Source organism: Diabrotica virgifera, chromosome 6, assembly GCF_917563875.1.
Source record: "Diabrotica virgifera virgifera chromosome 6, PGI_DIABVI_V3a".
Taxonomy (NCBI): Eukaryota; Metazoa; Arthropoda; class Insecta; order Coleoptera; family Chrysomelidae; genus Diabrotica; species Diabrotica virgifera.
In genome coordinates, this window is record NC_065448.1 from 244,976,569 (window position 1) to 245,443,287 (window position 466,719).

Below are 466,719 nucleotides of genomic sequence, written 5' to 3' on the forward strand. Positions count from 1 at the left end.
AATAATTCTTGATTATATCTCGTGGGATAAAGAATAATGAAAAAATATTCTTTAATATTATTATTAAGTAAGTTTTAAACGATAGGATCAATTAGGTTTCATGAGTATAAAACATTAGCATCACACTAAATTATATTTTATAAAAAATAGGAGCACAAATTTATATGCCCTGGCTGTAAAGTGTATTTGGTAGGAGTCCTCTAATATGTCAATTTAACCTAAAATTTGGGAAGTTGGCATTTGCCATTGTTGTCATTAACGTTAAGTACTGTTTGTATCTAATTCATATTACTTATTAAAAATTTAATATTATGTGTATAATACTTATATAAAGGACTAATATAATAAACAGTTCGGATATCAATATGAGTTCGCACAGGAAAAAGAAAGATACTGAATCTTCTAGTGCTAGTGACTCTTCCAAGTATTCCTCATCTTCTGAAGAATCAACTAAGAAATACAAGAGTAAAAAACATAAGCACCACTCAGATAGTGATGATAGTGATAGTGACCACATATCTAAGAAGAGGTATCAAGATTCTTCAGATGATTCAGATGCTCATAAAACAAGTTCTAAGTATGTATAATTTAGAATTTTTATCCTATATACTGAAAACTGAAGTTCTTCAAATAAGTTTTCTTTATTGTATTGCACTCCAGCTTCATTAGTGTCAAAATTCTGAAAACACAAATTTTTCAGGAGAGCAAAACTCCTATTATAAGTACAGGGAATCAACATTCAATGGAATTTTGCCTAGATAAATTGATAGGATGTGAATGCATATTGTAGATTCTTTGTAGTCTGCATCATTTATCGTTTCTTTGCTTTGCAAGTTTTAGGAAACAGATTTAGGTTGTCACCAGAATGTTGGTTCCAACGATACCTAGAAGTTTTAGATTTTCGGATCTAAGGTTGTTCATTGTGTCAATTTCATATATTTATCATTATATCACTGTCCCGGAAAAACAATGACAACTGCAAATTTTGTCGATTCACAGAGAACTGTAACGAGCACACAGAACTGTAATTATGTGCTGAGCCACTTCAGGGTAGTTGCATCTTGTGTAGTTATTGAAATATGGGCCATTTTAGACCTTGTTTTATGTGCATAACAACACAACTGTAGATAGGGTTGAAAATGGGGGGATTAAATTAAAATAATGAAATTCGAACCAATAGGGTGTAAATAAAAGCCTTCGTTGTAAGAATAAATGCAATACTGATGCTCCTGGATGATTACTTTTCATTTAATCTCTATTTTAAATATTTAAAAATTGTTTTTTGCTTTCCTGGAGAATTTTGCGTTTTGCAGTTACATCATTGTTTTTTCGGACCAGTGATATATTATAATTTGATTTTCAATAAAATATATCCAGAGTATCTTTTAAATGCCCAAATATTCTTATTTAAATATTCAAATTACTTCTTATAGTGACATCTTGTATATACCTGTTTTTTTTAATGAAAACATTTCGTTTATAAATTCACAAAGTCTGTTTGTTTGTGCGTTGCCGCTCCTGCAATACTTAGAGCTGTTTTAGAGATGGATTCCTATGTATCTGAAAATGGCATTTCGATATCTCTAACCATCTTTGAGATAACCGACCTCAAAGTCTAAAATGTAACGTCATAATCCTTTTATTTTCTGCTGACACACTAAACTTCAACTGAAATCATTGGTAGTAAGTAGGCTAGTTTTAATCTGGATTTGTTAAGCAAAGCATAGGTTATTTACATTTGACTTCGTGAATGTCAAACTAAATTTTAAATTTGATAGTGAATTTAATTATTATCTAAAATAAATAAGATGTTTAAAAATACAATTTGAGTATATTTTGAAAGCAATAATTTATTAACAACTTTGGTGTGGGGTGCATGTGCACCCCATCTGTATATCCATTTTTTTATATGTGAATGTCAGGGAAATTTATTTGAAAGATAATTAGGACTTATTTATTATCGTACGAAACATAATTTTACAAAAAAAGTACTCATTTCTTCTTAAAAAAAAAATATTATCGTCACAAGACAAACACATGAAATTTTTCACAGAATGAGTAACACAAAGTTTTTACACACAATACAGTAGTTATGCCGGGACTTTCGGTCTTTTTTCTCTGACATAAGTAACACCGACCTTGTCCCGTAGCTCTGTTAGCTCCAGGTGGAACATCAGAAACGTCCAATTCAGGATACGATGTTTTCATCATTTGCACCCAAAAGTCATTTTTTCAAAAAAGCGCTTAAACACAAAAGGGTTTTAAATGCTCTAATGGGTGGAATACGTTTAGAATTGAATTTAATAGGAATAAAAAAATTGACAAAAATAAAAAAAAAATTATTAAAAAAGATACGTGAGAAAAACAAGGTTTGGGGTGCACCTGCACCCCGCACCGCCTTACGAGGGTTAATGGGAGTAGCTAATGATAAATGGACTGTTCCATTGCAACTAATGATAAATGGACTGTTCCATTGTAACTATTGTTGAGGATTCAAAACACTTTTCTTCACTTCATCAGTAAAAAGTATAGTTCATTGGTGCTAAGGCAAAACCCGATATGTCAAAAATTGTGATTTTGCAGCAGATGAGTTTAAAAGTTCATGGTGTTGTTGTAATAGTGGACATATCGGAAACTAATTTTATCCTTTACTGGTTACAAGGATGCGTTTAGCCATGTAGGGTTTTGTCATCATATTCTTCATCGTTCAATGTACATATTGCCATTAAAAACGAAAAATCGATAATTTTTGACATATCGGGTTTTGTCTTGGTACCACAGATTTATTTCACAATATTGAAAATTGTTATTATGAAATGTTTGGAATAAAAAATTATGTTCTGATATATGCAATTACATCCTTCTAATGGAAAAAAATATTTGAAGATTTTTCTCAAATTATGGATACCAACATCATTTGCATTTATAACTCTTATATTTTTAATTTGACGAAGAAAAGTTATTCTTCATGGTCTAAGATTTATGATGCAACCATCATATATCAAATTTTATTAATTTTATACGAGGTATATAAAAAATATGAATTTCGATCAAGAGTAAAGTACATTTATAGTTCACAACATTTAAATTAGAATGATATAATTGCACATTAACACATAATTTTTAATTCTAAACCACTTTTCATAATAGCAATTTTCTATATTATGAATTTAAATAAGTAAATAAACAAAGTTTACGTTATGATAATGCTCGCATTTTCAGCTTGTTTCACCTAGACTGTTTGGTTACAGAAAATCCACAAATAAGACAAGGAGAGAAGGAGACTCTAACTTAAGGAAAGAAGAATCTAGTAGTAAACAGAACTGGGACAAAAAAGAGTCTCATTCAAAGGATAAATATGAAAGGAAGGTATATGATAGCAAGGAAAAACAAAATCAGAATCGAAGGGATGCTAGGGATTATAACAGAGATAAATATGATAGTAAAAGTTATAATAGAGATAGATATGATGATAGAGATAAATACGATGATAGAGATAAATACGATGATAGAGATAGATACGATGATAGAGACAAGTCTCGTTATAAAGATAGGTATGATCACAAAGGTACGCAGGGCTCTAGGAGTCGAAGTGAGGAACGAGAAAAGAGTAAGCAATTTGACAATAGAAGAGATCAAGGAAATGACAGGAACAAAAGGAGAGAAGGGTATGTATAGATATTTAGATAGATGTTTATTCATCAATACTGAAAATACAAAACATTAAAAATTACACTTTTATAAAAAAGAATTTTTTTATAATAAAACGTTTTTATTATTTATAAGAGAGAATATAAAATAATTTGACTATATAAAATGCTTAAAATTCCAAAAATTACACTATAATAAAAAAGTACTTTTTATAATAACACGGTTTTGTTATATACAGGACACAACATGTTCCGAAACAACAAAATATGAATTTTTAGTAGGTGAATTAACTGTTAAAATTATAATTCCAAAAATTACACTAGTATAAAAAAGTACTTTTTATAATACCAAGGATGTTTAAAATGGTATATAATATTTATATATAATAATTAACGTATAAAATATGGATTTTAAGTATATCAACTTTAAATTATTTATAAAAAAAATTTAAAAAAGATATGCAACAGCCGTGTTCGAACTAGGGAACTCTCGATCTGCAGTCTAATGCCACATACCCACCATCAATTTGTAGATATCGATTTATAAACGTACTTTAAAATATTAAATATAAAAATATTAGTTTGAAATAAAAAAAATCGATTTATCCATACAGGGTGATTGATTAGTAAGGTAAAGCTCCGTAGATCCATTATAACAGTAATAGATAGCAATAAAAGTTAATAACAAAAGTTGTAGCAAACTTTGATTACAGATTGATAATCAGTAATCGTAAATTGTCAGTTTTAGACAATTCAGTCATGGCTTACCTAAAACTTGGAAAGATTTAGGGTCGGTTGTTCGAACGCTAATCAACAATGATCATTATCAAATATTTAATTACTGTCACGAACTGTCAATGTCAACTTTGATTGGGTTGCTGAAATCATAGTTATTGATTACATTACAAAATTACTTAATCAATTATGTTAATAATTGTTATGTTAATTGATTAACTAATCTCATAATTATAATCAATTATGTTTTCAGCAACCCAATAAAATTGATATTGACAGTTGTAACAGTAATTAAAGATTTGATAGTGATCATTGTTGATTAGCGTTCGAACAACCGGCCCTACGACCTGTAATTAATAATTTGCTCTGCAAAATGAAAATATCTCGAAAACTAATAAGTTTAGACATAGGGAATGTTATATAAAAATTAAAGTACAGTAATGGTACTTTTCGATAGTGATATAAAATACAGGGTGTTTCATTTAAAATTACTGAGAAAATAATGTACTTGCGTTTTGACACACCCTGTATTGAATATAAAGAAAATTAGTAATATCGATCATTTATGAAAATTTTGACAATAAATAAAAAAATATGGCATCAATAAACCATTGTACTTATTTTTATTTATACAGGGAGTTAAACTTGTTACGATTTTCATATAAAATTGGTTATAACTTTGTAAATACCGTGTATAACATACCAAACCTTTATATTTTTGTTATGAAGAAATTAAGAAGACTTCGAATACAAAATAAAATACAGGGTGTTCCATTTAAAAAACATAACTTTGATTTGCCACTATGTTATCGAACACCCTGCAGCATTCTAACTAATTTTGTAATGTGAAGCTCAAAGTTGGCTACAATTTTTGTTATTAATTTTTATCGCTATCCATTACCGTAATGGATCTACGGAGTTTTACCCCACTAATCAATTACCCTGTATAATAGCAGTTAAATATTGCATTGTTAGCTAGTTCTAAGCTATTCTGAAAATTTCAGGTACTTAGGTAGCCTAGAACTATTTTTAAAATGGATTAGAAAATTTGCGGAGACCGTGACACAGACCAAGCCAAGTGTATAAAAACGTTTTAAAAATAAAATTTATGTTAGTGTCCTTCTTAGTTATCTCGCTAATTTTGTAATACCAACCATAATCTTTTCCTGAAATTGTATAGTATTTTTCCAGTATTTCATTTTCTATTTTCTGCAATTGAAACAAAATGTTTAATATTAATATTTAATATTTTTATATGTATTGTAGTTTTAGACGCAGACGAAGTAGCTCTTTTGACCATGCCAATGCCAGATGGGGCAAACCCGAAGATGACTCCAAACAGAAAAAAGAACCCCAACAGAAAGACAAGCCGAACTTCGGCTTATCTGGAAAACTTACAGAAGAAACTAATACCTATAAAGGCGTAGTGATTAAATACAGTGAACCACCAGAGGCAAGGAAGCCAAGGAGAAGATGGCGGTTATATCCTTTTAAGGGGGAAAAAGCATTACAAGTGTTGTACATTCATAGAGAGAGTGCATATCTTATTGGCAGAGAAAGAAAAGTTGTGGATTTACCCGTTGATCATCCATCGTGTTCCAAGCAGCATGCAGCTCTTCAGTATCGATTAGTGCCTTTCACTAGGGAAAATGGAAGTTCAGGTAAATAAATGGACGGCCTCAGTGCAAAAGGTAACAAGTCATTTTTCGGATTTTTTTAATCATGTGATATTCATTGTTTTACCAATGTCTAGCTCTGTGCAAAAAGAAACAAGTCCACTACCACTGAAAGGCTACATTTTTTTATGTGTAGAGTATAACAAGTTAAATATGAAAAATTTAATTTGTGCAAAAGGAAATAAGTGGACTTGTTACCTTCAGGACAGTATTTGAATTTATCACCATAATCACTGCCTGGTGGACTTGTTTCCAATCAGTAAAAGTACATAAAGTCATTTTATAATAAATTTAGTATTTTTGTGCCTTAAAGTTGCTGAAAAAAAGAAATAGTGCCTGAGTAAGTCTGTGTCAATGGTAACAAGTAAGGAAAATATTGTGCATTTTGTAAAAAGTCGAAAAATGTAATTAAAGCAAAAGTCCAACTATAAATTTTTTTAAAGTTCAATAAAAACCACTATTTTGTATTGTTTTCTGAAAAAATTTAAAAATTTATTCGAAAAAAACCCAAGAACCGTTTTTTTTTTCGTTTCCTCAAAACCAGGAAATTTGACTTGTTACCTTTTGCACTCAGGCCGTACAAATATTGCAGTTACAGCTAGCATTAGCAGAAAACGCTCTCATTGGTTAGTCAAAACTTTTTTTTCATAATTCTGCCTTCTTTTGATGTGCCTCACTGCATCATAAAATTACATTTTTTTGCTGAGGAACTGGGTAATACAGAATTTTTTTCTGTAGTAAAATCATCATCATCATCATCACGTAGCGCTTACAACCTTGGGTGGGTCTTGGCTAACTATACGTTTTTCCAATTTTTTCGGTCTTGCATCAACCTAGGGTCAAATGGAATGTTCATTTTCCGGAGATCTGCTTGGATGTTATCTTTCCATCACATTCTGGGATGTCCGAGTGGTCTTTTGCCTGAAGGAATCTCCTCCCATACCAGTCTTACAAGTCTCTCGGTATGAAGTCTGTGCACGTGGCCTACCCATCTTAGTCGCTGTGATTTAATTTCTTGGTAGTCTGGGCAGATTATCGGAGAATAGGCCATTTTTGGGAAAAGTTATTTACCAGCAATTTTATTACTGGAATCGAATCTTATGATTGTATTATATTAATAATATAGGTATGCAAAGTCCGCAGATAGTGTGCTACTTTTTTATAAACAAAATGGCGCCCGAAAATCGTGTCTTTTTCAATCTTTGCTCTATAACTCCAATAGTATATTGTGCAACAAGTGCAGAAAGGTACTAATTTCTCACGAGTTTGAAAAGTTGCGGTACGAGCGCAAGCGAGTGCCGCAATTCAAACGAGTGAGAAATTACCTTTCTGCACGTGTTCCACACTATACTTTTTCTACAAGCACAGTTTTTCCTAAAAATAAAAATCACAATTTCCAAACGACGATTAATTATAATAGGTACCTATGTGATAAATTTTAAACTGTATTTAATTAATACCTACTAATCAATTTAAATTCCTTATACCTAAATAAATTGCACAGAAATCAGTTAAAAAATTAATGCACTGCCTTAATTTGTTTAAATTTAAACAATTATTACACATTATTGACATTATATTTATGCAGTCACGAATTTACACAAAACCTACTTCATTCGACGTCTCTTGCACAGGTTGCTAAATATTTATTGGTTATTTGATAATTATAAAATATTTAATAAGAGTAAAATTGTAAAATAAAACAGTTGTAACATCCATAATTTAGTTTCTATGCTATAGTTAAATATAATAATTGTCTTATAGGTTATATATTTGTCTAAAGTTTAACCACGGATTTAAACAGAATATAACGTTACTCAGAATGCGGTAGTCCACGGATGTAAACAGAATATAACGTTACTCAGAATGAGGTAGTCAACTGTGCAGAAAAGAACTTTGCGGCACAGAAACGTCACTTTGCGGCACAGAAACGTCACTTTTCTGCACACTAATGTCAAATATCTCATACTGTGAGAAAATATCAAGTTTGCTAACATAAAACCGTGCAGAAAAGTGCACTTTGAATAGTGGTTGTAGAAAAAGATTTTAACTTTACACCAAAAAAACCCAAATAAAAATTCACCGTAATTAAATTCTGCATAGAGACGTATTTTTCCCAATTTAATTCAACGAAAATTTTCCCCGGAAAATGCGGGTTTTTCCAACAAAATCTTTAATTTTCAACTAAAATTTTAGATAAGTAATTGTTTATCAATAATTAAATAACTTGGTAATATAAAAGCTATTTTTGTATAGAATATAATTCCAGAAGCCGATGGAAATTGAGTAAACAATTTAGCAACAATTGAATTGTTAATTAAAAATTTACGGTCGCTATAATAACTACAATAATTATGATACTTAAGAATAACTATGATTTTTGCATAAAAAGATACTGTCCCTATCTAATGTACTTTAGAGAATTGAAATTGGACTATTTAAGCGGCCTCAGGAATATTTTAAACTTGTAAACAATTTTTTGGCTTATAAACAAATAAAATATCTCGGGAACTATTAAATTAAATTAAATCATGAAAACGGTATTGGAAAAAAAGCGGCAGTACGCTTCTTTTAAAAGTTGTGATGAGTGGTTCCTGAGATAAAACCGGTCAAAGTTGACCAGCATTTACGGCAAAGATATAAACAACAGGATCATAATTTATGAACTATCACCTTTTTATTTCGGTTCTCTTTCTCCACACCAATTTTCATATCTTTAAAATACTCATAACATATATTATTATAATAAAAACTATCGATATTACGAGTGAAAATTTCCAAAAATAGCAAAATCCCAATCAAAAATTAGGTTGGAGAAAATGTAATCTCAAACTTCAAAATCGGTATACGTTAAAAAAATGCACTTTCTCGGCTTCCCATGGAGCAATTTTCTTCATTCTTTTTTTGTTCCCAAGTAACTCGAGTAGAGCCATCTAAATAACGCATTATTAAATGTCAAAGTTGCTTTTGTTTTGTTATAATAAATTAATTTATTTTTTACCAATACCGTTTTCATGATTTAATTTAATTTAATATTTCCTGAGATATTCTATTTGTTTATAAGCCAAAAAATTGTTTATTATAATTTTAAAATATTCTTGAGGCCGCTTAAATAGTCAAATTTCAATTCTGTAAAGTACATTAGATATAGTCCTGTCGCCAGGGGGGGTACAACGGCCTCGTTAATTCAGATGGACTTACTCAAGTTTTTTTTATGTATTTTGACCCGTAGAACACGAATTTTTTGGGTAACAGTTGATCCGGATGTCGATAAGATTGTTATAGACCAAGAACTTGAGGAATCAAATAACAGCGATTTTTGGCAAAACAAAACACTATTTTGTATTTTTTGGGCCATTTTAAGTAAAAAATATTTCTACAAGTTTTTTCGTAGGATGCACAGTTTTCGAGATAAACGCGGTTGAACTTTAAAAAAATCGAAAAATTGCAATTTTTGAACCCGAATAACTTTTGATTAAAAAATAAAATAGCAAGTCTGCTTACCGCATTTAAAAGTTTAAGTCAAATTATATCGGTTTTGATTATTTCCATTGGTAAAAATTTATTTTTTTATTGTTTAACAAAGCTATAAACACGTAGGGTTTCCCGTGCTTTTACATGTGTTTTAACGCATGTAACGTAGAAATAGTCTTGATTGCACTAGTACCTATTCTACCTACTCGTTCGATTTTAAATGAGAAATCATAGAAACATCACTCACGCACTAGTTGTTTGTAGCTTTGTTTAACAATAACACAATAAATTTTTAGCAATGCAAATAATCAAAACCGACATAATTTGACTTGAACTTTCAAAGGCGCTAAGCAGAATTGCTATTTTATTTTTTAATCAAAAGTTATTCGGGTTTAAAAATTGCAGTTTTTCGATTTTTTGAAAGTTCAACCGCGTTTATCTCGAAAACTGTGCATCCTACTAAAAAACTTGTAGAAATATTTTTTGCTTAAAATGACCCAAAAAATACAAAATATTGTTTTGTTTTGCCAAAAATCGCTGTTATTTGATTCCTCAAGTTCTTGGTCTATAACAATCTTATCGACATCCGGATCAACTGTTACCCAAAAAATTCGTGTTCTACGGGTCAAAATACATAAAAAAAACTTGGGTAAGTCCATCTGAATTAACGAGGCCGTTGTACCCCCCCCTGGCGACAGGACTAATAGGTACACTATATTTTTATACAAAAATCATAGTTATTCTTATGTATCATAATGATTCTGGTTATTACAGCGACCGTTAATTTTTAATTAACAATTCAATTGTTGCTAAACTGTTCATTCAATTTCCATCGGCTTCTGGAATTGTAATCTATACAAAAATATCTTTTATAGTACCAAGTTATTTAATTGTTGATAAACAATTACTTATCTAAAATTTTAGTTGAAAATTAAAGATTTTGTTGAAAAAACCCGCATTTTCCGGGGAAAGTTTTCATCAAAGTAAATCGGGAAAAACACGTCTCTATGCAGAATTTAACTATGGTGAATTTTTATTTGAGTGTTTTTGGTGTAAAGTTAAAATCTTTGGAGTTATAGAGCAAAAATTGAAAAAAACACGATTTTCCGGCGCCTATAAAAAAAGTAGCACACTATCTGCGGACTTTGCATACCTATATTATTAATATATACACCCATAAATTCCAGCAATAAAATTGCTGGTATAGTCTGTTCGCTAAACTCAGACGCAACTTTCTAGATATTTTAGTCGGTAATTTTGCCAATTTTAGCAAAATTGGCAAAAAATAATTTTTAAATAGTTAATAATAACTAAATATTTAGTAATTTTGCCAATTTTTGCAAAATTGGCAAAAAACAAAAAAAATATCGGCTAAAATATCTAGAAAGTTGCGTCTGAGTTTAGCGAACCGACTATAAATATCTTTTCCTTGTATTTTGCTAATTAGCCCAGAGTATGGACAATATCGGCGTCATTGTAGAGTGCTTTTAATTCGATATTAGCTTTGATCCTCTACTGGATTGTGGTGATGTTGTGGTGAGTTCCGATAATTTTTTAAGTATTTTTCGTTCAAAAAGTCTGAGCTTTTCTTCGTTTGCTTTGGTCATGGTCCATGTTTCGCATTCATATGTTAGTACAGGTCTAAAGATGGATTTATAGATGTTGATCTTTGAACTTCTTGTAAGATTTTTTGATTTTATAAGCTTATCCAGTGCAAATAGACAGCGATTTGCCGATTGGATTCTGTCTTTTATTTCTTCAGTAACACCATTGTCAGCTGTGATTACGGCTCCCAGATACTTAAAACGTTGTACTCTTTCGAAATTGAAGGTGTTGACCATCACATTTTGTCCTATCCTGTCTCTTCGTGTCATTCTTATCCACATATATTTCGTCTTCTCTTCATTAATCTTCAGCCCTATTTCACTTGTTGCTCCTGCCATCTTGTTGACAATACCTTTTATGGATAGGATGGAGTCTCTGACGAGATTTAGTCCAGACCAATTTACTGTAGTAAACTGATTACCTTTAAATTGTCTGTTAATATAAGCTTATTTCTATGTGTCCCGAAGCATACTTCAAATGCTTTTAAATGACCACCAGATCCAAGCTTTTTTTTCTATGTTCAAAACAATAATTTTCGATAAATTTCAATACATAAAAGAAGTATTTGCTTTATGAGTTTTAGAACCCAACTGTCGAGTTGCAGGTGCACTTGACAGGCGTCGCGCACGTTGTTGTTTACAAAGAGTTTTAGCTTAGTTTTTTTTATTCTAGGAAAGAGAGTAAGACCCTATTTAATTGATCTAGAATCAGCCAATGGAACTTTCATAAATAATAAAAAAATGGACCCAAAAAAATACTACGAACTTTTCGAAAAAGATGTCATAAAATTTGGCTTCAGTTCAAGAGAATACGTTCTTCTACATGAAAATAGTAAAGAAGATGCACTAGATGATGACGTAAAAATGGAAGAGGAAGATCAGAAAGATGTGAAGGTTAAAAAAGAAGTTAAGACAGAACCTTAAAATATTTATTTGTAATTACTGGTTAGTATATAGTAAATGTTTTTAACATATATTCTTTTCTTTGGAACCATCCTATCTTTGTTATAAAATTAAATTTTAACAGATCTTTACCAGGTGTGTTCAACGCCATTCACAGAACAGATCTGAAAAAAAAAACTTACACAAAAAAGCTAAGGCACAAACATGTGATGTTTCCCTTATTACATACTATTGTGATCTACTGTGATTAATTAATCAATTAATTATCTCAATAATCAAACAAATCAAACATAAATCAATTGTAAATCTCGACTAAATTATGCTATCAATACTTACTTTCGTGGCTTCAAAATATTTCTCGGTGGCTTCTTAATAGGGATAGATAAAAGAGAATAAAATAATACACATATGAATTTCAATTAGAAATTATAAAAGTCGTTTATTTTATCAACGGAAATAAATGTTTAATATTGCAAATTTTATTTATTCTTCTATCTTTATTTTATCTAACAATTATGAAAATAGGAATCTTATTTCTTTTTGTCTCCAAATTTGTTTTTTTTAATAATTAACTATAAATCTCTCTACCTCTGCTATACAAGATGTTCTACCTGTTCAAATTTTTTTGATATAAAATTTTTTTATTTTATCAATATTATTGTATATAAAACAAATCAACTATAATGATTTATAAGTAACAAAATTGATTGAGGTTTGATGATTTTATAATAGTGAAATGTATAGTTCAATATGCACTGTGGTATTTAATACGCAAAACCATACATTCATGTCTCAACAAAAAATAAAATTGACCTTTGCTGATGATTCGACAATGTCTTCACACAAAACACGTTTCCTTCTTTGCTGGTGTTGCGATCCAGAGAAATTCGTCCACGTTTTCCAATAATGTCCCTGCTCCTCTGCAAACTCGTTCTCCCTTTCCTCACTATGCCTCGTACAGTACTCGTTCCGGCTTTCTCCTGGTGTAGTATTCCAACTTTTTGAAACACTTAAACAAACACTGGATACTTTAGACTCAAGGAGTTATATCATCTCTCGACTTGGCCTATTACTCGTTCCACGATATGATGCTCGTCACTTTTCCAAAAACCAACCGGCGTTTGTTATATTTTTTTACACTACTATCAAAACTGGACTCCTTCCTTCGATCCAACAAAACACACTGACTCTCTCTCCTCATTCATTCTCATCCTTCCAAATCGTTCAATCAAAAACAACTTTCAATCATGACGTATTTACCAAAAAACTCTTTCCTTTTTCTAAACTATCTAGACTAGACTATTTTAATTCTATTTTTTACACTAATCATATTTTTATCTATGTTTAAGAATCTTAATACACAGGTATATTTTAACTATCTATTATGCACCGTGCGGCTAATGAATTACCTACCCGCATATCTTGAAAAAATTAATGACCTATTCTTTTGTTTAATAAAATATATTGTCTGTGGTTTTGATAAACAGTTCAAAGAACACTTTCTTAAAACCAGCACCCTAATTGCTTACTTAAAATGCATTGTTTATGGGGCTAGTAAACAATTCTCCGAAAACACTTTCTTAAAACTAGCTATACCTATTTTTACAAAATTTGTCTTATACAGGGTGTTCAAAATTTATATGCTCGTGGTTCAGAAATATGAAAATTTTTATTTTAATTTGAATTTTAAATATAAATATAGTCTTTTATTTCTCATGTCAAATAGGAATATAACAATACATACCTGTATATACAAGAAATGCGAACAGCAAGTCGATTAAGACCTTCGGCTCAGAGACAATATAGCTTCAAAAACGGTCTGGAGACTGAAAAGGCTCTATTCTACCTCAACGTACTTATACACGAGACATGAACTATCTGCTTCATGGACTATCGTAAAGCTTTTGACTTTGTCAAACATCCGTAACTAGCTGACATATTCAGAGCAACGGGTGTAGATGGCCAGTAGCATGGCAATCTGTACTTTGCACACTGCTGCTCCAAAAAGATTTGTGGTTGTTATGTTGAACCATGTATGTAGATTTTTCAGCTAGAAAATCCTTCGCTTTCCTGCTCCTCGTTTTTCTTCTACTTTTCACATCGAGGTATTCGATTTTGTCTGTTTTTATTGTAGTTAACAGCTCTTTTTCTTTTTGCATTCTCAGCAAAACACCCTTATTAGTAACGTGGTCGGTATAAGACATCTTCAGGGTTCCATGTCTGCGACAGTCCACGACTCAACTTAGTACAACAGTATAGGAAAGATATAATATCGTAGTAACCTGATTTTTATGGGCATTGATAAATCATTACATTTGAATAACTTAGCCATCTTTTGAGATCTTGCTTTCTCTATCCTACATCTGATTTCTATGGAATACATAGCGTAATATGTTAAGCAATTTCTTTACAACCTCAAATATATTGCTTGTACTCTGTCGGTGATTTTAAAACAGTACATGAAAGTGAAAGTATATGTTCTCGTCTTGTTAAGGTGCGTCGAATAATATGTCACTTCTACTATTACTGCGACTGTAAAACAGTACTACTGCGGAAGTCCAAGTTTTTGTTCTAATAACGGAGAAGTGTTTACAGACTGACAGACAGACATGTATAATTCAAGGTTTTCATATTGTAATGTGTAAAATGGGTTAAAACAATTGTATTTAAGATGTATGAAAATTAAAAGTAACATTAAGGAATTGTCTTTTATTAAATCATCTAATTACATTACAATTACTTACAATCCTTAAATATTAAAATCACATATTTTTGTTATTTACACAATATATACATGAACATGTTTTAAATTTGATCCCAATTAAAAATACTGAAAAAAGGCACTTATAACAAAACTACTCTGCAACAAGCATATAGGTACAAAAAAAATTAATTTTTTTTACACAAAATTCTTTTAGATAATAGCATTGTTTAAAAAAGAATAGTTGGTCAACGCAATGAATAAGTTTGTTTGATTCTAATTGAGACAGTCACCAGATGTTACCACCATTTCTGTCAGGGTTGCAATATCACGCATAACTACGATAAATAAAAATGCATAGACACCAAGTTGGATACGACCCTATTTATAACATATTAACTTGCATACATAGTTAGAAAAATAAATATATGGAAGAATATATTTAGAAATTGAATTTATGATGTCATGCTATTATACATATGAAAAGCTCAAAGCTAAAAGGATGAGGGTCCACTTTTTGTCATTATGGAGATAATACTAATTTCTTGTACATTATCTCATGTAAAATATTGCATGGTATCTAACTAAGCAATAAAGATGAAGGTGTACAAGCCATCCTTCTTCTTCTTTAGGTGCCGTGTCTGTATTCAGACGTTGGCCGTCATCATGTTTACAATTTCCTGATATCTCTTTCTATCCGCTGCTGCGCGAAATAATTCTTCTACTGTGCAGCCACACCATTGTCTAATGTTACGCAGCCATGAAAGTTTCTTTCGACCAATCCATCTCTTTCCCTCCACTTTTTCTTGTATTATAAGGTGAAGCAGATGGTATTTAGGTCCTCTAATTATATGGCCGAAGTATTCTGTTTTTCTCCTCTTTATGACGCTTATAAGCAGACGTTCTGAATTCAGCATTTGAAGAACATCTTCATTGGAAGTGTGCGAAACCCACGATATCTTTAGGATTCGTCGATAGCACCACAATTCGAATGTTTCTATTTTGTTTAGCATTGTGGTTTTTAACGTCCATGTCTCACAACCATACAATAGGATAGACCATACATAACATTTCAGCACCTTCTTTCGAATATTCATCGACAGGTTTCTGTTGCATAAAACTGGTTTCCAGGTCATAAAAGCCTTCCGTGATATTTAGATCCTAGTTATTATCTCTTCATCAGTCACAATTAACATTTAACCAGCTGCCAAGGTACTTGAAATGATTTACCCGTTCTAATTCCTCTCCATCAAGAGAAAGCTGACCTTGATCTATATTAATCTTTCCAACTGCCATCCACTTTGTTTTTGAAATGTTGATTTTAAGGGCTCTCCGATAACTTGCTTCACTGACTAGATTTAGTAGTGTCTGAAGATCTTGTAAATTTTCAGCAAGAATGGCTGTATCGTCAGCGTATCTAATATGTATTGTTGATTACTTCTCAGCCTAGCCTTACTCCCTCTTGTCTGTCATCCAAAGCCTCCCTAAAGATTTCTTCAGAGTACAGATTAAAAAGGGTGGGTGATAAAACACAACCTTGTCGACTCCACGTTTTATCGGCAGATTTTCAGTACGACTGTCTCCAATTTGGATAGAGGCTACTTGATTGTAATATAAGTATTTCAGCAGTCTTATATCGTAGTGGTCAAGTCCTGCTGCCTGCAGGCAATCGAAAAGTGTATCATGTTGTACTCGGTCGAATGCCTTCTCGAAGTCGATGAAACAAACAAACGTTCTTTCGGAATTCACAACTTTTTTGTAATAGAACGCGCATACAAAATAGCCATCCAGCTTTGAAAAATACGTCTTCTGGGCTAAAAGAATGAAGGTGCTACATATGCAGGCTAAAAGGATGACAGTCCACCTAGTTCAGATTGCTGACCACAGAGGTCTCTGCTATTAGTGCTGTTTATTGTCTAGATATTTTGTTAATGTACATACCTGTGTTTATTTCATAGACATATATAGGTATATGGTTTATTTACAAATTTCTGTTATTCTGGTGTACATTGGTGTTATTCTGTAAAGCTTCAAGCATATTTTGACGCACTGCCACATACTTAAAACTTTTCATTGTATCTACTGTACTTGTAGCTTGGTGTAATCAACAGGAGCAGATCTGTATGATACAACTTTTCAAAATATAGATTACCTTATCTGCATTTTTAGTTTCATTTTAAGACACGTTAGTGGACCATCATCCATTTAGCATGAGATTTCATGACATCAAAAGATAAATAAATTTATATTTATAGTAATTTGTAAATTGATAACCCAAGAACACAACCTACATGTTCCCTGTAAGTTACTGCATGAATTAGTAACCAAAATGAAGTGCCTTTTCTGTTAATTATTTTTATATTTAGTTTTAAAACTTAAAAACCTAATTTCGCAAAATTTGTTTTTTTTGGACCATCATCCTTTTAGCCCTGAGCTCTTCATATGTATAATGTATAGTAGCATGACATCCTTCATGCTAAATTCTAATTCAATTTCTAAATATATTCTTCCATATATTTATTTTCCTTAATATGTATGCGAGCTGGTGTGTTATGAATATGATAGCATCCAATTTGGTGTCTACATTTTAGACTTATCGTAGTTACGCATGACGTTGCGACCCTGACATAACTGGTGGTGACTGTCTCAATTACAATCAAACAAATTTACTCGTTTCGTTGACCAACCATTACTATATAAACAATGATAATAGATTTAAAATAATAAATATTTACAATTTATTTAGAAACATGAAGTTGCAGAGTATTTTTAAATCTCATTTATCACTAACCTATCTAATGCTATATTGTTTCTAAAACAATATTACACATTATCTTTGTACATTTGTCATGATATGCTTTTCTTGGCAAAAAAGAAAAATTAAAATATAGCTTTGCTACATAAATAAATTATAAAAGATTCAAACAAACATCTAAAATTGTAAAAACTATGATGTATTGTATAACCATAAACTTATTTTAAATTAAAACAAAAAATATATAACTATTTAAGATGTGCTTATGTATTTTACACTCATAAAATATTGTATTTCTTCTGTATTTGAGTTTTCTTTCTTCCATCTTAACTTAACAGACAGAAGAATATAGAAAGAGGTATTTAAGTTAAAAACCTTTGCACAATAACCAGGTCTCGATACTGCATGTTTGGCGATATTGTTCTCGATCTTGTATTCTTGTATTCTGTTTGTTCCGTGTTGGTTGAGTTGCGCGTAATAACCTTATTGTCCATGGAAAAAATTAAATGAAATTAAAATAAATGTAAAAACAACAAACTGTCAGTCAATAATATATTTATTTCAATCGGTAAAAAGAACGTGAAAATGTCTCGAAAGAGGGGTTTGTTATTTTAGCGAGGGTGTGACCGCACGGGGTGCTCGCTGTGGCTCTTACTGAACTAGACCACAAACATTAATCTGTCATTATGTGGTTCTACCATATGGCCAGACGGGCGACAATTTATTAGATCTGGTGTTTTAAAAATTGCAAAGGCATTTTACCTGAATAGGGATATATCTCGTTTCTTAAAACTTAACAGGCCCTTTTATGCATATGGTTTGTATATTAGGAACGAAACACATGTGAATTTTAAATGACCCATATTATTTCGCTTAGAAAGGAAAGTTAATATTTAAAATTAGCAATTAAAAAATAGTAAAATAGTAATTGAAGCAAATTGAATTGTTTAAGACTTCTATGTTTGAAATGCGTTTAACCCATGATATTTTGAGCATTCTACGATATGACCACATCCTAAGGCTTCTATCATATTCTTCATGATCCAGGCTTCTTCTTCTCCTTACGGTGCCGAGACCACTTGTCGATCGTTGGCTCTCCTGTTGCCTAGCATATTAACATTCATTGTCTTATTTACAGCCAGGTTTGTATCCAGGTTTCACATCCATATAATACAGGACACATAACATTTTAGGAACTTTATTCTTAGTTGTAAGTCCAGCTGAGAATTGCACACTATCTAAGTTTCATAAAGGGCTTGCAATGTCTATACGAGTTTTAATTTCTTCATCAGCATTTAGTGTCTCGTTTATCCAACATCCTAGGTATTTAAAATGGGTAACTTTTGTAATTGGCTCATTATTGACAATTAGTTGCATAGCGTCAACGCCTTGTTTACTAACCACAAGTAACTTTGTCTTTGATGTATTATGCCAAGTCCGTTATTGAAATATTCTCTAGTGACTCGATCTATAAAGATTTTCGATACGTTCAGCCATGATCGCTGTGTCATCTGTATCTGCAACTTGTAAACACCTTGAAAATAAATAGATAACTGAGAACTTTTGATTTATGTTAGAAAATATATTAGTTGAGCGAACCGAGGATAGGTGATCTGTGTATTCTTCTTTATCTGGTTTAATTTTTGTTGTAACAAAAAATTTATGAGTACAAATTACATGTTTTTTAAAATTGTATACTTAAAGCACATTTATAATTAGACAATGACTTAAAACAGTCAAAACGTAAAGTTGGACCATTTAATATGTTACTTACAAATACCTTATATAGTATTATGTACAGTATACATCATTTATTATAAACTGGTGATGACGTCACAATCATAACATTCGTAGATATTATTGATTTATTTGTGTAATAGTAAAAAATGTTAAAGCCAATTGAAATATAACGAGGTGTCAATGATATGTCAAAAAATTAAAGATAGTATGGATAGTCATCAAACAAACTGCTGCGATGTGAAAATAGCAAGTTATATTAATGTGACAATGCCAATTAACAGTTTTTTTCATTCAGGGCCTCGTCTGATATCAACCAAATAAGAAAGTTCCAGCATAAATCTAATTCATTGAAATTTATACGTCATCGCCATTTTATACTAAATAAGTTAATTACAATTTCCAAACTGAATTAAAAGTTTCAGTGCTAAACTTAAAATGGCAAACCGTAATAAGATTTTTCACATATTCATTACCATTCAGAATCTGAGTATTTTACATAATTTGTTATTATTGACAGCTAGTCTTGTAGAGGTAAAGATAGCCACGTCTCAATTTATTTTGACATTTTGTTAGGATATTTATAATTTTTAAATAGTTTCGATGTTCATTGCAAAATTACTTTAAAATAAAAATAATTATTTTCACACGAACCTTAAAAAATTCTAATGGAACACAATCTGGCTATTCTCGTATTAATACCAGATAAGGACAAAGTATGGGCAACAAAGTAGTGGATAGTTCTACCGTAAAAAAACAGCGGAACTCTTCGTATTTTGACAATATCAAAGCAGTGAAGTTAGTCACACATTGGCGCCCAACGTGGGGCCCAAATTGTATATTTTATTTGTCTTTTCCAAGACTGATTGTTCACTTTTTCGACTAAGAGACGAACTAACACCTGACTGACTGAGATAGGCGAAGCCTTAACAATGGACTCTCATAGTTAGTTGGAGTTTTATTGTTATACGTTAACTCCTTAACTTTCTGTGGTAGCTCGAATTATACAGTAGTACTAGAAAAGTTGATAAGTAGGAGAAAACTAATAATCGGAGCGAAATTATTAGGAAAGTATCTCTTTGAAAATATTATTGATCTAAATTTCAGTAATAATTTTTTTGAATAAAAAAAAGTTTTAACAAAATGTCATACTCCTACAATAATTTTGTCTACATATAGCGTGGCATTATACTTTCAAATATTTCAGGCTTATCAGGAACTTAATACCTAAAGTTTATATCAAACCCTTCTTTCAGTGCATCATAGTTTGTCGAATTCTCTTTATCGTGATTACTATACATAGAACTAAGAAAATTATGTACCTATTCGTTGACGGATAGTTACAGACTTTCACAATGTCAAGGGGCAAAAATTACAATTGTCATTTTAGGTTAGTATATTTCGCCATTTTATCGTTGACGTACTGAAAGAAGGGTTTGGTATGAACTATATATTTAATTTATCATTGTCATGCACGATCTTCACTTTTTCCAGCTGGTTCTGTAGGCTCTGGGTTTCCATCGAGCTTCTGTATCATTTGGTTCGGAATCTCATAGCCATCATTCTCTAATATATCGTCTGGTTCCAAAATGACTTCGACATATTTCGGAATCTCTTTAGGTCCCGAAACTGCTTCTTTATCCAGGAACGGCGTGATTTCCCGTGCTGATTCATCTTCAGTGTCGCTCTTCCAAGAGTTTCCTGGAGAGAGAATGAACCTCGTTCAGTTTAAAATTTATCCGTGAAATAATTATGCAGTGGAAAAATTAATTTTGGCTTTTATTCGCATTTACCTGAGCTGTTATGATTTTCGTCACGAAAATAAGCTTCATTCGATATCCCAGCAAACACTGCAAAGCATTCAATGAAAAACATGAGGATTAGTAAACATGCTACTGATTTACATGCTAAATGTATATATGATTGGTTAAATGTTATGATTATGAGAAATGTATGGGTGTCAATATAAGTTACTTTTTTTGAAAAAATATTTACAAATGACGAATATCTACAACAGACGTAACATCTAATTCTTAGATGTTACGTCTTCAGTGTCCTCCTTTACGTAGTAGAAAGCTGAAGTCTTAAAGAATATGCTATAAAACGATTAGAGGCATTTGAAATGTGGTGCTACCGACGTATGTTAAGGGACTCAAATATACACCAGACAACTAACATAACTATTCTTCAGAGGCTAAGAAAAGACAAAGAACTTATTAACACCGTAAAGAACAGAAAATTGGCTTACTTCGGCCACATGTGTAATAGTAAATACCGACACATAATGAGGTGACAGCGATATGCAATGCTAAGACTGATAATACAGGGAAAAATAAGAGGAGGAATGGGTATAAGAAGAGAGTACCACGGTGGTAGAATTTAAGGGACTGGTTTAAATGCATAGAACTAGTTATAGCACTCTTCAGAGCAGCGGTAGATAGAGTAAAGATAGTGATGATGATATCCAACCTCCGAAGGAGACTTAAAGAAGAATAATAGCAGTAATATGTACAGCAATTCTTCATTGGGATATCCAGTAAAAGAAACTGGAAGTGTCAAAGGTGCGCCCCGCGTATATTAAAAATTGCAGCCACACCGAAAATCATCGATAAAATGCATAAAGTTTTGGAACATTGACGTATAAAGTGCTAATGCATGTTAGCACAATATTTTATTAATTTTCTGATAGGTCTCTCGCTGATAAGAGTGTGTTCCTGTTATCTCCTTTGTTGTTTTAGATGATGCTAGGGATATATGTGGAAGAAACCACAAAACCCATACCAATTAACAGAGGAGTGCGACATGGAGATGTTATTTCTCCTAAACTATTTACATTAGCATTGGAAGATGTTTTCAAAACAATGGAATGGACAAACATGGGAATAAACATAAATGGAAAGAAACTAAACCACCTAAGATATGCAGACGATGTAGTAGTCATAGCATCAAGTTTTGAAGAACTACAAACCATGCTAACCGAACTAGCAAATGAATCCGAACAAATAGGTCTAAAAATGAATTTTGCCAAAACAAAAACAATGACAAATACACAAGACAATAGAAACGTAATACTAAACGACACCACAATAGAAGCGGTTAATGATTATATATATTTGGGACAGATGATGCCATGGAGAGAGCAATGTTAGGAGTAAAATTGAGAGATAAAAAGCAAAACAACTGCGTCAGAAATAGAACAAAAGTCAAAGACGCAGGCCAACATATAGCCAGGCTAAAATGGAGCTTCGCAGGTCATAACGCTAGACAAACGGACAATAGGTGGAATAGCACGATACAACAATGGAGACCATGGACAGGAAAGAGAGCAAGAGGACGACCCCAGATGAGATGGGGAGACGACATTAAAAAGATAGGAGGAACGCACTGGAAACAGAAAGCACTAAACAGAAGCGAATGGAGGAAACTGGGGGAAGCCTATGTTCAAAATTGGACGAATTAAAGGGCAAAAGAAGGGATATATACATAGGTATTATTTGTGAATTGTGTTACTTTTAATATGATTCCACATGCATAAGGTCAACTAAAAGTTATTAAAATGATTCAGATCAAGCAAGCAAATTATTACAATTTCTCATTGCACAAATTACACAACTTTAGAGTCTGGTTATATTGGTGCAATGCTGTAATATTTTTATCTATCACAGCTAAGAAAATTAGCACGAAATGCACGAACATCGCGCATTTTCGATTGAAATTGTAGAGTATTCCCATTAAATATATATTACATATATAGATATGTTACAGAAAAATAGTTTCAGATGCCTATTTAACGGCCAAAGGATCGTCAAATACTAGCGGTTCGATAAGTACATAGCCTTCAAAAGAAAAACGAAAATTTTGAAAAAGTGGTGATTTTTTCTGAACATAGTCTCCTTTTAGCTCGATACACTTGACGCAGCGATAATCCAAGTTCTTTAATCCGTTTGAAAAATACGCAGATTTTCGAGATAAACGCATTTTAAGTCTGCGATACAACATAATTTTTGCATATCATTGTAGTTAGAGCCGAAAAATAAACTTGACACCATAATAATTGTGCCAGTTCTCATATTTATGTCATTGCATCGCAAATTCCATTTGAAGAAATTTGAGATACATTTTTGTAAATTTTTATGATTTTAAGTTATTTTTCGGGCGTAACTACAATGATGTGCAAAAAATGATGTTGCCTCGCAGATTTAAACTGCGTTTATCTCGAAAACGGTTGAGTTTAGCGAGATGAATGTAGTATACCTTTTTTAAGTTCAAATATTAACAGAATAAAATTTTTGATCTAAAAGTATATAGAGTGGGTAATAAAAAAAATGAACCTATTAAATGAGCGCTGAAAGGCGTATGTCGCGCCCTCTGGATAATACATCATTTTTGGTGGCGAATTTAGATTTCTCGTCCCAAAAACTCCCCGCTCACCAAATTTTGTGTTATTATCCCATGTCTGTCGGGAAATATTCAATAATAAATAAAATAAAAGTTTAACTTTGACACCCTGTATTTCGGTTATTATCAACTTTCATACTAAGGTAAGTTAGCTTAAATCGACATATTTTAACCTCACGAATCTAGGGTTAAGCTATGGCCCATTCTTTATTAAACACCCTGTATACAGTGTGTCGCATTTAAGATGAAGACACCCTTATATTTCGGCTATCAAAATAAATACAGATTTGAAATTTTGCAGTCATTCATTTTGATGGTTTACATTTTTTAAGATAGTTAACTGAAATTTAAATTTTAAACGCGGCCTACTGCGAATTCACAAACAGGACGAATTTTCAATATTTTGTTTCGCGTTAGAGATATCGCAAAAGGTTATTCGGAAAATTGTTAAAAATATTATTTTAACCCCACATACCAAATTTCATGACAAAATTCGAACTTTTCGTTTTTTTCAGAATTGGTAGTCAGGATCCTAAAACATGAAATTGGCAGTCCCGAGATACAGCTCGGCACAACCAATGTCAAAGGCGCAAAAAAATCTAGCCTACCTATAGCCCGAAAATATTGGAAATGCTGGCCACCTCGGCCCGGCCAGGCAAGCGACAATATTACAGCGTTGTGCATAGCGTAAAGAGTGAGACAAATGCGAATTCTGTTCGGCTACTTTTAAAAGCGCCTGCCCTAGGGTAGAGCCGTCGTAGTAGCGCTACGCTACGGGGAGCGTACAATAATTATTACAACTTCGGAGATGAATTAAAAAGTAGCTTTGTTTTATTTTAGATTTTTAGATACTTAGGTATTGTATCAAAATTTATAAATTACAGTTTTGAAATAAGTAATTTATATTAATAAATAATTTATTATTGTACATTTGAAGAGGTTAGGCGGCGCCTACCTTGCCACCCTGACACACCGCCTCTGGGTTGTCCAGAAGAATGCATTACACGATAGTACTAAGAGAGGCTAAGTAATTGGACCTAACCTAGAGACAGGTTTGTTTGCTTGCATTTCTGCGCATCTGTTCACGTGTAATCGTTTATTAGGTGCGCTTCTCTTGGCTGTAAACCGATTATAGGCAACTATTCTTGCACAATGCTCCTTTCCAAAAGATATTATATTTTTCTCATAGAAATGGCAATAACTGTTGACTAAAATAATCAAAATTTCTTCTAACATATGGGCAAACTAAAAGCAGACATCATGTCAACTTCCAAAAGTGTCAGGAGTAACATATCTACAGTCGGAAAAGTGAAAGAATACCCATGAGCGATCACATCAATCACATATTTTGAATAATCTGAATAATATGTGATTGATGTGATCGTTCGATGGGTATTCTTTCATTTTTCTGACTGTATGTAAATTGTAGCATATCTTTATCTTAAATTTAATGTAATGTTACAAGAAATTTTGGACGTTGCTGTAATGTAAAGTGACTTTTATGCATGTTAAACAAGCAAAATAAAAAAAATGGACAAAATATACTTACGATCGGGCACTGTGCTAATATATTGTCCTTCATGCACAGCTGTTTGAGGATTCCGTACTGTTTTACTGTGAAGGCTTTCGAGTACCTCAAAACAGTATTTAAAGGTCGGCCTTTTTTCGGCATCGAACTCCCAACATTGGAGCATCAAACTATGCCTAAAATTATGTTTAAATGTTAATGAATATCGAAAATAAATAATTTTACATTTTAGAAATAACTATATTGATACCGTTGCAGTTTCGCCACTTTACATAAATATTGTTGAAATATCAACAGATTTTGCTAGTTTCCCCTCGTAGAATTAGCCAATATTTCACTTATCACTATCGAAAAATAGACTATTGATACATTGTTGTCGAACAATGAACAATATTCTAACAAGTGTCTTTAGTTGAAATTGCAAATCGCTTGGACAGTTGGTCACCCACACGTCGTGTCATACTCGAAAAACAATTCTTTAATCAACCGTCGTTCAGACAATAGAAAAATTACTTTTGTTCCTGGTCTGCTGTGAGACCGACGTCTCTTTTGTTGTGCGGTAGGAAGCGCTACCCCCCACACCCTATGTGGGATTCAAGGTTTAAGTAAACTTAATTATTTGTTGTAAAATCACATTATTGGTATTGCATATCAATTACCGTTCCCTTGTATAACATTGGTACATAAATGTAAAAAAAAAGAAATGTAATAACGACGCACTTTGTGAATGTGGGGAAATACAGAACGTGGAGCACCTGAGAGTATGCAGACTGTGCCCATCACAGTGCACCCTCGATGATTTATGGCTCGCAAATACAAAGAGCGTAGACGTGGCCCGATATTGGGCAGAAAAACTGTAGTCGGATCCAGACACGAAAAAGTAAGTAAGGTACATAAATTTGTTACGAATTCATATCTTTAATTTTTAACTATTTAATCTTATGTCGCGTTTGGAACTTTTCAACCGATAAAAATATTTTTCTTCAATTTCACACATAAACCAAACAGTGGCATTGGGTTTATTACTGATTGTATTATTGTAATATTGTAATAATAAATAATCTACTTACAACTCGTCTGGGCAATGTGTGGGTTTGCCTAATCTACCACCTCTTCTGACGTAGTGTAACACTTCTAGATTAGCTCTGGCTGGATATGGTTGCTGCCCTAAAGTCATGATCTCCCAGAGTAATACACCAAATGCCCAAACGTCGGATTGACTGGTAAAGACGCCGTCTGTTAATGATTCTGGTGCCATCCACCTAACGGGAAGAAGAGCTTCTCCTTCCTAAAATTAAAGAGTTTACTACTAGAGATGAATTGGTTGGTAAATTACTATGTTGTAACTCTGTCATACTCTCAGACTGAGATGTTAGAGGTTATATAAGATATAACATTCACTATAGTACATACAATCGTAGTAGATATTCGTAGAATATGGTTTAAGAGCTGTCATTGCGATTGTGAGGCGCTGGACCGCAGAAGAGAAAACATGTATGGGCAACCAAGAGTAAACCCTGGTATATTTAGAACACACCAAAGAAAAGACCCAAGCGGTTATCTTCAAAAAGAGAAGAGATAACCCAGAAGAACAGCTAAGAGTGCAAGACAGAGCTATTGAATGGCATAATGAAGCTAAATACCTATGAGTTACGATGGACCAAGGTCTAACATTGCCACCGCATGATAACACGATACTCCAGAAAACAGCAACGCCTAGAGCCGCAACAAGCGGACTTACAGGAAGAAGAAGCAAATTAGCTATGAAAAACAGCATCATACTACCAATTATTACATATGCATCTCTTGCACGGGGGAACACAAGTCATAGCAACAAAAAGAAAATTCCAGCAGCACACAACAACTACCTCAGAGAAGCTGTAAACGTGCCCAGATACGTCGCTGAACGGTTCCTAGACCTAGTGAGTGTGTAGACCTAAAACAAATAAGAATACTGGATATGATGGACAAAGCCAGAACAAAATTCGCTGAGCTAGAAGACCACCCAAACCGGATCCTGTGAGAGATATTAAGGTATGATGTGTACCATAGATGGAAGCACGGAAGACCCAAACAGCAAATATTAGTATATAATAAAATCTAGACAATCGTAACTCTATTTAAAGAAGACAACTCACTCACCTTTGGCATCGGAGTATATTTACTAATGTTTATATTTTATGTTTCAGATAGCCCTCAAAAAAATATACAAAAAAAAGCTTCAGCTGCCAAAAAAAATTATCAAAACACTAACAAAAGGCGCAAGCCACATAAAAATACCAACAAAACACCAAAAATGGACAAGAGAGGCCCACATTCTCGGACTCCGAATCACCAAGCTGGACGTAGTCTGGAGCAGGGATTCGAGGCCCGAGCAAGCAATACATATCGATGAGGTCACTAGAGATAGCATGAATAGAGCGCCTCACGCTGGCCTGCATTGATCGGGGTGGGATTTCATGCATTCTTGTATCCAGGACTCCCACATGAGAATGTGGGATCGGGGGGAAGTGGATAGTCTGGAGCATTGGGGCGGGGTGGAATGATGCCTTCTTATGGGAGTTAATCCTCCTCGCCCCAAGGAATTGTATCACTCGAATGTCATTCTCAGGGGGTGTGCAATCTCTCAGTCGGGGTTCACTATTGCTTGCTTGCGTTGCTGCGCAAAATTGTGCCACTCAAGTTTTTCTCGAACATATGTTTTTGTACGTGATAAGACATCTCGTAACGCGACAATTCGTAACCGGATAAGTGGTAACGGACAACTCGTAACGGCGACAGTTCGTAACAGCGACACTTCGTAACGGCGACAGTCGTAATTATACAAAGTCGTAACGGACAATTATTGGTAACATCAAAATTGAATTTACAATTAGCGTCTCTTTGCAAAGACAATGACGTCGACTTTGCAAAGTAACAAGACACTTACTCAACACACACACACTACACATTACACCGAGTTAGTGATAAGTTACCTATACAATTACGTGGCTAAAGGTTCTAGTTCTAAACCAAAGCCAGAATCAGAGAGATAAAAAAAAATAAAATTATTCTGTTTATTTTTGTTATCGTGGAAACTAACTGCTATTACAGTTATAATTGAAATTATGTTTAGCAATTTAACGAATCAGTACCGGGAAAAACATGTTTAACACATTTTTTCTACAAACGTGTTAAAAATGCAACTTTTAGCACTCCATATAGGAGCGTTAAAAATGTTACTTTAAAGCACTAGTGCTTTAAAATTTTTAAGGCACTGCAGTTAAAATTGAAATGTCAAATTTTAAAAACAAACGTCAAAATATTTTTTATATTTCGTTTATTAACATTAATATTAACAGTACAACTTGCGCAATTTGAAAAAGGTTTTTTAGAAGGTTTTTTAAAATATAATTTAAACTGTATTATTGCATTTTTAACACGTTTGAAAAAAAACTATTAAAATTTGTTAGAATATACATACAACAATAAAAGTAGATGTTATTCTATAGTTGTTATGATTTACGTATTGACAGTATAGGCAGTTTTGATGTAATGTCAAGAAAAATATAAAAATGGAATGTCAGTCAAGTTCAAGTAAAAGTTTTTGTAGGTATTGTCCTGTAATTGAGAATGAATAAATTATAATTGTTGATATATAAGACGTTTGTAGAAAAAATATTGTATGATATACGCTGTTTATATATACGCTATATATATACGCTGTATATATATACGCTATATATATATACGCTGTATATATATACGCTATATATTTCGCTTCGCTCATTCTGCAAACCTGCACATGCGTGCCTTAAAATTGTATTTTTAACACTTATATCATAAATAACTATTATATTTCGTGTTTCAGAATGTATTAAAAGTCTTTAAACACCAACAAATATTTAAATACATACAAACTTTTAACAATATTTTAAATCTTTAAGCCGACAACCGTCTTTAAACATTCCCAACTTTCTAAGTAAACATTTTGTAAAAGAAAGATAATTACCTGTAACATAATTTCATTTGTAACTGTAATAACAGTTAGTTTCTACGTTAATAAAAATAAAGAAAATAATTCAATTTGGACGGTACGAATTGTCCGTTACGACTTTGTATAGTTACGAACTGTCGCCGTTACGAACTGTCGCTGTTACGAATTGTCCGTTACCATTTGTCCGGTTACGAACTGTCGCGTTACGAGATGTCATGGAACCGTTTTTGTAATATATTTTACATACAGAAAAAAGTAAATCTTAATAAAATAACATTTTCTACATTTCTTTATATGTACTTACGTTATAGTATTCTTTGTACTGCCTAACTAATTAAAAAAGTATGTCTCTAAGATCTTACCTTTCTGTAATAGTCATTTTTGTATATATCTCTCGCCAATCCAAAATCGCCAATTTTTACGATTCTGAAATCGGATTCGTAAGAAGAAACTAAACAATTTCGACATGCCAAGTCTCTGTGAACGAAGTGCATCTCTTCCAAATATCTACAACCCTTCGAAACGTCGACACACATCTTCAAAAGCTCAATCAGGGTAAGAAAAGGTGTGGATGTCTAAAAAATGTATAAAACTATTATTGATAACATCTTTTCCCTTATAACAACATATGAATAATAGATTCGTCTCGAGATTACAATTATTTCATACCATTGCGCCAATTCACATTTTTAAAGTCCTTAAAACTGTCATATTCATAAATATTATCACTCTAGTCGCTATTGAAACCAGCTTAATCCATCGTGAGCTAAGCCGATTAGAGAAAGTATGTAGTTTGGTACGATTGATCTAATTATATCTACTTTATTATCTATAAGATAAGAATAAGCCTCTGCTTTAATACCTGGAGAAATATTTATGAACTGCCGATTCACAAAATCTCTTTTCTCACTCTAACTCGCGTACATACCCATTTGATTTTAGATTTATTTATATCAATTTATGCTGTTATTAATCAAAATTTAGAGTTGGCGCAATGATATGAAATCGTAAATACTTACCGATGGATTTCGAGAATCCCGTAAATAAGTAAGCAAGTCTCCACCTTCCATCAGTTCCATGATAATAAAATGTGGATCATTATCTAAACATACTCCAAGAAGTTCGAGAATATGTTCATGTTTAAAGTGACTCATCAGTTGCGCTTCTTGCAGGAACTCGCACTTTTCCTGGTCTGATGCTCCTTTCTTTAAAGTCTACACAAAATATTTGCTATTAGAATAATAAGATTCATTTTACATGCTCTTATCAAAGCAGTTAAAGTATGTATAATGGAACGACTGCAAAAATTAATACTGGATCAACGATGTCTGAAGGTTATTGAATGGGTTGCATATGTGAGTCTATATTAAATGAAGTAAAGAAACACAGACTTACTCACAATCAGTTAATAATACTTCGACGACCGGTTTCGATCTCTACACTATTCAGATCATCTTGAGGTCGGCGTTACAAGTAGTTAAATGATGCCGTTACAAGGGATGCTTTGTAAGTTCATCGATAACACCGATAAGCATCATTATCGATAGCATCGATAAGCACATCGATAATAGGATACCTAGCTATCCTATTAGCATAAGTTGGACGTTTAAACATGTTATCGATGAACTTACAAAGCATCCCTTGTAATTGCATCATTTAACTACTTGTAACGCCGACCTGAAGATGATCTGAATAGTGTAGAGATCGAAACCGGTCGTCAAAGTATTATTAAATGATTGTGAATAAGTCTGTGTTTCTTTACTTCATTTGATGTCTGAAGGATTTAAGGTCACAAAAGGACTGAAGCAGGGTTGATGCATTTCGCCTATCATTCTCAAAATTTATCTGGAACAAGCACTCAAGCTGTAGAAGAGAAAATGTAATTGCATGGGAATCCCTCTCAATGACGAGACAACACTATGCACTTTATGTTTCGCTCATGACCAAATTCTGATGGCCCAGGATCATGACGACTTGAGTTACATGATGCGAAAGCTAATAGAAGAATATAACAAATGGGGTCTTAAAGTCAACATTAAGAAAACAGAAGCCATATGTACTGGCGGGACAAAGCAGTCCATTACATCAGACGATGGTGTAGAAATTAAACAGTGTGATTAATACAAGCACCTGGGCATGAAGGTAACTCAAGATGGAACAGTGGCGACGCGTGACTTTTTCTGAAGTGTTACCAAAACCAGATGCAAAAAATCTTATTTAAAAAAATGAAGATATGGCTAAATGTATATATATATATATATATATGTCTATATATATATATATATATATATATATATATATATATATATATATATATATGAAAAAACAAAAGATGTAGATCTTTGAAACACACTCAGTGATCAAAAGATCCACAGGTACTGGTTTGGACGACCACTCGTACGAAAACAAACAAATGCAATAGAGAATGCGGAAAAATCCCCTTACGAACAATTCACACATCCACTACTTCGGGCTGGGAAAAATTTTTTGAATAGAATCGAAGATCCAAACACCAGCTCTTAGAAATGTGTTTCGCCCTCTTCAACCTCTATGGGCTCATCGGTGAAGATGAGAGGTTGAATATCTTCAGACACATTTCAATCAAAAAACAACATTCGAGACCTAGACATAGCAGGAACGTAAATCTACGCCCAACCTGACAATGCCATTCTCAAGTTTTAATTCCCTAATTACTTTAGAGAAAGTAAGATAATGTTTATGAAAAAACAAAAGATGTAGATCTTTGAAACACACTCAGTGATCAAAAGATCCACAGGTACTGGTTTGGACGACCACTCGTACGAAAACAAACAAATGCAATAGAGAATGCGGAAAAATCCCCTTACGAACAATTCACACATCCACTACTTCGGGCTGGGAAAATTTTTTTTGAATAGAATCGATTAATAGGGAATTAAAACTTGAGAATGGCATTGTCAGGTTGGGCGTAGATTTACGTTCCTGCTATGTCTAGGTCTCGAATGTTGTTTTTTGATTGGAATGTGTCTGAAGATATTCAACCTCTCATCTTCACCGATGAGCCCATAGAGGTTGAAGAGGGCGAAACACATTTCTAAGAGCTGGTGTTTGGATCTTCGATTCTATTCAAAAAATTTTTCCCAGCCCGAAGTAGTGGATGTGTGAATTGTTCGTAAGGGGATTTTTCCGCATTCTCTATTGCATTTGTTTGTTTTCGTACGAGTGGTCGTCCAAACCAGTACCTGTGGATCTTTTGATCACTGAGTGTGTTTCAAAGATCTACATCTTTTGTTTTTTCATAAACATTATCTTACTTTCTCTAAAGTAATTAGGGAATTAAAACTTGAGAATGGCATTGTCAGGTTGGGCGTAGATTTACGTTCCTGCTATGTCTAGGTCTCGAATGTTGTTTTTTGATTGGAATGTGTCTGAAGATATTCAACCTCTCATCTTCACCGATGAGCCCATAGAGGTTGAAGAGGGCGAAACACATTTCTAAGAGCTGGTGTTTGGATCTTCGATTCTATTCAAAAAATTTTTCCCAGCCCGAAGTAGTGGATGTGTGAATTGTTCGTAAGGGGATTTTTCCGCATTCTCTATTGCATTTGTTTGTTTTCGTACGAGTGGTCGTCCAAACCAGTACCTGTGGATCTTTTGATCACTGAGTGTGTTTCAAAGATCTACATCTTTTGTTTTTTCATAAACATTATGTTACTTTCTCTAAAGTAATTAGGGAATTAAAACTTGAGAATGGCATTGTCAGGTTGGGCGTAGATTTACGTTCCTGCTATGTCTAGGTCTCGAATGTTGTTTTTTGATTGGAATGTGTCTGAAGATATTCAACCTCTCATCTTCACCGATGAGCCCATAGAGGTTGAAGAGGGCGAAACACATTTCTAAGAGCTGGTGTTTGGATCTTCGATTCTATTCAAAAAATTTTTCCCAGCCCGAAGTAGTGGATGTGTGAATTGTTCGTAAGGGGATTTTTCCGCATTCTTTATTGCATTTGTTTGTTTTATATATATATATATATATATATATATATATATATATATATATATATATATACACTCACCGGCACAAAATTCCGCCACCCAAAATTTTTGATTAAGTTTGACAATATATAACTTTATTATTTGTACTTCGATTTTAAAGATTCTTGCACGATTTGGTAGGTACATGTATTGAAGTCAATTGCTATTATTCCGGTAACAAAATTTTTTTGCTTAGATGGCATTATACGGGGGTGAATGTAAGCGTTGTTTTTTCTCTTAACTTTAAAAAATTCTGAGAAAAAATTTGAGGGCTGATTTTGTTTCATACTCCTTTTGTATTATCCTGGAGGTATCACTAAGGTCTTGTTTTTTGAATTATCTGAATATCTCTTTTCTTGTAAGAGCTGTAATTAAAAACACTGCTTTGAAGGTTTATTTAAATAAAAATATCAAACTCACTAAAATTAACAAAACAAAACAAATTTAACAACAAAACAATTCAATAGCGGTTATGTACACCTCTTGCAGCAACGACTGCTCGCAATCTGTTTAGCATCTAATAAAGATGTGTTTTCCTTGCCTGGGGAATAGCCCGATATTCCTCTACCAGGGCCATAACTGTACCAAATTTTCTGGAGGCCTAGGATGACGGCAAATAGTTTTTTATTTATCCCATAAATGCTCAATATGATTGAGATCTGGGCTGCGTGCGGGCCATTCTAATCTTATTAATCCAACCTCAATTGTACGAGTCCTACAGTGTTTTTATTTACAAAAAATGGTACAGCTCTTACAAGAAAAAAGATATTCGGATAATTCAAAAAACAAAATGTTGGTGATGCCTCCGGGCAAATATGACAGGACTATGAAACAAAACCAGCTATTACATTTTTCCACATAATTTTTTAAAATTAGGAGAAAATACAACGCTTGCTTTCACCCTTTACAATGACATTCAAGCAAAATTTTTTGTTAACGGGATAATACCAAACAATATGAATACACGTACCTACAAACTGGTGTAAGAATCTTGAAAATCGGAGCACAAATAATAAAGTTATAAATTGTCAAACTTAATCAAAAATTTTGGGTGGCGGAATTTTGTGCCGGTAAGTGTAGCTTCAATAATATCATTTTGTATATCACTTTAAACTCTCGAAAAAACAGATGTTTCTAGATGTTGACAAAATTTTTGATCTTTTTTTGGCAATTAATGTTAACAATTCCCCTGTAAATGCCTGGATTTCCAGAGTCGTCGCACTCAAAATTACCACGAAACGCTAGTTCTTGTTTGGCCCAAAAACATACAGTAACTATTATAAGTGTGCTAAGGATATACCTATCTATTTTTTTAACAAACTCATTATGTTTAGCAATATTTGCTTTAAAAGCTTGGTTTAGAGAACTTTTGATTTTTGTTTTGCCAAACTGAATCAAATTGGGTATATCTTATATGAAGGTAACGGAGAAATTTCATGTATCCTTTTTAAAAATCTAACACTATTTAAATCGTGAACCTGGTCCACCCATTTTTCTGTAGAAACCAGAAGACATGGCCAACAATACAGTATATTTTTCTTGCAACCATAATATAACCAAGGATTTTCACTGTACCAACTAAATTTAAAATATCGAACTACTTTTGTTGATTCCTTTTTTAAATTGTTTAAAATAGGTCTTTCATTTTTAATCTCATTTTTTTCTTCAAAATTATACAAGGAGAATTACTTTTCAAGTAGTTGATCGATTAAGAAGCGACACTCATCCATGGTTAACTGCACGCACACTTTTTATAGGTACTGTCACCAATTTTAAATTTGGTAACAGAGCTACTGATACCCAGCGCGCTTATGCTGTCGCTTCTTCAAAATTTTCAGTCACTACCCGGTCCCGAGCGCCAGCGTGGGTATATAACCATTGTAACAAGAAATGAGTCTGGTAACAGAGTATAATAAAGTGCAACTAAGTCACATAAACTCGCCAATATTTTCGTGTCTACGAGTAGTTGTCTATTTACTGAGTTAGGTACTATTACCACATAACATAATAATATATTTCTATTGGTAAAAATATTGGTAAATAGAATTATTCATCGTCATAAAATATTTATTTGTAATATTTTTAACTGTTACCAATGGTAATGGACACTTCGCCAGTGAGATGGAACACGCGATGCTGCTATAAAAGATAGAAACATACAGGGTAGAAAAGCCATATCCATGATGAACGACATTCTGTGGGACCAACCAATATCTAAAGCGAACACATAGCTCATATACAATACCACACTTAAGTGTCATCACATATGGCAGTGAAGTTTGGCCAATGAAACAAAGAACAGAGAAAACGTTACTAGAAACAGAAATGGACTCCTGAAGAAGAACAGCAGGCAAATCAAGAATGAGAGAATACGAGAAATGATGGGAGTTATACCATAATTCTTCTTTTACTTCTTGGAGATCTTTAGATCTGTTTAATTCTGAAGCTGCCTCTGGTAAATTTCCTGGGAGCTAGATTGCCAACTATCTCTCCATCTTTTAGGTGGTCTTCCGGGGGGTCTTGAACCGGACGGGTTATTTTCTAGGGCAATTTTTGGGAGTCTATTCTCATCCATTCGTCTTACGTGGTTGTACCACATCCTATTGCGCTGCCATAAGTTATACCATAATTGATAACATAAAAACAAAACAACTAATACGGTATACGGTCATGTACAGAGAATGCCAGGTGACAGGATCCCTAAACAGATTTTGACGTGGACACCACATGGGAGATGAAAAAGAGGAAGGCCAAGAAGAAGCTGGAGGGAGAGAATTGAAAAAGAATAGACGAAAGAGAAATCCCACCATGCCTATGGGTAAACAGAGAAGAATGGCGGTTAGCAGTAGGACAGCGTCGGAGAACGCTGCGTAAACTGATCGTAGTGATAGATTCATTAAAAGAAAGCACATTCTTAAAAGCCCGACTATTTTCCTTACCTTGACAGCAACTCTGGTTTCTGTAACAGAATTATTGATTCCTTTAGCTCTGCCTTCGAATACTTCACCAAAAGCGCCACTACCCAAAAATGTAGTCAAAGTAATCTGCTCCCTGGAATAAAATCAATGTAATTAATAAGATGATTTTATCTCTGTTAATACAAGTGCTTAATTATAGTTATTTAAATTCAACAGATAAATAAAGGAGTGAGACAAGGATGTGTACTTTTACCATTACTATTTAATAATATATATTCTCCGAAGAGTTATTTACATAAGCACTTAAAAACTGTATAGAAGGGATCAATATAAATAATGGTGAATAAAAGTCTAATCCAGCGAATAAAAATATAAATAAAACTATTTTACCTCCTTATTTGTGGTAAATGCCCAAGTTCTTCTGGAGTGGGTTGAGCAGAAAAATATAAAATATTTGTATTATGTACCCCCCTTTTCGGTAGCTCCCGCAATGTGGCTAGTTCCACATCTGGGATTCTGGGAGCGGAAGTCACAACTTGTTGGAGCTTCTTTTGTTTATTCCTTCTTCCGGAGCAAATCACTAAAAAATAATATAGCCGTCAAAGCACTCTATAAACAAAACTAAAAAAAGGGATATAAATAACAACACGATTTGTAACATCAAAAAGATTCATTTGAAATAGACGGTGGTCTGAAACAAGGAGACTCGCTGTCACCACTCCTTTTTAATATAATTCTGGGGAAAGTAGCAAGTTGTTGCTGCAGTTCTTTGGCACTGTATTGAAAGTCTGTCGATTCGTTGTAGGAACTACAGCATGAAAATATCAACAGCTAAGACCAAATCCTTCGTAGTGTCAAGGGAACCCATAAGATGCAAAATGGGACTGGAAATTCGACTGGGAGTCGAAATATGTAATTATGGAGATGTTAAAGAGAGCGTCCGAATTCAAGCAAATAGAGCCAATTACGTGTCAATGTCTGAGCAATGTCATCTATAGAAATAAAGATATGAGGCTGGAAGGGAAAGTACGCATATACAAATTATGTGTAAGACCGGTCATGACGTACGCGATAGAAACAAGATGTAACACAGCAGAAAGCAAGAGGATACTGAGATCATCAGAAATGAGAACGTTGAGGTTAATAACTGGGAAAACACTGTCAGACAGAATACCGAACGACAGAATAAGAGATCTCTGTAACATAAAATACATAGTGCGGTGGTGTTCATCTCGTAAGACAGAGAAGACGAGAGTGGAATCAGCATGTGACGAGAATAGACAGCTAGAGAATAGCCCGTATAGCCAGAGATTCAAAGCCAACAAGCAAGATACCAAAAGGAAGGCCCTTTAAAAGGTGGCGAGATAGCTGGCAGTCAACATCACAGTTACGAATATAAGTTCAAAATCGGTTAAGAACAGGTCAATAGGCCTAATATAAGAAGAAGAAGAAAAATAATAAGGACATTACAAATTAACAGAACTACTGACAGTAAATGGACCAAAATTTTTACTAGCATACCGTCGGGAAACACCGTCAACAATGTAAAGGAATAAATTAGAGATAGATTCAAAAAAACCATATAAGATCATTTAACGCCAATCTAATTTGTTCATTTAAGTAAAATTATTGAAAAGACTGGTATTCTTTTTCTCATGATCATCTTTCAGTGCGTCACAGTTTTTCGATTTCTCTCTAACGCATTAAATTGTATGTGACAGAAAAAAAGGCACGTCTGTGAATACTTTGGTAATTATTCTAGTTTGGTGATTATTCTAGTTGTCGATAGATGGCGCCATAATCAAAAAAGAATTATTTATTAAATAAAATAATACTATTATCAATATAATCTGTACAATTTATAAGACTATACAAATGAAAGAAAATACCATTTTATAAATGCAATAGACACAATTGATTTGGTTTTATTCCAAATTGAAAATAAAATTTGACAACTGTCAGATTTAACTAAAATGTCACGTTAGAATAAATGTCATAAATGTGTATTATCACGGACTTACCTTTTTTTCTATAATTTGTAACGCACTGAAAAATGTTCATGAAAAGGAGAATAATATCGTATTTCTGACAAGCTGATCATTTATATGAACGTGTTGACATTTTTAGAAGTAAAGAGAAAAGAGCCAAAAGAAAATAAAGGAAAGGAAATAAATATTATTGCCAAACTTTACACAGTGCGCTGGAATAAGTGTTACTCTCTTATTATATAATTTATTTTTAGCACATAAGCAAAACTCTTGGACAGGGTGATTTTTAAAATAATCATAGTATATTATAGCATCAATGTTTCGAACTTTACGCGATCCCTCTTCAGGTGACAATCATAACTTTGATTTTCTTAAATGGGAAAGTTTATCATGTGATAACTCATTTAAAAAGCTTTTGAAATACTGATTACAAAAATGTACCTGTAATATACTTTAAAAAATTTTAAGAGCGTAGGTGCAAAATTTCGGTCCAATGCTCTTTAACTGATTTATTTTTGGTTGAATCCTGAGAAAACTAATAAGTATTTTTGAAAAATTTAAACTCAGAATGAAAGATTACATCATTACCGAGAGCCGAATGTCCCTGAAATCTTCTATAATGTTTATTTTAATAAGTTACAGGGGTGAAAAAGAAGAGAAAATTAAGTATGACTTTTAATTTCAAATATATCATTCAAAAGAAACTTTTTGTTTATTCTGAGGGAATTTTGGCACTAGGTAATAATGTAATCTTTCATTCTGCATTTAAATTTAAAAAAATGCGATTCGAAAAAAATAAATGCATTTAAAAAGCATTGGGCCAAAAATAAGTTAATAGGGGGTAACACTTATTCCAGAGATTTTGGCGAATGGATTTAGTGTCCGCAGTCATATAAACCCAAACAAACAACAACAACTTATTCCAGAGCACTGTATAAACAATTTGGTTTAATTTTGGATTTTTATTTCGTATCAAAATTTCAAAAATTAATTTTATATTAGTGTTTGTTTTCATTTTATAGACATGAATAAAATAAAAATAAAAAAATCTGCTAATGTGTAGATATTAGAACCCGCATTTTTATGTTCTCCTATTACTGTTAAATAAATATTAATAAAGGTATAAAAATTCGTTATAATATTAATTATGTCTGCCCAGTAACATGACAGAATAAATAACCTAAATTTAATATTAAAATCCTTAAAAAGTAATCGCTTTGTCTATGCCGGAGACTCTTATAAAAATATAGGTCGATATGTAACATCATAGCATTCTGTGAGTTTCAAGTAGAGGTTATGTGTGACAGTTTGACAATTGAAAATAATATTTTGCGCGTCCGTACCATTCCGTACAAGTTCTCTGTTAACTACACGTTTTTAATAATTGTAATTTTCATTAAATAAAAAATAATTGAACACGTACTATATTATAAAAACAATAAACAAAATGGCAAGTGGATCAGCTGATATCAAGAGATTATTAGAAAACCTGTTAACCAAAATTAATGATCCAAAATCGATGAATATCGATCAGCACAGAAAATTGGATGCCCTTAGTATTGATGATCCTAAATACCCAGATTCTTCACAGAATGAAGAAAATATTATTTCTGAAGAAAAGAACATTGAATTTCAGAAAGCAGATGCGATTATAAAACTCCAATCCTTAACATCCGTAATTACCTGTCACCTCCTACGTCATCACACAAATCAAAAGGATAACTAATTTATTTAAACATCTAGTGCTAAATATAGTTCATGTTATTGTTCATAATTATGTAGTTCACAATATATTGTATTTTTTAAAAATAAAGTAGCGAATAAAAGTTGTGTATAAATGGTGTTTATACTTTTTTAAAATAATATTTTAAGAAATATACTCACAGTATACAAAAATTAAAACGAAGAGAAGACATATTGAACCAGGAACGAGTGTGGCAATAAGAATTAAGTTCATAGGGCTTTGCTTCTCTGCCATTCTTGCTGCTTCTGTCAAATCAAATTCATTACTTTCTTCACTAACGTTACTCCAACCATATACGTTTAGTGAAGAAACTCTGAATGCGTATTTATTCTTTTCATTGAGTCCACTTATGATCCAAGAGGTGTCTAAAAAGAAAAAAAAATGATTACTTATGCTCATTTTCACCAACTATTTTATTATTAAGTACTTGAATTACTACTACTAGTGTCCAAATATCGGAAAAGCGGTCTGCCCGTAAACTATGTTTATTTCTGAATTCAATATTTCGTTGAAAGTTTATTTTTTTCAACTTCTTCAGGAATCAACTACAAAATTTAAATTACAATTAGATACAAACATGATAGACAATATATATTTACACTTACGAAATGTAGTAATACTTTTAAACTAATTGTGTCAACGGCAATACACATGATGTTCTTTCAGCACCAGTTCAAGGTGAGACTATGTGCTTTTAGACTCAACTATTTTATTATTGGAACATATGTTTTTAATTTCTTAGAATTTTAAAATATTGCAGTAGATTTCACTTAACTTACTTGTGTCTGTCTTATAATTGATTACATTTTTATTTTTATTGATATGGTACATTTCGAGGAATAATCTCTTTTTATATTTGTTTTCTATCTCTAAGATCTTGACATCTGATAAATCAAATGCGAGGCCTGTTGTGTTAGAATGGTATGCTACTGCACAGGAAATTTTTTCTGTTTTGCAGTCTCTCTTATGATCTGTAATCCTTTGTTTTAACCACTGCGATATTTGCCCTATATACGTCCATCACATTCGAGACAAGAAAGTTGGTAAATGAGTTACTAGGGTAACAGGTTTTAAAAAAATGGTAGTTGTAATGGACATAAAACTAATCTGTTTAAGATTATGCTATCAAACTTACTTGTCCCGTTATAATAAGTAGTCCATTGATCAGGATCTTCGATTTCAATAGAAGGAGAAGTATTGAAGAAAGGAACAGTTCTGTTTGCACTTCTTTTAGTTCGGTAATACCTTAAGACTTTGCCTTCTAATTTATAAATTTCAATTGGAGCACCGTTATCTTTAGAAGCTTCCCATAGAACTTTATAAATGTTTGGTTTTACGTACTGAATTATTGGTATTCCTGGTGGACTTGGTCTATCGCCTATAAAAATAAAAACATTAAAAACGCATAAATATTGTACCTAACATTTATTAACACTCAAAGAAAAGAACAACATTAACTGAAGACAATAAGAAGACAATAATAAACAATAGGATGCAAGCTGACAACATATGCTTTTATGCCATTCAAAACCTTTTAAAATCGAAACAACTAACAAGACCTGATGTATGGTAGCGAAATGTGGACGATGACAAAGGCAAGCGAAGAGAGACTACGTGTTTGAGAAAGAAAAATGCCAAGAAAGATCTTTGAGCCTGTGCTTGATGAAGTAGCGGCACAATGTAGGATAAGAACTAAGAAAGAGGTTGAAGAACTATACCCAGACGCTAAGGTAATAAAAAAAATAAAGTCCATAAGACTCCAATGGGCCTGACACGTCGGAAGACACTCTGACGAAAAAACAGTAAGGCTGGCATGGGAAGATGTCCAACTGGAATAAGACCACGATGATACCCTCGACTGCCGTGGCGAGATAATAAGAGGAGGTTTCAAGCAAAACGGTTCATTTTGTTAAATTACCATATCACCATATACTGGGTTGGGATAAAGTATGGAACCAAGCAAATATCTTTGAAACGAAAAGAACAATATTTATGAAACTTTGCATGTAAGTACAGTGACGCAAAAGGCATATGTTGCCATGTTTTTTAATGCCATGTAAATACCCCTAACTTATTTAATTTAAATGGGACACCCTGTATATTTTTTCGGATTTTAAAAGAACTTTTTATTTTTAATTCATACATACCAAATTTGGTAGAAAAAATTATTTGTTAAAAAGTGTCTGTAGATAATTTTTTGTATTAATACAATGTAGTAGGAAATAAACGAGTACCATCTATACTGTAGACTAAAATTGTTGTTTACATGCACTGCATGACTTATTTGAATTTAGTATAGTAGGTAAAACTGTTACTGAACTAATAATTGACAGAAATAAGTTGTATTAAAAATGGTTCATTTAAGTGAAAAATATCGTATTGAAATATTAATGATAATTAATCGGTTATGATGAATTTTAATTTTTTGGAAGTGACTTTTCCAAATCGATGGATTGGACGTAGAGGATTCATAGAGTCGCCCGCTCGTTATCCGGACCTCAACCCGTTAGATTTTTTTTTCTTTGGGGTTATCTACAATCACGTGTTTACGTTAGGCGACTAACATGCTTGCAGCATTTGAGACAAAGAATAATTGATGAATTTGAACTAATACGGGGAGAAATCGTGCAAAAAGTGACTCACAAATTTATTTATAGGCTTGCACGTTGTCAGGAGGTGAACAGCAAACATTTTCATCATTTGAAATAATTTTTTTTATTTTTAATATCATGGGTCTAACGTAAATAAATTAACCTATTTTTTACCTGTAAAGAGATTTATTTCTTGTTTTATTAGTTTTTTCTTCCAAACTTGGTGTGTATGAATTAAAAACAAGTTCTTTTAAAATCCGCAAAAATATACAGGGTGTCCCATTTAAATTAAATAAGTTAGGGGTATTTTCGGTGAAACCGGAAGTGGAGTAGTAACAAAAAATATGGCATCAGATGCCTTTTGCGTCACTGTACTTGCATGCAAAGTTTCATAAATATTGTTATTTTCGTTTCAAAGATATTTGCTTGGTTCCATACTTTATCCCAACTCTGTATAAAAATATATGTGCAAAAACGAATAAATCCTATTGAATTTTAATGGTGATATTAATGTTTTCATGCAAAACAGAATAAATCCACTTTTTGTTCAAAACCAAACAAATCCAAAAATACGCACTTTTTACTTTATCTTCTTATGCAAATATTTCATTCGACCAATAGATGGTACTAGGGAGTTATTAGAGATGCGACAATGTAATATGGGTGGTCAGATATTTTGTCGTTGATTTATTCGCCTCTGCAAAATTACTTTAACAAGATTGTTGGAATATCAGACTTAAAAAGAATCTGTTTGGAAAAGACACAAATTCAAAAAACTAAAGAAATTAAAATTTTAATTTCATGCTTTCAGCATTATCGATTTGAAGCCCAATCTGAACTTAGGCGCGCAATTTACAAAAAGGGAAAGTCTTTAAAAAAATTTTGCTATCCGAAGTCAACCTGCGAATTGCCATTCCACCAAAAAGTGTTCAACAAATTTCAATTCAATGGAAAAACAATTTGGAAAGGAGTGGAAAAGTGACGAAACTTTTTTGTGATACACGAATCTTTTATGTGAAAATAATAAAGTTGAACATACTAAGGAAGCACCTCAGGCAGAAGAAGGGCTAAGAAATGAGTGTGACTGTTCAGAACAAGAGTTTGCACTTCATCTTTAAATGCACTATTGGATGTGCTGTTAGTCTACTAAACGCCATATATGCTTTTGATTTTTGTATTAGTAATAAAAATTGTACTTTTGTTAATTCTTGCTAATAAAAGTTGTGATCAAAATGAAATAAATCCAGTAATTTCAAGCAAAACCAAATAAATCCACTTTTGTTTAAATTTTCTTTTGTACTTAACATCACTTTTTTAAATTTATATTCTAGGAAAAGTTTTATTATGACTTCTCTAATAGTATTTGCTAACAAGGTAAACAAAAACATAATTACTTTTTGCGTCCTAGAAAAATCCCATTTTTCCAAAAATCGTTTTTAGTGGATTTATTCGGTTTTGCTTTAAACCTCCTCATACAGCAGTGTAGCAGATGACAAGATAATTAAAGCTATGGACGTGGAGAATTGGATGGAAATTGCTCAAGATAGAGAGGAATAGAGGCATTTTGTCGAGTCTGCTAAAACTCACGAAGGGTTGTAACGCCACGGAGTAAGTAAGTAAATATAGTAAACGCGGCAAAGACTCGCGAATAGTTGTAGCGCCATTGATGATGATGATCGTTCATTAAACTTAAGGAGTTTCTTTGCTGTCAGCAGGGCCTATTTTACCACTAGGCCCGTGAGGCACCTGCCTCGGGCCCGCATTTTAATGGAGCCCGGAAAGATCACTAAAAAAAATTAGTGAATGTGCTACACAATTGGATAATAATAAAACCAGACACTTGCAAAGTGCGGCTTTTTATAAAATGAAAGCTAATGGGGAAAATTCTTCGCGAGTTAATAGTGTACAGTCCTAAATGTAGCCGTTTTTATTGTTACGTTTGTAAACTGATTTCCACGAAAATTATTGTTCTTCTAACTCTCGATGGGTATAATGACTGGAAAAATATCAATAGGACAGTTATTCAACATGAGCGATCTCCTGAACATATTTCATCAATAATACTATTCAAGAGAAGTAGTAGGTACAGCAGGACAAATTGTACCAATGGAAAAAAGTTATTCAGAAGAAAAGGAACATTGGAGAAATGCTCTTCGACGAATAATAGCAACCATTAAATTTTTATCCAAGAACGGTTTATCCTTTTATGGTTCAACAACCAAATTATTTACAAAAGGAAATGACATAGGTATAGACAGTGTGTCGCATTTAAGATGAAGACAGCCCAATATTTTGTCTATCAAAGGTTGAAGGCTCACATTTCATTGTCTTACAGGTTGAAGGTTCACATTTTTTAAGATACTTAACTGAAATTAAAATTATAATCGCGGTATACTGCGAATCCAAAAACAGGGTAAATTTTCTATATTTTGCTTCACGTTAGAGATATCGGAAAAAGTTATTTGAAAAAACTCCCAAATCTTATTCTAACCTCACATACCAACTTGTATGACAAAACTCGCACTTTTAGTTTTTTCATTATTTGTAGTCAGGACCCTAAAACTTAAAATTGGCTGGTCCGGAGATTAGGGTCCTGACTGCAAATACTGAAAAAACTAAAAGTGCGAATTTTGTCATGCAAATTGGTATGTGCGGTTAGAATAAGATTTGGAAATTTTTTGAAATAACTTTTTCGATATTGTAACGTGAAGCAAAATATAGAAAATTTACCCTGTTTTGGATTCGCAGTATGCCGCGATTAAAATTTAAATTTCAGTTGAGTATCTTAAAAAATGTGAACCTTTTGCAAGTATGACTGTGCAAAACTTCAAATCTGTATTTATTTTGATAGCCGAAATGTAGAGCTGTCTTCATCTTAAATACGACAAATTGTATTTAAACAATGTTTAATTGTTTGGATATAAATTTTATTTATTGTGAATAAAAATTTAAATTTCTGGAGCAACTATATTTCTATTAAATACAGTGGAACCTCGATAAGTCGGCCCCCGATAACCCGGAAGTCCGGCTAACCCGTACCGATTTTCATCAGACAAACATTTCAACAATAAAAATGTATGTACCTAATATTTGAGAGATAATGTGTATTTGTGCAATTTGAACTATACGATAGTAAAAATGACTCATGGCACACGGCGGCAGAGCGACGTCCATTGTCTCGGATTATCGGAAACAACAGGCACCTGTATTCCGTTATTTATTTCAAACTGTCTTAGCATTATTCAAAAAAGACTAAAAGACTATTTAAAATTTTTATTTAAACAATGGTCTTAGTCTCCACTGTTCTTAAATAACTTAACATTGTTCCGATTGTGACCGTATTGTGTGTAGTACAGCCGTATTTTTATCTTCCGTTCTGTAATCGTGCTTCAGATAGGTTTGTGTTTGCGTGTTTTTTTTTGTTAACGCATGAGTTTTTTACCAAGAAATGAACAATACTCTATACTCTATACAACTATACGTAATTTAGATGTGTACTGTGCATATATATATTTCATGTTATTTCAATTATAACGGAGTTTATCTGTAAGTATACCGTATTTTATTAATTTTCACCATATTCTCCGGCTAATCCGGATCGGCCGCGGTTCCGATAAATCCGAGTTATCGAGGTTACACTGTAATTAATTCATTTAAAAAAGTTATTATTATTATTATTAAATCATATTTAGTGGCTCAAAAATTGTGTAGGGCCTCGGGCCTGATTTGAAGTAAAATAGTCAGTTGAAGCTGTCAGTATACAAGGTTACAACTACGTCTAAAGATCCTTTGGTGTTACGTGTTCTCTACTCTTCTTTATGGCTTGGAAGCATGGACACTAAAACAAGTGCACTTGAAGAAAAGGAAATGAAGTGGAAGTAATACCAAAGACGAAAACATGAGCACTTAGGACATGAGATTAGAGTGAAAAATACTCATTATATAATAATGTTTACCTAATGTCTCAAAAGTGAACCTGGAATCCTTTGGCCAAATGTACTCTTCATCGTTTCCTTCGTACATAAGCCTCAATCTAAATTTGTAATGGGTTTTTGGTTTAAGAGTAAACACTTCAATAGAGACACTGTCACTCTTTTTGTTAAACGTATCGATTTGCTGCCAATCACTTGTTGTTAACAAGGAATATTCAATGTGGTACAGTTTGATATGTTCGGAGGGTTCCCAGGATAGCTGAAATTAATAAATCCATTACGTATTATAATAATTGTACAATAGTTTAAATATATTTTTTAAATAATTATTCTTTAAGTGCCATCTCCGTGACGAAGGATGGCAATCATCATGGCTATTCTGACCATCGAAGGAGCTGCAATTAAACCATTCTCTTAGGTTCTTTTGTAGCGTTTGAAAAAACTCCAACCATGAATTTTATATCCTATCTCAAGAAAAATATCTATTTTTCCAATTTATTTATGAAGTAATTTACCATAAAAATTCTGAACCGCCCCTGCTTCTGAGTATTACAAAATATTACACAATATTTGGAAAATACCTGTTTCCCCTTCTTTCTTTCTTTCTCCCCTTCCTTATACCCTTTCAGGTGTCGGATTTGGGTTTAATTTAGCTACATATTCACCCATCTCTTCCATTCTTTTCGGTCCTGTGCTATTAGTTTCATTTCTTCTAGCGTTTTCTGTTTGATTTTTCCTGCTTCTACTATTTGCTGTATCCATTTTTTCTTCGGCCTGCCTTTTTTCTTTTTTGTAATATTCCTTGTTTCGTGAATTTTCCTTGCTAGTCTACTAGGTTTCATTCTCATCAGATGTCCATACCAGTTTAATTGCCTCTTTATTATTTTATTCATTATTGGTTCCTGTTTAGTTATCCCTCTTATTGTCTCATTTCTTATTCTATCCCATTTGGTCTTTCCGGCTATAGCACGTAAATGTCTCATCTCAATTGCATTTATCCTACTATTATGCTTTTTCTGTAAAGTCCAATTTTCGCTTGTACTGTTTCCCCTTCAAAAAACTTATTGGACTGGTCCCAAATTTGTAGAGTTGCATCATTAAGGGCGAATTTAGCTTGCAATTACGCGGCAAGTACGCAGAAGAATTCTCGAAGGTTAGGTACCCCGCCGAAGAGAATCAGTTCCACACGAAACTCGGCTGGTGTTACATTGACCCATTGGTGGAGCTCATAGAGAAGCCACCACCTTGCCGGCATCAAGAAGATATTATCGCCCTGTGAAACAAAGTAAAGAGTTTGTAGTTTGTTCCGTGACCATTGAAGAGTATTCGTAGAAAGTTTCACTCCCTAATTTTGGGTTTTTGAAGTGAAAATTTAAGTAATGAACCGGAGGATTTATTTCAAACGGCGTCAATTTTTAAATAGAAAAATCCTCCAATCTGTGTAAGTATCCTTTGCTTATTTGGTTATGGTAGTTAGTCTTCTTAAAACCCTCTCACTCCCTAAGGATTCCACGACCCGCCACCAACAAAACCTGAGCTGTCGTTCGCAAAGAGACTTTATGTGCCTGCTTCTTCTACTTTAGCCCATTTCGACCCCCAGTAATCTTGTAGTTAGACTTATCCCTGATCCCATCTGAGCAGACATGTAAAACGCTTCACTTTAACCAGGAAACGCGTCTCATTTTTATGCTTCTCCTACCCTCTATTTTTCCTTGAATTATGAGTCTCAATATGTTATATCTTTCTCCTCTTATTCTCCTTAACACTTCTATATTCGTGACTCTACCTACCCATGAAATCCTTAACACTCTTCTAGATTAATTATTTATATGGGAAATAAGCCACAATTAAAATGAAAAAAATAATTTTATTAACGTTTCGACGCCCAAATCGGGTGCCGTTGTCAAAATACAAAATATTACTAAAATAAATATTACTCTTCTAGATATTCACATTTCAATCGCGTTCAGTCGAATTATTGCATTTCAGTTTAATATCCATGATTCAGCTCCATAGTAAAACACACTGTGCCCATAATATTTAATTAGTCTTATTCTAAGAGCCAATGTCAGATCTTTGCTGCAGAAAATCTCTTTCATTTTCACGAAATTAGCACTTGCTTTTTCAATTCTCATTCTTATTTCTGCAGTATAAATGAAATCATTACCCAGGCAACCAAGTGACGTCAATAACGACGAGGAAACGTCAGTTTTTGGTTGAGTATATACACGTGTTTGAACATTACGTCATATAGACGTCTTTTTTAGGTGATTTTAAATACGTACGGTTAATGACGTTAAAATAAGTTTAAAAACGTTTTCATTTCATACAGCCTAAATCCGACTTCACAAAAGTGGGAGGAGCTTAAATCTATTGACTCCACACAATTTCGTTTATAACGTTAAACGGTCATAAGAAATTTTTCATTTGTTGTTTACGTGCTTTGTGTGGTAAAATTTAAATATTTAGTTGAAGAAACGTGTTAATTAAGAGATTTTTTATTCGTTTTTGCTTAAGTGGGTTAGTTTAATGCAGTAATTCTTCTCGAAATCTTCTTGAAATTTTGAGGTTATATGAGTCTTTTTGATTTAGTGGATAGCGTAACGTTAAATTAAGATATGCTGGATAATTTGTTAATAAATTATTTATTAGTTTATATGTTGTTTCAGTTTTGACACACTAAGTATATATCTACCTATATAAAAAGTCAAAATTCTATAATATGTTGCAATGAGGGTATTATAATTCCATACATTTAGAGAGTATTCCATTCGGTTTTACTTTTAGCCTATGGGCTAAATTTAAAACAGTTAAATGAAAAAATTGCAATACCAACAATGCAAATACGAATCATTTTTGTGTATTTTTAAAACCATTAAATGAAACATAAATAAAAAAACCGACATAAAAACGTTTTTGATATCACGTACCTATTTTAAAGGTAATAAAAATGACGTCAATTATGGCGGGACAAATTCACGTGATTTTCAACGTCGAAAAAACGTGATAAGCTGACGTGGTTTGGTGATAATTATGACGTCTTTTCAACGTTTTGTAAACGTTATTTGGTTGCCAGGGTAAGACCAAGCAAATTTTACGTAGGTATTTTATATAAAATAAAGATTTTAATTTCATATAGTGTAAAATAAAAGTATTAAAAAATTTACCTGCATATCATAGGCTGTAGTATTTTCTAAAGTCAAAGCATACGGTTCTGGATAAGTTGTTATTTGCACTCTATCACTATCGCTGGAGGTCTCATTGGTTTCACTGTATGTTCTCACCCAAACTGTGTACGTCTCATTAGGTGATAACGTAGGCAGAAAGGAGCTGAGTGCATAAGAACTGTTTACGCTCAGTTCTCCCTTATGTCGAACTCCCAGTGGGGTGCTTTCGGTCTGGTAATGAATTTCATAGTAAACAATAAATCCGTTTAGCTCCTCTGGTGGTAACCAGGTGATCGCAGCTAAGTTCGGACTGAGGACCATAGCTGATACATTTCTTGGTTTAGAAGGCACTAAAATTATAAATTTAAATTAATCTTAAGTTAACTTTCAATATTGTTCATGTCGGGAGAAATCAAGCAAGGAGACAGATCCTTTATAGTAATTATTCCAGAACAAGCAGGGTTCAGACCCGGAAAGTCCTGCTGCATCCTAATCCTGAATCTCGCCCAACATATTGTACATGGTTTTGAACGCAAACAAATAACAGGAGTAGCGATCATAGACTTAACTGCCGTCTATGACACAGTTTACCATTAACGGATGATGGCAAAATTCTACGAAACTACAAAGGATTTCCGACTACAAGTTTAGTAAAATTTCTTCTCCAGAATAGACGTTTCTACGTAACGCTTCAGTCCAAAACCCGTTAGTAGAGGGATAAAAAAAAATTGACTCCCACAGGGAAGAGAGAAGAAGAAAAAAATCAAGATACATCCCCATAGCAAGTGTCCTGCACAGAAGAAGACCTAATTTTAGCAAATGGCAGACCATCTGTGTGGCCAACCCTTAGACAATGAACTTTCCTTGTCTAAGGGCCAACCATTGTAAGTACAGAATTTGAAGTGGTCGGTATTCCGGACACAGAAAATAAGTAAGTACCTATGGGATAAAATCTGAAGGCTACAAGCAGAAATAAAATTAAACATACAATAAAATATAGCTCACCTCCTGGGGAAGTTTGGAATACGCTCGGTGGTCCAATAATAATGCTGCGCACGTCACTGTAGTAATTGCTAACGGAAACTCTTATCAAATACCTCGTATATGGTTTAAGTTCGTTAATAATTTGGGTTTCGTTAAAAGTCACCAGCTCAGAACAATTCCTTGTTTCGAAACAATCGAATCCATCCACATATTTGCTGTAGTAGATCATATACTTTATGCTAGCCATGGATATGTTGAAACAGTCTTCATGAACAGACGGTTTTGGCATTGTTAGTACCAATGAATTAAATGACTTCGAATTTAAGGAGAGTGTGTAGTTGTTGTGTTGTTTCGGACTGAGGCATCTTTCTGGTGGATAAGGTTGAATGTGCTTTCCGTAAATGATGATATCCGAAACGTCGATCTGAAAAAATAAATTTTATTTAAAGAAGAAATTTTTTTCCCAGAAACATGTTACAGTTATAGAGGGTTTAACGATGACCGATGACAGATGATAGCTTCTAATCTCTTAAATGGATCGAATTTGAAATTTAAAAATTTGGGTACACGTTAGCTCATCACTGCTTAGCATAAATGCACTAAATACAATCTTATCGCCACAATAAAACCAGGATTTAAAAATAGAACTGGAGATATTTGAGGCTATCAGTGCAAAAGTGGTGTACAACCCACCAAACTCGGCACAACCCACAATTTTTTCAAAACGCTTTTTAGACAAGAAGAAAACTGCGGGTTCTTGGAGAAAATATTCCCATGTGATTTATTTGCATAATCACATTCGTGAGACATTCCAGAATAAGATTCAAGAAGTCGCCCACGCGAAAAGTGGTCCAAATTTTTTTTAACAATTTTTTTAATGAAATTGCAAAAATCAATATTTTTGGCCACAACAATTTTTTTAGGTTTTTTGGACGATTCTGGATAAAAAGGCTTCTTATAATTTTTCTCTAAAGTTAATCGTTTTCGAGGTAAAAGCATTTTAAAATTGAAAAAAACGAAAAACTGCGATTTTCAAGGCTTAATAACTCGGTTAAAAGTTTATGAAAGTCAAAAAGTGACTAAATCAAAGTTTAAAGCCCCCTACGAGATACTAAAGAACTTTTTGTCATTATTTAATTACTAAGCTGTTATTTTTAAGTAAAAATAATGAGCGCCATGCACGTATTAGGCGGCCGTCAATGATGAGTGCGAAAAACATGCAATTCAGGCAGTCCAATGGCGAATCTCACTCGCACTCACATTTAATGCCGCGTCAATACGATCTTACCACTAATTATTAATAATTAAAAATAACAGCTTAGTAATAAATTAATGACACAAATTTCTTCAGGATCATGAAGGGGGGCTTTAAATTTGATTTAGTCACTTTCTGACTTTCATAATAATCATTTCTAACCGAGTTATTAAGTCTTAAAAATGGACATTTTCGCGTTTTTCAAATTTTAAATTGCTTATAATTCGAACACGATCAACTTTAGAAAAAAATTATAAGAGACCTTTTCTGTCCGGAATGGTCCGAAAAATCTAAAAAAAAATTTCTCCGGGCCGAAAATATTGATTTTAGCAATTTGATTAAAAAAAATTGTTAAAAAAAATTGGACCACTTTTCGCGTGGGCGACTTCTTGAACCTTATTCTGGGGTGTCTCACGAATGTGATTATGCAAAAAACTCATGGGAATATTTTTTCCAACGAACCCGCCGTTTTCGTCTTGTCTATTTATTACATTAAAGTTATCCCTTACTTAAGTACTTTCAGATTGGCTCAAGCATTGGCTGCTTAGTACACTCTGCATCTGAAAATACTTAAATAAGGGATAACTTTAATGTAATAAAAGCGTTTTGGTAAAATTGTGGGTTGTGGGTTACACCACTTTTGCACTGATAACCTCATTTACAAACTGATCACTGGCTTATCTGCACCCCGTGGCAAGTAAACATCATAAAATGCTTGCAACCCACTAAGATTTGCTAATCTGAAACAATAATCCAAATTTTGATGAATTCAACGCAAGCGTTAGCTTCTCTTCTTTTTTAATTACCGTCTCCCAATTGGATATTGGATATCATCATCACTATCTTTACTCTATCTACTGCTGCTCTGAAGAGTTCTATAGAACTGCATTTAAACCAGTCCCTTAAATTTTTCAACCATGACATACTCCTTTTTCCTATACTCCTTCCTCCTCTTCCCTGTATTTGCTGGTTAGCTGGTATTTGGTAATTGCACTAAATTCTATGGATATCTACCTCCAACTATGAAAAATAAAAAAGAAAAAAGAAAGAAAAACGTCATATTTAGCGATAAGTATTCACTTAAAAATCTGTGGAAGCTAAGTTGTAATTTCATTGCTAGTGTAAGCTTAATCATTTAGCCTTCTGTGTACAAAGTTCAACATAGACCTCCCTTAAGGTCTTCAAGTTCTGTCGACTTTGAACTTCCTGCACCCAATTCCCAGCGACCCTTTAGACATTATCTGTCCATCGTGTAGGTGGTCTACCTCTACGTCTTCTGCCTGCTCTTGGTCTCCACACTATAATTTTTTTGGGTCCAATTCCCCTCGCTCATTCTGGCTGCATAGTCCAAGTAGTGACCGTTCCATTCTTCTTTGGGGCACTCTCTATAAGTTTGGTTGCGGTAGCCTGGGTTAACGTTAGTGTTTCCGGCGCCGTATGTTATGACTGGATGCACACATTGGTCGAACATCTTCTTTTTCAGATAATTTTGCATGTTACTCTTGAAGATGCCTAATAGAGCTCCATATGCTGCCCATGCTAAGGTGATTATTCTTTGCATTTCAGCGGTTTGGTTGTCCTTGGCAATTTGGATTTAATGAATTATTAAGTATTTATATTTATGAACCAATGCTATTTCGTTGCAGTCAACTTTTGGATTTTTGCTTGGTACCATAGTTCAGAGAAATAAGGAAAAAAATATCCTGTTCGTGACACAACCCCCTCCGCCGAAACCAAATTTTTTTGAGTAGTATGGACATCTATATTAATAACTTATATGTTTCCTGCAGCCGATTTTAATGATATACATAGTTATAAACAAATGAAGATCAAAAAACGGTAAATTTTCTATTTTTTCGTCTATAACCAAATAGTTAAGTATTTTAAACAAATTTGAGAGTGAGAAACTCATAAACCGTATAAAAAACTTCAATATGGCGTTCGCTGATTATGTCTATCCTTATTGGTTGCTTAGAAAATTGAAAAATAAATCAAAAATTTTGAGTTTTTACAAATATTCATAACTTATGTAAAAATTAACTTAGAACGTTCTTATTACACGGAATGCTGACACTTCTGGTGCTTAAATCGTACCCTAAATTTCAAAGCAATTGGTCAAATAGTTTAAAAGGTATTTAATTTGTTTTTCCCAAATTAATTTTTTTTGCAACGCTGTAAGTCAGAAAATGATGAAGTGACAGTAATACTTTGGATAGTTTATGAAAGAAGAAGATTTATACTATTAATTTAATTTAAAAAAATGTCAAAAAATAATTCTAAATACTGCAAAATTATTTTGAAAAAACATGTGAATTAAAAAAAAGGGGGGGCTAACTTCGTTCCTAAGTGTCCTGGGACAATTGTTTTTCTTTCTAAATGTGTATAAAAATTCAGTCTTTCCAAATATGAAAAAATAATTTTTCTACGGGTAACGGTTAAAAAGTTATTCTAATTGTTTATAAGTAAGCAAACGATCGACGTGTTCTTGCAAAATAATTTTACACTGTTTAAAATTACTTTTTGTCATTTTTTAAAATTAAATTAATAGTATAAATGTTCTTCTTCCATAAACTGTCAGAAGTCTTACTGTAACCTCATAATTTTCTGACTTGTAGTGTTGCAATAAAAATGAATTTGGGATAAACAAATTAAATAACTTTTAAACTATTTGATCAATTGCTTTGAAATTTAAAATATAATTTAAGCACCAGAAGTCTCAGCAATTCGTGTAATAAGAAGGTTCTAAGTTAATTTTTACATAAGTTATGAATATTTATAAAAACTCAAAATTCATGATTTATTTTGCAATTTTCTAAGCAATCAATAAAGATATTCAGCGAACGTCATATTGAAATTTTTTAGACGAATTATGAGGTTCTTACTCTCAAATTTGTTTAAAATGCTTAACTTTTTGGTTATAGACGAAAAAAGCGAAAATTTACCGTTTTTTAATATAACTAATATGTATATCATCAAAATCGGCTGCAGGAAACATAAAGGTTATTAATATAGATGTCCATACTACTCAAAAAATTTGGTTTCGGCCTGGAGGGGGATGTGTCACGAGAAAAATCTTATTTCTCTGGACTACCAGGTTTGTCATGTGTTACGTCTTTCCAAAATCTATGCTCAAACCAACTTTCTTACATAGTTCTAATCTATTTTAAGTTATCTGTTATCAGAACTATGTCATCCACGAATCATAGGTGAAAGAGCCTTTCGCCGTCGACATTAAATCCTTTGGCGTCCCACAATTGTTTGAAAGCATGTTCCAGAACCGCCGTTAACGTGTCTCCCTGTCTCATTCCTCTTTTGATTTTTATAGATTTGGTATCTTTGTGTAGTCGTACGGTCATAGTTGCTTTATTGTATATATTCGTTATCAGTTTGGAGTACTGATTATTTATACGTGATAACAACAGATTGATAACCAATATATTTTTTTTTATTTTATGAAAATATTTGCAAAATACGAATTTTAAACTTTAAAAAACGAGTTTTTGAATTATTATATTAGTCGAGGAAATGAAGCCTTTTGACAAGCAATTTTTTCGTCCAGCATGGATTTACTTGAAATTTTCACACAAGGTAGGGAATAGTCCAAGGATCATTTTCTATATCATGCCGCTGTACGCTAAAACCTTGGGGGTGGTTGCCACCCCATCTCGGGGGTGGGAACTTTTTTTTTACATTTTAACCATGTAAATCAATGTAAAAAGCGATTTTAAGAAAAAAATGTATTTTACATTTTCTTCGTAAAACTAATATTTTTCGAGTTATTCGCCCTTAAAAGTAACAGTTTTTCGTCGAAAAAATCGACTTTTTTAGAGGGTTTTTTGATAATACCTCGAAAAGTACGCATTTAATAAAAAAACTGCAAATAACAAAATTGTATCTTTTAGTAACATAAACTAAATTCTTTTTCTATAATATCTTTAAGACCAATACAAACCGAGATACAGCATGTTAAAGGTTAGCTTTTCTCGTCAAATGCATAATTTGAAATATTCAAAACTAAATAACGGGAAAACTTTGCATTTTTCGAGGAATACTTAAATAATCTTTTTTCAAGCAAACAATTAATCCTTTCAAAGAATAATAATAAAAAAATTCTAGCATGAAAATAGAGCGACTTATGATCAAAAAAAGTTGGTACCTGCTTTTCTCTACGAAAAAATCAGTGAAAATAACCCCCTAACTACCCTCCTAATTAAAAATTGGTCTTCACCTTTCTGTAATTCCTTGTATATTTATATTGTTAATACACCCAAAAAGTTTGACCTATTTAAAAGGCCTAATTTCAGAAAATTGGAGTTGAAAGGAAAATTGATTTTTTGCAATTTCGTATTTTCCACCTTTTACTCCAAAATATTTCCGAAAATACTGGAGATATGAAAAAAAAATGATGGACAACTAAATTGTAGCTTTTTTAATAATTCAAATTATATTTTGCATAGATTTTCATTAAAGTGAATAATTAGCGAGATATAGCTGTTTAAAACCTCTATTTACGAGCAAACACCCCCTTATTCGAGCCCTTTAAACCCACTCCAATTAAAAACTAAGGGATATAACGAAATTTAATTTACACAGTCTTATAGCTCTTCAAAAATCCTACAAAATCATTTTTGAAAAACTTTTATCGCCAAAAATGAAGTAGCTATGTTTATAAAACGAATTTTTTTTTCGAAATATTTGAATAGTCCGCTTATGGAACATTTTCAATGCATGTATAATACCACAGAACTGGTTCGTATACTGGAAGATGACTTAAAAGCTACTTGTATATGTACTTCTACATATTTGTAAATTTGTATTTTTGTGTAAATAAATGTTTTTGTAATTCTTTAATTCTACTTTTTTTCCTGTGTAGATCTATTAAATTATCTACTTATAAAAATTATAATGTTCTTAAGGGTGGTTTTTAAGGGTTGAAATATTATATCCTAAAAAGCATAAAACAATCATTATTTTTAGCCAATCAAAACCAAATTTTACCCATATTAAAGTTTACAATATTTTTATATAATTTTTGACAATAAGGGGTAATTTAAACCCCTAAAAATAATCGACGCCCTTGAGCATGTTATCGAATATGAAGTACAGGGTGAAATGATCCTAATTCCAAATTTTTATGTAAATCGATGCAATCTGAAATGATTCTTTTAGGATAAGTAATTTTTTATATATAGCTCCAACAAGGGTGGTTTTAAGGGTTGAAATATTATGATAGTATATCTTAAAGCATAAAACAATAATTATGTATGGGCCATTCCACGAACATACGCCTGTTTTGGATTACTTCGACAACGAATATTTTACTGTGCAACATAAGAAGTACGAAAGTAAATGGCGCTAATAATTATTCCAATAAGCAAAAATGTAATTTGCAATTTACTTTCGTTCTTCTTATTTTGCACAGTAAAATATTCGTTGTCGAAGTAATCCAAAACAGGCGTATATTTGTGGAATAGGGTGTATAACTAATAAGAACCAAATTTTGACAATATTAAAGTTTAAAATATTATTTTATAATTTTTTACAAGTAGTTTTTTTAGGGGTAGTTTTCAAACCTAAAAAACCAAAAGCGTACAACGGCTCAATATAGAAAATGAACTAGAGGGTGAAATGAGTCTAACCCCTAATATTTATACAAATCGATGCTGGACGAAGCAATTGCGAGGTTTTGCCATTTTTTCAGCTTCATTTCCTCGACTATATGACAAAAACGATATTTTAGCAAACAAATTAGTAGGTAATACTTAAAATATAGAATTAAAAAAATTACCTCTTTTGTAAATAATTTATATTCCTTCCTATTTAAGGCATGCAGTACTCCTTTTTGGGTCCAATAGAGTGTGACAAAATCAGCTTCTAGATTGGTAAGCGGGAAACCATCTCTAATGTAGTTCGAATCTGCTAGAAGTCCACATGATTCAGCATCTTTGTCCGACCACATGAGGTTTTGGGTATAGATATCCAAAAATATGACCTTTGGTCGAGCGTTGATATCAGAATGATCAAGAGTGAAGAAAGGGCCTATTTCTGGTTTATAGGGACAATTGCAAGGTTTGTTAGGTGCACTTTTATGATCAATAAAAAAGTTTTTTACATTACTTCCGAAGATATCACTTTGCATTAATTTGTATTTTGAGTCTTTTGTTACTTCAATCCAGTACATTGCTTTGGTAAAAGGCGAAACTTCTAGCCTTGTTATAAAACCTTCTTCGCTTTCTAGAACCTTCACACTCTCCAAGAAATCTCGGTTGAGATCAACTTTGAAAATCGCTGATTTATTATGGCCATCCACTTTTTGAATATAATACAAGACCCTTCCTATCCAATCTAAAGTCAATCCATCAGTGTCAGACCTTACGTCATGAATTTTACTTTGAACGTTCCTCAACATGTTTTGCTCAAACATTTCTCCTTTCTTGTCGATCCAGAAGATCTTTTTTTCTTTGGCAAGGTATGATATTTGTTTCGGTTCAGTAACACTGTCTACTAAAGCGATAGTTCTGTTAAGATCTATGTCATCTATGTATATTGAATTTTCTGCGGCTACAAGAAGAGTTGGTATCGGGTGTTCATGTGCTGTGTTCACTGAGGTCACTGGCGATTTTACCCCTAGGCCAATTTTGGTAAACGCCTGAACCTGAAATTTAAAAAAAGCATTTGGTTAGTGAAACAATCACTAAACAATAGCAGAGCTTCGCTGTTGGCGCTCCTAGCGGATTACTAATTCAACTTTCACCGGTAATTTTTAAATTTATTATTTAATTGTTATCGCTTAACATTTACAACGCAAAAAAGTAATTAAATTGTAATCGATTTTTTTAAGATTTTGCTAATCATTTTGACGTTTTATTGATAAAATATGAATTCTTACTTCGGATACTTTCACAATTATCGTGTAGATGGCGCTAAGATTAATTTATAATTACATATTACGGAACATTAAAAAAACTTAAATTCAGTATTTAAAACGTAAGTATATTTAAGGTAAAAATATATACCACAGCTTTGACCAACTAATATTTTTTTTAATTAATGTTTTTAATTTTAATTTTAAATTAATCACTTTGATATTTATGTCAAATTTCCGGTAAACGTTTACAGACTTGCCACTACTGGCGCTCGCGAATTTGTAAATATCCCCTCTACGTACGAGCTCACAGCGTATTTTACAGGACTAATTTCTAATATTGTATACAGTAAGGCCACAACTACGATCCAACTTGAACAAAATACACACCCCATACCTATCAAAAGGGGCGTTAGACAGGGAGATATGATTTCTCCGAAACTCTTCAACCAAGCACTAGAAGACATTTTCAAGAGATTACAATGGGAAGAATCATCATTAACGGCCAATACTTAAATCACCTAAGATATGCTGACGATATCGTCATTATCGCTACAGACAAGGAACAACTACAAATTATGATACAACAACTAGACGACTAGACTAAAAAGCCAGTAAAGTTGGATTAAATATGAATTACAGCAAAACAAAAGTGATAATAAATCAAGAAGATGAGTTAAGAATCGTTGTTAAACAAAACCAAATAGAAGAAGTGAATGAATACATATACTTGAGACAAATAATAAAATTGAATAGAGACAACCAAACAGCAGAAATAAAGAGACGAACGAAGTTAGCGTGGGCCTCGTTTGGCAAGCTCAGCTTCATATTAAAGAATAAAAACAAATACCCTCAATATCTAAAAACGAAACTCTACGACTCTTCCGGTCCTTACATATAGATGTCAAACATGGACGTTCATAAGAGCGAATATAGACAGAATTGCGAAAACACAAAGAGCAATGGAAAGACAAATAATCAACATAAGACTGTCAAATAGAAAAAGGAAGTCCTGGGTAAGAAATATCACAAAAGTTAAGGATGCTACTCGTCAAACAGCTAAACTAAAATGGAAGTTCGCCGGTCATATTATTAGACAAAAAGACGAAAGATGGAATAAAATTATTACAGAGTGGAGACCATGGACATACAAACGAAAGAGAGAAAGATCACAGATGAGATGGGTAGATGACCTAAAACACCAAGCCGGCTCAAAATGGATGCACATGGCTCAGGATAGAGAAAGATGGAGGTGCGAAGGGGATGCCTATGCCCAATATTGAATATCACAAGGCTGATAGATAGGTAGATAGTAACATTGTGCATTTTTACCAAAAAAAAAAAAAAAAAAATGATTTTATTAACGTTTCGACGCCCAAGTCGGGTGTCGTCAAAATACAAAATAATATTTTGTATTTTGACAACGACACCCGACTTGAGCGTCGAAAATTTTGTATTTTGACGACACCCGACTTGGGCGTCGAAACGTTAATAAAATCATTTTTTTGGCAAAATTGTGGCTTATTTCCCGTTGAAAATAGTTGATTATAAAAATGCCACAAGGAAATAGCTTCAGAACAACATTGTACATTGTTGATAAAATATCGATTTATATTCTCTTTTTTTGTTTAAAAATGCTGTTTGACAGAAAACCAACAAAAATTTATCACTTAAATATATACACGTATAAAGAATATTGTTACGAAAATGCATGGTAACAAAGGAATATAACAGGAACTGTCTTGAATGTTCTACCGTTTTCCAGCAGTGGCATATTGGTACATAAGACACACATTGTGATGACACGGACTCAGTAATAATTTCGATGTTAAGTGCGCGGTTAACGATACGTGTAATAAAATAAATTATACAAAGTAATTAAATATAAATTATATGTGGTAGTATATATTTTAGAGAGGAATAGAATAACCTTGCTTACCGCCATAATTAAAATGTTCATGACCATTATATTGGAAAGATTAACAGACAAAGTTGAACTTCGAGCTGCTAAAGCAGGTTTTAGACCAAAATCCTCCTACATAGACCACATCAATACCGTGAGAGTAATAATGAAACAATCGGTTGAATGAAACACACCCTTTTTCATGGTTTTTGTCGATTTCGAGCGTGCCTTTGACAGCTTTTCTCATGTTGCTATATAGAAAATTTTAGAGCTACAAAACATTCCGCAAAAATAATGTCCATTCTACGTCACTGCACACTGAGGCGAAATGCAGCCTGACACACCATGGGATCAACATTACGACTTTAACATACTTACTGGAGTCAGACAGGGATGCGTGCTTTCTCCGTTTCTATTTGACATAGCTGTAGACTATGTACTTTCCAAACTAGACCTCCAAGGGGTATATAATGGATGTTAACCACCCGCCTAAGTAATCTAGAATACGTCGAAGATATCTGCCTCTAAGGACAAAAATTCTAAGGCGTAGCTGACCAGTTGGAAACACGTTCCACTGAAGCCAATAAAATAAGCTTGAAAATCATTATTACATTATTAATAAAACCAAATTCATGATAATAAATGCAAGAGACAACATACCATTTACTACTAACAACATGCAGATTGAAAATGTGGAAAATTTTACGTATGTGTCTTGGAAGTGTCATAACAGAAAGCGGAGGTACAGAAGACGATATTTGAACTAGGATACGAAAAGCTCAACAATCATTCAGCATGCTAAACTCTGCTTAGAGGTCTGGTCAGTGTACTATAAAGACAAATATACGATTATTCCAGTCAAATGGCATGTCTGTTCTACTCTACGGATATGAAACTTGAAAAGTAACAAAAACCATTACAAACTGCAGGTATTTGTTAAAAAATGCCTAGGCATTGTTCTTATTTTCTGGTCTATCACTATCAGAAACCAAAATCTGCTACACCTGCCTGAAAAAAAGAGGGGAGAAAATGAAATAAAGTCAAAAAGTGGGGTTGTATTGATCACACACTTTGAAAAAATAGCTCTAGTATTGCAAAGACTAGACTGGAAGGTAAAGAAAAAGAAAAAGAGGTCGTCCAGCAAAATTGGAGAAGATCAATCATGGAGGAGATAAGAGGTCGAGGAAAGTGTTGGAATGAGGTGGAGATCTTAATGCAAAATATAGTCCAGTATTCGCTGGCGCGTTTTACTGAAGCTCTATGCTCCACTTAGGAGTTCAAAAACCTTATTAATACTAACATATTCATATAGATATGACCTACGTAGGTACTTACCTCAAAGTGATACTCTTTTGAATTCTCTATCATCTCCAACCTGTACTCAGTCTCATTGTCTCTATTGATCACATTGTCGCATAAATCCAACTCAACCTCGCTGTCCATAAACCAGCATCTCAGTTTGTATCCTTGTAGAATTCCATTAGGGTTGACTGGAGGATCCCACCTCACAACGATTGTTGCAAAGTGATTTTCAGAGGAAGAATGAGCATCGTATTCCACAAAAGTTCTTAAGTTTAAAGGAGCAGATGGCGTGGATGATGGTGAAATGACTTCGGTATGAAGCAACGGTGACGAAGCCCAGTAGGTGAAGGCCCTTATAGTTACGTTGATGGGTGTAAAGGGTGTAACTTCGAGCCAGTATTTGGTTGTTGGAATGGTTGTTGTTACTACCTAAAAATATCAAAATATATTTTAGAAAATATAAACTATGTACATTTTTTACAGTAATCCAAATAATAAATTTTTTGATATGCGGATGGCGACCGTCAAAAATTGGTTTAACGATTTTCAACGTAGTCGCACGGCTCCAAGAGCCGTGGTAGCCTCTAAGACGGTTACCACGGAGGATAACGTGAATCAAATCTGCGAGACCATGTCACAGTATAAAGAGGGACAGTAGAACCACTCTCCGAAAAAAAAATTTGAAGTAAAATCTTTAGTCGCGCATGGCGACCGCGCAATGTTGGCAGTCGCTTTTGCCCCACTCTCGCATTGCTAGTCGCATAGAAACGTACGGATTTTAACAGGGAAAACCCGCATCCACCACTGGTGAATTACCAATTGCGTACTGCCGGTATTACTTCTTGAGATCAAAGTGCCGACATGGAAGAGGTTTTACTGTCCCTCTTTATACTGTGACCATGTTCAAGACCTTACACACCAGAGACCAAGAAACAGTCGATGCAGTGGACGTCATCCCGCGAACGTGCTCCGTAGAAGGAGAAGACTATTATATTGGCTAGAAAGGTGATGGCCATCATATCAACTTTCTGGAAAAGGGAAAAACGGTCACGAGGCTTTATTATGCTGCCTCAATTGGGGAAAGAAAACGTACTCTTTCACCATGACAACGCACTTGTTCGAACCTCAGCTGTAGCCTTAGCCAAATTGGGTGACGAACTCCTGTCATATCCGCCGTATTCTTCAGATTTGACCCTTTACGACTTTCTTTGTTTCTAGCCTTTTAGAATCCACCTCTAAATATCTCTTTCCCTGACTCTCCTTCAGTTATCTACCTTGAATATCTCTTTAGTATTGGTTCTCACTTAGTCTATCTACCTCTTCTTCGGTCTTTCTATTGACTGACGTCCCCCCATAGTTCCAATAAGCGTTCTACTAGGTATTCTGTTATTATCCATTCTAATAAGGTTACCTGCCTAGCGCAATCTTTGCATTTTTGTATCTTATTCTCTCCACATGCCTTGATGCAGATAGATTCCAATATCTTTCAAATAAGGTTTATTGTCTTGGCCATGGTGTTGTAGGCCACAACCATGTTTTGGCTGTTGTCTACACCACCACGACCAATTATATCAACTTCACTTGCAACAACACATAAAAAACATATTTTAACAGACAACAAACAGTTTCAGTATATTATTAAATATAGATGTTTTAAAAGAAACATTTACTTACAGTTAAATCATTATTTTTCAATGGGTTAACTATTTGAATCTCATAAAAAACAGTCCCATAATTGACATTCGATACAGGATCCCATGTTATATTAAATGATTCGCAAGATCCCACAACTTTCACTGAGCGTTTTTCTACCATTTTGGGTATGACGTTTACTTGTAACCATGGATCTACAAAAGAATAAACATATTATGTATAAGCAAGAAATAATTTAATTATTTCGTTAATAAATTAAAAACTTTTTCCAGCACACTCCACAGAACATTAAATATCCTTACTAGGTGGTGCGACAGGGAAAAACTCTCTGTCAATCCTAATAAAACAATACTAGTCAGTTTCACAAGGAGACAGAACCTACATAATATCTGGATGCACGCTCTATATGAAGAAAATGTAAAAAAGGAGAATGTGGTCAAATATCTAGAAGTAATGCTAGATAAGCGGCTTACATGGAACGCCCATTTGGTAAGACATGTCTTACCAAATGTTAATGACCCCTTGTATTAATGACCCTTTGGACATCTCGAATGATATGTCTGGAAACATGGAGTTTGAAACCCAAGCAGATGTAATGGCTCTGTATGACTATAGCCAGATATATGATGATATATGGCGCAATGATATGGTGGTCTACATTCTAAAAAAACACCACCAACGAGAAGCTGAATAAGTTTTAACGACAAGCTTGCTTAATAATAACAGAAGTGATGTCGGTTACCCCAACCATCTTCATGAAAGTCATGCTTGGCCCCTTGGACCCTTACAGAAGGCGGTTAAGATGCCAGGAAACAAGGCAAAAGGATACCGGAATCAAATCTGGAGAGATAATTAAAAATCACCCAGAGTACCTCAATCACCTCCATGGAGACGGTTGGGGTACTCTGGGTGATCTCCCACTATTACAGAAGGCGGATAAGATGCCAGGATACAGTGAAAAATTATACCAGAAATAAACCTGGAGAGATAATTAAAAACCACCCGGAATTGGAAATTTCGAAAAGCCGTTTGCCGTCTTCTTTTTAGGAAAAGGCGAATGGGAGTCGAATAAAACGAATCTCATAATGGCAGATCAATGCTGGTATACAGAACATTCAAAAACCGATGAAGGATTTGGATAGTTGCTGGGGAGACAGAGGGAAAACAAGTCTAAGCCTTAGTGAAAACCTAAGTGATCACCCTACTATCTTTTTTTTATTTAATGGCATAGACATTAGTCATTCAGCCAGTTGCAATAAAGAATATACAATCCTATCCCTAATACAATATTAAACAAAATCAATATATTAATACAATAAATAATACAATACAATAATAATACAATAAAAACAATAATGGATCTCAGATAAAGCGATATAACATTTATGATAAAAAAGGATGCAAATCTGAACTTGTATCTGAGCGTGTATCTGACAAGAAATTTATAATGATATTGTATATTTGTTGTCTACTATCTTCCAATGAGAAATATATGCTATAGAGATGGGCGTGCAGGAACAAATGTATCGACGAAATAACTGACATTTAGTTAGAATGAGGATAAAAATAGAAACCAAGGATGTCACCACAAGAATTGCCAAACTCAAATGGAGCTTTGTAGTCTACACTGCTAGACAAAGAGACCAACATTGGAACACCACAATATAACATTGGAGACCTTACAAAGGTAAATGTAGATAGGTAAAGGTAGATAAAATAAAAACAATTATTCTTCTTCTAATGACGCTACAACTAATGGCTTTGTGGCTTTGTGAGTCTTGGCCTGCTTAATAATGTTCTACCATTCTTCCCTGTCGGATACTTTCCTTCGCCACTGCCTGATGTTCATGGTTTTAAGATCTCCCTATACGTCGTCTATCGATCTTTTATTCCTCTTATTCTGTTTCTTTGAGCATCCATTTTTGGATTACTTTTACAGCTCGATTATCTGGCATTCTTTTTAAGTGACCAAGCTAGTTTAGTCTTTGTGACTTTACAAATCTGACAATATCTGCGCTCTGCATTAGTTCATCCAGCCCGTAGTTCATTTTAATTCTCCACGAACAATCGCTACAATCGGTTGGTCCAAATATCTTCCTTACTATTTTGCGTTCAAATATTCTCAGTTGATTTTCATCAGTAGTTGAGAGAGTCCACGTTTCACATCCATATAATGTGACCACTGGTCTAATTACTGTTTTGTAGATTCTAAGCTTAGACTCATGATTCAGTAACTTACTTTTCATTAAGTCTTTGTATGCATAAAAAACTTATTACCGCTAAGAATCCGTGCTTGTATTTATTGACTGGTGTTATTGTTATCATTTATTACTGAGTCTAGGTCGGGAAAAGTGAGGCATATTCGTAGGTATGGTTGTCTACCTCGGCATATTCGACTTTGTGCACTTCAAATATTTTGTAAATTTACTTTCATTTATATATAGACCAAACGTAGCAGCTTCCGTTTTAGCTCTATAGTCTTTTCGCTTAATACCCTTTTGCTTTGGCTTATTATGGCAACATCATTCGCATGTGCACATATTTGCATAGATTTTTTATTAATACAGCAGTTCATATCCAATTTTCTAACAACAGCTTCCAAAGTCAGATTAAAAAGTGTTGATAAGGCATCACCTTGCTTAACTCCATTTTCAATATCAAATGTCTCTGTCAGATCTCCATCTGTTCTCAACATCCCTTTGGAACTCTCCAAAATCATTCGTATAAATTTAACTAACTTATTGGGTATCCCTAACATAGATAGTTGCTTTAACATCTTTTATCTATCTACTCCATCAAAATGATGAAATAAAAATAATAACCGAAACAAATTGGAAGTATGATGTTGATGATAAAGATAGATGGAAGGAATTGGAAGAGGCCTATGTCCAAACATGGACGATAGAAGGCTAAGAAGAAGTTTGAATCTTTACAATGTTACGTGAATTTTAAATGTAAGCATATTATGTGTATTTTTTATATTTATATTTGTACCTACCTGGTAACATGTATAGGGAGGAATCGACAACATAAACCATATTCAACCCTTGTAGAGATTTTCCATTGATAGACGCAATATTTTTCCCCGATAGATCACTTATGGCTGCATTTCTATCGTCTTGCAACCACAACAGCCGTTTATGGAAATAACATAAAGAACCTTGGATGTTAGGCTTCCGCAAACTTGATATAATCTCGACAGAGGGAACTTCGTTATCCCAGTGGCCTTGCATTCTAGCTTTGTACAAGTTTGATCCTTCTGATCCTCTAACTATCCAATAAACATATTTCTGCTCAAAATCTAATGTTAGGCCCATAACTGAAATTAACGAATTAAATTATGTGACAAAAATATTGAAATTTTCAATCTGGATATTTTGTTTTAAGAGAATTACGAGAGTCATCCGTAAAAAATGGTTCCAAATGCTTCTGAGAAATCTGGTAACACTGCCTTACACACCAACCCTCCCTCTTATTAAACCAGTTTCGCCTCGCTGCATTACTCGGTGTCGGCATAGCAGCCTTCGAATATGGAAGTACTGATCGCTGTTACCGCCAATGTGAAGTTCATGCTGTGATACGTTGTTTAAATGCAAAATAGATTTCACCTATTGACATTCATCAGATAATGAAAGTTTATGGGTAAACGTGCATATCGGTTCAACATGTTCGCAAATGGTGTGGAGAATTCAGTGAAGATCGGAGTGGAAGGCCTTCAAAATCATTGTGTATTTCTGTTCGACCTTGACTGACCATTAGCGAACATGTTGAACAGATAATGCACTTTTACCCATACACTTCGATTAACTGACAATGAATGTCAATAGGTTAAATCCATTTTGAATTTAAAAATGTGTGTATCACAGCATGAATTTCACATTGACAGTAACAGTGACCGGGACCTCCATCTTCGAAGGTTGCTAGGCCGACACTGTGCAACGCAGCGATCCGAAACTGATTGGGCAAGAGAGAGTGAGGGTAGATGTGTAAGGCAGTGTTGCCATATTTCTCTTTGCACGTTACAGTTTTTCTCAGCGGTATAGGGAACATTTTTTTACGATTGACCCTCCATGTATCTCTAGAATAAAGAACACTTTAAATATTTATTTCTTTTGTAAATAACAATGCTATTTTATTATCTACCTTGTTTTCCTGAAAAATACTGTACGTCATGGTATTCGAACCTCTCTACACCGTTAAGATGAGCACATTCAACTTTTATTCCAGTGGACCAATAGAGATAGGCTTTATCTGAATCAATATTAAGCTCTTTAGCTAAAACTGTTAACAGTGGTTCTTGTTCTGTTCCGTTTAAATTTCCACGTAAAATCTGAAAAAAAATGAGTTTATCAATAATATGTCTTTGAAATGCTTAATAATATAAAATGTGCTGATGACACTGTCATATTTACTTCACAGTAAACATGTAAATCAAAAATGAAAATTTTTGATTTACATGTTTACTCCGATTGGAGTACGAAGGGAACCATTCTCGTTGGAACTTTACCGCGCTGAGTAGATAGGACGTGAATTATGAATTGTAAAATCCTCTCATCTTCCTTAGTCTCAGCATCCGTTATGGCTTGCAAATTGTAGAAGCCTCGGAGGTGTTACCAGAGAAGGTTCCCATTGTTTTCAGTCTGGTAGGATGTAGAATAACATTTTTGGATGTTGTTTTATGTGCTATTAGATTGAAAACTTTGTTTTTTTGCTAGCAGTTGCCGCTAGGGCATCCCTGCCATTTCGTTCGTTGCAATCCTTGACTGCACGCCGGGGTTTGTCCTAGTTGGGTCAAAGAGAGCAGCATATGTGCCTCCTGATGAGAGACTAATAAGTTTCGAAACCGGTAGAGGTGCTTGCTGCACTCTGATTGAACTGGAATAATGATGCGGCTGTAGTTTCGTGTTGCAATGAAATTGAAAATGGTTATTCATTTTTATTTAATATGTATTGTTATGATCTGCTTTATATTACTTTGATATTAATTATTATTTATTTGATTAATTATTTAATTGTCGCAAATCATACATAAAAATTAATAAAAATTCTCAGGGTGCCTTTTTGTCATAAAAAAAAAAAATTAAATTATCTTAGATTGTACTTATCCTTTCTCGTGGCTTCAGTATCTCTTAGTTGATCCTTATCGGGATAAAAATAGGAAAAGGAAATAAATAGAAATACCATAAATAAATACATACAAAAACCTTTATTATCAAAAGCAATGCTCTGTAAATTTATCAATTAAATTCTGTGGGCGTAAATGTCCAAATGAAACCTTTATCATATAAATTAATCTAATTCAAAAAAATATTTATCGCTTTGTTCTTGATACCATTAATAAAACAAGCTAAACAAACAAATTTGGTATTCGCAAAATTACTTATACTTCCTATTAAATTTTTGAAATGTTGGAATCTTAAATGCATATGCTTCTACGTAAAAAAATTTAACTTCTGATTATAAAGAAAATCTATCACATAGGTTATTGACTGACCTTTTTGATTCACACACAATGATGTCTCCTCTTGACCCAAACAGCTCCTCCTTGTTGATTATGTTAGGCTACCAATCAAAGCCCTCTCCGTTCTCAGCAAACAATCCAGCAGGATACCAGCAACTATTTCTGCAAAACACAAGCCAGGCCTCTTTTTGCCAGTACTCGTTCAATAAACTCCAAAACTCTCTCCTCTCTTTCTCTCAACAATAATCTCCTGAGACCCAAGTATCTCTTTTACTTGGTGTCACAAATAATTTTAATAACGATAATTCTTGTAACTTACTCTCTTGGACTTTACAGAATCAAAGAGGTATTTCTTCTCGATTTGATTTGTCTCTCGTTCCACTTTTCAGCTACTCTCACTATCAAAACAACCACTAGTACTTGCTTCTGAACTACTCACGAAAACTTTTGACTGCTCTTCTCGAATGCCGGTAACACAATAATCCCTCTTTCCAAAACTATCTGAAAATTCAACCTTCTCTCCTTCCCATTCCAAATTGCCAAACCAATCAGAGACATTTCTTCTTCCCCACTCTTTTTTTTATTCGAAAAACCCACTCATACTTTCAAAAATATTCCTACCATCATAATAATTACTTTCGGGAAATTCTACAAAATTTACTCGGGGTTACACAAAAAGAGATTAAAATTCCAAACTTTCTTTACCTTAATTTTCTAAGAACTAATTACCTATGGCTTCTACCTTTCCCGTAATAAACAATCGGTTTAAAATAATAATCCTAAATAACTTTCACTTCACTTTTATTTACAAATGTCTTTAAATCTTCAGGGAAAAACTCATCAAGGAGAAACCTACTACGTGAAAGCTAACTTCTAATAAATATTTACAAATCAATATACAGGGTGTATCAAATTTATGTGCCCGCGTTATATAAAAAAAATAAAATTTTTATTCTATCTTTGATTGATAAATTGAAACACAATAGTATATAATATCACTCACTTCGTGAAAGGAAAAAGGGTGATTGGATGCCTAAACCCGATGCTATGGTCAAAAGAACTATCTAATCAAAGAAAACATCTCATCTTTAACTCCATATTTAAAAGTATAGTGTAGTCCATTCTTTCACGGTTTTTGCTCTAAATTTTAAAGAACCGCTTGGATTGACATGAAATTTGGCATACGTATAGCTTACATGTCAGAGAAAAAAAGTGATATTGTGCCGATGTGTGCTTTTGCCCTGGGGGTGACTTTCACCCCCTTTTGGGGGTGAAAAAATATATGTCCAAAATAAGTCCGAAAATGGGTAAACTGACTAATTTTAAGTAACTTTTGTTCTATAGAGCTTTTTCGCCAAGGCAACACTTTTCGAGTTATTTGCAAGTGAATATGTTACTTTTTTAACAAAATAACCACATTTTTAGACAGTTTTTCGCAAATAACTCAAAAAGTAAGTATTTTGTCGAAAAAAACGTTTTTAGCAAAAATATAGCCTATAAAAAAGTAAAAAAAATGGTGTACGCGTTAGGTCTCTGGATCTCGTAGAACCAGAGTTATAGCCAATGAAAAATAGATTCATATTCACCAAATTTCAAATAGAATATTTCGACGTGAAATATCCGAAAAATTAAGCACTTTTTGGGGAAAATCTATTATAACTTTTTTAAAGCGTTTAAAAAAAGCTTTATTTCTGTTTTTACAAAAAGTTTCTAGCATTAAATTTAAGCAAGTTACGCTCAAAATAAAGTTGGTCCCTTTTGTTTTTGCAAAAAAAAAATCGGAAAGACCACCCCCTAATTATCAACTTAAATTAAATTAATCGTTACCGCTCCTCAAATTATTTTACTTATGTTGTGTTTATATGATCTGTAAGTTTCATCGATTCAAAGTGCTTATTTTTGAAAAAAATTGGTTTCAAAGCAAAATTTTTAAAAATTTAAATTTTGAAAAATATGCTTTTTTTCAAAATAACTTAAACATTGTTAGAGATACCAAAAATCTCGAAAAACAAAAAAAGTCAGATTTGCTTTTCTGAATATCATGTATTTCTTTGTTTTTCTGTTAGACAAAAATTGATTAAGATTTGGTGTTTCAAATTTGCATACATTCGTGATCAGTGACTCGTTCAACCCCTTTTAACTACAGCCCTTTCAATAATAAGAACTTTGAACCGATGAAACTTACAGATCATATAAACAATATATACATGAGTCAAGACACTTGTGAAGTCGTAACGATTAAGTTCATTTAAGATACTAATTAGGGGGTGATTTTCTCGATTTTTTTACCAAAACCAAAAGGGACTAACTTTATTTTGAGCGTAACTTGTTTAATTTTGATGCTAGAAATTTTTTTTTAAAAAACAAAAATGAAGCTTTTTTTAAACACTTTATATAAGTTGTAATGAGTTTTCCCCGAAATGTGCTTCATTTTTGGTTATTTCACGTTAAAGTATTCCATTTGGAATTTGACGAATATGAACCTATTTTTCATTAGCTATAACTCTGCTTCTACTAGGTGTAGAGACGTAATATATACACCATTTTTTAAAATTTTTTACAGGTTATATTTTTGCAGAGAATGTTTTTTCGACAAAATACTTACTATTTGAGTTATTTGCGAAAAACCGTCTAAAAGCGTGGTTATTTTGTTGAAAAAATGAACATATTCACTGCCAAATAACTCGAAAAGTATTGACTTAGTGAAAAAACTCTATAGAACAAAAGTTACTTAAAATTAGCCAGTTTATCCATTTCCTGACTTTCTTTGGACGAATATTTTTTCGCCCCCAAGAGGGGGTGAAAACCACCCCAGGGCAAAAGCACATATCGGCACAATATCACTTTTTTTCTTTGAGATGTTAGCTATGTGTATGCCAAATTTCATGTCAATTCAAGCGTTCTTTAAAATTTAGAGGTTTTGCAATATTTTACCGTTAAAGAATGGACTAGTGCTCTATGGATGCGAAACAGGGCAACTTACTAAATCCCTGGAACGACGATTACCTGCATTGGAATTTCTGGAGTAGATCGGCTAGAAAATCACGGCTTGAAAGAATACAAAATGACCAAATCAGAAATATAATGGGAGTGAACTTAATCGTCATAGACGAAATTCAAAGGAGACAACTGGTCTGGTATATTCATGTAGAAAGAATAAACGACGACAGGCTGCAAAAACAAATTCTAAAATGCTGCCAAGGGAGAGAAGGACGAGAGGAAGGCCGAAACAATCCTGACAGGCGGCATTCAGAAGGCCATTTCGAAAAGGAATCTTCACCCTGGCGAATGGAACGACCGGCGATGATGGAAACTTGGAACCGGGAGGCGAAGAACGCTATAAATAACCGGAATAATAATAATAAATATAATATTACTTACTAATTGTTGTTTGGGATTGGACCAGTAGAGTTTCATTCCAATCGAATCTACAGCAATGCTACCTACTGAATCCAAATCAACCAAACGTCCTTGTTTCTTCGAAGTAGTATTGTACCAATAAACATAAGACGTATTCGTCACCATGAAAATTTGATCCCTATATGGAGCAATGTCTGTATAGTGGTAATCTTTCATTGTACTTTTGTCAATAAGGATTTCTAAGCTTTCTCCAGCCGCATTTGTCCGTAGAAGACCCTCCGAAGCTGACCATAAGAGAATGGGAGTTTTTGAGGAATTGAGTGTGATTCCTCGAAAATCTGATGACCATGGTCCTTGTCCAGAGTTGGTGTAAGCTGCTACTTGAAGAATATATTCCGTATTTTCTTTAAGATTTGTAATGGTGAAGAATGTGTTGTTTATATTTCTGTGGATAACCGTATGGTCTGTGTTGGCTTCTTTTATTGAAATTTCGTATGACCAATTTTGCCAAGCACCTTTGCCTAAAATCGCATGTTAAAAGTAAATTATACAAAATAAATAATTCATAATAAAATTAATAACAACACTTTTAATGAAACAAAAAATGCCCTAAACGGTAGAGTCATTGTGCATGGTTATATGGTCGTCCACTACTAATTTACATCCAATTGGGTTCTTGGATATTACCATCGATTGGGTTTTCTCTGTTGATCGTGTCAGGTTATACTTTTCTGCGGTTATTTTAAATTTTTGTAGTAGGCGTTGTAAGCCATCTTCGTTTTCGGTTATTAAGATTGCATCATCTGCGTAGCAAAGTATTGTATACGAGTAGAAGTAATATAGCGTCTATTGTAGACCTGTTGGGCGGAAACAATGTTGTTCTTCCGATACATCGACTTTCTTGTCTATTTTTTGGGATATAATTTTTGTCAATAGTTTTGATGTAGAATTGAGTATTGTAGTTCTCGGTAGTTCGTAGGATCTGTCTTTACGCCTTTCTTGTAGATGGCGTAGATGGAATCATGTAGTTATTGTGCTTATTTAAAATGAAGTCTTTCATTTCACACAGCGATGTGATTTCAACCAGTGCTTTATCGAAGTACACATCAAGTTACAGTATATGACCCATAGATCGCTGGTTCAAATCCGGCTTGAAGGACCATGTAAAATAACTTGATATGCACTTTGATAAAGCACTGGTTGAAATCAAATCCCTGTGTGAAATAAAAGACTTTATTTGAACTAAGCACAATAACTACATGTATGTTTGAAGGATAGGCATCTTTTCACTTGAATGTTGATTTCGCTAAAGTTTTTGTTATAAGCCGGCATAAACACTAATCTGAACGTCTTTTGTAACGAGTGCTGCTTCAATATCATCTGCTATCGCTTGATAATTTATGTGAAGACCGTTCTTGACTGATATGTGTATGGGTTTTTAATATTCGGCATATAGCAACCGAAAACTACTATGTTGCCACATTCAGGAAAAAATATATGAGGTTAATTAAAACATACAAGGACGTGAATAACTACATAACAGATGGGACGTGAATTAAAAATTGTAAAATTCCCTCATCTTCCTTAGTCTCAGCATCCGTTATGGCTTGCAAATTGTAGAAGCCTCGGAGGTGTTACCAGAGAAGGTTCCCATTGTTTTCAGTCTGGTAGGATGTAGAATGACATTTTTTGATGTTGTTTTATGTGCTATTAGATTGAAAACTTAGTCTTTTGCTAGCAGTTGCTGCTAGGGCATCCCTGCCATTTCGTTCGTTGCAATCCGTGACTGCACGCCAGGGTTTGTCCTAGTTGGGTCAGAGAGAGCAGCATATGTGCCTCCTGATGAGAGACTAATAAGTTTCGAAACCGGTAGAGGTGCTTGCTGCACTCTCTGATTGAACTGGAATAATGATGCGGCTGTAGTTAGTTTCGTGTTGCAACGAAATTGAAAATGGTTTTTCATTTTTGAACTACATAACAGTTTAACCAGTATTAATATTTAGAAAAAAAATATGAAAAAACTTACCTTGAAGTCCAACTAAATGAGGTGGCTGCCATCTAGTCTTAGCAATATCAATTCCAAATATAGCTTGAACATTGGTTGGTGGATTAATCGGAGTAGGCCACGGTTGGGAACTTTGCGAATTTATAAAAACCTTTTTATAATATCCATAGTTTATGACTAAAGCGTTATGGTAATAACTTTTACTATGTTCGTTGTAATCTTCGAAATAAACATCTGTACCATCCGTCCAGTAGAACAGCTTATTTTCCATCGCTAGTGATACAACTTTGTATAGTTTTGACGTTGCTACAGTGGTTCTGATATTTTTTATATCGTTTCTAAAAAAATTGCAATGTAAGAATAGGATTGGTCAACGTTTATATTGGATTTAAGGAATCTATACCTACAGTACGTGTTCAACTAAGACATGTATATATGAGGGGTATAGATGCAAAACCCGCCAAGTCACATTTTTGTGAAATTTTCGTTTGATACGGGAATTTGTTCTTTGTGTGTATTGTTATGTTCTACTTTAACTATTTATTTAGATTGATTGGCAAATTCTTAATTCAATTAATTATTCAATTACTTTAATCACTGCCTATTTAAAACAAAAACTAAATTCAAATTAAATATTCCAATAAATTTTATTCTCAGGGCTAATTCTGTATTTGATACAATACCTATGATTTGTGGCTTCTAGTATTTCTAGTTGCTTACTTCTTCCAGGATGGAACAGGGAAATTAAAAACATTCAATATCATATAAATGTAATATATTATTCATTTACCAAATAAGCCGTGTACATATGATTTTAAAAATACTAAATTTAACTTTGTTGCAACAATTTCTTATTTAATAAATCAAACTTTAATTTTGATATCGCTTTGTGTTAACAAAAAAAATTACTTAAATAAATTTTTTATTTTCTCTTACTAAATTTAATAAATTTTACTTTTATTCATTTGAATTGAATTCTTAAATTTGAAATGACTAACTGCGTTATAGTAATGTTCAATAAACAAATAAGCAAATATGGTTCTGATATAAACAAATTCTCTCCCTTCTGACAAACGATTTGACTACCCTTTTTGTTTCTTCACTTCCTTTTTTTTTTTGATTGCGTGGTCCTCGATGCTCCCAACGTACTCTCTGGATGTTGCGAAAAGGTCCCTCTCGTCCAAACTGCTTCCACAACAACACACAGGACTTGCTCGAATTCTCTTACTCAATTTTCTCCTTGCTCGATATCTTGTGCAAATAGATATCAATCAGCTACTCGTTCTAGACAAAACAAAGGAATCTCCCTCGGACTAGGAATATTAACTTTTCAACCGGTCGACGATTTGGTTTCAACTTGATTCTGCTCGCAAAGGCCGATCACAATACTATACACTGATTTCTCACTTTTGAAAATTGGACTGCTCTTGTTTGGAGTTGTTTGTTAGTGTACCAATTCATTTCGTCGAATCATTATCACTAATCGTTTTCACTTTCCCGAAACACTGTCTAATAGCTAAATTAGATTGGGATGAGAACCTATGATCTAATGGTCTTTGATATAAATTTAATTTTCTTTTTAAATGATGAACTATAATTTTTTTGAATTAAAAAAAAACAATACTACAACAGTATATACATGAGTTCAAACATAATTTAGGTGCAAATCCCACCTTAAATCGGAGTAATTTAAAGAAGAAAATAGGCTCAACCTGCAAAATGCCTTGCCCAAAAAAATTTAGTTGCAAAGACCGCCAAGTCCGGTCTGACCAATGGCATAACGTTTGAACTGACACGTAATTTACCATTTCCCGCAAAATTTTTATGAGTTTATGTTATTTTCAATTTTATAACAATAATTATAAATATTAACAAATAAATGTGTTTTAAGTAATAAGGGTCTAATTTTTAAAATAATTTATTAAATGAAGTTTAAAAAACACGTTGTTCCGAATTTTTTGGGAATTTCAAATCCAAAGTTGTTAAATTTTGTTGCAAATCGCGCCATGTCCATAAATAAAACAATTTTATAATGAAACTACAGATTAAAAATATTTTTTATTTTATATTCTTCTAATAAAATATAATACTGAAATACCAATAAATCAAACAGAAAGCTCAAAATATCGCAGGAGTCCTCTGTAATGTTTTTTTACGTCTCCTTGAAATTTTGATAGATGTGACTGGGCGGATTTTGCTTCTACACCCCTCATATGTAAAATTATCAATATAAATTCAGAGTTGTGTGGACCGTTTTAGTGGTATGATTGTCTCAAAACACAACATGGAAATGAAAGGTTAATGATAGAGCAAACCCAAATAGAAAAAGTAGAGACATACAAATATCTGGGAACCTGGGTTGATGACAAAAATGACCAAAGCAAAGAAATTAAATTCCGAATTGAAACTGCCAGGCAAGCATTTATAAAAATGAAGACAATGATTGCAAACAAAGACCTTCAGTTGCCTCTCAGATTGAGGGCTCTAAGATGCTATATATTTTCTATATTACTATAAGAAATTAATCTTGGGCATTGAAGAGACAAAACATAAGAAAAACTGAATCGTTCGAAATGTGGTGTTACAGAAGAATATTCAAAATTCAGTGGGTTCAAAGGATGACCAATGTTAAAGTGCTACGACGTTTAAATAAGGAGTTAGAAATTATAAACAGTATAAAAACAAGAAAACTGGAATAGTTGGGTCACATAACCAGAGGAGAAAAATATGAGTTGCTGAGAAATATTATGCAAGGAAGGATCCAAGGAAGAAGAAGCACTGGAAGAAGACGCATCTTCTGGCTGAGGAACCTTAGATAATGGTTTGACTGTCATTACAACTATTCAGAACAGCTGCCAACAGAGTGACCATAGCCAATATTATACCCAACCTCCAATAGGAGATGAAACTTTAAGAAGAAGTTGAACAGAAATTAGAAAGGGATTGTTATACACGATACAGACAATATATAATTAAGTCTATAAAAAATGTTACCAAAGTCACCGTCACATACACTCGAGGCAGATAAAAGTCACTGTTTGTGTTTTACACTGTTTCACAAGGAGGAAAAACGTTTGTTTATTACCAGACGGAGTCAGAGAGATTCGAGGTTATTACTAAGAAAGTAGAAACCGCATGTTATCTTCCAGAGTCAAGAGATTCGTGTCTTTACAGTTCAACACGAGACAGCAGAGAGATATTTCCATGGATGTTGCCTTTGGGGGGTCAACAGTGAAGAGAGAGATTGGCGGTATTTTTTACTACGCGGTAACTAGTAGTTGTTACTGAGAATGGTCTGTTGCCTTTGGCGTAGAACAATCAAGAGAGAAAGAGAGAGAGAAAGAGAGAGAGAGAGAGAGAGAAAGGGGGGGTCGTGTCTTTACACTTCGACGCGAGACAGCAAAGAGGATCGCGGTACTTTTCACCACGTTTTTTGCCTTCAAGCGGAGAAAGCAGTGAAGAGATCAATGACGCGTAAGTATATGATTCATGATTCATCATTCATGAAGTTATATTTAGCGTGCAATAAAATAAAAATTTTAGAGGCGATATCTGAAATGCTTACCCATCTAAACTAACCGACATAATAGTATTCAGTCTCTGATATGATACCAATACGTTGAAATTATTATGCTCAAATGTAAAGGCACCTAATTCGGATTCGTTAAGTACTTTTTTAATTTTCTTGTCTGCAGGAATGCCATTGCTAATATCGTTTATGTCGAGTCGAAAAAACCCACCATTGTTGTAATCCTGAATCACCCAAAACAAGTACCTAAAACAAAGTTATAACTTATTTGTTTAAGAACATAAAAGCACTCTATAAGTACAAATAATCATTGTATCGGCATCATTTAATTTTGCTGTCCCGGAGACCTGATGATGTTTTATAAATGATAGAAAGCGAAACAGGTCGCCAGTGGCAAAAGAAAGTGATTGTGTCTATTCTAAAAGTTTTTTTTTCAAACAGTTATAGCCTTCGGCATTTGACCTCTCGGGATAAACAATTTATAATATCTAAGCAACAAGTTCACCAATCGGGATCTACACATTTTTTTATGTTTGGTATTGAAGCCATACACATCTTCATTTTAAAGCCTTAAAGAATAAAAAAGTTATTTTTACAATAAATATAGTCCAAGTAATGAAGCTTAAAATAGGACAAAACCTCGCAATTTTTACAGACTTGATCGATTTGCTTGAAAATTTGAGAATAAGTAGTGGATAGTCTAAGAATCAAAATCTATATGATGCCGATAGACGCTTTTACCATGGGGGTGGTTGCCACCCCATCTCGGGGGTGGAAATTTTTATTATATTTTGACCGCAAGAGTTGGTAAAAACATTCATTATAAGCAAAAAACGTTCTATACATTGTTTTTGATAAAATTAATAGTTTTCGATTTATTCGCTATCGAAAGTGTTAGTTTTATATGGAAAAAATCAATGTTTTTAATCAGTTTTCTACTAATAACTCAAAAAGTTTTCGTTTTATCAAAACAACTTTACTTAACAAAAATGTACCTTTTGAAAAAATAAACAAACCCTTTTTTTTATTTTCTTTAAGACCAATAGTAATCGAGCTATACTTTATTATATGTTGGCTCTTCTTCGTCAAATGCTAAATATTGTAGTTTCAAAGTCAAAGGACAGAAAACTATGCATTTTTCGAGGATAACTTGTTGAAACTAAATTAAAGTATTTAAAAATATGTATCGCCAGAAATAAAAAAAATCTCTAGCTAAAAAAATTAAGTGACTTATAATGAAACGAATGTTAGTCCCTATTATTTTCAGCAAAAAAGTGATCGTAAACAACCCCCTAATCACCACCCTAATTAAAATTTGTCGTTGATCTGATTTATTTTTCTTGATTTATGTATTTTTAATAGGTTCTAGAAGTTTGATTGGCTTAGAATGATTAGTTTTTAAATAAATGGAGTTAAAAGCGAATAACGAGTTTTTGTAGTTTGGTAAAAAATGCCCTTTTCTTCAGAATAGAAAGATTAGCATCAGAGATACGAAAAAATATTTAATATGAAATTGTAGCTTATTTAATTCCCAAGAAATTGGTTTGCAAAAATTTTTTACGGTTAAAATTGAGTGAGCTATTGATAATTAAAACTTGTAATATCATGCAAAAACCACCTTTACCAACCTTTTCAATGCCACCTCTTTTTGTGACTGAGAATTTTAAAAGGATTTAATATTAATAGCCTTGTAGATCCTGTAAAAATCTACAAAATTCTTTTTTAACGAACTTTCTAAGATAAAAATAAAAAAGTTACGGTTAAAAAATCAATATATTTTTTTGAAAAAAAAAAACGGAGAAATCTAATTGGAAGCATAATAATGTAAGTTAGCGCTGTTTTTAGTCATTGGCCTTATTACTTCTTCTTTATTTAGGTAGTATTAATAGAATCTAGAAGTTTACTGGCTTAGAATGATTAGTTTTTATAAAACTGAAGTTTAAAGCGAATAATGAATGTTTGCAATTTGGTAAAAAATGCTATTTTCTTCAGAATAGAAAGATTAGCATCAGAGATAAGAAAAAATGTTTAAATATGAAATTGTAGGTAATGTAATTCCCAAGAACTTGGTTTGATAAAATTTGTTCTACAGCAAAAATTGAGTGAATCGTAAATGAGTACACCATCGAAAAACATTGATTTGTTAGATATAAAACTAACACTTTCGATAGCGAATAAATCAAAAACTATTAATTTGATCAAAAAAATGTATAGAACATTTTTTGCTTAGAATGAATGTTTTTATTAACTTTTGCGGTCAAAATATAATAAAAAATTTCCACCTGCGAGATGGGGTGGCAACCACCCCCATGGTAAAAACACCTATCGGCGTCATGTAGATTTTGATCCATGGACTATCCACTACCTATTCTCAAATTTTCAAGCAAATTGATCCATTCTGTAAAAATTGCGAGGTGAAAAGCTTTGGTTCCTGGACTAATAATGCAATTGCAAAGACGGCCATTTTGGACCTTTTGCAGGCTGTTTTGCAATAAACTTGCCATAGCTCAAATTGTAGGTTTTTAAATTTACTACAACTTTCTATTTAAAAGTTATTCTCTAAAATGAATACCCTAGGCTGCAAAATTAAAAATTTTTAAAAATTGCAAATTTAACAAATGAAAAACGTCATAAATAAAAAAGCTCACAAAATTTTTGGTTACATATTAGTAGAAATTATTCCTGTATCGTCCTTTACAACACCTGACAGGTATAACCAATTCCTGAATTATAGCATGAAATCGACCTATTTTTCACCCACAGCTCGGACTATTAATGGAATGTTAAAATAATACTACTCGAACTTCTTAAACATGTATACCAAACATTCATACCGCCATTTTTTTGCGCATTCTGACCGAATTATGTTTCTACTATACTCGTACTTACCCATTTAGTGGATCTATTTGTATCGACGAAGGTTTTTGGCTAAGTCCTGCATAAACAACCATCAAATTACTCCCATCTAAGTTACATCTCTTGATAATATAAGCAGTGTTGAATTTAATTTCTCCCAAAATGTACAACTGGTCGTTTAACCAATCAACAGTGATGTCTAATGGTTTAAAATACAAATTTTGCGGTTCTAAAATATCAATTTTCTTGGGAGAATATATGAATTTTTTATAAGGACTTGAGTGATTTGGTTTTGACTCTTGGTAGAGGGGTATTTTTGAGACGTAACCATCACTGTCCGTAATGAAGAGTAATTTTTTATTGTAGTGGAACCCAATACCTGCAAAAAAAATGTATTATATTCACATATGTTAGTATACTATTAGATATTAAAAATAAAACAAAAAAAAAATAAGTAATAAAATGAAGAGTACAGGGGAAAAACTGTATTATTAAAAAATCAAATTTGTCAAAATCGGAATTTTAACCTAAAAATGAAAAAAAAAAAAAAAATTAAATCACGGTTTAACTCGCTACAACTCTGTTCATGATATATTTTTTTCTGAAATTTTTACAGCACATATCTCTTACCATTGTGAGGACTATGAAAATTGTTGTAGACTTTCAGTCTTCTTCTCGTAAAAGTTATGAATTTTTAAAAATAAAAGGTGCAGATTCGTGAATTGCAAAGTTAAATCGCAAAAATTAAGTGAAAAAATTTAAAATTTATCTATTTGATCACGTCTATGTTAAACTATAGAGTCCAAAGAGAAGTGTTATGGGAAGTTTTAGATCTACACGTGTTATAGAAAAAAAAAATGGTGAAACTTTTAATTTTAAGAAAAACGTTGTTTAATTTTTTTATTTTTATGGTTTTATTCACCATTTATTTTTCTATAACACGTCTAGATCTAAAACTCCCCATAACACTTCTCTTTGGACTCTATAGTTTAACATAGACGTGATCAAATAGATAAATTTAAAATTTTTTCACTTAATTTTTGCGATTTAACTTTGCAATTTACGATTCTGCACCTTTTATTTTTAAAACTTCATAACTTTTACGAGAAGAAGACTGAAAGTCTACAACAATTATTGTCATAGTCTTTACAATGTTAAGAGATATGTGCTGTAAAAATTTTAGAAAAAAAAGAATGTGTGTGTACTACTATGTACGCACGTAAGAAGATATTCTTCTATTATATAATAGGTAATTTAAACGAAGTAAATATACTTAAAAGGTTATTTGTATTTTATTTAAAAATCAAACTAACTTTCTTATCTACCACTTTCAAAAAATTTTTATTAAAACAACCAAAAATAAAAAAAAAATATGAATCGCCCCGGGAATTGAACCCGCAACCTTCCAATCTCAGTGCTAACGCATTTCTAACTACTCCATCGAGGCACTAGAAATGAACATGTAAGTTCGGATATAATTACACAACACGGCGACATATAGTGTAAAAATGTTATGCTTACATAATATTTTATTAATCCAAAAACACAAGAATTATAATAAATAATACATTTCCTAAAACCACTAATATATTCTTTTAATGACTTATTTGCACGGTTACAGATACATACATACCTATCTTGAAAGATTAGCAATGAACTACATACTGTCAGTGTGCGCAGGCGCGCGGTAAATGTACAATTTTACCCTCAATCGATTCGCCGCTAAAGAAGAATATCTTCAAAAATATTAAAATGGAACAGAGTTGTAGCGAGTTCAACCGTGATGTCATTTTTTTTCATTTTTAGGTTAAAATTCCGATTTTGACAAATTTGATTTTTTAATAAAAAATTAAGTAATCGTGTGGGGAAAAAACAGATATGCCATTTTAATTACCTATTTGTCTAATTTGTAAAATTCATATTAGAGTTTTCAAAAAGCGTATACAGGGTGAAATTTTTTCTAAGACCAAAACGAACTAATTTTTTAAATCCGGGCCTGATTTTTTTCTAGTTTGAATAAATCAGTTGATTAGGTGGTAATAGTGTAACGATTGACCAAAATAAGAGACACATCGATCTGACCGTTCAAAAATTATGACGAATACAAATTTCTGTCAAAATGCGAAACTCGCCCTGTATATTATTAAACAATGGGAGCAGACACTTTTTAATGATCATTTGTTATTCCCCATAGGAGCCTCTATACGAGGTAGGAGTATGTATAGGTCCTCATGACTCACCCTGTATACATTGTAAATCCCAAATCATGATTTCCAAAGTTTATACATTGTAAATTATGATTCGGAAGTGGTCCTAGTAGCATTTAACGTGTCTTCATTCGAGAACTAAGGGCAGCAGCCTTTGATACATTTGCATATAACTTATTTCGTCATAAAACGTAACAACCAGTACCTATTAAATAAATGTTATGATAGATGTAACTCTTATAGTTAGTACTAAATATTACTAATAATATAATTAACAAAATACAAGATATTGTAGGTACATATTGTTACTATATTTTAGAATATTTACAGTTAATATTAATAGAATTAAAATCCTTACCTTTCAGTTCAATTGTACTTTTATACAACACCTTGGGTTCTTCGTCTAGCGATAGGTTGTTTAATTCAAGAATCGTAGAGTTTGTACCCAGTATTAAGGGGGGCTTTGTAACATTTGTAACTGTAAAATAAGATTGAAATTAAAATTAAGTTAATGCTACAACATTTTTGCATAAAATTAGGATTACCCCGTAATTTGAATTTATTTTATTTTTTCGTATTTTCCTCAATTATTGTAATATATTTTACTTCTTCTTTCCTCATGGGTCCCATCCTTTAAGGTGCTCTGCTTTAAAATTTTCAACCAGGGGGTGCGTCGTATCCCCGGTCGCTTTCCCTTGTATAACGAATGGCATCAATTCATACCTTTCATTTCTCAGTGATAAAAGTAGCCCATTTTTCTTTCCGTCATAGTGTTGAGTATTTCTTTTTCTTTTTTCATTTGTTCATTTCTTTTTCAATATTTTGGCTTCCCACCCTTTTTGCATTGGTATGATTTCTTTCATCCGGTTTCTCATGCCACAAACTCAGCCGCTCTGTTCTGTAAACTCCAATGTGGGTTGTTGTATTTTCAGTTCGATCCTTATTCTATTCATTTTGGTAACACCTTTTTTACCTTTTCTTAACAACTTCATCGCTCTAGCCTGTAACTTGTTAGTAACCGCGATTCGCTGCCAAAAGCCAAAAGAGTTATATAAACTGCTTTGAAAAATTTTGTTTTTGTATTCGCTGATATTTCTTAACTGAATAGCTATAAATTATTTTTTCATTGTATGTATGTATCTCACAGTTGTAACGTTTTCTCTACTCTGCTATTGATTTCTGCTTCTAAAGATTCTGTTTCTTCTATTATTACTCCTTGTCCAAGTATGTCAAAGTTTTAACTTCAGTTATATATTAAGTTCTATTGTTTCTCCTATCTGCTTAACTTTTGTTTTGTTGATATTTATCTTATCCGTTTTCAGTTAATACTTCTATTCATATTTCCAAATTATTCTAAAGTTGTTTTTTAGTTTTTACAGTTATTAGCGTTGGACTAAGTGCTTCTCCATATCTTGAACCTCCATTTATTGTAAACGGATCTGATGTTACATTATTACTAATTATGGCAGTGTTGTTCTCATTGTATATTTTTTTATGACTCTTGGTAACTTGTTCATTCCTTTTTCTTTTTCTATTTTTCACAGTTCCTCTTTTGGTACTTTATCGAAAGCTTTTCCTAGGTCAAGAAATGCTAAGTGTATTTTCTTTTTCTCTTGAAGGGCTTTTTGTGTTATCTGTTTTATGATCCTATCTGTATGATCCTGTATACTCCTATCATTTCTAATTCCACTTTGTGCTTCGTCTAATTTATATTTCTGCACTTAAAAGTCTAACTAAATCGGTTGAGGAATGGGGAGTTGTTTGAATCAAGTTGATCATTAAGAATTATATCTGTATTTTTTAATTTATTAATTTCTATAGATTCTAATAAAGATCGCCAATGCCTTTATTTTGAATATGAATAATTTGAAACAGTTCATTAAAAGAATGATGATGATCAAGAAGGTAAAGTGCGGACGTAGAATCTGTTTTTCCATATTGAAAGCCCTTGAATGTTCTGCTATGCGTCTATCAAAGGTTCTGCCAGTTTGACCGTTGTAAGTTTTTGGACAGTCACCACAGGCCAGTTTGCATACTCCATTCTGTAATTGCTTTCTCTTTTGGCTCTTACTTTTCTTAATATATATAATAAAATATTAATGTAAATAATAAATAATAATATATATCTTAATGTATATAATAAATATTTATAAAATAAAAGACAATTAAATAAATAATGAAGTAAATAACAAAAATCGTTGTTGTGTACTAACTTTGTCGTTCTTGAGGAGTCGGTACTGTAGTAGTCGCAGGTGGTCCAGAACCATTTTTGTTTCTCATTGTGAATTCAACAGAATAGTTATTGAGCGATATATTATCATTACAAAGGCGATTATATAGGAAACCTTTTGACAACGTTAATTTTTTTTTGGAAATTGCTGACCAAGCAAAAGAAACTAGCGAATAATGTGATTAAACATAATCTACAGGCCTATAATCACATATAAATTGAAGGCAAGAATTAACATATATTTTTTAGACTTAAAATATTTTATATTCAACTTATGGAATTTTTAAGTGCAGCGGAAAATCAAATTTTACAGAAGATAAAAAATTATAAATGTTATTTATGAAAGAAAAGACAAATAAATAAAAAACATAAAAAACAATAAATATAATAATAAATAATAAATAAATAATAAAATGCTAAAATAATAATCATAAAAAAATTGTTGTTGTTTACTAACTTTGTCGTTCTGGAGGAGTCGATACTGTAGTGGTCGCAGGTGGTCCAGAGCCATTTTTGTTTCTCATTCTCAATTCAACAGAATAGTTATTGAGTGCTTTTAAATCTCCTACCACGATATCAGACTTGTCAGGAGGAATATCCTGTGTGTAAACAAGTAAATTAAATAAACGCTTTTTTAAATGCTTAAAGGGAAACCATAAAAGGGGCACGGTAATTGCTGAAACTTATATTGATTGTATATTATAACAAATCGCTTAAACATAATAATAGTAGAGGATCCGATATAAGGTCGACCTCCACCGATCTGTTTAATGTATAAAAATTATTTGATATCTAATTTAGAATGTGAAAAATTATAGAAAACATTGGTTGTTATAAATAAAAAAACATTTCGGCCTGGGCAAATATTCTAGAGTTTTTGTATCATTCGAAACAAAAAAGGGATTTGTAATTTTTCTATTAAGTTGATCGTTTTCGACTTATAAACAATTTAAACCTGAAAAAATATCGAAAAATGACGATTTTCAAGGCTCAAAACATAAGTAAAAATTATTTTTGAAATTACGAATTACCTACTTAAATTCAAATTGAAACCCTATTGCATCAGATATTGATAAGTATTTAGGACTTATTTCATTTTAAAACATTGTTTTTGAGTCGTTAGTGCGATATGATCGCCACTCTTCCAATCTTTCCAATATATTTTAGAATAAAACACGGCAAAAATTCTTATCGGGGCCTGATAGAAGAATTTCATTTCATTTTTTAAGAATTATTAATTAGGTAATTATAATCAGGACAAATGCATATCGGGCACCCCTTATTTTTTATAATAATTTAACATACTAAATTACATATCAAATAATTTTTATCCATTAAACAGATCGGTGCAGATCGACCTTATTATCGGATCCTGTACTAGTTTGTTTCATGCTAGATCATGCAGTGTACCTATTTTGTAAACAAACGAATACTCTATTTTAAAAATATAATTACATAATCTCATTAAAAAGTTATTGATAAAATGTAATATTTACATGAAAAAAGTATTTTTGCTAGTAAAAATTTAATTTCTATAAATATTAGTAGATATTTATCAATTATTGTGAAGTTTGGTGGATTTTCCTTTGCCACTCCTACCCTCAGGGACTCCCCTAAAACCCCCTGTATTAGCGGGGAGACAAACACGATTTATCAAGAATGTGTATGCCGTAGAAAAAATGTTTCAAATAAGAGATGTAGCTGGGATAATGTTGAACAAAACTGTTTATTAGCACCTTTTGTGTAGAATTAACTGTTTTCTCAGAAAAAACGCTTCAAACGACAGACGATTTTTAATTTCAGTTAACTCGACAGTAAAAATTCGATATTTTTTGGTAACAGTGTCCTATTAATAAAAATAAAAATGCGTTTTAAAGATAAAAAGTGCTGTTTTCGTACGCAACTTTTATATTTTGCCGCAGATGCTGCCCGTTTCTATAAAGCTGTTAAATAAATAAACGTTGCTCGATTTTTATGAGATCAATGAAATTTATCACTTCCATTGACCAGTGGCTATGCAATTTCCATTGATAGAGCCCAATCTTCAAAACCTATGACATAGAATTTAGATTTTGAGTTTGAGCAACAAGTATGAGACATTTGAAATATGGATAAAAACGCTGAATTTAAACTTTCACATTGAAAATGATCTCACGTCACCGAAAATACTTGAACGAAGAAAGAATTGGGCGGAATTTGTAGCTGAAGTTCTGTAATTTCGAAAAACGTATTTGTGCAATAGAAATGAAGCAATTTTAAACATTTTAGATTGTTTGTAATGTGAAAGATTAACTTGAGCTTTTTTTAGACATACTCGAATGCCTCATATTCTGCACACAAAAGCTATATACTTCGTCTTTAAAACGCATTTTGATTTTTGTTGATAGGACACTCTGATAGAAAGATATATAGAATTTTTACCGTCCGTCGTCGAGTTGATACAAATTTTATTTAAAAAATTGTTTCGTGCGCGTAACTGGCAGGACATTTTCAAAATCTAAGGTCGTTTCAAGCGTTGTTTCTGAGAGAACGGTATATTCTACTCAAAAAGTGTTAATAGATTATAATAATTCTTGGTAAATCGATGTTCCTCCCTAAGAGGGGGTAAATTTTTCTATTTGATCTCATACTTTTTCACTGTCAGATATTTTCATCTAAGGATTTCAAATGTTTAGTATATAGACTATAAAACGCTTACACAGATGTTTTAAAGACACAAGGTGGATGAATTATTAAAATTACCTACTGTAAGAAATCTAAAAATATAACAAGCAATTATTACCCCGTTTATGGTTTTATCGAATACATAAGAAGATACAGAAAAGCATATGTACATAAGCAAAGAAAAGTATTGCATGCAGGAAGATGCTGTAAGTATACAAAGTTGAAGGTTAAAACATGTAGAGTTCAGGTTGCTATATACTTTATACAAAGAGAAAAATACATAAAAATACACTATTTGCTATATTTATGGTGGATACTTTGGCAAGAAATTTTATTGAACGTTTTTATTTACTCAAAATTTTAAAAAGTACTAGTAAATTGTCAAGTTTTGAGTCACCTAATAGAGATAAAAGAAAGGCCAAACGAAAGGCCAACGAAGAAAGATGAAACTGTCATCCCCATATATGGATAATGTCTCATTTTCCCGTATAATATTATTTTTTATCTAAATCTTAATATAACCAGCCTTATAGCATAAATTTTGTATTTTTCTCTAAATATATATTGTTTTAAAGTAAAAAGGTGCATATTTGCAAGCTTTAGTGCTTAAATTATATTAATCAAAATAAAGTTTATATTCATTTGTGCGATTAGGCATACTTTTGCAGTGGAGTAAAATTGTAGTAATCGTATAGTGTATATAAAACAAAAAAAATAAGCGTAAGTTACCAATTTTAATTAAAATATATATGCTTCTATAAATATAAAACGAAACTTTTTCTTTTTCTATGAACCTTGGATCAGTAGCCCTTAGTTATGTACTGTAATCTAAGATCTTATCAAATTCAAAATGTCAGAAATATTAAATTGGTACGAGAATGCATAAATTGCTTGAATAACTCTATTTTTGTGTTCTCTGTAATAATCTATTGTCTCTTTTTTGAGGTGGTTTATAATCTTTTTCAGGTAGAAGATAGTGTTTTTCTTGGTTTTGCAGAGTCCATTCCAGTAGGAAATGAGCCTTCAGTACTTTTACATATTCAACTGGATTATAATATTTGGATGTAAAGTTAATGACTAAGAGAAAGCTGTGGATATTTCAGAGCACCATCTTGTAAGAAAAATTGTTATCATTATCTTAAAATTGTCTTTATTTTCTTCGATTCGCATTTCTGTAAAATCTGAGACTAAGCCCAAGTTACTTCAATAAAGTTTGGTTTTATTCTTCAATCCTTTTAATGACTACAGTCTGTCAGTGATCTCGTTGAATAGAACAAATGGGAATACTGCAATATGCAGATCATAAGTATATCAAATGACAGGATCAATCAAATCATCGTACCTTTAAATAACATTTTCTTCTATTTCTTTTCTAATTTAGTATTTTAAATGTACTCCTAGCATCCAATCTCAAACTTTAGATAAATTTCAATTAATTTTAAGTACTTCATTCATATGTATGAATGTACTCCTGTTTCACAAAGAATATTGTTTTGTAATTCATAAACAAGCGCGGGTCATCTGGTTAAATTTACACAAGAAAAGCTTATCTTAAGAGATCAAAGCATATATGCATACAAAGCTTAGTGAGAGAAGAATATAATAGACAGAAAATGTGAAAAAAATTAAAAAGGGTATAGAACCTAGCCACACAATCCATATTGTAAAGTTTGCTTTCAGAATTATTAAAACTTAAGGTTACGATACATTGATTTTATAATTTAAGGAGACAAGATCTATTTTGTTAAAATAAATATTAAAACATAACATGTATATTTTAAAACATAACAAGTCTATTAGTTTAACGAATTTTCGTTACTGTATTAACGAATTTGTATTTATGCAATTTGACTATACAGTGGAACCTGGATTATCCGTCTCTCCATTAACCGTCACCTCTGTTAACCGGCAAGGTACATACAGAAGTTGTATTGACTACATAATCAAACATTTTCATGTAAAAAAATAAAAAAGTTAATTTGATTTGTGATGAGGACACAAACGGCTATCCATTGCTGACAGATTAAGAAATCATCGAAATGGCAACAAAGGCGGACGAAACAGATTCAGAATCTGACACAGACTTGGAATTTGACTGTAGCTATATTGATGAACCTATTGTAACTGACATAGATTTTCGTAAATAATCTAGAGAAGCTGCATCGCATATGCAATAATTCATCGAGTGGTATTCTCAACAAGAAGAAGCCAATAAAGTAGATTGCATGATCTTATGCCGATTAAGAAATTCAGCCGTCGCAAAATGTGAAACAACAGTATAACAAACAAAGATCTCAGAATATTTTAAATTGATTCTGACCTATTTATGATCTGATCATAAACATCACAAAGAGGAGAAAAAAAAATACTCTAGCCATATAATTAGAGGACCTAAATACCATCTACTTCGCCTTATACTACAAGAAATAATAGAGAGGGAAGAGATGGATTGGTCGAAAGAAATTTTCATGGCTGCGTAATACTAGACAATGCTGTGGTTCTACAGTAGAAAAATTAATTCTCGCAGCAGCCGATAGAGACAGGTCTCAGGAAATTGTAAACATGGTGACGGCTAGCGTCTGAATACAGACACGGCACCTGAAGAAGAAGAAGTGTATTAAACGTGTTCGAAACATAGGTATAAAATGTCTTGGAAGTACATAAACATCTAAAAGATGTAGAATATTCAAAACCATCCCAAGCAGTTGGAGGCAATTCAAGACCCTTATTGATAAAAACGTAATAGCGCCCAATACTTCGTAAGAAGGGGTAGAACTAGAGGGATTGGTAGATGCTTAGTTTAGGTAGTAGAACTAACCAAGAAGCAAGTGTAGGATATTCACCTGGATATGGACGTTTAGATTATTTAATCTCTGTTAGAACAGTGTTCAATATATGCTTAGAAAACCAAGCCATACACCAGCTGAATTGAATAATTATTCTATAACGCTCCTCATACATAAGAAAGGAGATCAAATAGACCTCGAAAACTATAGACCAATTAGTCTTCTTAACCACCTGTATAAATTGTTTACTCGAATAATCACTGCCAGAATTGAGAACAAACTAGAAACATGCCAACGAAAAGAACAGGCAGGTTTCCGCCCTGGGTATGGTACAAATGACCATCTAACTTGTCTAAAGGTCCTAATCGAAAAAACTGTGGAGTACAACCGGTCGCTAGTTCTAGTATTTATTGACTCCAAAAAAGCCTTTGACACTATCGAGATGGTAGCCATATTAAGAGCTTTGAGAGATTGTAGAATCAACTACCGATATTTCAATATTATTCAAGATATATATGTAAATGCCACAACAGCAATAAACCTTCACACCCAAACCCAAAAAATAAAACTAAAAGGGGAGTTAGACAAGGAGAAAAAATATCACCAAAACTATTCAATGCCGTAATGTAACATGCATTCCAGATGTTAGAATGGGAAAACAGAGGTTTGAATGTAGATGGCGAAAGGCTGAACCGCCTACGATTTGCAGATGACATAGTTCTAATAACCAACGACTTAAAGGAAGCCCACGAAATTCTGCAAGAACTACAACGAGTTTCTCAAAAGTAGGAAAAGTTAGAAATAAACTTTGGGAAAACTAAAATGATGACCAATATAGTACCTAGCGGACCATTGAAACTAGAAAACTGCCATATCGAAACAGTTAACAAATACATCTACCTGGGTTACGAAATACAAATAAATCGAGACAACCAAACATGCTAATTACCTAGAAGAATAACTTTAGGATGGGCAGCGTGTGGCAAACTAAGAGACGTATTCAAGGAAAACATCCCAATAAAGCTAAAAAGAAAAGCATTTAGCCAGTGCATATTTCCGGTGCTCACTTATGGAGCTGAAACACTGACATTGACTAAAGCATCAATAAGAAAATTACAAGTAGCACAACGAATAATGGAAAGATCCATGCTTGGCCTAATTTGATAGACAGAATACGAAATGATGAGTTACGCCGCAGAACTGGAGTGGAAGACATCATAAAACGCATTACGAAGTTAAAGTGGAAATGGTCAGGACACGTCGCACATAGGTCGATTTTAAATAATTAGCCGTCCAAAAGTCAAATTTTAAAAGTGAAGTTAAATATTCGAAAAAAATCCTAGAGATAAATAAAGTTTTGTATTAACAAAAACTAACTGTCTCAACTCTATAACTGTTCACCAATCGCGTGAGCAGTCGCCGGCGCATGACAGTTAGCTGACAGTAACGTTTGATTCTTTACGCTCCGTAATAAACTTTTTAAAAATCGTGATATTTTTGTAATATTCATCTTATTTTTAAAGTGATTTTGATGGAATCTAATAATTCAGGTAAGAATGCATATTTCTTGAACTATTTAAAGAATGTTTACTGTTATCTTAAATTATCTATACAGCATCAAAAGCAAGCTGTTTTGTAGTGACATTTTTGTTTAATTTTTATGTTTAGCAGACATTTAGTTATATTAGCGCCTCCGGTTGAGCATTGCTGTTTATTGTATAGTATAGTACATATATTTGGCTAATTAATGCCGTAAAATTTAGCTGCGGATAGCTGCGGATGTCCAAAATATAGGGTTTTTTAAACGATGAAATATGTTTTTTTGTTTATTTTGCTATGTTGATAAAGCCACAAAAAGAAAAATTCTTAATTGTATTAATTATAATAATTTACGATTTTCTTTGTTTTAGGTACATCTGGTGCCTCTAGTATAAAAATGGTGACTCGTAGATATCTTTACGACCAAATGAAGCTGCAAGATTTGCCTAATATAGACAAACTGAAATATTTGGAAAATGACTTATTGGCCTGTTACGGTGACACACCTGATAATTTAACCAGTTTAAAGCTACGATTTAAGCATTTTAGAAGGGCGAAGAAAGAGAAATGGATAAGGCCCACCGAAAAGAAGCAGTATTTCTCCGAACAAACAAAGTTTGGTTAGACGAAACATTTAAACTGGTAGAAAATGACAAAAATCGATCAGGTCGGCCTACTAACTCCCTTAATGACTCCAGTGAAAGGACGAAAAGACGAAAAACAGAAGAAATACGTTCTTCTCTTGACGGTGAGGTTATCTTTCATGCAGCGCAATCAACATTACAGGCCCAAGGAAAACGAAACGCTTCAAAAATATTGAAAGAAATTACAAACTCTCCAACTCGTGCAGATAAGTATAGAGATGCATATAGAAAATTAGATAAAGAAAATATTACCGCTCTTACACCTTTGCAAGCCCTAGCAATGTTTGTTGAAGCTGATTTAAGCAAGAGACAATATGAAATCATTAGAAATACAAATAAATCATTTTATCCGTGCTACGACTTATTGTTAAAGGAAAAAAAACAATGCTACCCGCTAACGGATTGCATAAAGGTTACAAGTACTTGCGCAGAAAGCAGTTTACAAAGTTTAATAGACAACACCGTTCACCGTTTATCAGTGGAGTTAGAAGAAATCCTTTGTTCTCTACATGAAAATGAAGGGAATTCTTTAAAAATTATTTGCAAATGGGTGTGTGATGGATCTCAACAAGCCAGATACAAACAGAAATTTGACGATGATGCTGATTCGGATGCGCATATATTCCTATCTTCTTTTGTTCCACTTCGAATAATATGTGGCAGAGAAGGTAAAAAAGTAATTTGGCAAAACCCAACACCGTCCTCACCTAGATATTGTAGACCTATACGATTTAGATTTGTAAAAGAATCAGTTGATGTAATGAACGAAGAGATCAGTTATGTTGAAGAATCCGCCAAGAACTTAACACGCACTGAAGTTGTTTTGCATGGTAACGCATTCACGTTTGAACATGTCTTTAAGATGACCATGATTCATGGTAAGGTATGTAATGCTGCGACTAATACAAAATCTACAAGTCGGTGTTATATATGCGGAGCAACATCTAAAGATTTTAACAATCTGAATAAAAAATTAAGTGTGAGTCCTAAAGCTGTTGAATTTGGTCTCTCGGTATTACATGCCAGAATCCGAATGCTGGAAAGCGTTTTACATTTGGTATACAAATTACCAACAAAAAAGTATGGAGAGAAGAGAACTGTAGATGAAAAGAAGATAGAAGTCCTTACCAAAAAACACATTCAGGAAAGATTTAGAAAAGAAACTGGATTGTTAATCGACATGCCAAAAGCCAATTTCGGTAATACTAATGACGGCAATACTAGCCGAAGATTTTTGAAAATCCTCAATTAGCTGCCGATATAACAAAAGTTGATTTTAAATTGATATACAGATTAAAGATTATACTAGAAACAATTTCAAGCGGTCATAAAATAGATGTCCAAAAATTTGATGACTATTCCAAAGCAACAGCGAAACTATATGTCGATCTGTATGGGTGGCACCCCATGACACCGACCATGCATAAACTATTAGTTCACGGTGCAGAAATTATCGAAAATGCCTTATTGCCCATAGGGCAGCTGTCGGAAGAGGCAGCAGAAGCTAAGAATAAGCATTTTAGGTTATACCGCGAGAATTATGCAAGAAAGTTCTCGCGGGAGGAATGCAACCTAGATATATTCAGCAGATTTCTTTTAACTTCTGACCCATTGTTAATCATTTTAATTAGCCAGAAACGCGCACAGAAAAGGGTCAAACAAGGGTAATTTTGCCCTGAAACAATGCAAATGCTTTTATTACCGGGTGATCTGAATGATGAATCCGATATGTCAGACACCTATGTGTGAGGTATAATAAAGAATGTATATTGTATATTCATTCTGTTCATTGTTTTTGATTTGTTTGTTCATTAATTTTGATTTTTTTATGAAAAATATACGCTAGTATTTAAAAAACAATACTTTCCTTTAATTCGTTCCAATTTTAGTAGAAATATACTATAAAATAATTTTGGCCGCGTAAATCCATTAAATCTACCTATGTGCGTCGCAAGACAGAGGGACAACAGATGGACATACAAGATTTTAGAGTGGCGGCCAAGGGCGGACAAACGAAGTCGTGGAAGACCACCAACCAGATAGACCGACGATATAAAGAGAATAGCGACAAACTGGATTGCAGCTCTGCACAGGACAAAGAAGGGTGGAGACATCTTGAGGAGGCCTATGTCCGACAGTGGACAAATATGGCTGTGTGATGATAATGACGATGAGAACAGTGTTATGTGACAAATTGATAAGCAAATATACTTTAATTTTCATCAAAATCGTAACCTTAAGTAGTCAAACAATCCTGAATCGCACCTTAACTTCCGATCGATGATTATCGGTGATATTGAGAACGTAGGAGAGGAGGGGGCCGTGCGGGAAAGGGCCGGGTTCCCAGCTGATGCTTATACTTGACGAGTCCACTGGAGTGGCGCGTACATTCTGCGGCGGTGAAGCTGGAGGACCTCCAGCTGTGGTACTGATAACGACGCTTTCGCTTGATACTGCTAAATCGCCATAATGGAGACCGTCCTTCGAATCGTGGATTATTGCTATTCGAAACTGAAAAATATGGTATTAAGTAATTTGAGAGAACATTAAAAAGAATATAACAGTACAGAGCAAAAATAACAGAACACTTTTTAATAACTATATAGGGGACAGTTGGCTAATGGTGCGCGTCGGGTAATTGTGCGCATCAACTACCTCTTCTTTTTCATGTACCATGTCCTTTCAGAATGTTGGCTACCATCATAGCTATCTTAATTTTATTCACTGCCACCTTAAGTATCAACAAAATACCAATCTAGCAAGTTCTTCAACCATGAGGTTCTTCTTTGTTCTGGACTGCTTTGCATACTATTTTTCCTTGTATAATTTGCATAATATTTTGCAGCAACCTATATTTGGGACCTCTCATTACATGTCCGAAATAAGTACTCCAGCTTTCTCTACTTGATGCTTTTTATAATCTCAGTAGTCTTGCTGAGACGTTCTAATATTGTGGAATTTCGAATCTTCTCCACCCAAGAAACTTTTAAAATTCTTCTGTAGCACCACATTTCGAAAGTCTCAAGGCACTTTAGATCGATGATCGATTTTATTCGCTGTCCAGGACTGGATACTATAAAGTAAGACCGAGAACACGTAGCAGCGAAGTAGGCGGATCCTCAATGCCAATTTTAAGTCTCTGGTCTCTCCTTCTAAAAACGGCTCTGGCCTGCTCTATCCTAGATCTAATTTCGCCATGACTTTCTGCGTTACAATTTAGTTTCTGTCCAAGGTAGAGATTTTATCAACATGTTCAAGTTTGGTATTATTTACATATTAGACGGTTTTATATTCTGTTGTTTACTTATTAGTAGAGTATTTTGATTTTCCGTATAGGTCTGGATCCCGCGTATGAAAAAAAAGTTGATTAATAGCAAGCTGAAAATTTGTTAATAGCTTAAGGGTGTCTAGTCGGATAAAATTTGACATATGAGAACACTGGAACAGGGGCAGTTTTAATCGTGGAACAGGTTAAAAATTTGGAACGGTCACACCACGAAAACGTCACATTTATTTTGTCCGACAGAACAGACTTAAACTCTCCGAACAGAGGTTAAACTCTCATGCAAAAATCAGACTGCTATTTATCACCTGTCATAATTCCTGTCATTTGACATATTCTACATGTTCCACTCATTAAAACGCCCATTTGGTGATAAATAAAAGTCTGATTTTTGCATGAGAGTTTAATCTCTGTTCGAAGAGTTTAAATCTGTTCTGTCGGACAAAATACATGTGCCGTTTTCGTGATGTGACCGTTCCAAATTTTTAACCTGTTCCACAATTAAAACTGCCCCTTTTCCAGTGATCCCATATATCAAAGTTTGTCTGACTAGACAACCTTAAGCTATTAAAAAATTTTCAGCTTGCTATTAATCAACTTTTTTTTCATACGCGGGATCCAGACCTATATGTTCAGATCCAGACCTGCCTCCCTACAACTCTCAACGATATTATCAAGTAGTGTTTGCAGATCTTCTTGACTAGAAGCTAGGATTACTGTATCGTCCGCATATCGCAAATTATTGATGACTTCACCGTTCACAACTATTCCTTCTTGTTTTTCAGAAAGTGCATTTCTGAAAATTCTTTCGAAGTAAACGTTGGAAAGCAGGGGTGATAAGAGGCATCCCTGCCGTACACCTCTTTTAATATTAAGAGCCTGTGATTCCACACCATCTACCAAATCTGATATTGTTTGATTCCAATATAAATTTGCAATTATTTGAACATCTTTGTAGTCCAAGCCAATGTCTTTTAGAACTTCGATCAATATAGAGTGCTTAACACGATCAAATGCCTTTTGGAAGTCAATAAAACAACAGTATATGTCTACATATATGTCTCGACAACTTTGAGAAAATACGTTCTTCCCAAACAATGCCTCTCTCGTTCCAAATCCGTTACGGAAACTAAACTGTGTGTCACTACCAGATCAACTACCAGATCTATCATCTATCCAGCACAAACGAACGTCAGGAGATACTTTACCGGTTGGCAGTGATAGTTTACATGTTTTCGCGTGGTATTCTATTGTTATTGTTTGTTTTGCCCGATTCTTTTTTGTTTGTATCTAATTTTGTGTTATGTGGCGAAGTGGAAGGCCGTTCAATGGTGCGCATTTCGCACCTGCGGTGTTTTGCAACTCAGATCTAACTTACTAACCGATTCTTTTACATAAAACCACTAGTATTGCTTTTGGAATGTTTTTCCACTCTTTTGTTTTCATAACTTAAAAATTTGCAAGTTTTAATTGAGTTTATCAGGCAAAATTCGTGGCTTCAAGGATTTAAAATTATCACTTGTGTATGGGTTTTGACTAAAAGTTAACGATACAGATATTAAAAGTGTTTTTAATTAGTAAAATCTCTTAATTAGTAGATGGAATGTTAATTATTATCTATTTTGTACTTAAAACAGAAACCTATTTTTAATTTTGTTTAAAGATAAGTGTTTATTGTGACTAACAATACAACAAAAATTATAGAATCTTATGATTTCTACGTAGATCACTTAAATTTTTAACATAGGTATTTACTTTTATCTGAAAAACTGTTTATCCAATAAAACAAAAAATCTTTATTCTCTGCAAGTAACAACAAAAACTGAGACAGTTTATCCAAAAATTAAACCCGAATATAATGTTAAAGTTTAAGCAGTTAAAGATTCTTTGTCTTCTTTCTTTATAGACATGACTCATGTTTTTTCAATGTGACTGCAATAAGTTGTCGTTCCATCGTGTTCGTGCTTTTCCCACTGATCGTCTTCCTATTGGTGAACCGCCTCTCACTGTCTTTAATAGTACTCTATTTGTTGCCATTCGGCTTATGTGGTCGTTTCACTCTACTCTTCTGTTTTTTACCAAGTTACTAATGTTCTCTACCTTGCATCTCCTTCGTATATCTGTATTTCCAGCTCTGTCTCATAGGGTATTACCATCGATTTTTGGAAGGGTTTTCATCTCTGTTGTTTCTAGCACATTTTTGTCCTCTCTGTGACATGTCGTGTTTCTGCCGCGTATGTCATTATTGGTCTGATGACTGTTTTGCAAATTCTGCCTTTCATTTCTTTTCCGATATTTTTATTTCTCCATACTGTTTCATTCAGGCAAACTACAGCTCTGTTTGTTCTATTCCCTTGATCTTCCACGCCTGTTTCGAGCTTTCAGTAGCTAGATAGTGTGATGCCTAGGTATTTAAACTCCATCACTTGTTCTATTATCTGACCTTCCAGCTCAAATTTACATCTTAATGGATCTGCTGTTATAACCATGCACTTTGTCTTTTTTGGGGAAATTAACATGTCAATTTTTCTGGTGGTTATATTAAATTGCTGTAGCATCCGTTGTAACTCATCTTCATTGTAAGATATTTATATTCTATCGTCTGCATAGCAAATTCATCCATGATCAGGCTGAACAATAGAGGACTCAGGGAATTCCCCTGTCTAATCTCACTCCCAACTTCCATTGGGCCATATAGTTCTTCTTCTACTTTTACTTTTATTGTGTTTTTCTGGTAGATATTGGAGCCATGCTGTTGAACCGCACCTGACTGAAGTAAGCATATCACTCGTTGGCGCGTGAACGGCCCCTGACTGACGTAACCGTATCACGCGCTTGCGCTTGATCGGCAGCGAATAGGTTAATTTATTTGTATTAAAAAATATTAAATACTTACTCTATATTTGGTGTAAGGCTGCAAATCTTGTACATAAAATATCTTATTATCTGGATCATAAGTGGTGTTTACGCAGTACTGCCACGAAGATTTCGAGGTGGAAAATTCTTCGTACCGCCACTGAAGCAGACAACTGAGCCCAGTTTTCTTAGCGTCCGGACAGTTCGATTCTAATTTTAAGGAGTCAGGTTTTAAGGAGTCCGCTCGGAGAGTGGGAGCGGCGGGAGTGCCTAGGAGTTTACGTAAATTCGAAAAGTACTTGGTTACGGCGTCGTTGCAGCCTATCACACAGTAGAGCTCTTTGGGATTCGGTCGTTCGGTTGTAGCGTTCTGAAATAGAAACGATTATTTTATATATTCCTCAGTTTTCAATCATTTCATTTTTAGGACGAAAATATGTATCCTTATTTACACTAAATACACATAATAGACCTGGATCCCACGTACCCAAAAAAAGTTGATTAATAACAAGCTGAAAATTTTTAAACTGTTCCACAATTAAAACTTCCCCTGTTCCAGTGTTCCCGTACATCAAAGTTTGTCCGACTAGACAATGTTAAGCTATTAACAAATTTTCAGCTTGCTATTATTCAACTTTTTTTTGGTACGCGGGTTCCAGGTCTACAGGGTGATTGATTAGTGGGGTAAAGCTCAATAGACCCGCTATAGTAATAGATAGCAATAAAAGTTAATAACAAAAATTGTAGCCAAATTTGAGCTTCACATTACAAAATTAGTTAGAATGTTACAGAGTGTTCGATAACACAGTGGCAGACCAAACTTATGTTTTTTTAAATGGAACACCCCATATTTTATTTTATATTCGAAATCTTCTTAACTTCTCCATTACAAAAATATAAAGGTTTGTTATGTTATACAGGGTATTTACAAAGTTATAACCAATTTTGTAAGAAAATCGTAACAAGTTCAACTCCCTGTATAAATAAAAATAGGTAAAACAGCAATGGTTTAATGCCTTTTTTTATTTATTGTCAAATTTTTCAAGAATTATTGATATTGCTAATTTTCTTTACATCAAATACAGGGTGAATCAAAACGCAAGTACATTATTTTCTCAGTAATGTTAAATGAAACACCCTGTCTTTTATATCATTATTGAAAAGTAACATTACCGTAAATTAATTTTTATGTAACATTCCCTATGTCCAAATTTATTAGTTTTCGAGATATTTTCAATTTTCAGAGCAAATTATTTTAGGTGTCTAAATTTATCTAAATTTTAAGTAAGCCATGACTGAATTGACAATAGGGATTTCATTCACAGTCATTTGTTTCGAGCTTTTGTCATGTGTCACATAATATTAATATATCCACGTCATACGTGATTATATATACCAATGATACAAACCAAAGACGTATGCCGTAGATATATTAATATTATGTGACACATGACAGAAGCTCGAAACAAATGACAATCGATGAAAAGCCCTATTGACGATTACTGATTATCAATCCGGGGATCAATGTAACAATGTAGCAAATAAAGAAATAAAAATAATTTATTAGTACATAATATAATTTACAAAAAAAAACACAACCACCGCATGCAACATTTTTGAAACAATTAAAAACTACTTTTTTATGTAAATGTAACAAATAAAGAAAGAAAATTAGTAATAAATTTTACAAAAAAAAACACAAAATACAACATTTTGCATTTTGCGAAGACAATTAAACACTACTTTTAACAAATAAAGAACGAAAAATAATTTATCAGTAATACATTTTGCAAAAAAAACTTGTTTGAAAGAATTAGAAGTTACTTTTAATAAAATATTTTTAATATTTAATTACATAAGGTGTTTAAAAGTACCTCCTAACACATTTATGAACGCCTAAAAACGATCATTGAATGAGCTACTTATTCTACGAAGCATTTGTAAATTAACACATTGAAATAAACTTTGTATTCTATTTTTCATCTTTTCCCTTGTTGTTGGAGGTATTTTATAAACTTCATTAATAACGTAACCCCAAAAAAATCAGTGCAGTTTATTAAATTCTGGTGATTTTGGTGGCCACGCTACTGGTCCATTGAAAAATGAAAATATCTCGAAAACTAATAAATTTGGGCATAGGGAATGTTATCTAAAAATTAAAGTACGGTAATGGTACTTTTCAATAGTGACATAAAATACAGGGTGTTCCAGTTAAAATTACTGAGAAAATAATGTACTTGCGTTTTGACTCACCCTGTATTTGATATAAAGAAAATTAGCAATATCAATCATTCTCGAAAATTTTGACAATACGAAAAAAAGGCATTAATAAACCATTGCTGTTTTGCTTATTTTTTTATACAGGGAGTTGAACTTGTTACGATTTTCATATAAAATTGGTTATAACTTTGTAAATACCCTGTATAACATAACAAACCTTTATATTTTTGTGATGGAGAAGTTAACAAAAATTCAAATTTAAAATAAAATATATTGTGCTCCATTAAAAAAAAACATAAGTTTGGTCTGCCACTGTGCTATCGAACACCCTGTAACATTTTAACTAATTTTGTAATGTGAAGCTCAAAGGTGGCTAAAATTTTTGTTATTAACTTTTATTGCTATCTATTACTATAGCGGATCTATTGAGCTTTACCCTACTAATCAATCACCCTGTATAAATACACTCTCTCCAAGATGAACCACAAATCAATTTGTTGAAAACATTACAAATTTAAAAACTTCTGGACGCGTTTCGGCCTAACATGAGCCATCACTAGCAAGAGCAGGTAACAATAGACCAAACAGATGGGAGAAATAATCAGTGGGCCCGGTCTAGTTAAAAAGCCCGGTTCAAAAAATATTTGACGAAAAACTTATTTATAATTGAACATTTCATTAGTTTCCAAAGGAAGCATTAAGGATATTAAAAAATAGAATAACACCCAGAGAGGACAGAATGTCAAATGAACTTCTAAAGTACGGAGGACAGATCTAACCAACCAACCAAACAATATTACCAACTACAAAAATGGAGATCAAACATTCTAATACGTCTCTTCAAAAACGGAGACAAAACAAATGAGAATTACAGAGGAATTAACTTATTAAATAACAGCACCAAAAATTAAGAAGCAAAGTGATAAACTACATGAAAAAATTATAACACTAGCACACAACAAGAAGGTTTTAGGTCGGGAAGATCCTGCACCAACGCTGTATTTATAATGAGAAAAGTTTAAGAGAAATAATTAGAATACAACAAACTGGCACGTTTATGTTTCGTGGACCTTAAGAAGGCATTTGACAGGGTTAAATTAAACAACATTATCCATTTATTGTACGCAAGAGAGGTAAAGTGATAAAAAAGTAAGAACTAAAAAAGGATACCAAATGGGAGAAAAACAACTTACAATAATCTACTATGCAGACGATGCATTACTAATCTCTCAAATAATAGATGATTTATAACGTATGCTGCGCATCAATTCAATATAACCGTTAGAATATTTAACATGTTAATTTCCCCAAAAAATACAACTGCACTGCTATAAGAGCAAATCTACTGAGATGTGAATTAGAACTGAAGGGTCAGATAATAGAACAAGTGATGTTAAAATATATAGTTAAAATATCTAGGCATCACATTATCTATTAGCTACGAAACGCTCGAAACAGAAGTGGAAGATCAGGGAATAGAGTAAACACGGCCGCAGGTTGCCTGAATAAAAAAATATGGAGAAATGAATACATATATCGAAAAAAAAAAATGAAAAGCAGAATTTACAAAAGATTCATCAGACCAATAATGACATACACGGAGAAACACGATCTGATACAGAGAGGAGAAAAATAATGCTATAAACAGCAGAGATGAAACGCTTCGAAAAATCGATGGTACGACACTGTGAGACAGAGTTAGAAGTACGGATATACGACGGAGATGTAAGATGGAGAACATTAAAACTGGGCAAGAAACAAAAGAGTAGAAATTAATAGAGTGGTAAGTACATTGAGATACGGTTCCCCAATACCCGTAGGAAGACGATCAGTGGGAAGACCACGAAAACGATGGAGAGACAAGTTACTGGAGGCACATTATTAAAACAGACAGAGTCATCTCTACACCAAAAGAAGATTATAAACTAGATTTTCAGTATGAGATACTTGTGAACGTTAATTATTTAAAGGATTATTATTCGAACGATCATCCGTTACTCTTTGCCTCTTATACGTACTGAAACCTCCAACACCAAAGAGGTCCACATCCATGTCAATTAAAAAATTTTGGGTAAATATATAATTATTTCAATGCATCTAGTAATATGTTGTATTCTGTGGAAGTTATTATTTAGACAAATGGATACAATTTATCAAAGTGATATCACTTAAATTGTAGGAATACACTTACACATGTCTCTCTGCAGGTTGATGTCAACGCTTTCTTCCATAGCTTGCATCCCTTTACACACTGAAACAAAAAGAAATAAAATAAGAAAAAATTAATAGGTACATATCATTATGTTAGACAAGTTATATTACTACACAAGTCTGGTGTTATAAGCTTTGTTGTGCTTCTTGTAAGGTTGTTTATATCGGCCAAAGTGGCAGGAGATTAGAGACCTCTATCTCAGAACATATAAAATTTTCTAATTAAGGGGGAAAATAGTAGAATAGGGGGGAAACATAATTATTAAATTGAATTTCGTTTGTTATTAACTTTACAGCATAATTGTACATACACAAAAAAGGAGGGAATAATATTTTATATCGTTTTGATCTGTCATTTTTTGATCAAATTCGTTATTTTATTTAGGTACTATGTTTTACTCTTATGATGTATTTAAATTTCCCAATAAAAGAACATTTCTAGATGTAAATACGCATGGGAAAGTGGTCACTTAATTAAACTCGATATTGTTTTGTTTAAATGAGCATCAGGTCATGATGCATTCTAATTGTGACAATATGGTGGCCGTGGCCGGCAGTGGCGACAAGGAGAGCATCCGCTCCTAAAAGAGTCGCACGCCTATTTTACAACCTTTAAATATGCTTCTCTTTCTCTCTCAATTCTAGCCATAGCCATCCATATGACTTTCGGATGGATAATGAAGTTAATCGAATAAGAAAAATATTATGCGTATGCCATCCGCTCAGGATATCCGTTTTAGTAGCCATTTTGCATGTGTACCAACCGCTAAATCAGAATTAAAAAACGGGGTTGGCAATAACTTTGTACATATCTTTGGTTCAATAAAAGAGATAATCGTAGACGGGTTGCAACAGCATTAATTATAGAATAGAATAGAAATATGCTTTATTGTCACTGCAAATTTTACGATTATATGGACAAAGCTTACAAAGAGTCAGAAAATAACAATAACAAATATTAATTTACTGAAACTGCATAAATCGCCAATATTACAAAATAAAAGATAATAAAATAAAATAAAAACAATCTACTACAAAATTTAAATAAATTGCAAATTGCATAATGGTAGGGGAGCCCAAGCAGAGATTTTTGCAGTTACTCGAGCGCTTCAGAAAATCGCATGGGGGGAAACCTTGTACCCTGTAAATGTACCCCTACCATATTATATAGACTCTTAATACAGGGGAGTTCGTTAAGGGAGGTCCGAAAAAAATCTATCTTTAGAAAAACTCAAAATCGGCAGATTAAAATAAGGTAAGTTAAGTACATGTAGAACAGTGTATATATCAAAAATCTGACGATTTGAGCGGGGCGTAAGGAAATGGATGAGTCACAAAGTTTCACAAAAAATGCGAATATTTCGCGAAATGAACGTCAAATCAAAAAGTAAAAAATACGTTTTTAATATTTTTCAAAAATCTATCGAATGATACCAAACACGACTCCCCACAGAGAGGGGTGGAGGTAACTTTAAAATTTTAAATAGGAAAATATTTCGCAAAATGAACAACAGATCAAAAAGAATGTGTGTGTACTTTGTACGCACGAAAGAAGTTATACTTCTATTATATGATTATATGATTATAAACGAAATTAATATACTTTTTATTTATATTTTATTTAAATATTAAACTAATTTATACTTACTAATTCTCAAACATTTGTAATAAAACAGTGCCAAAAATTAAAATAATAAAAGAAAAAAACACACACAAACACATTAAAAATGCCACAAATGATTTCTGAACATTAATTGTCGGAATATTTTTTAACTAAATACGTATTTTCTGAAAATAAAATTACATAATAAATATACTTACAATCATAAAATGTATAAAAAAAATAAAAAAATAAAAGTTTATATTGGGATTCGAACCAACTTACCAGCGCGGCTGGTATTGGCGTTGTATTGGGGTTAACTCGCATTAAACGCTTCGCCACGGAGACAGTGTGTCATTATGTGCGAAGACTAACTAAACGGATTAAACTTTTGACATTTTTGAATTATGTAAATCAAATTATTTTGATTTTGAATTGAAATGATTTAGAATTGAAAAAATACAACAAAACATAGAGTAAGAAAACAATATATTAGGTGAATATTGATAGAAATTTTGATGGTAATCAAATTATGTAAATAAAAGTATTACATACTATGTATTTTGGTAGGTTCAAATAGGTAGGTACCTATGATACATTTACAATTATTACGTACCTGCTGCTTTAAAAACTATTTAAAAATCACTACAATTATAAACTTTTTCGTTTCTGTCCGCACAACAATAAAACTAATATATTATACATTTGTTTACCTTCATATTGAACAATTATTTATTATTGACAGATCATTTCAACACCCAATCAGAGCCCGTATAACGACTAATAAATTTCGCAATCACTTGCATCGTGCAAAGTGGCTATGTTCAAATATAACAAAATTTGATCAACTATTTTTAAAACACTTACCAGTGTAAGATTCTTTAGCTTTGAATAAGCGAGATCGTAGATCGTCCCGGTTGATTGTTGTTATCCACAGTTCTCTACGCCTTCGAGCTAATAGGTTTTTTATCAGTCATTTTGCGCCACTCATACTAGTCACAGTTTGATGGGCTTTCACATTGGCATGCAACAATCATCTCTTCTATGTTAATAAGTCCAAAAATATAATATGAAAACTATTTAAAAAGGCAGTATAACCATTAACTAACTTTTTGTTTGTTGTTTCTCTTCCTACAAATTTTAAAACGCAACAACCATACATAACCAAACCATATTGGATAATTTTTGTCATGTCATTTGAACATCCAATCAGAACAAAGTTGTAATGCGACTGCGCCGGGATCAAAGGTTTTAATCCTATTAAAATTCACCTTCATATCGCGCGTAATGAAGTATAACTTCAAAAAACTGAAAAATACATGTGCAATATTTTTTTAAAATCTATCGAATGACATCAAACACGACCACCCACGGAGGTGGGGTAGGAGGTTACTTTAAAATCTTAAAAGCAGGAGGCCCCATTTTTTATTGCAGATTTGGATTCCTCACGTAAAAATAAGTAACTTTTATTCGACATTTTTTCGAATTATGGACAGATGGTGCTATAATCGGAAAAAACGATTGTTGGAAATGGAAAATTAAATTAAAAAAATTCCCCACTAAAATGGAAAACTTAACTTTTTTTGGTTTTAGGACCTAATCTTCACAACCCAATAGGTGCCCATAACGCTCGAGTAAAAACTGCAAATTTAGAATACTTGCCTCCCCTATTATAATACAAAATTAGGAACTAATAAGTTTAAGCTGCTGCATATGATACCCAAATATAGATAAAAATACTTTAGGCACTTATACATAAAGTTAAAGTTACTGTAATTTCTTAGTTATTCGTTAAGAAACTATTCTACTGAATAATATGGTCTTTCAGATAGATAGGTTTTGCCATTTTATGGAACTTGGGAAAAGATATGGCAGATTTAAGTTGTAAAGGAGATGGTTGTATAGTTTTTTGTGCAGAATATAATATAGATTTCTTTACTAATTCAGTGACTAACTACAATGCCTTCTTCAGATTCTTCTTTATGGACAAAATGCTTATTCAATCTTGGGTATCTGCTAAACAGGCAAACCGGCATTTTTTAGGTCGTTCAATGCTTCTTCGTCCTATAGATGAATTGTTTTAATACACTCGTACTATATATCAATATATTTATCCCATCGTAGTTTTCTTTTTTATTCCTGGTACATTATATTCTAGAATGATGTGTTTAACTGATATTAAAAGAGTTACAATATTCATAAGTATAAAACTACAGCAGCTTCTTTCTTGAAGTGATGCTGATGTATGAGTACAGTATGTCCTATTGATACATTGAATGCAGATGTTGGTCTTCCCCCTTCAATTCTAATTGTTCATCGTTGTCTTTATTCTCAAACTCCCTTCTTGACTTTTTCCAAGTATTTCAATATCTCTAATGATTTCGGCCGTCTTCCTTGTATTAGGGCTTCCATGTTCCAATACATTTTTTCTACTATTCTTGCCCTGAATAGACTTTTCTCATCTTTTAGCATCCACCACCTGCTTTTTGTGGTCCTCTCCGATATGATATAAAGAAACAATAAATATACAGAGTGGACCAAAGAAAACAGTCCACCTCAATATTTGGCAGTATTTATTAGATTTTAAGGAAATGCAAAACAGGTCGATTTTTGATCTAAGTGGGGACACGTTTTTACGATACATACATCTGTCATTTGTCAACCCTCTCCCTTCCATTTCCCCCACCCCTTATTTTTAAATAGGGAATAGGGGTCGTGTGCTACCTAATTTGAAAGGTTATTCAATTCTCTATTCAGTAATATTAACATTAACATAATTATTTATACAGGGTGTCCAAGAAAAATTATTTTGAGTTAAATTAATTGACACAAAAAGAAGAATGTATGCAATTTATTTAACTCAAAATACATTCTACTACTGACAGAAAACAGGAGAAAAATATTTATTTGTCAAATAAATATTGTTTTTCGCTTAAATCCAATATTCAACCTACCAAGAGGCAGATGGGTGGCAGCTTGAACATTGAAATTAAGCGAAAAGCAATGTTTATTTATCAACAAACATTTTTTCTGGTTTATGACAGCAGTAGAAGGTATTTTAAATTAAATAAATTACATACATTCTTCTTTTTGTGTCAATTAATTTAATTAAAATATCTTTTTTGACACCTTGTATAAATAATTATGTTAATGTTAATATTACTGTATAGAGAATTGAATAATATTTCAAATGAGGTTGCACACGACCCCTATTCCCTATTTAAAAATAAGGGGTGGGGGAAATGAAAGGGAGGGGGTTGACAAATGACAGATGTATGTACCGTAAAAATGTGTCGCCCTTAGATCAAAAATCGACCTGTTTCGTCATTTCCTTAAAATCTAATAAATACTACCAAATATCGAGGTGAACTGTTTTCTTTGGCCCACTCTGTATATATGTAAAGCAAATTACATTTTTACGTTGTTAGTGATCTTTACTTCGTGGCTGATTTATAATAATTAAATTTTGTTCATATTTGAAGCCTTCTCAATATGTAGAATCTTAAAAGTTCCTCAGAAAGCACACTAATAAAATTGTAATAAGTTTTCTCCAAAAGATGATTTTTTATATACAGCTATTTAATTTTTTCATACCATAAACTGTTAATATAAATGTTCTCAGGGGCACGCGTCCACTTAATCAATTTAAATTTAATGTTTGTATAGTCGAGTCGTCTTGAAGAGTTAGTTGATGTTTTTTTAAGTTTGCAGGTCAGGCAAAGATGAACTACATGTGACCCAAACAGCGCCTCGCACGATAAGAAGAATACAGACTACGACTTGGACGCCAGCTGCCTTTTTTAACTTTTACTTACCGATAATGAATAGTATACCTATCCTACTGTTTGTTGTTTTGACTTTTGACACCTTCTTATTATTTCGAAGTTATAAAACTCCCAACATTAATATCATAAGAGAGTGAGAATAAATTGACAATAATGCGACAATTCTTAGAAAATTTGTTGTCTGGCAATGGACACAAGAGCTCGGAGGACTCGAGTGACTATTGCCGAATGAAAACAAGTTTGAGAACAAAATTGGAGCATTATTTTCTTATGTTATATTAGACAGGTTAATTTTTCATACTTAGGTACATACAAAATTCAAGGCGTTGTATAAAAACATTCAGTGACATTTATCCGAATTAATGCGACACACATTTTTCAACTTGTCAAAGTGAATAGCACAGTTTAGCAAGTATCCAGACCAAGATATTAATACTAGTTAAAATTATTTATAAATACAGTTAGGTATTGTCTTCTTAAAGTACTGGAGAGTATCAAGAAATGCCTTTACGGTTTTGATCTCAATGAAGGGAAACCCCCAATCTGCACCTCTACGTGGTAGAAGATGGGCAGATGGGTAGAATCCCGTCGTCAACGGCATAGGATGCGAAAGGCAAGTGGGAAACCATCGCATTAAATTCCCAAGATAGTTAATATGGCAAGTCAAAATCAAAACATGGCCCCTAGTCCCCGGCAGGCGTTCAATCGTCAAGAGGTGCTAAGAATCCCCGGGAGGAAATTTAAAATTGCTACGTAGAATGTTAAGACATTGTATAGAGCAGGCAAATTAGTAACTGCTAAAAACGAGATGAGCCGAATGAAGTGGGAGATACTTAGTATGTGTGAGGTTTTATTTAGCGTATGGCTTAAGTATATCACAGAATATAGTTAGATTTATGCATTATACAATGCATCACAAACAGATGTCCAATTTTTTTATATATTCGATTGACCCTTCGGTTGCCATTACAAAGTCTATAGGGTCGCCTGTGTATGCTCTGCGTGGGCAGTCCTGAACAATGTGACTGATCGTCTGTCTTGCAGCGCCGCAGTCACAAGAAGGCGAGGGGAGTTTACCCCATCTGTGGAGGGAGTCGGCGCATCTTCCACAGTTTGTTCGAATTCGATTAAGGGCTGCCCAAATCTTACGGGGACGTTCAAATTCGCCAGGTTTCCCTATGATGTCCGGTAGACTATGGTAATGCGGATCTGTCCTACTTTCCCAATCTTCTCTCCATCGGGTATTTAAGTCAAAGTTGGATTGCTGCAGCGCTTGAGCAGATTGTAGAGGGGGTAACCTGGATCGGAGACGGTTTCCAAGAATATCGGGGATGTCGTTGTGGACTAGAAGCTGGCGACTGTCCATTATTTTGTTATATTCTTTAACCAATGCATGTTCGCGGCGTAGGTTGGGTGGTGCTATATTACTAAGGGTAGGTAGCCACATTGTAGGGGTGGGCTTAATTGTGCCTGTTATCATACGCATAGTACGGTTTAGTTGGGTGTCGACCAGGTGGGTATGCCTGCTATTTAGCCACACTGGAGCACAGTATTCTGCCACCGGATATATCAGGCCAAGAGCAGAGGATCTTAATGTTGATGCTGTGGACCCCCATGTAGTGCCGCAGAGTTTCTGTATTATATTGTTGCGTGTTTTCAATTTTGCTGCTGTTTTCGTCAGGTGTTCTCTGAATGTGAGCGTTCTGTCTAGAGTAACCCCAAGGTATTTCGGGTATTTATTGTGTTTTAACAGCTTGTTATTAAAATACACTCGCAATTCTCTGTTTGCCAACTTGTTGTTTAGATGAAAAGCTGATACTTCAGTTTTTGTAGTACTTGGCTGTAGTCTCCATTTCTTAAGGTATTCGCTGAGGATGGATAAGTCATTCGTGAGAGTGATTTCTGTAGTTTCTAAAGATTGGTGGCTTGTTGCAAGGGTCCAGTCGTCAGCATATCCAAACTTCCGAGATTCGGTTTCAGGCATGTCAGCAATATAGAGGCTGAAAAGTAAAGGGGCAAGGACAGAACCCTGTGGAAGACCATTGTTAAGTTTCATCTGTCTACTCGTCTCCTTTCCCATTATAACCTGGAAGGCTCTGTTGGTCAGCATGTTGTCAATGAGGTTAATTATCTTTCTGCAGGGGATAATGCGGGCCAGTTTATATATTAATCCCTGTCTCCAAACAGTATCATATGCTGCTGTTAGATCTATAAATACTGTTGCTGTCTTTTGTTTCTTTTGAAAACTAGCTTCTATAAAAGTTGTTAATGACAGCACTTGGTCCGTACAGCTTCGATGAGGGCGGAAGCCAGCTTGTTCAATGGGGACATTTTCTAGTATCCTGTGACTAATTCTGTTGAGGAGAAGCTTTTCTAATAGTTTATATACCATGCTGAGTAGAGCTATGGGGCGGTAGTTTTCTGGCTTATCGTTTGATTTGCCCGGTTTCGGAATTGCAATTATCTTTGTTCGCTTAAGTGAGAAAGGAATGTTACCTGACTGAAGTATATTAAAGAACATTGCAAGCCACTGTTTCGTGTATGCACCACTGTGTATCAAGAACTCTGGATGGATACCATCAAACCCAGGTGCTTTACCTGATTTCATTTCTTTCAGCGCATGTGTGATTTCAGAAATAAGTATTCTTGCTGAATATTCGGAGTTCGTTCTGTTCATTTGTTTTAATGCCCTTAAGTCTCTTTTCACGTTGGTAGTATGTGTTCGATCTCGTGGAGCTCTGGATAGAGATACTATATGGGAGGCAACCTTGTTAGGAGACATTTTAGACTCTCTGGATTCCAGCTGGTTAGCTCCTCCAATTTTCCGCAACAAGGACCATGCCTGCCGGCTTGATTTTTTGAAGTCAAGGTTTTCGACAGTCTTTATCCATTTTTGGCGTCTAGCTGTATCGATGTTGTGTAAAAGCTCATCGGCTATTTCTCGGTCACCACTTTCGAGAAACTTCGTGTATAAGTCTTCACATGTTTCAGTCCATCCAGGCACATATTCTTTGCGATACCCCCTAGGGATGGTTTTCTTGGCAGTGCTTATTACTGCGCCCACAAACCTCTCATAATGTTTGCTGGTTGGAGGGACCCAGCTCAAGGTCCGGTCTAGTTGTTCAGAGAATTTCTTCCAGTTTGCTTTTCTAAGATTCCACCTGGGTCGAGGATATGATCTAATTATTGGAATTGATATTCCGATGGTGATAAGCACCGGACGATGTTGAGTATGTGGGAAGTCTGCAAGGACACTTCTCGCAGTTGTTAGTGGTCTGTCATTGGTATCTTTTGAGACAAAACATAGGTCTGGGTTATATTCTTTTCTCCATGCAGCTGATTTAAATGTTCCTCTGTCTTTGGCATCAAAAACTAGGTATGTGTTTTGCTCTTCGGACCATTCTACTAGTGCCTCCCCATTTTCATCATTCGTGGTGTACTTCCACATTTCGTGGTGGCTGTTGAAGTCGCCGATGTATATAGTAGGATGTGGATGAGTCTTTAGCACTTCTGGGTTCCATGTAGTGGCTGGAGGTTTGTATATGTTAACTACGGTAATATCTCCAATCTTGGTGACTACTTCATGTATATTATTTTCATTGGAAGCAGAAAGTAGGAAACCATTTTCTATATTGCAGCGAATGTAGGTTGCGACGCCGTAATGTTTATCATAGGTGGCTCCCAGTAAATCGTAGCCAGGTATCTTTCCCCTTAAATCAAGCTGGACTTTGTCTTCAGTATGGGTCTCTTGTATGGCAACCAGGTCAATGTCGTTATCGTGTAGGATTTTTTGCAACACTTGGCATTTTGCCTGGCTTATGCCCTCGATGTTAAGGTGACAGACTCGGATACACGGTCCGAGATCTCTAGTCAGTTGGTTCTGAGAAGAACCTTTATTTGTTCCCATCGTATGTTTACGTATAGATAAGATTTCTGTTTGTGATCTGTGATGTTGGCAGGATATTGTTTTTGTTTTTCGTTCGTCTGCCGCCAAATTTTTGCTAGTTCATTTAGCGTTACCCAGGGTGCACCACATGGAGGCGAACTAGCATTACACCCCATTACACCCTAGCATTATGTGTGAGGTGAGATGGGAAGAAGAAGGATATGTGGATACAATAAATGGAAACCGATTCTATTATGCAGGCAAAGATGATGATGCCCAATCAGGTGTAGGAGTGTTGGTAACAGCATACACGAAACAACACACGAAGGGTTTTCTATCAGTCAGCGACAGAGTAATGATCAAATTAAATGTTCAACCATTCGACACCAACCGACAGCAGACAGCACAGACGAAGATCTGCAGGGCCCCCGTAAGGGGTACTGGTGCCTGTGTGCAAAAAAGGATTTTGGCGCCTTAAGGCATTTTGGATGATGTATTTTATTTATTTTTTGAAGGTAGATAGGTGCTTAAAATAAACCAGAGAACTGAACTTTAGAATGTGAGTTTCACCCCCTTCTCGGGGGTGAAAAAACATACGTTCAAAAAAGTCCGGAATGGGATAAAATGACCGATTTTAAATAACTTTTCTTCTATAAAGATTTTTCTGTCAATACTTTTCAATAGTTTTCAAGTTATTTGCGAGTAAATAATATGTTCATTTTTCAACAAAAAAAAAAAACAAGTTTTTAGACGGATTATTGCAAATAACTCAAAAAGTATTTTATTCAAAAAAAATATAACTTATAAAAAATTGAAAAAAATGGTGTAAATATATGAAGTCGGCAAACCCAGTAGAAGCAGAGTTGTAGTTAACGAAAAGAAGGTTCTTATTCGTCAAATTACAAATCAAATATTTCAACGTGAAATAACCAAAAAATCAAGCACTTATCAGGGAAAACTTATTACAACTTTTTTAAAGTGTTTAAAAGAAGCTATATTTTTATTTTTTTTTAACATCAAAAGTAAGTAAGTTAAAAATAATGTTGGTCCTTTTTTTGGTAAAAAAATCATGAAATCACCACCTAATTAGCATTCCAAATGAAATTAATCGTTACCGCTTCACCACAAGTTACTTGACTTATGTATTGTTTACATATATGATCTAAAGTTTCATCGGTTCAAATTGCTTATTTTTGAAAAGGCTGTGGTTAAAAGGGCGAAAAGGCTGATCTAGTCACTAATCATGAATCTATGCAAAATTTGAACGGCCATTTCTTCCAATTTTTGCCTTACAGGAAAAAAAAACATCCAAAATATTCAGAAAAGCAAAATCTACATTTTTTACTGCCTGAGATTTTTGGTATCACTGATTAATTTTAAAGTTATTTGGAAAAAGAAATTTTTTCAAGATTAAAAAAAATTAATTTAAAACCAAATTTTTTCAAAAATGAGCACTTTAAAGCGATGAAACTTAGAGATCATATAAATAATACATAGTACTTATAAAGTAAGCTAGAAACTTTTTTAACTATTAAAAATAAATCGTTTCTTAAACACTTTAAAGAAGTTGTAATGAGTTTTCCAAAAGTGCTTAATTTTTTGGTTATTTCACGTTGAAACATTCGATTTGGAATTTGATGAATAAGAACCTACTTCTCATTAGCTACAACTCTGCTTCTACTGGGTTTGAAGAGTTGATATATAAATTATTTTTTTTGCTTTCTTATAAGCTATATTTTTGCTAAGAGTATTTTTCGATAAAATAATTAGTTTTTAATTGCGAAAAACCGTCTAAAAACGAGTTTTTTTTTGTTGAAAAAATGAACATACTCACTCGTAAATAACTCGAAAAGAACTGACTTAGTGAAAATCTCTATACAACAAAAGTTGCTTAGAATTAGTCAGTTTATACAATTCCGGACTTATTTTGAACGAATGTTTTTTCACTCCCGAGAATACTCCCATATATTCTCGGGCGTATTCCCCTGAGAATACCCCTTTTACCCTCAGGGTAAAAGCACACATCGGCACAGTAGGTATCACTTCTTTTCTTGTTAACTATGTGGATGACAAATTTTATGTCAATATAAGCGGTTCTTTAAAATTTATAACAACCGTGAGTAAGTGGACAATTATTTGTATGCTAAAATATCAAAATAAAACAAACACAATAAAAGCATAATAAAATAAATTAAAATGCTTGATTTCTGACATAATAAGTTCTCGCAAATGGGAATCGGCAGTAACTGGATGATATACTAATAAAATTTCGTGAGTGTTTAAACTGAATCCTATTTAATTTCTCAACTTTTATTTTAAAATTAATTTTTGTTTCTTTGCTTTTTTTTTGCAATTTTTGAGCCCCGGTTTTGGCACCCCTAAAGGATGGCACCCGTGTGCATTACACACTTTGCACATATGGTAGCGGGGGCCCTGAAGATCTGGAGATTTTCTACTCCGATATTGAAAAGATCAAAAACACATAAAATCAGATGATATCAACATATTTATGGGAGATTGGAATGCGAAGGTAGGAGCAGAAAAAGTCGAATCGATCATCGGCGCATACGGTGTAGGAACCAGGAATGAACGAGGCACACGCTTTGTTGAATTTTGCCAAGAGAACAACCTGGTGGTTCTTAACACATGATTTAAATTACCTTAAAGACGTCTGTATACGTGGTGGTCTCCTCAAGACTGCGAAGGAAATATTGTGAGGAACCAAATCGACTACATTACAATTAATAAAAGGTTCCGTAATGGTATTCTAAATGTAAAAGCGTACCCAAGGTGTGACATAAATTCAGACCACAATTCTGTAGTCGCAACTGTCAGAATAAAACTTAAAAGAGTACACAAGGAGAAACCCAGTCAGAGAATAGCATGGAGTAGTGCTGATTAAGGACAAAAACATATGTATGAAGACATGGTAGATACGCAATTAGAGTCTAAGACATTAGCTCCGACTAAAGAGAAGACAATAAAAGAAAACAATGGAGAACAATTAAAAATGATGTCCTGGAGGCAGCAAACCAAAATATACAGAAAGAAAATCGTAAACAAAGAAAACCATGGATGACAAACGAAATATTACAAATTATGGAGAGCAGACGGATGCTAAAAAATAAAAACCTAACAAGATAGAAAGAACTCAACAGAGAAATTGAGAGAAAGATACATGTAGTTAAGGAAGAGTGGCTAAAAGAAAAATGTAAAGAGGTAGAAGATCTGCAAAGGAAGCATAAAGATAGAGAACTACACAAAAAGGTTAAATAAGTCGCTGAAATATAGAAACCCAAACATGTATCTATTGTAATAGAAGATACCACTATTTATTAGTAAGTTAATAACATGTCGATAGTAAGAAAATATACTTGATATGAGCCAGATAAAATTAAATTATTAAAAGAATTTTTTACTAAGCAGCATAAACAAAATTTGTTTATTTTATTAATGTTTTGTATTTTGATAGAGATTTCCGGTGGAAATCCAAACAGTCGCAATGCATCTCTTGTAGAAGATAGTCGAAAACCAGTAATCGTAGGAGGCACAGGACTCGTGTGTCTCATCGCTCCTATAAAACTCGTGGAATAATCTCTCTCCTATAACTCTACAGCCCAATTAGGGCTCTGGCCTCCCCCAGCATCGGCATCCAAGTATCCCTGTTCCTAGCTGCTCTCCTCCAGTTATCCACCCTTAATATCTCTTTAGCATCGGTGCTCACTTCGTCTATGCACATCTTCCTTGGTGTTCCACTTATTTCCACTAAGCTTTCTTCTAGGTGTTTTATCATTATTTCTAGAGGGTTCCTTGCTCGTGGAGGAATAGTCGTGGCAAAAACAATACTCGCAGTCTATCTCAAATACTTAATCTATTTAATCTACAGTATCGCGACGTAAAAAGTTAAAAGTTATCTCGCTCCCTTGATATCAATAACTCGTTAACCTTAACTTGAACGTTTAAATTGTAAGTGGTTCATCGTAAATTAGTGGAAGCAGTTCCTGAAGTCGCAAGTTTGCGGCATATCTAGACAAGTGATACCCAGAAGATAAGGTAAGGGCACTATGTCTTATGAGCTGATAATATAGCTACCGGTCAAGGCCTAAGAGACTGTAGTCCCTTTGGTTTTTACCGGTAAAGGATTATTTTAGTTTAGTTATAGTAATATCTTTCATCATTATTTTTCCTTCTTAACAATATATTTACATATCATTTTATTAGGTTTTATTAGAACACAATTGTTAAAATCACTTATCTTATTTACTGGTATCTAGATTTAACCCCATTAGGAAGCCGTCTCGCTAGTACCTTAAGTAGACCTTTCTCAGCGAACCAGCACCTATCTTCTTCTAAAAGTGCCATCTCCGCAACGGAGGGTGGCAATCATCATAGCTATTCGGACCTTGGAGACGGCTGCTCTGAAAAGTTCGTTTGATGTATTGTCCAAGTAAAAAATACTGTGGAATAGCTTTAAGCCGGTGAAATATGATATTCTTCAAATATAGATATTAGGTCAAACGTTTAAGAAGCGGCCCTTTGAAGCATCTGTGTTTTTACGGTCAGACCTCCCGCATATCTATTCACAAGTTTCGTGCAAAATCTTAGTTTTAGTTCGGTAGCTAGCAGTGTGTTAGTACTGGAGTGTACGTGTGTTAAGTGATGTTTTGTTGCTGTAATTATTTTGAATATTGGTTTAGTATTTCGTTTGGAGAGTGTCAAGTGTTAATTATTGTAATTTAATTAATGTGAATAGTGACGTGGCGCCCGTGGGATAATGTAAATATCGCGTACGATAACGCTGATATTGTAGAAATTGCCAGTGCTAGTGTGAATGTAATTACTAAAAAAAAAGAGCTCGTAAAGAAGACTCGAATGCATTTAAATGCAGAAACACAGCAAGTATGTTTGAATGTACACAAAAATCTACGTACTAAATTCGGCTTCGATGAAACACTATTGGCACAAGCCACCACTGATTTAACAGAAATTCCACTTTCTAATGTATATAAAATAGTTAAAAATGAACCCTATCATCGCAAGAAACGATGTGACTACAAATTTTCAAGACCTTTAAATCCTTCACTCGTAAAACTATTCAAAACCACAATATACGACTGCTACAAAAGCAATGAAATACCTACAATAGAAATAATAAGAAAGAAATTGGAAACAACCGGTCGAAATATGAACTGCTGTGAGAGAACTCTACAAAATTGGATAAAAAAATGGGCTTTAAGTAAAAAAAAAATAAATAAACGTCAAGCAATTATGGAAAGCCAAAGAATAGTCAACAGACGTAATATGTACCTAGAAGAAATTACTAAATATAGGCAAGAAAATAGGAGAATTTATTATTTAGATGAAACTTGGTATGATACCCACGATACAGTAAAGAAAGGATGGGCAGATGGTTCAAGCATGTGCATACCAGAAATGCCTGCAAATAAAGGCTCGCGGCTAATTATTGTACATTGCGGAGGAAGTGAGGGATGGGTTCCGAATGCTTTAAAATTATGTGGGAAGAAAATGGAAGATTGTAACGTTGACTACCACAAGAATATGGAAGCTGACATTTTTGAAGATTGGTTTGAAAACTCGCTGATCCCAAACTTGGAGAAAAACAGAGTAATAGTGCTTGACAACGGTTCCTATCATTCCCGACAGCTCACTAAAATACCAAATACATCTTCAAAGCTGACCTGCAAAATTTTTTAATGGAAAATTATTTGTATTTCGCAGATTTTTACACAAAAAAACAACTTATTGAAGTTCTACACACGAAGCAATTTAGAAAATTATACGCTCTAGAGAGTATTGCCGAAAAGCATGGACACACTATATTGAGACTTCCCCTCTACTTTTGTGTTTTCAATCCTATTGAGTTAATTTGGGGACAATTAAAACCAAGTATAAGGCGTTCAAATACATTTCCTAAATTTGACAAAAAGGTAATTGAGATAATTAAAAAAGAAGTAGCCAATATTACCAAAGTAGACTGGCAGAAAAGAATCGCCAAAGTGATCAAAGTAGAAGAATATTATAAGAAGATTGGGCACTTCCACATTAATGGTGGAAATAAATTTATTATTGAATTGGGCGATGATAGTGACGAAGAAAATACGGAAGAAGGAGAAAATGAGCTAAGTGTATCAGTATTTTAATTGTTGTGTTGTGCAAATTCATTTTCCAAGCATAAGTGTACTAATGAAAAGACTCGGTTAAAAAAATATTTTTATTTTTAATAAAAAAAGAGCGGGGACATGCTTGCATTTTGTGCTGAATTTTAAAAGTTTTGAACTGTATACCTAAAGTAATTGTAGATCTAACTGTGTTTTTATAAAGTTCTTTTAGTATCAGTAATTCTAACAATAACAAGATTAATTATAAAAGCTATTCTACATCAGTTATTAATGCAAGCATGCGGTAAGAGGGAGGTCCCTGTGAGGTTAAATGTTATTAAAAAAATGATAAAATTAATTTTAACACTATATTATGTCCTGCTTTAACGGTATTTACCTAAGTATAAATAAATATTTGTAACTACATATTTAATTACCAGAAAACACCAGCTGCCGGCCTAATATTAAAGAAGAACAACCCAAAGCTACAATAATCTTACCCATTACACTATATAGATTGCTTGAACTATACATCCGTACCATTCTCTCAGGTTGCGCAGCCACGATATTCTGCGTCTTCCTATGCTTCTTTTTCTTTGAATCTTTCCTTGCATAATCAATTGGAGCAAGTTGTATCTCTCTCTTCAAGTGTAATATATCCGAGATATTCTAATTTTCTTGTTTTGATGGTATCATGGATTTTCATTTCTTTATTCAAGCAGCCAGAAGTATCATACTACAGAGGTATCAACTTGTTAAATACTACCCTAAAACTTACAACTAAAATCTTACAAGACGTAATGAATCAGAGGATAAGTTTAGCAGATGAACAGCAGGGTTTTCGTACTGGAAGATCGTGTACAGATGCAATATTCGTCATAAAGCAAATTACTGAGAAATCACTAGAGTATAATAGACCAACATTTCTATGTCTGATTGACTTAAAGAAAGCATTTGACAGAGTAAGACTCAAAGATGTAATCCATCTTCTGTATAATAGAGAAGTCCCTCTAGATATCATAAAAACTATTGCGAGCATCTACCAAAACAATAAAATGGAAGTCAGAATAGATGGACAACTTATAGAACCTATAGATATAGGCAGCAGAATAAGACAGGGAGACTCATTGAGTCCTATGCTTTTCAATTTAATCATGGATGAAATCATCAAAAACGTCAACAAAGGAAGCGGATATAGAATGGGAAAAAAAGAAGTAAAAATACTCTGCTACGCAGACGACGCAATATTGATAGCCAAATATGAAGATAGTCTGCAAAGATTAGTCTACAGATTTAATATAAGAACAAATGAATTCAATATGACAATTTCATCTCAGAAAACCAAAACAATAGTAATCAGTAAAGAACCAATCAGATGCAAAATAGAAATTTATGGTATCAGTATTGAAAAAGTAATGGAAGTAAAATACCTTGGAATTACATTGTCAAGTTACGGAGACCTAGACAAAGAAGTGAGAATCAAGTACAAAAAGCAAATAGATTGGCAGGATGCCTTAATAACACTATATGACAAACCGACATATTAACACTGAGATGAAGTCAAGCATTTATAAAGCCAGTGTAAGACCAATAATGACATATGCATCAGAAACAAGACCCGATACAGTCACAACACAAAGACTACTGGAAACAGCAGAGATGAGAGTACTGAGAAGAATTACAGGAAATACACTGAGAGATCGAAAGAGGAGCGAAGATATTAGAAGACAATGTAACGTACAGTGTATAAACGAATGGACACTAAATAGAAAAAAAGAATGGAACAACCACATAACCAGAATGGGGGAAACACGTGTGGTCAAAATAGCACGAGATAAATCACCAATCGGTAGAAGAAGTAATGGCCGACCGCGCAAAAGATGGAGTGACAACCTTCCATAGAGGTATCAATCCGCCAATGAACAAGCAGAATTGCTTATAAAGAGGAAGAAGAAGAAGAAGATCTTTCTCAGAACCTCTTTGTTGTGACGTGTTCTGTCCACGATATTTTCAGAATTCTTCTGTACACTCACAACTCGAATGGTTCTAGTATTTTCACTGATGCCGCATTCAAGCTCCAAGCTGTCATTTCATAAAACAAAGTCGAGGAAACGTAGCACCTAGCCAACCTAATTCTTAGCTCCAACTTCAAATCTCTTGTTCAGAGCACTTTTTCAAGTTGTTAAAATTTGCTCTAGCCTTTTCTATTCTGATTTTTATTTCCTGGGAGTAATCACCTGTGGAGTTAATCATTGTTCCAAGATATGCATATTGGTCGACTCGTTCAATATTGGATCCGTTTATGAAGATATTCTCGTTATTTCTTCGAGATTTCGATATTCCCATAAACTTTGCCTTCTTGACGTTCATTGTTAGACCGTATTCTGGTCCAAGCTTCGCAATATTTTCGGCTTAACCTAAGATGACAGTGTCATCTGCATATCTAATGTTCTTAATGGGAACTCCATTTACCTTTATTCCAGCTGTTTTACCCTAAGAGTTTTTTTCAAGATCTCTTCCAAGTAAGCATCAACAAGAATTGGCGACAACACGCATCCCTGTCTCACACCACGTCTGATTTCAATTTCCTCTGACAGCTGATGGATAACCTGAGATTAAGTAATAATTTGATATAATGTGGGGTATAATCAGCCTCATAACATATTGTTTTAACTTATTTTCTATGAATTAGGAGTCAATGTGATGGCGAGATGTTTGTTTAGCTAATTTTATGTACGAATAAAACTAGTTCTTGATAAGTTGAATTAAAATTTAATGTCATTAGAGTTTCTTGCTTTCAAGTAGTCAAGATAACAGGTCACATTATTAATAGATTTATTTGATTTATACAGCTTTTATTTGACATTTATGGTGTGGAAGTGGTAAAAGCCACCATAAAATTATTTTTGCTTATGATTAGGGATTGGAATCATGTTGTTGACGTGACATTGATGTCACAATACAAATATTTTAATGTTATTTAGAATTATTGAACTTCCATCTCTACGAAGAAATTTTATATACACTATTTTTTTAATTTTTATATTACAGAGCTCTAGGTCATTTATGAGTTGGAAGGTTGTTATTGTCAATTTTATGACGCTGTTTCTTCAATATCTACGGATTTATGGAAATAATGAATAATAATAATAATAATAATATATATATATATATATATATATATATATATATATATATATATATATATATATATATATATATATCTATATATATACAATATATTTATTATTGTACCTTAAAAAGTGTAGATTTAGCTCTCTAGGTGACCCTGGGATATCCCCCCAGAAAAGACCAATAGCCCTTTTTATCTTATACTAGCTGACCCGGCAGACTTCGTACTGCCTCAATAGATAAAAACAAACTTTTGTATACAATAAACTTAAAATAAACAAAAGGAATTCGTAATTAATAAACAAAAAATGCTCGATGTGAATGAGGTTTTATTATTATTTTTAATTAATTACACATGATGTTTGAAATAATAAAGTTTAGTTAGAAGTAACAAAATAAAGTTTGTAGTGCAACAGTTACAATCTTAAATTTGTTTATCTTATAATGAATATAACAGCTTTATTATATCTACATTCCAAACAACCCTCTATTTATGATTGGGTTCGGGGAGATTCCAAGTCTATAGGTGTTGATTAAATAAAATTAAATTCAATTAAAATTAAATAAAAAAGTAAATGAAGTAAATTAAAATTAAATGAAATTGAATAGACGTAAATAAAAATAACTAAAACTGAATAAAATTAAATACAAATAAATAAAATCATATTAACTTAAATACAATTAAATAAAGCTAAAAGAAATTAAATAAAAATAATAAATAAATTAAAAAATAATAATAAAATTAAATAAAAGAAAATATAGTCTAATAAAAATAAATAAAATTTAATAAAATGAAATAAAATAAAATAAACGAAAATTAAATTAAATAAAATTAAATGAAATGAAACAAAATGAACTAAAATTAAATAAAATCTTATAATTTGCTGCTTGTTCTTTTCGTGTGCTCAGAATTTTTCTCCTGCTTACGGTTCCGTTTAGAGATATTTTTTGAAAATTTCGCAAGATTAAAAAATTCATAAGTATTTTGCCCTATTTGAGTCCCAAAGTTAAACTGTTCCACTTCTCTTCTATGAAATTTGTCGCTCGTTCTTCTTCGGTCCTCAGAATATTGCTACGGCTTGAGATATTGTATTTCGGACACCGATTGTGCTAGAGAAAAAAGTTTAGAACGGTTTTGCTCGGAATTTAGCAAGGAGTCTACCTACTTAATTTTATATTTTTCACGTCATTATTGTGAGAGTTACGGCGTCATGGGCAACCCCCTAATGACGTACGGGTATGAAATATAGACAGCAACCTACTCCCAGTCCAGTCCAATAAACCAGCAAAATTTCATACAAATCGGTCAAGTCGTTTCGGAGGAGAATGGTAACAAACACTGCGACCGGAGAATTTTTATATACAGGGTGAGTTTTTAGTGCGGGATCGGTCGATAACTCCATTATGGTATAAAATATCGAGAAAAGTTATTTAAAAAAAATGTAGGCAATGATATTCACCACGCTTGGAAAATATGTCCATTTCTACAGGGTGATCAGTAACTGCGTGGTATATCAAACATATAATTTTTTAAATGGGACACCCTATATATTTTTTTATATTTATATTCCCCTCATAATTCTTGTTCATATAATATATGGTTTTGCATTACTATACAGAGTATTTAACAAGTTATGACCATTTTTATTTCGAAATCACTATGAGATTAACACCCTGTATATAAAGAAGTAATTCGTAGACAATAATTTGTTTTATGTAGTAAGATAAACAATATACTGTAGTTTTTAAATTAAGTCCAATTCACATCATTGACGAATATTTGTATACAGGGTGACCTACAAAACCAAATTACGATTTTCTCTATTTTTTTAAATGGATCACCCTATATTTTATTTTTTAACATTATTGTATTTAATATACTCTTTCATTTTTATATAGCATTCCCTATATCTAAACTGATTACTTTCCGAGATATTTTTAGTTTTCTTCAAATCTCGGGAATACATTCAATTTTTCTAGTAGAAATAAGTTAGTATTGAGTGATAATTAAACAAAATTATTTTTATTAGATAAATAACTAACACAAAATATAAACCATAGCAATATGCAGTGAATATACCCAAAATGTGATATTAAGAAATTATCATATTTCCCTAATATACAAGAATCGTAAAATTCCTACAAAAAAACTTTGTATTGTATATAATAATATCACAAGATTATTTTTATTCAATAAATAACTTCCTTGAAACATAAGTCAAAACAATATACAACTGATGTAACAGTTTTTAGATTGGTATATCAACAGCATTCTAAGCCAATACTTTTTTAGTAGAACATTCATTTTTATAAGCACTTTTAAACTACAAAACAAAATTAAGATTTTCTCAATTTTCTTTTTAATAGATCACCCTATATTTTATTTTTTTTTTAAATATTGTATTTATGATACTCTTTCATTTTTATATAGCATCTCCTATACCTAGACTTATTAGTTTCTGAGATATTTTTAGTTTTCTTCATTTGCCGGGAATACATTCAATTCTTATAAATATAAATAACTTAAAAAATAAGTATTATGTAATAATATAACAAATATTTTCATTCAATTAATAACTAACAAAAAAATAATAAACCATAAAAAAATTTAATGAATGTACCAATTAATGTGATGTTAAGGATTTAAGTCTAAAGTAAATGTTGAAAATGACCACTTTCAACGTCTATGCCATTTTGTAACCGATATTCAAATGACCGAGCCACATTTCTAACATTTTTGTAAGTCAATATTATTAAAAGCTTCTTTTATTCTATTTTTCATATCATCAAGCGTTGTTGGATGCTTCTGGTATACAAGATTTTTTATATAGCCCCACTTGAAAAAAATCAATTTTGGAAGAACTGGAGCACCGTCGTATAAAAACCTCAACCGTCAAAAAATGTGGACCAATCACATAATCTCTAACAATAGCACCTTAAACATTTATAGATCACCTAGTTTGAGTGTTAACAAAGTAGGGATTTCTTGATGCATATTAATGAAATTTAATATGAAAATTATATTATTAATAACTGCGGGTCACAATCTGCAATTAGGAATGTGTTACTAAAAACTTCTTGGCTTAGAATGCTGTTGATATAATAATCTAAAAACTATTAAATTAGTTGTATATTATTTTGATTTATGTTTTGTGTGAGTTGTTTATTAAATAAAAATATTCTTGTAATTTTATTATACACAAGATACCTATATTTTTTTGTAGGAATTGTATGATTCTTGTATATTAGGGAAATATGATAATTCCTTAATATCACATTTATTGATACATTCATTGCATATTGCTATGGTTTAAATTTTGTGTTAGTTATTTACTAAATAAAAATAATTTTGTTTAATTATCATTCAATACCAACTTATTTCTACTAGAAAAATTGAATGTATTCCCGAAAGTTGAAGAAAACTAAAAATATCTCCGAAAGTAATAAGTTTAGATATAGTGAATGCTATATAAGTATGAAAGAGTATAATAAATACAATATTTTTGAAAAATAAAATATAGGGTGATCCATTTAAAAAAATAGAGAAAATCGTAATTTGGTTTTGTAGTTCACCCTGTATACAAACATTCGTCAATAATTTTAATTGGACTTGATTTAAAAACTACAGTATATTGTTTATCTTACTACATAAAACAAATTATTGTTTATGAATTACTTCTTTATATACAGGGTGTTAATCTCATAGAGATTTCGAAATAAAAATGGTCATAACTTGTTAAATACTCTGTATAGTAATGCAAAACCCTATATTATATGAACAAGAATTACGAGGGGAATATAAATATGAAAAAATATATAGGGTGTCCTATTTAAAAATTTATATGTTTGATATACCACGCTGTTATTGATCACCCTGTAGAAATGGACATATTTTCCAAGCGTGGAGAAAATGATTGCCTACATTTTTTCTAAATAACTTTTTTCGATATTCTATACCGTAATGGAATTATCGACCGATCCCGCACTAAAAACTCACCCTGTAGATGTAAAATATTTAAATGGCTATTAAAAAATAACGGTCCGAGATAGAAAATTGAAAATTTAGGATTGTATGTATCTTTTGCTTCTACATCTCATAAAAATAGTAAAAAACGGTTTTTCCAAAAATTAAAAAAATATATCAGGGGGGGGGGGCAACCCCCTTATGACGTACGCACATGAAACTCCATATTATCCTATTCCCAGTCCGCTCGAATATACGTGTAAAATTTCATAAAAATCTGTTCAGTCGTTCTCGAGTTATAAATGGTGTTACTAACATAACCTCGACTTTCTTTTGTATATAGATGTAAAATATTTAAATGGCTGTTAAAAAATAACGGTCTGAGATAAAAAATTGAAAATTTAGGATTGTATGTATCTTTTGCTTCTACATCAAAATTAAAAAAATATATCGGGAGGGGCAACCCCCCTTATGACGTACGCGTATGAAACTCCATATTATCCTATTCCTAGTCCGCTCGAATATACGTGTAAAATTTATAATGGTATTATTGTCCTATAATTTTTTGAAAATAATCCTTTATCGTAACTTTTTTATACTGCTTCAATTTCTTGAATTGTGTAATTAATTAATTTATTAAGTGATGCATGATGCAAAAAAATGACAAGGTGAAATAATTTTCCTTAAATTCAGTATGAATTTTTTAGCATATTAGTAGAATTTAATATGTAACTACTAAGTGTTTTAAAAATAAGTATTAACCTCATTAAATGTGGGCCACAAGAGAATTTAAAGTTGTTTAAATATATTTATTAGTTCAAGTTACACAAAATTCGACAGTAGGCGGCGACCTACTACTCGTTTGTTATTGATGGAGATACTTTTTTTTTATATAGGAATGCAAAATAAAATTAAACCAAAACTTTTGTTGTTAAAAAGTATAAGTTAATATATTATTCTTCATCTCGTTTAATTACGATTTTTAATATAGATACTAGATAAAAAATGTATTCGAAATATTGGTTAATAATATGGGTTCCTCTCTAGGGAGGAAAAGTACAACTTTACTCCCTACAATCAGGTCCGGAAAAGTATACTTTCGGTAGAGGTAGGTGGAAAAAATAATTTTCTTTTAATTTAATAAGGTTATTCTAATTGTTTATAAGCAAAACGTCAACATATTTTTTATAAAAATATTTTGAAATATGTATTTAAAATTGTTTCTCTTCATTTATTTAAAAAATATTGATAGAATAAACCTTGTTCTTTCATAATCTACCGGTATAATTAGTGTAACTTTATTATTTTCTGACTTATATTGTTGCAAAAAAAATTAATAATGGATAAACAAATAAAATAACTTTTAAACTATTCAACAGTGGCGGCTCGTGATTTTTACAATAGGGGAGGCTATACCTAACTGTAAAATATCTAGACAAATTTGCACTAGCAAAAAAATGCGTCAAAAAATGTAATTTAAGGCCCCATCTTTTGACCATTTTTTATTTACATTTCATAATATCATCCTAATTCATAATTTCATGATATCATCATTTTAAAAATAGTTAGTCTAATAGTAAAAGTTTAATACCAAATTTGTGTCGTTTATTTGTTAACAATTCCATCTATTTGTAAATAGATACCTATGCATATCAAAATAAATACAGATTTGAAGTTTTGCAGTCCATACATAATGAAGCTTCAAATTTTTTAAAATACTCAATTGAATTTTTTTAATTCTAAACGCGGCCTACTGCGAATTCAAAAACACGATAAATTACCGATATTTTGCTTTGAGTTAGAGATATCGGAAAAAGTTATTTGAGCAAGTTGTTCCAAATATTATTATAATCCCACATACCAAATTTCATAACAAAATTCGCACTTTTAGATTTTTCATTATTTTTAGTCAGGGCCCTAAAATTCGTTGTCCCGAGACGCACCCAACCACCCAACGGAGCTGAGAAGCTAATCTGCCTCCCTTGGTATATCTCCAGGCAGCGTGTGATGGCGCCGTAGATGCCACTGTTAGGAGACCGGGTCTCCTTAAACGCCTGCTGCGCTACACGGAGCATTAGTAACGGAGAATGCTGGGCTTCTCGGCTCCGTTCGTGCATCTCGGGATAACCCAGGGTCCTGCCTACAATAATATGTAATAAAACTGAGACGCGATCATGCGTTCTAATGCTAATGCTCCGTACGTATGGATAATTAGTGATAATATGGAATTTACACGTTGTATAATAGTGAGAGTAATTGTTGTTTTCGCGATTCATGATAAACAAAACAGTATAGAGTGTGTAAAAAATTTATGGGGAGGCTGAGCCTCCCTTGCCTCCTCTGACGAGCCGCCACTGCTATTCAATCGATTGCTTTGAAAATTTGAGTATATCTTAAGCACCACAAACCTAACATTTTTCATGTAATAGAAGGTTCCAAGTTCGTTTTTAAAAAAGGTAATAACATTTATAAAAAACCGAAATTTTGCAATTTTCTAAGCAACAAATACAAACAAACATACATTTTTGGGAAATGTACCGATAGAAAGGGTTGATAATTACAAATCCCTAGGAACCTGGATTTCCAGACCTAGGAACCACACAATAATGATCAAACAACAGAAATAAGGGCCAGGATAGAAATACCAAAAAATGCGTATGTAAAAATGAACAAAATTCTCTGCAAAAAAGACCTTAGATTAGAACTGAGCTTAAGGGCTCTGAGATGCTACGTGTTTTCGATACTACAATATGGACTTAAAAGCTGGACCATTGAAGTAAGAACACATATTTATAAGCTACAGTCCTTTGAAATGTGGTGTTACAGGAGGATGCTTAGAGTAGTATGGACACAGAAGAAAACTAATACGGAATTATTTCGAGAAATGGGTAAAGAATCTTCTTCTTCTTCTTCTTTAGGTGCCGTGTCTGTATTCAGACGTTGGCCGTCATCATGTTTACAATTTCCTGAAATCTCTCTCTATCGGCTGCTGCGCGAAATAATTCTTCTACTGTGCAGCCACAGCATTGCCTAATATTAACCAGCCATGAAAGTTTATTTCGACCAATTCTTCTCTTTCCCTCCACTTTTCCTTGTATTATAAGGCGAAGCAGATGGTATTTAGGTCCTCTAACTATATGGCCGAAGTATTCTGTTTTTCTCCTCTTTATGATGCTTATGAGCAGACATTCTGAATTCAGCATTTGAAGAACATCTTCATTGGAAGTGTGCGAAACCCACGATATCTTTAGGATTCGTCGATAGCACCACAATTCGAATGCTTCTATTTTGTTTAGCATTGTGGTTTTTAACGTCCATGTCTCACAACCATACAATAGGATAGACCACACATAACATTTCAGCACCTTCTTTCGAATATTCATCGACAGGTTTCTGTTACTTAAAACTGGTTTCCAGGTTATAAAAACCTTCCATGATATTTCGATCCTAGTTATTATCTCTTCATCAGAGTCACAATTTACATTTAACCAGCTGCCAAGGTACTTGAAATGATTTACCCGTTCTAACTCCTCTCCATCAAGAGAAAGCTGACCTTGATCTATATTAATCTTTCCAACTGCCATCCACTTTGTTTTTGAAATGTTGATTTTAAGGCCTCTCCGATAACTTGCTTCACTGACAAGATTTAGTAGTGTCTGAAGATTTTGTAAATTTTCAGCAAGAATGGCTGTATCGTCAGCGTATCTAATATTGTTGATTACTTTTCCGCCTAGCCTTACTCCCTCTTGTCTGTCATCCAAAGCCTCCCTAAAGATTTCTTCAGAGTACAGATTAAAAAGGGTGAGTGATAAAACACAACCTTGTGGTACCTACTCCACGTTTTATCGGCAGTTTTTCAGCACGACTGTGTCCAATTTGGATAGAGGCTCTATGATTGTAATATAAGTATTTCAGCAGTCTTATATCGTAGTGGTCAAGTCCTGCTGCCTGCAGGCAATCGAAAAGTGTATCATGTTGTACTCGGTCGAATGCCTTCTCGAAGTCGATGAAACAAGCATAACCGTTCTTTCGAAATTCACAACTTTTTTGTAATAGAACGCGCATACAAAATAGTGCTTCTCTAGTTCCTAGAACATTTCAAAATCCAAATTGCTTATTACCCATTCTATTTTCGCACAGAAGGAATACTCGGTTTTGTATAATACGTAAAAGTATGTTGTTCTGAAGCTATTTCCTTGTGGCATTTTTTATGATTAATTATTTATATGGGAAATAAGCCACAATTAAAATGAAAAAAATAATTTTAGTAATATTTTGTATTTTGACAACGGCACCCGATTTGGGCGTCGAAACGTTAATAAAATTATTTTTTTCATTTTAATTGTGGCTTATTTCCCATATAAATAATTAATCACGTAAAAGTATCTTAAGTGTGTGACTCATCAAACTGATTAGTCTAAAATCGCTGCATTTGGTGGGCCTGCTTTTCTTTGGTAATGTTATAAACAGTGACTCCAACCAATCATCTGGTATTTTTCCTTCGTTGTAAATTTTGTTAAAGAAAGTAGTCAAGAAGGTAATGTTTTCCTCATCTAAAAGTTTAAGTAGCTCAACAGGGATTTGATCTGGTCGAGGTGCTTTATTGTTTTTGGCTTGTTGTATTGCTTTTATGACTTCTGACTTCAGTATACTGGGACTTCTGTCTAATTGGTTGTCACAGGTAGTATTTGGAGTATTTTCTCGAGAAGCATCGTCAAAAAGGTCACTGATGTGTCTCTCCCATTCTTTGCACTGTTTTTCGTGATCACAAATTTTTCCGTCTGCGGTTTTAAGTACGTGAGCATTTTTCTGTTTTCTAATTCCGGAGGTTTATTTAAGTTTCTTGTGGAGGTTGAAACTGTCATGCTTTTTTTTGGAGGTCTTCTATTTATTTACATGAATTCTCGAGCCAGGATTCTTTGGCCTGTTAAATTTTTCTTTTTATGAGTTTTTTGATTTCACGGTATTTGATAATATTTCTATTTTTGTATTTTCGTCGAACTTCCATCAGGTCTAGAATTTCTTGGTTCATCCAGTCATTTTTGCCAACATTGTAGGTGTTTTTAAAGATTCCCTTACGTCATATAAAATCGAGTTTTGAATATCGTACCAACATTCATTAATAGTTCTGTTTTCGTTTGGTATATTTGATATTTTGTGCATTTTACTATTTATCTGCTGTGATATGTGTTCGCGCGTTTGGGTGCTTTTAAGGGGGTCGAGATATATCTTACTAGGCTTAGTTGGCTTTGTTAGTTTCTTTAATTTAGTTTGTATTTTGGAGCAGAGTAAATTATGATTTTAGTTTATGTCGGCGCCGGGGTAAGTTTCTACATCTTTAATATTGTTCCTAAATCGATGGTTTATTAGGATGTAGTCTATTTGATTCCGTACTATTCTACCTTGATGTCCATCTTGAGGGGATTTCCACGTGTAGAGACGCCTTTGTGGAAGTTGAAACCAGGTATTTGTAATGACGAAGTCATTTTCTTGGCAGAATTCTATTAGACGCTCACCTCTTTGATTTCTCTCTCCTAAGCCAAACTTTCCGGTGATGTTTTGTTGTTTCGTGTAAAGAATAGAAAATGATAAACACAATAAAAATAAGAAAGTTACAATATCTGGGACACATAATGAGGGGACAGCGATACGAACTGCTAAGACTGATAATACAGGGAAAGATAAAAGGAGGAAAAAGTATAGGAAGAAGGAGAGTAACCTGGTTGATGAATTTAAGAGACTGGTTTAAGTGCAGTTCCACAGAACTCTTTAGAGCAGCGGTAGATAGAGTAAAGATAGTGATGATGATATCCAACCTCTGATTGCGAGACGGCACTTAAAGAAATAGAAGAATTTTGATGGTTTTTGAATGGTTTATAAGTTTCTTACCCTCAACATTGTTTCAAATGTTTCACTTTTTTCTAATAGGTATATGAAAAAATTTGCAGAACTGCAGGAAATTTATAGAGGTCCATATTATTCAAAACAACTGTGGTTTACCTGACCGGGTCAGTCTTATAAACAGGATAGGTACTTTTTTTTGTTTCTTTTTCTAATCTACAGTCGGAAAAATGAAAGAATATCCATGAACGATCACATCAGTCACATATTATTCAGATTGTCGCATATTTTGTAATTCACCCATACTATTCCATTGTGAGGCCAAACCCAGAAATAAAATTAGATTTTTTTAGTTAATTTAATTACATCTATTTTCCAATGTTAGATACAAACTGAACTGAAGTATATAAAGTAATAACACTATTTGAAGAGTAAAAAGTAGAGTGGTTGCCTAATTCTCTACTTCCTCATTAGCTCTCCTATGTAATAATAGTGAACGCTGCAAAACCGCAGTTTTATACATTGTCATCAACCAAATACATCTGGATTTGACAAATTTTTTAAGTTTTATTGAATAGATGAAATTTTGTAAATACAACTAAACTGAAGTCTAAAACATTTGAGTTACTTTAACGATAAATGAAGAATCATAAATATCTTTCTAGAAGAGTTTTTATAAGTAGGTACAGTGACCTGTAATAAATTTAACTTTATCTAAAATTATTGATGAGAGCAGTTGATTAATATTATATTTTCTTTATAGTATCTTTATTATATTTATACAGTTCCAAAAAAGGCACACATCTTATTCTTTTTTCTGACTTTCGAAAAATTCTTTTGCTTTACAAATAAAAAATACTTTAACTGATGCTGTAATTGATAGATTTGAACAAAAAATAGATTTATGAAATTTAAGTTTATTGGAAAACAGTCAAAGATATTAGTGTTCTTCTTCTTCTTTTGGCACATAAACCTGGATGGGTCTTTGCCCGTCTGTAGAGCTTCACGATACGATACAATGTCGATACTTTTTAAGTATTGAGTATTGTATTGGTTATGCCAATGAAGTATCGTATCGAGTATCGATATCGGCAATAATTTCTTATAAAAATATCGTATTGATATTGATTTCGATACGATATCGACACAATACTCGATAAAATATCGACACAATACTCGATAAAATATCGACATAAAAAGGATTATACATCTGAGCTATGTAGGCCCTTCATGCCCACTTTTGCATGCTTGGCAAATGGACATTATTCTAAAAATATTACGAATATTGCTTATAACTTATATGTATATTCTTATAAATATTGAATATGGGCGAATGCTTCGTTGAGTCGACAAATACTTACTAATTCTGTATTGTTTAAAAACTACTTTTGAAAATATAGGGAAATCCCCGGAGATTCGGAATAAATCGCAATTCAGTATTTGTTAAAAATTACTATTGAGTCATCATCACTTACTTCCATAATATTGCCACAAATGCCACATAATATAAACAGTGTAATCATAACAGACATTTACTCACTCTCAGGAATTTCAAGTTCATGAACTCAAGTGTAAAATGTTTTAACAGCTGATGCTTGGGTTGCAGATCACTTCTACTTTTATGTAATAAATAATTATGATCTAAATACCTATTCCACAAAATAAAATCAAACAACTGAGGCATTTTATTTTTTTGAAGTTATACTTCTTTACGCGCATAGGAGGGTGAATTTTAATGGGATTAAAACCTTTGATCCCGGCGCAGTCGCATTACAACTTTGTTCTGATTGGATGTTCAAATGACATGACAAAAATTATCCAATATGGCAGCTGTATCGCAGCTGTGGGACTGTGGTTTGGTTATGTATGGTGTATGGTTGTTGCGTTTTAAAATTTGTAGGAAGAGAAACAACAAACAAAAAGTTAGTTAATGGTTATACTGTCTTTTTAAATAGTTTTCATATTATATTTTTGGACTTATTAACATAGAAGACATGATTGTTGCATGTCAATGTGAAAGCCCATCAAACTGTGACTAGTATGAGTGCCGCAAAATTACTGATAAAAAACCTATTAGCTCGAAGGCGTAGATAACTGTGGATAACAACAATCAACCGGGACGATCTACGATCTCGCTTATTCAAAGCTAAAGAATCTTACACTGGTAAGTGTTGTAAAAATAGTAGGGTACATTTCATGTCAAATCACTCAGGCAAAAAATTTTGGATCTCCGATTTGTCTGAAAATTGGTATATAGCTTCTGCGGGACGTAAAAATAAGATATTTAAGGTCAAAAAATCTTCTTCTTCTTTTTTTCTCAAAATGTTATTTTATGCGATTTTACAATGATTTGGTGTTTATTTAAACAAATTTGCATTTTCTCTCGTAAAGTATCAATGAAAGACATAATATTTTAATAGAAAGGACTCAAAAATGTCATATGGCATTATAACAAGTTATTTTTAATCAAAACAAGTTTTTGATCAAATTTTATAGTGTAAAAACGTTAAAATACCGTTTTTTACGTTTTCCTCCATTCCCAAAATACATCATCATCGATTTGGCTGAAAATTTGCCCACAGATAGCCAAAAGATAGGACTTTAAGTGGTTAGAAGGATTTGAATTATATTACAATACCAAAAAAGTTACATGCAGTAATATCAGACTCAAAAGTATATATTAGTCCAGTCGGGATAGCATTTGACCTTGAATGCCGAGCTGCCCAAAATTTTATTTTTCTGATCTTTAGGGGAGTCAATAGTAGCCTAAATTTAAAATCACGAATGAATTCCTCCATTACGTTAGCCGCCATCTTGATTTTAAAGGAGAACCTGTTTTGCTCAATATCTCCGCCATTTTTAACTTTTCGACAAAAATGGTAGGAACTGAAATTGTTCCAAATAAATCGTATTTACAATTATTACAATTTCTTTTTAACAATTTTTGTCGTGAGGTCGATATTTTCGAGTTAATTGTACTTACAGTAGACGCCTATATTTTTGACTATAATATTGCATGTAACTTTTTTTGTATTGTAATATAATTCAAATTCTTCTCACCACTTAAAATCCTATGTTTTGTCTATTTGTGGGCAAATTTTCAGCCAAATCGATTATAATGTATTTTGGGAATGGAGAAAAATGTAAAAAACGGTATTTTACCGTTTTCTACACTATAAAATTTGATCGAAAGCTTGTTTTGAATCAAAGTAACTTGTTATAATGCCATATAATGACATTTTTAAGTCCCTTCCATTAAACTTTATATTTTCCATTGATACTTTACGATAGAAAATGCAAATTTGTATAAATAAACACCAAATCACTGTAAAATCGCATAAAATATAACATTTTGAGAAAAAAAAGAAGAAGATTTTTTGACCTTAAATATCTTATTTTTACGTCCCGCAGAAGCTATATACCAAATTTCAGACAAATCGGAGGTCCAAAATTTTTTTTGCTCCATAATTGAGTGATTTGAAATGGAATGACCCGTAGATCAAATTTTGTTATTATATTGTCAAATTGTGAAACGTCAAAATATTTATATTTCATTTATTAACATTAATATTAATAATACAACTTGCGCAATTTGAAAAATGTGGTTTAAAAGGTTTTTTATTATAATTTTGTGTCTTTGGATTTGTCTTCCTTGGGCGTAAAATAATAAAACATCTATTTTTATATTTCACTTGTCACCGTGATGTATAATTATGTATATTTGAAAGGTAAGTAGCATGCGGCTTGATGGCCTTGTTGGTAGAGCATTGGACCAGAGATTGAGAATTCGCGAGGTTGCGGGTTCAATTCCCGGACGATTCATACTTTTTTCGTGTTTTTTTAATATTTGGCATTGTTAAGTTTTGGTTAAATTTTGGTAATTATTGTTAATTTTTTGTATTGTAACTGTTAAGTAGGTATATTTATTTCGTTGAAATTATATTATAATAGAAGTATAACTTCTTACGTGCGTACAAAGTACACAGACATTCTTTTTTTCTCGATATCGATATTTTCAATAATATCGAGGCAAGCGTATCGACAATACAAGAGTATTCTAATGATTTCAGATAATGAGTATCGTATCGACATTAATATTGCTAAGGTATGTATTGTATCGGTATCGCATTGGTATTCGATACGATATCAATACAGTATCGATATTTTTGTCGAATATTGTGAAACTCTATCCGTCTGGCTATGTCCTTCCATTCAGATCTCTATTGTGACCTTCTTCTCCATTGTCTTACATTCATGGTTTTCAGGTTATCTTCCACGTCATCTAACCATCTCCTTCTGGAGATGGTTAGATGACCATCTTCCATCTTCCTTTTCTTTGTCTTCCTATCGACTTCCACTGTAACATTTTTTTTCTGCCTTATTCTTGTCTCTGGGCATGCCCCAGCCATGACAATATTTGACGAATCTTACAATATTATATCCTTCATTCAATTCATTAACCTCGTCGTTTCTTCTTATTCGCCATGTGCCGTTTTCCTCTTGCACCGGGCCATATACTTTTCTCAGTATCTTTCTCTCAAATGTTTTGAATTGGGCTTCATCTTTCTTTGTCATTATCCAGGTTTCACAACAATAGGTTACTACGAGTCTAATCAATGTTCTGTAGATAGTTATTTTTGTTCTTTTGTCTAATAATTTCTATGCCAATATACATATTTATATGCCAATATACACTAAGCACCAAAATTAACGCACCACGTTAAAAATGGGACATTTTTGATGTCTTTTATTTCCTAAACCTGTTGTCCGATTTTAGTGGTTTTTTTAATATGTTATAGCTTTATTCTTCAGGAATATCGATTTAATAATATTGTTGCTAAACAGATAAGTGTCATTGTATACCGGGTGAAACAATGATAGTGTGTTTTTTCCTCAAGGTTTGGAACACCCTGTGGAATATTCTGGCGTATATAAAATATTGAAATTAAAACTCAACTGTAGCCTTATGCTTTCTTAACATTATGCTTTTGATTCATTAGCTTTTGCTGGATAATAAAAAAGTTAGGTATTTAACAACTAGCCATGTTCTTCATCAATACAGGGTGTTTCTAAATAAGTGCAACAAACTTTAAGGGGTAATTCTGCATAAAAAAATAATGACCTTTTGCTTTATAAACATATGTCCGCAAATGCTTCGTTACCGAGATAAGGGATGTTGAATTTTTTCTTACAAACTGACTTCTTCTTCTTCTTCCTTCTTGTATGTAGGCTTTAAAGCCTGTTTCTTCTTCAATATTATCCTCCTAAATTGTTTAGGTTATCGCACCACCTTTTTCTTGGTCTGCCAATACTTCTTCGTCCATTTGGTGACTTATCTCGTGCTATTCGTACTATCCTATCCTCTGCCATTCTACTAATGTGTTCGTTCCACTCCTGTTTCCGTTTTTTCACCCATCCATTTATGTCTTCTATATTGCATGATCTTCTTATGTTTTCGCTCCTCTCCCTATCCAACAGACTTTTCCCTGATATTCGTCGGAGTATTTTCATCTCTGTTGTTTCTAGTAGTCGTCTCGTTTTAGATGTGTCAGGCCTTGTCTCCGCCGTGTATGTTAATATAGGTCTAATTGCTGCTTTATAGATTCTTGCTTTTGTGTTTGTTCTTCCAGATTGTGTCATTAAGAGATCCCGCCGCTTTACTTGCTTTTAAGCTTTGTTGTCGTACTTCCTCTTCAACATCTCCGTAACTGGTTATATCTATTCCCAGATATCTAAACCTTGCTTCCTGCTTTATTATTTTCCCATCAATTTCGATTTTACATCGTAGTGGGTATTTAGATGTTGTCATACATTTGGTTTTTTCTGCTGATATTATCATATTGTATTTCTTGGCTGTTGTATTAAAGATGTGTGTTAATCTTTGGAGATCGTCTTCTGTCTCGGCGATTAATGCGGCGTCGTCTGCATAACACAATACTTTGATTTCTTTATTCCCCATTCTGTAACCATGACCTTTACGTACTGCTTCTATTATTTCGTCCATTATTATATTAAAGAGCAGTGGGCTTAATGAGTCACCTTGTCTGACTCCACTTTGTACTGGTATAAACTGCGTTAGTTTTCCATTTATCTTTGCCTGTATTCGATTATGAAAGTAGATGTTTTCGATGGTTTGTATAATATTGATTGGTATGTTTCTTCCATACAGTAAATGTAAGACGTCTTCGACTTGGATGCGATCGAAAGCCTTTGTCAGGTCTATAAAACATAGATATGCTGGTTTATTGTACTCAATGGCCTTTTCTGTGATTTGTCTCAGTACAAATACGGCGTCTACGCAGGATCTTCCGGATCTGAATCCTTGTTGTTCATCTGATAAAGTTGTTAGTTTATTGATTTTGTTGGTTAGGACTTTTGTGGTTAGCTTAAGTGCGGTGTTTAGTAGATTTATACATCTATAATTATTGGGGTCTTCTTTGTCTCCTTTTTTGAACATTGGTATCATTATGCTGTTTCTCCATGCGTCTGGTATCTTGCAGTGCAATATTAGTTTTTGTATTAGTTTTGTCATCTCTAGGGTTATACTTTCTCCTCCGTATTTTAGAAGCTCGTTGGTTATTCCGTCTGGTCCTGGTGACTTCCTATTTTTGAGTGAATTTATGGCTACCCCTACTTCCTGAAAACTGATTTCAATTTCGTGTCTTAATTCAGGTAGGTTATTATTTTGATTATGATTTTCCTTTCCTTTAAACAGTTCCGTCAAGTATCTTTCCCATTCGTTTGCTGGTATGTTATTGTATTCCTTCAATTCTGCCATTTCTTTCCGTTGGTTTCTTATGAATCTCCATATTTGTTTTTGTGTTCCGTAGAAGTCGCTTTCCATCCTTTTTGTAAACTGTTCCCAGTCTTCATTTTTTGTTCTTCTTACCAATTGCTTTGTTTCATTTCGTATTCTTCTATAGGTGTCTCTGGATTCTGGAGTGTTTGATGTTTTATACTTCATGTAGGCGTCTCTCTTCTCTTTACATTTCTCTTTTATTTCTTTTCTGAACCATGGTGTATTGTTGTTGTTTCTTTTGTTCAGTATGACTTTGCGTTTTCCTAGAGCTTCTGTTGCTGCCTCTTCAATATTGTTTTTAATTTTCTCCCAGCTCGCGTTTATATCTTCGATGTCGTCTATCTGCTTCAGCTGTATCTTCTGTGCTAGCCTCCTTTGGTACATTTCTTTGGTAGAATCGTTCCACAGTGATTCTACATTGAACTTTTCCTCGGTGATTTCCTGTGGAAAATGTTTTGGTGTTAGTTTCATTCTTATTTTTGCTAGGACTAATTTGTGTTCACTCCCTGCGTCTGCCGAGTTTACAAACTGACGATTTATTTATTGCTCTAAAACCGGATGAGATATGAAAATGAAATTTGGAAAGTTTTAAGAGGTAGTTATTTCGTATTTTTTGGCATACAATTAAGAATTATATATTCATCATTGGCGTGCAAACGAGTCATATTACCCGGTCATATTACCCGTATGCACGCCAATGGTGAATAGAAAATTCTTAATTGTATGCCAAAAAATGCGCAATAACTATCTCTTAAAACCTACCAAATTTCATTTGCATATCGCAACCGGTTTTAGAGCAATAAATAAATCGTCAGTTTGTAAGAAAAAATTCAACATCCCGTATCTAGGAAACGAAGCATTTGCTGATATATGTTTATAAAGCAAACGGTCATTAATTTTTCATGCAGAATAACTCCTTAAAGTTTGTCGCACTTATTTAGAAACTTCCTGTATTGATGAAGAACGTTGCTAGTTGTTAAAGTACCTAACTTTTTTATTATCCAACATAAGCTTATGAACCAAAAAGCATAATGTTACGAAAGCATAAAGCTGCAGTTGAGTTTTAATTTCAATATTTTATATACGCCATAATATTCCACAGATTGTTTCAAACTTTCAGGAAAAAACACACTATCATTGTTACACCCGGTATACAATGACCCTTTTCTGTTTAGCAACAATATTATTACATCGGTATTCTTAAAGAATAAAGCTATAACATATTAAAAAAATCACTAAAATCGGACAACAGGTTTAGGAAATACAAGGCATCAAAAATGTCCCATTTTTAAGGTAGTGCGTTAAATGTGGTGCTTAGTGTAGTTATTGCTTATAGTTTCTTTTCGATCTTTCTGTTTATTGTAAATTTCTTTTTCTTCTTGTTCTTCCTTTTTATCAGAAATTCTACTTGTTCATTTTCGAACCTCTATGGAAGGTTGTTACTCCATATTTTGCGTGCTTGTCCAATACTTCTGCGCCGATAGGTGATTTATCTGTTGCTATTTTGTTCACAAGAATCTCCCCCATTGAGCTTATATGGTTATTCCATTCTTTTTTCTATTTAGTGTCCGTTCATTTATACATTGTACGTTATATTTTCTTCTAATGTCTTCACTTCTCATTCGATCTCTCGTATTCGATTTCCTGTAATTCTTCTAAGTACTCTCGTCTCTGCGGTTTCCATAAGTCTTTATATTATGGCTGTGTCGAGACTTGTTTCTGATGCATGTGCATTATTGGTCTCACACTGGCTTTATAAATTTGCTCGAGATAATCCTGAATAGGGGAGGAGTGTACAGACCGCAGAAGAGATGAACAGATCATATAAAATATCCTGGGTAAGCAATGGATTAGAATTAATAAAAGAATCAATTCCATCAAGGAAACAAATGGACGAGGTTTATTTCTATCCGTAGACAAATATGAGCTGACGAAGAAGAAAATATCCTGGAGTATATAACAAGAAAATTTGTTGAAGAATGGCGATTAGAAGTTAATTAAAAAACAGAGCATATGTGTATCAGGAGAACAATAAACAAACCTTATAACAGATATAGACAATGGAATAAATATATAAAACTGTAGAGTATATAAATAGCTGACAATGAAACGTACGTATAACGAAACATAAGATTAAGCCATTAGAGAGAGAAATATTCAAGGAAGGATAACCACCATACCACCAGACCACAGAAATGGGCACTATTGCCCATTTCTGTTGCAAAAAAAAACAGCAGAAATGGACTTCTACAGAAGAGCAGCGGACAAGTTGGACATTATGTAGATGTAGAGAATGACAAATACAAGAATCGGAGATATCTTGAAAGTAAGACACACAATAACCGATGAAATAAAGACAAATATTACTTAATCTGGTTTGGCCTTGTACAAAGAATGCCGGATACAAAACATCTTTCCCAAAGAAATCATAAAATCGATATCAGATGGAAGGAGGCAAGCAGAAGACCTAACGCGAAGTTGGAGAACCAGAGTAGACGATTTGAGTGATCGATGATGCATAGAAGAAGATACCTGGAATGACAGAGATGGCTGGAAATCAGAAATCAGAAGACGTAAAACGTTTTAAATCGATGTTTATAATACTATCTATATATTCAAGGGTATACCCTAAGTTTTGCTGACGACCAAATAGTCATCGCACAAAACGAAGATGACTTCAGCTTTATGATGAGAAAACTGGAACAGGAATATACAAAGAATGGAATAGAAATAACTTGAAGAAAACTGAACACCTAACAACGGATAATCCAGAAATAAAACAGCTGGAAACAGAAGAAGGTAAACAATTCAAAAGAACACTACAAGTATTTAGGTTTCATAATATCACACAAAGGAACTGTAGTAATAGGCCATGATAAAGAAGAAGAGGCGTGACTTGGCACAATGAAGTTGGATATAGGTTAGAAGGTTAAAATATAAACATGTAACGTGGAGATTGTAAATCTTATACTTTTATTGAATATAATATTTAATAAATACCTGAGTATTATTATTACATGGCGCAGTCAGTACAAGAGCCAAAAGTAGAGTTATTCAGAATGGAAGGAAAAGTACCAGAATCCATGAAATTCGAGGGAAACCTTCATGAAAATTTTAGACAGTTTTACTAAAATTTTGAAATGTATCTTATTGCAACTGAGAAAGATGACAAAGCCGATAGAGTAAAAATTGCTTTGTTTTTAAATATGATTGGACCGGAAGGAGTTGATATATATATATATATATATATATATATATATATATATATATATATATATATATATATATATATATATATATATATATATATATATAACATTCTCAAAATACCAAAACCTAATAAATTTGATAGTGTCATATCAGAATTTAAGAAGTATTGTGCTCCCAGAAGAAATAAAACATATGAACGTTTTGTATTTAATAAAAGAATTCAAGCTGCAGATGAACCTTTTTTGATAGTTATTAATTATTATTTATCTTAGTGATCTAAAAAAGTTAATACAAAGCTGTGAATATGACACCCAGGAAGACAGCATATTGACAGATAGGTTAGTTTTAGGAACAAATAATCCATCAGTTCAAGAAAAATTATTAAATGCTCAAAAGTTAACGCTTGAAACAGCAATAGAGATATGCAGAAACTCTGAAATAACAAAAAGGCAGTTAGAATCTGTAAGAAACAATGAAAGTTTGGAAGTAAATGCAGTAAAAAATAGACAAGAAAGTGGAAATACACAAAGTGAGTTAAAATTTTTGTGTAAAAATTTCAAACGTAAACATGTAGCTGCCCAGTGCCCAGCGTTTGGAAAAAATTGCTTTAAATGTGGTGGAGCAGATCACTTTAGTAATGCCTGTTTTGCTGAAATGTCCAATCAGCAAAGATATAAAAGGCAAAATGTTAAAAAAGTGAAAGAAAAGGGGGAGATATAGTAATATACCATGATAAAGAAGAAGAGGCGTGACTTGGCACAATGAAGTTGGATATAGGTTAAAAGGTTAGAATATAAACATGTAACGTGGAGATTGTTAATCTTATACTTTTACATGTTTATGTTCTAACCTTCTAACCTATATCCAACTTCATTGTGCCAAGTCACGCCTCTTCTTCTTTATCATGGTCTATTACTACACGTATTATTATAAGACTGAGTATTATTATTACAGGAACAACTGAAGCAGATATACTAGGAAAATAGACTAGGAAATAGCAAATAGGAAAGTAGACTAGGAAATAGAAAATAGGAAAATAGACTAGGATAAACAAGAGCCTGCATAAGAAAATTAAACCCAGTATAGTGGGGTAAGAACATCAGCATAAAAATAAAAAGAAGAATATATAACACCATGACAAGAAGTAGCCTGACTTATGGGTGTGAAAATTGGATAATAAATAAGAAATACGAGCAATAGCGATGGAATTCCTAAGCAGAAGCTGTGGAGTAACAAGAAGAGATAGAATAAATAACAGAGATTAAGAAAATAATGGAAATAAACTCAGATATATAATAGAGAACAGAAAAATTTAAGAATTATCATTTTTAAATTTTAAAAATTGTCAAACAGAAGAACTTACTTACTACTAACTGGCATACTTCTAAAGTTCTTTCACCTTTCAGTTCAGTTGACACTCAATTTTCAATATGTGAGATTCATTCCTTGCATATCACATCCACGTGGGTTAGAGTCCTGGGTTATATCCAGGAATATTTGCAACATCCATCTATTTTAATAAAAATATGTAGTATCATTTAAGATCTTTGAAACTTTTAAAGGGTTCTTACCGATAACTTTTTGGTGGCTCACGCTCATGCTATTGACTTAACACTGATGATGGATTACCTATTAATCCGAAAACGTTTTGTTTTGTGATGTAACCCTTATTGGGGTCTTTTAAATATACCTTTTACAAAGGATCTTGTATTTTGTATTTTTTGTGATTTATGGTATACAGCCAGCTACATCAATTTTATTTTCCTCGTGAATTCTTAGAAGAATTAAACCTCATACGGACATGTCAGAAGAGCAGACAAAAACGGAGCCCGATAAGAAGAAGGAAGAGAGGCAGACCCGAAAATCTTTCAGATATGAAGTAGACGAAACAATGGAAAGCAGAAATGTGCAAGAAGGGGACTGATACAACAAAAAGAACTGGAGAGAACGGCAGAGTGAAGGAATACAGTGAAAATTGTGGAAATCTGTGGATATATTCAATAACACTTTTTGTTAACATGTGTTAGCGCTGTTAGCAGTTTAATGAAGTGATAATTAAATAATTACCAAAGAACTGATAGCTAAATAATATACAATCTGCACTTTAAGGTCATGCCCTCAAAGCTGTATTAAAAATAACACGTTTTAGGGGACAGTAATGCTTAATTAGGGTCTTTATAATTTTAGTAACAAGATAATTTTTGCTGGTGTATGATTATTTGGTGTAGAAGTTTAGATGCCATTATAGTGTGGTGGAATTCGTCTCTGATGTTACCGACGGCCAGCAATGAGTTAATTGTTTAGCGGAAATCGTCGCAGAATTAATTAATTGACGAGCTAAATTGGTAGCTCAATTCACGCAAAACAAAATTTCGCCGTCGGTTATTTTGTGTTTATATTTTTAAAGACCTACGTCTTAGTTGTTTTGTTTTTGTTCACTATTGGTAAATATTTTCATGCTAACTTTAACAAACACTATCTATCATCCAAATAATTTTCAACACACATAAAATAGTAATTTTAATAGCCAAATAATGTAATTATGCTAATATGCTGATGTTATCGTTCTTCACGATTAAAAATATTTTGTTTATTCATACACTGCTTAATAAACATAATCTGCTATGCAGACGATATAATCTTCTATTGCAGAGTATTGCAGACGATACAATACTAATATCTTAAAGTGAAGATGGTTTTAAAACGTATGTTGCACCATTTAATATAACCTCCAGGAAATTTAACATTTTAATTTCCCCACAAACAACAAAATGCATGGCTATGATAGAAAATCTACTAATATGTAAATTAAAGCTGGAGGAATAGTTAATAGAACAAATGATGGAGTTTAACTATCTAGGCAAAAGTGGAAAATCAAGTAAATAGAGCAAGCAGATTTAGTCCAGGGTAATAAGGTTTTTTCCATGACACTTGAACAGCCAGTGTACTGAAGCGTTTTTTCGACAGGTAATACCTATACGCTGTGAGCTCGTACGTAGAGGGGATATTTATAAATTCGTGAGCGCCAGTAGTGACAAGTCTGTAAACGTTTACCGGAAATTTGACATAAATGTCAATGTGATTAATTTAAAATTAAAATTACAAACATTAATTATAAAAAATATTAGTTGATCAAAGCTGTGGTATATATTTTTACCTTAAATATACTTACGTTTTAAATACTGAATTTGAGTTTTTTAATGTTCTGTAATATGTAATTATAAATTAATCTTGGCGCCATCTACATGATAATTGTGAAAGTATCCGAAGTAAGAAATTAATATTTCATCAATAGAACGTCAAAATGATTAGCAAAATCTTTAAAAAATCTATTACAATTTAATTACTTTTTTGCGTTGTAAATATTAAGCGATAACAATTAAATAATAAATTTAAAAATTACCGGTGAAAGTTGAATTAGTAACCGCTAGAAGCGACACCAGCGAAGCTCAGAGCGTATAAGAGCAAATTGTAACTATTTCCTGCGTGGGATCTGGCGGGCATTTTTATTTATAAGTGTCAAAAAATGACATTTTTCAATTTTGTTTTCAAATCAATGGAATACAGGAAAACTTATGGTTTTTTTAGTACAAATATCTTCGAGATTATGGAAAAAGCTTTAAAATGACGTATTACAAAGTTTGATATACTCATTTATTGTTAATATAATTGCGAAAAAAGGTCGGAAATGCAAAAAAAAATATTTTCGCAATAACTGTTGTAAAAAATTAGTGTACAGCTCTGAAATTTTTGTCAAATAACGGATCTTTTGTGCTTAATATGTGATAAAAATTTCAAAGCGATTAATTCAATTGTTTAAATTTTATTCAAATTGTTTATGCCGGAGAGCATTTTTTTTTGCAATAACATAAGACGAAAAAAAAATGACGTTAGAACCATTCCACAGGTGTCAATGAAAGAGCATCAGCTATATTTTCAACTTGGTTTAAAAAAAGTGAATAAAAATGCATTTATTAGTAATAAATAATTAAGCAAACGTATCGTAAATCTTTCCTTATAAACTTTTTATTTTGTTATAAGAAATTATATATATTTATTACAATTTTGTATCAATTATGATATAAATAACATTACTCGGTAGTTGTACACTTAAAACCGGGTAAAAAAGTTAATTTTTTTGGAAAAAGTTATTCAAAAATTTATAAAGAAAAATTCACGATACTTTTGCATAATTATTTATTACTAATAAATGCATTTTTTCACTTTTTTAAACCATGTTGAAAATGTAGCTCATGCTCTTTCATTTGACACCTGTGGAATAGTCCTAACGTCATTTTTTTCGGACTTATGTTATGGCAAAAAAATGTTCTCTGGGATAAACAATTTGAATAAAATTTAAACAATTGAATGAATCGCTTTGAAATGTTTATCAAATATTAAGCACCAAAGAACCCTCATTTGACAAAAATTTCAAAGCTATCCACCAATGTTTACAACAGTTATTGCGAAAATATTTTTTTTTGCAATTCCGACCTTTTTTCGCAATTATATTAACAATAAATGAGTATATCAAACTTTGCAATACGTCATTTTAAAGCTCTTTTCATAATCTCGAAGATATTTGTACTAAAAAAATCATAAGTTTTACTGCTTTCCGTTGATTTGACAAAAAAGGGGAAAATGCCATTTTTTTTGACAGTTAATTGTTTATAAATAAAAATGGCCGCTAGATCCTACGCAGGAAATAGTTACAATTTGTTCCTATAGGTATTACCTGTCGAAAAAACGCTTCAGTACCCTGGCTGCTGAAGTGTCACGAACAGGGTATATTTTTGTCTTATTACCCTGGCCTAATTCGCAGGTCACCTGCCTGAGTGAAACAATATGTATGGAGAAATACAAATATCAGAAAGAATATGAAAGGCAGAACTTAGAAACCAGTCATCAGCCCAATAATGACATACGCGGCAGAAACACGACCTGATACACAATGGCGGCTGGTCAGAGGAGGCAAGGGAGACTTAGCCTCTTCATAATTTTTTTACACATGCTACACTGTTTTGTTTACTTTGCTATTTTCCTTCGCGTTAGAGATATCGGAAAAAGTTATTTGAACAAGTTGTTCCAAATAATATTCTAACCCCTCATACCAAATTTCATCACAAAATTCGCACTTTTAGTTTTTTCATTATTTGTAGTCAGGATCCTAAAACTGTACCGGAGGCTGCTGGCCAGAAAGTCTCACTTGCTATTGCTCCGCACAGCCCAGCAGCGGTTAAGGAGACCCGGTCTCCTTAGCGCTGCATTATCGCTTAACGCACACGCTGCCCGGAGATTTAGCAAGGGCGGCTAATCGGCCAGCAGCCTCCGCTCCAATTTTAGGATCCTGACTACAAATAATGAAAAAAATAAAAGGTCAAGCAACCAATTCAATGAATATAGAGATGGTAACCAACATTCTGAAAGGAGATGGTACATAAAGAAGAAGCAATCAATTAATTGATAATATTTTCGGAAATTCAGAATAAAAGGAAGAAAGTTCCTCTTCTTAATTGTTTAGTGCCAGTAGCTGAACAGTTGACAATTTTGGGAAGATCGAAAGCTAAAATTAAAAGATAAGTCACTGGTCGTCCAGGTATGCACACAAAAATGTAAAAACTGATGACAAATATTGGAGATCACCTTAAAAAACAAATGACAATAAAAGAAGATGTTTCAGTTGTTCTCAAAAAAGGAAAGCCGTGCAAAACCTTAATGTGTTGGATGCAATGTACCTCTCTATAAAAAATGTTTTTTTAACATTCCAGTCATAATGCAATTTATTTTGTAACCATTTTGCAATAATTTTACAATATCTCGAATTCTAAGAGCATAGGCGGAAAATGTCGCCTGTCAAAATTTTCAATGTGTTTTAAATGTATTCGTTTTTTTTTCGAATCCTGAGAAAACTAATAAGTATTTTTGAAAAATTTAAACGCAGATGAAAGATTACGTTATTACCGAGGGCCAAAAGTCCCTGAAAACTTCTAATGTTTATTTAAATAAGTTACAGAGGTGAAAAAAAGAGAAACTTTATCGTGACTGTTAATTTCAAATAATCTTATTCAAAATAAACTTTTTTGTTATTCTAAGGGACTTTCGGCCCTCCGTAATAATGCAGTCTTTCATTTTGCATTTCAATTTTTCAAAAATACTTATTAGTTGTCTCAGGACTCGAAAGAAATGAATACATTTAAAACACATTGAACATTTTGACAGGCGACAATTTGCGCATATGCCGTTATTTAGTTTTAAAACACCATTTTCTTTATTTTTTTTCAAGGAACAAATTTTATTTGAAAATCTCTTTTTTTTTTAGTTTATGATCAAGAGCAGTGGGGGGGGGCAAACTTTTTTAAGGGGGGCCACAAAGTTCAAGAAATTCTAAATTCTATAGGTGGGCCAGAATTATAGAAAAAATGTTAAAGCGTTAAAAATAGCCCAATATATCAATCAACGGTTCCCAACGGTTAAAGCTATAAGCGTTTATTGATAGATTGATATATTTCAATCAACAATACAGTAGCGTACCGATAGATCCGCAGGCCCTGGTTCCAGTTGGGATGCGGGTCCCCCGCCCAATAAAAACACACATTTAATATCAAAAGTTTTTAATAAACATTAAATATAAATCATCATACACTAAGCAGCAAAATCAACGCACCACCTTAAAAATGGGACATATTAGATGTTTAGTATTTCCTGAACTTGTCCGATTTAAGTTATTTTTTTAATATGGTATAGTTCTTTAACAATATTGCTGTAATAATATTGTTGCTAGACAGGTAAATCGTCATTGTATACAGGGTGTACCAATCAAAATGGTGTTTTTTCTCCAAGTTCGAAATACCCTGTGGAGAATTCTAGCATTTATAAAATACTAAAATTAAAACCCAACTATAGCCTCAGGTTTTCGAGACATCAAAAATGCCCCATTATTAAGGAGGTGCGTTAATTCTTCTGCTTAGTGTATATTTTTATAACAACTCAAGAGTCTTAGACCACGGTCTTAGCTCATAGGTATTTAAAAAACTGTACTGATTCAACTTACTGAGTGCTTCCACACAGGAAGGGCGGAAGTTCTGATACGTACCTGTTAGTTCAGTTTTACTTAATTTTGCCTATGATTAGAATATAATTTCAGTTGTTAAGAATTACCTAAAACTAAAGTCTGAAGAATGAGGGTGCTATAAATACGAACAAAAGTAGTATCGAGCGTCGAGTTTATTGTCTTGGGATTATTTTTATAACACTCCGTATAAAACTTGCATTGAAAATGTTAATTTACGAATTTTCACAACTTTATACATAGTTTACAGCTTATTCATGGATCGTGCTGATATACCTACAAGTGTTTGGGTTAGGGACTGTTCAAATATTACGTAACGCAGGTTAGGGGGGGGGGGGGTCAAAAATCTTCAAAAATTGCGTTACGCAATAGTTAAACGCCCATTAGAGTGCGTTACGTGGGGGGGGAGGGGGGTCAAAAATTTTCAAAAATCGCGTTACATAATACTTGAATGCTCCCTTAGTAGGTACAGGCGTTTATCCTTTAAACAATTGTTGAAACCAGAGCTTCGGTTTAGGCAGGTAAAACGAGTACAGAACCTTACAAAAGAAATTTTGTTTTCAAATTTTTTGACAAATAGGTATTCTCCGTTTTTATTTTTAAGTACCTACACAAAAATAAAGATTTATTAAGCAGTTACATTTCCTAGTTTGTACTTGTGTAGTTCAAAATGTCCCCATCAAATTAGAAAAAGAAAAGAAACAAAAAGCGTGTTAGAAGCGGATCCTGCGGGGCCCGGGCCCTGGTTCCGCGGAACCATGCTCAGTACGCCACTGCAATAATATAATTATACTATTCATATCGATGAATCCTCGGCGGGCCGGGTTAAATTCTTTCGCGAGCCGGAATTGTCCCGCGGACCGTACTTTGCCCATCACTGATCTAGAGCCTTATAGACAATTAAATTGTTTATAACATTTGTTTGACCACTGGGATCGAAATCAACCCTCGAAATCGTAATTAACATCCAAAAATACATTACACATGGGCCCACATGGGTGGACCCATCCAAATTGAAAAGGCAACGGTGACCCTGCTGGCACCTAGATTATAATACAGTCGAACTCGCTTATTGGAATAGCCTTCGTGTCAAGCAAAAGTATTCCTATAACCGGGATATTCTAATAACCGATCTTTGGTAGCTAGTAGAAACGTTTCGGGACCTCAAATTTCTATTCCTTAAAGCTGGATATTCCTTTAACAGGTATTCTAATAAGCGGGTTCGACTGTAATTCGATGAATAAAAAGTTTCTGGTACTTATCTATTGATTGTCATATATGACATTTTTATATGACAGAAAAATTTAATAAATATATTCATATTTAGAAGCTTCAATCAAAAACTTTTTATTGTATTTGTTATCAAATCATTATCCTTATCATTGGAACATTTTCAAGTAGCAGCAGATAAATTAATTTTTGTTCTCAAGGAATGACATATAGCCCAAACAACCGACTACTTGTAAACAGAATAGATATGTCATTATAGGGGTGTTGCTCTTAAAGTGTGGTCGGCTGTCGGAACGTCTCTTCTATTCTATAGAAAGATAAATGACAACGACCGACACGGTCCTTCTGTTTCATGTTTTTCGTCAATTTAAGTTTGTTGGGAAGGTCGTTTTCCTATCTTGTCTGTCTAGCAATTAAAAATTAGATGCATCTTTTCCATAGATTTATTTTCTTGGTTTTATGAAATTAATTTTAAACCATATTATCGTTAAGTGCATAGGCGCAAAATTTCGCCTGTCCAAATGTTCAAGTTTTAGATGTAGGTATTAATTTTTTTCGAATCCCGAGAAAACTAATAAGTATATTTTTGAAAAATTATTTAAACGCAGAATGAAAGATTGCATTATTACCGAGGGCTGAAAGTTCCTTAGAATAACCTAAAAGTTTATTTTGAATGAGATACTTATTTGAAATTAAAAGTCACACTATAACCACACTATAAAATCACACTATAAAGCTACAATACCTAACAGCTGGCGTACTAGCACAACCATCTTAATGTTTAAAAAGGGCGATAAAACGAACCCGAAAACTACAGAGGAATAAACCTGCTTAGTACCGCTTGAAATTGACCACAAAAGTCATAACCACGAAAATCACCAACGAAATAGTTCTAGCAGATGAACAACAAGGCTTTAGATCCGGACGATCCTGTAACGATGCAGTTTTTGTAGTCAGGTATAATACAAGGGCGGATTCAGGACAGATTTTCGGGAGGGGCCATAAACTTTTTTTGAGAGGGGTCTGGGGAAAATTTTTAAAAATGAGGGTTATAATAGTGAGCTTTAAGGCACTTTTCACAGACTTTTGAGTGCCATAAAGACATTCCAAACTTATAGTTATTAAAGTATTATTAAAGTCAGGACACATTTCTTCGGATCTAAGTGCAGTTCTTTCAACAAGTTTAATACTATTTTTCCAGTGCTTCACCTGTCAGGCCTTGTTCTTCCCCTCTTTCTGATTTTCACTAATTATTTTCATGTTCTCATAAGCGTCAATGAACTTGACAAAGTCTTCACGAATGTTGTTATTGTGTATGTATCCCACATTTAGAGAAAGCTGTTCCACGTGGGATCCGTCGTTCATTTCGTCAAACATGACAGAGTAATAATTTGCACTTTGAACCTGATTCATTATATGTTCAATTATTTCTTCACCACAAACATGTTATATGTTATCATTGATTTTGACTGGTGATACTAATGTATGTTGCTCGGGAAGATGCGGTGGATAGGTGTTGTTTGAGTCTTTAAGTGCTGGTTTCCTCGAAAGCGGTGCCGGCTAGCTGCGACCGTAACACTGCGATGAATGACGCCATAAAAAACTGTACCAAGCAAAATATTAGAGGTGGTTTCCAAGGATGCGTTGGAAGCCACCGCTTGCTGAGTTTGCACATTCCATTGCCGCATTGAAGAACCTTGAATTTTTCACCGTAATCTGACGTAATTCATCGCAGTGCTACGGTCGCAGTTTGTGGGTGCCGTTTTCGAGAAAACCAGCGCTTTATCTCCTGATGCGATTTTAAACCTTAACAATTCCTCTCATTATTTAGGTCCAGCATCTTCGTCCAGAATCAGAAGGCTATCATCACGATAGCCTTTTAGAGGAGTATTTTGTCGACTTAAGAACACTATGGACTCTACTATTAGTCGTAGTCTTTCTCTATTTTCTTGTACCTATTTAGACCTCTGAGAGTACATCTGGTTAATGACTGACTTTTGCAGGTTGCGATAACTTTATAGAAAATCCAGCCCAACCTGAACGCACTCCTTGTGGTATGATGTTTTTTTATGGGTTTGTATGGCTCCGTCTTTGACGATGAGTTTGGCTAAACATGTTAAAGGTTTCGTGACAAGACTTTGAGCTGTCATCCCTTTATTGTGACCATGTTTTTCGTTAGAAAAAAAACGCAATCTTGATAAACAATCTCTTTTGACTGTGCAAAAGTATCAATAAACTCCTTTGTTCTAAGTGCTGGTGACCCAAGTAATGCTTCATTTCTTTTCTATGTGTATACAGAATATGGAAATTGATACGATTTTGATGGCTACCAAGGTCGTCCTAAAAATTGGCACTTTGTAAAATTATCAACATTTTGATTTGCAAAACATCCTATGTCATTTTTAAAGCTTTGGTTACTGCTTTTGTTTAATTCTAGTCCAGACAACATATTTATCACCTTTTTGTACATATACATGTGTTTGAAACTAAAAGCATTTGAAGTGCAAATATTTAAATTTATATTTTTTAAATTCTCGGAGGGGGCCATGGCCCCCATGGCCCCCTCCCAGGATCCGCCCTTGGTCAGGTAAGTCATGGAAAAATCACTAGAATACAACGTCCCGGCTTATTGTTGCTTCATAGATCTACAAAAGGCATTCGACAGCGTAGAGCTGAATGACGTAATTCACCTGTTATATAAACGAAACATACCGTCAGATATTATCAAAACTATCGAAAACATATACAGCAGGAATAACATACAGGCCAGAATTAATATCAAACTATCACAGCCGCTACCAGTGGAAAGAGGCATACGTCAAGGAGACTCATTGAGTCCGCTGCTATTTAATCTCATCATTAGACTTAGGCAAATATGCAACATGCATATTTGCCTAAGTCTAATGATTCATCTTTTTTCCCGAAGAAGAGATCAGCAATGACCAGAGGGTTGTAAGAACTCATGGCTTATTTCGTGATCTTTTCTTCTTTCAGAGCTGTTATCTTTTGTCACCTTCTGTTATACCTGCTGTTACCTGCAGAGCCGGCCCGTGGGTAATATTTCACCCGTGCGAATTACTATTGTGGCTCCCCCCCCCCCCACTCGCTTCTGCAAACTTTCACATGCGTGCCTTAAACGTGTACTTTTAACACTTATATCATAAATAACTATTAAATTAATAAGAAATGAACTTGAAAATGAATTAAACTTAAAAATAACAATGTTGAGCTTTGTACATAAAGTGTTAGGCCTTGTAAGGCAATGAGACATGACATTGTGTTATTATGTTATAGGCTAAGTTGAACGCAGTTAACTTTCCTAGATTTTCTCTGGGCAAACTCATTTACAATTGCATTAACATCAATATCCTCGAGCACTGCAAACTCAATTGACATCAAAGCTAGTCCCACCAATCTGTCTTGCGACAATGAAGACCTCAGATAATTTTTTATTATTTTCAACTTGGAGAAACTCCTTTCTCCACTCGCGACAAACACTGGGAGAGTAAGAAGGATTCGCAGTGCTACACACAAGTTAGGAAAGTTCCCTACAAATCCGTTGTCTGCTAAGTAGCTCAATATGTCAACTGGGCCTTTGATTTTGCCTTTGTCTTATTTTTCGACATTGTGACCATCAATGTCACTATGCTGGCCATCAGTAAGAGCAATGTGTAGGTCCTAGCATCCTTGAATGTAGAAACCTAAACAGTTGGTGATAGTATTGAAGCTGCTCAAATCTATCTCCCAGAGAAGAGATACATTGATCCAAGACCGCGTAGAAGAATTTAGTTTTGAACACGATCTCAGGATCAAGAACTGTTTTATCACTTGATTCATAAGAAAACATTTTCTTCTTTTTTCTCGGCCACAGTTCACTTTCTTTATGGAATGCTGGGCCAACTTCAATCATTTCGGCCACTTCCCTGCAATCGACTAATAGTCTGTTGAATCCTTCATCACTCCTTCTTTCTTGAAAAAATTGCTTCGTTGAAGAAATCAAAGCAAGAGAGTTTGCTATGTCCATATGTCAACCTCTTGAAGTTTCTTGCTTATGAGGTTTATATTAAACAAACTCATATGCCACGTTACTAAGCAGCAGATGAATCGGAAGTCTTTCAACATTTTGGCCAAACTTGTAGCTATATTTCTTGCATATGCGTCTAGACTTTTTTGGTCTTGACTAAATTCAAAAAGCACGTTGCACACAATGCAGAGAGCAAGGCGACACACCGCGCCAGTCCCCCGTCGCTCAGTAGAAGAAATTGCGCGGGGTGCGCAGTATTCCACCACACATACAATTATGTCTTTTTGTCTATAATAAAATTAAAACTGACTAAGGCTTTGTGAAATATTACTAATTCATCATAAATGAATGAATAATTGGCTTAAAAATTGACATAATTTAAATAATTGATCGCTTTTTAATTTTTTTTTTTTTGGCTAGGGGGAAATTCGCCCCAAACCCTTGGCGCCCTGTGCGGGCGCACGGCTCGCACGGCCCTCGGGCCGGCTCTGGTTACCTGTGTCACCTTTTCATGAAGAAATGATCAACAATGACCGGAGGGTTGCCGGAAGTGGTCGCTTATCGCTAGATATCTTCTTCTTTTCGGTTAAATTGTACAGGGTGGTCCTCTTTGGAGAAAGAAGAAGAGATCTAGCGATAAACGACCACTTTTGCACTCAACGTACAGGCATTGTATAACTAGACCAATGTGTAAATAAACAATGGTACAGGATGGTCCTCTTTCGGGAAAAAGAAGATATCTAGCGATAAACTACTACTTCTTACAACCCTCCGGTTATTGTTCATCACTTATTTTTATGTCAAATATGTAAACAGGTGACACAGGTAATAGCAGGTGACAACTGGTAACAGCTCTGGAAAAAGAAGAGATCTAGAGATAAGTGATGAGTTCTTACAACCCTCTTTAACTATGTCGACAACCCTCTGGTCATTGCTGATTACTTCTTCTACTTCTGGTACACCCCAAGGTCGAACCAACACATATACACCTTCCAATTCAGAGACCCTGATGGTGACAATACAGGTGACCAAAGTGTCCCAGTACGCACCTATTATTACTGCCTATGTTCAGCAGTGGACTCAAAACTGCTGATGATGAAAAGGAGAAAAATTTGAAATTTCACATGTACCTACTATTAATTTTGAGGGGCAGTGTAAATAAGTAAATGAACAGAAACAAAAAAAAATCAGTAGCGACTGCAAATTTTATCTTAATGTAACTTTTAATAGACACATGCAATAAAAAACTAAACACAATTCATTATAAAACCATTGTATATGCATGTTATCATAAACAGATTGTTTAACTAGTCCAAACAAACTGCTTTTTTCTGCATACACTTTATTGCCTGTTTTTTTAAATCTAAACATCAAACCACATGCCACTCTATGGGAAAATGCAACCTGATACCGAATTCCAATAAATAAAACTAATCTTAACGCACGAGTGAAGAAGTAACCGGAGCAGAGAATGAAGATATTGTTTACATTCTCAAAGAGATAAAAATGCAACTGGATGGTGATCTGGTAAGACTCAAACAGATCCACTTTTGAGAGTAGTATTAGCAACTGTAAAGTAATTATTTACAAATCCCTATGAAGTAGTCTGGGAGCTGTCGAAAAATGTCAATGACGCAACAACCCAACTTGGGTGATTTTTAGCTAATTTATCTTCTAAATACATGTGTAAGAGAGTTAGTATATAATAAATATTTAGAGGATAAATGTCTAGAAGGGGTTGAAGTATACTAAAAATAAACAAACTGAACGAAAATATATTACTTTATACCCTTTTCTATTTTTTAAATACCTTCAAATTTTAATCAATTTTAAACTACTTATATTATGTTTTTTTTATTTATTAATGTTCTTGTTCGATTGCCTATGTTATTTACTAGACTTGAGAAGAAGACTGTTCCAATTCAAAATTCCAATTTTACATGACAGGCATTTTAATGTTTGAAGCAAAATGTAAAATCCAATAGCAGAGTAAAGATATTTGTTTTAGCTGATATAAATAGAAAACAACATCATAAGTGAAACTAAGTTAGTCAACTACAGTAACTAGTACGTTAGAAAACTATCGGTTAGTCAACTTAACTCAAAATTTCCATTTTTTGAGTTGGCACACTCTTCTTCTTAAGGTGCGAATCAAGGTGCGGTATTTAATAAAAAAATAGACCTGTTCCAGATCTAGACTAGTTCTGGAAAGAAAATAGAAATATAGAAAAGCAGATAAATAAATGAATGAAAAAAACTGACAACTAAATATTTTAAGGTATATGACTTTAAAATGAAATTGTCAATATTTTTGAGTTGCGTTCCTGGGACGACTTTATTGGAAGATGGTCCATTCATGGACCATTACTGGAAGATGGTTCATTCCATTACATGAAATTGACTTTAACTGAAGAATATCCGCCAAAAAATCATAGCATGTAATTTATCTTTAAAAAGACAATCACCTACAATGATGACTTTATTCTCCTGTTAGTGGTCCCACAGTAAATCATGACAAAGAGATAATGAAAAAAGGTTCTACACACTTTGATTAATTTAGTAAATGATGAGCAGAGTCTTGCTCTTTATTTTTTTGTAATTGTTTTCATTCAGGACTATTGTATTAATACATTGATGTTGTATTCGCCAGGGCTGTGTATTTCCTCCACTATTATTTAATATATATTCCGAAAAGATATTTCAAAATGCCCTCGAAAATATCGAAGAAGCAATAAAAATCAACGGAGAATACGCAAACAACTTAAGATATGCAGACGACACCGTAATTCTTGCGGACAGTGCTGAGGGTTTTAATGTCATAACCGGAGAGGGAGATAGTTTGGGGCTGAATATAGACACCAATAAAACAAGAGTAATGGGTATTACACGTGCACAAAATGCCGACATTTAATACTCGTATCTATAACAAACAGATAGAACCCGTACAAAGATTCCAGTATCTTGGTTGCTGGATAACAAACGATCTTGACCACGAGGTCGAAATACGTGCTCGTATAGAGTATACTAGGTCCGCTTTTCAAATAATGAAAAAATTCCTAATAGTCTGGGCTGATTATCGGAGAATAGGCCATTTTTGGGAAAAGATATTTACCAGCAATTTTATTGCTGGAATCGAATTATAAGATCCTATATATTAATAATATAGGTATGCAAAGTCCTCAGATAGTGTGATACTTTTTTTATAAACAAAATGGCGCCCGAAAATCGTGTTTTTTTCAATTATTGCTCTAGAGCTCCGAAGATTTTAACTTTACAACAAAAACACTCAAATAAAAATTCACCGTGATTAAATTCTGCATAGAGACGTGTTTTTCCCGATCTGCTCCGACGAAAATTTTCCTCGGAAAATGCGGGTTTTCCCAACAAAATCTTTAATATTCAAATAAAGTTTTAGATAAGTAATTATTTACCAATAATTAAATAATTTGGTGGCTTAAAAGCCTTCTTGGTTTAGATTATAGTTCCAGAAGCTGGTGAAAATTAAACGAATATTTTAGCAACAATTCAATTGTTAATTAATAATTTACGGTCGCAATAATAACCAAAATAATTATGATACACTGATCAAACTTTGAAATCTTATAAAGATGAGATGCCTATTAAACATTTTTTCTACAAAATATAAATTTTTTATTTTTTTGCATAATCTTTAAATGTTTAAAAAAAATAGTTATAAACAAATTAACGTTTCTCAGAAAGTTTTTATTATATTATAATTTTAAAAAATAGCTAAAATGCGCATTCCAAATATCTTGAAAATTAATGCTTTAAAACTTTTTTGCAACCATTTGCAAAAAAGTTATGAAACAGCAAAATAAACATACGATTACTACGCTGTTAATAATTTTTTTTAATTCTTTCAAAGCGTAGAAGTGAGTTTAAAGTACAAGCTAATTATTTATAAAACAATATCGATTATCAGCTTAATGGTTATATTTTAATTAAAGATTATAAATATATTTTTTTGTAATTTACACGCGCGAAAGTAGAATAATACAGTACCGTAGCTACCCGCCCACATACACAACTCGCGCGAGTTGAAGCGTGTCAGTCGCTTCGAGTGAACATTTTATCTCCGGCTCTGTATCAAGCCTACTTTCGCGCTAAAAATTACAAAAAAAAGTATTTTTAATCTTTGATTAAAATATAACCATTGCACTAATTTTTGACATTCTTTGTGAGTAATTAGATTGCACCATAGACTCACTTTTAAGCTTTGAAACAATTAAAACAAATTATAAAGAATGGAGATATCGTATATTTATTTTGCTGTTTCATAACTTTTTTGCAAATGGTTGGAAATTTTTTTTAAACCATTCATTTTCAAGACCTATGAAATACGCATTTTAAGTATTTTTTTAAAATTAGAATATAATAAACAATTTCTAAGAAATTTTAATTTGTTTATAACAGTTTTTTTAAACATTTAAAGATTATGCAAAAAAATGAAAAATTTATATTTTGGCGACAAAATATTAAATAGGCATCACATCTTTATAATCTTTCTAAGTTTGATCAATGTCTCATGATTATTTTGGTTGTTATTGCGACTGTAAATTGTTAATTAACAATTGAATTGTTGCTAAAATATTCGTTTCATTTTAACCGGCTTCTGAATTTATAATCTATACCAAGAAAGCTTTTATTTCACCAAGCTATATAATTATTGATAAATAATTACTGGCCCAAAAAATTTATTTGAAAATTCGAGATTTTGTTGGGAAAACCCACATTTTCCGAGGAAAATTTTCGTCGGAGCAAATCGGGAAAAACATGCCTGTATGTAGAATTAAATTGGGGTGAATTTTTATTTGAGTATTTTTGGTGTAAAGTTAAAATCTTCGGAGTTATAGAGCAATAATTGAAAAAAATACGATTTGTCGGCGCCATTTTGTTTATAAAAAAAGTAGCACACTATCTGTGGACTTTGCATACCTATATTAATAATATATAGGATCTTATAATTCGATTAAAGCAATAAAATTGCTGGTAAATAACCTTTCTTTGTCCTTTACTAATTAGACCAACGTATTATAACTATTTTTTTTTTCAAAATTTAAAGATTATGCAAAAAAAGAAAAATTTATATTTGGTCGATAAAATATTAAACAAGCATCTCATCTTTATAATCTTTATAAGTTTTATCAATGTATCATGATTATTTTGGTTATTATTGCGATCGTAAATTGTTAATTAACAATTTAATTGTTGCTAAAATATTCGTTTAATTTTCACCGGCTTCTGGAATTACAATCTATACCAAGAAATCTTTGATGTCACTAAGTTATTTAATTATTGATTAATAATTACTTACCTAAAACTTTATTTGAAAAATATAGTTTTTGTTAGGAAAACCCGCATTTTCCGAGGAAAATTTTCGTCGGAGCAAATCGTGAAAAACCTATCTCTATACAGAATTTAATTGCGGTGAATTTTTATTTGGGTGTTTTTGTTGTAAAGTTAAAATCTTCGGAGTTATAGAGCAATAATTGAAAAAAATACGATTTTTCGGCGCCATTTTGTTTATAAAAAAAGTAGCACACTATCTGCGGACTTTGCATACCTATATTATTAATATATAGGATCTTATAATTCAATTCCAGCAATAAAATTGCTGGTAAATAACTTTTCCATGAATTTTGCTAATTAGCCCAGAGTATAATAAATTGTACCTTATTGTTAATAATCCGATACCAATTTGTAAAACATTTATTTATTCCATATTGCTATACGGAGTGGAAACATGGACTCTTGGTACCTATTACAAGTACGAGCTGTATAGAAGCCTTTGAGATGTGGGTTTTTCGAAGGACGCTGAAGATCTCTTGAACGTGAGCACGTGACCAACAAAGAGTTACTGAGAAGAGTGGGAACTGAGAGAGAACTCCCAAATATTGTAAAAAACAGAAAATCGAGTTATCTAGGACATATTTACAGAGGAGAAAGATACAACTTTTTACGACTCATAATGGAAGGGAAAGTGGAAGGAAGCAGAGGTCCAGGAAGACGAAAATGCTTCTGGCTGAAGAACGTAAGAGATGGACAGGCATGGATACACATTCGATACTAAGAACAGCTGAAGATAGAGAGCAATTTGCTGTAGTTATAGTCAAGCTTCAATAATGGAGAAGACATCTTAAGAAGAAGTATTGATATAGTTTTAGTTGTACTGTATATTTATAGTTCCACAGTTCCACGCATAGTAGTTTACTTCCTTTTGTTAAATTACTATTTTTTAGTTATATCGGAATAAATTATTATATTAATCTTGTATTGAAAATATAATTGAAATACTTTATACCAACCAAGAAAATGGATGACCAGATAGTAGTTTTTTTAGATAACAGAAATTCTCTGAGACTTGGAGATAACAAAATAATAAAATTGATAATAAATCAACGTTTTAGAACTTTTACAGCCTTTATTAAAAACATAAAATAGTTTTGAATCGTAATTTATGAGATACGTATATGATATGTATAAAGGGTAACCCCCGTTAAGATAGGCAAAATGCCCTAACTCCCAGAATTCAATTTTATTAATTTTTTTACGTTCTATGCAACTAAAAAATGAGATTACGCGGATTTTTAGCTAGCCACCCCCCTTACCCCTCCCCCCACAGCCAAAAACGTAGATTTTTAGATTTATTTTTTTTTAGTTGGGTTCCAATTGATATAAAAATTTCAAAAAATTCACAAGTGTAGCTGTTGCTTTTACAAAACACGTCCATTTTTTATAAACCCATAGGTCGAGTGTACATAACCTCACAATTTTTTTAACTTTCTAAAAACCTATAACTTTTTTTTGGAGAGGGCTACAGGTCCAATTTTTTTTGCATTTTGTGTATTTTATCAAAAGCTATCTTCCTGATTTTTTTCAGATTTTTACGTCAGGTGCGCCATCTTGAAAAATCAAGAAAACTGTTTTTTTAGGGGGTTTTTGGGGATTTTCTCCATTTTATAGACTGCAACATAGATCAACTCAAGGTTTCGTTAATAGATTATGTATAATTTAAAATAACTGAGTATATTAGGATATTCAAAAATTGGGTGAAACACTTTTAAACCCCCCAAAAACCTTGTTTTTTTAAAGTTTTGTAAGGATTTTTGCTGGTCTAATTATATTTTTTTGAGATCGATAGAGCCTGAATATTTTTTTTTATGTTTTTACGTTATATGTGATTAAAATATGTGACTAATCGCATTTTTAGCCCACCACCCCCTCCCCCTGACCCCACAAAAAAGTCAATTTTTCTATTTTTTTTGTTTAGTTAAGTTGCAATTAATTTAAAAATTTTATAAGACTTCTACAAAACATATCTATTTTTTATAGACCCGTAGGTCGAGTGTACGATACATATAACCTCAAAATTCCTTTTTTATTTTTTTAAAACGCATTTTTGACTTCCAATCGATATTTTTTTAAAACGTCCAATGAATTTACATCTCTCTCTCGCGGACGGCCGGTTCCATACATGGTTAGCGCTCATTTTTAATTATTAAAAATAATAGTAATAAAATAATGACAAAAATTTCTTCAGGCTCCTGCGGGGGGGGGGGGGGGGCTTTAAACTTTGAGTTGGTCACTTTATGACTTTCATAATAATAATTTTTAATCGAGTTATTAAGCCTTGAAAATGGCCATTTTCGCGTATTTCAAATATTAGATTGCATGTAACTTGACAACAGTCAATTTTATAGAAAAATCACAAGAAACCTTTTTGTTCAGGTTGATCCAGAGAATCTAAAACAAATTTGTTCTAAGTGAAAAAATTGATTTTTTGAATTCGTTTAAAAAATTGTTTAACAATTTTCCGACCGCGGTTCTCATGCTTGGCACCATGTGGATTTGTTATAAGGACCTGTTTTTGAATAAGTTTGTGCAAAAAAATAAATCGAAATAATTTACCTAATGGGGACAAGAATGCAGCATGGAATATTTGCATTATGAGCCAAACTAAGATGTTCGGAAAACATTAAACGATAGATACTATTGTAGATGCGAGTTGCGCAAACGGCAACATGACCATAGGCTGTTGTTCGCATGTAATTAGCTGCCATAATATAATATTTATCGCATGGAAGATATTTTACAAAAATCATCAAGCCAGCAGAATATCTTATAAAACTCTTTGACAATACAGATGTTATACCTGTAATAGACGAAGACAGCGATGAAGACTTTAGAACTGAAGTGTTATACCAACGAATATATTCTCCGAATACTCTACGAGTATATACGGAGCTATATATTGGTAATACTTTCCTTATTCTTTTTATGGTGTTTTACGTAGCAGTAAACGTGAATCAAAATGACATTATAATAGGCAGAGCAGAGATATAGGTTATGTAGATGGTACAAGCACATGTTTGAATAATTAGAATATGTATAATGGAAGGTAATATTAGGGTACCTACTAAATACACACTAACAAAGAACAAAATGTTTTGATTCACAAAACGACAAGAAGTAGGATATATTAAAATAATATATTTTTCTTAAATTGATTATTCTGTTTTATTTTTGTTTTTTGTATCCTACCCAAAAGATATCACAATGACATCTTTACTTTATATAAAAATATTGCAAAAATTTGAAGTTATTTTTGATTAAAAGCAAGCTGAAAATATCTGAATAGTTTAACGGTGTCTAGTCGGACAAACTTTGATGTAGGTATGGAAACAGGGGAAGTTTTAATTGTGAAACTTAATCTTAATTGTGAAACGTGCCATCCTGACAAGTTTATGATTGTGAAAACTAGCAGGTTGTTTTTAAGTTTATTCAATAGCAAATGATATAAAAGATCCCTAAAAACTCAGTTATTTCAAATTATACCTACATTACCTATAAAAAAAACCTTGAATTAATCTATTTTGAAGTCTATAACATGGAGAAAATTCCTAAAAACCACCGAACAAACCAGTTTTGCGGATTTTTGAAGATGGCGCACCTTACGGAAAAATCTGAAAAAAGTCAGAAATATAGTCTTTGATAAAATACACAAAACACAAAAAAAATAGACATAAATCCATCACCAAAAAAATATACGTATTAAAAAACAAAAACAAGAGTTTATAATATGTACTTACACTCAACCTTCGGGTCCATAAAAATAGATGTTCTGTAAAAGCCTCAGCTGTGCGTGTGAATTTTTTGTAATTTATAATTTAATAATTATTAACTATGTAGGTATTCTAAATGGGAAATAAGCCACAATTTAACTAAAAAATGAACATTTAGAATAGTTAATTACAAAAATGCCCCAAAGAAATAGTTTCAGAATAACATTCATAATTTAATTGCAAACCAACTAAAAAAAAATCGAAAAATTGACATTTTTGCCTGTGGGGGAGGGGGAATAGGGGAAGTGGGCTAAAATTGCGGTAAGTCCTATTTTTTTTAAATCATGTAGAACGTAAAAAAAATAAAAAAAATATTCAGGCTGTATCGACCACAAAAAATATAATTAGATCCGCAAAAATTCTTACACCACTTTAAAAAAACATGGTTTTTGGGGGGTTTAAAAGTGTTTCGCCCAATTTTTGAATATCCTAATATACTCAGTTATTTTAAATTATACATAATCTATTAACAAAACCTTGAGTTGATCTATGTTGCAGTCTATAAAATGGAGAAAATCTTCAAAAACCCCCTAAAAAAAGTTTTCTTAATTTTTCAAAATGGCGCACCTGACGGAAAAATCTGAAAAAAATCAAGGAGATAGCTTTTGATAAAATACACAAAATGCAAAAAAATTGGACCTGCAGCCCCCTCCAAAAAAAAGTTATAGGTTTTAAAAAAGTTAAAAAAAAATTTGAGGTTATGTACACTCGACATATGGGTCCATAAAAAATGGACATGTTTTGTAAAAGCCTCAGCTACACTTGTGAATTTTTTGAAATTTTTAAATCAATCGGAACCCAACTAAAAAAAATAAATCTAAAAATCTACGTTTTTGGCTGTGGGGGGAGGGGTAAGGGGGGTGGCGAGCTAAAAATCCGCGTTATCTAATTTTTTAGTTGCATAGAACGTAAAAAAATTAATAAAATTGAATTCTGGGAGTGAGGGCATTTTGCCTATCTTAACGGGGGGTACCCTTTTAATCTTCAGTAGTTCCTAAAATCGCTTAATACTCTTAAGTTGTCTTTATTTTTGAGCCACAAAATACGACGTCCTCCTGGTATTCTTTTTCTTCTCACTTTGCTATTTCAACGAAACAACTTCTAAGGAGATCAAAGTAAACAAAGGCGTGAAACAAGGCCACTCTATCTCCCCGACACTGTTTAACCTGATAATGGAAGCATTAATAAGGGGGACAAACTTCGTAAACAAAAAACATTATTACATATCAACTTCAAGTAAGAGCATGTACAGATGATCTAGTCATCACAGCAAATACGAAGATGATAAAAGCAATTATTGAAAAATTATATAAGACAGCAAAGAGAATAAGGCTAGAGATAAACCAGTACAAAACAAAATACATGACGATAGTGAAGGGCGGCGACGACACAACAACTCAAATATCTAAAAACACAGAACCATAAATTTGAAACTGTATCCACCTTTAACTACTTGGGAGTAACAATAGAGAAAACCGGAAAAGAAAGAACAGAAGAAAGAATTCTGAAAGGCAAAAAACATACGGAATGAATAGAAATCTGCTGAGAAGCAACACTGTAAGTAAGAGAATAAAGGTGAAACTATATCAGACCTGAATACAGGGTGAGTCATGAGGAACTGTACATACTCCTACCTCGTACAGAGGCTCCTATGGGGAATAACAAATGACCATTAAAAAGTGTCTGCTCCCCTTGTTAAATAATATACAGGGTGAGTTTCGCATTTTGAAAGAAATTTATATTCGTCATAATTTTTGAACGGTCAGATCGATGTGTCTCTTATTTTAGTCAATCGTTACGCTATTACCACCTAATCAACTGATTTATTCAAACTAGAAAAAAACCAGGTCCGGCTTTAAAAAATTAGTTCGTTTGGGTCTTAGAAAAAATTTCACCCTGTATACGCTTCTTGAAAACTCTAATATGAATTTTACAAATTAGACAAATAGGCAATTAAAATGGCATATTTATTTTTCCCCACACGATTACTTAATTTTTTATAAAAAAATTAAATTTGACTATGAATTAGAAGTTTGGTAAAGTAAACCATATATTTAAAAAAAATAACTTTTATTATAAAAATTAATTTTTTTTAACAAATATTTGATTTATATTACCACACAATCAACTGATTTATCCAAACTAGAAAAAATCAGGTCCGGATTTAAAAACTTAGTTCGTTTGGGTCTTAGAAAAATTTCACCCTGTATACGCTTTTTGAAAACTCTAATATGAATTTTACAAATTAGACAAATAGGCAATTAAAATGGCATATTTATTTTTTCCCCACATGATTACTTAATTTTTTATAAAAAAAAATCAAATTTGACTATGAATAGGTAATAAATAAAAGTATGGTAAAGTGAACCATAGATTTAAAAAAAATTACTTTTATTACAAAAATTAATTTTTTTGAACAAATATTTAATTTATGTTACCACCCAATCAACTGATTTATTCAAACTAGAAAAAAATCAGGCCCGGATTTAAAAAATTATTTCGTTTTGGTCTTAGAAACAATTTCACCCTGTATAAGCTTTTTGGAAACTCTAATATGAATTTTACAAATTAGACAAATAGGCAATTAAAATGGCATATTTATTTTTTCCCCACACGATTACTTAATTTTTTATTAAAAAATCGAGTTTGTCAAAATCGGAATTTTAACCTAAAAATGAAAAAAAAAGATGAAATCACGGTGTAACTCGCTACAACGTTCCATTTAAAATTTTTTTTTCTGACATTTTTACAGCACATATCTCTTACCATTGTGAAGACTATGACAATTATTGTTGTAGACTTTCAGTCTTCTTCTCGTAAAAGTTATGAATTTTTAAAAATAAAATGTGCAGCTTCGTGAATTAAAAGTTTAATCCGTTTAGTTAGTTGATCTTCGCACATGATGACACATGGTCTCCGTGGGTAAAAGTTTAAGGTGAATGAATTTCAATACTAACTGCGCTGATAAGCGGGTTCGAACCCCAATGGAAACTTTTATTTTTTTATACATTTTATGATTGTAAGTTTATTATATGTTTTTTTCTTCAGAAAATACGTATTTAGTTAAAAAAAATTTCTACATTGTTCAGAAATCATTTGTGGCATTTTTCAATGTGTTTGTTTGTGTGTGTTTTATTCTTTTATTATTTTAATTTTTGGCACTGTTTTAATAAAAAAATTTGAGATGTAATAAGTATTAAAATTAGTTTAATATTTAAATAAAATATAAATAAACTGTTTAAAGTAGGTATATTAATTTCGTTGAAATCATATAATAGAAGTATAACTTCTTACGTGCGTACAAAGTACACACACATTCTTTTTTTATTTTTATGGTAAAATTGCGATTTTGACAAATTTGATTTTTTAATAAAAAATTAAGTAGTCGTGTGGGGAAAAAAATAAATATGCACCGAACGTTTCAAGCGGTAAAGGAAGAAAGATTTCATATATGTTGGTCGAGCCACTATGTAGATTTCAACCATCGCACGGTCAAAATTCTTAGTGTGTGAAACAAGCGTTATAATTTCGAACAGCCGTAACGATATCTTCTGCTTTTCGTAAAAGCGTTTGTTTGTTTTTAACCCGGTCCAGTCGCGAAGGTTCTTCAGCCAGGATATTTTTGTCGTCTACCAGGACTCCTTTTCCCTTCGATTTTACCCTTCATAATCAGCTGCAACAACTCGTACTTATCATTTCTAATGATGTGACTCGTATGTGCCCCAATATGTGCAACACCATTTCGTTCGTAACATGATCTGTCTATGGTATGTATTTTCAAAATTCTCCTAAAAAGCCTCATCTCAAAAGCTTTCTCATTAAGTCAACATTAACAGTCCAAGCTTCGACAGCATAAAGAAGAGTAGAGTGGATATAACATTTTACTATCCGATATCAGATTTGCAGGTTGAGTCTTTGGTTACTCAGAAATTACTCTTCTTCAAAACGGCTGTTCTCGATTGCTGTATTCTTAATCTAATTTCTATTTAGATCTTCCGTAATCCAGAAACCTAAGTATTTTATCCACTTATCTTAATTTTTTACTGGATCCGTGTTATGACTTAATATAATTGACCATATTATTATTTCTTTAAAAATTACTGGGCGTGACATATTTTACTGGGCGCAAATTGTTCCCATGTACACCCAAGTAAGACAATTTATTATTACTATTATCTATTATTAACAGTCAAATTTCTTTGTCCAAATTCTTTAAATTTTAAAATGATACTAATAGTATTTTTGCCAAAAAAATTTCTTAGGTAGGGAAAAAACTACACCAAAAACATTCGCGTGTGCACAGAGTAAGTGGTATAGTAATCGGCCCGGGAGACATTTTGAAAATCTCATTTTGGCCCGCGCTTAAAAGTATTTGCCCATTCCTGTAAACGGCGTAGGCTATAATCCATAGAGATTGTAATGCTTAATGAACGATGAATGAATGAATAGAATAATAACGAATATGTATTTTCAAACACAGTCACATATGGCGTTAAAATAGAATTATTACGAAGTCACCATGTAGTTGCGGGTAATTACTGTCTTTTTCGTTTTGCATTTTTAATTTTTTCAACTATTGCAAATGTTCATTGTCTGCTTAAATTAAAACAATGAATATAGCTACTAATTAATACAACCCTTGTTTCAGAATATGCCCAATTAAAATTCTATTTTAAACCTTCATTCTATTCAGTATAAAAATACAGACTATAACCGGAGATTTGTTAAACCGTCCTTTGTTTTTCCAAACGTAATTTTTAATTGTGCCGAATCTTTTTTAATTGGTTCAAACGTCAACAACAGTGCGGCTGGCAGAATTTAATAAAGTCAATGTATTGGCAAGAATTGGCCATTAACTTTTATCAGCTCAATTGAGATCTTTACAACAATGAGATCACCGACGAGTTACCGAGTTGTACTATATGCACAAATTTTACTTCAAATGGCATGTGGGCAGACGGCAAACATCACGCCGAATGGGTGATAGTCAGTGCCGGTTTATGCACTGGGCGCTTGGGGCGGGCGCCCAGGGGCCCGGGCCCCGGAGGGGCCCGTAAGGCCCGTTCCTTTTACTAATAAAAAAGTAAAGTCCTCTAAATAATGTACGTATTTTCCAAAACAGAAAAAAAAGACGACGAAATACCTGCGATTTCAAAATGGTCTGATTTTAAGACTGATGACTTTATACAAACTGTGAACTTTTAAACAAAAAAGTGATTCCTTAGAACATTGTAAAAAAATGTTTGAAGATGGAGAAAAAGCTTATTATACAAGATTAAATAAAAGCAACTTTTATAGAGGAAAACCCAATGGAGGCAAAGAAAAGAGAGATTGGCTAATATACGACGCAAGTGTTAAAGCTGTTTATTGTTACCTGCTCTTGCAAATTATTTTCATTTGAAAAAATAGTTTAACTGAATTTGGATGGACCCACTGGAAACATTTCAATATTTTGCTCACATCTCACGAAGAAAGTAAATTTCATCTGAACTCTATGGTTACATTAATGACAAGATTATCATTAATATTAATTGGAGTTATAGAAGCTGGCTTGAAAGAGCAAGTAAAATGCGAAGCTGACTATTGGATAAACGTCCTAAGAAGAGTTGTTGTCACTACTAAATGACTTGCTTCTCAAGGACTAGCTTTCCGTTGATGCAATGAGGATTTAATGAGTCATCATAAAGGAAATTACTTAAGTTGCCAACTAGGCTAAATTTGACTACTTCTTAGCTGAGCATTTACAACGGAATGCGAATAAATAAAAAGGTTCAGTTAGCTATCTGTCTCACCAAATTTGCAATGAATTCTTGAAAGTAATGAAATCAAAGCTTGTAGAAACTTTTGACGCTGTAAATGCTTTAGTTACAGTAGTCCATCAAACCCATTTTTTCCAGATAAGCAATAACAGAGACGAAAAATTAACAATTAAAAAAGAAGCCAAGACACTGCTGAATAAAATCTTTGAGACAGTTCTATTGACACTGATTTGGACAAAAACTTTGGAATGAGTTAATGCAAAAGCAATACGTGAACGTGAAGAAACTGTGGACTTAAACGTGTCAATTGGAGTAGAAATAATGACATCTATTTTGGGATTTGTTGGAGACGTAAGAAATATGTCAAGCGAAATTGAACTAGAAGCCAAAAATATTTTTTTGCGAAGACGAGGATATATGCTACAAAGATGTTACATCAGCTGTTATATGATTTTCTACGCTAGATAAAGAAGCAATCAAGACGTCAATTAATACTTTATATGTGAAATATAAAAAATATGTTGATGAAACCAAAGAGAACTTGTATAACGAAATTACCCATTCTATAACATTATGTCAAAAGTTGAACAAACATTTATAAAATTTGGTGTCATCCCATCCAGGATGTAAAGATTGTAAAGGCAACATTTCCCAATATTTTACCTTTACTGCAAGTATATTTCACGATACCAACTTCTAATGTCTCAGTTGAGCTGTCTTTTTCGGCTTTAAAAAGAATAAAAATATATTTAACGCCAAATTTGGGTCAAGAAAATCTAGACGCATATCACTATGTATTGATTGTATTATAGAAAATGAAGACCTGGAGCAACTGAATTGTGATATTATTATCTGGCAACAGATTGCTAATGCCTAGTCAAGCAAAAAAGTGATCTAATTGTTGTCATTGATGTATTTTTTAGAATATATTTTTTGTTTGTCATGTGTTGTTTTGTGTAACTTTCTGTTTTTTTTATACATTTTTAAATGTAATTTTTGGAATATTTTTTACGTTTGGTATTCTTCTTGTTTGCTAAAAATTCTTTATGGATTTTGCGAGTAAAATACATGAATGTGTTTTCTTGTAAAAAAATCTGACAACGAATAGCAATTAAGGGGCCCCTAAATATTCAGCGCCCAGGGCCCGAAGTTAGGTTAAACCGGCACTGGTGATAGTGAGGTCAAATTTGGCTAGATATACAAAATATCTGCATTTCAAAAAATGTCTAAGCTATTCAAATGTCATGATTTATCAATAAAAAATATTTACCAATAAAAATCAGGTTACTAAGATGTTATATCTTTCCTATACTGTTGTACTGAGTTGAGTCGTGGACTCTCACAGACGCCTCCTGCCAGAAAATTGAGGCTTTCGAAATATGGCTTAATCGTCGAATTATGAAGATATCTTATACCGACCACGTTACTAATCAGGGTGTTTTATCAAGGATACGCAAAGAAAACGAGCTGTTAACTACAATAAAAACAGCCAAAATTGAATATCTCGGTCACATTATGGATAACAGGGAGATATATGGCCTGCTGCAACTAATCTTATAGGGAACAGTAGAAGCAAAACGAGAACCACAAATCATTTCAGAGCAGCAGTGTGCAAAGTACAGATTGCCATGATGGTTGCCAGCATCCGAAATGGATAGGTACTACAAGAAGAAGAAGATACCTGCACTATTAATTGATATATCCTTCTCTGCAGTTGATTTCCACCGAACTTGATCATTTTTATGCACATACATATATCATTTTTCCTAGGACTTGTGTTATTTTTCACTTTTTGTATTGCTGTCAGCACCTTCTCCTCTGTAGGTTGCCTTTCAACTATCTCTCCATTTAATAACTCTTCGAAATGTTTTTTCCACTATACTTCTTTATAAAAATCTTGGACGTTAATATTCTTTCATTACTAACTATACATATCCCTGAACCTATCTAAGTTTTCGTCATCATCATAGTCATTAACATCTTAGTAGATGTGTTGTGGTTCATAATTGGGCTTCAGCAGCTCGGACAGTTTGATTGATAATATTTCTCCACTGGTCGCGGTCATCAGTTACATGTATTGCCTCAGTATACTGTTTGTTGAGAAGCTTTTTAGTAATGTCCGCCCATCGCTGTGGAGATCTTCCGCGTTGGCGTTGAGTCTGAGGCCTTCCTTGGACCACCAACCGCTCCATTTTGTGATCACTCCGATGGATATGACCAAAGAACTTTAAAATTCTAGAGTAAACGGTACTGGAGAGACGCTGATCCGGTTTAATTTCATCCAGAACCGAGACATTTGTACGGCGAGCCGTCCATGGAATTCGAAGCAGGCGTCTCCATGTCCACATTTCAAAGGCGTCTATACGTCGTCTATCTGATTCTTTGACTGTCCATGTCTCGCATGCATAGTAAAATATGGAAAAGACCAGAGTTGAAACGAGTCTCTTTTTGTTTGTCATAGTAATGTGACGATCACGCCAGACCCCGTTTAGTTCACTCATTGCTGCTCTTGCTAGTTGAATGCGTCTTCTAATTTCGGGTTCACAACTGCCTGTGTTGTTAACTAGAGCTCCAAGATATATCATAGATGAGACTACCTCGCATCCCGCAATAGTTTGGGTTTCAGGAAACTGTTGTTGGCGATGTTGTTAACCATGAGTCCAAATTTAGCACTTTCTTCCTCGAGTTTTTTTAATAATTCAATAATAACTTTTCGTAAGGTATGTCTATTCGCAAAATTAAATTCCAACAGAGGGCGCTCAAAATTTCAAAGATGGACGACAACTTTAGGAAAACAATTCATTTTGTCATTTGAATTCACAGTTCTAAAACGTTAAATTAAAATCATTTACAGGAGTGTTTTGACAAAGTAACCACTAAGTTTTGCAACTAAAACATCTTATAAGTTAAAGACGACTCAAAATTATATTTAATCTGTATGCATTCATTAAAATTTGATGCTAACTACTGATTTGTTTTTACCTTTTTTTCATAAAAAATCTGGCCCCTCGATAATCACACAGCGTTCTAAAAATTATTAATCTATCTTAGGATTTCTAATTTTGTTTTTAATTTAATTGATAGGTGCACTACAGTTTATTTTACACCAACAGTTAACAATTTTTAATTAAATAAAAACTGTAAGCTTGGAAATTTAGGTGAATTTATTTTATAATAATAATTGTGTTCTGGAAATTTCGAGGTGGTCGGGATATTTTGCATCACAATGTACATTCTATGTACAGAATATAGACTACATTTTGTTTATTTATTTAATTTTGCAGTCGCTTAAACATTAAAAATACTACGTTTAATACAAACGTTAAACTAACAAAATGTGTGATTTGGCATTGGTTAATTTAGGTCATTACGTAGAGTACAATAGGAATGAATACTGAGGAACACTTCAATAGTTTTTTTTAAGTCGAAATTATTGTTAATTACAACATAAACTGACCGCAAATATGTACACAAGTTAATGGCAAAGCCAATGCTTTCCTTGAGTTGATGCTTTTCAAATTCGCCACCAGGCGTCGCCCACTTTGCGGTTCCTCGCCAATAAATACACAGAGAAAGTTCTTTATAGGTCGGAGTGCGGAATCCTTGGTAACTATCATAGCCACCTTTACTTAACAAGCCATGAAGTTGAAATTTGGCAACATCTATTGGTAGACCGATTAATTCTGACAGTTCTCATTTTGTTTTTAAATAATTTTCACTGTATTTACAGAGAAACTGAAATATTTTACAATATTTCGTGCTCTAAATTATAAAGAACATTTAAAGGTATGTTATTAAGATGATTTTAGTTCAATATAATATATTTTTATATAAACATGCGTGCATATAAAAATCCGTCCACTTAAAAATTTTGTCATATTTAATGTCTTATATTTCCTAAATCTGTTGGCAGATTTAAGTGATTTTTTAATATGTTATAGCCTAATTCTGTTACAATACCACTGTAATAATATTGTTGCTAACCAGTTACATTTTTATGGTGTACCGGGCATTTATAAAATACTGAAATTAAAACCCAACTATAGACTCCGGTTTCCTTAACATTCTGTTTTTTTATTAATTCGCTTATGTTTAACAACTAGATTTGTTCTTTATCAATTCAGGGTGTTTTTAAATAAGTGCGACAAACTTTAAGTGGAAAGGAACAAAATGTAAAATTTTGACGCCTGTATTTTAAATGTAATCATTTTTTTCGAATCCTGAGAAAACTAATAAGTATTTTTGAAAAATTTAAACGCAGAATGAAAGATTACTTTATTGCCGAGGGCAGAAAGTCCCTTAGAATGAACAAAATGTTTTTTTAATGACATATTTGAAACTAAAAATCACATTAAATTTTCTTAATTTTTCACCCCTGTAACTTATTAAAATAAACATAGAAGTTTTCAGGGACTTTCGGCCCTCGGTCCTAACGTAATCTTTCATTCTGCGTTTAAATTTTTCAAAAATACTTACTAGTTTTCTTAGGATTCGAAAAAATGAATCCCGTTTATATTCTTGTTATTGCTTTTTTTTTGTATAATAAACGTTACTTACAAGTATGTAATTACTTTTAATATTATTTTGTACAAACTTCTAATTAATAATATTTTCTTATTCGACTCAAAAAATACTATAAATTTTACCAGAATTTGTACTTTAAAATCGTAGTTTCGAAAGCGGTAGTCCGAAAGTCGGACTACGGACGTCATCAATTGCAACGTTGCCTTTTTCTCTTTATGGCTTGTAAAGTAAAGGTGGCTATGTAACTATCTATTGCCTGAGCTTGTTACAAATTTATAAAGACAGGCCGATAAACAGCGCACATGGGAGAGCCTACAATATATTCCGCTTATCGGAATAAAACGTCCAACAAAATTCTGCATCCCAGTACTCAAATATGAGTTAAATGAAATAAGGAAAGACAGCTTTAGATTAAATTCGATTCGGGGCCACCACCATCGGCTGACCAAGGTTTCTGCTTTTTAGCGTCTTCAGAGCCGCCTGTGCTGTATCCCAAAGCGAACTGAATCCAAGCTGTCGAAGTATGTTTATCAATAAAATATTAAATGCGTACGGATACGTTAGCGACATTTAATACATACAGTTCGCATTTAATATTTTACTTAGGGGAGAGTTGGATAAAACGGGATAGTCGGATAAAACGGGATACCTAGCCTAGAGACCCAACTAGTGCTGCTATCAATCGGACAACGACGAAAACTTGTTCTCAGTCGTCATTTTAACATTCTCAGTTCGTTTTACCTCGATGCCACTATTTGATAAAAAGTTGTTGTGTTTAGAATTGTTTGACTCTATTTTTTGATACTTTGTACTTTTAAGTGCGTTGTTTTCTACATTTTATTGCCTACATATCTAAACATATAATTCCGGTGACTATTACATTTAATTAAGCACTCATTAACGAATATTATCATGTGTAGTCTACCTAATTTTACTTTCACGTTTAGGCAGGAGCCATTTTTGTTTTGAAAAATGTCTGAGTTGGACAAAACGGGACACCTATAAGTTGGATAAAATGGGATACAGTTTTTTATGTCCCGCTTTATCCACCTATTTATTTGTTGGCCTATAATTTTTTAAATAGCGATAAAGCTTGTTCTCATACTTCAGAAAAGAACAACATATTTTTGTGTGACTTTTGTTCTGATATACTTACCTAGTCCTAAATAAAAGGTCTTATTTCCCATTTTGCAATAAGACATAAAAAAGGCCCATTTTTAAGTTTCTGACTACTGAAGATATTGTTTTTTCAAAGGTAAATTTTGCTTTGCAGTCTTATATCTGCTTAAATATACTTTTTAGATAATTTTATGCAATAAATAAATATTGTGAACCTATCCCGTTTTATTCAACCGTGGTATGCTAAAACGGGATGTGCAGGACTTTATTAAATTTTTTTAAACTATTTTCCAGTAATAAAAAATAGCTAAAAATATGTTTTTGGTGTGCTTCAATAAATGTTTTACATATAAAAAATAATAATATGATAATTTCTTTAACATTTTTTCCGTAATAAAAATAAACAAGAGTGGTATCCCGTTTTGTCTAACTCTCCCCTATGTGCATACTTCGACATAATTTAGATTCTTTTGAGTCTTTGTTAAATAAAAATAAAGCACAAGGTTTGAGACTGTCGCATATCGTGATTACTGATACAAGGTACAGTTACGTACACTGAATAGTTTACACCTTAATTTTTATATTGTAATACTCTACAATTGCAGTGTCGTACGGATTTGATAAAAAATGTCAAAGTCAAAAAATTTCAAAAAGTCAATGCTTGTCAAAAATTTCGCTAGTGTTGAAATAGTATATTAAGTATGGAGAACGGTAAGGGTTTTATACCGATCGAAGACAATTGTTTGGAGGAGGAGCGGAGCGACGACTCCAATTATTGTCTTAGTTCAGTTACCCTTAACGTTCGACATGCTTATAACGTTTTTTGCACGATTGATACCATTATAAATTATAAAATTAAACATTTTCGTCATATTGACTAGTTTCATTCATTTTATCAAGATAGATACTTTGATTGTTAGGTAGTAACTAGGGTGCATAACAACAATGGAGAATTGAGTTTTTATTTAGTTGTCAATAATTTTAAGTACAATTTTGATTATTATAAATTAAAATATGAGCGAAAGTGAATTTGAAGAAATTGAACGGGCTTGGGAAGAAGGGTGTTCCGCAATTATTCCCGAAAAATCCAAAATCCGTTATCAAAATACCTACCAAAGTTTTAAAAAATGGTGCGAAGGCAAGAATTTAAGAATCGAAGAAAATTCAATATTAATAAATAATTCGTTAGTTTTCTTTATTCTTTCAAAAAATAAATTAAAATTAAGAGATTTTTTAACTCGACGGTAAGTGAATTACTTATCGTCGAGTTGGAGTACTTACCGTCGAGTTGGATTACTTACCGTCGAGTTGCTAGTAAATATCACCTACTGACGTAAAATCTGTCACGGTAAACAGTCAAAAATGATCAATCGTGCAAAAAATAAAATAAAATAAAACGATATCAAACTCCTCCAAAATGGTTAGAATGCATTTGAGTGATGCAAAAAGCAAGAGCAATTGCCAAACTCGAAGAATGTTGTTCACTAACGAAAGTTGCTGCAGATTTGTATGTGAGCCATATGTGCATATGGAAAATCAAAGAAAGATGGGATAATTATCACTCTATAACAAGGTTGGGAGGTTCAAGAAGGCAGAAGATCTCCACAGATCAACAGGATGAGTAGTTGTTAGTAGATTATTTGAGAGAATCTCCTTTTGCCAGAGCTCATAAAGCTAACGAAGAGACAGCGTTTCCGGACAGTAGTTGCACTACTAGTAGAAGAATTACACACACAAATTATTGTTTATTATTATTTAACATAAAATAGATTTAAACTAAAATGGATATTTTAAAACCATACTTCCCTATTTTCTACCTATTAAGACCATAATTAAATCCATTTATTCAAAAAAAACTTCTTTCTATACTATCCATTTTGTTAAATCTTGTAAAATATATTTATATTATTTTGATTTTTTAATTTTAATCAACGTATTGTAGATACACCACTGTTAACGTCACTTTTAACGTAAAAGGTGGGTTTAAACGAGGTAAACATTTAAAAAATTGGCTCCTAGATACGTAAGCCTGTAAACTATTCAATGATCGTAACTGTACATCCTGAAGTAATTCCAGCAAAAAAATAGACTGCTGTGGAAAACGTCCATTATGGTCTGATTTTCGACAGATCACGGACTAAGAGCCGCTATAGGTGAAAATTCTTAATCATTTTAGGCACGACGGGAACCTATAACTTAAATAGTAGAACCTAAAAGAAAACGTTTGAGCACTGTGCCGTCACTTTTCAGTGGCACATGCGTCTACAGTGGCGCATCAAACTTTCCGTTTATGGACGGGATACATAAATTAAAAAATACCCTCCCTCATTACCAGAATTTAATTTTTTTCATTTTTTAAAGTTTTATGTGATTAAGACATAAGATTCATCGTAATTTTAACCCACCACCCCCTTCTCCTTGCCCCCACCATCAAAAATTTTATTTTTCGATTTTATTTTTTTTTGGTGGGATGCAATCAATTTTAAAATTTCAAAAAATTTACACGCATAGTTAAGACTTTTATAAAACACGTCTATTTTTTATAGACCTGTAGGTTGAGTGTACATAACCTCAAAAAAATTAAAATTTTTTTTTTTTTTTGAAAAAAAGTATATAACTTTTTTTTGGGGACAGCTGGAGATCTAATTTTTTCTTAGTCTTGTGTATTTTATCAAACACTATATTTCTAATTTTTTTCAGATTTTTTTGTAACGTTAGTCACCTTCAAAAATCCAAAAAACTGTTTTTTAAGGGGGTTTTGGGGGGTTTGAACGTGTTTTTCTGATTTTTAAATATTCTAAAGAACTCAGTTACTTCAAGTTACATATAACCTATAAAAACAAAATTGATTTGATATATTATGAAGTCTATAAAATAGGGAAAATCCCCCAAAACCCCCCAAAAATAGTTTTTCGGATTTTTGAAGATGGGGAGACTTACGGAAAAATCTGAAAAAAAAAAATTAAAAATATAGTGTTTGATAAAACACATAAGATTAAGAAAAAATTAGACCTGCAGCTATTCCTCAAAAAAAGTTATACGCTTTTTTGAAAAAAAAAAAAAATTTCTTTTAATTTTTTGAGGTTATGTACACTCTACCTACGGGTCTTTAAAAAATAGGCATGTTTTATAAAAGCCTCAACTATGCGTGTGAATTTTATTGATTGCATTCCACCAAAAAAAAAAATAAAAACGAAAAATGAAGTTTTTGACGGTGGGGGCAGGGGGAAGGGGGTGGTGGGTTAAAATCACGATGAATCCTATGTGTTAATCACATAGAACTTAAAAAAATAAAAAAAAAATTCTGTTAGTAAGTTCTGTTAACTTTTAATTTATTTATCCCGTCCATAAGTGGAAAGTTTGATGCGCCACTGTCGACGCATGTGCCACTGAAAAGTGACGGCACAGTGTTCAAATGTTTTCTTTTAGGTTCTACTATTTAAGTAGGGTCCCATCGTGCCTAAAATGATTAAGAAATTTCACCTCTAGCGGCTCTTAGTCTAATACCTATCTACATGAAGGCAAACGAGTATACCTACTTATGGGAATAACATTTTATTACTTCATTTATAGACTTGTTTTTTATTATTTAGAAACATTTAATTACAAATTAGCTTGTCTCATCTAACGTAAACAATATAGGTATATAACTTGTAGTTTTGCATTATCGATCAATTATAAAAAAAAACTATTTTTATAGCCATCGATATCTGCAATTTTGTAGCCTTAAGCACGTTTTAATCAATAAAATTGTGAGTTCAACATGCACTGAGGTTTTATTGTTTTTGTATATTTAACAACACGTTGATACTACGTAACATGTAAAGCTACACGATAATCTGTTTTTTCTACAATTTATTTTTTTAATGTGTCAAAGATAATATAGTTCAAAAATGATTTGGACTTTGGTGATTTAAATATAATTGTAAAATCGTTAATAACGGAAAATTTTGACAATTGATTTCGGAATATTTTATACCGTAATAATAATTACAACTTTTAAATTTTATTCCTTTTTTTAATTTCAAACAATGTATCTTCTTCTTCGTATGCCTCATCCTTTAAAGACACTGGCGATCATCACTGATTTTACTTTGCTTGCAGCAGTTCTGAAGAGTTCTATTGTTCTTATTCTCGTTTCTTAGTATGTGGCCAAAGTAGCTCATTTTTCTTTCAAAAATGAAAATAATCGTTTCGATTTGATTCAATTCGAGGCTCTTGCCATCCTCTGACACCGATGTTTCGGAATCTATTCCTTTTCAAAGAGGCTTCGCAAGAAGACTGACTTGGACCAAAGCGAAACGAGAAGATGGTGCAAATATTAAAATATTTACACCTGAGTATGGTTAGACTGTCCTCTAACGGGAACGATGAAATGAGTGAAAAATAATTTCGACAACGAATCAAGTAATCCGTTAACCAAGGTACACAGTACCAAATGGCGCCGCTAGGAAAATATTCCAATAATGCGTCGCAGTTTACCCATATGAAACGTGTCTTTTGTACTCTAATACAGAGTATGTTATAACAAAGATAACAATAATCGTTTCGTTTTGATTCAATTCGAGTCTCTTGCCATCCTCTGACACCTGATGTTTCGGAATTTATTTCTTTTCAAAGAAGCTTCGCAAGAAGACTGACTTGGACCAAAATAATATTTGCACCATCTTCTCGTTTCGTTTTGGTCCAAGTCAGTCTTCTTGCGAAGCCTCTTTGAAAAGTAATAGATTCCGAAACATCAGGTGTCAGAGGATGGCAAGAGACTCGAATTGAATCAAAACGAAACGATTATTTTCATTTTTGTTATACCATAGTCTGTATTAGACACTTTTCATATGGGTAATTAGCGACGCAATATTGATATTCTCCTAGCGGCGCCATTTGGTACTGTGTACCTCGGTTAACAGATTACTTGATTCGTTGTCGAAATTCTTTTTCACTCATTTCATTTTTCTTTCGTTCATAGTGTTAAGCATATCTTTTTTTTTTCATTTTTTTAATGTTTCCGTGTTTGTTCAGTAATGTTCAGTAATGATATGTGGCAGGTTCTTATCTAGTATCTTATCTAATAACTCTAGTTCTAATTTCTATAGCTAGTTTTCCATTCCATAATACTGTTTTCATCTTATTGAAAGCGCTTCTGGCGATCTCAAAGTCTCGTTTTATTTTAAGTATGCAGCCCCATTGTTAATTTAGCTCACATCCCAAGTAATTGTATCAAGGTACTTTTTCTAATAGTCCAGAAAGCCACTGCGCATCCGCTAGGAAAAATATTCTAATTCGAATTTTTTGCAAAATCTTACTCAAAAAGGACTCCTTTTAACAAATTTGCATGTTGCCAGGACCAAAAGGTGGTCAAAAATTTTTTAAACGTTTTTTTTTGTTTTTTTCCTAAAATTATTTTTTTTGCATGGAACAAAGTTTTTTTAGGTTTTTTGGATCATTTCAAACAGAAAAGGTCTTTACTGACTTTTCTCTAAAGTTGATAGTTTTTGACATATAAGCGATTACAAATTGAAAAATTGCGAAATCGGCCATTTTTAACCCCCAAAAACTATGTGAAAAACTGAAAATTTGAATGTTGCCAAGGTAGGTAGATATTCTTTAAACATCAATTGATGAAATCCCGAAGAGTTTTTTGCAACACAATATTCAAAACTCCTTTGTTTTTTAATTGCTAATCAAGCGTGCGCGACACTATTTTCCACCGACAGTATGGTGCAAATGAAAGGAAAAAATTCGTTATTTCGTAAACCGGCGACTTTAAGGAAAAATCCCGAAACAGGTCGATTTTTATTTTTAAGTTATGATATTGTGACATATATGGTATACTAATGACGTCATCCGTCTGGGCGTGATGACGTAATCGATGATTTTTTAAATAAGAATAGGGGTCGTGTGGTAGCTCATTTGAAAGGTTCTTCAATTCTCTATTCAGTAATGTAAACATTTACATAATTATTTATACAGGGTGTCCTTCTACTTCTTTTTTTGTCAAATAATTTAATTCAATAAAAATTTTTTGGACACCCTGTATAAATATTTATGTAAATGTTTATATTACTTAATAGAGAATTGAAGAACCTTTCAAATGAGCTAGCACACAACCCATATTCTCATTTAAAAAAAAATCGATTACGTCATCACGCCCAGATGGATGACGTCACTAGTATACCATATATGCCACAATATCATAACTTAAAAATAAAAATCGACCTGTTTCGGGATTTTTCCTTAAAGTCGCCGGTTTACGAAATAACGAATTTATTCCTTTCATTTGCACCATACTGTCGGTGGAAAATAGTGTCGCGCACGCTTGATTAGCAATTAAAAAACAAAGGAGTTTTGAATATTGTGTTGCAAAAAACTCTTCGGGATTTCATCAATCGATGTTTAAAGAATATCTACCTACCTTGGCAACATTCAAATTTTCAGTTTTTCACATAGTTTTTGGGGGTTAAAAATGGGCGATTTCGCAATTTTTCAATTTGTAATCGCTTATATGTCAAAAACTATCAACTTTAGAGAACAGTCAGTAAAAACCTTTTCTGTTTGAAATCATCCAAAAAACCTAAAAAAACTTTGTTCCATGCAAAAAAAGTAATTTTAGGAAAAAAACAAAAAAAAAAACGTTTAAAAAATTTTTGACCGCCTTTTGGTCCTGGCAACATGCAAATTTGTTAAAAGGAGTCCTTTTTTAGTAAGATTGTGCAAAAAATCCGAATTAGAATATTTTTCCTAGCGGATGCGCAGTGGTTTTCTGGACTATAAGGCTCTTACTTTAACGTAGATTGTTTTTATTCAATTTTGTTCTTACAATTATGATCACAATGACAATTATGGTTTTTGATTTTTTTTGTCCAAGTATCCAAGTATTATGTTATGCAGACGACGCCGCATTAATCGCAGAGACAGAAGACGATCTCCAAAGATTAACACACATCTTCAATGCAACAGCTAAGAAATACAATATGATAATATCAGTAGAAAAAACTAAATGTATGACAACATCTAAATACCCACTACGATGTAAAATCTAAACTGATGGGAAAATAACAAAGCAGGAAGCAAAGTTTAGATATCTGGGAATAGATATAAACAGTTACGGAGATGTTGAAGAGGAAGTACAACAACAAACCTTAGAAGCAAGTAAAGCGGCGGGATCTCTTAATGACACAATCTGGAAGAACAAACACCTAAGACAAGACACAAAAGCAAGAATCTATAAAGCAGCAATTAGACCTATATTAACATACACGGCGGAGACAAGACCTGACACATCTAAAACGAGACGACTACTAGAAATAATAGAGATGAAAATACTCCGACGAATATCAGGGAAAAGTCTGCTGGATAGGGAGAGAAGCGGAAACATAAGAAGATCATGCAATGTAGAAGACATAAATGGATGGGTGACAAAACGGAAACAGGAGTGTAACGAAGTAGAATGGCAGAGGATAGGATAGTGCGAATAGCACGAGACAAGTCACCAAATGGACGAAGAAGTATTGGCAGACCAAGTAAAAGATGGTGCGATAACTTAAAAAATTTAGGAAGCTAATATTGAAGAAGAAACAAGCTTAAAGCCTACATGTAAGAAGGAAGAAGAAGAAGAAGATTTTTTTTCTGTTCAGAGCCATTACATACCTCTCGCATTACTGTGTAGTGCGAGCAACCAAAATTTGCAGCCCTTATCTGATATCCGCAAGGACTATTGTATGGTGTGTATATCTGAGATAATTCACTAGTGTATAATTATACTAATATTCCCAACAATGTATAAGTATGCACTTTTTTTATATTACCAATTTTTCTGTTTCGAACGAATATAAATCATTGGTACTATTCGAGTTAAAACACTTTTTTCTCTATTCGACAGTTCTAATACCCCCCATTTTCCTTCCTTGTTTCTCTGTCCCTGCAACACTTTTAACGTCATCACTTTATCGCTTTGAGGTCTTTCTCGTGATCTCTTTACTCCATAAGGTCTTCAACTCCCGAATTCTGTTCCATACCATTACCATTCTCCAGGCGTATGTGTCCAGCCTACTTCCATTTCAGTGAAGCTGTTTGTTCAATACCGTCTTTTATGTTTGTTCTCTCAATAATTGATAAATCCATTTGATGTTTCCGAAATGAAATTCTCAGCATCTTTCGTTCCATGGCTCTTTGAGTTTTCTTTAACTTGCTTTGGTGAATGTCCATATCTGAACTCCATATTTTACGTCAGGGAAGATACATGAATTTAAATACTTTGATTTGAAGTTTATGAAGTATTTCTTTGATTTTTTAGTGCATAAGACACTTTTCCAAAGAATACCCATTCTTACTATTTTAATTATTTCCCTTCTCGGTTTTTTATTTAGTTTTACATTTTGACCCCGATAGACGTATTCATATACATGTTCCACGATCGTTCTCTGTAGGTACTGTTATTACCGGTTTGTCATCATTTGACATGAGTTTCGCTTTATTGAGGTCCATTGTAAGTTCTTTTTGTTAGAATTTTATGTGTACCTCTTCCATCACCCCCTACAATTTGTTCCAGTTGGGCACTATTATAATTACATGGTCGGCGTAACTGAGATGATTCAAGTAGGCACTTTGCATTGACGGAAATTCCTCGTATTATCCATTCCAACGACTTGAAAATGTCGTCCAGTGTTGATATAAACCGACCAATTAGTCGCATCCAGACTTTTGGTCTACTCTGTAGCCCTATATCACATGAAATAACATTTAAATAATATATATAGGGTGTAACAAAAATACAGGTCATAAATCAAATCACATATTCTGGGACCAAAAATATTTCGATTGAACCTAACTTACCTTAGTACAAATACGCACACAAACAAAGTTACAGCCCTTTGAAGTTACAAGATAAAAATCGATTTTTTCCGATGTATCGAAAACTATTAGAGATTTTTTAATGAAAATGGACACGTGGGATTCTTATGACAGGAGCATTATAAAAATAAATTATAGTTAAGTTTGTGCACCCCATAAAAATTTTACGGGGGTTTTGTTCCCTTAAACCATCCCAAACTTTTTTGTACGTTCCAATTAAATTATTATTGTGGTACCATTAGTTAAACACATTGTTTTTAAAACTTTTTTGCCTCTTAGTATTTTTTCCATGTATAAACCAGTTTTAATCGAGATACGGCTTCTTTTTTAATATGTTTACATAAAATTTTTATGGGGGTTCTGTGCCTTTAAACCCCCCAATTGCTTGTGTACGTTCCAATGAAACTATTATTGCGGTACCATTAGTTAAACAGAATGTTTCTAAAACTTTTTTGCCTCTTAGTATTTTTCCGATGAGGCACGTTTTATCGAGATGTGGCTTCTTTTCTAATATGGTTCAAAATATACCTTAAACTGTAATTTATAAAAAAAATTCATATTATTAGCGGGTCTCTACAATCGTACGTAACAGTATATAAATATGTGGTGGATTTGAAAAATATTCAAAATATCTCGATAAAAATTAGCTTTTCCAAAAAGTACTAAGAGACAAAAAAAGTTTTAAAAACATTGTGTTGTTTACCTAATTAATTAGAACGTACAAAAAAGTTTGATGGGGGGGGTTTAAGGGAACAAAACCCACATAAAATTTTTATGGGGTTCACAAATTTAACTATAATTTAGGTTAGGTTTTTAGAATTAATTGAAAGGTACACAAAAGTTTGGGGGGTATAAGGGAACAAAACCCCCATAAAATTTTTATGGGGTGCACAAATTTCACTTTCATTTTTGTTTTTAGATGTTGCTGCCATAGAAATTCCACATGTCCATTTTCATTAAAAAATCTCTAATAGTTTGCGATATATAGGAAAAAATCGATTTTTATTTTGTAACTTCAAAGGGCCGTAACTTTTTTTGTGTGCATATATGTACCAAGGTAAGTTAGGTTCAATCGAACTATTTTTGGTCCCAGAATATGTGATTTAATTTATGACCTGTATTTTTGTTACACCCTGTATAATAGCTGAAAAACACATTATTAAATGATTAGATATAGGGGAGTGCAATTAGAACGAAAACATGCATTGTTTCGGAAAAATTCAAACAAGCTTATATGTATTTTTCTAAAAACCTTTTTTGTTAGTTTATATACATGTTAAAGTAAAAAGTTCTACTCGCAGATTTGGCCGCTAATTGTTTATTAATTGTTTAAACAATAACAATTGTTTTGTATAAATAATTTTAAAAATATCGTTGAATTCATCATTTTACTTTGATCAAATATGTTTCTATTTTGTTTTTGGTTATGCTGAATCCGAATATGGCATTACAATTTGAAAAATCTTATGCAGAAGCTCTTATACAGTATGTTTGCGTAGCTAGGTACCACATGGAAAACTTTTTTATTATCAATTTTACGAAAAAAGTTATTCTTCATAAAATGCTCTACCTGGTCTAGAATCTAAGATACAACCATCAGATATCAAACTTTTTTAGTTTTATACGAGGTACGTAAATAATATGAATTTTTCTTAAGAGTTAAGTGCCTTTATTATTCACAATATTTTAATTAGAAGGATTTAATTGAACACTGAAACATATATTTTAATTCCAAACAACTTCTCTTAATAACAATTTTCGATATTGTGAATTATAAAGGTACATTATTCTAAAGTGAAATTCATATTATTTGACATACCTCGTATAAAATTAATAAACTATTATATTTGATGGTTGCATCTTAGATTATATACGATGCAGAGTATTTTATAAAGAATAACTTTTTTTCGTAAGACTGATAATAAAAAAAGTTATCAATAGGTTCCAAGTTACATAGACATACTGTATAAGAACTAAAAAAAAATTTTGTTGAACATTTATTATTGTTGAAGCTTATTATTAAATGTATTTTAGGTAAGTTTTACAGAAAAAAGTTTTGATCACTGTGTATAAACATTTTTTTAGCTGGTAATTTTCGGTTTTTCTATTACATTTTTGTTATCTTTCTTAATTTTCTTAAAAAGAAATAGTTTATTTCATTTCTAAAGTAAAATAATTTAGTGCATTTTAAATACTACATCCTAATCTTAAAAAAACACCTACAAAACTGTAATAGATCTGTTCAAACTTGAGTTTAACCGTCTTAAATTGGTGTTAATTCTGTAAAACTATAAAATTTTCAAAAATTACATTTTTTGAGACGTCGTATCATTTGAACGAAATTTTTGAGATTTTTTTTGAATAAATCATCGTTTAGTAAGATGTTTGAAAGGTAAGTTGTGCAAAATTTAGAGTTTTATAAGAAAAATTGTATTAGTTACACATTTTTAAATAATTTTTAAACAAAATTCATGTAAGTCTCATTTTCAGTCCACACCGTACTTATGCCCATACATTTTATTTCTTTTTATTACAACCATAAGATAGTTTAATTATTCTTCTTTCATGTCCAATTTGTAAAATTTCATTTGATCGATTAGTTAAAGAATTACATTAATATAACTCAACCGTGCACTTCGCCGTACGCTAGTTGACAGTTCGCCAATGTTTGTGAGAAGCGTGACTTTAGCGTTAAAAATAAAAAAACATAGAAGCGACAGATTTAATTTTAGAAAAATCTTTATAAAAGGTTTTTTTTGTAAAATTTTCTGAATTTTGCAGTGGTTAAGTCAGTTTTTTTCTAAAATTTATATTTTCGGAGGTCTTTAAAAAAACATCTAATTTCGCAGTTCATTTGTTTAATAAAACATGAAGCACCCACTTCTCGAGTAGAACTTTTTGATATGTTGTTTATTAAACATTTCTTAATGAAATTACAAAAAGTTCTATCTTGTTTGATTTTTTCCGAAGTGAAAATCTATATGCACTCCCCTAATACATGATCCCGCTTAGTTGCGTACTAAAATCTAGAAGAAAAATTTGCAAAATTATTTAAAAGACAATCTTATAAATGTCCGTATTGATTATTAATAATTACATATAGTATTAATTATATAAATATTTGTCACTTCTATCTTCCCTAGCGATACCATATTTTTTGTTATTTGAACCAAACTCACATTAAGATTAAACAACTGATATTTTTGACTTTTTGACTCTAAATAAAAAAACCGTTACCAATATCACCTACTGCGTGTGTGTAGCCACTGTTTGTGTTTTATTGGTACTGGCTATCACCTAGTACTGCACTCAGCTTAAAAATACAGACTTTTATCTCCTTGAATGATGTACGCGTGAAGCAAATACAATAAGGCAAGCAAAATTAAACAAATGTAGCTACAAGAACAATGGCAAGAAACAAAGACGTTAAATTTAAGCATATTTTAAGCAAACAAGGGCAAAACATACAATAATTATTGTGAATATTACAGACATATTATAAGTCTACCGAGGGAACACAGGGAAGTTCGTTAAAGTGGGCCCGAAAAAAAAATCTATCCTTAAAAATACTCGAAGTTGTCAGATTAAGATAAGGTAAGTTAAGTACATGCAATATCTTGGCTATGTTATGAGGAATGAACAGAGATATGGCTTGTTGCAACTCATTCTTCAAGGCAAGGTATTTTTTGGAAAGAGAGGACCTGGGAGAAGAAGAATATCTTGGCTTCAAAACCTGAGAAAGTGGTTTAATACATCGACAACCGGACTATTCAGAATAGCAGCAAGCAAAGTTAGGATAGCCATGCTGATTGCCAACATCCGGAACGGATAGGCACCTTAAGAAGAAGAAGTACATGCAAAAGAGTGTATATTTCAAAAGTCTGAGTCTCAAAAATCTGGGTGAGTCAAAAAGTTTCCCAAAAAAGCGAATATTTCGCGAAATGAACGTCAGATCGAAAAACTAAAAAATAAGTCTTCAATATTTTGCAAAAATCTATCGAATGGTACTAATATTACCCCCACGGAGAGGGTGGGGGGTAAATTTAATTTTTAAATCCAAACCTTACGATATTTCGCAAAATGAACATCACATCGAAAAACTGAAAAATACACTTTCAAAATGTTTTTGAAAAATCTATCGAATGGTACCAAACACGACTCCCCACGGGGTTTGGAAAAATAAGCAACTTTTATTCGAGACATTTTTTGAATTATGGATAGATGGCGCTATAATCGGAAAAAAACGATTGTTGGAAATGGAAAATTAAATTATAAAATGGAAAGTCCCCACTAAAATGGAAAATTTTACTTAACTTTTTTTGGCTTTAGGACCTAATAATCACAACCCAATAGATATCCCCATAACACTCGAGTGACTGCAAATTTAGCATACTTTGCTCCCCTACCATAACGTATCTCCTAAATTTTTAGCACAAAATGCGTTGGATTCAATTGTAGTAAAAACAAAATAATACATATCATTTTCCTTTGGAAACAAAAGTTTGTTTACTTTGTTTACTGTAAGTTGAGATTTATTTATTTTGAAGTTTTCCCTAAGATGTTATGTAAATTAGAAATAAGTAAATATATAATATATAATACAAGTTGGTTGAGCGGGTAACCAAAGCAAAAATTTATCAAATATTCCAGAATGAAAACATTTCACGCAGAACCGTGTATAGAACAATAGCAGAGTGCGAGCAGGAAATACCACGTATGACTCTAACAAAAAGTGGAAGACTACTTTACTGCACAGAGGTCAGCAAGATTGGTGAGAAGACCAAAAAACCAGGTTGCAATGTCAACTGGGATACTGGCTCATCAAGACAGATCTTCTAAGGGTACGATATCGTTGGAATTAAGGAGGAATGGTCTTAAATATTAAAAGAGACGTAAGTGCCCCAAAGACTCTCAAGGGCAACCTATCCTGTCTTACAGGTACCAAGATGCTGTCTTCAACTGAGCTGAGTACACTCTGCAAATGAAAAAATCATTATTTTAGATGACGAAAAGTATTTCACTTTGGGTAATTCTGAAATGAAGAAAAACGATGGATTTTATGCGGAGTTACATTACTCTTCAACGAAGAGCAATGTTCTGACTGTCTTAGATACAAACATAAAGCGAAATATGCAGCTACAATTCTTTTCTGATGCAGGGTACAAGGATGAATCCTGATTTCTTATAGGAAGAGTGAAAGGTGAAGCATGAAATAGTCAGAACTATATTGATAACTGTCTTTCCAAATTGCTTCAGTTTGTTCACGAACCTCTTCATTCAGTTTTTGGTTAGACCTTACAACATGCCATTAGTCAAGAGATATTCGACCATACCATATACCCTTTGCTCCCAAAAACGATAATCATACGCACTTGCCAAAAGCTCGCCCAATAGAGAAATTTGGGCTTTACTCTCTAGGAAGGTTTTTCATGGAGGCTGGGAAGCTCAAAGTGAAGAACAATTAAGACAGTGAATTTAAGAAAAACTAAGAGAAATTAATCTGAATTCCGTCCAGGACCTCATGAGGGACATTCGAAGAAATTTGTGTTTGGAAGAGCAGAATAGGTCACTACACCTATTTCGATTGTATAATTTAGTTAAGTATTGACAAATGAAGAAATGAAAATTGAAATATACATTAAATTGGACAATTTTATTAAAAATAGGTACATTAGTAGTGGTTTGGCCACTGACTCCACAGTTATTTCCATAAACAACTTTAGATTCCGGTAGCACACATTTTAATGAACAGTATTTATAGTTCGATTTAATTTTTTACATTGTCATTCGAAAGGTTATCTAGATACCGTATTCGAAGAGTTTAAATGTAGCGGTAATGTAATTAGTCTTTAAATTGCGTGTATTACCAATAACGCCGAATAGAACAGATAAAAACGGAAGCGGATATATGGTCAGTGCTTCGATTAATTCGAGAAGAATCAGGTCCCAAGTCACACACGTATCGAATTCCTACAGGTATATAGGTATGTATGTATCAGGAAAAGGAAATTCCCAAAAAGTGTGGTATAAGGTAATTGAAACTACATACATCAAAATGGTCTAGGAGACAAAGTAATAAGAGAAATAATTAAGTGGTAATTTGACAATTTATTTGCAAAATATTGAAATTCAACAAATCTGATTATTAGATCATTAGATTAACTTTTTGCCACAGATATTTGAAAGTTAAAGATGACATATTAAATTTTTATTTTAGAATCTTTAAGAAATTGTATGATAATGTCATTAATAGTTTTGGTGTTGAAGCTTAGTAAGTGTGAAATATTCAGCAGTAAACTTACATTCTGCTCCTGAAGTCTAGCAATTAGTGCTTTCGTATGGTATTTATTAAGTTTACAATTAAAGATTATATGATTTAAATTTGCGGTAGAGTAGTTAACACATGAACAGAGAGAGTTGATACTCATTCCTATTTTAGCTAAATGTGCAGGAAAGTTGCCATGGTTTAATCTTAAGCGACTTAAGGGATGTGGAATAAAATCGAGTAACGTGATAATCAAATATATGTGGGATATTTTGCGGAAGTTGTGGGTAAACGTAAGTGTATGGATTCCTCGAAGTTTGTACAAACTTGAGCCAAATAGTTTCTAATTTTTTTCTTAATTTTTTATGCAATTCTTGAATGTAATCGCTGGAGATTGTTAAATTTACTATTTCATTTAAAGTTGCTGAATTCTTTGCCATTTCATCCACTATTTCATTTTCTTTGATTTCGGCGGCATGCCCTTTTACCCAGATAAAGACCAAGTCATTGCCATTATCTTTAAATCGAGCGATTTTTTTTAATATGGCATAACAACTCATTTTTGTGTTTTTTAGTTATTGGTTGTGATATTGCCTCAAGAGCAGATAAAGAATCTGATAGTATAACCGTGTCGCTAAAGTTCTGTTCAACCGCGTAAGTTAGAGCTCTTTCAATAGCATAAAGTTCGGCAGTGAAGCTAGATGTAAATTTAGGTAGTCTAAAAGAATTACCACTTTTTATACTAGAAACATAATAAGCACTACCTACACTATTACATGTTTTGGAACCATATGTGTAGATGTATTTATAATTAGAAAATTCAGATAAAATTAATTTTTTAATTTTATTGTTTTGTTATTAAATTGTGAAATGTCCAACCACATTTTATTTTAACAGAAAAATATTGCGTCATGAAAGTAAACGACAATCATTTTTTGTCCCCTAGATCATTTTGATGCGTGTACTATACTAAAATAATTTATATCTGAGGAAAACAATTATTGATGTCAAATTAAATGTTTCAGAGTTGGGACTGCATAGCTACACTGATGAAGCATAAGATGCAGAAATAGCTATCTTTAGATGGTGGTCCAGCTCTGAATCAAATTAAAACAAAACTGCCTTTCCCACTTGCTCTTCTTTACCCAGATTTTTGAGTACTCGGAACTGTCTTTCGGCGCTTTTTCCTAGACGAAAAAGGAGTAGATACGTGACCGTTGTCCTTCCTACTTTCTTCTATATTCATCGTCTCTTCTATATTCAGGATGTAACCAGAAAGCAGTTTCTTTCGACGAAAAGTCTTGGATTTAAAATATTGTTTATTGTTTTATTTCAATTATTTTAATTGTTTTATTACAGTAAACTTTGCATCTGGGCCTTTTAGTCGTCTTCCTAGTTTTAAATGTTTTTAATTCACTGAATAAAAATTAATGACACCAGAAAACAAAAAATAATTTTTGTGGTATCTTCAGATGATGCTATGACTCATAATATCATTAAAATAGTTATGCAATGTACTCCATTAAAATGTTACATTTTTTAAGCCGTACCTTGCATTTGTTAGAGGAGTCAATTTTATTTCTTTAATGTGTAGGGGGGATCAGTAGAAGATTAAGTTCAAGTTTTTGGGGTAGCCACCCTTGTCCCCCGGCCGCAATCTTGGAAACGGTGTGCAAAGGGGTTTCGCGCTATATCTCGTAAACTACCAACCCTACGGAAAATCTAATTAAACATAAAATGTAGCAAATTAAATTTTCTACAATTTTATTCCTATTGCTTTTTATCGTCAAGTGACCAACAAAAAAGATATAAACAAAAATATGTAAAAAATTTTTAACAAGATTCCTTTTGGAGGTTATAACTTTGTTTCAGTTCATTTTAAAATAAAATAACACAATAGCAATTTTGTATAGGGTTTTTCAGCGAACAATTTCCACTATAAATTTGTTTAATTCTATTTATTTATATAGGTGTTACAGCGCTCCAAACTTGACCAGATTCTCGAATGTTCATAGGGATATAATAAAAACAAAAGTTAAGCTTACTTTTCTATCTGTATATATTTTTTATTCATACAATTTATTATGATTTTAACATTCCTATGCTATTATTAATCTGTTTTTGACCTTTCTCACGACTATAAAACTTATAACCCGAAGCATATATAGAAACGGCCCAAGAAGTTGTTTGAGGATAAATTCGCCGGTTCAGAAGAAGAATGACGCAACCGCATATTGCAAAATTTTTAAGAAGAGCAAAAAAAGAATTTTTGTTATCAAAATCATAAAGTATGATCAAAATTAGCCATTCACCACACCGTGGTCATGATCTCGAGATATAAGCGTTTTTTGGGGTGTGCCGCTTGTATATGAAGTAACATAACTTTTTTCCTATTATATATTTTGACTTAAAATTTTCCAAAAAACTTCTTCATGAACTATATTTTATTGTTGTGTTGGTTAAAATTATAAACTAAAAAGTTTGTCACTCAACTTTTTTAAGTAAACATGAAACTAACGAAATATGATGACAAAATGTTTAAAAACTAACAACTCCTTTTTTAAGTGTTTAAATATTTAGGACAAATCCCATTGTTATCTACATACTTCAGAAATTAAACAGTAAAATTTTCAAAAGGAAATATTTACAGCGACTAAAGATACAGCTAGGTAAATTTGAAAAATCATCAAAATTGATTTTCGGCATCTTTGTATAAAATTTGATTTTTGAACATGTTCCACCAAATCTAGATAAAAATAAACTTCATATTCAGATTCAGCGACCTCGAAAACATAAAAATAGACCAAAATTGGTCATTCACCTTAAATTTGATTTTTGTGGTCGTTATAAAGATTGCTGCCGCTCGACTAATATATAGATAGAAAAGTATTTTTTTTATTGTATTCCTATGAGAATTCGAGAATCTGGTCAAGATTGGAGCGCTGTAAAACGTAGATAATAAATAAAATTAAACAACTTTATAGCGAAAATTGTTCATTGAGAAATCCTCTACAAAATCGCTATGATGTTATTTTATTGTGAAATGGACGGAAAAAAAGTTATAACCTACAAAAGGAAACTTCTTACAAAATTTTCTCATATTTTTATTTATAACTTTTTTGTTGGTCACTTGACGATAAAAAGTAATAGATATAAAATTGTAGAAAATTTAATTTGCTACATTTTATGTGTAATTAAATTTTCTGTAGGATTGCTAGTTTAGAAGATATAGCACGAAAATGCTTTGCACATCTTTTTCCAATATGACGGCCGGGGGACAATGGTGGCGACCCCAAAAACTTGAACTTAAGCTTCTACCGAACCTCCCTACACATTAAAAAAATAAAATTGAATCCTCTAAGAAATGCAACCTAAATGTAACATTTTAATGAACTATTGTTAGAATATATATTATATAATATTTTTAAGTTAATATTCTTTTTAAAACTCATTATTTATTTAATGTTTGCATTGTTCATATTGTTTAAAATTCGACATTAAAATACTCCTAAAAATAATTATCATCGGAAATTCTGAAATTAATAAAAATCAAACATTACTTAATTGATGGCATCAGTAGGTGGCTTTTGCTGATGACTGCGCAATCAGCCAGGAGCAAAGGTGTAACCAGGATGATCCTAAGGGGGGGTTACAACTACTTGATGGTCTCTGGGGGTTATGGAATAGTAATGGTGTTAAACGTATAGAGCTTAAAGTACAATAAAATGGGGAGGGGGGTTATAACCCCCAAAACCGCCCCCTAGTTACGCCTATGGCCAGGAGGTATTGATTAGAGTAATTACAAGTAATTATAAGTAATTTACAAAACAATCGTCAGAACAATAATGACACACGCGGCAGAAACACGGCCTAGCACAGAGAGGATAAAAGAATGGTAGAAACAGAAGAGATGAAAACCTTTGAAAAATCGGTGGCAAGACCCTATGGGACAGAGCTAGAAGTACAGATATACGACGGAGATGCAAGGTGGATAACATTAATAACTGGGTAAGAAACAGAAGAATAGAATGGAATGACCAAATAAGCCGAATGACAACAAATAATAGAGTAGTAGAAGGATGGAGAGACACGGTTCCCCAATAGGAAGACAATCAGTGGGAAGACCACGTAAACAATGGAATAACTTACTGGAGGCACATTGAAAAAACAGACATGTCTACACAAAAAGAAGAACATAGTAAAATCCCAAAATCTCAAAGTTGTTGATGTTCTATACGTAAATTTCTAGAAACAAGGTATTTTCAACAACTGTACAAATCAGTTACCGTATTATATTTATTTCTGTTTACAGAGACTAGCAAAACTAATTAACGTCTTTCATAAAAATAAAAGGTCAGAAAATGGCCAACGATAGTTATAGTTATAAAACACTTTGTCCGACGACATTATTTGTGCGGCCATTACGTCTAATAATTCAATCTAGTAAGTTATGCCACTAAAGTGAACAAGACACGCTTAACGCCTACTAAGATGTACATTTAGTTTTTTAATTCTTCATTGAAGACATCTGCGAAAGTTATGTCACTCCTTTGTTATTTCTCTTATTTCCTAGAGCAGCGGAAACAAAAGATTTTTAAGAAATAAATAGCGAATAATTGGACAGCGCCAATTAATTTTAAGAATTAAAGTCTGGCGTTTTGGATTGTCCTTGAAATTCATATACGGGACAGACTAATAAGCTTATTGCACCACTACTTAATTTAATGGTATATTTACAATAACATTCAATCAAGGAGATAAGCATATATGCTTTAAGCTTCACCTAAGACTAGAAGAAGACAAAAATTATGTCTATTAATTTAATAAACAGAGAAGTTTAAATGAAGTCATGACAGAAAATATAAGACACTGGCAAAAGAAGCAAATTACCATTAAGGACGAAGACAAGGCTCATCAACAGCATCATACGGCCCATTCTGATATATGTACATACGCATTTCTCGCAATAGGACAGAATACTAAGACCAACAGAAAGAAGATTCATGCTCTCCAAAACGGAAATTTCGGAATTGCGGACTAGAATTAAAGATTTTTCGCACCAGAGGCAGTGGCGGATCTAGAAATTTGCCTTGGGAGGGAAAATTTGTCTTAGGAGGGAAATTCCAATGCAAACCCAACCAAAAGACATACAAAAGATAAACCCAAATTACATAAAAGACATAAATAATAACTTATAGGCATTAAGTTCCCTTAATTTTCCTAACGAACGTGTTTATTGGGTTGAATTTGTCTTTCTGTGGTTTTGGTTTCATGTCAGCTAATATATGTTTGTTTGAACAATTTTTGTTCTTTAATTTTGGACCTTGTTAGGGGAGAAAATTTCCTCATTTTCCCTCCACGTAGATCCGCCACTGGCCAAAGGGCATCTTTAACATCTATTTTATCGGGAACGTGCGTCGTCGTGAATAATGATTGCAAGGCTATATCATGTATACTAAATATACAGGGTGTCGCGAAAAGATTGGTCATAAATTATACCACACATTCTGGAGTCAAAAATAGTTCGATTGAACCTAACTTGCTTTAGTACAAATGTGCTCATAAAAAAAGTTACAGCCCTTTGAAGTTACAAAATGAAAATCGATTTTTTTCAATATATCGAAATCTACTAAAGATTTTTTATTGAAAATCGACATGTATCATTCTTATGGTAGGATCATCTTAAAACAAAATTATAGTGAGATTTGTCTACCCCATAAAAATTTTATGGGGGTTTTGATCCCTTAAACCCCCCAAACGTTTCTGTACTTTCCAATTAATTCATTATTGTGGTACCATTACTTAAAAACAACGTTTTTAAAACATTTTTGCCTCTTAGTATTTTTTCGATAAGCGAGTTTTTATCGAGATGCGGCTTCTTTTTTAATATATTTACATAAAAATTTTATGGGAGTTTTGTTCCTTTAAAGCCCCCAAATGTTTGTGTACGTTCCAATTAAACTATTATTGTGGTACCATTGGTTAAACACAGTGTCTTTAAAACTTTTTGCCTCTTAGTCTTTTTTTGATAAGTCACCTTTTATCGAGATGTGGCTTCTTTTTCAAAATATACCTAAAAATGTAAATTATAAATACATTTTCAGATTATTAACAGGTTTCTATAATCGTACTTAACCATTACATATACAATATACAAATATGTGGTGGATTCCATAAATATTCAAAATATCTCGATAAACACTGGCTTATCGAAAAAGTCCTGAGAGGCAAAAATGTTTTAAAAACAGTGTGTTTAACTAATGGTGCCACACTAATAATTAAATTGGAACGTACACAAAAGTTTGGGGGGTTTAAGGGAACAAAACCCCCATAAATTTTTTACGGGGTACACAAATTTCACTTTAATTTTTATTTAAGATGCTGCTGCCATAAGAATGCCACATGTCCATTTTCAATGATGAAAAATCTCTAATAGTTTTCGATATATGAAAAAAAATCGATTTTTATTTTGTAACTTCACAGGGCTGTAACTTTTCTTGTGTACACTATTGTATATAGGTAAGTGAGGTTCAATCAACCTATTTTTGACCCCAGAATCTGTGGTATAATTTATGACCAATCTTTTCGGGACACCCTGTATATAATCATTATAAATATTTCAATATTCATTTCAGTACTGTTTATTTTGCCGCATATACTCTGGGCTAATTAGCAAAATTCATGGAAAAGTTATTTACCAGCAATTTTATTGCTGGAATCGAATTATAAGATCCTATATATTAATAATATAGGTATGCAAAGTCCGCAGATAGTGTGCTACTTTTTTTATAAACAAAATGGCGCCGACAAATCGTATTTTTTTCAATTATTGCTTTATAACTCCGAAGATTTTAACTTTACAACAAAAACACCCAAATAAAAATTCACCGCAATTAAATTCTGCATAGAGATATGTTTGTCACGATTTGCTCCGACGAGAATTTTCCTCGGAAAATGCGGGTTTTCCAAACAAAAACTATAATTTTCAAATAAAGTTTTAGGTAAGTAATTATTAATCAATAATTAAATAACTTAGTGACATCAAAGATTTCTTGTTATAGATTGTAATTCCAGAAGCCGGTGAAAATTAAACGAATATTTTAGCAAAAATTCAATTGTTAATTAACAATTTACGATCGCAATAATAACCAAAATAATCATGATACATTGATCAAACTTATAAAGATTATAAAGATGAGACGCTTGTTTAATATTTTATCGACAAAATATAAATTTTTCTTTTTTTTGCATAATCTTTAAATTTTGAAAAAAAAAATAGTTATAATACGTTGGTCTAATTAGTAAAGTACAAAGAAAGGTTATTTACCAGCAATTTTATTGCTTTAATCGAATTATAAGGTCTTATATATTATTAATATAGGTATGCAAAGTCCACAGATAGTGTGCTACTTTTTTTATAAACAAAATGGCGCCGACAAATCGTATTTTTTTCAATTATTGCTCTATAACTCCGAAGATTTTAACTTTACACCAAAAATACTCAAATAAAAATTCACCCCAATTTAATTCTACATAGAGGCATGTTTTTCCCGATTTGCTCCGACGAAAATTTTCCTCGAAAAATGTGGGTTTTCCCAACAAAATCTCGAATTTTCAAATAAATTTTTTGGGCCAGTAATTATTTATCAATAATTATATAGCTTGGTGAAATAAAAGCTTTCTTGGTATAGATTATAAATTCAGAAGCCGGTTAAAATGAAACGAATATTTTAGCAACAATTCAATTGTTAATTAACAATTTACAGTCGCAATAACAACCAAAATAATCATGAGACATTGATCAAACTTAGAAAGAATATAAAGGTGTGATGCCTATTTAATATTTTGTCGACAAAATATAAATTTTTCATTTTTTTGCATAATCTTTAAATGTTTAAAAAAAAATTGTTATAAACAAATTAACATTTCTTAGAAATTGTTTATTATATTCTAATTTTAAAAAATACTTAAAATGCGTATTTCATAGGTCTTGAAAATGAATGGTTTAAAAAAATTTTCCAACCATTTCCAAACAAGTTAGGAAAGAGCAAAATAAATATACGATATCTCCATTGTTTATAATTTGTTTTAATTGTTTCAAAGCTTAAAAGTGAGTCTATGGTACAATCTAATTACTCACAAAGAATGTCAAAAATTAGTGCAATGGTTATATTTTAATCAAAGATTAAAAATACTTTTTTTTGTAATTTTTAGCGCCAAAGTAGGCTTGATACAGAGCCGGAGATAAAATGTTCACTCGAAGCGACTGACACGCTTAAACTCGCGCGAGTTGTGTATGTGGGCGGGTAGCTACGGTACTGTATTATTCTACTTTCGCGCGTGTAAATTACAAAAAAATATATTTATAATCTTTAATTAAAATATAACCATTAAGCTGATAATCGATATTGTTTTATAAATAATTAGCTTGTACTTTAAACTCACTTCTACGCTTTGAAAGAATTTAAAAAAATTATTAACACCGTAGTAATAGTATGTTTACTTTGCTGTTTCATAACTTTCTTGCAAGTGGTTGCAAAAAAGTTTTAAAGCATTCATTTTCAAGATATTTGAAATGCACATTTTAGCTATTTTTTAAAATTATAATATAATAAAAACTTTCTGAGAAACGTTAATTTGTTTATAACTATTTTTTTTAAACACCATAATTATTTTGGTTATTATTGCGACCGTAAATTATTAATTAACAATTGAATTGTTGCTAAAATATTCGTTTAATTTTCACCAGCTTCTGGAACTATAATCTAAACCAAGAAGGCTTTTAAGTCACCAAATTATTTAATTATTGGTAAATAATTACTTATCTAAAACTTTATTTGAAAATTAAAGATTTTGTTGGGAAAACCCGCATTTTCCGAGGAAAATTTTCGTCGGAGCAGATCGGGAAAAACACGTCTCTGTGCAGAATTTAATCACGGTGAATTTTTATTTGAGTGTTTTTGTTGTAAAGTTAAAATCTTCGGAGTTCTAGAGCAATAATTGAAAAAAACACGATTTTCGGGCGCCATTTTGTTTATAAAAAAAGTAGCACATTATCTGAGGACTTTGCATACCTATATTATTAATATATAGGATCTTATAATTCGATTCCAGCAATAAAATTGCTGGTAAATAACTTTTCCCAAAAATGGCCTATTCTCCGATAATCAGCCCAGACTAATACTGTAGATTGAAAATATGACATGATTTGAAAATTGTTTTGATGTAACTGTAGATAAGTACTAATACTGTTATTAACTTTATACAGTTATTATTATATAAAGTGGTGTTGTGATTTTTTGGTTTTGGTCTAATTGGACCCGAAAGGAAATGATCTTCCACGGTTGAAAACTATCATCAGGAAATAGAAAAGGGCGGTAACAGGTAGACAAATAACAAGGTAAAAATTCTTACGTGTTCTATATTGCAGTTGTGGTCGCAGGCGTAACCGTAATGGCCCTTATCCGTCCGGTTCTGAAAAAAAAAAATAGAAACAATTGTTAAAAATTACTCACAAAGTAATGTTAAATGTCATTGAATATTGTTATTATTTTATAGCGTTACGGTGTTATTCTTTTCAACAAGTGACTTCCTAGTTGTTAATAATTTTTCTTGGATTGTAATAAATTTGTCACTGTCACCATATTTAATTAAATACAATTTTTTACCTATTACTACATAGAAAAATGTTAAAATAAATTGTTTTATTTTTGCTTAATATTTTTTACTATTTCCAAATTATTTATGAACATTTTAAATAACTTCTTTCAAAAATTAACGTTTCCAATTCGTTTTACCAAGTTTACATGGTTTTCATAAACGAATATCAACTATAGTGAACCACCAATACCTGAAGTGACTATAATCATCATTTAATCTGGATCTATCCACTGCGGGATGTAGGTCTCCCTCAGTCTTTTCCATGTGTTAATGTTTTGTGCTGTTTGCATCCAATTTGTGTTTACAAACGAATAAATAAATATGAGGAGGAAGAAGTAAAGAAAGCATTAAGAAAATTAAAAAATAGAAAATTACCAGGAGAAGACAGAATATCAAATGAACTCCTAAAGTACGGAGAACAAGATCTGACCAAACAACGATTAAAACTAAAACTAATCTAAAAAATAATAAAATAAAACAGATTACTACACGAATGGAGATAAAACATCCCAATACTTCTCTTAAAAAGGGGAACAAATCGCACCCGGAATATTACCAACGAATTAATTTATTAAATTTAACATTGAAATTAACAACCAAAGTCATATCAATTCATATTTATGTTTCTTGGACTTTAAAAGAAGCATTTGACAGTGACAAGTTGATGTACAGTTGTCCATTTATTGTACGCAAGAGAAATACCTTTGGGAATAATTAAAACGACCGAAAATACCTATCAGAATTACACAATAAGAGCAAAAATAAAAGTAGTGATTGATCCAATTGAAGCTGGCAATGGGATAACACAGGGGTGATTGCCTGAGTCCTCTATTGTTCAACCTAATCATGGATGAAATAATAAAAAAAAAGAATTAAAAAGGATACTAAATGGGAGGAAAACAACTTTAATTAATATGATATGCAGACGATGCAATACTAATCTCTCAGACTGAAGAATATTACAAAGTATGCTGTACCAATTTAATATGAACGCCAGAAAATTTAACAAGTTCATTTCCCTCAGGAAGAAAAAATACATGGCCATAACAACAAATTTACTAATTTAGAGATGGAGGGTCAGATAATAGAACAAGTGATGGAGTTTAAATTTCTAGGCTTCACACTATATAGCTACGCAAAGCTCAAACAGAAGTGGAAGATCAAGTGAATAGAGCAAACAGAGGTGGAGGTTGCCTGAATGAAACAATATGGAGAAATGAAAATGTCGGAAAAGAAATGAAAGGCAGAATTTACAAAACAGTCATCAGACCCATAATAGTTCAGAGAAACAAGGGAAAAAATATCCTGTTGGTGACACAAACCCCTCCAGGTCGAAACCAAATTTTTTGAGTAGTATGGACATCTATAATAATAAATGAAGATTAAAAAACGGTAAATTTTCGCTTTTTTCGTCTATTACCAAAAAGTTAAATATTTTAAACAAATTTGAGAGCAAGAAACTCATAAATTGTATAAAAAAACTTCAATATGGCGTTCGCGGAATATGTCTATCCTTATTGGTTGCTCAGAAAATTGCAAAATAAATAATATATTTTGAAATGATGAAAGGGTTGCCAATGCGAGTCCATTATACAATTGGATATGGTAATTGAGTCAATACTCGCAATCTTTAGTTTGTATTTTTATTAGTTGTTACATAATCGTGGGGCAACCGGTTTCGAGTCTTACAATATATGACTCATCATCAGGCCCAGTACAAAAAAGTCTTCTCAATACAAACTACAAGCTAAAAAACACAAAACGAGAGACATGTACACATATATATAAAACTTAAAAACAACTTTGTCTTGGTTTTAATCACACACCATGAAGCCAAGCAACTGTGTAGTATTGAACTCAACCTTCCATAGTATGTAAAAATGAGACCTATTGTCATTGGGAGCGACCAATCTGATGAAAATTGCTTGGTATATAATTTTAATATATATACTACCATCATTCCTCAACTAGTTAAGGGATGATGGAGTTCTGACCAGATAGTATGCGATCAAAAGACATAATATAAAGTTATTAGTAATTGGTATGTACTTACATAACAGCCATTGAAACTGTTCCACAGCTAAAGATGTACATGCAGTCACCAGCTCCCATAAGGATAGTTGATCGATCAAACCACTTCGGTTTATATATATCTTTAGACCATAGTAGAGAGCTTAGAATGTTTACTACTTTTTTTGACCTGCTGTGATCTGTTTTCGATGTCTCTTGTGGTAGTACCGTGTACCGTTGTATATTTTCCTCTATGGGTTGCTCATGGTTCCTTGCTGAATCTTTTGCGGTATTTGCTAAGCTTTATCGCAGTCTTTGTTGGTTTGTTCCTGGTTCATCATTAAAGTCCAACGGAAAGCTATAATAAGCTCTTGTTGATACTCTGTTTGGCGTAAAATCTATCATAAAACCTGAATAGGTACCTTAAAACCTGGAATTGAATCCGGGGAATCAGAACTAGGGAATAGGTATCAATATATGCGTCTTCTGGATATAATGAATAGCCAACACTTTGTTGATGTTGTTTATTTAAATATATTGTTGTGTATTTAAATATAGTTGATATACATATTTGTGTTAACTAGAAGAAAATTAGATATAATGTATTTATAGCTCTTGGAATTTACTGCTTAACACTCCATTATGAACATAATATATCAGTAAACCACTTCGGTTTGATCGATCAACTATCCTTATGCGAGCTGGTGACTGCATGTACATCTTTAGCTGTGGAACAGTTTCAATGGCTGTTATGTAAGTACATACCGATTACTAATAACTTTATATTATGTCTTTTGATCGCATACTATCTGGTCAGAACTCCATCATCCCTTAACTAGTTGAGGAATGATGGTAGTATATATATTAAAATTATATACCAAGCAATTTTCATCAGATTGGTCGCTCCCAATGACAATAGGTCTCATTTTTACATACTATGGAAGGTTGAGTTCAATACTACACAGTTGCTTGGCTTCATGGTGTGTGATTAAAACCAAGACAAAGTTGTTTTTAAGTTTTATATATATGTGTACATGTCTCTCGTTTTGTGTTTTTTAGCTTGTAGTTTGTATTGAGAAGACTTTTTTGTACTGGGCCTGATGATGAGTCATATATTGTAAGACTCGAAACCGGTTGCCCCACGATTATGTAACAACTAATAAAAATACAAACTAAAGATTGCGAGTATTGACTCAATTACCATATCCAATTGAATATATTTTGAGTTTCTATAAATATTCATAACTTATGTAAAAATTAACTTAGAACCTTCTTATTACACAGAATGCTGAGACTTCTGGTGCTTAAATCATACCCTAAATTTCAAAGCAATTAGTCAAATAGTTTAAAAGTTATTTAATTTGTTTATCCCAAACTAATTTTTTTGCAACACTATAAGTCAGAAAATGATGAAGTTACAGTAATACTTTGGATAGTTTATAAAAGAAGAAGATTTACACTATTAGTTTAATTTAAAAGAAAACTGACAAAAAATAATTCTAAATATTGCAAAATTATTTTGCAAGAACATGTGAATTAAAAAAGGGGGGGCTAACTTCGTCCCTAATTGTCCTAGGACAATAGTTTTTTTTAAATATGTATAAAAATTCAGTCTTTCTAAATATGAAAAAATAAATTTTCTACGGGTAACGGTTAACAAGTTATTCTAATTATTTATAAGTAAGCAAAAAATCGACATGTTTTTGCAAAATAATTTTACACTATTTAAAATTACTTTTTGTCATTTTTATCTAACTAAGTTAATAGCATAAATGTTCTTCTTTTATAAACTGTCCGAAGTATTAGTGTAACCTCATAATTTTCTGACTTATAGTGTTGCAAAAAATGAATTTGGAATAAACAAATTAAATAACTTTTAAACTATTTGACCAATTGCTTTGAAAATATAATTTAAGCATAGAGATAGAAGTACAGATATACTACAGATATGCAAAGTGGAGTGCATTAGGAACTGGGTAAGAAGCAGAAGAGTAGAATAGAACGACCACATAAGTCGAATGTCAACAGAGTACTAAGGACGGCTAGAGAAGGTTCCCCAAGAAGAAGACGATTAGTTGGAAGACCACGAAAACGATGGAAAGACACATGGGCACTCGGGCACATTAAAATAACAGGCAGAGTCATGTGTACACAAAAAGACGAAGCATAAAAATAATATCAACGGGGTTCTTTACCGATACATCTAAATGGCTCATTTTCTTTTGACCTCATTTTTGGATATTTTATATATTTTATGTCGTCAACTTTATTGATTCAACAAAATAAAATTTTAAAAAATAAGCTGCTCGACTATGGTAAGTACCTACTTTGCTTTTCTGAAATTGATAGATATATACAATACAACAGATAATTCAAATTTTAGATCCAAGGGTAAACGTGTTCATAAAATGAACTATTAGAATCCTAAAGTTTATCTAAGATCAGTGACCTAAGGATTTAAATAACAAAAAACATCTCGCTCAAAAATATGTTATCTGCAGCATGGAACTTCTGTTTATATTTCAGTAACACTCTTGTTTATTGTTTTCTTCAAAATAACGCGCATTTCTATTACAAAAAGGTAATCAAGAAACATTTATTAACGTAAATGGAATTCCTTCCAAAATTTGAGGACATGTGACAATGTAGTGAATATTAATGGTCTTCGTATTGCAAAAAAATTGTAAAACAAGATATTTGTAGTTAATAATGTAGGTACCTTAACAAAACAAAAGTCAAAGATGTCTCAACCCAAGTAGCTAAGCTCAAATGGAAGTTCGCTGAGCACACCTTAGTCTAGGCGCCAAATAGAGGTCACCGTGTCCTTTTCAATTCTGATGGACAAACTCAACGGGTTCTTATGGGTTTTTCGAGGGTGGATTTCGATCCGAGTGGTTAAAAAATTGTTATAAACAGTTTAATTGTTTATAAGGCTCTGGCTCATAAAATAAAAGAGATACAAAAAAATGTTTCAAATAAAATTTGTTCCTTAATAAAAAACGAAGAGAAAATCGTTTACTAAACTCAAATCCAATAATTAAAACTCAAGATATTGGAATATTAGTGCACAATGCAAATTGGAAATATTGCAAAATAAGTATTTTTCGAAGCTTTATCGATCGTAACTTGGCTCTGCGCATGCAAAGAAGCCTTAGAAGGTCTCATCTTAAAGCTTAATTAATAGGCTTCCAAACAAAGTTTATTAAATTGCTTTGCCTTCATTTGTTTTAAAGTTATACCCATATGAAGATATAATTTTCTTAAAAAAATTGGACATTAATTTGTTTATAAGGGTTTCAAGCAAATTTGAGCCATAAACATCTTCTCCATGCAAATTATAATTTCTATGTATATATACGTTATCTTCATTTTTCATTTTTGAAGATCCTAATATCTATATCTTTATATATAATCCTTATTTACAGTCCGTCTAATTTACTTACCGTTGCACGTCATTATCTACGCCAGAAATCTAAGTTGACATAGTTGCCGAAGTATAAAAAAATCCTGAATCCATTTTAAATCAAATAGATCACATAATTATTGTAAACGTGGATTATACAACAAAACAAATATATATTCAATGTAGATAAATAAAAACTTTAGAAATAGAGACCAAGAATAAAGTTATAATCTTACGTTAAAGTAAATAATAAAAAGAGTAAATATAATAAAACAAATACTTATAGGTAGTAAGGAATATAAACAAATATGAAGTGTTATCACCGCAACTGTCAAATAAATGTTACCAATTTATTCTAAAATGTCACCTTCATTCGATTACAGTTACAGTGTGTTCCGAACAAATGTGCTTCATAAAAACGCTTTATAATCCATTTATACAAATTAAATGAAACATATGATTGTGTATTTTTTTAGATTAACGTTAATAGAAATCATCAAATATTATTTCTACGCGTATATAATAAAATATGTCTAGTGGCTGTAATTATAGTGTACTAGGCAAAATGATTCTAAGAAAGAACACACCTACCGCCTAAATATTTCGTGTTGGTATCATGTGAAGTCACAGGCTATGACGCGGATGAAGTACAACGGTAAGTAAATTAGACGAAGTATATATATCTTATATTAAATCATCATACTGTACTTCATAATATAACCTTTCATTCTATTTATTTTGTCTTCTATTTTTTGTACTAAATGAGAAAAAAAACATTAAAAACTAATATTTCAGAAATATAACTAAAAAGTCAGCTGATATTATTTATTAAGAATTAATAGGCAAGGCCTCCTGAGCAAAATAATGTAACACGAGAGCAGTCGATCGGTGTCTTTACCGCGATATTACTTGCTTGTGAGCCGATCTTGTACCTCAGCGCGTCATTAAAATATCGATATCTTGGCCAAAAATAAACTTACGAACATTTTCATAAGCTCAAATTGTTCCTTTTAAGTTCTTATATCGTTATTGTTAATTAAAGTATAAATGTTTATGGCTCAAATTTGCTTGAAATACTTATAAACAAATGAATGTACAATTTTTTTAAGAAGATAATAACTTCAAACGGGTATAACTTTAAAACAAATGAAGACAAAATAATTTAACAATCTTTTCAACCAATCTTTTTAACTATCTTCCAATAAAGTCGTCCCAGGAACGCAACTCCCTTGCAATATTGGCAATATCATTTTAATCTCTTCTACTTTAAAATGTATAAAATATGCTTGAATTGCCGATATGAATGAGTCAGATTAAATTAAATTATTAGAAAAATTTTTTTACTAAGCAACATCATTTTTGTTGGATTTAGTAATATTTTGTATTTTGATAACAACGTCCGAGATGGAAGCCAAACCGTCAATAAAATAATTTTTTAAATTAAATTGTGGCTTATTTCCCAGTAAATTATATAAATGCCACAAAGAAATAGCTTTAGAAAAATATTAGAAAAAATATATTTCAAAATTTAGTTGGCCCTTACTTCATTACTAAAAATAACTTACTAATCTTTAATTTTCACATCCCTAAATTTTTAGATGAGCACGTGTCTGAAATGTTTGTAAATAATGATGCGTTTTCTTAGATATGCAAGGGCTCAAGAAACCAATTATTCTTAATTTGTTTTAATTACTTACAATTGAAGTGAAGTTCAAATGGAATACAGGCTGAGAAAGCGGTTTCTACTTTCCTTATTCTCCGATATATTTTTCTGAGAAGTTAATAAATAAATTAAGTAAATATACAAACAAACCAGTAAATAAAATGATGAAAAATAAATTAAATAATTTATTAGATTGTCAATAACTGCTATGATATTAAAATATTCTTAAAAAAATTACTCTTTGGGAACAAACTATCTATCTATAAGCAAGGTTCCTACAGCCTCTGTTGCTTCTTGCATTTCGACCGTCATTGTTTTCTGTCCATCCATTCGTCTTCTATGATGGCTCTATCTCTCATTATGTGCCGTACATTTTCTTCCCAGTCAACTGAAGGCCTTCCCCTTCTTATTATTTGTTGTGGTATGTAATTTAAAGCTTTTTTGACCATCTATCTTCATTCATTCGTTTCACGTGACCATACCACACAAGTGGTCTCGTTTCAATTCTATCTACACTGGAATATACAGTATTTGTTCTCCTTCTAATATCTTCATTCCTGATGTAATCTTTTTTGGATATACCACACGCGCTCCTTATATAATCTATTTCTACTACTTCTATTCCATTTCTATCTTTTTTCGTGATCTGTCAAACTTCTGCTGCATGAGTCATATTAGGTTCTACCAAGATTCGGTAGATTATCAATTTCCTTTTTATATATTTTCAACTTACTCATTTATTTCAACTATGCAGTCCAACCCTACATCACGGAAAAATCCAAGCAGCAATCATTAAACTCGAAACAAATACCTCTCTCAGTGTAGCATCTATCTACTGCCCACTTAGACATCATGATTTTATACAAACTCTTGGATCCAAATTAATAGTATCAGGAGACTGGAACGCCAAACACACCACATGGGGTTCCAGATTAATCACGCCTAAAGGTAGAGCATTAATGAATACTATTCAACAAAATAGCTTAAGATATTTATCAACGGGAGAACCCACATACTGACCTACGGACCCCAATAAAATCCCAGATTTGGTAGATTTTGCTGTTACAAAAGGGAAATCTGACATCCATAGTGCAATAGAGTCAAACTTCGATTTAACATCAGACCACAGCACAATAATAATAACTTTAAGCACACACCTAATATGGAGAAGGTTACCACCCAAACTGTCAAGTAAAGAAACAAACTGGGATATTTTCCAAAATTCTGTAAACACAAATATTAGATTAGATATTAGGATAAAAGAAAACCAAGAGGTAGAGAAAGCAGAAAACTATTTAACAACAGTTTTACAAACAGCAGGGTGGGAAGCAACACCACAGCGTCACAGAAGTGTGCAAGAAAACCATAATATTCCCCTCCATATAAGAGAACTTGTAGCAGAAAAAAGAAGAGCTCGACGCATATGGCAACAAACGAGAAATTTATTAAATAAAACGTATCTTAATAGGATAAGTCATAGACTAAATAGAGCACTACACGAGGAAAAAAACGACTCCTTCCAGTTTTATGTTTCGAACCTCTCACGTGAAGACCACTCTATATGGAAAGCTACAAAAAATTTAAACGACCGACCATAACAAATTCACCTTTAAGAAAAACAGATATGACCTGGGCCCGCACAAATAAAGAAAAAACCACAGTATTCGCAGAGCATCTTGCAACTGTATTCTCAGTACCAGAAAACAATGACGATGAAGATGACGATATAAAAAGGTACCTCGAAACTCCATGTCAACTATCTCTTCCTCTGACAACATTTACTCCGGCAGAAGTTCGACCACAAATAAAAATGTTAAATCCTCAGAAAGCACCTGGCTATAATTTGATAACAGGAGAATTACTTCAGAAGCTACCGAGAAAAGCAGTGGTGTTATTAACAGTAATACACAACAGCATACTACGTCTTCGCTACTTTCCAATACAATGGAGATTAGCTCAAGTTACTATGATTCCGAAACCTGGTAAACCCGCAACAAAAGCAAATTTATATCGCCCTATAAGCCTACTCCCAATAATGTCAAAATATTAGAATGGCTACTATTACATAAAATCGAGCAAGTTGTCCCCATAAACGAAATTATACCACAACACTAATTCGGATTTAGACGTGAACACTCAACCATCCAACAATGCCACAGAATAGTAATAGTAAATATAATTAAAACAACTCTTGAAGAGAAAAAGTTTTGCGCTGGAGTGTTTCTCGATATACAACAGGCATTTGATAGGGTTTGGCATCAAGGTCTACTCTATAAACTGAAATTACACCTAACAGACCAACTACACTTTATTCTAAAATCGTATCTTACTGAACGATACTTCCAAGTCAAAATTGAAGACAACTTCTCAAATTACCACATCATCTAATCTGGCGTTCACAGGGTAGCGTTCTTGGCCCATTTCTGTATCTGATATTTACAGCCGACGTTCCAAATAGAAATGATATCTTCTTAGCTACTTTTGCTGATGATACGGGAATCTTAGCAGTAGATGTCGACCCTAATGTAGCATCACAAAAAGTACAATATCATTTAGACCAATTACAAAACTGGCTCAAGCGATGGAAAATAAATGTTAATGCCAGAAAATCAGTACAAATTACTTTTACAACCAGAAAATCTACATGTCCTCAAGTTTCTATAAATAATACTCCGATTCCCATCAAACCAGTTGTCAAATACTTGGGATTGCATCTGGATGAAAAACTCATAATGGAAAACGTACATTAAAACTAAACGTAAACAATTAGACCTTAAACTAAAAAATATGAACTGGCTATTTAACAAGAGTTATCTCTTGAAAATAAACTGCTTCTGTAAAAAGCTATACTTATACCAGTTTGGTCATACGGAATAGAACTATGGGGCTGCAGTAAACCTTCAAATACGAAGATACTCAAAACATTCCAGTCCATAATACTCCGTATGATAAGTAAAGCTCCATGGTACGTATCCAACCAGACACTTCATAATGATCTGGACATCCCACTAATCAAGGACTTAATAAAAAATCGTTCTATAAAATAAAAAATCGCACCACTGATCACACCAACGAATTAATAAATAATTTATTCACCCAACCACTTGCTGAAAGAAGACTAAAGAGAATATGGCCAGACGACCTAACTCAATAATACTTAGAGAACTGTCACTGGACGGTACCTAACTCATGTTAATTGACTTACATACCATTTACTTTTTATATAGAATAGATTGTAAAAATGCAGTGTATCAAATAAAAAAAATATCTTTCCGTCTTACATCTTTAGACCATAGTAGAAAGCTTAGAATGTTTACTGCCTTTTTTGACCTGCTGTGTTCTGTTTTCGATGTCTCTTGTGGTAGTGCCGTTGTATATTTTCCTCTATGGGTTGCTCATGCTTCCTTGCTGAATCTTTTGCGGTATTTGGTAAGCTCTATCGCAGTCTTTGTTGGATTGTTCCTGGTGCATCATTAAAGTCCAACAGAAAGCTATAATAAGCTCTTGTTGATACTTTGACGTAAAATCAATCATAAAACCTGAATACCTGAATACCAGTCGTCAGATACCTGGAATTGAATCCAGGGAATCAGAACTAGGGAATAGGGAATAGGTATCAGTATATGTGTCTTCTGGATATAATGAATATCCAAGACTTTGTTGATGTTGTTTATTTAAACATATTGTTGTGTATTTAAATATAGTTGATATACATATTTGTGTTAACTCGAGGAAAATTAGATATAATGTATTTATAGCTCTTGGAATTTACTGCTTAACACTCCATTATGAACATATTTATATATCAGTAATATTCTCTTATCAGCCATGCTGCATGTAATTAATTTAGAAAAAACGTGTGTAAATATCAGCTTTGCCTTGGGTGGCAAATAAAACGTTTCAAACCGTACAAAATACCACTTCGTATAGTCAATATATAATAATTAAAAAATAATTACTTAATATATCACGTTTTTTGATGACCCTTTGGAGATTATTATTGTAAACCGATAAAATTGTGTTCATTATGTGTATATTTAGATTTGCTAATCGTCGTTGAAAAAATTGTCATAATGGCGCCTAGTGCATAAATAGCGGAAATATTTTTATTGATTCGTTATATATGTAGTTAATAAGTTAATTATCTATAATCGTTGGCAAAAAACTTTATTAAAAGGACATAAGTAAATAACAGGAACATGTCTCCCAAATAAATTATAATCTTCTACATTTAGTAAGCATTCAACAAATACGGCTGATTTAAAAAAAAAACCTTAATTCAATCATAAACAAACATGGAGAAAATTGGTACAGGATATAAATATATGTACAGATGTATCCAAATGAAATACAGGAGTTAGTGCTGCATATGTAACGCCTAACAATCAGACTTCCCAAACATTTCAGCATTTTCTCCGCTGAACTTTATGCAATATTCAAAGCTCTTTAACATGTCATGTCAACAAAAATTAAATACCAAATCCTAAGCGATTGTCTTGGTGTTTTACAAACTTTAAATCATGTGTATTCTAAAAACCTTCTAGAGAAACTGGTAAAATCTGAACTATAACAGGCTCAAGAAAATTCCAGATCCCATCTCATATTTGAGGGGTGTAAAATCAAAGGCGGCAATCTCCACTTTTTCTATTTGTAAAACTATTTGTAAAAACCAAAAGCGGTCTTAACTGTATACAAATCGCAGTGAACAATTCATGTTAGGATCAAAAGCGGCAATATCCATAGCTGAGTGCGTACCAAACACGGCAATCTCCGCTGCGGGCCAATAAGAACCACGTTGCGCTCGCACGTGATCAACTATGAATGTCATGAACTCTGTCGAAACCTGTGAATATATACCCGAATTTTCGGATATTTTGGTTTACGTCATATACATTTAAATTGCTTTTACATTATTGTTAAATATCAAAATATATTTTTCTTCACTTAGTCACCGGCACAATGATTTTTAATTATTTTCAAAACTGGTAATATATTTATAGATCATTTTCATATCAGTCAATCTACTAGCGTTGCAAACAAATGCGGCAATATCCAAACAAAAATATTTAAAAAAAGGAAAATAAATAATTTCTTAAGCTCCTTCTTCTGGACATCTGATCACAAACCAAATTTTATATGATTCTTATCAGTTTTATTGCGTTAATTTAATTTTGCTAGTTTCTACAGTTTTTCGCGGTTTCCCCAAAATTATGGAAATGGGAGATTGCCGACTTTGATTTTACACCCCTCATTTGTATTGATGGAAACGATGCAGCAGACCAGTGTGCTCGTAAAGTATTGAAAAGTGTCGATATACACTAAGCACCAAAATTAAAGCACCACCTTAAAAATGGGACATATTTAATGTCTCGTATTTCCTAAACCTGTTGCCCGATTTAAGCGATATTTTTAGCATATTATAGCTTTATTCTTCAAGAATATCGATGTAATAAAATTATTGCTAAAGAGGTAAGTGTCATTGTATACCGGGTGTAACAATTATAGTATGTTTTTTCCTCAAAGTTTGGAACACCCTGTGGAATATTCTAGCGTATATAAAATATTGAAATTAAAACTAAACTGTAGCCTTAGGCTTTCTTAACATTCTGCTTTTTGATTCGTTCGCTTTTGTTGGATAATAAAAAAGTTAGGTACTTTACCAACTAGCTTTGTTTTTCGGCAATACAGGATGTTGTTAAATAAATATGGCAAACTTTGAGGGGTAATTCTGCATGAAAAATAATGACCTTTTGTTTTATAAACATATGTCCGCGATTGCTTTGTTTCCGAGATACGGGATGTTGAATTTTTTCTTACAAACTGACGATTTATTTATTGCTCTAAAACTGGTTGAGATATGCAAATGAAATTTGGTAGGTTTTAAGAGGTAGTAATTGCGCATTTTTGACATACAATTAAGAATTTTATATTCACCATTGGCGTGTATATGGGATATATCTAAAATGTTTATACCCGTATGCACGCCAATGGTGAATATAAAATTCTTAGTTGTATGTCAAAAAATGCGCAATTACTACTTCTTAAAACCTACCAAATTTCATTTGCATATCTTAACCAGTTTTAGAGCAATAAATAAATCGTCAGTTTGTAAGAAAAAATTCAACATCCCGTATTTCGGAAACAAATCATTCGCGGACATGTTTATAGAAAAGGTCATTATTTTTCATGCAGAATTACCCCTTAAAGTTTGCCATATTTATTTAAAAACACCCTGTATTGCCGAAAAACAAAGCTAGTTGTTAAAGTACCTATTTTTTTATTATCCAACATAAGCGAATGAATCAAAAAGCAAAATGTTAAGAAAGCCTAACGCTACAATTTAGTTTTAATTTCAATATTTTATATATGTTACAGTTCAAGTTGATTCTCAGTTAGAGTTGACTCCAACTAGTTGGAGTCAACTCCAACTGAAACGAGCAGTAAAAGTTGATTTTAAAAATTTAAATCAACTTTTACTAGTTGGAGTTGACTCTTCCTGGATCGATTCAGTAAATGTTGATTATACGAGAATCTCAAGTGCATTTTTGATGAGTGTGCGTTTCTTTGTTTTGACCGTTTCAACTACTTATTAGTATAGTCTGTAACGTCGCCCCCGTTAGGTAAATTATTCTGATTCGATTTTTTGCACAAACTTACTCAAAGAAATACATCCGTATAACAATCCTTATAACAAATACACAGGGTGTCACGCGGTACCGCGGTCGAATAATTGTTTAACCAATTTCAGTAAAGTCAGTCAGTAAAGTGACTCTTTATCGAACGAGTCTGATATTACGAGCAGAGGAACAGACGCGTTCGATAAAGAATATTGAGGTGGTGCGTACAAAATTGTATCGTCAATCATAAAAAACATGAACACTTACTTACAACTTTGAGGAATTTTTTTTAATTTTAGACGAAATAAAAAATTCGTATGACAGTAATGACAGATGACTTTTGCATGACGGCCGGTTTTGCTGTTTAATCGATAGTAGTTATCAATATTGTATACCTACCTAATTACTAAATCTGTAAAGTTTTGATTTATTTTGTATGAATATAATTGCGAAACACTACAGAATTTTACTTTTTGACATAAATTTTATTAATAATAAGATATATTTTGTACAATATTTTTAATAATTAAAATAAATAAATTTTAATTTCACTCAAATAAATCATCGATTGCTGCCATTGACCACTTACATTCAATCTCGGTTAATTTGATTAATTATCGCGGCAGGTAAAGTAACATTCTTCTTTCAATACAACAAAGTGTTACTTTACTGCCGAAAATGAGGGCAAATGAGTACAATAATGAATGATTTTAGTGAAGTTTGGTGATAAACAATGATTTTAAACAAATTCGCAAAAATACATAATTTTTTCACTTCGTACAAATTTTTTTTTAATCCGTTGGGCCTTTTTTCTCTAAAATTTACTGTTGTCGAGTGATTAGCGACTTAAAATTTGAAAAACGCCAAAATAACCTTTTTCAAGGTTTAATAACTCGGTTAAAGATAATTATTGTGAAAGTCGAGCGAGCGGCCGTGGAGTAACGGCATAATCGCTGGCCTCATACGCCAGTGCACGTGGGTTCGAGCCCTGCTAAAGACAAACCATTTTCATTTTCAATAATGACACGAGCCGTCTCACCGTGCCTCGGAGAGCACGTTAAGCAATCGGTCCCCCTGGGCTAGAGTACATCGACACTAGTTACTTGAAACAGGGTTATAGATGTAATTGGCGCCGGAACTGTCCGAAAGGCAAAAATGCCATACGATATTATATATTACGAAAGTCAGAAACTAAAAAAATCAAAGATTAAAACTACCCCTATAAGATCCTGAAGAAATTTTTGTCATTATTTCATTAATAAGATATTATTTTTAATTATCAACAATGAGCACTAACCGTGTATTGAGGCGGCCGTCAATGTGAGTGCGAGTGAGATTCACCATTGGACGGCTGGAATGGTGCATCTCTTTAGCACTCACCATTGACGGCAGCCTAATACGCACTTAGCGCTCATTGTTAATAATTAAAGATAAAGCTTAGTAATAAAATAATGACAAAAATTTCTGCTGGATCTTGTAGAGGGGGCTATAAACTTTGATTTGGTCACTTTCTGACTTTCATAATAATGGATTTTAACCGAGTTATTAAGCCTTGAAAATGGCTATTTTCCGCATTTTTCAAATTTTAAATCGCGTATAACTCGACAACAATCAATTTTAGAGAAAAATCACAAAATACCTTTTTGTGCTCAGAATAATGATCTAAAAAAAAAATTGTTCGAAGTGAAAAAATTATTTTTGTAAATTTGTCTAAAAAAATTGTTTAAACAATTTATCGATCAAGGTACTGCCTGGCACCCAGTAGATTTGTTATAAGGACCTCTTTTTGAGTAAGTTTGTGCAAAAAATTCGAATCGGAGTAATTTACCTAACGGGGGCGACGATATAGCCTAGACTAATTTGAACATATTCAGTCACATTTAATTTCTAGAATCGGCTGTTTGTGTGAATCAGAATCAACTTTTACTAAATGGCATTGGGAAGAGTATACTTTAACTAGTTGGAGTCTACTTTTACTAGTAAATGTTGAATACAAATCTTCATTTTATATTTATAATCAACTTTTACTGAAACCAGCCGTTGGAGTTGACTCCAACTAGTTGGAGTCAACTCCAACTGGATAATCAACTTGAACTGTAACATATACACTAAAATATTCCACAGGGTGTTCCTAACTTTGAGGAAAAAACATACTATCATTGTTACACCCGGTATACAATGACAGTAACTCTTACCTCTTAAGCAATAATTTTATTACATAAATATTTTTGAAGAATAAACCTATAATATGCTAAAAAAAATCACTCAAATCGGACAACAGGTTTAGGAAATACGAGACATCAAAAATTACCCATTTTTAATGTGAAGCGTTAATTTTGGTGCTGAGTGTAGATACGGAGTGTTGAAATCTAGCGGCATATAGGCCAATCAAGTTAGGTTTTTACTAGACATAACGGAAAAGACGAGGTTTGACAGTTGAAATGTGTAGTACGAGATATTACAAAAATACTACTATCTTTGGATTCATAAATTTTTTAGTGGAACATTTTTTAAATAAACAATCAAAACGTCAAACTTAGTTTTTTACTCATAACTTAAAAACTTGTTTATTTAGAAATTTGACGTCCACAGGTAACTTTCTCAGAAAAAAAAGATACATCGAATGAGATACGCTAAATAAAAATCGGTTAATAAACAAAAAAGTTATTGCAAAACGGATGACAAAATCACCGTTTTTGAATATAGTTAATAACAAATTTATTGTTTGTTAAAATACGTTTTAATATACCCAAAATTGAGGGCACTATGGTGTTTGAATGGTGTGCAAAAAATGGTCCAGATCTGTTAAATAGTTTTCGTAAAATTGAATTTGTTTATAAAAATTTTTGAAAACCGAGCCAATTTCTGAGGCTGGTCCAGTTAATATGGCTGAATGTATCTCAATAATCCGGGGCGCATTTCCTTCGTTAAGATGTATATTAACAGCTTATGAAAAAAAAAAAGTAAAAAAAATTACATATACGTACACAAAATTATTTGTTAATAAATAGCAGTTTTTAAGCTTATAATCAATTACAATAATTTCGTAGAAATTAGATCAAATTAAATGGCAATAACAAATTCGGAAAGCTGGTTAAAATACACAACTTTCAAAAAAAAAATTTTAGGTCCTACGACCCTTGGGGTCTTTTATATGAGATAGCCCCTTTTTTGAAAAAATCACTGTTACGTTAATTAACAACACTAAAAGCTGAAATTAACCAATCTTTTATAAGAAAAGTAAAAGTTTTTAACAAAGTTTTTAGTAAGAAAAAATGTTAAAAATTGTTTAAATAGGAGTGTTATAAACACAGAGTATTTTGCGTTCCGACTAAAGTAAAAAATAGCGGGCGTAGTCGACTGACTGAATAGTGGGCGCGGTTGGCGACCGGCTTGCGGCAGCAATTATTAAAATTACGTTATCCCGACCACAAAAATCCACTTTAAGGTGAATGACAAATTTTTGTCATTCCTTATGTTTTCGAGGTCTCTGAATCCGAATATGGAGTTAATTTTTTTCTAGAATTAGTGGAACATGTTCAAAAATCAAATTTTATGCAAAAATGCGAAAAATCAATTTTGATGATTTTTCAATTTTCACTCACTGTATTTTTGGTCGCTGTAAATATTTCCTTTTGAAAATTTTACTGTGTTATCTTTGAAGCATTTAGATAACAATGAGATTTGTCCAAAATGACTCAACACGTTAAAAGAGAAGTTGTTAATTTTTAAACATTTTGTCGTCAGATTTCGTTAGTTTCATGTTTACTTAAAAAAGTTGAGTGACAAACTTTTTAGTTTATAATTTTATTTAACACAGGAATAAAATATAATTTATGAAGAAGTTTTTCAAAAAAATTTAATTTAAAATATGCAATAGGAAAAATGTTATGTGACTTTATAGACGAGCGGCACACCCCAAAAAAAGCTTATTTCTCGAGATACTGATACTAATTTTGGTCATACTTTATATTTTTGATGGTACTCAAAACTAAAATTAGGGTTGTTTTGAATTTTACGTGGGGGAACATTATCAAAATCGCAACTTTACCCTAAAAATAAAAAAAAATCACGTTTTTTTGAGTTTAATTTGCTACAACTCTGTTCCATTGTAATATTTTTTCTGATATTTTATATTTCTCACCTTTCTGAAGACAATGGGACCTGCTTCAATATTTCTGTCTTGCCATAAAGAAAGTTATAAATTGTTTGAAGTAAAAGGTGCAGATTCTTGAATTCCAAAGTGTAATCGCAAAAGTTGAGTAACAAAATTTAAAATTTAGCTGTTTAATTAATTTTAAGTTAAAATTTAGAGTACAGAGAACAAAATGTTTTATAGAAAGAAAGTGGTGTAACTTTTAATTTTAAGAAAAACGTGATTTCATTTTTTTTTATTTTTAAGGTAAAATTGCGATTTTGACAATGTTTCCCCATCTAAAATTCAAAATAAAACTCATTTTCGTTTTCAGCACCATAAAAAGTATAAAGTAAGACCAAAATTAGCCATTCACCACACCGTGGTTGATATCTCGAGAAATGAGCGTTTTTTTGGGGGGAGTACCACGTACCACTCGTCTATAAGGTCGCGTAACTTTTTTTCTGTTGCATATTTTGACTTTGTGGCCTTTTTATTGTTATTTTTTAAATTTATTTATTTAAAATATAATTTTACTAAATAAATGTGCAACATAATTATATTCATAAAATTCAAGTTTCTACCAAAATATATAAATATAATATTAAGCTTCAAATCCGGTATACTGTCAATGTTAAAAAAGGGTTGCAACGGTCTAGCGCTAGCGAATGCTAGTCCACGAATTTATTCTCATTCGGCTGCGCCCATCATTTTTTTTTTTACTTTAGTCGGAACGCAAAATACTCTTTCTTTATAACAATACTGTTTAAACAATTTTTAACATTTTTTCTTGTAAAAAACTTTGTTAAAAACTTTGACTTTTCTTATAAAAGATTGGTTAATTTCAGATCTTAGTGTTGTTAATTAACGTAACAGTGATTTTTTCAAAAAGAGGGGCTATCTCAGACCCCAAGGGTCGTAGGACCTAAAAAATTTTTTTAGAAGTTGTGTATTTTAATCATCTTTCAGTATTTTTTATTGCAATTTAATTTGATCTAATTTCTACGAAATTATTGTAATTGTTTATAAGCTTAAAAACTGCTATTTATTAACAAATAATTTTGTGTACGTACATGTAATTTTTTTTACTTTTTTTTTCATAGGGTATTAGTATACATCTTAACGAAGGAAATGAGTCCCTGATTATTGAGATACATTCAGCCATATTAACTGGACCAGCCTCAGAACTTAGCTCGTTTTTCAAAAAATTTTATAAACAAATTAAATTTTGCAAAAACTATTTAACAGATCTGGACCATTTTTTGCACACCATTCAAACACCATAATGCCCTCAAGTTTAGGTATATTTAAACATATTTTAATAAACAATAAAATTGTTATTAACAATATTCAAAAACAGCGATTTTGTCGTCCGTTTTGCAATAACTTTTTTGTTTATTAACCGATTTTAATTTGGTGTATCTCATTCGATGTATCTTTTTTTTCTGAAAAAGTTACCTGTGGACGTCAAATTTCTAAATAAACAAGTTTTTAAGTTATGAGCAAAAAACTAAGTTTGACGTTTTGATTGTTTATTTAAAAATGGTTCCACTAAAAAATTGATGAATCCCAAGATGGTAGCCTTTTTGTAATATCTCATACTACACATTTCAACTGTCGAACCTCGTCTTTTCAATTATGTCGAAAAACGGCTTATTTTTTACTAACTTGATTGGTCTATTATACAAAATCGTACATTAGATATTTAATTACGTGTAAGTGGAATCACGAGAGAGGCTTTATTTAGCATGCAGGTGTTAATTAAGAAATGTAGAGATTTCAGCTGTGATGTTTTTGCATGCCTAATTGACTACAAGAAGGCTTTCGAAAGAGTCAAGCATCAACAAATGATGGAAGTGCTGAAGGAAACAGGGATTGATGAAAGATATCTGAAAATAATGAGTGGACAGGGGGTGAGATGTGCATAATTTCACCGATGATATTCAATCTGTACAGAGAGCACATTTTTGAAGAGGATCTAAAAGATATTGATGAAGGCATCTCAATAAATGCAAGTGAAGAAGGCACCAAAACAAGTGAAGAAAAAAAGAGGGTACAAAATGGGCAATAGAGAGATAAAAATACTCTGTTACGCTGATGACACCGTGTTAGTAGCAGAGTGCGAAGACGACCTACAAAGATTATTGCACGAGTTCAACATAAACGCAAAAGAAATGAATATGAAAATATCAGACCAAAAAACAAAAAGCTTAGTAATTGCCAAAGAACCAATAAGATGCAAATTGAAGAAGAGGTAAAAGACCAAATAATTAAAGCCAGTAGAACGGCCGGATGCCTAAACGACACAATTTGGAAAAACAAACACCTAAGATTGGAAACAAAGGCCCGAATATGTAAGTCAGTTATTAGGCCAGTTATGACTTACACGGCCGAAACAAGACCAGATACAGGCAAAACACGAAGACATCTGGAAACCAACGAAATGAAGATCTTAAGAAGGATTGCTGGAAAGGACTACAGGATAGGGTAAGAAGTGAGGAAATCAGACGCATATGTGGAGTAGACAATATAAATACCTGGGTAAAGAACAGAAAAGAAGAGTGGAATGAGCACATAACCAGGATGTCTGAATCAAGGATAGTAAGAATAGCCAGGGACAAGTCACCGTTAGGCAGGAGAAGTATAGGACGCCCAAGGAAAAGATGGAATGACAACTTAGGGGTAGAATGAAAGGCACCGTTGAAGAAAAACATGCAGTACTGCCTATATAAAAGAAGAAGAAGAAGAAGAAGAAGAAGAAGAAGAAGAAGAAGAAGATCTCAATAAATGGAGTCAAGCTCAGTAACCTGCGATATGCAGATGATACAATAGTGTTTTCCATTACCATAGAAGGGTTGCAAAACTTAATGAAGAAAATAACGGAAACAAGTAGAACGTATGGACTAGATATAAACACCACCAAAACCAAGCTAATGATCATCAGCAAGGAAAACATAACTGGAACAAATCTGTATGTGAACCAAATGAGAATTGAACGTGTCTTACAATACAACTTATTTGGAACTATAATAATCAAATGAGTCGTGGACAATACCCAGGAGATTAGATATCGCATCGGAAAGGCAAACAGTGCATTCTTGACTATGAGCTCTATGTTCAAGAGCCGTGACCTCACCCTGAAAACAAAAATAGGGCTCCTTATATGTTACGTGTACTCAGTGCTTCTATACGGAGTAGAAACGTGGACATTGAAGGCGGAAACTCTATCGAAACTTCAGGTTTTTAAGCTATGGTTGTACAGAAGTATACTGAAGATACCATGGATAAACAACGTCACCAATGAAGAAGTACTACGGAGGATAAACACAACCGCAGATTTGTCAAGCATCGTGAAGGACCGTAAGCTGCAGTAGTTGGGTCATGTAATGAGAAATCAAGGCAGGTACGAGCTACTCTAATGCATTTTGCAAGGTAAAATTGAAGGAAAAAGGGCTCCAGGATGAAGAAGAATATCGTGCCTGGCTAACCTGGTACCCTGAGAGAAACCTCAACACAACACAACTATTCTGTATAGCAACCAACAAAATCATCATAGCCAGAATGATCAACAACATTGGCACCCTAAGAAGAAAAAGTGGAATGAAAAAAAATATTGACAGACAACACTAAGAACTTCACTAAGAACTAGAATTCGAAGTCGAAAACTTCAAACTGTCCTTACTCATCTGCGTATAGGACATACAAGATATGGGCAATCTTACCTGTTCACCAGAGATAATCCCCCAAATGTGACATTTGTGATGAACAAATAGTTTAAGACATTTTTGAATTGATTGTCCGCTTTTTGTAAATGAACGCAACGGGTTCAATATTCCGAACAATATCAATAAAAAAAAACCTATACAGAAGTAAAAACTTCAAATTGTATTTTGGTATAAAATCGTTTATTTAAAAACTATCTAAAAGTCATCCACATGGATTGCAAAACGTTTTCGTTCTGAACAGAACATCTTCAGTGCATTCCGCAAAGTAGTTGTAACTAGCACACCAATGAAGGTGGTAACTTCATAATATATGGCTTACATTATAACTTTTGATAAAATATTGTGATTACAAGTCGATGTTACAAGATTAAATTATGTATGTGCCTAAAGAGCAACATGCTTCCCTGCTCGAAAAAACTAGGTACTTGCCATTTGAATTATCACAGACCAACTGAAAAAAAAAAATAAAAAAAAAGAGTTGGTCTGTGCTAATTCAAATGGCAAGTACCTAGTTTTTTCGAGCAGGGAAGCATGTTGCTCTTTAGGCACATACATAATTTAATCTTGTAACATCGACTTGTAGTCACAATATTTTATCAAAAGTTATAATGTAAGCCATATTAGTCCTGTCGCCAGGGGGGGTACAACGGCCTCCTTAATTCAGATGGACTTACCCAAGTTTTTTTTATATATTTTGACGAAATATTTTGACGTAGAATACGAATTTTTTGGGTAACAGTTGATCCGGATGTCGATAAGATTGTTATGGACAAAGAACTTGAGGAATTACATAACAGCGATTTCTCGCAAAACAAAACATCTTTTTGTATTTTTTGGGTCATTTTAAAAAAAAATATTCCTACAAGTTTTTTCGTAGAATGCATAGTTTTCGAGATAACCGCGGTTGAACTTTCAAAAAATCGAAAAATTGCAATTTTTGAACCCGAATAACTTTTGATTAAAAAATAAAGTAGCAATTCTGCTTACCGCATTTAAAAGATTAAGTCAAATTATATCGGTTTTGATTATTTGAATTGCTAAAAATTAATTTTTTTATTGTTATACAAATCTATAAACACATAGTGTTTCCCGTACCTAATACATGCGTTTTAACGCATGCTACGTAGAAATTGCCTCGCTTGCACTTGTAGCTACTCTACCTACTCGTTGGATTTTAAATGAGAAATCATTGAAAACATCACTCACATACTAGGTGTTTATAACTTTGTTTAACAATAAAATAATAAATTTTTAGCAATGCAAATAATCAAAACCGATATAATTTGACTTAAACTTTCAAATGCGGTAAGCAGAATTGCTACTTTATTTTTTAATCATAAATTTTTTAAGTTATTCGTGTTCAAAAATTACAATTTTTCGATTTTTTGAAAGTTCAACCGCGGTTATCTCGAAAACTATGCATTCTACGAAAAAACTTGTAGGAATATTTTTTGCTTAAAATGACCCAAAAAATACAAAAAGATATTTCGTTTTGCGAGAAATCGCTGTTATGTAATTCCTCAAGTTCTTTGTCTATAACAATTTTATCGACATCCGGATCAACTGTTACCCAAAAAATTCGTATTCTACGGGTCAAAATATATAAAAAAAACTTGGGTAAGTCCATCTGAATTAAGGAGACCGTTGTACCCCCCCTGGCGACAGGACTGTATATTATGAAGTTACCACCTTCATTGGTGTGCTAGTTACAACTACTTTGCGGAATGCACTGAAGATGTTCTGTTCAGAACGAAAACGTTTTGTAATCCATGTGGATGACTTTTAGATAGTTTTTAAATAAACGATTTTATACCAAAATACAATTTGACGTTTTTACTTCTGTATAGGTTTTTTTTAAACTATGGTATACAGCCAACTATTGGGATTTTCCCATTGATTTTAATATCAATAAACTTTTAGATATAAAAAAGAATTTCGCCGTGAAGCGAAAACTAGAGACGTAGGTATTATATTACACCCTTACTAGTTTCATTCTTATTAGCAATCATCAGAAAGTGTATACAGTCGAAGCCGCTTATTGGAATAGCCTTCGTGCCAAGCAAAAGTATTCCTATAACCGGGATATTCTAATAACCGATCATTAGCGGATAGTAAAACATTTCAGAACACCAAATTTATATTCCTTAAATCGGGATATTCCTATAACCGGTATTCCAATAAGCAGGTTCGACTATACAGTGATGAGCGCGCTAATAACCGGCAAAATAGCTCAAAAGATGGAAAATATATTAAATTGTGAAATAAAAAGAAATAAAACCAGTAGAGGTGTTAAAATTAGCGATAGTAACATATACATTGACATTATATTGATTGTTTCCCACCTTTAGACGTATCAGAGGAGTATGTCAACTAAAACTGTTACTGTGACAGTGGTATTTCTCAAACTCGTCCGATACGTCTAAAGGTGGGAAACAATCAATATAACGTCAATTTTTAAGTTACTATCGCTAAATTTAACACCTCTACTCTACTAGGTCCATCCCTTTTTATCTCACAACTTAATATGTTTTCTATCGAGCCTACTAGTATCGAATCAGGAATTGTTTAGCTATGGACTTTAGTTATGTTGATATATTTTCAATAAAACAAAACAATTTCAACCAAATTTAAATTGTTAGGAAGGAAAAATAATATGTTTTCATTAACTGCAAAATGCAATTGCTTCACTGTCCCCAACAACATTGCCTTAATTATAATGGTACTTAGTTTCAAGCTATTTTTGTTTGTTTTTATTTCAAAAATTTCAATGTTTTTTAAATTATTTCACACACATTTTTTATATTCTAAAAAGCATTTCAAATATTCTGTTGTTCTGTGTTATGAAATAAAATAAGCAGAGATGACTTTCAAGAGTGAAATTCACCTGAAAGACGGTTGGTTAGGTGACCACCTGTTTTCGTTTCTTTCGCACTTGACTGACTTGGAAGGGTGGAACTTCCTTTAACTAACGTTCTTCTGGTTGTCAAAAAATCTCAACTGTGAAATTAAAGAAGGGTTGTACTAATGACAGTGCATTTTCTTCATTATTTGTTTTGGATAAAAGGTCTGAATCCCGCGTACTAAAAAAAGTTTATTAATAGCAAGCTGAAAATTTGTTACTAGCTTAACTGTGTCTAGTCGGACAAACTGTGATGTATGGGAACACTGAAACAGGGGAAGTTTTAATTGAGGATCTTGATTTTAATTGTGGAACTTGCCATCCTGACAAGTTTATTATTGTGAAAACTAGCAGGTTGTTTTTAAGTTTATTCAGTAACAAACTTTGTATAATATATGAAAAAATGTTTGGCTGACAAATATATTGGGCATTTGAATAAGTCCGACACGTAGAACATGTCAAATGGCAGAAATTATGGTGATAAATAGCAGTCTGATTTTTGCATTAGGTTTAATGAACGGGTAACAAATCAATTGGAAGTTCTGTCTGAGAAAATACATGAAACGTTTTCGTAATCTGACGTTCCAAATTTTTAACCTGTTCCACAATTAAAACTGCCCCTGTTCCAGTGTTCCCATACAACAAAGTGTTTTCGACTAGACACCGTTAAGCTATTAACAAAAATTGTCAGCTTGCTATTCATCAACTCTTTTTTGGTACGCGGGATCCAGGTCTATTATATAAGATATATTGATTGGATTAGGTGAATACATAATGATAATTATAATGATTAGGTCTCATACCTCAAATATCGTCAATTCATATTATTTTAGTAAATCTGAGGTTTGTCATATCTAATAAATTACATAATACATTATATCAGAATCATGCTCAATACAATATTTAAATTTCCCTTTGTTTTCCAAATTATTTACATATTCCCTCTTCTCTCTACTACCCCAATTTTCTAATATAAATTAGATTAGATCCAGTATTGTTACCGGCTTGTTAGTTCACTGACCATAATTAAAACAATAAAAGGTCTTTCGTTCCCACATACTTTAACATAACTTAAAAGTACATAACGGTATGCATTAGTGTGGTCTCAGTGTCACCCCTAACTAGCTCTAATGTGATAATTGTTAATTCTCTTGGTTTAAAAAACAAATAGACATAGAAGAGCAGGGGCGGACAGATCGTGATATGTACATAAATAGAGGTAAAAGAAGAAACCGAAATGGCAGAAAGAAACAAAACATTTAATTATGTTCGGTAAAACATTAGATTGGATATGAATAATAATGAAAAAAAAAAACTAACAGCTTCCAAATATTAAAAAGTAGATTTCCATCATAAAGTCACAGTGAGACGAAATGTAGCCTGACACACAATAGGATCAACAGTGACTAATTTAACATACTTACTAAAGTCAGACGGGATGCGTGCTTTCTCCGTTTCTTTTTAACATAGCCGTAGACCATGTTCTCTCCAAACTAGACTCTAAGCTGAGACAACAGTTTCAAGATGTGGCTGACTAACTGGAAACACTGTCCACTAAAGCCAATAATATAGGTTTGAACATCGATAATAATAGCAAAGAATATATATTTGTTAATAGAACCAAATCCATGAGAATAAATGTATTTAACAACATACTATTTAACAATAAAACACTAAAAACGTTTGTTTTCTATACTTCCACAAAATTTATTATAACTATGTGACTACAGCTGTTTCGGCAGAGTACCTTTCTCAAGTGATTTATATTACTATGGGTTTGCCTTTTTAAAGTCTTTAACTGAAGAGGTTGAGGACTGGGGAGCTGTTTGTCTCGAGTTGGTCATTCAGAATTATATCTTTATTTTTTAATTTATTAACTTCCATAGATTCTAATAAAGATAGCTTTTATAGCCTTTATTTTGAATATGCAGAATTTGAAACTGTTCATTAAAAGAATGAGTATGATCTATAAGATGAAGTGCGTATGTAGAAGTGTCTGTTTTTCTATTGTTGAAAGCCCTTTGATGTTCTGCTATCAGTTTGTCAAAGGTTCTGCCAGTTTGACCGCTGTAAGTTTTCGGACAGTCACCACAAGTTAGTTTGTAGACACCACTCTGTAGTTCTCTTTCGGCTCTTATTGTTCTCAATATACGAGTATATGCTTAAGTTGTGAATTCTGAAAGCTGGTGTTATTCCTTTCTTTTTTATGTATCTGGCTATTTTTGTTGTTAACTTGCCAGTACATGTGATAGTGCAGAAGGTACTGGGTTCTTTCTATGGTGGTGGATAGACTAATTCCAGGGCTTTCTTATGGAGTTTTTGGTTTAAAATTTTATTAATTGTTTGTTCGTTATAGCCACTGTTTAGGTACTGCTATTTGTTTAATAATGTTCAGTTCTATTTCGAAGTTATTTTTTGGCATGGGAATTTCTGTCAATCTATGTATCATGCTATGGTAGGCTGCTAATTTGTGTTGTGTAGGATGGGATGATGAATTGTGTATAGTTGTGTCAGTATGGGTAGGTTTATGATATACGGGGAACTCTTGTTTGTTGTGTAGTCTGGTAATTGTTACATCTAGAAAGTTTATGGACTTATTCTGTTCTGTTTCTATTGTAAACTCAATTTTACTATGAAGTGAATTAATGTATGATAGAAATTGGTTAAGTTGCCTGTTAGTTCCTGTGAAGCATACTAGTATATCATCAACGTATATCCGCCAATATAAGAACTGTTTAAATACGGGATGTTTAGAAATTGTTGTTTTTAAACAGTTCTTATATTGGTAGAGATACGTGGATGATATACTAGTATGCTTTACAGGAACTAACAGGCAACTTGACCAATTTCTATCATACATTAATTCACATCATAGTAATATTGAATTTACAATAGAAACAAAACAGAATAAGTCCATAAACTTTCTAGATGTAACAATTACCAGACTACACAACAAATCTGAGTTTTCCGTATATCATAAACCTACCCATACTGACACAACTATACACAATTCATCATCCCATCCTACACAACACAAATTAGCAGCCTACCATAGCATGGTACATATATTGACAGAAATTCCCATGCCAAAAAATAACTTCGAAATAGAACTGAACATCATTAAACAAATAGAAATAAACAATGGCTATAACGAACAAACAATTAATAAAATTTTAAACCAAAAACTGCATAAGAAAGCCCTGAAATTAGTCTATCCACCACCACAGAAAGAACCCAGTACCTTCTGCTGTATCACATATACTGGCAAGATAACAACAAAAATAGCCAGGTACATAAAAAAGAAAGGAATAACACCAGCTTTCAGAATTCACAACAACTTAAGCAAATATATTAAGAACAATAAGAGCCGAAAGAGAAAACAACTACAGAGTGGTGTCTACAAACTAACTTGTGGTGACTGTCCGAAAACTTACATCGGTCAAACTGGCAGAACCTTTGACAAACGGATAGCAGAACACAATAGGGCTTTCAACAATAAAAAAACAGACACTTCTACATACGCACTTCGCCTTCTAGATCATAATCATTCTTTTAATGAAGAGTCAAATTCTGCATATTCAAAATAAAGGCCTTAAACTATCTTTATTAGAATCTATGGAAACTAATAAATTAAAAAATATAGATATAATTCTGAATGACCAACTCGAGACAAACAGCTCCCCACTCCTCAACCTCTTCAGTTAAAGACTTTAAAAAGAACCCATGGTAAACTAAGTCACTTGAGAAAGGCACTCTGCCGAAACAGCTGTAGTCACATAGTTATAATAAATTTTATGGAAGTATAGAAAACAAAAGTTTTCAGTGTTTTATTGTTAGATAAAATGAACTTCCATCAAGTAACGGTCGAATTCATCAATTAATATACTATTTCCTATTAACAACATGTATATTGAAAATGTGGAAAATTTTACGTATTTTGGAAGTGTCATAACAGAAAGCGGAGGTACAATACGAAAAGCTCAACAAGCATTCAGCATGCTCAACCCTGTTTGGGGGTCTAGCCAGTATATTACAAAGATAAAGTTACCAATATTTCAGTCAAATGTCGTGTCTGTTCTACTCTACGGACGTGAAACCCGGAAAGTGACAAAAGCGCTTAGGTACAGATAAACTGCAGATCTTTGTTAACAAATGCCTATGAAGAATTGTTTATATTTTCTGTGTTAACATCTTCAGAAACAAAGATATGCTACACCTGACTGAACAAAAGAGGGTAGAAAATGAAATAGGGTACAGAAAGTGGATCAGTAACACACTTCGAAAAAATAGCTCCAGTATTGCTAAGACTGTCCTAGACTGGACACCCAAGAAATCGAAGAAGAGATGAAGTCTTGGAATGAGATGAAGGCCTTAGGCAAACTAGAACTCGATGGCACGTTTTTTCCTAGCCACTGAGCTACGGTCGCAACATTTTTTTCATGTTTTGAAGTTAATATTAGCTGACATTTTTAACACTGAGATAAAGTCAATAATTTATAAAGCCAGTGTAAGACCAATAATGACATATGCATCAAAAACAAGACTCGACACAGCCACAACACAAGACTACTGGAAACGGCAGATATGAGTAATGAAAAAAATTACAAGAAATACACTGAGAGATCGAAAGAGAAATGAAGACATAAGAAGACAATGTAAATTACAGTGTATAAACGAATAGACATTAAATAGAATAAAAAAATTGGAATAACCACATAATCTGAATGGGTAGACACCTGTAGTCAAAATAGTAAGACATAAATCACCAATCGGAAGAAGTATTGGTCGATCGCGCAAAAGATAGAATGATAACCTTCCATAGAAGTATCAATCCAACAATGAACAAGCAGAATTGCTTATAACGAGGAAGAAGATGAAAAAAAAATTATAATTGCTTATTACTTATTAGATTTTACTTCATGAAAAAATAAAAGTATAATGTAAATTCCCATTAGGTTTAAATAGTTTAGCGTTGGTTTTTGCTGGTATTTTAAATAGTAAACTGAAATGTGAAGTACCTACACTAAGCCGGCCCTGTTTTAATAGATTTAATTTCAGAAAACAAATAAGATTAGAGCCACCATAATACATTGATGTTCAAATCAGGAAGTTTATGATCAAAACTTACGTTTTTTGAATAATTGGAAGCCTAGATCCTAATTACACAATTACAATATAATTATCTTTTTAATGAATCAAAATTTGCTTCGTGTCACTTCCAATTTTTCTTGTGAAAATTGAGATAATTCGAACAAACAAGTATCATTATAAAACCACTGGGAACTATAATTTCAATTAGTAAGATTCCACCCCAGAGATAATTTCTAATTGGATTTACCACCATGTAGGTTTATTTTTTGGTGAAATTATTTATGGAAATAAATACATCAGATCTCATATTCTTTTTTCTTACTAATAGACCGGGCTGTGTCGTCGCCTCTGCTAGCGAAATTATTCCGATTCGATTTTTTTGCACAAACTTACTCAAAGAGAGGTCTTTTTTCATTTCGAACAATTTTTTCATTTAGAACAATTTTTTTTTAGATAATTTGGGTCATTATGGATAAAAAAGGTCTCTTGTCATTTTCCTGTAAAATCGATTGTTGGCGAGTTATATGCGATTAAAAATTTGAAAAATGAGAAAATGCCCATTTTCAAGGCTTAATAACTCGATTAAAAATTATTATTAAGAAATTTAAAAAAAGACCAAATCAAGTTTCAAATACCTTCGTCAAGGCCCTGAAGAGATTTTGTCATTATTTTATTACAAAGCTGTTATTTTTAATTATTAACAATTAGCGCTAATAGTCCAACTGTATCGTCGCCGCCGTTAGCGAAACTACCTAATATTTCGTATGACTTTTTTGCACAAACTTACTCAAAAAGAGGTCCTTATAACATATTCACAGGGTGCCGGGTAGGGATGGGAAAAACCTACCGGTTATAACCTAAAACCGGTATTTTTCTTCTGCAATAATCGGTTTTTTCGGTTGTTTTTTTGTCACGGTTATGACCGGTTTTTTCTTTTTAAAGTAATAACCGGTGAAAAACCGGTTAAGTGGAAAATATACCGAATTCAGAGAAAAAATGTGGAAATTTGTCGCCCACCGCGCGAAAATGAGAAATTTTAAACTGACTAAAACCGATTTCACAACACTGATGACTGATTGCTATACTGACATGGACTGATATCCATTCGAATGGAGTATCGCAAACTGAAGCGCAATGTAAATGTAAAATATTGTGTATTGGCAGTGACTCAAAAAACCGAACACCGGTTTTTGGAACAACCGGTTTTTTGACCGGTTATAACCAATAGGTTAAACCGTAGGTAAAAAAAACCGGTATAACCTAAAACCGGTGTTTTGTCAACAACCGCCATCCCTAGTGCCGTGGTCGAAAAATTGTTTGAACAATTTTTTTTAAACAAATTCACAAAAATAATTTTTTTACTTCAAACAATTTTTTTTAGATAATTTCGGTCATTCTGAGCAAAACAGGTCTCTTGTGAATTTTCACCAAAGTTGATTGTTATCGAGTTATACGCGATTTAAAATTTGAAAAATGCGAAAATGGCCATATAACTTGACAACAATCAATTTTTTTGTGAAAAATCACAAGAAACCTTTTTTGCTCAGAATAACCCAAATTATCTAAAAAAAATTGTTCGCAATGAAAAAATTATTTTTGTGGATTTGTTTAAAAAAAAAATTAAACAATTTTTCGACCACGGCACCGCCCGGCACCCTGTGGATATGTTATAAGGACCTGTTTTTGAGTTAGTTTTTGAAAAAAAATCGAATCGAAATAGTTTCGCTAACGGGGGCGATGATACAGTTTGACTACAGCGCTAATTGTTAATAATTAAAAATAGCAGGTTTGTAATAAAATAATGACAAAAATCTCTTCACTACCTTGAAGAAGGGATTTGAAACTTGACTTGGTCACTTTTTGAATTTCATAATAATAATTTTAATCGAGTTTTTAAGCCTTAAAAATGTCTATTTTCACATTTTTCAAATTTTTAATTGCATATAACTCGACAACAATCAATTTCAGAGAAAAATGACACAAGACCTTTTTGCTCAGAATGATCCAAATTATCTAAAAAAAATTATTCGAAATGAAAAAATTGTTTTTGTTGTATTATAATGACTGTGAATATGTTATAAGAACCTCTTTTTGAGTAAGTTTGTGCAAAAAAATCGAATCGGAATAATTTCGCTACCGGGGTCTATAATTGATAAAAGGTGAACAGTTGACGAATAAAAAAAAAACAATTTGTACCAGATATGAAAACTTTTTATCTATTTACCAAACAAAAGTCATTTACCTACCTATTCCATTCTCTTGTACATTTTTCTATTTACCCTGTACATTCTATTCTATTTTTTCTCCTTCTTCTTCTTTGTAAGCAATATTCTGCTTGTTCATTGGCGGAGTGATAACTCTATGCAAGGTTCTCACCCCATCTTTTGCGTGGATTGGTGATTTACCTCTTGGTATTTTGATCACACGGTTCTCTTCCATTCTGTTGATGTGGCTATTCTATTATTTTTATATTTAGTGTCCATTCGTTTATACACTGTACATTGTCTTCTGAAATCTTCACTCCTCTTTCGATCTCTCAGTGTATTTTCAGTAATTCTTCTCCTTCTCAGTAATCTAATCTCTGCCGCTTCCAGTACTCTTTGTGTCGTGGCTGTACCGGGTCTGGTTTTTGATGCATTTTCATTATCGGTTTTACACTGGCTCTATAAATTCTTGACTTCATCTCAGTGATAATATGTCGGTTTCGCCATATAGTGTTATTAATGGATTCTGCCAGTCTATTTACCTTTTGTACTTGATTTCTCACTTCTTTGTCTAGATCTCCATAGTTGGACAGTGTAATTTCTAAATGTTTTATTTCCTTTAAAAAGGAGTAAACCCTGTAGTTGACAGTATACCTTCAATATAACAATGTGGAATCAGGTAAACACTTCTGTTGTATGTAGGCATATGATTTATTAAAATTTTTAAAATTTATCCACAAGGGAGTGGAAGTACAAAACGTTTTCGGTCAAACTGACCATCATCAGTGTAAACCTGGAAATAAGTGAACCACTAAGATTAAAAAGCAAAAGGGTGAAATTTTGACAGTTGAAAAAATAAGAAAGTGTGATTTGATTACTTACATCCAGTGTATAAGTAATTGTAACTAGCCACTTCAATAGGTGTAAAAACCTCTAAATTATATTACTGTTACATTCTGTGTTAAAAAGTAGTCGACATAAAGTCGATGTCTTAAGATTTTAAAGATCACATGTGAATGTATTTCATCCTTGCTCGAAAACTGCACAAGGTACTTGTGTTCTAGTGAGAGGTTAACGAACAACTAAATATTAGATAGTTTGGTGCCAGAAATGTATGACAAGATATCGATGACAAGATGCTTTCGGATGACAGATGAGAAATCCACCTAACTTCATTTGACATCTTGTCATTAATTTCTGGCACCAAACTGTTTAATATTTAGTTGGTCGTTAACCTCTCACTATAGAACACAAGTATGAATACCTTGTGCAATTTCGAGCAAGGATGAAATACATTCACATGTGATCTTTAAATCTTAAGACATCGACTTAATGTCGACTACTTTTTAATATAGAATGTAACAATAATGTAATTTAGAGGTTTTTACACTTATTGAAGTGGCTAGTTACAATTACTTGTACACTGGACGTAAGTAACCACACTTTCTTATTTTTTCAACTGTCAAAATTTCACCCTTTTGCTTTTTAATCTTAGTGGTTCACTTATTTCCAGGTTTACACTGATGATGGTCAGTTTGACCGAAAACGTTTTGTACTGCCACTCCCTTGTGGATAAATTTTAAGAATGTTAATAAATTCATATGCCTACATACAACAGAAGTGTTTACTTCATTCCACGTTGTTTTATTTCCATTACTTCTTCAATACTGATGCCATCAAGTTCTACTTTACATCTGATTGGTTCTTTGCTAATTATTACTATTGTTTTAGTTTGCTGAGGTGAGACTGTTATATTGAATTCTTTTCTTATGTTAAATCTATAGCCTAAGCTTTAAAGTCTACCTTCATGGTGGATTTATCAATATTGCGCCGTCTACGTAACAGAGTATTTTTACTTCTTTGTTTTCCATTTTGTACTCTCTTAATTCGTTTAGGTGCGCTTTTGATGATATCATCAATGATTGAATTGAAAAAAAAAAGAGCTCAATGAGTTCCCTTTCTTATTCCGTTGTCTATGTCTGTATGTTCTGTAAATTGTTCATCTATTATGACTTCCATTTTGTTGTTTTGGAAGATGTTTTCAATAGTTTTTATGACATCTAAGGGAACTTTTCCTATTATACAAATATGGATTACATCTTTGAGACGTACTCTGTCAAATGCTTTCTTTAAGTCAATCAGACATAGAAATGCTGGTTTATTATTAAACTCTAGTGATTTCTCCAGTAATTTGCTTTATGACGAAATTAACTGGATCTCTACACGACCTTCCTGTATGAAAACCCTGATGTTTATCTGTTAAACTTATCTTCTGACTCATTAATTCTTGTAAAATTTTAGGGTAGTATTTAACAACTTGATACCTCTGTAGTTTTTTGGCTGGTTTTATCTTCGTTGTTGAATAGTATAATTAGTTCGCTCGTTGTCCATTCATCTTCTGACAAACGCATAGTTTCTTGGGTTTGGCATTAAACATCATCAATAGCAAAACACCCATTTAATAAGTTAAAACACAGACAAATTCTTACAGAAAATTATAGTAAAAGCGTTGATTGATAAATATACAGAGTATACTTATATCTGTATATTTATCATTCAACGGTAAAAGTAAAAGTTCGGTAACGATTGCACTGCACTGTCTATATGTACACCATCTATACTAAACCTAATAAAAATTGTGATAGCGTACAATCTTATCTAACAGTACTAGTACCTTACTAGATACACGTCTTTAATTAACTCTACCCACCGCTTACAAACAATTAATTTGTTGCTTGTCCATAGTGTTCAAACCAAATACAAAACTCGGAAACGTGCTATGCTTAAGCAGCATAACGTTAAATGTTAAACGTAGCAATTAAACGTACGGAAAATAGGGCGATTCTTAATATATTCAACAAGTGTCCAGGAAGTGTGTGAAATGGGCAATACAAAAAGCTAATTGATGCATAACAAAGTAATTTTCGTCAGGAATTAGGGGAACTGATCATAAACAAAATAATAATATATAAGCGTTTTGTGTGTTTATGTGTGAGCTCTCATATTTAATGCAATAATTACAACAGTAAACTAAAACTGAGCCTGGAAGTTTGAATCATATTCACAATTTTTATATTTTGAAGCACGAAACTGCTTCAAAAAATCTTTGTTCCTTTATTTATTACAATTTGTGCTAGTGTAACAATACACAGTTTATTTTAGACCAAAAATAACATACAGAGTGTTTTCAGAGAAACCTGAAATATTTTGTTAGTGACTCGTTATTTGGTGTGAAGTATGAGATAGTTTAAAATCCAAACTTAAAATTAATTACAGATTAAAAACGCTTACGAATATATTTTTCTAATTCGACATACAATTTGCTTTTTATTGAAATAAATTTTTGGAAAAAGCGAATAGTATTCAATTGTTTTCGGTGTGCACGAGTATTCGTTATTCTTGACCGACACTTTGATTTTATAAAATTCATTCTTAAAAACTTTATAAACTTGAAACTGAAGCAACACGACTAAAAATCTTCTTCTTCTTCTTCTTTTTGTATAGACATGACTCTGTCTGTTTTTTCAATGTGACTCTAGTACCCAGGGCCGCGCCAAGGCTTTCAAGCGCCCCGGGGCAAGTAATTTTAGGCGCCCCTTTCCTCCTCCCCTTGTAAGAAGTTTTATGCAACTTAGTGAATAAGTCCATTTACTCACAGTTTTTGCTCCGGATTTTAAAGCACCGCTTGTATTGAAAAGAAATTTGGCATAAGCGTAGCTAACATGTCAAAGAAAAAAAGTGATATTGTGCCGATGTGTGCTTTTGCTCCGAGGGTGTTTTACCCCTTCTCGGGGGTGAAAAACTATACGTTTAAAATAAGTACGGAAATGGATAAACTGACTAATTCTAAGCCACTTTTGTTCTATAGAGTTTTTTCACTAAGTCAATATTTTTCGATTATTTGCGAGTGAATATGTCCATTTTTCAACAAAAAAAAACACGTTTTTCTTTCGCAAATAACTCAAAAAGTATTTTATCGAAAAAACATTCTTATCAAAAATATAGCTTATAAAAAAGTGAAAAAAAATGGTGAATGCATGAAGTCAGTAGACCCAGATGAAGCAGAATTGTAGCTAATGAAAACTAGGTTCTTATTCGTCAAATTCCCAATCAAATACCTATTTCAACGAGAAATAAACAAAAAATGAAGCACTTTTCGGGGTAAACTCATTACAACTAAGTTTCATCGGTTCAAAGTGCTTTTAAAAAAATGGTTTTAAAATAATTTTTTTTTAATTTTGAAAAAATTACATTTTTTTCAAAAAAACTTGAAAATCATTAGTGATACCTACCAAAAATCTCAAAGAGTAAAAAATGTACGTTTTGCTTTTTTGAATATTTTGGATTTTTTGTTTTTCTGTAAGACAAAAATTGGTAAATCAGCGGTAAAAAAATGTAAAACCGTGGAATTTTGAGAATCAACACCGATTTTAATGAAAATTTGGATTTAAGCTCGGTTGATCCTCTTCTTCAAAATCTACCCTATGCCGAACCGGGCTTCTGCCCTGGGGGTGAAAACAACCCCATCTAGGGAATGAAAATTTTTAAATCAAAATAACTATGGAAGTCGTTAGATTGACCAATTCTGAGTAAATTTTGTTCTATAAATTATTTTTGCAAATTCGATATTTTCCAAGTTATTAGCGATTGAAACTATGCATTTTTCATTGAAAAAGCTCACGTTTTATGCCCGTTTTTCATGAATAACTTATATTTTTTTAATGACTTATGAAAGATGTCTCTTGTTTTCCCAAAAAAGTTTCACCACATTCGAGTTATTTGAGAATGAAGGTTCTCATAATTCGGTTCTAATAACTTTCAAAGTATCAACTTTCCAAAAAAATTTTATAGAATAAAATTTACTTAGAATTGGTCAATATATCGACTTCCATATTTATTTTGATTAAAAATATTTTCTACCCCTAGACGGGGTTGTTTTCACCCCCAGGGCAAAAGCCCGCTTTGGCGTAGGGTAGATTTTAACAAAGGTTAAAATCTACCCTACCCTGAAATCGACCTTGATTCTCAAAATTTCACGAGAAAATTTTAAATTTTGATTGGACAGATTGGACTATATGATATGGCTGTTCAAAATTTGCATACTCTCGTGATTAGGGACTCGTTCAAGCCGTTTCAACTACAGCCCTTTCAAAAATAAGCACTTTGAACCAACGAAACTTACAGATAATAGAAATAATACATAAGTAAAGTAACTTGTGAAGCGGTAACGGTTAATTTGATTTAGGATTGTAGTTAGGGGGTAATTTTCACGATTTTTTTTACCAAAAAAGGGACCAACTTTATTTTGAGTGTAACTTGCTTACTTTTAATGGTAGAAACTTTTTTAAAAAACAGAAATAAACAAGTTATGATGAGTTTTCCCCGAAAAGTGCTTTTCGTGGGTTTCTAAACGTGTTTTTGTTTGTTGAAAAATGGACATATGCACTCGCAAGTAATTCGAAAAGTATTGACTTAGTGAAAAAACTCTATACAAGTTGCTTAGAATTTGTCAGTTTATTAATTTCCGGACTTGTTTTAAACGTATATTTTTTCACATCCGAGAAGGGGTGAAACTCACCCCTAGGGCAAAAGCACATATCAGCAAATCTCTTTTTTATTTGGCAGGTTAGCTATGTGTATGCCAAACTTGATGTCAAGCGAAGCGGTTCTTTAAAATTCGGAAGTTTTGCAATATTTTATTGTGAGTGAATGGACTAGAATCGGTATTCGGTACTCGATCCGTGCGTGACCATGCTGGGGGTACCTAGAAACGATGTCAACGTGAGTAGTGGCGAAAATGACATTTTTTGAGCTATCTTTGTAATGTCATTGGCATTGTTGGTATAACAAATTTTATAAAAAATGGTAAATAAATGTTATCTATTTATCATATGCTTAACGTCAATTTGCGAGACCCTAAAAAGGTCAGGACCTCGATTTTTGACCCTTCGCTTCGTTATCGAACGTATTCGCTTCGTATCTGTTTAGTGTACAGATAGCGAATGATCGATAACGAAGCGAAGGGTCAAAAATCGAGGTCCTGGTGAAGCTAGGTGTTGCGTCAGTCATGCACGGAGCGAATACCTAAAAACTATTTGTTATGTGTTTAGGAAAGTAATATACATACCGATAAATTATTATGAATACTATAAATATTTACAAAAAACAACGATTACACCATCAGAGAACAAATATGATTCAGTTTAATAAGAGAAATAAGGGTTCCTACAATTATGGGATCAAAGTAATACTTACTGCCATTTTTATACCTACCTACGATTGGTAAGTTTTAAATTTTACAGGATAATAAAATATTACTAATATTTCTGGTAATTTCGGTATTGTAAAATTTTTTTTTCGGCTCCTACTGGCGCCTTTTGAATACGGCGCCGGGGGGCTCCGCCCCCCTTCGCCCTTATGGACGGCGCGGACCTGCTAGTACCTAAGTTCCACCGTTTTCGTGGTCTTCCCACTGATCGTCTTCCTATTGAAGAACAGTATCTCGCTGTCCTGACTACCCTAATTATTGTCATTCGGCTTATGTGGTCATTCCATTCTATTCTTCTGTTTCTTACTCAGTTATTAATGTTATCCACCATGCATCTCTGTAGTATATCTGTACTTATAGCTCTGTCCCATAGAGTCTTACCATCTATTTTTCGAAGGGTTTTCATCTCCGCTGTTTCGAACAATCTTTTTGTCTAGGCTGTGTCGGGTCGTGTTTCTGCCGCGTATGTCATTATTGGTCTGATGACTGTTTTGCAAATTCTGCCTTTCATTTCTTTTCCGATATTTCTATTTCTCCATATTGTGTCATTCAGGCAACCTGCGGCTCTGTTTGCTCTATTAACTTGATCTTCCACTTCTGTTTCGAGCCTTCCGTAGCTAGATAGTGTGATGCCTAGGTATTTAAACCCCATCATTTGTTCTATTATCTGACCTTCCAGCTCCAATTAACATCTTATTGGATCTGCTGTTATAACCATGCATTTTGTCTGTTTTGAGGAAGTTAACATGTTAATTTTTCTGGATATTATGTTAAATTGGTGCAGCATACGTTGTAAATCATCTTCAGTTTGAGAGATTAGTATTGCAGCGTCCGCATGGCAGATTATTTTAAGTTGTTTTTCTCCCATTTGGTATCCTTTTTTAGTTCTTACTTTTTTTATTATTTCGTCCATGATCAGGTTGAACAGTAAAGGACTCAAAGAATTCTCCTGTATTATCCCATTGTCGGCTTCAATTGGGTCAGTTAGTTCATCTTCCACTTTTACTTTTATTGTGTTGTTCTGGTAGATGTTTTCGATCGTTTTAACTATTCCGACTAAAAATCGTACGAGATAAATCACCAGGTGGTCAAAGAACTACAGAAATGCCAAAAAAGATATGGAATAATAACCTGGATATCCAATAAGAAATCGTCAGAAGATGGAATAGGCGGAAGCCTATAAATTTATCAGATTAAAAAGATGTATTGGCTTCTGAGAAGGCATTCAGCCTTGTTAATTCGTCACAAGCTTTTACTCTTCTAGCAGATTCTAAAACCTAAGTGGACGTATGGCATCCAACTCTGGTGTTACTCCAAAAAAACTAGTATTGAAATAATTCAGACGTTTCAAAATAAAGCATTGAGATGTATTGAACACATGATGTGAACGCACCTTGGTATATTCGCAACCAAGATATTAACAGAGATCTAGGGGTGGGGTATGTTGATGAATAACTACAAAAAATCGCCTGCAGGCACGAAGAATAGCTTTCACAGCACCAAAACGTCGATGCCATTCAGCTTCTGGATATCTCTAACCAAAAAAAAAACTCAAGAGAACAAAGCCACATGAGTTATAGCCAGGGAGGTAGTGTCAAATTTGACCGGAGCATTTTAGCATGGCTGCTTTCTTTTTATTTAGTTAGGTATTCCAAAGCTTATGAACAAATGATGTGTCAGCTGGCCCAAAACCGGGGATTTTAGACAAGAAAAGGTAAAATATGAAACTTAATAGACAAACGCTACAACTTATGTCAAATATTTATCTACGTCACTTACAACTTTTAATAGCCTTGCTGACTTCTCTCCTAGCTTTCACTCAGGCAATCCGGGTTCAAATCCTCGCGTTGAAACTTTTTTTGTTTTTAAAATTGACATTTTATTTTGAAAAATAATTATTTTTATAATACCACGTTTGTATTATTTATACGAGACAATATAAAAAAATCTGTATGTCTTTTATAGAATCATGCATAGAACTTATATGAACTAGAACTATGCATTTGATCATAAATATTATGATTTACCTTAATAAGCAATGTTGTAAATGAACCCCTAAAGCTTCCTGAGTTAGTACGACTAACCTAAGTAAAAAAGGGGGTTGCCCTCCCCACCCCCTCCTGACATTTTTTTTATTTTTTGGACAAACTGTTTTTTCTTAATATAATATGATGTAGAACCAAAAGATACATACAACCGTAATTTTTCACTTTTCTCTCACCAACCCCCATTTTTTAATAGCAATCTAAATATTTCCCTGTTCTCTATAATAGGTATATAAAAATGGATATTTGTCTGTATGAGGAGCGAGTTAAATTAATACTAAATAGCTTTGTCATGAAATATATCCAGTGGTTACAGCCAATTCCTTCCAAACGGAATATATCCAATAGAAAATAGCTATCGAAAGTGTGCAAATCAATCAAAACACAATAAATCCAGTATTTCGCTGAATAACGCCCTTGTTATATAAATAATTATTTTTCAAAATAAAATCTCAATTTTAAAAACAAAAAAAATTTCAACGCCAGGATTTGAACCCGGATTATCTGAGAGAAAGCTAGGAGAGAAGTCAGCAAGGCTATTAAGAATTGTATTTCAGGTAGATAAATATTTGACATAAGTTGTAGCGTTTTTCCATCAAGTTTCATATTTTACCATTTCTTGTCTAAAATTCCCGGTTTTGAGCCAGCTGACACATCATTTGTTATTAAGCTTTGGAATACCTAACTAAATAAAACGAAAGCAGCCATGCTAAAATGCTCTGGTCAAATTTGACTCTACCTTCCTGGCTATTAGTGTAATGCATAGTGTAAGTTAAGTGAAAAAGCTATTTTGATTGGCGCCCAAGGAAAAAGTGCTTCATAAATTAGCTCAAGCTAAGAATACACTACTGAGTGATACTAAAATTAAATTAGATAGTAAGCTAGGAGCATCTATAAAAAGTTACCGATTGGTTTTTGACTAGATTGTAGCATTAAATAAACAACACAAAAAATAACTGCGGCTCAATAACAGGAACATAAAATTAGTCCAGCCGCTATGGAAAGAGGAGCCTGTCTGCAAAACTAGCATAGGTGAACTTTGGTTATTTTTAAATTAGTATTTTGTATAACACCAGCAGAAAAATATTTTGACGCCCCCAAACAGGGACATTCAGCCTTGTCAATTATTCATAACAAGCTTTTACTCTACAAGCAGATTCTAAAATCTAAGTGAACATATAGCATCCAACTGTGGGGTTGTACCAAAAAAACTATTATTAAAATAAACTAATTTCCGAAATAAAGTATTGAAGTGCATTGTTAACGCACCTTGGTATATCCGCAACCAAGATATCCACAGAGACCTAGGGGTGAAGTGGTATGTTGATGAAGAAATATATACAAAATACTAATCGCATGCAGAAACGAAGAAAGGATTTCACAGCACCGAAACGTCGAGGCATTTCAGCTTCTAGATGACTCTAACCAAAAAAGAAGACTCAAGAGGACAAAGCCACATGAGTTAGTGTAGTGCATAGTGCAAGTTAAGTGAAAAAACTATTGTGATTGGCTCACATGAAAAAAGTGCTTTAAAAATTAATGGACAAAACATATTGTCGAGTGGAGGCCACGAGAAGAAGCACTACGGAGCAGAGGACGACCACCAACCAGATGGGCTGACGATCTGAAGCGTATTGTCGGCAACTGGATGCAAGCCGCACAAAACAGAGAAAGATGAAGAGCTGAGGGATACCTATGTCCAGCAAGGGACGAGTACGGGTTGATGATGATGATGAAGAATACACCACTGGCTGATTTTAAGATTAAATTATATAGTAAGCTAGGATTTATAAAAAGTTACTGATTTGTTTTTGACTAGATTGTAGCATTAAATAAACAACATAAAAAATTGTAATAGCTGCGGCTCAATAAGAGGAAGATAAAATAAATCCCGGCGCTAGGGTATAAGGTATCCTTCTACTAACAGGTGCCTTTTGGTTATTTTTAAATTAGTATTTTGTATAGCTCCAGCAGAAAAAAAATATTTTGGCGCCTCCCAAACAGGGGCGCTCGCTTGCAGTACATCCCTTTCAGGCCCGATACCGCCGGTCCTGCATACAATTATTCTTATTATTATTAAATGAAAACGTACCTGCAATTGCAAAGGACAATCTTCGATGCATCTCGTCTCAACTTCAGCATCCGAATAATCAAAACAATTAGTTCTCATAAATACGCAACTAACAAAAACAACTACCACTACAAAGTACTTCATCTTTTTGAAATTATGTCCGCAGATTCGTAGTCTGTTTTCGGCACAAAACTGAATTATTGTCTACATTGTTGGTGCGCTTGTCAACATTCAAATAGAAGACACGAGCCCTCACTACTTAGCATGATTCGCTTCGATATGTGGAGGAATTAGAATAAAGATGAAAAGAGAAAGATAACACAGACTCATCAATTAATCTACAAAATGCAGTCAATAAAGTCAACAATTAGACCAGGAAGTGGAAAATCTTCCTAAATGAAGGTGAATCGTTTCATATAGAAATCACCAACAAACATGAGGAACACAAATCTGTAAATATAAACGGAAATCAGATTCCATATGCTAATACAGCCAAATATCTAGGTCTAACCCTAGATACAAAGCTGAACTGGAAAGCGCACGTAAAGAAAAAACGAGAAGAATTGGGTATCAAATTCAAAAAGATGTAAGTATTGGCCTCTGGGAAGATACTCAGCCTTGTCAATTCGTCACAAATTTTTACTCTACAAGCAGATTCTAAAACCTAAGTGGACTTAGGGCATCCAACTCTGGTGTTGTACCAAAAAAACTAATATTAAAATAATTCAGACTTTCCAAAAAAAAGTATTCAGGAGCATTGTTAGCGCACCTTGGTACATCCGCAACCAAAATATCCACAGATACCTAGGGGTGTGGTAATTTGATGAAAAAATACAAAAAATCGCATGCAAGCACGAAGAAAGGGTTTCACAGCACCAAAACGTTGAGTCATTTCAGCTTTTAGATGACTCTAACCAAAAAAGAAGACTTAAGAGGACAAAGGCATATGAGTTAGTGTAGTGCATAGTGCAAGTTAAGTGAAAAAACTATTGTGATTGGCGCACAAGAAAAAAGTGCTTTAAAAACTAGCACAAGCGATGAATACACCACTGGGTGATTCTAAGATTAAATTATATGGTAAGCTAGGATTTATAAAAAGTTACTAATTGGTTTTTGACTAGATTGTAGAACTAAATAAACAACATACGAAAATTGTAATAGCTGAGGCTCAATAAGAGGAATATTAAATCAATCCCGGTGCTAGAGTATAAGGTACCCGTCTGCAAAACTAACAGGTGCCTTTTGGATATTTTTAAATTAGTATTTTGTATAACTCCAGCACAAAAAAAATTTTTGGCGCCCCCTAACAGAGGCGCTGGCTTGCAGTGCATCCCTTTCAGGCCCGTTATCGCCGGTCCTGCATGCAAATTATTATTATTATTATTAAATGAAAACGTACCTGCAATTGCAAAGGACAATCTTCGATGCATCTCGTCTCAACTTCAGCATCCGAATAATCAAAACAATTAGTTCTCACAAATACGCAACTAACAAAAACAACTAACACTACAAAGTACTTCATTTTTTCGAAATTATGTCCGCATATTCGCAGTCTGTTTTCGGCACAAAACTGAATTGTCTACATTGTTGGTGCGCTTGTCAAAATTTAAACATAATATGACACGCGCCCTCACTACTTAGCATGCTTCGCTTCGATATGTGGAGGAATTAGAGCGACTGACTGAGTGACTCTCCGGCAGACGCAACTCCTAACTTCGTTCGAGTGAGCTTACGATACGAGGGTACCCCACTCTGCAGTTAAATGCTCGACAACGGCAAGTGCTTCATTGAAAAAAAGAAAAAATAATTAACATTGTCAAACAATGCTTAACCGCTTCCGCTGGGCGTTCGTTTTTTAGAATCATCGGTAGCAAGAGTTGCGGACAAGTGCAGGTAGGTATTGTCTAACTAAACCATAACTAATTAGCAAAAAATTTTTATATTTTAAATATAGTAAAAATTTTTGGAGTAGCCATTTTTTAATATAGGCGAGCATTAAAAAGCCCAAAAACCACCAAAGGACATCGCACACATCTTATGAAAAATATAATGTCACTCATTCAATAAAATTTACATGAATAGATTTGTCCCGAATTTACGAACATTTTTTATCATTGCGCCAACTCTATTTTGATTAACAAGGGCGTAAATTGATAAACATAAATCTAAAATCAAATGGGAATGTACGTGTGTCAAAGAGAGGGAAAAGATCTTGTGATTCGCTTACTCCATAAATCTTTCTGAGGGATTAAGGCAGATGCTTACTCTTATCTTTTTCTATTATTATTGATAATAAAGTAGGTATAATTTGGTTAGTTGTACCGCCTCTAATCGGCTTAAGCTAATGGTGAATAGACTGTTTTTAATAGCCTAGCGATTAATATTATTTATGAATGCCAGTGTTATGGACTTCAAAATGCGATTTCGATAAACTTTAATTACAATTAACACCCTAATTAAGCAAAATTCAGAGTTAGCGCAATGGTATCAAATTATTGAAATTTCAGGACGTATGTGTTCATGTAAATGTTATTTCATTTGAGTGACATTATATTTTCCATAAGATGTATGCGGTATCCTTTTTGCAGTTCGATGAATCTCAATGAATTTTTTTGCATTCGATTCGTAAAAGCTTTAAGTTGTGAGCAAAAATGATGATGATGATGATGATGATAAGATGAAAGTTGCATTATTGAACTAAAAAATGCATCTTTCAAAATGAATTTCGAAGTGATGAAAAAATGATAAATTGTACCCGGCACAGACCTTATAGGTCTGGATCCCGCGTATGAAAAAAAAGTTGATTAATAGCAAGCTGAAAGTTTGCTAATAGCTTAAGGGTGTCTAGTCGGATAAACTTTGATATATGGGAATACTGGAACAGGGGCAGTTTTAATTGTGGAACAGGTTAAAAATTTGGAACGGACACACCACGAAAACGGCACATTTATTTTGTCCGACAGAACAGACTTAAACTCTCCGAACAGAGATTAAACTCTCATGCAAAAATCAGACTGCTATTTATCACCTGTCATAATTCCTGTCATTTGACATATTCTAAATGTTCCACTCATTAAAACGCCCATTTGGTGATAAATAGCAGTCTGATTTTTGCATGAGAGTTTAATCTCTGTTCGAAGAGTTTAAGTCTGTTCTGTCGGACAAAATAAATGTGCCGTTTTCGTGGTCTGACCGTTCCAAATTTTTAACCTGTTCCACAATTAAAACTGCCCCTGTTCCAGTGTTCCGATATATCAAAGTATATCCGACTAGACACCTTTAAGCTATTAACAAATTTTCAGCTTGCTATTAATCAACTTTTTTTTCATACGCGGGATCCAGACCTATTATGGAAATTAGATCCCAGTGGATTTAGTTCATACTTTGGGAAAATACTCTGAAGCATTGTGATGAAAAGTTCTCATGGGGACAACTCGATTATATGGAGGATTTTCAAGATATAGAGGCACAAACTCGGAAAATTATAAGATTTATTGGGTATTCCAATTCGGAAAATTATAAGAGTTACTGGTTATCTGGCAACAAAGAATCTTTGGATCTTTAGATCAAAACTTTGGATCAAAGAAATGTACTAGTAGTCTAGGATTTTTTCCTGGATATCCAATGACGACCTTTACTATGACCTTGACCTTCAACGGACGTCATCTTCTAGAGTTTCGAGGGTTTTGTCGGCATTACATTGATATAAATACATTACTCATCGGTTTTTGGGATCGCTAAACACGAATATGTCATCAGAATTGACCTCCGGAGCACGTGATGCAAGGGACGTCATCTTCTAGCTAGAGTTTCGATGGTTTACGGCATTTAATTGATGCAAATGAATTACTAGAGGGTTTTTTGAGGTCGCTAAACACGAATATGCCACCAGAACCGACTCCTGGAGCACCTGGTTTCCAAGGTTAATGAACGGGACTTCTGGAGTTTCGAGGGTCTTCGGTACTACAATAATGCAAACGGATTAGTTATAGGTTTTTGGGGTTGCTGAACACGAATACGTGATCAGCACAGAGACAGAAGCACCTGGTGCCTAAGAAAGTTCTACCATTTTTCTACATCAAGGTTCTACCTTTTAATTGTCTGTAGGATTTTTTCCCTCTCATTAACCTTATCAAGGATTTCAATGTTGCTAATCTTGTTTACCCATGGTATCGTTCCTAGATATATTTGTATTTGTTTACCTTTCCTATCTGGATATTATTAATATGGAGTGCCTCGTTGTCTTTGGGATGTTTTGTAATGACCATGAATTTTATTTTTTTAAGTTAATTTTAATACTGTTTAAAGTATGACTGTGTCATCGGCATATCTTACATTATTAAGGATTTCACCATTTATGATCATCCCATCCATACACTCTCCTAAAAACTTCTTGGGAGAGGGCTTCGCTATACAGTAACCGCCATCCTACTAGATAAATAGCAAAATTGAGATATTGTTACAATGTGTTACAATATTGTTACAACACTTGTTACAATGTTTATTTTTAGGTCTAGTAACGTTTACAATGTCAAAAAATGTATTTCTCTCACTTGTCGTTTCCCCATTAGTGAGGATCGTGATTTCTTCCAATATTCCTAACAATGTTTCTCCATTTGTCTCTATTTTCAGCTGCTCTAAGAGCTTCGCAGAATGAGTTTCCAGCTGAATTCTTTATTTGGTCGGACCATGTAGTTGGTGATCGTCCTCTTGATCTTCTCCCCGGAACCTTTCCAGAAACAATTAATCTCTCCAAATTATCGTCACATCTGCGAACCTCGTGACCGAAGAATTGCAGAAATCGTTGCAAACATATTGTGGACAGCCAAAAAATGTATAGAAACTGAATATTAACATACAAAGTTGACAAATAATAGATCAGCTGTTTTTGACGTTTATAATTGTCATTTTATTAAAATTGAAAAGTTTTAATATATTGTAATATTCTTGGTGTTTGAGTAAAGTTATTTTAAATCAGAGTAACAATACTATTAACTAATGTATTTTTTGTATGCAAAAGCAATTATTTTGAATATTAAAAGATGGTTTTGCTTATTTTTGATTCAGAGGGATGCACAATCGCTGGGCAGCTGTTTCCACCATTTCAGGCTTTTTCAACAGCGCTAGCGTGCACTCTTCTGAATCGAAAAACAGCTCAACCATCAATTTGAGCCTGTTGAAAAAGCCTGAAATGGTGGAAACAGCTTTCCAGCGATTTTGCATCCCTCTGAATCAAAAACAAGTAAAACTATCTTTTAGTTTTCTATCTTTACTTAGATTTGAGTACTATAAAGTTCCTCTTCTGTCCTTTTCCGAGACGAATGAAAACGGAATGTGATTGCAAGGAATCCTTTTTGTTTTCTATATTCGTTTTACCATTTTAATGGTGAATTATGCATCTGACACTCTTCAATTTATTTAGAATAGTTTCTTGAAAGTAACATGACAGGGATGAAAGTCACATCTGAGAACTGACCGGATTAGCCCATAAGCATAGCAATTAGATACCTACCCATGTATCTAGTAGCATGGCGCTCTGTATATACGGTGAGGCAGATAAAGGGCCTATTAGAAATATCTCGAGAACTACAGGCAACAGAATCATGAAAATTGGAATATAGGGGTTTCGAAGGACGATCTATTAAATGAAAATATTTTTATCTCTTTGCAACTTCCGGTTGTACCGGAAGTTGCTTATAACTTCGTTTTTTTAAATGGGACACCCTGTATATTTTTACATTTTTGGATTCTTCTCGATTTCTTCTTTCTTAAAATATAAGGTTTTGTAACATTATACAGGGTAGGTTAAAAGATAATTACGTTTCCTTATTAATTTCATAGCAATATTCACACCCTGTAGGATTGTAGTAGTTTGACGTAATAAACTCTATTTATGTTCAAATGATTTCTAATATAGTCTACTATTGTTAACAATTATTACTATAGCTAAATTTTTAATTTTAGTATACAGGGTGGGTCGAAACTCGGAATGAGTATTTTCTGACTTTTTTTAAATAGAACACCCTATATTTTAGTATTGTAATGAAATGATATTTCACGGTACTTTTTTATTTCTTAAGCATTCCCTATACCTAACTGCTTTAATTTGTGCTTAATTGTTAATTGCACCAACAATCTTAACTTCGATGGTATTTTGATAGCTCAACCATTATTGGCAATTTTAAGTATCAGTCTAGATTAATATGTATTTATTTCCAAAAAAATATTTGTGATTGAATATTTTCACGGTCAACCTAATACAATTTCACATATTTTGTGTTGCAATTAATGTTTGGCTTGAATCATCAATAACTCACAAATTAAAGCAGTTAGGTATAGGAAATGGTTCAGAAATTAATAAGTACCATAAAATAACATTTCATTACAATACTAAAATACAGGGTGTTCCATTTAAGAAAACTCAGAAAATACTCATTCCGAGTTTCAACCAACCCTGCATACTAAAACGAAAAATTTAACTATACCAATAATTCCTAACAATAGTAGAGTATATTAAAAATCATTTGAACATAAATAGAGTTTATTATGTCAAACTACTACAATCCTACAGGGTGTGAATGTTGCTACGAAATTAATAAGAAAACGTAATTATCTTTTAACCTACCCTGTATAATATTACAAAATCTTATATTCAAAGAAAGAAGAAATCGAGGAAAACCCAAAAATGTAAAAATATACAGGGTGTCCCATTTAAAAAAACGAAGTTACAACCAATTTCCGGTATAACCGGAAGTAGCAAAGAGACCAAAATATTTTCATTAAATAGTTCATACCTCAAAACCCCTGTATTTCAATTTTCATGATTTTCTTACCTTTAGTTCTCGAGATATTTCTAATAGGCCCTTTATCTGCCTCACCCTGTATATTAAACAGTAGTGGTGACAATACACAGCCCTGTCTTACACCCCGAAGGATTTCATTTTTTTCCGAAATTTGATCATCAATTCTTATTTTGACTTTCTGGTTCTAGTAGAGGTTTTAAATTACTCTGATGTCACGACTGTCAAGATTGATGATGCGCTTATCAGAACCACCCAAACAAAGCCTATATTCATCACTGAAGCAGACAAAATTCCATTAGCCATTCCAGTTTTGTACCAATCTAAACACCGAGCATTATGCTGTGGTGTCAAGTGTAACACCCAAAGAGGACGATAAGCTCTCAGTCTCATTTCAAGTAATCTTTGAGTAATCATTCTTCTTGAGACTACCCTTTTTGTAGCTACAACTAAATCATCTTTTACTGGATGTACATTTACCGTCTATTTCTGACACCAAGAAGTGTAACCCAGACAACCAAACGAAGTTTTTATAACGTAGATAACACGTCATAAAAATGACCAATTGACGTGTGTCTATGACGTAGTACTGACGTTGAAAATCACGTGTATTTGTCTCATCGATTTGACGTTATAATTGTGATAATTTTAAAACGTAATCGTATGTGACCTTTTTCAGATGTTTCAAAATAGTATAAAAATAGGTACATAACATGAAACCTATAGGCCTACGTCCCATGTGTCGAAGATATAAGTACTACCACTTGTTTAAGATCGCTAGTGCGCTACGCTAGAAGCATCATTGATTCTGCATGATTGTACCAGCCGTCACATTCTAGAATTTTCACTAGTTATATATACCTACTTACTGTGTCAAAACTGAAACAACATATATACAGTAGGAAAAATGGAAAGAATACCCATGAACGAACCTATAAAACACGCTGTATTTTTCTTTCACCGTGTCACACAAAAAATTGGCCAGCGCAGTTACATGTAATAATTATTATTACATGTACTTGCACTGGGCAATTTTCTTTGTGACACGGTGACAGGAAAATACAGCGTGTTTTATATGTTCGTTCATGGGTATTCTTTCATTTTTCCGACTGTATGAAACTAATAAATAATTTATTAACAAATTATCCAGCATACTAATATCTTAATTTAACGCTATCTTAATATCTTCATTTAACGCTTAATTAAAAACAAATAAACATAACCTCAAATAGGTGTCAAGAAGAATTACTGCATTAAACTAACTCACTGAGCAAAAACACATAAAAATCTCTTAATTTACACGTTTCTTCAACTAAATATCTAAATGAAAAGTCTTATTTTTTCACACAAGACACAAATCGCGTAAACAATAAATGAGAAATTTCTTATGAACATTTAGCGTTATCTATACCTAAACGAAATTGTTTGGAGTCAATACAAACAAGCAAGCTCCTCCCAATTTTGTGACGTCAGACTTAGGCTGTCTGAAATTAAAACGTTTTTTAAACGTAACTTTAACGTCATTAATCTTACGTATTTAAAATCACCTACAAAAGACGTGTGTATGACGTAATGTTCAAACAAGTGTTATATTCAACCAAAAACTGACGTTTTCTCAACGTTATATGACGTCACTTGGTTGCCTGGGAAGATGGTGAAAATCATGGCCTTACAATATTATTCTAGGACGTCCAGACCCTTCACAATTCCGATAAGTCTCATCATTGGACTATCTCCTCCAAACTTTTAACACCTTTGATGGGATAGCTTCAAGTCTTCGTGAAATTTCCCGTAAACCAAAACCGACTCTTTCATGCATACAATGCGTACTTTTCGGAAGTCGCATAAATGACGAAATTTCCGAAGACGGCGAACTCTTGACAATTTAATTTTTTTGGGCAAATCAAAACAATCCAAAATGATTAACAATTACAAAAAATACACACAAATAAGTTTACCTAACTTCCTTATCTTTTTTGTTTTTCCGAAAAAAAAAAGAATAAACTGCTGAAAAGATTGCGAGGTAAAATCTTTAGCACATATTTATTTTTAGATAAGATTTACAAAGAAATACTTTTGATCGAAATAAATAATCGGATATATACAAAGTGTTGCATATTTTGGCCATCAGTATATCGTAGCTATAATAACTATTTGTATTTTTATACGATATATACTTACTTTAATACGGTATAAATATACCATTATTACCGTATTATAGTGAATATTATTTAACTGTGACTAAAATGTAGATCCCATCTCTAGTAACAAAAAGTAACCCTTGTTAATGTGTTCATTTGTTCATTTCCTGTACTTTAAGGTGGTTCAAGTGACCACTATGAATGATAATAATTAAGAAGTAAATTGTTTTAATTTTTAAAAGTAATTGGTCACTTTTAAAAAGACGAAGTACATTGTGTTACTTTAATGTCATTAAAGCTTTCGTTAGGGTAGGTTATTAGGCGTCTGTTTTTTTATAGTATAATATAATAAATACTGGGTCTTAGGGTCTTACAAGAAGACAGGCCATGAATTAAATCACATATTCTGGGACCAAAAATAGTTAGACTCAACCTGACTTACCTTAGTACAAATAAGCATATAAAAAAGTTACAGCCCTTTGAAGTTTCAAAATGAAAATCGATTTTTCTAATTAAAGATTTTTAATTGAAAATGGACATATGGCATTATGACATCTTAAAAAAATAAAAGTGACATATATGCAGCCTAAAAATTTTTATGGGGCTTTAGTTTCCTTAAGGCAAGCGTCCACAGACCCGCATCGTACGCAACGGATTTTAGTTTGCCTTGTACAGAAACTTATGTAACCGCGTCCACTGATCCGCATTGTACGGATCGCATTATCGGAAATAATTGTAAGACAAGCTAAAACCCGTTGCGTACGATGCGTACGATGCGGGTCTGTGGACGCTTGCCTTTAACCTCCCGTAAATATTTCTGTACGTTCTATTTGTGTATGTTTTTTCTAGTTGCAGCTTAGGAACCCCTTGCGCTTTATTTTGCTGAGCTCTAACTTCTTTTCTTTGAGCATTAATAGCTTCCTTTCGTTCTTCATCGCTATTATAATTTTTATTTCTCACCATATTCACAGCCAAAATTTTAAAATGAACAAACTTTTGAAAGAGTAAAAATTAAATTTTTAAAATAAAAAACTTCTTGCATGTAAACCAAGTAACAATAAAATAATGTAATGCTTTAAATTATTTTGCTTATAGGTCTGGATCCCGCGTATGAAAAAAAAGTTGATTAATAGCAAGCTAAAAATTTGTTAATAGCTTAAGGGTGTCTAGTCGGATAAACTTTGATATATGAGAACACTGGAACAGGGGCAGTTTTAATTGTGGAACAGGTAAAAAATCTGGAACGGTCAGAACACGAAAATGGCACATTTGTTTTGTCCGACAGAACAGACATAAACTCTCCGAACAGAGATTAAACTCTCATGCAAAAATCAGACTGCTATTTATCACCTGTCATAATTCCTGTCATTTGACATATTCTACATGTTCCACTCATTAAAACGCCAATTTGGTGATAAATAGCAGTCTGATTTTTGCATGAGAGTTTAATCTCTGTTCGGAGAGTTTAAGTCTGTTCTGTCGGACAAAATACATGTGCCGTTTTCGTGGTCTGACCGTTCCAAATTTTTAGCCTGTTCCACAGTTAAAACTTCCCCTGTTCCAGTGTTCCCATATATTAATGTTTGTCCGACTAGACACCCTTAAGCTAATAACAAATTTTCAGCTTGCTATTTATCAACTTTTTTTTCGTACGCGGGATCCAGACCTATTAATAAATATTAAATATTACCTTAAAATTACTGTAACCCAAATTTTTGGTAATGTTGCGAAAAAATTAATTAAGTACTGAAGTAGTAAAATTTCCAAGTGAAAAAATTTGAATAATCAATTTGGAGAATAAAATTGGCAATAAATCAACCGTATGGTTTCAAGAACAAAATGTGATTGACTTAAGACTCAGTAGGTTGAAATATCTCAACTTTTGCAAGAAATCGATCTACGTACAAAAATCAGCGAGTTAGATTAGATAAAATTATTGTACTGTATAAGTTCTTGTTTATGTATAAATAAATTCTTGTTTGGATATCCTTAAAAATACAAAAATACCATATTTTGATTAAAATGCTAATTGCAAAATTATTGCAACTTACTATTTTATAAAAACTTAAACGATAGGAAATAAATTCAACATTTCAACCACATTCAAAAAAACTAACATCTAAATACCCACCACGACGTAAAATCGAAATTGATAGGAAAATTATAAAGAATAAGCAAAGTTCAGATATCTGGGATAGATATAACTAGTTACGGAGATGTTGAAGAAGTACGAAAACAAAGCTTAAAAGCAAGTAAAGCGGCGGTATCTCTTAATGACACAATCTGGAAGAACAAACACCTAACACAAGACAGAAAAACAAGAATCTATAAAGCAGCAATTAGACCTATATTGACATACACGGCGGAGACAAGACCTGACACATCTAAAACGAGACGACTACTAGAAACAACAGCGATGAAAATACTCCGACGAATATCGTGGAAAAGTCTGTTGGATAGGGAGAGAAGTGAAAACATAAGATCATGCAATGTTGAAGACATACCTAAATGGATGGGTGACAAAACGGAAACAGGAGTGAAACGAACACATTAATAGAATGGCAGAGGATAGGATAGTACGAATAGTACGAAATAAGTCACCAAATAGACGAAGAAGTATTGGCAGACCAAAAAAAGATGATGCAATTTAAACAATTTAGGAGGCTAATATGTATTGAAGAAGAAACAGGCTTTAAAGCCTACATAAAAGAAGGAAGAAGAAGAAGACTGTTAAATATTAGAATAAGTGAACATCAGTCTTATATCAAAAATAGAGAATTTGATAGATCTCGAATATGTAAATACGCATAGGAAAATGAACACTGAGTTCAATGGAAATTATAGTTGGTAAAAAGAGAAAAATCAAAGAAGCTGCTCTAATTACGTTAAATGAAAGCAATTCGTCGCAAATTCCTCGGCAGAATGTAATAAAAGAGGATAAGAGAGGAGGATAGATATCTATATATTACAGGAGGAAATGAATAGAAAGAAAATACCACTATGTATTAGTAAGTCAATAACATATCGAGGCAGTCGCGGATCTATACATTTGCCTTGGGAGGGGAAATTTGGCTTAGGGAGGAGAACTTCCAATGAAACACAAAAAGAAATAAATAAAAAAGATAAACCCAAACTTTATAAAAGACAGAAAAAAGATAAAACACAAACTACACAAAAGACATATATTATAATAATTTATATCTATGCATTAACTTTCCTTAATTTTTTAACATGGGTGTTAGGGGGAGAAATTTCCCTATTTTCTCTCCCCGTAGATCTGTCACTGAATCGAGGGTCGAGGATACATCATTTATGTTATAAAAATAACACCTAGTGTGTTACTATGACAGAGACGCATCATATAGTGCGGCGACGTGCGGTAGCTCGCCGCCGCGGTGTTGTGGCTTAAAGTTGACTGGACGCGCATAGTGTAAAAAAACGTGCATTTTTGGATGTGAGAGGTGGCATTCAGATTTTTGCAGATAAAGTTAGGTGACACCTTCAGTAATAATAATTGACTTATACTCCTTCTTAAATATGCCCGGAACATTAATAAAAAAAATTAAAATATTTAAAAATTTCGAAAAACATCGATTTTTTTCAGCTTTCTTTGCTTATAACTTTAAAACGGTTCGTTTTGGAACAAAGTCGTAAAAAATAGAATCAACATAATTGAATTTTATATGATATACGACTGGTCAAAAATGTCTTAAGGTATTACCTTTTCTGCAATGTAGCAATAAATACAAAATAAGGGGGCAAAATACGCCTGTTGTTATTCAATGTTTCTTAACCACTTTGGTGGCACTTAGAACCTTAGTAATTCGCTTAGAAAATTCTTATAACTTACTTAAAATTTAAGTCTTACTTACCATTTAATGGTCTACCAAATTTCATTAAAATCAACCTAATAGATTTTGCATAATAAATTTGAAATATAAATGTTTTTAAAAAAGTTCAAATTTTTTAAAATCTTTCTGAACAAAAAGTAGACCATTTAGAAGTTGGCTAATTTTTTTAGATATAAAGAGGTGCTCTACGTATCTAATACACTTTACCGAATTAAAATCGGATTATTTAAGGGGCCTCAGCAATGTTTTAAAATTACAAAAAAAATTTTGGCTTATAAACAAGCTTGTTATAGCTTTGTTTAATAATAAAAAAATAAATTTTTAGCAATGCAAATAATTAAAACCCGTATAATTTGACAACTTTCAAGTGCTGTCAGCAGAATTGCTATTTTATTTTTTAATCAAAAGCTATTCTCGTTAAAAAATTGCAATTTTTCGATTTGTTGAATGTTCCACCGCGTTTATCTCGAAAACTATGCATCCTACGAAAAAACTTGTAAGAACCTTTTTTGTTTAGAATTACCGAGGAAATACAAAAAAATGTTTTATTTCGTGAAAAATCGATGTTGTGTAATTCCTCAAGTTCTTTGTTTATAATAATCTTATCGACATCCGGATCAACTGTTACCCAAAAAATTCGTGTTCTACGGGTCAAAATACATGAAAAACTTGGGAAGTCCATCTAAATAAAGGAGCCCGTGGCACCCCCTCCTGGCAGGGCCGCGTTTAGGTCAAATGACGCCCTAGGCAATTCTCTAGTAGCCGCCCTTTAAACATGTACCATTGTTTGCGAAAAAAAAATTCAAGCAGAATTTTTTATTTAAATAAGAATGTTAGGTTCTTCACATAATATTTGGAAATTTGTTAAAAATATTCTTTATTTTACATCAGGCGTAATGTTACATATTACTATTATAAGTATGTTTGAGCATTTTGACCTGTGCCCAATGCATGCGTTTTAATGCATGATACGTAGAAATTGTCTGTTTGTAGGCGCGCCTACTCGTTCGATTTTAAATTAGAGATGCATTGAAAACACTACTCAAGCACTATGTGCTTATAGCTTTGTTTAACAATAAAAAAATTAATTTTTAGCAATGCAAATAATCAAAACCGGTATAATTTGACATGAACTTTTAAATGCGGTAAGCAGAATTGCTATTTAATTTTTTAATCAAAAGTTATTCGGGTTAAAAAATTGCAATTTTTCGATATTTTGAAAGTTCAACCGCGTTTATCTCGAAAACTATGCATCCCACGAAAAAACTTGTAACATTTTTTGCTTAGAATGACCCAAGAAAATAGAAAAAAAGGTTTGTTTTGCTAAGAATCGCTGTTATGTAATTCTTCAAGTTCTACAATCTTATCGAGATCCGGATCAATTGTTAACCAAAAAATTCGTGTTCTACGGGACAAAATACATAAAAAACTTGGGTAAGTCTATCTGAATAAAGTAGGCCGTTGTTTTTTTTAATCATATCATTAACGGTCACAGAAAAAGTTAAAGTATATTTTAAAAAATAAATTATTTTTCTTAAATAATTATTTATTGAACATAATTTATTTATAAAAGTATACCTTAACTTTTTCTAATAATAATGATAGTATGATTAAAAAAATTAATTTTTGAGAAAAAATTATTTTTTCAAAAATTGTTTAAAAAATTAGACTGTTTATTAATTAATAAATGTCTAGATAAATTGCATATTTGTAATGTACACAAAAGTACATACAAATGAAAAGAAGAAAGATCAAAATCCACTGAGTAGATCCCAAGATATAGAAAATGATAGTATTTTTAAGTTACTTTTCTAGATTTTGACTCATGCATTTGACGGCTCCCGCCAGGTAGCTCACAACTTGAGTTCGCGTCCGTTTTTTAATTATTAACAATTTAATGCAATCAAAGCAGTAACTCCCTCTTCAATTACCACACCACTAACAAATAGAATAACTTTTAAACTAATTAATGGATCGGTCTCAAATTTTAAGGGTTTTTTATGTACCCCAATACCCAACTTTGAGTGAAACACTACAGTTCTAAGTTAGTTTTAGTAAAAGTTATTAATAAATAACGATTTTCAGTTATTTTGCAGTTTACGAAGCAACAAATTAACTTTTTGACTTTCAAAAATCGTCATTTTGAAGGTTTTTCAAAGTTCTAAAAAAATCAATTTTTGTAATTTTATGTCAACTATTTAGGTTTTTAATTGAGTGCAAAAAATGGAAAAAATCGCGTTGATTGCATTAAATTGTTAATAATTAAAAACGGACGCGAAATCTAGTCAGGAAACATGTAGGTTTTCATCCTATAGGTCAACAGTCAACAATAACTGAAAAAGTAGTCAGCTACCTCGATATTTCAGTGTCCCGAACATGGTCTATTTCTTGCTTATTTCCCTGGAGTAGATCTGTGCGACGACATGAACCTTATCTACTTGTAATATTACAGTTTGAAAATCCCAACTCGATGTCCTACTTTAGACAAGTCAAATCTTTAGTTTCTGCAAAATGTGCAATATTGAAGTGTTCAATGGCCCACCGCCTTTGCCCAGCTGCCGGCGGTCTAATAATCACTAAATTTATGACTTCCGTACTTTTTGAATGAATAGTGTTAAGATAACAGAATGCTATGTTTGTTTTATTTTTGTTGTGGATGCAATTTGTTTTATTCTATTTAGAAATGAATGCCCACTTCTATTTCATTGATGGATGAACAATGAACATATATACTTGTTATTTGATTTTAATTTTTATATACAAATATTTTTTTGTACAGTATTTTTGCCGCCCTCTCACAATTTGCCGCCCTAGGCAACTGCCTATATTGCCTAATTGATAAAGCAGCCCTGCCTCCTGGACACAACACTAATTTGTTTATAAGTCAAAAAATTGTTTATAACTTTAAAACATTGCTGAGGCTGCTTAAATAATCCGATTTCAATTCTGTAAAGTGCATTACATAGGTGGAGTGCTTCTTTATATTTAAAAAATTGACAAATCTTTGTATGTTCTAGTTTTTGTTGTGCAAGGTTTTAAAAAATTTTAATTTTTAAAAAAAAGTTTAGATTGCAAAATTATTATGCAAAATCTAGTAAGTCAATTTTAATGAAATTTGGTGGACGGTTTTAGCACATTACAAAAATTTTCTAAGCGAATTAGGAAGGTTCCAAGTGTAACCTAAGTGATGGAAAAACATTGAATAAGGATGACAGGCTTGTTTTGCCCCCATATTTTATATTTATTGCTATTTTGCAGCAAGAGTGTTAAATTAAGACATTTTTTACCAATCGTATCTGATAGAAAATTTAATTATTTTTGTTTTATTCCTATACGACTTTGTTCCAAAATGAATCGTTTTAAAGTTATAAGCAAAAAAAAAGTAGAAATTTTTTGAAATTTTTAAATAATTTTTTTTTTATTAATGTTCCGGGCATATTTTTGAGAAGGAGCATAAGTCAATTATTATTAACGAAGTTATCACCTAACTTTATCCGCAAAAATCCAAATGCCACCTCTCACATCTACCTAAAAACAGATATCGTTCCTGGTCTATTATGGCTTATCGGAATCTTGAAACTGAATGTTTAAACTTCAATTTATGCACATGACAACATCAAACATAATAATTTGCATATGATTGTCAAGCATCGAAAATGCGTATTTTTGCATTTTTCAGATTTTAAATCGCTTAATAACTTGAACACAAACAATTTTTGAGAAAAATTACAAGAGGCCTTTTTGTAAAAATATATTTTCCGGAGCAAAAATAGATAAAAAATAATAAATATCAAAAGATTGTTTCAACAATTTCCATCCAAAAAATTTCGGCCAGCACCCTTTTGTTTTGTTCAAAGAAGACATTTTTGGGCAGAAACCAATCCGCAAAGAAAACGAATCAGAAATTTTTTCATACGAGATCGCCTCACAACGTGGATGACAAATAAATTTAGTTTATTTCAAATTATAACCGATTATAGCAATAATAATTTAAAAAGTGAAGACTTTTTTTGAAAAAAGTATGAAACATTGGATCAATGATCTTAAAGGCTAATGGCGCCATCTGCTGGTTGCATTTAAAACTCTTGTACTCTTAGATACAGTAATCTAATCTACGTTACGTTACTACAAAGTACAAACAAAAGATGTCAACATATTCTTTGAAAAATCAACATCTATGTTAAACACAATAATTTGGAACAATAAAAAACTCGGAAAACGCAATTGAAACGAAAAAATTTTTGGAAAAAAGCTTTAATGAAAATTTTTTTTTTGTATTTTACGCAAAAATTGTTCTCTTTTCTTCAGCCTTCTAAGAGGACCTGTAGTTCCCATTTTTTTTACTTTAAACTTATAATTTTTGAACTTCGGTTTTTTATTAATTATTTCACTTGGGGTTCTAAATTAATAGAGGGGAGATTTTCATGATTCTTTTTACCAAAAACAAAGGAGCCTACTATCTTTTGCGCTCGCTTAGTTTTAATGCTAGAAACTTTTATAAAAAATAAAAATAAAAATTAAGCTTTTTTTAATCACTTTAAAAAAGTTTAAAAGAGTTTTTCCCGAAAAGTGCTCTATTTTTTAGTTATTTCTCGTTTTAGTAATATTCATTTAGTAATATTCGATTTGGAATTTGGAGAATAAGAGCGTATTTTCGCAAAATTATGAGCTATAATTTCGCTTTTGCTGGGTCTGCAGATTTCACGAGTACACTTTTTTTTTGTTTTTTTTTCTGTGCTATCTACATTTTTGCTAAGCATATTTTTTTCGATAAAATACTTACTTTTTGTAAATTTTTTAAAAATACGTAATTTTTCGATAAAATTACTCGAAAAGTATTGACTTTAAAAAAACTCAGTAGAACAAAAGTTGCTCATAATTAGTTAATTTAAGTATACATTTTCGAACTTATTTTAAACTTGCGTTTTTCACCCCCAAGAAGGGGTGAGTATCACCCTTCAAGTAAAAGCAACCAACGGCACAAGTTTAACTTTGAAGGGGAGGGTAAGTAGAACCTAGTTAAATCCAAATTTTCATGAAATTCGGAGTTGGCCCTGAAAATTCCACGATATCGCCGTATTTGCCGTTAACTGTTATATACAGAGAGGATCTAAATTATGGAATAAATTCATTTTATCTAAAATGGACGACTTTGAAGGAAAATTCTGAAACAGGTCGATTTTTATTTTTAAATTACAATTGTTTGGCATATATTTCATACTAGTGACGTCATCCATCTGAGCGTGATTACGTAATCAATGATTTTTTTAAATGGGAATAGGGGTCGTGTGGCTCCTCATTTAAAAGGGTATTTTATTCTCTATTCAGTAATATAAACGATAATATCATTATTTATACAGGGTGATCAAAAAAATAATTTTTGAATTAAATTAATGGACACAAAAAGAAGAATGTATGTAATTTATTTAACTCAAAATCATTGTACGGCTGTCAGTAAATAGAAAAAAATGTTTACTTCACAAATGAACATTTCTTTTCGCTTAAATTAAATCACAAACAGCCTCCCACCTACCTCTTGGTAGTATGGACATCTAATTTAAGCGAAAAGCAATGTTTATTTGCCAAATAAACATTTTTTTCTATTTTCTGACGGCGATAGATTGTATTTTGAGTTAAATTAATTGCATACATTTTTATTTTTTCGTCAATTAATTTTATTAAAAAAAGGGATAGGAAGATATATCACACTTTTCAATAAAAACAGGATACAAAGTGAACTTTGTAAGGTAAAGAGGGATAGGAAGAATGAGAGGCAAAAAATTAAGCAAAAATATCCTTCTTGACAGTATTTCCTTGTAAATCGTAACTTACCTGTATATGATATAAGTTAGCCACCTATCTTTCACAATATAGACAAATGAAGAAAACATTTTAAGGAATCTTAAAAACACGATAAATTATTCATGACGTATAAAAAGGAAGAGTACCTATAAGGAAGATCCATTCCCATACATTCACAAAACTGTTTCGGCCTTCATCAGTCATGAATTTAAGGAGCGTTCTAAAGTCATCGAAAAATCAAAACAAGATCGCAGTTGTACGCGAAACCAGTTCAAGGCAAGCTAAAATGATATCTTTGTCTAATAGTATATCAGACGCATTCTTTGATATACAAAATTTATAATGGGTTAATAGTGCCTAATGTCCATGGTGAAAGCAATTGTTTGAGTGAACCAGATAGGGCGTATCGGCTTAATTAATCGATCGATTATGTTTCTATTGTTTGGTTTTTTGAACATTCAATGTACACTTAAATTATATAGTCGGTATGGCTTAATTTAGGCTGAATCACCTGCCGCGATATATCTTAAATACCTACTAGAATGTATAATGATTAGAACACACATTTGGACTTTATGAAAGGTACCCAAGAATAAAAAAACCGCTAAACGCGGTAAAAATGAGCGGCGCACACAATATTCCAGCTACAAAAAGATGATATGAATATTACATGGTGCAAATATGTGTTTTCATTTTGATAGAAAATAAAATTATAGTTTTAGTCGCTTGTATTCTCTTTTCGTTATGAACTTCCTTGCTATTTCTCGAGTTTCTTTGGGTTTCAAGCCTAGCTTGCTTTTTTCCTCTACTGTATTCATCATCATACCAATACAGATTTCCTTGTCTTTTGGCTTTTCCTCTGCCGATTCCGGTATACTAGAATGTAACTGACTACAATACACATTGTATTTGGACTTTATGAAAGACACTCAAGAATAAAAAACCATTAAACGCGGTAAAAATGAGTCACGCAGACAATATTCCAGCTACAAAAGAGCTATGAAATATTACGTGGCGCAAAAATGTATTTTCATTTTGATGGAAGATAAAATTATAATTTTAGGCACTTGTATTTTCTTTTCTTTATAAATTTTCCTGCAATTTCTTGGGTTTCTTTGAATTTGGTTAAGCCTAGCTTACTTTTTTCCTCCACTGCAGTTCTGCATTCATCATCATACCATTCAGCATTTCTTTGTCTTTTGGCTTTTCCAACAGTCCCCTTTGCAGATTCCGTTTTTATTGTTGTTAATTGTCTCCATTTCTACTCTGCACTATCTTCCTCTCTGATTCCGTTGATTTTTATTTGGAGAACATTTTGATATTCTTGTCTCTTTGTTCGGCTTTTGAATCCTTCAACATTCCATTTTTTAATTTGGTTATATCGATACCTTTTTGGCATAGTAACGTAAGTCACCAAAAACGTTTTTGTAGAAAAACCATGTTTTTAATTTAACCTGGTTAAGCTTATTTAAATTATACAAAATTTACCAGGGTGTTTTTTGAGGTCTACAGTTTAATAAAGAACAATATTTTTTAAAGTTTTTGTATAGTTTTAGCGGTTAATTGATACTTAAGTTATTTTACGGGTTCTAAAACCTTGAGTCTTGATAAAAAATGTAACGTAAGCACACACATACGTTACTTTGGCGGGAAATTGTAGCACTCAAAGTAATTTGGAAATAATTACAAACAATCGTTTATTATAAGAAACACAAAATAACGTTACAACAATTAATTAAGTAAAAAAGGTAAAATATTTGACACGGAAAACACTAAAATTTAGTTATATATCATTGTTTACGTATATTGAGTATTTTTAGAGTTATTATCAAAAGAAAATGAAACTTACGATTATTTTAAAAATCTGATTTTCTTAAATTACACTTTTTATTTTCAAAAATATGCATTCTAAACCGGTTAAACTTGTTGGAATAATTACTTATAGTAATATAAAGAAATTCTTGTAAGGATTACTATACATTTTTAATTTTTGTGAAAATGGGATATATTTTATTTTTCACTTTTTCCTAAAAAATTCGAAAGAGTTCTCTTATTTTCATCATAAATTGATTAATTTTGAAGCTATTAACTTCTTCTCCAGCTCATTTGATAGATATTCTGAAGTACCTTGACAAGTGCTTAACAGGTATATTTGATAAAGTGCATCGTTTTCCCGTTATTTAAGCTTGAATACTAAGATTTGAGTATTCGTCGAAAATAATATACACTCAATTACCCATCATTCACTTTGAATTAACATTAGTTTAGTTCTTTAAGTAAGGGGTGTATTTTTTTTTATTATCTTGATTTCGTCAATAATAACTATTTTGTAAAAGCTTATAGTTTTTGAGTTATACGTGAAAAATAACTTTAAAATGAGCATTTTTTTATGAAAAAATAAAATCTTTGATATTTAATAACTCAAAAAGAAAATTTATTTTAATAACATTATATATCAAATTTGGCTTAGAATTTGTTTCTCTATCGACTTATTGTATTGTTTTTAATAAAATAATTTTCACCCCCGAGAAGGGGTCCACCCCCAGGATAAAAGCGCAAGTTTGCATCCTGTCACTTTTATTCCTTGAGGTATCTTCTAATTACTCACCAATTTTCATGAAAATCGATGAAGGTTCAACGAAATCGAAGGTGAAAGCTTCAGTGACTGCACTATTCTATTTAAATCAGAATAGAAACATGCAAGCAATATTTCTTTATTTCTAACCGTTTTCTTGATACAAGAGTTGAAATTGATAATTTTACAATTTTTAACTTATTTTTTCACAAACATTTTACATTTTCATATCAAAATTTACAAAGATTTTTTAACAAACAATTCAACCAAATTTTTTCTTAGGCTATGTCAAAATAATTTGTAATAAATAAACAAAATTAAATATGAAAAGGAGTTTTACAGGTTCATAATGTTAGTTAAGGTTTTCGAGTTTTTTGAAATATAACTACAAAAACATGTTTTTTGTTATAACTTACCTAAAATCAATCATTTAGTTGATTGTAGCATGAATCTGTCACTGTCGTAAGCCAAACACTGACTGCGAAAATCTGACGTAAGTAACAGAAACCGACCGGTACTTACGTTATTATGGCGGTAAACGACGTTTGCTTACGTTATTATTATGGAAATAGTGCTAAAGTTACGTTTCTTTTGCGGGTATGATTAAAAAAATTCTGGACATACGTTTTTAAAATAGTTAAAAAAAAAGGTTTAAAGCAATTCTAGGCTTACTACATTTTGACAGTACCTTCTAAACACTAATAGCGTTATTTTAATGGAAAAACATGATTTTCGCCAAAAATGTCACTTACGTTACTTTGCCAAAAATGTATCGATATGTCCCATAATATAATATAATACATAACATAAGATGCATCCAAAAGTGCATACACATATCAAAATCAGTATAGTATCAGTTTTGGGGCCGCTGAACATGAATACGTCACCAGAGCCGACCTCCTGAGCACCTGGTGCCCACGGTTATTACTAAGGCACGTCTTCAGGAGTTTCGAGGGTTTTTCATACTGATTTGATGCAAACTGATTGCTCGGGGTATTTGATGTCGCTGAACACGAATATGCCATGAGAATCGACGTCCAGAGCACATGTTGGACCAGGATCACTGCTGAGGCACGTCATCTTCTAGAGTTTCAAGTATTTTCGGCCTATATACTATATTATAATGTCCACACAAAAAAAGGGAGATAGAACTGAATGCGCAAAACTATATAGACAAAAATATCCTTATTAGAGGTATAAGGTTTTCCACATATTAATAAACAACTACTAGAAAAATATGTGAAGAAGAGTCTAGGAGAATACAGGCAGGATTTCGTAAGTAAAGATCAAAAACCGATCAAATTTTTATATTGAAACAAATCCTGATCAATTGCTATGAATACAATGTTCCAGAACAAATACTGCTTATTGATTACAAGGCTGCTTCTGATACAATAGACTAAAATAAAGTAATGGAAACACAAAAAGAGTTACAAAAATAATACGATTAGTAAAAATGACACTTATAAAAACCAGATTTGTGCTGTGAAATGTAATGGTACAGTCTCTACATATAGCTATTACCTAGGTTTGATGGGAAATAAGCTACAATTAAAAATGATTTTATTAACGTTTCGACATTAATATTTTTTAAAGTCAAAAGGCAGATATCGAGCACTGAATTTAATTAAATCTTGCCCAAGTATACTTTCGCTCAGAAGAGCATCCTCAGGGGCATTTCGTCAATAAAAAAAGGTATCCTCGAATGTCATTTAATTATTATAGATCATTTTGGTGGCAAACTTAAATTAACAACTAACTACACACTGAACAAGGGACAAACATATAAATTAAATTGCCAGTAGGTTCTACATTTTAAATATATTTTTTATATTTAATATGTAGAACCTACTGGCAATTTAATTTATATGTTTGTCCCTTGTTCAGTGTGTAGTTAGTTGTTAATTTAAGTTTGCCACCAAAATGATCTATAATAATTAAATGACATTCGAGGATACCTTCTTTTTATTGACGAAATACCCCTGAGGATGCTCTTCTGAGCGAAAGTATACTAGGGCAAGATTTAATTAAATTCAGTGCTCGATATCTGCCTTTTGACTTTAAAATTCATTTATTCGAGCATTCAACCATTTCCTAATTAATATTTTTTGTATCTTGCAACGACACCCGATTTGGGCGTCAAAACGTTAATAAAATCATTATTAGTAAAATTGTTGCTTATTTGCCATTTGCATATTAATTTGACAGATGCAGTAATGGAAGATGTCAGTGAGTTGAAAATCAGAGATTGGAAGCTTTCAGCTAAGAACGGAAAACAATGGAAATTATCCAAACTTATATGGAATCACCTGATATTCCTTAATATTCGGTAGGAATTTAGAAAAACTAATACACGAAGTCAAACAATATTTATTTTAAAGCAATTTAATAAGAAATACATAACAATTAAATAAAACAATAAAGTATTTAACAAACAAATTGAAATTAGTTGTTTTAAAGACAATAGCATAAAAAATTTCAATGCAAAACGAATAATGTTTAAATTTTTATTCATTTTTTTTTGTTTTTTTTTTGGTAGTCAGTGTTTCATCTCTAGTCCTTATGCAATCTTCAGATTGCGTGGGCACGCTCCTAATCAAATTATCAACATTTTGTTGTGGTAGGTTGCTCCATCCTTCAAGAGCAGCTTGTACTAGCCGTGAGGTGCTTTGTGGATCATCCTGGTGGGCTCTAATTTTTCTTTTAAGCATATCCCACAAATTCTCTATAGGGTTAAGCTCGGGTGAGCAAGCAGGCCACTCCAAACAAGGGATACCTTCTGTTTCCACGATGTCTCTAGTCACTATAATGGTATGTGAAGGTCCATTATCATGAAAAAAAATTTCTCATGTTGCACCTCTCCAGAGCCTAACTACAGGTTATCAACATACCTGTGAGCAATTAAAGTTAATTGGATGAAAATTGAAGGAGTTTTTTACGGATCGCAATTCCTCTCCAGAACATTACACTTCCTCTTGTATATTTGTGAACAGATCAGATAGTTTTTGTTCTTGCTTGTCTTCCTCGACCTCTAAGTACACGATTTCGTGGGTCATCTGATTTTATACAAATCCTGACTTTTTCTGAAAATGGCACATTTTGTCAATTCCCATTGTTCCAGTTTTGGTGGTGAAGACACCAATTTAGGCGATTAATCTTGTGTTGCCTGGATAACTCGGGAACCCATAACTGTCTCCTGCTATATACTTCTTGGCAAAAGAGTTACACCTGTAGCTTTCAAAAGCTGCCTTTGGAGCTGCAGGTGAGAAATGATTGGGTGTCTTCCAGCTGAATCGACAATTAAACGATCGTGGTGAGCCGTTATTACTTTTTGGCGACTTTCCCTTGCTTTATTTTTGTGCTTTCCTAGTCCTGTTACCTAGCAGAGGTTTTGGACAGAACGCCCTGTGTTACATCTAGCTCCTAGCTCTACAGTTATGTCCCTCTGAGAACATTACTTGCTCCACAATACCAATAATCTTTTCCCGTTGTAAGTTCTATAACCCCATATGACGCATATTTTCGTTTTTGGACGCAAAAGTTAGTTTATTTATTTTCAACTTAACTCAAGCAAATAACCTATACCGTACCGAGCTGTACTATCTGATTGTCTTATAGATTTGTTTATTTTCAATACAAACCTTTATTCTCCGTAACAATAACAAGTTTTTTCAAAAGAAATAAATATTACTTTGAAATACATAGTGATTCCATATAAGGTTGGTAGTGTGTATATAGTTGGCTCTATTTTTTACTTTTAACTGATAAAATTTCCAATAAATCTTTTTGTTGTCACATTAAAACAGTCTACAATAAAAAAACCTACAGTTCTAGTTTTAAATTATTTTGAATATTATTTAGTATTTTTTTATTATGTTTTGATACATTTTGCAGGACTGCAATTTTAAATATGACATTGAGAATAAGTGATTTATAAATCTTCTACTTTAATGATAAAGGTTAAATCTGAGTTATGAGTTAATGATACAATTAGGTGGTTATCTAATTAAGTTTTTCTGAAATAGTTAGTCATATAATTTATGTAAAACTGTACAGAATCTATAGCAAGGATAACGTGTTGCAGTTTTTAACCATCTTACTAAGATGATACCGTATAAATATAATTTTTTCTACATACAGGAAGTCTGTAAACGATATTGAGTAATCCTTTTAATCAATATTTATTTAGATCTTAAGGCGAATTAAAATAGTTTTACAGCTATTATTATTTTTTTAAGAAAGGCATCGATTAGAATACTTTTTATAAAGTAAGTATGCTTTTTCTCATGAGGATCTTTCAGTGCGTCACAGTTTTTCGATTTCTTTCTAACGCATTAAATTGCATATGACAGAAAAAACGCACGTCGGTGATTACATTTCGTCGGTGACATTTATAACATTTATTCTAGTTGTCAATAGATGGCGCTATAATCGAAAAAAAATATTTACTAATTATAGTATAGGTACTAATCAAAGAAAATACCATTTTATAAATGCAATAAACACAATTGATTTGATTTTATGCCAAATTGCAAATAAAATATGACAACCGTCAGATTTAACTAAAATGTCATGTCACTAAAATGTATATTATCACGAAATTACCTTTTTTCTATCATTTGTGACGCACTGAAAAATGCTCATAAAAAGAAGCATATGTTGCAGTTTCACAAAAATCTGAATTTGATATAATCCCTAGAATACAAAACTTAACTAAAACTTAACTTAACTTAATTTAACTAAAATCACGGTCAGTTGTCTACAAGATCGAGGCCAAGTAAGTCACCTGTGTTTTGGCTAAACCAAAAAAGACCAATTAATTAACAACTCTGCGTTGAGCGGCCTGCTCGTTTCTCTTACTTTAATCCGTTAGATATTTTCTTTGAGGTTACCTAAAATCACGTGTTGACATTAGGCGATCAACATGTGTGCGGGATTTGAAACAAACAATTATTGATTAAAAATCCACAAGGAAAAAGTTTTCCTGCAGTTGGCTGTATACCATGTAATACAAAAACAGCAAATCCTGTATAAAAGGTATATTTAAAATCCTTAAAAAGGGCTACATCACAAATACATAACTAGTTTTCGACTGGTTTACCAGTCATCAAGGCAGCAAGTGAAGCCTGTCTTCCACCATGTAATCAAGTCACACTACAGCTCAGATGTTACCTGGAGCATTTTGAGAATATTTAAAACATCCATGCTTTATTTGGCATTTTAAATTGATGTTTCCTTAACGGACCATGTTTATAGGGCTCTGACCCTCATATTTTTGTAAAACTATATTTTGGTGGTTAGGATGTATCAACTTTACGTAAGCACTGATGATGACTGGTAAACCAGTCGAAAACTAGTTATGCATTTGTGATGTAGCCCTTTTTAGGGATTTTAAATATACCTTTTATACAGGATTTGCTGTTTTTTTAATTATTGATTAATGTGAACTAATAAGTGAAGAACTCTTGAAAAGAGTGTCTCAAGAAATTTAATGTATGTAATTTGTACCAAACTTAGTATGTATGAATTAGAAATAATAAGTTCTTTTAAAATCTACAAAAATATACATGGTGTCCCATTTAAATTAAATAAGTCGAGAGTATTTCCGGTGAAACCAGAAATAGAGTCATCATTATTCTCTTTGCCTTATCTCTATGCGGGTTCGGCTTCCCTAACTGCAATTCTCCATACTATTGTATCTTGGGTCATATCAATAATAATCCCTTTACCAACATGTCCTGCCTAATCGTCTCCCCCCACGTCTTCTTTGGTCTTCCTCTCCTACTCCTTCCAGGAATCTGCACTTCAGCAATTCTTCGTATTGGGTGATTAATGTCTCGACGTTGAACATGACCAAAGCATCTCAACCTATGCTCTCTCATTTTGGCATCAATTGGTGCCACACCTAGACTTCCCCTAATATACTCATTTTTAATTTTATCCTTTTTGTCACTCCACTCATCCATCTAAGCATTCTCATTTCCGCCACATGCATTCGTTGTTCCTATTTCTTTTTTACTGCCCAACATTCAGTTGTGTACATCATAGACGGCCTTATGGCTGTTTTATAGAATTTTCCCTTCAACTTCATTGGAATTTTCCTGTCACACAGCACACCACTCGCTTTCTTCCACTTCATCCATCCAGCCCTAACTCTACTGCATGCATCTCCATCTATTTCTCCATTATTCTATAATACCGATCCCAGGTACTTAAAACTATTGCTTTTTACAATCAGTTCACCATCCAAAGATATCATTTTATTTGTAGTAACTCCATCTTTAAATGAACATTCCAAATACTCTGTTTTTGTCCTACTAAGTTTTAAACCTTTTTCCTCCAGAGCTTGCCTCCATTGTTCAAATTTTTGTTCTAAGTCTCTTTCACTATTTCCTACTAACACGACATCATCAGCATACATTAAGCATTATGGAATGTTACCCTGTAGTTTCGCTGTTATCTGGTTCAAAACTAATGAGAATAAATACGGACTAAGCACAGAGCCTTGGTGCAATCCTACTTTCACATGAAATTTATCAGTCTCTCTCACAGCTGTCCTAACACTAGTCGTTATTCCCTCATACATATCCCTCACAATCTTTACATATGCACCAGGGACTCCTTTCTTATTGAGTGCCCACCACAGAATCTCTCGAGGAACTCTATCATATGCTTTCTCAAGATCAATGAATACCGTATGAGCGTTTTTTTCTTTACTCCTGTATTTTTCCAGAAATAAAGTAATAGAGAAACCAGAAATAGAGTAGTAACAAAAATTATGGAATTAGATGCGTTATGGTTCTAATAAACCAACCCAAAAATGGTTCTTTTTTGGGCACGTATGTAACATGTTTCTAATAAAATATAATTGCATATTTCACTCTAAGCTTGCTTACGGCTTTATGTGCAGCTTTTTAATTCTAACTAGTCTTTTATTAACATCTGACAGGTCTTTTTAAATCACAAAGAAGATAAATTATAATTATTAATCATAATTTAAATTATATCTTTTCAATGTCATTTTTATTGTTCGAATATTTCATTAGTGTTTGTGCGTTCGTGAGAAAAATAAATGATTAATTGAAAATATTTAATTGGTAACAAACTGAGGTAGTTATTAATGTCAAAGTATGCTATTCTTATGTTACGATTTAGTTTGCTGTACGACGCCTATACACAAATACGTTCTACAAGGAAGCATAAGTTCATATTTAACTTACTTTTTTTGTGATAAATTTCTCTATAGGCGTCTGTTGTTAACTTTTTCTGTTGTAATATTCAGAAGTTTAAATTAATAAACACATTGAGAGGAAATATGTTAGAAATCTGTTAGGATTATATACCTATGATGCTGGATATATGATATCTTAAGCTCAGAGCAAGAAATGAAATGTAGAATACTAGGTACACACCAGAAAAACATTTCTAAAATTAAAACAATTTTTCACTAATCGAGATCCTCACCCTACTCTACGATATCATATGATAAAATACTATATACACAGTGGCCTATTACATAGCATGAAAGCCTGGACGTTGTCAAACGTTGATCTAACAATAAAACACTGAATACAGGTAAATAGGGAGAAGTGTATTTTTGAAGTGTGTAAATTAAATAATTCCTAGCTGAGCGCTTTCGGCTTATAAAGCCATCTTCAGAGCTATGCTACAATAAAAAGGTCTCTAATGAATAATATAATTGATTTTAGAATTCAAAAGTTTAACTTACGTCAAAAGGTTCAAAATACCACTATGAAGAGAAATGAATCCCATGTACGATATAAAAATACTTCTATTTTCTTATGCAGTTTTTTTAATTGATGGAAAAAAAAATGAAAAAAAATTCCATCAATTAAAAAAACTGCATAAGAAAATAGAAGTATTTTTATATTGTACATGGGATCCATCTCTCTTCATAGCGGTATTTTGAACCTTTTGATGTAAGTTAAACTTTTGAATTTTAAAATCAATTATTCATAGAGACCTTTTTATTGTAGCATAGCTCTGAAGATGGCTTTATAAGCCGAAAGCGCTCAGCTAGGAATTATTTAATTTACACACTTCAAAGTACACTTTTCCCTATTTACCTGTAGTCATAAGTGTGTACAAAACTATTTCAGTCTTTACATTTAAAACACTGAGTGCCTTTGTTTTCAATACACCCACAAAATATATTACAGTGAAACTTGGATAACTCGAATCTCAGAGGACCGTTAAAAAAATTCGAATTATCCAAAAATTCGAATTAAAAAATAAATCAACAAAAACAAGGATTACCTACAAAAACATCTGCAAATGATAAATATCAGTAGTTGATCAGCAAAAAACAGTAGTTGATCAATTTTATTGCTTGGAGATGTTTGTGTTCCTATTCCTATCCCGAGTTTTGTCAATCTAAAAAAATGGGCTAACAAATTTTAACCAAAAATACCAATTAAAACATTTGCAAGCTATAAAAAAGACCGACTTTATTTTTTTCCAAAGAGATCCGAAATTTTTAGCTGCTTTTTAGAATTTAGCTTCTCAGTAATGACAAAAGATTCTAAGATATTCAGAAAAGATAGCAGAAAAGTTCGAATTATCCAAAATATAATTCGAATTATTCACGACTTTTTACCATTACTTATAGGAAATGCTAGGGCCCAAAATAAAAATTCGAATTAAAGAAGATTTCGAATTATGGAAGTTCGAATTGAGCAGGTTCCACTGTATATGTTAACAGCACTACAGCTGTTTCGAACAGATTATGTAATAGGTATCCACACTCTTAGTTTAGTAAAATGACAGCAGGCCATTTTTTTTTTTTATTTTAACCCCACATTTATTACAATCTATCTATACAATCTAAACCTAAATGTTTAGGTAGATAACAGACAATAAGTAATAGGACTGACAATAATTAGGAATGACATGTAGGGAGGCATCCAGTGATGCACCCCTTTTTTAAAACTTAGCCTACAACACTGACTATTTCTGACATAAACTTATACACATTAATTTAGTACCTATTGTTCACTTAACTCTAACGGAACTTTTCGTTTTAACCTACGAACAGTACGCGGTTTATTCACTAAATTTTTTGCTAACACGTTTGGATGCACTTTAAGTTTTTCTGTATGTTTTTTCGCGCACTTTTTGATGTCATCTTTGACGTATGGTAGTCCGGCGTCCCGATGGATGGCTTCATTGGTTATGAACCATGGAACTCCTAGTATTGATCTCAATATTTTGGACTGAAATCTTTGTATGATTTCAATGTTGGAATGTGCGGCGGTTCCCCATAATTCTATCCCATAAGTCCACACTGGTTTTAGGATGGATTTGTAGATTAATATTTTATTTTCAGTTGATAGTTTTGATTTTTTGCCCAACAGCCAATATATGGTTCTTAACTTATGACCCAGTTGTTTTCGCTTAGTAAATATATGCTTCCTCCAGTTTAATCTTCTGTCCAAGTACATACCTAGATATTTGACTTCATCCCCTTGTGGGATTCCTTTATCGTTTAAGTATACAGCCGGACATGTTTCCCTACGCGTGGTAAATGTTAGGTGTAGCGATTTGTTTTCATTAATTTTGACTCTCCATTTTGTCATCCATTGTTGAATTTTATTTAGATTATTTTGTAAGATTTCTGAGGCTATTTTGGGATTTTTGTTCGATGATAGTATTGCCGTATCATCCGCAAATGTGGCTGTAGTGATATGTGTATCTGTCGGTAAGTCAGCAGTGAATATAAGGTATAATATAGGTCCTAGTACACTTCCTTGGGGCACCCCAGCGAGAATTTGTTGTATGTTTGTGTATTCATTCTCATACTTTACCTGGAAGTTTCTGTTGGTGATATATGACTTTAAGAGTATATAGTAATTTGTAGGTAAATTCTGTTTTAGTTTACATAATAGGCCTTTATGCCAGACTTTATCAAATGCCTGACTTACGTCCAGAAATACCGCCGAGCAGTACCTATTATTTTCAAAGTCCTCGTTGATTCTCTCTACAATTCTATGTACCTGTTGTATTGTTGAATGTTGTTTTATAAACCCAAATTGGTGTGGTGGTATTAGTTTTTTGTTTTCTAGTATAGGCATTAGCTTAGTAAGTGTCAGCTTTTCAAAAACTTTGGATACCACGGGAAGAAGACTAATAGGACGGTAGGACTGTACATTTTCTGGTTCTTTTCCTGGCTTTGGTATCATTGTTATTTGTGCTAGTTTACACTGTGATGGGAAATGACCTAGTCTCATTATAGAGTTAAATAACTGTGTCAGAAATTGGAAGCCTTTCTCTGGGAGTTGCTGAAGAGTTTTTCCTGTAATCAGGTCGTATCCTGGAGCCTTTTTTGGATCGATGTTGTGTTGTATAATATTTTTTACCTCATTTTTTGTGAATCTTTTTTCAGGAAGTTCTAGTTGATAAGGTTTTGTGAGTATCGAAATAATTTCTTCTTCAGTTTGTAGTGAGTAACTTCCCTCATTTGATGTAAAGACTTTTTTAAGGTGTGTCGCAAATGTTTCGGCCTTTTCTAGAGGACTTCTCGCCCATTGTCCTGTTTGTGTTCTTAGTGGTGGGACTGTATAGTTCTGCCTTCGTAGAGTCCTTGTAGCCTTCCATAACGAGTAGTCAGTAGCTTGAGTTGCATCTAGTTTTTGTAGGTATTCCTGAAAGCTTGCATTTTTTTCTGCTATTATCAATTTTTTTAGGTCTTTTTGTGCTTTATTGAGGTTTGTTTTACTTTGAGGTGATCTTGATAATTGCCATTGTTTTCTGAGTCTTCTTTTCTCAATTATTTTTTCATGTATTGTATTGGAACAGTGTTTGTTCATATGTCGATTTGTAGGTAATGGTGTTGAGTTCCATGCTGCTTCCTGTAAAACTGTGTTAAAATGTTCTACTGCTTGTTCGATTTGTTTATCGGTCTTTAGTGGGATGTCTAAATTGATTTGATTATTTACTTGATATCTAAAATAACTCCAATTTGTTTTGTTGTTGTGTAATATACAGCTCCTTTCTATTTTTGTTATGTTTTTGCTTACAGTTATGATAACAGGTGAATGGTCAGAGGATAAATCGTAACAAGACTTTGGTTTAAAGTATTTTTCATTTATTCCTCTCACTATAACAAAATCGAGGAGATCTGGAATTTTCGCAGGGTCTGTAGGCCAGTATGTTGGCCCCCTTGTGGTTACTATGTTCAGATTATCTATTAGTATTTCTTTTTGTAGTTCACGGCCTTTGGTATTAATAAGTCTAGATCCCCACATTAGATGTTTTGAATTGTAGTCTCCGCCACAAATAAACCTAAGTCCAAGTGTATCAAAAAAGGTTTTAAATTCTGGTTGTTTAATTGAATGTTTTGGTGGACAATATATAGCTGAAAAAGTTATAGGTCCTGTCCAGTCTTCTACAACTACATTTGTGGCCTGAATATGTGCTTTTTGATAGTGAGTTGTCTGGTAATGTTTGATGTTGTTTCTTATAATGATTGCTGTCCCACCATGTGCAGTTCCATCTGGATGTGTTGTGTGATATATTTTATAGTTGTGAAATTTTATGAAACTTTTTTTCGTGAAGTGTGTTTCTGAAATCAGTATTATGTCTAATTGGTGATTAGCTATAAATGCATACAACTCATGTTTGTGTTGTGTCAAGCCATTAGCATTCCATATGGCAAATTTTAGTGTATTAGCCATTAGTTCATTTTTGAGACAAGTGTTGTTAATAAGTTTAGCATGGTGCTCATTTGTTCCATAAGCCCTTTCATCATATTCTTTAACTCCTGCATGTCATTTGCCTGAGTGACCATTGTAATATCTTGTTGGTTGGTATTTACCATTTGAGCATATGTAGGTCTTTGTGTTGTACTTATATTTGTTGTAGCCACTGGTAGCTGTTGGTTTTGTAGTTGATTCGGTGACTCTTTCTTTCTTAAGGTTGGAAATCTTGCTTCTTGCAGTTGTTTATGTACACTGCATCCTCTGTAATTCGCTGGGTGGTTATTACCGCAAAGTACACACTTTACTAGATCAGATCTAATTTTGTTAGGGCAATCAGCTGTTTTGTGATTTAGAGCACATTTTACACACCTGTATTGATGATAGCAGAAATTTTTTGTGTGACCATATCTTTGACATCTGGTACATTGTACTAATTCTCTTTTTAGCCTTGGGGCTTCGACATCAATTTTTGCGTTGAGTAAATATTCCATCTTATAAATTTCTTTATTATTATCTTGCATTTTTAAGTCCACAAAAAATAGTGGTAGGGGTTTTTTTGTAATTCTTTGTAGTATATTCGTTATTTGTAGAACTATATGTCCTTGGCTCTCTATTTCTTTTTTGATTTCTTGTATATTCACTGTAGGATGAAGATGGCGAATCACTACTCTAAAGGGTTTATCTTGCTTCTTACGATATGTATGATATTCGGTTTTTTTCTCATCAAGTGCTTTTATTATACTGTCGTATATTTCAATTGTTTGGGCCTGTACCTTGACTTGTTCTTCATTCAACACTCTGATTAAATGTTTATCTTTGGCTATAGTGTTTAGTAGTTCGTTTAATGGTTGGATGTTTTTAACACCGGCAATAAATATTGGTGGGGGCTTCTCTTCCTGTTTTTTTTTTCCTCTTCAGTATCTGCTTCTTGTGTCTCTTCATTAATTAATACATTAAATTTATTTGCTGTTGGTGTGTTGAGCCAGTAGTTATCTATTTTGGTTTGTTTAAGTTTGGAATGTTGTTCCGGACTGGTTCTCCCACGTTTTTTATTTGGAACTATTTGCCATTCTTCATCATTTGCTTTGGATGTGGATGGGGGTTGATATTGTGGTAATGTACTTTGGACTGAATACTGGTATTGAGGTTGATATAACTGCATTGGCTGGTTTGGCTGGCTTGGAGCGAAATTTTGCTGAATTTGTGATACAGGATGTGGTCCCATTTGCATTTGTTGTGGAAAATATCCTAGTTGTTGAACTGTTAAGTTTTGGTCGCTGAGGTTCATTTGGCTAGATGTTGGACATTGAGAGTATGGAAATGGATACTGATTATATCCGTTCGACATTTTCATTTAAATATTAATATTAGTATAAGGTGTTACCTTGATTGGTTGATTCCAAAAATAATATTCACAACACATTTTTGACACAATCGCCAGCACTAATATTAATATACTTTATTTTTATTATTTAATTTGTTTTGAAATAATTAATTTGGTTGATTTAAATATATAAAATCTGTTTTGTATCACTACACCAGATTTATTTTTAATATTTCAAGTCCATTAAGGTATAATTAGCTTTAAATGGTAAATTGATAAATTGATAACAGCAGGCCATTTAAGACGGCAAAAGACTGGTACAGGGCTGCTCCACATACCATACACTGTTCAAAACATTCCTAGAAAAAATCCTGTAACCATGGAAAAGAAACTGCGAAGGAATGGGCATACCAGTAAAAAACGAATACCTACACTTTGCTGACGACCAAAAATAGTAATCGCACTGCTGAAGATGACCTCAGCTTTATGACGAGAAAACTGAAACAGGAATATACAGGGTGTAACAAAAATACAGGTCATATATTATATCACATATTCTGAGACCAAAAATAGTTCGACTGAACTTAACTTACCTCTTAGTACAAATGTTCATATAAAAAAGTTACAGCCCTTTGAAGTTTCAAAATAAAAATCGATTTTTTCCAATACAGTCGAACCCGCTTATTGGAATAGCCTTCGTGCCAAGCAAAAATATTCTTATAAGCGGGATATTCTAATAACCGATCATTGGAATCTAGCTGAAATAAGTGTACCGAATAAACGTTATAATAGTACATAATATGTCAATATGTATATGCATATGGTTTTAGGTCTTTTTATGTCAATAAAAGTTTATACTCTATTTACAAAAATAATTACGAAACGATTAGAAAATAAATTGGAATTGTATTTTAGAAAAGACTTCCGAACAAACGATCAATTATTGGTAATAAATAATCCTATAGAAAAATGCTGTTTCTAAATCTTTACTGCTCTACAAACAGCCAAGTGGGTGGCAATATGTACCTATAGAAATTTGTAGACAAATGAAATTATGTTATGACTTTGTCGGCGATCGATTGAATTTTCTGTGGGAAAGGAGCGTTTACTCAAAACACAGTAATAAAGTGTTTAGTAGGTACCTGACAAACCGTAATAATATACAAAACGGCAGGCTTTCTAAGCTCTTACCGACAAACCATTATACCAGGCAAAATTTAAATTTTTTAAAAATTGTACGTAAAAATTTATTCGTTGACCTGAAAAAATTATTTTATTAAGCGGTATTATTTAACTAAACCATATTCCAATAAACAGATAAATTTATTAAAGGGTAAATGGAAACGTTTCGTGACCTCGAATTTATATTCCATAAACCGGGATATTCCTATAACCGGTAATCTAATAAGCGGGTTCGACTGTATACCGAAAACGGACATGTGGCATTCATATGACAGGAGCATCTTAAAATAAAATTAGTCAAATTTGTGCATCCCATAAAAGTTTATGGGGCTTTTTTGTTCCCTTAAACCCCCCCCCCTTCCAAACTTTTGTGTACGTTCCAATTAAATTATCATTCTAGCACCATTAGTTAACAACAATGTTTCTAAAACTTTTTTGCCTCTTAGTATATTTTCGAAAAGCTAGTTTTTATCGAGATATTTTGAATATTTGTCAAATCCACCACACTTATTTATACTGTTATGTATACAAACCTGATATGAAAATTTATTTATAATAATTACAGTTTGAGGTATATTTTGAACCATATTAGAAAATAAGCCACATTTCGATAAAAGGTGCCTTATCGGAAAAATACTAAAGGCAAAAAATTTTAAAAACACTGTGTTTAACTAATGCTGCCGCAATAATAGTTTAATTGGAACGTACACAAACATTTGGGGGGTTTAAATGCACAAAACCCCCATAACATTTTTATGTAAACATATTAAAAAAGAAGTCGCATCTCGATTAAAACTGATTTATCGAAAAACTACTAAGAAGTAAAGAAGTTTTAGAACTATCGTGTTTAACTAATGGTACCGCAATAATAAAATAATTGGATCGTACATAAAAGTTTGGGGGGTTTATGGGAACAAAACCCCCATAAAATTTTTATGGGGTGCACAAATCTCACAATAATTTCTTTTTAAGATTTTCCTGCCACAAGAATGCCACATGTCCATTTTCATTAAAAAATCTCTAATAGTTTTCGATATATCGGAAAAAATCGATTTTCATTTTGTAATTTCAAAGGGCTGTAACTTGTTTTGTGTGCATATACGCACTAAGGTAAATTAAGTTCAATCGAACTATTTTTGGTCCCAGAATATGTGATGTAATTTATGACCTGTATTTTTGTTACACCCTGTATAAAGCATACCATGGAAATAAACAAAAAGAAAATTGAATACCTAACAACGGAGATACAGAAATAAAACAGCTGGAAATAGACGAAGGTAAACAAATCGAAGGAACAGGCAAGTACAAGTATTTAGGTTTCATAATATCAAACAAAAAATAGACTAGGACAAACAACAGACTGCATACGGAATTTGAATACTATGGGATAAGAACATAAGTATAAAAACAAAAAGAAGAATATATAACACCATGACAAGAAGTATCCTGGTTTATGGGTGTGACAATTGAATAATAATTAAGACAACCAAAAACAAAATAAGAGCAACAAAAATGGAATTACTAAGGAAAAGTTGCAGAGTAACAAGAAGAAATAAAATAAATAACAGAATAAATAAGAAGAGATTAAGAAAATAATGGGAATGAACTCGGATATAATAGACTATATAGAACAGAAGAGATTAACCTGGTATGGACATGTCAGAAGAGCAGACAAAAAACGTTGGATAAACAGAAAAACAAAATGGAGTCCGATAGGAAGAAGGAAGAGAGGCAGACTCCCAAGATCTTTCAGAGACGCAGTGGACGAACCAATGGAAAGTAGAAATCTACAGGAGCGGGACTGGCAAAAGAGGATATTTGTATTTTAAACGTTAAAAGTTACACTTGTGGTAACTTTATCTAAAAAAAGTCTAAAACTGAAAAATATGTAGTTTTATTTTCTTATAAATAAATTAATTTATTATAACAAAACAAAAGAAACTTTCACATTTAATAATGCGTTAGTTAGATGGCACTACCCGAATTATTTGGGAACAAAAAAAAAATGAAGAAAATTGCTCCATGGGAAGCCAAGAAAATGCACTTTTTTTAACGTATACCGGTTTTGAACTTTGAGATTACATTTTCTCCAACCCAATTTTTGATTGGATTTTGGGTATTTTTTGGAATTTTTTACTCGTAATACCCATAGTTTTAATTATTATAATATATGTTATAAGATATTAAAATTTTGTGTGGAGAAAGTGGACCGAAATAAACAGGTTATGGTTTGAAAATTACCATCCTATTGTTTATATCTTCGCCGTACATGCCGGTCAATTTTGACGGATTTTATCTCAGTAACCACTCATCGTAATTAAGCGTTTTTGTGTTAAAAAAGCTTCCTGTCGCGTTGTTTTCAATACCCTTTTCATAAATTAATTTAATAGTTGCCGAGATATTTTATTTGTTAATGAGCCAAAAAATTGTTTATAATTTTAAAATATTTCTTAGGCCGCTTAAATAGTCAAATTTCAATTCTGCAAAGTACATTAGATAGGTATAGTGCCTTTTTATACAAAAATCATAGCTATTCTTATGTATCATAATTATTATAATTATTATAGCGACCGTAAATTGTTAATTAACCATTTAATTGTTGCTAAACTGTTCATTGAATTTCCATCGGCATCTGGAAATATAATCTATATCTATACCACAAGGGCTTTTTGTCACCAAGTTATTTAATTATTGATAAATAATTACTTACCTAAAATTTTAGTGATTATTTCATTCATAGGAGATTCTGACCAATAGAAAGCTACAGACATGCAAATTAAGGTGATAATTTTTGATAATCTCCCGTCGTTAAGCATATTACGTCAGATGCCCTTCGTTGCTACGAAAAAATACATTCAGTGACATTAATGACAAATGTTTTAAAAATTATAAAAGTGATGACTTTCAACCGTCAAATACATATTTATAACAACTGTGTGTTTAATTTCACTAATTGGTACTTACATATATAAATTACAATAAAATTTTGGTTTTGAACAGTTTTATTCATGAAATAATCGCAACAAATTGCACTCGAACTCTAAAATTAATATAGAATTTTTGCCCTCGTGACACTTTGACATAATTTCACTCGCCTTCGACTCGTGATTTGCTAAACCAAATTAAAACTGTCAAAGTGACACTCGGGAAAAATTCAATAATTTTAGAGCTCTTGTGCAATTACTACTGAAAATTAAAGATTTTGTTGGAAAACCCCGCATTTTCCGAGGAAAATAAATCGGGAAAACATGTCTATGCAGAACTTAATTACGGTGAAGTTTTATTTAATTGTTTTTGGTGTAAAGGTAAAATCCTTGAAGTTATAGGGTGCGCCATTTTATTTTTAAAAAAGTAGCACACTATCTGCTGCTTTGCATACCCATATTATTAATACGTAGAATCAGAAGATTCGATTCCAGCAATAAAACTGCGGGTAAATAACTTTTTTCAAAAATGGCCTATTCTTATATTCTTATATACCTAATTATGCTTTTTATTGTTTTGTTTATAAATTTTTTATTATGCCCCCTATATTGTTTATGTTTCTATATTTTAAAATCGTAAGTATATATTTGCGGAGATATGCTTCAATAAAACGCAGATATGCTACAATAAAGAAATAAATCAATCAATAGAACACCTCAAGATAAAAATATTTATAAGTGTACAACAATCTGTAAATCATTGAATCGTTATACAATCTTAACAGTAGGTATTCAGTGAATTAATAGTAAATTAATTGTTGTTAGTTTTGTCGAAGAACTATCCCATTCTATGTAGCGATTTCGTGATTAGGATGGTTGGATGCTGCAAAAATAGAGGAAGGTGATACATTTCAAAACACCAACCTTGACATTTTTGATATAGGTACATATTTCTTCTCACTGGATAATGTCGTAGATGTCTTGTGGAGACGGAAATATTACCTAGTTATAAAGTATTTCATTTAAGTAGCCTGAAATACCTCAATTTTTTTGTTAGTAACTTTCTAAATTGATTTAATAATTAACACTGCAGTAGTCGCAAAATAATCTTCTTTCATTATAATTAGATAATTATTATCATTAAACAAAACATACAATTAAAATGAAGGTTCTTTTTCTTTGTCAACCATTTTCCTGAATGTAGGTTTGTCCCAATTGCTTTCATCTTTCTCTATCGTGCGCCAATATAATCGACTGTTTGCCTGCTAGTGATGTTGATTATAGATACTTTCGAGTAACCGTTACAAATCGTTACTTTTGTATAAAGTAATCATTTACAGTATTCGTTACTTTGATTACTTTTGTTACTTTTGTATTTGAGTGCCGGTAATCATGGACAATCACATTTCTCAGTACATATTTTGTATCAGTAGGATATTTTGATTACTATGATTACTTTTGTATTTGAGTACCGGTAATCATATCGAGAATTTCATTTATCCCACCAATCTATTTAATGGATAAAAATTAAATGATATGTAATCTATTATTTTAAAAAAATTATTAAAAACAAGGGGTGCCCGACATAATTTTGTCCAGACTAATTAATAATTAAAAATGATTTTTTTTATAAATTCTACTAATTTTTTGGCCCGGGCAGATATTATTTTAGATTTTTGGACCGTGACAATAAAACACACATAGACCAAGGCATTTAGGAAAAAATAAATGATTTTTAGGGAAATAGTGAAACAGGAAAAAGATTTCAATAGAAAAATGGGTGGAAATGCATAATTGCAATATAAAATGCATCCAAATGTACATAAACATTCATCCATGATTAAATTGAAGAGTATAGGATTCAGTGAGTCTCCCTGTCTTATTCCGCTGCCTATATCTATAGATTCTGCAAGTTGTCCATCTATTCTGACTTCCATTTAGTTGTTATGGTAGATTTTTTCAATACTTTTTATGATATCTAAGGGAAATTCTCTATTATACAGAAGATGGATTACATCTTTGAGTCTTAACTCACTGTGTCAAATGCTTTCTTTAAGTCAATCAAACATAGAAATGCTGGTTTATTATACTCTAGTGATTTCTAAGTAATTTGCTTTATGGCGAATGTTGCATCGTTACACGATCTTCCAGTACGAAAACCCTGTTGTTCATCTGCTAAACTTATCATCTGATTCTGATTCATTAGGTCTGGTAAAAATTTAGTTATAAGTTTTAGGGTTAATTGTTCTGTCATTGCTGCTCCACAATATCAGTGATCTCGAGTAAACTGTTTGCATCAATTAAGTGCCAAAAAGAAACCCTCGAAACTCTAGATGACGTACCTTAGCAGCAACCCTGGGCACCCAGGTGCTTCGGAGGTCGTTCTGATTGCATATTCGTGTTCAGTGACCCCAAATAGGCCGAAATAAGAAAATCTAGCCCTTAATATACAAGTACTGATTTTAACATATTTATGCATTTTTCGATGCGTTTTATACACTTTTAAATGTAATAATGCATTTCCACCCATTTTTGTATTGTAGAATTTTTTCCAGACGTCATCCTAATCCTAAATACAATGCAAAAAGTTGCAAGTCTCTAGGTACCTACTATATTTAAAAATATATTTATTCCTGTGTTTTTAGTGTTTAATGCCGTGGTCTAATAAAAACAATGCCATACCTACATGTAAAATTAAAGTTGATGATCATAGTCTAGAAATATTATCGAAATGAATTTCGACTCAATTCCATACTGCGATATAAATTATTTTAATTTATATCGACAATCTACGGTCGGAATGGTAAAAATCTGTCTTCCTTAGAGCCTCCTTGACAACAGGTAGATCTAGAAATAGTGCTATCGGGGGATGGAGGAAGACAGATTTTAATCAAAACGAAACCGCAGATTTTCTTATTTTGTTAATGCCATACTCTGCATAGAGTACAAAGACTCGTTTCATATGGGCTCTCTGAACCGCAAAGTGTAATGTTTTCCTGGCGGTGCCTTTTGGTGTGTTTATACCTGGGTTAAGCAGAAAGCTTGAATTGAGTCGAAATTCATTTCGCATATTCCCCGTTAGAGGGCGTTCTATCCATACTGCGATATAAATTATTTTAATTTATATCGGTCGGAATGGTAAAACTCTGTCTTCCTTAGAGCCTCCTTGACAACAGGTAGACCTAGAAATAGTGCTATTGGGGGATGGAGGAAGACAGATTTTAATCAAAACGAAACCGTAGATTTTCTTATTTAGAAATATTATCATTTTTACAATTTTTCCGGTCAATCTAAGCTAGGTATTTTTTTTTTCTAGGCCTGATAAGAATAGTGGGTATTTATTATTAAAATCTAATGTGTTGCATTTTTATTTTCAAAGGAACAAACATCTGTGAAGTATCTACCTCGACAAATCGTATTTTATCCTATAGACATCTGTTTCTGGGTGCATGCCTTGTTAAATGAGGGCACGCCAGGTTTCTCCAACACGACTCTATCTTATCGGCATAGTCTACGAGAAGTGTACGGTAAATTAAAGCTGTAATTACAAAAAGAAATATGTGTGTCTTTGTACTCACTTTATTACGCTCAAAAAATTACGGGATCTGGATTTCAATCCATATTTTTTTTATAATTCTCGTATCAAAGTTACGCGTGAAGTTAGTCGTATTGATGAGAGTTGGAGAAACATGGGCGACCCGTTAAATTATTTACCTCACTCTGTTTCAGCGTTGTTTCAGCTATTTCTCAGCGCCCTGTAATCCTGTAAAACTCTTCCTAGCCTTCGCCCTTCATAGATAAAACTTTAGTTAACTGTACCCGAACACTCGTGGTATACAGGTCCGATTTCGATATCAACCGATTGTAGATACCTTAGACCATAAAAACTGATAGACACGCCGTAATGCTATTCTCTCGTCTCGAAGAGTGAAGCCAACATAAAACGATTCACACAGCTGTGCGTGACATCAGTTTACGGCAGAAAACGTTAGAGAGTAGAAGTGTTTATAGGCGTTGTAAACTTTTTAAAGTGTTCCAATTTAAAATTTTTCCAATACACTAATTTTTTAATTATGGTGTTATCTTGCAGAGCATTTAATTGTACGCAGCGACAAAAAAAGGGGGAAAACACCTAAAATCCACTTTACAGCAGCATAATAAACAAGCGATTTTTCAAAAAATTTAAAAATTTATAAAGTATCTTAATTCACTCAAATATTCCAACAATGGTGAACCACTGCATATAAGCCAAAGAAAAACGGGTTTTATTGGTATGATCATTAATTTAAAGCCACTAATGCGAATTTGGAAAAATTACGTGATGGATAATTAATATGTATGGAGGTTTGAAGTATCTTTCAGCCTATAAACTTTCTCAGGATCACTTAGAAGTTTTCTTTAGTTCTATTATAGGAGTCATGGAGATTACAACAACAACCCAACGGCAAAACAATTTAAAGATGCATATAAAAGACTCTTAATGCACACAAGTGTTACAGGATCTACCCAGGCTAATTGTATAGAACAGGCACCTTCCACAATTTTAGCAATGAGCACAACAAATACTGTGAAAATGAAAACTGTTGATCATCAACTCATTGACAACCTTATAACTGATGAAAATACTAGGGAAATAATAACTAGTAACCATGCTTATACTGTAAATAATTTAAGTTTTTCAAAAATACTCAGCTTATGTTTGTGATGCTGTTGACTATATCGCTGGGTTTGTAGTTAAGAAAGTTAAGAAAACATTAAATTGTGACATATATGTTTGTGTGCAATTGAATGTTATAATTTACAATGTCCATTCATAAGACACAAAAATTATAGCATATCAAAAATTGTTTTATAATTCAACCTTCTAAAGACGTAATTCATATTTGCAAAATTTCTGAAAGCGAAATTAGAATTATGTAGGTACAATTCAAAAAAATTGAACGATTCTAAATTAATGACAAAATTGATCTTAAACGTACATAGTTCTGTGTTTAACGAATACAAAGAACATAATATGTTTGATCATGTTCTAACATATTTTTTCACCTAACGTGAAACTTACACCCAAAAGAAAATTACTCTCCTTTAAATTTATTTTTGATTATCAAACAAGAAAAGATATACCAACGATATACTTTCAAATAAAACATTTATTTTTACAAAATTACTTTAAGTCAAAAATATTTATGAATTACTTTGCTTAATGATTCTTCTTCCATATTTTTTACAAAATATTGAAGTTATACTAAAATTAATCTAAAATTGGGTAATTTTATTAGTGCTTTGCTAAGAATCCAAACGAGTTCTTGCCGTATTGTGACGTCACTTTCGCGGAAGTGTCTATCGTGTCTATCAGTTTTTATGGTCTAAGGTAGATACAATACTCAAATAGGTACTCGCTTTGATACGATTGGTACGAAGTAACGAAGTAATCAGAGTAATCAAAGTAATGATTTCCCTCTCTGTATAGTAATCGTTACTTTCGGTATTCGTAAGTAACGAGTACTTTGTAACGAATAGTTACTTTTTCAACATCACTATTACCTGCCACTACTCTTATGTCATCTATTCATCTCTTTGAAGGCTTTCCCATGCTTAGTGTCGTCCTCCCTGGTATCCATTCTAGGATTCTCCGTGTCCACCTGTTATCAGCTCATCTAGCTATGTGACAAGCCCAGTGGCATTTCATTTTTTTAAATTTTTCCAGAATATTTATGATTTTCATTTTACGTCTTATACCGATCTTTCTGATCTTGTCTCTCAGTAATATTCCAAGCATGATTCGTTTTATTGCCCTTTGTCTTGTTTCTAGTTTTTTAGTGGATTCTCTAGTAAGGGCTACAGTTTCCAAGCCGTAGGAACAAACTGATAGCGTTCTGATAGTATGTTATACTGCTTTTGCTTTAAGCTTATATAAATGGAGTTACTTTTTAAGATATATACTAGATTACCGAAAGTGGCTGATGCCAGTTGCGTTCTTCTTGCAATTTCAGCATCTTGATGTGATTTCCAGTACAATACATACTTTTAAGTATGGTATTGGATATGAGCTGTTTGTTCGCTTTAGATATTGTTTGGTCCCACAGAATGACGTTCATCATGGATATGGCTTTTCTACACTGTATATTTCTGTATTTTATAGCAGCATCGAGTGGTCCATCTTGAGTTATCTTCATGCCGAGGTACTCGTATTCATCACAGTATTTAATTTCTATCCATCGTCTAATGTAATGGACTGCTTTGTCCCTCCAATACACATGGCTTCAGTTTTCTTAATGTTGACTTCGAGACCCCATTTGTTATACTCTTCTATTAGCTTCCGCGTCACGTAACTCAAGTAGTTATGATCCTGCGCAATCAGAATTTGGTCATCAACGGAACATAAAGTGTATAGTGTTGTCTCGTCATTGAGAGGGATTCCCATGCTATTACATTTTCTTTTCCACAGCTTGAGTGCTTGTTCCAGATACATTTTAAAAAGGGTAGGCTAAATACACTAACCCTGCTTCAATCGTTTCGTCACCTTAAATCTCTCAGACAAACACTTTTAATTTTTGCAGTCGTTTCATTATACAAATTTTGGACTGCTTTGATAAGGCCATGTTTAATGTTGGTTTGATGTAGGGTTGACCATAGTTCGCTGAGGGGCAAACTGTCATATGTTTTTTGTAAGTCTACGTACACCAGGTGAACTTTTTTTATTGATGGCTGTTTTTCTCAATAACTTGCGTAATAGAGTACAGGTGGTCTACTGTGGACCGCCCAGCTCTAAAGCCAGCTTGCTCCTCTGATTCGTAATCTCCATAGTCATTTTCTATTTTGTTCTTAATAAGTTTCCCATGCATCCTACTTATGGTGCTGTTTACCTCAATTCCTCTGTAATTTTCACACTGATCCTTGCTGCCCTTTCTGTGGATGGTTGACATGTTTGATAATTATTTCCATTATTTTGGTAAGTCGGCACTATTTAAGCAGTCTGTATTTATTGCTAAAATATACAAAGAAACCATGATGAGCTATATTTACTTACTAATTTAACTAAGCAATAAATCTGACCTTTTTACCTAGCTAGTATCCATCTAGGATGACATACTCTATTCTTGAATATTAAAAGGATGCCAACCCACAATAAATCGAAAAAAAAAACGTATTCATCTTGTATCCCGCTGTGGTTTTAATGTAGTCATTAATATTACAAAACTCTTTATAAGGCGACTGTTGACTTTACACTCCTGCAAAAAAATTAACATTGCTGTTTTGCCATTAGAACTCATCAGACATTATAATGACCTAGTGAACACTAGGCGTCTTTAGGAGGACTGCCCACAAATGATTTTTTAGTAATTTTCCTTTTTAGGAAAATAACGTTTAATCTATTTTTCACAATTTTTATTTCATAATAATTGTTTAATAACGTTTTTCTTATTGAAAATATATAGAGATTTGTAGAATCATTAAAAGAAGACAAAAAATATAATTGTTTTTGTAAGTAATTGTAAATAATTTATTTAGGTGTCATTCAATAAAATTAAAAAAGGAAAAACTGAATTTTCTTACGGGAACGATTCAGACAATTTTCTCAACCCACAAAAAAATGGAAACCTATACTCATCAGGAATATCTTAATGAATTTTCAGCTTCATATGGAAATTATACATGGGTATTTACAGATGGTTCTTTAGATCCCGGGTCGAGGACAGTAGGTTTTGGGGTACACATACCATCAATCAATTATAACTATGCATCCAGATTACATAAGCACACTCAAATATGCACTGCAGAAATTATTGCAATTAACAAGGCATTATCTGTTTGTATTGAAAAAAACATTAAGAAGCAATAATTTTTTCAGATGCTAAAAGTGCTATCCAAAAATTACATAACACCGCCTGGGGGACAATCAACCATATTGTAAACCTAACTAAAAAACTCATTATTGAGTCAATGGAAGCAGGATTTGATATAATCTTGGCTTGGATTCCAGGCCATACTGGAGTAAAGGGGAATACAGAGGCTGATAAATTGGCAAATATAGGCAAGGCTTTAAATGTTCCTGCAGACATTAAAATAGATAAATTTGACTTTTTGCCTTTTATTAAACAAAAAATTGTAAATGAGTTTAAAGTTGAATGGACAAAACAGTTTAAAACTAAAGGGAAATGGTATCAACAATGCCAAAGTGATTTTTCTATAAACCCTTGGTTCCACAAATTAACATTTGTGGATCGAAGGCACTTCACATCAATTATTATAATGCAAACGGGCCATTGCTACACACCAGACCATTTGTTTAAAATCAATTGTAGTGATACTCCTTTTTGTGAATGTGGACAAATAGGAAGTATAACTCATATGTTACTTGAATGCCCAATTAACAAAACAAATCAATTTGACTTGTATCAGGAACTTGTTAATATAGGAATTCCAACCCCCATTTAAATACAAAATCTCCTACATAATATTAATGACCAAACCTTAAGAAAGATCAATCAATTTTTAACAATATTTCAAATTAAAATATAAAATAGTTATTTGAAAATCATATTACAATGAATTTAAAGAAGGGAATATGGAAAAATCCAGACTTTTGAAAAGAGGATTCCCTTCCAATTGCAGTCTAAATACGAGGACTGGCCAAGTACCTAAGAGGTGAAGGCCATGAAACTAAAAGAAGAAGAAGAAACCTTCCAAGTAAAGAGTACTTATCATGCATATCGTCCATATTTAAAAAGGGAGACAAGAGATAGACCCATTAGGTACTATAGAGAGATTATAGTGTAATGCTTTCAGTTGCAAGAATATTTTTCGCAATTTTTTTTATCTTTTTGTTTTTTTAAGGTCTGATTTAATTCCGATTTTTTAATTTCCGAACATTTATGTAAACGAAAAGACAAGTTTTCACTCTAATGGAATATAAAACAACATAATGCTATTCTACATCCCACCAGAATGAAAACAATGGGAACCTTCTCTGGTTACACCTCCGAGGCTTCTACAATTTGCAAGCCATACGGATGCTGAGACTAAGGATGATGAGGGAATTCTACAATTTACAATTCACGTCCCATCTGCTCAGCGCGGTAAAGTTCCAACGAGAATCGTTCCCTTCATACTCCACACAGAGTAAATGTAAATCAAAAATGAATAACCATTTTCAATTTCGTTGCAAAACGAAAATACAGCCGAACCATATTCTAGTCCAACCATATTCTAGGGCATCTATGCCATTTAGTTCGTTGCAATCCGGGACTGCACGCTGGGGTTTTGTTTTGGTTGGATCAGGGAGGGCAGCATATGTGCCTCCTGATGAGAGACTAATAAGTTTTGAAACCGGTAGAGGTGCTTGCAGCACTCTCTGGTTGGACTAGAATATGGTTCGGCTGTATTTTCGTTCTGCAACGAAATTGAAAATGGTTATTCATTTTTGATTTACATTTACTCTGTGTGGAGTATGAAGTGAACCATTCTCGTTGGAACTTTACCGCGCTGAGCAGATGGGACGTGAAATGTAAATTGTAGAATTCCCTCATCTTCCTTAGTCTCAGCATCCGTATGGCTTGCAAATTGTAGAAGCCTCGGAGGTGTAACCAGAGAAGGTTCCCATTGTTTTCATTCTGGTGGGATGTAGAATAGCACTATGTTGTTTTATATGCCATTAGAGTGAAAACTTGTCTTTTTGCTAGCAGTTGCCGCTAGGCCATCTATGCCATTTAGTTCGTTGCAATCCGGGACTGCACGCTGGGGTTTTGTTTTGGTTGGATCAGGGAGGGCAGCATATGTGCCTCCTGATGAGAGACTAATAAGTTTCGAAACCGGTAGAGATGCTTGCAGCACTCTCTAGTTGGACTAGAATATGGTTCGGCTGTATTTTTGTTTTGCAACGAAATTGAAAATGGTTATTCATTTTTGATTTATCTAAACATTTATTTAAAACTTACATACTTTCTATCCTCCATAGCATATATAGATGAGGCCAAAGAACTTTCAAATCAGCTCTACCTTTCTTCGCTAGAAGGGGGATTGAAAATAAATATCTAAAAGACAGATGATGATAAATCTTGTAGTCACCGAAGAAATATGCGTAGGAACGAGATCAATAGACCATGTTATGTCCTATAAATTCCTAGGTCATGAGATTAGCTTAGGAAAAGATAACCAGACCGTTAAGCTTCTCCGTCGTATAAGACTGACTTGGTCAGCTTTCGACAAGCTAAACTCTTACATACCGATATGCCTTAAAGGAAAAACTTTTAATCAGTGTGTTTAATCAGTGTTAACTTACGGACCGGAAATGTTGACCATGACAAGAAGAACAGTGCAAAAGATCCATGTGTCTCAAAGGGTGATGGAGCGTGCTACGTTGTGCGTTTCACTACGAGACAAAATCCCAAACTCTAAGCTACAACAAAGATCAGGAGTGGCTGATGAAGTAGACAGAATAGCAACACTGAAATGGAACTGGGCAGGTCACGTGGCTCGAATGACAGATAACAGATGGACAAAGTTGTCCAAGAAGACCAAGAGATGATGCCTACCGAAGCAAAGGTCATCCACCAACACGTTCGACTGACCATCTAAAACGTTGTCGTAGGAAGTCGATGCAAGTGGCATAAGATCGAAACAGATGGAAAATTATGAGGAAGATCTATGTCCAGCAGTGGACAAGCGAAGATTGAATGATGCGACTTCTTTCCTCAATTTTTTTTCTTCTTCAACCTCTTCTGTCTGTTCATTTAATTACAAATATCATAATATGTATTTTACTTTAGATTGTCATAGTACAAGTCCATTTTATATGTAAATACAATAATGAAATTTTACATTTTTTTAGTTATTATACATACATCTTACTCCACTTTCACTTCTTAATCTGTCTGGTTCACTTCCTTATGGAATAAGAATTTTCTAATAAAATAAAATATACCAACTAATAAATTAACTAAAAAATCAACTTAAAAACAAAGTTGGCACTGATTGTCTTGAAATGAAGAACGGAAGTTCTTCTTTCATGAAGAAAAAGTAAGACGAGGAAAAAATGAGTAAGAAAAAAAAAACGGGTTCTTGACTGTAATTAATTATCTAAATTTAATACATGATTTATATTAAAGAAATCATCAATTCAAGAAATAACCTTTTTTTTCGAATAAATACTGATGGCCAAAAAATGCCATACTTTATACACGGTTTTTTATTTGGATCAAAAGCAGTTCTGTGTAATAAAATTTTTACCTCCCTATCTTTTCTTTAACTGAAGTTTTTTTAGAGGGGACAATCTACATCAAGTAAGACATGATTTAGTTGCAGCTACAGGAAGAGTAGTGTCAAGAAGAACAGTTAATCAAAGATTACTTGCCATGGAACTGAGAGCTTAACGCGCTTTTGGTGTTACCTTTGACACCACAGCATAAGGCTCGACACATAGGCGTAACCAGGATGATCCTAAGGGGGGGTTACAACTACTGCAAAGGGGGGGGGTTACAACTATTGGAAGGTCTCTGAGGGGTATGGTGTTAAGCGTATAGAGCTCAAAGTACATCCCAATGGGGGGGGGGGTTATAACCCCCAAAACCCCCCCTGGTTACGTCTATGGCTCGACACTTAGAATGGAGCAGAGTTCAGAAAAACAGGAGTGGCCAATGGAATTTCTTCTGCTTCAGTGCTAAATCTAGGTTTTGTTTGGGTGGCTCTGGGCACATAAAGGTAAGACCTTTTCTAGGTCAGAGACCGTACAGCCAGACAACAAAGAATTATAGTATGGGGTCTATACGTTTGGGGAAGCAAATCACATATACTTCTTGTTAGCGACACTCTCACAGATCAATGATGTATTGGTGAAGTACTGCAGCCGGTTTTACATTCCTACCTACAAACCATTCCTAATGCGATCTTTCAACAGGATATCGCAAGATTTCATATTGCCCGTGAAACCATGGAGTTCATACAAAAATCTGGTATACCTAAATACTTTGGAGTAGTGATCAAGATCAGCTGATTTGTACCCATCGAACATGTGTGGAATATGGTAGGTCGAACCCTAAATCGATTACCACGTCCTCCAACAAATTTGTGAAGGCATGTGGCATGCCATAAAAAGAATCTGAATGAGTATTCCGCAATATGATATAGACCACTTAATTTGATCAATGCCCCAGAGAGTAACTGAATATATAGAAAATCACGAAGGAGCCATTAATTTTTTGACAAAAATAATGTTGCAAATTCGTTTATAATGTTATCAAATACTAATAATATACTGTATACTTCCATAAATAAATAACGAATATTTGTCCTTCTAAAGTTTATTAACATAAGCTATGCAGGAGATGTAAACATTAGTTGACAGCGATGTTGTCATCAGTAACGTAGAGATGGCTATTTCGTTCAGTTTTTGAATATTTTTGGATAACAGTTACTTGTATAATCACGTAAATTATTCATTAGTTTAATTAATATGATTATTTTTTCTGTTCAATGATTACATTAATTTGTATACTATACAATAAAAACTAATAATCGAAAAAAGAGAAAAAGTGATACAGTGATTTTAATAATATACTGTTACTGTGGAACGAGTAGATAAATTTTGAATATCTTTAACAACTAAAATTGTTGTTTACATGCACTGAATCTCTTATTGAAATTTAGTATAGGTGTTACATTTTTTTTGGCCATCAGTATAAACTAAATCAGTAAACTAATTACTTAGAGCGATGGTGACAAAGCTCTTGTTTTCATTGTTTGGTATAATTAATAGAAGGTGTATAAAATCATCCATATTGCATAAGTTTAGTAGGAATATCGTCACGCTTTGAGAATCCAATAAGTATTGAAGGCTAGTTCGTGCTAACTCTTCTTGACGCTCTCAAATAATTAGTTTAACATTTCGTCTTTCGCATTTTTTTCGAAATCTATTTAGCTAAAATCAAAACGACCTTCGGCAGTCTGCGAGAAATGGAAATTAATTGCCACATGTCTACTGTAGATGTCTAAATAGCTGGTTTGATCAGATCACTAAGTAAACAATCAGGAGGAAATATTATGTTGTTTGTTTGAGATGTATTGACAGAGAGTGGACATTATGAAGATAATATCAAAATCGTGATTTTTTTTTTCTTCTGAACTGTATCGTTGCTTAATGTTAAATTGTTCGAGTGAGATATTGTTCATGGTTTTGGAATTATATAGACCGTTTTGGGTAATAGGTATAGAATAACTTATCACGTAATTGGGGCCCATTCGACTTTAGGTGAGTGTAAATGTTGCAATTTCCGCTGATATTTTTAACAGTAAAATATTGAAAAATGCAGAATGGACTCAATGAATACTAATATGACATCAATATATGTATGTAAGGTAAGTTAAGTACATGCAAAACAGTGTATATTTAAAAAATCTGGCGATTTGAGGGGGGCGTAAGTGGGTGAGTTCCAAAGTTTCACAATAAAAAAGCGAATATTTCGCGAAATGAATGACAGAGACTTCCCACGGAGAGGGGAGGGGGTAAATTTAAAATTTTAAATACGAATCCCGCGATATTTCGCGAAATGAACATCAGATCGAAAAACTGAAAAATACACATATTCAATATTTTTGCAAAATCTATCGAATGGCACCAAACGCGACCCCCCACGGAGGTGGGGTGGGGGTTACTTTAAAATCTTAAAATGGGAGTACCCATTTTTTATTGCAGATTTGGATTCCTTACGTAAAAATAAGTAACTTTTATTCGAGACATTTTTCGAATTATGGATAGATGCCGCTATAATCTAAAAAAAAACGATTGTTGGAAATGGAGAATTAAATTAAAAATAATGTGTGTGTACTTTATACGCTCGTAAGAAGTTATACTTCTATTATATGATTTCAACGAAATAAATATACTTTCAACAGGTTATTTGTATTTTATTTAAAGATTAAACTAATTTTTACTTACTACTTTCCAAAAATTTTTATTAAACCAATACCAAAAATAAAAAAAATAGAAAACACACGGATTCGAACCGGGGACCTCTCGATCTCCGGTCACACGCTCTACCACTAAGCTATACTCCCTTTGCTTTGACAGGTTACAAAATTTCTCACACATACTGACTTTAATAGACCAAGTGAAGTATACAAAAATACTTTAAATATACTTACTATTATTATAAAATATCTTATTCCCGAGGAAGAGAAATCCAAAGACACAAAAATTATAATAAATATATTTACTAAAAACACTAATAATATATTCTTTTCACGCACACCTTATTTGCGCTACATAAAAATGTAGCGACTAATACCATACTGTCGGTGTGCGCATGCGCCAGGGAATGTAAAAATTCACCCTCGTGCCTAAAGAAGTATAACTTCAAAAATGGACAAGTCCCCACTAAAATGTAAAACTTTACTTAATTTTTTTGGTTTTAGGACCTACTGTTCACAACCCAATAAGTCCTCAAAGCGCTCGAGTGACTGCACATTTAGCATACTTTGCTCCCTTACCATAGTAGAACAGTGCAATTGACAGATTAAATTTTCACGACATATTTTGATTTATAGAGAACAAATTTTAAAATCAAATGGTGTTTACTCGTTTAACAAAAAAGTTTTTATTGAAAAAGTGAAATAATAGTGGTATTCCTTGGACATATTTGATGTGTGTACTTAAAGAATATTCCTAAATTGCTGCCTTCTTCCCACGCTTTAATTTATTTACCTGCTATCCGCAGGATTCCTTCCTGATTCGTAATTCACTAGGTACTTCTGTATGCTATCCACGCTGTATAAGTGCGTATATGGGTGCAGGAATGTAAGATACATTGGGATTGCATCGACAGTAGATTGTAAATGTGAATAAGTCATTTGATTGTATTACGAAATTGTATTTTTCAAACATTCTATCACTCATGAGGTCAAATGCTTCATTTGTTACATTCAACTGACAATAGGTATAACAATAGAACCATAATGTGATTCATTTAAAAAAGATTTAACCCATTTATGTCCGAAATATGTGTTTCGTAAAGATTTGAGATTAATGAGTGATAAGAATCCAGTACGATTTAAACACAAAACCCTTTTGGGTCATGTTTTAATGAACAAGTATTGTATAATTGATGGATTTGACCGTTACTGATGGAATTTCATTTTATATAACAATAAAACACTTAAAAACCTTTATTTTTAATATTTCCGCAAATTTTTTAATAACACAAAAGGTAATGTCACTCAAAAGCTAATGAACAAGATAGTTAAGTACGGAGAAGAATATGGATTATCAATAAACATCTAGAAAACTAAATTTATGAGGATATCAAAATCCCAAAGTAATGATGAAAGCCTGACAATTAACGGTAAAACTTTAGAACAAGTTGAAAACTACAACTATCTTGGCACAATAATTAATCACACAGACGATTACTCCAAAGAAATCAAAGTTAGAATAGAGAAAGCACGAACAAACTTCAATAAAATGAGAAAGGTACTTTGTGCAAGAGAACTGAAATTAGACTTGAGAGTTAAGCTGGCAAGGTGTTAAATTTTTTCGACTCTGCTTTACAGGATAGAAGCATGGACACATAACGCGTCGACTGCTAAAAAGATGGACGCATTTGAACTGGGAAAATCTAGGGCAAGAGAAGTGTAGGAAGGAGAGGAATCTCATGGTTGCGTAACTTGAGGGAATGGTACGGATGCACATCAATCAAACTATTCAGAGCAACAGCACCTAAGATTAGAATGGCCATGATGATTGCCAACCTCCGTCGCGGAAATGGCACGTAAAGAAGAAGAAGTAATGTCACTACAGCTGTGTCCCCAGAGTGCCTTTTCTCGAGTGATGTATTTTACCAAATACATTAAACGATAATACATCAAACTCCCACAGAAAACTGGAAGCACGTTGCTACTGGCGCCTCTGCCGGCTTGAGTTAAACTACGTTTTCTCAACGTAAACATATAAATTTAATTTTGTTAATTTTTGGATAATTAATGAGCTAACCTTGGTAAATTGTGTTTGTATTTTTACACAAACTGTCTTATAAAATAGGTTCGGTTCGGTAAAATGGATTCTCAGCAAATACCTAGGATGGCAACAAAATTAAGTAAAAAGTGTATTACTTTGCCTCCATTCGCCCCGATGAGATGGCGTTTAGCTGCAATTTCTTTTTAGAAAAAGGCTAACCCCAGACTGTATAGGAAATTTATTTTTTATTATTAGGGCTAAGAATACACCTGATGGTGTGAAATTTAGGTGTAACTTATAAAGAGAGCTTCAGATAAAATTAATGATATATTTAAAAGGTATTTTCAAAATAACATACAAGAGAGTGTTTAAAATGTTAAATATAATTTAAAATTAAAATGTTACTTACAAAAAACTCTCCAAAATGTATGTACCTACAAATTGTCACAAAACTTTTATAGCTATGTAAATATTTTGATCTTTTAATAAAAGCGTATGTAAATAAAATTAACGATAGTAAAAAGGAAAAATTATGTAAATTAAAAAGTAAGAATATAAAATTAAAGAAAGTAGATCACAACTAAATTTGTATTTTGATTTGATCCTATAAAAATACCTTTCTTTTAAATGCATAGTTTGTGGTTACAACCCATACCACTAGATGGCGCTATTTTGTTTTCTTAGACAAAATTAATGGGAAATGTCAACAGTTGTATGTATTATCGTCTAATGTATTTGATTTTACTATGTGTCTGCACTTAAGTCTTTAACTAAATAGGTTGAGAAGTGTGAAGCTGTTTTTCTCAAGTTGGTTATTCAGAATTATATCTGTATTTTTTAATTTATTAATTTCCATAGATTCTAATAAAGATAGCTTAAGGCCTTTATTTTGAATATGCAGAATTTGAAACTCTTCATTAAAATAATGAGTATGATCTAGAAGGTGAAGTGCGTATGTAGAAGTGTCTGTTTTTCTATTGTTGAAAGCCCTTTTGTGTTCTGCTATATGTAAGCCAAAGGTTATGCTGGCGTTATTCCTTTTTTATGTGTTTGGCTATTTTTGTTGATATCTGGCATGTATATCTAATAAAGTAGAAGGTACGGGGTTTTTTTCTGTGGTGGTGGGAAGACTGAAACTTTTTCTAAAGTTTTCTTTTCGTTCTGATTAGCCTATATAATAAAACGTATCTTTTGCAAATTATTTCGTTAAAATATTGTATAATAACAAGAAAATTTAGACCTTCTGCACTAAAATCGGTTCACTGGGCTCAGTGATAGAATATACTTCAAAGATAAGGTAAAAAATGGCTATTTTTGACACTTTCGAGGGGCATATATCAGGCCCAGGTTCCTCTAGAGGGCTAAAGGTTCACACGCACCGAATCTGCATAGAGCGATCGGCTCGGCTAAGAGCAATCGGCAGATTTTGCTATTAGTCCAGAAAGCCACTGCGCATCCGCTAGGAAAAATATTCTGATTCGGATTTTTTGCACAATCTTACTCAAAAAGGACTCCTTTTAACAAATTTGCATGTTGCCAGGACCAAAAGGTGGTCAAAAATTTTTTAAACGTTTTTTTTTTTGTTTTTTTCCTAAAATTATTTTTTTTGCATGGAAAAAAATTTTTTTAGGTTTTTTGGATCATTCCAAACAGAAAAGGTCTTTAGTGACTTTTTCTAAAAATGAGAGTTTTTGACATATAAGCGATTAAAAATTGAAAAATTGCGAAATCGGCCATTTTTAACCCTCAAAAACTATGTGAAAAACTGAAAATTTGAATGTTGCCAAGGTAGGTAGATATTCTTTAAACATCGATTGATGAAATCCCGAAGAGTTTTTTGCAATACAATATTCAAAACTCCTTTGTTTTTTAATTGCTAATCAAGCGTGCAGACACAGCTACAGCGGAAAGAGATACATAAGGGTACGTGGACATCTCCGGACGGAAAAACCGTTAACCAAATTGATCACGTAATGATAGAAAAACGACACGCGGAATTTATTAAAATGTCAGAAGTATGAGAGGAGCAGACTGCAGTTCAGACCATTTTTTAGTAAAAATTGAATGTAAAAGTGAAGTAGAAGAAAAAATAGTTGTAAAAAAGGATGCAAAAAGAACAAAATCATACGGAGTAGCTGAACTGAAAAAAGAAACAACCAGGCAAAAGTATCAAGAAGAAATAGAAAAATTGTTTTTGGAAACAAAGAATGAAGCCACAGATGTAGAAGAAAGATGGGAACAAATAAAACACATTACAAAAGAAGTAAGCAGAAAATTGATACCCAGAATTAAAAAACAGACAAGAACTAAGGAGTGGTTTGATAGGGAGTGTGTAGAGCTGTCAGAAGAGAAGAAAAAGTTAAGAATACGTATGTTGACCAACCCTAACGACAAAAACAGAGAAGAGTATAACCACGTACGAAAACAGTTAAAGAAAAGTTGCAGGAAGAAAAAGAGAGAATACAATGAAAAAAAGTTGCAGGAGATAGAAGAAAAATTTAAAAACAATGAAATAAGATCATTTTATCAAGAGGTAAAAAAAGTAGAAAAAGGTTACCAAAGCAAAACAAGCTACATAAAGACCATAGAAGGAGAGCTAGTAAGTGAGCCGGGAAAAGTTATGAAAGAATGGAAAATGTATTTCGAAACGTTACTAAACAGTGATGATGAAGATCAGGGAGAGGACGAAGACAGAACAGAGGGTGCAGATATAAGAATAGCCGAACCAACCAAAGACGAAGTGCAAAGAGTTGTAAGCAAATTGAAAAACAATAAAAGTCCAGGTCCAAATGAAATAAGTAAATGCTGAAAGCAGGGGGAAGAAAACTACTGGAAAAGGTGTATGAACTGATAGAACTTACATGGAAAGAAGAAAAGATGCCTGAAGAGTGGGGCCAAAACCTGGATAATCCCATTACATAAAAAAGGGGATGCAACGATGGTGCAGAATTACAGGGGTATTGCTTTGCTGGACGTGTGCTATAAGATATTTGCTAGGATTGTAAGAGAAAGATTAGAGGTATACGCAGAGAAACTAATAGGAGAATACCAAGCAGGCTTTAGAAGCAATAGATCGACGACAGAGCAAATATTTAACATAAAAGAAATCCAAACAAGCTGCTACGAACATAAAATGGTTTTATATGCACTATTCATAGATTTTAAGCAGGCCTATGACAAAATTAATAGAAAAAAAATGTATGAAGCCCTACGGCAAATGGAAATACCAGAAAAACTAATCAAGTTAATAAGAATTACCTTAAATATGACATCTAACGAAATAGTGTGGAACAGTCACAAATCGGAAGAGTTTATAGTCAAAAAAGGACTTAGACAAGGTGACCCTCTATCAACTGTGTTATTTAACCTAGTTTTGGAAACAATTGTAAGGAACAGCAGAATAGAAACACAAGAAACGATCTACCGTAACGAACATCAATGCATGGCCTACGCCGACGACCTTACACTGCTAGCAAAAACTAATACCGAATTAAAGAAAATCATGAGAAGATTGGTCAGAGAGGCAAAAAAATTCGGCCTAGAAATAAATGAAGAAAAGACGAAGTATATGGTGCTAGGCAACACAGAAAGAGAACATGCAGATATGCTAAAGTTAACAGCGTTCGATAGAAAAGAATATAAATTTAAACGAGTAAATCACTTTACATATCTAGGTGCCATTATAGATGAAAAAGGACACGAGCAAAACGAACTAAAGCACAGGATAGCTAAAGGTAACCGAAAGGTCGGCAGTTTAAAAAAATTATTAAAGTCAAATTATGTATCAAGAAAGACGAAAATTAGAATATACCAAACTGTAATAAGAGCAACAGTCACCTACGGATGTGAAACATGGGTACTAAACAAAACAGAAGAAGAAATGATAGAGAGATGGGAACGCAAGGTACTGAGGACTATTTTCGGGGGAAAAAATACGGCAGATGGTTGGCAAAGAAGAACTAATCAAGAATTAAGGATGCTTTACAAGGAACCAACTGTAACAAGATACACAAAGGCACAAAGAATCAGGTGGGCAGGTCATGTCGAGAGGATGGATAGGTCAAGAATGCCAAAGAAGATACTATTAAGAAAACCAGTTGGGACAAGGAGACGAGGTAGACCAAGAAAAAGATGGCACGAAAAGTTTCAAGAAGATATAGGATCGATGGAAATTACAGACTGGAAAGAGAAAGCGAAAAACAGGATACAGTGGAGAAACATAGTGCAGCAATTTTTACATAGACATTAAATCAAATTATATAATAAATATAAGACATTAGTATATATTGTCATTTGTACTATGTAAAATTGTTATTGTTAAGTTGTAAAGCCCTAGGCCTCCAAAGCCTGTAGAGCATGTTAAATAAATAAATAAAAAATAAAAATCAAGCGTGCGCGACACGATTTTCCACCGACAGTATGGTGCAAATGAAAGGAATAAATTCGTTATTTCGTAAACCGGCGAGTTTAAGGAAAAATCCCGAAACAGGTCGATTTTTATTTTTAAGTTATGATATTGTGGCATATATGGTATACTAGTGACGTCATCCATCTGGACGTGATGACGTAATCGATGATTTTTTAAATGAGAATAGGGGTCGTGTGCTAGTTCATTTGAAAGGTTTTTCAATTCTCTATTCAGTAATATAAACATTTACATAATTATTTATACAGGGTGTCCAAATTTTTTTTATTAAATTATAAATAATTGTGTATAAATAATTATGTAAATGTTTACATTACTGAATAGAAAATTGAAGAACCTTTCAAATGAGCTACCACACAATCCCTATCCTCATTTCAAAAAATTATCGATTACGTGATCACGCCCAGACGGATAACGTCACTAGTATACCATATATGCAACAATATCATAACTTAAAAATAAAAATCGACCTGTTTCGGGATTTTTCCTTACAGTCGCCGGTTTACGAAATAACGAATTTATTCCTTTCATTTGCACCATACTGTCGGTGGAAAATAGTGTCGCGCACGCTTGATTAGCAATTAAAAAACAAAGGAGTTTTGAATATTGTATTGCAAAAAACTCTTCGAGATTTCATCAATCGATGTTTAAAGAATATCTACCTATGCAACATTCAAATTTTCAGTTTTTCACATAGTTTTTGAGGGTTAAAAATGGCCGATTTCGCAATTTTTCAATTTTTAATCGCTTATATGTCAAAAACTATCATTTTTAGAGAAAAGTCACTAAAGACCTTTTCTGTTTGGAATGATCCAAAAAATCTAAAAAAACTTTTTTCCGTGCAAAAAAAATATTTTTAGAAAAAAAAACAAAAAAAAACGTTTAAAAAATTTTTGACCACCTTTTGGTCTTGGCAACATGCAAATTTGTTAAAAGGAGTCCTTTTTGAGTAAGATTGTGCAAACAATCCGAATCAGAATATTTTTCCTAGCGGATGCGCAGTGGCTTTCTGGACTATATGCATGTAAATAAATGACCCACCGCGCACCACTCGACAGTCGAACGTTCTTAAGCGGTGCGCGGTGGCTCATTTATTTACATGCATAGCAAAATCTGCCGATTGCTCTTAGCCGAGCCGATCACTCTATGCAGATTCGGTGCGTGGCCTGCTTAAAAAAGAGCTATATTCTACTTTTTTTAAGGTACAATAATATACTAATATCAAATAAGTTGATAACGGGATATATGACTAGACTAAGTGATAAAATAGAATTAAAAAAGTGTCCAACTGAATAAATTATTGGCGTCATATTTACGAAGCTAATTGCTTATACAAATAAAGATTAGTCAGGAATTTAAGTAACCAATTAACACATAGTAATCTTACTAACACAGTATCTATTTTTTCCAATTTTAATCCTGCCGGAATGTAAGGTTGGGTGAAGATCAACATGACGTCAATTTAAAAATTCTGTATAAATATTAAATATAGTGGGATTTGAAAATATTAAAAGTAAGCAAAAGGTATTAGAGTATATTTAGTTAATTGTGATTATCCTATTAATTTTTGGCTACCGTTAATAGCAAAAAAGCTTGAAGAACTGGTGTCGTAAGATATGTAAATAAAGTTGTTAAAAAATTCTTTGAATTTTCAAATTAAAAATGATGAGTCTATTAAATTAAGTTTATATTAATTTGTACAGTAATTTGTAAGCAATTAGTAACTGATTGAAGTATATACAGTGTGTCAATTTGAAAAGATACCACCCTCTATAATTTGGTCCCTATAAAAAATCTAAACATATGCAAAAACACGTCAAATTTATTTATGAGACATTTTGCAGACCAGTTTTCAACTTCAAATTACATCAACCCTCTAGCGGAGGTGGACACAACCTCTCAAATCTTAGATAAATAGGAAAGGGGGTTGAGTGATACATTTTAAAAGTGTACCTCATTTTAAAAGTCGTAATAAACAAGGAAAAAAGACATAACAAAATTATCCAATGCAAAAATTCGACAACAGCGGTTGTACGGGTAGAAGATAGTGTGACAAACCAAGTGGAAATTCAAAGAGGAGTCAGATAGGAATGCGTGCTGTCGCCACAATTATTTAATGTGTACTCCCAACTAATATTTCAGATGGCACTATGGAAAAGAACTGAAGGTGTAAGGATTGGAGGGAGCATAATTAATTATTACGGTTGAAAATTTAGTAGTAACGTTTGTTGAGTTTTGGTTGTTTATAACCGATTATTTTGTCCTTGTAGGATGTATAATTTGTATGTTTGGATGTATATGCTTTTTGTGTGAGTCAGTGAGAGAAGATTTTTGTTGTAGAGTTTTTTGTTTTTGAACGCTTTGTTAGCAAATCAACAACGTTCATTCTTTTTCAATAAAGGAATTTTGAGAAAGGACTTGAAGCCTGGCCGGCGATTAGAATTCTCAGTTTTTAATTGAAAATGGTAGATTTTCGATCCTTTGATGGGATGTGCTGAGAATTCTTCTGTTGAGGTTTCCGTTTGTGTGCTGGAAATTTGGGGCACGATAATAATTTTTGGGAAAACCCTCAAATATTAATTTAATGTATTAATGGCCAGGCTGAGAGTTGTTTAATGGACCCTTTTGCATGTTAAAGGTAAGCTGAAGTCATTTTTGTTCAGTTTATTGGTTCTCAGTTTTAAGAAGTTAGTTCAGTTATTTTTATTGTTTTTTCTTTTGCTAGGGTGTTCCGGTAGTACAGTAAATGTATGTGTTTTTCGATCCTGGGGCTTTGAAGAAGTGGCAATAGAAATACATTTATTTAATAGATTAGAAATAATACATTTGGCAGATTTATTTAGAAGTTCTATATTTGACGTTTAACCATTTGACATTGTGACAAAATTTAAGGAAGATTGCAGTGTGTTTATCCAGGCAAATGAGGTACCCCGTCAAAATAGCCCCGTCAAAAAAGCTCCGACAAAATAGCCCCGACAAAATATCCCGCACACAAAATAGCTCCGACAAAATAGCCTGCAGACAAAATAGCCGCGGAATAATAGCCCGCCGACAAAATAGCCCCGACAAAATAGCCCCGACAAAATAGCCCCAACAAAAAAGCTCCCTTCAGAATTCATCATGAAATAATTCCTTAAAAATACATTTTTTCGGAAATGGTAATTATCCCCTATTCAGATGTTTATCTTAACCACATTAAATAAAAATGGTCTTTTCAGAGAACTCGAGTCCTGTCTTCCCTGCCTCTTGGAAGTTGGAACATTTAAGTTAAGCAAAAATCAATGTTTATTTATGATATAAACATTTTTTTCTGTTTTTCGGGCAACAGTAAAATGCATTTTAAATTAAATAAATTAAATACATTCTTCCTTTTTGTCAAATAATTTAAATTAAAAAAAGTTTTTGGACACCTTATATAAATAATTATGTAATTGTTTATAAGAGGCTGTTTTAGCCGGGGCTGTTTTGACCGGGGCTATTTTGTGTGTGATCTATTTTGTCGGGGCTATTTTGTTGGCGGGCTATTTTGTCGAGGCTATTTTGTGTTCGGGCTATTTTGACGTGGCTTTTTTGACGGGGTTGTTTTGACCGGGCTATTTTGACGGGTCACGGGCAAATGATTTGTTATTGAAGGAAAAAAAGGACGGTAACAGATTTTATTTTATTTTATGGGAGAAGACAAGAATAAACAAGGGACAATTTAGGTTGGATTAATTGGGTTTAAAAAGGGGACTAAAATAAAAAGATTTTTATATTTATGTGAAGGAAACAGCTGGTTCTGGTTTATTTTTTTAATTAATTATTTACTTTTGTTCTTATAAACTATTGAAATCAAAATTAATATTTGTATGTAAAAAGGAACTTAAAATTTTGTTGACATTACATTCTCTATAGTTATCTAGTGTTTTATTTGAACTGTCATGTCTCATGCTCTCTAAATCTAACCAACTAATTAAAAATAATAATTCCGACTGAGAAATAGCTGTGGTATAATAACAAGATTTGCAGACGATACCGCAATCATGGCAGAGAATATATACGATTTACAAATTCTCCTAGATATCACTAACAGAGAAAGCAAAAAGATAGGAATAACAATGAACATAAATAAAACCAAATTCATGGTGATCTCAAAAAACCCTCTTGACAACATACATCTGACATTGGAGGGTAAACCAATAGAGAGGGTCGAGAAGTATAAATAACTCGGAGTAATTATAAACTCACAATTTTTTTTTTTTGAAAAATGGCTTTGGCAGAGCCAATTAGCCAGAAAAAACTCACAATTAGATCAAGATGAGGAGATAAAGGTCAGAATAGAAATAGCTCGAAAAGGATTTATAAAATACAAGTCAATGTTTACAAATAAAAAATTGAGTATGGACATCAGATTGAGGTTCGTCGAATGTTATATTTGGTCACAACTAAGAAGCTTGGGCTTTGACTCTAAAAGCCCAATCCGTACAAAAATTGGAGGCATTCGAAATGTGGCTATATAGGCGAATTCTGAAAATTCCTTGGACTGCAAAAGTCTCAAACCAAGAAGTGTTAGGAAGAATTGGACATGGCAGAATTAAACACAATTAAGATAAGAAAAACATCGTATATGGGCCACATACCTCGTAACGATAAATACTCTCTGCTACACATAATCATGCAAGGAAGAGTAGAGGGAAAAAAGGCTTAGGAAGAAAGAAGAAATCTTGGCTGAGGAATATCAGATATTCGACTAACCTCAGTGTTGAACAGATATTTCACGTTTCACGTTTTCAATGACGGATGCAACAGAAGATGAAGTAGAAAAATTCGTCGTAGAAAATAAAGGAGAGAGATAAAGAATATAATCATATTGAAATGGCCCTGAAATTAAGAAGAGGCAGAGAAATCACTGTAGTTAGGGGCGATTTCAATGTAAAAGTTGATAGGGGAAGGGCTGAAACAATGTTGGAAGATCAGGAAGTAGTGGAATATGTAATGCAATGTTCGAACTTCAATTATTAAATTAAGCTTGATTTAGCTGCGCAGCTCTTTAAGTAATAATGTTGTAAGTACCTAAAACAAATCAATAATGCGGGTTTAAAATAGAGTTCTAAAATTAACGTTTAATTTAAGCAAATAAAATCGCAATACTACTCAAATTACTAATATATGAATAACTCCTACAAGTATCTTAGTATGGAATTTAAGAAATGTAGGAGTATTCGAGGTTGCAAGAATAATTTACTGATTAAGTAAGTAAATGAGAATATGTACAAATTCAGTATTTGATAATGATTTAAGTAATTTATATAATATAAATAATTGATCTTGAATTACGCTAATTAGGAGTACCAGCTTTTAGATTTATTTTAAGAAAACCAAAGTCAAATTAAATGCAATAGAGAGCCGCAGCTGACAAGCGTAGCTTAGATAAGTCGCAAGAGATGTTAAATCATTAACTATTGACCTTACAATAGATTGACTTATTTTTTTATAGTACTACTTGCAGAATATAGATCCTAATTATAAGATTAGTGAGTACTCATTATATAAAGCGAACAGAAAAGTAAAATAACCACAGAATATATGAAACACCATTAAAAACAGAATGGTTAATGGGCATGTAGTGCATAAGAACAAGCCTCTTGCTTAGCAAAATAATTATCCATAGTATTATCTTGTAGTCACCCTCCATATTTACGATTTTTACACTTTTTTAAGTTCGTATCGTCATCACTTATTTAATAAGCCTTTTTCATATTACACCTTTTTGGATTTTTATTTTAATTAACTACCTATTTAATTGATTTTACCAAGGTGTAAACATTTGAAAAATTTATTCTGGTAAAATTTGTGAAAACGGGATTTCTAATGAATCATAATTTAATTTCTGAGTTGGACCATGCAAGAATTATTATCGGTTTGTTGAAGGCCATTCACAGAGATACGTGGCAGAAAAAGTGGGCGTTTTTCCGCGGAATATGGAATAGGTTTCGAGAGAAAATTCGATAAAGAATATAACTCGCTTTAATAGACCCTGAGTTATCAGTGAGCAACAGAATTTCCATTCATAGAAACTCTTCTGTCTTTTCCAGCCCTCCAAAGAAATTTCAGACATCCTAAAGGAGTCAGAGTGTCGTTGACTAGATACAATAAGAAGAATTTTAGAGTCAGATTTGAGGAATCTTCCAAGTCGGGTTTAAGGACCAATAAAAGTTCCTCAGCTAGAACCTAAACATGTTTTGCACCGCCTCCACTGGGCTCAAGAACACATAAAGCTCCCTCAGCACTTTTGAAAATTTTCAGACCAAATCACAATCTGTTAAAATAGTGATAGCCGGCAAATTCGTGTTTGGCGAGAGCCAACAAGAGCTGTATAACTACATAGCACATGCCCGTCCCATACTTCCTTTGGCTGGTATTACTGAGCAGGTATTATGGCAGGTGGACGCACGAAATTGGTGGATATTGGCGGGACCCAGGATTCAGGCAACAGAATAAAGGTGCATCACGCGGATTTTTAAACTTCATGTGAGGTTATGGCGAGGAGCTGTGGGTGAAAATTTTGTATTTATGGAAGATAACGCCCGCTCACTTAGAACTCAAGCGGTTAATATCTATCTTGAGACCGAGGGTATTCGATATTTGGTGTGGCCTACGATGTCTCCGGACATGAAAACTATTGATCATGCATGGGACATGCTCTCCAGAGCTGTTCATGACCGAAAGAATCCTTCTATGTTGGCTGTTTTTAAACAGCAGCAAATTTTTTGTAACATACAATGGTATTTAAAAACCATATCATTTTCTGGTACCTATCTACATGTTTTTTCTGGATTTTGTGACAGTAAGTTGAAAGTGATAATTTTTATGGCAGGAATATATTAAAAAAAAAAATAAAAGGGAAATTTGTGCACCTACTACAAAAATTATGGGGGCTTTGGTTCCCTTAAACACCTCAAATATTTGTGTACGTTCCAATTAAATCATTATTGCGGTACCAATAGTTAAACACAATGTTTTTAAAACTTTTTTAGCTTCTAATGCTTTTTCGATAAGTCAGTTTTTATCGAGACACCGGTGCACCAACAACACAGATGCAATCAAAATCAAAACGGTCTTTATCAAGGCCATTTTTGATGACGACCTCAATTAATATTGAAGGACTATCAGCAGATAAAGAAGACCTATTGTCTAATATGTGCAGAGAACATGGTGTCGATGTTCTACTGGTTCAAGAAACCCATAGAGGTACTGCAAGCCGCAGACCAAGGATTCGGGGTATGAAGCTCATACTGGAGAGACCACACGACCAATATGGTAGCGCAGTCTTCGTCAGACCAGATACCGACGTAGCATCCACATCTCTAACAGATCAAAATGACATCGAGATCCTCACAGTGGAGATAAACTCCTGTACAGTAACGTCAATGTACAAACCACCAAACGCTGACTTTGCTTTTGAGGAACCGAATAACTTTCAATCACAGCAAATCAAATTCGTACTGGGTGACTTCAACTGTCACAGTGTCGCGTGGGGTTACAACGAAACAGATTCCAATGGCGAAGAACTAGAAAAATGGGCTGAAAGCATGAACCTAAAACTTATTCACGATCCAAAGCAGCCTGCGTCGTTCAACAGCGGAAGATGGCGCAGAGGTTACAACCCAGACAATATATTTGTCAGCGACAGAATTGGAGACCAGGTGACAAAAATCGTTGGAAGCGCTCTCCCAAAGACACAGCACAGACCAATAATTTGTCTTTCCAACGCGGCAATCAGATACGAAATTGTTCCTTTCAAGAGAAGGTTCAACTTTACTAAAGCAAAATGGGAAAAATTTTCTGAAACATTGGATCAAGAAGTTTCCCAGCTAGAACCTTGCCCTGATTCATACGATAAATTTGTAGAAATCGTAAAGCAAGTATCACGGAAATTTATCCCTAGAGGTTGTCGAACTGAGTACATAGCGGGGCTCAATGAAGAATCTAAACCCCTACTTAAAAGATACGAACAGCTATATGAAGAAGACCCTTTCTCGGAAGCGACAATACAGGCTGGGGAGGAAATGTTACATGCGATATCCGCCAACAGAACGGAAAGGTGGTGCAAGCTGGTCACGAGTCTGGACATGAAACAAAACAGCAGACGTGCCTGGAAGCTGATTCGGAATCTTGGCAACGATCCCGCTGCTCCGGCAGTCAACATGACAGAAGTCACACCCGATCAGATAGCCCATCATCTTCTAATGAACGGTAAGACGACATCAAGAAAGAACAAGGTGAGAGCTCAACGGAATATCGACGAAGAAAGAGATGTTCTAGGTACCTCTTTTTGTCTAGAGGAGATGAGAGGCGCGATCCATCAAATGAAAGATAATAAAGCGGCTGGCCTGGACGACATACGAACAGAGCAAATAAAGAACTTTGGACTAAAAACCGTAGAGTGGCTCGTAAAAATGATGAATTGCTGCATCCGTACATTACAAATCCCCAAAATCTGGAGAAAAGCTAGAGTGGTAGCCCTCTTAAAACCAGGGAAGGATCCGGCGGATACAAAGAGTTTTAGACCTGTATCTCTCTTGTGCCACCTTTTCAAGGCCTTTGAAAGAATGATACTGAACCGGATCGCAGAATATGTGGAGACTAAAATTATTCCAGAACAAGCAGGATTCAGACCCGGAAAGTGCTGCTGCAGTCAAATTCTTAATCTCACCCAACATATTGAAGATGGTTTTGAACGGAAGGAAATAACAGGAGTAGCGTTCATAGACCTAACTGCCGCCTATGATACAGTTAACCATCAACGGCTACTCGCAAAACTCTACGAAACTACAAAGGACTTCCGACTAACAAGGTTAGTGAAATGTCTCCTCCAGAATAGACGCTTCTACGTAACGCTCCAGTCCAAGAACAGTCGGTGGAGGGACCAAAAAAATGGGCTACCACAGGGAAGTGTCCTCGCGCCGTTTCTATACAACATATACACCAACGACCAACCCATACACCAACAAACAAGGCAATTTATTTACGCTGATGATACAGCGGTGGCAGCTCAGGGAAGAACCTTCAATGAAGTCGAAGTGAAGCTGACAGATGCCCTGGGAGACTTAGCTCTATACTATGATAAAAACCATCTGAAACCCAATCCCACAAAAACCCAGGTATGTGCTTTCCACCTGAGAAACAAGCATGCCCGAAGGTCGCTGGAGGTGGAATGGCGTTGTCAGATGCTGGAACACAACAAGACGCCAAAATACCTTGGCGTCCGTCTGGATAGAACTCTGTCTTACCGATACCACTGTCAAGATGTTAAGAAGAAAGTAAGTGCCAGAAATAATATCATCCGCAAGCTAACTAATACAAAATGGGGAGCACAACCACACACTCTCCGCACTTCTGCCTTGGCATTATGTTTTTCGGCCGCGGAGTTTGGAGCACCAGTATGGGCAAACTCTGCTCACGCAAAGAACGTCGACGTGGCTCTAAATGAAACGGTCCGTATAATATCGGGTTGCCTGAAACCGACACCTATCGAAGAGGTATACCCCATTGCTGGAATTGCTCCACCACCAATCAGGAGAAAGGTCACGTCAGAGGTAGAACGGAAAAAGCAGGAGACGGACCGAAGACACCCCTTATATGACCACCAAACTCAGCCAAGCAGACTAAGATCTCGGAAAAGCTTCCTGAAAACATTAAGATCCATCCCCGAAGCGCCAGAGACGCGCCGAATACACCTATGGCAAGCGTCAACTACTGCGACACATTTTCCTCCCTCGGAGGAAATGGCTGCTGGACACAATTTACCGTATCCGACTTGGAAAGCGCTAAACAGACTAAGAACCGGCGTTTCACGTTGTGCTAGTAACCTGAAAAAATGGGGATACCAGGAGGACGATACCTGCGACTGTGGCGCGGTTCAGACCAGCCGGCATCTACTATCATGCACAGAGATGAGAGAGACCTGCACAGAACAAGACTTAATTATAGCAAATGACAGGGCCATCTATGTGGCCAACCATTGGAAATACAGAATTTAAAGTTGTTGGTGTTCCGGACACGGAAAGTAAGTAAGTATCGAGATATTTGGAACATTTGTAAAATCTAACACATATTTTTAAATGGTTAAATAAGATTTATAGAATATTTACTTTATTTACTCTTATACCTTACCTTACGGTACCTTTTCATAATATTACCGACGTAAAAATAGGTATGTGTTGGATTTTACAAACCTTCAAAATATCTCGATAAAAACTGGCTTATCGAAAAAATACTAAGAGACAAAAAAGTTTTAAAACCACTAATGCATTTAACTAATGGTACCACAATAATAATTTAATTGGAACGTACACAAATATTTGGGGTGGTTTAACGGAACAAAACCCCAAAAATTTTATGGGGTGCACACATTTCACTTTTATTTCTTTTTTTTAAGATGTTCTTGCCATAAGAATGTCACATGTACATTTTCAATAAAAAATATGTAATATTTTTCGATATATCAGAAAATTTTATCTATTTTCATTTTGTAATTTCAAAAGGCTATGACTTTTTTAGGGACACCTAAGGTAAGTTAGGTTTAATCGAACTATTTTTGGTCCCAGAATATAGGTACGATTTAATTTATGACCTGCCTTTTGTTACACCCTCTACATATTACTTAACTCTATCGTAACCGAACTCCAACTTATGATTCACGTAAAATTGCACATGAAACCATAAAATGTGAGTTTTACTCATTTGATCAATTTATTAGAACTTCTTTTAAATATATGACTGCAATATACAGGGGAGTTGAAACTGTTCAAGCGGACTGATTTTATAGACAAAGTTTACAAAGAGTCAGAGAAAAAACACTAACAAATACAATTTAGCTGAATTACATAAATCGTCAATATATTATAAAATAAAAGACAGTGAAATACAAAAAAAAGTCTATTAAAAAATTTAAATAAAATGCAAATTGTATAATTAATTGTAGAAACTAATAAGTTTAAGCTGCTGCCAATGACACCAAAATATAGATAAACATACTACTTGTACATATAGTCGAAGCAATAAAGCAGTGAACTTCCGAAAAAAAAGGACAAGACGGATCTTAATAATCCTTTTTTGCATTCGATTCGTGAATGCGAAAGGAAACTTTGTGAACCGGAGCCATGATATAATATTGAAAAACTGCATACAAAAAATGCATTCTTAGTTCAATTTTGTTACTCGGTGGTTTTTTGGGGTCGCTGAAAACGAATATGATGTCAAAAGTGATCTCCGGAGTACCTGGTGCCCAGGATACCTACTGTGTACCCTTGTTTTCTGGGGTTTTTGGCAAATTCATTAAAACATTATTTAAAAGTCATTACTAGGGGTTTTTGGGGTCTGTGACGACGAATATGAAATCGAAAGTGATCTTTGGTGTACCTGGTGCCCGGGGTACCTACTGTTTATCTCGTAACTAATGATGTTTGACTAATTTTTTCATAAATTTGCCGAAAACTCCAGAAAACGAGGTAAACAGTAGGTACACTGAAAAACACATTGTACATAGTACCAATAAACGCCAATCATTGACTTTTTTACATTGATTCAATGAAAATTTCGTTAATATTATAAACACGTAGTCATTAAGTAATGACCATATTCATTATTACAATGTAATTATATTCATTAAAAAACAATGAATAGAATCATTAATCCAATGAATCGTTTTGTCTATCCAATGACTTTTTTCATAATGCTAATAATTTGTTCATTGTATATATGAAACTATACATCAGGATTATGCGGTTAAATTAATGAATATAAAACGTTGCACTAATGTACAGTGTTCTTTAAATTACGAACTCGTTTATTGAATCAATGTTTTCGTAACATTAAATCAATGTTTTCGACTTTGATTAATAACTCGATACATTGTTTGGATGTAACGCAATCATTAAATTAATGTAATATACCTGAATTAATGATCAATACATTGTAGCAATAATCTTGTACATAAACCGATACATTTCTTAAAACTCTATAAGAGTTTTTATTGGTATAAAAAAATCACGTGACAACAGTTGCAGCCTCCTAGCAGACAGTCACCCTGCAGACTCTGAGCGAGCGGTGTTTGGCACTAGTGATTTGGTTGATTTTTCTAAGGTATGTAATTACATATATTTTTAACTATTTATAAATTATTTTGTTGGATTTCTATAAAAAAAAGTTGTACTTCTATTTCCACTTTTGCAGATTGATATGGACTTTATAGTGGCATTTGGAAATGGAAATGGACTTATTGATGGATGGGACAGCAATTTCGAAAGAATTATCTCCTTTCTTCGGTGTGAAAGTCATATGAAGGATAAAACAAATAACTTTTTATTTGAAAAGACTACCCATGAAGATATTACGGAATGTAAGTACCTATTTCATTATTCAATCCTACATATTTAGTATTAATTAATTTTTGTTCTCTGTAAATTTTTCAAAAGCTTATTCGACACATAGGTAAAAGAAAATATGAACCATTGGAAAATATTTCTAAATGGTATATTCTTATAAAAGATTAGTAAATTAAATCTTTAGGTGATTAAACCGTAAATAATTGAAAAATATTATTAACTCTTGCAGTCGGTAGTATCTATCAAAGTAAAAATAAACATTTCAACATCTAGCAATTTTTTTCAGGATAAATTAAAACATTTCTATAAAAAAAAGTGATATCCAAAAATACAACTCTGTTCACTATTTATATTTATTTTTTTATAATAATTATTAATATAAATTGTAGATGGCTAACATGCAGTTCTTCTTTGGGTTCTACATCGATATTTTGTACGAACTAATAAAATGGTCAAAAAAAGATCTTAATGGACAACCAAATATATAATAAAATATACCATCAGAGATTTCCAGTAATCATTCTTACATCGGGAAGACCCAGCAAGAAATCGAAGATCATATTAGATTTTTGAAATTAAAGAAAAATGCCATTCAACCATTTGTTTTTTGTATGGGTGGTGATAATTAATCCCAGAGAGATGTTGTATTTATGGAGATGTTATTGTAGATGTATTTATTTTCACGATATTAGGTATACATTTTTTATATAAATATAAACATATATTATTGTGTTTTCAATTTATCAATCAAAGGCAAAATGAAAATTAAATTAAATTTTTTTTAAATAACGAGGGCACATAAATTTAATACACCCTGTATATTGATCTGTAAATATTTATTAGAATTTAGTTTGGATGTAAGTGGATTTCTTTTTTTAATGAGCTTTCCGATGAACCATTAAAGACTTTTGTGAATAATTAAAGTGAAAAGGACGATGTATTTAGATTTAAAATGGAAAAAGATTGTTTATTACGGGAACTATAGAATCCACAGGTAGAGGTAATTATCATTTTCTAGAAAAATGGTTTAAAAGAAAGTTTAGAATTTTAATATCTTTGTTTCAACCCGAGTAAATATTGTAGGGTTCCCCGAAAGTAATTAGGATGGTCGGAATAATTTTGAAAATGACTGTTTGTTTGTCGAATGGAAAAGAGAAATGTTTCTGATTCTTGGCAAGTTGGAAGGGGAAAAGTGGTTTGAATGTTGAGTGAGTTTGAAAAAGAAGTTATGTTTTTGGCATCGCTGAGAAGCAGTTCGACGTTTTCGTGGATAAGTAGTTAGCAAGTACCAGTGGTTGTTTGATAGTGGAGAATAGTGCTGAAAAGTGGAACGAGAGACAGATCAAATTGAGACGAAATACCTCTTTGGTTCTGTATTATTGTGAGAAGGAGAGCAGACAATTTTTGGAGTTTGTGTGAATCGAGTACTGGTCAAAAGAGGCTTTGGCTCGTTGGAGAATTGGTGCTGGTATGCTGATAGTTTTGAAGCTGGAGAACGGAGAGGGCTTTGATGAGTAGCCTTTAACATAGTCAACGAGGGAGAGCTGTTTTTGGGTCACGAGAAGACATCAGAGTGAGTGAAGAAAAAGGTCAGTCAACTTATGTGAAAGATATTTTTATGTTCGGAAACTAAAATTTTGAGTAAAAAGCATATGAATTAAAATTCCAATATTTCTAAAAGTAAATAGGAAGTATAGCTAATCTTGCGAATACATAAATTTGTTTTGTTTAGTTTGTTTTACCAAAGTCATCGGGAACAAACCGATAAATTGTTTTTTTTAACTATAATAAATTTAAGGGTAAAAATTTCATTCGTACATCTGTGTCCACAGGTTTTAGATTTGATAGATTTTAGAGTATTGATTTTGATAAATAAAAGACAATTCTGTATGTTTATTTTAATATTTTGCTTTATTTCTTTTCCCTATTTTATCCCGATTAGGATCAACTAAGAGATACTGAACCCACGAGAGAAGATAAGTATAACGTGAGATAATTTAGATTTTTTAATAGTATAAAAAGGCACCCTGAGATTTTTTATTCATTTTTATGTATGATTTGCGACAATTAAATAATTAATCAAATAAATAATAATTAATATAAAATTAATAAGAAGCAGATCATAACAATATATATTTTTATATATTTTATAAGAAGAATCAATTTCTGTTATATTTAGTTATTCAGTTTTTTCCAAATTACATTATAAAAAGTTGTTTGTGTTAATTAAAAATATATGTTTTTTCTTTCTTTAAACTTATAGATACTTAACATTAGTTTGAGAATCGGCAAAAGTCGTTGCTTCAACCTATATTTGTAATATTTATGTAGATATTAAGTCGTCATTTTGTTTACTTATTAACTATTTGTATGTTATATACAAATATACATGAAGATGACATTCGCTGAACCAAAAGAGTAGTAAATATAATGAAAAAAAAAATTGATTCAAAGACGGGGAGCATTAATTTTCGTCCAAAGATCAGTATCGTTGGTCCAATGTAAGTAGATACATTAACTAATGCTCAAAAGCATTAACTTCTATGAATTAGTACGTTCATTCAATGTACTTTCTAGTTAAGAATTAATGTACACCGATACATTGATTCAATGTACCGATACATTGATTCAATGTACCGATACATTTATTCTTAACTAGAAAGTACATTGAATGAACGTACTAGTTCATAAAAATTAATGTTTTTGAGCATTAGTTAATGTATCTACTTACATTGGACCAATGATACTGATCTTTGGACGAAAATTATTGCTCCCCGTTTTTGAATCAATGTTTTTTTCATTATATTTACGTACTTTTTTGGTTCAGTGTACCCTGGGTACCAGGTACTCCGTAGATCACTTCCGAAGTCATATTCGTCGTCAGCGACCCAAAACCCCCGGGTAATGATTTTTGGCTAATTTTTTAACGAATTTGCTGAAAACTCCATAAGAAGTAGGTACCCTGGGCACCAAGTACTCCGAAAATCACTTCCGATGTCATATTCGTCGTTAGCGGCCCCAAAAACCCGCCGAGTAATGATTTTTGACTAATTTTTTAATGAATTTTAATGACGAGGTAAACAGTAGGTACCCTTGGCAACAGGTACTCCGGAGATCACTTTTGTGGTCATATTCGTTTTCAGCGACCCCAAAAACCCCGGAGTAACAAAAATTTTCGCCGATAATTGACGAGTTCTGAATTTTTTTTATTGTCTGTTTGAGATGCACTTTAAGAATGCAGTTTTTGTATGCAGTTTTTCAATATTATATCATGGCTCTGGGTTACAAAGTTTCTGGCGCATTCACGAATCTAATGTAAAAATAATTATTAAGATCCGTCTTGTCCTTTTTTTTCGGAGGTAAGGCCGATTTTAGTGCTTTATTGCTTCGTCTAATAAAGGTACACACTTGGGAAAATATGATGTAAATTTAAATTGTAAAGGGAGATGGTTGTATAGTTCTTTTGCAGAATATAATATAGATTTTTTTAGTAACTCAGTGAACGGTATTAGTAAATAGACATCAAAAGTTGAATTTCTGGTGGAGTGGTCATGATTAGTTTTTGCTGGAAAGACATGTATGTGTTTACGAATTAACCAAACAGTTTCTAAGCTATATAAAGAAGGAAGTGTTAAAATCTTTGAAGTAGCTTCTGCAATGTGTTGGTCTTTTGTGGTCAAACCTTATTGCCCTTTTTTGTTATTTAAAAATAACATGTGATTGGGCAACTATACCAGAACTTCAAACAGCAAAACTACTACTAGTTTCTTACTACTTAACAAATCGATATGAAGGGGCCATTTAAGGTTGCTGTCTAAAAAAATATTAAGAAATTTTATAGAATCAACGGTACTGATCTAGCTGTAATTAAGATGCAAGGGTTGAGGAGTTCCGTTATAGGATAAATAGTTCAAGAGCCCAAAGAGGGCCGCAATCACTTCATTAGGATATATATTTGTATATACATATTACTTAACTCTAACGTAACCTAACACATGATTCACGCAAAATTTCACATAAAAGCATAAAAATGTGAGTTTTTAGTCATCTGACCGATTTCTTAGAATTTCTTTTAAATACATGAGTGTAATACACGAAGGAATCCCCATAATTCACCGAGATATCCTACATAGTCTCGCAACCAGGTCGCGGGAGTGTCAAAAGTGCACAGCACGAGCTCGGAACTATCGGTAGTCTTAGGTCGAGTCCCTTCTCCGTAGCCTTGTGAACCTGGTGAACTCACGTCCTCGCCGACTTCTGATCTCGCGATTTCATTACTTTATAGTGTACTCATCTTCGGCGGCGATCTGCTGGAAGTGGTAGTCGGCAACATCTGGTGCTGGTGCGCTCTGATTGTGTCTTGCAAAAGTGCGCGAGTTTTGATTTTCGCACGATGTGTGATTCGCGGAGAAATATGTTTTGGGTGTTTTTGATTGGGACTTTGGGGATTTTTGGAGGATTTAATAATGCTCAACAGGTATGATTTTCAATGTTGTTCTGAAGCTAGTGTTGCCAACCGCTGAGTAAGCTTTTTCCCTCAACTTACCTTAAAAATTCCCACTTTTATGAAAAAATTCCCTCCTTGTTTACAAAATCGGAGAAGATATGTTGAATAATATTCAAATATTTTGATTTTTTTTAAATATTTTACAATTTGGACTGTAGCAAAAATTCTCTTTTGGGTAAACTTTTTCCCTTTTTTCATTTTTTTATATTGAAAATTCCCTCAAAAAGGGAAATTTCCCTCCGGTTGGCAACACTATGTCCTTGTGGCATTTTTGTAATCAATTCTTCTAAATGGGAAATAAGCCACAATTTAACTAAAAAATGATTTTATTAAGATTTCGACGTCCACATCGGATGTCGTTGTCAAAATACAAAATATTAATAAATTACACAAAAATGATATTGTTTAGTAAAAAATTCTTCTAATAATTTAATTTATATCGGCAATTGAGACATATATTATACATTTATAGAAGACTTAAAAATATATTTGCTAATATTTATGAGTTGCGTTCCTGGGACGACTTTACTAAAAGATACTTCATTCGATTACGCGAAATCAAACCCAACCCAAGAATATCCGCCACAAAAAAATCATAGTCTATGATCTGTCTTTAAAAAGAAAACCACATGCAACGGTGACAGTAAAATTTTCATTTTAAAATAATATATGGAACAAAATATGAATAATGATAACCTATTAAAAATAAAAACTTGGCTACTCAGCTGTAACGAATCACCTACTTCGAAGAGTTCTTATTCTGGTACCCATAGATCGGAATAATAACACAAGCACACTTTTTTTACTTGAAAATGTGTTTCAAGCTTAATAGGTGTCTTATAGTAAATTGGGGTGTTTTTCCAGGGTGAGAAAATATTTATTGAACTTATATTTAAGGATATAGGATATAGGATGTCATGTCGAGAGGATGGATAGGTCAAGAATGCCAAAGAAGATACTATTAAGAAGACCAGTTGGGACAAGGAGACGAGGTAGACCAAGAAAAAGATGGTACGAAAAGTTTCAAGAAGATATAGGATCGATGGAAATTACAGACTGGAAAGAGAAAGCGAAAAACAGGATACAGTGAAGAAACATAGTGCAGCAATTTTTACATAGACATTAAATCAAATTATATAATAAATATAAGACATTAGTATATATTGTCATTTGTCTTATGTAAAATTGTTATTGTTAAGTTGTAAAGCCCTAGGCCTCCAAGGCCTGTAGAGCAGGTTAAATAAATAATATGTAAGGATATAGGCGCAAAATCTTGGTCCAATGCTGTATAATCTTGACAAAACTAATGAATATTTTTGAAAAATTTAAACGCAGATTGGAAGATTACATTATTACCGAGGGCCTAAGCTCCCTTAGAATAAAAAAAAGTTTCTTTTGAACGAAATATTTAAAAATAAAAATCACACTAAATTTTCTCTATTTTTCACTCCTGTCTTCGTTTTTTTATTGCGCCGTCTCCTTATTTCGAAGCTTGGCGATCCAAATGGAACGGTAGTTTTGGAAACTTCTGCACGAAAAAGTTCTGCGGATGAGTGTACTCCTGTAACTTATTAAAATAAACATTATAGAAATTTTCAGGAACTTTCGGCCCTGCACAATAATGTAATCTTTTATTCTCCGTTCAAATTTTTCAAAAATAGAAATTCGTTTTTTCAGGATTAAAAAAAAAATGAATACAGTGGAACCTCGATAACTCGGATTAATCGGGACTGCGGCCGATCCGGGTTATCGAAAATCCGGGTTAGCCGGAGAGCATGGTAAAAATTAATCAAATACGGTATACTTATAGATAAAGTCCGTTATAATTGAAATAACATGAAATATATATGCACAGTACACATCTAACTTACCTATAGTTGTATAGAGCATAGTATAGTATAGACAGTATAGATAGAGTATTGTTCATTTCTAGGTAAAAAAACTCAGTCAATTTCGGTTGTGTCAATTTCGTCTGCCATCGGATCGATTTTATGTTATTTAAGAACAGTGGCTCTTTCATTGTTTAAAAGACCATTGTTTAAAAAAAATTTAAATAGTATTTTAGTCTTTTTTTAAACAGTGCTAAGACAGTTGGAAATAAATAAAGGAATAACAGGTGTCTGTTGTTTCAGATAGCCCGAGATAATGAGCGTCGCTCTGCCGCAGCCGTGTGCCATGAGTCATTTTTACCATCGTATAGTTCAAATTACACAAATACCCATTATCTCTCAAATATTATATTATGGTCGAAGCGAAGATTGGTGGGATATGCGCATTTTATCAATGAAATTCGATATTTTTAAGACATTCCATAAGCGGCTACAGATAAAATGTTTTAGCATAATACATACATTTTTATTGTTGAAATATTTGTCTGATGAAAATCGGTCCGGGTTAGCCGGACTTCCGGGTTATCGGGGGCCGACTTATCGGGGTTCCACTGTACATTTAAATAGCATTGGACCAAGATTTTACGCCTATCCCCTTACAAGAAAATTACACTGCAAAATTAAGATTTAAACAATCGTTAATTTCTTTTAATAAAATCGATGTCTTTTTTCGTGAAAATTGCGTTTTAAAAATTTTCTTTTTATAAGTGAGTCCCTCTTCAAGCTCCAACAATAATCAGCCATAATTCTAATATCCCATCTTCCTTGGTAACATCTCTCCATCTCCTTTGATGGAACCTCTCTCCCTATTCCTCGCTGATAGGTCCAAGATTTTCAGGAAAATAGTCAACGTGCCAGAAAATGAAAGTTGACGCTAATATTGCATCCCAGTTGTTTTTATAATATTCTACCATGTTGGCTGAGTATAGGCCACACTGAATTAAATAGAAGCAAACACAATACAAGTATTTGATTAATTTGTTTAAACATTATGTAAAATAAATATTCAAGTTTTTCAACAGTTTAGAAATGTGGTTGTGAAATTCTTTCTCATAGATATATTTAGACTTCTCCTATACCAGGTTTTCTGTTTATGTTTTCTTTTTTTATAATATTGATTCTTGTATTTTGACTTTTTAACTTTTACATAACATTCCCAGCAATGATAGTTTTTACTATGCCAGAATCAAAGTTTTAAAATTAATAGAAGCTTTGGATGTCATACCGAACTAAAGGTTAAATTTTTTTCTCAAAAAGAAATGATAAAAATGGGACACAAAATGGACTCACTTTTTAATTCAAGTAGAAGATTTTTGCTAAATTTGATGAAAAAAACTAGCTGACAGATTCTAAACTTCGTTTATTAAACAATCGTCGGTCGTAGGTATTTAAAAATTATATTAAAGACTTCAACGATCAGTCACAACAGAAACCCTGAAACATAATTTTTTTATTTGTATTTATTTTGTTGTTTTTTTTTTAATGACAGATGTAGGTATGTACCTTAAAAATGTGTACCCCTTAGATCAAAAATCTACCTGTTTCGTAATTTTCTTAAAATCTAATAAATACTGCCAAACATCGAGGTGGACTGTTTTCTTTGGCCCACACTGTATACATATTTTTTTTATTGAAACATTTACTGCATTATAACCGTGAGGTGATTAGCGGGATTAGAGGATAGTGTAGTTATACAATTCGAATACTTTAAATTTGGCACAATAATAACTTTTTTGTATTGTAAAACTATAAAAATCCTTTTAACCACTTAAAGTTCTGTGTTTTGGCTATATGTGGGCAAATTTTTAGCCAAATCGAAGATGAGAACATATTTTCGAATGGAGGGAAATGTAAAAAACGGTATTCTAACGATTTCTACACTAAAATTTGATCAAAAACTTGTTTTTGTCAAAATAACTTGTTATAATGTCTCCTAATGACATTTTGAGTCCTTTCTATTAAAAAAAATATTTTTTTCATTGATACTTTATAATATAATACACAAATTTGTTTAAATAAATATTGCTGTAAAATTGCTAAAAATGACATTTTGAGAAAAAAAAAGAAGAAAACGGTTCGGGTTTAAATGCTTCAGCTTGAGCTTATTTTTACGTTCCGCAGAAGCTATAAACCAAGTTTCAGACAAATTGGAGATCCAAAAGTTACTGTCTGAGTGATTTGACATGGAATGTAGCGTACATATAAAAAAGAAGAAAGGTGTCATTCCTTTTGTGCAGTTCTACTATTTTAAGAATTTTTTTGCTTTTGCATCCTGGTTTTCCTTCTGATTTCTTATTGATATTGTTGTAATCTTCATTGTATTTCTTTTTCTGTTTTAGTCTGTTTTCCATTAGTCTTAAGGTGAAACAGTAGCGATCAACAGGTAGCGAAAACGGGTTCCAAGATTGAGGCTGTAATTTTGAATATTTTTTCAAGATATTTGGCACACATATTCGTAATATAATAAAGAATGGCGGTACAGAGCCCAATTTGAAAAATATATTAATATGTGGAAATTACTCTGTAATTAAATACAATATTAAAAAACGAGCCTCTACCGCCATTAAGAAGAACAAACAAATACACTTTCTTCAAATAAACTTTTTTATCCGATGCCTAGATTTTGTGTCATTTTGGAACTACTAATGAAATAAAAAATTTTAGTAGTTCCAAAATGACACAAAATCTAGGCATCAGATAAAAAATTTATTTGAAGAAAGTTTATTTTTTTGTTCTTCTTAATGGCGGTACAGGCTCGTTTTTTTAATATTGTATTTAATTACATAGTAATTTCCACATACTAATATATTTTTCAAATTGGGCTCTGTACCGCCATTCTTTATTATATTACGAATACGTGTGCCAAATATCTCGAAAAAATATTCAAAATTACAGCCGCAATCTTGGAACGCGTTTTTGCTACCTGTTGATCGCTACTGTCTCCTCTTAATATTTCATCAGTAATCCATTATTGTTGGCGTTTATTAATAGTTTTATACTTTTTAGTTCATCATCATCATCATCATCCAACCAATTCACGTCCACTGCTGGACATAGGTCTCCCCCAATTGTTTCCACACTTCACGGTTTTGTGCTGATTTTTGCCAGTTTTTACTAATCCGCCTGATATCATCTGTCCATCGTGTAGGCGGCCTTCCTCTACTTCGTTTATCTTCTCTTGGTCTCCACTCCATCAGCTTTCGTGCCCATCTTGAATCTTTCAGCCTGGCGACGTGTCCTGCCCAGTTCCATTTGAGCCTGGTGATACGTTCTACAACATCTGCGATACCGGTTGTTTGTCTGAGATCTTCATTTCTTATTTTATTCCGTAGAGTTACGCCCAGCATGGATTTTTCCATGCGTCTTTGAGCAACCCGCATTTTCGACGCTGTTGCCTTGGTTAGAGTCAGTGTCTCTGCTCCATATGTCATTACCGGTAGCACACATTGGTCAAACACTTGTCTTTTTAAACCGATCGGTATACTGCTCCTAAATATGTCTCTCAGAGCTCCGTAGGCTGCCGAAGCAAGAGTTAATCTTCTTTTTATTTCGCATGTTTGGTTACCTCTGCCAATTCTAATTTCATGACCCAAGTAAATGTACTTTTCCACTAGTTCTACTTCTTGTTCGCGTATAATCAGCTGCCCGCTAGGAATCAGATTAGTCATAAATTTAGTTTTAGAAAAGTTCATTTTCAGGCCTATTTTCCAGTAGATAGCGTTAACTCATTTAGCATTTTCTTTACTTCTCCTAGGTCATCAGTTATAAGGACTATGTCATCTGCAAAACGAAGATGATTTAACTTTTCTCCATCTATTTTGATCCCTTTATTGTCCCAGTTGAGCATCTTAAAGGCATATTCCAGAACAGTTATGAATAGTTTTGGCGAGAGTGTGTCGCCTTGTCTTACGCCACGTTCTATGCTTATTTGTTTGGTTTTAACATGTAACTTAACACTCATTGTTGCCTCTTTATAAATATTATAGATGAGTGTACTGTAACGGTAGTCAATGCGGCATTCATTTAGAGCTTCTAAAATACTTTTTAGTTGTTCCTTGCATAATGGTTTTGATCTGGTTCCGCGGTTCCAGTGGTCTTCGACGTTATGTGCTTCTTCCAGTGGTCTTCGACGTTATTTTTACACACTTCAAAAACTTTTTTCTTTTAGTGTGTACAAAAACATGACTTTTTCAATCATATATCTTTTATTACTGGCTATTAAAGGAAGCTACAATATTTACAATTTAATATCGTAATAGCATGTTATGTATGCACAACCAATCGTTTTTTGGACTTATTGATTATTAACATAATTATAAAATTAGATTTTAATCTACATGACATTTATTATTGCACCTCTAAGTTAATAACTATGTTTATATTTTAATAAACCTCTATAATTATACATTTATCTTCTTCTATGGTAATTGCTGCAATAAGTAAAAAATGATTAGTTACCTAATTATTTTACACACTTTTACAATTCAGGAAATTATACTAACCTTACAAAAAAATTCATATATGGTGAATAATGTTTATTGGATACCTGAGTGTAAGGTCATTTAATGTGGTTCATGATACTGTATAAAGATATGGGGATTTAAAAGAATACTGTAAATATATGTACCTATTACAATATGATAAACGTTCATCTTTGCAAACGCATTTATTATAACCGCAAAAGTTTTGCACCAAAAATTATACTCATTAGCTATGTCACACTGGTGCGCTTTGACTTTCAACAAGCGTTTCAACGTTCTTTTCAACATTCAATTCAACTTTCGTTAAGGCATGTCTTCCGGTGTGCGCTAAGCGCATCCCTTTATCCTGTCCACATACAGTGCCTTTCAGTATATTCACGATGAATGAAAGTGACGCTCTTTTGATAGTAGGACTAAGTAGGACTAAGAAAATTGAAAAACGTAAAAATTGTACCTAACGAACAACTTGGAAGAAGAGTTATTTTAAAATTCGTAATTTTTGTATTCTAAAGGATTTAGAAGGCAACGACAATGTGTTTTTTAAAGACTTTACAAGGATGTCTGTATATGGTTAGGCCATTAATAAATAAATGTGACAGCAACTGTACAAACTGTATTGGAGCTCTTGATGGCAAGCTATACTCAACTATTATCATAGTTGAATGTCTCGTGAACGGATTAACGATTAACGGATTCCGCTATTTTTTTATATTACATTTTTCTTTGGTATTGTCATTCTTAGGCAAATGTTTACTCATATTTCTTTTTGAGCTTATACCAGGTGGAAGAAAAGAAATATTTTTCTTATGCTAAGTTTGAGACATCCTGTAGAAAGGACAATGTTCAAGGGTGGGTATATATCAAAATCGTGTTTTAGTCTTATGTTTTGTGAACATTTTGTTTTTTGAATATTCCTGATATCTTTAACACATGTTTTAACTAAAACAATACTAAATTAACAAAAAAAATTAACACTTAACAAAACTAACAAAAAGAAATATAACGTTAACTAATATCTCGTGTTCTCCTCTAATTATAATAACAGCTTCACATAGCCTAGGTATGCTGGATATTAGGAAGGCTGTTTGATTTTGGTCTATAGAGTTTTAATAACAATAATTATAGTTTCTATATCTTGCAAGCAAGCAAGAAAGGGCTAACGAAGTCTTATTTTCTATCGGCAATATCCCATAATTGATCAAAAGCATTCATTTCGTGACTGTGAGGGCCAATTTAATATCTGAATATTTTCCTCACTTAAATATTACCAAATCCGTTAATATTGTCAAGAAAATTCTACCCTAAAACATCACAGAGCCTCCATTAAACAATCTCATCTCTCTTTTGTTGCGCTGTGCACTGTGCATATCGCTCATCTGGTTGACACATATCTCTCTTAATTGTTCGATCCGAACTTTTTACGTTATGAGTCTTGTAGAGTGTTATGTGTAGAGATATGGAAGAACACGCTAACCAAAGAAAACAAAAAAGGATCTTTTTAGTAATGAATATTACCCTATATGGAGCGGAAGTATGTTTTATGATAACAGCAATACGAAATAAAATAAGAACAGTTGAATTGGACTTTATGAGAATAGAGGATAGAGGATAGAATAGAGGATAAAGAGAATAGAATAATAACAGAGGAAATGTGGAACATAATGAAAGTAGGATGCTCAATTACAAAAAGTTGGAAAACAGATCCCTGCAGAGGTTCGAGCATGTGCAAAGAATGCCAGAGCACAGGTGGCCGAAAAGAATATTGGACTGGGACCCGCCGGGAAGAAAACAAGGAGAAAGAGCTGTTATAAGACAAAAAACTTAGATAGGAAATTTTATGATAGACAGAGATCTCAGAGATGGCGACTGGGAGAATAGTGTGTTGTGGAGGACGAAAACGGTGAAATCATAATGGGAAAAACCAAAGAAGAAAAATTACTTATCTGTGTGTTTTCATAGATTTAAAAAAAATCAAATTTTTATAATTAGAAATATTTTTTTTTCAAATAAAAGAATTTCACTTAAAAATATTTATTTCAAAGCGCGTTAAAAACTTTTTTAAGTTAAAAGAAATTTAACATTTATTTAAATTCCTCTCAGGATTTGCATATTTTTATTTACTTATTTCAGATGATATTCTAGATATAATCGTAACAAGAAATTTGCAGAAAAAATCCGACCGATTGAAAGCGGAGAAAAGTTGAAGCGGTCACGGTTCGAAATGTCAAGGAAAAAATGTTAAATAGGCTTTTAAAGACACCGCAAACTGAACTACAATCTATATCTTTTACTGTTTGTTGTAACTTCGTGAAATATAATTCTTCCAACAGATCTTTGCACATGTATGAAATTATTGACGAATTAGTTTATATTCTTCTTCTGTTTCACGTGCTATATCAGAATTATCCGATGTTGGCGACCACTATTGCTAAGGCTTCTCGATCATTTGAAATATGAAATAATTGTCCTGCATTTGATATCTAAGTCCAATAACGATTTTTTTGAAGTTATATTTCTTTAGACACGAGAGTAAATTTTTATTTTACTGGGCGCATGAGCACACCGACAGTATGGTATAAACGTTATACGGGATCTGCTTGGGTAATAAAATCATCTGTCAATAATTGTTCAGTATAGAGATTTTGGATAAACAAATTAATGTTGTGTATATTAGTTTTTATTGTTGTGATGGCAGAGAAAAAAGCAAGTTTATAATATTGTAGTGACTTTTTATATAGTTTTTAAAAACGACAGGTACGTAATAATTGTAAATGTTTCAGTATCCTAATAAAAAATTTCATAGGTTCACCTACCTATTTGGAAAATTTAAACAGAACCTACCAAAATAGTATGTAATGCTTTGATTTACATAATTTGATTACCATCAAAATTTCTATCAATATTCACCTAATATATTGTTTTCTTACTCTCTGTTTTGTTGTATTTTAATATTTCTTTCAATTCTAAATAATTTCAATTCAAAATCAAAATAATTTGGTTAAATTCAGAACCGTTAAAAGTTTAATCCGTTTAGTTAGTTGATCTTGCACATGATGACACATGGTCTCCGTGGATAAAAGTTTAAGGCGAATAAATTTCCATACTAACTGCGCTGATAAACGGGTTAGAACCCCAATGGAAACTTTTATTCTTTTATTTTTTTTATACATTTTATGATTGTAAGATTATTTATTATATAATTTTTTTTCACAAAATACGTATTTAGTTAAAATGTTTTCCTACATTGTTCAGAAATCATTTGTGGCATTTTTCAATGTGTTTGTTTGTGTGTGTTTTATTCTTTTATTATTTTAATTTTTGGCACTGTTTTAATAAAAATTTTTGAGAAGTGGTAAGTATTAAAATTAGTTTAATATTTAAATAAAATATAAATAAACTGTTTAAGGTATATTAATTTCGTTGAAATCATATAATAGAAGTATAACTTCTTACGTGCGTACAAAGTACACACACATTCTTTTTTTAACCAAGAAACTTTTTTCTTCCTATACTTCTACGGCCCTCTATTTTTCCTTTAAGGCCATCGGTACATAATTCGCAAATAATTTACGGCTATCTTTACTTTTTCTGTCTTTACACGGCAAATAACGTGTAGTAAAATTCACACTGTATGGAAATGTAAACATTACTAGAATGTCATTCTACTTGACAATGTTACCATTAACTTAAAGGCTAACTAAAATGGCTTTTGAATGTTCTTGGATAACTTACTGTTATTTGTATAATTGCAAATTATTAATTCAGTTAATAAATGGAATAATTTTTTCACTAACTATGTATTCAGTGATTGTAATGATTTATATGTACAACAAAAACTAATACTCAATCGAAAAAAGAGGAAAAGTATTAAAGTGATTTTTTAATAATATATTGTTACTAAGGAATGCTTACAATTTTGAATATCTTTAACAACAAAATACTTGGATCACAGAATATATTATCCTGATGTATTCTCTGCTTGGATCTTACAAAAATAATACACAATAAGTAACTTTTTATTAAGTTCACGTCCTAAATTAATTATTTATCAAATACACTATATATCAATATTATTTAATCAACAACTCAAAATATTCCCGATTAATATTTAAAATTGTCAATATGCTGACAATATTCTATTCGACTGAGTGCGTTGTAAGACAAAGATAGATTTGGAAAATATTACCACGGACATTGTGTTAATTTTTTTGGAATTCTGAAAAAACCAATAAATATTTTTGAAAAATTTAAACGTAGAATGGAAGATTAAATTATTATCGAGGGCCGAAAGTCCCTTAGAATAAATATAAAGTTTAATTTGAATGAGATATTTGAAATTAAAAATAACACTAAATTTTCTCTTAGATTTTCACCCCTGTAACTTATTAAAATAAACATTATAGAAGTTCTCAGGGACTTTCGGCCCTCGCTAATACTGTAATCTTTCATTCTGCGTTTAAATTTATTAAAAATACTTGTTAGTTTTCTCAGGATTCGAAAAAAATGAATCCCCATTTGAATAGCATTGCAGCCTAAAATACGTACCCATCCCCTTAAGGCTTAGTTATAGTATTCTATATCGATTTCCTCTCACTATATGTTCCAGGTCAGACATTTTTCGGTGTTTAACAGTCTTTAGCAGTTCTTTACCTATATTGACCCTCCTTAGTACTTCCTCATTAGTTTTCTTGCTGTTCAAGGTATCTTCAGCATCCTTCCATGAATGCACATATCTAATGCTTCAATTCTGTCCATTATTCGATACTTTTACATACCAAAAATAGCACTTATCCATTATTTGTCTTAGTTCTAAATACACCTTTTTCTTGGTCACGGCATTTTTGTAATATGATATTTAGCGCAAAAGTGCCTCCTTTGTTCCCACAGACAGCATTTTTAAAACCAAATTGGGTATAGTCAGTTCGCTAAACTCAGACACAACTGGCTAGTTAATTTAGTAGGTAATTTTTTTTGTTTTGGGACACAAAATTACTAACTATTTAGTAATTATTTTCGTGCCAGTTTTACCAAATTGGCAAAATTACTTTCTAAAAATCACTAGCCAATTGTGTCTGAGTTTAGTGAACCGAATATATCTTCGAAATCGTCTTTGTATTTGCGTCTAATTCTATTGTGAAGTATTCTTAAGAAAATCTTAAGAGCTTGGCTCAATAAGCTAATTAATCGATATTCTGAGCATTTTCTAGCATTGGGTTTTTTAGGTATTGCGACAAAGTTGGACGTAGGCCAGTCTGTGGGAATCACTCCGGTGTTATACTTTGCATTAAAAAGTTTTACTACTACTTTTATGTAATCTTCATCTATTAGCTTCAGCAACTCAGTTGGTATATCACCTAGACCACAAGGTTTTTAATTTTAGCAATTTTATAGCGTGTTTTTTCATAATTTTTGGACTATCTCTGATTCATAATTTTTGGACTCTCAGTGCAATTTTGGTAATATTGTTTCTGTCATATTCAAACAACATTCTGATATATACAGCTGCCATTCTCTTCTGATTTCGTTCTCATTTACAATAATTTCGTTGTTTTTGTCAACCAGTAATAGAGGGAACTCGTTACAAAATTATACATATCATAAATTATACAATAATTATCATACACAAATATAAATTGTTTTACTTTTATAATTGACACTTTGCACCAATTGGTTATAGTAATATAATAATCTATTATAATGCCAATTTGTGTGAGGAAAAAGAAATAGATCACTGCCAACAGTGCTAACACCAAGTCTATCAACGTTCATATTGAATGAAATATCGATGTGTTCTAGTTTAACCTACGTATAACCTTGATTTGCGGGTGTTCTTATATTTTGTCCTAAACAAAGTAAGAACAACAAATCACGATCAACTTTATGATCGGTGAATGTGGAATAAATTTTAATGAAGTTGTAGTATCTTTTATTTTTTATACAAATTATGTTATAATAGTCAACACTTTCTATACTGGATTTATCTAACTGAAAGGTTATTTTAAATTCTGTTTAATTTTAATTTTAATTCAATATTGTTAGAGAAAATACGCCATTGAGTTCTATTTTGCGTTAAGGTCTTCACCTCATTCCTAGACTTTCATTGACCTCTTATCTCATCCATAATGGATCTTCTCTAAGTTTGTGCTGGCGACCCCTTTTTCTTTTTCCTTGGAGATTCAACTCTAGGGCACTCTTAGCAATACTGAAGCTATTTTTTCGGAGTGTGTGGCCGATCCAATCCCACTTTCCGGAGTTTATTTCATTTTGTACCATTTTTTGTTCGGTCAGGTGTAGCGGTACATATTTTGTTTCTGATGATGTTAGTCCAGAAAATACGGACAATCCTTCGTATACCCTATTCCACGAACATACGCCTGTTTTAGATTACTTCGACAACATTTTTTTTACTGTGCAAAATAAGAAGAACGAAAGTAAATTGCCAATTACATTGTGGTTTATTGAAATAATTATTAGCGCCATTTACTTTCGTACTTCTTATGTTGCACAGTAAAATATTCGTTGTCGAAGTAATCCAAAACAGGCGTATGTTCGTGGAATGGCCCATAGACATGTATTAACAAAAGACCTGCCGTTTTTATGTAAGGATTTTTGTCATTTTTCAGGTTTTACAGACATGACATTTGACTGGAATATTCGGATCTTTATCTTTGTAGTATACTGGCCAGACTTAAAACAGGGTTAAGCATGCTGAATGCTTGTTGAGCTTTTGTATCCTCACACGAATGTCGTCTTTTGTACCTCCGCTTGCTGTTATGACACTTCCAAGATACACATAAAATTGTCCAATCTGAAATTTGTTAATAGTAAATATTATCTTGTTTTATTAGCTTCAGTGGAAAGTGTTTCTAATTGGTCAGGCAAATTGTAACATGTAAATTTTACATGACATATTGAGAAAACTAGTAGCGCCATCTTTTGAGGAAAGTGAGAACTAATTTTACCATATAAAATTTAAAATGGCTTAAAATTCTAAATAAAACTTACTGCATCCATGTAAAAGCTGTTGAATATTATATTGTCATCGAGTTTAAGCTATTCTGAAAATTTTATATCTCTAACTAGTCGGGAAGTTTGTTTAAAGCGCGTGATACACACGCAAACTTTAAGTACGCGGGTTTAAAGATCGCGGTCGCCGTCGGTGGTTTGTGCTATTTAGGAATTTTATCGTATTATACAGGGTGTTTCATTAATAATTGTCCATATAGTAACTGGAGAAACCTTAGCACAAAATACGAAGATTTAACCTAAAACACTTAAATCAAATGTGGTTCCTTACCGAGTTACAGGGTGTTTTATCTAAAAATTTAAAAATTATTTTTGCTCAGCATTTTAAAACTATTCGACATATCCTTTTTATACTTGTCAGGAAGTTTAGGTACTATACAAACTACTAAATTTTGTTAAACAAACGTTTATGGCTATTACCAGAGGCGTAGGACGGGGGAAAGTGAATGGTTGACCCTTTCCAAATTCTACGCCACTGGCGAAATTGTTATTTTAGTTCAACTTTTGGATTCTCCAATACTTTCTGTGAAAATAATATACTCTTCATTCGTAACGATAAAGTCATTAGTTTTCGAGATATTTGAAGTTAAAAATGAAACGACACGATTATTTTGATCAGTGTATTGTGTCGCTTCATTCTTAATTTCAAATATCTCGAAAACTAATCATTTTATCGTTACGAAAGAAAGTATATTATTTACATAATGAGTATTGCAAAATCAAAAAATTACACTAAAATAGCAATTTCGTCAGTGGCGTAGAATTTGGGAAGGGTCAACCAGTCACTATCCCCTGTCGTACGCCTCTGGTAGTATCTAGAAACGTTTATTTATCTTAATTTAGTAGGGTGTAAAGTGCCTACACTGTCTGCCAAGTATGATAAGGATATGCCAAATAGTTTTAAAGTACTGTGTACAAATAATTTTTAAATTTTAATCATATGAATCATATCATAAATTAATCAAAATAAATGTGCCGTTTCATATTTAACTTCAAATATCTCGAAAACTAATGACTTTATCGTTACCAATGAAGAGTATATTATTTACGTAGAAAGTATTGTAGAATCTAAAAATGGTACTAAAATAGTAATTCCTCCAGTGGCGTAGAATTTGAGAAAGGTCAACCATATATCATCCCCTGTCGTACGCCTCTGGTAGTAGCTATAAACGTTTGTTTATCATAATTTAGTAGGGTGCCTAGTAGTCGCACTTTCTGCCAAGTATAAAAAGGATACGTCAAATAGTTTTAAAATGCTGAGCAAAAATAGTTTTTAAATTTATAGATAAAACACCCTGTAACTCAGTAAGTAACAACATTTTATTTAAGTGTTTTAGGTTAAATCTTAGTATTTTGTGCTAAGGTTTCTCCAGTTACTATATGGACAATTATTAATGAAACACCCTGTATACTTCGTATCGTATCCTATGGTGTTATATATTTTTAATACTAATAAAAAAAGACGAAATCGAAAAGTGTGGGTAACAAACAAAATATAGATAAGAGGGTAATATTTTCATCAGGAGGATAAAACAGCTTATAAATAATTAGGTTTACTCAAAAACAAATAATCAAAAAAGCTTAAAATAGTGTTTTACGGTTTTCTCAAAACTTATAAAATGTAACTTGTCTCCTTTCAACAATAAACGATTGAATTATTTCTAGGCAATTTGCTTAATTAGTGAAAATATAAGTGTAACTTTAAACGCAATAACATGATGGCTCGAGGCTCGCGGCTCGTGGCAGTGATACACGTACGGGTTAAGGCGGAGATACATATGCGCTCTGCTCGGTGTGCGAGCCGCTCGTGCGCAGCGGATTCGTCAGATTAGTACGTGTTTTCAAGTGACGCACAAACGGCACGCACACGGCGCACCACGATCTAAATTCTGTCGGTTTTTCAACAAACGCTTTGATGGTTCGCAATACGTATTTGGACGGGTTTGCGAGTGATTTGTTGGTTTTGGCGCGCATGAGTTGAATATTTGTTAGTAATGGAATGGTCGGAACTGTCGGAAGGAAATTGATGTTTACCGTGGAAAATCATTATTGTGGAACCCTCAATAAAGAACCATTTAATTTAAAGAAACAACTTAAATCCGATCTGAACGGAAATAGAAGCTGAAATAAAAAAATGTACATGCGGACCTTTTTAAAAAATGTTAGTTCATTGTTGTACTAAAAATAACATGTATTAAAAATAAGATTTATTATTTTATTTGGGCATAAGCCACAATTCGAGTTTGAAATCAAGTTTACTTGACCTTTCGACTTTCACTTCGGAAATAGTTATCAATATCAAAAAAACATTCATAAGCAGATATTATTATGTGTCACCGGAAAGCGAAATAGGTAACGCACGACTTGGAGAACCTATAGTTTTCTAACTTCGTGTCTGGTGAAGCAACGCAGTTGAAACAAGCGGATATATTATAATTGTGTCACCGGAAAGCGAAAAAGGTAAGGCACAACTTGGAAGACCCAATAGTTTTCTAACTTCGCTTCTAGTGAAGCAACGAAGTTGGAACAAGCAGATATATTATAATTGGGTCACCGGAAAGCCAAAAAGGTAACGCACAACTTGGAAGACACAATAGTTTTCTAACTTCGCTTCTGGTGAAGCAACGGAGTTGTAACAAGCAGATATATTATAATTATGTCACCGGAAAACGAAAAAGGTAACGCACAACTTGGAAGAGCCTATAGATTCCTAACTTCGCTTCTGGTGAAGCAACGGAGTTGGAACAAGTAGATATGTTATAATTGTGTCGTCGGAAAGCGAAAAAGGTAACGCACATCTTGGAAGAGCCTATAGTTTCCTAACTTCGCTTCTGGTGAAGCAACTGAGTTGGAACAAGCAGATATATTATAATTGGGTCACCGGAAAGCCAAAAAGGTAACGCACAACTTGGAAGACCCAATAGTTTTCTAACTTCGCTTCTGGCGAAGCAACGGAGTTGGAACAAGCAGATATGTTATAATTGGGTCACCGGAAAGCCAAAAAGGTAACGCACAACTTGGAAGACCCAATAGTTTTCTAACTTCGCTTCTGGTGAAGCAACGTAGTTGGAACAAGCATATATATTATAATTGGGTCACCGGAAAACGAAAAAGGTAACGCACAACTTGGAAGAGCCTATAGTTTCCTAACTTCGCTTCTGGTGAAGCGACGGAGTTGGAACAAGTAGATATGTTATAATTGTGTCGTCGGAAAGCGAAAAAGGTAACGCACATCTTGGAAGAGCCTATAGTTTCCTAACCTAAAAGTTAACACAGGGCTTGGAAGAACCTATAGTTCTCTAATTTCGTTTCTAGTGAAGCTACGCAGTTGAAACAAGCAGATACATTACAATTGTGTCACCGGGAAACGAAAAAGGTATTGCATGACTTGGAAGTACTTATAGTTCTCTAATTTTGTTTCTGGTTGTAGGAACAAGCAGATATGTTATGGTAGGGGAGCAAAGTATGCTAAATGTGCAGTCACTCGAGCGCTTTGGGGACCTATTGGGTTGTGATTATTAGGTCCTAAAACCAAAAAAGTTAAGTAAAATTTTCCATTTTAGTGGGGACTTCCCATTTTTTAATTTAATTTATTTTTCATTTCCAACAATCTTTTTTCCGATTATAGCGCCATCTATCCATAATTCAAAAAAATGTTTCGAATAAAAGTTGTTTATTTTTATACAAACAATCCAAATCTGCAATAAGAAACGGGGTCTACCATTTAAGATTTTAAAGTAACCCCCCACCTCACCTCCGTGGGGGGTCGTGCTTGGAACCATTCGATAGATTTTTCAAAAACATTGATAAAGTGTATTTTGCAGTTTTTCGATATGGTGTTTATTTTGCGAAAGATCGCGGGATTTGTATTTAAAATTTTAAATTTACCCCCCACCCCTCTCCGTGGGGGGTCAAGTTTGGTATTTTTCGATAGATTTTTGAAAAATATTGAACACGTAGTTTTTAGTTTTTCAATCTGACCTTCATTTCGCGAAATATTCGCTTTTTTTTGTGAAACTTTTTGACTCACCCATTTCCGTACGCCCCGCTCAAATTGTCATATTTTTGAAATATAGACTCTTTTGCATGTACTTAACTTACCTTATCTTAATCTGACAATTTCGAATATTTTAAGGATAGATTTTTTTTCGGGCCCCCCTGAACGAACTCCCCTGTGTTAAGAGCCAATATATGGTGGAGGTACATCTGCAGGGTACCACGTTTCTCCCCATATGATAATCTGACGCGCTCGAGTAACTGCAAAAATCCCCGCTTGGGCTCCCCTACCATTATATTTGTGTTGCCAGGAAGCGAAAAAGGTAGTTCCCGAAATGTTCCCAAACTGTGGCTTATTCCACATAAAATAGTAAATTGCATAAGATGACACAAGAAAATAGTTTCAGAACAATACCAAAATAAGATGTAGTAGAAGTACAGGACAGAGACATGATTATCTACAATTACTAAACGTTCGTAAGTTTCCTCTGGATCGTCAAAATGAAAAATTTTAACGAACAATAACCGCGCCACGAACGCGCGGCGCACACACAGCGCGGAGTTCGCGGCGCGGATATGTATTTCCGCCTTTACGAGTAAGATTTCAAACTTGTTGGATCGACGGCGTACTTACTCGGCGGACTTAAAGTACGCGTACAAGTTCTTACGATGTCAGTTGGACAATTATAAAAACAAAATTTGACACAAAGTGTCGGCTTCTTCTGTAAAACATAGGCGGCGCAATAGAAATTAATAAATTTTTATTTTTAAATTATTATTAAGGTCTAATATTTCTTAAACAGTAAATATTCACATTTCTTTATGAAATTGCCATCAAATATGATTAAAAATACATAATACAGATGCAATTTAATGTGCAAAACTAAAGAAATGAGACTACAATTTGAATACAAAAATAAAATACTTACATGAAAACGACCAATTCGCCTTCCATATTGTAATACACTTAGAATTCTAATGTTCAACAATATGCTCATGCATAGGTAGTGGTTACATATGGTAGTTTCGACTCATAAGCAGTGGTACTTATTTTTATATTGACCATTAGCTCCGATGATGACAATTTTGTCGAAAGCGCTTAACAAAGGAAATAAAATACTACTTTTACACACTTTAATACATAATATATATCATACGAATGATGTCATCCCTATTCGTGTGATGACGTAATCGATGATTTTTAAAATGAGAGTAGGGATCGTATGATAGCTCATTTTAAAGGTTACTGAATTTTGTATTCAGTAATGTAAATACTAATACAATTGCTTATATAGGGTGTCCAAATTTTTTTTCAATTAAATTAATTGACTCTACTTGACAAAAAAATTGACTAAAAGAAAAATGTATGTAATTTATTTAATTTAAAATACAATTTTACTGTTGTCACAATAGACAAAAATGTTTATATAATAAATAAACATTGTTTTTCGCTAAAATTCAATGTTTAAACCAGCTCCCGCCAACCACCTACCTCTTGGAAGTCTGAACATTTAATTTAAGCGAAAAGCAATGCTTATTTGTCAAATAATTTTTTTTCTATTTTCTGACAGCATTAGAATGTATTCTGAATTAAATAAATTAAATACATCCTTCTTTTTTGTCAATTTATTTAATTTAAAAAATATTTTTGGATACTCTTTACAAATAAATATGTTAATATTTATATTACTAAATACATAATTAAATAACCTCTCAAATGAGACATCACGCGACCCTAGTCTCATTAAAAAAAATCATCGACTACGTCATCACACCCATATGGATGACGCCCCTCGTATGATATATATATGCCAAAATATCAAAGTTTAAAAATAAAAATCGACCTGTTTCGGGATGTTTCTTTAAAGTCGCAGGTTTACGAAATAACGAACTTATTCCAAACATTTGCACCATACTGTATTTATATTAAATAACAATTATTGTTTTAATTAAATAAGAATTTACATACCTAAATCGTCCATTGGATTGTCACTAGTATTCTCGTTTTTATCACATTCAAACGGTCGCCAAAAAGCCATATTTAATAAGTATTTACAACAACTTATTCCTACTGTATAACTTAAAACACAAGCCTGCCTTTTGCAAAAAAAAATTAAAAATATACGTGCGCTTACTGCCCCATTACGACGATACTGGTTATATCGCTGAGAAACCCGAGATCGCATTTTTTGCCAGATAACGATAAAGTCTTAGCGTAAGCACTTCCGAAGAATTTGACTAATTACACTTCAGCAATGCCCAATAAGATAAGTTAGACAGCAATATGTCACAGCTGCGTCCATCTGGATAATACCTGTAGTGATCAATTACAAAAATGTTTATATTTATTTCTATGCTCGTCGTAGAATCAATGACTGGACCCCAAAAATTCGTCTGTTCCAGGTTCCAGTTGACATCGTATTAACTTTTATTAAAATTTAAAATTAATAATTAAAAGTGCACAATACAAATGACATTTAATGTACTTATTAATTTGAAAACTAAAAAATAAAATACAATTTTAATATAAAAACAAAATAATTATAAGTATATCACGACGGACGACGACACTGTTTATTTGTGTTTATATTGCACGCCGGCTTTGAAAAATGAGAAGGCATTTTTGAGAGATAACGATATGCTTTAAGCCTAAGTATATCCGAAAAATTTGACCAATTACATTTCAGTATTGTCCAATAAGATGCTTTAGAAAGTAATAAGCCACACCAGTGTCCATGTGGACAATGTACGGGGAATGATCAATTACAAAAATGTTTATCTTACACATTACACATTATAAATCTCTATGCTCGCGTAGAATTATTGACCGGACCCCAAAAATTCGTCTGGTCCAATTCAGATCGTATGAACAGTACTTGCAGTGATACACGTGCGAAAAAGGTCGTCGAGCCATAAGTTCGCGTAATTACTCGCGTGTGTATCACCCCTTTAAAATCGATTGCAATAGGTTTGTTCGTAGTACGATCCAATCGATCAGCAACCGTTGCCAACCATCAGACGCATGCGCAGTTAACAGTTAGCGCTGCGCAGTTAACAGTTCGAGTTCGTAGACTACGAACGCGCTTGCGTCTGACGGTTGGCAACGGTTGCTGATCGTTCTACGAACAAACCTATTATTTGTCCCGGACAAAGTGACAAAGAGACAGACAAAGAACAGGCGAGGTATATAAAAACGTGGTAATAAGTCAACACTGTTAATAGACCAGGGCGCATCTGTAAAAATATTAGTACATTTGGACGTTGAGAGGTGACTCAAATGTTTTTGCAGAAATTGCTTGAAAATAACTCAACTAATAATATTTGAGTTATCCTCCCTCTCAAAAAGGTCCGGAACATTGTTTAAATAATTAAAATGTCAAAAAATGAAGGAAAAATTCGATTTTTTTCTTCGTTTTGTGATTATAACTTTAAGAGTATTCATTTCCGGGAAAAGTTGTATTGACATAAAAGTTGCATAATTAAATTTGCTATAATATAGAATTGGCTAAATATTTAAAAAATAGTCACCCTTGTTGCAAAATAGCAATAATTGGGAAAAAACTATACAAAAACAAGTATTCGCATTTTCCGTTTTTCAACCATTTATGTTACACTTAGCACCTTCATATTTTACCCAGGAAAACTTTATAATACAATAAAACAATACTGTAAACTTCATTAAGATCGGTTCAATAGATTTTGCAAAATAAATTTTGCAAACCAGCTTTCGCAAAAACAATTCATTTTTTCAAAATGTTACACGAATGAAAATAAAGCAGATAGCAAGTTGAAATTTTTTTTGCGTATAAAAGTGTACTGTACCTTTCATTTTCAATTTGCAAAATTAAAATCGATTAACTACGACGGCGTCAGGAATTTTTTTAAATAAACATTAATTATTGGTGCTACGCGCAGGACACCGGATAGTTTGCTCTGATTGGGCATTCCAATGACCTTTGATAATTATTGATACATTTTAATTTTTATTACATTTCGATATAAATAAATAAATTTGTTTATTGCAAAATAAAAACCCATTCTCTATCCTTTGAAATAACACTTTTTTTAGCAAAAACTTTCTTTGTTCATATATTTTAACTTGAGAATAAAAGTTTATTATTTTTAAACATATACAATTGTTTAAACAATATTTCACAAACAATAATAAAATTAGTTTGATTTTTGTGGAATTAAAATATTAAAATACTACAAAATATAGAGTAAGAAAATAATATATTAGATGAAGATTGGAAGAAATTTTGGTGGAAATCAACTTCATGTGAATCGAACACCGCTGTCCTGCGCGTAGCACCAATAATTAATGTTTATTTAAAAAAATTCCTGACGCCGTGCTAATTAATCGATTTTAATTTTGAAAATTGCAAAGGAAAGGTACAGTACACTTCTATATGCAAAAAAAATTTCAACTTGCTATCTGCTTTATTTTCAGTCTTGTAACATTTTGAAAAAATGAATTGTTTTTGCGAAAGCTGGATTGCAAAATTTATTTTGCAAAATCTATTGAACCGATCTTAATGAAATTTACAGTGTTGTTTTACTGTATCATAAAGTTTTTCTGGGTGAAATATGAAGATCATAAGTGTAGTATAAATGGTTGAAAAACGTAAAAGGCGAATACTTGTTTTTGTACGGTTTTTTCGCAATTATTGCTATTTTGCAACAAGGGTGACTATTTTTTCAACTTTTAACTAATTCTATATTATAGAAAATTTAATTACGCAACTTTTATGTTAGTACATCTTTTCTGGAAAATGAATACTTTTAAAGTTATAATCAAAAAACGAAGAAAAAAATCGAATTTTTCCTTCATTTTTTGACATTTTAATTATTTAAACAATGTTCCGGACCTTTTTGAGAGGGAGGATAACTCAAATATTATTATTTCAGTTATTTTCAAGCAATTTCTGCAAAAAAATTTGAGTCACCTCTCAACGTCCATCTCAAAACAGATGGGCCCTGGACTATAATACTTACATTGTAATATAAGTCGATATCAACTCGTCGTAAATAAAATAAGTTAAACAAGACTATAAAATATTACCTATCACCAAATTTTGACTAATAATAGGTAGGTAGATGTAAAGGAATTAATTAGCAAAATTTATTTAAATAATCTGGCCATTATCCTACACGAACAATAAATGGTTAGCTATAAAATAATATTAAAAAGGTGTTTTGTAGACTTGTTGGTAATAGTAAATAAATTATTTCTTACATATTTTATTAAACTCATATTTATGATGTGCCTCCTTATTTGCACTGAGCATATAATATTCTAGTTTAGCAGTTTAGCAAATAACATAAATTTTACAAATAACAGATATATTCATACGTACTACCAGGATGTTTGGATAGATTTTATTTGCAAATAAATTACGTTTTATATTATTTTAGAAGTATAGGTTTGTAAATATTAATATGTATATTTATGTTCTATCCACGCAAATACATAATATTACTAAATGATCTCATATAAATATTATTCAAACTGAAAATCAAAATGTCATGAAAGTAAAGGCCTAACTAATTCAGAGAAATAAATAAACAATAAGAGTAAAAGTTCATGTTATAATTTTAATAATTTTATTGAAAGTCAAAATAAAATTTGGAGTGCACAGTAACATTTATGAATGCACAGTAACATTTATGAATAAGGAGGAAATAGCTATTTGTATAACAAGGGAGGAAAGTGCTACTTTTCCTCCCGAGAATGAAGTTTACAGTAATCATTCAAGGAAGGAAAAGGCACTTTACTCCTATGTTATACATACGGTTTTCCACCTTCCTCAGATAACAAGTCATTTTTTCATTTTTCCTTAATTTATTTATGTAACTAATCAACAAAATTTATTAGAACTAAAACCAACAAGTAGGTACAATATAACTGTCAACTGTCAAATATAAGTCAAATTAATAATGTAAACATTGTTAAATCAAAATAACAATTAACTGTTTTTTCCATTCTGCAAAATAGAGGGTGTTTTATAAATAAACGTTAAAAGGTATAGATACTTACGTAATAAAAAGTAGATATTGTACAGCGATATTGCTTGCTCAATAAGTTATATTTCATGAATGAAATACCACGACGTCACTTTTACTTTCCTCCCTAGGGAGAAAAGTACAACTTTGCTCCCTACAATCAGGTCCGGAAAAGTATACTTTCGGTAGAGGTATGTAGGTGGAAAAAATATTTGACTGATTGCTCTTTTTTTGCATAATTCTTTTGTGAGTTTTTATTGACATAAAACCAATGCAAACTCGTTACTCGTAGGTTTTTGGGATCGCTGAATACGAATATTAGATCGGCGATGGTTTTCGGGGCATCTGATGTCAATGACGAGCATCATCTACTGGAGCTTTGTGAAAATTCAGTACAAAATTAGTGCAAATTGGTGACGGGGTCTTTTGGGTCGCTGAATACGAATATCTTGACAGCGATAGTTTATGAGGCACCTGGTGTCAAGAGACCACTGAATTTGTATCAAATTTCCACAGAACTCCAAGAGACGGGTCTCGTTCTGCACACCGGGTTCCTCGAAGACCGCCGCCGACATGATATGTGTGTTAAGCGATCCCAAAAACTTACCAGTAATCAATTTTGTACTGATTTTGTATCGAATTTCAACCAAAATCTAGGAGACGAGGCCCGTCCTTAGTTTCAGATGCCTTAAGGAGTTATATTCGTGAACACACAAACCATCATGAAACCGGTATACGTTTGTTCTCGTTTTGCTAAGGCGCGTTGAATAATATATTGCTTGTACTATCTCGCTAACTTTAAAACATTACTTTCGGTCGCAACTTGAAAAGTCTTAGGTTAAAGTGCTCACCTTTAATACCATCGTTGGATTATAAGCTTTCATTCTACACACCTCATTTGTCATTATATCTGATCTGATAACGGAGGAGTTGTGTTTACAAAGGTCTCTGCAAGAGACAGACATGGATAATTCATGGTCTTCGCATTTTTTTTCAAAATGCGTGAAAATAATTATTAAAATAAATAATAATAAAAATAAAATAGACTCACGGACCAAAATATTGCATATTTTGAAATTAACGTTTGAAATGGGATTTTTTGTACTGCCCCCAGTGTCACAGAAATAGGATTTCTGTTCCGAATGGGATGTTTTAACGTATCATAAAAATGGTATAATCGGATTTAAATTTGATATGGGCTATATGGTGGCCAATACCTATAATGTTTAAATTGAATCTCATCAAGGTAAGTATTCACTATTCTACCAATATGAAGACCTCTGTTATGGTGCATTAACACGAACTTGTTATCCGATATGGCTTTCAAATGGCAAACTATGATCTTCTAAAATGTTTTTAATGTACCTATCAGCTGTCATTCACCCAATAACCTCCACAAGTTCGGTATCTCCTGTCCAAGAAATACCACTATGCTGCCACCACCAAAATTAACACTCTGTTTGAGGTTACATCTGGCATACCGTTCATCATATGGAAGCAGGATTGACAAAGCTTCGTCTACAGAAGAGTTGGTGAACAGTATGTCAGTTGTAACCTCATACAGAGCGTGGTGGTGGCGGCATAGTGCTACGGAGCGGTATTGCTTTGAAAGGACATACCGAAGACGTGGAGGTGATTAGGCGAATGCCAATAGACGTGTATATTGAATAAATTTTAGTTGATCATGTTTTACCATTTGCAAGGCATATTAGATATGACGTCTTTCTGTCGCTAGTACAGTGTCAATTTAAAAATTATATTGGCCAGAATATAGTTCAGATCAGATTTAAATCCGATTATAGCACTTATTTGTTTTTTTTATTTGCTAAGTGCTACAGTCTGGTCTTTGAGCAATGAGTAACTTTTTATCTATCCTATCTTACTAACTTAGCACTTATATGACACTTTAAAACATCGCATTCGGAAAAGAAATCCTATTTCTATGATACTTTGTAAGCTAAAGATAGCAGCAGAAAAAAATTCATTTCACATGCATATGCAATATTTTTGTCCGTGAGTAGGTATATTAATTTGAACTTTATAGATTTGCATTGGACATATTATTGTGATTGATTACTCATAATATTTTTGTTTAAATTAGTGTTATCCTGTTAATACAAAATAAAATTTCGTGCAATAAATCAGCAAAATAAAGTAATTACATTTATGCAAATTTTGCCACAACATCTTCCGCCATCATTTATGATTTAAGTTAGATCAAGGTTGACGCTTAAATTAAAATTTCAATCTATGTTAAAGTTAATAAAAAAGATGTTTTTGTAACGCGTGATATAAATCAGTAATTACGGTCTGAAGATCATCACTCATCAATATGTACCATGCGAAGCTTCCTAGATTATTGTCAAATAAAAGAATGCGTCGGATAGACGATTACCTTGGGTAACATATTTTTCCAAACACATCACTGTTTTAATTGATTTTATTAATTTTATTATTTACCTGTATCTGACCAATTAAAAACTCATTTTGTGATCATATGAAATTTTTCAAGAAAATATCAAATCTTATAGTTTTTAAACAAAGAGAAATCTAAATCGCAAGGAAAGATAGATGGCAGAAGAGGCATAGGAAGAAGACGAATTTCATGGCTGAAGAACCTGAGATAAGGGTTTGGATGCAGCACAAAACAACTATTTAGAGCTACTGCCTCAAAAATTAAAATAGCAATGATGATTGCTAACCTCCGTAGCAGAGATGGCACCTGAAGAAGAAGAAGAAATCTAAAGAACAGAAATACTATAGGCGTAAAGCAAATTTTGGTAAAAATCCTTAATCTGAGCTTTCTAGCTCTAGTCTGAGGGTGTGATGGGTAGCTCTTTTAAGACGACAGACTCAGTAAAACAAAGGTTAAAAACAAAAAAAATAAATATATTTAAGGTAATTACATATGTACAGACCAAAATAAAAATAAAATATAATACTGTATATTGCCCCGTTGCAGAGAATTCCCTCTAGATTCTAGATAGATGTCTGCAAAAGAAAAACGAAATTAATAACAAAACGAAATATCCTTACACCTCACTCCAGTGTAAGATACAAAACAGTCACGCGATCAAAATATTAATAATTTATCGGGAGCTTAAGTATCTCTCTGCTTGGGCTGTTTCGGAGAAGTGGAAATGAGTGGGGTATCGTGCTGCGCGGATGGTGGAACTCCCACGGTTCTAGCTGTCGGTGCGTGCTCGCGGCGTATCATTACAAAGGTACACCACAGACAGTTCTGAGGACTCTAAAATGAAGAAACATTTGTCAACAGATGGTGGTAGCCTCTGAAACCAATTTAATCTTAAGCTGTCTCTAGTTATTATACTTTTTAGTTAGCATGATTATTGATACCTACAGATCATGTCTTGTTTCTTAAACAATTAAGTTCTTCTTCTTCCTCAGTTTTCCCTTTCAGGGGTCGTTGTACCTTAACCTTCTTCGCAAATCATTTCTGTCCATCGTATATTTTCACCTAAATCTTTCTTTGTCAAGTCCCCTACCACATAGCCTGTCCATCTTCTCCTCGATTTTCCTCTACCTCTTCTTTCATTAACTTTTAACATCTATGTTTATCATCCCACATAGTTTTAATTTCTCCGCTTAATGTGACCAAACCATTGTAGTCTTTCCCTAACAACACAAAACATTCCAGGAATGTACTATCAAAGTTCTATTAATGTTTGAATGTCCTGGACATTCAAGGAACATTCGGTGAACATCTGATTAAATTATTGGTGGAATGTTACCACAAGACATTCTATGAACATACTACCAATCTCCTATATTTTAAGAAAGGCCATTTACTATTCAATTTGCGTTCATTTTCAAATTTGCCGCGCATGTATCTATGTATTAGGCAATCCGAACCACGTGACCTCTGGTTGGCGTTGGCATGACATGGTTGGCAGGGTTGGCATACAAAAAGTTACAGAAGTTATGTTTGTAATAATTGTAATATTTATTTTTCATTGTTTATCGTCGTATTTTGGATTCGTTTGGATTTCGTTTGCAGTATTTTGTGAACTTTATAAACTTTGCCACAATGCAAAGTGATTATTTAAGGAAATTATTATTGGAAACTCCAGATGTTGGAGAAAGGTAGGGGAAACAATTTTTATTTACTGTTCATTTTTCCTTGATATTTATCAATATTGATGAATTTTGCAAGCAATAACATTATTTCTTTTATTGTTCTAGATATTTATTGAAGCTGAAAATAATTGGGGATGTAGATCCATATACAATTCAGTCAGAATTGGATTTTACAGTAAAGTGCATTCCACCAAATTACTATTATAGCAATTTATACATATCTGGTGGAGGCTCACAGTTACTACTCTAAGCAGCAGATGAGCGCATACAAAAGCCTTCAGGCACATAAATATTTTACAGCTGGATTTGTTTTTAAAGTTGGAAGTCACGAGCAACTCCATAAGTACCTACAAGAATATTGAGGAAATCCAGCTCCTGGATACTACTGGGCAAACTAGAAGATTGAAGAGGACAAAGCCTTTTGAACTAGTTTGAGTGAAAGGTGATAGTGAAAAGCAGAGCATAGTGCTTATGTGCCTGTATATGTTAGAATAGTGCATCATCTTGTTAGATTAGATAAGAGACGCTATGGGGTAAGCTCTTCATTTTAAAGAACAGTATTAATTTAGGTTAAATTAAAATTGCTCATTGGTCAGTTATGACCAGATTGTAATTGTAATGTACAATTCAATACAATGAATCATCATCGTAATGATGATTATGGAAAAAAATATATGGCAAGATTTTGTGCAATAAATATGTTTATATTTATCAAGGATGTATTATTTGGTATGGCCACATATACTTCTAGTATATCGTCGGTGATGTGACAATATCTCCTATTTGGAAAAAGCCTATTTGCTTTTTCATGAATTTTGTAGGAGACGAAAAACCATTTTTAGGGTCATCTCCTATTTCTACATGTAAATTTTTACATGTCTTGTAGTAAATAGATAGTTGAATTTACTACAAAACATATAAAAAAATATCATATGAAAATAGGAGGTGACTGTAAAAAAAGTTTTTAGTCTCTCTTACAAAACTCATGAAAAAACAAATCCGAGGTATTATGTCACATCAGCGACTATATCCAGGGGATGTATAAAAAATATACTGTGAATGTCCAAAGAACATTCGTAGACATTCATGGAATGTTCCAACAAGACATTCAAGGAATGTTTACAATGCTGACAGAGGACTTTTCTGGGACATTTAGGGGACATTATTGTGCTTTTGAGGACATTCCAGGAATGTTTTTAATATCCTGTGTGTACATTCTAGGAACATACATGGAATGGTTGGTGTTATTAGGGTTGTTATTGACTCTTTTTTGAGAATATAGTCATCTCGTTTCTTTCCCTAAACAAATCGTTGCTTGTCCTCAACTCTTAGAGAGGGTAGTTACTGTGTTATTTCCTCAACAAGACTTTCATTATCAAATTTCGAGGCTGAAGAAATATCGTCGATTACGGAAGATTAATTGACAGAGGCGTGTAATAGAGCAGCCGATAATAAAGCTCCAGCTCTGGATGTATTCTCAAATTTCGCGTTAAAAGTAATCATCAAGGAATTACCGGCACTGGTCCTGGATCTGTACAGTACTTTTAAAGAGGGTACATACCAGAGGGTACTTTTCCGCATATAGGGAAGAAACAAAGCATAGTGCTTTTACCAAACGGGAAAAAGACACCAGATGAATCATCATATTATCGCCCGCTTTGCATGTTCGGTACAGCTGGCAAGATATTTGAACCACTAGTCCAACAAAGAAGGGAAGCAGCAGTTGATTCGCTTGTTAACAACAACCAGTCTGGTTTCCAAAGAGGACAGTCAATACCTGTTAACCTTGCCGTTAAAATCCGGTGGCAATCGCAGGGACCAGATGGAAGGAGGTACGAACAATAATTACTGTCTGGTGGTAACATAAAAAATCCTTTCAACTTCGCCAACTGGGACTGAATTATGCCAGATTATGCATTATCGAAATTAACGTGCTGATATATCTAAGGAGGATCATAATTATATATTTCAATCATTAGATGGAAACAAGTGGAAACCGTAAGGCTAAGCATGGGAAAACATGAAAATACAGAACATCCATTTATTTGGTACTTGGAAGTGATACAATAAAAACGATTCATAACATAAAAGTATGTCCTTAGTCAATACTTTTACCTATATTATTATATATTATACCCAAAAAATTATTCCCAATACATCAAAATCTTTAAATTTATGTAATAAGTTTATATGGTTGTTAACATCTTATGAGTTTGAACTTTGACACGAAAGTGATAAATCTCTTGTGTGTCATCATACATGGTACCCTTAATCTTTCTTGAGGTATGAGGTATGTGTTAAGGCTACATAACTATCATTGTTTTGAAGATCTGGAAGAAACTAAGAATGAGAGTTACGTCATATAAGTAGAAAATGTGTAATCTTTGGCGCCACTGAGAATTTAAGCTGGCAGGTAAAAATTGTGACCTTTCGGACTTGTTTTGCAGTTACGTAAAATTATTTTTTGGTACTTATACCTAATAATAAAATTTTAATTCAGTAAATGTAAAGAAGTCTACTAATTACGATTCACTTAAATTAATACGAAACGAAATATTAGGTAAAAACAACTAGGGACAAATCACATGAGACAAAATGCATATTCATAAGTTATAATGACTAGTGACCGACTTACCTACTTTTTTAAATGACTGTTATAATTAGCAGGATGTTCTTCACGTAGATCACCAACATCTCAATAAATTTTTAGAATTTGTGTTTGCCTGTTATTTCAAATTAAATAAAAATGTTTTATAATAAAGGGATATTAAGACATATGAATTTTGGGTTATTACAACGGCTGAGTGGTAACAACATACGAAAAAATGATTGGAAAGCACGTATTAGAAAGAAAAATTATTGTGAGGTGGCTGTTTCTGAATAAGAACATCAATGAATGGCAAAGACGAAAAGATGAATAAGTTTTTCATGGTTCTAATGATAAAAGAGTACTTCAACTTTCACTTACGTTATTTTCTCTATAATCTTGTTCTAGGTATTTTATAATTATCTTATTTATATACTATTTTACTTGTCTGACTTTTAACAAAGGTTTTTCTTTACCGCAGGCCTGCTTCAAGTGATTCTCCATATAGTTATGCATTAATAAATAAGTACTATGTTAAAGTTTATCTAATTGATGTACTGATACATTGTTGTATTTAAATTTATTATTAAAACATGATTTCAAATAAAATTTACATTCTACTTATACTTCTCATATAAGATTTTAAAATAGCTAAAAATATAATAGTCCAGGAACCAAAGCTTTTCACCTCGCAATTTTTACAGAATGGATAAATTTGCTTGAAAATGTGAGAATAAGTAGTGGATAGTCCATGAATCAAAATCTATATGATGCCGACAGGCGCTTTTACCATGGGGGTGGTTGCCACCCCATCTCGGAGATGGACATTTTTTATTATATTTTGACCGCAAAAGGTAATAAAAATATTCATTCTAAGCAAAAAATATTCGACACATTTTTTTGATAAAATTAATAGTTTTTGATTTATTTGCTATCGAACGTGTTGGTTTTGTAATCAATGTTTTTCGATAGTATACTCATTTACGATTCACTCAATTTTTGCCGTAGAACAAATTTTATCAAACCAAGTTCTTGGGAATTAAATTACCGACAATTTCATATTTAACCAAATTTTTCGTATCTCTGATGCTAATCTTTCTGTTCTGAAAAAAATGGCAATTTTTATCAAATTGCAAACATTCGTTATTCGTTTTATATTTCAGTTTTTTAAAAAGTAATTATTCTAAGCCCGTCAAACTTCTAGAATCTATTAATAATACATAAATAAAGAAGAATAAATAAGGCAATGACTAAAAACACAGCTAACTTACATTATTGTGATTCCAATTGGATTTCTCCTTTTTTTTTCAAAAAAATATATTGATTTTTTAACCGTAACTTTTTTATTTTTTATCCTAGAAAATTCGTAAAAAAAGAATTTTGTATGTTTTTAGAAGATCTATAAGGCTATTAATATTAAATCCTTTTAAAATTCTCAGTCCCAAAAAGGGGTGGCGTTGAAAGGGTTGGTAAAGGTGGTTTTTGCATGATATTAAAAGTTTTAATTGTCAATAGCTCACTCAATTTTTGCCATAAAAAAATTTTTGCAAACCAATTTCTTAGGAATTTAATAAGTTACAATTTCATTTTTAAATATTTTTCGTATCTCTTATGCTAATCTTTCTATTCTGAAGAAAAAGGCATTTTTTACCAAACTACAAAAACTCGTTACCCTTTTAACTCAATATTTTTAAAAACTAATCATTCTAAGCCAATCAAACTTCTAGAACCTATTAACAATACATAAATTAAGGTAATCAAATTAGGTCAATGAAAAATTTTAATTAGGTTGGTGATTAGAGGGATGTTTACGATCACTTTTTTGCTGAAAAAAAATAGGGACTGACGTTCTTTTCATTATAAGTTACTTAATTTTTTTAGCTAGAGATTTTTTTTATTACTGGAGATACATATTTCTAAATACTTTAAATTAGTTTCAACAAGTTATCCTCGAAAAATGCATAGTTTTCCCGTCCTTTGCCTTTGAAACTACAATATTTAACATTTGACGAAGAAGAGCCAACATATAAAATAAAGAGCTCGATTACTAATGGTCTTAAAGAAAATAAAAAACGGTTTTGTTTATTTTTTCAAAAGGTACATTTTGTTATCTTGATAATGTTATCTTGAAAGTTATTTTGATAAAACGAAAACTTTTTGAGTTATTAGCAGAAAACTGATTAAAAACATTGATTTTTTCGATATAAAACTAACACTTTCTATAGCGAATAAATCGAAAACTATTAATTTTATCAAAAAAATGTACAGAACGTTTTTTGCTTATAATGAATGGTTTTACCAACTCTTGCGGTCAAAATTTAATAAAAAATTTCCACCCCCGAGATAGGGTGGCAACCACCCCCATGGTAAAAGCACCTTTTGCCATGATATAGATTTTGATCCTTGGACTATCCACTACTTATTCTCAAATTTTCAGGCAATTCGACCCATTCTGTAAAAATTGCGAGGTTTTGTTCTATTTTAAGCTTCATTACTTGGACTATAATGACTTATAAATATTTAAGACTAAAAAATGATTTATATCAATAGTTTAGCTCATATGCATTATTCATATAATTCATTTTAGTCACTATTAACCGTTTATGTCCATCTTACCCTCGGTGTTCCTCTCTGGTGACTTAACTTCTTCTAAAGATGCCTGTGTTCTAGTGATGTTGGCGACCACATTGACCCCTCTCATTCTATTCATAGCAGCTCGAAATAGAGCAGTTATTTCGAGGATTACGAGACCGGGTCACAAATTAGGTTCTAAGAAAAATGAAACAGATCCAAGAGGTACTTCTTCTTTTTTAGGTGCCATCTCCGTTACGGAGGTTGGCAGTCATCATAGCTATTTTAATTTTTGAGGCAGTAGCTCTAAATAGTTGTTTTAAGCTGCATCCAAATCATTCTCTCAGGTTCTTCAGCCATGAAATTCGTCTTCTTCCGATGCTTCTTCTGCCATCTATCTGTCCTTGAATTATGAGTTGCAGAATGCCTTACTTCTCGCCCCGCATCACATGTCCGAGATTTTTTTTTAATGTTGTAATATTAACGATCTGTCCTTAACTAAGAACAATAGGTAAATTATTTGACAAAATTTTTTTTTTTATAATATTCGACCATGTTGGCTGAGTATAGGCCACACTGAATTAAATAGACATTAAATAGATATCCAGTGATCACCCTCTTTACATAAATTAAATTAAAACCAGTTAAAAATAAGTTTAATTAGAAAATCATCTCAGATTATTCGAATCTTCTTCTTCTTGTGCCACTCCTATCGGAGATTGGAAATCGTCAAGGCTACCCTGACTTTGTTTACAGCTGACCTAAAAAGTTCATTAGTGGTGCAGCCAAACCACTCTCTCAAATTCCGCGTTCACGACATTCTTCTACGGCCTGGATTCCGTTTTCCTTCTATTTTTCCTTGCATTATATTTTGAAGTAATGCGTATTTATGACCTCTCATCAGGTGACCCAAATACTCGAGTTTTCTTCGTTTTATCGTTAATAAAATTTCTGGGTCTCTTCCTATCCTTCGTATTACTTCAAGATTTGTGATTCTTTCAACCCAACTTATCTTCAGCATTCGACGGTAGCACCACATCTCGAAACTTTCAATATTTTTTATGTTGTTCTGTTTGAGAGTCCAGGCCTCTACACCGTATAATAGCGTGTTAAATACGTAGCCACTTAGCATTCTTAATCGTAGAGGGATGCTTATATCTCTGTTGCAGAAGAATTTTCTCATCTTTATGAAGGTGGCCCTGGCAATTTCGATACGTCTTTTTATTTCATTGTTTTGGTCTCCAGTTTCGTTTATTAAAGTTCCCAAGTATTTATAACTTGATACTTTTTCAATTTGAATGCCGTTTATACTAATATGTGCTGGTTGTGTCATGATTTTACTGAAGACCATATATTTGGTTTTTTTGATATTAATGTTTATGCCATAATTGTTGCAAGCAATATTTATGTTTGTAAGTAATCGTTGTAATTCTTCTACTGTTCTTGCAACTAGTACAGTGTCGTCTGCGTATCGAATATTATTTATTTTATTTATTTATCTTCTTGCTAGGTCCATTACTTTGAATCTCTTCAGGCGTCGTACATCATTGTGGTCATCAGTGTGGTTGCTGGCTAACTCGTTTTAATGAGATTCTAGTCTCTTGGAATATTTTTTTAATATTCTGTTATTACTGTTTTTATGGATGGCACATTGAGGTATTGCTGTATCACATAGTTTGGCACGTACCAAGGGGCATTCAGCATTGTTCTAAGGACTTTGTTCTGGAATCTCTGCAGTATTTCTAGGTTAGTTTGACTGGCTGTCCCCCAAAGTTGGATACCATAGGTCCACACTGGTTTTAATATAGTTTTATATATCAGCAGTTTGTTTTCAAGAGATAGTTAAGATTTACGAACGATAATCCAGTTAGTTCAAGTAATAAAGCTTAAAATAGGACAAAACCTCGCAATTTTTACAGAATGGATAGATTTGCTTGAAAATTTGAGAATAAGTAGTGGATAGTCCAAGGATTAAAATCTATATGAGGCTGAAAGGCGCTTTTACCATGGGGGTGGTTGCCACCCCATGTCGGGGGTGGAAATTTTTCATTCTATTTTGACCGCAAAATCTGGTAAAAACTTTCATTCTAAGCAAGAAACGTTCCATACATTTTTTTGATAAAATTAATAGTTTTTGATTTATTCGCTATCGAAAGTGTTAGTTTTATATCGAAAAAATCAATGTTTTCTGCTAATAACCCAAAAAGTTTTCGTTTTATCAAGACAACTTTGCTTAACAAAAATGTACCTTTTGAATAAATAAACAAAACAGTTTTTTTATTTTCTTTAAGTCCAACAGTAATCGAGCTATACTTTTTTATATGTTAGCTCTTCTTCTTCAAATACCAAATATTGCAGTTTCAAAGTCAAGGGACGGGAAAACTATGCATTTTTCGAGGATAACTTGTTCAAAATAATTTAAAGTATTTAAAAATATCTATCTCTAGAAATAAAAAAAGATTCTCTAGCTCAAAAAGTAAGTGACTAATAATAAAAAGAATGTCAGTCCCCATTTTATTCAGCGAAAAAGTGATCTGAAACTTCCCCCTACTCACCACCCTACTTAAAATTAGTCATTGACCTTATTTTGGCTTCTTTATTTATATATTATTAATAGGTTCTAGAGGTTTGACCGGCTGATATTGATTAATTTTTAAAAAAATGGAGTTAAAAGCGAATAACAAATTTTTGTAGTTTGGTAAAAAATGCCATTTTTTTCAGAATAGAAAGATTAGCATTAGAGATAAGAAAAAATGTTTTAAAACAAAATTGTAGCTTATTTAATGTCCAAGCAATTGGTTTACAAGAATTTTGTCTACGGCAAAAGTTGCGTGAGCTATTGACAATTAAATCTTGTAATAACAGGCAAAAACCACCTTTACCAACCCTTTCAAAATCACCTCTTTTTGCTACTGAGGATTTTAAAAGGATTTAATGTCAACACCCTTCTAGATCTTATAAAAACCTACAAAATTCATTTTTGCTGAACTTTCTAGAATAAAAAATAAAAAAGTTACGGTTAAAAAATCAATATATTTTTTCAAAAAAAAAAAGAGGAGAAATTTAATTGAAAGCAGAATAAGGTAAGTTAGCGGTGTTTTTAGTCATTAGCCTTATGCATTCTTCTTTATTTATGCATTATTAATAGATTCTAGAAGTTTGACTGCAGAATAAGGTAAGTTAGCGGTGTTTTTAGTCATTAGCCTTATTCATTCTTCTTTATTTATGCATTATTAATAGATTCTAGAAGTTTGACTGGCTTAGAATGATTAGTTTTAAAAAAACCGGAGTTAAAAGCGAATAACGAATTTTTGTAGTTTGGTAAAAAATGCCATTTTCTTCAGAATAGAAAGATTAGCATCAGAGATAAGAAAAAATGTTTAAATATGAAATTGTAGGTTATTTAATTTCCAAGAAACTAGTTTGAAAAAATTTTTCTACGGTAAAAATTGAGTGAATCGTAAATGAGTATATTATCGAAAAACATTGATTTTTTCGATATAAAACTAACACTTCGATAACGAATAAATCAAAAACTATTAATTTTATCAAAAAAATGTATAGAACATTTTTTGCTTAAAATAAGTGTTTTTATCAACTTCTGCGGTCAAAATATAATAAAAAATTTCCACCCCCAAGATGGGGTGGAAACTATCCCCATGGTAAAAGCGCCTTTCGGCATCATATAGATTTTGATCCTTGAACTATCAACTACTTATTGTAATATTTTCAAGCAAATCAATCCATTCTGTAAAAATTGCGAGGTGAAAAGCTTCGGTTCCTGGGCTAAGTACATTTCTCGGAATTTTATTCCTAGTTGTTTTCTTTTTGTAAAAATGTGCTTTTTCCAAGTTAATCTCTTATCAAGTTTGATTCCTAGGTACTTGAAAGTATCGGTTTGTGGGAGTTGCGTTTAATTTAGTGTTACAGATGGACATGTTTGTCTTTTCATGGTGAAGGTTACGTTAATGGATTTGCTCTCATTCGCCTTTATCTTTTATTTTTTATGCCATCTTTGTATATTACTAAGGTGTTTCTGAAGGATTCTGGATACTGTATTTGGATCATGGTAAGAGCCTAGTATAGCAGTGTCATCAGAAAAAGTTGCACACGTTGTTCTGTTACTTGTGGGTAGGTCAGCAGTGTAGAACAAGTACAATATCGGTCCCAAGATACTTCCTTGTGGTACTCCGGCTTTTATTGGTCTTAGGCTTGTGTATTCATTATCCTGCTTGACTAGGAAATATCGGTTGGAAATATAGCTTTTTAGGATTTGATAAAAAGGATGGGGAAGGTTTTTCTTTAGTTTAAAGAGCATACCAGCATGCTATACGTTGTCGAAGGCCTGATCAATGTCCAGGAATGCAGCAGAACAATACCTTTTATTTTCTAGATCACTTCTGATGTGTCTTACCAGTCTGTGTACCTGTTCTATCGTTCCATGTTGTGTTCTGAACCCAAATTGGTGTTGGGGAATTAGTTTCCTTTCTTCTATAACTGGGGATACTTGTTTAAGGAGAAGTTTTTCCAAGATTTTTGATAGAACAGGTAGCAGGCTTATTGGTCTGTATGAAGTCACCATGTCCGAGATAATGTAGCTTTCTTTCTTTAATTGTTAGTTCAACTTCCTTCTCTTTACCTATTCTTCTCAGTAATTCATTGTTCCTAACTCTATCTACGCAGGAAACCCTCATAATTCTTCTATATGTCCACATTTCAAAGGCAATAAGTCGTCTCATTGTCTCTAGATTTAACGTCCACGATTCCACTCCATAGTATAGTACGCTGTATATGTAACATTTTGTTAGGCGTACTTTAAGATCTAATATTAAATCTTTGCTACATAGGACCTTTTTCATTTTCATAAAATTACAAAGCGTTGTTTAGATTCTGACTTTGATTTCTGCAGTGTAGTCATTATTTTCTGTTATAAGTGTTCCTAGATAAGTGTACTTTTTTACTCTTTCGATCTGCTACCCTCTACTATCAAGATTTCGTTAGTATTATGGTTGTTTTTACTAATTTTCATAAACTTCGTCTTTTTGATATTGAGAGAGAGTCCGTATTCCCTACTACACCTTACTATTTTACTCATGAGTCTTTCCACGTATTGTAAACTATCGGCTATTATTACTGTATCATTTGCAAATCTGATATTTTTAACTAAGACTCCATTTACTCTTATGCCGACTGTTTAATCTTCCAGCCTTTCTTGAATTACCTTTTCAGAATAAGCGTTAAATAATAGAGGTGATAGTATGCAGCCTTGCCTGACTCCTCTCTTTATTTCCATTTCTTCAGAGGTGTCTCTTTTAATTGTTACTATTGCTCGCTGATTGTAATACAGGTGTGTTTGATGAGAGAGTTATTGTGTTAGAATGAAATCACCATCAAATCTCGAATGTGAGAATACTTCGGTCACTTTATGAGAAATGAATCCAGACAGAAGCTAGGACAAATAATCCCCGGACAAATAATCCCGGACAAAAAAGCCCCACAAATTATCCCTGGATAAAAAATCCCCAGAAAAAAAATCCCCACAAAAAATCCCCACAAATAATCCCCGGACAAAAAATTCCCACAAATTTTTTTGGACAAAATATTCCCAGAAAAAATCCCGGACAAAAAATTCCCAAGAAATATTTTCTGCTGAATAGTGCCCTAAAAGATTTCTCATGAATGCAATAGACGCAAACGTTTTTCAGCCTCAGTGTATGAGAGTTATAGCAATAATCGCCATGAAACCTGATTTTGACACGAAAATAATGATTAGCAATTAAAATTAAGCATGAATTTTAATTTCTATTACATTTAGAATTTCGAATTTAAATTTCGAATTCCAATTGTGAGTTTTTTGGCTGTGAGGATTATATATTGTAATTACATATTCGCTTAAATCTTTTGCCCACTCTGCTTTGAATAACTCTGTTTTAAAATTTCAGTTATTGTTTTGATACACACAAAATTTTATACTGATATAATGTAGGTAATCTGCTCTCATGCACTGAGGATGAAAAACATTTGCGTCGATTGCATTCAAGAAAAATCTTTTAGGGTACTATTCGGCAGCAAATATTTCTTGGGGATTTTTTGTCAGGGAATTTTCTGGGGATATTTTGTCCAAAAAAATTGTGGGGATTATTTGCCCCGGATTTTTTGTGGGGATTTTTTGTCCGGGGATTATTTGTCCGGGAATTATTAGCAAGGAGTATTTGAGAGGATTTTTTGTGGGGATATTTTGTCTGGCGATTTTTTGACCAGGGATAATTTGTGGGGATTTTTTGTTCAGGATTATTTGTCCGGGGATAATTTGTCCGGACCCCTCCAGATATGCTCTCCTACAAGCCATTATCATTAGCATGATCAAAGCGAGTTCCAGGAAGAATAAAAACATCCTGGTTAACGAACTTCTGCTGCATATAAGATAAAGATTGCCATGATGATCTGACAGATTATTATTAGCAAGGAGTATTTGAGGGGATTTTTTGTGGGGATATTTTGTCTGGCGATTTTTTGACCAGGGATAATTTGTGGGGATTTTTTGTTCAGGATTATTTGTCCGGGGATAATTTGTCCGGACCCCTCCAGATATGCTCTCCTACAAGCCATTATCATTAGCATGATCAAAGCGAGTTCCAGGAAGAATAAAAACATCCTGGTTAACGAACTTCTGCTGCATATAAGATAAAGATTGCCATGATGATCTGACATGAACAATGTACATGAACATTCGTTAATGATAGGCACATTAAAAAGATGAAGAAAATTTTAATAAATTATTCTTAATAAAAAATATTATTGTTAATAAAAAAGTGAATACACAAATGAAGAAAACAATCATCATTACATAAACCAATCAGTACATAATAATATTCCACTCAAACCGCATCAGAAAGTTGGAATTGACATTTTCCATTGTAATAGGAAGAACAAATAGTCTATATCAGATCGTGATCTTTAAACCTCAAAGCAATTTATTAATTTTAATTTTCATTATGATAGTCGTTAGTGGCACATTCAGATAACTTATGATTAATGTGATCCTTATATTAGGAAATTACAGTGTGGGACCTGCTCAGCTAATTCTATTCAAATAACAATTTATTTTAAATTGATTAATTATAAAACATCGTTTTTGCTTCTAATTGAAAAAAATTAATTATACTTATTCCTTTTTCATTAGACTTGTAGAGGTAATTAGTTTTATGCTTTACACGGATGCTTAGACAAATATTTTATTGTATATAAAAACGAAAGCATTTAATGCAATTAAAGTTGTAGAGATAATCATATACCCAAAATACAGAATTGAATTTAGAATTAAAAACACCGGAATAAATCGACTTTTAACTACAGCATGTATCGACTTACGAAATGCTGAAGTACATGGGAGATAAAGGAAAAGAAGTACTCTTGGAGATTTTTAATGAAATATGGAAGACAGAGATGATTCCGAAAGATTGGGAAATGGCGCTGATTTTGCCCATTTACAAGAAAGGAGACAAGAAATGTTGCAGTAATTATAGAGAAATCTCCTTACTGTGCACGTCTATGAAAGCCTTCGAAAAAATAATTAAGAGGCGACTGTCTAAGAAAATTGAAAGTTCGCTGCATGAAGCGCAAAGTGGATTCCGTAAAGGAAGAAGCACCCAGGACCACGTATTCACACTAAAACAAATAATAGAAAAAGTTAACCAACAAAACCAAACAGCGTCACTGGCAATTATGGATTTGGAAAAGGCTTTTGATAAGGTGAAGAGGGATAAATTGTGGGAAATACTGAAGAAAAAAGGTGTAGATGACAAAACATTAACTGTGATTAAGAGCTTGTATAAGAACAACAAGAATAGTGTCATTTGGAGAAACAACATCTCGGATATCTTTGTAACCAGTGAAGGACTGAAGCAAGGAGGAGGGCTCAGCTCACTATCATTCAATACGTTTATGGACGAAATCATCAGAGCCTGTTCAAACAAAGCGAAGAAATTAAAAGTAGGGTACAAAAATTTACAAATGGTGAGGATTTCGGAAGGAGCATTCGCGGACGATCTGATGTTAGTGGCAGAAAGTGAACAAGATCTTCAAAGTAATATGGAAATTCTGAACAAAGACAAAACCAAAGTAATGAAGATAGGAGACGATCAAAAAATGAGCATTTCAATTGAGGGAAGAAAATTAAAACAAGTCGACATGTTTGAGTATTTGGGCACTAAGATAGAGGATTCAGGAGATGAAGAAATGAAAATCAATTCAAGAATAGAAAAAGCTATGAAAACGTACTATTTAATGAACAAGGGTTTAATAGAAAAAAGAGAAATTTCACGGAAAACCAAGATGAATGTATACAAGACGGTATTCAAACCAATCCTCACTTTCGGTTGCGAATCGTAGGTATTGACAAATAGGCAGAAAAGTACATTACAGGCCACCGAAATGAAATATTTGAGAAGAGTGAGAGGAGTCACGAGAAGAGACAAAACTAGAAATAATGTAATACGGGAAGAGTTAAACATCCAACCCTTGATCTCATTTATTGAACGAACAGAAACAACTAAGTTGGTGGGGACATCTGCAACGTATGGAAGATCAACGACAGGTTAGAAGAGTATGGGAAGCCAAAACATGGAAGAAGGCAAGGAGAGGAAGACCTAAAAAGACCTGGGACAAAACAGTTGGGGAACTGCTGGTAAGAAGAGGAACCACTTGGAATGAAGCAAGACGAATGGCAAAAAATAAAAAAGAATGGCGAACATTTGTATACCAGTGATGGTATACTGACTGCCACACACCATTAGATGGTATAAATGGTTCCTGATTATTTATATGTATCGACTTACAAATTTTAACAGTTAGGAAAAAATTCTAGATATATAGTACAATATATATACATACATACATCCTCCTCTAGTTTTCCTTTGAATTCCCTCTATTCAGCTTTCCCTAGGTTTTCCTCTTTTTCGCCGTCCTTTTGGTGCTCACCGTATTACCTACCTATTAGCTTGGGTAATCATTCGTCTTCCATAGGTTGTACGCGGCCGACTCATCTTAGTTGCTTTGTTTTATACAGTGATGAGCCCTCTAATAACCGGAAAAATAGCGCAAAAGATGGAAAACACATTAAATTGTGAGATAAAAAGAAAGAAAAACTAGTAAAGGTGGAAATTGTTGGAAATTATTGCAAAGTATCGAGAAAACGACGTTAAAAATTTGTGCTAGAATTTTTCCGAGTTTAATTCAAAAACTGTTAAAATTAGTATAACAACTATTTTATTCAGTTACAAAGGTTTTTGAAGCACTACAAAATAGTGTATTCATTCTCTTAAAAATATTTAAAAAAAAATATTTTTTTCTGAGTTGTGACACTATACAGATAAAATAACGAAAAATTTACGAAATATTATATTTATCAAAAGTGGCACTTGCAGTACCGAATATAATATTATTATTATTATCTGGTTAACAGGCTTATACTTTTTAGTGATGTAACTTTAAATACAATAACAACATTTTTTACAAAAAATAATGCAAAAATAAAGATAAATAAGTGATAATGTGCCACTTTTCTTGAGCACATACGCAGATTGTTTTGACTCGTTATAAACATCTTAGATGGACAAATGGATAAAAGATAAAAGATGGACAAGTCGATATGTGACACTGTTTATGTTCGGTGCACCGTTGATTTTGGTTAATCATATAATGACTCTAGTGTCATCTAACGACAAATATTTGAACTATAAACGTAACACTTTGTAAAATAAGATTTAATAATTTTATTAAACTGTTGGTGCACTATTACCGTATTTTTTTTTGAGTTGTGACACAATTTGAGCGGAGGTGCGATATTTGTTAATTATTTTGTGAATAATACAGTTAAAGTCCGACACTGTTGAATAACCGACATTCTTTACCTAGTTATCTAGAAAACAATGGTTATGTTCTAAACTTCCTAACAAAACTAACCTGTAGCTAATAATCTTACGCAATTGTTAATTTATATGTATAAATTATATTCTTTATATCATAATTACAGTTGTTCTCAAGCAGAAGTTGAATTTATCTAAAATTACTTTGTTTATTTACAAGAAGCAATATTTATTAAAGTTGTTATAACTTGACTGCAATTAAATATAAATACTACATACTTTCGTATTTGAAATATTTTCGGGTGTGGCTTATGAGTTATAGGTAGGTAAAGAAAAAATTAGAATTTTTAAAACTGCAATCTCTTGTGATAAAACATTACAAGTATCAATATCAGATTTATTTTTAAAATTACTTATTTTTCTTAGACCTTTATTTTTTTTGTTATCAGTTATTTTTTCTACTTTCGCATTTCATTTTTAGTCTGCCTGTTTCATTATATTTATCTATTTTCTAAATAGATTTGTGTGTGTTAAACAAATCAAGTGGTGTCAATACATAGTTATTCAACTTAATTGCCTAATATTGGGTAGCTGCAAGATCTCTTTAATCACAAATTATCTGTTTGTATAAGTAAAACTGCAATGAAAGTGAACTTAGATGACCACTTCTTCATTTCTTCTGTTCTCGACTCGTTTCAAAATAATCGTCTTGGGTAATAATTGAAAGAGAAGAAGTATCTGGTTTATGGACCTATTAAGAGCTAATTTGTTTTACATAACTTCCATTAACTATGGGAATCTGGTTCTTAAATATCATGATCGTGAATATTTATCTATAAATTATATGAAGATAAACACTGTGATAAAAATACTTGGGGCGAAATAAAATTGAAGCAATTAATTTATTACCATTTTGTTACCCCGAGGTAAGTTTTAGTACGTAGTTTATTTAACAACCTTCTCAGTTCATACAGTGTGACACATTTATACTGGAAAATCTCTGTAGAAGTTTAAAGGTAAAATATCGCAAAACCTCTAAATTTTAAACAACCGCTTGGATTGACATGAAATTTGGCATACACATAGCTAACAAGTCATAGAAAAAAAGTGATATTGTGCCGATGTGTGCTTTTGCCCTAGGGGTGACTTTCACCCCCTTTTGGGGGTGAAAAAAAGATGTTCGAAAGTCCGGAAATGGATAAAATCACTAATTCTAAGCTAATGACTAATTCTGAAAATGACTAATTCTTTTGTTCTATAAAGTTTTTTCACCAAATTAATACTTTTCGAGTTATTCGCGAGTGAATATGTTAATTTTTCTACAAAATAACCACGTTTTCAGACGGTTTTTCGCAAATAAACTCAAAAAGTAAGTATTTGGTCGAAAAAAAATTCTTATCAAAAATATAGCAGGCAAAAAAATAAAAAACATAGTGTACATATATATTAGGTGACTATACTTAGTAGAAGCAGAGTTATAGCTAATGAAAAATAGGTTCATAATCGTCAAATTCCAAATCGAATATTTTAACGTGCTAGAACCAAAAAACGAAGCACTTTTTTGGGGAAAACTCATTTTAACTTTTTTAAACTGTTTAAAAATGCTTATTTTTGTTTAAAAAAAAAATTAACATCAAAAGTAAACAAGTTACGCTCAAAATAAAGTTGGTCCCTTTTTTTTGGTAAGAAATCGGGAAAATCACCCCCTAATTAGCATTTCAAATAAACTTAATTGTTACCACTTTACAAGTGTTTTACTCGCGTATGTATTGATCATATGATCTGTAAGTTTCATCGGTTAAAAGTCCTTATTTTTGAAAGAGCTGTAGATAAAAGGGTTTGAATGAGTCACTTATCACGAGTGTATGCAAATTTAGGAACACCGAATATTAACCAATTTTTGTCTTACAGAAAAACAAAAAATACAAAATATTCAGAAAAGTAAAGCCAACTTTTTTTATTGTTTAAGATTTTTGGTATCTCTAATCATTTTTAAGTTATTTTGAAAAAAAGCATTTTTTCCAAAATTAAAATTTTTAAAAATTTTATTTTAAAACCAAATTTTTTCAAAAATAAGCACGATAAAAAACCACAAAAAAGGACAGCGAAGACGTAACATTACCGCATTATTACTTTTATCCTAAGAGGGAGGCTGTGGCTCTTAAAGGACACACGCCAACTCACAACTTTAAATGACAAACGTTTTCAAATCAAAATGTACACCGGCCAATTCGTAACTTTTCTACTACCTGACCCTGCCAACTCGAAACTTTCTACAGGTGAATTCGAAATTGTAAATAGAAAAACTGACTAAATCTAACGAATTCTTGTTCTATAGAGTTTTTTTCACTAAGTCAATACTTGCATAGTTATATGATAAGTCAATACTTGTATATAACTCAAAAAGTAATAGATTGTTAACATCGTTAAGAACCACTTAGAAAATGAAGGTTACAAATTCACTGGTATTTGATTGGTTATCAAAAAATTACTAGAGTGCCAGAGTTGCCAGTTGGCCTGTAATTAGGATGAGGGATTAAAATAGTTACGAATTCACCGGGCCCCTCTTGGAAAAGGCCCCCATTCGGTGGAAGGTGGATCTAGTATTTTCGATGCGAACTCTTATCTCTTGGTTTTTCATTTAGTATGCTGCCGAGGTAGATGCAGTTCGTCGTCCTTTCTTCTGAGCTTTGTTTGATGTAGAGTTGACCTTCATGCACCTTTTTCTTGCTAAGTATTATGAGATTTTTCTTCTTTACGTGTATATTGAGTCCATATTGTTGACTGTAATACGTGAGCTTAAGAACCTGTAGATCTACTACGTTGTCCACAAATAATATGGTGTCATCTGCATATCCGATGTTATTTAGCTGGTATCCTTTTAGTAGAATGCCTTTTTCATTTTCGTGAAAAGTTTCCATAAATATGCTTTCAGAGTAGAGATTGAAGATTATAGGAGACAAATACAGCCTTGCCTTGCAATCTGATTCCAGTAAAAGTGTCTTATTATTTTCAGATCTTGTTTGTTAATTTCTGCTTCTTTTAGAATTTTCATCATCTTGGCTTGCTGTACTCGATCAAACGCTTTCTCATAATCAACCAACCATGCGTATACGTCGCAATTGACTTCTCTATATCTCATAAATAAAACTTATACTGAGAACAAAACCTCTATCGTACCAACAACATTTATGAACCCGAAGTGTTTGGGGGAAATTTGACTTTCACACAGGAAGGTAAAAATTGGTAACTTCTCCTATGGATTATCTTTAGAAAACATTTAGGAGATGACCTATAAGGCACCTCGTACGATATTCTTCGCATTTTTTGGAATCTTGGCTTTTAAAAATACAATAAACTCAGACCTGTATACAGGGTGAGGCAAATAAAGGGCCTATTAGAAGTATCTCGAGAACTAACGGCAATAGAATCATGAAAATTGGAATAAAGGGGTTTTGAAGGATGATCTATTAAATGAAAATATTTTCGTCTCTTTCTTATAACTTCGTTTTTTTAAATGGGACACCCTGTATATTTTTACATTTTTGGATTCTCTTTGATGTCTTATTTCTTAAAATATGAGGTTTTGTAATATTATACAGGGTATTTTAAAAGATAATTACGTTTTTTATTAATTTTGTAGCAAAATTAACACCCTGTAGAATTGTAGTAGTTTGACATCTAAAATTCTACTTACGTTCAAATGATTTTTAATATACTCCACTATTGTTAAGAATCATTGGTATAGCTAAATTTTTAATTTTAGTATACAGGGTTGGTCGAAACTCGGAATGAGTATTTTCTGAGTTTTCTTAAATGGAACACCCTGTATTTTAGTATTGTATTGAAATGATATTTTATGGTACTTTTTTATTTCTTAAGCATTCCCTATACCTAACTGCTTTAATTTGTGCTTAATTATTAATCGCACCAACAATCTTAACTACGTAGGTATTTTGATAGATAAACCATTATTGGTAATTTTAAGGACCAGTCTGGATTAATATGTATTTATTTCTGAAAAATTATTTGGGATTGAGTATTTTCACGGCCAACCTAATAAAATATTACGTATTTTTTGTTGCAATTAATGTTTAGCTTGAATCACCAATAACTCACAAATTAAAGCAGTTAGGTATAGGGAATGCTTAAGAAATAAAAAAGTACTATAAAATATCAGTTCACTACAATACAAAAATATAGGGTGTTCCGTTTAAGAAAACTCAGAAAATACTCATTCCGAGTTTCGACCAACCCTGTATACTAAAATTAAAAATTTAGCTATACTAATAATTTTTAACAATAGTAGAGTATATTAAAAATCATTTGAACATAATTAGAGTTTTAGATGTCAAACTACTACAATTCTACAGGGTGTGAATGTTGCTACGAAATTAATAAAAAAAACGTTATTATCTTTTAAAATACCCTGTATAATATTGCAAAACCTCATATTTTAAGAAAGAAGATATCGAAGAGAATCCAAAAATGTAAAAATATATGGGGTGTCCCATTTAAAAAAACGAAGTTATAAGCAACTTCCAGTATAACCGGAAGTTGCAGAGATGAAAATATTTTCATTTAATAGATCATCCTTTAAAAACCCTTTATTCCAATTTTCATGATTCTATTGCCTTTAGTTCTCGAGATATTTCTAATAGGCCAGTTATCTGCCTCACCCTATATAGAATTGTATATTAGGTTTTTTAGAATCCTTGTGATTATTGCTATTGATTCATTGTTCATTAGTTTTTGCTTGTATATTATCGGGACCTTCTACTTTGTCATCCTTTAGCTGTGTTATTGCAAAATAAACTTCCTGTAATATTCTTGGTTCATCATTTACCTTTTTTCTAGCTAAAAGATCTCTTTGGGTTTCAAATAGTTTTTCAGAGTATTTCTTCCACTTTCTTATTTTACTCAGTTTATCTCATCCAAGATAATGTTTCCATCAGAATCAGCTAGATTTCCTTTCTGTCTCCGTCTTAATCATATTGTGAGTTCTCTAATTCTATGTAGATTGTAACTATCGTTCTTTGACTGTAGAGTCCGAATTTCTTCGCATCTTTCCATTGCTTTTCTTTCTTTCGCTTCTCTAATTGTCATTCTTATTGTTATATTTATCGTTTTATATCTGTCCGGATAATTTTTGGCGTTTCTTCTTTCGTCCATTAGTTGTCTTTTTCCTGAGCAACATACATTCAATTTGTTCCGAGTATCTTCCATCGGCCCATATCATGTGTGGTCGTTCTCTTGGTCGTCTACCTTTGTAAGGTTTTCAATGTTGGGACATCTTGGCTATTAAAGCACCCTATGTAACGCACAGCTGAATGTGGCTGAATTTTTATGTTTGTGGGTCACAGTGTTGCCATGCTGTTTTCTATATATTTCTTTCATAATTTCAATCAATGTTAAATGTACCTACAAGAATAATAAAATAATAACGTTTACTTCTCCGTCATTATACAAGGTAAAATGACAAATGAGGTGTCAAATGAAAGCTTATAATCCAAGGATAGTATTAAATGTGAGAAATTAGACCTAGATTTTCTGTCCCTCAAAAAATAAGTGTTATATTGGGGATTTCTAATGTTGACAATAAAAGTTGCACTATTTTTTTTTCTATAAAACATTTTGATCTAAAACTTACCAGAAAACTTCTTTGTACTCTTTACTTTAAAATAAACGTAATTGAGAAGCTAAATTTTAAACTTCGTCACACAACTTTTGCGATTAAACTCTGCAATGCACAAATCCGCACCTTTTTCTTTGAAAAATTCATAACCTATATCATGACAAGAATAAAAACTTGAGGCAGATACCTTTGTCTTCAGAAATGTTACAGCTATATAGTGTAAAAATTTCAGAAAAAAATATTAAAATGGAACAGAGTTGTAGCGAGGTAAACGCAAAAAAACGTGATTTCTTTTTTTTATTTTTAGGTTAAAATTGCGATTTTGACAATGTTCCCCCACATAAAATTCAAAATAAACTTCATTTTCGTTTTCAGCACCCTCGAAAATATAAAGTATGAATAAAATTAGCCATTCATCCCTCTGTGGTCAGTATCTCGAAAACTAAGCGCTTTTTTGAGGGTGTCACGCTCGTGTATAATATCACAAAAATTGTAACGTGATAATATGAAAAAATAGAGGATACGGCAACGATGTCACAAGTGATGGTCGGATCGAACGCCAAAATCTACACAGACATATTAGGGTGCTTTAATATCCATGATGCCCCAATTTTGTATTAGTCTTTTTGTCTAACAGTGTGGCTTGCGAAGCTCTATTTGGGTTTGGCAATGTTTATTGTGATATCCTCGACTTTTGTTTTTGGTCTTATAAAAAACAGAATTTTTCCAAAGACGTCATATTATATTTATATTAAAAATTTGATAAATACTAAATTGATATATTTATAGAAAATCTACGGTTTCGTTTTGATTTAAATTTGTCTCCTGTCATCCCCCGATAGTATATTTCTAGGTCTACCCGTTGTCAAGGAGGTTCTGCAGAAGACAAATTTACACCAATACGTCCGTAGTTTCTCGGTATAAAATAAAACTATTTATATCGCAGTATGGTTAGAACGCCCTCTAACGGGATATAAGTGAAATGAATGTCGACTGGATTCAAGTTCTCTGTTTATCCCAGGTATGAAAACACCAAAAAGCACCGCTAGGAAAATATTCCCATTTGCGGTTCAGAGAACCTGTATGAATCGAGTCTTTGTACTCTAATACAGAGTATGGCATTAGTAAAAATAGAAAATCTACGGTTTTTTATTTAAATGCGATACTCTGTATTAGAGTACAAAGACTCGATTCATACAGGTTCTCTGAACCGCTTCTAACCATACTGCGATATAAATAGTTTTTTGCACGATTGATCATTTTTGACTGTTTACCGTGACAGATTTTACGTCAGTAGGTGATATTTACTAGCAACTCGACGGTAAGTAATCCAACTCGACGGTAAATACTCCAACTCGACGGCAAGTAATTCACTTACCGTCAAGTTAAAAAATCTCTTAATTTTAATTTATTTTTTGAAAGACTAAAGAAAATTAACGAATTATTTATTAATATTGAAACTTATGGTACAATTTGTTAAAGTATTTAATTAAATCCCACTTGTTTGGGCTGTGGTTTCACTTCTAACAGAAACTCCTGCAGAATCGCATACATTAGTAGTATTACTAGTATTGCACAATATTTTTTCGGCAAAATCTATTTTATTTTGAAGGGAATCTTCTAGATAGCTTTCTGCCACTGTCGATGAACGCCAACCTCCATGACGCTTTAATCCGAGGACATCAACACCTTTATTAGCCAAAAGCGTTGCTGATGTCCTCCTGAACGAATGGCCAGTATAGTTCTCGGGATTAGGCAAATTTAAGAATTTGGCAATTTGAGAAGGCCAGCCCCCGATTGTCCCTTTCCCTATTACTTGAGCACAATATTTTCCTTTAGCGTATCTTAAGAACAAATGATTTGATTTTACTTGTAATGGACGAAGTTTTATATACTTTTGCAGAATTTCTAAATATGGAATTTTATCGTCTGGTTTATTAACGACTGTAAAAGTACGCTGGATGTTCGTTTTTGTATTGGGTACTTTTACAATCATTAAACCATCGGTTTGTTGGATGTCATTCATAGTAATATTATATATTTCTTCTCTTCTAGAGGCACCAGATATTCCCAATATCATTGCTACCTACAAATTATGAAAAAATCTTCATTAAAGTATTTCTTTTACCTAAACTAGCTTATATTAGGTACCTTGTGAACTAGAAATTCTTCATCCGGTGCTTCCATCAGAAATTTTTCAAATTGCTCCCGTGTAAAAATGCTCGCTTTCTTAGGCCTATAGCCAACATTTTTTCTCTTCAAATACGCGATCATAGTTGAAAACTTGGAAATATCAATGCCATCATAAAGAAAAACGGTGGATTTAATCATTGAATATTCTGCCCAGAGGCTTCCAGGAGCTTTCAACTGCATATGTCTTTGAACGAAATATGCCAATAGAGTCTTTTCTTCGATTCTTAAATTCTTGCCTTCGCACCATTTTTTAAAACTTTGGTAGGTATTTTGATAACGGATTTTGGATTTTTCGGGAATAATTGCGGAACACCCTTCTTTCCAAGCCCGTTTAATTTCTTCAAATTCACTTTCGCTCATATTTTAATTTATAATAATCAAAATTGTACTTAAAATTATTGACAACTAAATAAAAACTCAATTCTCCATTGTTGTTATGCACCCTAGTTACTACCTAACAACCAAAGTATCTATCTTGATAAAATGAATTAAACTAGTCAATATGATGAAAATGTTTAATTTTATAATTTATAATGGTATCAATCGTGCAAAAAACGTTATAAGCATGTCGAACGTTAAGGGTAACCGATCTCAGAAAATAATTGGAGTCGTCGCTCCGCTCCTCCTCCAAACAATTGTCTTCGATTGGTATAAAACCCTTACCGTTCTCCATACTTAATATACTATATTTCAGGGGTGGTCAAACTGCGGCTCGCGAGCCACATGCGGCTCTTTTACTTGTGGCTCTCGATTGTACCTGAGTTATTTTTCAATTTTGTATTAGATATGATTTAAAAAAATTATTATCGTTCCATAATATGTGGATGCATTTCCATCCAAGATAAGAATGATATGACACATCGAAAACTGCGCTAACGAACATTACATAAGAGTGGCGCAATGTAAAAGTCAGTAATGAACCGAATCTAGACCGATTTTTGTATAACTCTTGCTACAGATGTAATTTGTAATTTGTATTAGGTACACATTTTGCATTTAAGTCATTTTACTCGACTTAAAAAAAATTTTTACCATATTATACTAGAAAAACTTAAAGAGTAGGTATATAAAAAAAGCCGGAAGGAATATTGACCGAACTCCAAAATAGATTTAAAGACTTAAAATATGTTAAATCGTCTCTTCATTTTTTTCCGAATTCATTTGAAATGAACATAGTTCACAAGGTGAATTTTTTATTATTACCAATATATGACCCAAACAACATTTGGAGAATTAAAATTAATAGAGACGCAAGAAGATCAAGCTCGAAAATAAAACTATAAGTCGACGCCGAATACCGAATTTTGGAAATTTGTACCAGAATCCAAGAAGGTACCCTAAAAAAGAATGCTTGTCGAATTATTTCCATATTAGGAACAACGTACTTGTGTGGACCATTTTATTCCATTTTATAATTCGTGAAATCCTAACACCGATCAATATTACCTAACCAGCGTCTAAAAGAATTACTGAGAAGTCACATATTAATCACCAAATTCTAAAGAATTATCAAAAGAAGGAGAACAAAAATGTAATTAAATTTAAATATTTCGTAATTGTATTTCGGTTTTCAGTAAGTAAAAGTTCTGTTAAAAAAATTGTAAATACCTTCTATACATACTTTTTGAATACGTATTTTATTGCGGCTCGAGAAAAACTTCAACTTGTGAAAAGTGGCTCGGACTATTAAGAAGCTTGGCCACCCCTGCTATATTTTATACCGACAAACTACGGACGTGTTGGTGTAAATTTGTCTTCTGCAGAGGCTCCTTGAAAACGGGTAGACCTAGAAATAGTACTATGGGGGGATGGCAGGAGACAAATTTAAATCAAAACGAAACCGTAGATTTTTATTTTTAATAATGCCATACTTTGTATTAGAGTACAAAGACTCGATTCATACAGGTTCTCTAAACCGCAAATTGGAATGTTTTCCTAGCTGTGCCTTTTGGTGTTGTCATACCTAGGTTAAACAGAGAACTTGAATCGAGTCGACATTCATTTGATATATTTATGTTAAAAAATGAAGAAAATTTAACAAAACATATAGATTTAACATATACTTCACACCAATTACATAACTTCTTATAGTAATTAGGACGACCAACGTCACATTTCAAATTTTAAGCAACATCAAATATCTTAAAGAACTATTTAAATGTTTTAATTCCTACCAAAAGTCTCAAAATAATTTGGAAACAACTGTGGGAATTTAGAAGAATTTCAGAAAATGGCGATTAATTCGCCAGATAAAAATATATTTTGTAATGAGTGTATAGTTACAAATAAAGCATTGCGTGGAACTGTGTTAATTTAGATAATAAAGAGATAATTCTAATTAAATCTAGTAATACAAGAGAACTTTATAGGAAATTAACTAGAAGGCCTTAGGTATGATTAGTACTACATGATTATATGGTTGTTATACATGTGCAAAAAATATCCTGATTTACTTTCTCTTCCTTTGTTAATAAATATTATATAATTTGGATACTTTATGAGATTTGGGTCTTACATATTGGTGATAATAGGCATAATTAAAATGAAAAGTATCTACTCATATATAATTTTTTTTTTATTTTTTAACACTTACTTGTGCTGTGTAGATATTCTCTAAAAAGTAGTTTTAAAACTATTTTATTGTGGGATATTAATGCAATTTAGTATTTTTGTTGAAAGTAAACCACAATTTTACTTGAAAATTAAGTTTATTTGACATTTCGATTTCCGCTCTGGATTCATTTCTGTGTGCACTATGTGCACTTCATTTCTCTATGTTCCTCCAATAAGTTGTCATTCCATCGTTTTCGTGCTTTTCCTACTAATAATCTTCCTATTGGGAAACCGTCTGTCGCCGTCCTTATTGTTCTCTTTGTTGTCATTCGGCTTATGTGGTCGTTCCATTCTACTCTTTTGTTTTTTACCCAGTTATTAATGTTGTCCACCTTGCATCTTCGTCATATATCTGTACTTCTAGCTCTATCCCATAGTGTCCTACCATCGATTATTCGAAGGGTTTTCATCTTTGCTGTTTCTAGCAATTTTTTTGGCCTTCTTTTATCAGGTCATGTTTCTCAAATATAATTTAAATATATAAAATATTGGCAAAAACTTCTATACTAAAACACTTCTAAATATAAATTTTTACACTTTATGGATTAAAGAAATGATGACAAAGCAATAATAAAAATGTTACATAAACTTTGGTATATTAGTTTACTATTGTATTTTATTGCTTAGTAGTACCTAAATATACAGGGTGTAACAAAAATACAGGTCATAAATTTAATAACATATTCTGAGACCCAAAATAGTTCGATTGAACCTAACTTACTTTAGTACAAATGTGCACATAAAAAAAGTTACAGCCCTTTGAAGTTACAAAATAAAAATCGATTTTTTCCAATATATCGAAAAGTATTAGATATCTTTTATTGAAAATAGACATGTGGCATTCTTATTGTAGTAGTATCTTAAGAAAAAATTATAATGAAATTTGGACACCCCATAAAAATTTTATGGGGGTTTTGTTCTTTTATACCCCCCCAAACTTTTGTGTACGTTCCAATTTAATTATTATTGTAGTACCATTAGCTAAACACAATATTTTAAAAACTTTTTTGCCTCTTAATACTTTTTCCAAAAGGCAGTTTTTATCGAGATATTTTGAATATTTGTCAAATCCACCACATATTTGTATATGGCTAAGTACGATTATGGAGACTTGGTAATAATACGAAAATTTATTTATGATTTACATTTTTAGGTATATTTTGAGCCATATTAAAAAAGAAGTAATATCTTGATAAGAGGTGCCTTCTCGAAAAAATACAAAGAAGCAAAAATTTTTAAAAACACTGTGTTTAACTAATGGTACCGAAGTAAAAGTTTAATTGGAACATACACAAACATTTGGGGGGTTTAAAGGAACAAAACCCTGATAAAATTTTTATGTAAACATATTAAAAAAGAAGCCGCAACTCAATAAAAACTGCCTTATCGAAAAAATACTAAGAGGCAAAAAAGTTATAGAAATATTGAATTTAACTAATGGTACCACAACAATAATTTAATTGGAACGTACACAAAAGTTTGGGGGGTTTAAAGGAACAACACCCCCATACAATTTTTATGGGGTGCACAAATTTCACTATAATTCTTTTTTAAGATGTTCCTGCCATAAGACTGCCACATCTCCATTTTCAATAAAAAATATCTCTAATAGTTTTCGATATATTCGAAAAAATCGATTTTTATTTTGTAACTTCAAAGGGCTGTAACTTTTTTTATGTGCATATTTGTACTAAGGTAAATTAGGTTCATTCGAACTATTTTTGGTCTCAGAATATCTGATTTAATTTATGACCTGTATTTTCGTTACACCCTGTATAATGGTACCTACTTCTTCTATGTCCGTGCTATATTAATTAATTAAGTGAGTGCACTTAACTGCCCGTTCACAAAGAAAGATATGAAAAATCGTTTTTGATAGCCTATTAATATCCTATATTAAGAAAATTACAAAATATAAAAAGTATTATGTATTTAGTAATTACTTCAGTCCGAGAGCCATATAGGCTGAACTGTAGTGAGTTCTGCAGAAAAAAATATATCTCAGAAAGATTATTTTTAAATAGAATTTTTAACTAGGAATAATTTTATATCGAAACATCGATGTTACAGATACATAATAAATAAAATCAAGAAAATTAGGTATTTAAAAAAAGTTAATCATTTTAAAATTTCTATAGTGGATTTTCTCGAAAAGTATTATAGACCAGGAAGGATCTGTTTTTAGGTGGATGTGAGAGGTGGCATTCGGATTTTTGCGGATAAAGTTAGGTGATAACTTCGTTAATAATAATTGACTTATGCTCCTTCTCAAATATGCCCGGAACATTAATAAAAAAAAAAAAATATTTAAAAATTTCAAAAAATTTCGTTTTTTTTTTTCTACTTTCCTTGCTTATAACTTTAAAACGATTCATTTTGGAACAAAGTCGTACAAGAATAAAACAAAGATAATTAAATTTTCAATCAGATACGGTCGGTTAAAAATGTCTTAATTTAACACCCTTGCTACAAAATAGCAATAAATATAAAATAAGGGGCAAAACAAGCATGTCTTTATTCAATGTTTTTCCATCACTTAGGTTACACTTGGAACCTTCCTATTTTGCTTAGAAAATTTTTGTAATGTGCTAAAACTGTCCACCAAATTTAATTAAAATTGAATTACTAGATTTTGCATAATAATCTTGCAATCTAAACTTTTTTTTTTAAATTAAAATTTTTTAAAATCCTGCACAACAAAAACTAGAATATACAAAGATTTTTCAATTTTTTTACATATAAAGAAGCACTCCCCCTATCTAATGCACTTTACAGAATTGAAATCGGATTATTTAAGCAGCCTCAGCAATGTTTTAAAGTTATAAACAATTTTTTGGCTTATAAACAAATTAGTGCTGTGTCCAGGAGGGGGTGCTACGGGCTCCTTTATTTAGATGGACTTACTTAAGTTTTTTTATGTATTTTGACCCGTAGAACACGAATTTTTTGGGTAACAGTTGATCCGGATGTCGGTAAGATTGTTATAAACAAAGAACTTGAGCAATTACATAACATCGATTTCTCGCAAAATAAAACATTTTTTTGTATTTCTTGGGTAATTTTAAGAAAAAAATGTTCTTACAAGTTTTTTCGTAGGATGCATAGTTTTCGAGATAAACGCGGTGGAACATTCAAGAAATCGAAAAATTGCAATTTTTGAACGAGAATAACTTTTGATTAAAAAGTAAAATAGCAAATCTGCTGACAGCATTTGAAAGTTTAAGTCAAATTATACCGGTTTTAATTATTTGCATTGCTAAAAATGATTTTTTTTATTATTAAACAAAGCTATTTGTTTATAAGCCAAAAAATTGTTTATAATTTTAAAACATTGCTGAGGCCCTTTAAATAATCCGATTTTAATTCTGTAAAGTGTATTAGATAGGTAGAGCACTTCTTTATATGTAAAAAAATTAGCCAACTTCTAAATGGTCTACTTTTTGTTCAGAAAGATTTTGAAAAATTTGAACTTTTTTAAAAACATTTAATTTGCAAATTTATTATGCAGAATCTATTAGGTCGATTTTAGTGAAATTTGGTAGATCATTTAAGTAAGTTATAAGAATTTTCTAAGCGAATTACTAAGTTTCTAAGTGTCACCAAAGTGGTTAAGAAACATTGAATAACAACAGGCGTATTTTGCTCCCTTATTTTGTATTTATTGCTATTTGCAGAAAGGGTAATAATTTAAGACATTTTTAACCACTCGTTTATCATACAAAATTCAATTATCTTTATTTTATTTCTCTACGATTTTGTTCCAAAACGAACCGTTTTAAAGTTATAAGCAAAGAAAGCAGAAAAAATTCGATGTTTTTCAAAATTTTTAAATATTTAAATTTATATAAGGAAGTAGTATAAGTCAATTATTATTACTGAAGGTATCACCTAACTTTATCTGCAAAAATCCGAATGCCACCTCTCACATCCAAAAATACACGTTTTTTACAGATTAGTCCTGGTCTTTTTTAAATACGGTCAAAGTGGATAAAAGTAAAATTATTGTTACATGTTAAATTTTTCATCCAAAATTGCTTGTTCAATTAATAAAAAACATTGCGAGCCAGTAAAAAAGAAAACTAACAAAAATTGAAAATTTGCTAACCATTTTTGTAGTTTGATGCAAATAATCTTGCAAGGAAAAGTATAAGGAAAACGTGGACCAGGAAGGCGAAGGATTTCCTGGCTGAAAAATCTACGTACGTGGTTCAATACAACAACCACAAATATTTTTAGAGCAACAGTAGTTTAGAGCAAGGTACAGATTGCCATGATGGTCGCCAACATCTGAAACGGATAGGCACTACAAGAAGAAGGAGGTTTGATGGCGAGTGCGAGTTGTTCAAGCTGTCATCTTGTCAAACCAGTGGTGTTGCGCGCTAGCTTTCTGTCACTTTATCTCTGATACCTAGCGTTTTTAAAAGCTGACAACCATAATGTGCGACCATTTTTTCACCGGCATCATTATCATCGTATTAGAAAAATAAATTAGCTTTAATTTTATATGAAATGAATGCATCTACATTATGAACGAAATTTTTTTTCAAAAATGGATTACTGTTAATTTAATTAGAACTATTTGCGCCCACTTTTTGATTGTCAGCCTGTTATCAATGTATTCACTATTCTTCAATTCATATAAAAATGTGATTTTAATGGGAGTGGGACCTTGTACTAAACTCTGCAAATATTGAAATGAGTTTACATTAATTATTTTTTACTTTGGGGGTAATTACAAAACGCCAGTAACGAGTACTCCTTAGATATTTCCATTAGGGAATATGTTGTCTTTATTGGGCAATGCAACTCCTACAAGAATGTCAAAACATCTTACAAGATATGTACTTATATTATTGATATTTGCTCTAGTGAACGGTCATGTCATGTCAGGACCGTAATATTAGTAACATAGAAATAGTGGCATAACTGTTTGTATAATTTTGCATTACGTCATGTATGTTTAGGTTTAGACTATGATAATAATTTACATAAGTATAATTTTAATGTAGGTTTTTAACATACAAAAATAATGTATTGTAGAATTTTTGCTTCTTCTTCAACTGTTTTGTCCGTTCCGAACACTTGCAATTAATATGGTTATTCTGACTTTGTCTATGGCAGATCTGAATAGTTCCGCAAACGACAATCCGAATTATTGCCGCTAGTTTTTGAGCCACGAGTGTCTGCTCATCCCTCAACCCCTTCTGCTATATATTTTCCCTTATATAATTAGCTGAAGTAATCTTTATTATATACTGTGTCTCATAACTTGACCCCAGTATTCCAACGTATTTCAACAAAGTATATGTACGAATTCACATGTTCTATTCTTTGTAATAAATTATTTTTAATGGGAAATAAGCCACAATTTTACCAAAAAAATGATTTTATTAACGTTTCGAATCCCAAATCGGGTTTCGTTGTCAAAATAAAAAATTCTACTAAAATAGACAAAAATATTTTAGCAGTATTTTGTATTTTGATAACGAAACCCGATTTGGGCTTCGAAACGTTAATAAAATCATTTGTTCGGTAAAATTGTGGCTTATTTCCCATTGAAATTAGTTGATTATAAAAATGCCACAAGGAAATAGCTTCAAAACAACATTCTATTCTTTGATTGTCTAATATTAGTTGTCTTGCTCGTTGTTGGGTTTTGCTTACTAGCATCTATTTAATTTTTGTGATATTCAGTTTGAACCCGTATTGTGCACTTGTTCTTTGTATCTTACTCATCAGACAACTCGGTTCCTCCATGCTTATCGCGACAATCACAGTGTCGTCAGCATACCTTATGTTATTAATTATTTTTCCAAGTATCTTTATGCCCTTTGTGCTTTTCTCTAGCGCTATTTTAAATACTTCTTCCAAGTATGTTAACGAGAATAGGAGACAAGATATAGCCCTGCCGTACTATAATATTTACCATAGTAAATTGTATTATAACTACCGACACACAACAGGCTTTACAGCACCATTGCTTAGTCCTGGTAGATTATGGGTGGGGTCGTTCATAGAGGTGAGAAACACAGGAAAGAATAGGTACGAAATAAATAAAAAAACAGTGAAGAGGCAACTATTCATAAAAAGGCGCCATTGTTTTTAAATAATTGAATCCCAAAAAAACAGAAATGGGATGTTTTTGGGGGTTTAAAGATATTTTGAAATATTTAAAATGGCATTATTGAATGAATTGAAATGGGCCACCGCATTAGGTCGTCATAATATTAGTGTTACATAGAGAGGGCCCCACGTTGGGCATCAAATTTGTGTTCCATACGTAGTAAACTCGACTATGAAGAGTTAAACTTAGAACATTGACCTTTTTTGGGTTTAAAAATCACAAATATTTAAAATTAAGACAGAAAAAATTATTGTAGCAATACCATTCTTCTTAATTAACCAAATTGGTAATAAAGTTTTAAATAAACTTAAGCAAAACGGTCCTGTATATCAAATTTAGAAGAATAATACAAAAACGTTCAGAACTGAAAGTCGCAATTACTTAATAAAGATGTTTGAATTACCTTCTACTTACTTAAATAATTGAATGAAGCAATGCCCCATTACTAATAGTATACATTAATTTATAGAATACAAGATATAAAATTAGCTTTAAAACAATAAAAATGCTTTGACTCTTTTTATAACGATTATATAATTTATCTAAAAAGATGTTTTAAAATAATTAATATTGCCAAATACGGTTTTAAACACTAAATTTTAAAAGAAACAACCATATACATCATTCTATTGCGAAAAATAATGTGATAAAGTTGAAAACAAAATGAGAAAAATAGTCTAGGCGCCAGATGGGGGTCACAGTGGCCTTTTAATTTCTGGTGGGTCCTTCTTCTTCTTTTTTAAGTGCCATCTCTGCGACGGAGGTCGGCAATCATCATAGCTATTCGGAATTTAGAGACGGCTGCTCTGAAAAGTTTATTTGGTACATCCGTACCATTCTCTCAGGTTGCGCAGCCACGATACTCTACGTCTCAGTATGCTTATTTTTCCTTGAATCTTTACCTGCGTAATCAATTGGAGCAAGTTGCATCTCTCTCCACGTGTAATATGTCCGAGGTGTTCTAATTTTCTTGTCTTGATGGTATTTAAGGTTTCCATTTCTTTATTCATCTGTTTTAGAACCTCTTTGTGTGTGACGTGTTCTGTCCACGATATTCTCAGATTTCTTCTGTACACCCATAGCTCGAATGAATCTAGTTTTTTCATTGATGCCGCATTCAAGGTCCAAGCTTTCATTCCATAAAACAAAGTCAAGAAAACGTAGTACTTAGCCAACCTAACTCTTAGCTCCAACTTCAAATTTCATGTGCAGACCACTTTAAAAGTGAGGTGTAAAATCAAAGGCGGCAATCTCCACTTTTTCTTGTTTTGCGTTAGGGATCTGTTGCGATTTTTTATTATCTGTTAGATAAAACTATTTGTAAGATCCAAAAGCGGTCTTAACTGTATACAAATCGCAGTGAAAAATTCATATTGGGATCAAAAGCGGCAATCTCCCTAGCTGAGGGCGTACCAAACACGGCAATCTCCGTTGCGGCCAATAAGAGCCGCGTAGCGCTCGCATGTGATCAACTGTGAATGTCGAGAACTCTGTCAAAACCTGTGAATATATACCCGAACTTCCGGATACTTTAGTTTAAGTGATATGCATATAAATTGCTTTTACATATTATATTATTTTCTTCTTCTTACAGTACCGTCTTCTATCGGAGGTTGGCTACCATCACAGCAATTTAAACTTTGTTGGCTGCAGCTTTGAACAATTGTATTGAACTGCGCCCGTAACACTCCCTTAAATTTCGCAACCAGGAATTTCTTTTATGTCCCACATTTCCCTTTCCGAGATTTTTCCCTGGACTATGAGCCAATTTATGATTTTTTTTCTCAGTGTCCAACCTTCCATTCCGTATAACAGTATGGAGAAAACGTAGCACCTTAACATTCTAGTTCTTAATTTAAAATTTGTGTCCCGGCAGCATAGGAACTTTTTCATTTTGATAAATGATTGTCTCGCTATTTCTATTCGCCTCTTAGTTTCTCTGGTCTGGTCATTAGTATCAGTGAACCAAACCCCTAAATTATATTATTGTTCAATATCAAAATATGTTGCTCTTCACTAAATAGCCGGCAAAATGATGTTTTATTAGTTTCAAAACTGGCAATATCCTTATAGATCATTTTCATATCCGTCAATCTCCAAGCATTGCAAACAAAAACAGCAATCTCCAAACTAAGATATTAAAAACAAGGAAAAGAAATAATTTTTTAAGCCCCTCTTTCTGGACATCCGATCACATACCAAATTTTATATGATTATTTATCAGTTTTATTCTTTTAATTTCATTTTGTTAGCTTCTACAGTTTTTCGCGGTTTCCCAAAATTATGGAAATGGAAGATTGCCGACTTTGATTTTAAACCCCTCTTTTCTCATTTTGTTAAAATTTGCTCTAGCCTCTACTATTCTGATTTTAAGTTCCTGGAAGCAATCACTTGTGGAGTTGATCATTGTTCCAAGATATGTACCTATATTGGTCGACTCGTTCGACATTGGATCCGTTTATGAAGAGATTCTCGTTATTTCGTTGAGTTTTCGATATGCTCATAAACTTTGTCTTCTTGAAGTTTTGGCAACTAATTCGGTACGAATTCCGAGGGTGGATTTCAATCCGAGTGGTAAAAAATTGTTATAAACAATTGCATTGTGAGCCTTATCTTAAACTAAAAGAGATAAAAATATTTTTCCAAATAAAGTTTGTTCCTGGATAAAAAACAAAGGAAATGGCGTTTACTAAACTTTAATTCAATAATAATCAGAACTCGAGATTTTGTAAAATTAGTTGCAAAATAAGTATTTTCGATACTCTTCCAATCGTCACTCAAATTTGAAGCATGCAAATGAGCTATTAGACCGGGCAGTATCGTCGCCCCCGCTAGCGAAATTATTCCTATTCGATTTTTTTGCACAAACTCAAAAAGAGATCCTTATAACATATCCATAGGGTGCCGGGCGGTGCGGTGCCGTGGTCGAAAAATTGTTTAAACAATTTTTTTTAAACAAATTCACAAAAATTATTTATTCATTTCGAAGAATTTTTTTTAGATGACTTGGGTCATTCTGAGCAAAATAGGTCTCTTGTCATTTTTCTCTAAAATTGACTGTTGTCGAGTTATACGCGATTTAAAATTTGAAAAATCCAAAAATGGTCGAAAACAATCAATTTTAGAGAAAAATCACAAGAAAACTTTTTTGCTCAGAGTATCCCAAATTAACTAAAAAAAAATCGTTCACAATAAAAACATTATTTTTGTGAATTTGTTTAAAAAAATTGTTTAAACAATTTTTGGAAAACGGCACCGCCCCGCACCCTGTGGTTGTGTTATAAGGACCTCTTTTTGAGTAAGTTTGTGCAAAAAAATCTAATCGAAATAATTTCCCTAACGGGGGCTACGATACAGTTGGACTATAGCGCTAATTGTTATTAATTAAAAATAGCAGCTTTGTAATAAAATAATGACAAAAATCTCTTCAGGACCTTGAAGAAGGGGTTTGAGACTTGATTTAGTCAAATTTTGAATTTCAAAATAATAATTTTTAATCGAGTTATTAAGGCTTTAAAATAGCCATTTTCGCATTTTTCAAATTTTTAAACGCATATAGCTCGACACCAATCAATTTTAGAGAAAAATGACAAGAGACCTTTTTTGCTCAGAATGACCCAAATTATCTAAAAAAAATTGTTCGAAATGAAAAAATTATTTTTGTGAATTTGTTTAAGAACATTGTTTAAACAATTTTTCGACCACGGCCCCGCCCGGCACCCTGTGGATATGTTAAAAGGACCTCTTTTTGAGTAAGTTTGCGCAAAAAAATCAAATCAGAATAATTTCTTTAGCGGGGGCGACGATACTGCCCGTTCTATATACAAAGTCTCATTTGAAAGTTTAATTTATATAGACTTAAAAAAAGTTTGTTAACAAGGTTCTGAAACTGTTTTCTTGTGTCATGTTTAATTTAGTATAATGTTTTATGGGATTAATCCACATTTGTTGGTACAATGAAAATTACATTTCTTAAATAACTATTCCCACATAACAATTTCATGTTCTTAGTAGATTCATAGAACATACTTTTCAGAAAAAGTATATACTGAGAATATGCGTAATTACCATTGCGAATGTGCAGAGCACATACTGAGTATATACTACATTACAGTACTTAAACGTTCTATGTATATACTTAGAATGTACTACCGCACTTCTTTTCAGTATATACCAAGAATGTTCTTTTTAGAACATTCCAAGGACGTGCTATAAACCTTCTATGTGTATACTTAGAACATACTACCGCACATCTTTTTAGTTTATACCAAGAAGGTACTTTTTAGAATATTCCAAGGAAGTGCTATAAACCTTCTATTTACATACTTAGAACGTACCTACTACCGCACATCTTTGTATGGGAAGAATATATATTTTTAAGAATATTCTAAGAAAGTGCTATCAAGTGCTATATTGCTTAGAAGTATGTTTTCAGCATCACCTAATCTCATCTTAGGTTCTACTGGTTCTACCAAATACTTATTATATTTACATATTTTAATTGCAAATGAGAATGTAGTTAGTACCTACATTCTACAATATTACTTAAAAAGTAAGTACATATTTATAAATTTTAGTCATTTATATAAATCATTATATATTTAGCTAAACTAAACTATGCATAAATAACTAAAATTTATATAATACTTATATGTACTTACCTATTTATTGAGTTACCAAAATAGATTATATTTTATGTATTTTGAAGCACCGCAAACAAAATAAAGATATTACAATAAAGATATTGTATGTATGTTCTTTAGTCCTAGTACTACATCATTCGTCTTCATCCTCAACACTGCATAGATCCATAGATGATACAAATAATGAAATAATGCTTGTTTTCTTTTTCATATTTTACGGTTTTTTCCTATCCCTGATCCATTCAGGTAAGAAATGGTAAATGGTCAGTCCGTCAGTCAGATGGGGGATATGAATGTATGTATTGTGGAATAACATCGGTGGTCAGTGTTGCCAAACGGAGAGAAATTTCCCTTTTTGCGGGAATTTTTCCAAAAGGTAACTTATCCATTCCAAATTGTAAAATATTAAGAAAAAATCAAAATATTTGAAAATAATTAAACATATCGTCTCAGATTTTGTAAACAGGAGGGAAGTTTTTTTTATAAAAGTGGGAATTTTTAAGGTAAGTTGGCGGAAAAAGCTTACTCGACGGTTGGCAACGCCTAAGCCTTTGGTTGTGCAGTTTGGCACGTTTTGGTTCTGCGAAATGTACCTAAATTCAAATTCCAAGGATATAAAAATACTCATGATTCATGATAAACTCGAAATGGTAAAGTCATTTCAATTATGAAAACGAATTTTTAATAGTATCTATGTAAACGTTAATACAATTAATGTTTAAACTTTTTTACCATACAACAATTTTGAAATGAAATTCGTCCAATACTACCTACATACATAAATTTTATTAATTATTCTAAAATATAACGAAGTTGACAAACTTCCGATACTATACATACATATTATTTTTAAGATATTTTAAAAGTATCTACTTATAAGTATGTGTTAAGAATGTACTTATAAGTATGTGCTAAGAATATTCGATAAAGGTATATTCTAAGAATAGTATCTACTTATAAGTATGTGTTAAGAATGTACTTATAAGTATGTGCTAAGAATATTCGATAAAGGTATATTCTAAGAATAAACTTTTACGAATATTCCGAGTTACTACGTACACGAATGTACTCAGTATATTCGGTACGAGAATATACTTTAAAGTATATGCAAAGAACATGAAATTTAGAATGTTTTTTAAGGTACATGCTATGCTTGTACTACGCATATATTAAACAGAATATACTCCGACGAATGTTGGTAGTATATGCTTAGAACATGATACGAACATCATTGTTATGTGGGTTGTTTGACGTTTCGACTTTCACTCCGAGAATCGTCCTCAGAAAGTTAAAAAGAAAACTTAGAGTTAAAAATTTCGAGCCATCGACTTGGAACTTTTGCACTGTGTTCAGGATGATGTCAGGAGAAAAGTCTACAATGGAAAAATGGGTGAAAATGCATAATTGCATTTGCAGTGTTTAAATTCAATCAAAAGTACATAAACATGTCAAAATCAGTGTATTAAAGGCAAGATTTTTTTACTCGGGAGGTTTTAGAAGTCACTGGATATAAATACGCCATCATAACCGACCCACGGAGAACCTTGTGCGTAAGGTCGCTGGTAAGGTATGTCATCTTTTGGAGTTTCGAAAGTTTTCAGCACTAAATTGATGAAAAATGATTACTAAGGGATTTTTGGTATCGCTGAATACAAATATGCTATCAGAAGCGACTTCCGGATCACCTGGTGCTCAAGGTTACAGTTAAGGCACGTCATCTTCTGGAGTTTCAAGGGTTTCCGACACTAAATTAATATAAACAAAGTACTGAAGGACTTTTGCTATTTTTTTATGCCCCCGATTGCTCTGTTTGCATAAATTTAATGTCGGAAATCCTCAAAATTCCAGAAGGTGGCGTACTTAGCAGACAACAAGGTACTAGGTGCTCCGACGGTCAATTCTGATGTAATATTCTTATTCAACAACCCCAAAAAACCTCCAAGTAATTTGTTTGCATCAATTTAGTGCCGAAAACCCTCGAACTCCAGAAGATGACGTGCCTCAGAAGTAACCCTGGGCACCAGTTGCTCCGGGGGGTCGGTTCTGATGACGTATTCATGTTCAGTGACCCCAAAAATTCTCAGGTAACAAAATCTACCCTTAATATACTGATTTTAATGTGTTTGTGCTCTTTTGGAAGCATTTTATGTACTGTAAAAAATGCAATTATAATTTTCCACCCATTTTTCTATTGTAGACTGTTTTCCTGATGTCATCCCTAACACAATGCAAAAAGTTGCAAGTTAATAGGCGCTGTATTTAAAAATCGACTTATTTTTTTTCTAGAAATCCTTAATTTTCCTGTGCTATAAAAAGTTATAAATATGGTTAATTATTCATAACGAAGATCTAGTGTTTATACCCATTGATATAGACAAGGCGAAAACGGCGGGTTCGAAGGGAAAAATATTCCCATGAGATTTTTTTGCATAATCACATTCGTGAGACATCCCAGAATAAGTTTCAAGAAGTCGCCCACGTGAAAAGTGGGCCAATTTTTTTTTAACAATTTTTTTTTAATCAAATTGCAAGAATCAATATTTTTGGCCCGAACAATTTTTTCTTTAATTTTTTGGACCATTCTGAACAAAAAAGATCTCTTATAATTTTTCTCTAAAGTTGATCGTTTTCGACTTATAAGCAATTTAAAATTGAAAAAAACGAAAAATGACGATTTTCAAGGCTTAATAACTCGGTTAAAAGTTATTATTATGAAAGTCAATATATGACTAAATCAAAGTTTAAAGCCCCCCCTACAAGATCCTGAAGAAATTTTTGTCATTATTTTATTACTAAGCTGTTATTTTTAAATAAAAATAATAAGCGCCATGCATGTGTGCGGCCACTGTAAATGCTGAGTGCGAGAGAGAAGCCATTCCAGCAGTCCAATTGTGCATCTTGCTCGCACTCACATTTACAACCGCGTCAATACGATCTAACCGCTCATTGTTTTTAATTAAAAATAACAGCTTAGTAGTAAATTAATGACACAGATTTCTTCAGGATCATGTAGCGGAGACTTTAAACTTTGATTTAGTCGCTTTCTGACTTTCATAATAATAATTTTTAACCGAGTTATTAAGTCTTAAAAATGGCCATTTTCGCGTTTTTCAAATTTTAAATTGCTTATAACTCGAAAAAGGTCAACTTTAGAGAAAAATTATAAGAGACCTTCTTTGTCCAGAATGGCCCAAAAAACCTAAAAAAATTAGTGCGGGCCAAAAATATCTATTTTTGCAATTTGATTAAAAAAAATTGTTAAAAAAAAACTGGCCCACTTTTCACGTGGGCGACTTCTTGAACCTTATTCTGGGACGTCTCACGAATGTGATTATGCAAAAATATCTCATGGGAATATTTTTCCCAACGAACCCGCCGTTTCCGCCTTGTCTAATATTAAAATTATGGAACTGTCGATAGGTAAACTTATTTGATTTATTTTACATAACTGCAAAACACAATACATAAAAATGTTAATAGAATCACTTCTCAAGATTACGTAAATAATTTGACTGGAATATGATCTTTCGCAATTGAAAATTCTCATCCATTTACATTTAATATAATTATAATAATTATATAAACTTACATGTTAACAGGTTGACTGCAATTAGACACGTAAAGTGACATACTATTAGCGAGTTAAGTTGTTTAGGTATTGTATGTAAACGGTAGCTACAGACGTGCATAAAAAAATAAAGAAAAAACTCTTCGTAATTTTGTTGAATTTTTGAAACCACTAATTCATGTTTTCCTTCAGATATTATAGCAGGATTATACCAATATTTATGTCAGAAAATAAATAAATGGTTCTGACGTATGGCTCAGAAACATGGACATTAACAAAGGCCAACGGCCAACATAAACAAAATAGAAATAAATCAAAAAAACTGGAAAGATCCCTGTTGGGAATAAAACTCAAAGACAGAAAATCAAACAAATGGATAAGAGAAAAAACAAAAGTAAAAAATGTAACAGAGTCTATAACAGGGTTAAAGTGGAGATTTGCGGGCCACAATGCGAGACAGGAAAATAAAAGGTGGAATGCTGAAATACAAAACTGGAGACCGTGAACAGGAAAAAGAGGAAGACCTCAGATGCGATGGAAGATAAATAGATCAGATATTGTAAAAGCTGCAGGAACTCACTGGAAAAGCGCAGCTAAGGACAGACAGACATGGAAATATTTGGGGAAGGACTATGTCCAAAGTTGGACAGAAATGTGCTAAAGAAGAAAGAAGATACGTATATTTAAAAAAAAATTAAAACATGGTGAAATAGGTAACATCGTAAAAAATAATTTATTCATAGAGATGACACATTTGTGGTGTGTTTCCCGCATCATACCTAAAAAAAAATGTTTTTCCTTTTCAAGATTTCACTATTTTAGCACATCCGTAAGGATTTTTACATATTTTAGCATAACGTATTTTAACATAAAAAATTTAAATTATTACTTAGGAAATTAGTCGTTTCTGCGTAACAAAACCCAAAATGTCATTGGAAGAGGAGGCCTGGGCTAAGCTGGGTCCCCCGAGACCTTTCGTAAAGATATAATTCTTACTAAGGAAATTAGTCATTTTGGCGAAATAAAAACTAAAATTCAACCGGAATAGGGGCCCCCGGTCCCAGATACTTTGTCTTAAACAAGTTATTCCAGACTACATCTTGGTACGTGAAAGGAACCACATTGTAGTCGAACAATGTAATTAACATTATAGTATATTTTTTATGAAAACAGAAAAGATGTTATATTGATGGTACTTGCAAAATTATTTAGCTTAAAATAAGGTGTTTTCAAAATTTTTTGTGTAGGTCAACTAAAATAGAAATATGTAGGCGTAGGTACAAGAAACTTAAGTCATGGAATGCATTAAAATGAGTTTTCAAGGGGTTAAATATCAAACATTTTTCCGGACCCCCCCATTTCGGACCCCTTGGCCCCTGGTAGGTCACGTTTGCCTCGGGGCCCCCAACATCGTAGTTACGGCCCTGAGTTAGACAATCGAATTTATAACAAAGTTTGGTTTTCTTTTAATCAGTAGGTACATTATTACACTCAGCGAAAAAGGTACGTAATATCAATAAAAATGTTAATTCAGAAAACAAACGCAATACTTAAAATTTGTCCAATTCTTGGTTTTATTGGAACAACAAAGCGATGTTCATCAATTCATTATTTTCGTTAGGTGAGCCAATGTATTATGTTTATTGAATGGAAGAACATTCATTATGTATACCATAATATCACTTTATTGATATTACGAACCCTGTTCACTGAGTCAACGAACACTATTCATTGAAGCAACAACGTCGTTAATTGACCGACGAAGACTATTTGTTGTGTCAATAACAGTGTTATTTCTCCTAACGTATTTAGTTTATCTCTACAATTATTTCCGTTTATTCTTACAATTAATTCCGTTCATTCCCATAATAAATACGGTTATTCTTACAAGCAATTCTATTCATTCTTACAATCAGTTTCGTTCATTCCTACTATGAACGTATTTTATATTAATAATTACTGAATGCATTAGTCCAATGTATGATATTGATTTATAATCATTGTGCCGCTTTCGAGGAAACCAGCGCTTTATACAGTGCGCTGGAATAAGTGTTACACCCCCCCCCTCATTATTAACTTATTTATTTTTAGCACATAAGCAAAACGCTCGGACAGGTCGATTTTTAAAATAATCAAAGTATATTAGAACATCAATGTTTCGAACTTTACACGATCTCTCTTCAAGTGACAGGCATAACTTTTATTCTTTAAATGGGAAAGTACATCATGTGACAGCTCATTTAAAAGCGTTTGAAATAGTGATTCCAAAAATGTATAATATTTTTAATCCTTTTTGAGAGCGCAGGTGCAAAATTTCGATCGAATTATTTTTAAACGCATTCATTTTTTTTGAATCCTGAGAAAACTAATAGGTATTTTTGAAAAATTTAAACGCAGAATAAAAGATTACATTATTACCGAAGACTGAAAGTCCCTTAGAATAAACAAAAAGTTTCTTTTGAATGGTATATTTGAAATTAAAAATCATACTAAATTTTCTCTTTTTCGCCCCTGTGACTTATTAAAATAATCATTATAGAAGTTCTCAGTGACTTCAGACCCTCGATAATACTGTAATTTTATTCTGCGTTTAAATTTTCAAAAATACAAATTAGTTTTCTCCGGATTCGAAAAAAATGAATACATTTAAAAAGAATTTGACCGAAATTTCCCGATAATAGACACACGAAAACTTTCTTCTACTACGGACTGCACTTGGAAACGACATTAACTTATTATTCGGCACTTCGGCAGAGGTAACAGCATTATTTAACAAAGAATTATTTTTTAAACAGTGGTAACACAGAGAAGCTTGGGATATCACGATAAGGAAAAGCCATTACATTTCAAATGGTCAAGCAAAACATTTATTGTCTCAACAACTACGTTTATTGTCACCATGAATGCATTGATTATGGTTATTAAACGCAGTAGTAGATTGATTAATGCATTCGTTATCACAACAATCAGTTTACATCTATACAATAATCATATATTACTCTATATTAACAACATTTGTACATTATTTTAATGAAATCTGTACGTTGTCACGATAAACCAGGGTAATTGCTTGTTATCTAAGAAAACAAGAAAGTGAGTTGCTGCCAGAATTAACATTATTTATTAAATATACGAAACTAAGTTATTGGCTGAATAAATTGAGTGTTATTGATTAATGTACTCTAGTTATTTTCACAATTATTATTCCATCAGTGTGACAATAACCAAATACATTCGTCAATGTCAAAAAGTTCGTTGAAACAAAAATTTAAATTGTTGGTACAACGAAATACCATTCAACAATCGCTGTTAATCAATATTACGAACTTAATTTTTTTGAGTGTACCCTTTGGAATATTATTATCAAAATTTGGCTGCTTCATCTTACATGTAAAAATATATTATATAAATTGCAACAATAATTACAGTCTACCAGAAAAAATTATAGTGAACCTTTTATTTTTGTTGTTCAGAAATTTGTAGTATAATAAATATATTAAAAAAAAATAAAGATTATAATAAAATTGGCTGGAAATCTTGGTTCAAACTAAAGGTAAAAGGTCATTGTCTGTGAAGTAATCTCTATCGTATTGATTTATCAACACCATCACTATATCAAAATATAAAGTACCTATTTAGTCTACATTTTCACCGATAAATCATCGTCAAAGCGTATTGAAAGCTATCGATAACAATTAAGTCACATTAATAAATGTTTCACAGATCATTAATTATAGTAATTGGATTTTTATTCATCAGACAATTAACAATTATTCTACATTTTAAATATTGCTATTCTTCGTTTCGTTTTCATCACACATAAAAGCCTATTTTGACATGTCTCTTTTTAAGGTTGTATTCCTTATACAAAATAGCTATAGGCACGAACTGGATAATTATTATTTTATTCATCGCTTATTGTTATAGGTTTTTATTATACAGCTTGACTGACGTAGCGTGAAAACGAGCTTTATTCACGAAACAAATTACGTATTATGTTAATATTATGGGATATGGGCACAATTGATTGTAATGAAAATTAAATTTTTAATTAACTAATATTTGATGTTTTGATTTGCACTCGGAAATCGTTTTTAAAAAAGATTATTTTAAAAAACAGGCGGAAATGGTATGACCAACAAGTTGTTGGTGCATAAACAGGGGATCTACTTATTTCATAAAATTATCCCTTGTTTATAAAATTTTTCACCTCGAAGAATATCACCCTGCTGAACTGAATACTGAACTGAAGGAGTCTCTTAGATAGATGATACTACTATACTCAGCTATTATTGGTACATTGTTGTTATTAACTTCTACTTTTAGTATTGGCAAACAATTACAGCTCTATCTCTGGTACCGAGATTACAAAATTGAAGAAATTACTAGAGCAGTCAATACCTACCTCGAAAGACGGAACACCAATTGGACCTGATTAAATTCCTGTTGAGTTGCTCAGATTGTTAGATAAAGAAGAAATTACGGCACTACAAAAATTTTTCAACCAGATCTATAAAAAAGCAAAATTCCCTGTCCAATTGCTTGTATCTACCTTTATCCCTTTGCCAAAAAGAATAACGCAACAAAGTGTAAAGACCATTCCTTAAAATTTTTCCTTAAAGTTCTTTACTACAGAATCTCCACAACATGCGATAAGGTTATTGGTTGATCACAATTTGGATTTAGAAAAGACCTGGGTACGAGGGAAGCACTAATTGAAACCCAGGTGCTAGCCCAGAACTGCTACGATCAAAGGAAAGATGTAATGATGTGCTTTATAGAATATGATAAAACGTGCGATAGAGTACAACATCATAAACTCGTACATAATATACTAAAACAACTCGACAGACCAAAAGGACAATCGTTGCATAGAAGCTCTTTACTGGAATCAAACAGCTGTCATCAAGGTGGATAACGAAACAATGCAAGCTCAAAAAATTCTCAGAGGTGTAAAACAGAGATGTATTCTCTCCCCACTACTGTTCAATTTATATTCAGAAAGTATCTTCCAGGAAGCTCTTGAAAGCGGCATCAAAGTAAATGTTACATGGGTCAATAATATACGATACGCGGATGACTCGGTCTTAATAGCGGACAATATAGAAGACTTCCAAAGCCTTCTTAATAAAATTGGAGAACATAGCAAGAACATGGGACTTAGCATCAACATAAAAAAGACAAACTTTCTTATGATCATCCGTCAATTGTCAACATCAAAATGCAAAAATTTAACTAACTGAGAACCTGGCTATGTGAAGACTGGATGTCGTATATGGAAATTAAATGTCGGATAAAAAGGACCAGAAGAGCATTCATAAAATTCAGAAATGTCTTTACGAGCTCTGATTTTGACCTGAACCTAAGACTAAGATTCACGAAATGCTATATATGGTCGGTGCTCCTATATGGCATGGAAGGATGGACTTTAAAAATAAACAACTTAAAAAAGCTAGAGTTATTTGAGATGTGGATTTATCGACGAATCCTTAAAGTTCCCTGGACTGGACGAATAACAAATGAAGAAATCCTGAGAAGAACTAGTACAGAACGACAACTGCTATGCACAATTAAACAGAGAAAAACGGCATACCAGGGGCACGCAATTAGAAACAAAACATACCAATTTGTGCAAACCTTAATTGTAGGAAAAATCGAAGGAAGAAGAAGAGTGGACAGGAAGAAAACGTCATGGCTCCGTATGTTAAATAATGGTCAGGGCTAAAAAACAGAAGACCTAATACACACTGCAAGGGATAGAGAAAATGGTCAAACGTGATCGTGAACATTTAGTGAATTGCATAATAATAATAATAATAATAAGAAGTTGTATTGCATAAAAACTTCTTATTCTCAGCATGTATCTAATATATTGACCAATAAATCTTAAAAGGTTATATCATCCAGTGTAAAATCTTATTTGTTCTAAGATCCATAAACAGCATGTAAAATAAACTTTTTGTATAAACGGCATTAATATAAACCAGCAGCTTGCAAAATTCAGTACCGGAAATTACAAAAGCGTTTAACGTTCTTCATGCACGATCTGAAAATTGCTAAAAAGCGCGGTACGACCGGTACGTGACGCTCATTCATTCAACCATTTAACTCACTATTATTCAATTTCCAAATGTACACGATTTTCTCGAAACCTTATAATTACTGTACTAATCCAACTAATTTTGTTTGTTTTGAATAGTCATGCTATTACTTGTTATGTGTGATCAATAAAAATTATACCTTGTGAGTTCAGGTGTATAATTTAATGTGGCTCCGGTTCGCAAAAGCAAGATTAATGACACCTCCTGGCTGCGATTAGACCCATTAAACTAATTTTGACTTCGGCAAGGTGATGACGGTAGATTAATTGTAAACATCGGTTTAAACGATATGTAATTTTAATCAATTTCGTAAGTTATTGCCTTTATTATAAAAATCTTTATCATTTCGATAATCTAAAGAAGAAGTATGTGGGAGTTTCATTGGAAATTTCATAATAGAAAAGTAAGACCGAAGGAAAAATATTTTATTTTATTGCACTTTGCAAATAACAGAATAATTCGTGCGTTGGACGACGTTGCTTATAGAATGGCCACCGAGATGACCGGATCTGATTCCATTAGATTTTCTCGATATCTTATAATTGCTGTACTAATCCAATTAATTTTGTTTGTTTTGAACAGTCATGCTATTACTTGTTAAGTGTGATCTATAAAAATTATACCTTGTGAGTTCAGGTGTATAATTTAGTGTGACTCTGGTCACAATTATGTCTGGTCACAATCATCTTAATGGTATGTAATTTTAATCAATTTCGTAAGTTATTGCCTTTATTATAAAAATCTTTATCATTTCGATAATCTAAAGAAGAAGGTTGTGGGAGTTTCATTGGAAATTTCATAATAGAAAAGTAAGCCCACAAGAAAAAATATTTTATTTTATTGCACTTTGCAAATAACAGAATAATTCGTGCGTTGGACGACGTTTTTTATAGAATGGCCACCGAGACGACCTGATCTGATCCCATTAGTTTTTCCGAAACCTTATAATTACTGTACTAATACAATTAATTTTGTTTGTTTTGAACAGTCATGCTATTACTTGTTATGTGTGATCAATAAAAATTATACCTTGTGAACTCAGGTGTATATTTTGTAAGGCTCCGGTTCGCAAAAGCAAGATTAATGACACCTCCTGGCTGCGATTAGACCCATTAAACTAATTTTGACTTCGGCAAGGTGATGACGGTAAACATCGGTTAAAATGGTATGTAATTTTAATCAATTTCGTAAGTTATTGCCTTTATTTTAAAAATCTTTATCATTTCGATAATCTAAAGAAGAAGTATGTGGGAGTTTCATTGAAAATTTCATAATAGAAAAGTAAGACTGCAGGAAAAATATTTTATTTTATTGCATTTTGCAAATAACAGAATAATTCGTGCGTTGGACGACGTTTCTTATAGAATGGCCACCGAGACGACCGAATCTGATTCCATTAGATTTTCTCGATACCTTATAATTACTGTACTAATCCAATTAATTTTGTTGGTTTTGAACAGTCATGCTATTACTTGTTAAGTGTGATCTACAAAAATTATACCTTGTGAGTTCAGGTGTATACTTTAGTGTGGTTCTGGTTCGCAAAAGCAAGATTAATGACACCTCCTAGCTGTGATTAGATCCATTAAATAAATTTTGACTTCGGCAAGGTGATGATGGTAGATTAATTGTAAACATCGGTTAAAACGATATGTAATTTTAATCAATTTCGTAAGTTGTTGCCTTTATTATAAAAATCTGTATCATTTCGATAATCTAAAGAAGAAGTATGTGGGAGTTTCATTTGAAATTTCATAATAGATAAATAAGACCGCAGAAAAAAATACTTTATTTTATTGCACTTAACAAATAATAGAAAAATCCGTGCGTTGAACGACGTTTTTCATAGAATGGCCAACAAGATCACCGGATCTTACTCCATTAGATTTTCTTGAAACTTTATAATTACTGTACTAATCCAACTAATATTGTTTGTCTTGAACAATCATGCTATTACTTGTTATGTGATCGATAAAGATTATACCTTGTGAGTTCGCGGCTAATATGACGGCTCATATTACCCGTATGCGCGCCAATGGTGAATATTACATTCTTACTTGTATGTGAAAAAATGTACAATAACTACGTCTTAAAACCCATCAAATTTCATTAGCAGATCTCAACCGGTTTTAAAGCAATAAATAAATCGTCATTTTGTAAGAAAAATTTTAACACAATCTATCTTAGAAAGGAAGCATTTGCGGACATAAGTTTATAAGGCAAACTGTCATTATTTTTTCATGTAGTTGTAGTCAATTACCCCTTGAAGTTTGCCATACTTATTTAAAAACACCCTGTATTCATGAAAACATGGCTAATTGTTAAAGTACCTAACTTTTTTACGGTCCAACATAAGCGAATGAATCAAAAAACAGAATGTTGAGAAAACATGAGGCTATAGTTAGGTTTTAATTTGAGTATTTTATAAATGCTAGAATATTCCACAGGGTGATGCGAAGTTTGAGAAAAAAAAACAGTTTGATTGGTACCCTCGGTATACAATGAAAATTTACCTGTTTAGCAACAATATTATTATAGCGATGTTGTTAAAAGATAAGGTTATAACATATTAAAAATCACTTAAATCGGACAACAGGTTTAGAAAATTCGAGACAACAAAAATGACCCATTTTTAAGGTGTCCGGTTAATTTTGCACCCAGTGTACAATAACCACATGTAAATAATCATTAAAAAAAACAAAAATCCTTGATCCGTACCTGATTTGAACTTGATTTGAAGATGCGTACAAATCTAAGCTGTAATTTGATGATTTATTGATTAGATAAAACATCTTCATTTTAATGAGCTCCAGAACCATAAAACGAAGGTGTCAAATAATTCTTTATTAAATATGTATAAAAACAACTTTTTGAATCCGGTATAGCCGTGACATCATAAACGAATTAAAGAAAATTATTTGTTTTCTCAAAAATTAGCAAACACCCGCATACTTTACCTTCTTAGAACTAGCATGATACATTCTTGAAATTCCTTACTAGGAATATTTCACAAATATCTAGGTATGCATATAATTTTTTTTTTGGGATTCCTACAAAGGAAATTTAATTCAGTAAATTATATTGACAAAAAATATAGGTATAAATATTGTTTTGAGAAAAAAATATCCTTCAAATCTCTTCCTTAACCTTTAACTACCCGCGCATCAAGTTATGACATAAATACACGCGTGGCGTACTTTATATGCCACAAGAAAATACACAATAACAGCGGATTTGTTTATTTTTTTTTTGAAAAAATACACTTAGTTGTTTGTTATAAACCTTATTGGGCATCAGTGAATACTTGGAGTTCCTTCTCTGTAAGCCAATTGGGATTTATAACTGGAATTACGGAATAACTGGATTCCATGATAAATAAAATTGCTAATAAAAAATTTTTTGAAATGTGATTTTTTACGGGAGAAAAAGTATTGTTTATAAAGAAAAATATATTTTGTGCCATAATGACTAAAAAACAATTGAAATATGTACTTATATTACTACTTATATTAATATAATCGTAGCGCATATTGTGCACCACCGGAAACAACAAATAATAAACTGTAAATTACGATCTTCCCAGAACGCCGATTATAACGAAACTAAAACCAAATTGTAAAGCACATTCCAGTGATAGGTTAGAGACATAAACAAGGTCAAAAATTAAATTTTAAAATATATTTGCAGTAGAATTCTTATATCTGGCGTACAAAATACGCCAGCGCGTGTAGTTAAAGGTTAAATTGTCCTTACTCCAACTATTTAATACATATTAACATTGTTGTACGTAAACTCACCTTAAAATATTATGTCCAAGAAATTCGTTCATATAATAATAATAATAACTTTTGAACCAACTGCAATTGCTCATCCTGTAGATTTTTGTGAGTAAAAGAAAACTACAAAAGTGATAACGAATGTTTAAGAGGAGAGGAAAACACTGTTGTTTTTATATTGCAGTAAATATTCTGGTAGTTTCGATTTTATTCGTGCTATAAAGCTCTCGTTTCATTATTCACTAGTGCATTGAAAATATTTGTCATTTAACTTTGATTGTGACGAATAGGGGTGTAAGCCTTCTTGAAGGTAACATGCAATAAACTAAGTAGCTAAACGCATGGGAGTCTCCAAAAGTGTTACAAGTCGATTGTGGCGGCGCTTTTGTGACACTGGAAGTCCAGCTAAACGTCATCCAGGACGTGAGCGCACTACAACTACAGCTTAAGACCGAGTTTTAGTGTTAATCGCATGAAGACTATCAATTACATCACCTGAATTGATAAGCGACTTGCACGGGCACACCAAGTAACATTATCCATGATACTATAAGAAATCGTCTCCATGAAGCCCATCTCCACAGTCGAAGGCCATTGAGATGTCCAGCTATCTCCAGAGATAAGATTAGAGTGATGTCAAGAATATCATAACTGGGATGCAAATTTGACACATACAGAGGTTTTTTTTTTATTGTTACAGAGGTGGTAAAATAATTGTTTGAGACCGCTTCCTTACAGTTCAGCAGTATCTCAACACCATTCTTCAACCTATTGTTCGTCCGTTTGTTGAAGCTGTTGGTCAAAACTTCCGCCGATTGATGTGTTGCCTTGGCCACCACAATACGCCGACCTGAATCCCATCGAACATGTATGGGACATGTTTGAACGAAGAATTACTCCACATATGGGTAACATGTATTGTACACGCGCCGTTTCGTTTGAATGAACAAACGTGCTTTAATAGGATATCCACAATCTAATTTTTTGTCTATGAACGACAGAGCCGTAGTAATCCAAGGTGGCCGCCATACTTTGTGTTAATTTTGTTTTCTTTTATTACGTCCATATTTTGTGATGACCTATTTTTTTAATTGTACTTAAGGGCATTCTCGTAATTTTTGACATTTCAACAAATTCTGTTATAATATTGAATATTACTAATCACTACAAGTCGCACTATCAACACAAAGAAAAAATCAAGTCTCTTTCTAAAAATATCACTATAATTTCCTATGTGTGTATTTCGTTTTTTTCCTTTTCTTTGTTATCGACACTTCTGGAAAACTATTGCGGAACCTATTAATAATTAATCATTGTTGAAGGTTACCCATCGATCACTTTGAATTTCTATGAAAGAAGTTTTATATCTTCAGAACCTTCCAAGTTTTTACAATTTTGAAAATACTCTACTGGTCATATGAAACCTCATTCATTATTCAATGAATCCCACTAATAATGAATCGGTAAGTATTATATTATATCTGCGTAATATTAAACTATTACTAGTCCAGGGTAATAAAGTTTTTTCCATGACACTTGAACAGCCAGGGTACTGAAGCGTTTTTTCGACAGGTAATACCTATAAGAGCAAATTGTAGCTATTTCCTGCGTAGGATCTGGCGGCCATTTTTATTTATAAACAATTAAGTGTCAAAAAATTTTTCACTTTTTTTTCAAATCAATGGAAAACAGAAAAACTTATGGTTTTTCTAGTACAAATATCTTCGAGATTATGGAAAAAGCTTTAAAATGACGTATTACAAAGTTTGATATACTCATTTATTGTTAATATAATTGCGAAAAAAGGCCGGAATTTAAAAAAAAATATTTTCGCAATAACTCTTGTAAAAATTAGTGTACAGCTTTGAAATTTTTGTCAAATAAGGGTTCTTTGGTGTTTAATATGTGATTAAAATTTCAAAGTGATTCATTCAATTGTTTAAATTTTATTCAAATTATTTATCCCAGAGAGCATTTTTTTTGCAATAACGTAAGTCAGAAGAAAATGACGTTAGAACCATTCAGGTGTCAAATGAAAGAGCATGAGCTATATTTTCAACTTGGTTTAAAAAAAGTGAATAAAAAATGCATTTATTAGTAATAAATAATTATGCAAAATATCGTAAATCTTTCCTTATAAACTTTTTATTTTGTTATATAAGAAATTATACATATTTATTACAATCTTTTGTCAATTACGATATAGATAACATTACTTGGTAGTTGTGCACTTAAAACAGGGTAAAAAGTTAATTTTTTTTTTTTGAAAAAGTTATTCAAAAAGTTTATAAAGAAAAATTGACGATACTTTTGCATAAATATTTATTACTAATAAATGCATTTTTTATTCACTTTTTAAACGATGTAAGAATGTAGCTCATGCTGTCTCATTTGACACCTGTGGAATGGTTCTAAAGTCATTTTTTTCTGAATTATGTTATTGCAAAAAGAATGCTCTCTGGGATAAACAATTTGCATAAAATTTAAACAATTAAAAATAAAATAAAATAAAATCGCTTTGAAATTTTTATCACATATTAACCACCAAGGAACCCTCATTTGACAAAAATTTCAAAGCTCTACACTAATTTTTACAACAGTTATTGAGAAAATATTTTTTTTGCAATTCCGACCTTTTTTCGCAATTATATGAACAATAAATGAGTGTATCAAACTTTGTAATACGTCATTTTCAAGCTTTTTCCATAATCTCGAAGATGTTTGTACTAAAAAAATCATAAGTTTCACTGTTTTCCGTTGCTTTGAACAAAAAAGGGGAAAATGCTATTTTTTGACAGTTAATTGTTTATAAATAAAAATGGCCGCCAGATCCTACGCAGGAAATAGTTATAATTTGTTCCTATAGGTATTACCTGTCGAAAAAACGCTTCAGTGCCCTGGCTGCTGAAGTGTCACGAAAAGGGTATATTTTTGTCTTATTACCCTGGCCTAGACTGTAGAATACTCCTGCTAAATCAGGGCCAAAAATCAATTCAGAGATAAGAAGAAAACCGTGTTAATCTTCCTTATCTCTACAAAGAATTTAAAAATAGATTTCTTCCTAATACTTTAATCGCTTTAATTATAAACTGTAGTAATTCTTGAAGGTTTTCTAAGCTTTTTTCAATAGACAACCTTTAATTTGACAACCAAATAAGTATTCTCAGCACAGAGAGATCCGCATTTATCGGTATTTTAATCATGTGTATGTACTGTACAACTACAAAGAAGAGCGTGCAATAATGGTATCTACAATATCAATTTTCTTTAACCTTGCATCTTCTTTAATTATTTATAACATAATTGAGATGAGTCGGTATACCTTGCAATGTAACCTTTTTTATTAGCCAAAGGAAAACATCAATAATACGCATATTTTAATTGTTGCCATAAGGTTATGTGTTACATGAGCAAATCAAGATCCATTGTCTGTTTTACCCACAGACCACAGACACAGGAAGCTCTTGCGTAATGGTGTGTTAAACCAATTTTCTTATATGTAATGTATTCATGAATTACCAAAATAGTTGTTGCTTAAAACAATAAAATTGTCTGTTTTTTATATAAATTTATTATCAATAGCTATAGGTGGCTAACCTACAAACTAAATTTACCTTTAAAAAGTTCATTTATAGTCGGTTCGCTAAACTGAGACACAACTGGCTAGTGATTTTAGCAAGTAATTTTGCCAATTTGGTAAAATTGCCAAAAAAGATAATTACTAAATAGTTAATAATTTCTAAATAGTTAGTAATTTTGCCAATTTTGGCAAAATTGGTCAAAAACAAAAAAATTACATACCAAAACCAGTTGTGTCTGAGTTTAGCGAACCGACTATACGGAATCTATTATGCATTTTTATGAAAAAATAATGGGACTTTTAAGCTGAATTAACTACATAGAATTACATACTGTAAATGCTGAAACTAAAAGAACCAAACGAGAATTTTTCCCCCAATAAGCTCTCAAAACATTCTTAGCAGGCCTACGAAAACCAATAGGTTCTGTCATTGGAGCAGTGAGACCAGAAAGTTTAGCCACAACAACACAATATGTGCAAGAAGAAAATAATAAGGGATACCTTCAAAAAAATTAAATAACTCAGCTTTCACCGTCAGGAACAAATGAAAATTACTAAGAACGTTGACCGCAAAGACCTCATCAAATGGCTGTACCCAGTGGCATAGCGTGAGTGTCGGCTGCCCGGGGCGAAAGACAATTTTGCCGCCTTCTAATTTAGGTATTTTAATTTAATTTATACTATACATTACATTATACATTAATTATAGAGAACTTTTCGGCGAGAACAGTCATCATTACTTTGCATTATACAGGTTAGATTTTAAATAAAAAAAGTTTATCTAAGTTTTACAATCACGTTTATTAATTCTCTGTCAATATTATCTGAAAAGCATTTACATTCTGAGCGCACAATCTTATGTCAAGTCCACTTGTTTGTAAATATTTTTGTGCATCCTTCACTTCATGTAGCACCGGTTGCCACAGGCCCAAAGAACAAAGAAAGTAAAATGACTGCATCAAAACTAGTAAAGCACCTGCATCTGTCCTAGTGTTTAAGCTTTCACCTGCCTCTGTCAGTGTTTCTAATGTGACGAGAATGTCTTTGTAATGATGCCATGTCACATTTACGGCATCGCCTCTTGCACTCCACCGCGTGTCTTGAACCCTTTTTGCTTTTGCCTGTAGCTGCTATCAGAACTTTCCAACGATGTGTTTATGAGCAAAAAAAAGAATAGCAACGTTCTAAAGTGTTGAAAAAAGTTACTGAATCCACTTCAACTGAGGCAGCGTGTAAGCAAACTAGGTTTAACGAATGATTTGAGCAAGAGCAAGGTACGAATTCAGCTTTAGGATTTATTTCTTGAATTCTTTGCTGAACTCCTGAACACTTTCCAGCCATAACAGCAGCATTATCATATGCTTGGCCTCTACAGTTGCTTCTATTTAGGCCATCATCTTGTCCAAAATTATCTTTTAAATTCCTTCAGCAGTTTTGTCTTTAGTTTTAATGAAATCAATAAAAGATTCCATTACTTTTACTTCCTGATTTTCAATTACTACGTATCTTAATACATACCTGACTTGTCTGATCTTTATGAGAAAGATCTGGAGTGCTGTCGAATTAAATAAAACTTAGCCTTCTTTATTTGTCCGATGATATGTTGGCGAACATTATTTCGCAAAATGGCAATAAATTCGTTTTGTATTTGTGGTGACATATAAGTGATTGGAATTTTGCCACACATTTTAGAACTTACAAGATGTTCACGAAGTACAGAATCGTATTTTGTAGTTAAATTAACCAATTCTAAAAAGTTTCCTTTATTGGTACTGGTGTCGTTTTCTATATGTCCATGTAAAGCTAAATTTTGTTTGGCAAGGATTCTTATATCAAACATTCTGATAAGAATTTCCTGCCATTTCTTTATGTCTTTTGCCACTATGTCTTGCTCTTTTTTGTCAATAGTCTGTCCTTTTTGAAGCCAGCTCTCCAACTTGAAGTCTTCGGTGTATTTACGTTCTCAAATAAACGACAATAAAAGCAAAATAATGATGCTTTAGATGGAGAATAAGCCATCCAAGTACGTAAAACTTTTTCACCGTTAGTCAATGTACGGTAAAACCATTCTTTAGTAAGCCGTCTTGTCTCTCCTTTTGATTTTAAAGATTCCGTGCTCCTTTCAATCGGTCCGAATTTTTAGTTGCGATGAAAATATAAAATGGTTCAAATATTTACAAAATATTTTTATTATTTATTGTTAAATTTTGCCGCCCTCTAAAAAGTGCCGCCCGGGGCGGGCCGACCCTGTCGCCCCCACTACGCTACGCCACTGGCTGTACCCATCCAAAAGTCAGTCTATTAACAGCCAAATTTTATACCTCCGCTATCAATTAGACAATTCTATCCACAGAATCAATTCCAGCCTCAGTTCCAACCGCCACTCCAGCTAAACTTCAACCAATTGAGACAAAATTCAAACCCTCCAGCATTCAGATCCCAGAACCACTAAAATGTATAGGCACCCAAAACCGGGACAATCACAGCAGCCTAGACCAATACCTATGAATGAAATATCAGCTAGTATACCACAAATAAGGACCGTCAAAATTTCACACTAAATTACTGAGCACAGCCGAAGTTTACCGTAGAAGAATCGTACAATCTACAAAGTCAAGAAGATGGGGAAGACGAAAATTCCAACTACAGTTACTACGAAAGCGATTACGAAAAGATTCACCATAAGGCACACGAAAATCAACAACTAATTTAACTTAGTTAAATATTATGTAAATACATGGTGCAAATATATGGGACTTAGATCAACCACATCAAAACCTTCTTGAGAGCATCATTTACAAAGAAAAGGAAACACATCTTTAAAATAATCACAATAGCTTCATCCTAGGTAATAGGCTCATGTGGGACAGCATGAAAAAAATATGGTCGAAAATGATTCAAAAGCCGTTACAATGTGCAGACAATTTGCATGAAAAAATTGGGGTTGTAACTCAAAAATCCCGAGACGGATGTACAGAGTTATAATGCCGAATTCGTAGAATACAAACACTATGCTTCTTTTCATGAGCATTTTTCAGTGCGTCACAAATGATAGAAAAAAAGGTAAGTCCGTGATAATATACATTTACTTATAACATTTATTTTAACATTTATTCTTGAGATTATGCATAGGTTATTTAAAATCCACATCAGTCCAAATAATGGAAAATGAAGCAGTGGAACTCTGTCCAAAAAATGTAAATACCTTCAAGATCTACATGAGCTATCAGTTTTAGACCTCACTCATAGGTATTGGAGAACTAAAAAATCTATACCTTTGGTAGAAAGTTATCTAAGTGTGGTAAAGTACAATGAACTTATCTATAAAAGTCAAATTCCGCCTTACTACAGTGAAATGACAAAAACATTATTTTCTAACAAGGTCAAAACACGTTATTTAAACTCAAATTTACCGCCAAATATGTTTGATATACTTAGAGAAAAATGGTCAAATTTTCAGTACATATTTACCGATGGGTCAAAAGAGGCAAATGGAACGGGCTGTGCAGTGTTCCACGAAAATAAAAATTTTCATCACCAGTATAGCTTACCCATTGAATGCTCAATATACACAGCAGAAATGATAGCAGTAATGTTTGCTCTTCAGTATGTACTACTGAATCCAACTAACAATTATGTTATATTTACCGACAGTAAAAGCGTGGTGGACATATTTAATAACATTCAAACAGTCAAACATATAAACCACATTGAATTGAATATTCTTAAAACTCTGTTTGAAACTATACAATTAGGAGTAAATGTAACAATTGCTTGGATTAAGGGTCATTCGGGAATAAATGACAATGAAATAGTTGACAAGTTTGCTAAATCAGCTTATATAATCGGAGAAAAAATTTAAAAAAATTAATTCTAGCTTCAGATATTGATACTTTTAGCAGACAAAAACTTAAAAATAATTGGCAATTGCATTACAGAGAATGTAATACTGGCTCAAATTTTGCTCATTGTAACCCTAGGATATCCTCAAGAAGATGGTTTTACACAGAATATAATAGACATTTTATAAAGACCATTAATCGGCTGAGAGCAAATCCTGCTCTTACTCCATCTTACATGCATAGATTCGGCTAGGCAGATACTCCCAATTGTACTTGTGGCAAAATCGGAGATCGGACATCATTTACAGATAGATAACATAAACGACCTTTATAAGCAATTAAAAAATTTAAAATATTGTTTCCCAATAAACCTTAATACTTTAATATTTACAAATGATATGGAAATTCTTCATCTCATTTATAAACATGTTAAATTATGTAAATACAAGTTGTAAACTAGGAATAATTTGTTAATTTGGTTTGAAAAAAATGAAAAAGAAAAAAATATATATAAAAAAGAACATATAATAAAATAATAATAACAAAAAAAATTAAATATATAAAAAAATAAAAACAAAAAAAGAAAAGAAAAATAAAAAAAAAACAAAAAAAAATAACAAAAAAAAAATAGAAGTAAAAAAAGTGATTACCACAAATTAAAATATTTAATAAAAAAAATATAATATAACAATATGTTGTATCAAAATAATAATATTGTAGCACTTACTTACGTTATGAAATAAGAAATTTATTTATGACTATGAATCTGCAATCAATCATAAACAAGTCTGGCTAATTGGCTCTGTCAAAGCCATTTTTCAAGCAAAAAACGACATTTTAGTTAAATCTGACAGTTGTCACATTTTATTTGCAATTTGGCATAAAAACAAATCAATTGTATTTATTGCATTTATAAAATGGTATTTTCTTTGATTTGTATATTCTTATAAATATTACAGATTATATTCGTAGATATATTATATAATTCGTAAATAATTTTTTTTCGATTATAGCGTCATCTATCGACAACTAGAATAAATGTTATAAATATCTGAAATCACAGACGTGCGTTTTTTTCTGTCACATACAATTTAATGCGTTAGATAGAAATCGAAAAACTGTGACGCACTGAAAGATGTCTATGAGAAAAAGAATATCTATCTATCTATCTATCTATCTATTGACCTTCATTTGTCCAAAGTTGAACGTAGGCCTCCCCCTTATTTTTCCACTCTTCTCGGTTCAGTGCTAATACTGTCCATCTGGTCCCTGCGTATCTTTTCAGGTCATCCGACCATCTCATCTGTGGTCTGCCCCTCCCTCTTTTGTAATCCCAAGGTCTCCAGTGAGTTATCGCTTTAATTAATTTGGTTTTATTTCGGATCCATGTATTTTTCTTTCTATCACTTAGCTTGATACCCAGGATCTGCCCTTCCCTTTCATTGCCTTCATCTTCTATTGCCCTTTGAGTCTTGACCATCTTTTCCTTTGTAAAGGTCCATGTCTGTGCTCCATATGTAAGTACTGGTAGAACACATTGATTATATACATTTGTGCGGAGGTATTGGGCATATTTCTGGATTTTCAGGATATAGGGCATCTTTCCGAATGTCACCCATGCGAGTCTAATTCTCCTTTTTATCTCTGCTGTCTGATTCTTTTTACTCAGTTTCATTATTTGCCCTAGGTATATGTACTCCTTGACTTTCTGTATTATACTTGTTCCTATTTTCATGGGTTCATTGTCCTCTTCTGCGTTTGTCATATATTTAGTTTTTGTGTAGTTCATTTTTAGACCTATCTCGTTTGCTTTCTTGTTCAATGGTGTCATCATTTCGTTAAGATCCTTCATAGTGTTTGATATCACGGCTATGTCATCCACATATCTCAGGTTATTCAACAGTTGTCCCTTGATGTTGATTCCTTTGTTGTGCCGTTCAAGTTTTTTGAATATAACTTCTAGTGCTTGTGTAAATAATTTTAAGGATATTGTGTCCTCTTGCCTAATTCCTCTATTTTACATACCACTAATTTTTTTGGGTTTTGGTGTAAAATACAACACTAGGTACTAAAAGGAAAAGTTCATTAAGGGCTTGTTCTATAATGGCGCTATAAGAGCGGTTTGCCAACGTCGACGCCGCGATTTACCAGTTTAAACACTGGTAAACTGGCGGTTGCATGTGTACACTTATTGAGCGGTTGCATTTTTTTTCTATGTTAACTTGAACCGCGGCGGTTGGGTTTTTCAGGTAAACCGCGACGTTAACGTTGGCAAACCGCCCTTATATGAACGAGGCCTTAAAATGAAACACAAAAACAAATACAGGGGAAAAATCTAGCTCCCGTTCTTTTTAATTGACACGCAATGCAAGAATCCTTATGTTGAGTTGCCACTGTCATGATTGTCATTGTTTGTTGCAGCAAGCAAATACGTGTTATTCAAATAAATATTTGACAATAAACCACAAACTATTATCACGAAAAACTGGCATTTCTATATTGTTTTTCATGTTTTTTTAATTTGACCAATACATAATACGGTTTGTTTGAATAAAATCTTTTCAATCGAAATAATTTATCTGCGCCTTCTATTATTAAATAGAAGAAAAAAGGCAATTTCTCGACTCGAACTGTGGTGCATTTTTCTGACAAGTTATATAACTTTATTTACCCAATAAAGATTATTGTTTTATTTTTTTTTTAATCCGTTATTCACACCATTATTAACTGGTTCAGATTTTAAGCTGGCACACCTTTCATTACATAAAGTCGTTATTTATATACAATCTGTAAAACAATTCAATTGTCCGTAAACTAAAAGTTATTGTCCTCTACTTGAGATTTAACTAGCGGTAAATAACAAATAAACCATCTAACGATCTAACATCTTCTTCAACAACTTAGAAATGGATATTAAGATGCATCTTCACGGTTTCCTTTCTTTCTATTGTAGGTCACAGCCATTCACATTGCGTAGGAGTATTTTACATAACGAAAATTGTATCGCCAGACTTCAACAAAGCACAATATAGGTAATATTATTACGGATTATTGTAGCTAAATATTTACAGTCGTGTTTTTATAAGTTTAATTGAGATATTTTCATTTGGAATATCTCGTAATTGTTTTCATCTTTCATTCCGATCTAGTGTCTTTTATTATACCTCTAATGGCCAAAAAATGCACCACCTAGGACACATTTTTTTTAATATTTTTTTATGGAAGTATAGATTATAATATTCTTATCATTTGTTAACATTATAAACAAATTTGTAACGTCACTTTTGTCAAAAAAATAATAATAAGTGGCTCCCCTTGCTTTTCTATACACTCAGTTGCTCTGTGGGACATTGATCCAATTAATTAGTCTATATCATATTAGTACATTCTTTCACGGTTTTTTCTGTAGATTTTAAAGAACCGCTTGGATTGATATGAAATTTGGCATACGCATTGCTAACATGTCAAAGAAAAAAAGTGATATGGTGCCGATGTGCTTTTGCCCTGGGGGTGACTTTCACCCCACCTCGCGGGTGAAAAAATATATGTCCAAGGTAAGTCCCGAAATGGATAACCTGACTAATTTTAAGCAACTTTTGTTCTATAGAGTTTTTTCACCAAATCAATAATTTTCGAGTTATTTGCAAGTGAATATGTTCATTTTTCAATAAAATAACCACGTTTTTAGACGGTTTTTCGCAAATAACTCAAAACGTAAGCATTTTGTCGAAAAAAATATTCTTAGCAAAACTATAACCTATAAAAAAGTGAAAAAAACGGTGTATATAATATTAGGTCTCTATATCTAGCAAAAGCAGAGTTATAGCTAATGAAAAATGGTTCATATTCGAAAAATTCCAAATAGAATAATTCAATGTGGAATATCCAAATAATGAAGCATTTTTGGGGAAAAAACATCACAACTTTTTTAAAGTGTTTAAAAAAGCTTTATTTTTGTTTTTATAAAAAAAATTTCTAGCATCAAATAGCTCAAAATAAAGTTGGTCCCTTTTGTTTTGGCAACAAAAAAATCAGGAGGATCACCCCCCAATTAGCAACTTAAATGAAATTAATCGCAAGTTATTTTACTTATGTTGTGTTTATATGATCTGTAAGTTTCATCGATTCAAAGTGCTTATTTTTGAAAAAATTTGGTTTTAAAATAAAATTTTTAAAAATTTTAATTTTGAAAAAAAAATGCATCCTTTCAAAATAACTTAAAAATGATTAGAGATACCAAAAATGTTAAACAATAAAAAAAGTTGGCTTTACTTTTCTGAATATTTTATATTTTTTGTTTTTCTGTAAGACACAAATTGGTTAAGATTCGGTGTTTCTAAATTTGCATACACTCGTGATAAGTGACTCGTTCAAGCCCTTTTAACTACAGCTCTTTCAAAAATAACGACTTTGAACCGATGAACCTTACAGATAATACGATCAATACATACGCGAGTAAAAAACTTGTGAAGTGGTAACAATTAAGTTCATTTGAAATGCTAATTAGGGGGTGATTTTCCCGATTTCTTACCAAAAAAAGGGACCAACTTTATTTTGAGCGTAACTTGTTTACTTTTGATGTTAAAAATTTTGTTTAAAAAGAAAAATGAGCATTTTTTAAACACTTTAAAAAAGTTTAAATGAGTTTTCCCCAAAAAAGTGCTTAGGGCACGTTAAAATATTCGATTTGGAATTTGACGAATATGAGCCTATTTTTCATTAGCTATAACTCTGCCTCTACTAGGTATAGTCACATAATATATACACCATGTTTTTCACTTTTTTACGTGCTATATTTTCGATAGGATTTATTTTTTCGACCAAATACTTACTTTTTGGGTTTGTTTGCAAAAAACCGTCTGAAAACGTGGTTATTTTGTAGAAAAATTAACATATTCACTCGCAAATAACTCGGAAAGCATTAACTTGTTAAGAGGATCGGTACGTATTTCCGGCTGCAATGCTATTCAAATGGGGATTCATTTTTTTCGAATCCTGAGAAAACTAATAAGTATTTTTGAAAAATTTAAACGCAGAATGAAAGATTACGTTATTAGCGAGGGCCGAAAGTCCCTGAGAACTTCTATAATGTTTATTTTAATAAGTTACAGGGGTGAAAAACTAAGAGAAAATTTAGTGTTATTTTTAATTTCAAATATATCATTCAAAATAAACTTTTTATTTATTCTAAGGGACTTTCGGCCCTCGGTAATAATTTAGTCTTTCATTCTGCGTTTAAATTTTTTAAATATATTTATTGGTTTTTTCAGGATTCGAAAAAAATGAACACAATGCCGTGGTAATATTTTCCAAATCTATCTTTGTCTTACAACGCACTCAGCCGAATATAATATTGTCAGCATATATTGTCAGTCAGACACTGACAATCAGAGACAATTTTAAATATTTGACATTGCATCGGGAATATGTTGAGTTATTGATTAAATATTATTGATGTATAGTGTATTTGATAAATAATTTATTTAAGACGTGAACTTAATAAAAAGTTATTTACTGTGTATTATTTGTGGAAGATCCAAGCAGAGAATACATCAGGATAATATATTCTGTGATCCAAGTATTTTGTTGTTAAAGATGTTCAAAATTGTAAGCGTTCCATAACAATATATTATTAAAAAATCACTTTAACACTTGTCCTCTTTTCTCGATTGAGTATTAGTCTTTGTTGTACAAATAAATTATTACCTACAATCACTGAATACATAGTTAGTGAAAAATTTATCATATTTATTAACTGAATTAATAATTTGCAATTATAAAAATATCAGTTATCCAAGAACATTCAAAACCCATCTCTTTAAATGAATGATGACATTTTCAAGTAGAATGACATTCTAGTAATGTTTACATATCCATACTAGTGTGAATTTTACTACATGTAATTTGCCGTGTAAAGACAGAAAAAGTAGGGATACACGTAAAATATTTGCGAATTATGTACCCATAGCCTTAAAAAAACTTTATACAGTGTGTCAATTTTAAAACTTACAATGGCTATATCTCACGAACAAAAGCTGAATACGAAAAATGCTTGAAACCGTTTCTAGGATAGTAAGGGGGAACTAAAATGACATGAAACAGAACTCACCCCCATCAACCCCCTAGGCCCCACCCACCACAACCAAAAAAGTTTAAATTGCAAACCCCTACTTGTGATACATCATTGAAAAGGCTATAAAAATGCTATCCAATGGTATAAATAATAATTATACAGGGTGAAGCAATAATTGTGAAACTTTGGCTTAAATGAAAAATTTAATGAGGTTTTGTTGAACTACAAATTTGATAAAAATGTCAATTAAGTAAATGTTCAAAGTGGGTTCCGTTGTTTTGTAAACAATAATACAGTCTATTTTCAAATTCTGCACGAAATTTGACAAATGTTTTTCTAGTAATAGGGCGACATGCTTGAGTAATTATTTCTCGCAATTTCCCAAGTGAGGCAAGTTAAGTTTTATAAGCAACTGATTTAAGGCAAAAATGGCAAATTAAGTTTTAATTAACAAAAAAAAGTACGAGCGGACACTTACCATTTAAAATAATAGTCCGAGCGATAGCATTACAAATACAAAAGTCATAGTAAGCCAGGTGATATTAACACCCTGTATAATTATTATTTATACATTGCTACATTTATACATTATACATTTATACATTAAACCAGTTGTTTATAAAACTCAACTTGCTTCACTTGGGGAATTGCGAGAAAGAATTACTTAAGCATGTCGCCCTATTACTAGAACATTTGCTAAATTTCGTGCAGAATTTAAAAATAGGCTGTATTATTGTTTACCAAACAACGGAATTCACATTAAATATTTACTTAATTGACATTTTTAATAAATTTGTAATTCAACAAAACCTTATTAAATTTTTCATTTAAGCCAAAGTTTCACAATTATTGCCTCACCCTGTATAATTATTATTTATACCATTGAATAGCATTTTTTATAGCCTTTTCAATGATGTATCACAAGTAGGGGTTTGCAATTTAAACTTTTTTGGTTGTGATGGGTGGGGCCTAGGGGGTTGATGGGGGTGAGTTATCTTTCATGTCATTTTAGTTCCCCCTTACTATCCTAGAACGGGTTTCAAGCATTTTTCGATATCAGCTTTTGTTCGTGAGATACAGCCATTGTAAGTTTTAAAATTGACACACTGTAGAACAAAAGTTGCTTAGAATTAGTCATTTTATCTATTTCCGGACTTACTTCGAACACATATTTTTCACCCCCAAAAGGGGGTGAAACTCACCCCTAGGGCAAAAGCACACATCGGCACAATATCACTTTTTTCTGACTTGTTAGCTATGCGTATGCTGAATTTCATGTCAATCCAAGCGGTTCTTTAAAATTTAGAGGTTTTGCAATATTTTACCTTGAACCTTTAACTACACGCGCTGGCGTACTTTGTACGCCAGATATAAGAATTCTACTGGAAATATATTTAAAAATTTAATTTTTGACCTTGCTTATTTTTCTAACCTATCACTGGAATGTGCTTTACAATTTGGTTTTAGTTTCGTTATAATCGGCGTTCTGGAAAGATCGTAATTTACATTTTATTATTTGTTGTTTCCGGTGGTGGACAATATACCCCAGGATTATATTACTATAAGTCGTAATATAAGTAATACTTTTTCTCCTGTAAAAAATCACATTTAAAAAAATTTTTATTAGTAATTTTATTTATCATGGAATCCAGTTATTCCATGATTCCAGTTATAAATCCCAATTGGCTTACTGAAAAGGAACTCCAAGTATTCACTGATGCCGAATAAGGTTTATAACAAACAACTAAGTGTATTTTTTCAAAAAAAATTAAACAAATCCGCTGTTTTTAAGTGTATTTTCTTGTGGCGTACAAAGTACGCCACGCGTGTAGTTATGTTTTAACTTGATGCGCGGCAGTTAAAGGTTAACAAACGTACTATATTGTGGAATACTCATACAGATTCTTTTTATGGCGTGCCGTGCCAGGGGTCTTCTTAGGCTACGGCTCCACGGGCGAGAAATTGACGCTAGCAGTAGCAGTAAAATGAACTAAAGGTTCCGCGGAACGGAATAGGAATAGCCGAACTGTACCGACTATAGGACTTGTGCGTAGTCGGTTCAGTTCGGCTACTCCCATTCCGTTCCGCGGAACTTTAAGTTCATTTTACTGCTACTGCTAGCGTCAATTTCTCGCCCGTGGAGCCATAGCCTTAGTTTGCTGGGGACGCGGCAATCGACTTAGGTTTCGACCCACCATATCCCACACATGTTCGATGGGTGACAAATCAGCTGATCTTTATGGCTACTCCGAAGTGTCTAGACCAGATTCTTGTATGAACCCCATGGTGTCAGGGCAATATTATGAGGCCTTGCGTTATCCTGTTGAACGATAGCATTTGGAATGTTTGTAGATAGGGATGTAAAACCAGTTACAGTACGTCATCAATATATCGTCGAGCTGTCAAAGTGCGTTAATACGAACTAGGGATGATCTGATTCTTAAACACATAGTACCTCATACCATAGTACTTGGTTGTCTTGCTGTATGACGTTCAACAGCCAAGTGTATATTTTTTCGTCTCCCACCTCTAAAACGTCTTATTCGCCCATCAGAGCCTCCCAAACAAAACCTAGATTTATCACAGAAGCAGACAATTTGTCGAGAGATCTCATCTTTGCATCCTACACTGTTGGTAATAACTAAGCCTAAGCCTAAGACCAGACTGGCGATAATTTACGGCGCCGTAAGAGCAGTAAGCACTGTAAAATAACGCGGCAGTAAGCGCTGTAAAAAGCATGCAACACAATTGCAAAGGCACGTGTTAATCCTACAATAAAAGGAATTTTTAGAAAAGTGAACATCCCTGTATAAAATTTAGATATAAACTGGTAGATTTACCCTTATATTCAAGGACACAACTATAATATCTAGAGCTATTGAAACATCTGTCTGCGACATGACCTTGACGACGCGCCTTTTCCCGATCTTGAGCGACAATTTACAGCTCCGTGGAGCTGCCCATATTACCGCTGTTGGTTTCATTTATCACGCTTTATTTTGCTGCTAGTGCTAGCGTCAATTTGTCGCTAGTGGAACCGTTCCCTTACTACGGAGTCATAAATTATCGCGTGTCTGGCCTTACCACTAGTAAGGCCTTAAATTATAGGCTAAGGCTAAGCGAACGGCTCCACGAGCGACAAATTGATGCTAATAGTAGCAGTAAAATTACGGCCGCAGCAGCACAGCTGTAAAATCATGGTTCCAGGAGAGCGAGAATTTACAGTGTGCATAGCGCCGCGTCTTGATCTTGAATTTTGAAAGGTCCTATTTTTATCACAATTGCAAAGACACGTGTTAATCTTACAACAAAAGGAATTTTCAGAAGTGACCCTATTTAAAATTTAGGCATAAACTTGTAGATTTACCCTTATATTCAAGGACAAAACTATAATATCTAGATATTGAAACATCCGTCTGCGACATGACCTTGACGACGCGCCCTTTCCCGATCTTGAGCGACAATTTACAGCTCCGTGGAGCCGCCTAGTATTATCGCTGTTGGTTTCATTTATCACGCTTCATTTTACTGCTACTGCTAGCGTGAATTTATCGCTCGTGGAGCTGTTCGCTACGATATGCCACACGGGCGATAATTTACGGCGTCGTAAGAGCAGTAAACCTGACGAGACATTGGTTGACCAACTCCTAATAGGAGTTAATCAACCAATGGGTTTACTGCTTTTACGGCGCCGTAAATTATCGCCCGTGTGGCCTTTCGCTTAGTAATTAAATTTTCTGACCATTTCGTAACCTGTCATGTTTCTTCTCTCTATTTGGCTGTTTCTGATTGTATCGATGATCATTACTTTGGTTTTCTATACATTTATTTTCAAATCATATTCCGTTTTCACCGTACTTAGCCTATTCATTGATTATATTATTATGAATAGTTTTAAGTAAATTGATTGTGAACTTTAATTATTACAGTAATTATAGATGGAATATAACTAATCAGTTTTTAATAAGCCGTATATTACTATGGATTTTCCAGCTTGCAAATTATTTAAACAATTTGCATTCTTTAAAAAATTTGCAATTCGGAAAATTTATTATACCTACTTTATTTACATAAATCACATAAATACATATTATATATTAGCAGGATAACAAAAAATATGTAAACATGTTTGTATTTTATACAAAATATTGCGTCTCTCCAATAATGATTGTAACTATTGACTATAATTTGCATAATTTAGACTGAGATTACTTTTGTACTTTCAGACTACGAAACCATCAGATGTATTTTGTCGCACAGAACTTCAAATTGATTTGTTACCCTTTCATTAAACTCTCATGCAAAAATCAGACTGCTATTTATCACCAACTGGGCATTTTAATAAGCCCAACACGTAGAACATGTCAAATGACAGGAATGATATTGGTTAGTAATAGCAGTCTGATTTTTGCATGATTTAATGAAAGGGTTACAAATCAATTGGAAGTTATGTCCGACAAAATACATGGGACGTTTTCGTAGTTTGACGTTCCAAATTTTTAACCTGTTCCACAATTAAAACTTCCCCCGTTTCAGTGTTCCCATACATCAAAGTTTGTACGATTAGGCACCGTTAAGCTACGAGTACCTATTAACAAATTTTCAGCTTTCTATTAATACATTTTTTTGGTACGCGGTATCCAGACCCATAAGAATATGAAGTACTATTTGGATTTTATTCTTGTGTTTGGATGTTTTACTACATACTCGTAGTATTATTTAACATTAACTAAATGATCAATCATTGAGCATACTCTACCAGGAATTGAGTATTATCGTTGTACGTTTCATAACCACTGTTACGAATATCACGATTGTTGGTAAATTGATTGTAATGGTAGCATTCTAGTTGATGGCAACTTTCGTTAGGATGATTTTATAATAGAGCCCACAGGGTAGCCAAAAATCTGTAATCAGGTTACCATCAACTGATGTTACATCAGTAATATCAACGGTGAAATATCTAAAATAAAATGTTTGACGTTAAAAATTCCGAACCATTTTTATATTTGCATAATTATTATGAAATATGTGTACACTCATACATAGCTGGAAGCTAGTAAACTTGATTATATTTAAATAATAGAATAATGGTAGTTTTATCAATTCCATTTGCTTATTTATTTACTTATCTATTATTTTTATTTTAATTAATAGCATATATATCCACAAACATTTTCCCCTTTTTAAATAAAAAATGAGTCATACTTCTGAGCTCGGTAACTTTTGAATGGTATAACCGATTTTCAAAATTAGACATGCGTTGGAAAGGGAATGGTCAGTACTATCAGAAGCCGCAAATGCCGGACTTAAATTTTTGGGAGTTCTGGGAACGAGAACGAAAAACAGACCCTAAATGGGAACGGCCGTAAAATCTACACCCTTGGACCAAAATGGAGAGTTGACATATGAATGAGCGAGTCTTTTCCTAAACTTTAAGATGGTATTTGGCCCAATTCTCAATTCAGTCAGATTTAGAAAATCAAAAATTTCGTGTACCTATATATTATAGTGTCGCATGTAGGGGTATTGTGCGCCACTGACGAGAACTGCCGTTCTCTGGTAATAAATTAATTCTTTGTTTTCCATTAGACTATACTAAATATCTGAAGTTATTGCAAAATATGCGAATAAGGGCGTTGCCTTTTAAAGGAACAGAGAAAGTACTACGTATTACTATTTATTGTTGTTCAATACGCAAAATTTACAACGTTTCGGTCTGCTGCTTGTTACAATGGTACTAAATCAAAAATTTGATATTAATAGAAAGAGTTGTTAGGCAATGGGACTTCTCTTTCACGGTGCTTTGTGTTGGACTTTGGATCAAATAGTGCCGCATTTGTATTATAATTTTAAGCTACCGGTAATAATTAACTGTTAAAAATTTAGCATTAGTTGATCCATTTAAATGATACTTTAATTAAATTTTACGTTATAAAATAAATACACTGGGCCAAAATTAACCGCCCACCTTAAAAATGGGTCATCTTTGATGTCTCGAATTTCCTAAACCTGTTGTCCGATTCAAGTGATTTTTTAACATGTTATAGCCCTTTTCTTTAACAATATTGCTGTAGTAATATTATTGCTATTAACAAGGTAAATTTTGTGCTGAAGCTATTTCCTTGTGGCATTTTTGCAATCAACTATTCTAAATGGGAGATAAGCCACAATTTAACTAAAAAAATAATTTTATTAACGTTTCGACGCCCAAATCGGATGTCGTTGTCAAAATACAAAATGCTACTGAAAATTTTCATTGTATACCGGGTGTACGAATCAAACTGTCTTTTTCCTCAAAGTTCGCGTCACTCTGTGAAATATTCCAGCATTTGTAAAATACTGAACTTAAAACACAACTATAGCCTCATGTTTTCTCAACATTTTGTTTTTTGATTCATTCGCTTATGTTGGACCATAAAAAAGTTAGGTACTTTAACAACTAGCCATGTTTTTTATCAATGCAGGTTGTTTTTAAATAAGTATGGTAAACTTTAAGGGGTAATTCTGCATGAAAAAATAATGACAGTTTGTTCTATAAACCGAATGTATACATAAACCGTATGTCCGCAAATGCTTCGTTTCCAAAATAGGGGGTGTTAAAATTTTTCTTACAAACTGATGATTTATTTATTGCTTTAAAACCGGTTAAGATATGCAAATAAAATTTGGTGGGTTTTAAGACATAGTTATTGCTCATTTTTTTGACATATAATTAAGAATTTTATATTCACCATTGGTGCTCATACGGGTCATATTACCGGTCATATTACCCGTATGCGCGCTAATGGTGAATATTAAAATTATAATTGTATGTCAAAAAATGTGCAATAACTACGTCTTAAAAGCCACCAAATTTCATTTGCATATCTCAACCGGTTTTAAAGCAAATAAATAAATCGTGAGTTTGTAAGAAAAATTTCAACACGCCCTATCTCGGAAACGAAACATTTGCGGACATACGTTTATAAAGCAAACTGCCATTATTTTTTCATACAGGATTACCCCTTAAAGTTTGCCATACTTATTTAAAAACACCCTGTATTGATAAAAACATGGCTAGATGTTAAAGTTCCTAACTTTTTTATGGTGCAACATAAGCGAATGAACCAAAAAACAGAATGTTTAGAAAACATAAGGCTATAGTTGAGTTTTAATTTTAGTATTTTACAAATGCTAGAATATTCCACAGGGTTGTGCGAACTTTGGGAAAAAACACAGTTTGATTCGTACACCCGGTATCCAATGAAAATATATCTTGTTAGCAATAAGAAGTTATACTTCTATTATATGATTTCAACAAAATTAATATACTTTAAACAGTTTATTTATATTTTGTTTAAATATTAAACTAATTTTAATACTTACTACTTCTCAAAAATGTTTATTAAAACAGTGCCAAAAGTCAAAATAATAAAAGAATAAAACACACAAAAACAAACACATTGAAAAATGCCACAAATTATTTCTGAACAATGTAAAATTTTAACTAAATACGTATTTTCTGAAAAAGAATTAAATAATAAACTAGTTCTTTTTAAATTTTCCAAATAGGTAGGTCCTACCTATGAAATTTTTTATTAGGATACTGAAACATTTACAATTATTACGTACATTACGTACCTGTCGCTTTTAAAAACTATTTAAAAAGTCACTACAATATTATAAACTTGCATTTTTCTCCGCCATCACAACAATAAAAACACAACATTAATTTGTTTATCTAAAATCTCCATATTGAACAATTATTGACAGATGATTTTAACACCCAATCAGATCCCGTATAACGTTTATACCATACTGTCTGTGTGCGCATGCGCGCAGAATTATGAAATTTTACTCTCAATCACGCCTAAAGAAGTATAACTTTAAAAATCACTTAAAGCGGAGAACAGGTTTAGGAAATACGAGACATCAAAAATTACCCATTTTTAAGGTGGGCGGTTAATTTTGGCCCAGAGTTTGGAAGGTAAAATGTTAGTTTTGTTTTAAGATTTTGGTGTACCTATAATAATTACAGCTACATTTGAAGTACGTAGCTTAATAAATTCTTTTAATATCATTACTGATTATTAAACAAATAAACAATTACATATATATTTTATTATATAAAAGTATTAAATATTTTCTTTTTGTCCTTTCTTTCACTTTTGAGGAAACTCAAAACAAAACCATTTCTTAACTGTGTGAATGAGGTTAACTTTGTATGTAAGTTAATGGCAAAATTAAATTATATTTACCATAAAATTTCAAATTCCAATATAATATTAGTTGTGAAAACAACTGTTTGTGTAATAAAAAAAAATCGAAATGAAAAAAGAGCACAAAAAACAGCAAAAAATCCAACAAACTGACAGCCGCAAATAAACAAATCAGAAATGTCACAAATTGTACTTAAAATCTGAAAACGTCCCCAAGCGTCTTTTTTATACATATCTCTTTTCGATGTCCTGAATCTAATCTAGAGCGTTCATAAAGATATCATGTGTAAAGGTAGTAAAGGTAGCTGTTTGTATTTAGTTTCATGCGTGGAAGACAATGATGCTATAGTCTGTCCCACCTTGACTTTACAGTATAGGGAACATAATCAATGCATTCCTTATGAAAGTCTTAAAGCAGTGATGCCGATTTTATTAAAAAGAATTTGTAATCGAACCTTACAGAGATTAAATTAAAACTGTTTCAGAAAGGCAATCTACAATTTTAGGATTCATATGCGTCATAACTATAGTATTATATCAAATAAACTTAAACCCATACGAATCCGAAAACTGTAGATTATCTTTCTAAAATAGTTTTAATGTCCGACTGGTAAATTATATGATAAATAATGACATGATTTCGAAGTCAGTTAAGTATGATAATAATTCCCTAAAATTAACTACGTCATTAAATTTAAATAACTACTGTAGTTAAATACTGTCAAGTTGGCAAATAACAACCTAAGTAAATTGATGGTTACCACAATTACGTTACGACTATTGCTGGTAAATGTACTTATTTGAAAACTAATTAATTCAAAATTCATTCAAATTTTTGGATATAAAGAATAATTTAGTCGGATATTAAACGTTGAAGGCACAACGGGTATTATAAATAATAACGCTTTCGGTCAACGTATATACCTCGGGCCAAAGGCCCTCGGTATATACACCATTGACCTCAAGCGTTATTATCCTTATAATACCGTTGGTCCCTAAATAACTATAATTTAATCTCTCTAATATTTGATTACAAATTATTTTTGATGAAATCGGCATCACCGCGCTAAAAACTCTCGTAAGAAGTGCATTGCCTATGTTCCCTATACTGTAAAGTCAGGGTGTATAGATATAAAGTGTGTGTTTTATCCATAGATATAATAATACGTAGATTAAGCAAGGCAGGAAAAATAGCGTAACGCCGAACAGTTCGGGTCGGTGATATATCTATTTCTCTCTACCGACGTTTAGCTTTCTCTCTCTAGCATAATATGATGGCCGCTGCCGCTATGTCTGTGTCGTTCCATTACTCCCACCTCTTGGTAGATACGCTCACACTCATACGACAGACAAAGATAGCTAGACTACTGTACTGGATATTGGCGTTACACCTCGATGCATTGAGCGGCCTATAACTAGCCTGATCTATTGTTAATATATCTATGGTTTTATTTCGCCATGTATTAACCCCAGAAGGACCAAAGAGGGTTAAAAATTAATCCACAACATTGGATTACATCCGATTTTCTAAATACCTTTGTTCCTAAAAATCTCAAATAATTAGTAGGTAGTTGTCGTCGTATTATTGCCCTATTAGATGACGATGACATAATTAGTATTTCTATAATTTAATTCATTTCCTCATACTTTTATAAAAACTTAACAGTGGACTATAAATAATCCCCTTGAATACCTTCAACACCATTCCAAAATGGAAAGGGACGATATCATTCATGTGTCAAATTAGCAAAATATAAAAGAAAAAAGGCCAATAAGTGGGCAAAAACAACCATAGTTTTTTCAAAATGCAATTATGTATGCGGTTAGCACAGCAAGAAGTCAAAAATGTTTCTGTATCCTACGATGATGCCAATTCCACTGAAGCCGAAGACTCCGGGTTAATTATAAGTTCGATCTTTTAACTGTTCCATTAACGTCTAGGAATAATATAAAAGTGTTATTTTTAAATTAATTTAAATAAAGAAGCACGTTTTTGATTAATTTATGTGCGGACATTTATTGACCCTCCTGAAAGGTTGGTCCTGCGAGGGTTAATGACGAACGGATAAAGAATCATGTACTCAACTGTACATGTGTACATAAAGATATTAGTTACATTATATTGAATTTTCTTGAATTTTCATAAATTTTGCACTAGTTTCAATTAAAAGTATATTAATTTGAAATCTAATTTCGTGTAAAAATTGATTCTGAAGAAATTTAAAAACCTTTATATTTCTTACGTCCACTATTGATTGATAACCATGAAATCTTCAAATTTGTCTAAAACGACTACGGTAAAGTAGATTATTGTCATTAATCATGCATTATATTCTAATTCTATAAGGAATCTTTCTATTTATGACATCATCCACAAAGGCAAAGCACCGAAGCAGCAGCCGGCGCACTTAGTCAATATCGTCGGCCTTCGATTGTGGTACTTATTTGGCGCCCACCTCGACGATCGCGCTCCTCGAAGAGTTTGTGCACGGTGACCTGGAGATTCTAGACCAAGAACTTTTATGGAATATGTAATTAATGGTGATATTCTTGGTCATGCCGCTGCATCATCCGAGATCTAATCAATCAATTTAGATCGCCGCTCGTCTTCATTGAAATTGAAAACGGTAGCTTGAAAATTTTTTTAATTCGACTTTAATTAATGTTTAATTTTGAGTGTAAATATAATAAATAATTATTATTGCTCGCGTGTAAGTAAATTTTAATAATAATTATCTAAGTAAACTACTCTTTACTCGGGGGGATTTTGGGGTCGCTAAACATAAATATTATGCTGTTTACAGCTTAAAAAAGGGTTTCACTGTACATAAAAATTTAATTATTTTTTTCATAAAAGACACTATTTTGAACAAAAATGTCATCTAATGCAATTTATAATGCATTTTCTTGATCCGAAGTCTCATTTTCATATTTTTCGTTATAATTCTCTTTTGAAAGAGAACGTATCGACATCAGTTGGAAGAATTTTGCAAGAGTGAGGAATTGCCAAAAGAAAGTGAGGAATTGCCAGAGGTATTTAACCGCCATGTTCAATTAATTCATTAATTGATAAATCACGTTGTTTAAATTTAATATGTTTTTAATGTTTATACATTTAATATGAATATAGTGGATAGACTACATAACAATCATCCACATATAACCACAATTGATCGGTTTGAGGTTGTGAGTTCATACTTATATCTGGGACCATTAATCACAAACACAGGGTCACTACAGGAAGAAATAAAACGTAGATGTGATCTAGCAAAAGTCGCCACAGCAAAAATGACCACAATATGGAAGGACTGTCAAATTTCAAGAGCGTTAAAGATGAGGTTGATCAATTGCTTAATATTCCCAATACTGACTTACGGATGTGAATCTTGGACCCTGAGAAATTCGGAAAGAAGAAAGATAGACGCCACTGAAATGTTCTGTTGGAGACGAATGCTACGAATTCCTTGGACCGACCATAGAACAAATAATTCGATTTTATTCGAACAGGTAAATGAAGTACATGCAAAACAGTGTATATTTCAAAAATCTGACCATGTGAGCGGGGCGTAAGGAAATGGGTGAGTCCCAAAGTTTCACAAGAAAAAAGCGAATATTTCGCGAAATAAATGACAGATCGGAAAACTAAAAAATACGTGTTCAATATTTTTCAAAAATCTATCGAGTGCTACCAAACACGACTTCCCACGGAGAGTGGTGGGGGGTAAATTTAAAATATAAAGCGATATTTCGCGAAATGAACATCAGATAGAAAAACTGAAAAATACACTTATTCGATATTTTTGAAAAAACTATCGAATGACACCAAAACACGACCCCCTACAGAGGTTGGGTGGGGAGTTACTTTAAAATCTTAAATGGGAGCCCCCATTTTTTATTGCAGAATTGGAGTCCTTGCCCAGAAATAAGTAACTTTTATTCGAGACATTTTTTCGAATTATGGATAGATGGCGCTATAAGTAATCTAAAAAAACGATTGTTGGAAATGGAAAATTAAATTAAAAATGGAAAGTCCCCACTAAAATGGAAAACTTTACTTAACTTTTATTTTTGAATTTTTTGGATTTTTTTTTGGTTTTAATACCTAGGTACTCTTCACAACCCAATAGGTCCCCATAACTCTCGAATGACTGCACATTTGGCATGCCCCCAACCATTAAGTCTCGATTTTTTTGGAATTCATTTAAAAAATTTATTTTCCCTTGGCCAAAGGTAGCAGATACCGTATAAGGCGAGACAACGAAGTATTAAACTTAGGAATTTTGTGCTGTAAATGTGCTGTAAAGATGAATCGTCATGCAACTTTTTTCATTCGATTCGGGAGAGTGTCAGGAAATATTGTGAACTAAATTGATCTCCGGGAGATGAAAATTACATTTTTTCCATAAGAAAAATACATTTTCAAAGTAGGTAAGTACATCTCGAAGAGATGGAAAATGAAACATTTAGAACTGGGGAAATATTAACGGAAATGAGTTCAATTTTTATACTCGGGGGTTTTGGAGGTCGCCGAATACGAATTTCATACCGGCGATGATCTTCGAGGTACCTGGTGCCCAGAGTGGAACACGTCACCTGGTGTTTTATGCTATAAGTAGTCATTCAAAATTAGTCAATAACCATTAGTGGACTGTATTGTGGGTGACTGAGCACGAATTTCATGACGACGGTCTTGGGGTACCCAGGTGCCCAGGATGGTACTTGTCGCCTGGAATTTGATGTTATAATCATTCAAAATCTGTCATTAACCATTACCCGAGTGGTTTTGGGGGCTGCTGAGCACGAATTTCATGTCGGCAATGGTCTCCAAGGTACCTGGTGCCCCGGGTGGAACTCATCACCGAATTTTATGTTTTAATGATTCAAAATTAATCAATAACCATTACTGGACGGTATTGTGGGTGACTGAGTACTAATTTCGGACGACGGTCTCTGGGGTACCTGGTGCCCAGGGTGGTACTTGTTGTCTGTAATTTGATGTTATAATCATTTAAATCAGTCAATAACCATTACTCGGTGGTTTTGGGGGTCGCTGAGCACGAATGTCATGTCAGCGATGGTCGTCAACGCAATGGGTGCTCCAGGGGCGGCGCTCGCCCTCGGCGATGTAATTGGTGGCGGTTTATATAAAGAGAAGTACATGCCGTATCCATTGGAGCACGGAGCACAAACGCAATAGATACGTGCCTTTAGAATTAAATTTCAAATATAAATTTCATAAAAGCATAAAAGTCATCTAAATTTCTAAAATAAAAAAAGTTTCACATATAAATACAGTGCTAAATACGAGTGTAAATTGTTATTGTATTCGGTTATGTTTTGGGGTGTGATATTTTTGTTGTTTATGCCCATTGAAATTTTTAGTGAGTGGGTTTAAACTTTTTTAGGTGTAAGTTAAGCTTTAAAATTATCTAGCTCTACTAGAACAAATAATAAATTACAAAGTATATTATACCTTATCTGCGTCGTTTATGTAAAGAACTGGTATGGTAAAATCGCATCCAATTATTTTGTTTATATAAACAGATAGAAATACCTGTCTATAATTATTTATCATTCATTAAATACCAAGAATGGATCAAGTAAATAAACATAATCATTACCTGTAGACCATAATTCGTATTTAAAGGTTTTTAATAAAAGTAAATAGACAGTGATATTTTAATAATCGTTTAATATCTTGTGGGTGCTGATTTTATTTATGAAATCGATTTTTAATGAGCAATTTGGTTTTATAAGAGAAGTAGGTAGGTATTGTTAGATATTTGAAAACACAAAATCATTACTAAGCGGAGTACCGAAACAGGCACATATGGGTGTACCTATTTTACCAAAGTACAGTATCCGCCAAAATAAACAGTAGGTACCGAATATAAAAAAATATATTTATGAATTAATTTTTATAATACATGGTGCATCATGGCTTTGCAAAAAAGCTTTATAACGTTTCTGAAGATCATCAAACATATTTAAGAAAGGTGGTTGCTGTAAATGTTGAAAATAAGTTATTATTCTTTGCCGTAGTTCTCCAACAGTCTCTGGCGGATTTTCCGAGCGAAATATGGAATTCTTCATCATACCCCCAGTATAGGCATCAGGTGGTGTTAAATCCGGTGAATAAGGTGGATGCTCGAAATCTTCTTCTTCTTTAAGTACCGTGCCCAAATTTTTAGGCGTGGGTAGCTTCCATAACAATTTACCGATATCGTTCTCGATCTTGTGCGGCATGTAACAATTGATCTGCTGATAAGCCAGTCCATTGACGAAGGTTTCGGAGCCATGAATATTTCTTTCGACCAATTCCCCTTTTTCCGTCGATCTTTCCATTGATTATTAACTGCAGCATCCTGTATCTGCTACCTCTCATTATATGCCCCAGATATTCAAGTTTTCTCTTTTTCATCATCTTCATTAAGTCACCTTCGCCTTGACCTACTCTGTTTAAGACTTCTCTGTTTGAAATGCGTTGAACCCAAGATATTCTGAGCATTCTACGATACGACCACATCTCAAAGGCTTCTAATTTGTTCATCATGTTAACCTTCATGATCCAGGTTTCACATCCATATAGTAGACAAGAAATTATTCTGTTACAAAAATGTTCACGAAGCAAGTTTATGGAGCGGTCGGCTGTATGGCTTGTTGCGCTATCTTGTTGAAACCATGGCTTACGGATTCTTAAATTACGCGCACGACAAAAGGTCTTTAAATCTCTGACAAAAAGTATCACAATATTATGCCTGTATCGCCTTGTTAAAATGTTGTTGATATTTTTCTGACGCTTGTTTTAAACATATGCCATTGTTCCGACCAATTCCGTATGAGCGGAAATAATGTTCACGAAATGCTATTAATATGATCGGTGCTCCTATATGGCATGGAAGGATGGACTTTAAAAATAAACACAATGAATAAGCTAGAGGCATTTGAGATGTGGATTTATCGACGAATCCTTAAAGTTCCCTGAGCCCTTAGAGCACGTAATTAGAAACGAAAAATACAAATTTCTGCAAATTTTAATTTAAGGAAAAATCGAAGAGAGAAGCGGAATGGGCAGGAAGAAAATGGCATGGCTCCGTAATATCAAACAATGAACAGGACTAAAAAACATAGGAGACCTAATACATACTGCAAGGGATAGAGAAAAATGGTCAAACGTGATCGTGAACATCGATTAATGGATTGCATAAGAAGAAGAAGAATACATGTAATTAAAAAAATGGCTTCAAATATTTGTTTTAATTTTTTTTTCTAATACTTATTACATATCTATTTTCGCATTGTTAACGTGGCCCCAATACGCCACTGGTCCAAGTAACACATCTGCAATACAATAGATCGATATATTTCCCCAATGTCACATCAGTCTTTATTTGGTTGTATAATTGCAAGCTTTATTAAAACATTCCATGGAAACATCCTTTCTCGTGCGAAAAAAAAAAGAACAAAACGCTGACATACATTATCTATCGCTACAATGGCGGAAGTGATCAATAAAAAAGATCAAGCAAAGAATCTAACAGCCGATTGACACGTTTACAGACAAATTAAACAACGTTTTACTGATCGATCAATTAGATCTGACAAAGAGGTTCTCATGTAAATTGTAAATCCTTCGGTAATTGTAGAAAATTGATAAATTGATTGCATGCTTCGTACACACTGTGCTATATTATTACGATTGGTCATTTACATGTTTTCTGAATAGAATTAGATGTTTTCAAGGTATTTTCTTTTCAATTACTGTTTTTATACACATTTAACACATATCAATAACATTGTGGTACCTTTTTATGATCTTACTATTATATACTATTAAACAATGTAACAACCTCGCTTTAGATAAATACTATTCTTCTTCTTAAATCATTAAGTATTTTATTTTGAATTATCCTATCATTTTTTGAACATACATAGGTCTCGTGTAGCAAAACAGAAATCTTCTTTTAACCGAAGTCAAATTTTCAAATTATTGACCTCACTTTAATTTTACTGTCTATCTAACCTACCAGATTTTTTATTCCACAATTTCTAGTTTTTCTATTCCCTTTTCTATTTAATAAAATATAGGCCTGGATCCTGCGTACCAAAAAAGAGTTGATTAATAGCAAGCTGAAAATTTGGTAATAGTTTAACGAAGTCTAGTCGGAACAACTTTGATGTAAGGGAACACTGGAACAGGGAAAGTTTTAAATGTGGAACAGTTTAAAAACTTGGAAAGTCAGACTACGAAAACGTCTTTTGTAGGACAGAACATCCAATTGATTTGTTACCCTTTCATTAAACTCTCATGCAAAAATCAGACTGTAATAATTACTAACCAACATAATTCCTGTCATTTGACATATTCTTCGTGTTCCACTCATTAAAATGCCCAGTTGGTGATAAACACCAGTTTAATTTTTGCATGACAGTTTAATGAAATGGTAACAAATCAATTGGAAGTTCTGTCCGATAAAATACATGGAACGTTTTCGTAGTTTGACGTTCCAAATTTTTAACCTGTTCTACAATTAAAACTTCCCGTGTTTCATTGTTTCCATACATCAAAGTTTGTCCGACTAGACACCGTTAAGCTATTAACAAATTTTCAGCTTGCTATTAATCAACTTTTTTTTTGTACGGGGGATCCAGCTTTAATAGTTTTGACAATTTGTGGGATTTTTGTTAACTAGCAAAACAATACAGAGTCCGGAGATTTACTAAGAAAATGATAATTATATTTATTTATAGAAAACCGAATTTTAAATTATTTTTTTAAATGAAGTATAAAACAAACGTACTCTCAATCATTTATTGTAAATTCCGACGACAGGTTTCGCTCTCTACAGTATGCAGAGCATCTTCAAGTCAACGGTTACAAGTCACTAAATGATTCGGCTACAAGGAGCTACTTCTTGTAGCTGAAGTAGCTCCTTGTAGCCGAATCATTTAGTGATTTGTAACCGTAGACCTGAAGATGCTCTGCATACTGTAGAGAGCGATACCGGTCGTCGGAAGTTACAATAAATGATTGAGAGTACGTATGTTTTTACTTCATTCAAAATGAACTCTCACATGCAACCCATTCAATATTTTTTTTGGTTTCAGAATTTGCAGACAAATTTTTCATGTTTGGGCCGCACAACTGGATACTACGCAGATGTTGATAAAGGATGTCAGGTAAACGATACTCCATTTTATACCTAATATATCGATTTTTGTGCATTTTAGGAAAATTATGGAAATGGTATAATGTTTTGAAAACGCTACATGAAAAATATCCTTTCAGAACGTTGGTTATCATCATGGCTAGCTTAATTTTATTCACTGCTATCCTAAATAGCATGTTTGTATCAATACTACTCGCATGTCCTTCTTCGTGATGGACTGCGTTTGCCTGCTATTTTCCCCTGCATAATATTTTGTAGCAACCTATAATTGGAACCTCTCATTACATTTTCGAAATACTCCAAGCTTTCTCTTCTGGGTGCTTTTTATAACCTCAGTAGTCTTGCTGAGACGTTCTAATATTGTCGAGTTTCGAATCTTCTCCACCCAAGAAACTTTTAAAATTCTGCTATAATACTACATTTTGAAAGCCTCAAGACGATTTAGATTAATTAGTTCTTAGTGGTTGGGTTGTAAAGGGTAAAGGTACAAGGGAACAGATCCTGAACCTAAGACAACTCATTGAAAAGTCTAGAGAATTTCAAGTACCTATGATTATATTATAATATATCATGTGGTCAATTTTAATAGAAATGGGCGCATCAATGCACCTGGTGACACTTATTAAAAATCTGTACCAGTCCAACATAGCGACAGTATGACTAGATCATAAGTTCTCAAACCAATTCAAGACCGAGAGAGGTGTTAGACAAGGATGCGTGTTGTCACCTGACTTATTTACAATTATGGTGAACATGTCATGAGGATGGTTTTAGAAGGATGGGCCGGTGGAGTAACAGTAGCTGGTAGGAAAATCTTCAATTTAAGATTTGCTGATGACACTACACTTATAGCAGCAAATGAGCAAGAAATGTTTGATCTCCTGCAAAGAGTTGAGAACGAAAGCAATAAAGTTGGTATAAAAATTAATAAAGCTAAGACAAAAATAATGGTGGTCGACAGATTCGACACTATTCAACTGACTAACATGTTACAAGAATACCAGATAGTAAACACCTTTGTCTATCTCGGGTCTAGTATAACTAAAGATGGTAACTGTGAAGCAGAAGTTCGGAGACGTATTGGTATGGCAAAAAATGCGATGAGTCGCCTAACTAAAGTTTGGAAAGATCAAGATGAGACTGATGAGTGCCTTTGTATTCTCAATATTTCTATACGAAGCAGAGACTTGGACTCCTCACGCATGCGAGCGCCAAAAAATTGATGCCTTTGAGATGTGATGCTGGAGAAGAATGCTGCGCATACTTTAGACAGCTCATGGGACAAACGTTTCCATTTTAAACCAACGCTATATTTAAAAAAGGCTGTCCACACTATGTCTGCAACGAATACTGCAATTCTTTGGTCACGTGGTTCGCAGAGGTGACAACAGTTTGGAGAGATTAATTGTTTCTGGAAACGTTCCGGGGAGGAGATCAAGAGGACGATCACCAACTAGATGGTCCGACCAAATAAAGAATTCAGCTGGAAACTCATTCTAGCGGCTGAAGATAGAGACCAATGTAGAAACATTGTTAGGAATATTGGAAGAAATCACGATCCTCAGTAATGGGGAAACGACAAGAGAGAGATTCGTTGGGTTCTTATTACTCCTAGTATGCTCTCTCGGGTCTTCCTTTGTCCTTCTGATCCAAACGCCTTTTTCTCCATTTTTCCTCCAACTATATTCCTTAGTATTTTTCATTTCCATATCTACACCATTGCTTGTTGCTTTTTGTTTAAAGTCCATGTATCTGATGCATAAGTTACTATAGGCCATTCCACGAATATACGACTGTTTTGGATTATCCCGACAACGAATGTTTTAGTGTGCAACATAAGAAGTACGAAAGTAAATTGCTCTATTCATTACTACAGTAAACAACGATGTAATTTGTAATTTACTTCCGTTCTTCATATTTTGGACAGTAAAATATTCATTGTCAAAATAATCCAAGACCGTCGTATATTCGTGGAATAGGGTATACAGGCCTAATAACCGTTTTGTATATTTTTAATTTGGCACATGTGCATTACTTATTCGTTTCCTGTGAAGAAAACAAAGCAGTTGATCCTGAATTGGGGAAAGATTTGTCTGATGTAACTAAAGAAGCACTAGGATTGTGTGTATAAAATGTGTTATATTTTTCAAGATTTGAAACGAAACAAAAAATCCCCACTAGCAATATGCAAAACTCTAGAAGAAATAAAAAGCCAAATAAATAAGATTTTATCCCCCCCACCCCCCCGTGGCTCAGTGGTAAGAGAGTCTACCTTTGGATTCTGGGGTTTTGAGTTTTAATCTGAGCTGGGTCGGAAATTTTATAAGACAATCAATGGGAAGACCACAAAAACGATGGAACGAGAATTTATTGGAGTCACATTGAATAAAATAAACAGAGTCATGTTTACACAAAAAAAAAAGAAGAAGATTTTCTAAACATACTTTTGATAAACTAACAATAAAAAAGCTTAAACTGAAGCAATTATTGCGTTTTGCTTTTAAGGTGCTTTGGTTTAATTGCTATATTATATAGTGCAGGAAACAGAGGATGAACCTCGCAAAATGGACATAAGTCCGGTTTTATTTTTTTTCTGGTATATCAAGGGGTGCTTATTATGAGACTAACTTTTTCTTAAAAAATTTCGCCCCGGAACCCCCTTTTCATCTCTTTAAAGGGGGTAATTTGTGGTTTTTGCGAAACGAAGCCCTTCCTATACATTTTGTAAAAAAATTTACTTAATAGTAAAATGAAGAGGACTATATTTACTACTATTTATTTCACGACAACATAAAATATGTCTATCACCCACCGTTTAGCGGGGGTGGCGCCCCAAAGTTGAAAAAGTTTTAAAAAAGATATTAAAAAAATTTCCCTAACTGTAATGAAAATTAAGAAGAAACCCTGCGGCAATTAATCACAAATAAGTGGTTGATTTTTTGGTGTAGGTTTCATTTAAGGGCAAATGCAAATTTTTTAATTACAGGGTGTTACATTTTAAAAAACCTCTTTTTATACCATCTGAACTGCCTATGCTAGAATAAAAAACTGTCAGCGATTATCCATGTACTGGTGTTATTTACAAATTTGTATAATGCACCCTCATATTTTCCCCGGAACCACCCCAAAAAAAGGAGAATTAATAAAGAAAATAATCAAAAATTGATTTTAGGACACCACTGTGGCTTTAGGGTGCAAAGAAAATAAAATAAGTACGTTATCAATAAAATGAATAGGTGACGAAAAAAAAAACAAAAGCTGGAGCCCGCCAAAGCATTTCAGAGGTTTATGGCGCCACTGTGCCGTAACGGTTGCTTATACGAAAAAAACGCATAGGACATTATTTGTAGAGAAAATAGTGGTATTTAATTCTGTGCAAGTTTTGTTTTAAAACAAATGCATAGGTAATGAGAAAATCGTCAAAATATGCTCTACAAGGGATAGGGGTAGTTTTTGCAGTTTATTTTCAAGGATGGGGGTAGTTTCCGCAGGGATATTGCAATAATCATAATATATATTAATGAAAAACCCTATTGATGGAGCATATGTCCATATGGGTCAAAAAGCAAAAACAAAATTTTTTTTTCAACACCCCCTTATTTATTTTTTTTTTTTTGCTACAGGGGTTGCATCAAGAAATCGCTTTTGGTGTCCATGCGTGGGTAATAAGAACGTGCACAAAATGGTATAGGAAGCATTTTAATAAATTGTGTGAAGGATGTGTCAAGGATTCCAAGAAAATCACTTTCTTTATTAATTCTACTTTTTTTGGGGTGGTTCCGAAAAAAAAAATGGGAGTGCATTATAGAAATTTTCAAATAACACCAGTACATGGATAATCGCTGAAAGTTTTTTTACTCTAGCATAGGCTGTTCAGATGGTATAAAAAGGGGTTTTTTTAAATGTAATATCCTGTAATTAAAAAATTTGCAATTGCCCTTAAATGACACCTATACCAAAAAATCAGCCACTTATTTGTGATTCATTGCAGAAGGGTTTCTTCTTAATTTTCATCACAGTTACAGAAAAATAATTTTTGTTTAAAAACATCTAAAATCTTTTTTAAAAAATTGTCAACTTTGGGGCGCCACCCCCGCTAAACGGTGGGTGATAGATATATGCTGTCAGGAAATAAATAGTAGGAAATATAGTCCTCTTCATTTTACTATTAAGTAAATTTTTTGCAAAACGTACAGGAAGGGCTACGTTTCGCAAAAACCACAAATTACCCCCTTTAAAGGGATGAAAAGGGGGTTCCGGGGCGAAATTTTTTAAGAAAAGGTCTTATAATAAGCACCCCTTGATATACCAGAAAAAAAATAAATCAGTAGTTCAGAGAAATAAGGAAAAAAAAATATCATGTTGGTGACACAACCCCCTCCAGGCCGAAACCAAATTTTTTGAGTAGTGTGGACATCTATAATAATAATATATATGTTTCCTGCAGCCGATTTTGATGATATACATAGTTATAAACAAATGAAGATCAAAAAACGCTAAATTTTCGCTTTTTTCGTCTATTGCCAAAAGGTGAAGCATTTTAAACAAATTTGGAAGTAAGAAACTCATAAATCATATAAAAAACTTAAATATGGCGTCCGCTGAATATGTCTATCCTTATTGGTTGCTTAGAAAATTGCAGAATAATTAATAAATTTTGAGTTTTTATAAATATTCATAACTTATGTAAAAATTAACTTAGAACCTTCTTATTATACGGAATGCTGGAACTTCTTGTGCTTAAATTATACTCTAAATTTCATAATAATTGGTCAAATAGTTTAAAAGTTATTTAATTTGTTTATCACAAATTAATTTTTTTTGCAACACTATACGTCAGAAAATGATGAAATTACAGTAATACTTTGGATAGTTTATGAAAGAAGAAGATTTATGCTAATAATTTAATTTAAAAAAAATGACAAAAAATAATTCTAAGTATCGCAAAATTATTTTGCAAGAACATGTCGATTTTTTGCTTATAAACAATTAGAATAACTTTTTAACCATTACCCGTAGAAAAATTATTTTTTTATATTTAGAAAGACTGAATTTCTATACAAATTTAAAAAAAGAAAAAATTGTCCTAGGACAATTAGGGACGAAGTTGACCGCCCCCCCCCCCCTTTTTTAAGTCACAGCAGCTTTCTTTATAACAATTTTCAAATCAAATCAGTCACATTTGAAAGAACATACTTCAGAGTTTTAATGTACTAAATATAAAAAAATATATACTTTCAAACAAATCGTCCACAAGGCTTCAAAATGTGACCCTTAAAATCGGCCGGCCTTGAAACTTGGGAGATCGATGAGAAGGGGGAAGGAACTGTTAGCTGTATCTCTTGTTCTCGCCTACGGATTTCGACGTTTCTTTTTTTAATATATATGTACTTTTTGCGTACAGTACGAGTATGCATTATTTAAATAAATAAATTGTTATATACACCATCAAATTTGTTTAAACAATTTTTTTTTAATTTTTTTAATAATATTTGAAGTAATTTTAATCACAAAACATGTATATTTATGAATAATATAATAATACATAGTTTTTTATTAAACTTAGTAATAATTTAAAGTATCAAAAACAAATTATCCCATTCAATTGTTTCTAAAAATAGTATTGGTCTATAGAAATCAGAAAATCTCAAATGAACTAGGTTTTATTTTTTTGGTAAACATGCTATTAGATGAATGAAAAACTGAAGTTACAGAACCACCAAACAAGAGATAAACGTAATTGATTGGGGTTGGAAATTAAGCTAAGAACCGTTAGTACCGATTCGATCAATAGATCTTCTTTATACCAGATATTTTATTAAAATAAACTATCTGCTCTTGCAAAACTGGTTGCACCGAGTACTTGTTAGTACAGAGATATAAATAGTTTATGGACTTCGATAACCAAAACCTCTATCTTTCACTATTATCTATTTTGGAGTTTCTTTTTGAAGTTATACTTCTTTACCGGCGATAGAGGGTGAATTTTTATATGTTAAAACCTATCAGCCCGGCGCATGCGCATTATAACTTTGTTCTGATTGGATGTTCAAATGACATGTCAAAAATTATCCGATATGGCAGCTGTAGGACAGCTGTGGTTTGGAGGTAAAGGTAAAGGTAAACAAATGTATAATATATTAGTTTTATTGTTGTGAGGACAGAAACAAAAAAGTTTATAATATTGTAGTGACTTTTAAATAGTTTTTAAAAGCAACAGGTACGTAATAATTGTTAATGTATCATGGATATAAACCTACCTATTTGATCTGCCAAAATACATAGTATGTAATACTTTTATTTATATAATTTGATTACCATCAAAATTTCTATCAATATTCACCTAATATATTGTTTTCTTACTCTATGTTTTGTTGTATTTTTTCAATTCTAAATCATTTCAATTCAAAATTAAAATAATTTGATCAATTTTCAAAAATATCACAAGTTTAATCCGTTTACGTTAGTCGATCTTCGTAAATAATGACACATAGTGTCCGTGGCTAAGCGTTGAAGGCGAATGAATTCCAATACCAACCGCGCTTATCAGCGCTGGTTCGAGTCCCAATAGAAACTTTCTTTTTTGTTTTTTTTTAATACATTTTATGATTGTAAGTATATTTATTATATAATTGTATTTTCAGAAAATACGTATTTAGTTAAAAAATTTTCGACAATTAATGTTCAGACATCATTTGTGGCTTGTTTAATGTGTGTTTTATTCTTTTATTATTTTAATTTTTGGCACTCTTCTAATAAAAATGTTTGAGAAGTAGTAAGTATAAATTAGTTTAATATTTAAACAAAATATAAATAAAAAGTATATTAATTTCGTTTAAATCATATAATAGAAGTATAACTTCTTACGTGCGTACAAAGTACACACACATTCTTTTTTTTTAATCTGAATGTACTCTTTGCGTACGTTACGGATATGTTTTTTGTTAATAAAGTGGTTATTTAAATAACTATGTAAATTGTGTAAACAATTTTTGGAAATTCTTTTACGATATTTTGCATATGCACTTATGCACTTGACTTTACAATAACTTATATTAAATGGGTAACTGATAATTGTTACGTTTTTCATAAACATACAAGTATTCCTAAATAAATCTCCTTTAATTTTATTTTAATAGTCTTGTTATAATACCAAAATATATGAAATATCTTAATTTTTGTTTTTTTTTTGCAATCTTGAAATTATAATTTTCAATCTTGTAAGATACAATTATTATAATATTGTTGAAAATTTCTGAAAATAATTTTGTTCTTTGTATCCTCTCTAATTTTGTTACATTTTATTTTTCGTTTATATCTAGTAGCATGTTTATCAATAAATAAAACCTAGTTTATTTGAGATTTTTTATTTTTAATTCAATATTATAAGCCAATGTTAGATTTAGGAATAATTAAATAGGATTAGTGTATAATAATTACAGGGTGTACAAAAATACAGGTCATAAATTTAATCGCATATTCTGGGACCAAAAATAGTTCGATTGAACCTAACTTACCTTTGTATAAATATGCACATAAAAAAAGTTACAGCCCTTTGAAGTTACAAAATGAAAATCGATTTTGTGCAATATATCGAAAATTTCCAGAGATTTTTTATTGAAAATAGACATGTGGTATTTTTATGGCAGGAGCATCTTACAAAAAAATTATAGTAAAATTTTGACACCCCATAAAAATTTTATGGGGGTTTTGTTCTTTTAAACCCCCAAACTTTTGTGTACGTTCCAATTAAATTATTATTATGGTACCATTAGTTAAACACAATGTTTTTAAAACTTTTTTGCCTCTTAGTACTTTTTCGAAAAGTCAGTTTTTATTGAGATATTTTGAATATTAGTCAAATCCACTACATATTTCTAAATATGGTTAAGTACGATTATGGAGACTTGGTAATCGTATGAAAATTTATTTATAATTTACATTTTAGGCATATTTTGAACCATATTAAAAAAGAAGCCAAATCTTGATAAAAGGTGCCTTATCGAAAAAATACTAAAAGACAAAAAAGTTTTAGAAACATTGTGTTTAACTAATGGTACCGCAGTAATAGTTTAATAGTTTAATTGGAACGTACACAAACATTTGGGGGGGGGGGGGGTAAAGGAACAAAATCCCCATAAAATCTTTATGTAAACATATTAAAAAGAAGCCGCAACTCGATAAAAACTGCCTTATCGAAAAAAATGCAAAGAATCAAAAAAGTTTTAAAACAGTGAGTTTAACTAATGGTACCACAATTATAATTTAATTGGAACGTACACAAAACTTTGGAAGGTTTAAGGGAACAAAACCCCCATAAAATTTTTATGGGATGCACAAATTTCACTATAGTTTTTCTTTAAAATGTTCCTGTCATAAGAATATATATTGGAAAAAATCGATTTTCGTTTTGTAACTTCAAAGGGCTATAACTTTTTTATGTGCACATTTGTATTCAGGTAAGTTAGGTCCAATCGATCTATTTTTGGTCCCAGAATATGTGATTTACTTTATGACCTGTATTTTTGTTACGCCCTGTAACTAATATGTACATTTTACAATAAAAGTTACATAAAATATTATTTAAAAAATTGAAAAAAAATTGTTTAAACAAATTTGATAGTGTATATAACAGTTAGTTTTATTTAAATAACGCCTATTCGTAATGTACGTAAAAAGTACATAGAAATTAAAAAAAGAAACAACGAAATAAATAATCGAGAACCAGAGATACAGTTAACAGCTCCTTCCCCCCTCTCATCGCTAACCCAAGTTTCAACGCTGGCCGATTTTAAGGGCCACAATTTTAAGCTTTGTGGACGATTTCCTTAAAAGGAAATCTTTTGTATACTTGATAGGTTAAAACTTTGATGTATGTTCTTTCAAATGCGGCTAATTTTATTTCTTAATTGTTATAAACAAAGCTGCTGTGAATTAACAGAAGAAGGGTGCTAACTTCGTCCCCAATTGTCATAGGACAATTGTTTTTCTTTATAAATGTGTATAAAAATTCAGTCTTTCTGAATATGGAAAAATAATTTTCTAGAGGTTACGGTTCAAAAGTTATTCTAATTGTTTATAAGCAAAAAATCGACATGTTCTTGCAAAATAATTTTACACTATTTAAAATTATTTTTTGTCATTTTTTTTAATTAGGTTAATAGCATAAATCTTCTTCTTTCATAAACTGTCTGAAGTATTACTATAACCTCATCGTTTTCTGACTTATAGTGTTGCAAAAAACATTAATTTGGGATAAACAAATTAAATAACTTTTAAACTATTTGACCAATTGATTTGAAATTTATAATGTAATTTAAGCACCAGAAGTCTCAGCATTCTGTGTAATAAGAAAGTTATAACTTAATTTTTACATAAGTTATGAACATTTATAAAATCTCAAAATTTATGATTTATTTTCCAATTTTCTAAGCAAAAATTAAGCATAGACATATGCAGCGGACGCCATATTGAAGCTTCTTATATGATTTATCAGTTTATGACTCTCAAATTTGTTTAAAATGTTTAAAATTTAGCGTTTTTTGATTTTCATTTGTTTATAACTATGTATATCATCAAAATCGGCTGCAGGAAACATATAGGTTATTAATATAGATGTCCATACTACTCAAAAAATTTGGTTTCGGCCTGGAGGGGGATGTGTCACGAGAAAAATCTTATTTCTCTGGACTACAGGACTTGTGTCCATTTTGCGAGGTTCAACCTCTGTTTCCTACACTATATATTATATATATAAATAATTTACTATGTTTAGGTCTACCATATGTGCGACGGTCTAGGAAGACAATTCAGCTACACTTGCCCAAATGCCACACTATTTCAACAACGGATGTTGATTTGTGATCATTGGTACATGGTGAATTGTAGCAGAGCCACTGAAGATTACAGCGCCAATCTTCTCATAGGTCAGAGAAACAAACCATTTTTGGAAGACTCGGACACGCTGCACTTTTTAAGAACACCTCGTCCCGATTTGCTTGTTGCTCCATCGAACAGAACAGAGTATAATATAGTATATCGGTGAGTATTTTTGTACATTTTTTGTTACATTTAGAACAAAGGGTACTTGTAACCCCCGTTAAGATGGCAACCGGTCAATTGCTCGAATGCAATTGCTCGAAATCAATTGCTCGAAATATAAATGACTCAAATAAAAAAGAAAATTATATATCTAAATATTTATTCATAATAATACAAAATATATACATAAGAAAAATATTTTAAATATGAGAAATTATGCGATATTCTATGTATACAGGGTGTCCAGAAACTCTACCGACAAACGAAGACAGGAGATTCCTCAGATTATTTCATTCATAGGAGATTCTGACCAATAGAAAGCTACAGAAATCTGAATTAAATCGATAATTTTTGATAATCTCCCGTCGTTAAGTATATTACGTCAGATGCCCTTCGTTGCTACGAAAAAATACGTTCAGTGACATTAATGACAATTAGTGTTTTAAAAATTATAAAAGTGATGACTTTCAATCGTCAAATATTTATAAAAACTGTGTGTTTAATGGTACTTACATAAATAAATTACAATAAAATTTTGGTTTTGAACAGTTTTATTCATGAAATAATCGCAACAAATTGCACTCGACCTCTGAAATTGATATAGAATTTCAGAGCTCTTGTGCAATTACTACTGATAATTTTAAGGCAATTTAACCCAATTCATCTAGTCCGATAATCCTTCCTAAAGGAGCTAGAGCTATTTAAAGATGGCGTCTGGTAATTAGTTTTTTTTAATATCTCCAGAACTAAATCGATTCCATCCATTGCAACTTTCTAGTACCGGTCATAGGCGTCCGTTTTTGGTTGGGCAACAGTTATATTATCGCATAACTTTTTTGTTTTTAATTTTTAAGCATTTTTGAGTCTGGATTATTAAAATGTAAGGTATTATAGTACTTAAAGGTACTCTTACTTAAGTCGATAGGATACACCGTTTTCTAGAAAAATCGATTTGAAAATTTTTCGTTTTTTAAATATCAAAAAAAATTTCGAAAAAAAACCTATTTAGAAAAACCAAAAACTGGTACTTTCATTTATATTCCAGAGATGAATCAATTTCATTAATTGCGAATTTCTAGTGCCGGTCATATGCGTCCGTTTTGGGTAGGTCAACGGTTATTTTATCGCTTAACTTTTTTGTCTTAAATATTTAAGAATTTTTGACAGTAGATTATTAAATTATGAGGTATTCTAGTACTAAAAATTACTCTTGCTTTAAGTTGGTAAAATACACCGTTTTTTTTTTTAATTTTTTTCAATTTTTTTTTCAAATTCAGGAAAAGAAAAATTTTCAAATGGATTTTTCTAGAAAACGGTGTGTCCTACCGACTTAAAGCAATAGTACCTTTTAGTACTATAATACCTCACATTTTAATAATCCAGTATCAAACATGCTTAAAAGTTAAAGACAAAAAAGTTATGCGATAAGATATACGTTGCCCCACCCAAAACGGACGCCTATGACTGGCACTAGAAATTCACAATAGATGGAATCGATTTATCTCTAAAAGATTAATATGTGTACCAATTTTCGTTTTTCTAACTAGAAGCGTACTGTGAGTATTTAAGAAAAACTAATTATAAGACGCAATCTTCAAAGAGCTCTAGCTCCCTTAGGAAGCATTTTCGGACTAGGTGAATTTGGTTAAATTGTCTTAAAATTACCTGAGGAATGTCCTGTCTGTGTTTGTCGGTAGAGTTTCTGGGCACCCTGTATAATCGCATATTAATTTATGCTGATAAAAAATATTTGTTACAAATCTAAAATATCTTTGAACTTTGGAAATAAAAAGAAAAATAACGAGTTTGATTTAGTCTCATTATGATATAGGGATTATGATAATTTCCAGGTATTAGGTTATTGCGTTTAATAATAACTTATGAACAACAAAAACTAATGTTTATGTTATTATGTACATGCAATATTACATAATTGGTCATATTAAAAGCTTTCTTATTTATATTTAGGTATACTTATAACTTATATTTTGCATTATTTTGAATAAATACTTGGATAAATATATAATTTTCTACTTTACTCGAGCAATTTCTATTTCGAGCAATTTTCATGTGGAGCAATTCGTTTTCGAGCAATTGATTTCGAGCAATTAATTTCGAGCAATTGACCTAGAATCTTTTTAGATAGGCAAAATGCCCTCACTCTTAGAATTTATTTTTTTAATTTTTTTTACGTTCTATGTGATTAAAAATAAGACCTCCTCTCCCACTTCAAACCGTCCAAAAAATACCATCAAAAATATCCCCCTCGTTTTTGGAGGGTTTAAATATAAATATTTCTATTTTAAAACGTTTTTATATACTTGGCTTGGTCTTTGTAACTATTTCACTATGTCCGCAAATTTTGTAATCCATTTTAAAAATACTTCTGGGCTATCTAGGCACCTGAAATTTTCAGAATAGCTCAGAATTAGCTAACAATGCAATATTTAACTGCTATTATATGGATAAATCGATTTTTTTGTAATTTCAAACTATTTTAAAAATATGTCTAATGGAATGACATTTTAAATTACGTCAACAAATCGATATCAACAAATTAATCGTGGCTCAATGGTAGAGCATTAGACTGCAGATCGAGAGGTCCCGAGTTTGAACCCGGCTGTACGTATCTTTTTTTCATTTTTTAATAAATAATTAAAAGTCAATATACTAAAAATTTTATATTAATTTACATTTTAAATATTTTCTTTGATATATATGAGTTTATAATTTTATAGTGGGTCGTATAAATAATATTTTTGATTTATAATACGTATAAATAATAATGAAAACGTTTTATTATAAAAAGTTCTTTTTTATAAAAGTGTAATTATTTGAATGCCCTAAACGACTCATATATAACCTAAAAAAAACCTTAATTGATCTGTTTTGAAGTCGATAAAATGGGGACAATCCCCAAAAATCTACTAAAAAACCAACTTCTCGGATTTTTGAAAGTGGTGAAGCTTCACGGAAAAATATGAAAAAAATAGGAATATAGTTTTTAATAAAGTCACAAAATATAGACCGATATGTTGTGTAAAAGCCTCAAGTAAGCGTGTGAATTCTTCGAAATTTTTATATTGATTTGGGGGAGGGGGAGTGGAGTACTTAGATGAGTATGGACCCGTCCGTATGAACGTTCATACCCGTCCGTAATTAACAATGATGAAGTGCATGCATCAAAAGAAGAAGACATACTTCACTTGAGAAAACATAAACAACACCTAATGGGCTATAATAAGTTTGTCAGTCAGTTTTATCAAAATTTTAAAAGACATTAGTTTTATTTAAATGTGCTATAACAATATATATTTAATATATTCTATATACTATGTATGTCATTACTAATTGTCTATTAATTAACATTTGGCATATTTATATACGAATCTCTTGAGAACAAAACATTTTAACGATTAGGTAATGATTTATTAAATAAAATTTAAATAAAAAATAAATAACAAGTAATTTTTATATTCCCATGGGTGAATCATATACAAATATAATTTTGTAATATTTATTAGGCACTTGATGCATTTTAATATGTGTCATTGCCGTTTTCAAAAACGATTCTATTTCTCCATAATAAAAAATGCTATGGTAGGGGAGCAAAGTATGCTAAATGTGCTGTCACTCTAGCATTATGGGGACCTATTGGGTTTCCGCGGATAAGTAATTAAGAAGATAAAGGCATAGAGCGCTTCACGCTGGCCTAGTTTTTTTGCATTCGATTAGGGTACCACATGGAATCTTATTACCCAGGATTCCATTGTGAAGAGCACTTGGCTAGGATAGTTGTGCCCCCATCGCGCATCAGCGTGCTATGGGGGGAAAGGGATGGCCTGGGGCATTGGAGCGAGGTGGGGTGATCTCTGTTTTTACTCGGGTCAAAACACCTCGCCCCAATGAATTGTTACACCCGAATGTACTTTTCGATAGGGTGGACATCTCCCACAGGTCGGGTTGAATCAAATTGCTTGCTTGCTTGCTACCTATTGGGTTATAAAGAGTAGATCCTAAAACCAAAAAAAGTTAAGTAAAGTTTTCCATTTTAGTGTGGATTTTCCATTTTTAATTTAATTTTTCATTTCCAAAAATCGTTTTTTCCGATTATAGTGCCATCTATCTAAACTCCTGGACAAAATTAACGCACCACTTATATTTTTCTCAATAATCTTTGTTTATTGATCATTTACTGTACGACAAGTTGCCTATGGACCTTGTTTGATAGTGACAGTTGTTATGTAAGCTAAAATAATAGTCTTGTTTTAACAATAATGTCAATAATTTGTATTAAACTTCGTTTTAGACTAAAAGTGAGTTAAACTTTTCATAAAAAGTGCAGATTAAAGCAAAGTTCTTGTGAGAAACAAGCTTTTCATTTTGATATTTTTCATCACATGCATATATGAAAGTTCATTTGCATAAAAATCAAATAAAAAAAAATGAACCGCCAAAGAAACTTGTCAATGGAGGAGGCAGTGCGAGCATCGACTCTCCTAGATGAAGGATATTCAATGCGATACGTTGCAGGTTTGTTAGGAAGACATCATTCCAGCATCAGTCGCAAGGCGAGGCGATATAATGAAACAGGGTCGTACCATCGAAGACCAGGGCAAAGGCGAAAACGTTGTACTAAACAAATTGATGATCGTTTTTTGAGACAACGTGCTCTCAGAGATAGGTGAGTCATCAACAATTTGCTAAAAAATGAACTAGCAGATGTTTGAAATGTCGCGATATCGTCTCGAACAGTTAGAAGACGTTTACATGAAGCAGAATTGAGCAACAGGAAACCGACCAAAAAACCCTTGCTTACCAGAGAACACAGGGTTCAGTGATTGAATTTTGCAAGATTGAATCAAAATTGGACCATCGATGATTGGAAATAAGTTCTTTTCTCCGATGAGACTAGAGTAGGCATAAAAGCTCTAGTTGGTCGTGAGCGTGTCTGGCGAAGGCGAGGAGAAAGGTTTGCCAGCTGCAATATCTCTCCTAAAGTACCTTTTGGTGGTGGCTCAAAAATGTTTTGGGGGAGAATTTGTTTTGAAGCTCGTACGGAGTTGGTCCCCATACGTACGAGGTATATGAATGCCCATTATTACTTAGACAACATTATTGTCGAACATGTAATGCCGTTTGCTCCGTTTCTTAGACCTAATTTTTTATTCATGCAAGACAACGCTCGTCCTCATGTGGCTCGACAGGTTATTGGCTACCTAAATGATGTTGATATTCCATTATTAGAGTGGCCACCTAACAGCCCGGACATGAATCCTATAGAGTATCAATGGGACTATCTCAAAAAAAAGATTCGAAGTCTAGACCCCTTATTGCCAATCACAACAAACTCATTGAGACCGTTATTAAAGAATGGGAGAATATTACGCAAGCTTTTGTTGAACATTTGATATCAAGCATGCCTCGACGCATAAATGCAGTCATAAGAAGTAGAGGAGGGCCTACACGGTGTTAGTGTTGACCCAGATGCATTTTATTGTGTTACTTTACTGATTTTTTTCTTTTTGCAATTTAGAGTTATGCTAGCTTATTTACGCATTTCCGGCAAAAACAAATTTTTAAAGAAACAATAAGGCAAATTTAGGTCATGGTAAAGTCATGTTGGACTTATTTGTAGGTGTTTATTATTATTTCAATGCAACTTAGTTTTATTTTGTGTTCATATTGTAAATATTTAGATTAATTAAAGTGGTGCTTTAATTTTGTCCAGGAGTTTATAATTGGAAAAAATGTCTCGAATAAAAGTTACTTATTTTTACGTAAGGAATCCAAATCTGCAACAAAAATGGGGCTCCTATTTGAGATTTTAAAGTAACCCCCCCACCCCCGTGGGAGGTCGTGTTTGGTTACGTTCGATAGATTTTTCAAAAATATTGAATAAGTGTATTTTCCAGATTTTCGATCTGATGTTCATTTCGCGAAATAACTCGGTATTCGTATTTAAAATATTAAATTTACCCCCACTCTCTCCGTGGCAATTCGTGTTTGGTATTTCGATAGATTTTTGAAAAATATTGAGCACGTATTTTTTAGTTTTTCTATCTGTCATTCATTTCGCTAAATATGTATTCGCTTTTTTCTTGTGAAACTTTGGAACTCACCCATTTCCTTACGCTCCGCTCAAATCGTCAGATTTTTGAAATATACACTGTTTTGCATTACTCTGGGCTAATTAGCAAAATTCATGGAAAAGTTATTTACCAGCAATTTTATTGCTGAAATCGAATTATAAGATCCTATATATTAATAATATAGGTATGCAAAGTCCGCAGATAGTGTGCTACTTTTTTTTATAAACAAAATGGCGCCGACAAATCGTATTTTTTTCAATTATTGCTCTATAACTTCGAAGATTTTAACTTTACAACAAAAACACCTTAATAAAAATTCACCGCAATTAAATTCTGCACAGAGATTTGTTTTTGACGATTTGCTCTGACGAAAATTTTCCTCGGAAAATGCGGGTTTTCCTAACAAAAACTCTAATTTCCAAATAAAGTTTTAGGTAAGTAATTATTAATCAATAATTAAATAACTTAGTGACATCAAAGCTTTCTTGGTATAGATTGTAATTCCAGAAGCCGGTGAAAATTAAACGAATATTTTAGCAACAATTCAATTGTTAATTAACAAATTACGATCGCAATAATAACCAAAATAATCATGATACATTGATCAAACTTATAAAGATTATAAAGATGAGATGCTTATTTAATATTTTATCGACAAAATATAAATTTGTTTTTTGCATAATCTTTAAATTTTGAAAAAAAAAATAGTTATAATACGCTGGTCTAATTAGTAAAGTACAAAGAAAGGTTATTTACCAGCAATTTTATTGCTGGAATCGAATTATAAGATCCTATATATTAATAATATAGGTATGCAAAGTCCTTAGATAGTGTGCTACTTTTTTTATAAACAAAATGGCGCCCGAAAATCGTGTTTTTTTCAATTATTGCTCTATAACTCCGAAGATTTTAACTTTACACCAAAAACACTCAAATAAAAATTCACCGCAATTTAATTCTGCATAGAGACATGTTTTTCCCGATTTGCTCCGACGAAAATTTTCCTCGGAAAATGTGGGTTTTCCCAACAAAATCTCGAATTTTCAAATAAATTTTTTGGGCCAGTAATTATTTATCAATAAGTATATAGCTTGGTGAAATAAAAGCTTTCTTGTTATAGATTATAAATTCAGAAGCCGGTGAAAATTAAACGAATATTTTAGCAACAATTCAATTGTTAATTAACAATTTACAGTCGCAATAACAACCAAAATAATCATGAGACATTGATCAAACTTAGAAAGAATATAAAGGTGTCATGCCTATTTAATATTTTGTCGACAAAATATAATTTTTTTTTTTGCATAATCTTTAAATGTTTAAAAAAAATTGTTATAAACAAATTAACATTTCTCAGAAATTGTTTATTATATTTTAATTTTAAAAAAATACTTAAAATGCGTATTTTACAGGTCTTGAAAATGAATGCTTTAAAAAAATTTCCAACCATTTGCAAAAAAGTTATGAAACAACAAAGTAAATTTACGAATTCTCCGTTGTTTATAATTTGCTTTAATTGTTTCAAAGCTTAAAAGTGAGTCTATGGTACAATCTAATTACTCACAAAGAATGTCAAAAATTAGTGCAATGGTTATATTTTAATCAAAGATTAAAAATACTTTTTTTTGTAATTTTTAGCGCGAAAGTAGGCTTGATACAGAGCCGGAGATAAAATGTTCACTCGAAGCGACTGACATGCTTAAACTCGCGCGAGTTGTGTATGTGGGCGGGTAGCTACGGTACTGTATTATTCTATAATTAGAATTCTATACAATTAAAAAAAATTATAAACACCGTAATAATCGTATGTTTACTTTGCTGTTTCATAACTTTTTTGTAAATGGTTGCAAAAAAGTTTTAAGGCATTCATTTTCAAGATATTTGAAATGCGCATTTTAGCTATTTTTTAAAATTATAATATAATAAAAACTTTCTGAGAAACGTTAATTTGTTTATAACTATCTTTTTTAAACATTTAAAGATTATGCAAAAAAATAAAAAATTTATATTTTGTCGACAAAATGTTAAATAGGCATCTCATCTTTATAAGATTTCAAAGTTTGATCAGTGTATCATAATTATTTTGGTTATTATTGCGACTCTAAATTATTAATTAACAATTGAATTGTTGCTAAAATATTCGTTTAATTTTCACCAGCTTCTGGAACTATAATCTAAACCAAGAAGGCTTTTAACTCACCAAATTATTTAATTATTGGTAAATAATTACTTATCTAAAACTTTATTTGAAAATTAAAGATTTTGTTGGGAAAACCCGCATTTTCTGAGGAAAATTTTCGTCGGAGCAGATCGTGAAAAACACTTCTCTATGCAAAATTTAATCACGGTGAATTTTTATTTGAGTGTTTTTGTCGTAAAGTTAAAATCTTCGGAGTTATAGAGCAATAATTGAAAAAAATACGATTTTCGGGCGCCATTTTGTTTATAAAAAAAGTAGCACACTATCTAAGGACTTTCCATACCTATATTATTAATATATAGGATCTTATAATTCGATTCCAGCAATAAAATTGCTGGTAAATAACTTTTCCCAAAAATGGCCTATTCTCCGATAATCAGTCCAGACTACTTACCTTATCTTAATTTGACGATTTTGAGTTTTTCTAATAATTTTTTTTTCGCCCACCTCCTAACGAACTCCCCTGCATTAAGAGCCAATATATAGTAGAGGTACATTTTCAGGGTACAAGGTTTCTCCCCATGTAATAATCTGACGCGCTCGAGTAACTTCAAAAATCCCCGCTTGGGCTCCACTACCATATTATGTATCCACGCTGAAAACTATGTAACTATTATTTGGACCGGTGAGAATAAATCTGACATAAATTATAGAATTTCCAAATGTACCTACTCATGAAATATATCCTTGTATTTTGTGTTTTGTGATTGTACTTTTTTTCTTTTTCTTCTTCTTTTTGTGTAAACATGACCCTGTCTGTTTTTTTAATGTGTCTCCTGTAAGTTGTCGTTCCATCGTTTTCGTGGTCTTCCCACTGATCATCTTCCTATTGGGGAACCGTCTTTCACCGTCCTATTTGTTGTCATTCGGCTTATTTGGTCAATCCATTCTACTCTTCTGTTTCTTAACCAGTTATTAATGTTCTCCACCTCACATATCCGTCATATATCTGTACTTCTAGCTCTGTTCCATAGTGTCTTGCCATCGAATTTTCGAAGGGCTTTCACCTCTTTCTAGCACTATTTGTGTCCTCTTTGTGACAGGACGTGTTTCTGCCGCATATGTCATTATTGGTCTGATAACTGTTTTGTAAATTCTGCCTTTCATTTCTTTTAAAACATTTTTATTTCTCCATATTCTCACATTCAGGCAACCTGCAACTCTGTTTGCTCTATTCACTTGATCTTCCACTTCTATTTCGAGCTTTCCGTAGCTAGATAGTGTGATGTCTAGAGATTTAAACTCCATTATTTCTCCTTCTATTATTTGACCCTCCAGCTCTAATTTACATCTTATTATATTCGGTTTTATAACCATACATTTTGTCTTTTTGGAAAAATTAAATTTTTTGGCGGTCAGGTATATTAAATTGGTGCATCATACGTTGCAAATCATCTTCACTTTGAGAGATTAGCATTACATCGTCTGCATAGCAGATTATTTCAAGATTTTTTTTCCATTTGGTATCGTTTTTTAGTCCTTAATTTTTTTATTGTTTCATCCATGATCAATTTGAACAATAGAGGACTAACGGAATTCCTTAGTCAAATGCCTTCTTAAGATTTACGAAACGAATATGCCGGTTTATTATATTCTAATGATTTCTCTTGTACATGATTCTCACGACCTAAAACCTTGTTGTTCTTCTGCTAGTATTATAATAATTTCATTAGGTTTTGTTATTATCACGTTGGTGTTAATTTAAATATTGTGTTTAATAAATTCATTCCTTTGTTATTTTTCGGGTTTAAAAAAAACTTTTTATATGTCTATTTTATCGATATACGTACCTACTACGCTTACTTTTTTCAGTAGAATTTCTATTTTTTTAGAACCGGTGAGCAAAATCTATCACCCAGAGACTTCGTAGGCGTAGAAAGCGAAGACGAGAGCGTTACTGATCAACCCACCTATTTCCCTCCAAGTTCCTGGTCTACGCAAATACTCAAACAGACGTCAACTCCAGAACCATTAACCAACGACTTAAACGAGAACACTAATTTATCGAACGTACAACGAAGAACAAATTCTCAAGGAAGAGGAAAGGCCATTAACTTCTCATCCAATAAAAATAGTAAGTAAAACTAAATCAGTAGGTACTATTCATATAGACATGTGGCTTTAAGTACTATTCTTTTCCACTCCCTTTTGTCAGTTGCTTTTTTTTACCAATTCGTTACGTTAAGTCTTCTCATATCTTCTTTAACTTTGTTGCTTCATATTGACCTCGGTCTTCCCTTCACCTAGTGCCTGCCAATGTACTAGAAACATTATGGGAATTCTAGATGGAATCTTTCTTTGCACATGTCCCAACCATCTAAGTCTTTACGCCCTAATTATCACTAATATGTTAGGTTCTAGTTCTTGATAGATCTCAGTTAGCTCGTTATCTGTTCTTCTTGTCCATTATCCATTTAAGTTTTCCCTGCAAATATTTTGCGCAGTATTTTCACACACGTTTTTAACACACGTTTCAAAAGACGTCACTATCGGCCTTATTACGGTATTGTAGGTCCTTAGTTGTGCTCTTCGAGATATATATTTACTTCTTAACTCATTGAGAGCATATATATAGTGCAGTTGCCCGACACAATTCTTTTCTGTGTTTCTTCTTCATAGTTAGATTTTCTTGTAAAGACAATTCGTAAGTATTCAAATCTTTCAACTTCTTTAAATTTATGTTGTTTTCCCTTTGTTGTTGTCATTGTTATGTATTACCCCGACCGATTTGCTTATTTGTACATTCCATATACAGTGGAACCTCGATAAGTCGGATTAATCGGGACCGCGGCCGATCCGGGTTATCGAAAATCCGGGTTAGCCGGAGAATATGGTAAAAATTAACAAAATACAAATACAAATGTAAATAATAAACAAATACACATTATGATTGCAAAAACATGAAAACATGCACAGTAGGTATAAATTACATCTCAATTACATACAGGTGCATACAGTATTGTTTATTTCTTGGTAAAAACTCAGTCAAAGTGAAAAAATGTTTGTTTTGTCTGATGAAAATATATCCGGATTAGCCGGACTTCCGGGTTATCGGAGGCTGACTTATCGGGGTTCCACTGTACTTCGTTTTTACTTCATTTATATACAATCCTTTGGTTGCTGCTTTCTCTTTGCGTTTCATGACTGTTTCTATCAGTTCTATTTTGTTTCTAGCCAAGATTAACAAATCGTCCGAAATACTAAGCACTGATGTTTTTTTGTGGTGGATCTGATTTGTTCTATTAACGTTTACTTCCTGTATAACCTTTTATGCTAAACATTATAGGTGCTAATGGTCCAACCTGCCGCACTCCTTCTTGGGCCTCAAAGCTTTCTGTTATACTATCGTTTATCTTGACTTTATTCACTGTCCTTTGGAGAGTTAATTTGATCGTTCTAATAAGTTGTGGACAAACATCCATATCTTGCTATACTGTGAATATTTCCCTTCTTTTGGCTCGATTGAAAGCCTGTCTAAAATCAATGAAAAGAACCATCGTGTCTTACAACGTGTCATCGTGTCACACAAACACAACCCATCCGTTACTAGAAGATATAAAATGACAAATGAGATGTGGAATGAAAGGTTATAATCCAAAGATGATATTAAAGCTGGGCAATTTAACCTCGGACTTCCGGTTCCATAGTTGTAACCGGAAGTACTGTTTTAAAATCATACACATAGGTATAACGAAATAACTTTTTTGTTTCAGGGAACAACTTAGTCAACTATAAATCTAATTTCAAAGCTACAACTCCTGTTTATCCTCAAACCATAGAAGATACAACTCAGTCGTCAAATAATGTTGGATTACTCGCACCAGTTCAATCGGCAAACAAGAAAATAGATACGTTACCAGAAAACGGATTGTCACTTGAGCTATTACCACCTGCTGTAGATCCAGATCTTTTCGGTAGACAAGATAATACAGCCAGTACCATTAAAGTAAACTTTCCTTCCAATTACAAAGCCACGACCCCACAATATCCATCAGAAGATGAACTAACCAAAGCACTTCGTGAAAAATTAGAAGGATCTAACGAACAAAGTCAATTTAAAGTTAATTTTAAATCCAACTTCAAAGCTACCACACCAGTATATCCTAATCTAGTAGATCCTACCAGTGTAGACCCAGACCAATTGGGAATTCTTCCACCACAAGGAAATGTTGTAAACTTCCATTCAAATTTCAAAGCCACAACCCCTCAATACCCTACATCAGTTGACAACACTAGTCCTCAACCCGATGATGTTGGTTTAGTCCCACCAAGAGAAGTTGAACAACTTTCCTCACAAGATACTAAAGACCCTCCCATACGTGTAAATTTTGAATCAAACTTCAAAGCTACTACTCCTAATTATCCTTCTTTTGTAGATCAGACCAGTGTCAATCCAGATGATGCTGGATTGCTGCCTCCTAATGGGGATGAAGATAATACTGACCAGGTCATAATAAATTTCCAGTCAAATTTTAAAGCAACAACGCCACAATATCCCAATTATGTAGATCCTACGAGTCCCGATCCCAATGATCTTGGACTGTTACCTCCAAACAACAAAGACAAAATCAATGGAAATGAAAACATCCACGTGAATTTTGAATCAAACTTCAAAGCAACAACTCCCCAATATCCTTCTTATGTCGATTCTACAAGTCCAAACCCGAACGACATTGGACTGCTTCCACCTAAAGAAGCACCCAGGGTTGCATTTAAATCTAAATTTAGAGCTACAACTCCTAACTATCCAACTTCCGTTGAAACAACTAGTGCTAACCCATACGATGTAGGTTTAGTCCCACCTCTAGATACAATTGTTAATTTTCACTCAGACTATAAAGCTACTACTCCCGATTACCCTACTTTTGTTGAGTCGACCAGTCCCGATCCACAACAAGCTGGCTTGCTAGCACCTCAACCCGAAAATCTACTAGGTTTAATCAATCCTATTAAAAATCAAAGACCAAGGGATAGTGAGTTTTCCAACAATTGGTCAGTGCCATCGAAGTCTTACCAGCCACCAAGTATAGATCCTGATTATAATGTAGGCGAAGAAGAGCTGCAGGAAATACCTGGAATTAAGCTTTTGAACTTCATGAAGTCGTTTAATAAGGAGCAGTGGCAAGAACTGAGGCAAGCATTTAGAATTCCAGAATATGATTTTCCATTGGACGATGCGACGAGACCAAGTTATGATAGTGTTGTGAACTCTTTCGAACCAGTGTCAGTTAAAAAGTGAGGTATCAAAAAGATCAGGAAATGTAGCAATAACTCGAAAATAAATGTTTTTTGATCATGCACTAGATATTTTTAGGCATTGTTTTTCAAATTAGAGTACGGTACAGCTGGTTCCTAAAAAAACTGATACGACTCTTAGTAAGATTTGATCATTTTGAGCAGTGTATGATTGGTCTGACATTATATTATATTTATTATGACAGACAAATAATAAAATAAACAAACACACAGCCATTTTTTGAGGTTGAAGTTATCTGACAAATTTTAAGATTCGGCAGTGACAGTGACAGTATGTAAATAATAAGTATTTATCCTTCAAACTTTAATAAATTAAATATAATTAAACTCATATTCATTATATCACACCTCATCAAAAGCTTTTTACAAGAACATAGTCAGCGATTTTGATATAGCTTAGAGCCAGACTACATCAAGATCGCCTATAAATCGTGCTGGTAATTGCCTTGCAGCGAGGCCAAAAACAAAAGAAGAAGTAGAAGAGAGTACACTGCTCAATTTTCTACAAAATACGCTTTAAGAGTCGTATCAGTTTTTTTTGGAACCAGCTGTACATTCCATGTCAAATCACTCAGGCAAAAAATTTTGGATCTCCGATTTGTCTGAAAATTGGTATATAGCTTCTGCGGGACGTAAAAATAAGATATTTAAGGTCAAAAAATCTTCTTCTTCTTTTTTTCTCAAAATGTTATTTTATGCGATTTTACAGTGATTTGGTGTTTATTTAAACAAATTTACATTTTCTGTCGTAAAGTATCAATGAAAAACATAATATTTTAATAGAAAGAGTAATAAAGAATAATAAGTTTAATAGTAAGCATGATAACAAGTTATTTTGAATCAAAACAAGTTTTTGATCAAATTTTATAGTGTAAAAAACGTTAAAATAACGTTTTTTTACATCTTCCTCCATTCCTAAAATACATCATCATCGATTTGACTAAAAATTGGCCCACAGATAGCCAAAAGATAGGACTTTAAGTGGTTAGAAGGATTTGAATTATATTACAATACCAAAAAAGTTACATGCAGTAATATCAGACTCCAAAGTATATATTATTAGTCCAGTCGGGATAGTATTTGACCTTGAATGCCGAGCTGCCTAAAATTTTATTTTTCTGATCTTTAGGGGAGTCAATAGTAGCCTAAATTTAAAATCACGAATGAATTCCTCCGTTACGTTAGCCGCCATCTTGATATTAAAGGAGAACCTGTTTTGCTCAATATCTCCACCATTTTTAACTTTTCGACAAAAATGGTAGGAACTGAAATTGTTCCAAATAAATCGTGTTTACAATTATTACAATTTCTTTTTAACAATTTTTGTCGTGAGGTCGATATTTTCGAGTTAAGTGTACTTACACTAAACGCCTATGTTTTTGACTATAATATTGCATGTAACTTTTTTGGTATTTTAATATAATTCAAATCCTTCTCACCACTTAAAGTCCTATGCTTTGTCTTTTTGTGGGCAAATTTTCAGCCAAATCGATTATGATGTATTTTGGGAATGGAGAAAAATGTAAAAAACGGTATTTTAACGTTTTCTACACTATAAAATTTGATCAAAAGCTTATTTTGAATCAAAGTAACTTGTTATAATGCCATATAATGACATTTTTGAGCCCCTTCTATTAAAATATTATGTTTTCCATTGATACTTTACGTAGGCAAGTACTTTTAGGGGATTATCGCTGTTAATTGTTGTGGAATACTGAAGGATGGTTTATTTATGATAATTCACAGAATAGCAAACGCGCTTGTAATATACAACAACGGTACTGACTCTAAAAATAGTTTGGAACAGAAACATTGAAACATAACAGAGATTAAACCTCTTTTAATGTGCATGCTTCCTAGGGCGTCATTATCTGAATCTCGTTTTTATGAAAATACATCCTGTGATATATTTGTGTTTTCTGTTTATCGTGCAAGTGCAGTCGTGCATTAACGAAGTTCCTAGTTCCTATAATAAAGTATATATTATAATGAAGTTATAGTAAAGAGAAATAAAAAGGTCTTTTGTGTAATATTTTTAAGTATAAGTTTAGTATTATAAGGAACTATTTCCTATAAAGGCTTTTTGCTATGTATTCACAAAATTATAGATACTAGATTTCTTTCTGAAAAGTGCCCTACAAATGTTCATAAGACGTACATTGAATGTACATAAGGTGTACAATGAAAGCTTCAATACAACGTACAATGTACGTTTGTAGCGGACGTTCTATGGACGTCCAATTTTGTGAACTCTGGACATTCGTTGGACGTCTATCGGATGTCCATTGTACCTTAGCGGGACGTCCATTGGACGTTCCAATGTACACAGATGTACGTCCATTGGATGTCCATAAAACGTACTTGTGCTATCTGGGAATACGTCCCGCAGAAGCTATATACCAATTTTCAAACAAATCGGAGGTCCAAAATTTTTTTTGCTCCAAAATTGAGTGATTTGAAATGGAATGACCCGTACCTATTGCATAAAGAGTGTGCAGTTAAATCAGCTAATAGACCTGAATTATGACTTTGCTTTGTAGTCCAGAGAAATAAGATTTTTCTTGTGACACATCCCCCTCCAGGCAGAAGCCAAATTTTTTGAGTAGTATGGACATCTATATTAATAACCTATATGTTTCCTGCAGCCGATTCTGATGATATTCATAGTTATAAACAAATGACGATCAAAAAACGATAAAGGACACCGCACACATCTTATAGAAAATATAATTTACATGAATAGATCCATCCTAAAATTTCAATAATTTGATACGCATTACGCCAGCTCTGAAATTTGATTAATTAGTGCGTTAATTGTAATTAAAGTTTATCGAAATCGCATTTTGAAGTCCATGAAACTGGCATTCATAAATAATATTAGTCTAGCGGCTATTGAATACAGTCTATTCATCACTAGCTTAAGCCGATTAGAGGCGGTACAACTAACCAAATTATACCTATTTTATTATCAATAATAATAGGAAAAGATAAGAGTAAGCATCTGCCTTAATCCCTCGAGAAAGATTTATGGAGTAAGTGAATCACAAGATCTTTTTTCTCTCTTTGACACACGTACATTCCTATTTGATTTTAGATTTATTTTTATCAATTTACGCTCTTGTTAATCAAAATACAGAGTTGGCGCAATGTAATCAAATTATTGAAATTTCAGGAAGCATCTATTCATGTAAATAACTTTTACTTCATTTGAATGACATTATATTTTCCATAAGATGTGTGCGGTGTCCTTTTCGCTTTTAAAGCATTCGGACAGTAATACTTAGGACAGTTTATGAAAGAATAACATTTATACTAATCATTTAATTAGAAAAAATGACAAAAAGTAATTTTAAACAGTGTAAAATTATTTTGCAAAAACATGCTGATTTTTTGCTTACTTATAAACAATTAGAATACCTTTTTAACCGTTTCCCGTAGAAAAATTATTTTTTCATATTTAGAAAGACTGAATTTTTATACACATTTAGAAAGAAAAACAATTGTCCTAGAACAATTAGGGACGAAGTTAGCCCCCTCCTTTTTTTAATTCACATGTTCTTGCAAAATAATTTTGCAATATTTAAAATTATTTTTTGTCATTTTTTTTTTAATTAAGTTAATAGTGTAAATCTTCTTCTTTCATAAACTATCCAAAGTATTACTGTAACTTCATCATATTCTGACTTTAGTGTTGCAAAAAAATTAATTTGGGATAAACAAATTAAATAACTTTTAAACTATTTGACCGATTGCTTTGAAATTTAGTAAGCACCAAACGTCTCAGCATTCCGTGTAATAAGAAGGTTTTAAGTTAATTTTTACATAGGTTATGAATATTTATAAAAACTCAAAATTTATTATTTATTTTGCAATTTTCTAAGCAACCGATAAGGATAGACATATTCAGCGAACGCCATATTGAAGATTTTTTATATGATTTATGAGTTTCTTGCTCTCAAATTTGTTTAAAATGTACATTTTTGGTAATAGACGAAAAAAGCGAAAATTTACCGTTTTTTGATCTTCATTTGTTTATAACTATGTATATCATCAAACTCGGCTATTTTTTTTTTCAAAATTCTTTTATTTTATCGCATTATCGTTGTTTATTGCGACATAAGCCTGATCGACAACAATAAACTGGGGCTCTGTTCTCAAATTCCTTAGGTTCCTTTTTGACATGTGAAATGACATTATGTAGTGCAACTGACACAAAAATAACAAATGTGTTTTAATAATTTTTTACGTGTGTGAAAATTAAATATTGACATTAACAGGATTCTTCTGAAGTTATAGATATAATTAGTTCTTGTAACAAATTTTAACGAAAACCATTTGATATAAGTATTTTAGTTCAACAGGCGATGCAGGCCTTGCAAGCAATTAGTAAAGTATAGTTGTACCAGCTATCTAAACTATTGTTTGAGGTGTGGAATTCCATAAACAAGGGATCTACCTGTTTTATTAAATGATCCCTTATTTATGTAATTTCACGCCTCGAACAATGTCATTCTGTTGAGCTGAATATTAATGAGTTTCTTAGATAAATTGGTACTACTACACATAATTATTGATATTAAAGTGTTGCCATCATTATATATATAGTCTTGGCACTGTTCATTATTTATCTAGCATGTTTTACTACAAATTAGTATTCTCTTAGGAGAGAAATATTTGCTGTAAGCAAATATAAGTTTAAATATTTATATAAATTTTATGTAAAATATATTTACATAAATTATATAAATTTATATAAAATATAAATATAAATTTCAAAAAATTGTATGAAAATAATTACCTTTATCTCCAAATTTTAACTATTTTAAAAAATACATCACTTTTATTGTATGCTCCCTGCATTACTTGTTGTATTTTTTGTAGAACCAATTGGTGAATAAGTGAAATGGGGTGTATAAAAAATTTACATCAAATAACGACATATTTACTTTGAAAGCATAATTAGATAAGCTCATTACATCTGTAGGTACAAGTTATTGCCCTGACTATCAAACCGTAATTTTTGTAAGTTGTTTTTGCAACAATTTTTTTATTGGTAGTTTTACGATCTTTTCTGGTTCAAACCTGTTGACCAATGAGTTCCTACCTCAAGTGGTTTCCTAAACGGCAATGTCAAGTCACCATTTCAGTGACCGATTTTATCTTCATACCCCTTTATATCGATGTGTTAAGTAAGAAACTCGCCTCAGCCTGCTATGCTATAAGATCTGTTTCGAAAGAACTCAATTTAGCATCTTCTAAACTAACATATTTTTCTTTGTTCGAGTCTCATCTTCGATATGGTCTTCCTTTTTGGGGTTCTAGTACAGCTGCCCAATTAGATGTTATTTTTAAATTACAAAAAAGAGCAATAAGGTATCTGTTTGGCCTCAGAAGAACAACACATTGCAGAAGTTACTTCAAAGATCACGGCATTTTAACCCTTACATCTTTATATATTTTAGAAACTGTTTGCTTAATTCGTAAACACATGCATGTCTTTCCAGCAAGGTCTCGTCATGACTACTCCACCAGAAATTCAAATTTTGATGTCTATTTACCGATCCCGTCCTCTGAGTTAGTAAAGAAATCTATATTATATTCCGCAAAAAAACTATACAACCATCTTCCTTTACAACTCAAATCTGCAACATCTTTCCCCAAGTTCCGTAAAATGACAAAAGCTCATATATCTAAAAGACCATATTATTCAGTAGAAGAGTTTCTTAATGACTAACTAAGAAATTACAGTAATGTACAAGTAACCAAACTTATCTATATTTGGGTGTCACATGCAGCAGCTTAAACTTATTAGTTCCTATGTCTATAAATAGTTTACTTTGTTGTATATTCACTTTGCAATTTCTATAAATTGTTGCAATATATCGATTTTGTTTTTTTTTTCTTTACTTTATTAACTTATATTTTGTATTTATGTATATTTTTTTTATATTGACGATTTATCAAATTTCAGAAAATTGTATTTGTTATTGTTTTTGTTAGATATTATTTATTTATTTTTTCTGACTTTAATTAAGCTTTGTCCATAAAATTTGTATTTTCAGTGACAATAAAGCATATTTCTATTCTATTCTATCTCTCGTTTATTGAAGTTCATCAAACTGTTCGAGAGTTTTTATCAATATTCTTGATTTTTTTTAATCCTCGTTTCTTGTAGCATCTTTAGTGATGTCGCGGATAGGCTATGGATCTACAAAGGATTCTATCAAGCCTTGTTTTGCCAATAGATATGCTCGTTTATTCACATGCACCCCTTCATGACACGGCACCCATATTAAAAACACTTTATCTTTTTCCTGGTTGTTGAGGAGATCTTTGCAGTTCCTCAACAGTTTTAATTTGGAGAGTGGGTTCTTTACTGCTAGCATAGCAGCTTGGCTATCTGTGAAAATGTGGATTCTCTTTGCTTTGGGGTCTCCATCATGGGGTCCACGAAAGCAAAACTTCAGCCTGGAGCATAGTTGTATATTGACCTAGGCTGCAAGATTTATTATAATTGTAAAATAAAAAAATAAAAAGGAAAAGATTCCTCTCATTGGCTGTATACCATAATAAAAAACTTACTAATGAAGTAAAAACCTCAGGTGTAGGTAGATGGTATATAATTTATTAAAAAAATTTTTCTAAAATGATCCAAAATGGATAAAATCACACAAACGTTTTCGGACCAATCAGTCCATCATCAGGTGGTAGAAACCTAAAATAAGCAAACACCTGCATTAAAAAACAAGGCCGAGATGAAATTTTGACTGTCTGAAAGTTAGGAAAAATTACAACATGTGGTTACTTACTTTAGATCCAAAGTAGTTGGAACTAGCTACATATTTAGGTCAAAAGACCTTAATATTATAATAATTATGCCATTTCGGCTACAAAAATGTCGACAATAAGTCGATGTTAACTCATTGTCGACATTGTTGTAGCCGAAATGGCATAATTATTATTATGTAGCTAGTTCCAACTACTTTAGATCTAAAGTAAGTAACCACATGTTGTAATTTTTCCTAACTTTCAGACAGTCAAAATTTCATCTTGGCCTTTTTTTTAATGCAGGGGTTTGCTTATTTTAGGTTTCTACCACCTGATGATGGACTGATTGGTCCGAAAACGTTTGTGTGATTTTATCCATTTTGGATCATTTTAGAAAAAAAAAATTTAATAAATTATATAAGTACCGTCTACCTACACCTGAGGTTTTTACTTCATTAGTAAGTTTATTATAATTGTATGTTTTCCCAAAGACCACTGGGCAGTTTTAAATCCATCATTCTCACTGGTCTACTTTTACCCCACACTTTTTCGTACAGGAAAAATATAAGCTAGTTTCTTTCTAGTCATTTTCGACTATTTTGTTTTAGATCTAGATTTATATTTTATTCCGGACCAAAATATTTTACAATAATCTGATTTAATTGTGGTCACTTTAGTTTAGAGAAGTCGCTTTTTTAATCAATAGGTATTTAAGTAAATTTTGCTTAAACTTCATTTCTATTATAAAATTAAATTTACCAACTTATCATCTGTAAAAATGTCAGTGGCAAATGAAAACAGAAGGACCAAATTGTCTTGAAAGTTGGTAAATTTTATTACAAATAAAATGATTACCATTTCTTTATGAAATAGTATTTCACCTTTTGGTCAAATAGGCTGTAATTTGTAATGTTCATGTTATTTAATTTAGTTGAGGAAAACTAGTCAAGATCAAATGCTAAATGACATGAATATTTCTATATAATTTATTAATAATTTGTACATATAAACGTATAAGATATTTATTAAGCGTTAGTGCTGCAAATAAATATGTTTTGTGTATTATGACTTTTGTACATACCTTTTAGTTCCTTTCCTTATGTTTTCTATTATTATTTCTGGTTAACGATGCTACCAGGATAAAAGGGAAGGGTTAGAAGGTGAGACCAGGAATTTAACAACACGGTGTTGCCGATTCATAACAATAGAGAACATGATCAATAACGTGAACATGGTCGGAAACTCAACCAAACACAACATTATACCTTGCACGACAGAGACACCTCCTGGATTTGATCTACCACGTAAGACCTGGTGCACACTTAACCCCATATGCACATATGGTGTGCCACCAGCGAGCTAACAAGGCTAGTTCCCAAGATTTCCTGGGCACATTAAAATAATAATCGGGACATGAATGCTAAGATTGGAAAAGAAATCGAATAAATGGGTACAATAAGGGTAGCATAGTCTCCATGAGATATCCATAAGGCCACAACGGCTCTCACCGAATGGTCAAACAACCAACCAGATCAGTGCAGGATCCAAGAGGGGCGTCATGACCTCCCCCCAGACGAAAATAAATATCAATTCAATAATCCTAAAAAAAAGAAAAACCGAGAGCCGCCAAACAAACAAAAATTAGGCCCATCCAAAATATAATTGAAAACCCACTTATCCTAGGAGTGGTAAAACTAAGTAGCCTTGCATCAGAGAAAAGTAATTAAATCACCCTCAAGATCCATGTGCCCCCCCCTCCCCCCTCAAAGGACCCTGCAGAAACCTTATGGGAAATGGCTCTCTCTTAAATGCTCTGAAACTTTGGGATCTGGTAGTCCTTGATGTGTAGTACGAAAGACTCAATAGGCGCATAGCTCCAAACAATCATGGTTTTAAGATATAAGCCTCTGAAGTTATAGGTACAGTGAGGACGTTTGAGTTGGAATAAATTCGTTTCCTCGAGAATGGGCGACTCTGGAGATAAATTACAAATCAGGTAGATTTTTATTTTTAACTTATAATTTTTTGACATAATATATATCATACAGTGACATCATCCATCTGGGCATGATGACGCAATTGATGATTTTTTTAAATAAGAATAGGGGTCGTGTGATAGCTCATTTGAAAGGTTATTAAATTCTCCATTTAAGGTTAATTCTCTATAAACGTTAACAATATTATTTATACAGGGTTCCCAAAATTTTTTTTTATTAAATTAATTGAGACAAGAATATCTATAAAAATATATATAATTTATTTAATTCGAAATACATTTTACTGTTGTCCGAAACCAGGAAAAAATGTATATTTGATAAATAAATATGGTTTTTTGATTAAATTCAATATTAAAGCTGCCACCCACCTGTATCTTAGCAGTTTGAACATTTAATTTAAGCGAAAGGGTCGTTTGATAGCTCATTTGAATGGCTATTTAATTCTATATTCAATACTATAAACATTAATATAATTATTTTTTTTTACAACTTTTTTTAAATAAATTAATTGAGACAAAAAGAAGAATGTATATAATTTATTTAATTCGAAATACATTTTACTGTCAGAAAACAGAAAAAATGTTAATTTAAAAAATAAACATTGCTTTTCGCTTAAATTAAATGGTCAAACTGCTAAGAGGCAGGTGGGTGGCAGCTTTAATATTGAATTTAAGCGAAAAAGAATATTTATTTATGAAATAAACATTTTTTCTGGTTTCAGACAACAGTAAAATGTATTTCGAATTAAATAAATCATATACATTCTTCTTTTTGTCTTAATTAGGTAATTTAATTCAAAAACATTTTTTGGGCACCCTGTATAAATAATATTGTTAACGTTTATATTATTAAATAGAGAATTTAATAACCTTTCAAATGAGCTATCACAAGACCCCTATTGTTATTTAAAAAAAACTCATCGATTGCGTCATCATCACACCCAGATGGATCACGTTACTAGTATGATATATATGCCAGAAAATTATAATTTAAAAATAAAAAATCGACCTGATTTGTAATTTATCCCCAGACTCGCCCATTCTCGAGGAAATGAATTTATTCCAACTCAAACGTCCTCACTGTACCTATAACTTCAAAGGCTTATATATCTTAAAACCATGAATTTTTGCAGCTACGCGCCCATCGAGTCTTTTGTTCTACACATCAAGTACTACCAGAACCCAAAGTTTCAGAGCATTTGACAGAGAGCCATTTCCCATAAGGTTTCTGCGGGGTCATTTCTGGATCTGCCGCTGAACAAGATACACCATAATATAGACAGAAGAGCGGCAACAATCGTAACAGATAAGAAAGCTAGGAATAAGCAGTATGCGGCTCGGATCCATAGATATAATAACCAATAGATTAGTAAGGTCCAAAAAATAGCGTAACGCGGAGCAGTTCGGGTCGGTGGTCTTTCTATTTCTCTCTACCGACGCTTAGCTTTCTCTCTCTAACATATGATGGCCGCTGCCTCTGTGTTAGTGTCGTTCCATTCCTCTTGGTAGATACGCTCACACTCGTCCGACAGACAAAGATAGCTAGACCACCGTACTTGATATTGACGTTACACCCCGATGCATTGAGTGGCATATCCCTAGCCTGGTCTATTGTTAAATGTCTCTGCTCGGATCACTTTCTTTCAACCAGCAACGAGAAGAACAAACACAAAGACAGCAAAATTAAACCTGAACAACCTGAAAAAATTCAGAAATAGAAAAGCGATGGCAAAAAGAACTAAATAGATAACTCGTAGAACAGAGAGTATAAGAAAAACGGAATATGATTAAAATAATAATATGGGCGACGGCTAAAAGAGTGATAGGAATTAAAAAGCATCAAAGAAAAGAGCTTTGATGAAGAATGAAAACAAGCATTAGACAAAAGAAATTAACTATATGTGGAACATATTCGAGCATCTTCAAAGAAAAACTCGAGAAAGTCTCGAAAAATTTGAAGAAGGACGAAGCAAAAGGCAGACAAAATATGCAGAAAAATAGAAGTATTTTAGCTTATTTTGCCTTTTCCCTAAGCTAAGGTAAGAATCACCCCAACATTTTTTAATGGCATTACCCAAGCCTACTTCATGAAATAAACATTCTCATAAGATGAAACAATATGTCGTTTTAGATAAAAAAAACATAAAACAATATTATATCGGGTAGGTAAAAAAAAAATTAATTCTATTTCGTGATAATTTTATTTATAAAATATGGTATCAATAATTTAAAAATTAAATAATAATTCACTTTGAGCCAACAATAAGCAGAAAACTATTTACATTATCAAGTTCATTTTATTTTTGCTAAATAAAACTGGAAAGGATTAGTGTCACCACTGTTAGCTAGTGTTTTAATTTTAACAAAACAAAATTAATAATATTAATAATTTTAAATTTTTGATTTTTTCACAGTTCCATAGAATATGTACTACCCGTACATAGTACCCCTTTGCAAAAATGACATAAAAATTGGACAAAGTGCAAGAGATGTGAAACTTGTTTATTTAGAAAATGAAAATTGTTCTGTAGCTATTTCTTTGTGGTATTTTACTTGAGAAATAAGCCACAGTTTAAGTTGGAAATTAAATTTGTTGACGTTTATTAAATTAAATAATATTTTAAATATTATTTTACGTGCTATTAGATTAAAACTTAAGACTTTTTTCTAGCAGATGTCGCTAGAGCATCCCTGTCATTTCGTTCGTTGCAATCCGAGACTGGACGCCGGGGATTTTTCTGGTTCAGTCAGAGAGAGCTGCATATGCACTCCCTGACGAGAGACTAATAAGTCTCGAAACCGGTAGAGGTGCTTGTGGCACTCTCTGATTGAACTAAAATAAGATACGGCTGTAGTTTCGTATTGCAACGAAATTGAAAATGTTCATTCATTTTTAAATAAATTTTGTTATGTTGCTTGGTAAAAAAATTCTTCTAATAATTTAATTTAATCTGACTCATTCACATAATTGTGGTATATTTTCCAAGTAAAATACCTAGTAAATTTAGGATGATCATAAATAAAAATAAAACAAAATCATTGTATCACTTATTTAATCATGTCGTTACAGTTTAAGCATTTTTGTTGAAACACAACAGTCGACACAACAGTTAGTCATCATATTGACATCAATTTAGTAAATACAAAGTGAGCCATAGCTATATGTTCCGGCGATATAGAATTATTAAAAATATGGCCAAATACCAAGTAGGTTGAGGCCAATAAACTAAAGAAGAAGAATTATAAAACATGCACATTTATTTCAAGATTTTATTTTCCCGGTTTTATTTCAAGATTTTTTATTTAAAAATTATAATTAGAAATGGTTTTTGCGGATGAACAGAAGCGATCTATGTTCGAAATGTATTTTAAAAATGGCCAAAGAATTATCGGAGAATGGGTTTTCTCCAGCCGAGATGCTTTGAAAGATTTTGTTGAAGAATTTCCCAATGTCATTATGACGACTTTTGCAGAACTATTCGTCGTGTTGTAGATGTTCATAGACAAACGGGAAACGTAACAAGCTAGTGGCAGACAGGCCTAAAGTGCGAACTGAAGAAAACATCGAACTGGGCAGAACAGAAGCCTTCCATGAAATCACCCTAAACGACCATCTCCAAGGCTAGCCTTCTGTAAGTGGTTTCTGAACAATCTCAATAATAATGATGTATTAGACAAAACCTTTTTTACTGACTAATGTATGTAGGTTTCATCTTTCTGGTACACAAATTCTCAGAATATGAAGATGTGGAGTGCAGATAACCCGCTTTATTTTATTGAAACGCCTTTACATCCACAGAAACTTGGAGTTTGGGCTACTATAAGCAAGCAACGTATTGTAGGACCCATATTTTCCGAAGTGATTCTAAATGTTGGAAGATACCGTCAAGAAATTTCAAATCCGTTTATAAATCAATGGATGGATGATGAATTAATAGAAGTATATTTTCAGCAAGACGGGGATTTGTCGAATTCTATTCAAAATTTGAATTTTATTATGGACTTGTTCGGCAATAGGGTCAAAAGTTTAAATACGCCTATTATATTCTTCCCTTGATTATGCGATTTGAATCTTTGCAATTTCTTTGTGGACATATTTAAAAAATTCGATTTTTAAAACACCTTCAGCGGATTTGGAAGATCTTAGACAAAGAATAGAGAATCATACTGAAGAATTAAATAATACTCCGTGGGTCTTCAACAATGTTATAGACTCAATGAGAAGAAGAGTTACGTTATGTAGAGATGTTGGTGGCTGACATATAGTGGTTCTTTGATTTTATTTAGGTATTATTGTTACTTGCCGGCAAGGACCGGCAGAAGGCACAGATAGTGCCGATTTATAAAAAGGACGATAGAACAGATTGCAACAATTACAGAGGAATAACACTGTCATGAAAGCACAGCCATGAAAATACACGAAAAAATACTGAACAAAAAAATAATCGGAAAAATTGACAGCACACTAGAGGAATCACAAAGCGGTTTCAGAAAAGGCAGAAGCACCCAGGATCATATATTTACAATCAAGCAAATAATAGAAAAATATCAGCAACAGGAGAAAAAAATGTATATGGCTTGCATAGATCTTGAAAAGGCTTTTGACACGGTACTTACAGAGGAATAACACTGTCATGAAAGCACAGCCATGAAAATACACGAAAAAATGCTGAACAAAAAAATAATCGGAAAAATTGACAGCACACTAGAGGAATCACAAAGCGGTTTCAGAAAAGGCAGAAGCACCCAGGATCATATATTTACAATCAAGCAAATAATAGAAAAATATCAGCAACAGGAGAAAAAAATGTATATGGCTTGCATAGATCTTGAAAAGGCTTTTGACACGGTACCAAGGCAACAATTATGGGAAATATTAGAGAAGAGAGGCATAAGTAACAAAGTGATAAGGGTAATTAAGAACATTTACAACAACAATGTGAATTATATCATCAGCCAAAACAGAAAATCAAAACCATTTATTACGAACGAGGGACTGAGACAAGGAGGAGGATTAAGTCCAACACTATTTATAATTTATATGGATGAGATAATTAAAGAATGTAAAGTAAAAGTGAAAAAAATGCATGTGGGTTATAGAAATTTAAGAAGAGTATACATTTCAGAAGGAGCATTCGCCGATGACGTCGTCATATTGGCCGAAAATGAGAAACAACTACAAAGAAATATAGAAATATGGAATGAAACACTAAAAAATATGGAATGACGCTTAATAAAAATAAAACAAAAGTTATGGTCATGGAGGAAAAAGAAGAAGAAGAAAAGATAAACATAAAAGTAGAGGAAGTAAATATAGAAACAAGCACGAACATTCCAATACTTAGGAGTAGAATTAGAAGACAACGGAAGACAGGAAACAGAAATTAATAACAGAATTCAAAAAACAATGAACCTATACCATGCAATGAGCAATAAATTAAAAAATAAAAAAGAAAAAACACGAAAAACAAAAATTAATGTGTTCAAGTCAATATATAGACCTGTATTAACCTTTGGTTGCGAGTCATGGGTACTAACAGAACGACAAAAGAGTAAAATACAGGCAGTAGAAATGAAATACCTTAGACGAGTTCGAGGAGTTACCAAAAAGAGATAGACTACGAAACACTCAAATAAGAGAAGATTTGGAAATCGAGTCAACGTTAGAATTTATAGAGAGAAGGCAACTCAGTTGGTGGGGTCATCTTCAGAGAATGGATCAGACAAAACCGGTGAAAGAAATTTGGCAGGCAAAAACGCAAAGAAGAAAGGTAGACCAAGACAAACATGGGATAAAACACTAGGCAAAATAATCGAGAAAAGGGGAACAGCGTGGATAGAAGCAAGGACGCTGGCTAGAAATAAGAAGGAATGGGTCAAATTTGTACATAATATAAATGTATAGCAGTTATTAGTTAAATTTAAGATTAAGTTGTTTTTGTATTGTATTATAATGTAACATAATGTAATGTATTGTCATAGTGTATACACCACTATGTGGTAAAAGGGTTTTTTTTTGAAAATATATATATTGTTACTTTTATAATTTTGCTAATCTTTTTGATTTTTGATTAAAGTTTTGTGTTAAAGGTTTTGGCGGATTTTTTTATGTTTTACAATGTTAATCAAAATTAATTTATAAACCAATGATACAAATTCAGATTAAAACAAGACATACGTAATTTTTTGCTCGAATAGCTTTGAGAAAATAATAGGGAACTTGCACATTTTTTTATTACATAATAATGTTCAGTTTTGTTTAAAAATGAGATTTCCAAAATTTCACGCTTTAAAAACTCATAATAACTTAGAAGTACAAATTTAAACTATTCTGTGATTTAAAATAGTTCAAACGACCCGTGACGTTACATAGTTGAACTTTGTGGTTATATTTAGGTATATTCTTTAATTTACTGGCCTCCACCTACTTGGGTATGTGGCCAGCTCATCGTCGCGAAATAAGGGAAAATATTTATATGCTAATGACATTTTTATCGTATGTCATTATAATAATCTATACCAGTTTGTTGAGGTTGGAGTTTGATACAGTTTTTGAAGGAAATGAAAGAAGGTTTACTATGGAAAATAAAGGAAAAGATTATAAGTGTTGTTTAGTGCCATTTTGTAAAAGTACAAGTTTTCTATGTATTTAAAATAGTTGAAACGATCAAACGTATTTTCTACTGACGTTTATAATGTCTAATTTACAATTATATACAATTTTGTTGACTTTGTTGGTGCAGAATGTAAACACACAACCATATGACGTCACGACTCGTTTTGGGATAGGTGCAATAATTTGAATTTAGAATCGCCTTTAGGGGCCAAACGGAACAAAAAAACAACTTTTTTTATCTTTGATACACGTTTTAAATATGTTCTGTTGGGATTTATTACACTTTTTTCGAATTTAAAATTTTATGCAAGTTCCCTATTGTGGATCGCTCTTTATAATTTGTTTTACCAATTCATATATAGTCCAAACATATAGTCGTTAGGGCTCATATAATAGATTTTATAGAACAACAAAATTATTAAGAAAATAACAATTTAAAGATATAAACGTGCTACTGATCATTGAATCATATAAATAAAACCTTCTGATGTAAACAGAGAGGTATTTTAGTTTTTATACTATGCTATAAATCACACTGTTATCAACCCACTTTTAAAAAAATATCAGTCCTTTTTCAGTTTTTTTACATTTGTAGCATATTTGAATGTTTGGTGAGATTGATATTCCTTAACGGATATAACTGGAAGTGAGTGTTAAAATATTGCTTAAATACACCAACAGTTAAGTATACAGGTTGTCCAGAAACTCTCATAACAAATGAAAACCGGAGATTCCTCAGATAATTCTAAGACAATTTAACCATATTAACCTAGTCCGAAAATGGTTCCTAAAGGAGCTAGATCTCTTTGAAGATGGCGCCTTGTAATTAGGTTTTTTTAAATACCGCCAGAACGCTTCTATTTAGAAAAACGAAAACTGGTACTATTTATCTCCCAGAGATAAATCAATTCCATCAATTGCAAATTTCTAGTACCGCATTGTTTGTCCTTAACTTTTAAGAATTTTTGACATTGGATTATTAAATTGTAAGGTATTCTAGTACTAAAAGGTACTCTTGCTTTAGTACCAGTTTTCGTTTTTTTAATACAAGCGTTATGGAGGCATTTAAAAAAAAACGAATTACTAGACGTCATCTTCAAAGAGCTCTAGCTCCCTTAGCATTTTCGGACTAGGTGAGACACCCTGTGTTTTGCACTTTTGTAAAGAAAATTAGTGTTATAGAGTAGCCAATAATTTTAGTTGACTACTTAATAATACGTGAAAATGATTAAAATATAATATATTAAAAGACAAATGAAACAGTTGGTACTTTGCCAAATTGCCATATAAAAGGTGCTTAAAGTCCTTCCTAGCACGAAAAAAATGGAAAAATTCTGTATTTCAGAAAGTCGATTTTGGCATAATTCTCAGTTCAAAAGTTTTCCAAAGGAGCTAGATCTCGTGTAAGTGACTAAAGATGCTTTTTATCTTTCTGAACATTTACTTACTCGTATATCTTCGAAAATATTGTATATCCCCATTCTTTTTTTGTTCCCAAGTAACTCGAGTAGAGCCATCTAACTAATGCATTATTAAATGTCAAACTTGCTTTTGTTTTGTTATAATAGATTAATTTATTTATAAGAAAAGAAAACTACATATTTTTTCCAGGTGTAGACTTTTTTTAGATAAACTTACTACAAGTGTACCTTTTAACGTTAAAAACACAAATATTCTTATTTGAAAGCTGTATAATTATTTAAACAATCTTTATTTAAACAAATTAAAAATTTTGTTATAATAAATATATTAATTTATTATAACAAAACAAAAGCAACTTTGACATTTAATAATACGTTAGTTACATGGCTCTACTCGAGTTACTTGGGAACAAAAAAAGGATGACGAAAATTGCTCCATGGGAAGCCGAGAAAATGCATTTTTTAACGTATACCGATTTTGAACTTTGAGATTACATTTTCTCCAACCTAATTTTTGATTGGAATTTTGCTATTTTTGGCAATTTTCACTCGTTATATCGATAGTTTTTATTATAATAATATATGTTATGATTATTTTAAAGGTATGACAATTGGTGTGAAGAAAGAGGATAAAAATAAAAAGGTGATGGTTCAAAAATTATGATCCTATTGTTTATATCTTTGCCGTAAATGCCGGTCAACTTTGACCAGTTGTATCTCAGGAACCACTCATCACAATTAAACGTTTTTTCTTTTAAAATAAGCGTCCTGCCGCTTTTTTCCAATACCGTTTTCGTGATATAATTTAATTTAATATTTCCCGAGATATTCTATTTGTTTATAAGCCAAAAAATTGTTTATAATTTTAAAATATTCCTGAGGCCCCTTAAATAGTCCAATTTCAATTCGGTAAAGTACATTAGATAGCTACAGTGTCTTTTATACAAAAATCATAGTTATTCTTATGTATGATAATTATTGTGGTTATTATAGCGACCTTAAATTTTTAATTAACAATTCAATTGTTGCTAAACTGTTCATTCAATTTCCATCGGCTTTTGGAATTATAATCTATACGAAAAAAGCTTTTATGCTACCACGTTATTTAATTATTGATAAACAATTACTTACCTAAAATTTTAGTTGAAAATTAAAGATTTTGTTGGAAAAAACCGGCATTTTCCGGGGAAAATTTAGTTGAAGTAAATCGGGAAAAACACGTCTCTATGCAGAATTTAATTACGGTGCATTTTTATTTGGGTGTGTTTGGTGTAGCACAGTATCTGCGGACTTTGCATACCTATATTATTAATACAG

General features: G+C 32.6%; 3 protein-coding genes across 6 annotated transcripts; 2 read left to right on the forward strand and 1 right to left on the reverse strand.

Annotated features, from left to right (window-relative positions):
* Positions 1 to 239: 239 nt before the first annotated feature.
* LOC114336468 (uncharacterized) lies at positions 240 to 12,113 on the forward strand. The gene is made up of 4 exons (XM_050655045.1): positions 240 to 577; positions 3,252 to 3,668; positions 5,652 to 6,046; positions 11,813 to 12,113. Exons 1-4 carry the CDS (start codon positions 366 to 368, stop codon positions 12,061 to 12,063), a joined length of 1,275 nt encoding a protein of 424 aa, XP_050511002.1. The 5' UTR covers positions 240 to 365; the 3' UTR covers positions 12,064 to 12,113.
* Positions 12,114 to 14,736: 2,623 nt separating this feature from the next.
* Positions 14,737 to 243,161, reverse strand: LOC114336469 (proto-oncogene tyrosine-protein kinase ROS). 4 transcript variants are annotated; one of them, XM_050655041.1, is made up of 28 exons: positions 242,813 to 243,160; positions 199,037 to 199,096; positions 103,284 to 103,343; positions 98,913 to 99,242; positions 94,999 to 95,244; positions 85,558 to 85,699; positions 83,229 to 83,348; positions 80,697 to 81,042; positions 77,844 to 78,053; positions 74,300 to 74,616; positions 72,295 to 72,794; positions 67,596 to 67,782; positions 66,451 to 66,771; positions 63,474 to 63,646; positions 61,833 to 62,228; positions 57,518 to 58,384; positions 50,496 to 50,898; positions 49,491 to 49,840; positions 46,348 to 46,582; positions 40,936 to 41,178; positions 39,941 to 40,165; positions 36,459 to 36,648; positions 36,090 to 36,201; positions 30,157 to 30,351; positions 29,500 to 29,712; positions 26,232 to 26,449; positions 25,183 to 25,337; positions 14,737 to 20,936 (listed from the first exon to the last, which is right to left on the reverse strand). In XM_050655041.1, the coding sequence occupies exons 1-28, from the start codon at positions 242,933 to 242,935 to the stop codon at positions 20,704 to 20,706; spliced, it is 7,170 nt and encodes a 2,389-aa protein (XP_050510998.1). In that variant the 5' UTR covers positions 242,936 to 243,160; the 3' UTR covers positions 14,737 to 20,703. The 4 variants fall into 4 exon arrangements, with proteins under 4 accessions (XP_050510998.1, XP_050511000.1, XP_050510999.1 ...); XM_050655043.1 differs by having other exon boundaries at positions 95,122 to 95,244; positions 242,813 to 243,159; XM_050655042.1 differs by lacking the exon at positions 242,813 to 243,160 and adding an exon at positions 241,435 to 241,559.
* Positions 243,162 to 316,638: 73,477 nt separating this feature from the next.
* On the forward strand, positions 316,639 to 456,431 carry LOC126887480 (uncharacterized). The gene is made up of 5 exons (XM_050655046.1): positions 316,639 to 316,946; positions 424,951 to 425,022; positions 434,788 to 435,053; positions 445,178 to 445,419; positions 447,059 to 456,431. The coding sequence occupies exons 1-5, from the start codon at positions 316,863 to 316,865 to the stop codon at positions 448,582 to 448,584; spliced, it is 2,190 nt and encodes a 729-aa protein (XP_050511003.1). The 5' UTR covers positions 316,639 to 316,862; the 3' UTR covers positions 448,585 to 456,431.
* Positions 456,432 to 466,719: the final 10,288 nt, after the last annotated feature.

Bases quoted from the DNA above. Each gene is read 5' to 3' on its own strand.
- LOC114336468 (XM_050655045.1), top strand. From the start codon at position 366: ATGAGTTCGCACAGGAAAAAGAAAGATACTGAATCTTCTAGTGCTAGT. The intron at 578-3,251 runs GTATGTATAATT...GTTTGGTTACAG, and splicing joins GCTCATAAAACAAGTTCTAA to AAAATCCACAAATAAGACAA. The intron at 3,669-5,651 runs GTATGTATAGAT...TATGTATTGTAG, and splicing joins AGGAACAAAAGGAGAGAAGG to TTTTAGACGCAGACGAAGTA.
- LOC114336469 (XM_050655041.1), bottom strand. From the start codon at position 242,935: ATGAAGTACTTTGTAGTGTTAGTTGTTTTTGTTAGTTGCGTATTTGTG. The intron at 99,243-103,283 runs GTAAGTGTATTC...TTTCTATTTCAG, and splicing joins CAACCTGCAGAGAGACATGT to AACGCTACAACCGAACGACC. The intron at 36,202-36,458 runs GTAAAATAGTTT...ATTTTATTCCAG, and splicing joins CATTTACCACAAATAAGGAG to GGAGCAGATTACTTTGACTA.
- LOC126887480 (XM_050655046.1), top strand. From the start codon at position 316,863: ATGTGTGATTCGCGGAGAAATATGTTTTGGGTGTTTTTGATTGGGACT. The intron at 316,947-424,950 runs GTATGATTTTCA...TTTTGGTTTCAG, and splicing joins GATTTAATAATGCTCAACAG to AATTTGCAGACAAATTTTTC. The intron at 445,420-447,058 runs GTAAGTAAAACT...TTTTTGTTTCAG, and splicing joins CTTCTCATCCAATAAAAATA to GGAACAACTTAGTCAACTAT.